The following is a 487,587-nucleotide window of genomic DNA, read 5'->3' on the forward strand; positions in this document are numbered from 1 at the left end:
TTGGTTTTGAAGATTTTCTCTGATCCTTTCTTGTCTTTCTCTCTTCCATGGTGTGCTGATTTTCTTTAGTAATATATTTGGATTTCTTTCTCATTATTCTTTGCCTACTAATTAGTGTTTTTTGATATATGGTTACCCTTAGGTTTCTATACAACCTCTTTTGCATATAGCAGTCTACATTAAGTTGATGGTCATTTATTTTTGAACCCATTCTTTACTCCTCTCCTCCCTATGTTTTAGGTTTATGCTGTCATATTTTATATCACTTTATTTCATGACTTTCATTACTCTTTTTTAACAGAAATATTCATTCTTAACTCCTTTTGTGTTTCCTACTTTCATACCATCATTTTTGGTTTCTCCTCTCCATTCAAAGATACCCCCTTTGTATCTCTTACAGGGTTGGTTTAGTGGTCATAAGTTCCTTCAGTTTTTGTTTGTCTGGGAAAATCTACCTCTCCTATTCTGAAGGACAGACTGGATAGAGTATTCTTGCCTGCAGGGTGTTTCCTATTCAGCTCTTTGAATATATCATGCCATTCCCTTCTGGCTTGGAAAGTTTCTGCTGAAAAATTCCCTGCTAGTCTTATGGATTTTCCCTTGAAGTTACTCTCTCGTCTTTCTGCTTTAAAATTGTTTTATTTACCAATATATTTTGCCAATTTAATTACAGTATGTCTTGGTGAGGCTCTGCTTTGTTGATTTTGATGGAAGTTCTCTGTACCTCCTGGGTCTGGATATCTACTTCTTTTTCCAGATTAGGGAGGTTTTCAGCTATTGTTTCTTCAGATAAATTTTGTCCCCTTTTCTCTATCTTCTTTTGGGACTCCTATATTACAGATGTCAAAGATGTTATTACATTTGATGGAGCCACTGAATTCCCTAAGTCTATTCTCATTTTGCATAATCATTTTCTTTTCTTGATTACTTTCCATTACTCTTCCACGTCATTAATTTGTTCCTCTTCTCCTAGTCTGATGTTCATTCTAACAACTGTGTTTCTCTTTTGTTTACTGAACTCTTTATGTTATTCCTTACCTTTGTGTTAAGGGTCTCACTCATGTCTTCCATTATTTTCTCAAGTCCAGTGAATACCCTTATGATTATTGCTTTAAATTATCAGCCATGTTACCTATAGCTGTTTCACTTAGATTTCTGGCCATGTCCTTTTCCTGTTCTTTTATTTGGGATAAATTTCTCTGTCTTCTCATTTTGTCTACATCTCTGTGCCTGTTTCTCTGTGTTAAGAGAGTCAGCTATGTCTCCTATTCATGAGAGTAATGGCCTTATGAAGAAGCAATCCAATAGTGGCCTACATGTAGTGCCTCCTGTTCCCCACAGCCCAGTGCTTCCAGGAGTGTCTCTAATGTGTGTTGTGTGTGCTCTGATGTTTTATCCTGTCTGCTTTATCCTTCAGGGCAGTTGTCTGAAGAGGCTTTCTTTGCCTGTTGTGGGCAGTGTTTGGTCCCTAGCATGAATGTGGTGAGTTTTAATTAGGAGTGCTCTGGTCTGTTTATGAAATGAGATCTGTTGCCACCACTGCCAGAACCAAGACTCTGAAAAACTCCTGAATCAGGAGATGGGATGGTCAGTGAACAGGGGTTTGGGCTGGTCTGGAGGAAGGCACCCACTAAGCTGGGATGGAGGCAGGCACGACTGGAAGGGGCGGTTCCACTGGAGCATGGGCAGGTGGGGAGGAGCAGAGCTTGTTGTAAGCAAGTTATGTAGCAAGTATCAGCACTGAGCTAGTTCCCACAGATGGGCCTGTGCTTATGCTGAGGGAAAGGGGATGGAAATTGTGTCGGCCAGTCTCTTTGTTCCCAGAAGTGTCTCTTGTCGAACACTGTCTCCCTGGGACACACTGCATGATGAGCAAGTGACCTCCCCTCTGTTGTCCCAGGTACTCTTCAGATCATGTCTCCATGCTCTATGTCTGTGAGTTGTTTGCCTGCCTTTTCTGCAAAAGCAGTCCAATATCCTCCAGGGTCTAAGCCCAAGCCCACTGAACTTTAAAACTCCAAGCTTTAATCCCTGCTGGTTGCAAGAACTTAAAAAATTTGGGCCTCCTCACTTTCCAAGCAAATTGCTATGGTGATTCATTTCCCCCACATGCTGCCCTGTGTGATAGTCTGTCTCCTGCCCTTCTTCACGACTGTGTCTTCCACCCCACCTTGGTGGCCATAATCCATTTATCTCCCAAACTACATATCCACACTTTCTACCTTCTTCAATGTGGCCTCTTCTCTACCTTTAGTTGTGGTGTGTTTCTTCCAGTCTTCAGATCAATTCTTGGTTATTTAGGACGATTTGCTAGTCATCTAGTTGTGTTTGTGGGATGAGGCAAGCGTAGGGTCCTTTTACTCCACCATCTTCCTACCTCTTGAAGCAATTGCTATTCTGAAGGAAGACCACAAAGCAAAAGTACAAAAATTCGGGTAAGAAATGGCCAGAAAACAGTAGGTTATGAGGTGACAAGAGTGGATAAATCAAGAACTTGGAAAAACCAAGTAAAAATGGGAGGTGGGGATTTTTTTTCAGAAATAAAGATTTAATTTGAAGGACAACAGATACTGAAAAAGCCTTTGAGAAAATTCAAAGTCATTTATGCATCAACCAATAGGATATTGTCTGAGTAAACTATAGTTTATATGCACATAATGCAGTACTATGCAACTATAAATATTAATGAGAAAGATCTGTATGGACTTACATGAAATAATTTCCAAGATGTATTAAATGAAGAGAGCTACTTTTTATATGGTAAATAAGTAGAAAAAGAAAAGCAAACTTATCTGTTTATACAAAAGGAACACAGGAAGAATAAACCAGAAAACAACAAAACTGATCACCCACGGGGGTTGGGGTAAAGATGAAAGGGAAAGAGGAAGGCATGAAATTTCTCTGAGAAAGTATAATTTTTTGTAGTTACCACTTCTAGAAGCATGTTCTATATATTATAGAAATAAAAATAAATCACCAGGAGGTAAAGGAACAAAAATATTGAAAAGAAACTGAAACAAATGTATACAACTCTATTTTACATGAATAACATAATAGTGGAAATAAAATAAAAACACAAATCTAAAAAAAAAACCTTAACATGCTATTTACCTATATCTCTTCAGTTGGGGTGGAGAAATGAAAAAGAACAGAAAAAAAGTTTAATTTTTTATAGGTATTTTTTAATAGTAATATGGGTAAAACAATTCTGGAGTTATTTAGGTACACTGTTGAATTGAGGAAATAAAATAAGTGCTTTTGAATGTTTCAATGTGAGGAGCCAGTGTTCTCACTGTGTAAGAGGAAAATACAAACAGAATGGGGGGAAGGCAATGCAAACTATGGAGATGATTTTATTTGAAGGTATCAATAAAGAACTAATGACATCTAGTATCTTCATAGATAATTAGATTACAGAAGTTATACATACATGTTATACAGATTATATACGTATAATAGATTATAGGTGCACATACACACATGCACACATTTCTTAGCTCTGTCTACTGAAAGGGGCTAGAAACAGAGATGATACTCCAATGAGCACATTGACTGCCTGGGTATGGGTTTCTAATTATATTTTTCACTAAAATGAACGTTTCCTCAGAACAACAAAAACAAAAAAGAATGATTCAATGGCTGGGACAGGATGCAAAATGATCCTAGAATATATTAAGTCAAAAAATAAGAAAGTGTTAAGAACAAGTGATTAGAGCATGTTAAAAGGACAAAGAACCCAGTGTACAGGAACTCCCATTGGCAGAACTAGTTTAATTTGAGTACTGGGATAAAAATAGTATCGAAAAATAAACATTTTGAACTTAAAAAACTGAAATCCATGAATCCATTTTGTTAATGACTGGGTAAATACATACATACATACATACATACATACATGAGGTAGAACTTTTCCTTGCAGAAGTATGCTGATTGATAAAGGTAGAGGGAAAATTGGAGCAGGAAAATAAAAAAAATTCAACTATAGTAATAAAGATTGGAAAGAGAAAGGAGAAATTACATGACGAATAAACTGAACAATATCTTGACCAACTAAACAAAATCATGGGAGTTTACTGTATACCAACTAAAATTTTTCTCTACATTTGAAATTATTTTCAAATAAGAAGGTTTTCTTTTTCATTGGAGGAGAACAAAGAACATAGACACCAGATATAGTAGGTTGAATTGTGTCCCTCCAAAAGACATGTTCAAGTCCTAGCCTCTGGTACATGTAAAGATGACCTCATTCAGAAATAAGGTCCTTGCAAAAGTAATTAGGTAAAGATCTTGAGATGAAATCACAAGGATTAGGGTGGGCCCTAAATCTAATGCCTGGTATCCTTATAAGAAAAGGAGAGAATACAGAGACACACAGGGAAAAAGGACACATGAAAACAGAGGCAGATATTGGAGTGATACAGATAAAAGGCAAGGAGTACCAAGGATTTCTGGGTGCTACCAGAAACTAGGAAGAGGCAAGGAAGGATTCTATCCTAGAGCCTTCAGATGGAGCATAATCTTGTTGACACCTTGATTTCAGACTTGTAGACTTCAGAACTGTGAGAGAATAAATTTGTGGTTTTGAGACACAAAATTTGTTACAGCAGCCCTAGGAAATTAATATATCATGAAAAATACTAAGGCTATAGAAGATAAATACCAAAAATAAAAAAGAAAGAAAAGAATTAGAAAGAAAATAAATATATAAAGCAGGCAAGAGAGAACCAATTCTTACATGAATGAAGTCTCCAAAGAGGAAAATAAAAATGGAACAGAATAAATATTTTAAACTATAATTCAAAATAGAAAATATTTTCATAAAATAAACTGAATCTACATATGGAAACAGCACATCATATAACAAAAGTTAAAGACAATGGAATCAAACATCTCTACAGTCAGGAAATAGAGTAGAAACATTTATAAGATACGCAAGAAGAGTAAGTACCCAGGATTTTGCATTCACCTAAGCACTCCTTCAAAAATAGAGAAAACCAACAAATTTGAACATATAGGAACTTCATTAAGTTCTTTTGGAAACTACTAAAGAAACAAGGATATGGCTGTGGAATCTTAAGTGAGTGATAGATATTTTTAACCAATGAAAATCTAAAATGAAAACAAACATTGGGAAAAGAGATAGAATATAGTATTTATTAATGATATAAATTTAAAATCAAAAGAGAATGGGGAGAAAAGGGACAAAGTAGAAAATGCCTTGTGATTGATTCATTTGTATAAGTGGAAGTCAAAGAATATAAAATCAAAAATCAAATAAAAGTACAAGCATATAAAAAAATATGGGAAATATTAGAGAAGGTAACACTATTGATTAAATTGAGTTGTAGAGAAAAGAGGAGACAGAAAAAGAAGATACAACTATCTTGAAATGATGTATTATTTGAATTCTAAAATTAAAATTACTTTTAAGTACTTTTATCCCCATTTCCTCACAGAGAAACTCTGTGGCTAAATCCATGGTTACAGTATTTTTAATTCTTAAAAATTTTTTATTACTAAAATTTATTTTAAAGCCTGTCTCATGTCATTTTTTATAAGTATGGTATTTACTAATAAACATCATTTCTTTCATTTCTTCATTGACAAGAATAAAAATTTGGGGAAGAGATAAGAAGAACATGCAGAAGAATGAAAACTGGCAGAGGGCCAAAGTCATTTGAAGATAACTACCAAGGAGAGTAGAATAGAAGATTGCCTTGATGAAGAACAACAAAACTGCAGACACCAGGTTGAGAAGCAGCACAGGGGCAGAGAAAGTAAAAGAGCAGGAGTAGGATTCCTCATAGCAATACAAAATAAATGACTGTTCTTGTTTGAGACTTTTCTTCTCTTTAATTTCCATTTACTAAAATTGGTACATTTGGGTAGCTATTTATGACGAGGAATATTACTGTGTTTTCTATTTTCTAAATTTAGCTATGCCATTTATCTTGTGTTTTCACAATAATTGGTGCTGTGAAAAGATAATGGCTTCCTCTAAGCCTGGATTTCCTCATTTTCAATGAATTGGTTAGTTTTTTTAAGAAGTCAAAATAATGGACTAATGAAGTTTGTGAGGAATGACTTTGGCTTATAACTGAAAAAAAATGTCTGCAGTTCAAGATATGGTCTGTCATCAAGTAGGAATTTTTTATTTCTGCACACAATTTTGCACCTTATAAGTTTTATTTTTTTGCTGTATATTTTGCAAGTTATAAGGATTATATGGATTATATGAATATATTTTGGGAGGATCCACTCCAATGCATGTAGTGTAACTACAAAACTAATAGTATAACCACAAAAGTTTTGTTTCCTGTATTATAACTTTAAACTTAAAATTATCATAGTTCCTTATTTTAAGCTCAAGTATACAATTACTACTGATCTTATCAACTTCACCAGGAAAGTATTATTCCTGGGGTTTAACCTAGCAGAGACATAGCTACTATTTTACATAGCATATATACTCCTATTCCCCTTCCTAGATAGATAAATTTGAAATTTATATAATTAAAAATTTTAAGATAAATAGCTGGTGCTTATGACCCCTGCTCCAAAAGATCTGATTGCAGAATGTAGTAAAATAACTACCTTCTGATTCTTGATTTTCATTATCCTTCCCAATATCATAGTAGTGTTTTCTTAATAGCACAAATAATGAATGACTCATATTAAACAGTGTCAGCTATAGATTAACTGTGACAGGTCTTTATTTTTACTACTGTTATTTGCCAATCTTTCCTAATTCTATAATACTTCACGTAAATATAGACTTTTAATAATAATTTGGAAAAATTCCTAAAAATCACATTACATTAAGGAGAGAATGCCAGACTATAGAATTAAAAATGAGATTTTTCAAAACTAAATAAAAGCCATCTATTTAAGTGTATGAAGCCCTAAGAACAACAACAACAAAAAGTAACAAATGCAAAATGTGTAAGCTTTGGATAATTATATGCTAAATTGAAGAGCCAAAGAAATGAGAACTATAGCCATAATTAGTGCACAAAGTTGAAATTAGTAATTAGTACATAACGTTGAAGAATAATTCAAGGCACATAAAAGGATATCTTAAGTTGACAGTCATTTTAAAATGCTACATTAAAGAGAATCACAAGTACATATTAAGTATGTATGAAAAGTAATTATCTTTAAGGAACATTTTAAAGATTTATAAAATTACACAGGCTATTGAATTCATTCATACATTAGTGTGAATTTAATTTTTTTTATTTAGATTGTCATTTAGGATTCTGCAGGAAATGAGACTTTGGAAATATGTCAGATACAATTTCTTGAATTCCAATCAGCCATCTCCCTACTTCTATTCCTTTCTAACAGAACCCCAATTTTGTTCACATTTTGGTAGCAAAGTACTCAGAGAGTGGAGGAATCACAATTAACCTAATCAAATTTCCCTTGAGTATCTGGTTTAGTGGTGGGCAGATTACCCAGTTGTAGCCAATAAGTCTTGATAGGATGTCTACAGGGTCAGCTTTTGGATAAGGATTCTTTCTGGATCAAAAAAAAAAAAAAAGAGGAAGGGGAAGGAGGAGAAAGAAGGAGGAGGAAGAAGAGGAAAAAGAAGAGGAAGAAGAAAAGGAGGAAAATGAGAAAGAGAAGAGGGAGGGGGAAGGAGAGGAGGAGGAGAAAAGAAAAAAACATGCCAGTAGAAACACTGTATTAACTTTGGATGCAGTTATGTGAGACTCTGATACCTACAGCTTCAATAGCCATCTTTGGACACTAGGGGACAAGAATAAGACAAAACCTAAGCCTATGACACTAGCTGACTGGCAAGATGGGGAGTTTGGGACCTAGAAGATATTACTGAGCCACTGATTAACCAACCCTACAACTACGTCCCTCTAGAATTTGTTATGTGAGATAACATCTGTTATATGTCACATTTGCTCAATGACCCTGTTTTGTGGACCCTGTTACGTGGAGCCAAAATATACTCTACCTGATATGGCTATAAAAAGCAGTATATGGGGCACCTGGGTGGCTCAGTCACGGTGAAACATCTGACTCTTGTTTTTGGCTCAGGTCATGATTTCATGGTTTGTGGGTTTGAGCCCTGCATTGGGCTCCATGCTGACAGCCCGGAGCCTGCTTGAGATTCTTTCTCTCCCTCTCTCTCTCTCTGTCCCTCCCCCCTCACTCTCTCTGTCTCTCTTTCAAAATAAATAAATACACTTCAAAAAAAGCAGCATATGGCCAGGCACATACCCTAACCCTAACCCTACCACTAAACTTTAATCCCTAACTCCTAACCCTAACCTTTACCCCAAACCTAACCCTCTGGAGAGCTCTTTGAACTGCAGGATACTGGGCACACACCATCACCTTAACCCTAACCCTAACTCTAATTCTAAACCTATACCTGGATCCAAAAAAGCAGGTTCATGAACACATGATTTAAAAAAAAAAAAAAAAAAAAAAAAAAAAAAACCTGAGAAGCAGCCTATTTATTCTGTAGAAGACCTCAAACATTTAAATATTGGTAATATTTCTAAAAATGGATGTGAAAGTAGAGATAAAAACAAAAGGAACAATTGAACAATTTTTTAAAGAATAGTTATAGATCCAAACCCCATCCTTGCCTCAGCTCAGTAGATGCTGTCATGTCTGTTCTCATCCCAGCAGAAGTCTGGGGTTTTATTCTCTGGATAGGTCTTTGAACTGCAGGCTGCCAGGTACATACCCTCACCCTAGCCCTAACCCTAACCCTAACCCTAACCTTAGATTTGAGAAAAAACAAAAAGATCACACACATACCCCCCCACACACCCCCCACATGAATATTACTCAGCCATAAAAAGAATGAAATCTTGCCATTTGCACTGATGTGAATGGAACGTCTTCTCTCTCTCTTCTCCTCCCCCATTTGTATTCTCTCTCTCTCTCTCTCTCTCTCTCTCTCAAAATAAATGAATAAACTTAAAAAAAAAAAGAACTATCCTATGATCCAGTAATCTCACTTCTGTGTATATACTGAAAAAATACAAAACACTAATTCAAAGGGAAGCATGTATTCTTATGGCAGCATTATCTATAATAGCCAAAATATGGAAGCCCAAATGTCCATCGATAGATAAATTGATAAAGAAGTGACATATATATGAATATTTTTCACCAGAAAAAAGAATGAAATCTTGCCATTTGCAATGACATGAATGGAGCTAAAAAGTATTATGCTAAGCAAAGTAAGTCCATCAGAGAAACACAAATACCATATGATTTCACTCATAGGTGGAATTTAATAAACAAAACAAATGAGAAAAGGGGAGGAAAAAAAGAGGTAAACCAAGAAGCAGACTGCTCACTACAGAGAACAAAGTGATGTTTACCACAGGGAGATTGGTAGAGGATAGGTTAAATAGGTGATGGGGATTAAGGAGTGCACTTGTTTTGATAAGCACCAGGTGTTGTATAGAATTGTTGAATCATTATACCGTATACGTGAAGCTAATATTATACTGTATGTTAACTAATTGGAATTTAAATTGAAACTTGAAAAAATCACTATTCATTATGGGTGGTCAGTGCATCTGTGGATAATAATCCAAAAGTTATGTGGGGCACTGTATTCAGAACCCACGGGAGTATGTTCAAGCAGGCCAGAGAGCGACCTTTGTATATTCACATCAAATGCCAGCTCTCACTTACAATCATCACTTTGTAAATACAGAAGACTTCCAGCTCTCAAAGTTGTATAAATAATAAAGAAAAATCCAAAGTAACCAAATCATAGGTCAGGATGGCCCAACATGCCTTTCTGAAAAGGGTCTCAGATCAAGTAAATGTTTCTACACTATTCCATATACACCTTGTCAACTACCAAACATTTTGAATTGTAAAAAATAGAGCAACACAATGTGTAAAGTGAAAATAGCTCTATATTGAAACCAGAAACCTTAGTAGTGAGTTCTGGCTCTACTAATTATTAGGTCTAAGACTTTAAGCTTCACTTTTCTCATTTGCGAAATTGAGATAATACTTATGAATTTTTATGAGCATTATATGTGATAATATAAAAAATGTTTTATCTATTGTAAAATAACAGGCAAAGCAAATTATTTAGTGACATACTGTAGGTAGATGTTTGTAAAATGAGAGAAAGTTTCCTTTATTCACTGTAAAACTGGATAGACTTGACAAAAGTTAATCACCCTTTCAAGTTTAATGCAACTTTATGGGTTTCTTTTCATGTGATGTCCACTGCCAAGATAGAGGCAACACCAAAGAACAGCTCATGCCAAAATACATGTATTTATGAAGACCCTAAATTGTATTGTAATTTTTATGTTATTTTATTTTATTAATATAAAAATATGCCATTTATTTCTTGTAATTCATGATACAAAAGCCAGACAAAATCATTACAAGAAAAGAGAATACCTAGTAGTGCAATTGCTGGATGGTAAGGGAGTTCTATTTTTAACTTTCTGAGGAACGTCCATACTGTTTTCCAGAGTGGTTGCACCAGTTTGCATTCCCACCAACAGTGTAAGAGGGTTCCCCTTTCTCTGCATCCTTGCCAACATCGGTCATTTCCTGTGTTGTTAATTTTATTCATTCTTACAGATGTGAGGTGATATCTCATTGTAGTTTTGATTTGTAGTTCCCTGCTGATGAGTGATGTTGATCATCTTTTCACTTGTCTATAAGACATCTGGATGTCTCCTTTGGAAAAATGTCTATTCATGTCTTCTGCCCATTTTTTAACTGGATAATTTTTTGGGGGGGGGTGTTGAGTTTGATTGTTCTTTATAGATTTTAGATTCGAACCCTTAATCAGATGTCATTTGCAAATATCTTCTTCCATTCTGAAAATTGCCTTTTAGTTTTGTTGATTTTTTTTTCCTTCACTGTCCAGAAGCTTTTTATTTTGAATAAGTCTCCATAGTTCACTTTTGGTTTTGTTCCCCTGGCCTCAGGGAACATATCTAGTGAGAAATTGCTACAGCCAGTATCAAAGAGATTACTGTCTGTGTTCTTCTCTGGGATTTTGACTGTTTCCTGTCTTACATTTAGGTCTTTCATCCATTTTAAATTTATTTTTGTGTATGGTATAAGAAAGTGGTCTAGTTTCATTCTTTAGCATCTTGCTGTCATTCCCAACACCATTTGTTGAAGAGACTGCCTTTTTTTTCCATTGGATATTCTTTTTTGCTTTGCCAAAGGTTACTTGACCTTATAGTTATGGGTCCATTTCTGGGTTTTCTGTTTTATTGATCCAAGTGTCTGGTTTTGTGCCAGTACCATACTGCTTGATCTACAGCTTTGTAATATAACTTGAAGTCCGGAATTGTGATGCTTTTCTTTTTCAAGATTGCTTTGGCTATTCAGGGTCTCTCGTGGTTGCATACAAATTTTAGGATTGTTTGTTCTAGCTCTGTGAAAAATGCTGTTGGTATTTTGATAGGGATTGCATTGAATGTGTAGATTGCTTTGGGTAGCATAGACATATTAACAACATTTGTTCTTCCTTTTTTTAGAAGAAGAAAAACTTTATTTATAGATGTCAATGGTTTGCTTACAAAATCCTAAATAATCCATAAAACAGGAACCAGCACTTATAAGTAAATTTAGCAAAATTTCTGGATATAAAGTTGTTATGTAGTAATTAACTAATTTTATATACTAGCATGAAACAGTTGAAAAGTGAAATTTAAAAAAAAAAAGGCATAACAGATATAGTTAAAGTTCCCTGCCTTTATCAGCCCTCATTCAACTGAGCTCTGTCTTCTTGACAACCCTCTCAACCTTCTTCCCTTGCTCCAATAGGTGGCCACAACAGCCCATAAGAAATAAATAAGAAGTGATATATAAATACTTATCAGAATTAAAACAAATTCTATAAAACACTTTGAGAATTAAATTTCTAATGACCTATAGGCAAAAATGAAAGACTTCAGAGAAAGGTATGGGGATTGAAAGAAATTTAGGGTTACTTTAGAGTGACCAAAGAATCACAAAGAATAGATGGATGAGAGAGTCAAAGAAAGGTCTTATTTTGGGGCACTGGGTGGCTCAGTGGGTTGAGCAACCGACTTTGACTTAGGTCATGATCTCGCAGTTCATAGGTTCAAGCCCTGTACTGGGTTCTGTGGTTACAGCTCAGAGCCTGAAGCCTGTTTCAGATTCTGTCTCCCTCTTTCTCTGCCCCTCCCCCACTTGTACTCTGTCTTTCTCTGTCTCAAAAATAAATAAACATTAAAAATTTTTTTTTAAAAATGTCTTATTTTATTTAACTCCAGACTGGCTCTTTGTCTTAAGAAGCAAAGAGTAAAGTTAAATATAAAGAGAACTGTGTTAGCTATGATTATCATATTTTTGTTTGTTAATTGGTAAGAGGAAAACTGGAACTTTTTGAAATATTTATTTATTTAGCATTCTAGAAAGAATATTTCTGTATAAATTAAAAGTTCACATATTGTAACTTTCAATGACAGAGTAGGTATAGGATAATTTTTGTTACAGGAAATTAATGTGTTCACTTTATTATTTTTTTTAATATTTATTTTTGAGAGAGAGAACAGGGAAGGGGCAGAGACAGAGAAAGACACAAAATCTGAAGCAAGCTCCAGGCTCTGAGCTGTCAGCACAGAGCCTGACATGGGGCCCAAACCCAGGAGCCAAGATCATGACACAAGCCAAAGTCAGACGTTTAACTGAGTGAGCCACACTGGCACCCTCACTTTATATTTAAATAAGTTAGTTTGTTTCAGTCCATCACCATGTAAATTGTAGAGATTATTTTGATGATCAGTATAAACGAGGATTTTTCATCTATTCTTCCAATTAATGAGCATGGAATATTTTTCCATGTCTTTGTGTCATCTTCAATTTCTTTCATAAGTGTTCTCTGGTTTTCAGAGTACAGATCTCTTACCTCTTTGGCTAGATTTATTCCTAGGTATTTTATTATTTTTGGTGCAATTGTAAATGGGATCAATTCCTTGATTTCTCTTTCTGCTTCTTCATTATTGGTGTATAGAAATGCAACAGATTTATGTATGTTGATTTTATATCCTGCAACTTTACTGAATTTGTGTATTGGTTCTAGCAATTTTTTTCATGGAGTCTTTGGGTTTTCTATATAGAGTATCATGTCACCTGCAAATAGTGAAAATTTGACTTCTTCCTTGCCATTTTGATACCTTTTATTTCTTTATGTTGCCTGATTGCTGAGGCCAGGAGTTGTTGAATAAAAGTAGTGAGAGAGAGTAGTGAGACTGTCTTGTTCCTAACCTTAGGGGAAAAGCTCTTAGTTTGTGCCCATTTAGGACGATACTAGCTGTGGGTTTTTCATATATCACTTTTATTATGTTGTGGTATGTTCCCTCTATCCCCACTTAGTTGAGAACAGAACAATATTGGAGATTTAAAAATTCTAAACAAGTACTTAACAAATCAAATGTAATATATTAAATGTTACATCATATTTAAGTAGATTTATTCCAGGAATACAAGGTTGGCTTATAGTAACTAATTCATGAAACTCATATTAACAAACTAAAAGAGAAATACCATATGATAACTTCAAAAGGTACAGAAATATTATTTGACAAAAACCCACATCTACTCCTAATAAACCTCTCAGCAAACTAGGAATAGAAGGGTACTACCTCAATCTGATTAGGAGAACCTATGAAAAAATGTGCAGCTAACATCATACTTATTAATAAAAGATTGAATGTTTTCCATCCTAAAATCAGGGAACCACCAAGGACCCCTACTCTTATCATTCCAATTAAAAAATCAATTCTATTTATAATCACTAGAAATGTACAATATAAAACAAAAATTAGGCATAAATATAAGATGGCCTTCAAAATTTCTTCCCCACAGTATACATGATTTGTATAATTTCGTCTCCTTGAATGTGGATGAGACTGTCAAAATGATAGCAATATATTTTACTTCCATGATTATGTAACATTTATGACAAAAGGAAATTTGCAGATGTAATTAAGATCCCAAATCAGATTATTTTGAATTAATCAAAATGAGGATTTCTGGGTGGCCTGACCTAATTTGGCAGAAGCCCTTAAAAAGCGTGAGTAAATTTCTCCTGCTGACCTCAAAGACAGAAATATCCATGAGTTCAAAAGCTGCAAGGAACTGAATTCTGCCACCAACCTGAATAAACCTGGAAGAACACCCGGAGCCTCAGATGAGAATGCAGTCCTGGCTGCCATAGATTGTAGCCATTAAGAGCCCTAAGCAGTGGATGCAACCAACATGCCCAATTTCCTGACCCACGGAAATGGATAATAACTGGGTGGTGTTTGAGCCACTAATTTTGTGGTGATTTATTTGTAAGCAATAGAACACTTACACAGATACCATTTACAATAGTATCAAAACATATGAAATAATTGGAGATAAATATGACAAAATATGTGAAAGACCTATACAATGAAATCTTCAAAACATTGCTGAGAGAAATTAGACCTACAGAAATAGTGATACATGTCTTCTTCACAGAAAGATGGGAGAATTAATGTTGATGAGTCATCAATTCCTCTCCAAATTTATCTGTTTTCATTCCCAATTATTATCAAAGCAGTCTTATTTTGAGAAATAAGCTGATTCTAAAATTTATATGAAATGCAAAAGATCTAGAATAACAAAATTTTTAATGAATAATAAAGTAGGAGCAGTAACACTTCAAGTACCAAAGAACTACTATACAGCTACAGCAATCAAGACACTATAATACCGACCTAAAGATTGCCAAATAGCACAGTGAAACAAAATGGAGAGTCCATAAATAGACCCCTACATATATGAATAACATTTTCAACAATGGTGCAAAGGCAACTAGGAAAGCATATTCTTTTCAGCAAGTGGTGCTGGAACAACTGGATATCCATATTCACAACAAATAAAAACTTTGATCTATACTTCATGCCATATTAAAAAGTAGCTTAAAATGATTCATAGATATAAATGTAAACACAAAAACTATAAAAACTGAAGAATCACAAGAGTAGACTTTTGTGACCTTGGGTTTTTTGCAACATCATTTAAAGCATAATTCATAAAAGTATAAATTGATGAACTACACTTTACCAATTTTAAAAACATCTGCTCTTCAAAGGACAGTTAAGAGAACTTAAAGATAAGGCACAGACTAGTAGAAAATATTTTCAAATCATATATGACAATGGACATGCATGAGAATTCATAAAGAACTCTCAAAATTCATAATACGGAAATTAATGCAATTTTTAAAAAGCAAAGCATTTGAACAGACACACCAAAGAAGATACACAGATGGCAAATAAGTATGTGAAAGATGAGTAATATCATGTGATTAGGGAAATGCAATAAAGCCACAATGAGATGCCACCTATGTATCTATCAGAATGGCTAAAATTAAAAATACTGACCATACCAATTTTTGTGTAGGATAGGGAAGAATTAGGACTGTAATATATTTCTGGTTGGAATGTAACTATTCCTAGGTAACCATTCATTTCTAGGTATATACCCAGGAGAAGGTAAAACATATATCCATACAAAGACTTGTGCACATATTTCATAGTAGTTTTATTTGTAATACCAAAACACTGGAAACAACCAAAATGTTCATCAACAGGTAAATGGATAAACAAACTATGGTATATCCACACAATGAATTACTACTCATCAATAAAAAGAATGAACTAATGATACATATCACAATATAGATGAGTCTTAAAATAATTATGCCGAGTAAAAGAGGGTAGATGAAAAAAAGCATATACTGCATTATATTAAATTCTAAGAAATAAAAATGAATGTAGAACACATTTGCATCTAGATCCTTCATTGCTGATATGACTTTCCAGTAAATTACTGATTCTAGGACTGGGGAGGAAATAGACAAGATGAGTCTGGAGCGTCTTTTAATGACAGAAAGTAAGAAAGTGCTAAAACACACACACACACACACACACACCACAACACAAACTCTTCCAATGCCCAAAGCTGGAACAACTTGAGCAACAAAATAAAATAGTATTGAATTATAACCCAAAGTATAAAATAAATATCCATGAGCTCATACTGATATAAATACAAGATTAAAGAAATTAGTAAATGGGGAAGAAGGGGGTAAATCTCCTATGCAGAAGAATTCCAAATAAATTATGTAGACACTCCACCCTAAAGAAGGAAGAACAGAACACCCTATTCCCCCATACTCCCTTAAGTGGGGACTTCTCATAGTGACTTCCCTCTAAGGTTCACAGCATGGAAAGAGGGAAAAAAGAGTAACTGTGCAATGAGAAACCTGACAAATACTACTTCATCCAGTTGATTAAGGTTAACATCAAGAGTGTTAGGTCTGATTGACAGTATGTACGATGTGACCAATATGGTATTTTACTGCTGTGATTTTCCTCCTCAAAACCCATAAACCCAGTATAATCATGAGAACAACATAACATTCCAATAAAAGGGCATCCTGCAATATGCCTACCAGACTCCTTAGGACTGTTAACATCATCAAAATAGGGAAAGTCTCAGAAACTGTCACAACCAAGAGGAGCCTAAGGAGACATGACAACAATGTAATATAGTGTCCTAGAAAAAAACCCTGGAAATAAAAGAACATTAGGTAGAAACTAAGGAAATCTGAATAAACTATGTGTGTTAGTTAATAGTAATGTATCAATATTCATCCCATAATTGCAACAAATATACCATATTAACATAAGATGTTAATTGGAGAAATTGTATACAAAGGATATAGGGGAACTCTGTATTATCTGCTTAATTTATCTGTAAATCTAACACTGTTCTACAAAGGTAAAGCTTTGGGGTGCCTGGGTGGCTCAATTGGTTGAGGGTGCAACTCTTGATTTCGTCTCAGGTCATGGTCCCAGCGTCGGGATCACACTGAGCATGGATTCTGCTTAAGATTCTCTCTCTCCCTCTGACCCACTCCCTCGCTCCCTCTCTAAAACAAACAAACAAACAAACAAACAAACAAACAAACAAACAAACAGTAAAGGCTATCAGTAAAAAACTGAAGGAGACAGTCCCAAAGCATATATGTAGGTGTATAATTTAACATGTTTAATAAATCAGATATGAATTAAAAAGAAAAACTAATGTATAGTGACAGAAAACAGGTAAATGGTTGCCTAGGGACAGGTGGGAAATGGCAGGGACAGGAGGAGATAAGAAAGAGCAGTAGGAAAGGATTGAAAAGCGGTGTGAATAAACTTTTGGTGCAAAAGGGTATATTTATCATCTTTTTTTATGGAGATGGTGTCACAGATACGCAGATATGTCAAAACTTCATGAAACATACATTTTAAATATATGCAGCTTATTGTATGACAGCTATACCTTAATAACGCTTTTCTTTTCAAAGTATAAACAAACTGACTTCCAAACTTGAATTCTCTTCCCCAAAAATAGCCTTCAAGAATATTTGGAGTTAGTCCTGTCACATCTGAATTTGATAGTAAATTTTGTTTCACTCATAGATTCATATATTTGGGAATTCCCATGCCAACAATGCTAATCACCCAGCATTAAATTTCATGGCGTCATGGTGATTTAGGACATGCTGGGCTTCTTTATTACTGTTTTCCCATTTCAAAATTTTAAATCTTATAGAAACAAAGTAGTCAGTCTGGCTGGCTTGAGGGAATTTTTATAACCAATCAAAATCGAGCCAAATATAGTTTGTCATTTAAAATGAAACCCAGCACCAATTTTATGGCTATAGCAATATGAAAACCAAATTCCAAACCATCTGCTATTTAAAAATTACACCCCAAAGAAGGTTGCCATTTTGATTACCTGGGTTTAAATCTAACTAGGCTACTACTACCTTTATAATGTTGGGTTACTCTATGCCTCAGTTTTCTCAACTATGAAATGGAGATAATAGTATCCACTTTACATGATTGTTGAAGAATTAAATACATTAACACATGTAAAGGTCTTAGAAGGCTACCTGGCAATTCTATACAGAGTGTACAAATTCTACAGATTCTATGGCATAAAATGTAAATGAAAATATATGTTGGCACAAAAACTTGTACACAAATGTTCATAGCGACATTATTCATAATAACTTTAAAGTGGAAACAACCCAAATGTCCAACAAGTGATAAATGGATAAATAAAGTGTGGTACACCCACACAAATTAAATATTATTTGGAAAGGAATTTAAGTATTGATACATACTACAACATGGCTGAATTTTTAAAACATTATGCTAAGTTTAAGAAGCCAGGATAAAAACACCACATACAGTATGATTCCATTTATATGATATGAAATGTCCAGAAAAGGCAAATTCACAGCGAAGGAAAGTAGATTGTGACTGCTGGGAGATTTGGGGTGGGGAGAATGAGGTGTGATTACTAATGGGAATGAGGTTTACTTTGGGGGTAATGCAAATGTTCTAAAATTGATAGTGGTGATGGCTACTCAACTGAATATGCTTAAAAAACATGAGATAGTATGCTTTATAATGGGTGAAATATATGGTATGTAAATTATATCTCAATAAAGCATGTGAAGTGGTTTAAAATAGATTGAAAAGAGAAAAGCCTGAAAGCAACAATGAAAGTATTAATAATAATAAACTGGTTCACCTCTCTAGTCTCATTTTCTTCCATTCTCATATTTATTCTAAGATTAATCCATAATGGATGGCCTCCTGGCAGTTCCCATATTATGTCTTCCTATTTGATGTTCCATGAACATACTCTCTCTGCTTCCTGGAATTCACTTTACCCCTCTTCTACCTCCCTAACTCCTTTATATCCAAAAGCTAATTGCTAGAACAAACAATTCCAAAATCCAGTGGCCTACAGGTTTATTTCTCATTCATGTAGACCTGCCCCAGGTGATTTAGGGATCCAAGATCCCTAAATGGGTTTTGCCCCTCCTGGAGTCTTGGAGTCTTCCACTGTATTCTCTATATCTGAAAGAATCTGTGGGGCATCAGCACAGACAGGATATTGAGGAACTTTCCAAATGATTGATTCAGTTTTGAATATGGTATTTTGGATGACATCAAGATACCCAATGGTCATGGGTTCAGCAGATTGTTACTTTATAACTCTGTATCTCAAATATATTGCAATACTCTCGCCCCTGTCTACCATATCTTATGAAGTAAGAAGTGATCTACCTAGAAAATAAACCTGAAAGATAATTATTTTTAAGAATAAGTATGTTGAGGAACTCTATTGAAGAACTTACCATGTAGCACAGAATATAAGAATATAAGAATATAACCTAAGGAAAACTTTCCTAAAATAGTATTAGAAGTTGGAATGAATTCCTTAGGACAAATCAAACTATGGTACCCAACATCTAAACTTCCAGAACAGGTCAAGAGGTATTATCAACTATCTTCCACTCCTAAATTTCTCTGCCACATTGAGGACTGTTTGAGAGAAGCAAGACACCTTGGATGTATTGAGAGAAATTTGAAAGTATTCGCTTTCACGGAAGTCATAAGAGAGAGGATCTCTTTTGTATTATTTAGGATCATCCTTGATGCATTCACTCTAAAACATAATAAAGCCAAATATCTTCCTCGATGTTAAATCTTTACAAAACTGAAATCCTGAAAGAATCCATTCGCTTTTCCAGTTAGATTGGGCATGATTCTTAATTGGTACTAAAACATCTAATATGTGTATGAAGTTCCATCCCACAGCACCTGCCATTCAGAGTGGAATCAGACTAGCGGTTGGGAATAACAACTCCAGAATTTCAGATCAGGCCTGTAATTGGTGTAGGAGAGGCTTTGGGCGGGGCATCTCGATAGGGAGGAGACGTCATTAGAAACCTGTGGGGCCAGTCTACAGCTGTCACTACTCGAGTTAAGCTTTATAATATTTGAGTGTTCGAAGTTCTGGAGCGTAAGCAGCATTCTCAGTACGAACTAGTTTCACTTGGCATTTGAATGAAATAGGTAAACCAATGGCGTTTCGTCCTCTTAGACTGCCGAGAAACCAAGTAGTCCCAGGGTTTTAATGAGAAGGAAAGTAGGACGGCGTCAGGGATTGGGAGCTACAAGGCACGCACTGGGTTGAAGCCAGAGAAAAAGTCGGAAGATAGAGCTGCGCCTGTAATTGCTTTCGAAGCCGCAGCCACTCGAGTGCCGGATTGTAAGTGCTCTGCGCCTCCCATCCTCGGACTGAAGTCGGAGAACTCTCCCAGCTAGGCGACGAGATTCTGCACAACTACCTTCTTTTGCTCTCCCCACCAGACTAAGGGACAGAACAACTGCCACCCTTCCTCTGCCTACCAGATGGGGAGGCAAAAGCAGTAGCTGACCAGCGCCGCCTCCTTCCGACCCGGGAGGTGGGGATCTCCCCACCCCGCCCCGCCGGGTCCAGCCAAATTCAACATTAATTTTCTCCTCCCGCTGCTCCTATATTCCCTACACCCCCACCTCCTTCCCCTATCCCTCCTCCTTACAAACAGGGGAGGAGATAAGGGGAGTCCAGGTCGTCATGACAGAGCTGAAGGCAAAGGAACCCCAGGCTCCCCACGTGGCGGGCGCCGCGCCCTCCTCCACACTGCTCCGAGCGCCCCTGCTGGGACTCCGGGACGCTGGCCCTTTCCAGGAGAGTCAGACCTCGAACTCCTCGCCTGTAGTCTCAGCTATACCTATCTCTCTGGACCCGTTGCTCTTCCCTAGGCCTTGCCAGGGACAAGACCCGGACCCGAAGACACAGGACCAGCAGCCGCTGTCAGACGTGGAGGGGGCGTATCCCAGAGTTGAAGCCACAAGCAGTGCAGGAGCTGGCAGCTCTAGACCCCCAGAAAAGGACAGAGGGCTGCTGCACAGTGTCTTGGACACGCTACTGGAGCCTTCAGCTTCCGGGCAGAGCCACACCAGCTCTCCTGCCTGTGAGGCCGCCAGCCCTTGGTGCCTGTTTGGCTCTGAGCTTCCTGAAGACCCCCAGGTTGCCCCCACCACCCAGGGGGGGTTGTCTTCGCTCATGAGCCGGCCAGAGGGCAAGGCTAGCGACAGCTCCGGAACGGCAACTGCCCACAAAGTGCTGCCCAGGGGTCTGTCACCGCCCCGACAGCTGCTGCCCCTGACCTCTGGGAGCCACCATTGGTCTGGGGCCTCAGTGAAACCAGCTCCGCAGCCTGCTGTGGTAGACGTAGAGCAGGAGGATGGCTTGGAGTCCGAAGGCTCCGTGGGTCCACTTCTGAAGGGCAAATCCCGGCCTCTGGGAGGCACAGCAGCTGGAGGAGGAGCTGCAGCCACCGCTCCTGGGGTGGCCGCAGGAAGCGTCACCCTGGTCCCCAAAGAAGATTCCCGTTTCTTGGCGCCCAAGGTCGCCCTGGCGGAGCAGGACGCGCCAGCGGCGCCCGGGTGCTCCCCGCTGGCCACCACGATGATGGATTTTATCCACGTGCCCATTCTGCCCCTCAACTCGGCCTTCCTGGCCGCCCGCACCCGTCAACTGCTGGAAGGGGAGAATTATGACGGCGGGGCCGCGGTTGTCAGCGCCTTTGCCCCGCCGCGGGGCTCACCCTCGGCTTCTTCCACCCAGGTCGCTGCTGGCGACTTCTCCGACTGTGCGTACCCGCCCGACGCCGAGCCCAAGGATGATGCGTTCCCGCTCTACGGCGACTTCCAGCCGCCAGCCCTGAAGATCAAGGAGGAGGAGAAAGGCACCGAAGCCGCTGCCCGCTCCCCGCGGCCGTACCTGGTGGCGGGTCCCAACCCCGCAGTCTTTCCGGATTTGCCGCTGGCGCTGCCGCCGCTCCCTCCGCGAGCGCCGTCGTCCAGACCCGGGGAGGCCGCGGGGGCGGCCGCCGCACCCGCCAGTGCCACAGTCTCGTCCACGTCCTCGTCTGGGTCGACGCTGGAGTGCATCCTGTACAAAGCGGAGGGCGCGCCGCCCCAGCAAGGCCCGTTTGGTCCGCCGCCTTGCAAGGCGCCGGGTGCAGGCGCCTGCATGCTGCCGCGGGACGGTGCCTCCACCTCAGCTTCTGTTGCTTCCGCCGGGGCGGCCCCTGCGCTCTACCCGCAGCTCAGTCTCAACGGGCTCCCGCAGCTCGGCTACCAGGCTGCAGTGCTCAAAGAGGGCCTGCCGCAGGTCTACCAGCCCTATCTCAACTACCTGAGGTGAGGGTCCCGGGCGGGGCGCGGAGTGCCGTACGCATCCCGTGAGTAGCAGCCCGGCGCCTTCGTCGCCGCTCCTCCAGGTCCCAGGATCCTGCTCACCCAAGTGGCCGCAAGGGGGTGGGTGGCCGGGGCGGCGCACAAGGGTAGTTTGGTTTCCTTTTTCTTCCCTCCTCTCCTCACTATTTTGGGGACACAAGGGGGGCGCATAATATGCCGTTTTTGGAGCGTGCCTCCTCGAAAATATCTTCTGAATTTTACAAATCTGCGAGATTTCGAGGCGAGATCAACCCTAATTTAAAATGTGCAGCGTCACTATAGGTGCGCAGTAATCCAGTGGAGCCGGGGCGGGGGGGGGGGGGGGGGAGGGGGGATGCGGCGAGTTGGGGGCTTTACAAAATGGTTCTTTTCTTTGAAGGATGTTTACTGGGAATGTCTTTAGTAGAGACTTTAAGGCACAGTTCCTCCGGGAGGGGTGGTACTTAATGTTTGGTAGCTAGCCAGAACCGAAAGCAGAACCTGACGGGTTTTGGACCTTCAATGGCTGTATTATCATACAAATTTCAAGACTCCAGTTATGTGTAATATAGTTACATTATGGATTTAAACATCAATCTCTCCAGTGCACTGTATTCTAATATTGTTTCGGATTCGCTACAACTTTTTTCACACAGGTTTTCAAAAACATTTCAATTTACATACCGAAGGAGTGTGATTTTAAAATCCCATAATGTTCGGTTTAGACTCTTCTGTGTTGTGAAAGGTAAAACAGTGTCAGTATATTGAACAATTCTTTAAAATGGCAAACACATACTCGTTTAAGTAAACAGCCATTACGGGGTGTTTTAAAAACTGAAAACAAAAGCAGTGTTAAGTACGATTGAACTAAAACAAAAACACGTTTACTGTTACGATGTGTACAGGAAGGGCATAACATTACATTTGTCAAAGAATAAGTTGATTATTCTATATAAGGAGTTTTGTAGAAAGAATTAAAAAAAAAAACAATGGACCTTAGCTTTTCTGAACATTAAATTATATATTATTCTTTTAAGTTGGTGCTGCTGATGAATGACTAATAATTTACAAATGCGATGGATCCTGTAACGGTACACCTAGTTTGCATGCCTTTCAAGGGTGTGTATACATATGGTGCTATATTAAAATCCTCTTTCACTCTGTCAATTTTCTTAAGAAAACTTTAGTATTAGACAGTGGTGCACCCAAAAAATAAATGGAGTACTTTGTTTTGCATTTCAAGGCCCGATTCAGATGCCAGCCAGAGCCCACAGTACAGCTTCGAGTCCTTACCTCAGAAGATTTGCTTAATCTGTGGGGATGAAGCATCAGGCTGTCATTATGGCGTCCTCACCTGTGGGAGCTGTAAGGTCTTCTTTAAAAGGGCAATGGAAGGTAGGCTCTTTATTTTTGGTTTAATTGTAGACCAAGATTTATTAGATTGTAAATCTGATATTTTTTATATTTTAATTGTCCCTTCTAAGAAATGGTGATATTTCCATATAATTTAAAATATATGACTGTGTTTTAACAGTATGTTTTTATTTATAATACTCAAAATTGAATGTGGTTTGAACATTCCATACTCTTGACTAACGCTTTCGATATTAGACTCAAGTTATACTAATCTTGGGGACAGTGCTGCTATTGTTCATTACCCATTTAGCTTTAAAGAAATCGCTTGGCTGTAATTGTATTTTCATATTTCTATTATATATTATATGAAATATGTACTAAGCTTAAAATTTTGATCAAAAGAAAAATGGTAAAAATCATCAAAATTATGTATATGTACTATGTGTATTTGTATATATATAATGCAGTTACAAATTTTCTACATGATTTTGTCTTTTCTCTACATGCATATTTATTAATACTTATATAATGGTAATTCTAAACAAATTTTTAAAAATTCTCATTTTGTTTGACATATCTTTATAAATAAGTATATAAGGGGATAGGAGTAAACAGTTTAAAGCAAAAGAAAATTGTGGACATCGAAGTAACAATTTCTGTTACTTTGCAACAAGACTTTCATGTTTTTAAAATTGTCTAAATTACATATTTATCTAATGATTTTGGATTGACCTACATAATGTATTTTGGATTTGAGCTCTAATAGAAAATATTTTAAATTTCTCTGTCAACACTAAATTCTAAGCAAATACATTTCTATTTGAAGATAAAAATACACTTAAAGATCATTTCACATTTAAATTCTAACAATCAGTATATATTATAAGGAGCCGAAATGAGTTTAAAGTTCCCTCTGGAGTGCTGAGATCACACCTAGACAAGGAACCAAAGATCTGAATGCTTGCTTTTTTGCTTCCTGTTTGTGAGTTTTCTGATTTCAAGAGTTTTCTACTTATAAATAGGAAAGGAGGGAATGGGAAATTTTTACCTTAAGGGAACTTTCAAAGGAGTTTGATATGTATATTTAATATGCACCAAGAGAATAAAATCTAAAAGGCATTTTAAATTCACTATTTTTGTAGATGCCTAACAGATGATTCTTTACAACTATTAAGCCTTTTTTGATAAAAATGATTCCCAACTATTTATTAGTAGTATTTGTAATAATTCTACTTAAATTAATTCTTCTTAAAGAATATTTGCTTTGTATATATCTAGAATATGATTTTTTTTCCACAAAAGATGAATGTATTTAACTGTTACTGAACATACGTATTCAGCTTCAGGGGGTTTTAATTGCATTTTAAATTAATTGAATCACTGTGTGAAAAGAGGCTACATGAGAAAATGGACACAACTGAGAGTGGCCTTAAGTTTCCTTTGGACATTATTTAGTCATAGTTACAAGTTGAATTTCTTTGTATGAATGAGTTGATTCTCCAGTGCATAATTGGAGTTACTACTCTCATCGGACTTTGGTTAATTTCTTGAATGCTTCTTTCAACATTAATATGATTTCCTTCATTCTTACTGTCTCCTTAGAGTAGTCTAATTTTGTAAGTGAATGACTCCCATAGAATCCCCTGAAGACCAGTTTTTTCTAGCCCAGCTCCATCTCTTTATAGATAAGCAGGTCCCAAAGACATAAATTTCAGTTTCCAAGGATCATACAACTAGTTAGTAACTAATTGTTGGTTACCACAGGTTAGATACTCTTTCATTGCAGTGCTTATAAATCAGAGATGGTGTGCACAAGAAGGTATATGACAAATGTTACTTAATTTTCAAATGTTACTTACTTCAGAATGTGCATATAGAACCAAAAGCACCCTAACTTAAATACAAATTCTTTTATAATATTATAATAGCATCTAAAACCACATAAAATGTCTTTCCAGATTTACTCTTAGAAAGCATTTGTTGAACAACTATTATTGACATGGTCCTCTTTTAGTCCTGAGTAGTAAAAATGAAGCACCTTTATTTGGCAATGTTTATGAAAAAAAAACTCAAGGTATATGTTTATAAATCATTCACAAAACTAGAACAAGATTACAAAACTATATGAGTAAGTTCATTCAACAGTTATTTTATACCTCTTATATTTAGATCTGTGCTTTAGATATTCTTCCCCTGACTTCACCTCTCCCTGCCTTACATATAAAATGAAGATAACAGTAGCTGCTCCTCAAAGTTGTTATGAAGATTAAATGGGTATATACATGCAAAGTATTGAAATAAATGTCTAGCATATTGTCAGTTTCAATTGGACTACAGCTTCTGTAGTCAAGAAGTTTATAATAGAGTTTAAGAGGTAACGTATATGCATGTAAGTCCTTTTGGCATGTAAAATAGAGATTGACTAAATGCGCAGATAAGCAAATCTGTAAAATGGTTAAGTTTGTGAGTTGGTGTGTTTCGTCAGGGGGAAGTTAGTTGTAGGATGGAATGTACATGTTGTATAATGATGGCAGAAGATTTCATGGAAAATATGAACTTCATTTGGTTATTAAAGGACAAGTAAGATTATTGATCTCTGGACATTGAGTAGTGCTTTTAAGTGTATATGTTCAAAGAGGAATAAAGAGATTAAGATTAGACTAAGACTTGAGTTATATGAGGAAATCATTAAAATTAAAGGATGGGAAGTTTAAGTGCTGGTGTTTGGATGAATTTGGAGAAAATCAGTGGTTTAAGGCAAGATAATAGAAGTTTCTGGGAATTTTCATAAGTAAAAAGATGAGTAAAAGGATTTAATAATTGTAGAGGTATAGCCAATGTGAAATCTTAAAGTAGGGCTGTGTGATCAGCTAGTTCAAGGTAGACTATGTGTGGATGCCAGTATGTCCAGAAGTTGAAAGTCAGTGGTCAAAAAATAGATATTGTTACCAGGAATAATAATGATAACAGCATTTTAGAGTGCTTTCCATGCAGCAGTGACTAAGTGTTTTATGGGTGTTCTAATTCATTTAATCCTTATAATATACATATTATTTATTATTTTTAGTTTCCAAAAAGGTAACTAAAACCCAAAGGTGTTAAATTGCCTTAATCACAATTAGGAAGTGGTAGACTCAGGATTCAAACCCAGGTAGTGTGACTCCAGAATCCGTGCTCTCTACCAACTACACTACATTTCTCTTAATAGGAAATCCTGTTTAAATTTCAAAGAAAAACAATAGAGCATTGTAAGAAAAAATGTGAGCCAAATGATAAAACATCTAGGAAGGTAAAAGTGGAAGTAAAGGAGATTGCAAGATGAAGGGTGATTAAAAGTGTGTGATATAAATGGGGGTGCCTGGGTGGCTCAGTCGGTTAGGCAGCCGACTTCGGCTCAGGTCACGATCTCGCGGTCCGTGAGTTTGAGCGACGCGTGGGGCTCTGTGCTGACAGCTCAGAGCCTGGAGCCTGTTTCAGATTCTGTGTCTCCCTCTCTCTCTGCCCCTCCCCTGTTCATGCTCTGTCTCTCTCTGTCTCAAAAATAAATAAACGTTAAAAAAAATTAAAAAAAAAAAGTGTGTGATATAAATGGATGGATGATACTAATTTCACCAAGAACCAGTTTCCCTACCTCTCTTCCAAGTTGGGAGTGAGAGACATTAAAGCCTGTAAAGAAGTCACCCGGGAAAACTGGGTTTCTCTTGGTATAAGACAGAAGAGAGAAGAGGCAGGGAAAAAAAATCACTTAGGAAGTGGGTACACAGGGATCAGAAGAGATGACCTCTCTTACCCTAAGAAAATGAATTAGCCAAAAGCAATTGGTTGAATAGCTCATTGCATTCCTTTACTAAAGGCTGGAATGGACCAGAAAGTTGTCGGGAATTGCTCTAATACCTTTCAAGGAGATGAAGTCATAATGACCCACCAGTTCTATAAATGCAGGTCTGTGATTTTGTATTAAGAAGGAAAAGATAATTTCTCATTGGCTTACCTCTGTATGTACTGTGACTAACTCAGTGTTAGGAATACATTAGATATTCAGTAAATTTTGTTCTAAATGAACCAGTCATCATAACTGATGACGCCAACCTCTTATTCTTTGGATACTTTTTACTGTGACAGTATTTGTAGTGAATAAATTTGATGTAATATGGGTAAACAAATATTGTAATACAGCAAAATATTATTTAGAAGACACTAGTTATGTAGGTAATGATGGATTTTTAATTGTACTACATTATTAGCCTCATTTTTATTCTAGTTATATTGAGGTATAATTGACAAATAAAATTGTAAGATATTTAAAGTGTACAATATGATGATTTAATATATACGGTGAAAAGATTCTCCCTGTCAAGTTAAGTAACACTTCCATCCCCTCACATATATATTTTTTTCTTTTTGGCAAGAACATTTAAGTTATACTCTCTTAGCAAATTTCGATTATATAATACAATGTTCTCAACTAGTCACCATGTTACACATTACATCCTCAGACTTTATTCATCTTTAACGTTTGTATGCTTTTACCAACCTCTCCCTACTTCCATTTCCCAGCCCCTGGCAACCATTTTTCTACTCTTTCTATGAATTTGATTTTTTTATTCCATGTGTAAATGATACCATGTGTCATTTGTCTTTCTCTGTCTGGTTATTTCATGCATAATGTCCTCAAGATTTAACTATTTATTTTGTTCATGTATTAATAACCAAATACTTATTGAGCACCTGCCATATGCCAGGCACTATGCTAGGTGCTAGCTGAAAAAATAGTAAAACAGGGCAGACCTGGGTCGCTGCAGCCCTCATGGTGTGTACTGTAGTGGAGGCAGGAAACATTCTACCAATTAGCATTTATATAATGAATTATAGATGTACTGAGTTGAATAGTTTAAGCAATATCTGGAAAACTAGAGAATTGACCCCTCTGTCAGAAGCTGGGGATGATGGAAAATGCCTTTTAGATTTGGAGAGACACCATCAGACCACAGAGGAAACTGAACAGAAATGAAATATTTTTATAACTAATGCATTTCTTTCAAAAGTTGAATATAATTGGTATCAGAGACTAAAAATGAAACTGATTTTGTGATACATTCTCTCTGCTATGGCTTTCAAAAGAGAAATAACACTCAAATTCATTTAAAGATTTTATTATTTTTAAGAGAAAAATCAAGAGGGAGGTACATAGATTTTCCATATACTTCTTCCCCTGGCATAGCCTCCCCTATTACTGACATCATCCACTAGAGAGGAACATTTGGTACAATTGATGAACCTACATAGACATACCATAATCACCCCAAATCCATAGTTTGCAGTAGGGTTTGCTTTTGATATTGTACCTGTAGGTTTGGATAAATGTACCATAAAATATTTCCATAATTATGGTATCATACAGAGTAGTTTCACTGCCCTAAAAATTCTATGTTCCATTTATTCATTCTCTGCCCCCTTATCCTTGGAAACCACTGATCTTTTTATTGTCTCTATAGTTTTGCCTTTTCCAGAATGCCATACAGTTTCACTTACTGATATGCACGTGTTTCCTCCATGTCTTTTCATGGCTTGATATCTCATTTCCTTTTAGTGCTGAATAATATTCCATTGTCTAGATGTAGCACAGTTTATCCATTCACCTGCTGAAGGGTATTTTGGTGCTTCAAAGTTTGGGAAATTATGAAGAAAACTATTGTAATGATCGATGAGTAGGTTTTTGTATGGACATATGTTTTTTATTTCTTTGGGTAAATACCAAGGAGTGCAATTGCTACATTGTATGGATGTTTAGTTTTATAAGAGACCTCCAAACTATCTTCTAAAATGGCTATGCTATTTTGCATTCCCATCAGCAATGAATAAAAATTCTTGCTGCTCTCCATCTTTGCTAGCATTTGGTATTGTCTATGTTCTGGATTTTAGCCATTCTAATAGGTGTATAGTGGTATCTCATTGTTTTAATTTGCATTTCCCTGATGACATATGATGTGTAGCATGCTTTCATATGCTTCTTTGTCATCCATGTATCTTTGGTGAGATGCCTTTTAAGGTTCTTGGCTTGTTTTTTAATCAGCTTATTTTCTTATTGTTGAGCCTCAACAGCTCTTGTATATATTGGATAATAGTTCTTTATTAGATGTGTCTTTTGCAGATATTTCCTCCTACTCTGTCTTTTTACTTTATTGGAAATATCTTTTGCATAGCAGAAAATTTTACTTTTAATGAAATCCAGTTTCTCAGTTCTTTCTTTTATGCATCATGACTTTGATGTTGTATCTAAAGAGTCATTACCAAATTCAAGGTCATCTAGATTTGCTCCTATGTTATCTTTTAGGACTTTTATAATTTTGTGTTTTACATTTAGGTCCATGATCTGTTTTGAATTAATTTTTATGAAGAGTGTAAGGGCTGTGTCTAATTTCACTTTTTTTCCATGTAGATGCTCAGTTGTTCCACACTATTTGTTGAAGAGATAGTTTTGCTCCACTGCAACCCCTTTATTATTATGTCAGATATCAGTTGACTATATTTATTTGGGTCTATTTCTAGGTTTTCTGTTCTGTTACATTGATCTATTTGTCTGTTCTTTCACCAATACCACTTTTCACCAGTGTTTTGATTACTGTATATTTATAGTAAGTCTTGAAGTCAGGTAGTGTCAATCCTCCAACTTCAATAATGCGTTGATAGTCTGTCTGGGTCTTTGGCCTCTGCTTATTAACTATAAATCAGTTTGTCAGTAGCCATGAAGTAATTTTCTGGGGTTTTAGTGAGATTGCATTGAATCTGTAGATCATAGTGGGAAGACCTTACATCTTGACAATATTGAATCTTCCTATCCATGAACGTTCCATTTATTTACTTCTTTTATTTAATTAATGTGAGTTTTGCGATTTTCCTCCTATAGGTCTTGTACATATTTGGTTACATTTATGTTGAGTACTTCATTTTTGGGTGCTAATGTAAATGACATTGTGTTTTAAATTTCAAATGCCACTTGTTCATTGCTAGATTTAAGAAAATGACATTTATATATTAGCCTTGCATCCTGCCACTTTCCTATAGGTGCTTATTAGTTCTAGGAGTTGTTTTGTCAGGTTTTTTACAAATTTATTTTCCACATATAAGATCATGTCACCTGCAAACAAAGACAATTTTATTTCTTTCTTCCTAATGAGTATACCTTTTATTTCCTCTTTTTGTCTTATTGCATTAGTAGGACTTCCACTACAGTGTTGAAGATGAGTGGTGAGAGGAGATACCCTTGTTTTGTTCCTAGTCTAATGGGAAAGCTTCTAGTTTCTTACTAGTAAGTAGGACATCATTTGTAGGGTTTTTTGTAGATATTTTTTATAAAGTTGAGGACGTTCACTTCTATTGCTATTTCATGAGTGAGTGCTGGATTTTTTCAAGTGCTTTTTCTGCATCTATTGATATGATCATGTGATATTGCCGTTTTAGTTTGTTGATGTGATGGAATACATTAATTTTCAAATGTTGAACCATTCTTACATACCTAGGATAAATCCCATTTAGTCGTGTTGTAGACTTGTTATTAAATTTTTTAAATTCAGTTTGCTAAGGTTTTTCTTGAGGATTTTTGCATCTATGTTCATGAGAGATATCAGTCTGTAGTTTTCTGGTACTGTCTTTGGTTTTATATTAGCATAATACTTGCTCATAGATTGAGTTAGGAAGCATTCCCTCATTTTCTAACAGATAGTGGTGAATTGGGATAATCTCTTCCTTAAATGTTTGGCAGAATTTATCAGTGAACTCCTTTGGGCATGGTGCTTCCTGTTTTGGAAAGTTATTAATTGCTGATTCAATTTCATTAATAGATATAGGCCTGTTCAGATTGTCTATTTCTTCTTGTGTGAGTTTTGGCAGATTGTGTATCTCAAGACATTGGTCCATTTCATTTAGGTCCCTTTCATTTAGATTTGTGGGCATAGAGTTGTTTATAGTATTCCTTTATTATCTTTTTAATGTATATAGGATCTATAGTGATACCCCCTCTTTCATTTTTGATATTAGTAATTTGTGTTCTCTCTTCTTAATTAGGTTGGTTAGAGGCTTATACTGATTTTATTGTTCTTTTCAAAGAACTAGCTTTGGTTGTTTTTTTCTTTACTGATTTGCTGTTTTTAGTTTCATTGATTTCTGACCTAATTTTTATTATTTCTTTTTTTTTTTTTCTTTAAATGGCTTACTTTGCTCTTCTTCTAGTTTGCTAAGGAGAAAGCTTTGATGATTGTAAATTTTGGATCTTCTTTTCTAAAATATCTAGTTAATGCTATAAATTTCCCTATAAGCACTGCTTTTGCTATATGTATGCCACAGATTTTGGTAATTTGTGCTTTCGTTTTTACTTCAGAATACTTTTAAATTGCTCAAGATTTTTTTTTCTTTGAATCATGTGATAATTAAAAGTATGTTGTAAAATCTACATGTGTTTTTTAATTTTCAGGTGTGTTCTGTTGAAGGCTTAATCCCATTGTGGTCTAAGAGCAGACATTTTATAATTTCTATTTTTCTATTCTTCAGATTTGTTAAGGTGTTTTTTATCTTGATGAATGTTCTTAGTGAGCTTGAGAATGTGCATTCTGCTGCTGCTGAATGAAATAGTCTATAGATGTCAATTATAACCAGTTGAATGATGTTGTTGAGTTTAACTGGGTCCTCATTAATTTTTTTTTCCTGGTAGATCTGTCCATTTCTGTTAGAGAGGTGTTGAGGTGTCCAACTATAGTAGTGGATTCATCTCTTTCCCTTCGTAGTTCTATCAGCTTTTGCCACACAAAAATTTAATGCTCAACTGTTAGATGCATGCACATTAATTAATGATTGTTATGTCTTCTTGGAAAATCAACTCCTTTATCATTATGTTATATCTCTCTTTACACCCAATAAGTTTCCTTGTTTTGAAGTCTACTCTAATTATACGTTCAAATTTTCATTGGCCAACTCATGAATTATTTTCCCTGTCTTTAGAGCTCTATAGTGCTTTCTCCATATTTTGTAGTCCATAAAATTATCCAATAGTCGCTTCCACCATAATTTCTTTGACTAAAATTTGGGCTCTTGGGGTACTGGGTGGCTCAATTGGTTAAGTGTAGGACTCTTGATTTCAGCTCAGGTCATGATCTCCCTGTTCATGAGATCCAGCTTCTTATTGTGCTTTGTGCTGACAGTGCAGAGCCTGCTTAGGATTCCCTCTCTCTCTCTCTCTCTCTCTCTCACCCACCCTCTCACCCTCTCTGTCTCTCTTCCATTCATGTGTGTGCATGTTCTCTCTCTTTTAAAATAAATAAAATGAATAAACTTAAAGTGTTGTTTTTAATTGGGGCTTTTGAGAAGGTAATTTACCAATAATCTTATTTAATTTTCTCTCTGGTGCAGTCTACCCTGTGACAGTTTTTCTGTTATCTTAAAAATAAACATGTAGTAATGCAATGGATTGGGCTTTTTTTTTTTTTTGTAAGAGAAAGAGAGCATGTGCATGTGCAAATGGGGAGGGGTGGAGGCAGGGGGTGGGGAGAGAGAAAGAGAGAAAGAAGGAGAGAGAATCCCAAGCAGGCTCCACGCTCAGTGCAGAGCCCATTGTGGGGCTTGATCCCATGACCCTGGGATCATATCTGAGCCGAAATCAAGACACTCAATTGACTGAGCCCCTGGACTGGAATTCTAAACTCTATAAGTAATAATAAATATTATTATTAATAAATACTTGGATAATTTATCTTCTGCTACACGTCTCTCAGTTTAATATTTAGCATGAGTTGTAAGCTGGTGTTAAGCACAATTTTTCAATAAGACCCATTAAGGTCTCCACTTCACTGAAAAAAAAGGGGGTAGAAAGATCACATTGAGGATCTTCTGCTTAATATTAGGTTATTTGGGTTTGTCTGTTATTAACAATCCTTCAGAACCTGCATCTTAATACCCCTGCAAGAATTTGAAGGCAAGGCATTGGTATTAAGACCTACCTGTTAATGCTAACAGCTAGTGCTTCTGCTTCAGCCTTTGAGATATTATACCTTAATTAGTCAAGTAACACAATAATACATTCTCCTTTAAAAAGGTAAAATATTACCAGTAAGGCTTAAGTCCTCTTTGATCAATACTTCTAATCTGTGCCCTTACCTACCATTATTCCCTATCTCTATCTTAGTTTTTAATGTGTGTATGATATGTTCATATATAAATGATATCCTATATATAATTTGTGTATTATCCTTCATCATGTTTTCATGCAACAGTGACTTGAAGCTCTGTATATTTATTTATAGTCCTAGCTTGTTCTTTTTTTTTTTTTTTTAATTTTTTTTTCAACGTTTTTAATTTATTTTTGGGACAGAGAGAGACAGAGCATGAACGGGGGAGGGGCAGAGAGAGAGGGAGACACAGAACCGGAAACAGGCTCCAGGCTCCGAGCCATCAGCCCAGAGCCTGACGCGGGGCTCGAACTCACGGACCGCGAGATCGTGACCTGGCTGAAGTCGGACGCTTAACCGACTGCGCCACCCAGGCGCCCCTTAGCTTGTTCTTTTAACTATTGTATAAAAGTTCATAGTATAAAAATCCTTTTATTAAGGCATCACTATCACACCGTTACTTGAGTAGACTTTTTTGTGTCTTCTTGAGTGCATGCCTTGTTCCTCTTTCCAGAACATAATTAAGTATTTTGATACAGCTCTAAATGAACTATATGATTAGCTTCCTTCATGCTGCTAAAGTGGTTTAAGCCATTAATTTTTTTACATACTACATTTAAAAGTTGCTTATGCTAGAACTAGAAAGATGAAAGTGTACATAGTCCCTATCTTTGACATGTACAAAGCCAGAAAGAAGAAGAAAAACAAAACAAAAAAAACTTCTGTACAATTAGTGAACACGAGAATAATACTTTGACTTGAATTATGCCAAAGCCATGGTGACACACCATAGTATTCAATTAGACAAATTGAGAAGAATTGCATTTTGTTCCACTAACATATCCTGATGTTGTGTAAGAGGCTTATTCATTTATACTTAACTACGCTTGAGCATCATGTAATCCTTCTAAGAGTCTATCAGGTGGAGACATCACAGATGAGTAGCTCACTACAAGGTATAAGGGTCAAGATTCAAACCCAGGACATCTGACTCCAACTTCTGTGTTTGTGTGCCTCTCTGCTATTTCTCCACAATGTTTTGTATTTGAATAAATATTAATTACTTTATAATTTTTCAGAAAAAAACATGATCTCTTCCAGAGGATTGGTTTTCAAATTGGGCTCCTTAACTCGGTCCCATTCCTTTTTCAAACTAGAACAACTCTGCTTTTGTCTGTTTATTTGCTTTATTCTTCCACTTAAGATTTTATTTGAACAAAGGATTTTCTGCCAACTTTTTCTTTTACATACCATTTCATCATGACAGGAAACCCTTAGGCCTCAAACAAATGTTTATTCAGGTACTTGAATGAATCCTAAACAGTTCCTTGACTTTATTTGCTGATGCCTTTTTTGACATCTCTGCAAAGGTAGGGTGAATGTTTGGTCAAGATTTCAAATCCAACTATTTAATATTTGAACAGAATATCAACGTTATCATCTGAAAATCACATATGAGTTATAGAGCTCTGTCTTTATCAGCAAAACAAAGTAACTCCAGGGAATCTTTTATCAATCACTTTTTTAAAGGACAGATTGAAATAATTGATACTTAAGACAGTAACTCTAATGATTTACTTCCCTGGATTTTTAAACTTTATCTTCATTTAGAATATTCGAAAGCCACATACTCTATAGATCTTCCATATCTGCCTAATTTGTATAAGGGTAGATAAACACAATATCCTTCTTATTGCTGAATGACCCTCATATAATAAACTACATAGTGCATATTTCACATAATTTATCAGCCTATTGTGTTTTCCTTTTTATGTTAACTCCTACAAAGTAAAGAAGTAAATTTTCATGCTCAATTTTTTTAATGTAATAAACTTAGGTGTTTGGTTCTCTACTGCTGCTACAGCCTTTTGTGTTATGTACTTTATATAAAATTTTAATAAATTATAATGTTTTTGAAGCATAATACTCAATCATATCATTTCTTCAGAAAAAAAATACTTTCAATGTTATTTTCTCTTCTGTGATAAAGTGATTTATGAGACTGAATAAACAAGTGGTAAGTATGGACCAAGACTGAATTCCTTTGAAAATGTCTTAAGAGCAATCACTCCAGAAAAGCACATGAAAATGTTATATATAATTATAAGGTATTCTGGGATCCTGGACCATGTCCCATGCTTTAGCTAAGTTGTACTTGTGCTCATTCCATTCTTTCTGTTTAGAACAGCCATTATTACAACTCTTTATGTTAAAATCATGTATTCTCAACAGTCCATCTAACATGCTCCGTTCCCCACAAAAACATTATTATTTTTTTTTGGTCTCCCTAATTAATATGATTTTTTTTTACCCTCAAGATCCAAACCACATTTAGTTTATTACCTATGTTGTATTTATGGTTATCTCCCTGATGGAATTTAAAGCTCCATGAATTTAGACACTATAGCTTATTTATCTTCTGTAATCTTCTACAGAACCCAACATGGTAGTAAATATACAGGAAGGACAAATAACAATAATTGTTTCCTAAATATTTATTGTAATTTTGAGGGCTGCTACATTGCAAAACTACAGCAGCATCATGTTCAGTATAATCAATAAGTTTATTTCTTAATACATGTCCAGAATCTCTAAGCTAAAATCTTTTGGGCTAGATATGTTTCAGAATTCAGAATTGTATAGATTTTTAAAAAATTATCTAGAACAAAACTTCATAATGAAACACATTAATATTTATGCAGCAAAATGTATGAATGAAGCCTATAAAATGTGAGTTTGGGCCAGGTTCAGCTGCCAAATGAAGTCAGGTCAAATAAAGTACCATTGACAAATAACTACAACAAAACTTTTGTTAGCATGTCTTTGTATATTGAAATTGTGAATGAGTAATTGTGATGAGCACTGGTGTTGTATATAAGCGATGAATTTACTCCCGAAGCCAAGAGCACACTGTATATACTGTATGTTAGCTATGTTGACAACAAATTGTATTTTTAAATATTTTTTTAAAATTTTTTTAACGTTTTATTTATTTTTGAGACAGGGAGAGACAGAGCATGAACAGGGGAGGGTCAGAGAGAGGGAGACACAGAATCTGAAACAGGCTCCAGGCTCTGAGCCGTCAGAGGGGCTTGAACTCACAGACCGCGAGATCATGACCTGAGCCGATGTCGGATGCTTAACCGACTGAGCCACCCAGGAGCCCCAATAAATTGTATTTTTAAAAAAAGATGTTTAGCAGAAGGACACTTCATCTGCCTTTTCAAGCAGAAAGTGATGTTAGAAAAGCAATGTAACTCCCTTTTGCAAGACATCCCTTTGTGATGTAAAGAGCATTTTGAAAAACAGTTATGTGCAGATGATTGTTGTTATTTGATTTTGTTGTGCAGGCATTATAAATACATTACAAGTAAAAACTTTTACAACTACATACTTAAACACTTGGAAATAGAATTTTCTAACTTAAAAAATCTAGAGGGTTTCAATGGGTAGGTTCTGAATATGTTTAATAATAAGAGTGGTATTTATGTAACCTTTATTACATGCTGGGAACTTGTCTCTATGTATTACATGAAGCACAAAAAAGTTAAATCACTTGCACAGGTAAATAGCAAATAGAGCAGAGATTGGAACCCAGTGAACTTTCTCTCTTATCCATTACATCTTATCCATTATCTATTGTCTCTTTGTCCTAATTATTTGTAATGAAAACTGATTTACTTCAGGGAGGGCAGAAATTTTCTAGCTGAATTTCAGAGGAAAATAAACTTTGCATAATTAATAGGTGGGATTGAAAAAATGAGTATAATCACTAAATATTCAGCGCTGCAAATAGTCCCATTCACTGTCCATGTCTTCTGGATGGCTACCTTCCACCTTCCTCTTAGCCTTCCAACACTCCCACCTTCACTTTCAACTGATGATGTTGCTTCATAATTTTCTGAAAAAACTTTCTGAAAATGCTACTACCACATATACTCATGTAGCATCTAACCTATAATCAACTTTTCCTCTTGTTACTAAAGATCTGCATTGCTCGTCAAGACCAGCCTTTTCCCCTTGTGTACCAGGTTCAGTCTCCTGCTGTTGACTCAAGAGCAGCCTCCCAAAAGTTTTCCCCCTCTCTGCTTAAATCATAATTTCCCCCTTTCTGGTATATCAGCATGTAAACTTGCTATTATTTCTCCCATCGTAAAGCCAAAATATTTCTGTTGGCTTTATTCTTCTGTCTACTATTTCTCTATTCCTTTTGCAGCTACACTCCTCCAATGAATTTTCTTCCCCCATTCTCTCGTAAACCTAATCCAGTCAGTCTTTTGTCTCAGCCAATCACTCCACCAAAATTTCTCTTGTCAAGGTTACCAGATGGCAAAAATCTGATGGGTAATTCTCAGTCTCATCTTACTTGATCTGTCAGTAGCATTTGACAGTTGATTGCTCCAGCTTCCTGAAAATACTTTTTTTTTCCTCTTGGCTTTCAGGACACAACACTCTCTTGATTTTTTCCCCTCTTGGTTCCTCTTCAGTCTCCTCTTCTTTAGCTTTTAACTTTAGAGGGCCCAGTGCTCAGTATTTTGACACCTTAGACATTCTGTTTACATATTTCCTTGGATATATAATCTAGTCTCATGGTTTTAGAAAACCATCCTGATCTCTCTCAAATTTCTATCTCTAGCCCAGACCTCTCCCCTGAATTCTATATTTCTCCCCTGAATTCCAGAATTTATATATCTAACTGCTGACTTGAGATCTTCATAGATAACTACTGAATATCTCAAACTAACAAGTCCGAAAGTAAGCTCCTATTCTACTGCATTTCAATACCTATTCAGCTGTTTCTTATGCATAATGAAGTACTGCTTTACTCATAGGGGAGCCAGAGTCTTTAAACTGGGAGGTGACATGGTCAGCTTTGTTTTTGAGAAGCTTTGATTTAAAACAGTAAATAACATGGACAGAAGATGATGCTAGGGAGCCAGTTTTAAGATTATTTAAAATATTATTTGATCTAGATTAGGGGCCTTTGGTCCTTTGCTGAGAAGCTACTTTTAATTCCTGAAAACAGTGAAGTTAAAGTGTAGGAAGCATATACTAGGCAGTTGCCCCTACTAAGAATGCTCCCTTTTCCAGAGAGAATTCTAAGAAATGTGACAGCATAGGGAGGGAGGATGGAGACTCTTGTTTTTTGTGTTTTTATTATATACCAGGTACCATGGTAGACACATGGTGCTCTATTCATTATATCCTTTAATTCTCAGGAGTTGCTGGAGAAGTTATTACCATTCTCTTTCTGCAAGTGTAAGAATTGACAAGGAGGGAAGGTAACTCGCCTAAGGTCACACAGCCAGTTAGTGGTGGAGTTGGTAATCAAACCCAGTTCTTCCAGACTCCAAAGACTAAATTACTTTTATTATACCATACCATTTAGCACTGTGTTTGAAATAAAACATGGTAGGACCTGGGAAGATGGAGGTGTAGGAGGATGCTGGGCTCACGTTGTCCTGATCACTTAGATTCCACCCATATATGCCTAAATAACCCATAAAAACGCCTGAAGACTAGCAGAACGGACTCTCTGGAGCCAAGTGTAGACAAGAGGCCCACGGAAGAGGGTAGAAAGGGCGGAGAGGTGGTGAGCGCTACACAGACTTGTGGAAGGGAGCCAGGGTGGTGGAGGGGCAGCCTACAGGGCAAGGCAGAGCCTCCAAAGTCTGGTTTGCAAAAGCGGAGGGGCCGGACTCCATGAGTTCTGACAGCCAGCAGGACTTAACATCTGGAATGTTAAAAGTCAACAGCTCTGCTCTCAGAGAGCTGGGAGGGCTAAAGGACACCAGGAAGGAGGGTTGTTGAGCCCTGGAAGACAGAGCTGAGCTCGGTGGGGGAACAAGGTGCTGGGAGGCGCCATCTCCCTCTCCCATCCCCCAGCTGAAATTCCAAAGGGAAACAGTACCTGTCACCGAACTTGCTTGCACTGTGCAAACACCCAACACTGTGTTTCTGTGGATCCATCCCTCCAACAGGCTTGCCTCCCTCCCGGTTCTGCAGGGCCCCTTCCCCAGGGGACCACCATCAGCAAAGCTAACTAAGCCTGCCCCTCCCGCCCACCTTACAGATCCACCCTGGCTAATACATCCTTGGCCAGATCCCATCTAAGCAGCACCATAAGCCTGGCAGTGTGCAAGTAGCCCAGACAGGGGCCACATCTCTCCACAGTGATTCCTGTCCCTGGGAAAGGGGAAGGTAAGGTACACCCAGTCTGACTGTGGCTCCAGTGGTGAGCTGGGGACAGACAACAGGTCTCATTGCAGCCCCATCCACAAACACAAGTTACTCTGGACAGCACAGGGGAAGTGCCTTGCACTTTGGAGCTACTGCAGAGACTAGCCAAAATGATGAAACAGAAGAATTCTCCTCAAAAGAAATTCCAGGATGTAGCGACAGCTAACGAATTTATCAAAAACTATTTCAGCAATATAACAGAACAAGAATTTAGAATAATAGTCATAAAATTAAATGCTGAGCTTGAAAAAAGCATACATGACAGCAGAGAATCTATTGCTACAGACATCAAGGGACTAAGAAATAGTCATGAGGAGTTAAAATATGCTATAAATGAGGTGCAAAATAAAATGGAGGTGGCCATAGCACAGATTGAAGAGGCAGAGGAGAGAATACGTGAATTAGAAGATAAAATTATGGAAAAAGAGGAAGCTGAGAAAAAGATAAAAAAAATCCAGGAGTATGAGGGGAGAATTAGAGAACTAAGTGATGCAATCAAACGGAACAATATCTGTATCATAGGAATTCCAGAAGAAGGAGGGGAAGAAGAAGAAGAGAGAGAAAGGGGCTGAAGGTGTACTTGAACAAATCATAGCTGAGAAATTCCCTGATCTGGGGAAGGAAGAAGGCATTGAAATTCAAGAGGCACAGAGAACTCCCTTCAGACATAATTTGAATCAATCTTCTGCACAACATATAGTGAAACTGGCAAAATACAAGGATAAAGAGAGAATTCTGAAAGCAGCAAGGGATAAATGGGCCTTAACATACAAAGGTAGACACATAAGGGTAGTAGCAGACCTATCTACTGAAACGTGGCAGGCCAGAAAGGAATGGCAAGAAATCTTCGATGTGATAAACAGAGAAGATATGCAGCAGAGAATCCTTTATCCAGCAAGTCTGTCATTCAGAATAGAAGGAGAAATAAAGGTTTTCCCAAATAAACAAAAACTGAAGGAATTCATCACCACTAAACCAGCCCTACGAGAGATCCTAAGGGGGATTCTGTGCATGAAATGTTGCAAGGACCACAAAGTACCAGAGACATCCTACAAGCATGAAACCTACAGACATCACAATGACTCTAAACCCATATCTTTCAATAATAACACTGAATGTAATGGACTAAATGCTCTAACCAAAAGACACAGAGTATCAGAATGGATAAAAAACAGGACCCATCTATTTGCTGTCTGCAAGAGACTCATTTCAGCCCTGAGGACACCTTCAGATTGAAAGTGAGGGGATGGAGAACTATCTATCATGCTACTGGAAGTCAAAAGAAAGCTGGAGTAGCCATACTTATATCAGACAAACTAGACTTTAATTAAAGGTTGTAACAAGAGATAATAGATGAAATAAAGGTTGTAACAAGAGAATAATGACAGGGTCTATCCATCAGAAAGAGCTAACAATTATAAATGTCTATGCGATGAATACGGGAGCCCCCAAATATATAAAACAATCAAAACATAAGCAACCTTATTGATAAGAATGTGGTAATTGCAGGGGAGTTTAATACCCCACTTACAACAATGGATAGATCACCTAGACACAGGATCAATAAAGAAACAAGGGCCCTGAATGATACATTTGATCAGATGGACTTGACGGATCTATTTAGAACTCTGCATCCCAAAGCAACAGAATATACTTTCTTCTTGAGTGCACATGGAACATTCGCCAAGATAGATCACATACTGGATCACAACACAGCCCTTAATAAGTATAAAAGAATTGAGATCATACCATGCACACTTTCATATCACAATGCTATGAAACTTGAAATCAACCACAGGAAAAAGTCTGGAAAACCTCAAAAGCATGGAGATGAAAGAATGAATGCATCAACCAAGCAATTAGAGATGAAATTAAAAACTATATGGGAACAAATGAAAATGAAAATACAACAATCCAAATGCTTTGGGGTGCAGTGAAGGGAGTCCTGAGAGGAAAATACATTGCAGTCCAGGCCTATCTCAAGGAACAAGAAAAACCCCAAATACAAAATCTAATAGCACACCTAAAGGAACTAGAAGCAGAAAGCACAGCACCCCAAACCCAGCAGAAGAAGAGAAATAATAAATATCAGAGCAGAAATAAACAATATAGAATCTAAAAAAACTGTAGAGCAGATCATTGAAACCAAGAGTTGGTTTCTTGAAAAAATAAACAAAATTGATAAACCTCTGGCCAGTCTTCTCAAAAAGAAAAGGGAGAGGACCAAAATAGATAAAATCATGAATGAAAATGGAATTATTACAACCAATACTTCCAAATTACAAGCAATTATCAGGGAATACTATGAAAAATTATATGCCAACAAACTGGACAACCTGGAAGAAATGGAAAAATTCCTAAGCACCCACACACTTCCAAAACTCAAACAGGAAGAAATAGAAAACTTGAACAGGCCCATAACCAGCAAAGAAATGGAATCAGTTAACAAACATCTCCCGACAAATAAGAGGCCAGGACCAGATGGCTTCCCTGGGGAATTCTACCAGATATTTAAAGCAGAAATAATACCTATCCTTCTCAAACTATTCCAGAAAATAGGAAGGGAAGGAAAACTTCCAGACTCATTCTATGAAGCCAGCATTACTTTGATTCCCATACCAGACAGTGACCCTTAAAAAAAGATGAACTATAGGCCAATATCTCTGATGAATATGGATGCAAAAATTCTCAACAAGATACTAACAAATCGAATTCAACAGCATATAAAAAGAATTATTCACATGATCAAGTGGGATTCATTCCTGGGCTGCAGGGCTGGTTCAATGTCCACAAATCAACCAATGTGATACAGCACATTAATAAAAGAAAAGATAAGAACCATATGATCCTGTCAATCTATGCAGAAAAAGCATTTGACAAAATTCAGCATCCTTTCTGAATAAAAACCCTTGAGAGGGTCGGGATAAAAGGAACATACTTAAACATCATAAAAGCCATTTATAAACACCCCACAGCTAACATCCTCAATGGCGAAAAACTGAGAGCTTTCCCTCCTGAGATCAGGAACATGACAGGGATGTCCACTCTCACCGCTGTTGTTTAACATAGTGTTGGAAGTGCTAGCATCAGCAATCAGACAACAAAAGGAAATCAAAGGCATCAAAATTGGCAAAGATGAAGTTAAGCTTTCACTTTTTGCAGATGACATGATAGTATACATGAAAAACACGATAGACTCCACCAAATCTGCTAGAACTGATACATGAATTCAGCAGAGTCACAGGATACAAAATTAATGTACAGAAATCAGTTGCATTCTTATATACTAATAATGAAGCAACAGAAAGACAGATAAAGAAACTGATCCCATTCACAATTGCACCAAGAACCATAAAATGCCTAGGAATAAACGTAACCAAAGATGTAAAAGATCTGTATGCTGAAAACTACAGAAAGCTTATGAATGAAATTGAAAAAAATGGAAAGTAATGGAAAAACATTCCAGGCTCATGGATTGGAAGAATAAATATGGTTAAAATGTCAATACTACCCAAAGCAATCTACACATTCAATGCAATCACAATCAAAATTGCACCAGCATTCTTCTCGAAGCTAGAACAAGCAATCCTAAAATTTGTATGGAACCACAAGAGACCCCGAATAGCCAAAGTAATATTGAAGAAGAAGACCAAAGCATGAAGCATCACAATCCCAGACTTTAGCCTCTACTACAAAGCTGTAATCATCAAGACAGCATATTATTGGCACAAAAACAGACACATAGACCATGGAATAGAATAGAGCCTCTAGAATTGGACCCACAAAAGTATGGCCAACTAATCTTTGACAAAGCAGGAAAGAATATCCGATGGAAAAAAGAGAGTGTCTTTAACAAATGGTCCTGGGAGAACTGGACAGCAACATGCAGAAGAATGAAACTAGACCACTTTCTTAACACCATTCACAATAATAAACTCAAAATGTATAAAGAACCTGAATGTGAGACAGGAAACCATCAAAACCCTAGAGGAGAAAGCAGGAAAAAACCTCTCTGACCTCAGCTGCAGCAATTTCTTACTTGACACATCTCCAAAGGCAAGGGAATTAAAAGCAAAAATGAACTATTGGGACTTCATGAAGATAAAAAGCTTCTGCACTGCAAAGGATACAATCAACAAAACTAAAAGGCAACTGATGGAATAGGAAAAGATTTTTGCAAATGACATGGGATAAAGGGCTAATATCCAAAATCTATAAAGAACTCACCGACTCCTCACCCGAAAAACAAATAATCCAGGGAAGATATGGCCAGAAGACATGAATTGATACTTTTCCAAAGAAGACATCCAGATGGCCAACAGGTACATGGAAAGATGCTCAATGTCACTCCTCATCAGGGAAAGACAAATCAAAACCACAGTGAGATACCACCTCACGCTGGTCAGAGTGGCTAAAATGAACATATCAGGAGACTATAGATGCTGGAGAGGATGTGGAGAGATGGAACCCTCTTGCACTGTTGGTGGGAATGCAAACTGGTGCAGCCACTCTGGAAAACAGTGTGGAGGTTTCTCAAAAAATTAAAAATAGATCTACCCTATGTCCAAGCAGTAGCATTGCTATGAATTTACCCAAGGGATACAGGAGTGCTGATGCATAGGGGCACTTGTACCCCAATGTTTATAGCAGCACATTCAACAATAGCCAAATTATGGAAGAGCCTAAAGTCCATCAACCAATGAATGGATAAAGAAATTGTGGTTTATGTACACAATGGAATTCTACGTGGCAATGAGAAAGAATGAAATATGGCCCTTTGTAGCAACATGGATGGAACTGGAGAGTGTGATGCTAAGTGAAATAAGCCATACAGAGAAAGACAGATACCATATGTTTTCACTCTTATGTGGATCCTGAGAAACTTAACAGAAGTGCATGGGGCAGGGGAAGGGAAAAAAACTTAGAGAGGGAGGGAGCCAAACCATAATAGACTCTTAAAAACTGAGAATAAACTAAGGATTGATGGGGGGTGGGAGGGAGAGGAAAGTGGGTGATGGGCATTGAGGAAGGCACCTGTTGGGATGATCACTGGGTGTTGTATGGAAAACAATTTGACAATAAATTTCATATTTAAAAAAAGAATTAAACATAATAATAACAATTGTTTAAGAAATTTATCGGGGTGCCTGGGTGGCTCAGTCGGTTGAGTGTCCGACGTCAGCTCAGGTCATGATCTCACGATCTGTGAGTTCAAGCCCCTTGTCAGCCTCTGTGCTGACAACTCAGAGCCTGGAGCCTGCTTTGGATTCTGTGTCTCCCTCTCTCTCTGCCCCTCCCCTGCTTCTCTCTCTCTCTCTCTCTCTCTCTCTCTCTCTCTGTCAAAAATAAATAAACATTAAAAAGTTATTTTTTTAAAGAAATTTATCATAAAAGGCTTAAAAATATGATGATAGTATAATCTTATATATTTGGGAGACTAGACCTAAATAATGGGTAGGAAAATGCTAATTTTTTGGTCGTAGAATTCTGGTTTTTTGCAAAGCCAATTTCAGGTGAAGCCAGAGTGGCTCTAGAGATTTATAACAGAATCTTAAGTCACCTGGTGTTCTAAAGCAGAAGTTTGAAGAAAATAAGGAAATTAAATGTTGATAAATTCAGGATTGCAATCTCAAAAGGAAAAATAAATTCATAGATATGAAAGAAAGAACAGTTTATATATATGTAAAAAGTCATAAGCTTGGGGTGCCTGGGTGGCTTATTTAGTTAAGCATCCTACTCTTGATTTTGGCGCAGGTCATGATCTCACAGTTCTTGAGATTGAGACCCACTTTGGGCTCTGTGCTGACAACACAGAGACTGCCTGGGAGTCTAGCCGCCCCCCCCCCCTGCCCTGGCCCCACTGGTGTACATGCACGAACTTTCTCTCAAAATAAATAAACAAAATTTTAAAAAGGTCATAATGTTGAATCAGAGTACCATAGTCTCGCATCAGAGTACCACAATGATTTAAACAACCTTGTTGACATATAATTTTGTAATTTTTTCTGATTATTTTGTAGATATCTTAAATATTTCATCTCTCAGTAGTATGTGAACTTTTCTTAAGGTAATATGGTTGTGTGGGTTTTTAAAGTCTGTGTGCAATTTCTTCCCTAAATGCCTACCGGTTAGCTAAATAAATAACTGAAAGTATCAGGTGTAACTAGATAGATAATACATACAATTCGTTGTTTTAAAAGTTAAAAGATGTGTAGATAATTAGGAAAGAGATCAGAAGAGATCCAGCGGCATTGTTTCATTTATAAAGAGAGGAGTAAGACTAGCCTCAGGAAGGAGCAACTGGTCTACAGTCAGAAAGAAAGTAAAGGGAAATAAAGAGAAGAAATAAGAGGAAAATTTTTTTAATAGTAACATTGAGGACTTAAGAAAGTTAAATATTGGAATGTCACCTGTAACATTCTGTATCCTACTTGATTCCTCCTTTAGAATATATTTAGAATATGACCTCTTAATCACCATGATTATTCTCCTTTGGATTTATTATGATAGACTCTTAACTGTTCTCATTTCTACACTTGCCCTCCTAGAATCTATACTTCAATTAGAAGCCAAAATGATGCTGTTAAAATATAAGCCAGATTATGTCACTCCTCTCTGCTCTAAACTCTGCAACAGCATTTTATTTCCTTCAGAGAAAAATTAAAATTCTTATAGTGATCTCCAAGGCCCTATTGAGTCTTGCCCTGTTATAGTCTGACCTTCCTTTCCACTACCATTCCCTCTGGCTCAGTCAGCTCTAACGTTACTAGCATAACCAAACCCAAGTTCATATGCGAGATGTGCAACAAAGCCAATCACTGAGACATCGAGTATGCAGCAAGGAAGGTTTTTTTGTTTTTGTTTTTGTTTTTGTTTTTCAGTAGGCAGCCAAATGAGGAGACAGGAGTCTGTCTCAAATCTGTCTCCCTGAAGGGAGAGTAAGAGATATTTAATGGCAAATGGGAAAGGATCTGGGTACAGGAGAAAGGAACTTCAAAATAGGATGGGTTTAAGTCATTTTGTTGTCTGTGCCTGCACAGATCTTCTAAATACAATCTTCCTATGACTCATGACCATAAAATGACATCCTTAGCATGATCCAAGCATGGAGTTTTAGGGCCCTTCTATGCTAAAAGTTTGTCCATTGGACACTTGTACATGCTCAAAGAGGTCAGTGGTCCTGGTCAGCTCTGGCAGTTTCTTTTGAAGACTTGAGTCTCTGTAAAAGAATTATATCAACATTTTGGTATCATGGTGTCAAGCAAGAATGTTATCTATAGAAGCATGGTGGCAGGCTACATTCCAAGAGCAGGTATATTTGGGTAAAAAGTTGCAGTTGTACTTATTAGTCCTATTAGCCCTCTGGTTACTGATTTCACTAGTTTCCTGACAATCCAGACCATCTCTCTCAGGGTCTTGGCAATTGGCTCTTTTTTTTCTAATTCCATTTCCTGACATTCCTTATTCATCCAGCTCATTCTAATGTACAGCCTATGTGAATGTCCTAAACGTACCAAACTTTGGTGACTGCCAGTCTCCCACTGAACAGTTACATTCTCCCACTAGAGTCTTGTCAAGTTGTTTGATTGACCACCGTATCATTAATAAGTATATCTGATTTTAGGGAAAGGCATACTTATAACTGATTTGCTAAAAGAAAAGGAAGAAATATTTGGGTAAGAATTGGCTTTAGAGTCTTAAGATAAAAAATGATGGCAATCTATGAAATAAGAATGAGGATCATAGGAAAGAACTATAAGATTAAAATATAGCTGGATGAGGTAAGATCCAAAAATGTTATAGGAGAGTTAAAATCTATATTAGAAACTATGAAGAGAATAAAATAAGTTGTGTAGAGTTCATATTTAAGGCATTACTTCACAATGAAGGAAAAGGACATATTGATGAAAATTTTAAGCTATGATTTTTTATGTTTACTATGTACCAGTGTGCTAAGTAATTTCTCTAACTAATTCATTTAATCCATATAACAGCCTTAGATAGTGTTTATCTTCATTTCCATTTTATAAATGGGAAAACTAAGATAATTTTCTCAAGGTATTAGTGGTAGGACTAGAATTTGAGTCAGAGTCTATGTGACTATAAAGCATTTGGTCTTACAACTGTGCTGTTGAATAAGAGATATGATTAATAGAGAACATATATTCAACACATAATCAGGGTTTCTGAAGAATAAACTAAAAAACAACTTAAGCAAAAGTATTAACTAATTATGGAAAGTAAGCTCCTGGGATCTTATCATCAGCACCTAGAACAATGTCAGGACATGGTAGATATTCAATAAATGTTTGTTTATTGAACTGTCCTAGCTGCTAGCTGTTAATTATTAATTATTGCCTATTATTATTACCTATTATTATTATTCTATGTAATAGTGCTACATATTTTAACACATTATTTTATTTAACTCTCAAACAACTTTTGAACTCTTATTTCAACTCTTATTATAAGGAAAATGAAGCACCAAGAAGTTAAATGATTTATTCAAGGTCTAATAATAGTTGGTAGAATTTGGATAACAGAAGTAAATTTAAAAGTTAAATAAAAACGGTACTGCAAAGAATTCTATCAGAATAAGTTGTTATTCTTAGATGAACGTAACACATATTCTCACTTATGTGTAATAGCTTAAGAATATGCCCAACTTCTACTGAAGTACATGTTTGCCTGATACTTGAGAGAAATTGGATTCTTAAGGTGGCCTCTGGTTCAGGATGAAGCTTAACAGCATTCTTGTGTAAGAGATGGAAGGTGCCATTCTCTATGCTCTTGATACCTGCCCCTGCCAGTGTGATGTAACTCTCAAGCAGCCCTCTTTCATGTGTCACATGCTCATGTCTGATGCCCAGTGCCCACATCTCTGTTCTTGACAGACATATTTTGTGCCCTCTTTGTTCTCAGCCCAAGACTCTTTACGTCTAATTTATTTTTAGGTAGTTTCATTACCTGACTAGTCATTTTCCCCTTGGGAAAATTAAATACCTGTGTAGTATCTATTTTGTTGTAAGGATTATATGGAATAAGCCAGTTAAGTTCCTAATATATTGGCACATAATATGCTCAATAAAATTTTGTTTTCTTCCTTCTCTCCCTCCCCACACACCTTTTCCTTCACTTTAATAAACAAACAAACAAACAAAACACTTTGGATCTTATATGAAGATACTTTTAAACTTACTACTTCATTATTGTCTGGCTCCCTTTCACACTCGGTCAAATAGTCATTGTTCCCTCTCTCTCCTTTCCAGTTTTACATACCCAGCCCCAGATTGGCTAATGTGAAAAACTAGTCCAAGCCTTTATCTCACTCTGCTGTGTCTTCAGAAAACTTTGGCTTCTAGAAAACATCCAGAAAATTTGAAAGAATAGTATGAGGAATATCTATATATAACTATTTAAAAGTAAGTTGCAGATATCATATTTCACCTCTCAAGATTTTAGAGCATATCTTCTAAGGACAAGAACATTCTTCAATATAACCTTGATATTATCACAATGGAAAATTTAATACTGATATAATAATTGTATATAATATATATCAATGTTCAGATTTCCCAAACTATTCCAAAAATGTGCTGTATAGGTTGTTTTTTTTTCATGTAGGATCTAATCAAGAACTATGTACTTCATTTGGTTAAAAAATCTCTCTCATCTCCTTTAATCTAAAAGGATCCACCTACCTCTTTTTGTCTTTCAGGACATTGACACTTTTGAGGAGTCCAGGCCAGCTGTTTTGTAGAAATTCCCACAATCTGGATTTGTCTGGTTTCTTTTCCCCACATGATTAGATTCAGGTTAAACGTTTTGACAAAAATCATATGCAGGCCAGGGTTGTATGGCCCTTTCTTTTATATGCTTGAAAATTATTGAGAACCCAGAGTTTTTGTTTATGTGGATTATATCAATATTTATCATATTATAAATTTAAAATATTTTTTTAACTTATTAGCTCATTTGAGAAATAGCAAACCCATTTGATATTAATTTTCCAGACCTAAAATTTTAATGAAACAACTTGACATTGTTTTACATTTTTACAAGTCATTTTAATGTCTGCCTTAATAAAATGCAGCTGCATCTCATATCTGTGCCTACATTCAGCCTGTTGCAACATGTTGTTTTGATTGAAGCATATGAAGAAAATGTGGCATCACACAGACACATAGTTGAAAAACAGAGGAGTATTTTAACTGTCCTCTCAGACTTGACAAGTGGTCGTCATTTCCTTAGGGATTGCAAAAGGATTATTTTCTGCTTCCATTATTCTTTCTTATTTTATCAGTTATAAATCTTTTTTTTATATTTCTTTGTATAAATTAGTAATCTTAAAATACTGGAAGGCCTAGTAGATGCTCAGTTATTTCCATTTAATTATCAATTTTCAAAGTAATCAATTTGTACCTTAGCATCCTCCAGTAGTTTCCAGTGAGTATATTTTGTTTATTTCTCTTCTTCTTTCTTTTCTTACATGTCATCATGTAGTAATGACTTTTTATGTAGTCAATATATTTTAATTACTTGAACTAGATTCCTTCTGATGTTCAAATTGTCTTTGGTCTGTGTGGCTTTGACACAGTTTCATTAACCCTCAATAACATCAAACTCTGTCACAACAAAGCACCACAGGCTCAACTTGTACATTTCCAGCCACAACCTAGATCAGCCATTTCTCCAAGGATCTCTGGTTTCTTTCAGATAAAAATGATATTAGATACAGCAATCTGGATCCCAGTGTTTATTGCTGCTACAGTTGTGTTTGCTTATAGGCATTTTTAGTGGACTGACCTAGAAAACATCTTTTTAAAAAAGTGGGGCAATAATGAGTTTATTCTAAAGTTTCTCAGAGGGCACTGTTGACATTGGGGTCAGCTAATTCTTTGTTGTTGGGATGTCCTGTGCATTGTAGGAGGTTTAACAGTATCCCTGGCCTCTCCTTAGTAGCACCTACTTCGTCAGTTGTCTGAACCAAAATTGTCCCAAGGCATTGCAAAATGTCCCAGCGGTAGATTAGAGAAGGGGGCAAAAATACCTCTAGCTGAGAAGCACTGTTTTGCAATTTTATTTATAGCAATATTAAAATAATTCTATTATTTTATCCATGTTTATGTATTTGTGTGTGTGTGTGTGTGTGTGTGTGTGTATACATATTTCACAATGCCAACATCAACATGACCTCTAACGACAGTACCTCTGTGGGCTTGTTGTTCCATCTTGTCTATGAAATTATGAAATCTTGGTCCATTCCCATAGTTTTTAATCAAAAGAACAGTCTCATTTTAATAACCACAATGCACAGGTCAGCATGATACTAAAATCATAAAAATTCCAAACTCTCACCTAATTTAAGGTTTCTCCTTTGCCAAAGCTTAGCAATGCTTGGGGCCTGAAGTTGCATAGAAGAATCAACAAGATCACCTTTTTCTGTTTACCATGTTCACATTCCTAAGACCCCTTAACAACTGATTTTCACCTTTCAATGTAAAAGGCATAGGAAGAGACGGGTTAAAAGGAGGGGCACAGTTGTACTTGGCACATACATATATGACTATCAGTGGAGTTCTCTGTTTGGTGGATGATTATAACTGTTTCTCTAGCAGGATACTTGGTGGGATTGTTGGGATATTTCACCGGAAACTTCAGCTATAATCCTGTAATGTAGGTGATACCTCTCTTCTCTCTGGACACTCCTTCTATCCTCAGTCTCTGGACTTCAAATGGTTGGCTTTACACAGACTCCCTCTGTGTTGGATCACAGTATCCTCTAGTCTGTCCTCTTAGGTGGAACTATTTTTAAAAAGAAAGTACAAACTTTTTATTGGCATGAATAATCTTAGAAAAGTGCTCACGTTAAAGGTGTAGAGCTTAATGAATTATTATTGAGTAAATGAAACTAGGATGTCATCACCCAAATTAAACCACTTACAAATCATTAGCTTCCCAGAAGCCTTCTTACACCCCTTCCAGTCACTCTCCACAGGTAACCACCTCTCAACTTTTAACATTATATATGGTTTTGACTGTCTGAGAACTTTATATTAATGGAATCATAGAGCATTTTTCTGTGTCTACTTATTTTACGCATTATACTTATGGAATTCATCCACATTTCTGCACAGGCTAGATATTTTTTCTCATTGCTGTATAATAATGTACTGAATAACTAAAACAGAGTTTGTTTATACATTATGCTGTAGATGATCATTTGGGTTTTCAGTTTGGGACTAATTATAAACACTACTTCTATAAATATTCTCGTACAGATCTCTCTTTTTTTGGCAAATATGCATACCTGCTTTTACAGATGAGTTTTGCATTTGGCTTTCCCAGGACTCTAGGAGTTTTACTGGTCTTAGACCAGTATTTGTTCCTTGGCACAGGTTCATACATCATGTGGTAGTGAAAATCACCTCTTGTAAAGGCCAAGATTTTTGTATGTTTTATTGTTAGTTATGGGTGACTCCTCTCCCCACCCAAAGTTTTGGGCAGATTCCTGGCTTCATCAGCATAGTCTGTGTAGTGTTTTCTAGCCCTATTTTCATGGATAAGACAGCCTTCAGATTCTCCATTTTATGCAGGGTTCAGTTCCCATGCTCTTCTTCTGGTGGGCCTGAGGCCACAAATCCTGGCTCCTTGTGACTGTTAAACTCCAGTTCTTGGCTCCTAGGTCCTATATCTACACCTAAAACTTTTTTTGAACATTCCAGTTTCCTCTCTGCTTATCTTTTTTAATTTCTGGCTTATTGGGATACCCCCGTTTTTTGTTCTAGACTATAATTAAACAACATTATTTCCATGACGTTTTATTCAGCATTTTTGTGTTTGTGGTGGAAGGAATGCCCCCATAAGTACCAGGTCATGTTGTCTCAACCCTATGCTTCACAAGTGATACAATACCAACTTCCTCTTCTTTGTTCTTTATCTGTTAAATATATATATTCATTCTTCCTGCCATTTTACTACATATTTCCCCCTCCTTTTCAAAGGAAGACGTGAAAAAGTTGTGACTTCTCTCAAATCAAAGGGAAATGCGTTCACTTGTGCTTATAAGGCAACAAAAATAATACAGAAGTCTTATTTTAAAGGTAAATCTCTTTTTAGCTTATAATAGATTTCATTTCAATCAAAATGGAATTTTATCGTGTATCCGAAATTCTTATGCCATTAGGCATATAAAATGATCCAGTCACATTTTAATAATGCTTTTATTTTCACAGAATATGATCCTTTTAATGATAGTAACACTTAAAGTTATATTAATATATTAAATTAAAGTTCTATAAATATGATATTAAATTAAAGTTATATAAATATGTATTAAATAAGTATATATAATATGTTATATATATAATTATGATATATTATAATATATATCATATATTTATTTATAAGTAAGTATAGATATAGATATATAGATATATAGATAGGGAGCAGTTAGAAGTAACATAAATATAGCCATTCAATAATCTGTTTTTTCAGATAAATATAAAAATTTCAGAAATAATAAAAACTTATGTCTTTACAAAGGTAGATGTTAAAAATAAGTTTGTAATAAATGAACAAAGAAAAAAGATATAAACAGATGCTTAAGTATAGAGGAAAAACTGGTGGTTATCAGAGGGGAGATGGGAGGGGGGTTAGGTGAAATAGAAAGGGTTAAGAGTATCGTGATGAGCACTGAGTGGTGTATAGAATTGTTGATTTACTATATTGTACACCTGAAACTAACACTGTTAATTATATTGAAATTTAAAAATTATAAAAAAACTATAAAAATAAGCTTGTTAAGACTCTACTTATAACTCATGGTCTATTAATATAAAAAGGCAGGAAATTCGTTGAAATAATAGGCATTGTGTATAAAAATGTTGAAAGATGTTAAATACAAATCTGGAGCAAGGCATTTTTAAAATTTACCATATATGACAATAAGTGAAATACTACTGTAGAGCCTATATCATTGAGTACACCATAGTTATGGCTATAAGTGAAACAAAAAATATAGTTATGTGTACGTATATTCAACAAATATTTATTGCAGTCTTATTTAACACAAAACTTACAAAAGACCTAGTTTTTACCTTCACAAAACCTAGGGAAGGCAGGCAAACAGTATTTATAGTAGATACATATTGAATATTTAGTTGGTAACATAGAAGAAATGTCTAGGCCTTTCTCGGATCAGTTAGACCAGTTAAGAGTTTGTTCAACAGGTAGACTTAGAAAAGGGAGGAGAGTCATAAAGGTATGAGAGACTTTGGGGAAATGTAAGGATGTTAGTACAACTAGAACATAAAACAGAATATGAAATTCAAAAGAAAAGATGTAATAGTAATTACCATTTGCTCTTCCCACCCTGAAATATATGAGATTTTCTAAGGAGAAAGAGAAAATGTGGTGTTCTATTACAGACTTTTGGTAACATTGCCCCAGGTTTCAGAAGGGGCAGATGATGTATATATTAAAAGGGGAGATTTAGACAGTATCTCCTGTTTGGGTGAATTCTCCTATTATTTAACATTGTGCCATTCATTCTGTTTGTGGTGGCCCATAGCTTATAAATACTCCCAGATGTCTTGTAACTCCTGGTGGTGAAGGTATGGGTAGATAGCAAGGGTATTAGAACGTACTAAGTAATTTGAAGACTGACTTTTTGTAAATTGTTTTAGAGTGACAATGTTGTGTTGGACTGAGGAGCAGCAACAATTGAGCCTAAATCTGTGATTTATGAGGAATGAGCAAGTGGATCTGTTTTTCAAAACCAGAATGTAAATTGTCTAAAGAAAAGTGGTAGCACTACACACTATGCTGGATTCATAACCCTCACAATTCAATGTTTTGAAGATGTCCTGGATAAAGTTTTGACAGAGCCAATGCATTTGGGCATGAACTTTCTTCACTTGCATGTACAGCCAGGTACCTGATGGAGTGACACATATGACAGAGTGGTCCTTTCTGTATTCCTTGCCTTCTCGGTGGCTCTGAGTCCTGGCCAAGCTTTCTGGTTGCAGAGGCAATGCCTGGGCCCCATGCCAAATTATCTTAGCTCTAGTTGGAACTGGTTGGGTGAAACATTTCTTAAGCCTAAAGGCCTCCTGGGAAAGGTTAACCTCTAATTTTACCCCCTAAATTCTGCTTGCATGATGCTATACCAGCATTGCAGTTTTGATAGCCTAACATTAGTGTTAAAGTTGACCATAGTGTAACTTTCAGATTTCTTTAAGCCTTTCCATTTTGTTACAGGCAGCCCATGATGATATGAATCATGCCTACCCCTCAAGGTGGTGCCTTCATGCCAACAGCCTTTATTATCAGAAATTTTCCTCCTTTTCAGACGTCAAATCTTGGAATGCTTAGCTCTCCCCCCTCCCCACCAAGAGTTATAAGAATTGCATTCTATTTGATAACTATAATTTTCTCATTTATACTTAAATCTATGTTTAACTTTATTTAGTACTCATCAGCAATCTTTCATGCCAGATTTCTCTCCTCGTGCATTCTCTATTGTAACTCATCCATTATTGGTTAAGTTATATCTTTAGGAATCTCTTTAGAGTGTGTACTGGGCTCTCATTTCCTGATTTTATGCATATCTGAGAATGTCTTTCAATTGCCTTTCAAACCGAAGAACTTCACTAAGTATAGAATTTTGGGGCTAGGTCTAGAACAGATCCAGTACTGTATTTGGTATTTAGAGATGTGACAATAATCATAGTTGTAGCAGACATTCATTTATTACTTGCTATTTGACAGACTCTTACATGAGATTGTTTAATCCTTAGATCCAATTCTGGGTACTAATATTATTTCATTTTACTTGTCAAAGTCATCTAGCTACTAAGTAAGGAGTTTGAAATTTGAACTTAAGCAGTAATGCTCCAAAATCCTTACTCTTGGGGCACCTGGCTGGCTCAGTTGGTTAAGCGTCAGACTCTTGATTTCGGCTCGGGTCATGATCTTGCCATTGGGTTCTGTGCTAGACGTGGCGCCTGCTTAAGATTCTCTCTCTCCCTCTCTCTCTTCCCCTCCTCACCTCTCTCTCTCTCTCTCAAAACAAAAAATCATGACAACAACAACGAAAAAAACCAAAGTCCACACTCTTAATTTTCTATACTACCTTTCAGATTAATAATAATAAATTTCAGGTTAATAATAATAAATTTCTATACTACCTTTCAGGTTAATTAGGCTCACATGTCTAGCTGTGTGACTTTAGAAATGTTACTTCTCTGTGCTTCAGTTAACTCTATAAAATGGGACTAATGTTAATAATAAGGATGCTATGATGATAAATGAGTTGATACATGCAAATAGTTTATAACAGTGCCTAGCAGATAGTAAATACTTGATAGTGGCCTGCTGCTGTTGTTATTACCTTATAGATAGTAAGATCCAGATACAAACTTCGAATAATCAATCTTATTTCAAGTAACTCAGTAAATACTTGATAGTGGCCTGCTGCTGTTGTTATTACCTTATAGATAGTAAGATCCAGATCCAAACTTTGAATAATCAATCTTATTTCAAGTAACTCTGCTGTTTAAAACTATAGTATAGTATCAAAAATTAGGTGGAAATTAGGCATGGAAATTAGGCATTTACATTTAGTGGGGAAAAGTGATTATTCAAACAGTATTGGGACATACATGATAAGCAATAAATGCTTGTTGAATGTATGAGGGTTTTATAAGAGTGTATATGCATTCACTTAATGAATATTAACAAGTAATTATTAAGTATCCTCTAGGTCTGTATAGGCCAACTAGAATGAAACACAAAAATGATAGGGCATGATAATGAAATTGTAGATGATTTTCTTTTGAATTTCCTTAATTTGTTCCACAATTTCACGAATAATACAATTTATAAAATTAACAATTTGACCAGATAATCACTATATTATTTTTTATATATGTTGAGTGAGTTTGAAGTAACTACAAATAAGTGGTTGGAAGGGCAGAGCTCAGAGTGAGGTTTTGGAGCCATGAGAAGATAATGAAACTACCCATATGGTGTGTACAGTGGAGTAAAACATATAAGAAATAGGCAAAGGACAAGATGTTGGCAAATGGAACTTAAAGGAACCATTAGAAAGACACATGAAGAGTCAGAAGAGACATGCCCCCCAAAACAAAGCAGGAGACAGGTGGGGAGAGAAATTATCAGTGGCAAATTATACAGAAGGTCAAGAAAGAATCCACAGTATTTAGGAATGAAGAAATCTTTTTTAAGCCGTTTTATAAGAACAGTGAATATATATAAGCCATATTATAGTATGCTGAGGAGTAAAGGAAGTTGGGTAGTTAGAGACTGAAAATGTAGATGATTTTTTCAACAAGTTAGATGACCAAGGCATGGATCCTGGAAGAATTTAGAGTGAGACAGAATTCCTTTTATTTTTCCCTTATTGCTGCTAGAATTTTTTGGCATGGAAACACTTGTGAAAGGAGGATATCATTGGAGAGGAAGAGTCTAAAGATTTTAGGAGAGAAAGGGCAAGATTTGAAAGCAGGTAGGAAACAATGGTTACAAGAGCATAGACTGAGAACCTTGGTAAGAAGAACTCCCTCTGAGCACTGAAAGAGAAGGTGCCATTGTAAATCATTTAAGAAATTGAAATACTATAATCAGCAGTATCCCAGATGCTGGTGTTTCTTTTGGGCTTTTGGTTTTTCCTAAATATTTGTGACCTAGGGGTAGAAGGCAGGAGAGCCTCCCTTCAAAAAAACAATTACATCCATGTGCACTGTTTAAGTTTTTTCTCTGTATAGAATGGAAAATCTTGCTCCCTACTTCCTGTTCTCTCTTCTTGTGAGAAATCAGTGTAGGGTCCAGATGAATAACAGATGGATGGATAGGTTAATTGACTGATTGATTGATTTACACATACTTTATTCCCACAGTCACTCCTGTAGCCTGCAAATATAACTTGTGGTAAAAAAATGAGCAGAGTCAAATCAAAAAGTAGCATGCAGTGTACACTCTACTAATCTGATGGACATGAGTGTGAAACTTCATAACCATCCTTTGTTAGGAGGAAAGCCCTAAGTCTATGCCTAAGACTCCTAAACAAGAGAATGAACATTAGTAGGAGAGAGTACATGGACATAAGTTTGTGGAGGAGTATATATTTAAGAAAAGACCATCTGTGCTTATCCCAAAATGCCCCAGGCCAAGACCATTTTGTTGCTAGCTGTCTGACAGACATGGCCTTTTTTCCCTTTGTGCTTTGTTCACATCCTTGCCCTTGCTTGATAAAGCAAATGTTTAAGGTACCTCTGTGTTCCTTTACCACAAACTTTGGCCAGAAGAGTGAATCTGATTTTAATGCTGACTAATATAAAATATTAAAGGAAATTCCATAATCCTTTAAAATTACTTTTCATACTTCCAAAATATAAGTAAGCTGAAGAGGTTAAAAAGACTCAGTCTGTGCTACAGGAATTTATTGGAAAATGAGTGCCAAAAAGTAAATTTTTCAGTTAGTTAATGTTTCCATGTTTAAGCTGAATTTTTTAAATTCAATCTAATTAAGTTAGATTGTTCCATGCTTTATTAAATGGAACACGTTTGTGGTTTAAAAGGATCATGGTTGTTATGTTTTCATTCATATGTGTATCTTGAGAAACTTAAGACCATGGGGGAAGTGAAGGGGAAAAAAAGTTACAAACAAAGAGGAAGGGAGGCAAACCATAAGAGACTCTTAAATATAGAAGGCAAACTGAAGGTTGATGGGGGGTGGGAGAGAGGGGAAAGTGGGTGATGGGCATTGAGGGGGGAACTTGGGATGAGCACTGGGTGTTGCATGGAAGCCAATTTGACAATAAATTATATTAAAAATAAAATAAATAAAATAAAATCATCATGGTTGAATATTAAATTAACATCCCAGACCTTTTGAAGGAAACTCCACAAATGATCCCATGGTCACACATAGTATCTGCATTTCTTCTACAATTCTTCTGTCTTTTCCTTCATTCAGTACTTCTCAGTGTTTTAAATTTTTCTCATTTATCATTATTTCCATTTATTGTGTTTTCTAATTTGCAGCCAAAATAACCTAGGCAGTAAAGTCAGCACAATCAGTGACATCTTTTTTTTTTTTTTAATGTGCTATTCACAATCATTTGACCCTGTAAGTAAGATAGCTCCAGGATTTTCCAATAGAATTAAGTGTATAGATTTTATAAAATGTCTATTTCAGAGACTTCTTTAGTTCTTTAGTCTGTTTCTTGAAGGTTTAGATGTCAGAAAGAAAAAAAAGTTTTACTATAGTTTGACTATCTTACATAACTAAAGCTTATCAACAACATGTAGATAACCTTGAAATGAGAAAGGGCTAAGGGCAATCTCATACTGACACCATTAAGAAGATGAACAGAAATATTATACAAAACATTTTTAAAGGAGTCATAAAATTAATTTATATGCTGTGTGCACCTCATTAAGGCTCATGAAGACACGGGTAAACTATTAAACAGGGTTTGGAGCATCCCCAACATTCACTTATGCCAGGCAAGAGGCGGAGAGAGACAGTAATGCACTTGCTGATGTGCATTTGTTGTTGTTGTTGTTGTTGTTGTTGTTGTTGTTGTTTTAAGTTTTCTATGCATAAAATTTCCAAAGGTCTTTAGATATCATATATAACTCTTGTTTTTGTTTTGTTTTCTAGGGCAGCATAATTATTTATGTGCTGGAAGAAATGATTGCATTGTTGATAAAATCCGCAGAAAAAACTGCCCCGCATGTCGCCTTAGAAAGTGTTGCCAGGCTGGCATGGTCCTTGGAGGTAATACTGATGTTTTCATCAGTAATATGCTGTTGAATATTTACACTCTAAAACCGTGGGCCGGGAAATCCTAGTTTTCTTATTCATCTTTGTTCTTGTTTTGCTTTTCCTGTCATGATTATTGGTGTCTGAATGATGCAACCATTAATATCACATTAACTATAGATTCTCATCTTTTTTAGGTATGTTATGAAAAGTAATAAGCCTTCATTTGTCTATATTGCCTATACGGAGATGCTATGAGAAGTTCACCAGCCTCTTATTAAGTAACATAGGTTGGATCTAGTCTCTACCACTCACTGTCTGGGTAGCCTTGGATAAGTCATTAACTCCTTCTGGGCATCAGTCTCCTTATTTGTAAAATGAGAGTACTGAGGTTCTTTTCAGAATCAAAAATTGATTCTGTGAATTGGTCAAGTACATTGGTCTTTATCCATCTCCCTCTCTCTCTCCATCAATCCCCTCCCACCCTACTTCCCTTCCTCATTCTCTTTAAGTAACTATATATGGAGCCCTTAGCACTTACCAGGTACTCTTCTAAATTCTGGGGGTATAGCAGCACACACACACACACACACACACACACACACACACACACACAAAACAGAAACAGAAACAAATCTCTACCCTAATGGAGCTTACATTTTGGGTAGAGGAACAATAAGTATGTATGTCAAATTATTGTAAGTGTTATCAAAAATATTAAGCCGGATGAATTAATAGGAAGTATCAGGGAGAGGAGTCACTTCTGAATCCTTTAATTAATATTTTCATTTCACTTGGCAATTTCTTTTTCTTCCCCCTTCTAAGTATATTTTCTTTTTCCCTCTCTAAGTTTTTATTTATTGTTTTTCAAATTTTATTTTTTATGGTTCCAAGTTTTTATTTAAATTACAGCTAGTTAACATATAGTATATTAATTTCAAGTATAGAATTGAGTGATTCATTGCTTACATACAACACCCAGTGCTCATCACAACAAGTTCCCTCCAAGATAACCACCATCTACTTCTCCCATCCCCCTGCCCACCTCCCCTCTGGTAACCATTGTTTGTTCACTATAGTTAAGAGTCTGTTTCTTGGTTTTTGCTTCTCTCTTTTTATCCCCCTCTATTTTCATTTGTTTTGTTCTTAAATTCCACATATGAGTAAACTCATATGGTATTTGTCTTTCTCTGACTTACTTCACTTAGCATAATATTCTCTAGCTCCATCCACGTCATTGCAAATGGCAATAGTTCATTTTTTTTAAGGCTGAGCAATATCCCATTGTGTATACATACCACTTCTTCTTTATCCATTTATCAGTCCATGGACATTTGGGTTCTTTCCATAATTTGGCTATTGTTGATAATGCCTCTATAAACATCAGGGTGCATGTATCTCTTTCAAATTAGTATTTTTGTTTCCTTTGGGTAAATACCTAGTAGTGCAGTTGCTGGCTCATAGGGTAGCTCTATTTTTAACTTTTGAGCAACATCCATACTGTTTTCCAGAGTGGCTGTGTCAGTTTACATTCCCACCCACAGTACAGAAGGGTTCCCATTTCTTCATATCCTTGCCATCATCTGTGGTTTTCTGAGTTGTTAATTTTACCTACTCTGACCCATGTGAGGTGGTATCTCAATGTGGTTTTGATTTGTATTTCCCTGATGATGAGTGATCTTTTCATGTGTCTGTTGGCCATCTGGATGTCTTCTTTGGAAAATTGTCTATTCCTGTCTTCTGCCCATTTTTTAAAATGGATTATTTGTTTTTCAGGTGTTGAGTTTTATAAGTTCTTTGTATATTTTGGATACTAAACCTTTATCTGACATCATTTGCACATATCTTCTCCCATTCCCTCAGTTGCCTTTCAGTTTTGTAGATTGTTTCCTTCACTGTGCAGATGGTTTTACTTTGATAAGGTTCCAATAGTTTATTTTTGCTTTTTTATCTCCCTTGCCTCAGGAGATATATCTAGTAAGAATTTGCTATGGCCAATGTCAAAGAGGTTACTGCCTGTGTTCTTCTCTACGATTTTAATGTTTTCCTGTTTAACATTTAAGTCTTTTATCCAATTTGAATTTATTTTTGTTTATGGTATAATAAAGTGGTTCAGTTTCATTTTTTTGCATGTTGCTATCCAGTTTTCCTGACACGCTTGTTGAAAAGACTGTCTTTTTTTCCATTGGATAGTCTTTCCTAGTCTCTTGAAGATTAATTGACCATATATAGTTGTGGGTTCATTTCTGAGTTTTCTGTTCTGTTCCACTGATGTGTCTGTTTTTGCACCAGTAACATACTGTCTTGATCATTACAGCTTTGTAATATGACTTGAAGTTGAGAATTGCGATGCTTCCATCAGTTAACCATTTCTTAAGCAATATCTCCGGCATCATGAGTTTGATGTAATGGTTATAATTTTTCTAAAATACATTAAAATGAACTCATAACCTTTTTGTAGTGTGTATATATATATATATATATATATATATATATATATATATATAATAGAGACATAGTTAACCTAAAAGTTACCTTAGTTTCAGGTGTAAAACAGTGATTTGACAGGTCTATGTGCTGTGCTCACCACAAGTTTTGCTACCTTCTGTCTTCATACAATGCTATTACAATACCAATGATTTAATTCCCTATGCTGTAGCTTTCATCTCCATGACTTGTACATTCCATGAGTGGATAACCTGTACCTCTCACTCTCTTTCACCTATTTTGCCAATCCCCCCAGCTCCCTCCACTCTGGCGACCATGTTTGGTCTCTGCATTTATGGGTCTATTTCTGCTTTTCTGTTTGTTTCTTTAGATTTCACGTGTAAGTGAAATCATATGTTATTTGTCTTTGATGTATTTCACTTAGCATAATAGCCCCTAAGACTATGTATGTTGTTGCAAATGGCAAGATTTCATGCTTTTTCATGACTAAGTCAATTGCACATATATATCACATCTTCTTTATCCATCTATCTACTTATGGACACTTGGGTTGCTTCCCTAATTTGGTTGTTGTTTATAATGCTGCAATAAACATAGGGGTGCAAATATCTTTTTGAATTAGTGTTTTTGTTTTCTTTGAGACCCTGTGGTTTAATTACTGAATCATGTGGTATTTCTAACTTTTTGAGGAACCTCCATACTGTTTTCCATAGTAGCTACAACAATTTTCATTCCCACCAGCAGTGCACAAGGCTTCCTTTTTCTTCATATCCTTTTCATCACTTGTTATTTATTGTCTTTTCAATTCTAGCTATTCTGACAGGGATAAGGTAATACCTCACTGTAATTTTGGTTTGCATTTCCCCGATGTTTAGTGATTTTGACCATCTTTCATATGCTGGTTGGCCATGTATGTCTTCTTTGGAAAAATGTCTATTCAGGTCCACTGGCCATTAAATTTTTTTTTAATGTTTGCTTATTTTTGAGAGACAGAGATAGAGAGAGAGTATGAGTATAGGAGGGACACAGAATGCAAAGCAGGCTCCAGGCTCTGAGCTGTCAGCACAGAGCCTGACTCAGAGCTCAAGCTCCCAAACCTGGAGATCATGACCTGAGCTGAAGTTGGACACAACCAACCTGACCAGGAGCCACCCAGGAGCCCCTCTGCCAATTTTTAATCAGATTTTTTTTTTGGTGTTGAGTCATATAAGTTATTTATAAATTTTGGATATTAATGCCTTGTCAGATATATCATTTGCAAAAATCTTCCATTCAGTAAGTTGCCTTTTTGTTTTGATGATGATTTCCTTCACTGTACAGAGGCTTTTTATTTTGGTTTGGTCCCAATAGTTTAATTTTGCTTTTATTTATCTTGCCTGAAGAGACATATCTAGAAAAATGTTGCTAAGAACAATGGCAAGATATTATTGCATGTGTTTTCTTCTAGGAATTTTATGGTTTCCAGTTTCACATTTAGGTGTTTAATCCATTTTGAGTTTATTTTTGTATATAGTTTAAGTAAGTGATCCAATATCATTCTTTTGCTTAATGCTGTCCAGTTTTCCCAGCACCATTAAAGAGACTGTCTTTTCCCCCCTGCATATTGTTGTCATAGATTAATTGATCATAAAAGCATTAGTTTATTACTGGGCTCTCTATCCTATTACATTGATCTGTGTCTGTGTTGGTGCCAGTACATGGTGTTTTTATTACTACAGCTTTGTAGTATATCTTGAAATCTGGAATTGTTATACCTCCAGCTTTGTTCTTCTTTCTCAAGATTGCTTTGGCTATTTGAGGTCTTTTGTAGTTCCATACAAATTTTAGTATTACTTTTTCTAGTTCTATGACAAATGCTATTGATATTTTGATAGGGATTTCACTGAATGTGTAGATTGCTTTGGATAGCATGGACATTTCAATGATACTGAACTTCCAATCCATGAGCCTGCTATACGTATTTGCATTTGTGTCCTCTTCAGTTTGTTTTGTTAATGTCTTATAGTTTTTTTTTATTTTGTTTAAATCCAAGTTAGTTAACATATAGTGTAATATTGGTTCCAGGAGTAGATTTTAGTCATTTATCACTTACATATAGCACCCAGTGCTCATCCCAACAAGTGCCCTCCTTAATGCCCTTCACCCATGTAGTCTATCACCCCACCCACCTCCCCTCCAGCAACCCTAAGTTTGTTCTTTGTATTTAAGAGTCTCTTATGGTTTGCTTCCTCTGTTTTTATCTTATTTTTCTTTCCCTTCTCCTATGTTCATCTGTTTTGTTCCTTAAATTCCACATATGAATGAAGTCATATGATATCTATCTTTCTCTGGCTGACTTATTTCGCTTAGCATAATATGCTGTAGTTCCATCCATGTTGTTGCAAATGGCAAGATTTCATTCTTTTTGATTGCCGAGTAATATTCCAGTGTGTGTGTGTGTGTGTGTGTGTGTGTACATACATACCATATCTTCTTTATCCATTTGTTAGTCAATGGACATTTGGGCTCTTTCCATAATTTTGCTATTGTTGATATTGCTGCTATAAACATTGGGGTACATGTGCCCCTTAGAATCAGCACTTTTGTATCCTTTGGATAAATACCTAGTAGTGCAATTGCTGGGTTATAAGGTAGCTCTATTTTTAATTTTTTCAGGAACAAAAACACTGTTTTGCAGAGTGGCTGCACCAGTTTGCATTCCTAACAACAGTGAAAAAGGGTTCTCCTTTCTCTGCATCCTCAGCAACATCTGTTGTTTCCTGATTTGTTAATTTTAGCTATTCTGACAGGTGTGAGGTGGTTATCTCATTAGAATCTATAATTGAAAATCTATCCCAAGCCAAAAATAGTCATTCACATAATATAACCATTTTAATATTTTTCCCATTAGAGTTTTTTTAATGATTCTCCATAATATAACAACTTGCTGTATTATGTAATTATAAAATATATTAAGCCTACCAAATTAATAAAAATAAACAAGTAAATACCTATATATCTGTCACTCAATTTTTAATTGATATGATCATTTTTCATATATTCTTCACTCTAAGGAATAATATATTAACAGATATTTTAAAGCTTTTGATATGTTCTTTCACTAAACTCATTAGATTAATTTCTTATAAAATTTCCTTGTCTCTCTTTTTTTAAAATCAGGTAGTCTCCACAAACCTTCCAAACTACCCCTGAAGTTATTTCAAGTTAATTTGTCTTCCCCAAACACCATATTGTCATTCAAAATAATTTAGGGAGTTTCATAGTGTTAGATGGTTCATAGAACTAATATATAATGCAGTATCTTTGATTCTGAGGGCTATCTGGGATATAAAAAAAAGAAAGAAGGAGGAAAACCTTACTGTATTTCAGGCATATTTGAAGGAAAGATTGATTGAATTCTAATGTTATCTTGTGGTCAGTATCACAAACTGAGAAATATGGTTTGTGCATTTAAATATCTCATAAGTAGATCTGCACAGAGGTTTATTAGAAAGAAGTGGCACCACACTCTGATATGTCATAGTCCTGGTATTGGTCTGCCTGGCAGAGTTAATAGCAAAAGTCTGTGGAGTCAACAGTCCAGTTCTTATAAATCAGAAAGGTATGCAATTTCTGGATCAGATTCTAACTGCTAGTCCTGTATTAAAATTTCTGGAGTAAGGGTAAGTGTACTTGTATTCTACTGAGAATGTGAGAGCTTCCTTTTGAATGATAATCAGGGTTGCTTCTAGTTGGATTCTTTCATAATTAGAAGAGTTTCACTTAAGTAATAATAGCCTACATACTACTAAAAATGGAGATACATCCTTTCCTTCCTTCCTACATGTTTACCACTCTGAGGTTTCTCATTTCTGATATAGAGACCATTTAAATAACAAAAGATGAAACAAAGAGTAAACCTTGAAAATTTTTTTAAAGATTTAATAAAATATATGGAAGAATTTCAGAAGCCAGAAATATTAATGTTTTCACAGGTCATGACATAGATATCGCAGGTTGTAATACCAGCTTTAGTGGCTGTGTGCTGATTATAAGAATTGTGTTTGAGTTATTGGGTCTCTTAGTTGCATATAAGTCTTATTTTTAATAAACCACTTTCCTTGCCTTCACCAGGTCACAATAAACTCTTGCATTTTGTTATTGCTATACAGTACTGAGTAGGAAAGATAGTTACATGCTGAAGTATGGTAATATATCTTCTAATTTAGGTGTTATGCTTCCAACTTCTTTCCTTTGGAAAAAATTTTTGTGTAATGACTCACAAAAAAATTCTAAAATGAATACGGCTCTGTATTTTGCATTTGTGGTAAAAATGATGAATTATTATAAAGGTAATTAGCTCTTACAAATATAAGTAACTTTCTACATAAAGGAATGATTAAATACATAGTTAATGTTAGCTGAAATTTTTTTAAAGCTGGAGACTATTTTTATAGGGTTGTTATTTATTTATTTATTTTGGTAGAAAGCCTTTTCTTCAGATTTTAAAGGGTTATGCTAGAAAGCTAGTTTCTTTCCTGCCCCCTTTTGCCCCTATATTCACCTCCCATGTCTCTTGGCAAAGAGAATAACTTTCTGGGCTACAGAATATGGGTTGTGTAGTAAAGTGTTGTTTTTTTCTCTTCCTATACTTGAAAGCCAGAAAGTCTTTTTTTTTTTTTTTTTTTTTTTTTTGAAGAATTTCTGAACAGTACCTTCTTTGGAAGTATAGAAACTTAGTCTGTGCCTTTAATTACTATAAAAACTGAAATCATCTGTCCTCTCTTTGATGCAGGAATTGGTTTGGGTGATGCCTGCCACCTAACCTCTTTGGACTATCTTCCTCTTATGAGCATTTCCTTTTCTACCCAAACCCTGGTCTTTGAATGAGCAACCCCCATACCAAGATAATACTTCTCACACTATTTCCTCAGTTCACTAAATTGAATGAAACCTACAGCCAAATAGTGTCTTCTGGTCACTTCCTGATTGTTCACCCTAAACCCCCTTTCACACATACGGGATAAGGATATTCCTTAGAATATTCATTCTCATTTCTTTGTGTTTTTTGTTTGTTTTGGGGTGTTTTTTGGTGGTTTGGTTTTTTGTTTGTTTGTTTGTTTGTTTGTTTTCAATTAGGGACTGCTTTTATGGCTGCCAGCTAAAACTGTTCAAGAGCATCTAGCAGTATTTACTGTTTTTAGACCCCCTTAAAAAGTTAGGGTTGAGGGATATAAAGATTCTCCTCCATTTGTAGTCTAACTTTATTTGGATAATTGAGACATTTACTATTTAAAACAATTCTAATATAGTTTGGGTTTTTTTTTTTAAATATTCATTTTAATTTTATATTTCCTGTTATCTAGCATTTGTATTTTTTTAAGTATAAATGCAGGCATGTTGGTTTAATCTGGGAAGTAGAAAAGCAAGCTAAATCTGTGCCAAAAGAGGTTGTTAGAGCATAGTCCCAATGTACTGATCCCAGCAACATCATCCTTTTGATAATTCGAAGTAAAACACAGATCTAGACATGATTTCTCACAGCTACTATTGAGATAATTGCCTATAAATCCAACTAAACAAGAGCAAAGCTTATTATGATCCTCATAATATCAAAGGATTTGCACTATTCCCTGTCTGCTGATCTTTACCCTCTATTTTCTCATCCAATTCCCAGAAAGCTTTCCAGCTTCCATAAAATTTACATTTTAATATCCAATATAATATTCTGCCTCTATGCAATGTGCCCAGCATTATCACATGAACACCTTGTGTCATCCACAAAATAAAAAATATAACATTTTTTTGCCAGAAATAAAAACAAATAGAGAGGCCATGGCAAAGTAAACATTCACTTCAGAACTTAGTCCATAATTAGTAATCTATATTACTTTATTCAGTCTGAAAGATTTACGTATATGTTTACCTATTTGGTTTTTTTTCCAACTCAGTCCTTCATTCAGTTTACTTGTTTTTGATATAAAATTTTTGTAAGTTCTTTATGTGGGAAATTATTAATGATAATTTCATTTATCCATTTAAAATATCTTTCTTTACCCTTCACTTTCAAAAGATGATTTTGGTGATTTAAAAATTTTAGGTTGACTTTGTTTTTCTCCACGCTGTAAAGATTCTCATCTACTACCTTCTGGGAGTATCATTTTTTCTGAGAATTCTCCCATTTATCTAACAGCTGTTTCTTTGAGGCAATATTTTATCTATATTTATGTAAAATGTTTTTTATACTTTTTCTACAAATTCACTGTAACAACCAGTAATAAGTTAGCTTCATTTGTTCTACTTGTAAATCATGATTTATAAATTTGTGTCTTTTGTACATACCAGGAGGATCAATACCATCCCAGTATTCTTCAAATATTGCTTCCCTCCACATTGCCTTTTTCTACCTCTAGAACACTTACTAGACATATATTAGCACATTCTCTCTTCCAAATATCCTTACCCTATATAATATTTCTCATATTGTTATCTATGCTATATTCTGTGAAATTTAGTCAGTTATATCTTCAAGTTTACCATCTCTTAACTTTAGTGGTGGTATTTTTTTAAACATTATACTTGTTTCTTTTATAAATTTGTCTTATTTTTACTAAAATAAAAAAGCTTTTACTTTTTTGTGTTTCCATTCTTTTTTCATATAACTTTAATAAGTTGTAAACAAATTTGCCACAAATATTTGTATTCACTAATTCCAAAGTCCCATAACTCCGAATCTAATTATGCCACTGTAGCATGATGGTTTAAAAAAAAGCCGTTATTATTTACAGAATTCCCCCATGATTGTAGTTATACTCCTTTATAGCAAATTTCAGGCTACCAGAGTTTTAAAAATTGGCTCTCAGTATTCCTGAATATTTAATAAGTTTTCATAGGCCATTATGAGCCAGTTCCAGTTCCAGCACCCTGCTTATTATCTCTGTTACTTCTTACTCATTGTGCCTTTTGTAATTTTGGATTATAAATTCATGTCTGGCACAGCTTAATTTTATTTTCTTTCTTTCTTTCTTTCTTTCTTTCTTTCTTTCTTTCTTTCTTTCTTTCTTTCTTTCTTTCTTTCTTTCTTTCTTTCTTTCTTTCTTAATTCTTTAATTCTGTGTGGCCTTAATTGAGGGAGTTTCTGTCCAAAGAATTCTTATTTTATTCTTCCAGGCACTTTAAGGATTTCATTAATGCTCTAGGATTCCTATACCATGCAGGTAGAATAATTTCAAGCTGCCGATCTGGCTGAAGAAGGCCTTTGATTAAGAGTGATCAAAGGAGAGATGTTTTATACTGAACTAATAAGGATGAAACAGACAAGCTGTCTTCTCATGTCCCCTTTGTCAGTGGATAGAAATAGTCTTCATTTTGGACTCCTTGATACTTTGCTGACTTTGTGAGTTTAACTATGCATTTAAAAGTATGTTAGTTATATTTCATCCATCATATTAGGTGTTCTGGAGAAGGGATTTATAAGCTACCTAATTTTCTACATTTCCAGAAGAGTTTATATAGAATTTTATGCCAGTTTCAATCAAATATATTAACTCTGCTTTAAAATTTTAAAATTTGTCAATAGGTTAAAAAAGAATTTTTTATGAATATAATTTATTTTCAAATTGGCTTACATACAACATCCAGTGCTCATCCCAACAAGTGCCCTCCTCAGTGCCCATCACCTACTTTCCCCTGTCTCCCAACCCCCACCAACCTGCAGTTTGTTCTCTGTATTTAAGAGTCTCTTAGGGTTTGCCTCCCTCCCTTTCTGTTTGTATCTATTTTTTTCCCCTTCCTTTCTGCCATGGTCTTCTGTTTGTAAAAAAGAATTTTTAAAACACCTCTGTAGGCGATGGTATAGCATTATACAAGTATGAGGATGCACAGTCAGCACAAGTAGGGTTTGACTTAAATTTCCCCACCAATAGCTGCAGGACGCACTGCAATCTTTACACATCTCTGCTTTCTTTTCCATTAAGATCACATAATGAGGTGGGTGCTTGGGTAGCTCAGTCAGTTAAACATCAGACTCTTGATTTTGGCTCAGATCATGATCTCACAATTTCTGAGTTCAAGCCCACATTGGGCTCCTCCATGCTAACAGAGTCCGTTTGGGACTCTGTCTCCTTCTCTCTCTGCTCCTCCCCCATGCACGTGCACACACTCTCTCTCTCAAAATACATAAAACAGAAAAAAAAAGATTACATAATTAGAGTTATTATGAGGGCAAATGAAATGATACATCTAAAGCATGTAGCATGGCGTCTGGCCTATAAAAAAGTTTAGTAAATAGTAGCTTAAAATATCTTTCATATCATGGAGTCATTTATGCAAATATTGTCATTGTTAAAATAATATTTAACTTTAATGCAGAATATTTATTGTATCTTCTAAAAGTTTTTAATTATTTATCTGTAGGAACCATTAAAAAATCAATGCAGGTATCTTGGAATTGCATTAATTTACCGAATCATAGATAGTAGAGTGTATTTAATTAGTGTAAAGTAATTGAATATTGTCATATCTATTTACGTTTTCAAACTATGTTTTTCCCATGGAAACATAATCTTGAAAGAAAATGTATATATTTTTATGTGGTAGGAAATTTTTCTAAATGATTGCAAATATTTCTCAGTTAATTTTTTTTTTAGCTTTGTAGAAAATGTCCTACTTGTTTTGATTTTTAGAAATGCTTTTAAAACTGTTTGGGATAGAGCCTGTGACTCCAGGAACATGTTGAAGTTACAAAAGATATTCATCAATTTGATCTACCAAAGGCAAAAGAGAATCTGTGTTGCTTAGGATGGGACTGAGGGAAGTAGGAGGAGTGAGATGGAAAAGGAAGTGAGTGGGATGTTACTGTGTGTACTACTTCCCTTGGCCAACCAAATCTTTACTAAAATTCTATTCAAACATGGAAAATGTATGGAATGGGCCCCTTCTCACTCAAATATATATACATTGCCATTGTTTTTAGGCATGTAATATAATTGAAAGAAAATGAGATTCTTATATTTTTCCTTTGTTGATGACCTGTGTTTTCTCCCTCTGTTTCTTAATCCTTTAATTTCAGTATTTTCATCAATATTTAGCTCTATCTTAATCTATTATTTTTTCCTGAAACAGAATAAGCCCTTTTTGATTTGAAATGTCAAGTCTTCTTATATATTAGCAAAGTATTCTGTATTACCTCCAAAATTTTTTTTCAGAGAGAGAGGTGGGGGGGCGGGGAGGAAGAGAGACAGCATGAACAGGGGTGAGGGACAGAGGGAGAGAGAATCCCAAGCAGGCTTCATGCTCAGCACAGAGCCCGATGCAGCACTCTATCCTGCAGTCCTGGAGATCATCACCTGAGCTGAAATCAAGAGTCGGATGCTCAAGCAGCTGAGCCACCCAAGTGCCCCAGAGACTTTTTGTTTCATATTTTCTTTCCTTTTTTTCATAGTCCTCAATAATAATTGGTACCTGAGCTCTTTTCTTTGTCTTCCACACCTGCCATCCTTTCTCTACTCAGTTTCATTTTAGTTATTTTATACTTTATTTGGTGATTTTTCTTAAAATCTCAGGGTCGGAACGTCATGTCTCTGGTTACTTTTTGTTTTACCCTGGCAGGTCTCCTCCTTTATTCTCCTAATAAGGTTTTTTTCATCAATAATGGCCTTATTTCTTCATTTTTTTCTCTTCCGTCTCCCATTTTAACTTACTGTTTTGTAATTTATTTCATCTTTTATTTCTCTTCTTTGGATTCTTGAAACTTAGATGCCATTTTATTTTTGAAATATAGTGAAAGTTTGCTTAAGTCCCTTTCCTACAGTAATTCTCCCTCCAATTTGTATTCATCTGATTCTTGATTTTTACATTTTCATCATTTCTAAAATTAATTTTTATTAAATTTCATATGATATGTCTGTTACTTACTACACAGTTAAGTCTATGTAATTCTGTCTTTGCCTGGTAATTGACTTAGTATCTGATAGTGATTTCCCCTTGGCTTTCTCTAGTTTTGATTAAACCTTTATAATTTGAGCCAGAAGGCTTGATATCTTAGCTATTTGGTTTGATATGAAAGACAGGGAAACAGTGGTTGGGGACATAAATGTAATAATGTCAACAGCTGAAGTTTAACTTCTGTTGTGATAGAATATTATTTTCCATTTTTAAAACAATAATTTTTAGAACTGGTAAACATAATGATTTTTTCTTTCCTGGCACCTAAATTTAGTTATTATATTTTAATTTTAATCTTTTTAAGCTTAATTAACATAAAATATTATATTAGTTTTGGGTGTATAACATATTGATTCCTCAGTTCTATACATTACTCAGTGCTCACCACAATAAGTGTAGCTACCATCTGTCACCATATAGTATTAAAATATTATTGATTATATTCCCTATGTTATCTTTTTCATCTCCATGACTTATTTATTTTATAACTAGAAGTTTGTACCTCTTAACTCCCTTTATCTATTTCACACACCCCCTTATCCACCTTCCCTCTGGAAAGTTCTCTCTATATAAGAGTCTGTTTTTAGATTACCATGTAAGTGAAATCATATGGTATTTGTCTTTCTCTGTCTGACTTATTTCACTTAGCATAATATTAATGGTCCATCTATGTTATTGCAAATGGCAAGATCTTGTGTTATTTTATGGCTAAGTAATATTCCTGTGTGTCTATGTCTGTGTATATCACATCACCTTTATCCATTCATCTATCAATGGACACTTGTATTGTTTCCGTATTTTGGCTATAGTAAATAATGCTGCTATTAATGTAGGGGTGCTTACATATTTTCAAATTAGTGTTTCTTTTCTTTGAGTAAAAACCCAGTAGTTGAATTACTGGATCATATGGTATATCTATTTTTAATGTTTTAAGGAACATTCATGTTGTTTTCCACAGCAGTTGCACCAATTTACATTCCCACCAACAGTACACAAGGATTCCCGTTTCTCCACTTTCTTGCCAAGACTTTTTATTTATCATTCTTCTGATTCTAGCCATTTTGAATGGTGCGAAGTGATATCTTGTGACTTTGATTTATGTTTCCCTGATGATTGGTGATGAGCATCTTTTCATGTGTCTGTTGTACATGTCTGTGTCTTTTTTGAAAAAAAAATGTGTATTCAGGTACTCTGCCTATTTTTTAATCAAAATTGTTTTGTGTTAGGTTGCATAAGTTCTTTATATATCTTGGATATTAAGCCCTTGTCAGATAGATCATTTACAGAGATCTTCTTCAATTCAGTAGCTTGCCTTTTTGTTTTGTTGATGGTTTCCTTTACCATGAAAAAACTTTATTTTGCTGTAGTCCTAATTTAATTTTGCTTTTGTTTCCCATGCCTCATGAGACATATCTAGAAAATGTTTCTATGGCTGATGTCAAAGAGATTATTGTGTGTGCTTTCTTCTAGGAGTTTTATTGTTTCAGGTCTCACATTTAGGCCTTTAATCTTTGTATATGATGTAATAAAGTGGTCCAGTTTTATTCTTTGTATGTAGCTGTCTAGTTTTGTCAACACCATTTATTGAAAAGACTATCTTTACCCCTATTGTATATTATTGCCTCCTTTGTTTTAGATTAATTGGCCATATAAGTATGGGTTTATTTCTGGGCTCTCTATCCTGTTACATTGATCTATATATCTGTTTTTGTGCCAGTACCATACTGTTTTGATTGCTATAGCTTTGTAATAAAGTTTGAAATTCCAGGGCATGGTATCTCCAGCTTGTTTTTCTTCCTCAAGTTTGCTTTGTCTGTTCAAGGTCTTTTGTTGTTCCATACAAATTTTACAATAATTTTTATTATTTGTGTGAAAAATTTTGTTGGTATTTTGGTAGGGATTGCACTGAATCTAGATTTCTTTGGATAACATGGACATTTTAATGATACTAACTCTCCCAAGCCATAAATGTGGTATACATTTCCATTTGTTTTCTTTTATCAGTGTTTTATAGTTTCAGAGGATATGTCTTTTACCTCCTTGTTTAAATTTATTCCTAGGTGTTTTATTCTTTTTGGTGTAGTTATAAATGGTATTGTTCTCTTAATTTCTCCTTCTGCTACTTTGTTATTAGTTTATAAAAATGTGATATATTTCTGTATATTAACTTTGTAGGCTTCAACTTTACTGAATTCATTTATCAATTAATAGTTTTTTGGTGGAGTCTTTCAGGTTTATGTATATAGTTTCATTGCTTCATAGCATTTTCGTTAAGATCGAGTGTAATATCTGTGCATAGTATCATGTCAATGCGATAATAACTGTTTTACTTCTTCTTCTCCATTTTGGATGCCTTTTATTTCTTTTTCTTGTCCAATTGCTGCAGTTAGGACTTTCAGTACTGTGTTGAATAAAAGTGGTGAGTGTAGAATCCTTGCTTTATTTCCTAATCTTAATCTTACAAGAAAATCAGTTTTTCACCATTGAGTATGATTTTAACTGTGGGGTTTTCATATATGGTTTTTAATATGGTGAGTCCTGTTCCTTCTAAACCCAGTTTGTTGAGAGGTTTTAAAGTGAGTAATTGTTGTATTTTGTAAAATGATTTTCTGCATCTTTTGAGATAATCATATGATTTTTAACCTTTCTCTTATTAATGTGATGTATAACACTGATTTGCAAATATTGAACCACCTTTGGTCTCTGGAATAAATCCTGCTTGATCGTGGTGAATAATTTTTTTTAGTATTGTTGAATTTGGTTTGCTAATACTTTGTTGAGGATATTTGCATCTATGTTCATCAGAGATACTAGCCTACAGTTTTGGAGTCTTTGTCTGGTTTTGCTATCAGGGTAATTCTGGTCTCACAAAACAATTTTGGAAGTTTTTCTTGCTCTTTGATTTTTCAGAATAGTTTGAGAAGAATAGGTATTAACTTTTCTTTAAATATTTAGTAGAATTCACCCATGAAGCCATCTTGTCCTAGACTTTGTTTGTTGGGAGCGTTTTGATTCCCGATTCAAGTTTCATTACTAGTAATCAATCTGTTCAAATTTTCCTTTTCTTCCTGATCCAGTTTTGGAAGAGTGATTGTTTCTAGGGATTTAGCCATTTATTCTAGGTTGTCCAATCTGTTGGCATATAATTTTTCATTATATTCTTTTATAATCCTTTGTATTTCTCTGGTGTTGGTTGTTATTTCTCCTTAATTTCTGATTTTATTTCAGTCCTCTCTTTTTTTTCTTGATGAATATGGCTAAAGTTTTATCAATTTCGCTCATTTTTCAGAGAACCACCTCCTGGTTTCAATGATCTTTCCCATTGTTTTTTAAGTTGCAATCTCATTTATTTTTGCTCTCATCTTTATTATTTCCTTCCTTCTACTATATCTGGCTTTGTTCTTTTTTTTAGCCCATTAAGGTGTAAGGTTAGGTTGTTTATTTGACATTTTTCTTTTTTCTCTGGAAGTTGTCAGGTATCACTCTAACTGTTCTCTAAGAACTGCTTTTGCATCTTCTGAAAGACTTGAGATGTTGTGTTTTCATTTTCATTTGTCTGAAGGTATGTTTTCATTTCTTCTGATTTCTTGGTTGATCCATTTATTGTTTAGTAGCATTTGCTTAACCTCCATATATTTGTGTTCTTTCCAGATTTTTTCTCATAATTGATTTTTAGTTTCATAACATTGTGCTCAGAAAAGATGCATGGTATAATTTCTACCTTCTTGAGTTTATTGAGACTTGTTTTGTGATCTAACATGTGATCTATTATGGAGATTGTTCCATGTGCACTTGAAAAGAATATGTATTCTGCTATTTGAGGATAGAATATTTTGTATATATCTGTTAGATTCATCTGGTATAATGTGTCATTTAAAGCCACTGTTTCCTTGTTGATTTTCTGTCTGGGTGATCTGTTCATTAATGTAATGGGGTGTTAACCCCTACTGTTGTATTACTATTAATTTCTCTCTTTATGTTGTTAATATTGGCTTTATATATTTAGGTGCTTCTACACTGGGTACATAAATATTTGTAATTCTTGTATCCTCTTGTTGGGTTTTTCTGCTTGTCATTATGTAGTGCCCTTCTTTGTCTGTTGCTACAGTCCTTGCAGAGTTTATTTTGTCTGAAAGAAATATTATTACCCCAGCTTTTTTCGGGTTCCATTTTCATAGTATATATTTTTCTATCCTTTCACTTTCAATCTGCATATATCTTTAATTCTGAAATGAGTTTCTTTTAGGCAGCATATAGATGGGTCTTTTTTTTTTTTTTCGTTTTTTTTCCCCATTCAGTCACCCTGTCCTTTGATTGGAGCATTTAGTCCATTTACACTTAAAGTAATTATTGATAAGTATATACTTTTTGCCATTTTGTTAATCGTTTTCTCATTGTTTTGTAGTTTTTCTCTGTTCCTTCCTTCTCATGCTCTTTCCCCATGTGGTTTGATGGCTTTCTTTAGCATTATGCTTGGATTCCTTGCTCTTTATTTTTTGTGTATCTACTATAGATTTTTGATTTGTGGTTAGCATTGGTTTCAGATCTAACATCTTGGGTATGTAGTAGTCTATATTAAGTTGATGGTCTCAAGTCAAACACATTCTAAAAGGACTGAATTTTTATTCCCCTCTCAATGTTTTATGTATATGAATGATATCATATTTTACATCTTTTTCTTTGGTCATTCCCTTGACTGATTTTTGTAGATAAAATTGATTTTGCTACTTTAGTGTATTAACCTCATTACTGGCTTTATAAGTGATTAATCTACTACCTTCTAATTATTAAAAGTGATATATCTAGAGATTTTTATAGACATATCTTCTTTCTGGTCATATAACTAAATTATTTTAATATTTTTATAGAATTATATTGTAATCCCTTGAGTTTTCTAGCTATAATATTATCTTCAAATAAACTAATTATTAATATGTTCACTGTTGGGTTTTGGTAAATAGTGTTTATATCTTTCTACCTGTACGTTGAGGTTTTTATTTGTGTGTTTTAGTAGTGGCTCTTGGATCTTAACAAAAAGCTTTTGCATTAGTTTCCTACTGCTGTAACAAATTACCACAATTTAATGATTTAAAACAACACACATTTATTATCTTAAATTTCTGGTGGTCAGAAGTCTGAAATGGGTTTTACTGGGCTAAAATCAAGGCATTAGCAGTACTGCATTTCATTTGTAGACTCCAGTCGAAAATCTCTATCCTTGCATGTTTCAGCTTCTAGGGCTGCACAATTCTTTGACTTGTGGTGCCAGTTCATCTTTAAAGCGAACAATAGTTTAGTCTTTGTCAAGACATCATCTCTTTTGACTCTGCTGTCTCCCTTTTCCCCATTTAAGAAACTTGAGTATCACACGGTCCTGAGTCCACCTGGGTGTTCCAAGCTGCTCTTCTTAATGTCAGCTGGTTAGCAATCTTAATTCTATCTGCAATTTTAATTGTCTCTTATTCCTGCCATCTCTAAGGAACCACGATTCTGCCTTTCAAAGCCTCTTGTCATTTGTTGATAAAAATTAAGTGATTTTCTCCTTTGATCTGATATAATGAATTTTGGTGGTAGATTTTCCAGGATTGAACCATCCTTTTCTTCTCAGAACAAGCTCTAATAGAGTAAGGTATAGTGTTCTATTTTTAATTCTGCAGAATTCAAGTTTTTAGCTCATTTTAAAATTTTACCTATAAAATCATGACAGCTTAATCTTTATTTCTGGGATGATGCTTTTAAGGATAAGTTTGCTTTTAAAATGTATAGGGAAGGTTTTGACTTTTTTCTTTAAGATAGTATAAGAGAGGGGTGTCTGGGTGGCCCAGTCAGTTGAGCATCTGACTTCCACTCAGGTCATGATCTCCCGGTTTGTGAGTTCAAACCCCGTGTTGGACTCTGTGCCGACAGCTCGGAACCTGGGGCCTGCTTTTGGTTCTGTGTCTCCCTCTCTCTCTGTTCCTCCCCTGTTCTCTCTCTCTCTCTCTCTCTCTCTCTGTCTCTCCCTCTCTCTCTCTCTCTGTCTCTCTCTCTCTCAAAAATAAATAAACATTAAAAAAAAATTAAAAAAGATAGTATAGGGGCGCCTGAGTGGCTCAGTCAGTTAGGCGGTCGACTTTGGCTCAGGTCATGATCTTGCAGTTCGTGAGTTCTTGCAGTTCAACCCCCGTGTCAGGCTCTGGGCTGACAGCTCATAGCCTGGAGCCTGCTTCGGATTCTGTGTCTCCCTGTGTCTGCCCCTCCACTGCTTGCACTCTGTCTCTCGCATTGTCTCAAAAATAAACATTTTTAAAAAATTGAAAAAGATAGTATAAGAGAAATGTCTGCCATAGAGAAGATAAGACTTAGGGTGTGACATTATCAGAGTCAGTTTTAATAATTTATATACTAGGGGCACCTGGGTGGCTCAGTCGGTTGAGTATTCCACTTTGGCCCAGGTCATGATCTCCCGGTTTGTGGGTTTGAGCCCTGCATCCGGCTCTGTGCTGATGGCTCAGAGCCTGGAGCCTGCTTTGGATACTGTGTGTGTCTCTCTCTCTCTCTCAAAAATAAACATTAAAATTTAAAAAAATTGTATTCTATAAAACTCTCCATTTTCTAAATTATCAAATTTATTTAGGAGTGTTTCATTTAATATTTTCTAAGTCTTGGAATTCTTCTAGTGTCTTTAAAGTTCCTTTACCAAACATTATATGATACATTTTTCCTCCTTTTCTTTATTGTTTGACTTTCTTTTTTTTGACTAATGTCTTAATTGAATGCTTAACTCATTTTTTCATTCATTTTCCACAACAAAACCATATAATTCTTTCTATATATGTTTTTGCATTTAAGTATATCTCATGAGTTTTGATTTGAAATGTCTTTTGTTGTTAATGTCCAGAGGAATAATAATTTTTTTTTTACATAAATTTCCTCTTTGGTCAAAGACTACTTAACTAGAAAAATGTGTCAAGTGCCAAGTTAACTTTGATTTTTAATAAAATAATGTTATGAAAGGATATAATGTTTATTTTTTCAGAATTTATTAAAGATTTCTTGTACTGTATCAGTTTTAAGTTCTCTATCTATATTATTAATTGTGTATTTAATGTGTAAAATATGAAAGAAATATAGGGATATTCCTACTCTGGGTATTTTTTTTAAGTATTTTCCTGTTTTCAGTGTTTGGTTGCTGTGTTTGCTTTATAAAGGCTTATGCTTATGTTTTCTTTGAGGAGGCTACAATTTATCCTTAATATCCTCACTTTGTCTCATTTTAATGTCTTTGGACTTTAATTCTGTTTTTATCTGTTACTAATATTGCTTCCTCTGCTTTTCACATATTGTATTTGCCTTGTTCACTTCTTTTCATCTTTTAATTTTCAACTTATTTTCCTGTTTTTGTTATTTTTCTTGTAAACTGCAAATAGATATTTTTTGACCCAGCCTTTCTTTGACATTGACATTTGTTAGGATAATCAGTATATAAGCTTTTATTTCTTCCAATACATTTTATGTGTATTTTATGTGTTTACTTAAGTATATTTGTTAAATATTCCTTTTCTTAATTTTCTGGGTTGGTCAATTTTTCCTTCATTTTCTTTTCCCCATTCAATCCTCAGTCATCCATTGTTAATTTCAATGTGTTTTTCCATTTTGCTAGTGCTTACATGCTCCTTCTGATGAGTCATAATTAAATCTATATTCCCCTTTAATTGTATCAAAATTAATAAGTATGCCTATAACATTTTACCAACCTTTTTAAATAATGCATACTAAATAAGTTCAGAACCTTTTTCTCTGCCCTCTCAACTCCCTACAATTTTTTGTAAAACAGTTCAGAATTTTTACTACTAGGCTACATGTAAGCTATCATTTTCCTAGGAAACCTCTATCTTGAATATTGAGTTTATCATTCCCTTGTATCATTTTATAAGTTTTCTGAATATATATTTCCATCAACAATATATTCCTTAGTTTTGAAGGTTTTCTCCCCCACTTTATAGAAATAATATCATATGGCATATATATTTCTGTAACTTGAATTATTTGCCTAACATTAGTGAAGTTCTTTATTCTGATGTGTATTATTCTGGTTTATTCATTTTTACTGAACTATATTATTACATCCTATGACTATCATTAACCTATTCTCATTTTGATAGACATTTGTATCCACTTTGAAGGCTATTACATACAGTGCACCTGTGAAACTTTTGCACATTCCATCCCTCAGAATAAAATTCATCAGGGTGAGTAAGAGATCCTATTAAGTCATTCTTTCTGTCTTTTCTTATGTTCCCATGTCCACTCCCTAGTATCTGATCCCAGGTCTTCTCTCCCTCCAGGAAAACAATGAAAGCTCCCAGACATATCATCTCCTAAAGATAGACACAGTAGTTGGGAAAAATGGTACAGTGGAAGGTCGTTACTGTACCTATACCACTATTGTCTATTTAGCTTACCCAAACCTGCAGATGCTATTATTTTTCAAAGTACATAAATAGTTTTGTAATTAATACAAAGGCATTCTATGTTGTTATTTAATTCTGATTACTTTTTGCCATTATTTTCTCAACGAAAAGCTAGAGGTACAATTATATGAAGTTCTATAGATTTTTTTTTCATTTTTGTTTTTGAAGTATAGCTGTGTATGTTATATTAGTTTCAGGTGTGCATCATAGTGATTCAACAATTCTACACACTACTTACTTCTCATAACAATAAGTGTAGTCACCATCTCTCACCATAGAAAGTTATTACAATATTATTTACGAAATACCCTATGCTGTACTTTTAATGTGTGTGACTTAATTATCTTATAAATGGATGTTTATACCTGCCTATGTAGCCCATGCCCCAACCCACCTCTTGCATTCTTTTTTTTTTAATTGAAGTATAGTAGACATACAATGTTACATTAGTTTCAGGTGTACAACATAGTGATTCCACATTATGTTATACTATGTTCACAAGTGTAGCTACATCTATCACCAAACAGTGTTGTTACAATACTACTGATTATGATAAATAGGCTATAACTTTTATCCTGGTGAAATATTCATTCCAAAAGTACAACCCTGTGTTTCCCACTCTCCTCCTTGCATTTTTCCCATCCCCCCCATCCACCTTCCCTCTGGCAACCATCAATTTCATTTGTGTATTTTTATGGGTCTTTTTCTGCTTTTTGTTTGTTTATTCATTATTTTTTGTTGTTAGATTTCACATATAAGTGAAATCATACAAGTCTTTCACTTAGCACAAATCCTTTAGGTCCATCCATGTTGTCATAAATGGCAAAATCTCATTATTTCTTATGGCTGAGTACTATTCCATTGTGTGTGTGTGTGTGTGTGTGTGTGTGTGTGTGTGTGTAGTGTGTCACACATCTTTATCCATTCATTTATCACTGGATACTTGGTTTGTTTCCATATCTTGGCTATCATTAATAATGCTTCAATATACACAGGGGTGCATATATCTTTCCAAATTAGTGTTTTCATTTCCTTTGGGTAAATATCCAATAGTGGAATTACTGGATCATATGGTGTTTCTAATTGTTTGAGTACCCTCCATACTGTTTTCCATAATGGTTGCACCAGTTTACATTTCTACCAACAATGCATGAGGGTTTCCTTTTCTCCACATCCTCACTAACACTTACTTCTTGTCTTTTTTATTCTAGCTATTCTGGTGTAAGGTGTAATATTACATTTTCTTGTGGTTTTGATTTGCTTTTCCCTAATGATTAGTGATGTTAAGCACCTTTTCATGATTCTGTTGGCCATTTGTATATCTTTGAAAAAACTCCCTGTTCAGATTCTCTGCCCATTTTTAAATCAGATTGTTTATTTCTTTTGCTGAGTTGTATATGGTCTTTTTTTTTTTTTTTAGATATTAACCCTTTACTAGATTATATCATTTTCTAATATCTTCTACCACTCAGTAGGTTGCCTTTTTGGTTTGTTGAGTTTCCTTCACTGTGCAAAAGCTTTTTTATTTTAATGTAGTCCCAATAGTTTAATTTCATTTTTTTCCATTGCTTTAGGGGATATATCTAAATATGATGCTAAGGCTGATGACCAAGTGATTACTGTCTAAAAACACAGCATTCTTTCTTGATAAAAACCCTCAAAAAGTAGGGATAGAAGGAACATACCTCAACATCATAAAGGCCATATATGAAAGGCCCATAGCTAATCAACCTCAATGGGAGAAAACTGAGAGCTTTTCCCCTAAGGTCAGGGACACAAGAGGGATGTCCACTCTCAACAGTATTGTTCAACATAGTACTTGGAAGTCCTAGCCTTAGCAATAAGACAACAAAAAGAAATAAAAGGCATACAAATAGGCAGGGAAGAAGTCAAACATTCACTCTTCACAGACAACATGTGATCCTTTGTGTGGAATACCCAAAAGACTCCACACACCACACACACACACAAACTGCTAGAACTGATTCATGAATTCAGCAAAGGTGCAGGATATAAAATCAAAGTACAGAAGTAGGTTGCATTTCTAGGCACCAATAATGAGGCAGCCAAAAGAAATCAATTCATTGATCCCATTTACAATTTCACCAAAATCCATAAGATACCTAGGAATAAACCTAACCAAAGAGGTAAAAGATCTGTACATGGAACACTATAGAAAGCTTATGAAAGAAATTGAAGAAGACACAAATAAATGGAAAAACATTCCATGCTTATGGTTGAGAAGAACAAATATTGTTAAAATGTCAATACTACGCAATCTACACATTCAATGCAATCCCTATCAAAATAACACCAGCATTCTTCACAGAGCTAGAACAAACAATCCTAAAATGTGTATGGAACAACAGAGGACCCTGTATAGCCAAAGTAATGTTGAAAAAAAAAAAAAAGCAAAGCTGGAGGCATCACAATTCCAGACTTCAAACTGTATTACAAAGCTGTAATCATCAAAACAGTATGGTACTGGCACAAAACCAGACACATAGATCAATGGAACAAAATAGAGAACCCACAACTGGACCCACAAATGTATGACCAACTAATATTCATGAAGCAGGAAAGAATATACAGTGGAAAAAAGACAGTTTCTTGAGGCAAATGGTGTTGAGAAAACTGGAGGGTGACATGCAGAAGAATGAAACTGGACCACTTTCTTACACCATACATAAAAATAAGTTCAAAATGGCTGAAAGACCAAACTAAGACAGGAAACAATCAAAATCCTGGAGGAGGAAAGAGGCAGCAACCTCTTTGACCTCGGCCGCAGCAGCTTCTTACTAGACATGTCTCTGGAGGCAAGGGAAACAAAAGCAAAAATGAACTATTGGGACCACATCAAGATAAAAATCTTCTGAACAGCAAAGGAAACAATCAGTAAAACTAAAAGGCAGCCTATGTAATGGGAGAAGATATTTGCAAATGACATATCTGGTAAAGGGTTAGTATCCAAAATCTGTGAAGAACTTATCAAACTCAACACCCAAAAAAGAAATAATCCAGTGAAGTAATGGGCAGAAGACATGAACATAGACATTTTTCCAAAGGAGACATCCATATGGCTAATAGACACATGAAAAGATAGTGAACATCACTCATCAGCAGGGAAATACAAATCAAAACCATGATGAGATACCACCTCACACTTGTCAGAATGGCTAAAATTAACAACACAAGAAACAACAGGTGTTGGCAAGGATGTGAAGGGGGAACCCTCTTACACTGATTTTGGAATGCAAACTGGTGCAGCCACTCTGGGAAACAGTATGGAGGTTCATCAAAAAACTGAAAATACAGCTACCATATGACCCACCATGTGCACTACTAGGTATTTGTACAAAGGATGCAAAAGTGCTGATTGAAAGGGGAATGTGCACCCCAATGTTCACAGCAGCACTATCAACAATAGCCAAATTATGGAAAGAGCCCAAATGTCCATTGACTATTGAATGGATCAAGAAGATGTGGAAAATATATACAATGGAATATTACTTCGTGATCAAAAGGAATAACATCTTGTCATTTGTAACTGCATGGATGGAACTAGAATGTATTATGTTAAGGGAAATAAGTCAGATAAAGACATCATGATTTCACTCATATGTGGAATTCAAGAAATAAAACAGAGGAACATTGGTGTAGGAAAGGAAAAATAATATAAAAACAGAGGGAGGCAAACCATAAAAGACTCTTAAATACAAAGAATAAACTGAGGGCTGCTGGAGGGGCTTGAAGTGGGGGGATGGGCTAAATGGGTGACGGACATTAAAGAAGGCACTTGCTGGGATGAGCACTGGGTGATATATATAAAATAATGAATCACTAAATTCTACTCCTGAAACCATTATTACACTATGTTAACTAACTTGGATTTAAATTTTTAAAAATAATAATAAAGAAATAAAATCTTACTTTAAAAATTCTTTGGGATTCTCTAAAATGTCTGTGAAAGCCACATATTACTTTGGAATTAGAAAAAAAAATAAATTGTATTTATTAAATAAGATTACTGTCTATATTTTATTATAGCAATTTTGTGGTTTCATGTCTCACATTTAGGTCTTTAATCCATTTTGAGTTTATTTTTGTATATGGTGTAAGTGGTCCAGTTCCTTTGCATGTAGCTGTCCAGTTTTCCCAGCACTGTTTATTGAAGAGACTGTATTTTCCCCATTGTATATTTTTACCTCCTATGTGGTAGATTAATTGACTATGGGTGTGGCTTTATTTCTGTACTCTACTGTGTTTCATTGATGAGTGTAGTTTATTTATGTGCCAGTACCATGATATTTTCATTAGGCTAGCTTTGTAGTATATCCTGAAATCTGGAATTGATATATCTCTAGCTTTGTTCTTTGTCAACATTTCTTTGACTATTCAGGGCATTTTGTGTTTCCATACAAATTATAAGATTATTTGTTCTAGTTCTGTGAAAAATACTATTGCTATTTTGGTAGAGATTGCATCAAATCTGTAAGTTGTTTTAGGTTGTTTGGACATTTTAACAATATTAATTCTTCAAATCCATAAGCATTATGTTTCTATTTGTTTTTGCCATCATTTTCTTTGAACAATGCTGTATAATTTCAGAGTTCAGGTCTTTCATCTGTTTCATTAAATTTTTTCCTAGGTATTTCATTCTTTTTGATATGATTGTAAATGGAATTGTTTTCTACATTTCTCTTCCTGCTACTTCATTACCAGTATATACAAATGTAACAGATTCCTGTATGTTAATTATGAATTCTAAACTTTACTGAATTAATTTATTACTTCTAATAGTTTTTAGTGGAATCCTGAGGGTTTCCTATAAATAGTATCATGTCATCTAAATTTGTGACAGTCTTACTTCTTCCTTACCCATTTAGATGCCTTTTGCTTCTTTTTCTTGTCTGATTGCTGTTGCTAGGATTTCCAGTACTGTGTTGAATAACACTGATGAGACAGGACATCCTCGTCTTGATCCTGATCATAGAGGAAATGTTCTGTGTTTTTCATGGGTATGATGTTAGCTGTGGGTTTTTCATATATGACCTTTATTATATTGAAGTACATTCTTTCTAAATCCACTTTTTTGAAAGTGTTTTTAACATGAATATATGCTATATATTTTGTCAGATGCTTTTCCTGTACCCACTGAGGTCATTATACAGTTTTTATCCTTGGTTATTTGAAGTTAATCACTTTGATTGATTTGTGAATATTGAACCACCCCTGTATCCCTGGAATAAATCTCACTTGATTGTGGTGAATAATTTTTAATGTATCCTTGAATTCTGCTTGCTAATATTTTGTTGAGAATTTTTGCATCTATGTTCATAGCCCTTAGTTTCTTTCCTTGTAGTACCTCTTTTGGTTTTGGTATCAGGTTAATGCTGGCCTCATTGAATGAATTTGTAAGTTTTTCTCCCTCTTTAATTTTTTGGAATAATTTGAAAATAATAGGTATTCAATTTTCTTTAAATGTTTCATAGAATTCATTGGCCATCAGGTCCTGGACTTTTGTTTGTTAGGAGCTTTTTAGATCACTTATTCAGTTTCATTGCTAGTAATGTCTGTTCTACTTTCCTTTTCTTCCTGATTCAGTTTGGGAGATTGTTTATGTTTCCAGATATTTATCGATTTCTACTAGGTTGTACAATTTGTTAGCATATAATTTTTTGTAGCAGTCTTATACTCTGTTGTATTTCCCTGGTGTCAATTGTTATTTCTCCTCTTTTATTTCTGCTTCTATTTATTTAAATACTCTCTCTTTTTCCTTGATGATTCTGGATAAAGTTTTATAAATTTTGTTTACTTTTCTAAAAATAAGCTCTTAGTTTCATTGATCTTTACTCTTGTTTGTTTTGTTTTTTAGTCTGATTTTTTTTTATTCTGCTACAATCTTTATTATTTCTTTCCTTCTACTAGCATAGGGATCTGTTTGTTCTTCTTTTTCTAGTTCCTTCAATTGTAAGGTTGTGTTGTTTACTTGTAATTTTTCTTGTTTCTTGAGGTAAGCCTGTATTGCTATAAACTTTCCTCTTAGAACTGCTTTACACTCATCCCAAAGATTTTGGGTCATTCTGTTTTCATTTTCATTTCTCTCCATGTATTGTTTTTATTTCCTCTGTGATTTTTTGGTTGCCCTATAAATTGTTTAGCCTCCATGTGTTTGTGTTCTTTCCAGTTTTATCTTGTTACTGATTTCTAGTTCTATATTATTGTGGTCATAAAATACACTTGATATTTCAGTCTTCAAATTTATTGAGAATTGTTTTGTGGTCTAACATGTGATCTCTTCTGGAGAATATTCCATGTGTATGTGAAAAGTATGTGTATTCTGCTGTGTTTGGGTGGACTGTTCTGTGTATATCTATTAGGTCCATCTGGGCTGTGTGTCATTCAGAATCACTATTTCTGTGTTAATTTTATGCCTGAATGATCTATCCATTGATGTAAAGGGGATGCTATGTCCCCTAATGTTATTGTATTGCTGTTAATCTCTTCGAGTCTGCTAATATTTGCTTTATATATTTAGGTGCTTCTATGTTGGGTGAATAGATATTTACAGTTTTTGTATCTTCTCACTGAATGGATTCCTTTATTGAAATGTAGTGTCCTTTTTGTTTTGAAGTCTATTTTGTCTGATATAAATATTGCTGTCCTTTTTTTTCCGACTCCTTTTGCATGATACATGTTTTTCCCTCTTTCCACTCAAAAAATTTCCTTCAGCATTTCTTATAAGGTTAGTTTTGTGTGATGAACTCCTTTGACTTATGTTTGTCTGTGAAACACTTTATCTCTCCTTCAATTCTGAATTATAATCTACCAGTAGAATATTCTTGATAGTAGGTCTTTTTCTTTCACTACTTTGAATACATCACGTCATTCCCTTCTGTCTTGCAAAGTTTCTATTTGAAAATCAACTTATAGCCTTATGGAGTTTCCCTCACATGCAACTGTTTTCTGTTTCTGCTTTTAAAATTTTGCTTTACCATTAATTTTTTACCATTATAATTACCTATCTTGGTGTGGACTTCTTTAGGTTCATCTTGTTAGGGGATCTCTGTTTTCCTGGACTTGGATGTATTTTTTTGCTCAGATTAAGGTGATTTTCAGCTATTATTTATTGAAGTAACTTTTCTGCCCTTTTTATTCTCTCATTTCCTTTAGTGATTATTATAATGCAAATATTATCACTCCTGATAATGCCACTGAGTTTCCTTAACCTCTTCTCATTTTTTATTCCTTTTTCCCTTTCTTGTTAAGCCTGGTTGCTTTCCATTACACTGTCTTCCAGATCTCTGATGTGTTATTCTGCATCCTCCAATCTGTTGTTGATTTCCTCTAGTGTATTTTTTATTTCAGTTATGAATTCTTTATTTATGACTATTTCTTTTTGTATTTTCCATCTCTTTGTTGAAGATCTAACAAATCATCTACACTCTTCTCAAGTCCAGTGAGTATGTTTGTGGCCAATAATTGAATTATTTATCAGACATATTGGTTATTTTCATTTCATTTAGATGTTTTGCTGTGCTTTTGTCTTGTTCCTTCATTTGGAAGATATTTCTCTATGTCGTAATTTTTCCTCTCTGTGTTTGTTTATGTGTATTAGGTAGGTCATGTATGTTTTCTGGTATTAAGTAATGGCCTTGTGAAGAAGAGGTCCTGTGGTACCCTATAGTATAAACCATCCTGGTCACCAAAACCAAGTGCTCCAGGGATGCCCCTGTAAGAGCTGTGTATACCCTACTGTTGTGGATGATTTGCAGTTACTTTCAGCCCAACCAGCTGCAATGACCTGCTGTGGGCACACTGGACAGGGTTCGGTCTTCGATCTTTGATGGTCTTGTCTGAGGTCATAATGGGCTTATTAGTGGATGGAGCCAGCAGTCAGACCAAATGTCTACAATTAGCCACTCTGACACAGTTTCAGGTATATGAGGGGTAAGGCTTGTTTCCTGTGCAGGTAGCCAAGAGGCTGGGCTGCTAGGACTGTGGACATGCTGGTATATGAAGTTATCTTCCTTCTGCTTCCCAGAGCCAGATGGATTGATGGATGCCTACTGAGGCAGGTGGGGTTAGGTGGAGTGAGTCTCTACAGGGAAACTCAGCAGTTGAGTACACAGTTTTAGCAAGGTAGATGGAGAATATTTGCACTAGTTCCCACAAGGATGGGCTTTAAGCCCACTGATTTTTAAAGCTCTTCATGTTAAACCATGCTGATATTGAAAGCCCAATGTTATATGGACTCATCTTCCTGGCACAGGTGCCCAATGCAGGTGGTGCCTAGTGTGGGGTCAGATCCTCTTGCTTTTCCATGCTTGTGATGTCCCTCCCATTTGTGTCAATACCACGAAATATTTAGTACCCAGCTGTGTTTCCACTCCTCCTACACTTTTCTTTTTTTTTTTTTTTAATTTTTTTAATGTTTATTTTTGATATAGAGAGAGACAGAGCATGAATGGGGGAGGGTCAGAGAGAGAGGAAAACACAGAATCTGAAGCAGGCTCCAGGCTCTGAGCTGTCAGCACAGATCCCGATGCGGGGCTTGAACTCACGGACCAGGAGATCATGACCTGAGCCGAAGTCATGACACTTAACCGACTGAGCCACCCAGGTGCCCCCCTCCTACACTTTTCAATGTGCCCTCCTCTCCACGAACAACTGTGGAAGTTCTGTTCTGCCAGTCTTCAGATCATTTTCAGAGTTAGTTGAATAAATATAGCTGTTATCTTGGTATATCTGGAGGACAAAGTGAGTCCAGGATCCTCCTAACCCATCCATCATCTTATATTACTCTCAACACATTCCTAAAGGAATGAAACCCAAAACAAGATTCGGTATTTACTGAAAATTATGTTTTAAGTAATGTAGGCTGTAGCATTAGCTTTTGGAAGGCAATCCTGTCAGAATATTTACCAATACTGAGCTTAGTCTTTACTAAAAGCCATTTGTCTTTTCATGTTGCTGCAAAACTTCATAATCCTCCATTGGATACTGGTGTAAATATCTCACACCACACCAACCTGCCAAATGGCAGTGTAATTATTTTTTTAAGTTTATTTATTTTGAGGGTGTGTGAGAAAGAGAGCATGCAAGTGGAGTAGGGGCAGAGAGAGAGGAAGAGAGAGTCCCAAGCAGGCCTCATGCTGTCAACACACACCCAACACAGGGCTCAAATCCACAAACCATGAGATCATGACCTGATCCAAAACGAGGGGTCGGATGCTTGACTGAGCCACCCAGGTGGCCCTGGTGTAATTAATTATTTAATCCAAATCTGAGACCTAACATTTTATTTATTCAATTTCATCCTATTAGATTGATGCTAAAACCTCCTAAACTATAATTCTAATTATAGAATTATAACTCTAATTTCTGTTAAGAAAAATAACAGTCTGCTGAAAGATTTGGATGATATATATTTATATGATCTTTTCTTTTTTTCTTTTGTGTAGGTCGAAAGTTTAAAAAGTTCAATAAAGTCAGAGTTATGAGAGCATTGGATGCCGTTGCTCTCCCACAGCCTGTGGGCATTCCAAATGAAAGCCAAGCCCTAAGCCAGAGAATCGCTTTTTCACCAAATCAAGACATACAGTTGATCCCCCCATTGATTAACCTGCTAATGAGCATTGAACCAGATGTGATCTATGCAGGACATGACAACACCAAACCTGATACCTCCAGTTCTTTGCTGACAAGTCTTAATCAACTAGGCGAGAGACAACTTCTTTCAGTAGTCAAGTGGTCTAAATCATTGCCAGGTAATAATAATTTGTATATAATAGCATGAAATGGAAATTTTACCATATTTGTTGTACTAGGAAAACTGTTAAGGCCTGTTCAGTAAATTAAGTATTGTCTAAACAGCATGTTATAGTATGCATTTCAGCAGTGTGAAATACTTATCTAGGATCCTAAATAATATGTTGCTTGTCTAGGACCCTACTGTGTGCTATGGAAATACAATAGTCATAGATAATACTTTGAGTCTTGATGATTCAAGAATTACGTGATTGAAACAATTAAGGAAGAGCATAAGTTTGTATGTTAAAGCACAGATGTTATAGTAGTTCAGAGAAAGACAAATTGAACATCTTCTTAAAAGTGTGTCTTCCATTCTAAGTGCTAATTTAACCAAATTTAACAAACTTCAAATGGTTGAAAATAAAACTGGATGTTTCTATTCATATAATATGTCAAAACAGTATTCAGAGTACAGTGGGGTGCTTAAAGTTAATTAAGAAACATAACTGATAAACATATGTAAATAATTTGGACATAGAGAAATGAATTTCTTCCAGTCACTATTTTCTCTAATTTATACTCAGACAAAGCAGATAACAGAATTTGGGTTGTACCATCATGAAGGGATTTAAGTCACTTTATTTAATAACTAGTTTGCTTCCTTAGCACAGCTCCATATGAGCCTAGAGGTTGAAAGAATTACAAGGATGCATTTTTCACTTGGCTAAATCTGAGACTGCAGAGCCAGGAGAACACATTACTTGTGAAAGCATTAATCCCATAAGTAAAAATAAAGCAGTTTTTTAAATTACAATCTCTTCACACCAAAAATATCCTTATGCTTTTTTAGACCAGTTTATTTTACCAGTATCTAATCAAGAATTGAACATATGCCATTTTGGTCTACAAGTAAATTCAACAGCCTTTTTTAAAGAATTTTTTTCTCAATTTGCCTTAATATATTTCTGTTATTATTTTACCTGAAATGTTTGAAATACTTGTTATTGAAAATCCAAGGTTATGTGAAACAGAAAGAAATATAGGTTCCTGTTTGTTGAATCTTTTAAAAAATACACTTTGATAAAAATTAATAAAATTCACTATTCTAATGGAGATAAAGTAATTTTATAGAAAATTCCAAATAACCAGGTTCTTATTAGCTCCATTGTTACTGAAAGTCTTGGACAGGTAATTTTTTTCTGTTAGAAAACTTCTGAATTTTTAAAACTTGCTGTAAAGTGGTTATCAAATTTGATAGATCTCTATTAAATTATTGCAATAGCATTGAACTTCTTCTGTTTAAAAATATGAGTAATATGTGTTTAACTTTTCTTAGTTTTTATATTATTTGGAAAAGTGATTTTTTTGATTTTGATTGATACAGTTTGTATTTTTTGCATTTTGGAGGTTCTTTACTATTTAAAAACATTCTACTATCAGTTGGCAAATTTAGAAAATAACCAGTTATAGCTTAAAAGATAATTTATTCACTTTGGGTAAAAGCTAGTGTACATTTTAAGTTGAAACACTTCTCTGTGAAGCTATTTCATCCTCACATTTCCAAAAACAGTGAGAGAAAATTTTTACACTGAATTTAGTGGCAACTTTTTTAATAATTCCAAAATGTAATTTGTGTGTAAGTAAAAAAGAATGATGGCATCTACCAGTATTACAGGTACTGTTTCTATTACCTGTAACAATAAGGGAAGCTTATTTGATAATCTATTTTGATAATTTCGATTAGCAAATGATTGTGTGGCCTGTGCTCTTTTAAACTATATTTGCATGGTCTACATAGTGTATGAATGATGAAAATGGTCAGTGAACCATATATATTGATCTTTTTGAAAAGACTCACGTATATAAAGTAATCTGGTATCATTAGCTACTCAATACCTTTCAGTTGACTTTTAGCCAGAATAGTTTTTATTCATTTGATTCACTCAGTAAGTGTCTATAGCATGCTGTATGCATGATGTAACAATTAAACAGTAGTGTTAGAAAGAAAAGCCAAAAGTCTGAGCTCATAGTGTGAACACATTTGGATGCAACATATCCTAGCATTTGGTGATCAATTTTTCATGAGAGAAACTTATTTTATCCATTCACTCACATGTTAACTTGGTTAAATGAGGTCTGTTAATAAGTCAGGATGTCAGTTTACTTATTTACAGTGCAAGAATGATGCTGCTAGTAAAACATGTTGGCAGATCAGGTGATTCTTTCACAATAGGAAAGAGTATTTTGGAAGTCAGATTAAGATCAAATGTAAAACAACAACAACAACAACAACAACAACAACAACAAAAGTAACAGTATGCCTAAGGGCTCCATGGTGTATATCTACAGGTCCCTGAGAGAATGCTTGTTGCCTGGTCAGGGCTTCCTCATTTTTTCTTTATTTGTGCTCTTCTATTTTCTTGGACCCATGAAGGTAATTGCATCCTATCCAACATCTCTCTCATATGTCAGAGATATCATTGCTCCTATGTAATGGAGACTTGCAAGATGCTTTAGCTTCATGGTAACACATTTAAAATATCTCTTAAGATATATTACATCTGACATATTGTATCAGTTATGTGAATGATTTTACATTGACATTTAGCCGTAACATCAGTGGGTAATATTTTCTTATTTGGAACTTGAAGCAACACAACATTTGCAAATTTTAGAAAAATGAACAAGACAGAAGTCAGGAGGATAGAAGAATAGGAGAATCTTGAGCTCACCTCGTCCCAGAGACACGCCGAAATAACAGCTGTATCTGTGAAACTAACTCTGAAAATGATGTGAATATTGGCAGAACAAACCTTCCACAATTAATCATGGAGAGGAGACCACATTGAAAAGAAGAAAAGGGGCAGGGACATGGTTGGGAACCAAAGGCCCGTAAGACTAACCACAAATGGAAGGGACACCGTAGCATGGTGAAGCAACAGGATCAGACCCTACACCAGGCACCTGCAGCACTGGGGATGTGCACTGGGAAGACAAGTCCTCCTAACATCTGACTTTGAAAACCAACGGAGCTTAACTTGGCAAGCTTTGAAAATCTGGAGGGCCTAACTCTGGGTACATTGAAAACCAGTGGACTTAGCTTCAGGGAGACCAAAGGGGCATAGGAAACTGGGACCTCCTCTACTTAAAGAGCTAGCATAGTAAGTAACCCTACTGACTCAACACAACATATAGCGCAGTTTGAATAGTGCCTGGAATATACATGGAGAGTTATTGACTAATCTTAGAACATGGGCTGGAGGGACATGCATCAATAGGAAATTTCCTCAGGAACAAAAGTGTTGGCAGACATCATTTCTCTTCCTCTCCCCCAACCTAGCTGGACACTTGTGGATGTCAGCAGGAACACCTGCTATCTTGCCAGCACCATGCACCCCAAGTCACGTTTCCATGCAGACCCACTTCATCTCTTCCACTTCAGCAGGCATTCCTCAAAAGGAGCTCCTGCCCTTATATACTGTGCAAACAGCCCAGCAGGGACCAATGCCATTCCTAAGTCACTCCTGCCCTGGGGATAGCAGGGAATAACCCTCAACACCAGCACATGGGCACTTCCAGTAGCTGAGCATTTTAGCTGGCCACTCAAAGAGAGCCCCCTGTTTACTGTGCCTGTTGCTGTGACAGCCATCCTGGATGGAAAATTTGATCTGACTGCCAGCCCCAACTACCAACAAAAGCTACTCAGGGGGCCACGTAAGGAGAGTACTCTGCCAATTGGTGTGTACATAGTTGCAGAAAACAGAGTACTGACAGCTAGCCTGACTGCCAACACCAACTGTCAAGAAACCCATGATTATCTCAGATATGCCTTACAAAAGCACAGGGACCAAACCCTGTCCTGTGAAACCACAGCAGGTAAAGCCAGTCATTGCAGCTAACGGGACTGAAAGTTCAGTCAGCTAGTGGATTAGCCACAACAGCAGTGCTCACACAGCCAATATCCAGGAGACACCCCGGGAGCACATGGTTCTGGTGAACAGGGGACATTGACTACCAGGCACCACAAAACCTCTTCTTCACAAGACCACTACTTTTAATACCAGGAAACATAGCTGTCCATCTACCTATAAACAAACAGAGTTAGCCAAAATGGGGCAGAAGACTATGTCCCAAATGAAAGAACTGGACAAAATCATAGTAAAAGATCTAAATGAAATAGAAATAATATGCCTGATAAATAATTCAAAGTAATGGTCATAAAGATATTCACTGGACTTAAAAAAATAGTGGTGGATCTCAATGAGACCTTCAACAAAGAATTATAAAATAAACAAAAAAACAGTCAGAAATGAATAATACAATTACTGAAATAAAAGTATACAGGAGAACTAACAGCAGATTAGAGAATGCTGAACAAATCAGCATCTGGATGACAGAGTAATGGAAAGCAAACAAGATGAACTTAAAAAAGAAAAACTGAATCATAAAAATTAAAGCATGGTTAAGGGAACTCAGTAACATCATTAAGTATAATAACATTCATGTTATTGGGGGTACAGAAGGAGAAAATAGAGAAAAGAGGAAAGAAACTTATTTGAAGAATTAAAAGCTGAAAACTTCCCTTCCCAGACAAGGAAATAGCATTCAAGTCCAGGAAGCATAGAGAGCCCCTAAGAAGATGAACACATGGAGGTCCACACCAAGGTAGATAATAATTAAAGTGGCAAAAAGTAATGAGAAAGGAAAAATTTTAAAGCAACAAGACAAAACAGTTACATACAAGGGAAATCAGTTGTATTTCTATACACTTATAATGAAATAGCAGAAAGAGAAATTAAGAAAACATAACTATTTACAACTGCATCAAAAACAATAAAATATCTGAGTAAACTTAACCAAGTAATATGAAAGACCTGTACTCTGAAATCTATAAAATATCAGTGAGGGAAATTGAAGACAACACAAACAAATGGAAAGATATTCCATGATCAAGGATTGGAAGAGCTGATATTGTTAAAATGTCCATATTACACAAAGCAATATTCAGATTCAATTCAATCCCTATTAAAATACCAACAATGGGGCACCTGGGTGGCTCAGTGGGTTGAGCGTCCGACTTCGGCTCAGGTCATGATCTCACGGTTCGTGAGTTCGAGCCCCGCATTGGGCTCTGTGCTGACAGCTCGGAGCCTGGAGCCTTCTTCACATTCTGTGTCTCCCTCTCTCTCTGCCCCTTCCCTGCTCATGCTCTGTCTCTGTCTCAAAAGTAAATAAACATTTAAAAAAAAAATAAATAAAATAAAGGGGCGCCTGGGTGGTGCAGTCAGTTAAGCGTCCGACTTCAGCCAGGTCACGATCTCGCGGTCCGTGAGTTCGAGCCCCGCGTCAGGCTCTGGGCTGATGGCTCGGAGCCTGGAGCCTGTTTCCGATTCTGTGTCTCCCTCTCTCTCTGCCCCTCCCCCGTTCATGCTCTGTCTCTCTCTGTCCCAAAAATAAATAAAAAACGTTGAAAAAAAATTAAAAAAAAAAAATAAAATAAAATACCAACAGCATTTTCCACAGCACTTGAACAAACAATCCTAAAATTTGTACGGAGCCACAAGAACCCAAAGAGCCAAAGCAATCTTGAAAAAGAACAAGGCCGAAGGTCACAATCCCAGACTTCAAGAAATACTACGAAGTTGTAGCAATCTAAACAGTGTGGTACTGCCATAGAATCAGACCTCTAGATCAAAGGAACAGAATAGAAAACCCAGAAGTAAACCCACAACTATATGGCCAATTAATCTTCAACAAAGGGGAAAGAATTTCCAATGGGAAAAAGACACTCTTTTCAACAAATGGATTGGTAAAACTGGATAGCAACACGCAAAAGAAAGAAACTAGATCAGTTTTCATACTATACACAAAAATAAATTCAAAATGGAGGAAAGACCTAAATGTAGACCCGAAACCATAAAAATCCTAGAAGAGAGGACAGGCAGTAATTTCTCTGAGAGGAGCTGTAACAACATCTTCCTAGATATGTCTCCTGAGGCATGGGAAACAAAAGCAAAAATAAACTATTGGGACTACCTCAAAATAAAAAGCTTCTGCAGTGCAAAAGAAACAACCAACAAAACTAAAAGTCTGCTGAATGGGAGAAGATATTTGCAAATGGCATATCTAATAAAGTTTTAGTATCCAAAGTGTATAAAGAACTTATGCAACTCAACACCAAAAAAAAAAAAGCCTAATTTAAAAATGGACAAAAGACATGAACAGGCATTTCTCCAAAGAAGACATATAGATAGCCAATAGACACATGAAAAGATGCTCAACATCACTCATCTTTGAGGAAATGTAAATCAAAACCACAATGAGATATCACCTCGCACCTGTCAGAATGGCCAGAATGAAAAAGATAATAAATAACAAATATTGGCAAAGATACAGAGAAAAAGGAACCCTTGTGCACTGTTGGTGGGCATGTAAATTTGTGCAATTACACCAATTTATGGAAGTTCCTCAAAAAGTTGGAAATATCATATGATCCAGTCATCGAAATTCTGGACATTTATCCAAAAAATACAAGACATCAATTCAAAAGGATATATGTTTATTGCAGCACTATTTATAATAGCCAAATTATAGAAGTAGTCCAAGTGTCCATTAACAGATGAATGGATAAAGAAGATACGGTTCTCTCTCTCTCTCTCTCTCTCTCTCTCTCTCTCTCTCACACACACACACACACACACACACACACACACAGAAATACTATTCAGCCATAAAAAAGAATGAAATCTTGCTATTTGCAACAACACAGATGGAGTTAGTATTATGCTAAGTGAAATAAGTCAGTCAGAGAAAGACAAATTACCATATGATCTCACTCATATGTGGAAGTTAAGAAACAAAACAAATAAGAAAAGGGGGAAAAAGACACAAACCAAGAAACAGACTCTTCACTATAGAGAACAAACTGATGGTTACCAGCAGGGAGGTGGGCAGGGGAATGGGTGAAACAGGTGATGGGGACTAAAGAGTACATTTCTCATGACGAGCACTGAGTAACATATGGAATTGTTGAATCACTGTATGGTACAGCTGAACACTACTGGAGTTAAAATAAAACTTAAAATGAAAACACTAATTGAAAAGATACATGCACCCCTGTGTTTACTGCAGCATTATTCATAGAAAAGATATGGAAGCAACCCAAGTGCTTATTAATAAATGAATGGATAAAGAAGATGTGGTATAAATATATAATGGAATATTACCAGTGATTTAAAAAGTGAGATCATACCATTTGAAACAAAACCTTCAGGCGGACATGTTTCTCTCAATTTACACATTTTGTTTCCTTTTTGGATTTGTTCTTCCATTCACACCGTAAATTTGGCATTTCCTGAGTTCCATCTTCTACTCCAGTAGTTTCTCATCCTACACAGACTGGATGAGCCCATTTATCTAGTGTACCTAAAAGGTATTAAGCCAGAGAAAGACATAACATATGATTTCACTTAGATGTGGAATTTTAAAAAAGGAAGAAATAAAGACACCAAAAAAAAAAAAGACTTAAATACAGAGAACAAATTGGTGGTTGCCAGAGAGGAGTGAGGGGGGGATGTATGAAATAGATACAAGAGTCTAAAAGATACAAACTTGCAGTTATGAAATAAGTCATGGAGATGAAAAGTATACTGTAGAGAGTAAAGTCATTAATAATGTAAAACATTGTTTGGTTGCAGGTGGTGACTACACCTGCAACAGTGTAGTTATGAGCACTGTGTAATTACAGTGATGAGCACTGTGTAATTTATAGAAATGTTGAATCATTATGTTGTACACCTGAAACTAATACAACACTGTATGTTAGTTATAGTTAATTTTTTTAATGAACAAGACATATTCCTTCTGTTAAGGAATTTTCAATCCAGTGGAATAAATAAGATACACAAACAACTATAGTGGTATGTGAAAGTGACATAAGATACAGATAAAAAGAAAAGAGAGACAGAAGACATTTTTATCTTCAGGGACTAGAGAAAGGCTTCAGAGTCAAGATGTCAGTTACATTGTACCTTGAAGAAGTGAGACTTTGGAATAGTGTGGCTTATGATGTAAAATAAGGAAAGCATGAGGTATGTTTGGTGAATTATTCTCAATCTTTTCTATTCATAACACAAAAAAATGTTATCATACCTTCCTCCACAGCATAGTAATGATAACATTTAATACCTGCTAATTGAGAAAATACAATTATATATATGGTTTTCAAACACTACTACAGTATTGGCCTCCTGGGGGGCTCATCAGCCAAGTATTAAGAAGCCACTGACAATAAATTTACGTTGGAGAGAGTAGTAGAAGGAAATTTAGAGTCATAGTTATGATTTGATCAAGGAGGGTCTTGAAAGTCAGGGTACGCTTTGGAAATTAAATTAATAAGTCCTCATTGCCAATTCAGGTTCACCTTGAAATATTCTTTATCCTATATATCAATACATTGTAGCAGACTTTATGTGACAGAGGGGTTTGGGGAAAATACTGGCTTTTTAGAAATTTTATCCTGATTTTTCTGTTTATTTTGTGAAAAAATCTATTAGGGTTAATACTTTAACATTTTTAAATATTGCATTTTTGAAAACATATCTTGCTCCTTAATCTCAGTTGGCCAGACTACTTGCAATTAACAGTATCAGAAGACTGCAACAGTCTTTGCCTTATTTTCTGCCTTGAAGCATGCCAAAATATCTTTGAGTCAGGGACAGCCATTGCATATGTGACAAAGGATTTTTTCTTTCATCTCAATTAAAATAAATAAATCAACTTACTCCCCGCCCCCACAAGTGGTGGGAAAGAAATGAGATTAGCCTATGAGTAAAGTCAAGGTTTGAGAATACTGTTATAAAGCCTTTCAAAAAATGATTTTTCTAACATCCTATTCCACTGAAATTAATATTGTTGATGTCAACAAATTTTTTTTTATCAAATCTAATGAATACTTTCAGCCATTACCATGTTTTGCATGCCTCTGGAGACACTAATGAAATAACCATTTCTGGCTGATACTCATACTTTGGCATTTATCATTTCCCTTGAGGTGGATATGTTTTTTACAAATTTTGTTTCCTTTGTGGATTTGTTCTTCCATTCACACCATAAACTTGGCATTTCCTGAGTTCCATCTTCTACTCCAGTAGTTTCTCATTCTGCACAGGCTGGATGAGCCCATTCATAGCCTTGTCTTCAACTAACACTATATTCTGATGACTCCTAAATACATACTATAAACCCAGACCCTGTAATGAACTATTGGACCACCTATTTCAACTATTTATATATTTCCACATGGATGCATTTCCAAGTCAATATGACCTTGTACTCCATAAACCTAAAACCTGTATCTTGAAATGGTGCCTCAGACAGAATCTTGGGTATCCTGAGCTCACTTTTCTCCTTCACCTCCTATCCATTTAGTTATCAAATTTTGTCAACTCTATTTATTAAATATAGGATTCATTATACATGCTACATCCACTGCTACTGTCATGATTCAGTTTAGGTCCTTGCCCTTTTTTCCTAGATTTCAATTGTAGCTCTTTGACTAACCCGATTACCAGTTTCACCCTGCCCCCAAACAATCCTTTTCTGCCATCAGAATCATCTTTCTAAAAACAATTATAATCAATTATATCATTCCTTTTTCTTTCCATAACAAAGTCCAAACTTATTAGCCTTAACATTCAAGAATCTTTTGTGATTTGGCTCCTGAATTTACAATGTTATCTCTCATTCTTCCTCTTCAAGCAACTCTAAAGTTCCCACAATGCTCTTTGTTTAATATCCTGCCTTCTTACATATTGTTTCTCTACCTGAAGATTCTTCCCTTTTCCCACATTTCCCCCGTGCTGGTCTCTAACTAGCCCTCAGGATTCTAATCATCTGCCACTTGAAGTGTTCCCTGAGCCTTCCCAGACTGAGCCAAAGGCCACTTTGCTCTACCACATCACTCTTGCCTTTATCAACCATACTACTATCACTCTGAATTATAATTATGTTCTCATTTTTTTTTCTGTCTCCAGACTGCAAATATTAGTCTTTCTAGTCTCTATGCCTAATTGCAACCATAAAGCTTCATCCCAAAGGGGTGCTTAAAGGGTATTTATAGAAATTTGAATTACAGAATTGATATAAAAGGAACTATGCTACTTTAAATCATTAGCCATCAAGTCCTTATTCATTAAAAACAATCATATATCTGTTGGTGATTATACTTACAGTGCTGTAGCTTTTCTATGCTCCTCAAAGTTCATTCATACTTTGTGTCAGAATGTGCTGAGGCATTTAATGCTCTGCCTTTGTTGTGGATAAAATGTTTCAATGCAAGACAGCTTTTACAGGAGCACAATCTATATATTTTACCAAAACCCTGGAAGTAACACAGGAGAATTTAGAAGATCATACATGTCATGTGTTACCACATAGTTTTTTTTTTAATCATTAAAGATTGAACAGCTTGTAACAGGGCTTTTGTCAGAAACTATCAGGTCAAGTCACTTAAAAGGAAAGGGTATTTTTCTTTACTACTTGTTAAACACAATTAAGAATCATCCATCACTTCTCTATGTGTAGTTTCTTATTTTGATCATCACTGCAAATGTACTGACTTTACCTGATCATTATCATCAATGGGAATTTGATCTCAGTGTTCCCTTCTTTGTTTCAGTATAAAGTAATGAATGATATTACAGTTAATGGGGGGGGGGGGGAAATTATACTTCTGTACCAAGCATGTTCAAGTCAATTTAACAGTGTACATTTATCACAGGTAAGCCCTCTAAAAGGTGGCTATTTTAAAAAGCTGTTTTCTGAGTTCTTTTTCATCCTGTTAAATGGAAATAATACACTTTCTGCTATAAATATTGGTAATTTCAAAAGTTTTAAGTTATTTCAGCAAGATTTGCCTTTTATATTATAATCTACTAAAAATCTTCCTTTATTTTTACTTCTTAGTAATTTATTTTTACTTCTTAGTAATCCCAGAATGCAAAATAAGAAAAATAAGCAACTTCTACAAAATAAAGGGCAGGATAAAGTAGACATAAACCTGTAAATATAAGTGGAATCTGTTTTTTAAAAAGAACAAATTATTTAACTGTTATGATGTAAAAATTTTCAAATTAGAGATTAACATCTCTAAGGCCTAGAGTGAAAAAAATGTAGCATAGTAACTCAAATATTTAAGTAGTATTAAACACTTTTTTAAAAAAGTTATGGAACTAAGAAAGGAATAAATAATAAAAATATGTTCCTGAAGATGATAGTGAAAAATTTGTTAATGTTTTAATACATGTGACTAATTGAACCTAATTTCTATGAGACTGTATATATATATATATATATATATATATATATAATATATTATATATATGTTATTATATATATTATATATATATTGTGTATATATATGTTATATATATAATAACATATATATAAAATATATAGTCTGGAAAAATAAATACATATATGAAATATGTTGTTCTGGAAAATGTATATTCCAGATAGAACACTTGCTTTTGCTTTGAATTTTGTTGCTATTAATAATATTTACCCTTTAATGTTATCACATAGGTTCCATAAAATATAAATAAATATATAAGTATATATTTATAGATATTAAGTGTATAATATATAATAAAATATCTATTAATATGTAATATATCACAAATATATTAGCAAATTTATGTATGTTAATAAATAAGTATGAATACATACATATACAGTTATTTTTATATATTTACTAATATATAAAATGCCTTCTGGATCTTATTGTTTTAATATTAGAGATATCCCATCAGACTGATCGGTGGTCTTCTTAAAGCCATTTCTCCATCAGCAATTCTATTACAGGATCCATTGGTAGAATAATAATAAGCATCTTACTAGTGCTCCAAAATATGCATAATTATCCCATTTGAGTGTCATAGCCACTCTGTGAACTAACTTTCTTTATCATTTTGATTTTACTTATGAAGAAATATAGATATAGTAATATTAACTGACTTAAACAAGCTGGCATTCAGTAAATGGTAGAGCCAAAACTGGAACTCGAGCCTTCTCTCCAGAACTCCTAATTTAAGGAGATAGACCAGCAATAGGAAGATCTACATATGTGTCCCTTTAAAGAGTTTTGCTTTGCAAAAAATTTAGGAAAACTTATTAATCTCTTATGAAATGATTTTAAATTCATAAAAGAATTACCCATTTTCATAAAGCCTATAAAATATTATTTATAAGCACTCTTTCTTTGCATTTCTTTAGTTTCTATAGGTCTATTGTATTAAAAGTGATTCATAATTGTTTTGAAAGAGAAATAATATATAGACATGAACTTGAAGATACATGTATGTCATATGAAAATAAAGAATTATGAAAATTGCATGCCACATTTTTCTTGGTTAGTTGTTTAGGGAGTTTTTCTGCACCTGAATAAATCAGGATGTAAGCAAAAAAAAAGCCAACTCTGTTAATTTTAGCAAACACTTCTGGCTATCAGAAACAGAACACAAAGAAAAAATAATTTCCTAGAAGGACCCCAGAAATTCAGTGAATACAAACTGGAATAAGTTTGGAAAATAGGCAGAAACCAAGCTGTCCCTGCAGAAACAAAAAAAAACAAACATCACAAATGCCCCCACTGGATTCTTCCCTCACTGGGTACCACTGCCATCCAACCACTGCCATCCAGAATAGAGCCTAACCATACATTTGTCTTTGTTTTACTTTTTTTTTTTATTCAAAGTCTAGGTAGTATGTGTTCAGTGGGTCAAATCCAGATCACAAGCTCAGGGAAGTAGAGTCCTTAGCCAGTTTCACTGGGGACACTTGCTCTCACCAAAATACAACCAATGGGAAACTCTATCCACCTAGAGGAAGAAAGGAAGACTGAGAGGGAGGGAAGACAGAAAGTTAGATACTAAAGAGTTGACACCCCTCACCACCACCCCCCAAAAAAAGAGGCAGATGTCTACTGTGGCATTCCTAATTATGAATTTGCATGAGAGTTGTTTTTGGTTGTGTGAGGCTAAGATTTTATAGAAGGGAATAGCAGTCTTCTATTCAAAGGAAGATGGGACTATCAGGAGTGTATGGAGAAAAGATAGCCTTCTTTTCTACCTGCCTTGAGATGATTCACAGAATCAGGAAATACATTTGTTTTATCCTGTAAGGAATCAAGTTTTGTTTGGGTTTTACTTTTGAAATAGGTCATTTGTAAGTAGATTTCAACAAATTCTTAGGCAGAACAGATGTTATTAAAGTAGCTTTGTGGAAAATAGTTGATGTTCCCACCAAAACACTTGATTTTTATGTACCTTTAATAAAAGATTTCATCTACTCTCATTGTTTCCGCATACTCAAAAACAAAGAATTTCCAAGTTCATACTTATAGTTCATCTATCCATATTTATTTTTAAAATTTTTAATGTTTATTATTAAAGTTTTTTAATTTTTTTAATATTTTAATGTTTGTTTTTTTAATGTTTTAATGTTTTTTTTGAGAGAGAGCACAAGCGAGAGAGGAGCGGAGACAGAGGGAGACACAGAATCTGAAATAGGCTCCATGCTCCAAGCTGTCAGCACAGAGCCTGTCACCTTGCTCAAACTCACAAACCTCAAGATCATGACCTGAGCTGAAGTCAGATGGTCAACTGACTGAGCCACCCAAAGCCCCTCTATATTTCTAATTCATTTGTTTAACTGCTATCTAGACATTTCAAAAGTCGCTCCAACATATCAAAACTTAAGATTTTGTCCCTAGCCTATTTCTTCTCTATTTTGTCTCAGTAATGCTGTTTTCCTCCACCATTCCTGCAAAAATACTGAAATATCTACTAGGCTCCTTCTTTCTCCTACCTATATACAATCAGTTGCCAAATCTCTTGGATTTTACCCTTTAAATATTTCCCTGATGTACTCCCTCCTCTGTATTCCTACCCGTTGGCATATCTCAGACTTTTATCATCTCTCATCTGGCCTTTGGCAATAGCTCCCAACTTTTTTCTGTAACTCCAGACTTATTCCCTTGAATATGTCTTCCACATGGCTACCAAGGATGCCTCCACAACACAAATAAGGCTATTGTTGCTCCTTAATAGATACATCTGACCACAGCCTCCATCTCCAAATTTACCTCTTTGCCTCTCCTTTAAGTTCATCAGCGCTGGGCTGGTGATCTTCTGCAAAGCAGGCAAAAAGAATTGAAAAGAGATGAAAAGAAGGTTTTGACCACTTAAGTCAATGCATTTGCCCTCTCCCTGCTGTCTTCCCTCTGCCACCAACACCAGAGAAGGATACACTCTCTCTTTTTCTCTCCCTAAACCTTTTAAACCACATGATAGTTTAAAGTGAGACTGGATTAAGTTCCAAAAAACAAAAGTGACCATAAACTATGGAATCTACCTAAGACATAATTAAAGGATGTTAAATAAAAATAAAGCACGATTGAAAGCAGTGGTTTTACAAAATAAAACCAGGTTTTTTTTAAAGTCCAAAGACTCAAGATTCTTTAACAAACTGATTATACTCTGCTTGAGCATGATCTCTTTGGGAGTTTTTCCTGACCTGCTTCCCAATTCCTGGTGCACATAAGTATGTGCTCGTCTCTCCTGTCAATTTATGAGTTTCTTTTAAGGGTAAGGGTTGGGTCTTTCATTTTCCTAACCCCGCCATTTTAACACAGTGCTTAACAGACAAGTGATTCTCAATAAATGAATATTGTATGTGTCAATGATGGATGACTGTCAATCAGTGAATTCCCAGAAATGCTAAAGCATAGTGACCATTTTTAATGACTTCCAATGTTATTCCTTTTTAATTTCTCAGGTATTATTTATTAATATTTCCTCATTTGTAGTATAAAATATATTAAAATTAAAAACAACATATTACCCTACTTACATCTATTTTCAAATTTATATGTATTTTCAGCATTTTAACACAAGTGATTTTGGGGATCATTTTATTTTTTAATTTGTTTTGTAGGTTTTAGAAATTTACATATTGATGACCAGATAACTCTCATCCAGTATTCTTGGATGAGCTTAATGGTGTTTGGACTAGGATGGAGATCTTATAAACATGTCAGTGGGCAGATGCTATATTTTGCACCTGATCTAATACTAAATGAGTAAGTAGTAACTTGATTTTTGTTCTTATTATTGCAGTGTATATGTAGGATAATCTTAGAAATTACATTTCAATAGATGATTATACTATTGGTATCCTAAATAAAAGAATTTTCCTGAAAACTTTATCAGAATTATCTCAGGATATAGCTTGATATAACAAAATTAATAAAATTGTTATCATTATATTAGTAATTTGATATTTGGAGTTTTCCCCTTTTGTTTCAATGTGTCAAGAAACATACTTAAAGATAAAATGAAATTTTTAGTTTACCAAATTAAAATTTTATACCTTTGTACTGATGAAGATAATTATGTAAATTAGAAATAATTTTGCTTGAAAGTATTGACTTACCTTCAGAAAATAAAGACATTATCTCTCCTCCTAGAGGAAAAATCACTAATAATTTGTTTTAGAAATTAAAAGATAAATATTTCAATTTTCTTGGCTGTATTTAAATTACTATAATTAATTTTCTATGTATAACCTTAAACTGAGTAAGAATCTTTTCGTGGAAATACTTATACCATTCTAATGATGAATGCTGACTCAGAATTTTATAGCATATAAGTTACTTGTATAAGTCTTTATAGTAATGGATAATTTTCATATATTTTAATTCCATTTTGCCCTATAATCCCTTGAAATAGGTAAGGAATCAGCATCCTACATTTTACAGTTCAGGAAATAAGCTCAGAGGAATTGCATATCCTGCCAAAGAATCTGAGTGGCAGGATTAATGTTAGTTCTTCTGAGTCAAAATCTAGTTTTCTTTTCACTATTTGTGTTAGCCGCATGTGACTAATGTAGATATTGCAGAACACATGGTTGAGAAAATACCTTTAAAAAATGTCCCCAACCTTCAGAATTAGTGTTTGGCCTTGTCAATTGTTTAATCCTTTGTAATGTTCTCTTTTCTTGATCACCATACATTTCCCCTAGAATAGTTCACAGCATAACTGTTCTACACTGAATACTCTCAACTGAATACACTGAACTATTCTATACTCTTCAATTTCTGTGAACTGAATCCATTCTCCCATTGGATTACATGTAAAATTTTATATATTTTTAACAGAAAAAAATCATAAATAAATGATTTCCTCAGCTCCACATTCTCAACTCCTTAGGTTTTTAAAATGTAATAATAAAAGTGAGAAGCAACATGTGTATTTAATATGATTTTCTAACTTTAAAATTTCTTAACTTCAAAAAATTCAGCATTGTGAATGATTTACTTTATTGGTTTATTTTGCTTAAACTTCAAAATATTGAGTGTGTTTACAAAAAGACATTTTTAATAATATATAAATTACCAAATGCCATTTTCTCTGGTAAATCACACAAACTGGCTAAGACACCATGTGTATGTTTTTTCCTTCTTGCTTTCTCTTGTGTGTGTTGTGTGTGATATAAGACAGAGGATGAAGGAATCATCATTCTATTCACTATGCCTCACCATGTGGCAGATTCCACAGGAGTTTGTCAAGCTTCAAGTTAGCCAAGAAGAGTTCCTGTGTATGAAAGTATTGCTACTTCTTAATACAAGTGAGTGACTACAAGCAATTTTTATAAGATATTTACTTTCTTAATTTTTAATTCAATGGGAAAGTCTCAAATAACAATATGATCATATCCTTATACATGAGGTATAAATCTTAGATTGTGACTGCAAAGGAGAACCACCTAATATACTGTCATAGACATTAATAAACTTACTTCACACTTGTCAGGTTTTACATGAGAGTAAAATAGTCCACAAGTTCAGCCAATTATATATATTTTTTCAGATAAAACATGATTAAATGACATTTTCATATTCACCTAATTAAGTTTATGAACTAGATAATATTACATAAACACAAACGATCTTCCTTCCACTCCCACTCCATAAAGGACTTACTATATAAAATACACAATTTTGTTTGGAACTATTCTCTTAATATCAGAATAGGCTGTTATAACATATATCTACAAAGATCAGTGGCATAACACAATAGTTTATTTGTCACTCATATTCACAGTCCAGTGGGTTAGCAAGAAAACCCACATTCCTTCCGTCTAGGGACTCCACTCTTACATAGCGGCTTGGAGTCCTCCATTTAATCTGAATAGAAGGTAAGCACCTAGTGATAAAAGATATGGAAGTGAGGCCTGAGAGTGTTATATGTCACTTTTACCCACATTCCATGACCCATATTAACTGTAGGAGAGGCTAGAAAATGCACTTTAGCTATACACCCCAAAGAAACATGAAACATAGATTGGTCACCAGAAGGACAGGCAAATATCCATCTCACTCTCTCATACACAAAGAACACACATACCTCTGCCTCAGTGGATTCCCAGAGATCTGGGTGAGAAAATTTTTAAAAACTGCTTTCACTTTCCACCTTTTTCTGTGTCCTTGGAACATGCACAGGTAGGCTCAGCCTTTGAATTTCTGAACTGATCCTTCTGTCACTCATAGTGATTTGAAAGAGAACCACTGAGAGCTAAGACCTTAGGTAGAAGGTGAGCCAAGGGTCTTTCTCAGTAGCATCTTTTCAAGTACTTCTTTCTAATAGCACAAATCTCAAATAGTGGAGGGGTGGGGGTATACATCAGGAGAAAAGGCACAAAAAGCACTAATGCCTTAAAAAGAAAGTTTTCCTCATGAAAATTTATGAAAACACAAGGACAAATACAGGATCTAAGGATCCATAGCCCTATCCCCCTACCTTGAAAACACTATTTTGAACAGAGGCCCTCAAGTCTAATTTGATAAAATATCATAAAGGGGACTAAAGTATTGATATGGAACTAGCCAAGAGAGTCAACTAAAATAAACTTAATATTACAGTATTTAACCCCTTTCTTGACAGTAATGAATCCTATAGCAGTTATGTTATAGATAATCCTAGATTTCCCAAATTAGTTGATATTATTAACATAATTCTATATTATAGATAGGCTGCATTGTGCTGGAGGTCCAAACAGCCCTAAAATCTCAGTAGCTTAACAAAAAAAATGTTAAGTATATACTTTTCCCGCTATATGTCCAATGCAGATCAACAGGGAGGCTCTGCTCATTGTTGTCCCTCAGGTGCCCAGGTACATGGGAGCTATATCTTGACATGCATTTCTCCAATCACTAGAGCATTGGTAAGGAAGGAAGTGGTGAGGAAAGGAAGTGACATACCTATAACTTCCTTTCACACACCATAGAAAGCAAGATTCTTGGCCACTTGCAGCTTCAACAAAAGGGAAACAGCAATATTTACTGAATAGTATTTATGATTTCTACAAATTCTAATAAAAATCATAATGGGATTTTTGAGGAGAGACTTGGCAAAATTTTTGGGAAGTCATATTTAAATCTTAAAAACTAAGTACATAAGTATTACAAAAATTTTGAAGTGGAGACGAGAGTTAGAAATCTACACTAATTAACACAGCATGGGAGAATAGATATACTGAATTGTTAGTAAAGTCAGACTTGTATATATTAGAACTTAATATACTGTAGTGGAAACATCACAAATCAATGAGTATGGAGCAAATAGATATTGTTAGGAAAAATCAGTTTTATGTTTGAGGAAAACTCAGTTTGGATATTTAGCTCAAGTTATATCCTAAAATAAATACCAGATAATTGAGTTATATGTTCACACTTTAAAAGTTAAAAACACACTGTAAGGAATACAAATGATTTTGAGATTTCAAATAAGGAATACCTTTTTAAAAATAAATGCAATTTATTTGGAGAGTTGACAAAAGAAAAGTTCAATGATTTGATACATAAGTATTTAAACCTCCAATGTGCCACTAAAAATTAAAATAAAATCTCCCAAGGAAGTATGACAAGTTGAACACACCACTGTTCACTCTAAAACTACACTAAAATATTACCAAAGTGATTTTTTAAGAACTAAAAGAGAATGAGAAGCTCAATAGCTATGACATTCTACAAGCCAGCAAACAGAACTAGTTTAGCATACCTGAGAAAGTTGGATTCTAGGCCAGAAGTAAGAAAAACCAAGAGGTTTAATTTGAAATATCAAATCTTTGGCATGGTTCTCAGTTGGTGACAACAATGATTTTTTGAGATGAGAGTGAAGGTAGAGTTAAAAACACAAAGCTCTTTTTAAAATCTGGGTCCAAAAATCATTTAACCACAAAATTTTCCCTCTCCAACTCAGGCAGAGACCTTAGGTTATCCTCCTGAAGAGGATATAACAGAGGGTAAATGAACTGATGAAACTGTAGGCACTGTTGAGGGTGAGGGGTCTTATAATGACAACAGATTAATTATATACCAAATGTTGAGACACCGTCCTCCTGCATACTCTTACCCACCATCTCTCAGAACATTGTCTTCCAGGTTTATATCCTCTAGACAGGAGAATGAAAGACTCTTCTCTGCAGAATCTGTTAATAGCAGGTGTTTCTCTTTGAAATTGCTCAGCCATTTTGCCCTGAACTAAAGCTAACAGTCAATAAGTGCTACCCACTGAAACAGAACTATGAATCAGCCTTTTAGTTTTGCACTCTTGAATATAAATAACCAAGGCATCTGAGGGAGGCCTTGACATCAAAGACAAAGACAAAACAGAAAGAAAAAAAACAAATTTGGAGAAAACAGAGATGATATAGGAAGATGAAAACCTCAAAAAAAATTTAAAAATCCTCTCTTTTTAGAAAGATAATAGAACATATTGCACCCAAGAAACAACTATTTGGAAACAGAATTTACAGTACAGGCATTGGTAGACAAAGTTAGAAAACCTCTCAAAAATAGAGCAAAGCCCCAAAAAATATAGAAAATCAGAATCAAGGAGGCCCAATACCCACTTAGTTGGAGGACTAGAAAGAGTGAACAGGAAAATACATAGGAGGAGAAATCATAAAGGAAATAGTCTTTTCAGCAAAAGGTATTTGGAAAACTTCATTTAAAAATAAAAGAAGCTGGACTCTTATTAACTTAAAATATATCAAGACATAAATCTAAGAGATAAAACTATGAAACTATTAAAAGAAAACATAGGAGTGCCTGGGTAGCCCAGTCAGTTAAACGTCCGACTCTTGACTTTGGCTCAGGGCATGATTTTGAGGTTCATGAGTTTGAGCACCACATCAGGAGTTCTTGCCTGGGAGTCTCTGTCTCCTGTCTCTCTGCCCCTCCCCCACTCATGGTCGCTCTCTCTCGCTCTCTCAAAAATAAATGAACTTTAAAAAAAATAAAATAGAGGAAAAGCTTCATGATGTTGACTTTGGCAATGATTTCTTGGATTTGCCACCCAAAACACTGGAATTAAAAGAAAAAACAGATAAATGGACTTCATCAAATTTAAAACTTTGGTGCATCAAAGGTCACAATCAACAGAATAATAAGGCAACCCACTTTATGGGAGAAAAAAATTGGAAATCATGTATCTGATAAAGAAAAAGTATTAACATCCAGAATATGTAAAAAATTACAATTTAACAATTAAAAAATTTTAATGGGCAAAGGCTTAGACATTTCTTCTATGAAGGTATACAGATAGAAATTAAGGAACAACATCATTAGGGAAATACAAATCAAAACCACAGTGAGATGCCACTTCACACACCCATTAAGATGATTATTTACTGTCACTAAAACAAAAAGTTCTACTAGAAATCATAATATATACTATGTGACTCAACTGTAGTAGGATTTTACATGACTAATAAATACTGAATATTTATATGACTAATATTACGAAAATGATATTAGGAAGATGAGAAATAGGATGTTGTGTGTGTGTGTGTGTGTGTGTGTGTGTGTACACATGTGCATGCACTAATGATGTGGAGATGATGGTAGATCTGAAAGATGGAAATAGAGTTACAGCCTCATTTTCTGTAGTGGAAAATCAAAAGTTAAAAAAAAAAAAATCAAGAATCAACACTACAGGGCAAGATGGTAGAGCAGAATGCAAGTTCTCAGCTTGTTTAATCCTTGAAATGCAGCTAGATCAGCACCAAACCATTTTGCATACCTAGGACATTGATCTGAGGATTAACCCAACAGTCTGCATAACTTGAGCCACAGAACTCAGCAGGTACTCTGCAGAGAGGTAAACTGGGGGAGAGAAAAGCTGTGGAGGGCAGGGAGCTGTTTTTGTGGACAGAAGACAGAGAAGGGTGGTGGTGGGGGAATGTGGCACACCAGGGGAGTGCAGAAAATGCACTCCCCCAAAAGTAGCTGGAGGGAAAGAGTGAAAGCACAAGGGACTGGACAAGAAATCTGTTCCCCAAAACCCCTGATGGGGAGAAAGTTAAGGGTTTCAATACCATTAGGATTCTATAAACAGTGGAGCACAGAGTCGGAAATTCCAGAGCTCAGTACCTGGTGGTGCTCTGGTGAGGAAAGAGGGCAAATCCCCAGGAGCAGGCAGCAGGGTCTGAGGGGCCCTTGTGTCATAAGGGACAATCAGCAGTTCCCCTGATTGGAGAGAATTTGGTAGAGGCCATACAGCTTACCCACAAGCAAAGATCCCAGAAGACCCCAGAGAGCAGCCACGTTTGATGGTATTGGGACAAAGATGCCAGGCGGTGAAACCTGGCACCAGCTGTGTGTTATGATTTGTCATAGCCTCTGAACCTCTGCCACTGCCCAATTGCACAAATGTTTTCTAGGGCAAGCCGGCACCTGGCCACTGCTCAGCAAGACCCTCCCCCAGAGACTAAGTGTGGGTCCAAGCCACAGGGTTCTCTGAAGTGAGGGATCTTGAAACACTGTCCATCTCAGATAAAACTATGGAGGGAGGTGCCACCTGGCAGGCTGATGGCTTGGACACAGGCTGGAGGTGGGGTGTGGATGGAAGTCTGAGAAAAAGGAGGGGTGCTTCATTGTGGGTCAGTGAGAGTGTAAAGTTCCTATGCCAGAGACTAGGAAGCTGGGTGAAGCCATTTCCACCTCTCCTGCACACACACATACATGTACATGCACGTGAGCACCACCCAGATCGACCCCAGTAAACTAAACAGCGCCACCTAGTGGAGAATGAAACCATTACACCAAGCCCTGCCCAGCAGAGTCCTCCAAGCACATCCCCTAGAAGACCAACACAAGTCTCTCTGCCTGCTTAGTGTACAGACCATATAGAGTGCTTCATAGTTTGAGTTCCTGGGGAAACTGAATATAACTTCATTCAGGTTTCATTCTGTTTGCTGGTTCGTCTATTCATTTTTTATTTTGTTTTTCTTTTTACTTCTATTTTTGTTTAATTTGGGGTTTTTTTTCTTTCTTTTTTTTTTTTGGACACAGAAAGAGGAAAACTTATTTTTATTTTCGTTTAAAAACTTTAAATTTTTTTACTATGTTTTTCATTGTTTGTAAATTTTTTATTCTATTTCACTTTATTTCATTTTATTCTACTTTATTCTATTCTTTTTTAATTTTAAAATTTTTTAGTATATTTTTTCTTTTTTCCTTTTCTTTCCATTATTTCCCTTTTTTCTCTATTCTATCAAGCTTCTTTCAACAAGCAGATGAAAACACATCTAGGATTTAGCTTCTTTTATTTTATTTTTTTGTGTTTTTTAATTTTTATTTTTTTATTAATTTTGTTATTCCTCCAAGATGACAAAACAAAGGAATTTACCACAAAAGAAAGAACAGTAAGAAATGACAGCCAGGATAGAATAATAAACACAGATAGAAGCAAGATTTCCGAACTAGAATTTAGAACCACGATAATAAGAAGCTAGCTGCAGTTGAAAAAGCATAGAATACCTTTCTGCATAGATCAAAGAAGTAAAATCTAGTCAGGAGAAGTTAAAAATGCTAACACGTAGGGGCACCTGGGTGCCTCAGTTGGTTAAGCGTCCAACTTTGGCTCAGGTCATGATCTCGCAGTTTGTGAGTTCGAGCCCCGCGTCAGGCTCTGTGCTGACAGCTTAGAGCCTGGAATCTGCTTCAGATTTTGTGTCTTCCTCTCCCGCTGCCCCTCCCCTGCTCATGCTCTGTCTCTCTCTGTCTCTCAATAATAAATTAACGTTAAAAAAATTTTAAAAATGCTACAACCTAGATGCAGTCTCAAATGGATGCCACAGCAGCAAGGATGGACAAAGCAGAGCAGTGAATTAGCAATATAGAAGACAGAATATGGAGAATAATGAAGCAGAAAAAAGAGGGAAACTAAAGCAAAAGAACACAACACAAGGCTTAGAGAACTCAGTGATTTATTAAGAAGGAATAACATCCAAGTTACAGTAGTCCCCAAAGATGAAGGTAGAGAAAAAGGGTCAGAAGGTTTATGTGAGCAAATTATAGCAGAAAACTTTCCTAATCTGGGAAAAGACACAGACATCAAAATCCAAGAAGCATAGGGAACTCACATTAGATTTAAAAAAAACTGACCATCACTACAACATATCATAGTCAAATTCATTAAATACACAGTCAAGGACTGAATTATGAAAGCAGCAAGGGAAAAAAAGTCCTTAACCTATAAGGAAAGATAGATGAGGTTTGCAACAGACCTATCCACAAAAAACCTGGCAGTCCAGAAAGGAGTGCAGAATATAGTCAACGTGCTGAATTGGAAAACTAGGGAACCAAAAATTCTTTATCTAGCAAGGCTGTCATTCAAAATTGAAGGAGACAGAGTTTCCCAAACAAAACCTAAAGGAGTTCATGACTACTAAACCAGCCCTGCAAGAATTTTAAGGGGAACTCTTTGAGTGGATAAAAGATGAAACAAAACAAAAAATACTAAAAGCAACAAAAACTAGAAAGGACAAGAGAAAATCACCAGAAACTCCAACTCTGTAGATGACACAATGGCACTAAATTCATATATTTCAGTACTCACTCTAAATGTCAATGAATTAAATGCACCAATCAAAAGACATAAGGTATCAGAATGGATAAGAAGACAAGAACCATCTATATGCTGCTGACAAGAGACCAATTTTAGACCTAAAGACACCTACCGATTAAAAAAAAGTAAGGGAGTGGAGAGCCATCTATCATGCTAATGGTCACCAAAAGAAAGCTGGTGTAGCCATACTTATATCAGACAAACTAGATTTTAAAATAAAAACTGTAGTGAAATGAAGAAGGGCATTATATCAAAATTAAGGGGTCTATCCACCAAAAAGAGCTAACAATTTTAAATATTTATGCCCCAGCCTGGAAGAACCCAAACATGTATGTCAGTTAATTACAAACATAAAGAAACTCATTGATAATACCATAATAGCAGGAGACTTCAACATCCCACTTATAGCAATGGACAGATCATCTGAGTAGAAAATCAGCAAGCAAACAATGGTTTTGAATGACAAACTGGACCAGATGGACTTAACAAATATATTCAGAACATTTCATCCTAAAGCAGCAGAATACACATTCTTCTCAAGTGCACATGCAGCATTCTCCAGAATAGATCACATACTGGGACACAAATCAGCCCTCAGCAAGTACACAAGATCAAGATCTTACATTGCATAGTTTCAGACCACAATGCTATGAAACTTGAAACCAACCACAAGAAAAAGTTTGGAAAGACCATGAATATTTGGAGATTAAAGAACATCCTACTAAACAATGAATGGGTTAACCAAGAAATTAAAGATAAATTAAAAAGTACATGGAAGCCGATGAAAATGAAAACATGACAGCCCAAAACCTCTGAGATGCAGCAAAGGTGCTCATAAGAGGAAAGTATATAGCAATCCAGGCCTTCCTAAATAAGGAGGAAATGTCTCACATATACAACCTAACCTTACACCCTAAGAGCTGGAAAAACAAGAGGAAAGAAAGCCCACAACCAGCAGATGATGAGAAATAATAAAGATTAGAGCAGAAATCAATGATACCAAATTAAAAAAAAAACAACAGTAGAACAGATCAATGAAACCAGGAGTTGGTTCTTTGAAAGAATTAACATAATTGATAAACCACTAGCCAGATTGATCAAAAAGAAAAAGTAAAGGATCCAATTAAATAAAATCATGAATAAAAGGAGAGATCACAACCAACACTGCAGAAATACAATAATAAGAGAATGTTATGAACAATTATATGCCAGTAAAACGGGCAATCTGGAAGAAATGGACAAATTCCTGGAAACATATAAACTTCTAAAACTAAAAAAAGAAAAAACACAGAATTTGAACAGAAGAAATTGAATCCATAATCAAAAATCTCCCAAAAAACAAGAGCCCATGGCTAGATGGCTTTCCAGGAGAATTCTACCATTTAAAGAAGAGTTCACACCTATTCTTTTGAAACTATTCCAAAAAATACAAAGGGAAGGAAAACTTCCAAACTATTCTACAAGGCCAGCATTACCTTGATTCCAAAACCAGACAGAGACCCTACTGAAAAGAAGAACTACAGACCGATTTCCCTGGTGAACATGGATGCAGAGATTCTCAACAAGATACTCAACAACCAGATCCAACAATATATTAAAAGAATTATTCACCACAACCAAGTGAGTTTTATACCTGGATGCAGGGCTGGTTCAATATCTGCAAATCAATCAATGTGACACATCACATTAATAAAAGAAAGGACAAGAACCACACGATCTTCTCAATAGATGCAGAAAAAGCATTTTACAAAATATAGCATCCTTTCTTCATAAAAACCCTCAAGAAGGTAGGGATAGAAGGATCATACTTCAAGATATAAAAGTCATATATGAAAGAGACACTGCTATTATCATCCTCAATTGGGAAAACCTTAAGCTTTCTCCTTAAGGTCAGGAACATGACAAGGATGTCCACTCTCACTGTTGTTAGTCAGTATAGGGTTGGAAGTCCTAGCCTCAACTATCAGACAAATAAAATGTATGCAAATCAGCAAGGAGGAAGTCAAAGTTTCACTTTTTGCAGATGACATGATATTCTATGTGGAAAACCCAAAAGACTCCCCCCCAGAAATGGCTAGAACTGATCCATGAATTCAGCAAAGACACAGGATATAAAATCAATGAACAGAAATTGGTTTCATTCCTATACACCAATATTGAAGCAACAGAAAAAGAAATCAAGAAATTGATCCCATTTACAATTGCATCAAAAGCCATAAAATATTGAAGAACAAACCTAACCAAAGAGGTGAAAAATCTATATGCTGAAAACTATAGAGAGCTTATGAAAGAAATTGAAGAAGACACAAAAAAATGGAAAAACATTCCATGCTCATGAATTGGAAGAACAAATGTTAAAATGTTGATACTACACAAAGCAATCTACATATTCAATTCAATCCCCATGAAAATAACACCAGCATTCTTCACAGAGTTAGAAAAACAATGCTAAAATTTGTATGGAACCAGAAAAGACCCCAAATAGCTAAAGCAATCAAGAAAAAGAAAAACAAAGCTGGAGTTGTCACAATTCTGGACTTCAAGATGTATTACAAAGCTGTAATCATCAAGACAATATGGTACTGGCACAAAACCAGACAGATGGATCAATGGAACAGAATAAAGAACCCAGAAATGGACCCACAAATGTATGGCCAACTAATCTGTGACAAAGCAGGAAAGAGTATCAAATGGAAAAAAGACAGTCTCTTCAGCAAATTGTGTTGGGAAAATTGGACAGCAACATGCAGAAGAATGAACATAGACCACTTTCTTACACCATTCACAAAAATACTCAAAATGGATGAAAGACCTAAATGTAACACAGGAAGCTATCAAATTCTAGGAGAAGAAAACCGGCAGCAAGCTCTTTGACCTCAGCCACAGCAAGTTCTTACTTGACATGTCTCTGGAAGCAAGGAAAACAAAAGCAAAAATGAACTATTAGGACCTCATCAAGATAAAAAGCTTCTGCACAGCAAAGGAAACAACCAACAGAACTAAAAGGCAACCAAAAGAATGGGAGAATATATTTGCAAATGACATATCAGATAAAGGGTTAGTATCCAAAATCTAAAAGGAACGTATCAAACTCATCACCCCCCCAAAAATAATCCAGAGAATGGGAAAAAGACATGAATAGACACTTTTCCAAAGAAGACATTAAAATGGCTAACAGACACATGAAAAGATTCTCAACATCATCATCATCAGGGAAATACAAATCAAAACCACAATGAGATAGCACCTCACACCTGTCAGAATGGCTAAAATGAACAACTCAGGCAGCAACAGGTGTTGGCAAGGATATGGAGAAAGGACTTACACTGCTTACACTGCTGGTGGGAATGCAAATTGGTGCAGCTGCTCTGGAAAACAGTATGTAGGTTCCTCAGAAAAATTAAAAATAGAACTACAATATGACCTAACAATTGCACTACTAGGTATTTATCCAAAGGATACAGGAATGCTGTTTTGAAGGGCACATGCACCCCAATGTTTATAGCAGCTCTATGGACAATAGCCAAAGTATAGAAAGAACCCAAATGTTCATTGACTCATCAATGGATAAAGAAGATGTAGTACTTGTGTGTGTGTGTGTGTGTGTGTGTGTGTGTGTACACACACATGTATATATAATGGAATATTACTTGGCATTCACAAAGAATGAAATCTTGCCATTTGTAACAATGTGAATGGAACTAGAGTGTATTATAAGTGAAATAAGACAAATATCACATGACTTCACTAATATGTGGAATTTAAGACATAAAACAGATGAACATAAAGGAAGGAAAGGAAAAATAATATAAAGACAGTGAGGGAGGCAAATTATAAAAGACTCTTAAATACAGAAAACAAACAGCGTTGCTGGTGGGGTTTGGGGTAGGGGGATAGGCTAAAGGCAAGGGGCATTCAGGAGGACACTTGTTGGGATGAGCACTGGGTGTTATATAAAGTGATGAATCAATAAGTTCTGTTTTTGAAATCATCATTACACTATATGTTAACTAAGTTGGATTTAAATTTAAAAAGTAATAATAAATGTTCTGGAACCAAATAATGGTGATGGTTGCACAACTCTGTGAATATACTAAAACCACTGAACCGTATTCTTTGAAAAGGTGAATTTTATGGCATATGCATAATATCTCAATAAAAATTATACTCTGTGGGGAAAAAAAAAGGAAAAGGGAGTCAACACTACAATGATGCTATTTAAATCTGTGGAAGGAAAAGTTAGAATAGCTGAAAGAGTTAAACACATTTGCTTCTTGAGCATGAGAAATGTTGGGTTGCCTGGGCACTATTCTTTGCCCTAATAAGGTTGCAAAACTGTGCTAATATATAAAATATTTAAAAATTAAGCAACAAACTTCAAAAAACATTTGAAATATATTTTAAGCCCCTATAGATAAATGAGTACAAAATAGAAAAGTTTTTAAAAATTACTAATATGCATAAGAATATTGTTCAGCCTACTAATAATTTAAGAAATGAAAATGAGATTTTATTTTTATATGTAAAAAGCAAAGATTACCTAAAATTAAGATACTCAAAACTAGTCACAAAACAGTTAAATACTAAGAAGTTTAGCAATGTATATTATGAGTGTTAAGAAAGTTAATATCTTTTACTGTAATAATTCCATGTCTAAGGATATATCCTTTTAAAAAATAAAAAAAAAATTAAATTTATCGTAAACATCGTTTGGTAAAATATCTCAAATATCAAATGATAAGACAATTAAATAAATTGTACTCCTACAGTTTCGTGAGGTCAAATTATATGTGAGAATTAAAATATTCATTTTTAAAGAATTCTAAGAGATGTAAGTAAATGTTCTCAATATAATGTTAGGAAATATCCTAAAATATTGGATTGTAGGATCTGGTGAATTGTAATTTTATATGTATTTTCTGTACTTTCTAAAAGTTTTCCAATGATTATGTTATTTTTAAGTTAGCTAAATCAAAAATAAAGATCCTTGCTTTTTTTTAAAAAAGTGTTCTTATCTAAAATAGCACCTGGCTAACTGCCCATGACTCACCCTCTCCCATTTTGCCACTATGATATTTGCAAGAAATCCTAAAAGTCACTTGTGGAATCAACAAGAATCTGAGAGAAAATTCTCCAATCATATATTACTGGATGTAATAAATTAAGGAAACAATGAATTAAGGTAAGGAGCTCAAAGCAAAGAGAAATATTTATGAGAGCTGGTTCAACATAGATCTGAAATGTAGGAAAATGAGTAGGAGAGGAGAAAAAAATTGAGAATATCTCAGAAGCATAGGATGAGAGCCTAACGATTAGATTATCATATCCCCAGAACTTATAGTGGTTGATACTAAAAGTATGTGAGGCTAGCTGGGATTAGGCCTGATTTTCTCTTAAAGAGAATAATTGGTTCAAGTGCCAGTTCTAAATACTTAGATGGATAGAGTGAAGGCTCTGGGTTACTAGTTTCCATTCTTGAGCGCCCAACAGGAAAATAGTACTTCAAGAATCAGAAGAAAAAATTATTTTTTAAGTGTTTAGTTAAATTCCAGTTAACATAAAGTTATAGTAATCTAAGAGATTATGTGGTTTTTCTTTCAGCAATCTAGATATAGTTGCAAGAAAAGGCAGCTGTTTCACTTAAATTTGAAGATTTGTTTGTAAGATAAATACAACCAAAGAAAAAGAAAACAAGAAAATTGGGAGTTCTGATGATAATTTCCTGAAGATATCAACCAGGGCATCTCAAATAAGTGATATCAGAAGGAACTAAAATATTAAGGAAAAAAAGCTGTTGGTAAATTGACAATGTAGGGGAACTAGCAATAAGAATAGGAAGCTGTGTCTAAAATTTGGTGATCAGAATTAAAGATTACAGAGGGAAATGTCTGAATTACCAGTTAACATCACCATGGGAATAAGAGGCATTCCCAATAAAATAAGCAACAAAATAGGAATATTTGCCATAGTTACCATTTTTTAATATGGTTCTGGATGTCCTAACAATGCACTGACTCATGAAGCAGAAACAAGAGCTACAACTATTGGGAAGGGGGAAATGAGGATATTTTTAATATAGTGTTTTTGTATACCAAGAAAAAAAAAGGAAAAGAAAAAGACAATCTACCAAAACTACTTGAATTAAAAATAGAAATTAAAAGAAATAAATAAAAATAGAGTATCACAAAGAGAAGTATTGTGGTATCAATAGCTTTCTCCTATCAGCAGGAAGGAGTTAGGAAATTTAATAAAGCAATGTTAAAATTACAAAAAAAATAAATTATCCATGAATAATCTCAATGAGAAATGCTTCAGATTTATAAGACTTAAACTTTACAGAGTGATCCAAGTATTCGTTACAATACCTCTTCTTTAAAAAAGGACCCAGAATACATGTAATTGTAAACTAAATCAAACCATTCCTGACAAGGATGTGGAATGAGCAAATGCTAAGTTAAGTGCATAAGCATTGATACAGCTCTAAAATAAGTAAGCTAAAAATTTCCTTTAATTTATGTAGTTGTTTTTATCATATTCTTCAAGACAATTATGTTTATATGTCCTAAAACTATCAATAACACTCCTATTTAAGGTGTTCATATTTTGGGTTGTTTATCCAAAGAATTCATCTTTTTAAGCATAACTATTACTTGTAATTATCTTCTTACAGTTCCTTTGGAAGGGTTAAGAAGTCAAAACCAGTTTGAAGAGATGAGATCAAGCTACATTAGAGAGCTCATCAAGGCAATTGGTCTGAGGCAAAAAGGAGTTGTCTCTAGCTCACAGCGTTTCTACCAACTTACAAAACTTCTTGATAACTTGCATGATGTAAGTATTTTGTTTTCTAGGAAATAAATGATTGTTTTCTGAATTTCTGTAATATTTTAAATATTAAATCTACATTTTACTTTATATGGTTTCTTCAAGGTCATAATTTGTACTTATATCTTAAAACAGTATTTACATCACACTGCTCAGAATTTATATTGTGCTTTTTTTCATTTTCACTATAGATCATCCAAATATCCTTTTACTAGTATTTGTATAATTTGAGAGTAATTTAATGATTTATAGGAATTATACACCTTCCTGAGCATATTCTAAAATAATTTTGCCTTATGTTAGAAAATTTAAATATACAAGACCAGCAAAGGTATAGGTGTGGAAAATAAGACTCTTATATCATTTTGGATGGAATTATAAGTTAATAACAGTGCTAGTGGACAATTTGACAATCTACTCATCAGGTCAAATTTGAAACCTTATTCCTGAATATGGACAGATAGCTAAGGATTGTTAGCTATATGGGTAAAGCCTCTGTAATGAAAGGCAGAAAGCAAATAAACAGAGAGAAAGTAATGAAGGAAAAGGCACCAGAGCAGAGAACACAAAAGATATTCAAAAAGAATTAAGATATTTAGAAATGTATGATATTGCATCCATGAAACAAGAATAAAAAATAGTTGAAAAGGAACATTTACCAAGAAATTACTTTTGGATAATTTAATATAGAAGAGCAGAAATTTAAATTTTAATAGAAGGGCTGACATATATACCTCAGGAAAACTCAAAAGAAATAACAAAAAAGATAAAGATGAAAAATTAGAAGAGATAGAAAATTTAGGGGATTAATTGCAGGGAGTTCATTCTTAATTAAAAGGAATTTATAAAAGAATAGATAAAATCAAGCAGAGAAAATTTTATAAAAAATCATAGAATAAAAGTTGCTAGACCTTAATTTTCTGACTGTAAAGCCCCAGTGTACAAAGCACAGCACAACTGAACAAAGGCACATTAATGTAGAATTTTAGAATACCATAAATAAAGAGAATATCCTAAAATATACCAATGAGAAAAGAAACAAATCACATAAAAATTATCAGGATTCAGAATGATGTTGTACTTCTCAATGCAATATTAGAACCCAGAAAACAATGCCTTTGGAATTTTGAAGGAAAGGAAAATATTCAAAGAATTTTATACCCAGGCCAGCCATCAAACAAATATGATGGCATCATAAAGGTATTTTCAGACATGCAAGGTCTCAGAGAACTTATCTCAAATATAACCTTTCTCAAGGACATCTACAGGATGTTTTAACAACAAACACTGGGGTAAGCCAGTGAAGTAGAAAATCAAATACAGGAGAGATGCAAAGGGATATTTTAGCATAGCAATCATTAGCCTAGCTTGAAGCAGTAATGCACAGGGTTTCGGAATACTAGTATTGGGGAAAAAAAGATGGAACTGAGGGATTACCAGTAGGTGTGAACATACTCAGGTGAGTTTTTACAAATTGTGTCAATTGACCGTGGCTTTGTGATAAATATACAGGAAACAAAGCAAAACAGAAACACAAGGTTATTAACTCTAGCAAAATAAAAATAAGTCATATAATAAAGGAAATTTAATCCAGCAGGAAACAATAAAAATATTTATAATATAATTGCTAGATATTGATTTGGTCAAAAACTGAGATACAACTATACAGAGAATGAGGAGAAAAGAAAGTGTGCATAGTTGGGAGGGGTGTCTCATATAAGGGAGCTAAGTCTCATTTTTCATAATAGAAAGTCAATAACATCACATTTTAAAAACAAAATTTGTTAGAAATACAGAGATAAGTATTTAGAGACATGGGCTAAAGAAGTTAAAAGTGGTTGCATCTTGGGAACTAGAATAAGGATGGGAAGAATTCTATAAGGAAACTGCTGGATTTTGTTGTTGCTGCTGGGTTCTATTTGACTTTTAAAATTACTTACATTAATTACTTTGCCAAAAGTTAAATTAGATTAAAATAAATTATGCTGGGTTACTTGTATTGACAGAGGCAGAGTCAATATATTGTTATGCAAAAAATCCAGTCCATTAACAAATAGACTTTATTAAATAATTGCATTTTTGGAAATATATATGCATTGTGTATATTGTGTATATACCTGGCTATGTTTGTATACATGTATAAAGAGGAAAAAGAATTTGAAAGACACCAAAATGTTCATATCACTTATCCTGTGGGATTATGAATGACTTTCATTTCTTTAAATCTTTCTGTACTATCAGAATGTTTCACTGTATGTAATATTTTCATATTACTGTAGAGAGTGAAGGGAGTTATTTTATCAAGAAAACATCTTGATAGGTATTTATATTGTTAGAAAAATAAGTTGTCATGTTTGATTAATATATGAATGCATTATTTTTCTTATACATGTTTTTTATCCATTTGTGAAACCAACCAATATGAATGTATTATTTTTTACATGTTTTTTATCCATTTGTGGAACCAACAGCTTGTCAAACAGCTTCATCTGTACTGCTTGAATACATTTATCCAGTCCCGAGCACTGAGTGTTGAATTTCCAGAAATGATGTCTGAAGTGATTGCTGCACAGTTACCCAAGATCTTGGCAGGGATGGTGAAACCTCTGCTCTTTCATAAAAAGTGAATGCCATTTTTATCTTTAAAAATTAAATTTTGTGGTATGTCTATTTTTCTTTTAGTCTGCATTGTGAGGTCTTGATTTTTACAATGTTCTTCTCAAAGCCTTACATTTATAACGTATCATATTGTGTAAATTTCAGAGAGAATTGTGAACTTTTAATTGTTTTTCTTTATAAAGCATAACTAGAATTTTTAAAGTGTTTTGTGTAGCCATATATTCTTTAAGAGTTTACAAGATTGAAAAAGTACTAAAAGTGATTGCTAACATAAACTTAATCATATTCATAGTATTTCACACCATTTAGGTGAAGATTTTTAACTTTTGCATCTAACAAATCTTCTACTTTAAAGGAAAAAAATCTTACACATAAAAATAAAAAGTTATTGTATATGTTCCTTCTAGGTAGCTCCCTTTGTCTCGATTATATTTACAAAAATGAGCCTTTAAATAATGGTATGCAAAATTTTGCCTACATGAACATATATATACATTTTTGTGAGGAGGAAATTTATAACCTTTATCAGGTTTTCTAAAGGGTTTTTAGTGCAAAAAGTATAGAGAAAAAGAGTTTAAAATCCCTGAAGTAGATTGAGGGTTTGATATTAGGAAAAACAGCTCATATATATAGACTCTGACTGTTTCCCAGATTGGAAACACAGACTCTAAGGAAGTTATTAAGGAAAGCCATATCATTATGACAACAGTATTAGCGGTTTTGTAGTTTTTTACTAACCTTTTTTGGGACTTGTCCTTTAATGAGGCTTGTGAATCAAATCTGAAGAGTCTGTGGCCTAATGCTACTCCTTACCATCTGGAGCAGGTAGAAAGTCACTTAACCTTACTGATTTTCAATTTCCTCACCCTTACCACTGGTATAATATATTTCCTGAAAAATGTTCCTTTTGGTCAAAGCTTCTTATTCACTTCTTAATCAAAAAAGAAAAGAAGGGGAGGGAGGAAAGGAAGAGGAAAAAAATAAATATTCTCTTTCTTCATTCAGAAAGTCATAATGATAAATCACAGATTGAAAATTTTTGAGTGCCTCTGATCCAATTCTAAGATAGGTATTTCAAGAAATACTAGATACTGGATTAAAATAATACAACCAATTATAATAACTAGAAAACACACAATTCACACTGTTATATGAACTTAAAAAATATTGCATTAGAATATGGACAAGAGTATTTTTATGAGATGAGTCACTGGAGAGCCATTTATTTTTTAAAGATCTATGTATATATCTGTATATGTAAATACAGATAAATATATAAAAAATAACAGGAAGAACTAAGTTCATACCACTGATAAAATTCAATAAAAATAATCATTGTTTTATTTTCTGTTTCTTTTATCTCTATTATATATATGTGTATATATATATATATACATATATATGTGTATATATGTGTGTGTGTGTGTGTGTGTGTGTATTTTAACAGCTCAGAGTAACTAGTAGGCCAAATTATTTTTCTAAAATTTTAAAAATTGGACATTATCTTACAAATAAGATGTATCGCCATATGCAAATTAATGGTTGTTAATAAGAAAGAGTAACTTTGAAAACAATATAGAAAACATTTACTGACTTCTCTGATTTCTTAATACATTTTGGGCTACCCATTCTCTTTAACTGATAAATTTTTGCAGTTTACCAAGGGACAGTAACATCTCTTAATGAATACTAATGTGATCCCCCAAACGAGGTAAAGTGGTTTCATCTGAAAAAAAATTGGCATGACAGTGTTTTCAAAACTGTTTTTTACCAGCTAATTCTCTATTTATAAAAAGAATTAGCTATGGCATGTCTATAAATAGTGAATTCACATAAGACATTTGAAGTAGGGATTAAAATAAACTCCAACCAAGGCTCTTGGCTTGGGTTCATTACATCTATGTGACAAATATAGTCAATAATATACAAATTTTATAATATTTGGTTATAACATTCAGTAAGAGTTTAAACCAAGTATTCCAAATAGTGTTAGCATTAATATAAAAACAGTCTCTTCCTTGGTAAGTCTAACTACATGTCTTTTTCTGTGAATACATATGTATAACCATAGACTATAGCTATTCAGTTTTTCAAAATCTTTATACACACAAACTCATACTCTTGCTATCTTCAGTCCAAAGTTAACTTCCTAAAAAGGATCTAATCTTGCCATTTCCTCACTTTAAAATGTTCATTGACTTCCGGTCACCCATTACAGTGATTATCAACTATAGCTTCATGTTACAGTCTCAAAGTGAGCTTTTTAAAAATACCTTTGCCTGGGCTCCATCCTCAGTGATTTTATTTTAATTGCTTTACTCTTATTAATTCAGTGACAGAGTAGTTATTCTGAAATGATGTTCAAACATCAATTTCTATAACTTTACTGTCTTCGTCCTCTACTATCTTACATTTATCTTATGTTCCAGCCATTAAAATCTTTTTACCATCAATTTTTCTGCCTGAATTTTCCCCCTTTGATACTAGTCACATTCATATCTCAATTTTCAAGACTCAGCGAAGCATTATTTTTGTAATGTTCTTCCCTGCATCTTCCAGGTGGTGGTTTGCTTCCTCCTAAGGTTTACCAGGTATTTTGTGCACATCTGAATTATAGTAGTGTGTTCTATAATTCTGACTGTAGTACAAGACTGGGAGCCAGTTTGAGATAGAGCAATTGTGTCTCTTGACTGGGAGTTGCATGGCATGTTCTCATTTTTGGTATCACCATGGATCTGTATCATTCTTTTGTTACATCATTATATGTCCATATTCATGATTTTATGGCTTTCTCTTCCCATACTCCTTATCTACATTTCTGCATTTCTCTTCATCTCTAAAAATTTTCTACTTCTTCCTACTTTGTGAGATCTCTCCTCATACTGATTATACCTTAGGAGAATATAAGTATGTTTTATATTTATTAAAAACACTGACTGACTCTCACAAATATCCAGTGACAAAGAGTTTTATGGAAGTTTGCATAATTTAGTTCTAAAAGCAGAGGCACCTTTGAGGCAAAATGGCTGTTAGTGCTCCCTGAAAAGTCTCAATTTTGGACCTCATTTATCTGATGTAATTGTTTGGGATTTTTGAGATTTAGAGTGAACTATGGAAGTCTTGTTTTTCTTGGTCTGAAAAATTGACTAAATAGATATGTTGTTTAGGCGTGAGTAAGAAGAGATAATAGATTTTTTCATGAAATAGACTGGCTTCTGAAAAGTGATGGTGTTATTACCTGAGATAAAGGTGGTTGATATGTTCTTATCAATGAAATAATTGAAGTAAATTCCAAGGACCAGTTCTTTTCAATGATTTCCATAATTATGAACTTGAAAGTCGAGCCTCTGACAGTGTACATCCTAATTCGCTTCTAAGAGATTATTTTTAAATGGAAAGTTGTTAGAGACTTTTTAATTTCTTATATAATTTTAATAGTAAAATATTTTACTTCTTACCTGAAAACTAAGGATATATAGAATATATGGTGAAAAACATCTGTAATTGTATAATTCAGAAATAAAAAGTTGCATTTTGGGGAAAAAAATGAACACTTCATGCTCCCTGTTTTAAATTTCAAAACTGAATGAGTGGAGTATTATTTCCTTTCCTAAGAAAGATTACACAAATGCAAACTCAGTATATAGCCCTAACTCAATATACAATTTTTTCTCATTTCTGATTTCACTCAACAAATATTGAGTACCTGTTATTAACAGAAGAAAATGTGGTAAAAAGCATTATGGGAATTTACAGCTGAAGGAAGACTATAACTCAACAAAGTTAAAGCCTAGCAGTAGGTATAAATCACAGTGTCTAGTAAATAGTAGGCACTCAAATATTTGTTGAGCACACAAATGAAAATACAGTTTGGATGTGATAAGTGCAAAGCATTATTTATGTATAACTTCACTAAGACAAATAATGCAGCTAAAGATATTAACTTTAAAATACATATCAGGGGCACCTGTGTGGCTCAGTTAAGCATCAGACTCTTGATTTCAGCTTAGGCCATGCTGCATCAGGTGTGGAGTCTGCTTAAGATTCTCTCTCTCCTTCTGCCCCTCCACCTGTCTCTCTCTCTCTCTCTCTCTCTCTCTCTCAAAAAATAAAATTAAAAAAATAAAACCTAAAATAAATTTCAAATAACCCCTTAATTTGTGTCAGTAATTCATTTGCATTAAATCTGAATGTACATTTGTTGAAAAGGTTTCAATATGTTTTCCCCCCACAAATGTCATCCCAATAAATACATTTAAAAATTTTCCCCAACACAATAAAGGCAATCTGCCACTGGGAATAGTACCTCTCAGAATGTATTACATTGATAAGAAAATGTAGATGTACCCAAAAAAAAAAAAAAAAAAAAAAAAGAAATGTCATTAGCCTTTCACATTCAAGTAAGACTCAGAGAACAGTTGATGATGTGGTCATTTTATCTGATTCTTGTTATTTTAAAACAATATTTGGATGACACAAATCCTTTTCTACCTACACATATTTAATTTCTAACATAACTTAAATTTTTAAAATTTCATTCAACTATGGGGTGAAAATGTGGTGGCCAAAAGGGTTGGATTTTGCTGTTGTGGTTATTGTTGTTTTGCAACCTCCTAATAATGTTTGATGTTCTTGATGTTGATATTGATTCACAGTGTAGATGTCAAAATACTGGATTTAAAATTTCAGGCTAAACTTTAAAAAATAAAGGTTTTGAAAAAGAACATAACATCACCAAATGGAAGATATCTAGTTTCTAAATCCTCCTTTACTTCCATTCCTATGCAGTCATCATAACCTTTATCTTCATTTTGCAGGTCATGTTCTTTCTACTCGCTCTAAAATGAAATTAATCATAATACGACAGGTCATATATCAGAAAATACTTTAAGATTGCTGAAATAGATTATTGAGTTAAAAATAGTTCCCTTAAAAAGGTTTGAGAAGCCATTTGAATTTGGATCAATTATACCTCCAGTATCAGTTGTTATGTGGCTAATTTTTTGTTTTTATTAAAAACATTGCACTTTTTAATTAGGCAGTGCTCTAATTTTTTACATTTAACATTAAAATGTTACACAAATTATATGCAAATATGTTGTTTTCTGCTAAAACAGTGGCTTTCATGGCATATCAACCTGTAACTTCTAAATTATCCATTACAGTGATATATTTCATGATGGGTACTGTGGAAGAACTGACCCAGGCCTATGCCCCTTCTCTGTCATTTTTACTAAATGAGATTGAGCAAGTCATTTAACCTCTCTCATTAAACCTGACTTTGACAAGTTGTTTTGCAATTAATAGAAATGAAAACAAAAAGTATACAGGTGTTCAGAAATAGTAATTGCTATTATTGTGTTTTTGTTAAACACAATATAATTGTGTTATACACACAATTTTATAATTTTATCACACAATGAATTTTATCAAATTCATCTGGCATATTCTATGGTGAAAACAAGGAATCTAGAAAATGCAGTTGCTTCATTGCTATCTCCATGTACACACAAATATTTGATGGATTTGATTTGAAATTAGAGCTAGAAGTATTCAGTTTCTTTGCCCAAAAAGAAAAAGTCTTTTGAGTTTGAGGCCTATATTATTAGAAATTTAAAGAACCTATCACCCTTTCACTATAATATTAAGAATAATGGTACTGATTTTGTCATTTTTAAAGTTATCTCTAAAATATTGAGATCTTGACTAGAATACAGACCCTCCAAATATCTATGTGATATACTATATGCTCAGATAATTTTTATTATAATAATTTCACAGAAGGGAAGAAGGGGTCTAGAAATCATAGTGAAATTATCAACCCCAAAAATAACATTACTGTCCTTAAGAAGGTTAGATACAAATTGCCCGAAGAGATCTTGTCTGCCTTGGTCTGATATCTTGCATTCCTTTGGGTGAGATGGCTATTAGATTTCTAAAGGTTTTGTTCTGAATATCTAAGCAATTTCTCTAATCTACATGTAGTCTTTAAAACACCAGATTTTAGGAAGAATATATATTCTTTTAAATATCTTTACAATCTACATGACACTGAGGATAAGTGCTTAAAACTTGAAATTTTTTCTCAAGTTAAAAGATAATTCATTTTTGTATTAGAGCATTCAACAACCATGTCTCCACTGATAAAAGTAAAATGGACAAGCAGACAACCCAAGGAAGGGCATAACTTTCTTTTTTCCAAAGTATGCCTTTTAAATAGCCATTAGATGTGGGGAATTTCTACAACTCTTAAATTTTATAGGAAATACATAACCAGATAATCTAGTAAGAGTTTGCCAAGTTCTAACTTGCTTATTCTCACTGGAGTAAGCCATGTAATGATTTTAGTGAAAAAAAATATGTATATATCATCCAGCCTCTGTAGTTTCACTGTATTTTCCTTACTCAAGTTTTGGTGAAAAGGACAGTTTCTGTCTCTACCTAGAATCTGCCGTCTATTTAATGCACCAGTATTCCACACTCCCTGCTCTTTCTCAAATCCAAAAGTTGAATAAAAAGCAGTAAAATAAATGATTCACCCTGTATTATGGAAATCTAGCCTGGATAGGTCTACATCCATAACATGAATTCATAATATGAACTGGGCCTTAGGTAATTGCATTTAAGTTGGATCACATCCCTATTTAAGCTCAGGAAAACATCCCTACAGACCATCATGTACCTGGGGATAATAGAATCTGTACTTCCAGAGTTAGGCCTGAAACAATGCGGCCTTAAAATTTTGTCCTCCCTGTCATTGGAGAAAATTTAAGAATTTGGGAGTTTTGGTGGTACGTAAAAAAGCAGTTCATAATAGCAATGACGTATACTTTATCTAAATATCCTGTAGCCAAAGAAAAATACAAATCTGTTCTCCTTGAAGTTGATCACATTTCAAGGCTGAGCTCTGGGCAAATGCCTGGAGGCTGCGCCCAGGCTTGTCCACAGCTTTATACAGCTGTGTAGTTGGAAGACTGTTGCAGAACTGCTGGATTAGTCCCAGAATGTCAAGCTCATGTTGAATTTACTGGCTTTTGTTGCTTTTATGTCATGCTGACCTTACCGTGAAACATGCTTTTGTTTGCTCTTTTTCCACTCACGGAGAAATAGGGAAAGCATTACTTTTAAGCTAGTTGAAAGCTTTAACTGACAAAGCACTTTCAGAGATATCTGAATTAAGTCACTAAGAAAGCATACCCCATTCCATTTTACTGTTTAAAGGAGGAAAAAACATACCCCATAATTGCTTTAAATAAGATGCATGGTATTTTGCAATGTTACATCAGCATCATGGTCAATATTTAGATATATATGAGCAAAATATTTAAATGGTATTGTAAATAGTTGTCAAGGCCTGTTTTATAATCTTCTGAAATTTCTCTTAATACATCAAATCTGACTCATCCAAGTTAACAAACAGAAATTACTCTAAATGAAGCCCACTTAAAAATGTTTTTCCTTAGTCAGTTGCATATAAAACTTAACATCTCTTTTTCTATGATATTTACTTAACTGTGAAGGGTTTTTTGTTGCTGTTGTTGTTATAATTTATAGAAAGCAGTGGTTTTAAAATTTTTGCCACTAAAGATACCTTTTACTGTCCACTTCCTAGAAAAGCTTGTATTTTAAAGTACATCTCTAGCAAACTATATTCCAATTAAGAAATAGTTGCTTTGTTTTCTTCATGTTTTATTATTCAAAGACCTCAATTTGAGCTGCTGAGCAGCATGACAATTATGTCCACACTGATTTGATGCAGTTTTAACTTGGTAAATACAAAAAAAAAAAATTATAATGGCCAAATAGTCAATGTATATATCTATCATAGTTTTCCTAAAATAGGTTAAGAACTGAAGATATCAGGTCATAATATATTATACAAAAGTAAATCTCCTTCTGAGGGCTTCGAAATTCATGAGCAAGACCAAAATGGTTTATGGAAATTTATTACAAACATACTATATTCTTGCCAAAATAGAATATGCAGCTCTACAACATGAAGACACAAGAGGTATATTCTCCATAGGGTAAAGATACTATTCAGATTAACTTAAAATGGTAAGCCCTATATTGATATAACTAGAAAGAGATTTTCACATGGCAGGCTTTAAAACTCATCACTTTAACCAATAAAGTATCTCCTTATGACCTGAGTATTCTGTGCATTTTGACTTTTTTGATATGTGCATATTCATAAGAAAAATCAGAGTGAAAAGTTTTTTAAAAAGCTTTTCACTGTAATTTGGAAGAAACAGAAGAAAAATATAAAATTTCTTACTTTGAAAGTAGTAAATATGTCTTACAAAAGTGCAATGGAGAACTCCTCCAAATAATATCTTAAATATTTTTCCTTATTGAGCAAGCCATTATGCTAATGGCACAATCCCATGGGCGATTATGTCACAGGATAACAATGCTAAATGTTAGGGAAATTATCACTAGCTATCCCAAGTATATAAAATATAAATATGCCCATAAGCTTGCTTTTTAAGTCCTTCATTTTTTAATGAGGCGTAGAAAAAAAATACTGATTTCTAACACTGCTTGGCTCTCAATTAGTTGGGTGTCTTAATGCTTAAAAAGAAAGCAGTGGGGAGTCGGGATAGGGTGAAAATGAAGGAAGAAAGAGACAAAGAAATGGAAAAGGCTAGGACCAAATTATTCCTTTCAACTCTGAAACTACAAATTTCCTGTTAATAGTTTATATCAACATAAAGCATCCAACTTTAAGTTATTTATGTTAATAGAAGAAAAGCCCTTAAACACAAGGGGAAAAATAGATTTTGTTTGCAGTGTTGAAGAATCTTGCCTTAGGCATCATTTTATTCTTCAATAACTAGTTATGAAGCATTTACTATGTGCAACTCTGCCAGACTGTGGAGGTAACCAATGAATACATCAAACACAGTTCCTACCTTCTTTGAACTCACAGTTGGATGGAGACTAGATAAATAGTTACTGTGTGGTAAGTGCAATGATGGAGGAGGTACAGGGAGCTATTGGAGCATCTATGAGGGGCACCTAGTTTGATTTAAGAATGGGCAAAGGCATTTGGGATAGAAGATATAAGCCCTGGTCTAAAAGTGGCTTAGGAATTAGCTGAGCATGCAGTCAGAAGATGCCACAGGCAGGAAAAGAAAAGTATTCCAAATAGGACATAACAGTATATGCAGAGACCTTGATGGTGAGAGAGAGTATAAGGTGGGGCTGACGATGAGGCTGAAGAAGAAAACAAGGTCCAGATGATCAGTGGTCTTGTACTTGGTATTAAGTTGTGTAGTCTTGATTCTGATGTAAGCAGGAGAGCAGCATAATTCAGATTGGCATATAAGAAAACTCACTCTTAGTGCAATACGGAGAATAGAATTGGAGATAGATAATTAGCCTGGAGGCAGAGAGAACATTTTTGAGGAAGTTGCAATATTTTGGTGAAAAATGGTGGTCATAAACATGAAAAGTTAGAGATGATCATGACCTCTTCCCTAATTTTCCAGAGGTTTTAAAGAAACATAACTTAGAAGCATTGGCAGCTTTGGGAAAGTAGGTGAAATACACCATATAAATTGTCAAACACAAGTTCAGATGTCTATTTATTCTGCTGTGTTGAAATATCAAATTTGTCATCAATAAAGACAATGAAAATTAAGAACTTCAACTTACCAATTTCTAGAATTCTATCTATCCAAACATCTCCATCCCTCTACCAATATTCTTACCTTCGCATGTCTATTGAACTTCAAGATCACCTGGTCTGTGCACAAAGGTAAGATTAAAACAGTTCAAGACTCAGCAAATAGGGAAGGGAAACTAAGCTGTGTTAAAATGAAAAACACATCACTTGTATGGATCCTTCTTCAGATGTCATTATTCAGTATAATTATAAAAAGGCACCTGCAAAAAATGCTTCTCTGTAAGGGGTCTGATGTCTTCTTTATGAAAATTTATTCATGATTTCTTCACCAAGTGTGGGGAGTAAAGGAAGGAAGGCTGGTGAGTACATACAATGTGGAGCAAACTTGGCAGTTAAGAAAATATATCCATTTCTTAGTTTCACAGAGCCTTATAGGGATTACCTCATTCGGTTTCCATCAAGGGCTGTTCTTTCTTTTTACTTCCACTAACCAGCTAGAAAGAAGAAGAAGTTTGTTTATGCAAACAGTGGTTATGGGAAGTGTTTTTTCATTTTTTTTTGTTTTTTCTCATGGTACTCACTGGCCTCACTACTCCCTTGCCATTCCTGGTTATAGAGCCCACCGCGATCACCTCATAGTCAAGTCTATGGTTCATAGATTGATCTGCTCTCTCTTCACAGTACTGCAGGATGCTGTGACTTAGCTGACTTGATACCTTCCATTTGCTAGTTCCACATATCCTTAGGCCCAGCTGCCTTCCCCATCTGGCCTCTGTATGCAGTTGCCTTGCCCCTTCAGGAAAGTCATAGCTCACTACTACCTGCTCAGCTCCCACCCAGCTGGCACCATGCTGAATCCAGGCTTCTCTGAGATGCTTGTAGACTTTACACCCATACACAAAATTCACAATTTTCTTGGACTTTTTACCTGTCTGGATGTTCTGTTGCCCATCCCACCTTCTTCAAAAGTGAGACATTGTCATCTGACCTCCCTGACCTACCTCGTCCTTCTGAATCACAGAAACCTCTCACTTCCTATCTGTCAGAGGCTTCCTGTGAGTCTTCATTTGAGTTCTCTTCACTTATTTCTAGTAACTCCCTGTTTGAGTCTACCTCTTAAGGATACTTTTGAGATTTAGAAAACCTCTTTCTTTAGTGGGGGTTGAAACCCAATTCTCCAGACTTGTTCTGTCTTTCAAAGAATAATTGTGGAAATCAGCTCAACATTGACTTTCTTTAAGCATCTGCTGTAATAATCCTAATTCTTGGAGCAACATAGCTGCTTCCAAATGGCCAGGAAATAGGTCAGATGCCAAAAAGAAAAAAAAAGCAAAGATTAATATATTTCAATAAATATAAATTTTAGATATACTTTGGAAAATCATATGAGATTTTCTGTCAAGATGGTGAGACTCTCCATCTGGATATGCCTAACAGTTCTAGCACTGGCTGGTGACAAATGCATAGCCGTAAAAATTACATGATGGTAGACTCATAAAAACATCACACACTTATTTTCAATCTAATGCCTTAGAACCCACCTGAAATATTTAGCAGACTTCTTTGCACATGAATTTTTTATATTTTGTTATGTTGAGATTGATGAAATATTCAGTTATCCACTCTGTTCCTTGTTAGTAAAACTAGTGTAATATTTGGCAAGAGATGCAGGGAATCATCATTTCCCTCTCTCATGACTCACACCCCTTTTTGTTCCATTGTTACTACCTTATTTTGAGTAAATAGTAGGGGACTAAGCACATACACCAGACTTATACTTTTAAGGATATTTAACTCCTGTATACTTCTTGTATCCAGTTTCACACATTTAGCTCCTCATTTCTGAGTGGGGAAGCCAATATTTCAAATTGGAAGTTCACCTGAGGCTTTTGCTGGGAAAGTGAGACTCTCTCTCCATCTATGTATGTCTGGCACTGGTTCCCAAGCAACGGTTGGATGACAAATGCAAAGCTATAAAAATTAGGTGATAGTGGACACCTAAAACCATCATCACATATTTATTTTCAGTCTAATCTCTCTATTTTAACTACAGGTGGATTTTGAAGGAAATATTTTGTGATTCACATGAAAAAACGGATATTTGACAAGTGTCTTACATTAAATTGGCTGGCAGTTTGAAATGAATCATCTTTAAATATGTTTTCTTAAAAATAACTACAACTAATTTTTATTATTCTAACTATTCTCTGTGATAATAAAGAATAACTCGTGTCTATATATCTCTTTATTGATGAATTAGAGCGCCAAAAACCTCAATACAATTATATAAAGTTATATACAAGGTGCATAAGAATCTTCAGTACATTATTCTTTACCAGTCACTTTAAATTTATAATCATTTCAGTTTGTTCAACAGTGTACATGGAATAAGGTGAGATATTAATATGGATGGTTTGGCATATGTAGACAATACCCATGACTGTGTGTATATTTTAATGAAGCAAAGAGTGATTCTCAGATAATTAAATTGAATCCAACTAGTTCATGATGGCAAAATATACATTCAGCTGGTATCTAGTAAAATTGATAATGCACTATTTTGGCTACTCACATTGGTAAAGTAAAAAGTTTGATACTTATTATACAAATATTAAGAATTTTCACATGAAATTTGATGCACTTAACATTAAACTGAAAGGGAATATAATCTGATTGTTACTAACAAAGTATTTTAAACTAGTATCATGCATTGGTTTCACTACTAGAAATATAATTTAATATAATATTGGAAATATGCAAATATACTTATTTAATAAACTAAGTGTCTAGAGAGTATAAGTAATTGTGATAGGCCTTTGGAAACACAAAAATAAAAGTTGAATAGATTTCTTGCTTTTAAGTTCCAGGTGATAAGAGGCTAGATATAATTTGAAACTTAAACATACTTCTTTTTATTTAACCAGCCACATTTGAAATAGAATGTAGAAACCAAGAAGTTTTATTGGATTATTTGGCCATGAAAATATTCCTTCAACATTAAAAATATTATTCATTTATTATTGTTTAACACTATGTTTTCAGTTTTTAAATTAAACATGTCTCCACATTCAGATTTATAAATGAAAATGAAAAACATTTAAATGAAAGTTAAATGCTAATTTAAATGAAGGTTAAATGAAAGTTTTAAATGAAAAACTTCATATTTGTGTATAAAAATACACTGGTTTTTAGATATCTGATTTTGATAGTTGGCATTTTTCTAATTTTACATTTAGCTATTTAATGAATAAAGAGAAAACATGGTAAATGACCATGGGTGTCAATGGGACACTTTATTCCCTGGTGTCAGAGTTACTATAACAACTAAAGAGTATATAGATCACTCTACTTGCTTTTAAAAAGCAACATTTTATTTAAATGGTGGGATGTTAATTTTACCTAATCAGATGAAGTCAGATTTTGTCTTACAAGTGATCTACTTCAATTATTATAGATGAGTAATCAATATGCATTCACTAAGTACTACCATTTTTTTTTAGCTGTCACTTATTTGAGTAGCTACTATGCACCAGGCCTTGTAATAGGGAGTTTTACCTATATTATCTCTAACTCTTACTGTAATTCTTGCAAGCTAAATATGAGTTCCATTTTACAGAGGTGTAAATAGAGGTTCAGAGTACTTCATTAAATTTGAAAATCTATTTCTTGCAAAAAGAAAAAAGCTTCTGTCATATTTTTCCAAATTAAATTATTTTTCCTGGCATACGCGTTAAGTCTTTTATAATGGTTTTACTTGATATATGAAGAAACTTAATATTGATAAATGTGCTGCCTGTTTAAACCTCATCAAGATGAATATCTTTGGAATTTTTTATTTTTTAATTAAAAACTTTTATTTTAATTCTAGTATAGTTAAAATACAGTGTTATATTCATTTTAGGTGTACAATATAGTGATTCAACAATTCTATATGTCACTCACTGCTCATCATGATAAATGTATTATTCTTTAATGGTATAGAGACCATGGTGGGCTTTACCCAGTGCACGAGGGTTCCTTTTTCTCCACATCCTTGCCAACACGTGCTTTGTTGTGTTTTTTATTTTAACCATCTGACAGGAGTGGGATGATATCTCATTGAAGTTTTATTTTAATTTTTTATTTAAATTCCAGTTAGTTGACAGTGTAATATTAGTTTCAGGTGTACACCACCATAATACTTCCACACTTTCTAACAACACTTGGTGTTCATTACAAGTGTACTCCTTAATCCCCGTCCCCTATTTAACCCTCCCACCCCCCACCACCTTCCTTCTTATAACTGTCAGTTCTTTATAGATAAGAATCTGTTTCTTGGTTTGCCTCTCTTTTTTCCCCCATGCTCTTTTGCTTTTTTTTCTTGAATTCCACATATGAGTGAAATCATGTTTTTGTCTTTTTCTGACTGACTGCTTTAACTTAGCATAATACTCTGTAGCTCCACTCATGTCACTGCAAATGGCAAGATTTCATGTTTTTCATGGCTAATACTCTATTGTATATCTATACTACCTCTTCTTTATCCATTCATCAATGGACACTTGGTCTGTTTCCATAGTTTGGCTATTCTAGATAATGCTGCAATAAAAACCTCACACCTGTCAGAATGGCAAAAATCAACAATACAAGAAACAACAGGTGTTGGTGGGGATGTGGAGAAAGAGAAAACCCTTCTATACTGTTGGTGGAAATGCAAACTGGTGCAGCCACTCTGGAAAACAGTTTGGAGGGTCCGCAAAAAGTTAAAAATAGAACTACCATATGATCCAGCAATTTCCTTACTAGATATTTACCCCCACCCAAAAAAAACAAAACCCTAATTCATTGTAGTTTTATTGTGCATTCCTTTGATGAGTGATTTTGAACATCTTCCCATGTATCTGTTGGCCATCTATATGTCTTATTTGGAGAAATGTCTGTTCATGTCTTCTCCATTTTTTTAATTGGATTATTTGGTTTTGGGTGTTTAATTGTATAAATTCTATATATATTTTAGATACCAACTCCTTATCAGATATGTCATTTGCAAATATCTTCTCCCATTTCATAGGAAGTCTTTTAATTTTGTTGGTTGTTTCCTTTGCACTGCAGAAGCTTTTTATTTTCAGGTAATCCCAATAGTTTATTTTTGCTTTTGTTTCCCATGCCTCAGGAGACATATCTAGAAAGATGTTGTTACAGTTAGTCTCAGAGAAATTACTGCCTGTGCTCTATTCTAGGATTTTTATGGTTTCAGCTCTCATATTTAGACCTTTAATCCATTTTGAATTTATTTTTGTGTATGGTACAAACCTGGTCTAGTTTCTTTCTTTTGCATGTTGCGGTCCAGTTTCCCCAATGTCTTTTGCTGAATAGAGTGTCTTTTTCCCATTGGAAAATCTTTACTCCTTTGTTGAAGATTAATTGACCATATAATTGTGGATTTACTTCAGGATTTTCTGTTCTGTTCCACTGATCTATGTGTCTATTTTTGTGCCACTACCATATTGCTTTTATTGCTACAACTTTGTAATATAACTTGAAGCCTGGAATTGTGATGCCTCCAGCTTTGTTCTTTTTCAAGACTGCTTTGGCTATTTGAGTCTTTTGTGGCTCCGTACAAATTTTAGGATTGTTCTCATTCTGTGAAAAATGCTGTTGGTATTTTGATAGGGACTGCATTAAATGTGTAGATTGGGTACTATAGACATTTTAATAATATTTGTTCTTCCAATCTGTAACCATGGAGTGTCTTTCCATTTCTTTGTGTCTTAAATTTCTTTCATCAGTGTTTTTAGTTTTCAGAGTACAGGTCTTTCACCTTTTTGGTTAAGTTTATTCCTTGGTATCTTATTATTTTTTGGTGAAATTATAAATGGGATTATGTTCTTAATTTTTCTGCTGCCTCATTATTTGCGTATAGAAATGCCACAGACTTTTGTATATTGATTTTGTATTCTGTGACTTTACTGAATTCCTTTATCAGTTCTAGTAGTTTTTTTGGTGGAATTATTAGAATATTCTATGTATAGTGTCATGTCATCTACAAATAGTAAAATTTTTATGTCTTCATTATCAATTTGGATGCCTTTTATTTATTTTTATTGTTGGATTGCTGTGGCTAGTACTTCCAGTCCTATGTTGAATAAAAGTGGTGAGAATGGACATCATTGTCTTGTTCCTAGCCTCTCAATTTTTCCCCATTAAGGATGATGTTCACTGGGGATTTTTCATAAATGGCTATTATTATGCTGATGTATGTTCCCTCTAACCCTACTTTTTGAGAGTTTTTATCATGAATAGATATTGTACTTTGTCAAATGCTTTTTCTGCATCTATTAAAATGACCATATCCTTTCTCTTATTGATGTGATATATTACATTGATTGATTTGCAAGTATTGAACCACCCTTGCACCCAGGGAATAAATCCCACTTGATCATGGCGAATGATTTTTTTAATGTATTGTTGGGTTCAGTTTGGTAACATTCTGTTGAGGATTATTACCTCTATGTTCATCAGAGATATTGGCTGGTCTTTCTTTCTTTCTTCTTTCTTTCTTTCTTTCTTTCTTTTTTTGTATCTTTATCTGTCTTTGATATCAGGGTAATGCTGTCCTCATAGAATTAATTTGGAAGTTTTCCTGTCGTATTTTTTGGAAAATTTGAGAAGAATGGTGTTAAGTCCTCTCTAAATGTTTGGTTGTTTGGTAGAATTTTCCTGGGAAGTCATCTGGTCCTGGACTTTTGTTTGTTGGGAGTTTTTTGATTACTGATTCAATTTCATTTGCTAGTAACTGGTCTGTTCAAATTTTCTATTTCTTCTTGGTTCAGTTTTGGTAAGTTACATATTTCTAGGAATTTATCCTTTTCTTCTAGATAGTCCAATTTGTCGGAATATAATTTCTCGTAATATTCTCTTATAATTATTCATATTTCTGTAATAATTACAATTATTAAAATTATTTCTCTGCCTTCTTTAATTTTTGGTTTTGTTTTTCTGAGTTCTCTCTGTCTCCCCCTCTCTCTCTTGTTGAGTCTGGTTGTAGGTTTATCATTTTGTTGATCTTTTCAAAGAACCAACTCTTTGTTCCATTGAGCTGTTCTCTTATATATATATTTTTTTTATTATATATTAAATATATATATATTTATAAATATAAATATATATATATATATAACTTATAACTTATTTCTGGTCTAATCTTTATTAGTTCCCTCCTTCTACTGGCTTTGGGTTTTGTTTGTTCTTTTTTTAGATCCTTTAGGTGTAACCTTGGTTGTTTATTTGAAATTTTTTTTTTGCTTCTTGAAGTAGGCCTATATTACTATAAATTTCTTAGACTCACTTTTGCTCCATCCCAAAGATTTTGGATCATTGTGCTTTCCTGTATTTGTCTCCATGTAATTTTTAATTTCTTTGATTTCGTGGATGACCCATTCATTGTTTAGTGTCATGTATTTGTGCTCTTTACAGATTTTTCCTTTTGGTTGATTTCTACTTTCATAGCACTGTGGTCAGAAAAGATGCATGGTACGACTTTAATCTTTTTGAATTTGTTGAGACTTGTTTGTGACCTGAAATGTGATCTATTCTGGAGAATGTTCTATGTGCACTTAAAAAGAATGTGTATTCTACTCTCTTAGGTTGGTATGTTCTTAATATATCTGTTAAATCTATCTGGCCCAGTGTGTCATCCAAAGCCACTGTTTGCTTGTTTATTTTCTGTTTGGATGATCTATCCATTGATGTAACTGGGTGTTAATGTTCCTGACTTGTTGTATTACTATCAATTAGTTCCTTTATGTTCATTATTAAATGTTTTATGTATTTGAGTGCTTCCATTTGAGGCACATAAATATTTACAATTGTTATATTTTGTTGATGGACTGTCCCCTTTATCAGTATATAATGCCTTTCTTCATCTCTTGTGACAGTCATTGTTTTAAAGTCTATTTTGTCCAATATAGGTATTGCTACCCTGGCTTTCTTTTGACATCCACTTTCATGATACTTGTTTCTCCATCCCCTCACTTTCAATCTGTGGTTTCTTTAGGTCTGAAATGAGTCTTGTGTAGACAGCATATAGATGGCTCTTGTTTTTTTAAATCCATTGTGACACCTTATGTCTTTTGATTGGAGCATTTAGTCCATTTACATTCAAAGTAATTATTGATAGATATTTATTTTTATATTGTTACTTGGTTTGTGATAGTTTTTGTAGTTTTTTTTTTCTGGTCTTTCTCTTGCTCTCTTTCATGAATTGCTGGCTTTTTTTTTAGTATTATACTTGGATTCTTTTCTCTTTATTCTTTGTGTATCTATTACTATTTATTGAATTGTGGTTACCTTTAGGTTTGTATATAACATCTTCTGTAAATGCAGTGTATATGAAGCTGAGGGTGGCTTAAGTTTGAACCCATTCTGTACTCCTCGCCCCCTACAATTAGGTATGTGGTGAGACTTGTTTTATGAATACCTTGACTGATTTTTACACATATACTTATTTTTACTGCTTTTGTGTTTCCTACTTTCCATATTCCCAGTTACGGTCTTTCCTTTCCAAAGAGTCCCCTTTAACATTTCTCATAGGGCAGATTTAGTGGTCATGAACTCTTTTGGTTTTTGTCTGAGGAACTCTTTATCTCTCCTTTTATTCTGAATGATAATCTTGCTGGAGAGAATATTCTTGGCTGCAGAGGTTTCCCTTTCAGCACTTTGAATATATTATGCCAGTCCTTTCTGGCCTCTAAAGTTTATGCTGAAAAATCTTCTGCTAGCCTTAGGGAGTTTGCTTTGTATGTAACAGTCTACTTTTGTATCACTGCCTTTAAAACATTTCCTTTATCACTACTTTTAAAATTTTAATTACTATGTGTCTTGGTGTGGACCTCCTTGGGTTGATTCTGTTGGGGAATCTCTGTGCCTCCTGGATCTGTATATGTTTCCTTACCCAGATTATGAAAATTTTCAGCAACTATTTTTCGCATATATTTTCTGCCCCCCCCCTTCCCTCTTTTCTCCTTCTAGGATCCCTATAATGTGAATGTTATGCTTGATGGAGTCACTGAGTTTCCTACATCTATTCTTGTTTTGCATAATTCTTTTTTTCTCTCGCTTGCTCAGTTTACTTTCCATTTCTTTGTCTTCCAGTTCACTAATTCATTCCATTGATTCATATAGCCAGCTACATATTCCATCTAATATATTTTTTATTAACTTGTTTTATTTTTTATTTTTTTAAATTTACATCCAAATTACTTAGCATATAGTGCAACAATGATTTCAGGAGTAGATTCCTTAGTGCCCCTTACCCATTTAGCCCATCCCTCTTCCCACAACCCCTCCAGTAACCCTCAGTTTGTTCCCCATATTTATGAGTCTCTTCTGTTTTGTACCACTCCCTGTTTTTATATTATTTTTGTTTCCCTACCTTTATGTTCATCGTTTTGTCTCTTAAAGTCCTCATATGAGAGAAGTCATATGATTTTTATCTTTTTCTGACTAATTTCACTTAGCATAATATCCTCCAGTTCCATCTACATAGTTGCAAATGGCAAGATTTCATTCTTTTTGATTGCCGAGTAATACTCCATTGTATATATACACACCACATCTTCTTTATCCATTCATCTGTCGATGGACATTTGGGCTCTTTCCAGACTTTGGCTATTGTTGATAGTGCTGCTATAAACATGGGGGTGCATGTGTCCCTTCAAAACAGCACACCTGTATCCCTTGGATAAATGCTTAGTAGTGCAATTGCTGGGTTGTAGGGTAGTTCTATTTTTAGTTTTTTGAAGAACCTCCATACTGTTTTCCAGAGTGGTTGCACCAGCTTGCATTCCCACCAACACTGCAAAAGGGATCCTCTTTCTCCACATCCTCACCAACATCTGTTGTTGCCTGAATTATTAATGTTAGCCATTCTGACAGGTGCAAGGTGGTATCTCATTGTGGTTTTGATTTGTATTTCCCTGATGATGAGTGATGTTGAGCATTTTTTCATGTGTCAGTTGGCCATCTGGATGTCTTCTTTGGAGAAGTTTCTATTCATGTCTTTTGCCCATTTCTTCACTGGATTATTATTTGAGGGGGGGATTGAGCTTTATCTGATATGTCATTTGCAAATATCTTCTTCCATTCTGTTGGTTGCCTTTTAGTTTTGTTGATTGTTTCCTTCGTTGTGCAGAAGCTTTTTATTTTGATGGGGTCCTAGTAGTTCATTTTTGCTTTTGTTTCCCTTGCCTCCGGAAACGTGTTAAGAAGTTGCTGCAGCCAAGATCAAAGAGGTTTTTGCCTGCTTTCTCCTCAAGGATTTTGATGGCTTCCTGTCTTACGTTTAGGTCTTTCATCCATTTTTCAGTTTATTTTTGTGTATGGTGTAAGAAAGTGGTCCAGGTTCATTCTTCTGCATGTCGCTGTCCAGTTTTCCCAGCACCACTTGCTGAAGAGACTGTCTTTATTCCATTGGATATTCTTTTCTGCTTTGTCAAAGATTAGCTGGTCATACATTTGTGGGTCCATTTCTGGGTTATCTATTCTGTTCCATTGATCTGAATGTCTGTTCTTGTGCCATCTAATATATTTTTAATTTGAACTATTATGTTCTTCATCTATCTATGATTAGTTCTTTTTTATGTCTGTGTTAACGGTGTCACTGAAGTCCTCCACTCTTTTCTTAAGTCCAGTGAGTATCTTTATGATCATTACTTTAAATTCCCTTTCAGACATATTATCTCTGTTTTCCTTGGCTCTTTTGCTGTGATTTTGGCCTGTTTTTCATTTGGGACATATTCCTCTGTCTCATTTTGCTTAACTTTCTGTGTCTGTTTCTGTGTGTTAGGAAAGTCAGCTTTGTCTCTTGCTCTTGAAATTAGTGGGTTCGGCATGCACTTTTAACAAAGTTGTGCTGGTCCTCTTCCACAGGGGATGCACAGCAGCCATTCAGACCTGGCTGGCCTGGGCAACTCTGCCAAACACGCACAGGCATGCACACAGTGCCACAAGGTGTATGCAGCATTTCTCTGCCAATAGGGATACACAGCTCTTGCAGAGACCAGGCATCCCAGGGCCACTCTGCAAAGCACACAGGTGACTGGGAGTGCAGTTCTAATAAGGTGCACTTCATCTGGAGAAGGTCAGAAGATGCAGTGTTGGCAAGGTTTGCACATGTCTTCTGGGAAAGAGGACTCAGTACCAGTACTCAGGCAAGCCCAGCTGGAAGGGGAAGGGTGCAATCTAACTGAGTTAGGTAGCGAATGCTGGGGCTATGCTGGCCTTACCAGATGGCTGAGTAATTATGCTGGGGCCAGGGAAAGAAATGGCGCCTTCCAGCTCCTTTTTTCCTGGAGAAGTCTCTCAGTGAGCTCTAAGTAAATTTACCTCTCATGTGCCCCAGGCATTTTTCAAACAGCTGCTTCTAAGGTGTATTTCTGAGGGCTGTTTGTTGTTCTGTGTCTTTAAGGGTAGGGCTCTCTCTCACCCTCCAGGGTGTCCCAGAGTTCCAGGCTTTAAGTGCCACTGATTTGTAAAGTTCCAGGCTTTAAGTCCCACTAAGAACTCACAAAATCCATCCCCTCTGATTTTCAAAGCCCAGTGCTGTGGGGATTCATTTTCCCAGTCCAGGCTCCCCTCTCCACGCCCATACTTATTTCCTCCAATGGCCAGACCCACAGGGTTTAGCTCCCCACCACTTCTCTACCTTTCCCACCCTTTTCCATGTGGCCTCTTCTCTACATTTAGTTATGGAGTTTGTTTCTCAGTCTTCAAGTCATTTTCTAGGTTATTTGCACTAATGTGAGTGTTATCTAGTTGTATCTATGGGATGGGGTGAATTTAGGGTTCTCCATGTTCCCCAGAAGTACCAGGGACTGAAATTCATAATACAACTATAGAGAGCTTCTGGAGGGGGGGGGGGGGTAATAGTCAATTCTCTGGGGAAACCAAAATATAAATAGCACTAATTTTCCAGCATCACAGCTTCTGATAAGGAATTAATCAAAGATCAAAAGAAAATTCCTCCCCTATTAAATTTATGATTAAGAGTTTAATCTCATTTAATTACTGGAAATATATACATATTTTGAGATAGAATACTTTCATGCAAGTAATTAATTGCCATTATCTGTGTAGTTGAATTGGTCTCTTCATTCACAGAGATATCACTTTTGAATAAAAGGTTAACTGATAGTCCCTAGGTCTATAAAAGTTACCATAATACAGTGCTTTTTGAAATATATACCTTCTTAAAGAAAATATACCTTAATGTTCTACTCAAAATTAGGGAGTTATATAAAGTATGATGAATCTTTGAAAGTCAAAGATTCTCTGATTTGACATATGACTTCAAGGTAGCTCCAAATGACTTGGCAAGGAATGTTTTTTAATGGTTGGAATGTTGGGGATAAATTCATATTCTCAATATTTCTATTATAGTTACTAAAGAGTTTTGATTAAAATGATACATTAATGTCTTTCAAAGCTTCCATTCTTTGTCTTCACGTTTTAATTCTTGTGTGCCAGAGGTTAAGATAACCATCTAAACCTTATTAAAGGTAAGACAGATATAGACACTAAGTATTTCTGTTAAAAAGAAAAAACAAAGGGGGCAATATGCTGGAAAAAAAGAAAAAAAAATCAGTGTAAATTGAATTAGTCATAGAATTCATATTTAAATTTTGAAATTCTTAATTTATTAAGACACTTTTAGCAGAACTGCACAATAAAAATGGTTCCTTTTAATAAGATTAAAATCTGGGACACCTAGGTGGCTCAGCTGGTTAAGCGTCCAACTGTTGATTTTGGCTCAGGTCACGATCTCATCATTTGTGAGATCGAGCCCCACATCAGGACCTGTGCTGATGAGCACGGAGCCTGCTTGGGATTCTCTCTCTCTACCTCTCTCTGCCCCTCCCCTGCTGTCTCTCAAAAAAAATTAAATCAAACCAGCCTCGATGATACACAGAACAGAGGAAACGTTTTTACTTGTCAGATTTATTTAGATCTTCACAAATCTTACACCTTTCCTGATGATCACAATGATTCAAAGATGCAATGTTTTTACTGAAACATTGCAGAGTAATGAACAATTTGCCACAGAAAAGAACATTTTTTAAGAACTTGGATCAATGTCAATAAATGGTTAGATTTTATGTAAAATTTTTTATGATATACAAACAAAAATTATTATACAGTTTTTCAAGTTCCTAAATGACATTTTAGTTGTTGAAATTATGGATAGTTGAAATTATGGATAGTAAGAAACATATATGTAAATTCCCACAAAATTAGAGAAAATATAGAATAACTAAGGTAAAAATCAATAAATTATGGAACAAAATTCAAAGAGAGGGGAAAACTATAATGCAATATCTATATCTATTTAGCCAGAGAGTATTTACATTTAACTTAATCGAATTTCTGATTTTGTTGGAAGTGTTTGCAGTGTTGATTTACCAAAGGATAATTATCACTAAGAATTTCTAAAAAATAAAAAAGTAATAACCTGGTTGATAAAAGGTTAAGGTATGCAAGTAAGAATATACAGGTAGTGAACCAAAACATAATACCTGCGAATCATTTAAACAGAGATGGCCTTAACATCAATTTAAGATGGTTGTTAATAGCACCTAAATACATGTAGTAAAACAAACAGCATTACTACACTCAGTTTTAAAGAATAGATCTTTCATTTCTCTAAAATAATGCTTTGTGATCTTAGTAATCTATCTTCAACTCTCTGAACCTCAGTGTCTTCACCTATCAAGCAGAGAATATTTCAGCAAAAGGTTTCATGTTTAAATGAGACAGTGCCTATAAAATTCCTTTGCACATTATAAAACACTATACAAATATAATTCTTCTAAGTAATGGTCCTCTGTGGACCTTAAGCCTGCTCACTCTCTTGTGCAGCTTGAGAGGTTGCTATGTAGACCCACGCACTGTAATGGGAGATGGTCATCGAGGAGCTGCTTTTTGGAAAAAGTTATGTCAACAAATGGTTATTTGCACATTTGCAAGAATTATTAGTTTCATTCTTTTACTTTTTTTAAGTTTATTTTGAGAGAGAGAGAACACGTGAACAGGAGAGGGGCAAAGAGCAAGGGAGAGAGAGAATCCTATGCTATAAGCCCAACGTGGGGCTCAATTCCACGAACCATGAGATCATGACTTGAACTGAAATCAAAAGCCAGACACTTAACCAACTGAGCCACCGAAGCACCCCACTTTCCTCCTTGAAATAGAGAATCATGTTCATTATTATTTAAGAGGACTTCATTTTTAAAGCAAATTTTATGAAAATAAAAACATTTTATAAAGTTCATGTATACTTACAAAAATCTCTACAAGGAGCTTAGTAAATAGAGTGCTTATATTTGCACTCTATATGAAGAAACTGGCCTACCTAGGGTGATCAAGGAAGAAGGAAGAGGTTACTGTTTAAAAATCATCTGATTTGGCTATCTAAACTGTGTTGAATTCACTAGATTCTTGTCTGGTGATTTATTTCACTTTTGCTATGAAGCCTCAAAATGTAATTCTTCCAATAACTAAGAAAATACTGACTCATATTCAGAGGCTATTTATACATCATGCCATTTTCATATTTTTAGAAACCTTTTTGCATAGAGTTAAATTACATACATCATGTGGAGCTTTCAACTTATTGCTGTCCCAAGTTATCTCTACTTAAGTAGGACTTACACTCAAGTTATTCTGGGATAGGAGATGTTTACTCTTAACTCTGCACACATGCATGAGTGCAACTCATGCACACAATCTAGAAAAAAATGTACGTAAGTACCTTTTACAAAAGACAACAAAATTTATCCTTTCAGGCTAAAATATAGAGGAAAGAGATTGGAAACTTGAAGGAAAAAAATTCCGTTCTAAATGACTCTGACATTTCTTATGAGCTGGTGTGAGTTTCCCTACCTGAAAGATGAGGTCACATGATATATACGTATCTCAAAAATTTTGGAAATATGGACAAGAGTGGTTTAATATTTTAATAGATTTTTATTTAATTTATTCTATAAATTCTTAATAGTTATTATCTTTGTTTAACTTGTTTCCATTTAATTTTTGAAAAATGCAAGAAACACTTGGTTTCTTTATTTCTTGTGTGTCTATAAACAATCTAAAGTAATTTGGGGTACTTACAAAAATTTTACAAAATGACTTAACCTTGATTTTACCCATTTAAGTATAAATTTGGATAGATTTTTTATATAACACAAATGAATCTTAAAATAGTGATACTTTGGCTTGTGTGATTTTGAAAGTGATACTTTCAAAATCCAGTGTATATTTCCTGCATGAAAACTATTTTTTTCTGTACTCTATTTTCAGTAAAGTTTAACTTTCTTTTAAGAAGCATTTTTTGTTTGATATTCAAAAACAATTTTTCTTTTTTCTTTCTTTCCATCTCCTCTTTATCCATTCCTTTTAATAAAACCTTGGTTCTAAAAAAAGTCATCTTTTCCATTGTACTTTCTTAAGATTGAATATGACATTACAATTCAAAATACTAATTTGCATTTTAATTCTTCTTAGCTATATACAGACAATCCCATTTTTTTTAAGTTAATTTATTTTGAGAGAGGAAGACAGAGTGCTGAGGGGAAGAGAAAGAGGGAGAGGGAGAAAATCACTAGCAGGCTCCACACCATCAGCATGGAGACTGATGAGGTGCTTGAACTCACAAACCTTGAGATCACAACCTAGGCTGAAATCAAGAGTTAAATGCTTAACTGACTGAGCCACCCAGGCACCATATGTTTTAACTGCTCAAAATATTAAGCAAACAGCTTCCAATCGTACTTCAAGGATAAACTGTTCTTTTTTTAAAAAGTTTATTTATTTATTTAGAGAGCATGTGAGTGGGGGAGGAGAGAGAGAGAGAGAGAGAGAGAGAGAGAGAGAGAGAATCCCAAGCAGGCTCCATGCTCATAGCACAGAGTCCTGACATGGGGCTCCATCCCACAATCCTGGGTTCATGACCTGAGCTGAAATCAAGAGTTGGATACTTACTAACTGAGCCATCCAGGCACCCCAAGGATAAACTTTTTAAACATAAATATGGAAGTTTATTTTATTGATTAAATCAATCTTAATTGTGAAATAATTTCTACTGAATATTTTAACAGTATGAATGCTAAATGTAAAGATTAGTCATTTAAAAATCTTCAAAATATGTATGTCAAATTAATAGTGTCTTCTATGTTAATTTGGAAGTCATTATGTTATCATCTGTTCTTTGAATCAGTATATTTCTCTATATGAAATTAAAAATTGGTTTTTAATATTTATTTTTGAGAAAGAGAAGGAGACAGAATGCAAGTGAGGAAGGGGCAGAGAGAGAGGGAGACACAGAATTTGAAGCCAGTTCCTGGTTCTGAGCTGTCAGTACAGAACCTGATGCAGGGCTTGAACCCAGGAGAGATAAGACCATGATCTGAGCTGAAGCTGGATGCTTAACTGAGCCACACAGGCACCCCTCTGTATGCAATGAAATGATAATGAAATGATAAGAAAATATACCTCTAGAGGATGTATAAATTAATCCATCTTGTAATAAACAGAAATTTATTATTTAAAACTTTACTGTTAAAATGCAGTGTCAGTGCTGATATATTTTGTTTCTGCATATCGAATTCATTATCACCACATTCCAAACACCACAATCTAAATTCATAGTTAATACCCAGATTTGTGTTGCTTATATTATACACTTATTTTCTTGTTTTTTTTTCTTTCAATATTCTGTTTAAGCTAATTTAAAATAAAAGTATAGCCAGTCACATTAGATTTACATAGACCTCTAAAGATCATTTGGCCCATGGATTCTTTTTCTGTGGTCCATGGACAAGCTTTAAGGAAGCTTAAGATCTCAACAGTCTGTGTATAATTTGGTGCCTGTGTATAAATGTGTTTTCCATTACTTTCATTAACTTCTCAGAGGAGTCAGCAATGAAAAATATGTTAACAAACAAATCAGTTCCACCATCTCATTTTGCAAATAGATAATCTGAGATTTAAGAGAGCATGTGACTCATCCAAGGTCATAGAGGATTCATAGAGGATATAAACGTAGGCATTGAAACCGGGCACTGATATGTAGGTTAATGACAGAATGTTATTGATTTGGTAGAGCTCCCAACAGATGGGGTTTTCAGCCAACAAAGAGGCTGGTAAATTGTGGGTTCCTCTTAGTTTTGTTCACATGAAACTGAAGTAGTGAATTGAACCTTCCATTGCAGGTAGCACCCACAATGTTATTAAGCTACAAATATAATGTAATTATAATTTGTTATCCATATTACGCCTTAAAATGTGGATTTGTGAAAAAATTGAAATTAATTTTCATATTTCTGAAGATAAATAAGATTGTTCTGGGGCACAATTTCTGATTATTCTTTTTTTCAATCAAAATAAATGATAGTTCTATGTTTAAGTTTTTGAGGAAACTCCAAACTGTTTTCTACAGTGGCTGCACAGTTTGTATTCCCACCAACAGTGCACAAGTTTCCTTTTCTCCACATCCTTGCCAACACTTGCTGTTTCTTGTGATTTTTTTTTATATCCCATTGTAGTTTTTATTTGTATTTCTCTAATGATAAGTAATGTTGAGTATCTTTTCATGTGTCTGTTTGGCCATCTGTATGTCTTCTTTGGATAAATACCTGTTCATTTCTTCTGCTCATTAAAACAATTTTTTTAAGTTTATTTATTTTGAGAGAGGCAGAATCAGCATGAATGGGGAAGGGGCAGAGAGAGAGGGAGTGAGAGAATCCTAAGCAGGTTCCATGCTGCCACTGCAGAGCCTGATGTAGGGCTCAAACACACGAAACCATGAGATCATGATCTGAGCTCAACCAAGAGTCAGATCTTAACTGACTGAGCCACCCAGGCACCCCTGATCATTTTTTAATTGGATTATTTGGTTTTTTGGGTGTTGAGTTGTATACATTCTTTATAATATTTTGGATAATAACCCTTTATCAGATGTATCATTTGCAAATACTTTCCCCTCCAAATACAAAAGACTAATTCAAAGGGATACATACACCCCTATGTTTATAGCAGCTTTATCTACAATAGCCAAATTATGGAACCAACCCAAGAGTCCATCAATAGATGAATGGATAAAGAAGATATACATTATTCAGCCATAAAAAAATGAAATCTTGCCATTTGCAACAACATGGATAGAACTAGAGAGTATAATGCTAAGCTTAATAAATCAGAGAAAGAGAAATACCATATGATTTCACTAATATGTGGAATTTAAGAAACAAAAAAATGAGCAAAAGGGAAAAAAAAAGAGACAAACCAAGAAACAGACTCTTATATATAGGACAAACTGATGGTTTCCAGAGGAGAGGGAAAGGATGGGTCAAGTAGGTGATGGAGATTAAAGAGGGCAATTGTCATGATGAGTACTAGGTGTTAAATGGAAGTATTGAATTACTACATTGTACACTTGAAAGTAATATAACACTGTATGTTAAGTATTCTGAAATTAAAATAAAAATTTAATTAAAACGTTATAGCTGTAGGCATTTCTGCTCCACTGATAATAATCTTTAACCTATTCACTGGTAAAGGTGTGGAATCTTTTACTTTCTTATTCTTTGGGGCTAAAGGGGAGAAAAAAATAGAAACAAAAGTCAGAACAAAGTTCAGTACATGGTTTATCAGTTTGGGAAGTTACATCTTATCTATACCCCTCATCACTAATTTCTACCAAACTCAGTGGGGTGATTGCAAGTATAAAATGAGTAGAAGAATAATCTCCGTAATATATATTTTGTTTTGAAATATTTCAAAGCATGGCTTAGTAGGTTTGGAAGCAGAATGAAACTACATTCCAAACTGTCTTCCAAAACTGAGAAGTAAAAAAAAAAAAAAAAAAAAAAAAATTTAGGTTATCATCTAAATGCTTGATCCAGTCAGTAATCATTAAAATATAATTATATTTTAATGAATGAAAAGCTAAATTGTCTTAAAATAATTGGGGGGAAATGAAATAGAAAATATTTCCTCAGACCAATAAAGACCTGAAAATGACAGGAAGGAATGTCCCTCACTGTTGCCTAAAGCATTAACCAATATACATTGAGCTCCTATTATGTGTCATTAAAGAATTTAAAATGTTATCTAAGTAGAAATTAATATCTATTCACAATTATATCATGGTCTTATTAGAGATGAAGAATATTGCACACACGAGAAAAATTCAAGGAAATTTAAGCCATAATATGAATAAATCTTAAATCATAGACTTCAATTCCAGTGTTAAGAGTTCAAAGTAGAGAGAGGCTAGTGTAGACCAAAGGAACCTAGTCTGGAAAGGTCTGTTGTAGTAGACAGGTTGACCCAAAAGGAAATATCAAGTCAAAGTTACTGCATGAAACCCTCATAGTTACAAACTTTCTTCAAAGTCTTTGGAGATCAAAGGCAACGAAAAAGCCAATAAAAACAGAAAAAGTACTCTATTTGAGAATTTCATATCATAATAACTAAAGTGAAGCTAATTTAGTCAGAAAGGGCTTAACACATTTACCTTAAGAAGGAAAACTACCATCACTTGTCTATGTCATTAAAAGATGTTAAATAAATAAGAAAAATAGGAAAGATTATTGAATGAGAATAGAAAACCTAAAACTTAAAAAAAAGCAACAACATGTAATATCACATTAAAAATGACACAGTTCAACAAATCTTGTCCCTGCAGTCACCTGAAAGGGAATTTCATTTAAGAACTATTTTAATAGCTAATTTTTTCTCCAAACTGTTGCTGCTATTATGAATTATGTTTCTTCTCGAAATAAAAATGTCAACACCAGAGGAACTAAACCAAAGCACATCAACATAGCAGCAACTCACTTTATGAGGGCAGCCTACAGAGAAAGAGAGGGAGAGAGAGACACAGAGAGAGAGCATGTGCATGTGCATGCATGCACCAGAGTGCTTGACAGCCCCAAAGAGAATGCATTTGGATGGGAGGTTGGGGAATAGTCCCATAGCAGACTGTGGTCTCTTATAAGGTCATATTCACTGCCAGGAACAGCAACTGAAAGAAAATGTAACATGGGATGCCTGGGTGGCTTAGTTAAGCGTCCGACTTCGGCTCAGGTCATGATCTCACAGTTCGTGAGTTCGAGCCCTGCATCGGGCTCTGTGCTGACGGCTCAGAGCCTGGAGCCTGCTTCACATTCTGTGTCTCCCTCTCTCTCTGCCCCTTCCTTGCTCATGCTCTGTCTCTCTCTGTCTCAAAAACAAACATTAAAAAAATTTTTTTTTAAAAGAAAGAAAATGTAACAAATCAGCTTCTCAATTAGGATAACAAAGGTAACAAAGGTTTCAACTTCCTATGTACAGTACTTTTACAACTCTATGTTCTAGCTCTGAAGGTCAATAAGCATTCCCATGAATCTATGCATACTTATATCAAAAGTACAATGTGAAGTTTGGCAAAGGTGGCTCTGGGTTGGCTGGGCTTTTCAGGTTGTTAATATAAATATAACCAAAAGCTAGCTAATTTCACACTATTGTTAAAGAATTAAAGAACATATGTCATTTTTATGACATCCAAAGACTCAGAAGTGATCCCAGAGAGTTTTGGAAGTAGAGATTTACCTTTTTTACACACTGAAAACTGCTTAGTTTTCTCTTATTCTTTCTTAGAGCATCTTCCACATGTCTGCCAGGTCCTTGTGAATTCAGTCATCCCCAGGCTGCACTGGCCTCCCCCATCCCACCTATTTGCTGCATATCTATATTTGTCTATACTCACTCCCTACAAATCCACTCACAGAGATTGCTTCATTAGGAAGTAACTGATCAGTTAATATTATAAGAAGTGAATACACAATACACCTTCCTTTGACATCTGTTTGTTAAAGAGAAGCATGTCTCATCCACAGGAAATGGTATGATTTGTTATTAATAGGCACAGGCCTCTTGGGGAGAAGTTGATCTTGGAATTTAGATTAGTTAAAAGGTATTTTTGATAGGGTCATATATTCTGTAGATGATGGTGACTATGGCTAGAAATAGTTTCAGAACAACTGAAGTCTAATATGTCTCCAATTACAGCTATGAGAGAAGGTACAAACGTTTTCCAATGAGACTCAAAGTGCTATCATATATCAATGCACCAGGACCCACAAGCAGGCACTGGTAAAACTTCAACAGAAATTTTTATTTATTCTTTTGGGATCTGTTTGAGTTCTGGGGAGATAAATGAGGCAGTAAATGTGTTTGAGTCCACAATTCATGTTTATTGTTGGAAATGTCCAAACATCTTATAAATAACAGGATTTAGGGCAGCATAAGTCTGGCACCATTCTGCTTTGCACTTTGAGTAAAGAACTTAAAACTTTAGGAAGTGTCAAAGGACCCCAAATCAAACTTGACTTTTCCCCTTGAGAGGATGGTGGATGTAATAAGTTGGGTTTTGAAAGGACTAATCTTTCAAATCCAGAATGAATTAGTACTCAGCTGAGAGCACCACGAGCCTAGCCAGCCCCTACCATTCACTTCGCCTATCCCTGGAGCTTCTGGTGAGCCCTGATTTGTTTCATTTTTCTTAAAGATAAAAAAGGGTGTCTCAATTGGAAATATGCTTTTTAAAAGTAACTTAATTCAGGTAAGACTTACATTCTGTTACATAAACGAAAGTTTTAGCATGTTGCCCAGGTGACCAGGCATATTGTACAAATAAAGACATACCAAATTAGGCATAATTCTTAAGTTTAAGACAGATAAAGAGAGATAAGAATTATGTAATTAATGACCGAAATCTCCTATGAGTGTCAGAATACTTTGTGTTATTTACTTAGCGTGACCTCCTCTGATTTGCTATTTATCTTCCAGATTTTTTTCACCTTTTAAGGATTGAATCAAAATCTTTTTTCTCATGACGATTTTCCTAATCTTCTTAGTAAGAAATAATTTCACCTTATTAAAAGGCCTTTTAAAGTATGACAGCCACAGAATGTTGACACAAAAGACTAAGGAACACTGGTGAGGCTTTGCTGAGAACTACAGGGGCAAACATTCCTTAGTTTTGCTTCTCCTAAACAACACCAACTCTTTATTAAAATAGCACATAAAATATCTATTAAGCTCTATGGAAAGTTTTTACTAAATAATATTCTTAGCTTAAGAATTTTTAAAATTAAAAACAAAATTTAAAGTCCAAATGTTTATCGCTTCCTACCTAATACTATTTCTTCTACTTATCTATTAACATTATATTTCCTATAGGATTACTGTTTCACTCATAACAAGGCTCAAATACCTTTGAGTTTTAAAGCATTAGAAATAAGGGGCACCTGGGTAGCTCAGTCCATTGAGTGTCTGACTCTTGATTACAGCCCAGGTCATGATGTCACGGTTTGTGAGATCATTGCACTCCATGCTGAGCATGGGGCCTGGTTGGGATTCTGTCTCTCCCTCTCCCTCTGCCCCCACCCCAGCTTGCATTCTCTCTCTTTTTCTCAAAATAAATAAATAAACTAAAAAACAAGAAACAAAAAGAAAATAAGTATTAATTTTTTAATGAAATAGAAATAGTAATTCAATTTACACCCCTAAATAATATCTATGAAATCTTATTCCATTAGAATAAAAATTTAATTTAACATACCTTTTATCATTTTTTCCAAGCTGCAGCTGAAATATTAAAAAGTCCTTATATTTTTATTTATTCTACCATTTGAAAAGCTTCCACAATCACTATTTTGTGTGCATTCTCTCATTTGGAAAAGCATCTCAGGTAGAAAGCACGCATTCTATTATGAATACATTCAACAGAAGCACGAAAATGAAACTCAGAGAGGTATTATGACTCATTAAAGGGCAACTGACTGAGCTGAATAAGAAAATGTGGTCTTGACCTCTCTTCTGTCCCAGTTTCCTCCCCTCTTTTAGCTCCATGTTTGTTTTGCTTATAGGTTAGACTAGCCTCCTCCATTTTAAAGTGGGTCAGTTTGAAAACAAGAAGAATTCTCTTTGTGAACTGTTGGGGAGACGTTGGCTGCCAGTCAGGTTGTCTTATACAGAGACCTAACCCCTGATAAATTATTTTCTAGATTTTTTTAATGAAAAAAGCTTGAAACAGGTATACCTGGTAGTGTTGTTTTCCTCCATCATAAATAAAAGTTTTGAAAGCCTGGTATTTAAAAGTGTGTTTTGTCATCCTTGCTGTCTCACCCAGCAGTGCTAGCAACGAGGAAGATTCCCATTTGGTATTTTGGTTCTGCACCTGAGAATGCACACCTATTATATTTATTTTGTAATGGATTTTTTAGCCAAATGACTTGATACAACCAAGAAACCCAGTTGCTCCATTAGCCTACTTCTAGCATCATGATGAACAAGAAAATTATCAGTCTTGCTAGAAACTCTATTCCTTAACTAGGACTAAAAGAATCAACAAGAATCTATAACTTCTTATGAGAGGTACTGCTTCTGAAGAAAAATAAAAGTCTTTTAAGATTATTGTACTTTCTTGGGGCACCTGGCTGGCTCAATAGTTTAAGTGTCCAACTTCAGCTCAGGTCATGATCTCACAGTTTGTGAGTTTGAGCCCCACGTTGGGCTCTGTGCTGACAGCTCAGATTCTGTGTTTCTCTCTCTCCCTGCCCTCCCCCCTCCCCTTGTACTGTATCTTCTCTCTCAAAAACATTAAAAAAAAGTTTAAAAAAGATTGTCATAATTTCTCTTGTTTCCACATCTATAAAATTTAGGTAATACCTATTTTCCACAGTTGATATAAGGAACAAATAATAATAATAATAGTAGTAGTAGCAGCTACTATTATATCAAGTACTATTTCATGTAATATTATAATCTATGAGATTATCTTATTAGTATCCACATTTTATAGGTTAGGATATTGTGGTTTAGAAAGTCATGATTTATTTATTTATTTTAATTTAATTTAATTTAATTTTTTATTTTTAGTTTTGAGAGAGAAATAGTTAGAGCAGAAAGAAAGGGAGACAGAGAATATGAAGCAGGCTACAGGCTCTGCACTGTGAGCACAGAGCCCTATGCGGGGCTCAAACCTGTGAACCATGAGATCATGACCTGAACAAAAGTTGGACACTTAACTGAGCCACCCAGGCACCCCCAGAAAATCAGGATTTAAATCCAGAAAGTGCAACTTCGGAGTTTAGCCACTATTCTACCTCTATCCTAATATAGAGTAAAACCATCAATACAAGGTAGCTTTTGGAAGAGGAAAAAAAAACAAAGCAGGAGAATTCTATGAAAATGTAAAATGCCAAATAGACACAGCAATCCTGAAAAAGAAAACCAAACCTGGAGGCATCACAATCCCGTACTTCAAGATGTATTATAAAGCTGTAATCATCAAGACAGTATGGTACTGGCACAAAAACAGACACTTAGATCAATGGAACACAATAGGAAACCCAGAAATGGACCCACACATGTATGGCCAACCGAACTTTGACAAAGCAGGAAAGAATATCCAATGGAATACAGTCTTCAGCAAATGGTGCTGGGTAAACTGGAGAGTGGCATGCAGAAAAATGAACCTAGACCGCTTTATTACACCACACACAAAAATAAACTCCAAATGGATGAAAGACCTAAACATAGACAAGAAGCCATCAAAATCCTCAAGGAGAAAGCAGGCAAAAACTGCTTGGTCACAGCAAATTCCTACTCAACACATCTCCAGAGGCAAGGGAAACAAAAGCAAAAATGAACTATTGGGACCTCATCAAAATAAAAAGCTTCTGCACAGCAAAGGAAACAATTAGCAAAACTAAAGGCAATGGATGGAATAGGAGAAGATGTTTGCAAATGACATATCAGATAAAGGGTTAGTATCCAAAATCTATGAAGAACTTATCAAAGTCAACACCCAAAAAACAAAGAATCCAGTGAAGAAATGGGCAAAAGACATGAATAGACACTTCTCCAAAGAAGACGGCTAACGACACATGAAAAAATGCTCAACATCACTCATCATAAGAGAAATACAAATTAAAACCACAATGAGATACCACCTCACACCTATCAGAATGGCTAACGTTAACAACTCAGGGAACAACAGATGTTGGCAAGGATGCAGAGAAAGAGGATCTCTTTTGCACTGCTGTTGAGAATGCAAACTGGTGCAGACACTCTGTAAAACAGTATGGAGGTTGCTCAAAAAATTAAAAATAGAACTACCCTATGACCCAGCAATTGAAATACTAGGTATTTATCCAAGGGATACAGGCTGCTGTTTCAAAGGGGCACATGCACCCCAATGTTTTTAGCAGCATTATCGACAATAGCCAAAGTATGGAAAGAGCCCAAATGTCCATCAATGGATGAGTGGATAAAGAAGATGTGGTATGTATATACACAATGGAATATTACTCGGCAATCAAAAAGAATGAAATCTTGCCATTTGCAACCATGTGGATGGAACTGGAGGGTATTATGCTAAACAAAATTAGTCAGAGAAAGACAAATCATCATATGACTTCACTCATATGAGGAATTTATGATATGAAACAGAAGAACATAAGGGTAGGGAAGCAAACAATATAAAAACAAGAAGGGGGGCAAAACATAAGAGACTCCTAAATACAGAGAACAAACTGTACAGAGAACAAGCTGAGGGTTGCTGGAGGGGCTGTGGGTGGGGGGATGGGCTAAATGGGTAAGGAGCATTAAGGAAGACACTTGCTGGCATGAGCACTGGGTGTTATACATAGGGGATGAATCACTGGAATCTACTCCTGAAATCATTATTGCACTATATGCTAACTAACTTGGATATAAATTAAAAAATAAATTGAAATAAATAAATTAACTAAAAAGAGAAAATGTAAAGATATAGATAGTATCTATCTATATAACGTATATAAATAAATGTATAATATAAAATAGAATAGATACACAATAATAGCATGTAGATATGTAGATATGTAGATAATATAGGTAATATATAGATATGATAGATATGTAGATACATAATATATATGGATATGTAATGTGATATATAATATATGGATATATATATATATATAATATAAAGTACTTATCTAGACAACAGAAAGTTTTTTCTTTTTCTTTTTTTATAATTGAGCCCTTCTCTTAAGATTTGTGATGAAAGAAATAAGTAGCTTACACAGAGTTTCTACTGTTGAGTTGGAAAGGGTCCAGAAATCTACACACCGAGAAGTAATTATCAAGAGAACAGCTAGTTAGGGCCTAGAACAGAGTCAGCACCCAGTAGGTCTGATCTCTCCTTTTCTTTGCAATTGCTACTTCCCCCCACATAATTGTTCCAATATTACTCTGTAACAAACAACTCCACACCATGAGGAATTTGAATTTTCCAGTAGTTGATTCTAGTAAATTTAACCTATGTTTCAAGAAGTATTTGTCAAACCTACCTCAGCGTATGTGGCTTCCCTCACTAGGATGAAGCAGAAGCAGAGAAAACTCCTCCTCCGAGATGTCGCTCTAAAAAGTAAAACAAAAAATAGAGATCATGACCAATGTGTTCAGACAATAAGATTGAAGTGTTTCATTCACAAACACCTGACGAAACTAACTACAATTGGTCCTATCCATAACGATTTTGCATTAAAAGATTCTGGGCATTTGGGTTAAAAAAAACATCAAGTTTTTTCCTAATGCCCCAGTGAGCCTATTTTAGATGACTTCTTTTAAATGTTCATGTTGTTTGGCCATTTCCTGGTCACATTCAATCATCCTTACTTCACACAGAGCCAATATATCCTCTGCCCACTCGTTCCAAATGAAATAATGAAACTTCCTCTTAACACCTTTAGATTTGGCTGAGCTCTCCTTTTTGTTAGCAGCTGTATGCACTCAAAACTCTGCCAGAAATATATATATGGAGGCTGTTTACTTGGAAGGTAAACAAGGAAGCCGTTTGGGAGACAAGAACCTCAGATATTTCTTGAGTTTCCTCAGCCAATGGGACCTATTATTCAGCCAGGAGAAAAGAAAAATTAAAGCCCTCCTCTAAAATTCAGTGAAACCTAAAGATAACAAACCAGTAGCCTACTAGCTACTTCCACAGTTATGTTATTTAGTCTAACAATCTTTTAACATTCTAAAATATTTGCCATCATTTTGAAAACAAGGTTTTAAAACATGAACACCCATATTCCTGTCATCTCTTTAAAACTCAGAAAATCTAAGCCTACATTATTACATAGCAGCAATCAGTTGGAGCTTAAAAGGCCTGAGCCTTTCAGGGACAGTACTCTGTAATCACCACAGCCTCACTTGCCTACTTCACACTTTTACATTACCTGTATGAACTAGTAGGTATTTGAGTGTGAGACCCCTGCTAACCCATGTTGTTTTAGCTGCACCCCTGTCCAAAGCTTCTATCTTTCATCTCTTTCATTTTGCTGGGGAGTCCTGTGGAAGAGGTACACAATTTTATAAAAGCTTCATAACACACTGTAAGATGTATATTATATCTATTTTTCCAATGGGGGAACTGAGGCTTATAGATAAGAGTTGCACAAAATTATACAACTAGGTCTATGGCTTAACCAGGATTCCAACCAGGTTTTCTGACTCCAAGACCAACCTGATTTTCATTAAACACAATTGCTGTGGGCCAGTGAAGCTGTAAGAACAAAATATCCACAAGTATAAGCACATACACTAAAATATAATTTATACTCACAAATTAGCAAGTCAGAATAAGTAAAGCTAACAAGATATATATGTTTTCCTTTAATGAGTGAATTGAGGCTCTGCACAATTGCAAAGAGTAACATTGGATCGGAACTTAGAATGTAGAGTCTCAGACTCATCCATAATACTCATTCATGTTGTCACTTGAAAAAGTCTTCTGTTCATTTGGAGCCTGCACATGTGCTCAACATATTATAACAGTCTCTGTCCATAAGTGGTGACATCCCATGTGCAGAGGCTTTCCATAGAGTTCCTCATCTCTCTCATTTCACTACTCCTACATGTTCCTTCCTTCTACTTTTTCCTTGGCATTTCTGTCCACACAAGACTGTACTGTCCATCTGAAGTGGAGCAGCCCTCTAGAGAGTTAGAAGAGGTGGGTACAAAGAAGGCATTTATTATGTAGAATGCACTGTTTCTAGTTGAACTGAGTTGCTATGAGCTATTTGCTGCAATGAATAATTTTTTAAGCAGATTCATTGTATTCTCATGGAATTATAAACAAAACTTTTGAACAAAACATTCATTTAAAAAATTTTTAACGTTTTTATTTATTTTTGAGAGAGAGACAGAGCACGAGAAGGGGAGGGGCAGAAAGAGAGGGAGACACAATCTGAAGCAGGCTCCAGGCTCTGAGCTGTCAGCACAGAGCCTGATAACGGGCTTGAACAAGCGAAATGTGAGATCATGAAGTTGGACAATTAACCAACTGAGCCACCTAGGTGCCCCCAAAACATTCAGTTTTAAGCTTAAAGTTTACAGCTGTATAATATGCAATTGGATTGGTGATTCCAGTCACTGAACATATAAATGGGAAGAAATGCGACTCAGTAAAATTTAAATGTATACATTTATATACCATACATATATATGGTAAGTCATATCTCACAAACATAGACCCTTCTACATTAGAGTTTCTGGTTCCTTGAAAGGTATGCATGAAATCAGCAGTACTCAACCACCATGTATGTTAAGTGTGGCATTTCTACATGATTGTTATTCTTTAGTTCTGCAAATTGTTTGGTTTAGTAAAATGATGAGGATGTAAGGTATTTCATTTGACTGACTATAAAAGAAACTCTCTTATAACACTTAACCAAATAATGTTTTTTTCTCATAAAACAGCAATTTGGAGTTAGTTCAGTTTCCATGATTATAAAAATGACCTAGCATCCTTCTTGTTTTTATTTTTATGGTCACAAAACGATTGCTCCACTTCTAGCCTCCCATCCATTTTCCAGGCAGGAAGAATTAGAAGAAAATCACAAGGAAGAAAGGGGTAGCAGTAGCACTTATTAGAAGAACAAAACTTTCCCAGAAATTTCCAGTTTATGACTTTTATTTATCTCAGTGGAGAAACTGTATCAGATAGCCTCCATGTTACAAAGGAGGCTGAGAAATAGACTTTTTCAACTACAGAATTTTTCAGAACTCTGACACAGAACAGATGAACACAGGGAAGGGAAGCAAAAACAATATGAAAACAGGGAGGGGACGAAACATAAGAAACTCTTTTTTTTTATTTATTTTTGACAGAGAGAGAGAGAGACAGAGCATGAGCTGGGGGAGGGGCAGAGAGAGAGGGAGACACAGAATCTGAAGCAGGCTCCAGGCTCCAACTGTCAGCACAGAGCCTGACGCAGGGCTTGAACTCACAGACCGCTAGATAATGACCTGAGCTGAAGTCAGACTTTCAACTGACTGAGCCACCCAGGTGCCCCAGGAAACTCCTAAATATGGAGAACAGAGGGTTACTGGAGGGGTTGTGGGAGGGGGGATGGGCTAAGTGGGTAAGGGGCATTAAGGAATCTACTCCTGAAATCATTGTTGCTAACTTGGATGTAAATCAAAAAAGAAAAGAAAAAAAAATAAAGGAAAGGAAAGGAAAAAGAAAAAAGAATAGGAAAGGAAAAGGGAAGGGAAGAGAAGAGAAGAGAAAGAAGAGAAAAGAAAAAAGAATATCGTTGTCTTTTGACAGCCTGGGAGGCTCAGTTGGTTAAGCATCCAACTCTTGAATTTGGCTAACGTCATGATCTCATGGTTGTGACATTAAGCCCCATGTCGGGCTCTGTGCTGACAGCATTCACTCTCTCCCTCTCTCTGCCCTGCCCTGCCCTGCCTGTGCTCTCTCTCTGTCTCTCAAAATAAATAAATAAACATTAAAAAAAGAAGAATATTGTGTCTTTGTATACCCACTGTTTATAAACTGGAAACTATGAAATTGAAAGGGCGGGACTACGCCGGCGGACTCCATCTTGTTTTGTGTCCTTCACCTTGACCACACCTCCTCCCCTTGAGTAACCCCCCCCCCTCACCTGCCTTACAGGACTCGGACCCTTCCCCAGCCAATCGGCTGAGGCCATAGCCATTACCTCACCAACTGCCCCTAGACCCCAATAAAACCTTTGTCCTTTTGAAATTTGCTCTCTCTCCCTGGTATCTCACCGCTGCGTCGGTGCAGGTAGGGGTGACGCAGGTAGGGGATTGAGCTCGAGCTAGCTCGAATAAAGGCTCTTTTGCTTTTACATCGGACTCGGCTCCCTGGTGGTATTTGGGGATCACGAATTCTGGGCATAACAAAATTATGCTACACATCCTTGAACACATGTTTTTATACTGGAGCTTATATTTTTGAAATACACATTTCCCAAAACTGGATTACTGGAATCCAATTACAGGGATAGTAGCATATGTGTTATTATTATTTTTTTAATCAAATTTTGCTAAATATTTTGGATCAAAACGTTGGGAGTAATTCACAGCAAATTCACAGATAAATGTTCTGAGTTTCCTGCAACCTCCACAGAACTAGATGTTTTGCCAGTCATCTGGGTAAAAAATGGTATCTTATTGTCAGTTTAATTTGCATTTTTAAATAAAGATGCTGAACATCTTTGCAAACATTTGTATGCAAATTCCTCCTAAGTTGCCTCACGGTGGTCCCTTGACACTATTTCTATGTTTTTTTTTTTTCCCCAGTTAATTCATAGGAGTGTTTTGTATATTAAGGATATCATCTTTGTCTCCTGTGTTACAAATATTTTTTAGTTTAGAAGGGATCTTTCAACTTTATGGTATGGTTTTCCTATTCAAAATTAAAAAAATGTTCTGTCATTAAGACTATCTCTTTCCTTGAGATTTTGTGGTTTCTTGCTTTTAAGATGGTCTATGCTACACAAGCTCCTGATATTTCTTCTTATTTTATTGTTTAATTGTAAGGATTTTATAAATTCTTCTCTAAATCTATTTTGTATAGAGTATGAAGAAGGTCTAATTTAGTTTCCTTCCCTTTTGATGGCCAATTATTAAATCAACCTAACTGAAATTATTAAATTTTAGTTATCATATATTAAGCTTCTGCATAATGCTTAAATATACTTTTGTTTTTTATAAATACATACTTGTTTAATCCAATGCTAATACTGTACTGTTTTCATTTCTATAATTTAAAATTTGAGGTGCCTGGGTGGGTCAGTCAGTTAAATCTCCAACTCTTGATTTTGACTCAGGTCATGGTCTGGCGGTCATGAGATCGATCCCTGTGTGTTAAGCTCCATGCTGAACATGGAGACTAAGGATTCTCTCTCTCGGTCTCTCTCTGCTCTTCCCCTGCTCACGCACACTATCTCTCAAAATAAATAAACGTTAAAAAAAACCTAACACATAAAATACACTTTAAAAATAAATAAAATTAGATTAATAAATGTATAACGTAAGTAAGTACTGCCCTCATTCTCTTCTGTTAAAAATGTCTTGGCCTTTTATTGAACATATTCTTTTATATGAGTCTCAGATCATTTGTTCTAATTCCAAAAAAAAAAAGAAAGAAAAAAGAAAAGAAAAAAAAATGGATTCCTGCTTTAGTTTCATTAAAATTAGAATTATACAGAATGCTGGCATTTTTAAAGTATTAATTCTTACCATCCTATAAGGTGGGTCTTATTTTAAGTCTTTTCATAAACTGTTGGATTTCCTCATCATATAGGTCCCTTAACTTTCTTAACATATGTATTCATATACATTTCATTTCTTGCTGTCATAAATGTGATTTCTCCTAATTTACATAGGTTATTACCAAGATAGGAGAAAGAGCTCTTAATTTTTATATATTCCTACACGTTATATTCTTCTCTTATCAATTCCAATAGATTGTTTTGTCTATTTTATTGTAGACTGTCTTGGTTTTTTAAGTACATAATCATATTATCTGGACATAAAAAATTATCCATTTTTATGCAAGACATATACCAATTATTTCATTTTCTTACCATTTTGCTGTTGATCTGAGTTAAACAATCTTTACAAGTATGTCAGTTACCACTTCACTGCCTTCAGCTCCAAAGACATTCTCCCTGTTTTATGACACTGGGTCATAAATTGCTCAAAAGCAATTCTTCTTTGCCACTTGGTGCAATACTAGGTTTTGTCAGCTGAGAGGAAGAAGGACACTAAGCTGATCACATACGGGCAGCCCAGTGGCACTCATCTCTGTGGTCTTTGCTCACCATCTCGCATCTGCCAGCTAGTTTCTCTGCCACACATGGTCAGTTTCATGGAAGCCAGCTCCAGCCCATACTCACTAGCAAGTTTCTAACAACTGGTCCGTTGTATATCCTGGCGGAGCCATACTTCTCCAATAAGGTCTATATCTCAGCCTCAAGTGAGCTCTTCTTAGTTCTTAGTTCCTTGATACTCTCCCTTTGCCCTATGGGTAGTAGCTGCTTTCTCCATGTGCTATCTCTGTATTCCTTGGAGTTACATGTTAAACTCTTTAGTAGTCACCTTTTACAGTTAACAAATCTTTATATTAATTTTAACCTGTTCTAATTACTAGCAGATTTTCTGTTTTCAGATTGGAAACAGACTGATATATCATGTTTAAGTACTTAACAAAAACATTGTTATTCCCATTTTAGAGTTATTTTAGCTTTGCCAAGCAAAAAAACAAAGGGAAACAATCCACCTATCCAGGGTGGGGTCTCCAGTAGGTTAGCCTTGCCACAAACAGCAGGAAAGACTAGGCAAGGTCAAGCTCTGCCACTTTTTGCAGCTTCCCACACTCTATAACTCTATAGCTTTGTGCTTCACACCACTCAACAATCCTTGGGTAGAGCAAAACTTGGCCTGCTCCTGGACTCCTCAAAGGTCATGGGGAAGAGAATGGCAGGGGTCTTTTGTTATACAAATGCCAGAATAATTATTTCTGGCACAGAGACCTCCTGAGTTCACAAAGCAGAAGAAAAGCTACCTCCTCAGCCTTTAGGTCACAACCCAGCCCAGGCAACAGACTGAATGGACTGGAGCCTAAATGCTTTGCAACATTCAGTGATCCCTTCCTCATTAATTTCCCCTGATACCTGCTGTGGTCTCTGTGAGCATTCTCTCATCAAAGAGTAGGCACAAATCAGTAGGCTGGCCTGTGCTTTTAAGCTTAGTCTACTGTCATTTCTTTCTCAACCTGTATGGGAAGAGATCAAGCTGGCCCCAAGTTAAACTACACTCCCATCCTTCACGGTGCTGACCCTGGGTTCGGACAGATAGTCCAGCCACACTTTTAGCTACTATGTACATGCAGCAGCCATTTGGTACTTTTTGTGCTGGGAGGAGGTAGGTCAAAGGTGGAATTGAAAATTTTGAATTTGATATAGACACAACACATTTACTTAGGAACTCAGGTTAACTCATGCCTCCCACCCCCAACCACCTATGTCCATTCTTGAAACTCAGTTGAAAGCCCCTGGATTTTGTGGGAGGCATTAAGCAGTCTCTAAGCCTTGCTTCCAGTTCCCACAGGGCTCCCAAAAAGAGGAATGGCTCAGGCCAAGCGAGTCCACATCACCAAATTTACTAACCAGTTCCAGCCATGCACTCTGCCCAGTAATTTTGGCTGCCTTTTTCAGCCTTAACAACTTTGCCTGCTGTCTTTATTGCTGATTCCTTCCTCAGCAACCTACACACATCTAAGCCACATATGAGTCCTCTAAATTACTCATTCAAAATGATCATGTCATGTCACTTTGACCTCTGAAATGAGTCATTTCCTTGTTCTGGTCTTGTTCATCTTTTCTAGGGTTTATGAAACATTGGCTCCCCAGCCCTACTCCTGCAGTTGCCTGACACACATTCATTTGAACACACACTCATTCCTGCATTCCAATCTTCGTAAATGTAAATCTGATCACACCATTGTCCTCTCTAAACTCTCCCTACCTCCTCAGATTGGGCTTCATGCAATCAATCCTGCTTTTTTACATTTTTTTTCAACCTCATCCTATACCCCCACAATCACATGTCTATGTGCCAGTGCAAGCACTCAATTTACTGACTACTTAGAACTAGAGATCTAGTTCCATCAGAAACTTCATTCAATTTTAAGTGTCTAAATCTTCACTCTCTGTAACGTTCTGTCCTTTAGGGTCTATTTAGGATGTTTCCTTCTGTGTGCAAAACCTACTCTGATCCTCTCTACCTCCCTTTTCCTTCTAAACTGTGGGGTTATTGTGTGCTCCTTTCACACGTTGTGCCTCTATCACACTTACCTTAGTTGTGTCTCTTTCATTGAGCTCTGCATTTCTTAAGAATAAAGACCATGTGTAATTCTTTTTTGAATAGTGAGCAACTAGAGCAGTGCTTGGTATTACGTTAATTGAAAGGATGAAGACATAAAAAAAATAATAAATTCAGCGCATCCCAGAACTTCCCCAAAACCCACTCTATTCCTCCCCTCTCCCCTACTTCTCTATTTGCCTCATCCTCTCTGCAACGTAGAATCCAAGTTTACTGCAGGGAGCTCCAGTCTTTTCAGCTTTTTACCTCTAACTGAGTTTGGATGATGGCATAATTCACCATGTTATAATCAATTCACACTTATTTTTTTTTCTCTCTCTCCAACCTATTTTCTTTTTCATTACTTCTGCCATCTCCTGGGTTCAGAATAGTGCCCTTTCTCTGCACCCCTATAGAATCCAGTATTTACTTTTTAAGCATTTCATCATATAACATCTCATTGACTTTTACTTACTGGTTACCCAAATAAACCATGGTCCTCTTGAAAGGTAGTATAATACCTAATGTACTCAAGACCTCCAATGACTTACACAGGTCTTGGTGCTCAATAATTTACCTTTTGAGACTGGTTCAAATACTCATTAAATTTTTCTATTTCCTCTGGGAAATCATGACAAATGGTCAGTCATCCAGATGCACGTGAACACTCCTTACAATGGAAAGCTTTTTCTTGAGTTTTCTTTTAGAATACTTGGTGATAAACTTACTTTTTGAAACCTTAATCTCAATCTTTGTGACTTTTTCCAAGATTCTGTATTTGGCCTTTGTAATGAATCTAGTCCTTTATTGCCCTCATATATTCCCAAAGGCCTCAAAATTCTGCTAAACTTGTGCTTTTCAAACTGCACTGTTTCCATAAATCATCTTGTGCTCTTGTTAAAATGCAGATGCTGATTCAGATTCTGAATTTGTAAACAGATCACACTTGGTCTAAAACATTTTTCAGAGGATAAGTTAGTTCTAGTCTCCTCACCAACTTCATCTTTCTCTTGGATAAGGTTGTTTGCCAGACTTCTTTCAAGTGTGGTAATACACAAAGCTTTACCATATTCCACTTGGTGTAGTAAAAAGGTGGTTCATTGTGAAGAGTACTGGGTTTCAAAGAAGGACACCTCAGCTTGAGTCCAAGCTCTGCCACTACCAATCATGTGACATTGGGTCAGAAGAAAGAAAGAAAGAAAAGAAAAGAAAAGGAAAGGAAAGGAAAGAAAAAAAAGAAAAAGAAAAAGGAGATATCCAGTGTCTGTGTCTAGTAGTTAGGACCGGAGGATAATGTATGTGCAAGTGAGAGCATTTGCTTTGTGGCTGTGGACAATACATTTGGGAGCCATGATTTCAGTTCTATTGCCTAAGTTTAAGATTTCACTAAACTTGTGAAATCTGATTCTTTTGTCATTTGCATCAGAACATTGCAAACTCAATTATCAAACCCCTGAAGTCTTAAATAATAGTTATCCAATAATACCTTACAGGTACAAGATATGGGGCCAGGTATTTTATACCTATTTTCAGAAGTCTTTACACACCAAAAATTAAAAAAAAAAAAAAAGTCTCTCTCCTTTAACAGCCAAGTCTGGTTGAATCTTACTGTTCTGCTTTTCTGCTCCATGTGCATCCATCAGGGAAGATATTCATCAGAGGATATCCTTTTCAGATAAAGTTAGACTTTACAAAGATCAAAGTATAGGAGAAGCTGCCGTCCACACAGTCAAAAATTTAGTGGTCAGATCACAGCAGAGGTAAAAGCCATGATTCTGCTATAAAATGGTGTTCATATGACCCCATCTCTAAATTAGCAGAGATTTAGACTAAGGCATTTCCATACCTTGTCCTAAAAAGCTCTACATGTTCTATGGAGATGCCAGAGAGTCTGTGGGCCTGGATGGAGGAAGAGGAGGCATTCTTTAACACACATATAGGCACACACTCCCAATAGGCTGGCTCATATTTGTTTCAAGTAAGATTTATTTGAAGAAATAATTGTTACTCCAAAAATGTTTAAGAGGTGCCTTGGTGGCTCAGTCAGTTAAGAATCCAACTTTGGCTCAGGTCATGATCTCACAGTTCGTGAGTTCAGACCCCACATCGGGCTGTGTGTTGACAGCTCAGAGCTTGGAGCCAGCTTTGGATTTTGTGTCTCCCTCTTTGCCCCTCCCCTGCTCATGCTCTGTCTCTCTCTCTCTTAAAAATAAATAAACATTAAAAAATGTTTTTTAAAAATTTTTGAAAGGCACTGGAACTGTATAATTGCTAAGGCAACTTATGACTCATTCATTCTGTGAAAAACCTGTCTGTAGATAGGTAAGTTAGTGAGTATCAAAACCCATGATGAGGACGAGGAGGTAGGGTGTTATTTTTCTTTCTCTAACCCAGGCTGACCCAGTAGACTGGCTTATGGTAATTTGGAGGTAGAATATTTCAGATAACTAATCTCTATCAATAAGCAGAGTCCTGCTGACATGCCATACTTGGCTTATTTACCCTAAACACCCAGAAACAGCATTTGCAAGCATTCAATTTTAATATTTTGGAGATTTGTGTTCCCAGTGGCATCCTATATGAAGTGGTTTCAAATGTTCTCTTCTATCCTTTTTTTTAAGTAACAAGAACCATTACATAAAAAACTTTGAAAAATTTTTGCTTCTAAATTTTTGGCTGCACAAAATTTTAACAGTACTTCTTTGGCTCATGAAATTCAACTGTAAGTTTAACATAGCTTTTCAAATTTTGGGATTATTTTGTGTTTAATGGTTTAGAAAATTGACTTCAACATCATCCTTAAACCAAACTAGTATTGAAAAGAGCAAATCTGTCTAATCCTTTTCCTTACGAACATATAATAGTCATATGTCGGGGATGTTAAAGACTGAAATCCACTATTCCTGGGCAAAGAGACAGAGACACAAAAACAATTCAAGCCTACAACTGCATTATCTAAATTCTAAAACAGCTCACAATGATTGTTCCTTTGTTAATGAATTTATTCATTTAATGAAAGGGGCTGACCCTGATGTATACCAAACTCTGAACAAGCCTGGGATTCAACAATGAACAAGAGACATGTCCTGCACACAGATCCCACTTAGCAGAGAAAAATGTGAAAGTCTTAAGTTTTGAATAAAAGCAACTTAAATTCCAAAAAGGAGATAAGGTGGCCCCAGTTCATGTCACAAGCTTGTGGCTGATTTTGTTACTGTTTTCATTTTTTCCACTATTAACTAGGCTTTACACTTTATTTATACAACACCAGCTTTTCCATTTATGTCTTCTTTCTTTTCCAGGATACAACCCAGGGGTCCACATTGCATTCAGCTGTTGGGCTTCCCAAATCTCCTTTTATCTATGACAGTTTCTTATTTTTCAGGACCTTGACAGTCTGGAGAAGTACTTAGTATCTTAGTAATTATCTTGTAGAATGTCCCCCATCTAGATATGTCTGATGTTTTTCTTATGATTAGATTGGAGGTATGGATTTGGGGAAAGAAATCCAGAGGTAATTGGCTTTTCTCATCACATCATGTTATGGCTTACAACCTACATGGTTTCACTGATGATGTGAGGATAATATCTGATTGGCTTTTCTCTAAAGTTATAATAGTTTCCATACTCTACTTTTTGGAAATTCATCACTAAATCTAACAGCCCGTCCTCAAGTAGGGAAAAGTTAAACTCTACCCCCTGGAGGGAAGAGTAATACAATTCCAATTCTTTGAAATTCTTCTCTAAAGAATATCTGTCTCTTCTCTATTTTACATGTGTTTATATAAACAAAATTTATTGTCCTTCGTATCAGTGTGGATTCACCAGTATTTTATACTTTGGGTTACAACCCAATCATGATACATTACTTATTTTGTTGCTCAAACCATTCCAGTTTTGGCTACTGGGAACTAGTTTTTATTATTTCTAAAATATCAATGATAAGGAATTGCATCTAGGTTAATTTCTTCCAACCAAACATTTTCAAACAGTAGCTCATCCATAATGATTTCTAATACCTATCCTGACAGTCCTTTCCTGGTTACTCATACTTACATTGATTCACATTAGTCTTTTTATCTCAACAATCTTGTGTCATGAATTTTTTGCTTCTCTTCTGATATCAAGGAAAGTTATAATCCAGTTGAGTCGATCAGGTTTTATGCTCAAAGGCACTGTTATTAACTTGTCAGGCTTAGTTTTTGCAAGGTGATTGCTGCACTCTAACAATCCAGTTAGCAGTACAAAATAAATACAGGATTAACTCTTTTTTTGATACAGAAAAAGTTTTAGTTAGAAGTCAATTAGTGATCAAGAATGTCATAAAACTAACAAAAATCTAAGGGAGTGTTTGCATGCTGATATTTCTTCCATAGCACACTTGTAAACTTTTGCAAACTTATATTTTCAGGTAAGCCTGCATCCCTGTTATATTTGTTATTTTGTATATGGCTCATTTACTTCTCTCTCCTGTAGACATCTGCATCATTAATAGGTACCAACATTAACATTTTCCTGATCTGTCATAATGCCAGTTTCTTGGCAAAAGGTCCAATTGTCAGGAAAAGTTTATTAATTCTGCTACGATTTTCCCAAAATGACACCCAAAATGACCATTCACAGTACTTGAAACTTTGTTTTTTCTCTATATGAATCCAAGGCAGCTGCTCTCCAACACAGTGGCTCTTGAAGTACAAAGACTAAATTAAAATGAGTTTACATAGTTTATTTTTTTAATTAATTTAAAATACAGTGTCAACATACATTAAAGATATTGTAGCAAATGAGATTAGGAATAACATGAGGTTATGTACATGTTTGTATATGTATGTGTGTATATATATTCAAAGTGAAAACAAATACAGAAACACTACAAAAAATTCAATATGATAATTTACTGACAATCATTTTCATCATATCTATTAATCTGTCATGTTGGTGGCTGCAAAAAATATTCTTAGTACTGAAACAGAGTATCTAAATATTCAATTTTAATATAAACTATAGTACTTCAAATTTTAACAGCATATAAATAAGATTCTGAATTAAAAAAAAGTCCTCTTCCCTGCCAAACTCCCTATTTAACTGTAAAGGTTTCAGTTCCTCCTGAAATTACAGCCTTCAATGTGGTGATATCTCAGATTTTAGGCATAAGTCAAGTGTGGGCAGTGTTCTCTGTAAAAGGGTAAATGAAGATACAAAGCCAGATATAAAACTTCTAACATGCTGCCATATATAAAACAATGCACACTTTTAACATAAGAGACTGGGTGGATTCAAGGCAAAGTTAGGCTGCTCTCAACCCTGGAAGGGTAAAGACCAAAGGAAACATTGCTGAGAGATGGCAGATGGTACAAAGGGGAGAGAGAAAGTGGTCATCGAATTAAGTGGTGTCAGCACCTTTGGCCCCCCACCTGCCTCCAACACTTAATTTCCTCACATAGTCCTGTACATGAACATCTTGGATAATGGAGGATATTTATGTATGTAATAACTATAAGTGGCCCCTGACTTTTGAGACTCCTTAGTAAGCAAACAGATTCCACTCCTCCCTATAGCACCAAGAAATGTTCAGTCTCTGAACCTGGCATGTGTTTTGAGTGCCAGGGAGGGAAATGATGACCTATTGCGTTCCCTAACTAATACAACAGCTTCTAACCACTGATCTAGAATATTCACATCAGTTTTCTGTCAATGGCTCACTATGAGTGCTGTCAAAATTCTTAATTGAAATTCCTTATTTTAAGCAGTGGGTACAGCTACTATAAAAAATAAAAAGCCCTCTTTATTGATCTGATCCTCTAAAAGACCATGTCAGTTATAAGCCAGAGTTCTTCTGCGATTACTACCAAGTAGAACTTGCACATCTAAAGCAGGGAGATTTTGGTGACAACGAATGGATACAGTAAATGTGTTTGGGAAATGTAAGACTAGTTGATAAATACCTGGCAATAAGTCTGTAGATTAACAGGAGACAGGCAGGACATAGATTATTCAAAAAGGTTCATTTGTAAAAATTGTTTTGACTTTGGAAGGTAACCAAAAAAGATAGGAAGCAAAAGTAAACATCAATTTACTATTCCCACCCTAAGTGGGAAAACTTTAGTCAAGTGCAAAATAACTTCTGGATAATAGTAAAGTCTCTGTTTTCTTCTTTAACAGGGAGATATGATTTTGGGGTCCTACTTAATGATTAGGTTATTGAGTTAACCTGTTATTAGGTCATAGTAACAGCTGCAAATTAAAAAGTTATTATAAAAACAAAGAACAAAATCTGACCCTAACCAGTCTGCCTCTAACTTGTGAGTCAGTTAAGTGTAATTCAAGTTGGGGCTCTAAATGCTAATTAAAGCATCCTAAATACATTTTGAGGGGTATACTACAAACACAGTTGTCTCAGAGAAGGCTCTGAGGGACTCTTCTACACCAGCATCCATATGAATGCTACCCTTTTTGTTTCAGAAACAGATGCAGACCTGAAGAATGAGGCTGGGAGTAACAAGGTGATTGAGGTTATTGTCAAAGGATTACAGGCCAGATTTTTTTTCCTTACAACTTAATGGATTTTTTTTTTTTTTTTTTTTGTTCAACCTAGTTGATTTTTAAAAGGAGTACCACAATATGTAAAACCAATTATCATAGAATAAGAATAGTCATTATATATCTTTATTTTTCCTATTTGGAAATTTGGATAGTTTGAGACTGTAAAGTACATTTTTTTTTTTTCTTCACCGTTCCTGAAAGAGCTAGCAAAGAAGCCATTGTTAAAAGACCTGGTTACACTCATTCACATTACAAAGTACAGAGAGTCAACACAACTACCAAAGCCACTCAAATCAAACAAGAAGAAATGGCACTTCCTCATACTTCATGGACTTCACAGGAATACAAAGATTATTTTACTTTTCACACATTTACACATAACACAAGAAAAACCTTCAGTTAACTGACTAGTGTCTATAAATGTGGTAGGAGTTATGGCATAACAAAAGAGTCACCTGTTAAATACATAAATGTTTTGTACTCGAGGATATTTTTACATAGTACACAAGATGATTGACATAGACTTATCAACTCTTCCTCATACTGATTATACTGTAAGCAGTGTTTAGGGTGTGCACATTGTGTGTTTTGGAGATGTAGAGGTGGCAATTCTAACCTATCTTCACATTATCCCTGAAATACTAAGGTTTCATCATTGAACTGTGGTTAAATTTTTAAGTGTGATTGTCTTTCAATGACTGTCATTACCTCTTGTGTAATTAATATTCCATGTAATTTAGAGCACATGTCTTGATTTTCTCAATGCTCATGAATACCTTTTCTGTGGGAAACTTATTTCTAAGGAAAAGCAGTATATGGCCATGACTTGCTTAACACATGTAATCAATACGAAGAAAAAAGGACCATCGCCATAAATCTGTAAGATTAAAACTTCAAAGAAAGGTACAATTTGAACAAGCACTTACACTTTTGTTTCAAAAAAGGGACCACAGTAAGTAATGCTACAATAAATGTATAGTAATGCCTTAGTATATAATAAAGGAGAGTTGGGCTTCATCCATGTCCTATACAACAAAAGCTTTAATTCCTCACTAATTGTCAGTGGAATTAGCTCACAGACAACTCAGAGGAAAGAACACTCTGGTCTGTGTTAAAATAAAATGAACGTTGAGATTTCTCTATGTTGTAGCAAATGAAGTGGAATTCTGAATCTTTCTTTGGAGTCAAGTTGATCTTTGCAAGGTAATCAATTTGCCATTAAGACATTCTAATCTAGTAGGATGTCAGATGATGGCAAAGGCATTTAAACTGAGGGTGTCATATAAACGTAGGGACTGGAACATTGGAGGGATTGCCTTCTGTTCCAGCAGAAGGTAGTCAAGCTATCAGCAATGTTATTATTACTAGGAAAAGGCCACCAAGGATCTAGAGACCAAAAAGCTCTAGCAACACCTGATCATAAGTATACAAAGATCAAAAGCAGGAGGTAAAAAATAAACATTTATCAGATTTTTTTTCATTATATTACTAATTTTTATAATATTAAATATTTTTCATCCCTTTATTCAATGTACTGGTGTTTATTTCTGATTTTGACTCTGTCTGCAAAAAGAGCTTTATGCAGTCAATACCTGAGTGTCTGTACATGGAGAAATCTGAAGTAACAAGTAAAATATCATGTCCCAGTGGACCAGTGCTGTGGCCATCAATGGCAAGTAACCAGCTTTTTGGAATCTTAAGAGGAGAGGCTCTTTGCCACATGCAGATATTTATAGAGATAATATATTAGAATAATTGAAATAGAAATAATGGTTGATGCACGACCAGATGTTGATGATCTATTTAAATGGGTAGTGAATATCTATTTCTACACTCTATAAATTCAGTGAAATTCCTAATAAAAGCTATAAATTGAAAGGCATGAAATAAAGTCAGGTACAGATTTTATTCCTGCTAAAGATGATTAAACAATTTTAAATTCTGAGGCTAAAGATTATGTAAGAATCCTGTACCTTTATGTTTGGTTTTTATTGCAACTAAGTATAGAATTTAAAAGAATTTAAGCATACTTTTATCTTTAAAAAAATCTTTATCATCTGTACAAGAATTTCTCAAAAGCCAATATTAGATATCAATAAAATACATTGACACTTTATAGTCTTACAAGTAGAATTTAGGCTGCTGCCTTAAAAATCCACTTTTTACATTGTTTTCATTTTATTATATTTTTTGATGCCACTGTAATGCCACTATCAGATGATATGTGCATATGACTTACCAGTATTTATATGTTAATGCGGTAAAATTTCATTAAATCCCAAAGTTATAGAGATAGTTTTATATATCCTCTAAACCAGGCATCAGCAAACTATTACCCATGAGTCAAATCTGGCCCGCCACTAGTTTTACATGGCCTAACAGCTAAAATATTTCTATTTTTCAATAGATTTTAAGAATGAGAATTTCAAAAATTTTCAAACTGCAGAGTCCATAAATAAAGTTGTATTGGCACTAAGCCTTATTCATTTGCTTATTCATTATCTATGAGTGCTTTCTGCTACAATGGCAGTTGAGTACTGTAGTAAAGACCTTTAGGGTATACAAAACCCCCAAATATTTACTATCAGGTCTTGACAGAAATAGTTTGCTAATCCCCACTCTATACCCATAGAAGGCATCTGGAATGCTGAATGGAGTGTTTATATTGAAATCAGTGTATGACTTAACTTGGTTTCATTTATAGACATCATTTACATTATTCCTTTTGAATATCATCATCTACTTGGTAAACAAATAAAAATAAACTTAACGTTAAAAAAAAAAAAAACAACTTATTTCCTTGAAATGTTTAGGACCAGCAAAACAATGACATAGAAAAGAAAGAAATTCGTAAGAAAAAATAATGAATGAACAATTTAAATTACATGTTAACTAATGATTTCAAGGTTCCTCAGAGAATTCCAGACAGTATCTGAAAATCCTTACAGCAAATTTCTAGTTTCCAAATTTCTGGGATATAGTACTTAACACAGTATTCTACAATTGTTATGGAAAAGACAATGCACAGAGTTAGTTATCAAAGACAAGTGTGGGGGCAAGATTTTAAAATAAGAAACCAGTCAAGAAGTAAAAATTAAAAGAATGGCATGGCTAACAATTTATGCATTTTTTTTCTTTTTCATTTATAGGGAGCTACATGGTCTGCTGGTGTAGAACTTGATAGAAATTTACGTTTCATTTAGTGGGATGATTCCCATATCTGTGTCAGATAAAATCATAGCACTTATTATTGTTACCATGGATACCATGAAGATACTGCCATCCACTAAACAGTATTAGAGGAAGACAACATAATTTTCTGGAACTAGTCCTGTTTTGCCTTCATAAGTTGCCTTCAACCATCCTGGTTCCACTGATGGGTATACTGGCAAAAAATGAAAAAAAATGTCATTCAATCAGCATTAGCTTCAAATAATTATATACACAAATGGGTAAAAATGCACATCAGATTGCATAAATATACTCAAGTTGTCAAAACAATGTCAAAGCACCTTTAAGGCTGGAAATGTCCTCTGCATTCAATCTCTCTTCCTCCCCAATCCCTCCCATCCTTCCATCTCTCCTATCTCCCCCCATTTCTTCTTCCTTCTCTCTCCCTCTCTTTCATATATAGGAGGAAACTGGGCTCCAGAGAAATATAGTGTATTAACTTGTACAGGTTATGAGAGGCAAGGGCTAGAGCAGATTCTGAGTCTCCTGGCTTCTACTTTAGCTATAAGAAGCTACTCCTTCATCATCCCCATGATAATAAACTTAAGCAAAGGGAATGGGTATACTTACCATTAGAAAATATTGCCCCCTGTGGGAAAGAAAGTTCATGGCTGTGCTCTGCTTTACAAGAGTACATGGCTTTGGCTTGGCTGAAAGAGCAAAAAGTAATTTATAAAATACACAGCTCTCAACAAAAATACATTTATACTTCAAATCATTTGTAAAAAATAATATTAGTTTTTAGTTGTAACTGGAGTATAATATACATCAAGTACACATATAAGTATGCATAAGAGCATTTTTCACAAAGCAAAAACACTGACATCATACCAAAAACCCTTCTTGTGTTTCTAGGAAATGTCTCCAAGGGTAACCAACCTGGCTCCTAACAGCACAAGCTGGTTTTAAAGAACACTATTATTATATAATTGCTAATATGCTGGCAAACAGACCATTTTTACACCTATATAGAGGTTCATAGGTACCCTGTAGCTTTTTTCCTACTTTCTATCAGAGGTGAGACCCAAAAATTAAAAGGCCTACAGGATATGGTAAATAAATTAAGTGTACATGAGATAGGAAAAAGAATAGAATAAATTGATGATAAATGGCAACCAACAATAGCCTCATTGTCAGGAAAACAATGAGGATAGATGGAGGCTTTGCAAACCAGAGCCTATACCCATCTCCTAAAGTGGGAAGCCAATATTCAGCTCCCAACATCTGCTGCCATATGAGAATTCAGACTCAATGTAGCCAGATACTCTAGTTTCTTAAGAGAAAACAGAATTTCAGAATTTTATATGTGATATATTTAAAAATATTTGAGCCAACACTAAAAAGCCATCATCTGAGGCTGCTTATCAAATCACTAGTCAAGTCACCTTCATTCGACAACATCCAATTACCTTCATATGATGTGCAAGTTATGCTGATTTCACCTACTTCTCACCATCTCTATCACAACCAGAGCCCAAGCCAAAATCATTTCTGGTGTGGCTCACAGAATGGCTTCCTACCTTTCTAAATCCTCTAGGCCTCTTGTTTTGTCTACTTAAAATCCATTCTATACAGAGCAGCCAGTTTGAAAAAGGTTCTGATGATTGTGTGACGACCACATTATTTCCCTGAAAACAACCCTTCAACTGGTTTCCAACTCCTGCTTCCATACTGTGAACAATCAGGTACCTGTTAGTATCTCCTGCTTCTTCTGTACCTACCTGCTCATCTACTATACTCCATTCACACTGGCCTGCTTTTACCTCCTCAAACATGCCAAAGTCATTCTCACCCCAGGGCTTTGCCCTGACATGTTTTCCCCTTGATCTAAACATGGTTGTTCACTTCTAGTTCATCTTAAATTTCCTACGTTTTGCTAAAAGTTAGGTCTTCCTGACCACACACTCTAAAACAGCTGCCTAGGCAACTATCATATTCTCCTGTTTTAAGTTTGCATGGCATTAGTATCTGGTATTCTGTTGTTACTGTTGATATTTCTATAACCTTCTTCAATTAGAATGCAACTTCCATGAATGAGGCCTGATGCTTAGTAACTCAATAAATATTTGCTGAATCAATGAATGGAAAAAAAAAGTTAAGAAGCTCTGGGCTCTGTTTCATACACAGTGAGTCCTTTTAAATATTGAAGGCACCCTGTCTTTCCTCCCTGAGGGCCCAGTACTTTATCTACAAAGAAGCATCAGCAGTGTTTGCTATCTACAGCTCTCTCAAAGAGCAGTGTACATTATTATTTCACTTCCCTGTTGGAGCTGGATAATGGGTCTTATTCCCTACACTTCCAGAATGAGGCTAGGTCATTTAAACCGGGTTTCCAAAAAGTTATCTGAAAATTAGAAAGCTTATGGAGAAAAAATATGGTCCTACCCTCAGAATCTATTTCATGAGGTTTAAGTCTCAGGTTGTACTTTCAGAAAGTCTGCTAGGATAGCCTAGGAGAGCCTGCAGCAGGCAGATTTAGGAATGACTACTAGCCCACACAGAACACTTCTCAGGGCTGCATCATGCAAGGAAGAATTGAGGAAGTACAGGGCTCTACACTAAAGAAGAATCATATGTACGTGTGTGTATGTACATGCAGGCACATGAATGTATGTGCTGGCTGACACGGGTGTGGGGGGGTGGGGGAAGAGGATACTACCAAGTTATGAAGACTTGTAAGAATCAGACCATGATAATCCTAAATAAAAAAAAATATATATTAGTTTTTCCTATAAATCTTCTAGTCAATTACAATCATTTGATCTAATTTGGTATGATTTGATCTAATATGATCTGATAGCTGAAATAATTGAGAGTCCCAGAACCATTTCTCTAAAAATATGTGTTTTTCAAAAAAACCAAATTTTCTAACGGCAACAATTTTCTCTAATATTAAGTCCTACTGCTTTGAATCATTAATCTAAGAGATGCATAAGGAAATAATTTCCAGTTATAGAAATGATTAAGATATAATAATCCTGGGGTGCCTGTGTGGCTTAGCCAGTTAAGCCTCCAAGTCTTGATTTTGGCTCAGGTCATGATATCTGGATTCATGAGTTCGAGCTCTGCATTGAGTTCCGTGCTAACAGTGCAGAGCCTGCTTGAGATTCTCTCTCCCTATCTCTCTCTACCCCTCCCCTTACTCTCACTCTCTCAAAATAAATAAATAAACTTAAAAAAAGATATAATAATCATTGCAATGATATACTTTTTGAAATTATATACTGAATACAACTAAACTATTTTTGTAAATATTTCAGATATGAATGTTCTCTCTATAGTGTTTTATGGAATTGGATAGCAAGGGGGAGGCATGTAGAATAATTATATCACAAAATAAAGATATTGTTGTATGTGTCAAAAATACACAGCACAAAATAATATCTGTCCTGACTTTTCAATCATCTGTGCATATGACTAGACAGGTATAATTTTCTTCTGCTGAGATCTGTAACTACAGGTGTTAACTCAGCAGAAAGCTTTGATGATTTAATGTAGATGTCTGTGACTGTGAAGTTTTCTCTTCAGGTGCTAATGCTTCCTCTTTTATTGCCTTGGTATATTGAAGAAGATGTGAAAATAATACTGTCACCTATTAGGTCTTTCTTCAGAAGATCCTAATATTCTTTGAAAAGGATTCTGAAAATCTTGCTTCTTATTGCATGGGAGAGTAGGTAATCACACTCAGCATGCTGAAAGCTATTTCTTCCCTTATCATCCAGAGAATGATCTGTTCATGAGATTCATTCCTAATTCTATACACTATTACTAATGAGTAAACTTACAGAGCTTTGATAAGTGTGCAAAATTCACAATGCTTATCTTAATCATAAGCTATGATTGATCAAAATTGATACAATATTTTCTGGAGGGTCACTTAATGATACACACATACACAAACACACACACACACGTATATTTTTTGTATGAAGGAAGGAGGAATGAACCTAGATATAGTTAAAAAGATGCCAACGTAGTAGTAACATATAGAAAAGCTAAAAACAAAAAAATCAAAACCTAAGTCTTCATCAGAAGATTTAAAAACACCAACCCAAATAAAGCATCAGGCAGCTAATTTAAATAATAATGTAGAAGAACACATGGCATAAAACAATATTAGCCTGTAAGGCAATTATTTTATAAAAAAATATGTCCTTGCAAGGCCCCTAAATTGCCCATGACTATTTACAATAAATACTACATTTGCTTCTGGGCCACTGGTTGGAGATTTTTTAAAATTAGTCACATGTTCCTTTTTTACGCTTTTGTCAACAAATACTGGCTGTTTCTGGCTTAGATATCTGAGTGAATACTGAATGCCTCAATGTTAAAGAACTCCCATGGACGCTTGTAAAGCTGCTTATGTAAAAGGCACGTGCATTGCAACTCCATTGAAAATGAAGTGAAAAAGTGAGTAACAAAATCTTTTTAAGTTAAAAATGTATTATTTTATTCATTTATCCAACAACTTTGTTGAGCATCTTTTCTCTGTTGGGTACTATTTTGGAGCAATACAGCGAGCACCACCTTCATAATTCCTTTTCTGTGTTTATCATAGAGGAGTGGTTCACAAAGTATAGTCAAGGGGAACCTGGATGGATGGGTAGGTAGGGCCCTGAGAGGACATTGCTCTGAGAGCAAATGAAGTATATACGAGAATCCATTTATATTCTAGTATGCCATGTTTTAAAGAGGTCTACAAAAATGTTAAATAATGTAGCTCTTTGTTTTAAAAAATATTTTCATAAAATTTATTTATATTCATATGTAATGGCCTTTTAAAAAATCTTTGTTATTGTATTAATGGTGCTTTGATGGGATTAAGGAAGAGAGGTGTCAGTTCCTGAGCTCTCAGCAGTCACCATCATTAAGGAATGGAAGCTGACTGCAGCACGTTCAGTATATGGCAACAACAGAGGAGGAGTGGGCTTCCATGTGGTCTGGGTTAGTGTTGGATGTGAAACAATTTCTGTTGTTTTCAAAACACATTAAAAATATGGCCTTTGGAAGAGGAAAGTGGTGGGGAGGTTAGACCCTATTGTGATCTAGGGGTAGGCACATAAACTCTCTGCCTAGGTTTTATAGAAAAGGGTGACCCCCAAATGTTGTAGGACTTGTGATCATCAGGTGACTTAGGTGATAGGAGTTTGGATTTTGAAAGGAAACAGGCATTTTGCTTGGTTCATCTTCTATATGTAGAAATGAAGTCCAAGAGAAATTAAAGTTACAGCAGAGTCAGGCTAGAAACTACCTCTCCTGATTGTTGGTCTAGAACATTTGTGGTGACTATTTGAATGTCATCTGTGAAGTCTCTTAATATCAGTGAAAAAAAATCACATCTATTATTGATAATTGCTGACAGTAAATAAGAGTAAATAATCAGAATTCTGTCTTCCAACAACAAAGCATGTTACTGTTACACCTCTTTAGTTGCATTAACTTATTGATATTTTTACTAAATTCATAAATATTTTTAAATTGCTCAGTTTAAATTTCTAGTAAATATAAATAGATATAATCCACATAAACAAAAGCTCTTTAGAGGTTCTCAATGTTTTCTTTTTCTTTAGTGTATAAAGGTGTTCTGAGACCAAAAATTTCAAGAACCATGGTCATAGATGAGATTAGGTGGTTGTGAACCAAAATGTTAACTGAGGTTATCTTCAGGTGGTGAGATAAGAGGTGGCTTTCCTTTACTTTTTTAAAATTTATTAGTACTACCCACATTCTCTAAGAGAAAAAAAAATGTTATTCTTAAAAATAATGCATTCTTTTGTGTTTCTTAATGTAGCACAATACTTTATGTTATGTGTATCTTACATGTGTACTGTGCTTTAAATCAATGACAGCCTTCTTAAATCTCAAACTCACTGGACGAGAAGACTTTGTTGAGTTTTGCTTTGGTGCTTTGCAATTATAAACAAAACACTGGTTTTATTTTTTTCAACACTGCTTTTAAATTATGATAATAGAAATATGTGATTGCTTATAATGAGCCAGGCACTCTCAATTTTCCTAATTCTCAACCATATAATTCTCAATTCAACCTTCAGAAGATATTTGTAAATCTTGCGTAAATTATATTATGTTAAAGTGGATCTTCCCCTCCGCCCAAATTTAACTGACATTTAGGTGAAGGCTTTAAAAGTACTATTTTCCACATATTTTATAATGGTGAAACAGAGCCTAGTGACATTTGGTTTTTGAAGGCATTGTATATAACCAATGTCTACTTAAGGATGTGCTAGGCACTAAGACATTTTTCTCTGTTCAAATGACTATCAAAAACAGTATTTCTTGGTACATAAAAACCATTTGGGGATGTTGTCAAAAATTCATATTCTCCAGGCTTCAGTCTCAGATATTCTGGTTTACAGAGTCTGCAGCAACTCAGGAATCTTCATATTAACAAGTCTTATAGGTCAAGCTCCTTGCAGAGTGATCCCTCCCACTCCACTGAACCTGATTTCTTCAAGATTTCCAGTGATGCCTTAGAGATTAAAACCAGTGTCCTCCTCTAATGATCTCCTTGACACTTTTGCTTCTACCACGTTGACCATTACTTCTCTTTATCATTTCTTCACACTCACATGCTTGACCCTTAAATAAAACCATTCACCAAAGACCAATGCTCAGATATTTTTCCTTTTTCACTCAATAAGCTCCATCATTGAGTAGCCTCAGCTTTATTTATGCAGTATAACTGCTGTATGGAAGTTTCTCAAATGGCATCAAACACCATGCCCTCCGCTGGTTCCAGTTGCACATTTCTAACTGCCTGTCAATGTTCCTCAGGCTCCTTGAACATTATGGTCAACATTTCCTTTCCTCTCCTATATACTCACAAGCTAAGATCAGAAGCTAAATTTCCATTCTTTTTGACAGTCAGTCTCAAAGACTTGGAATTTTCTTTACCTATCGTTATTCCCAAAGTATCCAAGCAGTTGCCCAATCCTGGTCTGATCCACAAAATTCTCCTTATGGTTTTTCATGCTTTTGTTACTGCCCTAATTAAGGCCCTTTAAACCTTACAAATTCCATCCTAGACGGCCAACTGTTCTCTCCCCTTCACAACCTCCTAGAAAAGCCACTTGAGTGATCTATTCAAGCGCACCCATGATTAGATCACCCCTTTGTTCAATGACTCAGTCTACAGTAACTCCCAGAAGTGTTACTTTCCTGTTGTTCAAAGCCATCCACTGAAATCTCCCATTAGGTCTCTTTCCCAAACATGGCTAGTCGTCCTACTGCCTACTACTGGGTTCAATCATTCTTCAAGGTCCAATTCAAGGATACCCCTGAGCTCCCTAGAAAGAAAGCAAAATAGACTTTGTAGGAGGTTAGTATGGGAAATGCCCCCAATTTCTATCTGTTTTTCACTTGTATTTAATGGTATAAAATAGTATCAGGTGATTGCCAATGGTTAGTGATTTAGTAACATTAATATATTAGAGGCTTCAATATCTTAAGCGAGCACTTTAAATAACAATAATAATAGTTACCATCATAGACCATCTACAGAGAACTTAGCAAGTTTTGCAAATAAATTGTAGTGTACATTCATAAGAATTTGTCAAGGGCAGAATTATGATATTCATTTTATAGATAAAGAAAATATTTTTCGAATATGGCGGTGTAGGAGGACGCTGGGCTCACCGCGCGTCCTGCTGATCACTTAGATTCCACCTACACCTGCCGAAATAACCCAGAAAACCACCAGAAGACTAGCAGAATGGAGTCTCTGGAGCCAAGCGCGGACGAGAGGCCCATGGAAGAAGGTAGGAAGGGCGGAGAGGCGGTGCACGCTGCACGGACTGCTGGGAGGGAGCCGGGGTGGAGGGGCAGCCTGCCGGCCAAGCAGAGCCCCCCCGAGTCTGGCTGGCAAAAGCGGAGGGGTCGGACGGAGTGTGTTCCGACAGCAAGCGGGACTTGACATCTGGAACGTTATAAGCTAACAGCTCTGCTCCAAGAACGGGAGGGAGAGTTGTTGAACCCCAGACGACAGAGCTCACCTTGGTGGGGAACAAAGGTGCTCACCAGTGCCATCTCCCTCGCTCATCCCCCAGCCGAAATCCCAAAGGGAACTTGCTTGCACCGCACAAACACCCAACGCTGTGCTTCTGCGGAGCCATCCCTTCTGCGGGTCTGACTCCCTCCCGGTGCCCCAGGGCCCCTCCCGAAGCAGATCTCCGAAGGAAAAGCGAGCTGAACCTGCCCCTCCCGCCCCTGTGCACCTTGCCGATACACCCCAGTTAATATGCCAGATCCCCAGCACCACAAGCCTGGCAGTGTGCAAGTAGCCCAGACAGTCCATGCCACCCCACAGTGAATCCCGCCCCTAGGAGAGGGGAGAGAAGGTACATACCAGTCTGACTGTGGCCACAGCGTTGGGCTGGGGGCAGACATCAGGTCTGACTGCGGCCCCGCCCACCAACGCAAGTTATTCAAGACAGCACAGGGGAAGTGCCCCGCAGTCCCACACCACTCCAGGGACTATCCAAAATGACGAAACGGAAGAATTCCCCTCAGAAAAACGTCCAGGAAATAACAACAGCTAACAAACTGATCAAAAATGATTTAAACAATATAACAGAAAGTGAATTTAGAATAATAGTCATCAAATTAATCGCTGGGCTTGAAAAGAGTATAAAGGACAGCAGAGAATCTCTTGCTATGGAGATCAAGGGATTAAGGAATAGCCAGGAGGAGCTAAAAAATGCTATCAACGAACTGCAAAACAAAATGGAGACAACTACGGCTCGAAGAGGCAGAGGAGAGAATAGGTGAACTAGAAGATAAAATTATGGAAAAAGAAGAAGCTGAGAAAAAGATAAAAAAATCCAGGAGTATGAGGGGAAAATTAGAGAACTACGTGATGCACTAAAGAGAAATAATATACGCATAATTGGTATTTCAGAGGAGGAAGAGAGAGGCAAAGGTGCTGAAGGTGTACTTGAAGAAATAATAGCTGAGAACTTCCCGGATCTGGGGAAGGAAAAAGGCACTGAAATCCAAGAGGCACAGACAACTCCCTTCAGACATAACTTGAATCAATCTTCTGCACAACATATCATAGTGAAACTGGAAAAATACAAGGATAAAGAGAAAATTCTGAAAGCAGCTAGAGATAAACGTATAAAGGATAAAGGATACGTATAAAGGAAACGTATAAAGGATAAACATATAAAGGGAGACCTATAAGACTCGTGACTGATTTCTCTACTGAAACTTGGCAGCCCAGAAAGGAATGGCAGGAGATCTTCAATGCGATGAACAGAAAAAAAAAATATTCAGCCAAGAATCCTTTATCCAGCAAGTCTTCATTTAGAATAGAAGGAGAGATAAAGGTCTTCCGAAACAAACAAAAACTGAAGGAATTCGTCACCACTAAACCAGCCCTACAAGAGATCCTAAGGGGGATCCTGTGAGACAAAGTACCGGAGATATCGCTACAAGCATGAAACCTACAGACATCACAATGACTCTAAACCCATATCTTTCTATAACACTGAATGTAAATGGACTAAATGCGCCAAGCAAAAGACATAGGGTATCAGAATGGATAAAAAAACAAGACCCATCTATTTGCTGTCTACAAGAGACTCATTTTAGACCTGAGGACACCTTCAGATTGAGAGTGAAGGGATGGAGAACTATTTATCATGCCACTGAAAGGCAGAAGAAAGCTGGAGTAGCCATACTTATATCAGACAAACTAGACTTTAAATTAAAGGCTATAACAAGAGATGAAGAAGGGCATTATATAATAATCACAGGGTCTATCCATCAGGAAGAGCTAACAATTATAAATGTCTATGCGCCGAATACAGGAGCCCACAAATATATAAAACAATTACTCATAAACATAAGCAACCTTATTGATAAGAATGTGGTAATTGCAGGGGACTTTAACACTCCACTTACAGAAATGGATAGATCATCTAGACACACGGTCAATAAAGAAACAAGAGCCCTGAATGATACATTGGATCAGATGGACTTGACAGATATATTTAGAACTCTGCATCCCAAAGCAACAGAATATACTTTCTTCTTGAGTGCACATGGAACATTCTCCAAGATAGATCACATACTGGGTCACAAAACAGCTCTTCATAAGTATACAAGAATTGAGATAATACCATGCATACTTTCAGACCACAATGTTATGAAGCCTGAAATCACAGGAAAAAGTCTGGAAAACCTCCAAAAGCATGGAAGTTAAAGAACACCCTTCTAAAAAATGAATGGGTCAACCAGACAATTAGAGAAGAAATTAAAAAATATATGGAAACAAATGAAAATGAAAATACAACAATCCAAATGCTTTGGGATGCAGTGAAGGCAGTCCTGAGAGGAAAATACATTGCAATCCAGGCCTATCTCAAGAAACAAGAAATATCCCAAATACAAAATCTAACAGCACACCTAAAGGAAATAGAAGCAGAACAGCAAAGACAGCCTAAATCCAGCAGAAGAAGAGAAATAATAAAGATCAGAGCAGAAATAAACAATAGGGAATCTAAAAAAAGTGTAGAGCAGATCAACGAAACCAAGAGTTGGTTTTTTGAAAAAATAAACAAAATTGATGAACCTCTAGCCAGGCTTCTCAAAAAGAAAAGGGAGATGACCCAAATAGATAAAATCACGAATGAAAATGGAATTATTACAACCAATCCCTCAGAGATACAAGCAATTATCAGGGAATACTATGAAAAATTATATGCCAACAAACTGGACAACCTGGAAGAAATGGACAAATTCCTAAACACCCACACACTTCCAGAACTCAATCAGGAGGAAATAGAAAGGTTTAACAGACCCATAACCAGCAAAGAAATTGAATCAGTCATCAAAAATCTCCCAACAAATAAGAGTCCAGGACCAGATGGCTTCCCAGGGGAGTTCTACCAGATGTTTAAAGCAGAAATAATACCTATCCTTCTCAAGGTATTCCAAAAAATAGAAAGGGAACGGGAACTTCCAGACTCATTCTATGAAGCCAGTATTACTTTGATTCCTAAACCAGACAGAGACCCAGTAAAAAAAGAGAACTACAGGCCAATATCCCTGATGAATATGGATGCAAAAATTCTTAATAAGATACTAGCAAATCGAATTCAACAGCATATAAAAAGAATTATTCACCATGATCAAGTGGGATTCATTCCCGGGATGCAGGGCTGGTTCAATATTCGCAAATGAATCAATGTGATACATCACATTAATAAAAGAAAAGAACCATATGATCCTGTCAATTGATGCAGAAAAGGCATTTGACAAAATTCAGCAACATTTCTTAATAAAAACCCTCGAGAAAGTCGGGATAGAAGGAACATACTTAAAGATCATAAAAGCCATTTATGAAAAGCCCACAGCTAATATCATCCTTCATGGGGAAAAACTGAGAGCTTTTGCCCTGAGATCAGGAACATGACAGGGATGTCCACTCTCACCGCTGTTGTTTAACATAGTGTTGGAAGCGCTAGCATCAGCAATCAGACAACAAAAGGAAATCAAAGGCATCAAAATTGGCAAAGATGAAGTCAAGCTTTCACTTTTTGCAGATGACATGAGATTATACATGGAAAATCTGACAGACTCCACCAGAAGTCTGCTAGAACTGATACATGAATTCAGCAAAGTTGCAGGATACAAAATCAATGTACAGAAATCAGTTGCATTCTTATACGCTAATAATGAAGCAACAGAAAGACAAATAAAGAAACTGATCCCATTCACAATTGCGCCAAAAGCATAAAATACCTAGGAATAAATCTAACCAAAGATGTACAAGATCAGTATGCTGAAAACTATAGAAGGCTTATGAAAGAAATTGAAGAAGATATAAAGAAATGGAAAAACATTCCTTGCTCATGGATTGGAAGAATAAATATTGTCAAAATGTCAATAGTACCCAAAGCTATCTACACATTCAATGAATCCCAATCAATTGCACCAGCATTCTTCTCAAAACTAGAATAAGCAATCCTAAAATTCATATGGAACCACAAAAGGCCCCGAATAGCCAAAGTAATTTTGAAGAAGAAGACCAAAGCAGGAGGCATCACAATCCCAGACTTTAGCCTCTACTATAAAGCTGTCATCATCAAGACAGCATGGTATTGGCACAAAAATAGACACATAGACCAATGGAATAGAATAGAAACCCCAGAACTAGACCCACAGACGTATGGCCAACTCATCTTTGACAAAGCAGGAAAGAATATCCAATGGAAAAAAGACAGTCTCTTTAACAAATGGTGCTGGGAGAACTGGACAGCAACATGCAGAAGATTGAAACTAGACCACTTTCTCACACCATTCACAAAAATAAACTCAAAATCGATAAAGGACCTGAATGTGACACAGGAAACCATCAAAACCCTAGAGAAGAAAGCAGGAAAAGACCACTGTGACCTCAGCCGTAGCAATTTCTTACTTGACACATCCCCAAAGGCAAGGGAATTAAAAGCAAAAATGAACTACTGGGATCTTATGAAAAAAAAAGCTTCTTCACAGCAAAGGAAACAACCAACAAAACTAAAAGGCAACCAACGGAATGGGAAAAGATATTTGCAAATGACATATCGGACAAAGGGCTAGTATCCAAAATCTATAAAGAGCTCACCAAACTCCACACCCAAAAAGCAAATAACCCAGTGAAGAAATGGGCAGAAAACATGAATAGACACTTCTCTAAAGAAGACATCCAGATGGCCAACAGGCACATGAAAAGTTGCTTAACGTCGCTCCTTATCAGGGAAATACAAATCAAAACCACACTCAGATATCAACTCACGCCAGTCAGAGTGGCCAAAATGAACAAATCAGGAGACTATAGATGCTGGCGAGGATGTGGAGAAACGGGAACCCTCTTGCAATGTTGGTGGGAATGCAAATTGGTGCAGCCACTCTGGAAAACAGTGTGGAGGTTCCTCAAAAAATTAAAAATAGACCTACCCTATGACCCAGCAATAGCACTGCTAGGAATTTACCCAAGGGATACAGGAGTACTGATGCATAGGGGCCCTTGTACCCCAATGTTTATAGCAGCACTCTCAACAATAGCCAAATTATGGAAAGAGCCTAAATGTCCATCAACTGATGAATGGATAAAGAAATTGTGGTTTATATACACAATGGAGTACTACGTGGCAATGAGAAAGAATGAAATATGGCCCTTTGTAGCAACGTGGATGGAACTGGAGAGTGTGATGCTAAGTGAAATAAGCCATACAGAGAAAGACAGATACCATATGGTTTCACTCTTATGTGGGTCCTGAGATACTTAACAGAAACCCATGGGGGAGGGGAAGGACAAAAAAAAAGAGGTTAGAGTGGGAGAGAGCCAAAGCATAAGAGACTCTTAAAAACTGAGAACAAACTGAGGGTTGATGGGGGGTGGGAGGGAGGGGAGGGTGGGTGATGCGTATTGAGGAGGGCACCTTTTGGGATGAGCACTGAGCATTGTATGGAAACCAATTTGACAATAAACTTCATATATTGAAAAAAAAAAAGAAAATATTTTTCCTAAATATGTAACTCCAAGGTTACTGCAACTAGAAAGAGGTAGACCAAGAATTTAAACGTAGGTCTATCTGACCCTGATATTTGTTGTGTTCCACTGGGCCTGTCTTTTGGTGAAAAGCTATGACACCATCAACAAGTGCTGTGGAACTGTTGACAAATAATGACTCCAACCTTCAATGTATTGAGAAGCTCTAAGTTTATGCTGACAGCCTATTAGAAGTTGATTTAGAGTATAATATAAAAGCATACTAAAAATGCATAGGTTCATTGTTGAACATCTCACTATTTGACAGTATTCTGATTTACTTGATTAATAGCTTGTTTTCTTAAAGCTTAAAGGATTATCTCTTTGATTACATAACTTGAGCTCTTACAGGTTGTTTAGAGCTTCATAGTAAAAGGACTCCACCTACAGGAGCAATTCAATGATATAGCAAGACAGAAGTAGCAAAGTTAAATCCCATACACTAAGGTCTAAAAATGATGACAGTTTCAGAGAACTGATGTTTGCTCTGATATGCACAGTACCTGGTTTTCACCAAATCTTGAACAAAGGGAAGAAGGTGAAGATACTATGGATGGAGCTAAGGTAAATGAAATTACTCTGGGATTTGTTACATAAGTTCCGTGGATCAACCAACATACCTGTAAGATACCAAAGTGGCTCAACTCTGTGAAGTCAAAAGCATTGATACACAAAGACCCCTGCTAGGTCTTGTGAGAAAAAAAAAAACAAAACAGAAGTTGAAGGTCACTGTTATCCCTAGTAACTAGCAACAGCCCAATATTGTGTAGGTATTTAGTAAATGCCTACTGCTGAAAAAGTACACATACTTTAAAAGGGTCAATAAAATTCTATGGTTGAACAATCTTTTTTAAAAAATTTAATTCCCATATAGTTAACAGTGTTATATTTTTTTCAGGTGTACAACAGTGGTTAAATATAGTGATACTTCAATTAACTGTGGTTCTTTTACTTCAAAACCTCAATTATCCAAGTATGAATGGGAAGCTCGAAATTCCCTTGTGCATCCAAAGGAAAAATCAAAGTTTATTCTTCAAGTGGTCTCATTTATATGCTCTTTTAATAACAAGCATTTATTAAATGACACATACCTCTACTAGCTGCTGATTGTAAAACAAAACAAAAAACCAGAAATATCAAAATACTAAAAAATTCCATTATTTCAGACATATTCAGATAAAAAACCAAAGCCCACTGTGGATGAGAAGAATCAATTTTACAAGGGGAGGAGAGGAAAGCAAAACCTTAGAAGCAAGCACATTAATAGCAGTAAGATGCAACAACCTGCGTCTTTTTTACAACAGAGTGAAAGGTAAAATCTGGAAACCCTGAATGAAGTACTGCACTCAAAAAAAGAGCAGTTTAGATCAATCAGCCTAGAGCAACCCAGTGGCCATTAATAATAAGCAAATTTGTAATGCATGTTCATAAAACTTGTTCCAGAAAAAGTTCTGTAACTTTTAAAAGTCATGAATATACCTTTGAAAACTTTCCACAAATTGTCATCAAAGGAGTCTTTAGTATGCAAAAGGTTATGACAACTTGTATCTTTTAGAAAACTTGTTTAGAACTCTTCCTTTGTGAAGATTTTAGTAAATAAGGCATCAGTGGAACAGTCTGAGAGGCTATATGCTGTTTATAGACATGATCTTCCCCCCCACCCCCACGCCCCGTGTGCAAGACAGTGAGTGTGGATTTCACCATCTGCAGAACTGAAGGTCAGAGCTGTCAAAGATGACTCAGTATGTCAACAAAAAGCAACAATGTCACCACTACTTTATTTATTTATTTTTTCATTTTAAGGGTTTTGAGAACTTACCGCCCAGAAGAATCCAGTTTAAGTGAACCAACATTTTCAAACAGTTGGGCTTTTGCTGCCACACTGAAAATAATTTTAAAATGCGATTTTCATTAAAATAAAAATTATATTATTCAGTTCAAAGTATAATTCAGGGTTATAACTTAACACAAACCAAAAATAATTAGTTAAGAACTATCCTCAAAATTTGATCTGAATTTTAATTGTTTTAAGATTTAATGTGGCAGAAATTTTTAGATCTAGTCTCCAGCTCATAGAGTACCAGATGTAATAAACCTATAGCTACCTCCCCTTCCCTTGGGGATCTTACTGTTCTCATCTTTTCTACTTCAAAAAACTATGGGAACAGTAAAAAAGAACATTTTCTCCCCACTCAGCTTCTGGCAGTGATTTTGACTCCTGTGGAGCCACAGGGTAGAATCAAATCATCAAGACAAAGAACTGTTGTTCATTCTGATAGCTAAGACAAAACTAATTCTAAAATGTTTCATTTTTTAAATTTGAACACAGTTCCTATAAAGTGAAAAGAGGGAACTCTGAAAATACGGTCAATGAATACATCTGTGGATTCAAATCTTATTTCAAGTCATGGGAGGCTAGGCACTGTCTATTTGAAAAAGTGAGACTATATTAAAACTAAGGCACCAGGGGTAATTAGAAAAGTTTCTATATTTACTAGAAGAGAATATCAAATTCCTTGAATGATATTTTAAACTAGATTTTAACATGTATCTTATTTCTTTAATTGATCAACTTTTCTCCCAAAACCTAGCCAGTTGATAATCAGAAGGTTCATTTTATACGTAATATGGAATACACTTTATCTCAATTTTAATTCATACTTTGTCAGTACAGTTGTAAGACAGAAGTGAATCTTCTCTTTCCCTCACAAAGGATGGAGTTTATATTCTCTCATCTCCCTTGACATATTGGCTTAAAATTTAATTTCCCTTAATGGCTAGAACTATACATACCGGGCAGTAGACAGATATCAAATATAGTATTGGTCTATATAGTGGTACTTGGATTTCTGACCAAGAGAGATAATGTATGGTAAACACACTCTGAAAATAAAAGGTTCTTGTCAAAGAAGGTGATGAACGAATGAATTTAAGACACTGTTTCTATGGAAACAGGCTTAGTGAAATGCCTTACTGGACTTTCAATGAATAATTAAACTGGTTCCTTAACTTTCCAAGTATTAGTTCTCATTATCTCTAAAATGAGGTTTCTACTACCTACTGTGGAAGTACATGAAGGACATTAAGAGATAACATATGTAAAGATGCCCAGTAATAGCTCATATGGCATTTGGAAAACTCAGTAAGTCAGGAAAACAAAATGAAAGGGATAACAACTTTCCTGTTTAGATTTTGCTTGTTTATCTAAGTTCTTTTCTTTGTCCCCTTCTTATTTACATCGATGTACCTATCCTATCTGCCTTTATACTCCTGGCTGATATCTTTTGAATAGAAGTACCCCCTCTCACCTTTCAAGCTCCTGTTCTCCATGAGCTTATTTAAATCAGTGAATACTCAGATAGGGGAGACAGATGATGGAGAGGAGAGAAAATAAACCCTCACTATCTACACAGTAGTTGTATTTCTAACAAGGAGGTGGGGAAGTTGAGATATAAGGACAGTTTGCTCAGCTGAGAGGTAAATGTCTAGCTTTTAGAATGTATACTTTGAAAACCCAGAACTATTACATTATACATCTATTCTCATGTCCTTAAATTAAGCCATTGTTCTGCTTTGTAAGGCAAGTGACTGAAATTGTATGTGTCTGTATATGTATACACATACATACTTTAAGCCTATTCTAACTTGTACATCATTTGTAGAAGGGGATAGGGTCCTACAGAAGATGGTTGTTCCTACTCTGCAGATGAGGTATTCAGTTGTGGGATTCCTAAGGGTTCTTTTGGATATACTCAACTCCTGTGTATCCCTGGAAGATACAACAAATACACACTCTCTCTCACTTACACAGAGCCAGGTCGCTGGTAGCCATTGTTTGAGGCAGTGTCTAGCCTTAACCTCCTGCACATTTTTGGAGGCAGGTCTGGGTTTGGTGGGGCTTTGGGCATCTCTTTGCAACCTACAGAAGTTAAGCTTTGAATGGATCCACAGTAGCTCTTGTTTCCTAAAAAGAAAGCCCAAGAAAACAGGCAAGGTGCTATCAGACAAAATAATAGCAGTAACACAGTACATGCTCATAACAAAAGGAAGTGTTTTTTCTAAGCCCAAATGAGAAGGTACAGAATGTTCTTTGAGCACAGCAGCCCATCATTCAGGGAGATCACAATCTATAGTAATTACAAAGACATCACCTCACAGAGATGGAAATAACCAGGAAAGAAGTCACAGTGCACAGGAGTTTTAAATATCCTAGCTCAGGAACAGCATTGTTAGCCCCTTCACCATTAACTTTTCCCTGCTTAATCATGTTGAGCAATTCGGCAAGTGGCACAGAGACAATGACATTTTACATAAGCTCAAATCTGGTTTACCTTCAGCTGCAGAGATGGATCTGAGAGAGGAAGCGGAGGCTCTTTTCAGTCCTGAAAGCCCATAAGGCCCTTTCTTGACCAGGTCTACGGGTGGGGAACCATCCCCGGGGCTGGTGACCGAGGCAACACTCTGGCAATCTGATTCTGCATCTGTTTTGGTCGCATCCTCTTTAGAACTTGATTCAGGACTAGTTGTCCAGAGTCCAAGACTTTTCTGTCCATTGGAGGGTGATGGGGATACAATCCAAGGAATTCCTCCAGATTTCTCCCTGGCCTGGCAGGAAGCAGACTTGGTTGTGCTGTTTTGTTCAGAGGAATGAGAGGAGAGGGACTCGATGCTCCCCATGGGCGTGCTGTCTGGGCTGCTGCTGTAAGAGTCACCTGAGCGGAAGCAGGAGCGAGAAAACAACAGGGACCTTCTACTGAGAACAATACAACCCAAACCCTTCCACATTCTCCAACGCACGTGTGCCCTGTGGCCACCTGAATTGACCCCACTGTCCCCACTGAATTGACAGATCTTTACCCAGTATGGAGAACTTTTCTCAGTTCTAAGAAAGGCTGTAAAACGTGCATTTTAACTTAGCGAATGCATTTTTTAATACTATTCAAGGGAGATTTTACATGTACCCTGACCCTATGAAATAATGTTACTTCTTAAAGGATGGGGGTTGACTCAAATTCAGACAAAATTTGCTTCTGAAAAAGAACTCACAAGTAGTACAAATATGATTCTTTGATGACATTATAAGAGATCAATGGAAAGAGGGATATTAAAAGATCTGTTTCTGCCTTTTTTTACTTTTCTCATGTTATAATGCATCTGATTCTTTCTTCATTCAAAGTCACCAGTAATGTCAGCTGCAAATTATACACTGCTCACATTTTTAAAAGAAAAGACTTTTTCTTTTCCTACCAAGATTATAGCAACATAAGAAACTGGCTATTTAACAGATTATTTTTTAATGTTCGTAAAACTATAATAATTTGAACATATCTAAATTAAAAATTAGTATTTTTTGTTAAGTACTGACTGTGAGAAAAATTGGGAGGCTTAAGGGTATAAAGTAAAATAAGAACAGCCACAAATTTAACATCCACTGTGGGCTTAAGCTGCCACCCACTTCACTGTGGTGTTGGGTTCAGAACAGGAAGTTAGTGATAATGTGTAGTGTGGTTTCTCTATTTATTTCTTTTTTCTCTCTCTCTCTCAGACACTTTGATACCCAAGAGATGATGCTTTAAGGACATAATGTGATAGGAAGAAAGAAACTGACGGTTTCAGCCAGAATTTTTCTTGCTTTCTTCTCTACCTCTTTAACAATAGGACAAAACCTGCTACAAAGTAGTACCTGATGTTCTTAATCACAGTTGCAGAAAAAAGGGCACTGAGCAAACTACTTTTTTTTTCCTTTGTAGTAGTAATGAATTTGTTTGTTCAAAGTACCTTGTAACTATACTGACAAAGAATATATAAATGTGGGGGGGGGGTGTTTGGGAGACAGTATCATTAAGATCATCTTCTATTTATTTCTACCCTAATTATCAAAAAGGTGAAGTAAGGCTAAATCAAAGAATGAAGAAAGCTTCTCCCTAAAGCAGTCACACTTACTGTCAGGTTCTGCCAAGCACGGTGTATACCTTCCTCTGGGCTTCCTAGAACCTGTGGAAAGGCAGATTGCTCTTGTCCTTCGGGATCCAGATCGAGACTGAGGCTGAGGAAGAGGAATGCTTGGGTCTGGGGCAGTATGAAAAATCTACATACAAAAAAAAACAAACAAATGGATAGAGGTCAGTAAAAGGGGGAATTGCCATTTTCATGATAAAATTATATTTTAGAGTTATTAAATAATCTCAGAACCATTTGCTATTTAATCAGCTTCATGGTAAGAGATGCTTGATACAAAAAATATACTACAGCAATTATACTTTTCTTTTCCACTTACACTAAGTAATGTTCCTTCTCTGTGTTTTCTTTTTTATCCTCTCCAATTTCCCAACAATGAATTTCAGAATATTTTCCAATACTTTTAAAGAAACCTTTCAAATATGAACAAATGTCTGTGTCAAGATATCTTGACTCTATTCTGTGATATTTTATTTCTCACTTCATGCTGAACATAGCCTGAAGGGAAAAGGCTCATTCCATATCACTTCCAAGTCAAGCAGTTCCTTGCTTCTCAGGAAAAGGTGCTGTCACGAATGTGACATGCTGCAGGTAGAGGTCTGTACTCGGCTACAGAATTCCCCCATGTGGTCTTGGGTTGTGAGTGCTTAAAATCTTAGATAAATGAAGGATATTCTTCTACAGGTACCAGGAAGGGACTAAGGGAAGGAGAGGGGCATAGTCTTTCACAAACACTAGACCAGGCATAAATGAATCACAAATGTTTTGATGTTTAATGGCTGCATTTGCTTAATAATCCAATCAATTTGACTTTCCCAATTTCCATTTCCACAGTTATTCTAAGATCTCAATCTTGTTAAAGAAACCATGTTTAAGGAGTGGATGTAGAGAGGACTTTAAGACTCTGTTCCTGGAATTCTTTTGCTTTATTGAGAATATCACTGTTGTCAAGTCTAATTCCAGGGAGATAAAAAGGTTAAAAATAGACTTAATTACCAAGTGATTCTAACAAATTTCTCTCAATATGAGTGAAAAATTCACCACATAAATACTAAAGAAGAAAATCTTAAAAAGTAAATGATGTAAAAGGAAAGGAAATCATTTACCTGGAGAATTTTGAGAAGCATTTAAAAACTAAACAAGAAAAAAGGAAATCAATGTCCTCATGAAGAAGCAATTTATACAAAATGGACAGGACTGATACTTTATAAGAATCTGAGATCACAATGAACTCATAGATAATACAAACAGAAAATTCCTTCCTAAAAGCAAAATACAAGATTTGATACTTCAACATGAAAATTCAGCTTACCTTTTCATAGTGCTCTATCAGAATTTCAACCACAATATTCTGAAATTTAATATTCATCATGGCAGCCACAGTTTCTTCTTGTGCTCGCATTAGAGTTGGGCCAAATATGACACCAAGGTTTGAGACAGTCATGAGATTTTGTTGGCTGTGTAGTGATACTCTGCAAATACAAGCAACAAAAATAACATAAGTTAAAAGTTTAATAAATATGAAAGGTTCTCATTTATCAAATTTGTGGCATAAATAGAATGTAAAATATGCCATTATAGGTTAATTTTCCCAAATTGTCAGGTTTAGCTACTCCCAATTGTCATGAGTGGGTATAGCCTAAAAAGACATAAAAAGTTAAAATTAGCTAAGTAAAATTAATTACAAAGGTTAATTAAAGGAATAAATCTTGGGGCGCCTGAGTGGCTCAGTCGGTTAAACATCTGACTTCAGCTCAGGTCATGATCTCACAGTTCGTGAGTTCAAGCCCCGCGTTGGGCTCTGGACAGGCAGCTTGGAGCCTGGAACCTGGAGCCTGCTTTGGCTTCTGTGTCTCCCTCTCTGCCCCTCCCCCATCTCTCTCTCAAAAAATAAATAAACATTAAAGGAATAAATCTTGATATCCTAAATAGAGTACAATTATCCTGCAGAGATTATCAACTGTTAGGTATTCTCTAGGGCACTATACTTCTTTTAGAACAGATGGTTCAAATTTGGTTGGTTGGAATTATATTCAGATATGCTAAACATATTATTGAGTACCTAGTGCCAGGCATTTTCATAGACATTATTTCATTTAATCCTCCCAGAAAGTCAGTTTTTCCTATTATGTAGGTTAAAAACCTCCTAAAGTAAAAATGATGTACTCAAGGTCACAGAAAATTAGGGACGGAGATGCTCTTTCAATTCAGGTTTTCTGAATAGAAGTCTGTGGTTTTCTTAAGCTCCCTACATAAGACAACTGGCCAATGCAAGTTTCTATCCTTCCTTTTTTTCCTTCCTTATTTCCTTCCATCCATCCACCCATCCATCTATCCATTCATTCAAAACTTCCCTCAGTGCCTCCTTAGGGCTGGGCACTGTGGTTGGCAAACAGTAAAAGAAGGAGATGTGGTCACATCAATGCTGGCTTAAAAATGGAAATGAAAGAAAAAGCCTCTGGTATTACTGACTTTAGCAAAGTAATCCCAGTAACTATCAAAACTGACTTTGACTAGGGGTGCCTGGGTGGCTCAGTCAGTTGGGTCTGACTTCGGCTTGGGTCATGATCTCATGGCTTGTGAGTTCAAGCCCTATGTCGGGTTCTGTGCTGACAGCTTAGAATCTGGAGCCTACTTTGGATTCTGTGTCTCCCTCTCGCTGCCCCTCCTCTGCTCATGCTCTGTCTCTCTCTCTCTCAAGAATAAATAATAAAACATTAAAAAAATGACTTTGACTACTTAATTTGGGAATTGGACATATTCCTAAAAGAAAACCTCATTCATTAGACCAATCTTCTAGGTTACACACTGCCTTTTCTATCTTACTTCCAGGCATGTTGTTAAAATATGAAGTTCTAGAAAGGAGCACTGAACACAAGATCATGGTTATACCTGACTAAGTGTGCATCACTAACTACATTCCATAAGCAAAAGTAAAATTTTATGGGGAATCCAGGATTTTGAATACCTACGTAAATCCTAGCACAGGACCGGAAGAGCTAGCTGACTGTCTCACTTACTGAATTTTTCCCTTGTGCCTGAGAAAGCACTAGTTAAGAAGCTCTTGGTTAGAATAAGAAGTTTCATTCCACATTTCCTTTTTATATAGACAAATATTATATATTTACTGTTTAGTATGTATTAAAGAATCTACTAAGAAAGTAGTATGTAAAGGTACTGAGTCTGCCTGCATTTAAAGCTTGGATCCATCCAACTTCGAAGCTGGGTGCAATTAGACAAGTTATTTAATAACTCTAGGCTTCAGTTTCCTCATCTATAAAGAATAACTATCCCTATAGGGTTGATAAAATTAAATAATGAGTTACAGGAAATATGATCTCAACTAACAGTCTTCCTTGTAATGAAATTGGCTTTAGGCACTCTTGCTAAAATGTAAGAGTTCCTGGTAGTATGAATAAACTGGAATACAATTAATATTAAACTCATGGGGAGTGAATTTGGAATTCTTAAAAAAATGGTTTTGAAAAGGTGAGTTTATGATTGTGTTGCTCAAGAGATGGAATATTTTGATGAGCAATTTTCTCTTCACTGAATTTCCCTTCCGCTGAGCTAACTCAATCAATATAGACACTTATCACCTCACATTTCAGCTATTTCTGCACCTCATTTCCTCAACTTGTTGTATGGAACAGACACCCAATTGCCCTTTTAAAAATTCAAAGTTAGAGGGGCGCCTGGGTGGCTCAGTTGGTTAAGCATCTGACTTTGGCTCAAGTCATGATCACATGGTTTGTGAGTCTGAGCCCGCGTTGGGCTCTGTGCTGACAGCTCAGAGCCTGGAACCTGCCTCAGATTGTGTGTGTGTGTCTCTCTCTCTCTGCAACACCCCCACCCCCACACTCACACTCTGTATTTCTCTCTCTTTAACATTTTTTTTTTAAATATTCAAAGTTAGAGTCAAAGAAGAGACCACAGATGGCCTTTGTTTTAAAGACAAAGAAAAGGAGTCTCAGAAAGGAAGTAATGGTTTACACCATGTCTCAGAGCTAATTAATGGAGATTTGCAATCAATCTTTTAGTCACTGGTCCTAATTTAGACCAGTAACCAATCCAGACGACTGGCCTTAAATTCTCTTCTTCAGATATATTAAGGTTGCCAGGGACCAAGAATGTTATTACTTGTTTGTAGTCTACTTAAATAAGTCACCTGTGATTGGATACACATTCCAAAAATACTGCTTAGTCAGTGAAGATTGACCTTTATATAGGTTCAGGAAAAAAGCCAGGAATGGTGATGAAGGATGGGCAAAAGAGTTTTAAGCACTCTTCTATGGCCAGATAGTATCCTTTGCTATTCCCTGTACTAAAGTCATGCACATTCACAAAGAGGGGGGAGTTTGAGTTCACTTAACATTCTGGATAATTAAACAAAAAACATTTTATGTGACACTCATGTAGCTTTTAAAAGCACATTTAAGGAGTGGTTAAGTGTCTGACTTCAGCTTAGGTCATGATCTCTCGTGGTTTGTGAGTTCAAGTTCCACATCAGGCTCTGTGATGACAGCTCGGAGCCTGGAGCCTGCTTCAGATCTTGTGTCTACTTCTCTCTCTCTGCTCGTGTGCTGTCTCTCTCTGTCTCTCTCAAAAGTAAATAAACATTAAAAAAAATTATATATATATAAAAAAAGTGTGTTTAAAAAGACTTTGCTAGAGGGGTGCCTGCGTTGCTCAGTTGGTTAAGTGACCGACTCTTGATTTCAGCTCAAGTCATGATCTCATTGTTCCTGTGTTGGAGCCCCATGCTCTGCATTGTCAGTGCAGAGCCTGCTTGGGATTCTCTCTCCCTCTATCTCTGCCCCTCCCCTGCTCATGATTTTTTTTCCCTCTCTCTCTCTCAAAATAAATAAATAAATAAAGGCTTTGCTAGAAAATTAGCTTGAATACAGCAAGAGAATGCCCAATACATACAGTGTGGTTAAATTTCATGAACAGGTCACACAATTCAAAACATAATTCAGGACTAAATCTGAGGAAGAGTCCTTGTTCACTAACTAAAAGAGGTATTGCCATGGCAACAGTTTATAATGAACTTGAAATGAGTAGTTTCTAATGGATTTCCTTATTTCAAGGGGCAGGAGGGCAATTCGTATTATCTCATCTGCAGGTTAAGATGAGACTTATTGATATGTTATGTAGCACTATTTCAAATGTGCCTGGCTCAAATTAGCATAAACTGGGTTACTACTTGTAGTAAGCAAGGAAGGAGTAATCATTTCATTGTGAATCACAGTACTTACTAAGATGGAAAATATCCTGATTTGTAAGTGAGGCTGTAAGGAATTCTTAAGTTTAAAATCTGAATTTGGACTTTTGTTTACAGCAGCATGGCAATTGTGTGTGTGTGTGTGTGTGTGTGTGTGTGTGTGAAAGGGAGAGAGAAAGAATCTTCAGACAGATTTATGAGGCCATAGTACCCAGATATTTGATCAAACATAAATCTAGATCATTCTGTGAAGGTATTTTTTTTTTGCATAAGATTAACATTTAAATTAGTAGACTTAGAGTAAAGTAGATTACCCTCTATAATGTCAGTGGGCCTCATCCAATCAGTTTAAAGTCTTAAAAAAGACTAACTTCCTCTGAGGAAGAGGCAATTCTGCTTCTAGACTGCCCTGGATTAGAGCTGTAATGTCAACTCTTCCCTGGGTCTGCAGACTACCAGCTGCCCTGCAGATTTTAGACTTAACAGCCTTCACAGTAGCACAGCCCAATTCCTTAAAATCAATCTCTCTCTCTCATATATATATATATATATATATATATATATATATATATATGCACACACACATATACATACACCATACACACACACACATGTACGTATAGCTACATATACACAAACATCTGGTCGGTTCTGTTTCTTTGGAGAAACTTGGCTAATACAGTATCTGTTTATAGACATTTAAAAATATATAGATGAACTAACAGCAGAGTCAGAAAAATCTTCAGAGACCAAGTGATGCTACGAATTGAGAAAAAGAAGCTAACATTACAGTGGCACTTTGACCTGGCAGAACAGTTGACACTCGTAGTACAGAGAACTGATCTTCAAACTTAGGGCTTCAAACTCCTTCATATTTTTAAGTTGACATGTAAGGTTTTCATCATTAATTTAACAGTTGCAAAGGATATTAATCATTTGCATAGTGTAAACATACACAGGTACACACACACACACACACACACACAGATATATCTTAAAAACAAACTACCACATCATTTTTAAAACATTCAGTGGACTCTAATTATAACAATGTTATAGCACCATCATACACTGTAGAAAGATATGAACAAGGTCTAACTTTAACAGTTGAACAAGTAGTTAAGTGAACAATATAAATCAGATAATTACTTGACAAGGTGCTTTATTAAGATGTCCAGCATCTCTCTGTTTTTTTCTGGCAATTTGTGCACCAATGCATGTACAGCCTCCACCCGGTAGTTTTGGTCATCAGATTCTATAACATAAAGGTTGAATGATCAAGTTTTAATTGCATTCAAATGTGTACATAAACATTAATAATCTAAACATTATAAACACTCCCACCCTCATGCCTTATAAACATTGCTTCATGCAGTTCATCACTATCATTCTCTAAGGCTTAGAGAGGTTGAGTAACCTGACCATGGTCATGAAGTTAGTTAAGTAAATATGCCAGACTAACCCAGTTCCATCTAATCCAGACCTGTGCTCATAGCCACTGAACTTCTATACAACCACAACTCATTGCCTGCTTTGGTTTTGCTACACAAGGACAAAATCAAAACTTTAGCAATGGAGTGATCACAGCTATTGGTACAGACTACCTAATGTGCCAGGCAATATAATATACTCTATCACACAGAAACCTCCTAGTGACTCCATCAGACAGAAGGAAGAAGGCATTCCTTTCCAAATTTTGTAGATTTAAAGATAACAGGGAATTACTTTTCTGAGGTGTCAGTATTATTATGCAGAGGCCTAATAGATTCTAAGCCCATGCTGACAATGGGAAATCTGAAAAGAAGAAAAAAAAATCTAAAGTAAGTCTAGTTTGCCAGGCAAAAGACAACATGTTGACATGTCTGTTAGAGAAAAGGCTAACACTTTAGAATGAAGATCTATTAACATACTCTTACTACAATAAACTAATTCTAGGGTGACTATCCACCATGCCAAGCCCTTTCTCTGAAAGGTGCGGAACATGAGGTGGGAAAAGAGCTGGCTCATGCTGGGCCAAACACAAGGTCTCCCAGGGCTTGGAATGGAGACATCAAAACTCTGTCTGCTGAGTATGTGAAATGGCATATAGTGTAAAACTAGGGATGACATAACCAAATGTGCTCCAAAGCCAAGAAAATCTAACTGGAAAGGGAGATAAGAATGAGGTAGATATGCAGCAAAGAACAGAGAGAAGAGATGCTCCTAAAAGGGTGGGGAGAGAAACATAAACTCCCAATTCTGTAGTTCCTAGTTGCAGGCCCATGGAAGGCCTAATCCATACTGTTTTCCAGGGAATTCTGTGAGGCACCTTTTAATTTGTGAACAACTTCCCCTTTTTACAGAGCTAAATTTCCAAATAATACTTACTTTTATTACCTTATTATCTACTACATGGGATTATCTTTGCGGCAGACAAAAGATGAATTCTTATACATAGGAATATATTTTAATTACCATGGTAGTGAATAATGTGATTATTATTTGCCATGGAAGTGGAGAAAAAAAATCTTATGACCAAATGTTTTTATTAAAACAACCAGATCGTTTAGCACTTAACTAAGTGTCTCAAATGCCATGTTATAACACAAAATTTCTGTAAGTAAGTTCTAGGTTAAGAGTCAAAAAAAATTGGCTTATAGCCCTGATTTTGCCATCAATTTACTAGTATCCGTGGAGAAAGTCACTTGCCCACTCTGGGACCTAGTCAATAAAATGAGGGGTGAAATTATATATTTCTAAGGTCTTGTTCATCTAATAGATTCTGATGAAGAGAATAAAGAGTGGAGAGGTTTCAGGAGAAAGCTAAGTGGTATACGTGTTTATGAGACCATGTGATCAGTCATGTATGCTGGACTGAAAACCAAGGTCACAACGTTATCTGACACTTATCAGCAGACAACATTACCTGTGACATTATAATGGATGGCAATAAATTAATGCAAATGCTTTCTTTCTTGGACTGTGAAAAATACTTGGTACAGTCACACCTCATATATTTTAACAATGAAATGCTAATGCCTAGCAGTTACAAACTGTTGTGATGGCTGAGATGGCAACCCAGCACTTTCATCTCAGTGTTTTAAAAGTACATATTTCTAATTTTTCAGGTTACATGTTTTTCACTGAGCCCCTCCCCACAATTTTTGAATTAAGCCTATCTATATATCTCCTATTATGGCAATCATAGATCTAAATAAATGACATAGATATGTGATAATGGGGGGGGGAGCGAAGGATTGTTGGAAGTGCCTGTTACCTGCCCCAAATACCTGACTTTACTCTCCAGATTTAGGAATATAGCACATGAGTATGAGTGGGTGGCATAACTGCATTTTTGTAGTGTTGTCAATTTAACAATAAAGTTGCTCTTGTAAGGTACTGACATTCATCGACTGAGTAAAATGTATTTAAAATAATTCCTGTTAGCACACCAGTCACCCCAAAGAAGTCTTATTAAGTGACAAAATCTTTTAATTCATTCTTCAATATTTTTTAAATCAAGGAAAGTGTATTCTTAATTCCCATTATCTATTTCTCCCATTCCACTCTCCACCTCTCTTCTGACAACCACCAGTTTTGTTCTCTGTATTTAAGAGTTTGTTTCCTTTTTGTCTTTTTCTTTTTCTAGTTTCTTAAGTTCCACATATGAGTAAAATCATATGGTATTGGTCTTTTTCTATCTGACTTATTTCACTTAGCATTATACCCTCTAGGTCCATCCATGTTGCTGCAAAGGTCAAGATTTCATTCTTTCTTATGGTTTAGTAACATTACATTGTATATATATACCACATCTTCTTTATCCATTCATCTATTGATGGACACTTCTGTTGTTGTTATGTCTTGTAAATAATGCGGCAATAAACATGGGGTGCATTATCTTTCTGAAATGGTGTTTTCATTTTCTTTGGGTAAATACTAGCAGAAATACTGGATCATATTCTATTTTTAATATTTTGAGGAACTTTCATAATGTTTTCTAGAGTGGCTGCACCAGTTTGCATTCCCACCAACAGTGCAAGAGGGTTCCTTTTTTTCCCCCTGCATCCTCACCAACACTTATTTCTTGTGTTATTAATTTTAGCCATTCTGACTGGTGTGAAGTGATATCTCATCGTAATTTTGATTTGTATTTGTCTGTTGATGAGTGATGTTAAGCATCTTTTCATATGTCTATTGGCCATCTGTATGTCTGCTTGGGAAAAATGTCTCTTCAGGTCTTCCCTTTTTTTAATCATATTAGTTTTTTAGTGTTGAGTTGTGTAACTTCTTTACATATTTTGGATATTAACCCCTTACTGGATATAACACTTGCAAATATTTTCTCCCATTCAGGAGGTTGCCATTTTGTTTCATTGATGGTTTCCTTCACTGTGTAAAACCTTTTTATTTTAGTGCACTCCCAATTGCTTTTTGATTTCCTTGCCAGAAGAGACACATCTAGATAAATGTTTCTTTAGTTAATGTCAAAGAAACTACTAATGTCTTCTGGTTTTACGGTTTCACGTCTCACATTTAGGTCTTTAATCTACCATTCTGCAATTTCTTATTTGCTTACAAACCATATTGTCAGCTATTAAGCATCAGATTGATAGTTTCTTAAGCAATATGTAGGAAAATCTTAACTAGCTGGTTTAAATTTATACCTCTAAGTGATACAGCATAAAACTATATCAATTATAATGCATTCAATGGAAGTGTACTTACTAACTGCAACAATAAAATCTTTGTGTAACTTGTAAGTCATCAGTGGTTCTGCAAGGCACCTACAACGGAGAAAGAAGAGGGCATTAGAATGGCAATATCTTTTTATTTCCCCTGAACTTCTAGTACTTCTTTAAGAATTGGGTAATTAGGGAGTAGGATAAAGTCCTACTAGGGTGATTCCAGGCAGTCCCAAAATGCAGATCTCAAAGAAGGCCCTTTAGCAGCATTTCTTGGCACAACTGTGCTAAAAGGACGGACTGGAAAATGATTTTTTCACTTTGTAAGAACTGTTGAACCACAACAGCAAAAATCTCTCTCAGATATGGGGACTATAGTTAAATTAAAAACAAACAAACAAACAAACAAACAAAAAACAACTTTCACTTTCAACTTATTTTTAAAAAATACATGAAAACACTACATTCAAATTTAACATGAAACAAACTATTATTTAGTATTCATAAAATATTGCAGCTTCTAAAGTTTATTAGTTGAAAAACCAAGTATAAGTTCCAAAACACTAAACATAAACATTACCACCTTATGCTATTTCATGTGAGGTGAAAGAATTGCTCTAAGGAGTGAAGCTCACACACAGGTGTTCCATGGAGTCATATGGCAATGCCCACAGAGGTTAAGAGAGACATCACATGCAGAGTACGAGTTAAACACTCCTTACCTGAGGTAGTTTTTCAGCCCACTTGTTATTGTCTTATTATCCCACAATTCAATATCAATGTCAATATCAGGAGGGGATTTTGGAGCTGTAAAGAATAAAAATAAGATGTTTAAACTGTACAACTCAAAACATCACTTGCACCATTAAGAAGATGGACACAAACTGGGGCGCCTGGATGGCTCAGTTGGTTGAGTGTCTGACTTCAGCTTAGGTCATCTCAGTTCGTGAGTTTGAGCCCCGCATTGGGCTCTGTGCTGACAGCTCGGAGCCTGGAACCTGCTTCGGATTCTGTGTCTTCCTCTCTCTCTGCCCCTCCCCTGCTTGCTGGCTCTCTCTCTCTCTCTCAAAAATAAATAAACATTAAAAAATTTTTTTAAAAAGAAGATGGATATAAACATAGTAGGTCAGAGACATTGATTTCTTAGGATGCCACAGAGTTAACCTTAGGATTGTTGTTTGTGTGAATTGGTGCAAGTTTCACTGTTGACACTTTATAAACCTCAAATATTTCTTATGGAATAATAGTTTTCCAAATAAAATTATTGTTAATTGCTAACATCACTGAGCATTTGTCATGTGCCAGGCATGCTTCCAAATACTTTTATGGATTAACGTATTCAATCCTCACACTCTCAGTGAAGCAGGCACTATTATTATCTTCTCCATTTTATGAATGAGAAGATTGAGGCACAGAGAAGTTAAACAAATTATCCAAAGTCACAAAGCTTTTAAGTGATGAATTAGGATTCCAAGCCAGGCAATCTGAATCTAGTATCCATAAATCTCACTGTGTCTCTAGCTAACCAAAGGACACTTGAGAAAAAGTTCAATATTATGAAAAGGCTCTCTCTCAAATTCTGATTGATCACCTATTATAACTGAACATTAAAAACTGAATGCAAATGTTAATTTTAAATATTTCTTGAAAATATTCAAAGAACAGCAGTAGTATATATCTCAAAGAAACCTATGGTATGGATTATCTATAATACAAAAATTAAGTAACTAGCTTCATTCAAAACTTACAAAATGTTGTGTTCATGAGTTTCTGAACTTTGGAGTTCACTCCTCCTATTCGGTAGAGGCCTAAAATAGTGATGCCTAATGAGAAGGAAAAACCACAAAAGAATGTCTTTAGACATAGCATCACAAGTACAGAATGTTGAAAACATCTGGCATTTCCCTATGCAGAATTTGAAAGTTACTTATCCAATTTTGCAGTCTAACTTCAGAAAATCTACCCTGGAAACACCCATCAGACATATATTTCTCAGAGCAGACACTAATCAGTGATTTGAAAGTCTTTCAAAGATCTTCAAAGTAGCAAAGTACTCTGCTCATTCACTACTATCTGAATACAAAAAGCCATCAAAGATGGGAAAGAATGATTAGAATTGCTCATCCTCTATTTCTTCAGTCATGTAGTCCTACATGTTGAAGAACTGGAAGGCCTTAACAACTTCCTTCATTTTGAAGGTGAGGAAATAGATTTAGAGGATTTAAGAAATGTACTTAACTTCTCAAAATGTCTAAATGGCAGCACCAAAATTTGAGTTTAAGTTCACAGAATTTCAAAGCCCATGAGTTTTGCTTTAGACAAGTTTTCCTGGAAATGGAAGAGTGTAACAGGCAACTAGAGTGGCCTTCAAGGTCATGACTAGAGAGGGTAAAGGTGCTAGAATTGTGACTGTGAGTGAAATCACTGAGGGGAATAACATTAAGAAAGGAGGAAGACCAGCTCCTTAGGAATCTTACCTCCTCTAAAGCTTGAAAAACATTGAAGAGGAGCTTAGAGTAATAAATAACACAAAGTCTATGAAATGGAAATAAATCAGGCCTTTATTATGAAAAATCATTAAACAGAATATACAGTATGATTTTTGGTAAAGTTCAGACTATAGCTATTTGCATATTTAGATAATTTTATACATTTATATAGTTCTTAAAGTTAATCTCATGTTAATGATAAAATATATCCTCATTTTTTGAGAGGTTCCTATATAAGAATGAACACTAATGATATACCTGTCAGATAACACTTACCTCTTGTTTCCACAGCTTGAATGCATTTTCTCACAAAATTGAACCCTGCTTCATTTAAATACACTGAAAATAAAATAAAATCACAGTAAGGGTTTATACCCAACTTACATTACTCCTTAGTTGGCTCTCTTGTTTTATGACTTAGTGGCACAGTTTTAGTTAAGAGTCTGAATTTTTATTTTGGGGTAGAAGTAGGGTTCACATTCACCAAAGTTATTATATCAACTTACTTCTTTAGAAAACACAGATCCTTCACAGAAGGTAAATATGTTACAGTGATCCCATCCATTTTACCTAAAATTAGCATTAACCTTCACTACATGTTTTTCCAGATGATAAAAGCAAATGTACTAAGAAAAAAAAACTTTATTGTTTGTTACTAATTATATTACAAAGCTATTCATATATTCTTTTCCATGGGATTCTCAAAACAACATTATAAGGTAGAGAGAAAGCTTTGTAATATTAAGATGGTTCATGATGTTGCTGAGAACCTCAGTTTCTTTGTTCCAAGCTTCAAACCAGGATTCTAACATAGATCACCTGAATCCAAGCCCAATATTCTTTCTACTACATTTTTTACCATATGCAAAATAATTCAAAACATGTTTAGTTTACCGAAAATCCCCTAAAGATCCTACATTATGAAATATCAGTTTATTTTCATTGCTTTTGCTAGATTTTAAATCTGTTATAATTTTCTTAAGATTCTGAGGCCAGATCAAATTAGATTACTTATTTAAAAAAAAAAAAGTATTTAGGAATACCAAATAACACCTTGAGGAAAAATTCAAATATTTTGTTACTATGATGAAAATTTTCATCACATGTGGTGGAGATATGATATTTCTTAATATTCTCCAGTAATATATGAAAATAATTCAAGTCAATAAAAAATTAAAACTAGCTTCCATTTAAAGATGGTGGATTTGGGGTACCTGGGTGGCTCAGTCAGTTGAGCACCCGACTTCGGCTCAGGTCATGATCTCAAGACTCATGAGTTCAAGACCTCATCAGGCTCTGTGCTGACAGCTCAGAGCCTGGAGCCTGCTTCAGATTCTGTGTCTCCCTCTCCCTCTGCCCCTCCCCTGCTCACGCTCTGTCTCTCTCTCTCTCAAAAATATACATTAAAAAAAAATAAAGATGGTGGGTTAGGAGGCTGGAAGATGGTGGAGCAAGAGGACCCTAAGTTCACACTGTCCCATGAATACAACTAGATAACACTGACATCAGCATAAATAACTCAGAAACAACCCAAAGACTGGCAGAATAAACTCCACATCTAAAGGTAGAGAAGAGTCCACATCAAAGAGGGTAGAAAGGGTGGAGATATAGTGGAGAAGCAAAACAGAGGCAGCCATCTGTGGTCTGGAGGGAGCTGGAAGCACTGAAGAAGGGTGAGAAACAGACTATCACACCAGGGAGCTCACAAGGAAGAGAGGAATCCTCATAACATTTGGCTTTGAAAGTAAAAAGGGCTGAATTTACTGACTTCTTACAAACAAGAGGGACTTAAATCCTGGAATTAAAAAAAAAAAAAAAAGCTAGCTCCATTTTGGAAGATCCTGAGGGCAATAGGAAAATAAGTTTCTGCCCTTAAAGAGATAGCAGGACAAATAGCCTTTAAGATACAGGCTAGAAGCAGCACTTTCAAAAGCACCAGGGCATATAGGGGGAAGAGTTATTTACTCATCTCAGAGGGTATCCAGGGGAAGACTTGTCCAGGAACAAAGGAGCTGGAAGGTACCATTGCCCTCTTTCACCCCTCAGCACAAACACATGGCCACCTGCAGAAACTAGCATACTCTGAATTTCACTACCTAATGTGGTTACACTAAGTCCCACATCCCTGTGCTTCCACTTATCCACTCTTTCCAGTCATGCCTGCCTCAGTCCCAGCACTGTGGGCCCCCTCCCACAGCACAAACCTTGCCAACATTGCCTCTTTCCACCCATGCATTTTGCAAGACTGCAGCTCTGGCAGCAGCAGCTGTGGACCCTGAGGAAACCCTAGGAGCACCTTGGTAAAATTATGCACCCTTTGCATGCAGCTTGGATCCTCAAAGCTGTAGGTCTCATTTTACAAGCATAGCACACCTTGTTAAAACTGCACACCATTTCCAAGCTAGGTACAAAACACTGCCCACAATAGGAAAGACAGCCTCTGCAGACAACTGGACTGAAGGAAAAAGGAACCAGGACAAATGACAAGCACATTCAACACATATAGGAGACACCATGTGAAGCACTAGGTGGGAAACAGGGGAACTGCATTTCAGGGGACTACAAGACCTCTTCTTCATAAGGCCACTACATTCAATAGCAGGAGTTATAGCTGAATTTCCTGACACAAAAAAAACAGACTCAGAGAGTTAGGTAAAATGAGGAGAGAGAGGAGTATGTCCCCAATGAAAAACAAAACAAAACAAAACAAAACAAGACAAACTAAGACAAATGGATACAAGTAATATGCCTGATTAGAGAATTTAAAAAATGTTCAGAAAGATACTTACTGCACTTGAGAAAAGAGTAGAGAATTATCAGTGAGACCCTTAACAAAGAGACAAAAAAGAGCCAATCAGAGATGAAGAAAACAACAAATGAAGTTAAAAATACACTAGATGAAATAAATATCAGGCTAAAGAAGCAGAAGAATGAATGAGCAACCTGAAAGAAAAAAAGTTATGCAGAGGATATATATTCCTTATGCAAAGGAAATATATATTCAGATCCAGGAGGCAAAGAGATTCCCCCCTCCAAAAAAAAATCAACCCAAGGAAATCATCACAGATGTATAGTAATAAAAATGGGAAATATTAATAATAAAGAACCTCAAAAGCAGCAAGAGAGAGGCACCTGGTTGGCTCAGTCAGTGGAACATGCAACTCTTGATTTTAGGATTGTAAACTTGAGCCCTGCACTGGGTGTAGAGATTACCTAAAAATAAAATCTTAAAAACAAAATGTTTTTAAAAGCAGCAAGAGAGAAGAACACAGTTACATACAGGGGAAATCCCATAGGCTATGAGTAGATTTTTCAGCAGAAACTTTGCAGTGTATAAGTGACTGACATGCTGTACTCAAAGTGCTAAAATGAAAAAAAATATGCAGCCAGAATTCTCTAGTAAGCATGACTACCATTCAGAATAGAAGAGATAGTTCCATAGACAAATAAAAGCTGAAGGAATTCATGACCACTACACCAGCCCTATAAGAAATTTAAGGAAACAATCTGAGTGGAAAGGAAAGATCGTAAGTAAGAGTATGTAAAGTAGGAAACACAAAAGCAGTAAAAATAAATATATCTGTCAAAATCCGTGAAAGATTCACAAAATAAAAGGATGTGAAATAAAGACACCATATACCTGAAACATGGAAGGGAGGGTAAGAAGAAAGAATGGGTTTTAACTTAAGTGACCATCAACTTAATATAAACTACTATATGCAGATGATGTTATACACAAACCTAATGGTAACCAATCAAAACCCAGTATCAGATATACTAAGAATAAAGAGAAAGAAATCCAAGTTTATCACTAAAGGAAGCCAGCAAACTGTGAAAGAGAGAAAAAGAAGAAAGGACCATAGAAAAACTACAAAAATGACCACAAAACAGTAACAAAATGGCAATAAATACCTATCTATCAATAATTACTTTGAAAGTAAATGGACTAAAAACTCCAGTCAGAAGACACAGGGTGTCAGAATAAAAAAATCAACCTGTCTAAATACTGCCTATAAGAGACTCATTTCAGAACTAAAGACCCATACAGATTGAAAGTGAAGGGTTGGAGAAACATTTATCATGCAAAGGGATGTCAAAAGAAAGAGTACTATACTTATGATAAAACAAATTAGACCTTAAAACAAAGACTGTAACCAGAGACAAATGACACTATATAATAATGGAAGAACAATAAAACAAGAGATATAACAATTCTTAATATTTATGTACCCACCATGAAAGCACCCAAATACATAAAAAAGTTAACAACAAACATAAAAGAATTAATTGATAGTAATACAATAATAGTAAGGGATTTCAATAGCCCACTTATATAAAGGACAGATCATACAGACAGAAAATCAACAAGAAAACAGTGGCTTTGAATAACACACTGGACCAGCTGGATTTCATAGTTATATTTAGAACATTCCATTCTTAAAGAGAATAGGGCTGCCTGGGTGGGTCAATCAGTTAAAAGTCCAACTTCAGCTCAGGCCATGATCTTGCAGTTCATGCATTCGAGCCCCATGTCTGACTCTGTGCTGATAGCTCAGAAACTGGAGCCTGCTTCAGATTCTCTGTCTCCCTCTCTCTCTGCCCCTCCCTGACTTATACTCTGTCTCTCTCACCCTCAAAAATGAATAAATATTAAAAAAATAAATAAATAAAAGAGAATACACATTCTTTTCAAGTGCACATAGAACATACTTCAGAATACATCACATATTAGACCACCAAAAAAGCCTCAAGAAATTCAAAGAAATTGAAGTCATACCATGCATCTTTTCTGACCACAATGCTATGAAATTAGAAATCAACCACAAGAAAAATCTGGTAAGAGAACAAATACATGGAGGTTAAAAAACATGCTACTAACCAGTGAATAAGTCAACCAAGAAATAAAAGCAGAATAAAAAATTACTTGAAGTAAAATGAAAATGAAAACCTAATGGTGAAAATGTTTGGGATGCAGCAAGTGATCCAAAGATGGAAGAATACAGGAATGCAGGCCTACCTCAAGAAGCAATAAAAATATCAAATAAATACATAAGCTTATACCCATAGGAGGTAGGAAAGGAGGACCAAACAAAACCCAAAGTCAGCAGAAGGAAGGAAATAATAAAGATTAAAGCATAAATAAATGATAGAGACACTAAAAAAAAAAAATAATAGAAGAGATCAATGAACAAGGAACTGTTTCCTTGAAAAGATCTACACAATTGATAAACTTCTAGCTAGACTCAAAAAAAAAAAAAAGAAAGAGAGGATGCAAATAAACAAAATCACAAATGAAAGAGACATAACAGCCTCTACCAAAGAAATACAAACGACTTAAGTGAGCATTATGAAAAATTATATGCCAACAAATTGGAAACTAGAAAAAAATGGACAAATTCATAGAGACAGATAACCTACTAAAAGTCAACCAGAAGATACAGAATATTTGAACAGATTGATAACCAGTAAACAGATTGAATCAATAATAAGAAAACTTCCCAAAAAACAAAACTCCAGGACCATACAACTTCAAAGGTGAATTCTACCAAATATTTAAAGAAGAGTTTATACCTGTTCTCAAACTTTTCTAAAAAATAAAATAGTAAGGGAAACTTTCAAATTTTTTCTATGAGGTCAGCATTACCTGATACCAAACCAGATGAAGACACCACACACCAAAAAAACAGAACTACAGGCCAATATTTCTGGTAAACATAGATGTAAAAATCCTCAACAGAATGTTAGCAAACTCATCCAAATACATTAACAAAACATTCACCATAATCTAGTGGGACTTATTCCTGGGGTGCAATGGCAGTTCAATATTCACAAACCAATCGACATGACACATTACAGGAATAGGAAAAAGGATGAAAAACCATATTATCATTTCAACAGATGCAGAAAAAAGCATTTGACAAAGTACAACATCCATTCTGAAAAAAATCCTCAACAAAGTAGGTTTAGAGGGAACATACCTCAAATCATAATAAAGACTTTATATAAAAAACTTACAGAAAACATCATAGTCAATGGGGAAAATTGAGAGCTTTTCCCCTAAGATCAGGAACAAGACAAGGATGTCCACTCTTACCACCTTTATTCAACTTAATACTGGAAGTCCTAGCTACAGCAGTTAAGACAACAAAAAGAAATAAAAGGCCTCCAAACTGGTAAGGAAGAAATAAAACTTCCACTATCTGCAAATGACATGATATTATACATAAAAAAACCCTAAACACTCCACCAAAAAATTACTAGAACTAATAAATGGAATTCAGTAGGGTTACGTGATACAAAACCAATATACAAATTTTTTTTTTTTAATGTTTATTTATTTTTGAGGGAGAGAGAGACAAAGTATGAATGGGGGAGGGACAGAGAGAGAGGGAGACACAGAATCTGAAGCAGGCTCCAGGCTCTGAGCTGTCAGCACAGAGTCTGATGTAGGGCTTGAACTCACAAACCATGAGTTCATGACCTGAGCCAAAGTTGGACACTCAACTGAATGAGCCACCCAGGTGCCCCAGAAATCTGTTGCATTCCTATACATTAATAATGAAGCAGCAGAAAGAAAAATTAAAAGAAAAACAATTCATTTACAACTGCACCAAAAATAATAAAATAGTTGGGAATAAACTTTTCCAAAGAAATGAAATATACTTCCTATACACAGAAAAATATAAAACACTGATGAAAGAAATTGAAGATGACAGAAAGAAATGGAAAGACATTCCATGCTCATGGATTAGAAGAATAAATATTGTTAAAATGTCTATACTACCCAAAGCAATCTACAGATTTAACACAATCCCTGTCAAAATACCAACAGCATTTTTCACAGAATTATAGAACAAAGAATCCTAAAAGTTGTATGAAATAATAAAATGCCCTTAATACCCAAACAAGTCTTGGAAAAGATAACAAAACTGGAGATCTCACAATACGATACTTCAAGTTATATTAGAAAGTGATAGTAATCAAAACAGTATGGTACTGGCACAAAAACAGACACACAGATCAACAGAACAGAACAGAAAGCCTGGAAATAATTCTAAAATTATACGGTCAATTAATCTTTGAAAAAGGAGGGAATAATTTGCAATGGGAAAAAGATGGTCTCTTCAACAAATGGTGCTGGGAAAAATGAACTGCAAAAGAATGAAACTGGACCACTTTCTTACACCATACACAAAAATCAACTCAAAATGGATTAAGGACCTGAATGTGAGACCTAAAACCACAAAAATCCTAGAAGAGAGCACAGCCAGTAATTTCTCTAACATCAGCTGTACCATTTTTCTTGGTATGTCTTCTGAGGCAAGGGAAATAAAAGCAAAAATAAACTACTGGGACTACATCAAAGCAAAAAGCTTCTGTAGTGCAAAGGAAACAACCAACAAAGCTAAAAGTCAGCCTACTGAGTGAGAGAAGATATTTTCAAATGACATATTTGATCAACGGTTAGTGTCCACAATATATAAAGAACGTATATAACTCAACACCCCAAAACAAATAATCCAATTAAAAAATGGGCAGAAGTCACAGACATTCCTGCAAAGAGAGTACACTTCTCATGATGAGCACTGAGTAATGTATAGTATTGCTGAATCACTATATTGTACACTTAAATCTAATAGAACACTGTATGTTAACTATACTGGAATTAAAATTAAAAACTTAATAAAATATATATTTGTTGAAGAAATACATTCACATACACATAAAAAGAAAAAGGAAGACATAGTATATATGTACAATAAAATATTATTTAGCCATAAAAATACCGAAATCTTGCATTTGCAACAACATGGATGGAGCTAAAGAGTACAAGTTATACAAAATAAGCCAGTCAGAGAAAGACAGATAATATATGATTTCACTAACAGGTAGAATTTAAGAAGCAAAACAAAGGAGCAAAGGGAAAAAAAGGGGGAGAGAGAGAGAGAGAGAGAGAGCTAAAACCAAGAAACTGACTCTTAGCTATAGAGAATAAACCAGTGGTTACCAGAGGGGAGGTGGGTGGGGGACTGGGGGAAATTGGTGAAGGGGATTAAGAATATACTTATCGTGATGCACACTGAGTAATATATGGAACTGCTGAATCACTATATTGTACACCTAAAACTAATATAAACACTGAATGTTAACTATACTGTAAGTAAAATTTAATAAATAATAATAAAATAAAAACATAAAAAATAAAAATAAAAAAAGATGGAGCATTAAACATTCATATAGCTTAACAGAAATCCAGAATAAAAAATATATATCAGAATTCAAGAAGGGGTGCCAACAATAGGCAAAAATTTTTTAAGAAATCCTAGACAGAAAACCATTGAAACCTTTGAGGATTGAGAAATCCATGGACCAAAAAACTAGAAGTACTGAACTGGAAAGATACTTCTCATGTGTTGTTAGTAAAAAACAAACAAACAAACAAAAAAACCCACAAAGTAATCAACAGACAGTATGACCCAATTTCTTAAACTGTGAAGTTTGAGGATGTGTTTCTATTTTTCCTAGGGAAAAAAAAAAAAAACACTTTAGAAAGATCTATGCAAGTAAGAAAAAGGAGAACAGAAGGTAGAAATTATCATTTTTATTCACTAGACTTTGAAAGAGTCCAATACTTAAAAAATATATAGTTCTTTAGAACTTTTAAAAAAATAAATAGATTAAATCATTTTAAAATGCCCAAACTAAAAAACGTATTGTTACCCATAGGAACTGGCTCATTTATTTCTCTATTCTCAGGTCCCTAAGTCAAGTAAACAGAACTCAGTCAATGCTTTGGGTTAACTCAACAATACAAGAATGAATAGTCATTAAACAAGCATCTTTTAAGAGTTCACTACATAATTGAAGTTCCTTTTGATTAGCAAGAAGGGATTTTTTGTTTCCAATCAACTAAAAGGCCAATCATAACAATCTACATTCTGGTTTTTAAAATATTTATTGAACACAAGAAAACAGGTAAATGGAGAGGTAAGGAATCTATTATTTTCATTCTTCACAACAAAAACTGAGCCAAAAAATGTAACCCTAGGTAGAAACAAGCAGTTTTAAAATCAATTAAAATTGCAAGTTCCTGACATTTACAATATTTGGTTCTGGAGGTCACATTGCTCAACTTTTTGATAAAAATTAAGAAAGAGAAAACCATTTTTTAAAAAATTTTAATAAAACTTGCCTTTGGCAAAGTGAATGAAGACAACTGTGGTATCTATATATGTAGATACATATATATGTGGTATCTATATCTATGTTTATACATGTAATAAACAGAATTTCTTTAAGTATCCACTTGGAGAAGAATAAGCAATAACCAGGCTATATTGAAGGTATAATAGGATGTTTGGCAACACTACCCCAGTCTATTCTAATAAAACAATATTACAGGCTCCCACAAATAATAAAATCTTATATACATTCACTCTGAATGCCAGGCCATTCCATAAGTGCCACTGTATGGATGTGGCCCATGATCTTGTGCTTTAGCTCATTTACATAATATGAATAATTAAAACACTATTAATCAATTCAATGATACGGAAAAATATACTGTGTTGGCAGAAAATAACCATGCATTTTTGTTTTGTTTCCTCTAAACAACCTTTGATACTGCCAAAGGAGTTTCCATAGTGCAGAGATAGCACCTACATTGAATCTGGGGTTGAATCTCAGCTCTAATATAAACTGCTGTATGAATGGGAACATGCATAATAATGCTTATGAACTCTAGTTCTTTCATTTATAAAATGAGGGAAATGATAACACGTATGTAAAATGAAGAACAAAACCAGGTGAAGCACTGAAAAGCATCAAATAATGTAACAAACCTAATTAAATGCTAGTTTCCTTCTCCATGTGCGCCTTCTATATATTACTGCTATATGAAGAAAAATAGAAGAAAAAAGGATAAAAGAAGTCAGTCATTAGTTCTAACCAGATGAAAGAGATAGTAGTTACTCTCTCACGTACTTGCTGTGTTACTAGGCATAGTTTTAACTTCTTTGTGTATCCGTTTCCTCTTCTACACAGTAAGGATAATAGAATTTTCTTTGTCAGAGGATTGTTCACAGATAAAATATGTTAACATTTGCCAAGCTCCTAGAGTAATGTCTGCAATATAGTAACTACTACAGAAGTGTTGGCTATTAGCTGCAGCAGCAGCTGGAAGAAAATATAAATATCTACATACATAAATTATATGAACAAGGTATTCTTTGGGCATGACTAAAGTCATTGGAGCTTCAGGAACTGTCCACCAGGAGTGTTAAAAAGGCATAATACATTACTTATTTTTAAATAATTGGAGCCAGGCCAATAATCTGTTTCTTGAAATAAATGTAAACCAGACATAAACCACTCAAGCCCTGTAACCTAGCTGGCCACTGAAAAGCAAGTTGGATATTAAAACATGTCTGTACAAGGTGAGGGAAGATGGTGGCATAGGAGGATGCTGGTCTCACCTCATCTTGCTGATCACTTAGATTCCACCCACATTTGCCTAAATAACCCAGAAAACCACCAGAAGACTAGCAGAACAGACTCTCTGCCAAGCATAGACAAGAGGTCCACAGAAGAGGATAGGAATGGTGGAGAGGTGGTGCATGCTACATGGACTGGCAGGAGGGAGCCGGGGCAGTGGAGGGGCAGCCTGCCCGGCAAGGCAGAGCCCCCAAAGTCTGGCTTGCAAAAGCAGAGGGGCTAGACTCTGTGAGTTCTGACAGCCAGCAGTACTTAACATCTGGAACGTTAAAAGTCAACAACTCTGCTCTTGCAGAGTGGGGAGGGTGAGAGGACACTGTGAGGGAGAGTTGTTGAGCCCCAGAAGATAGAGGTCAGCTCGATGGGGGAACAAAGGCCCTGGAAAGCGCCATTTCCCTCTCCCATCTCCCAGCCGAAATTCCAAAGGGAACCAGTTCCCGTCACTAAACTTTCTTTCTTCACAGAAATGCCCAACGCTGTGCTTCTGTGGATCCATCCCTCCAACGGGCCTGCCTCCCTCCTGGTGCTGCAGGGCCCCTCCCACAGGGACCACCAAAGGCAAAGTTAGCTAAGCCTACCCCTCCTGCCCCTGTGCACCTTGCAGATTCACCTTGGCTAATATGCCCTTGGCCAGATCCCATCTAAGCAGCACCACAAACCTGGTAGTATGCAAGTATCCCAGACAAGGCCCACACCACTCCACAGTGAGTCCTCCTCCTGGGAGAGGGGAAGATAAGGTACACACCAGACTGACTGTGGCCCCAGCGGTGGGCTGGGGGCAGACATCCAGACTGAACTGTGGCCCCGCTCACCAATACAAGTTACTCCAGCCAGCACAGGGGAAGAGCCCTGTAGTTCTGCACCACTCCAGGGACTATCCAAAATGACAAAACGGAAGAATTCTCTCAAAAGAAACTCCAAGAAGTAGCGACAGCTAATGAATTGATCAAAAATGATTTAAGCAATAAAATGGAACAAGAATTTAGAATAATAGTCATAAAATTAATCCCTGGGCTTGAAAAAAGCATAGAGAACAACAGAGAATCTATTGCTACAGAGGTCAAGGGACTAAGAAATAGTCATGAGGAGCTAAAAAATGCTATAAAGTGCAAAATAAAATGGAGGTGGCCATAGCATGAATTGAAGAGGCAGAGGAGGGAATAGGTGAATTAGAAGATAAAATTATGGAAAAAGAGGAAGCTGAGAAAAAGAGAGATTAAAAAAATCCAGGAGTATGAGGGGAGAATTAGAGAACTAAATGATATAATCAAATGGAACAATATCCTTATCATATGAATTCCAGCAAAAGAAGAGAGAGAGAAAGGGGCTGAAGGTGTACTTGAACAAATCATAGCTGAGAACTTCTCTGATCTGGGGAAGGAAAAGGCATTGAAATCCAAGAGGCACACAGAACTCCCTTCAGATGTAACTTGAATCGATCTTCTCCAAGACTTATCATAGTGAAACTGGCAAAATACAAGGATAAAGAGAAAATTCTGAAAGCAGCCTGGGATAAACATGCTCTAACACATAAAGGGAGACCAATAAGACTAGTGACAGACCTATCTACTGAAACGTGGCAGGCCAGAAAGGAATGGCAGGAAATCTTCAATGTGATGAACAGAAAAAATATGCAGCCAAGAATCTTTTATCCAGCAAGTCTGTCATTCAGAATAGAAGGAGAGATAAAGGTCTTCCCAAACAAAAACTGAAGGAATTCATCACCACTAAACCAGCCCTACAAGAGATCCTAAGGGGGATTCTGTGAGTGAAATGTTGCAAGGACCTGAGTACCAGAGACATCACTACAAGCATGAAATCTACAGACATCACAATGACTCTAAACCCGTATCTTTCAATAATAACACGGAATGTAAATGGACTAAATGCTCCAACCAAAAGACATAGGGTATCAGAATGGATAAAAAAACAAGACCCATCTATTTGCTGTCTACCAAAGACTCATTTTAGACCTGAGGATACCTTCAGGTGGAAAGTGAGGGGATGGAAAACTATCTGTCATGTTACTGGAAATCAAAAGAAAGCTGGAGTAGCCATACTTATATCAGACAAACTAGACTTTAAATTAAAGGCTGTAACAAGAGATGAAGAAGGGCATTATATAATAATCACAGGGTCTATCCATCAGGAAGAGCTAACATTTAAATGTGTATGCGCTGAATACGGGAGCCCCCAAATATATAAAACAATCACAAACATAAGGAACCCTATTGATAAGAATGTGGTAATTGCAGGGGATTTTAACACCCCACTTACAACAATGGATAGATCATCTAGACACAGGATCAATAAAGAAACAAGGGCCCTGAATGATACATTGGATCAGATGGACTTGACAGATATATTTAGAACTCTGCATCCCAAAGCAACAGAATATACTTTCTTCTCGAGTGCACATGGAATATTCTGCAAGACAGATCGCACACTGGGTCACAAAACAGCCCTTAATAACTATAAAAGAATTGAGATAATACCATGCACACTTTCAGACCACAGTGCTATGAAGCTTGAAATCAACCACAGGAAAAAGGCTGGAAAACCTCCAAAAGCATGGAGGTTAAAGAACACCCTATTAAAGAATGAATGGGTCAACCAGGCAATTAGAGAAGAAATTAAAAAATACATGGAAACAAATGAAAATGAAAATACAACAATCCAAACACTGGGATGCAGTGAAGGCAGTCTTAGGAGGAAAATACATTGCAATCCAGGCCTATCTCAAGGAACAAGAAAAACCCCAAATACAAAATCTAACAGCACACCTAAAGGAACTAGAAGCAGAACAGCACAGACACCCCAACCCCAGCAGTCGAAGAGAAATAATAAAGATCAAAGCAGAAATAAACACTATAGAGTACAAAAAAACTGTAGAGCAGATAATTGAAACCAAGAGTTGGTTTTTTGAAAAAATAAACAAAATTGATAAACCTCTGGCCAGGCTTCTCAAAAAGAAAAGGGAGACAATCCAAATAGATAAAATCATGAATTAAAATGCAATTATTACAACCAACCCCTCAGAAATACGAGCAATTATCAAGGAATACTATGAAAAATTATATGCCAACAAACTGGACAACCTGGAAGAAATGGACAAATTCCTAAGCACTCACACACTTCCAAAACTCAAACAGGAAGAAATAGAAAACTTGAACAGACCCATTACCAGTGAAGAAATTGAATCAGTTATCAAAAATCTCCCAACAAAAAAGAAACCAGGACCACATGGCTTCCCTGGGGAATTCTACCAGACATTCAAAGCAGACATAATACCTATCCTTCTCAAGCTGTTCCAAAACATAGAAAGGGAAGGAAAACTTCCAGACTCATTGTATGAAGCCAGCATTACTTTGATTCCCAAACTAGACAGAGACCCAGCAAAAAAAGAGAACTACAAGCCAATATCCCTGATGAATATGCATGCAAATATTCTCAACAAGATACTAGCAAATCGAATTCAACAGCATATAAAAAGAATTATTCACCATGATCAAGTGGGATTCATTCCTGGGCTGCAGGGATGGTTCAACATTTATGAAAAGCCCACAGCTAATATCATCCTCCATGGGGAAAAACTGAGGGCTTTCCCCCTGAGATCAGGAACACGACAGGGATGTCCACTCTCACCGCTGTTGTTTAACATAGTGTTGGAAGTGCTAGCATCAGCAATCAGACAACAAAAGGAAATCAAAGGCATCAAAATTGGCAAAGATGAAAGCAAGCTTTCACTTTTTGCAGATGACATGATACTATACATGAAAAACCCAACAGACTCCATGAAAAGTCTGCTAGAACTGATACATGAATTCAGCAGAGTCATAGGATGCAAAATTAATGTACAGAAATCAGTTGCATTTTTATACTAATAATGAAGCAACAGAAAAACAAATAAAGAAACCGATCCCATTCACAATTGCACCAAGAATCATAAAATACCTAGAAATAAACGTAACCACAGATGTAAAAGATCTGTATGCTGAAAACTATAGAAAGCTTATGAAGGAAATTGAAGAAGACACAAAGAAATGGAAAAACATTCCGTGCTCATGGATTGGAAGAATAAATATGGTTAAAATGTCAATACTCCCCAAGCAGTTTACATATTCAATGCAATCCCATTCAAAATTGCACCAGCATTCTTCTTGAAGCTAGAACAAGCAATCCTAAAATTTGTATGGAACCCCAAAAGAGCCTGAATAGCCAAAGTAATATTGAAGAAGAATACCAAAGTGGGAGGCATCAAAATCACCGACTTTAGCCTCTACTACAAAGCTGTAATCATGAAGACAGCATGGTATTGGCACAAAAACAGAAACATAGACCAATGGAATAGAATAGAGACTCCAGAATTGGACTCACAAATGTATGGCAACTAATCTTTGACAAAGGAGGAAAGAATATCCAATGGAAAAAAGCCAGTGTCTTTTTTTTTTTTTTAATTTTTAACGTTAATTCATTATTGAGAGACAGAGCATGAGCAGGGAAGGGGCAGAGAGAGGGAGACACAGAATCCGAAACAGGCTCAGGCTCTGAACTGTCAGCACAGAGCCTGACACAGGGCTCGAATTCACAAACTGCCAGATCCTGACCTGAGCTGAAGTCAGACACTCAACATACTGAGCCATCCAGGCACCCCAGAAAGACAGTCTCTTTAACAAATGGTGCTGGGAGAACTGGCCAGCAACATGCGGAAGAATTAAACGAGACCACTTTCTTACACCATTCACAAAAATAAACTCAAAATGGATAAAGGACCTGAATGTGAGACAGGAAACCATCAAAACCCTAGAGGAGAAAGCAGGAAAAACCTCTCTGACCTCCGCTGCAGCAATTTCTTACTTGACACATCTCCAAAGGCAAGGCAAAAATGAACTATTGGGACCTCATGAAGATAAAAAGCTTCTGCACAGCAAAGGAAACAATCAACAAAATTAAAAGACAACGAACGGAATGGGAAAAGATATTTGTAAATGACCTATTGGACAAAGGGTTAGTATCTAAAATCTATAAAGAACTCATCAGACTCCACACCTGAGAATACTCCAGTGAAAAAATGGGCAGAAAACATGAATAGACACTTTTCTAAAGAAGACATCCAGATGGCCAACAGGCACATGAAGAGATGCTCAATGTCACTCCTCATCAGGGAAATACAAATCAAAACCACACTGAGATACCACCTCACACCAGTCAGAGTGGCCAAAATGAACAAATCAGGAGACTATAGATGCTGGCGAGGATGTGGAGAAATGGGAACCCTCTTGCACTGTTGGTGGGAATGCAAATTGGTGCAGCCACTCTGGAAAACAGTGTGGAGGTTCCTCAAAAAATTAAAAATAGATCTACCTTATGACCCAGCAATAGCACTGCTAGGAATTTACCCAAGGGATACAGGAGTGCTGATGCATAGGGGCACTTGTACCCCAATGTTTATAGCAACACTTTTAACAATAGCCAAATTATGGAAAAAGCCTAAATGTCCAACAACTGATGAATGGATAAAGAAATTGTGGTTTATATACACAATGGAGTACTACGTGGCAATAAGGAAGAATGCAATATGGCCTTCTGTAGTAACGTGGATGGAACTGGAGAGTGTTATGGTAAATGAAATAAGTCACACAGAGAAAGACAGATACCATATGTTTTCAGTCTCACGTGGATCCTGAGAAACTTAACAGAAGACCATGGGGAAAGGGAAGGAAAAAAAAAGTTACAGAGAGGGAAGGGGGCAAACCATAATAGACTCTTAAAAACTGAGAACAAACTGAGGGTTGATGGGGGGTGGGAGGGAGGGGAAACTGGGAGGTCGGCATGAGGAGGGCACCTGTTGGGATGAGCACTGGGTGTTGTATGAAAACCACTTTGACAATAAATTTCATAAAAAAATTAAAAAAATAAACACGTGTATACTTTCATCATACTTCAGTAAATCACAATGAACATACACTTCCTCTCACTGGAAGTGAACAGATTGCAGTATGCTGGGGTTACTGTTCACCCATACCTGTTGCCCCTTCCTGCAGAAAAGATTATGTTTCTTAGCTCCCTCAAAGGCAAGATTGGCCATGTGATAGACACTAACCAATGAAATATGAATGGAATTAAAAGATGCCATTTTCCAGCAGGCACTAAGTAAGTCAATATGATTCTGCCAATCCTGTTGAGGTCTGGGGAAAGAGGTCAAACAGCATACTCTGTCTCCAAGTTCCTGATGTAGGAGACGGTCACAAAATGTGGTGTTTCTGAAGGAAGTGAAGGAAAATATATTCTGTAATGGAAAACACACAACCTCCTAAAGCCATGAAGAGGTTATTGCATTTAATGTCAGTGTTATGAGGACTGAACAAAGCAGGTTCTTTATAGCTTAAAGGAAAATTAGGAACTCCAAAGTGTTCAACTGAAATATCAGTTGAAATGGTCCTTACAAAAACAAATCACATCATTAAAGGCTGATAATTTATCATCATTCTTCTTGAATGAAGGACAAGGCACTCCTGCTTAACAGTACAGAGTACCCATCCTATACAGTGGAAATACAGTAGTGAATCAGGACTCAGTGCCTGGGTCAGAGCAGGCAGTCCATAAATGCTTATTAATTGATGGCTTGCTAGTTACTGGTTTGCATGTGGGTTGTGCAGGTACCCTTGCTAATGCTTTCTAGAAGGGTTAGAGCTTGGCTAACAAGAGAAAAATTTTGTCAACTCCTCCCCAGATCGCTTACTCCCTGTCCCATATCTCCCTGCTAAAGAAAGGGGCAGAAGGATATGTAAAATACAAATACCACCAAATTCCCAGGGATTGAACACTATAATATTAATGATACTTGGCTTTCAGAGGTAGAAGTAGGAAACAAGCTAACTTAAAGAACTTTTATATTCAATCAAAAGTTAAGTGTAAACATCATTTTTTTTCCTCCGGAAACTATTCAGGGATAAAGCTTTTATTGAAATCCAAATAAAGTTTCTATAAATAAAAATAAAGGCAGTTTAGCAGCATAATAGCTATTAATCTCAACAGAATTCAAACAGCCATGAGGAAATGAAAAAGAATAGTCTTCTATACAGCTAACAAAGCAAAAGTCCTTGTACCTTCAATTTCCTAGCAATTAAAAACCCAGCATGTCCTTACAGATGTAATCTACTTGGCCTTACAGTACCTTCTCAGGGTTGACAAAACAAAGCAACACTTGTCTTTAATTTCTAATTCACTTTTCTAATCTGCCAATTCAGATTAAAAATCAACATATCACAGATAACTAATATCATATTATCCATGGCTTGAAAGAAACAGAAAAAAGGAATGAGTGCATTTATTGGTGTTTGTGTCCCACAGGACCATTTATCTTCTCCCTGCTTCTTAGGAAGCAGTTAACTCTCCACAGCCCTGGCCCAACCTGTTACTTCTTCCTGATCTGCCCATGAAAAGTATTTGAACTATAAACCCTCTTCCTGGATCTCAGTGATAGAAACAAAATTATTTGATCACAGGTGTGGGAGAGGATGTGGTGAGGAGGAGGATGTAACCCAGGGACATCTGAGAACTTCCAAAATTAAATTATTTAGACAGTAGTGTGAGGCTCAAAAACTTCATGACAGATGGCAAATGCCTAGGATAAGAAGAATGAGCTCAACTTTCTTTTCTTTATTGTTGGGGAGAACATGTTACCAAAGCACACATGGGGAAAGTCACCGACAGACAGTGGCAGAAATTGAGAGTTTGGGGGAAATTCTGAAAGTATTTTCTGGTCCAATCATGAGGACATGTAGACATGTACATGAGGACTGAATGTTGAGTGACTGTTATTTATGTGACCAAATTATGACTTTCATTAGCAGAAACATCATTTGAAAGGACTTTTTTCCCATTTACAATACCTGGAATAAAGTAAGTACACAATGGAATACTGATGAACCAAACTGAATGAGAGAATGAGAATTTAGTACCTTTTCTCTCACAGTTCTCACTTTCTCCAGACCTAGGGTAGAAGGACCAACTGAAAAACCATCACACAAAACATGTTTGAGTGGGGACAAGCCTCAGGGTACCAACAGAGAATGCAGAGCAAGCAAGCCTAGGAAAAATGACAACTGCCTCTATCTCTTTAACTAGTCCCAAGATGAAGATTTTGGGACATAGAAGTTTTTTCACAAAAAATAATTTGCTTCAAACAGTATGGTACTGGCACAAAAACAGATACACAGATCAACAGAATAGAATAGAAAGCCTGGAAATAAAGCCAACTTATCTTTGAAAAAGGAGGGAAGAGTTTACAATGGGAAAAAGATGGTCTCTTCAACAGATAGTACTGGGAAAAATGAACTGCTACATGCAAAAGAATGAAACTGGACCGCTTTCTTACACCATACACAAAAATCAACTCAAAATGGATTAAGGACCTAAATGTGAGACTTGAAACCACAAAAATCCTAGAAGAGAGCACAGCCAGTAATTTCTCCAACATTGGCTGTAACAACATTTTTCTCGATATGTCTTCTGAAGCAAGTGAAATAAAAGCAAAAATAAACTACTGGGACTACATCAAAGCAAAAAGCTTCTGTAGTGCAAAGGAAACAACCAACAAGGCTAAAAGTCTACTGAATGAGAGTATATATTTGCAAATGACAATCTGATAAACGGTTAGCATCAAAAAAATATACAAAGAACTTATATAAGTCAACACCCAAAAACAAATGATTCAATTAAAAAATGGGCAGAAAAGGGGCCACCTGGGTGGCTCAGTTGGTTAACCATCCAACTTCAGCTCAGATTATGATCTCATGGTTTGTGGGATCAGATCCCACGCCGGGCTCTGTGCTGACAGCTCAGAGCCTGGAGCCTGTTTCAGATTCTGTCTCTGTCTCCCCTGCTCATTGTCTCTCTTTTTTCTCTCTCTTTCTCAAAAATGAAATAAACATTAAACATTTTTTTAAAAAAATGGGCAGAAGATATGGACAGACATTTCTCCAAAGAAGACATTCAGATGACCAGCAGACACATGAAAAGATATTCAACATCACTCATCATCAGGAAAATGCAAATCAAAACAATGAGAGATCACCTCACCCCTGTCAGAATGACTAAAATAAAAAAAAAACAAAACAAGAAACAACAAAAGTTGGCTAGGATGAGGAGGAGGAAAAGGAACGCTTGTGCACTATTGGGCGGAAATACAAACTGGTGCAGCCACCATGGAAGATAGTATGGAGGTTCCTCAAAAAATTAAAAATAGAACTACCCTATTACCCAGGAATCACACTACTGAGTATTTACCCAAAGAATACAAAAACACTAATTCAAAAAGATATATGTGCTTCTATCTTTATTGCAGCATAATTTACAATAGCCAAACTATGGAAGCAGCCAAAGTGTCCACTGATAGATGAATGGGTAAAGAAGATGTGGTATATATACAGAATGGAATATTACTAAGCCATAAAAAAATGAAATATTACCATTTGCAACAACATGGATGGAGCTAGAGAGTATAACGCTAAGTGAAATAAGTCAGTCAGAAAAAGACAAATACCATATGATTTCACCCATATGTGGAATTTAAGAGAGAAACCAAGAAACAGACTCCTCACCACAGAGAACAAACATGGTTATCACAGGGGAGGTAGGTGGGGAATCAGTGAAATAGGTGATAGGGATTAAGAAGTAGACTGTGATGAGCACTGGATGATGTATGGGTTTACTAAATCACTATATTGTACACTTGAAACTAATAGAACACTGTATGTTGACTAGACTGGAATTAAAACTTAAAAAAATTGAACTACCCTCCAATCCAGTAATCATATTACTGGGTATTTACCCCCAAAATACAAAAACACTAATTCAAAGGGATACATGCACCCATATGTTTACTGTAGCATTATTCTCAATAGCCATATTATGGAAGCAGCCCAAGTGTCCATTGATTCATGAATGAATAAAGAAGATGTGGCATATATACATAAAATGGAATATTACTTAGACATCAAAAGGAATGAAATCTTGCCATTTGCAATGACATAGATGCAGCCAGAAAGTATGTCTAGTGAAATAAATCAGTCAGAGAAAGACAAATGCCATACGATTTCACTCATACATGGAATTTAACAAACAAAACATAGGAGAGCAAAAGACAAACCAAGAAACATTCTCTTAACTACAGAGAACAAACTAGTGGTTACCAGAAGGGGGTGATAGGTGAAATAGGTAAGGAGGATTAAAGGAAGACTTACCACGATGTGCACTGAGTAATGTATAGAATTGTTGAATCACTATACTGTACTCTTGAAACTAATATAACACTGTATGTTAACTCTACTGGAATTAAAATAAAAACTTAGTAAAACAAAAAAAAATTGTTTTTTTGAAAGTGGGCTCAAATATGGAGAACTATTGGTGTGTTATTCTTTAACAAAACATCCCTAATGGTATAGCTTGAGGGAGAGTTTAGTTCTAATCTTACCTAATAATATCTGTTTAATAATGATAATAGACATTGCTATTCTCAAAGTGTATGCATTCCCAAAGTCTTAGAATTTCAAGAAAAGAATACTGTAGCAAGCATTTTTTACAACCAGAAAAGCATTTGTGGACCAATTTTTCAGTTTTTGTACTTGATGCTTTTTTGTTGTTGTTAAGATGAGTTAAACTTTCCTTCTCTACTGAATTACAGGCTAGTCTTATTTGCAGCATCTATAGTTCAAAAACCACAAAGTCCTGAGATTTTTTCACGTTAGGTTTATAAAAAATAGTCTGGTAACAGTGAAAGAATAGTTTTACTCTTCATTTCATAGCGTATCTTCTCTGTATATTCACAATATGGCTCTATTTTAGGATGCTAGATAGTTTTTGCTCTATTACCATTAGGCTTTTTAGTGAAAGCACAAACACAACCACTTTTAACGGTTGACATTGAAAACACATTTTTACCTGAGTTTTTATATTTTACTATCCTAAGGTTCATTATTAGCCTTATCAGTTCAAAAACATAAACACATCCCATACAAAACTGAGTTTCCAAAGGATAGCTAGAGCATTTTATGATAAACAGAATCCATCTGAATTACCAAAGCTATAAAGATGCATTTCCCAATTTGGCAAATGAATCAAGACTAGTACTGGTTTCAAATAACAACTGAGAAGTTATTGATGGAAATTGACATAATTCCACTCTGGAAAGTAGTCAAATGTCTAAAAGGAACACAGAGATCTCAAAAAAACAGGATGATATCTAGAAAAATGGTAGAAGAGGTGAACATAAAGATAAAAGCTGCTCTGAACTCCCAATGTGATGAGCTTGCTTAATTCAAGATTTAAAAAAGAGGTCTGAGAACTTCACCATCACTGGAATATAATTTTAAACTGAAACAGGTAAAATTCTGGACATGTTGCTAGGAAGAAAACATGACACTTATTTCAGGTTAAAAAGGACCATATGCTTGAATCTAGAATACCATTAAGTGTTCACATATATCCTATAAGTTGTTAAATCACTAGTAAAATAGTGGTATATTGATAAGACACATGATAAAAGAGATAAGAGGTAAGATTACAGTCTGAGCAGAGATTCAAAGTTCCATTAATACATTTTAGACCTTGATGTAGTAAAACATTAAAAATTACATGCAAAAATGTTAAATTCTGAGGAGAGCCTCTCAACTTGTCTGAGAGGCAGGTCATTTCAGGGAAGGGACGTCATTGCATGTTGGGTTGACGAATGTTTAGAAAACCTTGTTCACCTAAGTTGTCAATACCAAAATGTCTACCCCTCAGCTGCAGGGAGCTTATTTCTAGAAGGTACATTTAATCCTGTCCTCCATTAACCAGAGTTTCTTTTTATTGATGGTACATGCCATTGTCTTGTCTTTTCAATAGAATAGTGATTCTCTTTGGGTGAGAAAATCTGAATCTCCAAGAATGTGGAAAAACAATCAGAAACAAGGATGATTTTGGATAAGTTGACCTTATGTCCACATAGTAAGACCTCTTGAAATCACTATGTAATTTTGTGTGTGATTTATTTAGAATGTTTAGAACAGTTAAAGGGACATTAATTTCAGCATTTATAAGTCAATTTATTAGATTACAGAAGATACCACAGGTTTAGAAAGATTATATTAGCCAGAATCACAAACTTGTTTTATTAGGGTGTTGCATTTGGGTGAATAAAATTTACTAGTTTTGTAATTATAATTTGTATGTCTAAAAAAGCTTCACTGATTAAATGTATAAATGGGGGAATTCTATCAAAGTTATAAAAACAAAATGAAAACATTTTTAAAAATTAGGACATTTATACATAAAATAAGATCTGTACATTGATTAAAAATAGGCTGAAAGAAAAAAATAGAGCTTAAGATAAAATAATAAAAATAAAACTTGAAACTAGGGTTAAGATTTATAACTTTGAGCACTACATTACTAATGAAGCAAACATAATTATAATATTCTTTTCTATCATCAAAATCTCCCCTTGGGCAATAAAAGCCTACTGGTACTCAGAGCAACAGTAAAAGCAAATGTGTGCTGAGCACACATCTCATGGAAGGCCTGTGTTAAGTACTATGAAGAAGGCTACAAGGTCCTGTCACAAGCTGTTCAGAGAACTAATAAGTCGGATACTAAAACACTATACCAAAAGCAAAATGTGAGAAATGACACAAACACATGGACTGTAGGATAGCTATTTTTCCGAAAAAAAAAAAAATTTTTTTACAATTATAAATGATGGCATAGTGATGTTTCAGGTGGCTAAGGCTACAAGAAAGTAGATTTCTGGAAAAGTCTTTAAGGCACTGAAGAAGCATGATGCCGTTCCATAACAGCATAAGTACATGTGACAACCTCCTTATTCAAATTTTCTAATTATTTTACAAACCCTAGTTTCCAGAAATGCATTACTGTTCAAATATATTCTCACTGACTTGACCACGTCCCTATTTAGAGCTTTATTCAATACCATATATAGGTTCAGTTTTTTCCAAAAATTCATCCTTGAGTAGTTCATTTGAATCTAAAAGAACTATCTTTCTTTTGAAAGAAACCAGTATATGAAAAATGAAACCAGTATTAGAAAACACATTTCAAACTCTACTCAAATGCAAATTATACAACATATTGCTCTTTAGGTAACTATTTAGAATGAACATTTGGTACTTATCTGTTGGTTAATATTTCTGTGATTAGATGTAAGCGGGCAATGGAAGATTTTATACTAATCACTTTCCTTGATTTGCAATAAAGAAATGCAAGAGTAAAAACTGGAAATAATTTTCCAAGTCTCTAACATTAGGAGTATCTTTTTTTTGAGAGAGACAGAGAGAGAGGTAGAGACAGAGGGAGAGAGAGAATCTTAAGCAGGCTCCACATTTAGCATGGAGCTCGACGTGAGACTCGATCTCACGACCCTGAGATCATGACCTGAGCCAAAATCAAGAGTCGGACACTTAACCAACTGAGCCACTCAGGCATCCCAGGGGTATTTTAAATCATGCTTTTTCTTTTGATAATTTCTGAAATTAATCACTAGGAAGCATTTCATTCATTTAAAGTAATAGGTTTTTTCATACACTTAATATTTATGATTTTCAAATGAATGCTTTCCCAGTTTTTATTTTTACTCCATTCTCAGTTGCATTTTATTAGCAATTTAAAAATTAGTCTGTTTTAAAAATAAATTTAGACATCATGAGAGAAAGTCAATTGAGTTAAATAAAACTTGAAATTGCTTTAGAAGATGTATACATAACCTTAGAAATAAATATACAGACTAATTTTAAATGTCAAATAATCTGACTACATAAGGTACATATGAAAATATTCTAAAATAACCAAGGGTAAAAGGTGGAAAAAAGGTAGCAGATGATTAAGGAGGATTGAGAATGTTATGGAAAAAACACATAAAATGTGTTTAATAAGAATGTTTTGCTACTAAGGACTCAGCAATTCTACATTGAGAAAACAGGTTTTCCTATATATCCCATGTGTTATGGACAATGTCTTATCACATCACACTCTTGGGTACAAAGTATTCATGTCTTCAGTCTTGTCAATGGCACAGAGAAACTAAAATAAAGAAGCCCTTTACTGCCATTAAAAATATTTTAAAAATCAACTAAATATCAACTGCTTCAAATCTCTTCCTGGGATAAAGCAAGGTACATACCTATAAGTAAATAAACACCAAATAAGTAAAAACTAATTTTGGTTACTAAAACACTAGTTTAATGCCTTTGCCTTGAGAAACTTCTCTGAATGAAAGTTTTAAATTTGCTTCACCATCAGACTTATGATATGTTTCTATTATTTTCCCAGAATTAACTCTTAATATCACATAATACTTTTGTGATAAAAAAGAAAAAAAAACTATGATAAAATTTTAAATAATTATTAAAGTGACTTACTTTCTTCTTTCTTGCTAATAATGGCAGGCAGAGTGTAAATCTGAAAAACAAAGGAAGTCTGATCAGTTAATGACCCAGCACAGAAACAGGGCGATATTGGTACAATGATACACAAAATGAGTACCTTGATTTCAAGATCTTACAACTAGTATGTCCATAGAGCCATTTCCCTACCCTATCAACCAACCTTGCTTCCCAAGCCTTTCCATCATGGCTATCCAGCCCTGGGCAAAGTTCTAGCCCTTTCCATTTGATTTATGTATCTCATTCTATTACCCAACATGATGCATAGTATGTATTCCTTCTTCAGGAAGGATTTCATGACAGATTTTACCAGATTGCTGCTTCCTCAAATTATCTCCTTAGTGTTTTGTTCTCAACATGTACAACCTTAACTTGTACTTGAGCTATCACATTGTCTTCTAAATTTGCTTTAGGTCAGGGCTTACCTCTCAACTATTAGTGGCAAAGAGTCAAGTCCTTTTGTTTTACTTTTTAATCTGTAATTGGCTGATACTTTTGTAAGTTATAATAAAATTAAAACATAACAAACACTATAAAGAATAGGTGCAGAGTCCAAAATTTTTATTATTAAACTCAATAGGTGTAAAATGACTACTTCTAATTGCTATAAAATTTTCCAGATGCTTAATCATACTTTCTGCACTCATTTTATTGTGGATTGGTAACAGTTTGAGGGATGGCCTCAAAGCCTAGGGTCCACACTTTATATAGTTCTGTTGTTGCACAGGTACTCTGCACCAAGGTTGTTCACAAATTATTTGCCAACTAAAGGATAGTTTTCAATGGATAGGGCAGGGCCTCCTATTTTCTCTGTGTGCCCATACCTCCAACCATCCAATGTGGTGTTCTTCATAAAGAAAACAGACAGTGATCGATGATTTATTCCTTTTTACATCAGCCTCCCTAATAATTTTAAGTAAATTATCATGGCCACATCAAAATAACTATTAAAACAGTGAAGATGTGGATGGGAGGGAAAATGTCAAGCCACAAGGCAGTTTTACCAAATGAGACTTTTTTTTTAATATGAAATTTATTGTCAAATTGGTTTCTATACAACACCCAGCGCTCATCCCAGCAGGTGCCCTCCTCAGTACCCATCTCCCATCCCCCATCAACCCTCAGTTTGTTCTCAGTTTTTAAGAGTCTTTATGTTTTGGCTCCCTCCCTCCCTAACCTTTTTTTTTTTTCTTCCCCTCCCCCAAATGAGACTTTTAAACAATGATATAGACCACAGGATTAGTTCTTACCCTAAACCTTTGCTCATCACACTGATCATAAAGCCTAACACAGGCCTTGCAAAGAGTGAGGACTTTATTATTAACTGAATAAAATAATCAAATCAGTACAGCCAAGTTCATGGTAAGTAATTTGTTAAAAAGTAATTTTAGGATTTTAAATTAGTCCTGGAAGTTATCCTGAGAAACAAATTAGAAAGTTGGTGTTATGTACCAGTGAGACAATACCAGAAAAACAGTAAGAGTCTACTCCTCTGATTTGCTGTATTAATATTTTCAAATATACTACAGACAAAAAATCCGGATATACTTTGTAATTAGAACAATAAAATCTAAAAAAAAAAATTAACATTTATTTTTAACATTATTTATTTATTTATTTATTTATTTGAGAAACAGAGCAGGAGCAGGGGAGGGACAGAGAGAGAGGCAGACAAAGAATCCGAAGCAGTCTCTAGGCTCTGAGCTGTCAGCACAGAGCCCAACACAGGGCTCAAACCCATGAACCGTGAGCTAAGCTGAAGTCAGACACTTAATCAACTGAGCCACCCAGGTGCCCCTAGAACAATAAAATCAAAATTCTTACTGGTTCTTTCCCATCCATGGCTTCGAGCCAGAGTTTCCGATTAGCTTCTGAGAATGCCTGTAATGTGATGATTCCATGCCTATTAAAAACAAATGTTTTATATATTTAATTTATTCCTGTTATGTCTTCACCCATTTATTATTTTTTTGTGGTTTTAAAAGTAAAGGTAAAATTTTAAGAAAAAGCAGGAAAGAAAAAAATGAAAAGAGAGGAAAAAAGAAAAGAGAAGAAAAAAAGAATTTAAAAAATGAAAAGAAAAAGACTTATGGTTCCTTTTAGAAAAATCACTATGAGGACACACACACACACACACACACACACACACACACATATTTTTAATTCTAATGGTTGCAAGTAGTAAAATCATTGGTTTAGGTATGACTGCCTGAAGAAGGCTAGTTTCAAACTCTTTCCTCTGAAATGGCCAAAAAGCATTCACCAAAGTCCAGAACCACCTAAACATTCTCCAATATTAGAATGATTAAGATTATGACCCCAATGTGGTACAATCTAGTCACTAAAAATAATTTCAATGAGTATATAGTAATATGAAAAGTTTCATACCATACCTAGTTAATTATTAAGAAGACATTAAAACCAAAGTGTTTATCTATATCATGATCACAATATTAAAATCAATTCATTTAAAAACAATTTTTCCCATGTACCCATTCTGAAATAGTTACTTGAGGATACATACACATTTCAAGAGAGAAAGAGTAAGAAAAGGGAAGGAGGAAAGCAATATAAGACAGAAAAAGACAGGAAATCCAGAAATAGTAAAATTGATCTAGTTAACTGCAAATTATCCAGAAAATAAATTTGAACAGGAAATTAAAGGGCTCTGTGAAGAGATACATTGAGGAGGAAATTTCATTTAAATATTGTATGATTAAAAACCAGTATGACTTAAAACTGTGACGAAGGCATATTATGCCTTGTGTAAACAGGAAAACAGATCATTGGAATGACAGGAAAAAGAAAAATGTATGTGAAGATTGTGATCACTTGATCTTAGAAAATCTAAGCCAGTATAAACAGAAATAATAAAATAATAATCAATATTTGTTGGCTGTTTATTATGTGCCAGGCACTATGTTGTAAATGTTACCTTTCTTATCTCATTTTATCCTCATAGGAACCCTTTGAGGTGACTACTTATTATCCTTATCCTTACAGATGAGCAAACTAAAGCAGAATTTAACAATGTGCCTCAGGGTTACAGAACCAAAAAGTGCTGCTGAAATAAAGAAAAATCACTAGCATGTTTGTATTTGTGTACATAGAAAATACAGAAGTTCCTACCACAAACTATTAAAACCAATAAGGAGCTCAACAACTATGCTGGGTATAGATTGATATATTAAAAAGATTAATAGCCTTTCTATCCATGAGCCTCAAACATTAGGAAAAAAATATATACTAATGAATTCTATTCAAAATTGCAATAAAATGAAGAGACTCAAGAATAAATCTAAAAAAAATATGTAAAATATTCAAAAAGAGTTCAACTGTCCATTAATTAATTAACAACTTCAATGCTACTCCAAATCAAAAACCCCAAAGGATTTTTGTGGAGACAAAGGGAAACTTAATAAGCAGATTCATAAAATGCAAAACCACAGGGCCAAAATATTTAATACAATTAAAAAAAAGTTTTAACGTTTATTTATTATTGAGAGACAGAGAGACACAGAGAGTAAGCAGGGGAGGGGCAGAGAGAAGGGGAGACACAGAATCCGAAGCAGGCCCCAGGCTCCAAGCTGTCAGCACAGAGCCCGACGCGGGACTCGAACTGACAAACTGTGAGATCCTGACCTGAGCTGAAGTCGGTTGCCCAACCAATTGAGCCACCCAGGCACCACTATTTAAAGAAGCATAAAAAGTGGGGGCCTTACCCTACTAAGTAGTTATAAGCGACATATATGTAAACTATAGTTTATAAGAGTATATAGAGTAAGCATTTTAAATAGTGCATTCACACAAAGCTAGAGTATTCAGAAAAGTATGGTAGTAATGCAGGGGAAGAGAAATAGATCATGGAATAGAATAGAGAGAAAGAAGTATATCTGTCCATATTTAGTTTCTGTTCTTCTTGTATTGATACAAGGAAAAAAAAAGTAGAGCTAAATATCCCCATTAGATTATAAACTCACATGCGCAACATTTATGTCTCTCCCAATGTCCCAATGTCCAGAACGGTGCTCTGCCCAGAGGAGGCACTGAATTTCACCGGCTGAAGGAAACTAATGGCATTCCCAGCTCTGTCTTATTATTCCTTGGAAGCAAGGCTACCAGGCTTCAAAAGTCCACAAAAAGGCTTACCCAGGCATGGTGAACAATGTTGTCAGGATCATTCGTAGTAAAGGGAACTCAAGTCCACCACAAATCCCCTAATGTAGTCATTTATGTTGATTTCCCAAATTCTTCTTTGAGTGATGTTGCTTTTTGCTAGCATTCTGTGTCTGATTTATTTATTGAATGCATCATGCAATATATATTTGTTGAATAAATACATAAAGAATGAAATAAATATGCATACTGTTTTTAAAGACTGAAAAACAAGTACCTGTATACTGTTTCATACTTATATCTAAACACAGAAACAAATAATTTAGCATATTAAAAATATAAAGTAAAAATAAAACCTCAAACCTTTCAACTACTTCTATGTCAAAGCAGAATCGTTTGTCAATTGAATCTGTCTTCCGTCGGATACAAGATTTCAATTTAAACATTTCTGGTGAACCAGTAACAAGGCCATTCTGAAACAAGAGGAACACATTATTGACGTGATGACAAGGGCAACTGAAAAATATTAAATATGCCATCTAAGGTTGCTTCCATTAAAATGTTAATTTAAAAAAAAAGTTAACTTAAAGGTTATATATAAAGGTCATAATCACATCCTGTCCTCTGAATACAGACTTTTTGCCTAATGTTAACTGCTCAATTATAATACAAACTGTTTTTTAATAAATTAATCACATATACTCATATTACTTAAATAATTTTGTGGCATGCCTGTCTAGTGGTCTTAAATACTTAAACTTATGTTAAATAGCTCTACAATGTACATTGTTTAGGACTTCAGATTTACAGAAGGTGTTATATCACAGTTACCTTAATGTCACAATTAGATATACAGAATGCTTGTCAGGATACAACACTGTTGCTCTGAATCAAATGCCCAAGGTTGCTAAGAGATTAGTATTGTTTATCTGTGTGTGTGTGTGTGTGGGAGGGGGCACACACGTGAGCAAGTATGTGTGCATGTGTGTGTGTGCGTGTGTGTGTGTATTAAAGTCTTATAGTATTAAATGATAATTGGTTCAAAGTCTCAGGAGAGCTACCAAAATAATACATTTCCAGTATTTGCTTGCTATAAATGTATGGCTTTCATACACAACACATGACTGCTCTGATGATAACCAACTGCTATTCTACTAGTGAAACCACAACTGTTTGGATAAGATCCAACACAAGCTGAAGCTGTAAGAATTCTCTTCTATATACCTGAGACACCAGTCACCTTAAGGAGAATGTTTACCTAATGTCTGGTTAATTCTGCTATCTTTGGTTACAAAGATCACAGATTTATTTATTAGCAGAAGTTTGGCTTGGTCTACTTGTTAACAGGTCACTGACTGTCACATAAGTGGGCTTTCAGGCAACATCTTTTCTTATGAAACCTTTAAAGTACAAACTAGCATGATTACAGCACTTAACTTCTCATGATGGCAGGAATTGAAGGTTACTTTTGCTCTGGTATGTTCTCCTTTATATTCTGTCTCTCCATTTGAATTATTAGACTCTATTGAATGCCCAAGCACAATAAGTTTCAGCTGATGTATTTGAGTATATATCTAAGTTAGATCAACATTTACCTCTGCTATGATCTATACCACAAATTAGCCAGGTGAGTCACTTACCTCGATTTTCTAATCTTTTAAAATAAGGCTAGACTAAATAATCTTTAGGATAACTCTCAGCTCTAGGATTCTTATATGATATGGCTTTAAATTATCTAATTCTTAAGTCCAGTCACTTGCCATATTCATATCATAACTCACAAAAAGACTGGAACCTCTACACAATAAAGGTGCTGCACTCTGTAGCAGTAGCACTTCCTTATATAAAGTACACTTTGTTTTATATTGTTCACTAGCCATGCGAGACATTCAGTGACCAATTTACTTTTGGGGTAAATGGGCATCAATTGATTCTTCTGAGAAAGTTTGCTGGCCAGCATTTCAGTAAACAGCACACAGTTTAGAAGAGGAAGCAGCATGCAGGGGCAAAAGGCAGCCTCCCACAGAGGCCACCTGGAGGAAAGATGCAGAGTCCTTGAGCCTGGTCCAGCCACCAACAGTCTCTACTGGGCTGCCAGCTACAAACAACTCTGCTGCCAGGGATATGGGAGGACACCTCTGTGGTCTCCTGAAGGATCCCTACATTGAACTCCACTCTTATAAACATTCCATGAGGAGATAAAGGAAAATCCTGGCCACTCTTTCAAGTCATCAAGATCACTGAACTTTGAGAAGACTTTTTTTGACTTTTTGATTTTTAAAAATTTTTTACATGTTTATTAGAAAAGCAAGCAAATGTGATTTTTTTTTTTTGCTTTGTTTCCATTACTTAACTAATAAACTCAGTTTTTTAAAAAAAGAAAACTCACCATTTTCCCACTGGATTTCATTTCTGAAACACTCATTGTAAATGTTTTACTTCCCTTATCATATGTACAATAATGTTTAATCCATGTAAAACCAAGCGGCCCTGATGTAAGGAAACAAATATTACAGATTGTTAATAAATGATTTGTGTCTAAGTTTGTACAGTTTTTGAGGCTATGATACACAACTGAGTATCTCCATAGGCCATGAAAGTTTAGAATATTTACTGTGAGAAAGGCCAGTGTTGGGGAAGAGTGGTATGGGGTAAAGTGTCTTGGAATCAAACGTGGCTTTACTTGCAGCACTGATACTCCTTTGTAGCTCAAGAGTTACATTACCTCTGAATTTCAGTTATCACAGTAAAAGTGACATATCTTACATTCCAAAGAGGTAGGAACAATGAGAAATAGCCTGAGTTACTATAACTGATATCCTTACTTATATCATTGTCCTTTACTCTCAAAACTGCCAGAAACTCTACTAAAACTTTAGCCAGGTCATTTCATCCACTTTGCTTATAACCCTCCAGTGGTTTCCCACTTCACTCCAGGTAAAAACCAAACAGCTGGGGTGCCCAGGTGGTTCAGCAGGTTAAGCATTCAACTTCAGCTCAGTCATGATCTCACGGTTTGTGAGTTCAAGCTCTGCGTCAGGCTCTGTATGACAGCTGAGAGCCTGGAGCCTGCTTGGGATTCTCTGTCTCCCTCTCTCTCTGCCCCTTCCCCGCTCATGCTCTGTCTCTCTCTCTCTGTCTTTCTCTCAAAAATAAATAAACATTAAAAGTATGAATACTTCAAAAAGGACTTAAAAAACAAAAGACGAAGAACCTATTACTATACACAATGGCCCTACATGTTCTGGCCCCTCATTACTGATCTGTCCTCGCATCTTACTACCTTCTGCCTTATATACTCTGCTCTAGGTACACTGCCCCTCCCCCTTGCTGATTATTGAACAGAGAGAATGCATTTCTACCCCAGGGCATTTGTACACCCTGTTCTTCTTCCAGCCTGAACTACTTTTCCTTCAGTTATCTGCATGGTGTGCATCGTTACTTTCTTCACATCTTTTCCTAAATGACACCTTTATAATACAGCCTTTCCTGCAGAGATATCTAACATCTCAACACTCTTACCTTGATATTTCTTATATCTCTCTAGCTTTATTTTCTTCTTGGCAGTTATCACTATCAAAAACATGATAAGTTTTATGAATTTATTCTATTTATTGTTTGTTTCTGCCACTAGACTATAAAGCTCTATACAGCAGGAACATGTGATGTTCTGCTCACTAGTTAGTATATTCTTTTCTTTTCTTTTCTTTTCTTTTTTTTTTTTTTTTTGAGAGAGAGAGAGAGACAGAGAGTGCACATGTGAGTGGGGGAGAGGGGCAAGGAGAGAAAGAGAGAGAGAGAGAGAGAGAGAGAGAGAGAGAGAGAGAGAATCCCAAGCAGACTCCACACTCAGCACCAAGCCTGATGTGGGGCTGGATCCCACAACCCTGAAATAAAGAATCAGAAAGAAAGAGAGAGAGAGAGGGAGAGAAAATCCCAAGCAGACTCCACACTCAGCACCAAGACTGATGCGGGGCTGGATCCCACAACCCCAAAATAAAGAATCAGATGCTCAACCAACTGAGCCACCCAGGCGCTCCTTACTAGTATATTCTTAATCCTTAGAACAGGCCCAGACATTAGCTGTCTCTCAATAAATACTTGACAAATGAATGAAGGAATTAATCATTCATCTTTCTAAGACTTCACTGAACTTGGAGTTATTTCCTCTTACCACTAATCTGAAAAAAGTGAACTCAACTCCTTAAAGTAAAAATAACTTTTAATTTTCATTTAAAAGAAAGCTATATATGTATAGTGCTCATTTTTACCCCTATAAATACTGTGCAACTCTTTCCCATAGCATACCACATTATTCTCCTATATTCTCCTTAAGGAATTAGATGCTGCTGCTTTACCAGGAATAGGGATGCACGGTGATTTAATTTTTCCATGACTAAGGTAGAAGACCTTCAGTTTTCCCACAGAGAAGCCAATTATCCTGTATTCAAAAGCCAGAGTGGGCTAATTGGGTTGAAAATGGAGTCCGTTTCCTCTACAACTTATCCATCTAGGCTCCCATCCTGCTTAACACCTGGATCTTTCTAGTAACAATTATGTACAATATTATTGCTGGCTTAGTTTCATAACCATATATTTAAAAGTGAGAAATTGTAATGTAACAATGTACCACTTGATAAAAGTGTTTCATGAGCCATTTGAATTTTTTTTCTATAATAACAGTGCCCTTGGTGTCATATTTAGCTTTAAAATACTTAAACAACTCCAGAGTTAAAATTATAGGGTATAGCTATATACTTTTTAATCATAAAGGATTATTGTAATAAACTTCAATTCTGTTTTAGGGCCATTTCACGCTATAATACTTAAGCATACTTGTTGATAATTCTGTTACATGCAGTATAAAATACTTAAAGGCTTAGAGCTGATTAGTGGAAAGTGGCTGGATGAAAATACTTATAGTGACTTTATTACTTAAGAAGCAATTTATGAAGCAATATTAGCAATAATTTTTAAATAAAACTACTGTAATGCTCTGATGACATTTTATACCTAAATTGTTTTCTCCTGCCTCCATCTGAAGTATAGAACCTTGTGTATTTAATCTTCAAGTTTGTTGTACACACATGCTACTTCCTTTAAAGTTGCTTGGCACTAAACCAGAGCAGAGCAGATGTTCTTAGACAAGACATTCTGAAGTCCTTTAAAAAAAGTGTGGGAAAATAAAAATTTATTTTATCTCTACTGTTGCAAAATAAAACAAGCTTAATTATCTTACCCACTAATCATCTGAGGTTGCTCAGATGATGTTTGTGGAATGAGAGGAAATAACATTCACTAAATACCTACCAAGCGCCAACATTTATCTAGAAACTTCTAAAGTCAGACATTATATAAGACTGATGCACACTACCGACTGCACTGAAGAGGCAGGTTAAGTCAGACATTATAAAGAGGATTTTACATATAAAAAATATAGCTTATGAGCTGGAGATGGCGCTACTTTCTCCATCAATAGGGCATGTGATTGAATTATTTTTAGAAGAATAATACTTCTCAATAGTTGTTTTAAGAATCTAATGAGATAAATCTAAATTGCACAAAATAGTAAATGTTCATGGTAAATATTATCCACCAATACTGATAATAGAGACATTTTATATATATTATCTCTATTCTTGCAACATCATTATTGGATGGGTATGAGTATTTTTCTTTTATAAATTAGAATACTGAGCTCAGAAAATTGTTTGTTCAAGTATCATCTAGTTAACAGGTGGCAAGCATGGAATTTCAACATAGTTCTGACTTTGGAACCCATGTTCTTCCTGTTTAAAATGAAGTCCATTAGAATGCAATTTAATGTATGCCAGAAGTGGGTAACATAAAAACCACAGATCTAGATAAACTGAGGTTCTGTGTTCAAACTGCAATGATCTCCTACTACTACCCCATCACATCCATCTCCATTTATCACTCAATTTACAGCTTTCATATTTATGATCACTGGTTTCTAATTGCATGAGTGTGTCTTATGCCTTCCACTACAGAATAAAGACCCTGAAGCCAAATTTTTTATCTCATCTTCTATCCCCACAGAACTTATTCATTCAGTATACAGCAACAGTACAATCAATATGTGAACTGGTTTGATTTTCTTATAAATGTTTTCAAATATACAAAGTGGAAAGGGGCTATGGATATTTGTTCCCTGTAAAAAAATAATTCCATGGGTGCCTGGGTGGTCAGTAGGTTAACTGTCTGACTCTTGACTTTGGCTCGGGTTATAATCTCATAGTTCGTGAATTAGAGCCCTGCGTCCGGCTCTGGGCTGACAGTTCGTAGCCTGTTTGGGATTGTCTCCCTCTCTCTCTGCCCCTCCCCCACTCGTGAGCATGCATGTGCACTCTCTCTTAAAATAAAATAAATTAAACAAAAATAATTCCAAAGGGATATAAATCCATTCATTTTTCTTTTAAAATCCCCAGGCAATGGGAAGTGAGGAGATGGTGAATACGAAAAGAAAGAAGGGAGGGACTATATTGGGGCATGAGAGCACTTTTGAAGTTGATGAATATGTTCATTGTTGTCAGTGGTCATAGTTTCACAGGTGCATATACATATATATAATATATATATATATATATATATTATATATATGGCAAAACTTATCAAATTATACATTTTAAATATCTGCAATTCATTGTATGCCAACTGTACCTCACTAAAGCTGTAAAAACAATGCAGATGGATATGGAGAACACTGAGAGGAAATTTTCTTAGGAGCAGGAAGGCAACATGAAAGGAGAGGATGCTAAAGAAAGAAAGTGAGAGAGTCCAAATGTGCAAGTCTCAAAGGCCACACACCACTAAGGGGCCATCACAGGATGAGCACAACAAGCTAGCATTGTAGAGGGGTGTGCTGGAAGTGCCACAGAGGATGGATTATAGACAGGCAAACCTAGCGGCAGAAAGAGAACAATTATGAGGCCACTGTAAGACTGTGGAGATGAGAAGGTGTGGGTTCAAAGGTTACCAAGGAGATAAAATGGAAAGAGTGGGCCCCAAGTTACAGGGAGACAATGGAGTTAAGGAGTTAAGTATTTATTTCCAGTTTCCAGCCTAAGAAGGTGGGTGATATCATTTAAAGAGATAGCATATTTCAGGGGAAACATCAATATCAAAAAGGGCTTTATAATCATCTACGACTGACCCAGAGGGGAAGTCATGTATCTTAAAACACAAGATACCAACATCAGATGGGTACACAAAATACTGAATTTTGTCCACCGATGCAGTCTCCAAGTTATTAAAGGGCCTATGCTTATAGTCAGACTCAAATGTCCAACAAATGGAGAACAAGTAAACTACACCCTTGCCCAAGAGATGGACTAGCAAGTAGCAAATAAACATGATGTATTTGAAAATTAATGTACAAAAGAATTTAGCTAGGTAATCCATCTTTCTTTTCTTAGAACAAAATATTGTGTACCCATAAGGATTTTAGCAACTGTGTAATACTGGGGAATAAAAACAAAAAAGAAAAAAGTCAAGCCATAAAACATTATTGAATTGTAATGAATAAAAAAAAAAATCTTTAAGCAAGAGGATGGCACCTCCTCTACTACACACATTTGAACAAGCCTCTCTATCAATACATTTTTCTGCTCAGCAAAATATTTTATTGATGCAAAATGTAAGCTCAATGTACCCTCACACTGAGGTTTTCAAATCTGAAGAAGTTATTCAAAACAAGTATTCAAAAATTTCTTTAGTGTCCTGAGTTAAATCCATATACCTTGTATGTGACAAATGAATTAGGTTTTTTTCATGAAATTATGGTGAAAACAATGTATTATGGTCTAATTACAGAATAGCTAGGCAGGTCATTAGATTTATTTTGACATTCAAAGACAGCACACTGGTCAAAGTCAATCGTGATGAAAGAGAAAATCCTCAAATCCAGATCTCCTGAGCCAGCAGCCCTCTATCATCTAACCCGTATAGTAACAGATATTTGCTGAGTTTGTTAGAACTAATCATTATTTGCTTGTACACTGCTATCCAACAAATGAGCATCACCTGAGTGAGAATGTCAAACATAAAGTGTGCTGGCATTTTAGTAATCATATTGCATTATGTCAAAAACTTTCACAGCCAACCCAGAATCTCCAGCTTTCTCATCTCAAACCTTTTAACTGTAACATCTTACTAACTAACCAAAACAACTTCATTAATCTATCATCTACTGATATGGAGACTTCAGAGTAGTGCTACTCTATGTAGTTTTTGAGTCTCAATATATGAGAATAGTACAGAAAATAAAAATAAGCATTTCAAAACTTGTACAGTGATTTGGCATTACTGCAAAATTCAAGCACATGACTTTGTGTTTTACGGACAGATCCATAATGGATTGGAAATAAAGACAACTGTTCCTTTACCACAAACAGTAGGAGATTGGTGCATTAGGGTATATCTGGTTTGAAACAGTTAATTTGGTCCAACTTGTTCCATTCAATGCAAGCACCATGCAGAAAGAGTCCTAGTTATACAAGTTTGGATGGGTTTTTATTAATTTTTGTGAGAAAAACTTTCTTAGTGTGAGGCAATTATAATAATGTCCTGTTGTGTCTGATGCTTATTTCCTAACCTCAGGAAGTAAAGAGTGCCAATCTGACATTACATGATTGCCAATTTTACTCCTAAACACTGATGGAGCACAATTAAATGAAATAATGCTGTGGGAAAAGAAAAGTATTATAGTCACCAGGGTGATTCATACTGATAAAGGCTTTGAATTTCAATTTTTCATCAAACTTTAAATTGAGATTAGCTATCACAATGAAATTCTAAAACTGAACTCATGTTACCGTACCATCAGTGAAGGTTGTAAGTTCCAAGTTCAATAATATGCCAACTTGGAGATCCTGATGGCGAAATGTGGAAAAACTTCCTCACTTTGATGGTGGTAGTGGGAGAGCAGACTAAATATGATAAAGCTGTAAGGAACTGTAGTCTCCCTATTTGAAGGAAAAAACACTAACCAAGTCAAATCTCACAGAAACAGAATGTTAATTATAAGAGACATTAAGTTACATCTTTGTGACTCACGTTTCTCCTGGACATAAAGATAGCCTTCCATTGTCCACTGGCTGGGTGGTCTGTAATCTTGGTTGGCAGATTTCATTCTTTGCATCAACCGCTCTACCTCTTGTCGAGTACTTTCAAAATTATTCCTTGTCTTTAAGTAAATAGAAACAATAATTTCATTCATTGTTTCCTACCAGTTTTGAGGAACTTCCAGTGTGAAGTTTCAAAACTACGAATGGTGCAAAGGATAACTCTGATTCTCTCAGCACTATTCACCACATCGTTGATCATACATGCTGAGTCCTATGGTCTGATTTTGAATTGCGTTAGTGAAACTTTCCTGAATAAGCTTCTGCATGTTTTTCGTTTTTTTTAATCTGTGTGTGTGTGGGGTGCATGTATATACTTTATTCCTATTTCCTACTCTAACAATATTCCTTAGGGTTCAAATCATAACATTTAAAAATGTAATATTCATGAAATAGAGTTTTATATTCATTAATACCTAAGGTAAAAAAGCAGACTTATCTTGAAATAGTAATCATGAGATCAGTATATAAATTAACTCATAAAAACGAATGGGTTTCCATCGTGTGTATGTATACACACACACACACACACACACACACACACACACATATCACAACTTTATCTATTCATCCATCGATGGACGTTTGGGCTCTTTCCATACTTGGCAAATGTTGATAGTGCTGCTATAAACATTGGGGTGCATGTGTCCCTTCGAAACAGCATACCTGTATCCCTTGGATAAATACCTAGTAGTGCAATTGCTGGGTCTTGGATGTAAATTAAAAAGATAAATTAAATAAATTAAAAACAAAAAACAACAACAAAAAAACGAATGGGTTTCCTAGTTCTAACATCTTCTATTACAAAAAATAGTTTACTCACATTACAGCAAGTTTACTTAAGACATAGAAAGCTTAAAGCTTTTCTCTCTCTTTTGTATTCAGGCCACATTATTTCAATAATACGTTTGGAAGCAAGCAATATGTTTGGAAATATAAAAATTATCACCACCCAACTCTAAAATTTGTTATGGCCCATGATAAAATAATTGAATCCCAAAGTAAGTTAGGAAAATTTCTTGTCACTTTTGCTACTTTTTAAACTTTTTTTTTCAAATTCTTTGAAACATAAGGATCAGAAAAATTTCCAATTCTTTACATTCCTCTCTTGTTCTTGAATCGCAGGAATCTTAATAAAAATATTTTGGCCTTTATCATTTTCCCTTTTAGTATTTACGAAGAAGTCCAAATGCGTTCCATATTGAAAAACAATGAAATGGCTTGCATGTGAAACTGATTCTGCTAGAAAATCTAGATTAAAAAAAAAGCTAAAACCCAAAATATAAATTAAATAAATCCAATTACCTATTTCTCATGGGACATTCCAACTCCATAGTTCCATTTATTGAACATCTCCACAATGGCAAGAATCAGATAAGCAGTGAAAGACAAGCTTTTTACAGAAAAAGAAGTGAAAACTTTCCAAACTATTTTGGCTATAGAGTACTAGATTATCAGGGTTTCAGAAATAAGTTCATTCATACAAAATTCTCAACAATTAGAACTTTCTTGTCAGGTTCAATAATCCAATAATGGATTGGATACGTTTTTGTATTTTTTTTTTAATGTAAGTGATGTTAATCATATGCAAATCTGAATTTATATAACTATGAAACTGGACATTAAAAGGATTAGACAACTTACAAAATAAACTCTAACAAAAATATGATGTTTGTAAATAATTCTCAATTAAGCTTTAAAGCAATTATTATGAGTCCTTAAAAACCATATTCAAATTCAAATAAAAATATCATATTTGTTATATACAATTTGAGAGAGAAAAAGGACATTCCTTCAGTGCTTAAGTACAACCTCTTAAATTCACAAATATAGAAATGTTACCCTTTCAGAAAGTAAGACTTGCCAGAGGTCACTCAGTAAATCAATGAGAACACTGAATAAAGGCAAAAGTTTCCAACCTTCCAAGTATCTATTATGTATATCTCAGTAATATTTATTTCTATGAAACTTGCCAGCATAACTTTTTCTAACATATGATTAGCTCTTTCCTGGTATACTTTTAACCAGGAGCTAGAAAAAAATATTTTAATAAATTTATTAAATGGCTTTTCTAAATTAGGTAAATTTTTGACCTACTCCAAGGTTTGGCTGGATTATAATTAGTTTCCTTGTCATCATCTGATTCACTAAGTAGAGGCAGTAAAAATAGGTATAGTCTTACGTTCTGCAAGTTGAACTGAAGCTGTTGCTTATATGGTGCAAATTCTTGGGCGAGTTCGTATCCCTCGTGGTAAAAAGTAAATAAACCCTGCAAGAATGACAAAAGCTGCAAACACAGAGAAATGAAAGAAACTATGAAAATATGTTTTAAAAAAAGATGACCATCAAACATAATAAATTGGGAAATTATATTTCATTCTAATTCCTCAACCTAATAAATTTTCAACTCCCTTTGTTTGGCAAGCAGAAACTAGAGTTATGAATTTGAAACAAACCACAAAAGCTAATTTTTACTTCATTTTTGGTAAACAGTGACTGGGACAGTTGTTCTATTAACTATTCTACTATTCAAATGCATTGAAGAAATATCCAGGACAGACCATTAGGATAAAAGCCAAAGTGACATAGTTCCTACCTTAGAAGAGCTTCTAACCCAAACAGAGAGATAAACATGTGCAGATGTGAGGAAGACAAACCAGCAAATTGGAGATAAGGAGTACCCAAGGGAAGGAATAAGAATTTGGCCAGATAAAATTAAGAAAAATTTCTCAAGGTGGCAGTACTGATGTGGGTATTAAATAGACAACATTTCAGCAAGTAGTAAGAAGAACTGAAATCAGAGGGAAGAGTTGAGCAACAACCTGGAACTGGATACAGATCTTTCATTAAAGAATTAGAGTAAAATCCTCTTTAGGAAACCACAATGTTTATTATCCTAACCTTCCAATCCCAAACTCATATGTACTTATTTATTAGGGTCTAATTCATAAAGCAAGAGTAGTTCTCCATTACAGGACATGGTTGTTTACCAAGAGTAATTACAACTGAAACATTATTAACTTTCTTCATTTAATTCACTGGGATTTTTATTACAAACTTCTCCACCAATTTGATCTCTTCCTACAATAAAGTTAGAAAATACTTTTGAGAAATAATGCTTTTTAAAAATTTTTTAATGTTTATTTAATTTTGAGAGAGAGACAGAGTGTGAGTGGGGGAGGGGCAGAGAGAGAGGGAGACACAGAATCTGAAGCAGGCTCCTGGCTCTGAGCTGTCAGCACAGAGCCCGATGAGGGGCTCGAACCCATGAACTGTGATATTATGCCCTGAACTGAAGTCAGACACTTAACCAACTGAGCCACCCAGGCGCCCCATGTTTTTTTTTTTTTTAATTCAAACAGCATATTATGTCGGTAAGCTATTATTTTGAACTAAAGAAGAAATACAGTTTGAAATTTTGATATGTGAATAAACACCCCACCATTTCCTATGTCTGGGGATTTGGCGTAAGCACCAAGTGGTATATGTGTTATAATTTCCAAGAAATAACTACTGGTTCTATCTGAAAACAAGGACTTAATGCTTTTCTTCCTATAGCAAGTCAACTTCTTACTAAGTTATGCTCATGTCAGAAAGCAAGTACTTTCAAATTGGTTTTAAGTTGTTATATTTTAAAGACTTCCTTTCTCTTGTTTAACAATTCCTGATGTCAAAATGTATTGTTTTCCAATTTTAGAATTATTTTACACTGTCAATTATATATCAACAGATAATTACTATCAAAACTAAATACTCAATAGATTATCCTTTGCTAAAATGATGTAGATATGCTGAAATATCCAATATATAGTGTGCACATATTGTGGCCTAATTAAAAAGAACTGTATCTTAAAATAGGGTTAAGAATATCTTTAATTTTTTGAGATTTGGATATACAGATTTGTAAGTTTTCAGAGACAAATAAGAAGTATACTTCTTTTGAAGTATATACTTTTGAAGTATATAGAAAATTAGTCTTTTAAATTTTAAATATATGAATAATAGTTTATGAAGTAGTTTGAAGGAGTATTATTTCATGTTTTAATGTCTACAATTGGTCTCCAATTAAACTATCTTATTAGCTACACGCCATACAAGGAAGATGCTATTCTAATATTATCCTAAGTATACAGAATTTAATTAAACTTATAAAGAAGATAAGAATACCTATAGAAAGTATTCCTATAAAACATCAAATTCCCCAAGATCTGTCTAAATAAATAAACATATTGGCATATTCTAGCAGAATTCAGATTTGCTCAGTAGCAGACAATACATGCTAAGCATCCCCTAGGGAAACAACAGTTTGGAGGGAGATACAAAAAAATTATCTACAAAGACCCACCCACCTTTTCCTTTTGTTCCACACCTACTTTGCAAGCATTTTTTGTGAAAGTTTAAAGACCACATGTATGGGGCGCCTGGGTGGCGCAGTCGGTTAAGCGTCCGACTTCAGCCAGGTCACGATCTCGCGGTCTGTGAGTTCGAGCCCCGCGTCAGGCTCTGGGCTGATGGCTCGGAGCCTGGAGCCTGTTTCCGATTCTGTGTCTCCCTCTCTCTCTGCCCCTCCCCCGTTCATGCTCTGTCTCTCTCTGTCCCAAAAATAAATAAAAAAAAACGTTGAAAAAAAAAAAAAATAAAGACCACATGTATGAAATAACTGCCACTAGATGGCAGTAGAGTCAAACTTTTTAAGGCTTGAATAACTACTAGTTTATTTTATCCTCAACAGATTCCATGAGACTAAATTAAGGTAACTTAATAGGACAGCCTAAAAAGCTTAAGAATTCCATTTCCTATATGCTGTTTTCTGTGTTCAATTGGACTGAGTGGGTGGAGCAGTGTGGGAAAGATTACTGTCTCAGCTTACCTTAAAGTAAACCTGAACTTTAAAATAATAATAACTAAAAACTACTCAAGAGATAGATTAGGTTTTCATATTAAATCACTTTTATCACCAGAAAAGCTTTACATAGCACTTTATTATTCCCAAGGATTTTAGAATCAAATAACTATTTGCGACTCCAATAACCTGACCAAATATAAATGTTGACACTACATTTACAGATAATCATTTAGCAAAAATCACTGCAAGACAGCAAAGGAAAAACATTCATAATTCCCCATCCCATCAATCACCAGGTTTCAAGTCTTAAGGACCCACAGTTATCATTGATACTGTGAATGGAAAAGAAAAGTAAGAAAAGGGGCTGGGGCTAGCATGGGAGTGAGGAGAAGAGCCCTGAAGCAACTGATGCAGTAATTCCTGGACTGTTGCTAAATAAGAAGAACTGAGATGTAAAGACTCTTATAATGTGATCCATTCCTTATCTCCTAAGAAGTTGATCACTGAAAATCCTAGGGAATTCACTAACGAAACTACTAGAACTGATAAACAAGTTCAGCAACACTGCAGGATACAAGATCAATATATAAAAATCAACTTTATTTCTATATACTCGGAGTGAATAATCTGAAAATGAAATTAAAGAATCCCATTCATGATAGTTTAAAAAGAATAAAATACCAAAGAATAATTTTTAAGTATAAATTTATAACTTGAAAAGTATAAAACACTGTTTAAGGAATTAAAGACAGTTTAAATAAAAGGCAAATACTTCATGTTCATTAATCAGAAGATTTAATACTGTTAACATGGCAATACTCCCCAAATGATGTGTAGATTTAATGCAATCCCTATGAGAAGCCTAGCTGACTTCTTTATAATAAGAAGTGACAAGCTGATGCTAAAATTCATATGGAATTGCAAGGAACCCAGACCATCAAAACAATCTTGAAAAAGAAGAACAAAGTATTTAGACTCACACTTCTCAATTTCAAAACTTAATGCAAAGCAATGGTAATCAATATAGTGTGATACTGGCACAAGTATAGACATTAAATCAATGAAAAAGAATTGAGAATTTAGAAATAAGCCCACATATCAAGGTCAACTTATTTTCAACAAGGACAACAAGACCATTCAAGGGATAAAGAATAGTCTTTTCAGCAAATGTTTCTTGGACCACTGGATAACCATATGCAAAAGAATGAAGTTGGAACCTTACTTCACACCATACAAAAGTTAACTTGAGATGACTTAATTGTATGGTATGTGAATTACATCCCAATTAAGGCTACTTTAAAAAAATAAAATTTACTTCAGAATACTGAATTTACACAGAATACTATAATGCAGTGAAAGAAATCCAAATCTAATATAAAAACCTCTACATTTGGCGACTGGAAACTCTATGATTGGCAACATAGGGCAAAGGCATCAATTTTCATCCAAGTATCCAGCCTGTGAATTATTAAACTTGTACTTTCTGCTATTCCTTATTCAGAGGAAACAGAGATAAATATCTTAGATGACAGTCTCAAAATAACTATTAAGTGCTTTAAGTTTAATACTTAGATATTCAGAGTAATTTATTGAATGGAAATGAAACAGTATAAAAATATAATCAAATAAACAACAGGTGCTGGTGAGGAATCAAAGAAAGGGGAAGCCTTTTACACTGCTAGTGAGAATGTTAAACTGGTGCAGCCACTCTGGAAAATAGTATGGAGGTCTCTCATAAAGTTAAAAATGGAGCTACCCTATAATCCTATTCACTATGTAACTGCTTTTGCAGTAAATTCTATTCACTATCTAACTGCTTTTGCAAATTGGAAATTTTCAGTAGCAGTAGCCAGAACTAAATCCAAGGACCAATACAGATTTTAAGATAGGTTGGCTTTATTGTTTCAATTTTATAGAATAACTGTATTTAGGTTTTTAGCAAATTTAACCCTCAGGCCTACAAAGTTTTGAAAAAATAAATGACATTGTCTTATTTGCTCACTATAATTTACCCGAAGTTAAATCTTATATATTAAAGCTAATGTATATTGAAAACGCAAAAAGGTTTTACTTTCAAGACTGCAGGTCTATATATTATCTGACTTTAATTTAGTATGTAATATTTAGTAATTTAATTAATTTAATTATTCAAACTTTAGACAACCCAAGAAGTATTTTCTAGTATACTTCATGATATAATAAGCTTATTAGGCAGATTAAGTGAAATTTTCTTTAGCAAGAGATTTAAAATTAAAGTTAGGAGACTCAGGACAGAATATCAAAAACAGTATTTTTAGTTTACACATAATGGTTTATTTTTTATCATTTTAAAAAATATTTGCTTATATTAGAAAGAGAGACTGTGTGTGCCTAGTGGGGCAGGAGCAGAGAGAGAGGGAGACAAAGAATCTCAAGCAGGCTCCATACTATCAGCACAGAGCTAGACACAGGGCTCAAACTCACAAACTGTGAGATAATGACCTGAGCCTAAATCAAATGTCAGATGCCTAACCGACTGAGCCACCCGAGGTGGCCCAATAATGGTTTATTTTCATTTTTCATATTTTAAATATAATACAAAAAGACTAAAATGAAGTCTAAAAAGAATAATAAAAACATACTCTTACAGCATTTAGATGTGTATTTTTTAAAAAGCATATTAAAATTTAAAAAAATGTGCTTTTGAAAAAGTTCTATCTGGCCTTGAAGTCACACTAAAAAACTCGTTAATATTATTTTTGTATCTAATGCTAATAGTCAATGTGAAAGCTCCATACCAGCTGAAAACTTACTGATGCTAATGATGCACCAGGCACTTGCTCTGTATGTTACCTGTATTGGTTGCGCCTTACCACAATCCTGGAATCTACAATTTTTTATTTCCAATTTACAGATAAAAACCTAAGGTACACAGAGTGAAAAACAAGCCAGATTTATACAGCTGTTAAGACTGGAGCCAAATTCCATCTTAATGCCTCTCAGCCATTATACTTGTCTGTCAATTAATGAAAAGGGTGGGTCAACTGCAGCCAAGGGGAGGGGGCAACTTTTTAAAAAAGATGATTAAAAAAGGATGGAAGAATGAATAAATGCACAATTATGTACATTGATTCAAGCACCTTTACCAAAGTAAAGATCAATCTCCTATTTTCAAGGAATTAAAATACTTGCTTTACAATACAATGTTTTGTAGTCATATATTTTATTTGGTCAGAGCAAGTGTTAAGGAAGGACTAATTTTTGTAATCAGGTAACTTACAACACAGTAAGTTGATACTATACAGGACATCAGCTTTGGGTTCTGGATTCCTGTGTCTCCCTCTCTTTAAGTTTGTGACCTCAGGCAACTAACAGTCTTTCTGTGACTTAATTTCCTCATCTGGAAAAATAACAACTACCTAATAATAAAGCTATCTTGTGGGTCATGTGAAATAACACAGAGAAAACACATTACACATAGTAGTTGCCCACAAAACTTTAGTTCCAGCTAAGTTTGCAAAAGAATGTAATCAAAACATACACAAACTGCAGCTGAATGAACCATAAGGGAGTTAAGTCATAAAAAGATTCTTTGGGCTTCTGAGCCACAAACTTTCCTGTACCACAATGTATTTCAAATACACCAGGGCTCGACTCTCTGAGGTAAGCTGTTCATGATCAGCATACTTCAGAAGCTTTTCCCTCTAATCTCTCAAAATTCTCATAAGCTCCAAGCAACTCTGAGAAGAAGGAGGATCTTAAGAACAAGATTCAGGAGATGATGTTTTTCTCTCTCTGATCTTTTCCTCCCATTCTAGACCTGAACTCACATATCATGCTGCCAAATCTGAAAGGACTTTTTTTAGCACTGTTTCACAGAAACATAATGTGAATAAATGCAAACCAATGTGAAAATTTAAGTTTCCTAGTAGCCACATAAACAAATCAAAACAAAACAAAACAAATAACAAAAAACAAAAACACAAACTTGGGACACCTGGGTGGCTCAGTCGGTTAAGCATCCGACTTTGGCTCAGGTCATGATCTCACGGTTTGTGAGTTTGAGCCCCATGTCGGGCTCTGTGCTATCAGTTCAGAGCCTGGAGCTTGCTTCAGATTCTGTGTCTCCCTCTTTCTCTGTCCCTCCCCCACTTACACTCTGTCTCTCTTTGTCTCTCAAAAAATGAATAAACGGTAAAAATTTAAAAAAAAACACAAACTTTTAAACCAAGTGAAATTTAATATGTTGTTTAACACAATTTATCCAATATATTATCATGTCAATATTTAAGCAATATAAAAGCTATTTTAATGAGATAGTTTATATACTTTTTTGTACCAAACCTTTGTAATCTAGTAGGTGTTTCCTATTTACCACCCACCTTATTCTAGACTTTCATTTTGAATGTCTGATAGCCATATGTGGCTATTTGCTACCACACTAAATAGTGTTAACTACGCTACTACAATCACCTTCTATGTAAGATATATAAATGGGGGGGGAAACCCCAGTTAACTATAATCACTTTCAATGTAAGATATATAAATGGGGGGGGGTGACCATTAAAATTATATACCTAATGAATACTGAATTTAAAAAGCTTACTTTCTGGGGGCGCCTGGGTGGCTCAGTCGGTTAGGCGTCTGACTTCAGCTCAGGTCACGATCTCGCGGTCCGCGAGTTCGAGCCCCGCGTTGGGCTCTGGGCTGATGGCTCAGAGCCTGGTGCCTGCTTCTGATTCTGTGTCTCCCTCTCTCTCTGCCCCTCCCCCATTCATGCCCTGTCTCTCTCTGTCTCAAAAATAAATAAACGTTAAAAAATTTTTTTTTAAATAAAAAGCTTACTTTCTGTATACTGTTAAAATAATTATATAGTTTAATAAAAAAACATAAATGCCCCCTGTTTTTCTATGTATTTGAACCAGCTTTTCCTTGAAATAATGACACTGTAGGAATATTTATTTCTAACACAGTGGTGTCCCACTTAGCTGAGGTTTTGCTTTCTGTAGTTTAGTTGCCCATAGTCAACTATAGTGCAAAAGCAGATAATCTCCCTTTTGACATTATTGTTATGTCTGTAGTAGCTTAACACTTGGACAGTGAAAGAAACAATCAACAAAACTAAAAGGCAACTTATGGAATAGGAGAAGATATTTGCAAATGACATGTCAGATACAGGGCTGGTATCCAGAATCTGTAAAGAATTTAATCAAACTCAACACCCAAAAAATAAATAATCCAGTTAAGAAATGGGGAGAAGACTTGAATAGATCTTTCTCCAAAGAAGACATACAAATGGTTAAAAGACACATGAAAAACTTCTCAATATCACTCATCATCAGGTAAATATAAATCAAAACTGCAATGAGCTATCACCTCAAACCTGTAAGAATGGCTAAAATTAACAACACAAGAAATAACAGGTGTTGGTGAGGATTCAGAGAAAGGGGAGCCCTCTTACACTGTTGGTGGGTCTGCAAACGGTGCAACCACTCTGGAAAACAGCATGGAGGTTCCTCAAAAAGTTAAAAATAGAACCACCCTACAATCCAGCACTTACACTACTAAGTATTTATCCAAAGGATATAAAAGTACTGACTCGAAGGGGCACATTCATCCCAATGTTTTATAGCATCACTATCAACAATAGCCAAACTATGGACAGAGCCCAAATGTCCATCGACTGATAAATGGATAAAGAAGATGTGGGGTGTGTGTGTGTGTGTGTGTGTGTGTATATATATATATATATACACACACATATATGTGTATATGTGTGTATGTATATGTGTATATATATACATACATGCACACACATGTGGTATTATATATATGCATATATCTGTATATACATATCCATATACAAACATATATATGTGTATATATACACACACATTATATATATATAATGCAATATTATTCAGCCATCAGAAAGAATGAAATCTTGCCATTTACAACAACATGGATGGAACTAGAGTGTACTATGCTAGGTAAAATCAGTCAGAAAAAAACAAATACCATATGATTTCAGTCATATGCAGAATTTAAGAAAGAAAATAGATGAACATAGGGGAAGGGAAGGAAAAACAAAATAAGATAAAAGAGAGGAAGGCAAAACATAATAGTCTCTTAACTATAGAGAACAAATTGAGGGTTGCTGGAGGGGAGGTGGATAAAGAGATGGGCTAAATGAGAAGGGAATAGGAATTTTAAATATTTGTCATCTTCCCAAACTGGTGGTTGTTAGGCTGCCTAGATCTCAATGAGCCACAGATAAGCCTTAGAAGGTCCCTTAAGTCATATAAAATTTAATAAGATACCCAAAACATCTACTAAATAAGAGGTTACTAACTCATTCTAAGGGATTTAAGGACTTAGCTGTTTGTTTGAAAAAACAGAACTTGTAGTTAAGACTGTTATCCCAAATAAAAGGTAAAAATTAAATTCCTGAGCCTGTGTTGTGGTCTTCAGTTCCTTAAATTTGTCTGGCTGAAGGTTTAGTCTTACAAGCTTGCCAAGTGCCCAGTTTATAGGAAAGAGTGAGGTAGTTTCAGCTGAAGAGAGAAAATGAAACAGAAGTGGCTGATAGCCAGGCAGGGTCTAAGAACTTTTCCCAGGCTCTGCTCTGCCTCTGTTTCCCATCATCCTTAGGGAATCATTAATGGTTTCCCCACAAGAAATGAATTTCATCAAATATATTTTAAAATGTGTATTATTTTTCCCTTTCCTCACTATCTCCCCTTAAACAGGAACAGGTATTTTATTACTTAACTATAAACACATTTTTAAAAAACTGACATAGGAAGAAAAATATGGATTAAATAATCATTTAGATTACCTATGTATTTAACTATTGCTCCTCTCATGGGAATTGACATTATATATTAACTGAAGATCATCTTGACTTCTAGAACTTACCTTTACTCACCACAGATGATGCTTTATGAAGACACCTACTCAGGCAATATTATAACATATTATGGTATAACTTGGGGGAAAAATGCTAAGAAAATGAAGTAAATTTATAAAGACCAGCTACCTGTTTTTTCCTGTACTGCAATTTATATTAAGGAATCCATTAATTTTTACATTACCTCATAGGAAAGTCAGGCAGATCCCAGACTTTCAGGGAAGTGGAATGAAACAAAGGGAGAAATATATCCTTATGTTTTTTCCTTTCACCTAAAGGTTTAGTAAATAGGTCGCTTTAGTGGTGAGCTATATTTACTTAGGTATATATAATGTAAGTCCTTTTAATCTTTTAATTTTTCTATTAATAAACTATTTTAAGAGCAGTCTTAGGTTTATTTAAAAATTGAGTAGAGACTATAAAGAGATCTCATATATTCCTTCAACCTCCACCCACACACCCTAATTATTATCATCTTGTATTAGCATGCTACATTTGTTACAATGATAACCAAATATTGATACGTTATTACTAACATCCATATTTTACATTAGGGTTTACCTTGTTCATTGTATATTCTGTAGGTTTTGACAAATGTATAATGACATGTATCCACTATTACAGTATCATATAGAATAGTTCCATTGCCCTAATAGTGCCCTGAACTCCACCTATTTTCCCTCCTCTATTCCTCCCTTCCTTTTTGTTCTTTTTTAAAAAAAATCACAATTTTCAACAGAAAAACATTGCCATTTCTTTCCATACGGTATGTTAGAACTACTGTTTTGTAGGGAAACTGAAACTTACCGGTTCAACAAATTCAAACTTCTTTTTTTCTTGAACCTCTTGAATTTTAAAGACATATTCTAGTGATGCTTCATAAAAATTTTGATGCTCTCGGTCAATCAGTGTATCTGCCTAAGGAGTAAAAAAAGGCAAGTCATGACACAAAGTAATTATTGATGGCTCTATGTGGAAAAAGTCTCAAATCCTATTCTACTCCAATATCTCTATTAAAAGTTAAGTGCTACAAAAAGTTTTAATATAGCAATTCTATTATTATGTTTTGGGCATACAGAAACTAGGAAAACATAGTCCTTGCCCACCAGAGTTTACAGGACATGGAGTATGAAGGGGCAGCAGGGAGTAAGTGTACCACATTCAGTACAAAAAATATGAAAAGGCATCTAAATGTATATGAAAATCTATGGGATCATAGGAAAAGAAACTAGACTCAGGAAGAAAATGGTGGTATGAGTTGGATCTTAAGATGAACAACTGGCAGTCAAAGATGAAAAAGTAAAGAGGCATGAAAGAGACTGACAGAGTTTGGCTGCAGAGTAAAAAGTGGAGGACAGGACGGTTAAGTAAGGTTGGCATCATACTTTAAAAAATCTTGGATGCTGTGTAACAAATTTTGGATTTTAACTGAGGGAGAATCATTTGAGAATATTCAGCAGAGTCATATCATATCATTAGGTAAACTCTTAGAAAGGGAATACACGTAGCAGAGGCAAAAAAAAAATTCAATGGTTCTAAAATAGTGAACGATGCTCCATCAATGATATGCACATTTATTATTTATAACTGAAATAAGGTTCTACTGATAAAGCGTGAGAAAGTGTTATTGAGATAATTTTTTTTTGATGTTGCCCTCCTCTATGCTCACTATCATCTTCTGATGTCCTCTTTAAAACTGACGTTGGTTTACTAGTATAAGCATGATTTTACTTTTCTTTTCCAGTTTTGCACTCCTACCTGCCAGCTGAGATTACTAAAAGCAGATGAAAAGAATGGGCTCTCTGGAGTACTAAGTATCCACCAACAATAATTTGGGAGCAGAAAATTGCTTTTTGGATCCATTTAACAATGCTAATTTCACATAAAGAAGCTTTAAAAGAGAGAAAATCAGGTTTGCTGGCTTGGGCATCATAGCATCTTAAAATTTCATTTGAAACACTTTTAATAATAATTACATTTATTTGCTATAAATCTATTTATATAAATAAAAAATAGCCCGATATTATTAGCAACTCATTTTAGGTATTTTTAAAGTTGAGAATTCCAAGTTCCCGAACTAATATATAAAAAGAACATAAAAATCAGGTAGGAAATTTGGACCAGAAACTTCTCAGCTCCCAGAAGACTGTCTAGGTATCAGCATTTCATACAAATCATTATATTTTCTTATGACTGTTTCAAGGAACACGGTATTTACAGACTCAATGGTAAGGAGGTATATAGGTGGTGGTATGCTAATCAATGTTTAACAACTGGCTCTCTGGTGGGCATACCTGATTTGTAGTATTTGCTGGTTTCAATGGTGTATATTTCCCAAATAGCCAATTCCAAACCACAAACTCAGCATCACTGAATGTGAGAGTTGGAGAGAGATGGGAAAATCAGCTCTCCAAAGGAACTCTCCAGTACAGCACGGGATGTAAAGGATGTGAGAATAATTTCAGTCTCAGAGATAACATTCCATTCCACAAGTTACCTCTGAAGCTTTTATTCACTTTAAAAAATAATGACATTGCTTATATTGACTAGCACATAAGAACAAACTATAGAGACTACTAGACACCTTTAGAGCTTAAGATGGCTATTTGTGGTCAACAAAGCTGTGAAGATGGCACAGTAGTCCTGAATGTTCTCCACTGAAAGGTCTGTTTACAAGGCTAGTCCTTGCTGGTATCTGGGAAAATGGATTTCAGGAGGGTACCTACCACCCTAAATGGTAAGAGTAGCTCACTGTTCCTAAATTGTGCCAACAATATGATTTATTTTGAACACCTGCTTTCCTTCTGGGAGTCCGGAATTTAAGGATATGACACACAGAGAGTACCTATGTGAGGAGCCCCCAATTAAAACCACGGACACTCAGTCTATGAGTTTCTTTCTAATAGACAACATTTTACACGTGTTGTCACAACTTATGGCTGGGGGAATTAAACATGCTCTATCTGTCTCCACTGAAAGAGGACTCTTGTAAGTTTGTGCCTGCTTTCCCCCAGACTTCATTCTATGCATCTTCCGCTGATTTTTCATTATATCCTCCTAGCAAATCACCAAACCTAGGGGTGGTCTTGGGGACCCCTGACCTAAGAGCATTGTCATTTACTCAGAAACTTATTTGCCATGCACAATCCCATGTCATGAAAAGATGGGGGATGGGGGTGCAAGGAAGGATAAAAGAGAATAATGGATCTTACCATTTGCCGGTAATAGATGTTTTCCATCATCTCCAATCTAGACAACTATATTCAATATACAAAACCTGCTTTGAAAGGTCATCCAGATGGTACAGAGATAAAGGAATACTGTACTTTATTACCTTTCCAGTACAAGATTTAGAAAGGCATTCTTTTACTTAAGGTGACTCCTTTTTGTACTTATGCTAATAGTGTGTGGTTCAGTAGAAGGCACTTTTGCTCATATATCCACCAGCAACTTTTGCTTGATATTTTGTACTGGATAAGAAGGATAACCATACACTTTATTGTCCCAACTTTTATTTTATTTACTTATTTATTTTTATTTTTTAAAATCTTTATTTATTTTTGAGAGAGACAGAGAGAGAGAAAGAAAGCGGGGAGGGATATAGAGAGAGGGAGACACAGAATCTGAAGCAGGCTCCAGGCTCTGAGCTGTCAGCACAGAGCCTGATGCGGGGCTTGAACTCACAAGCTGTGAGATCATGACCTGAGCTGAAGTCAGATGCCCAACCCACTGAGCCACCCAGGTGCTCCTTGTCCCAACTTTTAAAACTAATAGGGAGCATTAGTAATATTCATGCCAGAACAATATGTATAAACTATTGTTTACTAGACAAAGGGGACAGTAAAGTCATTCTGTTAAAAAAAAAGTTAATTTCTTAAGAAAACCATATAGTTCTGCAGATACTTAAATTCTTCCTCAGATACAATAAGCTACTTATGTTAACTTAAGGCAAGAAAAAACTTGATGTGACATTTGTCGAATCACCCACAAAGAAGAAAGAATTTAAGCTGGACTCTGAAGAATGGAGGGGTTTACAGTAGGCAGAGATAAAAGGAGAACAGTTTAAGACAGGGAATATAGTCAAGAAAAGTTATGTTTCAGTAGACTGCAAGGTTTAGAATAATCAAATATGAGAGGTAAGGAGTTAAGATAGCATGAGTGACAACTTCATCATATACACAGGGTAAAAGCTTGAGGAAGATGTTGATTTGTCAAAGTAGCATTTCAAGAAGATTAAAGTGGGGACAGTAGAATGTATTGATTAAATGGAAAAGCTGGGCACATGTGATAGTAAAAGACTTCTAGGGGTAAAGGTGTTTATATATCCCAGTAAGAAAAAAAGAAGTTGAAAGATGTGGGTGTGAGAAGCAAGGAGGAGAAAAAGTCAAAGATAATTTTGATAAGAGATAATACCAGCACTAATAGAGAATTAAAGAAATGAAAAGTAGGAGGAAATCTGAGAAAACCGTGATGTGAAATTTCACACATTCACTAAATGATAGTCTGAACCAGGAACCACCAGGCAATGCAGGTGGAGAGATATGATGAAATCATGACCCATGAGACATTCATTAAGATGTTACAGAGAGTATGGAAGAAGAGATTTCAGGGGCACACACTCTATAACAATAGAGGCATAATGGTAGATCTAAGGAAGTCCTTTCATTTAGGAGGTGGAGATAAGAGGAACCTGTTGAAAGACTATTTAGTGATACATGGAAAACCAAAAGTTTTTCTATGAGAAACTTTTTCTCCTATATTTTTTCCTCATTATGAAAGTAATATATATTCATTATTTGAAGCTTACTCATTATTCATTATTATAAATATAAAAATAAGAATTATAATCCTACTGTTAATATTTTTATATGGAACACACACCAACTTAAACAAACTGGATAATACTGTACATTCCAATGAGTATTTCTCAATGTATTTAAATAATTTGCAAATAAAACTTTTTACAGCCATATTACATTCCATTTTGGTGAAGCTATATTGGTATATTTACTCCAATCACTCATTTGTGCCATTTTCACATGTTTCTAAATTTTGCATTGTGAATAACTCTTGTATCAATATATTTATACAATTTATTTTTTTTGCTCATGTCTGATAATTCCTCTTAAGTAAATTCCGGCCAATAAAAATGATTTCAATTATCCTGTACATTTAAACTTTGTTGAAATAAGTTGCCAAATTTACTTCAGGATTGAATGAATGAGTTTATGTTCCCACCATAAAAGCAAAAGTGTACTCAGTTTCCCATACCTTCACTAACTATGTATATTATCTTCTCATAAGTTACAATAATATCCTGCTGCATGTGACACTGAAACTTACAATACTTATTATGTGTTAATAATTGTAAGTTTCAGTGTCACATGCAGCAGGATATTATTGTAATTGTGATGCTTCTAAGCTTTGGTTTCCTTTTTCAAGTTTATGTTGGCTCTTCAGAGTCTTTTGTGGTTCCATACAAACTTTCAGATTATTTGTTCTAGTTCTGTGAAAAAATGTTGTTGGCATTTTGATAGGGATTGCACTGAATATGTAGATTTCTTTGGCTAGTATAGGCATTTTAATAATTGTTTTCCAGTCCATCAGCATGGAATGCCTTCACATTTTTTTCTGATCATCTTAAATTCCTATCATCAGTGTTTTTAGTTTTCAGAGTATATAGTATAGTCTTTCACCTCTTTGGTTAGGTTTATTCCTAGGTATCTTATTATTTTTGATGCAATTGTGAATGGGACTGTTTTCTTAATTCTTCTTTCTGCTTCTTCATTATTGTTGTGTAGAAATGCAACAGATTCCTATACATTGATTTTGTATCCTGAAACTTGACTCAGTTCATTTACCAGTTCTAGCAGTTGTTTGGGGAGTCTTCTGGGTTTTCAATATAGAGTATCATGTCACCTGTAAATATGAAAGTTTTACTTCTTCCTTACCAATTTGGATGCTTTTTATTTCTTTTTGTTATCTGCTCTGGCTAGGACTACCAGTACTATATTGAATAAAACTGGTGAGACATACTTGTCTCATTTCTGATCTTAGAGGAAAAGCACTTAGTTTTTCCCCATTAAGGATGATGTTCACTGTGGGTTTTTCATATATGGCCTTTATTATATTGAGGTGTGTTCCTTCTAAACTCAGTTTGTTGAGGGTTTATTCCATGAATGGATATTGTACTTTGTCAAATGTTTCTTCTGTGTCCATTGATGATCATATGGTTCTTATCCCCTCTCTTATCAATGTGATGTATCATGTTGATTGATTTGTGAATACTGAACCACCATTTCATCATAGGAATAAATGTCACATAGTTGTGGTGAATGATTTTTTAATATACTGTTGAATTCTATTTGCTAGTATTTTCTTGAGAATTTTTACATGTATGTTCATCAGAGATATTGGCCTATAGTTCTCTTTTTTGTGTGTGATGTCTTTTTCTGGTTTTGGTATCAGGGTAATGCTTGCCTCTTACAATGAATTTGGAAGTCTTCCTTACCTTCTATTTTTTGGAATACTTTGAGAAGAATAGGTATTAATTTCATTAAATGATTGGTAGAATGTGCCTGTGAAGCCATCTGGTACTGACTTTTGGTTTGGGGAATTTTTTGATTATTGATTCAATTTGTTTGCTGATTATCAATCTGTTCAAATTTTCTATTTCTTCCTGGATCAGTTTTGGTAGGTTATATGGTTCTAAGACTTTATCCATTTCTTCCAGGTTGTCTAATTTGTTGGCATAGAGTTTTTCATAATATTCTCTTATTATTATTTGTACTTCTGTGGGGTCAGTTGTTATTTCCCCCCTCTCATTTGTGATTCTTTTGAGTACTTTCTCTTTTTTTCTTGATAAGTCAGGCTAGAGGCTTATCAATTTTATTTTTTATTTTTTTATTTTATTTTATTTTTTTTTTAAAGAACCAGTTCCTGGTTTCATTGATCTGTTCTAGTGTTATTCTAGTTTCTACATCAGTTGCTTCCGTACTAGTCTTTATTATTTCTTTTCTTGTTGTGGTTCAGGGTTTGGTCTGTTGTCTATCACTAGCTCCTTTAGTTGTAATGTTAGGCAATGTTTTATTATCTCCTTTAGCTTGTATATCTGAGATATTTCTTGCTTCTTGAGGTCAGCCTGTATTGCTATAAACTTCCCTCTTAGAACCACTGTTGCTGCATCCCAAAGGTTGTGAACTGTTATATTTTCATTTTCATTTGTTTCCATGTAATTTTTAAATTCTTCGTTGATTTCTTGGTCAACTCATTCATTATTTAATAGCATGTTACTTAACCATTAAGCATGTGTAGTCTTTCCAGATTTTTTCAAGTGGTTGACTTCTAGTTTCATAGTGTTGTAGTCTGAAAAAATGCATGGTATGACCACAATATTTTTGAATTTGTTGAGGCTTGTTGTGTGGCATAGTGTGTGATCTATTCTGGAGATTGTTCTATGTGCTCTCAAAAAGAATGAGAATACATATTCTCACATAAGAATTCTTTCTTTTCCAGTGAACATGGGTCATTCCCGTGAATAGATCACATATTGGGTCACAAATCAGCCCTCAAAAAGTACAAAAAAGTTGAGATCATATGCATGTTTTCAGACCACAATGCTATGAAACTTGAAGTCAACAACAAGAAAAAAATTGGAAAGACCGCAAATACATGGAAGTTGAAGAACATTCCATTAAAGAATGAACAGGTTAACCAGGAAATAAAAAACTGAGTAATAAAGTAACATGGAAGCAAACACAAATGAAAACATAACAGTCCAAAACCGCTGGGATGCAGCAAAGGCTGTCCTAAAAGGGAAGTTTATTGTAATACAGGCCTACCTCAAGAAGCAAGAAAGGTCTCAAATATACAACCTAACCTTACACATAAAGGAGCTAGGAAAGGAACAGCAAATAAGGCTTAAAGCCAGCAGATGGCAAATTATAAATACTAGAGCAGAAATAAACAATATACAAATAAAAAAAGTAGAACAGATCAATGAAATTAAGAGCTAGTTCTTTGAAAGAATTAATAAAATGGATAAACTCCTAGCTAGACTTATCAAAAAGAAAACAGAAAGGATCCAAAAAAATCACAAATGAAATGGGAGAGATCACAAGCAACACCACCGAAATACAATTATAAGAGAATACTATGAAAATTTATAGGTCAGCAAACTGGGCAATCTGGAAGAAAAGAATAAATTTCTAGAAACATACAAACTACAAAAACGGAAACAGGAAGAAATAGAAAATTTGAATAGATCCATAACCAGCAAAGAAAAAGAATTGGTTATCAAAAATCTCCCAATGAACCAAAGTCCAGGGTTAGATGGGTTCCCAGGGGAATTCTACCAGACATTTAAACAAGACTTGATACTTACTCTTCTCAAACTGTTCCAAAAAAAAAATAGAAATGGAAGGAAAACTTCTGAACTCATTCTACAAGGCCAGCATTACCTTGATTCCAAAACCAGACAAAGACTCCACTTTTTTAAAAAAAGGAGAATTACAGGCCAGTATGCTTAATAAACATGGATGCAAAAATTATCAACACGAGACTAGCAAATCAAATCCAACAGTACATACCAGTGGGATTTATTCCTGGGCTGCAGAGCTGGTTCAATAGGTACAAATCAATCAATGTGATACACCATATTAATAAAAGAAAGGAAAAGAACCATATGATCCACTCAAAAGATGCAGAAAAAGCATGTGACAAAATACAGCTTCCATTCTTGATAAAAACCTTCAACAAAGTAAGGATAGACGGGACATACCTCAACATCATAAAGTCCATATACAAAAGACCCACAGCTAATATCATCCTCAATGGGGAAAAACTGAAAGCCTTTCCACCATGGTCAAGAATGAGTGAAGGATCTCCATTCTCACCATTACATTTTAACATAGTACTGGAAGTCTTAGCCTCAGCAATCAGACAACAAAAAGAAATAAATCACATACAAATCAGCAAGGAAGAAGTCAAACTTTTACTATTTGCAAAAGACTCCACCAAAAAATTGTTAGAATACATGAATTCAGAAAAGTTGCAGGATATAAAATCAATGAGCAGAAATCTGTTGCATTTTTATACACTGATAATGAAGTAGCAGAAAAAGAAAGTGAGGAATCAACCCCCTTTTACAATTGCACCAAAAACGATAATATACCTAGGAATAAGCCTAACTAAAGAGGTAAAAGATCTGTACTCTGAAAACTATAGAAGACTTATGAAAGATATTGAAGGGGACACAAAGAAATGGAAAAGCATTCCATGCTCATGGATTGGAAGAAAAAACATTATTAAAGTTCTACACTACCCAAAGCAATCTACACATTTAATGCAATCCCTATCAAAATACCACCAGCATTCTTCATAAAGCTAGAACTAACAATCCAAAAATTTGTATGGAGCCAGAAAAGACCTCATATAGCCAAAGCAATTCTGAAAGTGAAAAACAAAACAAGAGGCATCACAATTCTGTATTTTAAGCTATATTACAAAGCTGCAGTCATCAAGACAGTAGGGTACTGGCGCAAAAACAGACATATAGATCAATGGAACAGAGTAAAAAACCCAGAAATTGATCCACAACTATACAGTCAACTCATCCTTGACAAAGCAGGAAAAAATATCCAATGGAAAAAAGTCTCTTCAACAAATGGTGTTGGGAAAACTAGACAGCAACATGCAGAAGAATGAAACTGGACCACTTTCTTACACTATACACAAAAATAAATTCAAAATGGATGAAAGACCTAAATGTGAGGCAGAAAACCATCAAAATCATAGAGGAGAGGTGCCTGGGTTGCTCAGTCAGTTAAGCGTCCAACTTCATCTCCAGTCATGCTCTCGTGGTTTGTGAGTTCAAGCCTCTGCTAACAGAGTCTGCTTGGGATTCTCTCTCTCTCTCCCTCTCTCTCTCTGCAACCCCCCCCACTCATGCACACTCTTTCTCTTTCTCTGTCTCTCAAAATAAATAAATAAACTTAAAAATATTTGTAGAGAAGAACATAGGCAGCAACCTCTTTGACCTCAGCTGGAGCAACTTCTAACTAGACACATAGCCAGGGGGAAGGGAAACAAAAGCAAAAATGAACTATTGGGACTTCAACAAGAGAAAAAGCTTCACCACAGCAAAGGAAACAATCAATAAACCTAAAAGGCAGCCTACGAAAATGGGAAAAGGTATTGGCAAATGACATATCAGATAAAGGATTAGTATCTAAAATCTATAAAGAATTTATCAAACTCAACAACCAAAATATAAGTAATCTAGTTAAGAAATGGGCAGAAGACATGAATAGACACTTTTCCAAAGAAGACTTCCAGATGGTTGGCTAACAGACACATGAAAAGGCGCTCAACTTCACTCATCATTAGGGAAATACCAATCAAAACCACAAAGAGCTATCACTTCACACCTGTCAGAATGGCTAAAATTAATAACACAAGAAACAACAGGTGTTGGCAACAATACAAAGAAAGGGGAACCCTCTTAAATTGTTGGTGGGAATGCAAACTGGTGCAGCCACTCTGAAAAACAGTATGGAGGTTCCCCAAAAAGTTAAAAATAGAACTATCCTATAATCTAGCAATTGCACGACTAGGTATTTACCCAAAGGATACAAAAATGCTGATGTGAAGGGGTACATGTACCCTGATGTTTATACCAGCATTATCAACAATAGCCAAACTACGGAGCAAGCACAAATGTCCATTGACTGATGGATGGAAAAAGAGATGTGGTGTGTGTGTTTATATATATATATATATATATATATATATATATGGAATATTATTCTTTCATCAAAAAAGAATGAAATCTCGCCATTTGCAACAATGTAGATGAAGCTAGAGTGTATTACGCTAAGGGAAATAAGTCAGAGAAAGACAAATACCATATGATTTCACTCATATGTGGAATTTAAGAAGGAAAACAGATGAACATATGGAGGGCAAGAAAAAGAGAACAAGGGAACAAACCATAAGACACTATTAAAGATAGAGAACAAACTGAGGTTTGATGGAGGGAGGTGGTGGGGGATGGGCTAGATGGGTGATGGGTATTAAGGAGGGCACTTGTTATGATGAGCACTGGGTGTTGTATGTTAAGTGATGAATCACTGAATTCTACTCCTGAAACCAATATTGTACTGTATGTTAACTAACTAGAATTAAATAAAAATTTGAAGTTAAAAAAAAAAAAAGAATAGCATGTGTATTCTGCTGTTTTAAGACGGAATGTTCTGAATGTATCTGAGAAATCCATCTGGTCCAGTGTGTCATTCAAAGCCATTCTTTCCTCATTGATTTTCTGTTTAGATCGTATCACCATTGATGTAAGTAGGGTATTAAAATCCCCCACTATTGTGTTACCATCAATTAATTCCTTTGTGTTTGTTATTAATTCCTTTATGTATTTGGATGCTCCCATGTTAGGCACATAACTATCATCTTCTTATTGGACTGTCCTCTTTATTATTATGTAATATCTTTCTTTGTCTCTTATTAGTCTTTGTTTTAAAGTTTACTTTGTCTGATATAAGTATTGGTACTTCAGGGGCGCCTGGGTGGCTAGGTCGGTTAAATGTCCAACTTTGGCTCAAGTCATGATCTCATGGTTTGTGGGTTCGAGCTCCACATTGGACTCTGTGTAGACAGGTCAGAACCTGGAGCCTGCTTCAGATTCTCCCTCTCTCTCTGCCCCTTCCTCCACTCACACTCTGTCTCTATCTCTACAAAAGGAAATAAAAAAAATGTAAGTATTGGTACTTCAGCTTTCTTTTGACATCCATTTGCAGGATAAATGTTTCTCCAACCCCTCACTTTCAATTGCAAGTATCCTTAGGTCTAAAATGAGTCTCTTATAGGCAACATATAGATGGGCCTTGCTACTTTATCCATTCTGTTGCACTATGTCTTCTGATTGGAGCATTTAGTCCATTTTACCTTGAAACTATTTATAGATATGTATTTATTACTATTTTATTACCTGTTTTATGGTTGTTTCTGAAGATTTTCTCGGATCCTTTGTCTTTCTCACTTTCATGGTTTGCTGGTTTTCTTTAGTGATATATTTGGATTTCTTTCTCTTTATTCCTTGCATATTTATTAGTGGTTTTGATTTGTGGTTACCATTAGGCTTATATATAACATTTTCTGCATATAGCAGCCTGTATTAAGATGATGATCATTTAAATTTGAACTCACTGTTTACTCCTCCCCTCCCCATGTTTTAGGTATATGGTGTCATATTTTACAACCTTCAATTTTATCAGTCCTTGACTGAAACTTTATAAAAATACTCATTTTTACTGCTTTTTTGTTTCCTTACTTCATGCTCCCACTTGTGGTCTTTCCTTTCACCCAAAGAGCCCCTTTCAATATTTCTTGCAGGGCTGGTTTGTTGGTCATGAACTCCTTTAGTTTTTATTTGTCTGAGAAACTCTTTAGATCTCTTATTCTGAATGATAGCCTTACTGGATAGAGTATTCTTGGCTGCACATTTTTTCCCATTAAGCACGGTGAGTATATCATGCCACTCCCTTCTGGCTTGGAAAATTTCTGTTGAAAAATCTCCTGGTAACCTTAAGGGGGTTTCCTTTGCATGTAATTGTCTTTTTGCTTGCTTCTTAAAAAAATTATCACTATATTTGCCATTTTAGTTATACCATGTCTTGGTGTGGGAGGCATGGCTTAGTCAGTTAAGTGTCCAACTCTTGATTTTGGGTCAGGTCATGATCTTAGAATCATGAAATTAAGTCCCACATCAGACTCCGCACTGGGAATGGAGCCTGCTTAAGATTCTCTGTCTCCCTGTCCCTCTGCTCCTCTCCTACACGCTCCTGCATATTTGCATGCTCTGATAGATAGATAGATAGATAGATAGATAGATAGATAGATAGATAGATAGATAGAGTGTCTTGGTATAGATTTGTTTTTGTTGACTTTGTTAAAGGTTCTCTGTGCCTCATGGATCTAGATACCTGCTTCCTTCCCCAGATTAGGGAAGTTTTCAGCTATTATTTCTTCAAATAAATTATCTGCCTGCTTTTCTACTTTCTTCTTCTTCTGTGACTTCTATAATACGAATGTTATTATTATATTTGATGGAGTCACTGATTTCCCTAAGTCTATTCTCATTTTGCAAAATCCTCTTTCTCTCTTTGTTCAGCTTGATTACTTTCCATTACTCTGCCTTCTAGGTCATTCATTCATTCCTCTGGTTCTTCCAGCCTACTGTTCATTCCATCAAGTGGGTTTTTCATTTTGTTTATTGAGCCCTTTATCCCTGTTATGTTCCTTATCTCTGTTAAGGGTCTCACTGATGGCTTTCGCTCTTTTCTCAAATTTACTGAGTATCTTTATGATCATTACTTTAAATTCTTTATCAGCCAGATTACTTAGATCTGTTTCATTTAGATCTCTGGCCTTGGCCTTGTCCTATTTGGGACAAAGTCCTCTGTCTTCTCATTTTGTGTAAGTCTCCATGCCTATGTTAGGAAAGCCAGGTACATCTCTTATGCTTGAGGGTAATGGCCTTATGAAGAAGAGGTCCTGTAGTGACCTACACTGTAGTGTCCCCTGTCCAGGAGTGTCTCCAATGTATGCTGTATGTGGTCTGCTCTTGTGTCCCTTCAGGCCAGTCATCTACAAAGTCTCTCTTTGCCTGCTGTGAGCAGTGTTTGGACCCTGGCCTGAATGTGGCATGTTTTAACTAGGTGTGCTCTGATCTGCTTGTGAAATGAGACATATTGCCATTGCCACTGGAACCTAGGCTACACAAAACTCCTGCATCTGGAGACGCAGTGTTGGCAGGGGTTTGGGCTGGTCTTTTGGGGGTATGGGCCTTCCATTCTGGAACTAAGGTAAACATGACTAGATAGGGCATGGAGTTGGGAGCGAGGGCAGGACTTGGTTTAAGCAAGGTAGGTAGTGCCTATGCTGCAGTAGTTCCCACAGGTGGCCTTGTACTTATGCTGAGGGGCAGGGAAGGGAAATAGCACCTGCCAATTCCTTGGTTCCTAGAAGGGTCTCTCTATGAATGCTACCTCTCTGGGACATGCTCTGGGATAACCAAGTAACCTCACCACTGAGTGCCCCCAAATGCTCTTCAGATTCCTATTTCCACACTGTACATCCACAGCCTGTTTGTCCTGCCTTCCCTCCCACAGAACTCCAGGATTTAAGTCCCACTGGTTGCCAGAACTCATGAAATTCAGCCCCTCTTGCTTTCCAAGCCAATTGCCAAGGGGATTTGTTTTTCCTGTGCACTCCTCCGTAGCGTGTTAGTCTGTCTCTCACCCTTCTCCACAATTATGGCTCCCTCCCATCACAATGGCCATGATCCATTTCTCTCTCAAACTGTGTCTCTGCACTTCCTACCTTCTTTGATGTGGCTTCTTCTCTATGTTTAGTTGTGAAGTTTGTTCTGCTAGTCTTCAGGTCAATTTCTGGGATATTTAGCATGATTTGATAGTTATCTAATTATATTCATGGGATGAGGAAAGCCTAGGGTCCTTCTACTCCAACACCATCTTCTTCTCCACTCTGTGCTCTTTCAAATGGTTACCTCATATTTTTCCATTGAAGACTTTTTCACAGAGATTTGCAAATGCAACTTATACATAAGAGATGGTAATCCTGTGTCATATGTTGTACAAATTCCCTAAAACTTTTACTTTTCATTTGATTTAATACATTTTGAAATAGAGATTATTTTTATACATTCTGGTCTTTCCACATTTCCTTTATGATCTCTTCCTCTTATACATAGAAATAAAGTATCCAGTTACATATCAAATATTACTTCTTTTCCTTTACTATAAAGCCTATAATCTTAACAAGTCTTTCTAATTCTGTTTACTCCAATGATCCATCTCATTGATAGCCTTGTAGTTTTATCAACACAAGCTGATCCCTAATTCAGTACTAAAAATGGGCAACCACTTATTTTCCATTAAGAAATCAACAAGAAGTCAAGTGTGCAGGTGAGAAGGCACAGAGTGGTGTTTCTGAAAACAGCTTAATAAGCTGGGTACTGACAGAAGTACCAGAGTTTCTCTGGAAAGGAACAGAGGTTACAGAATTAAATGCAAGCATGGCAGCTTCTCCCTTCAACAGGTTTGATTCTTGGAAGAGTAGAGGGAAAAAAAACAATGCACATTTTCCCTTGCCTATTATGTGCTCTGAACAGCTGCTCTGGCACAATTTGTGCACTGTGTTCTGTTGTAGGTTATGGCTCCTGGAAAAGAAGTATGTGCCTGCATGCACATGTGTGTGTGCACGTGAGTGTGTGTGTGTGTGTGTGTGTGTGTGTGTGTAATGGGGCAAGTAGAGAATGCTATTAATCATATTATAGGTTTTCCTAGGCTCCAACTAAATACAGAACCAGAACAGATATTCTTTTCTACCATAGCCTGAGGGATTGAGGGCTACTAACAGGCAAATATTAAATACAGAGTTAGGTTGTCAGGGAAAACTGAAGTATACCCTCTAGAGGATTTTAGAATTTGGATAAAGTTAGTATTTGCTTGATGGTTTAGGCAATATCTGAATCTGAATCTGAATCTTAAGAACATATAACCCTTTAAAGATTCTAAAAAGCACCCTTGATTTAGAAGGGGTATATTTTTAAAATGGCACCTGGCCAAAGCCCTTGGCATGACAGATAGTGGTTTACTGTGATAACAAGGTGAGCCTTCCTTTACATGACTACATTTACACACTCCATTCTTTCCTAGGTTTCTTGCAGTGTAATAATCAAAGAGGTAAGCGAGCATTTAAGAAGTTTGGAACATGTAAATATAATATTAAGTTATAACATAGTACTTCAAAGGATTAGACATGCCAATGAAAACTAAAAATATGATTTTTCTTAATGACAGATTTTTCTCCATTTCAATTTAGTCAGAAAATCTTTCCCTAGACACATAAGTGTATATAAATATATCCTACTTTAATAACAGGTGTTAATAACAATATATTAGTTATAATGAATACATGTGTAAATAACAAAAATTACCAATATTAAAACTTTTTTTAAAAAAACATTTTTTGAATGAGAGATTCAGTTCACTAAATGAGAACATAGGAGAATAGCAAAGAGCAAAAAGAAATAAAAATAACCCTCTCATGCCTTTTGACTCCAGGCATGCCTTTTGACTCCACTGCATCCATACTCCAACTTAACAAGTATGCCTTGTGGGTGAATGTGGAGGTAAGGCAAATAAGGAATAAAGAGAGTGGAGATCCAGGTTTGATAAGCAGTTCAGGAAGGTAGGTGGCTTTGCGATAAAGATTAAGAGGAGGCGTTTGAAAAAGGTTCTTGACTGAGATATCTAGAAGTACAAACAGAAGAGAAAGAGGAGACTGGAGGAGACTCAGCACAGTATAAGATTCCCTGCAAAGGTCTGGAGGGCAGTAAGGAACTGCAGGTGAATGAGTTCAACAACTCCCATGGTTAAGTGTCAGCCATGTGTCAAGATTTTATAGTTGCTAAGATATTAGATAATGGCAAGAGGGCCCAATTTTTGTTTTTAAACGTATCTGATCACTGGAACTGGAACGATATTACACTTTAGTAAAAGGACTACTCAATTTTATTAATTATACTTAAAAACTACCAATGATAAATATTTCAGAAAAAAAGGGAAGATATGGACTGCTTCCATGCATAGATGTTAGTAAAATATTTCTGTTGCCTTGTTTTTTAAGAAAATTGATAAAAAAAAATAGAGATTTTATAATGTGTAATTGTGGATCTGTTTTCCCCTTAATGCAGAAGCAACACCTTAAAAACAGATATAAAAAAAGCTATTCCATGAATTTGGTAGGTCCTGACATTGAAAAAATGCCCAATAAGAAAAAAAAAAAGTCTTATTCTATTCCTTCTCATCATTATTAAAGAGTAGCAGATTTGGGGAGTGCCTTGGTGGCTCAGTCAGTTGAGCTTCCCACTCTTGGTTTCGGCTTAGGTCATGACTTCATGATTTATGAGATCAAGCCCCTTGTGTGTGTGTGGGGGCACTATCAGCAAGGAGCTTGCTTGAGACTCTCTCTCTCTGCCCCTCTCCCTGTTCATGTGTGGGCACCAGAGCTTCCTCTCTCTCTCTCTCAAAATACATAAATACACACTTTTTAAAAAGAGTCGCATATTTTGAGATACTACCACCTTTGGAAATTTGGACTTCACATGATTTAATGCTAATGTCCTTTTCACATTTCAATTGGAAAAACTTACCTCTTGCAAATGAGATTCCTTTTTCTTTGCAGACAAATTTAAATGTTTCTCAAGAATAGAATAGTACTTTTCACTTTCCTTATCAAACTTCTTCTTTCCATCCTAGGGGGTAACAATAACAACAAAACATACTAATTAGAGACTAAAATTTTGATTTTTTTTTTACCATCACCATCAAATGTCCAATACAAGTATTTACTACAGATTTAGTGAGCTCCAAATATGTATAAAACTTGGAGTAGGAAGAAGGATGTGAAACAAGTCATTTGACTATGTATTCAAATATGTAAACAAAATTCTCAAAGAAGTTCATGGAACTATAGTATGAAGGGAGCCAGGTTGGCTAGAGTAGAATCCCTCTGAGAACTTTATAACTGATTCTCAATAGGAAATTCTGATCTAGTAAGTGTGAGATAGGACCAAGAGAGAGTGTCTCATTTCATTTTTTTGGTGATTTCAATGAGTTAACATATAACCAGTTTAGAGAAGTGCTCACATAGACTCTTTTAAGGAATCATTATTTCCCAGCTACAAAAAGATACCTGATATTTCAAACCATTCTTGATGAGGGGAAACAGAGGGAAACAAACTTCTAAAAATTGGTAGCATGAAATAATTAAGTAAGATGGTTCAAAATCAAACCAAAAAGGTTAACAACATCTTTAGCATACACTCAACATAACTAATGGCTAACCTTTGCTTACTCTTAAAATTGTATTATCTTATAGGGGAAGCTGCAGGGGAAATCTATACCTTTCAGCTGGTGGTGCATTCTTATAGAAATGCAAATGGAATAAAATCCTAAAGGAGAAAGACATGCCTCGACATATAATGTTCTCCAACTATAAATACGTTATTCACCAGGGAACTTTTTTTCTATTTATGAGTCCCTATGAAATAAATACTAGGTGATCATACTCATAAATTTCATTCACCAAAGAAGTACTCTTCTTTGCTTTTATTTCAGTGTTACTGGAAATGCAATGTCTGGACCACTTTAATGAGAGTCAAGTATTTCTATTCAAAATGCAGCTTCCTATTATCCCCATCCAGAGATTCAGGAATTATTAATTTTTAACAAGCTCTCTGATTATTATGCATAATGTTTTCCTTCATTATTTGCTGAAGTATTTCAAAGAGGTTAATAAAAAATAATAATAGATGGGTATATGCTTGTTTCAGTAGCACACATACTAAAATTGGAACAATACAGAGAAGAGTACAACATAATGTATAGAGTTGTAGAATCACTGTATTGCACACCTGAAAACAATATAACATTGTGTGCCAACTATACATCAATAGGAAAAAAAAATTAATACATGGATAGATGTATGGATGGACAGGAGGAGGAGGGGAAGAAAGAAGAAAGGGAAAAGACAGGCAGGCCTCTGGTCTGTCTGTCCCATTATCTGAAGTTGTCAGATTCAGACTGATAGATCCAAGTAATTTTTTTGATTCACTGCCACCTCTGACATTTTTAACTCACCATGATCTAGTTCCAAATATGGAACTTCAGAAAGTTAACGGACAAAATTACACCAAATGGGAAGAGCACTGTAAAAGTTCAAGTCACTTTTGGGCCATTTAAGAAGTACTAATATGTCTGTAAATTAAACTATTGGACTGATAAATGAGAAAAGTCAAAATCTTCAAGGGATTTTTATTACATAAGGAGAAAATGTGGCCGGAGAAACACAATAAAAAAATAAAGAGTAGTATTCACATCCAAAAAAGCAGGTCTACTGAGAAACTCCTATTACAGAATGTGGAGCAGCAGACCCAGAAGGAAGCAGAGAAGTCCAAGGCTCAGGATGGAACAAGCTTGTCCTCTCTACTGTTGCAACAAGACACCTGGGTGAATATTTCATCCTTTGCTCAATGGAGCTTACTTTTTAATCTAGCATTTCATGCTCACAATTGACCTTCCCAATCAACGTTTTGAAAAGTCTCTCCCACTAGCACTTTTGAGCTCCTTATCTTTTTTCTCTGCAGGTCATCTCTCCTCTGACAAAATGCTCATTTCTTCTAATTTCCACATATTCAAGTTACATACACTTTAGCACACAACTCAAACAGGCCTCATTCACAAATCCCTTCCATCAACTCTCCCTCCCTTTTGAAGGCTCACAGAGCTTTACATATAAATTTCTTATAGTGTTTGTGTTTGACACTGTAGGAGAGAAATTTAGGTATGTACCCTATCCTCTTTTTAAAACTGAATATTTGAGAAAGTGCTCAATAACTATTTAATGAACAAGGGAACTTTGTCCTCTTATAACACTGGACACCACAATCCCTCACAGATAGTCCATTTGTTTAAAACAAAACAAAACAAAACAAAACAAAACAAAACAAAACAAAATCCGTAATACCAGGGACAATTCTACACAAATAGCTTAACAGCTTAACTCAATCCCAATGTGCACAAACACTGGGGGGCAACCAGTCACATTACAGTTACACATTACAAATTACACAATGCTGACTCACTTTCATTTTAGGGGACTTAAAATTTTTTGCTGTGCATAGAAGAAACTGTGTAAAGGCAAAGAGAACACAGCTGTGGTGACAACACTAGTATCTTTGTTTTCAGTCAGTGTTTGATGGCATTTTTGGAAACAATTCAGTGCCAACATGTCAGCATTCCTGGCAATATAAAACTCATTCCCAGAGCACTTTCTGGACTCTTATTTAAATCCTAGTACTTCACCAGGCCAGCAACAGATCTACTCAAAGGTTCCAATGATGTAGACAACAAAAACACACTCAGATCTAGCCTAAAATTAAAGAACTGAGTAGGCCACATGAAGGACAACCATAATGTAGGGAAGCATTTTCTTGAAAACAAAGAGCATTTCTCCTTGAAATTCTCATCTGTCCCCAAAGCCATGATGTACTCCTCATATAAGCCAAGTCTCATTTGGATTTAATAACTTAATACCACACAGCTATCTCTTATCTTTTGGTTACATGTTATGGATATCAGGCTAAGAATCTGCTCTGAAACAAATGCTGCAGAGGGAAGGGAAAAATAATCCATGAATCTTTACTAAATTCTGCACAGGATTCCTGTCTTCTTAGTGTCAGAGCATGATTTGAAAAAAAGAGACTACATTATACTGTCACATTTCCTGTAAATGCAGTTAAGTGCATTTGAACTAGGTAATCACTTAAAATGAAGTCTAATAACAAAATAATAACATTTTTAAATAAAATAAAATTAAGTCACATATATATGTATATATGTGTGATGTGTTTGTATGTGTGTGTGTGTGTGTGTGTGTGTGTGTGTGTGTGTATGTATTATAAAATTTAAAATAGATCATCAAAAATGGCAAATTAGTCCCCAAACCCAATCTTAGCTGACAAAAGTATAAGGTAAGTTCTGGGTCTGCAATCAATCTGCTTTCCAGATGATACCACATTTACTCTAAGCACAGTGATCATATTATATCTCAGCTTCTAAGATTAGTAAGTGTGGTTGTGCCACACCTTCACTTTACACAGCAAAGTAAGGAATGGGAAGAAAACTCCAACTGTCAATTTTACTCCAAATTTGTATATAGCCAAAAAAAAAGTCAATATTTATAAAAATGATAGGTCTATCATGCAGATAAAAAACATGAAACTATACATAATTGTTAAAAGAAGTCCAAACCAATCCCTTCCACTGACCACAAGAGGGTACCAAAGAAGAAGAGACTCTACAACTTGTGATTTAGAAAATCACAACTAGAAATTCTCAAAATGTTATCTAATTGTATTTTTTTCTATAGAAAACCACTGTAAAGTTTTGTTTAGACAATTGTCATGAACCTTTATTTTGATTTCTCATAATATAAATTATTAAAAATAAAGTGAAAACTTATTTCCTATATATCTTTTATAAAAATGGAGTGCATATTTAAGATTTCTACATCAGACTTTAAGACAATTTCAATGTTATAATTATCATCCGAGATACTGTGAAATTTTCCATGCAACTATTTATGTCATTATGTTAGTATAGCCATTAGCTAATCAGCAGTTTGTGCATATTTTGAAAAAATCCTTCAAGTGAATCTATAGCAGTAGAAAAAGTAATACGAAGAATAATAAATACCAATAGCTGAATTTCTATTTCAAACATATGTGGAATTCTTATAAACTGGTACTGTGCTAAGCACTGAGAGGATAAGTTATAGCCCTGACTACCAATCCTGGCTAGACTTCTTCTTCCTCTGATGATGGCATCTACTCACTGATTAGAATGGCAGCTCAGGGTGACATCACCATCTCTAAGTCCTAGAAGTGTCAGATGCTAAACTATTTCAACCACATGTTGCGTAGGAGTTTCCTAAGGCCCAAGAGATTCCTGGTATCCAGAAACTCAGATTGTTGAGGATATCAGTATAGCTTACACAGCAATGTCCTTCCTGTGATGATTGCACCCAACCATTCCCAGGCTCCTCAACCACTGCCCACCAAGTCCCTCCTCCTCAATCTCCTGAGATATAGACACTCCGAAAGGTCTTCTTTTGGGTAGCTCTACCACTATAATTCACCACATCTCCATCATTCCCAATTACCTCGCCACTACCACCACCAGGTGATCAGACTCATAAGGACCAAGCCCTTTATGAAGAACTACAAACTGGAATGATAAAAAAAAAACAAACAGAAATAGATGAAAGATATAAAGGTATAAGACACAGAAGAGGAAAGTCCAAAGGGTAACAAGCATTTAAAGAGTTGTTAAAACTCATTAGTGATTAAGAAAAAAAGCAAATTAAAATATTGGGATATCACATTATATCAGATTTGGAAGAGTTAGAAAGTTGAATAATGCTACATATTGAGTGCATGTGGAGATACAGGAGACTTTATATATTACTGGTGGAATTGTACAGGGGTACAGCCTTTCTAAAGAGAGATGTCGCACTACTAAGTGGCCCTAAGAACCAGCTTCTGGGTATAAATCACAAAAAGATCCACATATAAAAGTCCATAAGGAAAACATAAATGAGCATATGGGAACAGGAAGATAGCCAGTGTATTCATTAATAGACCAAAAATGAATTTGATGAATACCATGGAGTGCTAGGCAGAAGTTAGAAGAAAAGATTAAATGTTGACAGATCTTAAAATACAATTTTGAGGTGCGCCTGGGTGGCTCAGTCGGTTGAGCGTCCAACTTCAGCTCAGGTCATGATCTCGCAGTTCGTGAGTTCAAGCCCCGCATTGGGATCTGTGCTGACAGCTCAGAGCCTGGATCCTGCTTCCGATTCTGTGTCTCCCTCTCTCTGCCCCTTCCCCACTCATGCTCTGTCTCTCTCCATCTCTCAAAGATGAATAAACGTTAAAAAAATTTTTTTAAAATATGATTTTGAGTTAAAAAATACAAAACAGGCAAGTAATACTAAATCATTTATGTAAATTAAAGAGACATGCATACAAAATGGTAACAATTTTACAAGAACACAAATATGCATATTAAACCCATAAGAATGTTTGCTCTGTAAGGAGGACAATGAATATGAGATATGAGTAATCAATAAAACAAGAGAGGGGCTATGAACTAAAGAACAACAGATGAAAACAGAAAATCAGGAGTTAATCAGGAAAACCAGCATCTGCCTAATCAAACTACTGAAAGAGAAAGTGTAGGGAGGAAATTACTAAAAAATGACACATAAAAATTCCAGAATCGAGAAAAAAGTTCTCATATTAAAATTTTCCATGAGAAATATGTACAAAGCACATTAAATAAGAAAATACCTGTAAGACAAAACATCATGAAATATTACAAAACCATGGATAAAAATGAAAACCTAAAAACAGAGGTCAAATAAAAAGTATCAGAAATCATAACACTAATGAATCCACAACATCAACACAGAAAGTTATAAAACAAAAGTGCAAAGCATTCAAAATTCTGAGGAATAAATAATTCCAATTTAGAGTTATATATCCAGTAAAACTGGCAATCTAGATTTAAATGTAGAATAAAAATATTTGTAAACACATTAAAAAAATTTACCCAAGTACCATTTCTCAGAAAGATATTGACAGATGTGCTTCACTAAAATGAAGGAATAAACCAAAACCAAAACACAGGATCTAGTTCAAACAAAGGGGATTCCCAGGATTAAGGTAATATGAACTTCTATGAAAACAGATGGAGTAGTAAACCTATGAAAGCAAACAGTTAAGATGAGAGGTCCAGTAGCAATGTTTCTTAAAAAAAAATAAATGAATAAAACAAAGGTTCTGATGTGTTCAAACGTAATATATGTTCCGTAACTACATCTGTGCATTTGAAAACAGAGAATTTTATCTTGATTTTACAAACAAGGCAATTATTAACTCTAGGAAAACTAAAAACATGCAAGAATGGAAATGTAATCATAGATCTTGGTAGGGCTTACCTATGAACAATAATTTCATTATTATGTAAATACTGACCGCTAGTTTTAAAAACTATGAGTATATATCTGATGGATGGCAAGAGCAGAAATATATATGGAGTAGCAGCGGCTGTGGTACGGTAAAAGTGTGTAATATTAATGTTGTATTGTAGGTAAACTAATTTAATGTCTAAAATTGAAGCAAAATATATGACTGAGCTTATTATTTAGGAAAATGGTAATTATTGTAAAATAATAGTTTAAAGAAAAGTGGCTGATTTGGGGGAACAGAACTTCAGAGCAGAGAGATGGGGTAGGCAGTTGATTTGTTTTATAACTTATAAACCTTTGTACATTATTAAATTTTTAAAAACTTTGTATATCTTCAATAAAAATTAAATTCAGTCTAAAAATGGGAGAAGAGAAAGAGAAATAACTTAGAGGGTGGGAATATATAGACTATATTGAAAGAGGTACAGAAAGATAAATGTTAGAAGGGTACTAAGAAAGTGATAGAATTAGAATACAGGGAAGAGGAAGTTTTCTATGGGTATTCTGACATCTTGCTCACAAATTAGTTTTTTATGAATTTATTGTTTTGAGCCTTTATTAAATTCCCATTTTGTAGGTGATACTGCTACTCAGGCTGAGCAAGGCTGAGAAGAAAACTGAAAGAAGGAACCAATCTTTGTATATTTTTAAAATATTTTTTGTTTATTTATTTATTTAGAGAGAAATAAAGAGGGAGAGAGAGAGAAAGAGAAAGAGACAGAGAGAGAGAGAGAGAGAGAGAGAGAGAGAGGGAGAGAGAGAGACAGGGAGAGAGAGAGAGAGAGATTGAGAGGGAGAGAATCCCAAGCAGGCTCTGCAGTGTCAGCGCAGAGCCCCACACAGGGCTCAATCCCAGGAACCATGAGATCATGGCCTAAACTGAAACCAAGAGCCGGATGCTCAACGGACAGGAACCAATCTTTCTTTAAGTGGCTACAAAGTTGTAGTTTGTACACCAGAGCTCCACATGCAAACCCTACAAGAGGAAGTATCCTCATTCCACAAACATGAAACCATCAGAGAAGATTTATAATGGATGCAGTGGATAACCAAACTCAACTGTCTAGTTTGAAAGCCCATGCTATCTGCATAGTAAAATGTGATCCAAAGAAGCCTGAAGATTCAAACTATAGCACTTTTAAATCCTGTCTCCTTAAAAAAAAAAAAAAAAAAAAAAAAAAGGTGGAGGGGTTGGTACAGGAGAGATTAAGAGAATAAAGAGGACTTCTGGTTTCTGGTCCTGGGTGTAAGGAGCTTAGTTGCTGCTGCCCTGTCCTAAGAAGTAAAAAGAGGAACAAACTGAAAGATTAATAAGTCTTCTTAGACCCATTGAAGTAGTAAGGTCACAGGGCAAACCACTGCCCCCAAATTGAGAGCCAAATAGGTAGATACAGAGAATTGTAATTTACTGAAGCAAAAACCCCCTTGGAAATCTGTACCCAGGTAGAAATACATGAACTGTAATTAGAGAGTGGCTGGAGCTCACTATGGATAGGTCTGAGAGGTAAAATTCCAGGGGGCCCACTCATACAGCTTCCCCCACCTCCACATGATTTTATTAGTTTTACATACAAGGGCTCAAGGAAATTCTCCAAGTAAAAAAAAAAAAAATAGAGAAAAATCCTCTCCTGCTGCCTTCAGTAGGGAGAAGTAAACATTTTAAAATATGCTAGAGCATTCTGTTCTTGGGAGAAACTATTTTACCATCATCTACATATTAGTGTTTTTAAAACGAACCTAACAGAGCTGGGGCAGAAATGTTAGCATTCTGCCCAGTCAGTTTGGGCAGAAATGTTAGCATTCATCAGACCAAAAGTTTCTTAAAACTCCAATTAATATGCTAAGAGCTCAAAAGGAGAGAGCAGATAACATGCAAGAACAGATGAGTAATGGAAATGGAAATGAAAATTCTAAGAAGGAATGACAAATGTTTGAGATAAAAAACAAACAAACACTGTTGAAGAAATGAAGAATGTCATTGAAAGGCTTATTAGTAAACTGGACATGGCTGAGTGAAGCTTAAGTATTTGTCAATAGGAACTTCAAAACTTTGAAAGCAGAAAGAAGAAAAAAAAGGCTAAGATAAAACAAATAAACAAAACCCAGAATATTCAAGAACTGTGGGACAATGACAAAAGGAAGGAACAGAAGAAATAAGCAATAGCTGAAGCAATAATGACAGAATTTTCCCAAATTAATATCAGATATCAAGCCACAGTTCTAGAAAGTTCAGAAGAAAGTAGGTGAAGTACCCAGAAAAGCTGTATCTACAGCACATAATGTGTCACACCTAACACACTTTAGCTGCAGAAAAGTCAAAGATAAAGAAAAAATCTTGAAAGAAACCTGAAGAAAAAAAAAATCTTACCTATACAGAAACAGAGATAGGAATTTCAACCAGCTTCTCCTCAGAAAGTATGTAAGCAAAATAAAAGAGTAGAATGAAATATTTAAGTACAGGGGAATAATACCCTGACCAATTTAATTTTCTATATCCTATGAAATTCTCCTTTAAAAGTAAAATAAAGACTTTGTCATACTAACAACAACTGAGGACACATCTTGTAAGAAATGTTAAAAGAAGTTCTTCAGGGAGAAGTAAAAGGATATAGTGAAAAACTGGGATACATGAAGAAAGAAAGAGCAACACTTGAAGATAAAATAAAAACTTATTTTTTTTCTTATTCTTAAATAAGCTAACATAAAATAATACCATCAACAATGTATTCAATTCTGTATGCTTATATATATATATGTTTGCTTATGTATAAGTGAAATGAAGGACAGCAATGGTACAAGGGATAAAAGGGAGGAATCAGCAGTATTTTGTTATTATAAGGTATTTGCACTATCAGTGAAGCTGTATAGCATATTTGAAAGTAGATTTGGATTAGGTGTAAATGTATATAGAAAATTCTATAGCAGGGGCGCCTGGGTGGTTCAGTCTGTTAAATGTCCAACTCTTGATCTCAGCTCAGGTCATGATCTCACAGATCGTGAGGTTGAGCCCCACATTGGTATCTGTGCTGATGGCACAGAGCCTGCTTGGGATCTGTCTCTCCTTCTCTCTGTCCCTCCCCTGCTTGTGCATGCTCGCTTTCTCTCTCTCTCTCTCTCTCTCTCTCTCTCTCTCTCTCTCTCTCTCAAAATAAATAAGCTTATATTAAAAAAAAAAGAAAATTCTAGAGCAACCACTATAAAAAAGGTTTAAAGAAAGTATAATTGATATGCTAAGAAAGAAGAGAAAATAAAATCATATAAAATACTCAATTAAAACCAGTAAGGGGAAAAAAAAATGGAACACAAACATAGGAACAACAACAAAAAAAGGGCAACAAATGGAAGATAACAAATATGACAGATATTAATTCAACTACATCAATAGTCACTTTGAGCACCAATGTGCTAAATATACAGATTAACACACACATTGTCATAGTGGATCAAAAAAGACAAGACTCAATTATATGTTGTCTATAAGAAGCTTTTTTAAATATAAGGATATATACATTAAAAGTATATGACTAGAGAAAAATCTACCCTACTAACACTAATCAAAAGATAGCAAAAGTAGCCATATTAATTTCAGACAGAGCAGACTTCACAGCAAAGAAAATTATCAAGGATACAGAAGGACATTACATAATGATAAAGAGGTCAGTTTTTCCAAAAGACATAACAATCCTTATGTGTATGCACTTAACAGCAAATCATCAAAATACAAGAGGCAAATACTGATAGAATGTCAAAGAAAATAGATGAATCCACTATCATATTTAGAGACTTCAACACTTATCTTTTAGAAATGGACAAGTCCAGCAAGCAGAAAAATCAGTGAGATCACAGTTAAACTCAACAGTACCATCAGTCAACTGGATGTAATGGACGTTTACAGACCATCTCATTCCAACGACAGCAGATGACACATTCTTCTCAAGCTCACATGGAAACATTCTTCTTCAAGACACACTACATTCTGGGCTATAAAAACACATCTTAGCAAATTTAAAAGAACAGAAATCATAAAATTTCTGTTCTCAGACCACAGTGGATTAAACTAGAAATCAATGACAAAATGATACCTGGGGGGAAAAAAATCACAAAACACACTCCTAAATGATACATGGGTAAAAGAAATCTCAAGAGATTTTAAAATAATTTGAATTAAATGAAAACATAATTTACTGAAACTTGTGGGTTGAAACAAAGGCAGTGCTTAGAGGGAAATTTATAGTAAAGCGAACAAATGGCTGAAACAGGGATAAGGGGAAGAAAAGGGATGAAAGACAAGAAGAGCAGGAAGCAGAGGAAGTACTAATGTTACTTTAGACATTGGGGGAGAGAGAGAATGCTGTTCAGTTTCTGATGGGTTTCCATTGTCAATCTTCTGTGACTGTGGGAAAATGGAGAAGACTGGAACCAGGAGGTGGATAGTCCGGTGTGGCTATAATCTTAAGGGCTCTGGCATTACACCATGGATAAAACTAAGGTTACACAACTCTGCATAGTAGGCAGGATATTTGGAAAATTACCTTAGGTGAATCTAGGGATTTCCTAATTAAAGGTAACCTAAAGCTTTTTTCATGGCCAACACTGAAATCTCTGTTTTTCTTGGATGACAAAGGACTTAAAGAAAATCTAAATCACAAAATTCAAAAACCATTTAAAATATGGAAGGAAAAAAAAACATGGAAATACAAGACTATGACAAAGACTGCTTATGAGAAGCACTGTATCCAACTGAAAAAGGAGATGAAAGCCATAACAAGTAGAAATGAATGCACATGATAGGAGAAGATAGGATTCAGTAGGCAGAGAGGGAAAGATTAGGGCCTGATTTCCCTGGGTGGGGAAAAACACCTATTTTGAAATAATGCTGGGAGTGTCTGACCACAGCAAACCCCATCAGGTATAAGGTTCCTCTTAAGAATGTAACAGACCCCCACCTACTCCCCCTCAGGAATTTGACAAAAGACCTAAATAGGGCCACAAACCACCCCTCATATAATGCAAATGAGCCAATCAGGAATGGAAAACCCAGCACCTAGAGTTTTCCACCTAATGAGGGTAGAACCTGAGAAGGAATAAGAAAGTGAAGGGGGAAGGCTGACCAGAACCTTATAAAACAAGGAACCCTGCCTATAGTTCTTGGGCATTCACTTTCGAATGTCCCCTCTCTGTAAAGACAGCTCTCCTATCCTTCCTTCCTTATCTTATATTCTAATAAACTTTTGCCTGCTGCTCATTTTGTGTCCGCCTCTTCATTCTTCGAAGTGGCAAGATAATGAATACCGGGAATAGTGGTCAAAAATCCTGCAACAAAATTTGCACTGTAAAATGACATGCCTACTCACTTCCTCTACTCTTCCTTGAGCTTGGGATAACCTGTCTGTCTTCCTTCCTTCCTTCCTTCCTTCCTTCCTTCCTTCCTTCCTTCCTTCCTTCTTCCTTACTTTCTTTATTTTTTGAGAGAGAGAGAGAAAGCCTGAGCAGGGGACAAGGGCAGGGGGAAAGAGAGAGAAACTTAAACTTCAGCAGGTTCCACGCTCAGTGCAGAGCCCAACTCGTGGCTCAATCCCACAATCCTGGGATCATGACCTGAGCTAGGTTGGAATCTCAACTGATTGAGCTGCCCAAATGTCCTGGGATAACAAAGAAAGAAAGGAAAGAAAGGAAAGAAAGGAAAGAAAGGAAAGAAAGGAAAGAAAGAAAGAAAGAAAGAAAGAAAGAAAGAAAGAAAGAAAGAAAGAAAAAGAAAGAAAGAAAGATAGATCTGTGTTCTTAAAAGAATAGTTCCATGAGGAGGAGCCAAGATGGCGGAACAGCATGGAAAGTTTTTGTGTGTCTCATGTCCATGAAATATAGCCAGACCAACACTAAACCATCCTGTACACCTAGAAAACTGATTGGAGGGTTAACACAACATCTGCACAACCTGAACCACAGAATTCAGCAGGTACGTGGCATGGAGAGCTGACCTTGGGGAGCAAGAAGCCGCAGGAAGGGAAGTGCTTTTGCGGGTGGAGAGAGGACAGAGACTAGGGGGTGAGTGGAGAATATGGGAGAAGCACCCCTCCCCAAAAACAGCTGGAGAGAAAGTGAAAAATTGGCAACACCCGCAGGGACTAAACTAAAAAGGGAGAAAGGAAAAAGGAGAAAGGGGAGGGTTTAAATTCCATTAAGACTGTAAACAAGGGGAGCGCAAAGGCTGCAGCTCTGCAGCTTGATACCTGGTGGTGCTCTGGTGGGAAGGGCGAATCCCCAGGAACAGAGTGGGGTCCAGGAGGTTCTCAGGCCACACGAGGAAAGCGGTTCAACTGTTGGAAGGACATTTGGTAGAGACTGTTGAAGCCACCTGGTCCCATCAGACCCCAGTAAATGGCCACATTCGCTGGTGCTGGAACCAGGTCATTAAGGGTGAAGCCTGGTGCCAGATGTGTGTTGTGATTTTCCATAATGCCTCAAAAGCTGCCACTACACTATCTTGTGAACTTTTTCTGGTGCAGGCTGGCACCTGGCTGCAGTCTTGGGGCACCGGCAGCAGCAGAGTCCAGCAGGCGTTCCTGGGTGCAGCCAGCATTCGGCCATTGCTCATTCAGCCATTGCTCAGTGAGACCCTCCCACAGAGGAGCAGAACGGGTCGAAGCCGCAGTCCTTCAGAAGTAAGGGGCTAGGGAAAACAGCTGCATCTGAGACAAAACTCGGGAGAGAGGTACTGCCTGGGGTCTGATCATGGACAGTGAAAAAGCGGGAAGTGGACGAAAGCTGAAGACAGAGGACAGGTGCGCGATTGATGATCCGGGAGAACAGACTTCCGATACTAGAGACTGGGTAGCTGGGTGACGCCACGTTCACCGCTCCCGCGCATGCACATACACACCTATGAATGCCACAATTCCGCACCCCAGAATACTAGCAGCATCATCTAGTGGAGAATGGAGCCATTACACTGAGCCCCGCCCAACTGGGCCAACCTCCCTCTTCAAGAACACAAGTATCACGGCCTACTTAGTTTATGGACTATAAAGCACTTCATAGTCTGACGTCTACGGGAAAACGAAGTAATTTCAGTCCTATTTCAATCCGTTAGCAGGTCCATCTATTCAATTTCCTTTTTTTTTTCTTTTTCACTTCTCTTCTTTTTCTTGAATACAGAAAGAAAAAAAATCATTTTTATTTTCAATTTTTATTAAAAATCGTTTTCTTTAATTGTTTTACTATTTTTTTACTTTGGTGTAATTTTTTTCAAATTCTATTTTACTTACATCACTTTATTTTAGTCTACTTCAGTGTATTCACTTTTTCAAATTTTGAAACGATTTCCCTTCTCTTTTTCCTCTTTTTCGTTTCTTTTCTTTTTCTTGAATGCAGAAAGAAAAAAAAACTTCATTTTTACTTTCCATTTCTATTAAAAATATTTTTCCTTAATTTTTTTACTATACTTACTGCTTTTAGGTAAATTTTTTCAAATTCTATTTTACTTTCATCATTTTATTTTAGTCTACTACAGTGTATTCTCTTTCAAATTTTCAAACTATTTCCTTTTTTTTCTCTTTTTCCTTTCTTTTCTTTTTCGTGAATACAGCAAGAGAAAAAATTCATTTTTATTTTTAATTCTAATTAAAAATATTTTTCTTTAATGTTTTTCTACTATATTCTTTATTTGTATACATATTTTCAAATTCTATTTTACTCCCATCATCTGATTTTAGTCTACTTCAATGTATTCATTTTTTCAAATTCCCAAATGATTTCCTTCCCCCCTGCTTTTTTTTCTCTAATCAGTAAAACCACTTTCAACACTCAGACCAAAACACTACTAGGATTTAGCATCATTTATTCGATTTGTCTGTGTGCGTGTTTACTTTTTAATTTTAATATTTTTTAAATTTTAATATTTTTAATTTTAACTTTTCTGCCGCATTAATTCCTTTTCTCACTTCAAAATAACAAAACGAAGGAATTCACCCCAAAATAAAGAGCACAAAGAAACAACAGCCAGGGATTTAACCAACACAGATACAAGCAAGATGTCTGAACCAGATATCCAAGAATACTAGCTAGAGTTAAAAATAGATTAGAATCCCTTTCTGCAGAGATAAAAGAAGTAAAAACTAGTCAGAATGAAATTAAAAATGCTATAACTGAGCTGTAATCATGGATGGATGCTGCGGCAGCAAGGATGAATGAGGCAGAACAGTGAATCAACGATATAGAGGAGAAACTTATAGAGAATAACGAAGCAGAATAAAAGAGGGAGATGAAGGCAAAAGAGCACAATTTAAGAATTAGAGAACTCAGTCACTCATTAAAAAGAAATAACATCATAATCATAAGGGTCCCAGACCATGAAGAGAGAGAAATAGGGGTAGAAGAGTTATGTGAGCATATCATAGCGAAAAACTTTCCTAACCTGGGGAAAGACACAGACATCAAAATCCAGGAAGCACAGAGGACCACCCTTAGATTCAACAAAAACCAACCATCAACAAGTCATATTATAGTCAAATTCACAAAATACTCAGGCAAGGAGAGAATCATGAAAGCAGCAAGGGGAAAAAGTCCCTAACCTACAAGGGAAGACAGATCAGTATTGCAGCAGACCTATCCACAAAAACTTGGCAGACCAGAAAGGAGTGGCAGGATATATTCAATGTGCTGAATCAGAAAAATATACAGCCAATAATTCTTTATCCAGCAAGGCTGTCATTCAAAATAGAAGGAGAGATGAAAAGTTTCCCAGACAAACAAAAATTAAAGGAGTTTGTGACCACTAAGCCAGCCCTGCAAGAAATTTTAACGGGGACTCTCTGAGGGGAGAAAAGGTGAGTATGTATGTGTATGTATATATGTGTGTACATATATAAATACCCAAAGCAACAAAGATTAGAAAGGACCAGACAACACCACCAGAAACTCCAAGTCTACAAGCATCAAAATGGCAATAAATTCATATCTTTAAGTACTCACTTTAAACCTCAATGGACTCAATGCTCCAATCAAAAGACACAGGGTAACAGAATGGATACAAAAAGAAGATCCATCTATACGCTATTTACAAGAGACCCACTTTAGACCTAAAGACACCTTCAATTGAAAATAAGGGGATGGAGAACTATGTATCATGCTACTGGTCAACAAAACAAAGCTGGAGTAGCCATACTTATATCAGATAATCTAGACTTTAAAATAAAGACTGTATCAAGAGATGCAGAATGGCATTATATCATAATCAAGGGGTGTATCCACCAAGAAGACCTAACAATTGTACACATTTATGCGCCAAATGTGGCAGCACCCAAACATATACATCAATTAATCACAAACATAAAGAAACTCATCTGTTGTAACACCATAAAAGTAGGTGCCTTCAACACCCCACTCACAACAATGGACAGATCATCTCATCCAAAAATCAACAAAGAAACAATGACTTTGAATGACACACTGGACCAGATGGACTTAACAGATATAGTCAGAACATTTCATCCTAAAGCAGCGGAATATACATTCTTCTCCAGTGCACGTGGAACGATCTGCAGAATAGACCACATACTGGGACACAAATCAGCCCTAAGCAAGTACAAAAAGATATAGATTATACCGTGCATATGTTCAGACCACAACGCTTTGAAACTTGAAATCAACCTCAAGAAAAAATTTGGAAAGGTAACAAATATTTGGAGACTGAACAACATCCTATTAATAATGAATGGGCTAACCAAGAAGTTAAAGAGGAAATTAAAAACTATATGGAAGCCAATGAGAATGATAATACCACAACCCAAAACCTCTGGGATATAGCAAAGGCAGTCACAAGAGGAAAGTATATAGCAATCCAGGCCTTCTTAAAGAAGGAAGAAAGATCTCAGATACACAACCTAACCTTATGCCTTAAGGAGCTGGAAAAAGAACAACAAATAAACCCAAAACCAGCAAAAGACAGGAAATAATAAAGATTAGAGCAAAAACTAATGCTATCAAAACCAGAAAAGAACCCGGTAGAACAGATCAATGAAACCAGAAGCTGGTTTTTTGAAAGAATTAACAAAATTGATAAACCACTAGCCAGTTTGATCAAAAAGAAAAAGGAAAGGACCCAAATAAACAAAATCAAGAATGAAAGAGGAGAGATCACAACCAACACAGCAGAAATGAAAACAAAAATAAGAGAATATTATGAACAATTATATGCCAATAAAATGGGAAATCTGGAAGAAATGGACAAATTCCTAGAAACATATACACTACCAAAACTGAAACAGGAAGAAATAGAAAATTTGAACACACCCATAACCAGTAAGGAATTTGAATTAGTAATCAAAAATCTGCCAAAACACAAGAGTCCAGGGCAAGATGGCTTTCCAGGGGAATTCTACCAAACATTTAAGGAAGAGTTAACACCTATTCTCTTGAAGCTGTTCCAAAAAATAGAAATGGAAGGAAAACTTCCAAACTCATCTATGAAGCTAACCCTTGATTCCAAAACAAGACAGAGACCCCACTAAAAACGAGAACTATGGACCAATTTCCCTGATGAACATGGATGCAAAACTCCTCAACAAGAGATCAGCCAACTGGATCCAACAATACATTAAAATAATTATTCACCACGACCAAGTGGGATTTATACCTGGGATGCAGGGCTGGTTGCATATCTGCAAAACAATTAACGTGATTCATCACATCAATAAAAGAAAGGACAAGAACCATATGATCCTCTCAATAAATGCAGAGAAAGCATTTGACAAAATACAGCATCCTTTTTTGATAAAAACCCTCAAGAAAGTAGGGATAGAAGGAGCATACCTCAAGATCATAAAAGCCACATATTAACGACCCAACAATAATATCTTCCTCAGCGGGGAAAAACTGAGAGATTTCCCCTTAAGGTCAGGAACAAGACAGGGATGTCCACTCTCGCCACTGTTATTCAACATAGTATGGGAAGTCTTGGCCTCTGCAATCAAACAACACAAAGAAATAAAAGGCATCCAAATTGTCCAGAAGGAGGTCAAACTTTCACTCTTCGCAGATGACATGATACTCTATATGGAAAACCCAAAAGATTCCACCAAAAAACAGCTAGAATTGAATCATGAGTTCAGCAAAGTTCCAGGATATAAAACTGATGAGAAGAAATCGGTTGCATTCCTATACACCAATAATGAAGTGACAGAAATAGAAATCAAGGAATTGATCCCATTTATAGTTGTACCAAAAGCCATAAAATACCTAGGAATAAATCTAACCAAAGAGGTGAAAAATCTATACACTGAAAACTACAGAAAGCTTACAAAAGAAATTGAAGAAGACACAAAAAAATGGAAAAAGAGTCCATGCTCCTGGATAGGAAGAACAAATATTGTTAAAATGTCAATACTACCCAAAGCAATCTACATATTTAAAGCAATCCCTATCAAAGTAACACCAGCATTCTTCACAGAGCTAGAACAACTACTCCTAGAATTCATATGGAACCAGAAAAGACCCCGAATAACCAAAGCAATTTTGAAAAAGAAAACCAAAGCAGGAGGCATCACAATCCCAGACTTCATGCTATACTACAAAGTTGTAATCATCAAGACAGTATGGTACTGGCACAAGAACAGACACTCAGATCAATGGAACAGAATAGAGAACCCAGACATGGACCCACAAATGTATGGCCAACTAATCTTTGACAAAGCAGGAAAGAATATCCAATGGAATAAAGACAGTGTCTTCAGCAAGTGGTGCTGGGAAAACTGGACAGCAACATGCAGAAGAATGAACCTGGACCACTTTCTTACACCATACACAAAAATAAACTCAAAATGGATGAAAGACCTCAATGTAAGACAGGAAGCCATCAAAATCCTCAAGGAGAAAGCAGGCAAAAACCTCTTTAATCTTGGCTGTAGCAACTTCTTACTCAACACATCTCCGGTGGCAAGTGAAACAAAAGCAACAATGAACTACTGGGACCTCTTCAAAATAAAAAGCTTCTGCACAGCAAAGGAAACAATCAGCAAAACTAAAAGGCAACTGACAGAATAGGAGAAGATATTTGCAAATGACACATCAGATAAAGGGTTAGTATCTAAAATCTATAAAGAACTTATCAAACTCAACACCCAAAAAACAAACAATCCAGTGAAGAAATGGGCAAAAGACATGAATAGACATGTCTCCAAAGAAGACATCCAGATGGCCAACTAACACATGAAAAAATGTTCCACATCACTCATCATCAGGGAAATATGAATCAAAACCACAATGAGATACCACCTTACACCTGTCAGAATGGCTAACATTAACAACTCAGGCAACAACAGATGTTGGTGAGGATGTGGAGAAAGAGGATCTCTTTTTCACTGCTGGTGGGAATGCAAGCTGGTGCAGCCACTCTGGAAAACAGTATGGAAGTTCCTCAAAAAACTAAAAATAGAACTACCCTGCAACCCAGCAATTGCACTACTAGGCATTTATGCAAGGATACAGGTGTGCCGTTTCGAAGGAGCACATGCACACCCATGTTTACAGCAGCACTATCAATAATAGCCAAAGTATGGAAAGAGCCCAAATGTCCATCGACAGATGAATGGATAAAGAAGATGTGGTATGTATATATACACTGGAGTATTACTCGGCAATCAAAAAGAATGAAATCTTGCCATTTGCAACTATGTGGATAGAACTAGAGGGTATTATGGTAAGCAAAATTAGCCAGTCAGAGAAAGGCAAATATCATATGACTTCATTCATATGAGGACTTTAAGAGACAACACAGATGAACATAAGGGAAGGGAAACAAAAATAATATAAAAACAAGAGTGGTACAAGACAGAAGAGACTCATAAATATGGAGAACAAACTGAGGGTTACTGGAGGGGTTGTGGGAGGGGGGATGGGCTAAATGGGTAAGGGGCACTAAGGAATCTACCCCTGAAATTATTGTTGCACTATATGCTAACTAATTTGGATGTAAATTTAAAAACATAAAAAAAAAAAAAATTAAAAAAAAGAATAGTTCCAGAAAAAAAACTTATTATTACTGGTATTTCTTTCTTTTTAAGCTTATTTATTTATTTTGAGAGAGAGAGAGAGAGAGGTAGGGGAGGAGCAGAGAAAAAAGGAGGGGGATAGAGGGAGACAGAGAGAGAGAGAGAGAGAGGGAGGGGGGGGGGGAGAGAGAGAGAGAGAGAGAGAGAGAGAGAGAGAGAGAGAGAGAAAATCCCAAGCAGGCTCTGCACTGTCAGACCAGAGCCCGATGCAGGGCTTGAACTCATGAATTGTCAGATGATGACCTGAGCTGAAACCAAGAGTTGAATGATTAACCAACTGAGCCACCCAGGCACTCTGTGTTGCAGGTATTTCTGTACAAGTTCTGATATGCATAACCAGACTGAAGGGCTTCCCAGTGTGAAGATGGGAGAGAGACAAAGAGACAGAAACAGACATTGGTTTTGATTGACTGATTCAGCCCACCGTAATAACAGTGTCGAGGCTGAGAAATCCTGGACTAGACTATAAGCTAATGTGGTACTTCCCACATAAAAAACATCCATTGTGTAACTATTGAATGAATGGCTTAGCCAATTCTGTAAACACTGTCAAACAATCATTGCTATCCTCTGGGTTTTATCACCAGTTGTATTTCCCTGAACACTTAACCACTCTGGGGACCTGGTCACCTTATTTGTCACATATAAAAGAGGTAGATTCCACAACTTCAGGTTAAACATCCTGGAAAAAGTACAAGATGAAGTAGTTGATTACTTAATGCAAAAAAAACATGGTTGCTTCTCTGGAGTTGCTGTGTGTAAGCTTTTCCCAACAGAGCCACCATGAGAAATACCTCAGAGGGCTGGTCACTGTCGGTATGGCCCTGCCAACTGGCAAACAATCCCTGCTACAACAAGATAAATGTCAACACTTAGGAAGGTGGAGATTATAAGAAATATCTACTCTCACACTTTCAGTCAGTACTATCTTAGTTGCTCATTTGTCTTCTTAAGTTTGGGGTTTTTGATTCCAGTGGCAAAATCCCTTTCTCAAAATTCACATTAACTGATGAGAACAGTGAGAAGCTTAAAGGAAATAGAGAATCTTGAAGGTTGCTGCTTCTGAAAATGGTCTTGATAGTTACAGTGGAGGTTGGATGGTAGTGCCATCAGTTGGTTACTTTCAAGTCTCAAGGCTTAAGCCACATACTTAAGAACAAATCTGTTTTCATTCACAAAAATACATTTTTTAAAAATTTTACTGTACTGTGTAATTTCAGCATTCAGTGCTGTTTGTGCCTGAAGTTTAATTAGCTACAGATCACTGTTGCTTTATAATCAAGAAGTTCCTTTGTTATATAAAAAACTATGAGAACATTTGGGAAATGCAGTCTGTGTAGTCTAGAGTCATATCATGTCTCAGTGAAGTTACCAACATTACCATTCCTATATAGCTCACTAATGTCTAAACTATGTTTACAATTACGCCAGCTAAGCAAGGACTGGTCACACCTAACTCTATTAAAAACTGAAATATACTGAAAGACTATTTAGTAGAATACATTTAGACATTTCTTCCAAATGTCAGAGTAGAAAGAATGGATGAGTGAAGTCTTTATTTTCACTGAAATGCAACCATTCTAAAATTCAAAATTATCATTTTCAGACAATGCTTCTTTCTTATATTATCAAAAAATACCAGGAAAAAAAAAATAACTTTAGTTAATGAAATGTGCACTTAACTCCCAGGCATGAAGTGATTCACTATTCACTAACTATTCACTATTAGTTAACTAACTAATAGTTAACAAGGGTTTTTAATGACAATCTTAATCTAGTTTTAAGAGTTAAAACAATCAGGGGCACCTGGGTGGCTCAGTTGGTTGAGCATCCGACTTCAGCTCAGGTCATGATTTCACAGCTTGTGAGTTTGAGCCCCGCATCAGGCTCTGTGCAGACAACTCAGAGCCTGGAGCCTGTTTCAGACTCTGTGTCTTCCTCTCTCTTTGCCCCTAACTCACTCACATTCTGTCTCTGTCTCTCTCAAAAATAAATAAACATTAAAAAAATAAAAATAAAGAGTTTAAAGGAATCAAGTTGTAAAAATGAACAATGCAGAAAAGCTAAAATAAATTTTCCCATCAACTGTGCATATTGCTTCACTTAAGAAACATGGTTATTTTGGGGGTGCCTGGGTGGCTCAGTTGGTTAAGTGTCCAACTTCGTTCAGCTCAGGCCATGATCTCGTGGTCCATGGGTTCAAGCCCTTCATCGGGCTCTGTGCTCACAGAGAAAAATTAATTATTACCAATAATTTGTATTATTCTTTTTTTCAACTATTCATACACCAATTAGTGTAAATAAATACTTAAGAATTGTGATTTTCATAGATTTAAATAAATTTCCAAAGACTCTGATTTCTCAATGAAAGATAAATTTTATACTAAAGGATATATTAATTTTCTTTTCAGTTAACTAAATTGAATAGAATAATCATCTGTATTATTTGTCAATTATTTGTGATTCTAAGTTTTTCCTCACCTTCTTATCTATGGCCTATTGGTCATTCACTGTGGTCTATTTCAAGTAAGAGTAAAGGAAAGTTTTAGCCCAACTCAATCTATTTTGCATATTATTAACAATACTCTAAAATTAATGAGAAAGTTCATTTTAATACAAAGGCTAAGAATAGAGGTTAATTGTTCTTTCCTACAGTCCCAATATTCTCTCTCCACAGCATGCAGCCCAACTTCAATCACAGACTAGGAACATATGAATAAAATTAATTTACAGTAATATAAAGATGAAATTTAAAACACAAAAACTCAAAAGCCCTAATTCAACCCCTTAAATAAACACACACACACACACACACACACACACACACACACACACACATACACACACACACACACACACCTTTAAATGTTTCTGTAAAGAGCAGTGTTGCTTGAATAAGGATTCTGTCATTTATCATAAAATGATTCCTCAACTCCCCATGGAAATCATATTATTCAAATGTTCCTGGCATTGTGGTGAACATATGATGAGCTACAGGAGGGAAATCTGAGACAAAGGAAATAACCTACAAGTTCTTTCAGTTGCTTTTAAAATACAAGTATGTCACATGGTGACCACCTGTTCTCCAACTCCAGTTGAGGAAAGAGAAGGAAATGGACTGAGTCTGAGATAGTTACGTTAGTCATAAAGAAGAATTCTTAAACTACTTAGCATACCTGGCTATGCTGGTAGACATGAGACAATAACAAATGTGACCAAATAAAGCAGAGAATTTCTTCCTGAAAGCTCAGTCACAGACAATTTATGGAAACCCAGAAATAAAATGTGTTTCTAACTGGAGACAGAAATCAACAGCTAACTTGACAGTACTTGGGAATTATGATGACTGACTAAAACCTGACATTTTAACACTTTTCTAGAAGTCACTAGAAGATCTTTCTCATGAATATAACATTCTTCATTTGGATCTAGACACATATCATACAGTCAGTTCCATTTATATTTATAAAGATGGCTTATTTTAATTATGCTTTCTAAATACAGGCCTAAAGATCAGATTTTACAGTGTGAATTAGAGATAAGCCTACAGCAATATCTTTTTAAACTTGAATCAATGTAACTGATTCATTAGCAAATACAATATTCAAGAAACAGACTGCTATTGGTTATAATTTGATACAGATAAAGAGCCACCAGTCAAAGCATCTGTTTTTAGAACATTCTACTCCCAGGGCACAGCTAGCTCGCCCCAATAGTGCTCATTCCAAAATACATAAAGTGAAAGGCTTATCTTTCAAGGTACTTAGGTTGTTGCAACTTGTCCAGTGTCTCTGCCCATATTATACAGGACTTTTGCTTCAGGATATTTTACCATATATTTTTCCTTTTAGTGCTTTCCTCTAGGGATCATCTAAGAAAGGATACCCTTCCCACCAAATATCCTGGTTTATTCAATGAATACTAAGTACTCAGGATACTAAAGCCCATATACGAACAAGATATACTGCCTATTCTGGAGGCCCTCATAGTCTAGTGGAGGAGATCTCTTGATTTACATGGGCCAAAACCAAAAAAGCAATTTGAGAGATAAATCATGGCTGTCAATACTCATACACCTTCAAAAATTTTAGATCCTAGACCGTATACTTCATGTTTACATTATTCAGAGATATTTTACTGGGCATTAAGTGGAGGGACAGAGAAAGATAAGACTTATTTTAAAGAAGACTCCTCTGGTAGCAAAATGAAGGAAGCATTTGAGAGAGGAGGTACAGGCAAGAGACAATTGGGGTCTGAAATAACACAATACAGGCATAAGTGCAAAGTACCAATTCAATAAATCTCTCATGACTTGCTAGTTTTATGAATATAAGGGGTGATTTCAGGCATAAAAAATGACAGAGGTTTCTAGGTAGAAAAAAACAGGACTTTTAAAGGTTATTCCATGAACTGAGATCAGGAAACCTGCCATTCTTTCAGATTCCTCCTTTTCCTTAAACATCTTCATCCATGGGTCCTACCTATGATTTTTATCTCCAAATACAGAAGTAGAAGAAAGTTTAGAAATATATTTCAAAATCACTGCAATAACTTAGGACTTTGATGTCTCCTAGCTCAACTAATTAATACCTACCTGGTCTTCCTGCAGGTGTTGGTCCTTCCTCTGTTATCCATATTTTAGTTTGAATAATTAATCTAAAATACAGTTCTTTTTATCATGTTCCCCTAGGTAAATGGTTCTCCAAAGCTGAAGAAGAAAGCCCAAAACTCTTAGCAAAGCAAACAAGGCCTTTGAGAATGTAGCACTTCCATCTGTCTTTGGTCTTATCTCCAACACTTCCAACTTCCTATCTTATGCTCCAGTAATACCAACATTCCTGAAGTTCTTCCCACATACCACTATAATCTCTTGCTTGCCTTGCCTATGCTCTTTGTTCTGACAGAAGGGCCCTTCTTCCTCTGGCTAACTTTTACTTATCCATCAAGACACCTCAACTATCACCTTTTTCAGAGACTGGACTTCCACTTAGATCAAGTGCCCTTTCGTGTCTTCAAAGCACTTTGCATCTACATATACCTCTAACTCAGCATTTATCATGGCACATACATAAACAGTCTCTATTTTACCCATCAACAGTTGCTGACTTTTAGTTATTTCCTATGGCTTACTCACCTGTGTACCTCAGGGTCTAAGAAAAATCCATACCTGCCATGGAGAAGGTTAATAAATATTTGTAGACCTAATGATATGAAGACAATATATAAATAGCAGAAACTGAGAGAGGAGGGGGAGGAGAGACACACAAACAGGAGAATAAAAGAAACTTGCTATGGGCTATACAGACTTGTTCCTGATTCATCTGTGAATAAAAGCCCTATGAAACATTTTCTTGGAATTACAATTAAGCCATGTGTTTGATAATGCTTCCTTTTGTGGGGGTTGAGAATTGTGATACTGTCTTACAATAATAAATATAGATTTGGTCTCCATCCTGATTTCTGGCACAGAGCTCCTAAAACTACCTTGAAATTTCCTAAGAATGCTAAGTATGTCTTGATATTTATAACAAGCCCACTTCAAACATACCTGAGTTTATGTTAGTAGGGCAACTTTTGCAAAGCCCCTTATGATGAGGACTGGTTGCCAGTGGAGCCACCCATGCGATTGTAGGGCTGAAATTTTCAGTCCTACCCTTCTCCTTCTTCAGTCCTTACAGGGAGGGGATAAGGTCTAGAAACTGAATTAAATAGCCAATGATTCAATCAATCATTCCTATGTAATGCAGCCTCCATAAAACCACAAAAAGATGAAGTTTGGAGAGCTTCCACACTGATGAACACATAGAGGTTCTGGGAGAGTATGTTAGCTCCATATTCATTCCCACATTCCTTGCCCTATGCATCCCTTTCATGTGGCTGTTCCCGAGTTAACCCCTTTTATAGTAAACTGGTGATCTAGTAAGTAAAATGTTTTTCTGAGTTCTGTGTGCTACTCTAGCAAATTAATCAAACCCAAAGCAGGGGTCATGAGAAGCTTCCATCTATAACCAGTGGGTCATAAGTCCAGGTTTGACAACCTGGACTTGTGATTGGCATCTGAAAGCAGGGGTATGGGGGTTAGGTGTGTAGGACTGCATGCTTAATCTATGGGATCTCATACTATTCTACAGGTAGTATCAGAATTAACTGCTTGGAGGTGTGTAAAAAAATAAATGTCAGCAAGAGTGCTATCTGTTCTCATTTGTCTCACATGCCTCAGAATTGGCTACCTGATTTCTTGTCATTAAAGATTCTGTAAGACTCTACAGGAAATCAATTCAATGTAACATAACTAATGCACTTGGCTCCCTAAATTCTCTTGCTGCAACTGAGTTGATGAAATCAGAGGACCTGATCTTGGACTGTTTACCTTGATTTATGCCATGTCAGGCATGAGGAGAAAATGGTTGTTTACTTTCCCAAAGCTACTGCCACAGGGCATAGCAGAAGAGGAGAAAGTCTTTGGAATCTATCAGAATCCACATCAAATTCCATCATTTAATAAACTCTGCTTCATCTGTATATGATCAAACCAGGTCATCTTTGAACACTGCCAGATCTAATGTTGCAACTGGGTATATGACACATACCCAGTAAGGAAAGGAAAGTTTTCTGAGGCAAGCCACTTGTGCACCCATATCTCAGGCTCATGGTCAGGGAGGACCAGATAGGGAGAAATGGTTGGATTTGAATCTGCAAGGACACTTACACAAATTATATGCAACCCAAAGATTTCCAATTTTTCACTGCTATACAGCGTCCCAGGTTCTCTATCTACCTTGGCATTTCCAAGACTCACTGCTTTTAGCATTCTAACTGGTGTGTGGCTTTCCAGTACAACTCAGCTCTCTCTGTACCTAAGAAAACTCCATATCTCTCCTGAATCCAGAAATTCCTTTGTTTGATTATTAGTTCTCTGGAGAACAATGCCCAGGAAGGATTTAGAAATATCCTGAAATATTAATGATACATTTCCCTATAGTAAAGTCATAATAGAAAAGAAATTGAGAGAGATGGGAAGGGAAAAAGAACCTGAATTAAATAGCAGACAAAGTGCTATAATTCTGTTTTGTTTCACTAATGACACTTTCATTTTTGTGACTTCATCATCAAATGACTGCATTTTGGCTTCTATGTAACATATTAGAACCAATTTGCTAGCAAGGAGCAAATGATTCCTTTCAAGATCTTTTGAGTGTATTAGACTTATAATAAGATTATTTACAAAAATAAATTCCTAGCTTCTAACGTAGCTGAAACTGAAAATAAATAGAAGAGTAAAAGAAAGAATGCTACCCAAAGCCTTTGGCACATTAGAGCAAAAAGATGATGTGGCTTATGCTAAACCACCACCACACATAACAAAAACCTTAGTGCTTTTAAAAGAAGTTTTAAGTTTTAATTACTACCATTATAAATCTTGCTGAAATAACCTGAAAAATATACAGTAACTAAAGAAAACCAAATGATACCAATCCCAAATTAGTAGGTTTTATGTTATGATCAAGACAATAAACAACTGTACATTGTATCCTATAATGAGGATATAATGGGAAACCACATATATGGCATGACTACAGGATATAAGTGAAAGGAATCAAAGTGGAAGAAATAGCCACTATCTGAGTTCTCATTCTAATTCTGCTTAATGTTGGGGCACCTGGGTGGCTCAGTCAGTTCAGCATATGACTTTGGCTCAGGTTATTGATCTCGTGGTTCATGATTTCGAGCCCCATGTCAGGCTTTGCACTGACAGCACTGTCTCCCTCTCCTTCTGCCCCTCCCCCACTCATGCACACTCTCTCTCTCCCTCTTTCTCAAAAATAAATAAATATTAAGTGATTATTATAATTATGCTTGTTAATGTTGCTCATAAGATGGATTTTAAGGGTGAAAAATTGCACAGATTGTTGTCATAAGTGTTAACTTACCAGCATCAAAATGTTCAATATTGTCCAGACATGAAAAACTACTCCTGGTATTATTTCTAAAAAATATATGGCAGCCTGAGAACCACACTCACCTCTGGAGTTATTCAAAAGACTCTTACCATCCTTCTTCTAGACCCCAATGATTAAACCTATCCCTTTTTCTGGACATACTGTTTTTATTAACATTCTTCTCTATGCAGTTTCCTAAATCAAGCATATAGCACCTTGAGTCTTTGGAATTTTGCTATTTATGAGCAAACAGATATGATATGTCAATACTAATATACTGTGCTACTCTGTGCCAGGCACTGGGGATATATAAATGAATAAAGAATCTGTCTTCCAAGAGCTCAGTGGTGAGTTGAAGATAGACATGTAAAAAGATAAATTAGAGCCAACCTCAGAGGCTGTATGCTGAGCAGGACAAGGGTTCAGTGACTGCTAAAGCCCACAGATCCTAGGATAAGAGATCTTGTAATTTGAGCCCAAAAGATTTTTGTTATAGATTTTAATCCTTCTGCCAAATAACTTTTTCACCTGAAAACAGAAATGAGGACAGAAAGGAAATTGTAAAAAATGAAGATCTGAAGGATGCATAAAGAAGCTAGAAGAAAGGACGAAGAGGTGATTATCAACAGTTAAGAAAGGAAGAGAGGAAAAAGCTACTATAATATAGATCTAGCAGGATGAAAGGAATTAAAACCAACCAGAATTCACCAGCTCAAAGCCTGACAGAAATATAAGTGGCAAAGTAGATGGGGAACTGAGGGTGGAAGAAAAGGAGAATCACCCAAAAAGGAATGGTGACACCAGTCTGTGATCTTGTGGCCAAGAAGAAACCCATAGCAATGCTGATAAGCACTTATTATCTTTTTTCTTTTTCTTTTTAATGGAGGGAGGAAAAGCATCTGGTGAAGTTTTTTATTTATTTTTGAGAGAGAGAGAGAAAGAGAGCAGGGAAGGGGCAGAGAGAGAGACACACACACAGAATCCAAAGCAGTCTCCGGGCTCTGACCTGTCAGCACAGAGCCCGATGTGGAGCTTGAACCCACGAACCATGAGATCATGACCTGAGCTGAAGTTGGACTCTTAACTGACTGAGCCACCCAGGTGCCCCAGCACGTACTATCTTTTCCCAAAATAAAAAAGAAAAGAATATCCTTCTCTGAAGGAGTTTACAATTACAATCCAGTCAGATGAGATGGTGGTATAGTAAAAGAAGTTCATGTATGTGCAGAATTGACAGGTAAGCACAGAAGGGGAAAATATATGCTTTCACAGTCCTCTCCTGGGTCACAACTCTCTGAAGTTATTGACATACTTCAAAACCCAGGGATAATTTCCAAAATAGAGATGGCCACATTCATTAGAGCTGTGGATCACAAAGAAGTGACACAGAGAGATGCCTTCCAAAACTTATTGTGCTTTTGAATCAAAAAGAGATCTTGTTAAAATGAAAATACTAATTGAACAAATATGGAGTAGAACCAAAGATTCTGCATTTCTAATAAACTCCTAGTCAACACCGCTAAACTAAATTTTGAATGATAAGGATACGGAGAACACTCTCTCTCTTCCTACTATATGGAAAATTGATGTGGGGCAGAGAGAATCAGCCAGGTTCTATAAATATAATGCAAAGGAGACAGTTTAAAAATTTTCTTTTAATGTTTATTCATTTTTGAGAGAGAGAGAGAGACAGACAGACAGACAGCGCATGAGTGGGGTGAGGCAGAGAGAGGGGAGACACAGAATCTGAAGCAGGCTACAGGCTCTGAGCTGTCAGCGCAGAGCCCAACATGGGGCTCGAACGCATGAACCACGAGATCATGACCTGGCCAAAGCTGGATGCTTAACTGACTGAGCCACCCAGGCACCCCCAAAGGAGATAGTTTAAAAGTGAGGCCAAGGACAACTGACAAATGAACAAATGCTCAACATCACTCATCATCAGGGAAATACAAATCAAAACCACAATGAGATACACTTTACACCTGTCAGAATGGCTAACATTAACTCAGGCAACAGCAGATGTTGGTGAGGATGCAGAGAAAGAGGATCTCTTTTGCACTGCTGGTGGGAATGCAAGCTGGTGCAGCCACTATGGAAAACAGTATGGAAGTTCCTAAAAATCTTAAAAATAGGACTACCCTACAACCTAGCAATTGCACTACTAGGTATTTATCCAAGGGATACAAGTGTGCTGTTTCAAAGGAGCACATGCACCCCCATGTTTATAGCAGCACTATCAACAATAGCCAAAGTCTGGAAAGAGCCCAAATGTCCATCGACAGATGAATGGATAAAGAAGATGTGGTGTGTATATATACAATGGAGTATTATTCGGCAATCAAAAAGAATGAAATCTTGCCATTTGTAACTACATGGATGGAACTGGAGGGTTTTATGCTAAGTGAAATTAGCCAGTCAGAGAAAGGCAAATATCATATGACTTCACTCATATGAGGACCTTAAGATACAAAACAGATGAACATAAGGGATGCAAAAATAATATAAAAATAATATAAAAAATAATATAAAAACAGGGAAGGGGACAAAACATAAGAGACTCTTAAGTACAGAGAACAAACTGAGGGTTGCCGGAGGGCTTGTGGGAGGGGGGATGGGATAAATGGGTAAGGGGCATTAATGAATCCAGTTCTGAAATCAATGGTAACTAACTTGGATGTAACTAAGTAAGTAAATAAATAATTTTTAAACATGGAAAAGAAAAAGTGAGGCCAAGGAAAAGATACAATTAGTCCAGTGCTGGAATAGAATTATTTGACATTTTTTAAGAAGCAATTTTATACTAAGCACCTCCATACATATATTAACTCTCACAAATCCTAGGAAGAACTAGGTATCACCTTTTACTGGCATCAAAGTTAAGGAATTGTCCTGAAGTCATCAAGTTCACACATGACACTGCCAGGAATCAAAACCCAAGTCTATTTGACTCAAAAACCTATGCTTTTTCCTCCAAAAAGAAAAAAGAAAGAAAGAAAGAAAGAAAGAAAGAAAGAAAGAAAGAAAGAAATCCTCTGAAAATACAGAATACAACCAAACCTCATGTAGGAATTTTAAAGAGAAGCCATGAGAAGCTACATCTTTCTTTTCTAAATATTAAGTGCTACCTGGTAATTAAGAGATTTCATCCTAAAATTCTAATGTATAGAATAGCCTTCTATGAGTATTATAGTAAAGACTCATAATACATATGAATTTGCTTCCCAAAGGAGTCTTGTTTTTCAAGGAATTAATCAAAATCAAAATTTCCCAAAGGCTAAGTAAACAACATAACAGACCAGAAAATACACTTAGAAAAATTTTTAAATATCAATGCATTTGAGCTTAGTTTTCAAAAGGGAATACTGTTCTTTTAGATTTTAGTCCATGGCACATCAAGAAAAACTAAACTACCATTTAGCACTCCAATTCTAATGGTAAAAAATTTAAGAATTTGGCTTAAAGAGACAAAGCATCTCACAATGAGCCATCAGAATTACCAGCTGGGACCAGTAAACCACATTTACCAAATAAGGCAAGTTTTTTCAATGCCTGAAATCTTTCTACAGTGAGCTCACTTCACTTCTCACTGGGTTTCTACAATAATTGTAGAGGTCATCTCTCCAACTCAGAGTCAGTAAATCACCAGGGTCTCAATGCAAGCGTAGGCTGCACAGTCTCTGGAGAACATTCAGTTTGGCTTCATGTTATTACTGACTGGATACAGAAGAGAAAGACACAAAATCTACTATAAAAGCAGAACAGTAAGAAGCTGTATTAAGCAAAACCTATTGATAAAGGCAGTGAGAGCTGTTTATTATTGTGAATAAAATAGACATTACCCTACTATTCTAAATATATGTGTCCAGTTGCAAACATGCTCGTTATTTAGTGCCAAGTCTTTACAAACGTATTCACAAATTTCAATAATTTTGGTTACCAAATGAGTCACCTTATCATATAATCCCGAAGTACCAAAATAATCTTTTCCATTACTAATGGCTGCTTTTGTATAGTATAGAAATGGCACACACAAAAACAAAAGTTACATCTATGATGAGATTTACCACAGTCTTACTTAGAATAACACTGTTGGGAGGAGGGTTCTCTATATATTTAGCAGTTCCAGTTGCGATGTGAAACCTCAACAAAAGCAAGCAATGGTAAAGTGGTTTTTACTTGGCCATCTCTTAACTATTTAAATATATTCTACTTCAGAGGTAAAAAGGATTCTTTATCTTCTTCTAAATTGCCATATGCAAAAAACCATAGCTCTAAATTGAGACTATATATTTGGCATCAAAGATGAAAGATTACCAGTAAGATAAAATATACTAGAAATAAAAAATCTTGGTGTTTATGTTGCAAACATGACTTTTCACCACTAATCTGTTCAAAGTCACACTCAATTTTATCTTAGTATAAATTCTGTGGTTTTCTAACTTAGGAAGCAAAGTCATCAACTTCACTTTATTAAGTCTGACACCAGAGAAGGTCCACATTTGTATGAAGATCTAAAAGACTGCAGCAGTTAATACTGAAATTTGTTTCAAGACTCACACTGGGCATTTTAAATTTCTTTCTGCAAGGGAGCAAACGGTAAATATATTATGCTTTGTGCGTCACATGGTCTCTAAGAAACTGCTACACAATTCAGTTGTTACAAGATTAGAGTTGCCATAGGAAAAAAAAACCAAGATAGTAGATTAAGATGGCGGCTCACCATCGTCCTGCTGATCACTTAGATTCCACCCACATCTGCCTGAATAACCCACAAAACCGCCAGAAGATTAGCAAAATGGACTCTCCGGAGCCAAGCATAGACAAGAGGCCCATGGAAGCGGGTAGGAAGGGCGAAGAGGGGGTGCGTGCTACACAGACTGGCGGGAGGGAGCTGGGGCGGTGGAGGGGCAGCCCGCCTGGCAGGCAGAGCCCCCAAGTATGGCTTGCAAAAGCGGAGGGGCCGGACTCAGTGAGTTCTGACAGCCAGCGGGACTTAACATCTGGAATGTTAAAGGTTAACAGCTCTGCTCTCAGAGAACAGGGAGGGAGGGAGGACACTGGGAGGGAGAGTTGTTGAGCCCCTGAAGACAGAGCTCAGCTTCGAGGGGGAACAAGGCACTGGCAAGTGCCATTTCCCTCCCTATCCCCCAGCCGAAATTCCAACAGGAACCAGTTCCCATCACCGAACTTGCTTGCACCTTGCAAACGCCCAACGCTGTGCTTCTGGGGACCCATTCCTCCGACCAGTCAGCCTCCCTCCTGGAGCTAGAGGGCCCCTCCCACAGGGACCACCGAAGGCAAAGCTAGCTAAGCCTGCCCCTCTGCTCCTATACACCTTGCATATCCACCCCAGCTAATACACCAGATACCATGGAAGCAGCAGTGTGCAAGTAGCCCAGACAGGGGCCACGCCACCCCACAGTGAATCCCGACCCTAGGAGAGGGGAAGATAAGGTACACACCAGTCTGACTGTGGCCCCAGCGGTGGGCTGGGGGCAGACATCTGGTCAGACTGTGGCCCTGCCCACCAACACAAGTTTGTCGGAACAGCACAGGGGAAGTGCCCTGCAGATTAGAGCCACCGCAGGGACTACCCAAAATGACAAAATGGAAGAATTCTCCTCAAAAGAAACTCCAAGAAGTAGTGACAGCTAACGAATTGACCAAAAATGATTTAAGCAATATAATGGAACAAGAATTTAGAATAATAGTCATAAAATTAATCGCTGGGCTTGAAAAAAGCATAGAGAACAACAGAGAATCTATTGCTACAGAGATCAAGGGACTAAGAAATAGTCATGAGGAGCTAAAAAATGCTATAAATGAGATGCAAAATAAAATGGAGGTGGCCATAGCATGAATTGAAGAAGCAGAGGAGGTAATAGGTGAATTAGAAGATAAAATTGCAGAAAAAGAGGAAGCTGAGAAAAAGATTAAAAAAATCCAGGAGTATGAGGGGAGAATTAGAGAACTAAGTGATACAATCATATGGAACAATATACTTATCATATGAATTCCAGAAAAAGAAGACAGAGAGAAAGGGGCTGAAGGTGTACTTGAACAAATCATAGCTGAGAACTTCCCTGATCTGGGGAAGGAAAAAGGCATTGAAATCTAAGAGGCACACAGAACTCCCTTCAGATGTAACTTGACTCTATCTTCTTCAAGACTTGTCATAGTGAACCTGGCAAAATACAAGGATAAAGAGAAAATTCTGAAAGCATCGAGGGATAAAATGCCCTAACATATAAAGGGAGACCTATAGACTTGTGACTGATCTCTCTTCTGGAACTTGGCAGGCCAGAAAGGAATGGCAGGAGATCTTCAATGTGATGAACAGAAAAAATATGCAGCTGAGAATCTTTTATCCAGCAAGTCTGTCATTCAGAATAGAAGGAGAGATAAAGGTCTTCCCAAACAAAAACTGAAGGAATTCATCACCACTAAACCAGCACTACAAGAGATCCTAAGGGGGATTCTGTGAGTGAAATGTTGCAAGGACCTGAGTACCAGAGACATCACTACAAGCATGAAATCTACAGACATCACAATGACTCTAAACCCATATCTTTCAATAATAACATGGAATGTAAATGGACTAAATGCTCCAACCAAAAGACATAGGGTATCAGAATGGATAAAAAAACAAGACCCATCTATTTGCTGTCTACAAAAGACTCATTTTAGACCTGAGGACACCTTCAGGTGGAAAGTGAGGGGATGGAGAACTATCTATCATGTTACTGGAAATCAAAAGAAAGCTGGAGTAGTCATACTTATATCAGGCAAACTAGACTTTAAATTAAAGGCTGTAACAAGAAATGAAGAAGGGCATTATATAATAATTACAGGGTCTATCCATCAGGAAGAGCTAACAATTATAAATGTCTATGCGCTGAATACGGGAGCCTCCAAATATATAAAACAATCACAAACATAAGGAACCCTATTGATAGGAATGTGGTAGTTGCAGGGGATTTTAACTTTAACTTAACTTACCCCACTTACAACAATGGATACATCATCTAGACACAGGATCAATAAAGAAACAAGGGCCCTGAATGATACATTGGATCAGATGGACTTGACAGATATATTTAGAACTCTGCATCTCAAAGCAACAGAATACACTTTCTTCTCGAGTGCACATGGAACATTCTGCAAGATAGATCGCATACTGGGTCACAAAACAGCCCTTCATAACTATAAAAGAATTGAGATAATGCCATGCACACTTTCAGACCACAGTGCTATGAAGCTTGAAATCAACCACAGGAAAAAGGCTGGAAAACCTCCAAAAGCATGGAGGTTAAAGACACCCTATTAAAGAATGAGTGGGTGAACCAGGCAATTAGAGAAGAAATTAAAAAATATATGGAAACAAATGAAAATGAAAATACAACAATCCAAACACTGGGATGCAGTGAAGGCAGTCTTAGGAGGAAAATACATTGCAATCCAGGCCTATCTCAAGGAACAAGAAAAAACCCCAAATACAAAATCTAACAGCACACCTAAAGGAACTAGAAGCAGAACAGCACAGACACCCCAACCCCAGCAGTCGAAGAGAAATAATAAAGATCAGAGCAGAAATAAACACTATAGAGTAGAAAAAAAAACTGTGGAGCAGATCATTGAAACCAAGAGTTGGTTTTTTGAAAAAATAAACAAAATTGATAAACCTCTGGCCAGGCTTCTCAAAAAGAAAAGGGAGATAATCCAAATAGATAAAATCATGAATGAAAATGCAACTATTATGACCAACCCCTCAGAAATATGAGCAATTATCAAGGAATACTATGAAAAATTATATGCCAACAAACTGGACAACCTGGAAGAAATGGACAAATTCCTAAGCACCCACACACTTCCAAAACTCAAACAGGAAGAAATAGAAAACTTGAACAGACCCATAACCAGTGAAGAAATTGAATCAGTTATCAAAAATCTCCCAACAAATAAGAATCCAGGACCACATGGCTTCCCTGGGGATTCTACCAGACATGTAAAGCAGACATAATACCTATCCTTCTCAAGCTGTTCCAAAACATAGAAAGGGAAGGAAAACTTCCAGACTCATTCTATGAAGCCAGCATTACTTTGATTCCCAAACCAGACAAAGACCCAGCAAAAAAAGAGAACTAAAGGCCAGTATCACTGATGAATACGGATGCAAAAATTCTCAACAAGATACTAGCGAACTGAATTCAGCAGCATATAAAAAGAATTATTCACCATGATCAAGTGGGATTAATTCCTGGGCTGCAGGGCTGGTTCAACATTTGTAAATTAATCAATGTGGTAGATCACATTAATAAAAGAAAAGAAAAGAACCATATGATTCTGCCAATCAATGCAGAAAAAGCATTTGACAAAATTCAGCATTCTTTCTTAATAAAAATCCTCAAGAAAGTCAGGATAGAAGGAACACACTTAAACATCATAAAAGCCATTTATGAAAAGCCCACAGCTAATATCATCCTCCATGGGGAAAAACTGAGGGCTTTCCCCCTGAGATCAGGAACACGACAGGGATGTCCACTCTCACCGCTGTTGTTTAACATAGTGTTGGAAGTGCTAGCATCAGCAATCAGACAACAAAAGGAGATCAAAGGCATCAAAATTGGCAAAGATGAAAGCAAGCTTTCACCTTTTGCAGATGACATGATACTATACATGAAAAACACAACAGACTCCACCAAAAGTCTGCTAGAACTGACACATGAATTCAGCAGAGTCACAGGATACAAAATTAATGTACAGAAATCAGTTGCATTCTTATACACTAATAATGAAGCAACAGAAAAATAAAGAAACTGGTCCCATTCACAGTTGCACGAAGAATCATAAAATACCTAGAAATAAACCTAACCACAGATGTAAAAGATCTGTATGCTGAAAACTATACAAACCTTATGAAGGAAATTGAAGAAGACACAAAGAAATGGAAAAAACATTCGGTGCTCATGGATTGGAAGAATAAATATTGTTAAAATGTCAATACTCCCCAAGCAGTTTACATATTCAACGCAATCCCAATCAAAATTGCACCAGCATTCTTCTTGAAGCTAGAACAAGCAATCCTAAAATTTGTATTGGACCCCAAAAGAGCCTGAATAGCCAAGGTACTATTGAAGATGAAAACCAAAGCGGGAGACATCACAATCCCAGACTTTAGCCTCTAGTACAAAGCTGTAATCATCAAGACAGCATGGTATTGGCACAAAAACAGACACATAGACCAACGGAATAGAATAGAGACTCCAGAATTGGACCCACAAACGTATGGCCAACTAATCTTTGACAAAGCAGGAAAGAATATTCAATGGAGAAAAGACAGTCCCTTTTTAAAAAAAATTTTTTTAATGTTTATTCATTTTTGAGAGACAGAGCATGAGTGGGGAAGGGGCAGAGAGAGGGAGACACAGAATCCGAAACAGGCTCCAGGCTCTGAGCTGTCAGCACAGGGCTCGAACTCACAAACTGTGAGATCCTGACCTGAGCTGAAGTCAGATGCTCAACTGACTGATCCATCCAGGCACCCCAGAAAGACAGTCTCTTTAACAAATGGTGTTGGGAGAACTGGACAGCAACATGTGGACGAATTAAACTAGACCACTTTCTTACACCATTCACAAAAATAAACTCAAAATGGATAAAGGACCTGAATGTGAGACAGGAAACCATCAAAACCCTAGAGGAGAAAGCAGGAAAAGACCTCTCTGACCTCAGCTGCAGCAATTTCTTACTTGACACATCTCCAAAGGCAAGGGAATTAAAGGCAAAAATGAACTATTGGGACCTCATGAAGATAAAAAGCTTCTGCACTGCAAAGGAAACAATCAACAAAACTAAAAGGCAACCAACGGAATGGGAAAAGATATTTGCAAATGACATATCAGACAAAGGGCCAGTATCCAAAATCTATAAAGAGCTCACCAAACTCCACACCCGAAAAACAAATAATCCAGTGAAGAAATGGGCAGAAAACATGAATAGACACTTCTCTAAAGGAGACATCCAGATGGCCAACAGGCACATGAAAAGATGCTCAGTGTTGCTCCTCATCAGGGAAATACAAATCAAAACCACACTGAGATACCACCTCACGCCAGTCAGAGTGTCTAAAATGTCTAAACAAATCAGGAGACTATAGATGCTGGCGAGGATGTGGAGAAATGGGAACCCTCTTGCACTGTTGATGGGAATGCAAACTGGTGCAGCTGCTCTGGAAAACAATGTGGAGGTTCCTCAAAAAATTAAAAATAGATCTACCCTACACCCAGCAATAGCACTGTTAGGAATTTACCCAAGGAATACAGGAATGCTGATACATAGGGGCATTTTTACCCCAATGTTTATAGCAGCCCTTTCAACAATAGCCAAATTATGGAAAGAGCCTAAATGTCCCTCAACCGATGAATGGATAAGGAAATTGTGGTTTACGTACACAATGGAATACTACGTGGCAATGAGAAAGAATGAAATATGGCCTTTTGTAGCAATGTGGATGGAACTGGAGAGTGTTATGCTAAGTAAAATAAGTCATACAGAAAAAGACAGATACCATATATTTTCACTCTTATGTGGATGCTGAGAAACTTAACAGAAGACCATGAGGGAGGGGAAGAAAAAAAAAGAGAGGGAGAGAGCCAAATCATAAGACACTCTTAAAAACTAAGAATAAACTGACGGTTGATGGGAGTTGGGAGTGTGGTGGGTGATAGGCATTGAGGAGGGCACCTGTTGGGGTGAGCACTGGTTGTTGTATGGAAACCAATTTGACAATGAATTTCATATTTAAAAAAATTTTAAAAAAGAAAACACAAACAAATGAGCCTTCTAATAAAACTTTATGAGCACTGAAATCTTATTTTCACATAATTTTCACATCATAACATACTGTTTTTTTAATTTCTTAAAAACTATTTAAAAATGTAGAAACCACACATATTCGTAGTTTAAGGTCCACACAAAAGCAGGCAGTAAGCCAGATTTGGCCTACAGTTTATCCATCTTGGCCTTAAAACAGAAATTAATACTTTAAACACAGAAAAGGAAACAAAGGTCACCCTTAAACTCTTCACGGTGGAAAATCATCCTGAAGTAGAAGAGGATAGAGTCACGTGTGTCCTTTAATGAGATACTTGCTCTGCACTGGAACTGGTAAAAATATCACATAGGATGGTGGGATCAGTCTCTCCTGGGCCATCATTCCTTTGGGAATTTGGTAACAGCTGAATTCACAGATGGGAACATCAGCCTCTCATACCCAAAGGAAAGGACAGAAAAAAGTTTTAAAAAGGAAAGATGTGGTAGACTGGAGAAATGTACTGACTTAGAAGAAAAGCATTAGAATAGCAGGAGCTGCTAAATCAGAGAATAAGAAAAAAAAAAAAAGCAGTGTCCTATGGAAACTTCAGGGCTAACAAAGAGGATCATCTTTGAACTACTTGAGAAGGGGAGAGGATTATTCTAGGGGTTTGTAGCTTACTGCAAAGACCTTTATATGACATAGGCCAAAGGTTCCCCTCCTGCTGGTGTGGTTTTGCCGCTACCAGGCCTGTGTGGCTGGCAGGTACACAGAAATGACTGGATTTCCTAATGGCAGAAAAAGATTTCATAAACATTCTAATGCAAAGATTGATGAATCAGTGGCTGGCAGTTGGTCTCTCAGACTCCATCCAGCCTTACACCTTGCTCATAAGTTATCTTCTTAAAATGTAGACTAAGACTCTGCCCATATGAGTATCATGTCTGCCATATGAGTAGAAGATTAAAGTATCATGGTTAGGAGCATGTACCTTAGAGCCAAACTACCTGGGTTCAATCCTGTGCTTTGTCATTTACCAGCTGCCTAATCATTAACAAATTACATTATTCTCTCTGTGGCTCAAGTTTACTCACTAGTAAGAAGAGGATGAAAATAATAGCTCCTACCTCATAGAGTTGTTGTAAAGATGAAATAAATATTATGTGAGCTGCCTAGAATACATCTCACATGTATGATCATTATCTATTATATCTTGTTCATCATCATCATGATTATTAAAAAAAAAAAGTCATTGGTGCAGCACAAAACTCTCCATTATTCTGCGTTGACTGAGCATTTCTTGCCTCATTTCTCACTAATTTGCCTTCACTTTCCACTTACATTTGCATGCTAAGCAATGACCCAATATTTATTCATAGTATGGGTTATGACATTGGTGGGTTACATAACCAGTCTCATGAGTTATAGCCAGCACTTGTTTGAAATGAAAAAGATTAGAGTAGAATACAACTGAAAATACCAGAGTATATATGTGGTAATAGAAGTATGTTAGCATATGTATTCATTGAATTCTGATGTATAATGCATGTCTTAATGTGGTTCATGTTAGGGAGGAAAAAAAGGTGAAAAGCAACAGCTCTAATCACACCAGAATATATCAAGTTTCCAAACCATTTTCTAAAGCCATCACAATTTTTTTACACCATTATGACTCTTCTCTTTTGCCTGTGATGCTGTTTATCCCTTGCACTAACTGGAAAGTTTCTGCTAGCCATTACATTGCACCTGCTGATACCAGAATATCACAAAAGTCTTGGCCATCCTCCCCCTGGTTAAAAGAATGAATTGTTCCTTCCATTGTGCATGTAAATACTGTGGGCATATTTCAGATACATCATTAATTCCATTTCATCATAATTATTTGTTTTTCTGTGGCTTCTTTTGCTATACTGTTAGCTCCATGAAGGCAAGCACCATATTTTATTTTTGTGTCCCTTGACTTCACATCATCCTGACAAAGCAGATCAACACTGACCAATTGAATGTTTGTTGTTTTTTTTATCAATGACTTAAGATGGATGATGGGATGCTAATCCACTTTCTAATGACTCAGAGCAGGGCACAGAGGATTAAGCAGCAGAGGAGAGCCTGTTATTAGATGATAAAATATAGATGCCAAAATATCTTATTACTTTGGAATGAAGTAAATGAAACACAGCAAAAGTCTTACCATCAAACCCACAGTCAACTGGGTCAGTATGGAATCAAAGTGCTCTACCTTAATTCCTGCTGAGATTTGATTTTGATCTGAATAAACAGTGTGACATGAACAACAAAAACTTAAGTGATTTTATAGGTCTCTATTGATATTTAAAAAATTTTTATTGTTATAATAACCAGATACTCTTTGGGGCTTCGAGTTCAGTTTTCACTGCTAAATTTTAGCACGAACACTTAAAAACTAAAGCTGTTAACAGAAAACAAGAGTTTGATAAGTTGAAACAATGTCCTATTAAGAATAACTGTATGTATAATAGGAATGTTCAGCAAATGCAGATATTTCCTGACAATGACACTAGCAACTTTGAGATACTCAGTACATGTTTATTTTGTTTTGTTTTGTTTGCTTGACTAGATATGAAAATGTTCTGTATTTCAGATGTAACAAAAGGTTTAATTAATTTTGTAGGGAAAGTAGTCTGAAGTTCTTCATAATTTAATTTTTAAATCTATTAAAGTTTCCTAAATATTAACTCACTGATTTATAGTCTTTAGAGGGTTTCCAATTACTCAATGCATATTATAAAGCTTTAATTCCAATATGATATACACAAAATATAGGTGAGGGCAATAAGAAAAGCCCAATGAAGTATCATTAAAATTCAAATGCTGAGGGGCACTGGGGTGGCTCACTCAGTTAAGCTTTGGATTTCAGCTCAGGTCATGCATGATCTCACAGTTAGTGAGTTTGAGTCCTGCATTGGGTTCACTGCTATCAGCTTAGAGCCTGCTTCAGATCCTCTGTACCTTCTTTCTCCACCCCTCCCTTGCTTATGCTGTCTCTCTCTCTCAAAAATGAGTGAACATTAAAAAAAATTCAAATGCTGACTTAATTCATTTCCAACAACCCTAAATAATAGATTGTAAGATACAAAATCTAGTATTCTATAAAAATTATTTGAAAAATCCTTCATCTTCCTTCTTCCATCCTAGATCACCCTGAAAATAAGTTCTGACACTTATGTGTGTTTTCTCAATTAACAAGCAACTATTATGATATAAAATTAAACACAGGAGGGTATTATTCACAGAGGGTAGTCATTTTATCAAAGCTCTCCAGTTAACATCAAATGTGTGTACTACAAAACCATGTATTTCTGATGCTTTAAATGTACACCTGTTTCTATCTGCAACTTGCATTGAATTGTAACATTTAAGTGTGAAATAAAATGTTTTCCAATTCTATGGTGTTTAGTTTTCCATAGAAATCAATATAAAGTTTCCTAAGTGTTTCAGAATATTTCTAATAATTTAAATTTGAAAAAAAAATAACAATCACTGATAGCTTCCCGAGCACCTAAGGGATAATTAAAAAGGTAGAAGGTGTAAGGAAAAATGTCAATGTATATAGCAATAAGAAGCATAAATTCTCATGTAGCAAATTCTTCTGCAATAGGGCAGCCAGTAGATGTGAGGAAAAAATGAATCTACAGATAAAAACGCCAGCTATTGAACAAAGAGACTACCTTGTTTTCTAGAAAAGATATAAAATTCACAGGGGAAATGTCCTCAGGGGAGATGCTCCATGAGCATTTGAACTTCTGAACTTCCAAGAATGTCTGTACTCCTCACTGTTGTCCCTATTGAAAGCAAGGGATCTAGAAAATTTTCATTAGTTATTTGGAATTTCTCATTCCACCAGGTTAACTTTAAGTAAATGGATTTGCTACAGAGAATATTTCATTACATGGAAAAAGGCTTGATTCCTACCCAAAAAGGCTGACCATTGAAGAATTCTATTGAATAACAAGGTTTTTCACTCAGTATAGATTTTAACAATAATATTAGTGAGGCTCCACTGCATTTCATCAATTACTATTTATGTAGAATACTTGTAAATTGCAATAAAATTTAATAAGCTATATACTTGACCTAAAAAATTAGTATAAGGATCTTTTATAAATATACAAATTCTGGGAAGCTTAAAATGTTTCCTAAGTATCAGTCTTTTGGCATCAACATAAGGATAATCAGGAGGGGGACAAAAAGTGACAATCTTATCTTCAATTTACTATAATAAAAATATAACACAAGAGTTTATCCTCCTATCTAAGCACATAACAGCCACTTAATAAAGTTATAATAATCTACGTATGTATATACATATACACTTAACATATAGTGAGGTAATAAATATATATTGACTTAATTGTTCAGAAGGCCTTTAGGTTATGTCCCTATCCAGAATTGTAACTATAGGAGGCTCAGCTTTTCTAATGGACTAGCAAACTCTGAAATGTGAAGAAAATAATACCCTCAGCAATTTTTGTAACATGTAGAGACACTGAATGGTACCACGTGTCAAGTAAAGAGACTTTTACTGACTTACTGTCTCCAGGGGATGTGATCTGGTTTGTTTTTCTAGTGGTGGCAATGGGGTCAATCAATTAGAGATGATATTCACCTCACAAGAATGTTGTAATGATGGTGAAAATACAATATGAACTCCAAAAAAAAAAAAACAAAACAAAAACAAAAACAAAAAACAAGCACTTACATTCCTATGATAAAGGCAGGTATATTATGCTGCCCAAATTACTAAGTTAGCAACAGAGGGTTGGACTTGAGTGCCTAGCTAAAGTACACCTGCACCTCTGGGTTGCTGGTAATGCTGCTTGATCTTTCTAGGTGTCAGGTTAGTCATGTGGAAAATACTTCCTAACTTCATACTTTGTAGGACTATTGTAAGTAATAGCACTTCACAAGATTTACAGTGTTTTTAACTATAGGTACTGTCCAGGTAGGCCCCTCTTGCTTGGTAACCCTGAGAACTGCACTTAATAATCTAGAATCAACAGTGATTTTTCTCTGCCTATAAAAGAAAATAAGGCAAACTAAACTACATGAACAATGATCTTATTTTTACTGTAATACTTTTGGTTAATACTGACAAAAAGTATATAATGTGAATACTGATTAACTATGCAAGCAATTAACATCTTAGTACTTGCCATGTAGAAGAAATTACACTAAGAAATTTATTTGAAATGTCAAATTATGCTATCACATCAATCATATGAAGATAGTCCTATTATTGTCTCCATTTTTTTTTTCAGATAGGGAAACTAAGGCTTAGAAAAGATAATTAACTTACCCAAGTTCACAGTTCCTATGAGTACTATGTGTCAGGTTTTGATCTCAAGTGTGTATGACTGTATAGAACCTGCTGGTAAATTATAAGACACTATCTGCTCTCCAAAGGAGCTAAGTAGCCAATTTTCCTTCTTTAAAAATAAAGGAATTAATTAATATTTCTTGAGCATCAAACATGTAGTGCTGCTACTCAAGAACTCTATAGGTTTTATCTCGTTTCTGTTTAAAATCTGACTCTACTTCTTACTAGTCACAAGACCTCAGCCCATTTGCTTAACTTCTCTGCACCTCAGCTTATTTATCTATAAAATGTGCGTAACAGTTTTCCTATCTAATATGCTGGTGTAAGGATTAAATGAGTTTCATGTAAAATAGTACTTGGTCACCTATTATTATTATTTTTAAAGATGACCAAATACCAAAAATCAATAATTCTCAAACCCCATAAAATAGGTTCTAATGACAAAAAGTACAATAAAGAGAATTTCAAAACAACTATGAAATGTTTATAATTTGTCCTAAAAATTCAGCCCCAGAGAATTTCTGTCCAGGAGACAGATTCAGCACAGCAGCCATCAGCGGCACATGCAAAATCAATCCTGACCATCCTCTCTGTAGAACTTGTTGACAACTAGGGGCACCTGGGTGGCTCGGGTAAGTGTCTGACTTCGGCTCAGGTCATGATCTCGCGATCTGTGAGTGTGAGCCCCGCGTCAGGCTCTGTGCTGACAGCTCTGAGCCTGGAGCCTGCTTCAGATTCTCTGTCTCCCTCTCTCCCTGCCCCTCCCCCACTCGCACTCTGTCTTTCTCTCTCAAAAATAAGCATTAAAAAAATTAAATAAAAAAGAACTTGTTGACAACTGGAGGAAAAGTAAGGTGATGTACTAAATCCATACTCTGATGCTATAAAACACATTCTTTTGGACTGTTCCCATAATGAGCCCAATGTATTACCCATTAAATTAGATTAATAAGTCAGTTAAGTGGCAAAAACTTTATAATTTGGAATAAGTAAAGCATCTATAACCCTTCTAGTTTCTCTAAGTCATTTGTCTATTTGAGACAACAAATTAGATGAAGCCATTTTTTACATGAAAGAAATCTAAGACTGTGACAAACTAATCGTGACAACTGTCCACAGATTTTAGATACAACATGCTAAAATAATTAGAGGTGCAAGACATGTTTAAAAATAATAAACGCTCAGGGGCACCTGGGTGGCTCAGTCAGTTGAGTGTCCAACTCCTGATTTTGGCTCAGATCATGATCTCACGTTTCACAGGTTCAAGCCTCACAATGGGCTCTGTGCTGACAGAGTGGAGCCTGCTTGGGATTCTCTCTCTCCCTCTCTCTCTCCTGCCCCTCCCTCACTTGTGCTCTCTTTCTCTCAAAACAAATAAATAAAATAATAATAATAATAATAATAATAATAATAAATGCTCAGAGACAGAACCAAACTCTATTATGGAGAAAATGAAGGGACAAGAATTATCAGGTTCCATTACAGTCTTCAACATGAAACTAACATAAAGAAAATCAGTACTATTTTGAAATGACTAATATTATATTGTTTATTTTTCTATTAATACCATAGATCAATGTTCATATGATTTCTATTAAGGTCTACTTAAAACTGAAAACCAGTCTTAAAAAAAATGTTTCCCATGGAAATGAAAATGTCTTTTATGGGCAGTATTTCTCAGGTATCTCATCTCTAATGAAATAAGTCAGTATTAAGTGCCTACTGTATGCTGAGGAAAATTAAAAATAAAATTAAGTACATAACTAGGCTTGATTCAAAGTGGGCAAGTTTTAAATGAAGTGGGCATACTTGAAACATTTTTATAATTAAGATGTATTGCACACTAAACCATTTGTTTGCTAAAGGTAAGCAAAATAAAATATGTCACAAAAGAGTATTCTAAAGAGGAGTAATAGAGGACTTGATAGACCAGCGATCTAAGGAATTGAGTTCTAATCCTCACTGTGCCAATAACTAGCTGCTCAGTCTGTTTATACGTATAAAATGAGTCCTGGGTCTCCTGAAAGCCGGTTCCATCTCCTAAAATATGTAATAGGCTGATATGTAGGTATGTTTACACTATTTCTCTTAATGTATTTGTCTTTGAGTAGGAACTCAGATACAGAGTTCTACCTATTCTTTGGAGTCACCAGTTTATGTAGGAACAGGTTTGGCAAGTATAGATATGACTTAAAAATGATTCTCACTAGGAGCAAGGGCACGATTTTGAATGTAACCAAATATAGTTGTCAATTTATATAAAATGTGAAAACAAGTTATATTTCATTTTGCTGTAATGTATGCTGCTCTGGATATATTTATATTATGAAAATTTTAGTTTGCATTAATCATTCTGGATACCTACTGGATTTTCTACTCATTTCTAGAACTGAAATCAGCAGTTTTAACAGGATACAAATTAAAAAAAACACACACAAGTATTCAATTCTATACTCTGACACACGTAATATGTCAGGCCTGCAAACAATTCCATTCTGCATATACCAGCACACTAAGAACCTCTAAATAAATATACTTTGCAACTATTTACACATAATTTCAGCTATTCAAAAAACAGGAACCATCTCCTCAGTTCAGTGCGGGAACCCCCATCATTAATCTTTTCTAATGGCTTTCAATGGTGCTTTTTCCCCACAACTATAACTCACACAGCACCTTGCGTTCCACAGCAAGGTATCAGGTGTCTCAAAGTCCACAGAACACACTACAAAAAGAAATGTTTGTGGTCTGTAGACTTAGTCCATGTCAGTTAAATAGGATCATCTGGTTGTGAGGAGAGGGCTACTTTGACTCAGCATTTTCCACTTGGTCCAAGGTGAGGAGGTCACTGACTGCACTGCAGGAGTCTACACTTAACTGACACTCTTGCCTTCCAGCTCATCAGCCTGAACACTTGCTGGAAACCTCTATTGTACACACTGTAAAAAGCAGCAGAGTATCATCTGTAGAATTACCTCTATTTACCAGGAAAATATATAAGTAAAACAGGGAGTAAAGCAATAGAAAAAAATAAACTCCTTCAAATATTTTTATTTCTACCATGGTGTTTCTGCAATACCAAAATAAAACTGACCTATACATATATTTCAGAAGAAAATGCCTGTTTTTTTATTCACTTTACTGAACAAGGATTACTTAGCAGCTTACAATTTAGTAGTAAAAGCATCAGGCAGATAAAGTACACAGAATCACCACAACCAAAAGGCCAAGTGCAGTAATCTTTAGGTTCAAGATTTCATTTGAATTCATTTAACAGCAAGTTTAAAACACCTCCCAATGACTAGGCAAAAGGCATAATATACTGTGTGTGTTTTCAGCTGATACGTCCAGCAACTGAGGTGTTTAAAAATAGAATAATAGTAAAAAAAAGAAGATAAAATAAAAAATAAAATAAAATAGGTATAATTATTCATTTTCTTTTAACTATACCTAACCTAAACCTTGAAATAAGAATAATCCTTACACAAGTAAACTCTACTCTAGATGGGCCAAAACACTTGGAATATCCTGTACTAAAGAATTTTTCACAAAGCTCTTTAATTTTATAAAAATATCAGTGAAGTGAAACATTGTAAATTGAGGCTCTAAGGTAAAATGGCTTAATTTCAGACACATAGTCGGACCTCCTAGCTCTGTGATCTGTTGTGATCACTTCATCATTTTCCTCATTGTAAAAGCAGGTGTGATACCTGTACTCACCTCATGGGTTGCTTGTGAGAATTTAATTAAGTCTCAGATGTAATAGCTCAGTAAGAACCCCTATAATATAGATGTCAATACAGATTAGCTACTATTATTCTTGGAAAAAAAAACTTCCTTGCTCTGAGCACACCCCATATTCTTATTTTCTTCCTTCTTCTGCCCTTCCTTCTCAACTTCCTTATCTGTCCTGTTTTTCTCTCTCAAAACATCAAATGTTGAGTTCTCAGACTATATAGAAGTCCTCTTCTCAATCTATTCTTTCCCAGAAGGAATCTAACTTTACCCATGAATTTAATCACCACCTAGAGGACAATGGTTCCCAAATGTGTATTTCGAATTCAGGTAGGAATATATACATGCAAGCTCAACATCCCCACCTGGATGTCTTGGAGAAACCTCAAATTCATTACGTCTAAAGCCAAACTCATTTTTGCCATCCAAACATTAATGCTGTCTATCTCAGTAAATCACTCCAAAAGTCACCCAATTATGCAACCCAGAACCCTAAGAGTAATCTCTGAAATGTCCTGTTCCTCACTTCCCAGTATGTAACCCATTTCCTACCTTTCCCATTTTACCTCTGAAATACATCCCTTTGTCTCCATAGCCACTATCACCTTCTGAATCTGAAGTCATTATCCCATAGTCCCAAATTGGCTTTCCCAAAGAAGTCATGTGTGCATTGGTGGTATAGGAAGTCCTGCCCCCTCCAATCCCTGCATGACATGAAACTAGAGGGATATTTAAAATGAAAATATAAAAGATAAAAAAATAACATAAAAATGATAAAAATAAATAAAATTAAATTAAAATAAAATAAAATAAAATAAAATAAAATGCAAATATAACATCACTCATCTAGCTACAACTTTTATTTGGCTTAACAACACCCTCAGAATAAGGAACAAAATACTATGGGCCATTAATAAAGCTGTGTGCATGCCATCTGTCTCCATGGTCCTCTATATTTCTAACAGCCTGGACCTTTTTCTCCTAAAATGCCAGGCTCTATCCTCCTTTAAGGCCTTTACTCATACCCACTCTGCTCCCTCTTTGGGAATATGGGTTATTCCTTTCTCACCTCTGAACGCCCATTTCTAGCTATTTCTTTATCATTTAGCTTTCTGTTTAACCAATACTTCCTCCAGAAAGTGTTGCCTGGTCCTCTGGACATGGTCAGTTTTATTAATTATACTCTAACAAACTGCTCTTAACTTTTGCATCACAATCCTCAGTGCATTTGTTAATTACTTTGGTGTCTGCCTTCCACAAAAGCTAATAAGGGACACAAGTGCAGAGAGCAAGACTATTGTGTTTACAACTGTATCCCTTAATCTTATCAAACACCATGCTGGCCACAAGTGGGCCAACTAGGAAACTGATAAATGTTTCCTGAATTAATTAACATAAACATGGTTCTGGTTTAGTCCCTGACTTGATAATTGTTTATAATTGGTAGAAAAATACACAAAAAACTCTAATTCAACAGACTTTGTTAGTTTCTTACAGGAAATAAGCATAAAAACTACTTGATTCTATAAGAAAGATAATCAATTCTGGAAGGGGAACAAATAATATGAAGAAAGACCAGGACCCCTGTGTGGGTCAGTGAGTTAAGCATCCTAATCTTGACTCTGGGTTAGGTCATCATCCCAGGGTCATAGAATCAAGCGCTGCATTGGACTTTGTGATTAGTGTACAGCCTGTTTAAGATTCTCTCTCTCTCTGCCTCTGCCCCTCTCCCCCAGTTGCGTGCTCTCTCTCTCGCTCTCTCTCTCTCTGTTTTTTTTTTTTTGTGTGTGTGTTTTTTTTGTTTTGTTTTTTGTTTTGTTTTGTTTTTGTTTTTTGAGAGAGAGACAGAGAGAGAGAGAGGGAATGAGGAAAGCTTCTTTCTGGTGCTGGGATATGAATGAAGCCATGGAGAGGTAAGAAGACTTCAACAGGGAAGGGTAAAAAATACTCCAGGAAGAGGAAAGTTTGTGCAAAGCCATGGACATAGTCAAGAGTATATACAAAGACAGGTGAATGGACAATTGTGCTGGAGGAAGGAGATACACTGAAATGTTGCAAATGGGCACAATGTGGAAAGCTTTCATTATCAGAATTAAACCATCTCTCAAGGAAAACCACTGAAGATTTCATTGGAAGAAGGATGAAGACAGCAAAAATGTGTACAGATTAGGATGAAAGTAAGGAGACCAACCCATAAGCTATTTCAATATTTCAGACAGATGGGAAGGAGGAAAGAAGGAAAAAATAATTCTGCAGTAGAAGAGACAATACTGCTTGAATGGGGAAGGGGTATGTCTTTGACTAAATAGAAAACCAAAATAGAGAAAAGACAGAAGAAGGATGGGAGATGATGAGTTCTGTTTTGGAAACCCTAAATTTTATGTCCTTATATAATGTTGAGCAGGATAGTTTAGGTATAGGTCTGAGAAAGAGGATGCAAATGAATTTCAGAAGCTATTGGGCTCAGGGAAATCTTAATTGGTCTGTAATCAATTAAACAATAACACAAAGGCTTGAGAATCATGTCTAAAGTTTTTTCACAAACACATTTTTATTAATAATGAAAAAAACACAAAAAATAATAAACGTTATTTTATTATTACTTACCTAAGTTTTCAATACACCCAATACCTAATTTTTATTTTATATAGTTAGGAAAAAGTGTCTCAATTTTACTTTAACTTCACTCTTTAAAATAGTTAATTTCCCACAATTGTTGGGATGGGAGGAACTCACCCATAACATGCTGACTTTCTCTATTAAGTACAAGAATATCTTTTATGCTTAAAAGAATTCCAGTCTTTGTAATAGGCTCTGTGCAAAAATTTAAAATGATGTACAGAATTTTTTAAAAGGTTAACATCTAATTTCAAAAATGTTAACATCTGAAATTATGTCATCTTTAATTATCAGGACGATATCTGAAGAATAAAATGTAGCACTTACTTTTGCTGCACCTATCTGTTCTTTGCGAAATTTCTCAAGTGGAGCAATTAATACATCATTAGCATTTTGAATCTGAAATTAAAAATGCAAATACATTAAATTCTGTATAATTTCATGCAAATATTGAAAAAAAACAGCTCCTTTATTCAACTTATTTAAATGAACAGCTTTTGTTGTCCTGTTTGCTTCTATAAATGAAGTAAAAATATGTTGCATGTTGTATAGTATTTTTCTACCTTATGAGGTCATTTTCACCAATCATTTTACTCAAGCCTAACAATAATGTGAAAAATGGAAAACAGTACAGGTTTAGATCCTAGCCTGAATATTTAATTTCATATTCTAAGATTTAACTAAGAAATAGCACAGATATTAAATTTACAAATACCTTTAATTACACTAGTTTAATGCAGTCAGTTCAAGCATCATTTAAAAATTAAACCATATAAAGCGCTTCCATTTGGCACTAGAATGTTATTCTAAGCCACAAAATAAAATAAGGTACATTTTTTTTCCATTTAATTAGATTCTTTACACTAGGGATTTGTCTGAATGTTTGCATATGTCCAACCCTGCTAAAACTGTACCTGATTTCATTTCAATGAACAGTATTTTAGTCCCAAACTCCAAACTGGGATTTACTTACACCTCAAAACAGATAAATATTTAATTTGGATCTGTGAGAATATTGTGAAGAGGTTTTCAGTATGGGAGCCAGGGACTGAATGCAAGACCCATACAATTCTAAGAAAAACAGTATGCTGGGAGGAAATTTTCATCTGAAAAAACCTTTATAAACCATTAAAATTAAACACAATCTTAAATGTTCTCAACACAACCTGGGTTGGAAGATGGCGGCGTAGGAGGACTCTGGGCTCACCGCACGTCATGCTGATCACTTAGATTCCACTTACACCTGCCTAAATAACCCAGAAAACCACCAGAAACCTAGCAGAACGGACTCTCCGGAGCTAAGTGCAGACGAGAGGCCCACGGAAGAGGGTAGGAAGGGCGGCGAGGCGGTGCGCGATCCACGGACTGACGGGAGGGAGCCTGGGTGGAGGGGCAGCCTGCTGGCCAAGCAGAGCCCCCGAGTCTGGCTGGCAAAAGCGGAGGGGCTGGACGGAGTGTGTTCCGACAACAAGCGTGACTTAGCGTCTGGGAGGTCATAAGTTAACAGCTCTGCTCGGAAAGCGGGAAGGCTGAGGGACAAAGGGAGGGAGAGTTGCTGAGCCCCTGGACGATAGAGCTCAGCTTGGTGGGGAACAAAGGCGCTCGCCAGCGCCATCTCCCTCGCCCATCCCCCAGCCAAAATCCCAAAGGGAACCAGTTCCTGCCAGGGAACTTGCTAGCTCCTCACAAACACCCAACTCTGTGCTTCTGTGGAGCCAAACCTCCGGCAGCGGATCTGACTCCCTCCCGCTGCCACAGGGCCCCTCCTGAAGTGGATCACCTAAGGAGAAGCGAGCTAAGCCTGCCCCTCCTGCCCCCGTGCACCTTGCCTACCCACCCCAGCTAAGACGCCAGATCCCTAGCACCACAAGCCTGGCAGTGTGCAAGTAGCCCAGATGGGCCACACCATCCCACAGTGAATCCCGCCCCTAGGAGAGGGGAAGAGAAGGCACACACCAGTCTGACTGTGGCCCCAGCGGTGGGCTGGGGGCAGACATCAGGTCTGACTGCGGCCCAGCCCACCAACTCCAGTTATACACCACAGCACAGGGGAAGTGCCCTGCAGGTCCGCACCACTCCAGGGACTATCCAAAATGACCAAACGGAAGAATTCCCCTCAGAATAATCTCCAGGAAATAACACAGCCAATGAACTGATCAAAAAGGATTTAAATAATATAACAGAAAGTGAATTTAGAATAATAGTCATCAAATTAATCGCTGGGCTTGAAAACAGTATACAGGACAGCAGAGAATCTCTTGCTACAGAGATCAAGGGACTAAGGAACAGTCACGAGGAGCTGAAAAACGCTTTAAACGAAATGCAAAACATAATGGAAACCACGACAGCTAGGATTGAAGAGGCAGAGGAGAGACTAGGTGAACTAGAAGATAAAGTTATGGAAAAAGAGGAAGCTGAGAGAAAGAGAGATAAAAAAATCCAGGAGTATGAGGGGAAAATTAGAGAACTAAGTGATACACTAAAAAGAAATAATATACGCATAATTGGTATCCCAGAGGAGGAAGAGAGAGGGAAAGGTACTGAAGGGGTACTTGAAGAAATAATAGCTGAGAACTTCCCTGAACTGGGGAAGGAAAAAGGCATTGAAATCCAAGAGGCACAGAGAATTCCTTTCAGATGTAACTTGAATCGATCTTCTGCACGACATATCATAGTGAAACTGGCAAAATACAAGGATAAAGAGAAAATTCTGAAAGCAGCAAGGGATAAACGTGCCCTCACATATAAAGGGAGACCTATAAGACTCGGGACTGATCTCTCTTTTGAAACTCGGCAGGCCAGAAAGGATTGGCACGATATCTTCAGTGTGCTAAACAGAAAAAATATGCAGCCGAGAATCCTTTATCCAGCAAGTCTGTCATTCAGAATAGAAGGAGAGATAAAGGTCTTCCCAAACAAACAAAAACTGAAGGAATTTGTCACCACTAAACCAGCCCTACAAGAGATCCTAAGGGGGATCCTGTGAGACAAAGTACCAGAGACATCACTACAAGCATAAAACATACAGACATCACAATGACTCTAAACCCGTATCTTTCTATAATAACACTGAATGTAAATGGATTAAATACGCCAACCAAAAGACATAGGGTATCAGAATGGATAAAAAAACAAGACCCATCTATTTGCTGTCTACAAGAGACTCATTTTAGATCTGAAGACACCTTTAGATTGAGAGTGAGGGGATGGAGAACTATTTATCATGCTCCTGGAAGCCAAAAGAAAGCTGGAGTAGCCATACTTATATCAGACAAACTAGACTTTAAATTAAAGGCTGTAACAAGAGATGAAGAAGGGCATTATATAATAATCACAGGGTCTATCCATCAGGAAGAGCTAACATTTATAAATGTCTATGCGCCGAATACCGAAGCCCCCAAATATATAAAACAATTATTCACAAATATAAGCAACCTTATTGATAAGAATGTGGTCATTGCAGGGGACTTTAACACTCCACTTACAGAAATGGATAGATCATCTAGACACACGGTCAATAAAGAAACAAGGGCCCTGAATGAGACATTGGATCAGATGGACTTGACAGATATATTTAGAACTCTGCATCCCAAACCAACAGAATATACTTTCTTCTCCAGTGCACATGGAACATTCTCCAAGATAGATCATATACTGGGTCACAAAACAGCCCTTCATAAGTTTACAAGAATTGAAATTATACCATGCATACTTTCAGACCACAATGCTATGAAGCTTGAAATCAACCACAGGAAAAAGTCTGGAAAACTTCCAAAAGCGTGGAGGTTAAAGAACACCTTACTAAAGAATGAGTGGGTCAACCAGGCAATTAGAGAAGAAATTAAAAAATATATGGAAACAAACGAAAATGAAAATACAACAATCCAAACGCTTTGGGATGCAGCAAAGGCAGTCCTGAGAGGAAAATACATTGCAATCCAGGCCTATCTCAAGAAACAAGAAAAATCCCAAATACAAAATCTAACAGCACACCTAAAGGAAATAGAAGCAGAACAGCAAAGGCAGCCTAAACCCAGCAGAAGAAGAGAAATAATAAAGATCAGAGCAGAAATAAAAAATATAGAATCTAAAAAAACTGTGGAGCAGATCAACAAAACCAAGAGTTGGTTTTTTGAAAAAATAAACAAAATTGCAAACCTCTAGCCAGGCTTCTCAAAAAGAAAAGGGAGATGACCCAAATAGATAAAATCATGAATGAAAATGGAATTATGACAACCAATACCTCAGAGATACAAACAATTATCAGGGAATACTATGAAAAATTATATGCCAACAAATTGGACAACCTGGAAGAAATGGACAAATTCCTAAACACCCACACTCTTCCAAAACTCAATCAGGAGGAAATAGAAACCTTGAACAGACTCATAACCAGCGAAGAAATTGAATTGGTTATCAAAAATCTCCCAACAAATAAGAGTCCAGGACCAGATGGCTTCCCAGGGGAGTTCTACCAGACGTTTAAAGCAGAGATAATACCTATGCTTCTCAAGCTATTCCAAGAAATAGAAAAGGAAGGAAAACTTCCAGACTCATTCTATGAAGCCAATATTTCTTTGATTGCTAAACCAGACAGAGACCCAGTAAAAAAAGAGAACTACAGGCCAATATCCCTGATGAATATGGATGCAAAAATTCTCAATAAGATACTAGCAAATCGAATTCAACAGCATATAAAAAGAATTATTCACCATGATCAAGTGGGATTCATTCCTGGGATGCAGGGCTGGTTCAACATTCGCAAATCAATCAACGTGATACATCACATTAATAAAAAAAAAGAGAAGAACCATATGATCCTGTCAATCGATGCAGAAAAGGCCTTTGACAAAATCCAGCACCCTTTCTTAATAAAAACCCTTGAGAAAGTCGGGATAGAAGGAACATACTTAAAGATCATAAAAGCCATTTATGAAAAGCCCACAGCTAACATCATCCTCAATGGGGAAAAACTGAGAGCTTTTTCCCTGAGATCAGGACAAGACAGGGATGCCCACTCTCACCGCTGTTGTTTAACATAGTGTTGGAAGTGCTAGCATCAGCAATCAGACAACAAAAGGAAATCAAAGGCATCAAAATTGGCAAAGAGGAAGTCAAGCTTTCACTTTTTGCAGATGACATGATATTATACATGGAAAATCTGATAGACTCCACCAAAAGTCTGCTAGAACTGATACATGAATTCAGCAAAGTTGCAGGATACAAAATCAATGTACAGAAATCAGTTGCATTCTTATACACTAACAATGAAGCAACAGAAAGACAAATAAAGAAACTGATCCCATTCACAATTGCACCAAGAAGCATAAAATACCTAGGAATAAATCTAACTAAAGATGTAAAAGACCTGTATGCTGAAAACTATAGAAAGCTTATGAAGGTAATTGAAGAAGATATAAAGAAATGGAAAGACATTCCCTGCTCATGGATTGGAAGAATAAATATTGTCAAAATGTCAATACTACCCAAAGCAATCTACACATTCAATTCAATCACAATCAAAATTGCACCAGCATTCTTCTCGAAACTAGAACAAACAATCCTAAAATTCATATGGAACCACAAAAGGCCCTGAATAACCAAAGTAATTTTGAAGAAGACCAAAGCAGGAGGCATCACAATCCCAGACTTTAGCCTCTACTACAAAGCTGTCATCATCAAGACAGCATGGTATTGGCACAAAAACAGACACATAGACCAATGGAATAGAATAGAAACCCCAGAACTAGACCCACAAACATATGGCCAACTCATTTTTGACAAAGCAGGAAAGAACATCCAATGGAAAAAAGACAGTCTCTTTAACAAATGGTGCTGGGAGAACTGGACAGCAACATGCAGAAGGTTGAAACTAGACCACTTTCTCACACCATTCACAAAAATAAACTCAAAATGGATAAAGGACCTGAATGTGAGACAGGAAACCATCAAAACCCTAGAGGAGAAAGCAGGAAAAGACCTCTCTGACCTCAGCCGTAGCAATCTCTTACTCGACACATCCGCAAAGGCAAGGGAATTAAAAGCAAAAATGAATTACTGGGATCTTATGAAGATAAAAAGCTTCTGCACAGCAAAGGAAACAACCAACAAAACTAAAAGGCAACCAACGGAATGGGAAAAGATATTTGCAAATGACATATCAGACAAAGGGCTAGTATCCAAAATCTATAAAGAGCTCACCAAACTCCACACCCGAAAAACAAATAACCCAGTGAAGAAATGGGCAGAAAACATGAATAGACACTTCTCTAAAGAAGACATCCGGATGGCCAACAGGCACATGAAAAGATGCTCAACGTCGCTCCTCATCAGGGAAATACAAATCAAAACCACACTCAGATATCACCTCATGCCAGTCAGAGTGGCCAAAATGAACAAATCAGGAGACTATAGATGCTGGCGAGGATGTGGAGAAACGGGAACCCTCTTGCAGTGTTGGTGGGAATGCAAATTGGTGCAGGCGCTCTGGAAAGCAGTGTGGAGGTTCCTCAGAAAATTAAAAATAGACCTACCCTATGACCCAGCAATAGCACTGCTAGGAATTTACCCAAGGGATACAGGAGTACTGATGCATAGGGGCGCTTGTACCCCAATGTTTATAGCAGCACTCTCAACAATAGCCAAATTATGGAAAGAGCCTAAATGTCCATCAACTGATGAATGGATAAAGAAATTGTGGTTTATATACACAATGGAATACTACGTGGCAATGAGAAAGAATGAAATATGGCCTTTTGCAGCAATGTGGATGGAACTAGAGAGTGTGATGCTAAGTGAAATAAGCCATACAGAGAAAGACAGATACCATATGGTTTCACTCTTATTTGGATCCTGAGAAACTTAACAGAAACCCATGGGGGAGGGGAAGGGAAAAAAAAAAAAAAAAAGAGGTTAGAGTGGGAGAGAGCCAAAGCATAGGAGACTGTTAAAAACTGAGAACAAACTGAGCTGATGGGGGGTGGGAGGGAGGGGAGGGTGGGTGATGGGTATTGAGGAGGGCACCTTTTGGGATGAGTACTGGGTGTTGTATGGAAACCAATTTGACAATAAATTTCATATATTGAAAAAAAAATGTCAACACAAAAAATGGTAATTATGTGACAGGATGGGAGTGTTAGCTAATGCCATGATGATAATCATTTTGCAATACATACATGTATCAAGTCAACCTGTACACTTTAAACTTCCACAATATATCAATTATATCTCAATAAAGTTGAGAAGAAATTTACATTAACAAACAAAATTATAATTTACCACTGTGATAATATGATCTATTATATAATTAGCAATGCTAAGAGGAAGAGAAAACCTTTTTTTAAAATATATAACTCTATTTTAAAATAGGTTAAAGAGTTTAAAGGAGTCCCTTATATTATTCTTGTAACTTTTCCATAAGTATAAAATTATATCACAATTTAAAAATTTCAAGGGAAATGTTTTCCTTTCACTTATTTTCACTTAACTTATTATTCTCCAGTCGAGTTTTATTTCTCAAATTCCATATCTAAATGTACAAGGATAGTATACACAAAAATAAAAACTAGAGTTTTAGTGCCCTCCATGATTATCATTCTCTAATTTGCAGAAAAATGACATGACGGATCTTGAAAAGAACTAAAATCCTTGCATAAAGACATATAAAGTAAATCAATACTCAAAATCCTAAGACATCAACAACCAACTGTAGATACCTCTGACATCCATCACTTAATTCCCATTTATGAGCTCAGACAAGAATCCCTCCAGATACACTGTGCAGGCGTGCTGCTACAGAGAGATGACTGGAAAAAGTAGCAAAGTACCTCACTTTTAATTCTCACTCTCTAAATCCTCCTTGCCCTCATGAAACCCCAAATCCATAAACACACACACATACACAGATTTTACAGAGGTAATAAATAGCTGATTCTGCTTTAAACTTGTTTGCATAAGGCGAAAGGCAGTGTCATGAACACTTCTGTGTTATTTGGAAAAATGGCAACAATAAAAGCTAACATTTACTGAATGTTTAGGTTATGCTGGGAACAAGCATGTTCTAATATATGTAAAGTTAGTGAACTTAAACAGGGAGATATTTCTCCAGTGTTGAAAACTCCAATAATAATGATGCTAAATAAGATGATATGCATATACAGTACAAGCACACATATTTATAATTGGGCTTAAATTGGGATCTGTTTTTACAGCTGCTGTGTAACCATTCTGAACATGAGCTGCATCATCTACCCCACAACTGAACTTCGTTCTAAGGACTAAGACAATGAATGCAAAACACTTAGCTCAATGCCTTACATATAGTCAGTGCTCAAAATTTACAACGTTTAATATCTCCAAACTGACACAGATAATTAATCTCATTCTGTATTTACCTACTTAATACACTTCTGTGTCTGAATCTATAGTATTCCCTTTGGTTGAAGTCGATCTAGGTTCACATTATGAGAAGATGTTTTCCCATGAAATTCCCAAAAGACAGATGGCCTGTACTCTCCCATATCCAATCACCAGGTACTTATGTAAGTGCCAAGCACATTGCTGAGATCTGTGAGAAAGGGAAAAAACTAAGACATGGACTAAACCTTCCAGAAAGTTAATGTCAATTTGAGAAAAGAGGAAAATTTTATCCATTTAATGAATACTTGATGCTCTTAAAACACTGCTAAAATCTTTGCAAAATTGAAAGACAAAACTGATTAGAATAGTTACATGATAAACTATGTAGAACTCCTTATAAACACATAATGATTTTGACAATAGTAAAGATCCTTGAGAACTAAATGAGTCAGTTAGTATTTGGATGGTGAATGTGAACTGCATACACTAAAGAGACAAAAATATTCTAGAAACTGGGAACACCATGAATAAAGGCAAGGGGGTAGAACTAAGCATGACGTGTGGAAAGGGAGAATGCAATGAAGAAAAATAAACCATTTATTAATCACTCATTAAGAGTCAATCTTGATTGTGAGTGCATTGACCTAGTTACAGGTCCTCAGTTAACTTTTGAAAAATGGGAATACAGAATGAATATGAAGCATGTCAAACAGTTCTGGAACATAGCATGCTTCATAGAATTAAAACATTAGTATCAACTAACAAAAACATTATCTACATGGAAAAAAGTGTGTGTGTGTGTGTGTGTGTGTGTGTGTGTATTGTTAGCAGGAAACTTGGTTGGAATAGGGAAAGGATACTCATTATCTAGGAAGAGCAGCCTGAACATGGAATCACTGCTGGCTTCTAAAGAGAAAACTAATGTTGTAAAAACTTGTTCTAGGAAGCCATTAATATGTGGGATAGTTAGAGAATGAAGAGATGAAGACAAGATCTACTAGCTGAATAGCTGGAAGTGGAACTCAAGTTTGAAATAAAGAAGGTGATAGGATCAGGGGCCTGCAGTACAGACACATCGTTAACAGGGAACTGCAGAGGCAGTGTTCTCAGAAAACAGAAAAGGACCCAGAGGGAGAAGAATCAAAGGGGACATTTAGATGTTTTGCCTCAGCACTGGAACTTGGGCATCATATTAAGAACTAGAGTAAATGAGATAAAGAGTGTTTGGTGGACAAGGTATAAAGATAATGAATTTCACTCTGAACCTATTATGTTTCATGCCATGAGAGGACTCAAATATTTTGGCAGAATATGCCATCTCAAAATGACAGAGTTAAGCAATAGGAATGAAGTGTTTTTATTAGGAAGGGAAGGATTAGAAAAGGAAGTGATTGGTAAATCTGTATACTAAGACATTGGCAGCCACATTCATATTTAATAGTTTAAAACCCTATGAGGCAAGAATTATTTCTTAACTCTATTTCTCCCATATTTCATTTTTTCTTTTGTTTTTGGATTTGTTCAGTTTTCTCCTCTTTATTTCTCCTACTCTCATCCTATTAATGTGAAACTGGAGGAATAAGAAAAGTAAAGAGGTACTGAACTGAAATATGAAGGGGAGAGAAACATCTAATAGAGTGATAGAGATAACAATATATATGATTTGTTCAGTGCTTACTATGTGGTAAGTACCATGCCAAACTCTTCATAATATCAAGATTAAAATTTATTTTATATGAGTAATTAAATCAAAACCCAAAACTCATCTGCAATGTATTAAGCACATGAATGTTAAAGTTAGACCTAGCTCCATTTGAATCACAGCATCAAAACTGCTAAATCTGTGTCTTCATACCCATACCTCTTAAAGTTTTTATAAAAATGAAAGGAGAAATATACACATTTTTAAAATAACAAGCAAAGATTTGACATATGGCAGCCTTTTAAAAAATGTTTCCTTCTTCACAGAATTTATAATGTCTACTATGTGTTTAGTCTTATAATTTCCTATGGTTTAAAATGCAGTTACTCAAAGGTAGAAACTGAATTGCAATTAATTTAACAGAACAGTACTCATCTATAGTAGATAACCAGGAACCTATTTTTCCCCATAAACAAGTATAAAATATGCGTGATTTTACATCTGAAATATCATGCCTCTTTTGTCTGCAATGAGCCGCTGTTCACAACATGTGAATCTAAACTCAAGATATCAAAATGGAAATGCCAACAACACTCAAAGGCACAAAGTGGATTTACAACCCAATTTGGCTGCTTCTGATCTTCATCCCCCCAGGGAACACGCCTTTCATTCCCACAAACTGGTCAATCACAAGGACAAAATTTTTCAATTTTGAAGTAATCCAAGTGCAAATTAAAGAAGGTGTTTAAAATTTTGGCAGGTTTAAAAGAATTACTGTTGCTACTGCATAATAAAGGAAAATGACATACAAAATGGTGGAAAACTACAATTAAACATGTGAACCAGGGTATAACTTTGGTGACTTCACTTTCATAAGGTTTAAAAAAAAATGTAGAGAAATGCAATTTTGCTCACATGGAACTCCTTCTCTCCATATTTACGCAAGATGCTTGAGGAAACTTCTCCCAGAAGGTAATTCTGGGTTTGGGGGGGGGGGGGGGGGGTGGTCAAGTCACAGAGTTCAACAGATTCAAGATCCCATAATATCTGTGGAATGTGTTACTTTTCATGACCTTACTAAGAGGCTTTAGGAAAAATACAAAAGTAATTTTAATATTCTCCCTCGATATTGATGATATATAACTTTATAAAGTCTTATTTCAGTAAACAAGATACAATCAACTTACTATCTTATAATTCTTAACCATTTATAATTCTAAACTTTGGGTATAATCAACTTATTTTTATAAATATAGGTCCATTTTAAAAATCAAAAATAATTATCTGCTCTTTCATTTACTTTCTGTAGCAGAGAAGCAAACTGATATTGGATAGTACTTTACAACATTTACTGGGTAAACACACTTTAACTGTGGGTGCAGTGTGTTACATGAAGCCAGGCAATTAAGTTTCCACTCAACTTTTCTTTTGCTATTTCAAGCAGTTCTAATAAACAGCCACCAGGGAGTGCTCATAAATCACTCACAAGTAATGACTAGAAATGTTTTTATGTGATTAGACGATGAATACTCCAAATACACTTGGGTTTGTGTGTGTGTGTCCAAGTATACACAAATTATAATTTTCTATAGAATATGTATTTTCAAGTGCTATCCGATCTTTATTAAAAATTTCTATTTTTAATGCTCACTTTGCACTTTGTAAGAGAACCTTACAACCTGTGTGTCCAATGAAATGAGCAGCAATGGAATAAACCAAATCTGAAAGGTAATTGTTACACTTTTACTTTATCCCCCATTTTCCAGGTTTCGGTTAAAATCTAGTGTTGGTACCAGTCACAGCCCATCACTAATCGGTGATTATAGTGTCCCATTATCCTGCAACCAGGATAATGGATAATACCAGGATAGAGGATTGCAATTTTCTACCCCAAACTTTTAATGCACTAAAACACTCAAAGTTCTGAAGAGAAGATTTAATAATATTCTGTGGTGCTAGATAACCCAACTGCTTGAGAAGACTACAACAAGTGATATTATTTACAAAAATAAAACCTGAATGGTATCGCTCATTGCAAAAATAATTTCCTGTTAAGATACCTATATAGTCAATCCACACACAGTGAAAAGATACGAAGGTGTTTCATAATGAGTAGATTGAACATAGTTAATGCAGAAGATACCTATAAGTAGTCTCTGAGATAAGAATGGACTATTTTCCCATTAGTATTTGCAACTAGGAAAATTAGATCACAGTCCTAATTTGGGATTACAGGCAAGCATCTCCCTCTGCTTCTTCCAACCTCTGTCCTTTTCCTCCTTCCAAAACAGCTTCCCAGAATGAACTTCTGGCAAGTGGTCTAGGGGTAGCCTGAGGCTCACTCCTCCATAATGGTCAGGTTAACTCTTCACAGCTACACAAGAGACAGTCCTCTTGGTCAATAAACCCACAGCTTTTCTAAACTAGGACCCGAAGGCTAAAACTCACATAATGTGTGAAGGATAGATATATGAACAAAACCTTGATTAAATAAGTAGTACGAAGTCAAAAACTAGAAGCTTTTTATGCTTTATATCCTTTAATGTGAGCAAATTACTCTGAAAAACCATGTCTTCACCTAAAAAAAAATGCTGTGTAAGGTTAGCTGTATACCACTGTAATACATTTAATTTCAACTTGAATGTCACTTGCAACTTCAATACTGAATGCTTTGATTCTACTTATTAAGCCAGTGTTCCATTATGAACCCTACACCATTGGACCTCATCGGTTTAGATCCAACACTCACTTAAATTTAGTATTATTTTAATATTTTCTTTGTTTTTATCAGACATGATACTTTTCTTATTGAAAATGGTAGGGAAACAAATTTCAGTTTTTGGAGAATGATGCTTTATGAATTCTCCCTTATTTCAGAAGACAGGAAAGAGTATACTCTGAGTACACTAGTTTGTATTTAATTCTTGGTTTATATCCTGACAAGTGTGCAATCTGGTCAACTTAATCAAACTCTCCAAGTCTGTTTCCCTTTATGTTTAAGGATAATATGCTTGTTTACAAAGATTAAATTCTATATTTTATGTATAATGATCATAACTTTATTAAAGTTGTATCTGCTCCCTGTTAAATTCATTCTTTCATGTAAACCAATTATAATGCATATATAATTTTTTTTAATGAAATAGGAAGTTGCTACTGGAGATCTGGTATAAGAGTGAAATCTCATCAGCATATACTGAATGTCAAGACTTCTTAAATGGAACAGAGTAGCTATGAAGGCAAACAGTAAATAATCCTCTCTGCTTCTAGAACTTACAACTATCCCAAATAACTCAAATTAAAATTTGCTGTTTTTTAATAGAGTCATCTACCCTCATAAGATGAGGGAGTAGAAAAGCATTCATCCAAGAAACAACTGACCATTTCCAAAGAATCTAGCTGAGAAAGTGAAAGACAGGGGTAAACTGCAAAATTTCACATAATCCACTGTGATCTAATAATATCATAACTCTAAGTCGTATCAAATGAAATTCTCTGAATAGTGAGTTATTTGAACAAGAAAAAGAAGCTATTTTTCATAGATTTTTGTTGCTCTTAAACTACTTTTGCTTTTATTCCCGCTTGCCACCAATCTCTAATGGGAGGTTATACTAAGAATATTTTAAAGCATTTAAGCATTGTGGAAAACATTTTGTTGTTGTTGAAACATTTTTTTAACAGCAGATATAAACAAAACACCTCCTCAAAACCTGTGTCTACTTATTGTCATCCTGATTACTCCTTGAACATTTGTAATTCTAAAATAAAGGAGGCTAAAAAAATTTTAGCAAAAAGAAGTTCGAACGGCTTTTTAGCTATAAAAAGATATGTGAAGGTCAAAGTAAAATTGATGTCTTACAAGACACTTATATACTCCAAGCATCCTATACATACAGTCATCACAACAATTACTTTTTTCTTGATTTTGACCAGAAAGTAAGCATTTAGGAAAACACTTTTATGAAATACATGGCTGTATTACCTCACAGGTCATATAAGTCAGATGTTGAAATTCAATCTATCTATGAGAACACAGGAAGTTGAGAAATGCTGCAACCCCAGTTGTTGCAGTGGGTTAAATAATCACTCCTGCATTTGACTGGGCAAAAGCATTCTGCAAAATTACTGGTTAGGTTACTTCAGCCAGTCCTCCACCTTTGGACATTCTCAGGAAATCCCAGGATCTGCTGAACTTGTACACATCTGTGGTATTGCTATGAGTATCCAATGATGCATTTGAGATGGCTAGAGATTTTCCTGTAACACAGCTAGCTGTCCCATGTATTGATGTCCTCATGCTGATGAAAATCTACCTTCTCCCTTTGCCCCACCTCAGATAACAGAAATACTAAATAACTTCAGCTGAGTCAATTATGGCCTCGAGAAAACTCTCCCCCTGCCCCGCACCCAGGTTTCATCTCCTAGCTTAGAAGGATCAAAGTGGCATTATGTGTGGGGGTTGGGGGGAGGGGGGTCAACAAATTGATAATTTATGTAACCCAATGTTTATCTCCTCCCCACCCTGCTTTTAATACTATTTCTTCTGCTAATACTTCTCTACCCTTCTCAGTATTCACCACTGAAAATATCTTCGGAGAGAGAAATTAAAATCATTCATCTGTTTTAAATTCTTCATTTGCGAATTTAAGCAAACTTCTAATAGTCTTTGTGAGTTTATAAAAGAAATGGAAATTCATTAAGGAAATTCCCAGAGTCACAGTTATTTTACAGCAATTATATCTTAGTAGCTGAATGTTAATGTATTTTAATCACAATTGCTCAGTATTTCCGTAATGGCAGATTGTTAAAACCTTAAGAAAGACTTAAAATATCCCAGTATATACACAATTTCTTAAATTGCTTATTCCAATTTTGTAATAATGGGGAGGGAATGGAAGGGAAGAAGAGAGAAAAGAGAAGAGAAGGAAGGAGAGAATTAGGCAGGACAGAAATGCATATAAGCAAAAAAGAGACCAACATAACTACTATGTTATGAGGGAGGGATAGAGAAAGTGTAGGAAGAGAGATCTCTTACTAACAAGAGTAACAGTACTCATGCTACATATGTTACATGTGAGCATATATTCTATGTTATATGTGAGCAGGTTCACAGTGGCTCTAAGGAAATATTGTATGTATCTCCTCCCAGTCTGTATCCATTCAATGACCTTGCATTGAAGTCAGCTGAGGTGGAAGTATTTACACCATGGAAATCAGCAAGCATTACAAATCAGGGTTACATGCACATACACATGCGTACACACAAACACCTAAATGCCGGCAGTTAACTTTTTACCAGAACATCAATGCTTAAAACTAAACATGTATTGGGACACACCAGTATTAAACTAGAAACAGTCGGAAAGAGTGGTAACTATACAAGACTCCTTTTATCTACTTTTTAAAGCATCTCTTTTAAACATGTACCTGTGGGCTTTTAACATTTCCAATTAAGTACGTCTTTCCCAACACCCAAAACTCATTTGTACTTCTTCACACTTGAACTTTTTTACACAGAGCAAGACTTTTTAATTTCTGGGCTTCCACAGCAATACCTTGAATGAACTTGTATGATAGCACTGGTGATAAACAGTTTCAGCTTCATAAGTCTATTTGAGTGATAGCAGGTTTCTGTGGTGCTGGGTTGAAAAGGATCCTGAGGGTGAACCTGGACACTGTAGGAATGATCACAAATGTTGATGATCAACATCTCTTACTAACAAGAGTAACAGTACTCATGCTACATATGTTATATAAATATAGATACGATTACCTTTCTATTCCTTTAAAGGGAGAGATAATGTCTTATTGATTTTTTTAATAATCACTGTCTAGTAAAATCCCTTGCCACCGTGGAAACTCAACATAACCACTGCTAAATTGATTGAATAAAGTTACTTCTGATAGCTAACCTGCAGTTAGTTACTATAGTTACTCATAGTATTACTGAAGATAGCAACCTACCTACAAAAAACTAAGTATTTTTGATAATTAGCATTTCTATAATATGTAGTGATATATGCTATATAACATAACTAGCAATCAATACCTATAGAGGTAGCAATGGGAAGTTAAGCTCATTGACATCTTTAGAAAAAGATTCAGTCACAAAAAACAACTATTAATTTACAATGGTTTTTTTTGTTTACTTATAAATTGGTATGCAGGGAGAAAAAGTACACACTGTTATAGTTCAAGTCAAAACTCTGGAGGGCAGACCATTATCATGCAAATGCCCACAGTGGGCTAAAAGGGAAATAGCAGTAACTCCTCAAAAATAAGAGATGCAGATCACTCCAAATTCTCCCTACTCCTCCTTCCTTACGGTTGATTTCACTACTGTGCTGAAGTGAAATCTTGAAAAAGAAAAACATGGCTCTACTAGATCTTAGCTAGGAACCAGGAAAAACATTCAGGGTAGGGGAGTATGTTGTCAAATAACAGGTTTAAAAGCATGAAGACAAAAGTAAACAGGTCACTCCTATCAGGTAAGTGAGGAAATGGATTCTAGAGTACACATAAAAAACAATAATTAATGAACACTTTCTATGGGACAAGAGAATTCTTCAATCCTCACAATAGATTTATGAAGAAGGTACTATTATCATTCCCATTGTACAGATAAGGAAAATGAGACTGGACTAAGTAATTGCCCAAGGTCACACACAAATAGCTGGTGGCAGAGCTACAATGTGAATCCAGGCATTCTGACTCTCAAGTCTATATTCCTAACTACTCTGACAATCCTCATCATACCACTCTCAGATAGTAAAGAATATACTGCAGGCAAACTCCGTTTTGCCCCCACAAGCCATATGTGTGAGTATGACTATCATAAAGTAAAAACCAAGGAAAACAAATGAGCTGCAGAGGTAGTGAGGAGATTATTTGCCTATTTTCTAATTCCTAAACCCTTAGATGTAGATATATTATTTTCTCTATTACAAATCTTTTTTTTTTTTTTTGAAAAATGGTAGGACTTTTTATTGCATTCTCAGTTTCACTGTTGTGCTGATTTCATACTTAAGTGTGTGATGAAAAATCAAGCTGAGTTGAGTAACAATAATTATTCTTGGCTTACGAAACAGTTGTAACAGTGTAATGGTGACATGAGAAACTGCATGGACAGAAGGAAGATTAGGAAGAGGTTACTGCAACTATTAACTTAAAATAGGAACATTTCCCCCCACATAATTCTACCAAAGTTCGGAAAATGAGAAAATAAGGGTATTCTTTCAGAAATAAACAACAGTAGTATTGCCTTTTCCTACTACACTTTCCCTGGTACAACACTTAATTGAATAAACCAACGAATTGAATCATACTGTTAAAATAAAACCAAGAGAAATTAATTAAAAGAGAAAACTTCAGAGCTTTAATACATAATTACAAAAGTCCAAGAATACCCAAAAGTTTTCTAAGTCCTACAATTTAGCAAACAGAGGTATGATTTATTTTGCAAACATTTTCTTTTAAACTTTCCCAGGCATTTGAGCACAGACTCTTAGTCATAGCTGAGAATTACTTCCCAAATAAATTCCATATGCTCTAACTCTTGTCTCTGGTCTTTCCCAAAACCAGAGCTCATCATAAACCATGGGCCAGTTTTTCCACACTATACAGCTGTCAAAAACTTCTCTTACCCAATGAACTAAAGACCCTGTTTCAGCCCTTTATGTGAGGTCTTATATCATGTACAGTAAGAGTGATATGTCAATTCTAAAGAAATTCCCTTTACAACACATGACAAAAAAAAAAAAAAAAAACACTCAAAAATACATACTTTTCCTTATCTGTGAAAAGTATGCCCTAACAGAAAACACAATCATTTAATAAATCATTAACATCTAACCTCTTTTGGTCTTACCCTCAGGCCATGGCTTGAATTACTTTCAATTCACAGAACTAGCTAAAGAATGTTTATGATTCTCCTCCATAAAATAAAGCCTGGAAACTTGGAAACAACTTTCTTGCCTTACAGCAGCAGACAGCCTGAGACATTCAGACTCTGGTGCATTCATGATGATGTGTACATAAGATAAGCAAAGCAGTAACACTATGGTCAGGGACACCTTAGTTATCCTATATGACATTATAAAAAGGTATGGAGAAACAATCTCTCTCCTCTCTCTTCTTTTCCTTTCTCTTAAAAAATTAAGAGATATTGTAGTTAGTAGAAAAGAAAATTTAGCTCCTATGATGCCCAGTTTACATAAACACAAAGAGTGTTAATGCTTGTAAAACCCTACTTCTTATCTCAACATTACCCAGGTTCTCAAACAGAATCCTGACAAGAAACTCCCATCACTTTGCTGACAATCACATCCTGTTCCCAACTTTGGGCTTTCAGTAATTCCTAACATAGTCTAGAATATGACTACAGTTAAGACCTTTTAATTAATCTAAAAATTAATCTGAAAATACTAGATGAGAAAATGCACCTTTTCAAATAATTGACGAATATAATAAAACTGGGCTGCATGTTACAACAACAACAAAATAACTTTGCACATTAACATAAAAACACAAAGCTAATGAAGCTTCCATCTCACCCCTGCTAAGCATATTGTTCTGAGAGCACCCAGATATATTTTAAGTTGTCTTCAATGGCTTTCTGACTTAAGCTTTTGAGAATTTTTGTGCAGAGTGAAGGGGGCAAAGACAGACTCAACTAACTTACCTTTATCTTACGTTTCAAGATAAGAGAACTCTACACTTTACCCATGGATGACCACCTAATGTATTTTCGTGCTTCAAATGTCACATGAAGTGATCGATGGCTTACAACTCTTGACTTGAGCCCAGATATTTGTGCTAAACATTCTGTAAGCCATGTTTGTCCCATTCCCAGAAGAACCTCAAAAACACAGCCTCAAGATATATCCCAGCCTTCTCTAATTTCTCAGTTTGTCTGTCAATGAATGGCCCCAAATTCAGGCAGCTGCCTCATCACCTTGGTCTCCCACCTCTCCTCTCCATCTTCCACATCCAATCTATGATCTCCCCACTGCCTCAGCATGCAACCCATCACTTCTCTGCAGGATTAGAACAACAGTCATCTTACACACCTATCAGCACCCAGTTTCACAACTCACCCAAGTTTTATTTTCTACACAGCTGCAGAATGGTGTCTATAAAAGAAAAGTATGTTCCTTCCCAGCTTTTATCATCTCTCCACAACCTTCAATACAAAAGATCTTTCCTCAGCCCAGTATCCCATGATAATGAAGAGGCCCCTCACTAGCTCTTCATAACCTTTTCTGCTGCCACTTCCTGTGGCAAGTCTTCTCTTACACCATATAACACAATTTATAAAGCCTAGCTCACATTGTGACCTCTTCCACAGTTTTCCTTCCCAGGTTCGCTTATTCATTCCTAAATGTCTCTTATCCTTTAAGCCACAGCCCAAGTGTCATATCCTTGGTGAGCCTTCCTTAATATTTACAGTGCAAGTTTTAAGGCCTTGTTCAAGCTGCCATAGGATTGTGATTATACCACTGTGACAGCAGATCACAGAACTCTGTAAGCCGCATTGTGTCAGTCTGTGTTCCCAACGAAATTATGAGTATTTCTAAGGAAATGCTTAGAAATTATGAACAGTCTGTGTTCCCAAAAAAATTATGAGTATTTCTAAGGAAATACTATGCCTCCAGCTTTCTTTTCATTTTTAATTTTTGTGTCTCCAAGGGCCTAGCTAGACTCATATCTGAGGCATACAGTTACAAGCCAAAAAACAGTTTTTGATACAAGCACATTAGCTGAAGCAAGGGTGGGGGACTACATGGGAGAAAGAGTTGGAAGAGAAGTTAGAGGACAGAAAATGCCAAAATCAAACTAAAATAAGATGGACAATGCTGGACTTTGCATTCAGGCAAACTGTATGTCATTTTCCTATTCATATACTACCCTCAATCTCAAACAATATTCCATTCATTCATATATTATTATGAAGTGTTTTGAAATGACTGAGGAAGAGAAAAACTGAAGTGTATGGATTTCAGAAGACACATACACACACACACACACACACACACACACACACACACACCACTGGTTTCTTTTAGGGAAAATGAGGATTTTAACAAATAATGAATATAGACCATCTTCTAGGGCATGCAAGGTTATGGATTTTCACTATACACGCAAACAAAAGCTTATTCCCATCATTAAATTTTCATTTCTACTTTTTAAAGGAGAATGGATGAGATTAACTTCTGCAACTTCTTATTCTTTCACAACTCGAGTTACCAGTTTGGAAATAAATCTTGAATAAGCACTGAGGTATAGGGTAGGAAGAACAGGCAAGCTAAAAGCTATTTGGCAAAACAGCCTATCCTTCAATATTTATTAGGGATGAGTAAGCAATGATCTGCTATTTTATCACTGGAAGATGCCTTGCTAGCCTGTGCCAAAACTTCAATTAGGCTTATAAACACTCTTGAAAGAATGAGGAATTAAAAACACAGCTTCTATTGGCCTTTGAGCTTAACAGCCAGGGAACATACTATCTATATTACTAAGGGGATAAATTACATTACTGTAATTGTACTGCATTACAATTAGAGCACTTAGGCCAAAAGGTAAAGCAAGGGCAAGCCTAAAGAAGAAAATAAAATTTGTTTTCAGAAACTTTAGTTGCCCCTTCAGTTGCCCCTAATTAGGCTTTGTTTGGCCTTTATTCCAGTGTGTTTATTCAGGCCATGCATCACCATCCCTCTTCTTTCCATTGGAGCCCTTTACCAAGGACTTTGTTCCCAGGAAATCTAAATTCTAAATATTTCCAACTATTACCATACTCTGGCCTACCAATAAAAATCTTATTACTTCTATGGTTTCTTTCATCAAGAGCTTCTCCATGCTTCCCAACAACTAGTAAATTTGATTTACTGACAAGTGCTAATCTGCCTTGGGTATTCTGAAAGCTATTTGCCCTGAAGACAAATAAAACAGCATGGCAATCCAATTAGGATTTGGGCACCATGGATGGTCCAAAGAGAGAGGTAATTAGGTTGGTGAAAAAACAGCAGCCTGCTATATTTACATGTGGCAAAATGTGAATAGGTTCTTATCTGAATTAATGACAACTTTATTGTAGACTGGGCTCACATCAAGATAACATGGTAATGACACTACCTTTTTGGGTGTACATATATTCACGGCAGTGAACGCAGAACTGACGGGCACATACCCAATGAAGATTATTGTCCAACCAGAAGCAACACATAGACTATTTTTCATAATGTTCAGGTGGTAATTTAAAATTAACCACAAGTCAATTGCTTGTAAACCAACACTAAACGTTTCCAATGATTTAGTTGGAAATGATTCAATTGTTAAGGTGTAATTTACTGAGTTAATGCCTGTAACTCAAATGGTTTCAAGCAAATATTTACTGTGGAATACAAATGCCCTGATATACTATAATTGAGAAAATCACTAAGCACAAAACAATAAAAAATAAATAAAAACAAGCAAGATAATACCAGATGATATAAGTCACAAAGAAAAGAAGTTGATGTGATAGAAAATAATGTCAGTGGAAATACTAATTTAAATTCAGTGGTAAGCAAAGGGCTCAATGAAAAGGGGTACCTTGAACTGAAATATGATTTGTAATAACTCCTCACCCCACCAAACACTACTCAGAGATCTAAAAGAAGTTCAGGCAGAAAGAACAGAAAGTATAAACTTGCTAAGACAAAAGCATACTTGATATGTTGGTTTTGATGGAAAGAAAAGAAGCCTGGCATGACTAAAGCATAGTGAAGGCAATAGAGAATGGTTTGAGATTAAAGCAGAATCCAGAGCAGGTAAGGCCTTCAAAACCACAGTATGAAATTTAGATTTTATTCTATGTTACCTATCACAGAAATACAGAACATGATTATAATGACAAAGGAATGAGAATTTTAATCTAAATAGACTTCACATTTGCTATCTGCTATCTGCCACTACTATTCACAAAAGTGTTGTACCTCCTGAGGGTTTGTTTTTTTTTTTTTTTTTAACTTTTTTTTTTTTTATTTATTTTTGAGACAGGGAGAGACAGAGCATGAACAGGGGAGGGTCAGAGAGAGGGAGACACAGAATCTGAAACAGGCTCCAGGCTCTGAGCTGTCAGCACAGAGCCTGACGCGGGGCTCGAACTCACGGACCGCGAGATCATGACCTGAGCCGAAGTCGGCCGCTTAACCGACTGAGCCACCCAGGCGCCCCCCTCCTGAGGTTTTTAAAGCCACTTCATTGCAAAGAAGAATGAAATCCACAGAGTTGAGGGGAAGTTCTGCCCCCAAAGTGAACTCAACTCCTGCAGAAACCAAAAAGCAACAACAACAACAAAAAGAACTATGGAAAAACCCTTTGGTATTAACTGCCAAGAACTTCCCATCAAATAAACCCAAGAATGCATAGCTTTTATCTATCACTCTACATGGACAAGAGTTTACAAGGTTAAAGCAAATGCTTTCTGGGTTAAAAAAAAAAATTCTGTATCAGAATTAACCTGAGTGGTGACATCCATTTATCATATTCGGTGTCACCTGATTATAAAGTAAATGTATACATAGAAGTGTACACGTCTTGATTTGCCAAGAGACTATATCTCATGGCATATCTACAAATTGAATCTATTTTTTCAAACATCAATGTTAAACTCAATAGAAAATAATCTAAAGCTACTGAGCAGTTGTGAGATAACCATATCTAATATTGTCCCTTATAAAAGTAGAGTTAAAAGCCCAAAGAGGTTAAAATAGCACGGTTTTAATAGGCAGACCTAACACTAACATACTGCCTTGTACCTGGTTGAACTGAAATTCAAGTTTCTCCTTACTCTGTGATTGCCTATTAACAATTTAATACAAATTTGGGGGCAACTTTAAACACTCTTCTATAGTAACAAGAAGGAATTAGGTACTTCAGAGATAGCTCTATACAAATTCTACCATAAAAATATTAGAATCCTAAAAGATGAATACGTCAGCCACCCTGCTTTAAAACAAATCCCCCCTTCCTTTTTAAACCCTTCCAAGTGGCAGCATGAAGAGAGAGAAAGAGAGGAAGAGATGATCCTGGTCATATTTCTCTTTTTGACATGTTCTAAATTCAAGTTATAAAGTTTAAAAAAATTAGCATTAAATAATATGTGTTTATTATTAGCATTATAAAAATAGATAACTCCTCCTTATATACTGTATTTACTGAATATCATGGCCCTTTGGTTATTAGTGCTCAAAAGTGGGAAGTCTTGAGCCCTATGGGAGGAAATGCTCAAGGGATAGAAGAACCTTTACCAACTTGGTCTCCTCTTTGAAAACCTGTAATAGAAAGATACTGTTAGTGACAGACGTGTGGCAGGGACTTCAGAAGAGCTGAGACAAAGAACAAAGGGATAACTGCTTTGTGATCTTCCTTTGTAAGGGATGTATGTCCATTTTGTTAAGAAATATAAGCAAACCATAGGAGACTCAAATACTGAGAACAAACTGAGGGTTGATGGGGGTGGGGGGAGAGGGTAAAGTGGGTGATGGGCATGGAGGAGGGCACCTGTTGGGATGAGCAATGGGTGTTGTATGGAAACCAATTTGACAATAAATTGTGTGTGTATGTGTATATATATATATATATATATATATATATATATATATATGAAAAAAAAAGAAATATAACAAGCACTTAACTATTTTGAAAGATTACAGAGACCACATATAAGGAGCACACTCAATACATGCTTTCAGAAGTTCTTTCCTCCTTTCTAAATTTGTTACTTTGTAACTTAACAATGCAATTTAAAGTCAGTTCATATTTTTACTTTTGACTTAACTTACAGTCTACAAAGTAAAAACTAAGGCCATATCACAAATCTAAATGGTTTGGCATTGTATTATCTTTATAGGTGAAGTCTGGAAAATCATACTAGTCCTTAGTTTCCCTGTATAGCTAAGAACCACCAATTGATTGACATAAAACTGAACACATTGCCCAATTACAGTCACTCTTTATTGGCAGTGGTCAACATGGTGTCAACTGTGTCCTGGGGCAAAGGTACTTCTGCTCTGTACCACCTTGGATCTTGTTCCAAAGATACTAAAGTCACTCCTTTCCATTTTCTTCATAGTAGATCCTGTCAAGAATGTTTCTGATTAACTGGCAAGTAGAACATACAGTATGTTTAGTTCAATTAACCAGAGAATGACAACTCCAAAACTGCTGTGTTCACACTCATCCATATTCATCTTTATTGACTACAAAGAAAGTTTAGGTCGTTGTGACTTATTAAGAAAAATGACACTTGGGGAGCTTGGCTGGCTCAGTCCATTAAATACCCACCTCTTGGTTTCGGCTCAGGTCATAATCTCACAGTTCGTGGCTTTGAGCCTCAAGTCAGGCTCCATGCTGATGGTGCAGAGCCTGCTTGAAATTCTCTCTCTCCCTCTCTCTGCCCCTCCCCTGCTCACTCGTTCTCTCTCTCTTTCTGAAATAAATAAACTTAAAAAAATTAAAAGAACAAGGACACTTACATTAACAATTTATCTGAATGTCTGAATGTCTGATATGAATGATCATATCTCAGTGACTTAGGATTTGCTGACATGTTACAGTTCAGGAACACAAGTGTCAGAAGAATGGTCAGCCTAGAGTTCACTCTCCATTTAATTTGGTTAAGAACTAAGTTAGCACTTACTACATGCTTATCACACCTTACTAGATAAATAAGGATGTGAGGCTATGAAAGAAAGTTTCAAAACAGTAAATGTTGGTCCAAGATTAAATAAAAAGGAGATGGAAATCAGGATTGCTTCCTAGGAACTAAGCTGGGCCATTATTTAACATTTTATTTTTGTGCCTGTCAATGACTGATCACTCAACAGTTGATCCTCAAGAACAAAGACTTATATGCCCTGTAACCAAGCTAAATGTATTTTTTTCCTCTTACACCATCATGTTCTAAAAAGGATCTTCAAACATCCTACAAAGATACTATAACACAATAAGATAAAATAAATTTAAAACAGTGGGCACCTGGGTAGCTCAGTTGGTTAAGTGTCTGACTTTGATTTCGGCTCAGGTCATAAGCTCATGGTTCCTGAGTTCGAGCCCCACGTTTAGATCACATTGTGCTCACATTGTGAAGCCTGCTTGGGATTCTCTCTCTCCCTCTCTTTCTGCCTCTACCCTACTCATGCATGTGCATGCTCTCTCTTTCTATCTCAAAATATATAAATATATTTTAAATAAATAAATAAATTTAAAATGGGGCTAAAAATAAAGCAAAGGAGAACAAGGTTAGAAAGAGAGAAAGGAACATATAAAATGAGTGAACAGGATATGTGCCCAAAGTCCTGTAGCAGAACTTGAGAGGGTCAAGAATTCTGGCTCTAAACATTGTAGCAGTCAGTGCATAGAAGAGCATCAAAGTTCTATCCTTTGATTTTGTGTGACATAAGCTAATATTTAATGTTTACCACCTTGGCATTACTCAAATAAATGACCTAAAAATCATTAAGTGTTTTTTTTTTCCATTGAGCACTGTCTCTTCAATATTTCTTTTTGTAAATTAACTGAGAGGCACGTGAAGCATTGCTTGTTAGAATCATTTACAGATTCAATTGGCAGGTTTATGGTTGATAACAGTTTGTCTACATATACAGTCTTCCTTAACACAGAACTTACTAATTCCGAAGATGGAAAAGGTAACTTCACAATGGAGAAATGTGGCAGGCACCATGATAATCAAGAGATCAAAGTTCACAGCAACAGTAATGAGACAGAGCAACATCAGATGCCTTAATTCCTGCCAAAAATGCACAACTTGAATTTATTCATAAGGAAATATCAGACTTGCGATAGGTAGTATTATCACAAGTTTCTCAATCCACATCTTTGTTGTGCCTGAGAATCTCATATTAAACACTTCAAGTCTTCTGTGAAATGAGGCTTGCAACAATTAAAAAGTTACAATGCAAAATAGTATTTAAAAATAACAGTCATCACCATCACAAAATTCATGGAAGAGTATAATAATGAACAAAGTGAATATCACCTTAGATCTTAGTAAGATATTATAATCAAGAATACAGATGGCCAACAAGTACATGCAAAGGTGTACAGCATCGCTAATCATCAGGGAAATGCAAATCAAAACCACGATGAGATATCACCTCACAACAGTTAGATTAGCTAGTATCAAAAAGACAAGAAATAACAAGTGTTGGCAAGGATATGGAGGAAAGGAAACCCTTATGCACTGTTGGTGGGAATGTAAATTGATACAGCTACTATGGAAACAGTATGAAGGTTCTCCAAAAAAACTGAAAATACAAGTACCATAAGACTAGACAATCTTACATCTGGGTATTTATCTAAAGGAAACAAAAACACTAATTCAAAAAGATATCTGCACTCCTACACTCACTGCAACATCATTTACAATAGCCAATATACGGAAACAACCTAAGTGTCCACTGACCAGTGAATGGACAAAGAAAGATGCGGTGTGGATAGAGAGAATATATGTAACATGCACACATTATACATCCATATACACATACACAGACAAAATATAATATCATTCCCCCATAAGAAAAGAAGGAAATCCTGCCATTTGCAATGACATAGATAAGACCTGAGGGCATTTTGCTAAGTGAAATAAGTCAGGCAGAAAGACAAATACCATGTAATCTCACATATGTGGAATCTTTTAAAAAAAAGAAAAGAAAAAAAGAACTGATACAGAAAACAGATGGGTGGTTGCCAGAGGCAAGGGTTGGGTGAAATGGGTCAAAAGGTATAAGCTTCCAGTTATATAGTAAGTCATGGGGATGTAATGTACAGCATGGCAACTATAGTACATAATACTCTACTATATATTTGAAAGTTGCTAAGGGAGTAGCTCTTAAAAGTTCTTGTCATAAGAAAAAAAACATAAATGTGATGGATGGATGTTAATTAGATATATTGTGGTGATAATTTCACAATGTATACAAATATCAAGTCATCATTCTGTATACCTCAAAGATGTCAATTACCTCAATTTAAAAAAGACTTAAATTAACAAAAAAAATTAAACAATTATTGTTCAAAAGATGAGGAATGCAGTTGTCTCTCTTTCCTTCCACCTTCCTGTTTCATCATTCTTAGGAAAGCAGCCACACATCCATTTGTTGCTTGAAAATGATAAGAAAAATATTTGCTCACAGAATAAATTCATTTACAAATTTGCTTTTATTCTACCACAAAATGCTTTCAAAGCACTTTTCAAAACACATATTCTAATAAGAAGCTTTACAAGCTGCTGGTAAGAATATAGATAGTGCAACCACTTAGAAAAACAGGAATTTTCTTAAAATATTAAACATACATTACCAGACAACCCAGCAACTTCACCCCTAGATGTCTACCGAAGAGAAAGGAAAATTCATGCCCATGGAAAAACTTGTACACAAATGTTCACAACAGCATTAGTCATAATAGCCAAAGAGTGGAAAACAACTCAAACATCCATCAAGAATATATGTGATATGTCCATACGATGAAATACTATTCAGCAATAAAAAGGAATGAAGTACTGACATAGTACGACATAAACCTCAAAAACATTATGCTAAGTGAAAAAAAGCCAAAAAAACCCAGTATGATGTATGATTCCATTTATATTAAATATTTCAAAAAAGCAAATCTAGAAAGATAGAAAATAGATTAGTAGTTGCCTCAAGTTGGAGATTAAGTGTAAATGGGCCTGAGAAATTTTATTATGGTGATGAAATTGGATTGTGCCAAGACAGAACAATTCTGTAAATAAACTGAAAAACATTGAATTGTTTAGTTAAAATGAGTGAATTTTTTAAAATGCGTATTTATTTATTTATTTTGAGAGAAAGAACCACATGCTGGCAGCAGGCAGGGGGTGCAGAGAGAGAAGGAGAGAAAGAATCCCAAGCAAGCTCTGTGTTCAGTGCAGAGCCCAACACAGGGCTCAGTCTCATGACTGTGAGATCATGACCTGAGCCAAAATCAAGAGTTGGATACTTAACAGACTGAGACACCCAGGCGTCCCTAAAATGAGTGAATTTTATGGTACATAAATTATACTTCAATAAAGTTGTAAGAAAAAAATGTGTACAATGCACAGACCATCTAAAAATAAGACTTAGTCCACTCCTACTTCATTCAAAGCCTAGCTACAAGCAGTGACACAGTCCCATACTCAAAAACTGAAGATATAATGGAATATTAAAATTTCAATTTGAAAAACAGAAGCTTAAAAAAAAAAAGGCAGAACCCAATTCCCCACCTCTTGAACACGAGCTGTTCTAAGTGACTCATTTCCACCATATATAAAATAGTAGTAGTGCAGTGTGGGACCTAGGGAATAGGTCAAATAAGACAACAGCTTCTGCCTGGTTCCCTTCATTTGGGACATGAACTTTGGAAGTCCTGATTCAACATGGAAAGACATCTAACTACCCCTAAAGGAACATGCTGAAGAGATCACATGGTGAAAGAAATGCCCAAGAAACCCAGTGCCAGCCTCTTATTTTTTATTCTTTTCCAGCATCAACTAGAAAACACATGAATGAGCCTTTAGATGACTGTAGTCCCCAACTTTCAAGTCACCCCAGCTGACACCAAGTGAAAAAGTGACAAGTTGTCCCAGTTGAACTCTGCCCAAATTGCAGATTCATGAGCAAAATAAATGTTGTTTCAAACCACTAAAATTTGGTTGGTTTGTTAACAAGGCATTGAAAGTCAGATTATTTTATCCTTACTTTCTTAAAATACTGGACAGCACAGTTACAAGATATTTAATAGAACAAAATAATATTCTGTAAGGAAATATTAAAACACCCTTAAAGCTGAGAACTTTTAGAGGCACCTGGGTGGCTGTTTGTTGAGCGTCCTACTCTTGATTTTGGCTCAGGTCGTGATCCCAGGGTTGAGGGATCCAGCTCCACATCAGGCTCCACACTGAGTATGGACCCTGCTTAAGATTCATTCTCTCTCTCTCTCTCTCTCTCTCTCTCTCTCTCTCTCTCTCTCTCTCTCTCCCCTCCCCCCCCACACCACCCCCACCCCCTGCTTCCTGTCTCCCCTGCTTGCATGCTCTCCCTTTTTCTCTCTTAAAAAAATTTTTTTTTAAAAAAAGCCGAGAACTTTTAGCAACAGGTTGGTCCTATTTGTCTCTTTCAGAACGTACAAACCTTAATTTTCATTCTGGATAATAACTTTATTTTTAATGTTGGATTTTAAAGCAAAGATAAAAACATTACAAGTCAGAATTAACTTTGGCAAAAATAAAGAGTAGATATTCAGACAATTTAGGATGTAACAATATGCAAAAACATGGAGTCAGATTTTTGTCAGCAGCCTGTATTTACAGGATATAAAACCCACATTCTAGTTAGCTGTGATGCCAAGCAACATACTTCCCTCCTGATAAACTGAAAAGGAACCCCACTTTCTGCTCAGCATACCAGTTCAGAATCCCTCCACATCATATGTCAGAATCAATTAAATTACTTGGATTCAGGTTTAGTCTTTTCTTAGTGAAAAATTTATTTTCAACAGGTTTGCTTCCTTCTTTCAACAGGTATAGTCCACATTCTATACGCCTGCAATGCCCAGGAAGGTACCACATCTGGTCAAGTTGCCTTTTTTCCAGACAGTGAGGAAGAACAGAAGGAACTTTACCAATAAGAGGATTTAATCTTTACCAAGAAGAGAAGATAATCAACCTGTGAGAAAACGAATAGAAGAGATAGCTGCAATATTCAATAATAAGTCTGTCATTCTAGTAAACATTCTAATAAACAAAACTCTTAACTGAACTTCCCCTTCATATAAGAATTCATGACTCTTGTATTATAAGATCCTAAAGATTTTGTTCACACATTGTGTGAGGAGGACTTTATCCCAATTCTGGTATCAAGGTTTAATGCCTATTGAAAGTGGTTCAAATGATGGAGAAACGTATCAGTCCAATCAGTCCACATCATAGAAGAAAAAGGGATAGGAGAAGATTCAGGTTTGACTAACCCAGAAATTCAAAGGCATCAAAGATCTACATTCACTTCAGTCTCTATACTCCACTATCCAGAATGTCAGCTTCATCCCACAGAACCCAGTTGGAGAGCCATCAGAAGACTGTGTCTGTCTTCATTCAGTCTGGCACAGTAAAGATGCCTATGCCTACATAATCAAACCCAAATCCCTTGCTATTTGCCTGGCAATGCCAGCTGAGGCCATGTACCTAATGGGGGAATACCATATGTGGTGTGGCCTGGACATGGGCTCACAAAGCCATCACTGGCAAGAGAACCAGATTAACATGAGGCACTTAGAGCTGGAGCCACAGCACAAGCAGAATCAGACTCGATGGAGGCAGGAGACCAACTTCCAAGTGCACTCAAATTCCAATCTGTCCACCAAATCTGTACTAAATTGTCTATTTGATCAGATAGAAAAGAAGTGCTCAATGTCCAAGTGGATTTTGTCTGAAAGTTCACCCCTATATCAGTTTTGATCTTAAAATATGATGAGGGCGTAGGAGACATAGAATGCATTTTCTCAATTTAGCAATAGATCTGTCATGTGCCCAAATTAGTTCTTGGTACATTTAAACCATATATAGTTGAGGTATTTAAGCTGGGAATGCCTCTCTCCCTCCTTTCCCAGTGGATCAGGAAAAGTAGACATTCACCGCTTATAGGCTATCATACCCAGACACCAAGGCGATAGAAATAAGGAATTCTCCATAAGCAACATCAGTAAGAGCAGCAAAGATAGGAGGAACAATACCTTCCATAGTAGCAGCACCTCAGATGACAGGAGTGTGAGCTTCCTAAAGGCCATCTGTGTTTATGGAATACCCATGAGTCACTTACATAAAAAATGTTTCATCTGGTATTTTCTCAACTCAAAAGATCTCATTAACTAGTTTTTCTAGTAAAATGCTATAATGTCCTACTAATGTATATGATTCCTTTTAAATTAAGTCAGTTCTGTGTTTAGTATTTTTATGCACATTCTTCTTCAACAGTTGTGTTCAAGAATTCAGAAATCCATACTGCAATTAAAACCTCTCCCAATAAACTAACAATTTATCCTCCTCATAACCACCTTGCAAGATAAGTATTACTGACCTCAGTTTATATACATGAAAACACAGGCTTTGGTCACTTTGGTAATGTGCCCAAGTTGATACTATTAGAACACAATGGAAAAAAAAAATCCATGCAGGTATGATTCAAAACTGCAAACCCAAAATATTCTAAGAGATTTTGTAAACACTTTATGTTAAGTTGGGTCAAGTTATCCTTTTAAAAAACTTTAAGTGTGACACATCTCCCATATTTCCCTTGTCTCATATATTACTTGTGGGATTTTGAGAAGGGAAAAAAATACGTTCTAAGAAAAATGTTTCCCTCTACTTTTTTGCTTTGGTTCTGAAATAGTAACCTCTGGTACACACTGAGGTTGTTCTAACCCCATGATTCTGACCTTGCCAGAGTTAACAAATTATCCACTGGACCTCTTTCTCAACAATGCCAGAGAATAGTTCAATGGATGACATTATTATTATAGTTAGCACTATGCCAGGTAGATAATTCTCTGTTCACCAAAAACTAAAATTCCACCCATATAAGAATCTGACAAAAATGTTGATATCAGAGATCATCTGAGATGTCATTCTTGGGATCAGGGCTTCTCAGATTTTAAAATGCATAAAAAAACACCTGGGTATCTTATTAAAGTGCTGTTTCTCATTCAGCAGGTTTGGTTAAGCCTGAGATTCTGCATTTCTAACAAATAACAGTTGACTCAGATACTATGCTTCACCCTTTAAATAGCAATCATTCCTTCATGGCAGAATGAGAAAAGTGTGTGCTCTTCAAATTATGGCAGCAAATAAAACACTCAAATTACAGTCACAGTTGCCAATATTAATCTTAAATGGCATGGCATCTTTCTAAACTGCTGCTATCAAATTGGTATTTTACTTACCACCTTCCTGAATTTGTTGCTACCTGATGAAGTGTTTTCCAAAGAGCATTCAGTATAATGCTGGTCAAGCTTGAGAAATGTTATATACTATATATCTCTCATGGTGAGAGACAGCACATACACATACATACACATATGCACACATACGTATTTAAAATTAAGATGTACTCTAGTACAAAAATAAAAGCTTATACTAGACTTCCATGTATATTCTGTATGACAGCAATTTCTCACATTTGTCCCTGGCTCATCTGGGAGGTCTTAAAATAAAGAAAACTTCAAGAAAACCCAAGAAACCTCTGCCATTGAATTTTGTAAAGCACTTAGAAAATAAACTTCATTAGGATCCTTTCAGAAGGTGTAACCACACACACACGGTACAACACAAAGGGAGAAAGGTATTACCTGGAAGCTTTGCCATTGATTATAAATCAGCTTTGGTCAAGTGAGAAATCTGGAAATTGGTAGTATCACTTAAATAGCAGGACTCCTGGAATGTCATGTTTGGAAGCGGCTTAATTTTACCTCCCATGTTCCTTTAAACGTGCTTAAGATGAACAGTCCTTCACCAGCTCACAAGATAAGGCTATGGACAGTCCCCATGACTTTTCCGGACATTCAGGAAGTGAAAGTCTCTATCATCTCCTACCTACCACTCCCAGCCGGTATAGGAAAGAATCTGTGTTCTGTAAAGGACACATTCTAGCTGGCTTCTTTTCTTTTTCCACATGCCTTGTTTCTAATTACTTCTGTTACTGAGCATTTCCAGAGTTATTGTGGAGTACTGGGAAGGAAAGTTCTTACTTGACACTTAAAAAACAAAGGATTCTTCTTCTCTGGCCATGGAAATGACTAAAGCCAACTCTCTCTTGTGGATATTTTCACAGGTTATTTAGAGACTAACTCTCCTAGAGCGCCCCTCTACCTATGGCTTCACTGATGCAGCCAGTGTTTCTCCTTTGGCTAACTACTCCTGACTCGCCCTCAGCTTCTGTACCCCCACAGTCTCTTACTGATGGAGGTTCCCTACCTTCTTGTCATGATCCTCTTTTAAAATGACCCCAAGTAAACATGTCCCCCTGAGTTCCCCAACAGATCCTTGGTATCCATGCCTTTGATATACCATCAGTTAGAAATGAAGTCGCTTCCCTAGAGGCTCAGCTATCTGTGCCATGTGTTGCGGGCTACATCAGCTTCCTAAAGTATGAGTTGGGCATCTGACCATATGCCCCCAAAACTGCTGTAAAGTCATGCCAGATTCACTGGTTCCATTGACAGCCTCCCGATCATACCACTTAAAGATGTAAGACTCACAATATAATTCATTCAAAGAATCCTTCTCACAAAAATCCTCTCTCCACAGCCACCCCCCTTTTTTTATCCATGTGGAATACAAGAATTCTATAATTTATTTCTGCAAACCTCCTTTGAAAATCTATTGCTTGATCTTATATCTCACTTCTGGAAAGGTCACCAATGGCAAAATAACTATCCCAGCTGAGCAGTAGAAAGAACTGCATACCCCAGGGACACCTGGGTGGCTCAGTCGGTTGAGTGGACAACTTCAGCCTAGGTCATAAACTCACGATTCATGAGTTCAAGCCCCACATCAGGCTCACTGCTGTCAGCACAGAGCCCACTTCAGATCCTCTGTCCCCTACTCCCTCCCTCTCTCTCTCAAAAATAAATAAACATTAAAAAAATTGAAAGAAGAAGAAGAAAGAAAGAAAGAAAGAAAGAAAGAAAGAAAGAACGAAAGAACTATATGCCTGAGAGAGGTAGTGGTAACATCAACAGAAAGGATTTCTCTAGGAATATCTCAAATAGTCTTCTAAGGATTCCTGATAATTACTAGGTAAAAACAAAGAGTTTGGGAGTCTGGATATCATGTAAACTGAGGACTGGGATAGTAAGCCAGTAAGACATGAACTATTACTGTTAAAATAATTTCATTAATACCCAAAGTCTAGTAAGAGCCTATATAAATTCAGTTTGCTGAAATATGACAATAATAAATTCTCAATTATGCAAATAGTGAAGGCCACAAATTATCCTAAGTTCTATCTATTTGTTCTTGAGATGTATTAAGTGATTCAGGTAATTATCCATTATTTTCTAATGACGTTGTCCCTAGGATAATATTAAGGTTAATTTAGATATCTAGAGTATATATATCCAAGTTGGGAGGTAGATGAGTAGAGAGGTACGAGTAAATGCATTCAGAAGTACCCTGAGTTAGGGGTGCCTAGGTGGCTCAGTCAGTTCAGCGTCTGACTTCAGCTCAGGTCATGATCTCACGGTCCATGAGTTCGAGCCTCGCATCGGGCTCTGTGCTGACAGCTCAGAGGCTGGAGCCTGCTTCAGATTCTGTGTCTCCCTCTCTGTGCCCCTCCCCCACTCATGCTCCCTTTCTCTGTCTCTGTCTCTGTCTCTGTCTCTCTCTCTCTCTCTCTCTCTGTGTGAAAAATAAATAAACTTTAAAAAAAAATTTTAAAAAAGAAGTACCCAGAGTTATAGGGTGGTCAGTTTATGATTTCACAATCAAATTACAAAAAAGCCACAAAATGGATAACATACATATTCACTAATTATTTGATTAATGTGTTTCCCTAACAGGAAATTAGACAACATATTCCACACCAAGCCGCAAAAATATTTTCCTAAAATTCTTTGCACAAGATCATTAAAACTCTAGCATAAATGTTAAGTGAATTCCCTCAATATCACACTCAAGAATACATACAAAGAGAAACAGACAGAGGGAAGAGGAGAGATGGGGAGACAGAGAAAGGAAAGAAAAAAAAAAAAACACCAGCATTTTGCCAGTTAGAATAAACAATAACCCATCTTTCACTTAGACTCATGAATCCTGGATGTAAGCTTCTAAGGTAGAGATCAAAGACTCTAGTGAAGGGAAACATTTGACAATAACCAAAGCTCAGCCACCACATGGTTTTCCTCATCCTATTATGTACAGAGCTCTCTAGCAATGTTGAGCATTTCAAAACAAACAAACAAACAAACAAATAAATAAATAAATAAATAAATAAGACTAGGTTTTCAAAAATAGCTGCCTAAATTGAAGCCATAAAACACATGGACGCTGAATGTGGGTACATGCCCACACAAGCTGGACTTGTAAAGACAGCAACAATAGAATGAAAAACAGAAAAAGTGTGGGAGTGGCACTTCCAAACAGATTTAAGAAGCATGCTGTGTAACAGATATACATCTTCCTCTCATCCATGAAGAAAGGTCTGCACATGTAACTAGACAACACAGTACTAGACAAGAGGAAGCACCCATTCATAATTTTCTTTCCTGAGACAACACAAGCCAGATGCCAAAATCTGAACATTCTTTACATACAAATTAAGTATTAAAGTAATAGTAAAAGTGCTTTGCCTGATATAATAAAAATGTTGTTTTTATTTGGATAGCTGATCTAAACAAACATTTTAATGTCATTACATCTAATGGTTTTAGCTAACAGTTTCCAAATTCTAAATAGGAAATTTTCAATTTCAGTTGTTAACCCTTTATATTATTAAATGGGTATACCCTTTTATCATAAAGGTTAAGGGAATTAACATCCAACTGGTGAGAAACAAGGTATCATATGAGAAACAAACACAAAATATAATAGGAATACAAAATATCATTTGAAACCAGTTTACACTATTTAACAATTATTAAAAGAGAGTAGCTAGGGGTGCCTGGGTGGCTCAGTCGGTTAAGCGGCCGACTTCGGCTCAGGTCATGATCTCGTGGTCCGTGAGTTCGAGCCCCGCATCGGGCTCTGTGCTGACAGCTCAGAGCCTGGAGCCTGTTTCAGATTCTGTGTCTCCTCTCTCTGACCCTCCCCCATTCATGCTCTGTCTCTCTCTGTCTCAAAAATAAATAAATGTTGAAAAAAAAAATTAAAAAAAAAAGAGAGTAGCTAGTCTATGCCAGTTGGTTAATTACAAAGTACTTCAACTTTCTAAGAGCTATCCATTCTTAATTTTATGAAAACAGTGCTCCAATATTGTTCCAAAAGCACTTCCATTACTAATACTTTCAGTTACAATATCATTTCTCCTGATTAATGTGCAATACCCCCAATCCTAGTAACTGTTTTCCTTTGTTCCTCTATTAGTTCTTTATACAAACATTCACTCATAATAATGATTAAGCCCCTCTGTGCTCTGTGCTAAGGATTCTGAAACAAGTAATGCATCCTCAAGGAGCCTACAGCTTAGAATGGGAAACAAATAAGCAATAGCTGCAGACCAAGGCAAATGTGCAGTAGGGGTACAAATTATTCAAAGCTTCTCATATTTCAAAATATGTCCATAGTCATTTAAGTTTATACATAACTCATGGAGTAGGGAGAAAAATTATTTAAAATCTCAATATTAGAGAATGGACTCCAAAATTAAATCTGTCATTCACAATTATATAACTGATTAGTGGCACAGTCTCAGCTAAGATAATTTAAGGCCATATTCCTTCCTCTGCACTAAGCTGCATTTCACTGTTAATGAAGATCTGACAAAGAGTTACCATCACACACACAACCAGTTACTGAATTCATGTCCTTCCAAGATTTGCATTCAGAATTCCAGTATAGCAGCCAGTGCAATATTCTCTAGACTTTGATCCTCTGAAATTTTTTTTAAATAAAGTTTTATTAAATGTTTTTTTTATTTTTGAGACAGAGAGAGACAGAGCGTGAGCAGGGGAGGGACAGAGAGAAAGCAAGACACAGAAACTGAAGCAGGCTCCAGGCTCTGAGCTGTCAGCACAGAGCCCAACACGGGGTTTGAACTCACAAACTGTGAGATCATGACCTGAGCCGAAGTCGGATCCTTAACCGACTGAGCCACCCAGGCAACCCACGATCCTCTGAAATTTTAATGACTCTGTCCTTTCCTTCTCATTTCTAAACTGTGTCTCTTAACCTTACTTGTCATCCCCTTCTAATGGAAAGGACTTAGATCATTAGTAGCCTATGAATGAGAAACAGTGAGGGCAACCTTAAAGTAAGCACTATTAAATTTTAACTTGGAAAAAAGGGCCAAGGGTAGACCACACAATCTATGTAAGCATGTGCAGAAAAGATGGGGCCACCTAACAAGTAAATAATAACTATGTATCCTGGGAAATTTCTCACAAGCATTCTTATGTCTTTACTTCCAAAGGCTACAATGCTCCCCCAACCCAGGCTGTCTTCAGATATGCTCAGTGTGTAAAAGCACAAATGTTGCCTTAATTACAACCAGCTCTAATGAACTAGTGGTTAAATTCTTGGCCAAATTATGCCCTTATTTTTTTTTTTCCCAGCAATGCTTTACTTATTTAAAATCTTTGTTTTATTATATTTTTTTAATGTTTATTTATTTTTGAGAGACAGTGGGAGTGGGGGAGAGGGAGGGAGACACAGAATCTGAAGCAGGCTCCAGGCTCTGAGGTGTCAGCACAGAGCCCGACACAGGGCTTGAACCAACAAGCTGTGAGATCATGACCTGAGCCGAAGTCACTCAACAGATTGAGCCACCCAGGCACCCTGAAAATCTTTGCTTTAGAATTTTGCTTTTGAAATCGTCATCAGGATAGCACATTTATTTCAAATACCCTCGAAAATGATAATATAACAGTTAAATGTGGGTGTGGTTTGGGAAAAGTATAACTAGAAGCTATTCCTTGTTTTGACCAATGACATTATCACAGAACTAAATGCAGAGCTTCTCAAAGGAAGACAGTACTTATGCAGACATATAATGGTGGATATGCTGTAACCTAATAATCTCAATACTTTACACTGACAGCCTGCAAGACTCCTAAATTGAGAGTTAATAAAACAGACTTTTTCCCTGTTAGAAAAATACCTCAGACTTCACTGGCTGTTTCTTAGTTCAAGGGCTTGTAGAACACTCCAAAGAAAACACTCCCTCTAGTAATACTTGGATTAAAATGGTGATTTGGGGGTTTGAGCCAGTGAAGACACTAGGGAATTGCAGGCCTTAAGCAGACACAGCATCTGTGATGTGAAGCTGAACCATATGTGGTGTTAGTTTCTCAATCACATAAATTTGGTGGAGGGAAGTCAACTAAGGAAGAAAATCTATTGTCATGCTGTCTACACTGAGTTTAAGAGAGCTCTGAAAAAAGAAGCCTCTTGAGCAAGAGGTGGTCCACCATCAACTCAAAGAAGCCTGGGGAAAAGGTAGAACAAAGGAAACAACTCTGCAAGTTATCTTTCAAGGCAAGATCTTATTTAACTTTTACAGTGAAAACAAAAACAAAAACAAAACAAAAAAAACACAACAACAACAACTAATTAACTGAAGCAAACTGTACTCTTTGACATGAAAGAAATATGTTGGTTTCTAATTCTTTCCTTCATCAAAAAGATTCAGCAGGAACCTACTTACAATCTGGGTTTCCAAGCTTAGGATTTAAATTTAATTAGCTATAGTATAATGTGCTAGGAAGAAAAACAGAGCTTTGAAACAGTATAGTATAGTGGGGAGATCACCAGACTAAAAGTCAGAGTTGTAAAACTCATGGCGCTAGTCATGGCTATTACTCCCCTCTCACTTGCCTGGATGCCAGGCTCCTCCTGTATCAAATGAAAGTACCAGCAAGCACTCTACTTCCACCATCATCCTTCACCCTCACTCACTCTTAGCTAACCAAAAAGATGCCTAGTTTTTGCATCAGAGACTGGTATGCACAGATGAAAGTGTTAATTCATTCTTGGAAGTTAGTTTCTGTTGCTACTAAATCATCTAGATTCCCCACCCTCTGGTCATAAAAAGTTACATTTGTGAATTGCAAAACTTTCTGCTCTGTTGGAAAAAGGAAAATTGTACACAATGTAGAATGAGACCACACAGTCCACCTGGGCACAGAGCAAATCATTTTATAATGATAGAAGATCACTCCTCTGAAAGCATCTGGAAGTCTTTCATATTAAATCACTACAGCTTACAAACAGCACAGAAATAACTTAATTATTTCCACCATGGCTGAGGAAATTGAAGGATGAAGAGTTTTCAGAAGGAAATTTGGAAGATACAATTAACTACTGTTTTATTCTGTTTTAACATGAAAAGCAACGGAATTGTGGGAAACGACACTGAAAATAATAATAATCAGCTTTACTTATTACTATTATAACAGGAGACTAAAAACTTGATGTACCTACCCCACCACCCACCCCTACAACCCACCAATGACTCAACAGAAATGTATCTAGGCAATGATGTTAGAAAAGTAAATGTCAAAAAACACTGAGAAATATTCAACCATCAGAAATTCCTAATTCTAAAGATACACCCTAAAATTTATAAGTGAACTGAAACTGAGTTAAGGTTATACTTCAAGGAAATTCCAAGTTTTATTCCAAAGCCAAATTACTGAAAACATTTGTGTTCTGTGTAAGTAGGGAATTGTGTCTTCAACTCCAAGAGTATCAAATGCCACCCTCTAGACAGAGATTTTGATCCTACCTCAGTCCTGTGGAAGTATTACCCCTCGGCAAATGGTAAAACAACTTCACACAAATGAATGTTTTATTCATACATTTCTATACTTCAAGGACAGTCCCTGAGTGTTCACATTGATAGCAGTATCTATCTAGATTAATAAACAAGGAGAAAAATACAATTTCTGCTGCAGAAATGATTTAAATCTAAAGTTACTAGAAATAAATCCATCATTTACCACTGAAGAATGTGGTTTTGATTAAGGTAAAATAAGAATGAATACATAGACACATTGCTCAAGATGTTTCCATTATAATAAAGTGTTGCTTCAAAGTACATCAAAAGGAAATGTAAACATATAGGAAGCGAATATTAAGTAGAAAAAGAAATTGGGTGCCTGGGTAGCTGAGTCAGTTAAGCTGTTGGTGAAATCGAGACCATGTCGGGCTCTGCAAAGACGGTGTGCACTCTGCTTGGCATTCTTTCTTTCTCCCTCTCTCTTGTCCCTCTGCCTCTCTCTCTCTCTCTCTTTCTCTCTCTCTCTCTCTCTCTCTCAAAATAAAGAACATTTTAAAAACAGAGAGAAAAAGAAATTAGTGAAAAAGACAACTAAGTTGAGTTTTGAAAAAGGCAATAAAATAGAGAAGATATCTGCTGCCTCTTTGGTTTTCTTTTACTTTTTACCTTTTTTTTTTTTTTTTGAGGGGGTAGGGTAACGAATATACCGTGTCTAGGCGCACAAGCACTATTTTACAGCCACATTTTACTCCTACTGATAGAACAATGGGATGATTCTTCATCATTTTGAACAAGCTGCCAAAAGTCAAGCTCCTTCTCCTTTCCCTCAAGAGCTTACCAGCACTTGAAACTCAATTATCTGGAAACTGGGAGATAGCATTTCCAAACTACCTAACAAAGAAGGCTTGCTTTAATCACAGTTCCCATTTCTTTCCCTTGCCCTTACTTTGTCCCCGGAGACAAATCTCTTTACTATATAACAATAGGTTCCCTGCTTACTCAGGACCTTGGCTCCTCCCACCTGAAAGAGCCTAGAATCAACTTCTCTTTTCAAACCAAATCCTACCTAGTTCAGGTTGCCACAAGGTCTGAGTATTTCATTTCATACCCATCTCTCGCCACCTCTAAGATCCCCTTTTTTGTACTTCTATCATGGTTCAACAAATCAGTGTTTTTTAAATGTTTCATGTTTACATTGGGCTTTTCTACAGAAGACAGTAAGCCTTACCCCAAGGCTAACTAAGATCCTTTTCCTACATGTCTCCAGAGAGCTGGAAAGGAAAACACTGAATTAGAAAAAACAAACAAAAACAAACAAACAAAAAACAAACAAACAAAAAAAAACACCTAATCATTGATGGTTAATCAAAAATAGTTCTGTTCCAAAACATAGACATAGGTACATGTGTTACAACATATTCCTGGAAATCATAAAATGAACTTTATGCACTGGACCAATACTGAAATTAACAGCTATATTCATATTTCAAAACTGAAGATGTAACCAGCAATAAATTACAAAACTGATAAAGAAACTACTCTAAATCTCTACCTACTGAAAAAACATCAAACTATGCTCAGTTCCAGTCTATTATGGATATGGATAGATTAAAATAAAACTAAAATACTATCATCAATTTAACTTAGCACAAACTGATTCACTAGCTATAATAATCATTTAACAATTTTTTTCCCTTCTTAAAATGGAGATAGTATTCTTAAAGAATGATTTGAGTTCAAGTTTCTTTTCATCTTTTTAAAGCTTCTTTAAAACTTTCCAAAGAACTATAAATAGATGCTTTCTTTTTCTTTCAGTAACATCACAAATGGCAGCAAAGAACATTCAAGAGTCCCTCTACAGAGCAGAATACCAACTGACATCACTTACTAACTTGGCAAATATTGGCCATGCAGCCTTGAAACACCATAAGGACATCACAGTGTGACTTTGGTCTTAACTGTTTCTGGCTTACCCTAGCCTAACTCTACCCACTTTGGAACTCCCTAATCATCTAATGTTAAATGAGACAATGAGGGATCTGTAAAACTTAAGAGATACCTGCAAAATTAGGGAAAATAAGTTAAAGTCACACTTCTTTGTCAATTAGCAAGTGCTGTCTAGGAACTACCAATGTGAATATGAAACTCAAGACTTTATTGTGGCTTACAGTACTTTTTCACATCTACTGCCACAAAGAATTATGGCAGTACTAATAGGTAAGGATCCTGCAACAAAAACCGTCAATAAAAATTTGAGAAGTCATATAAAAATATCCAAATGTTAACATTCAAAAAAATAAATAACAGGAAAATTCTAAGGATGGAAAAGTGGTACCGTGCTACTAAAACTCAAAAGGAATATTCTTAAATCAAGAATTATTGAATATGAAATCAAGAATTCCTGAATATGAAATCAAGAATCTCTGAATGTGAAATCAAGAATTCTTAAATATGAAATCAAGAATTCCTGAATATCAGAGGGAAAAAAGCTCACTGGCTTGAAAATCAAGCTATTCATTTTCCAACCTTAATCCCCTTCATTATTCTGTATTTGGATACAGACTTGAAAAGCTCCATAGTAATTTGATTTTATTTAAAAAATAATTATATACCCTTAATATTAGCAGCACAGTTCTAAGAGCTTTTACAAATATTAATTCAGCTGACTCCCCATAACAACCCTACAGTGGAAAGGGTTGTTATCCTATTATTAATGGGGAAACTGAATGTGCCTAAGACCACATATAGCTAATGAGAGGCAGATCCACTGATTTCACTCACATTCTGTGTTTTCAACCATTATGATATGCTGCCTCTCCTAAAATATCTCAAGCTAAACTCAACACATGTTCCCACTCTCTCCCATTCAGTATTCCCACTGCATGCACCAGCATCCTCCTTCTCACAGTAACTTACTACTATGTCCACCACTTTCATCTCTGCTGCCCTTTACTCCCACACAATCAGGTGTTGCCCCATCCATTCTATTTCCACACACCCCTTGCTTCCATTTCTACCTTTCCATTTCTACTAGTAGAATTATCATTTAGGACCTTATTTCCCCTCAGCAGTAATATAGTAGCCTTATACCACTACCAATAAACTGGATTTATTCAATATGTATTTATTAATCCAGATCCCTTGCTAAATGTTGTGAATGCAAAACTGAATCAAAGCCCCACTTTTGAGGGAATGACAATCTAGGTCCTCCAGCTGTGATGACTGACATAACCTGAAAACACTTATATAAGCTCGATTGCCTTCTAAACTACGTCCAAACTCCTTACCTAACCTCTAAGTTTTCCATAATATGGATTTTTTTTTCATCTGCTCTTATCATACAAACCAAGTTTTTCCCCCTAAAGCCACACATGTTTTCACATCTCCCTATATTTACTCATGTTCTCTTTCCTATCACAATGCTTTCTCTGCCACCTGTATATGGTCTGGCTGAAATCCTACCAAACAATCAAGGCTCAGCTGTTTCAGGTATTCCCAACCAGACAAAACTTCCTACAAACCAAAGAAACATAGCATCTTGAACTTGAACCATAGCACATAGGACTTAGCAGTCAGCCTTGGATTTTCCTGTTTACAAACAAGCTCTAATTTACAAAAGCATAATTAATTTTATCCTGTTGGAGGAATACATTTTCCAACACTCACCCGAGGAACAGGAAGCTCAAACAGTTCTTTTCTCCCTATACTTCATTTCTGTCACTTGACGTTTCTACATGTTGTTAATGGTATATATCATTTAAGACCTGGTACAAATGCTATCTCATCCACAAAGCCTTTCCACATCCTTCCAACTAAAAGTAATTTCTCCCTCTGAATTCCCTAACACTTTACCTGTGCAGCTTTTCTAGCTTCCATCAGTTAGTGCATCACCGATGCTATTTATATACATCTCCACCAATAACTCAGCACATCAGGAGAGGACACTTCTCTTACTCATTCCCTATGATATCCGTCATAGCACACAGGCCATCAGATGACAAGGATAATGGATGAATTATGGGTTAATAGGTGACTGCACTTACACATGCTGGCCCTGGTCTGGCCAAGAAGCTAACAAAATTAAAGTGAATCAGATAACTCTAGAGGAAGGAGGATGGAGGAACAGACAGGAGCACATTAAGGGGTAAATCAGAGGGCATTCTTAGCCTTTTTCAAGCAATATAATTCCCTTTTCCTATGGTCTCCCCATGCTAGACCTTTTCTAAGCCTACTGAAGCCAAAATGAATGGTTTGCAACTTATGAAATTACTTGAAAGCAATAAATGACATGCCAAGCTGGAATTCTGATGACATTCCTACAGACAGATGGGTTATAATATTGGTTTGGTTCCATGAACTATCAGTACTCATTAACCAAAGACCTCATGCAATGCCCTGTGCATTGTTGGTGATGAAGACAACTGGAAAACCAGTCCAGTAGTGTGTGATTTAGAGCTGTACTTCTGGATACAGGTTGGTTTTTCAGTTCTGCCACTTATAAATATAGGTAGGCTTCAGTGTTTCCATTTATAAAAGTAAGATAATAGAACTTAGCTCGTATAGTAGATGTGAGTATTAAATAAGAGAATGCAGAGGTACTTAACACAGTGTCTGACATGCAGAGGAGGTTAAGCAACATTAGTTAATATGCAAACAGACTTCACCTAAATTAAATTCAGCAACCATTTCCTTAACTTCAACTTATTATTAAAAACAGCATGAATTATTAAAGAAGCCACCTCTTCTCTGAGACCTTATTAAGTCTAGAAGACCAATAAGAACCCCCAATCAACTGTATGTTAATGGACATACATTAATGTTAATGATACATTAATGTTAACGATAATGTTAATGGACACCCTATCAGCTTCATTAGAAATGGACCCTCAGTAAACACATGGGTCCAGGGGTTCTCAATTGGGGATATCAAGCAGTATCTAGAGACATTTTGGCTTATCACACTGGGAGCACTGAGGCAGGGGTCTCCTACCAGTATTTAGTGGGTAGAAGACAGAGATGCCGAACATCATACAATGCACAAGACAGTCCTCCACAATGAGGAGTTACTTTGCCCAATGTGTCAACAGTCCCAGGTTGAGAATCCCTACCTACTCTCTTCCAACTGTAAATGTGGATGTGTCAGGCCCACATCTACCCACTGCCTGATTGACTTTTGATGAGACAGACATCCTGAGGCTTTGACAGTGTGGAAATCTGCCAGTGTTGTGCAATAGTTACTGCCTTTGTAGACTTTATCTTTCTTTTGTCCTAAGCCTAGCCTTCTACATGTTACCACATGCTCAATCAGGCAATGATCAGATCCTGTGAAGCTGCCTAAACTCCCAGTTTTATCATCCCCCAGTGTGTCTCATCTTACCTCCTTTCAAGCTTCAGTTACAAAACAAAGAGAAGTTTGCATGAAAATATCAAACTATTCTCATTTTCTGGAGCTGGCAGTGCAACATTTTAAACATTTGTCTATAAATAATAAAAGGTAAAGAAAATTACTGTTACCTAAATCTTTCCAGTTAAAATAATGAACCTTCAAATGACTGAATTATCCATTGTATAAACATACTTTAGATTACACTCTTGTTCCCACTACAATCATTGTTCTTGGTCATTTAACAACTTAGAACACATATTAAAAAAAGGTTGATGTTTTGACATTTTCTGCCCTACCATAAAGTATGTTCTTCATCAGTGTATTCTGAAACAGTTTCCTGTTACTTTAAAACATTCATTGCCTGTTAACCTTTTAAATTCATGGATATAAAGCATATATATCCTTACCCACCCCAACCATATCTAAAAACAAACTTAAACTCCAAAGCTGTCACACCCATTAGGATGGCTTCTATCAAAAAATAAGGAAACAAAAGTGTTAGGGTAGATGTTAGGTAGGATGAAGAGAAACTGGAACCTTGTGCACTGTCGGTGGGAATGTAAAATTGTGCTGCTGCTATGGGAAACAGCATAATGGTTCCTCAAAAGATTAAAAGGGATTGAAAGCAGGGTATCAAAGAGATATTTACACAACCACATTCATAGCAGCATTATTCACCATAGCCAAAAAGGCGCAAACAACCCAAGTATCCATCATCAGATGGACAGATAAACAAAATGTGAGATACACACATACACACAGAATTATTATCCAGTTTTAAAAAGGAAAGAAATTCTGACACATGCTACAACATGGATAAACCTTGAGGACATTATGCTAAGTGAAAAAAGCCAGTCACAAAAAGACAAATACTGTGTGATTCCACTTACATGAAGTATCTAGAGTAGCAAACTAATAGAAATAGGAAAGTAGAAAGGTGGAAGCTAGGGCTTGAGGGGAGGGGAATTGGGGAGTTGTTTAATGGGCACAGGGTTTCAGTTTTGCAAGATGATAAAGTTCTGGAGATGGGCTGCAAAATAATGAGTATACTTACTAAACTGTACACTTAAAAAATGGGTAAGATGGTAAATTAAATAATGTGTATTTTGCCCCAATTTTTGAAAAACACAAAGTTGTTAATATTAATGTTACTCATAGGTATTCTCTTCATGGAATCATTAACTCAAAATTCTTTACATAGTTATAATTTTGTCAATTGAATCTCATCACTTTACTTATTCTTTCTCTCATCATAATCTCATCTAACCTCAAAAGTGAATTTAAATACCACTTATAAATTGATGGTCTCCACATTTCTTTTATAGCACTGACTTCTCCTGAAAGCTCCAGCTGACTGTCTAATATTTAAAATGTCTGAAATGAAATTCTTGAGAATACCCACCACACATACCTGTCCCCCACCATAACCATTCCATCTGAGGATCCCTATCAGGACAAAAGCCTGAGATAAGTGGTTTTCGGCAGGTCGACTTTGCCCTCTAAGGGACAAAATGTCTGAAGACATGTTTGGTTGTTATAACTTGGTGGGGGGGGGTGGGGGGTGGTAGGGTGGTGAGGGATACATGAAGAGTGTAGAGGCCAGGGATATCACTAAACATGCTACAACGCACAGGGACAGAAGTCCCTAACAAAGATTTAACTGGCTCCAAATGTCAACACTGCCAAGGTAGAGAAACCATTCCTATGAAGCATAGCTGCCTCATCTCTTCCACAATCCATATTTAATCAATCAGCAAATCCTACTGATATCAACTATAAAAAAAGCCCAGAATCTGATCACTTCTACCACTTTCATCCTGGTGCAAGTCACCATGGACTCTTACCTAATGAAATAACTAAAACAGCATCCTGACTCATATCTCCAGTTAGGAGATAAGTATTCAGCCTTGTCCTCTGTGCTGTATATAACACAACAGTCAGGGTAATCCTGTATCAGTCCATGCCACCCATTTTCTGAAAGAACCTTCCTCAGAGCAAAAGTCCAGTTTCTTGCAGGGCCCTACAGACTCTTCACATCCCCCATCACTCCACCCTATCTTGCTTCACCTCTTCCACTTCCCCATTTGCTCATGAGATTTAACCACGTTGGCTTCTTTGCTGTTCTTTAAATACCCACAAAACACTCTCCAACCTCACGGTCTTTGCACTTTCTATTGAGTTGTGTGAGCTACTTTATTTTTTTTTTTAATTTTTTTAATGTTTTGAGTTGTGTGAGCTACTTTATTTTTTTTTTTAATTTTTTTAATGTTTATTTATTTTTGAGAGATAGAAAGAGAGCATGAGCAAGGGAGGGGCAGACAGCGAGGGAGACACAGGATCCGAAGCAGGCTCCAGGCTCTGAGCTGTCAGCACAGAGCCCGATGCAGGGCTAGAACTCACTAACCCTGAGATCATGACCTGAGCTAAAGTCGGATGCTTAACCAACTGAGACACCCAGGTGCCCCTTGTGTGAGCTACTTTAAAAGCACTTCTGGGGTGCCTGGGTGGCTCAGTCAGTTAAGCGTCCACCTCCTGGTTTCAGCTCAAGTAATGATCTCAGGCTTTGTGAGATCAATCCCTGGGTCTGCACTGACAGGGCAAAGCTTGCCTGGGATTTTCTCTCTTCCCCTCCCCCCACTTCTCTCTCTCTCAAAATAAACAAATAGAGGCGCCTGGGTAGCTCAGTGGGTTTAGCATCCCACTTCATCTCAGGTCATGATCTCATGGTTTGTGAGTTCAAGCCCTACTTTGGGCTCACTGCTATCAGCACAGAGTCTGCTTCAGATCCTCTGTCCCCCTCTATCTCTGCCCCTCTCCACTTGCTCTCTCTCAAAAACAAACAAATAAACTTTTAAAAAATGTATTAAATAAATTTTTTAAAAAGCACTTTTATCAGAGACCTCCCATTAGAGGATTAACTGTTCTTTCTTTTGTCTGGTCTCTGCTTCAATGACACTAATCACTGAGGCCTTCCCTGACTATCCTACATTAAATCATACCTATACTCCAATTACACACTTAACATCATTAAAACACACCATTAAAACACATTAAAACATATCCTCCTTTATCTTCCTTTTTCCAGAGTTCCAGAGTAGTAAGTACTCTATTACTGACTCACTTATTTGGTATGTCTGTCTCTGCCAACTAGAAGACAGGAATCTTTTGCCCACAACTCTATTTTGGCTCCTGGAGAAGAGTAATATATGAGTAAATTACTAAAATAGTTGGGAAAGATAGCAATGTAGAAAGTTACACATCTTGTTTTGTAAATAAAAATGAAACTATCCTATGCATACTGGTCTATACTTGCTTTGCTATAAAGGTACCTAAATTGTACAAATGAGAGCTTCAATCTTTCATAATCTTGCTTAATCTATCATTAATGTGTTTACTATATGAATGCTTATTCTTTCAGAAGAAACTAAAAAGAAATCAGATAGTTTTGGGGAATAGTTTTTTGTTTTTTTTTAAATATAATCTCCACAAATGAGGTAGTGAACTTGGAGGTAGCTGTTGACAATGTTTAACAGAGTATACAGTAACAGAAGACAACCAAACCAAAGACATTTAAAGCATATATATCACACCTACTCCATGGATTCCCAAATTTCACTCCCTCACATACCACTTCCATGATTTTGGCCACATTCATGTCCCACATTTTATAAACTGATCCACTTCTTTTACTAAGCTCCCTCCCAAGCATTAATTTATGTTAAATCCAGAGTTGTTCTTTATCCAATACACATTAAAATAAATATGGAACTACTAAAATGTAAGATGTCCATTCATAAAATACTTAATATCTAATACACTATTGAAGGCATCCATTTCACACTTTGGGAAATGCAGACCATTCTTCATTTGTAAATGAAACAAAACAAAATCATGAGGAGCTTAGGGCTTTCCTTGATGTCAACAATTCACTGGAATTAAGACTTTCCCAACTTTGCACTCTGGTTTCATGCTGACTATGGAAAATGCATTTTATTTTCATTGCTTAAGTAGTATTGTTATATGTGGTGAGCAGAAATTACACTGTGGGTGAAATATAAAGTGAAGAGAATGAAAAGTTCCAGATCAGTGGGGATATTTTATTTTGACATGAGAGACTTAAACAGAAATACAGTAATTGCTATGTAGAGCACTTTTCTGTCACCAGAAATAGATATGGTTTATACAAATGAAGAATACCTCAGTTTTTCAAACAGTGTTTGTATTGCTGAAATTATCATAAAGATCCAAAAGACTGGCAGAAATATGGAAATATGGTTAAAGCGAGGTCTTCATAGGGTGACCACATTTTCCAAATGAAAAAAGGAAATATAGTATCTTTAGGAGCAGCCTGTGGTTTACCACTACACTAGTAACTAGTTAATCAAATTTCTGTAAGCTGGGTTGTTACAGTAAATTCTCTGGTCACTTGTCTAGCATAGTTGTCTAAAACCATTCTTTTTAACTGACTCACTGTATTTTTTTTCTATCTAGTTCTCCTCTAATATCTTAAAATAAAGCTTTGTAATTTTATACACAAAAGTCCGCACATCTTTTGCTGAGTTATTCTTAAGTAGCTTGTTCTTTTGTTGAAATGTGAGAATGTGTGATGGTGTACAACAATCTAATTTATAATTATCAACCTAGACAGACTCTCATTTCTAATAAGTTCTCTATAGATTTAGAATTTTCTATGTGGGGATAATAACATCAAGAAATGATACAATGAAATAAACAAAATAACTCTTAGCTGTTATATGCCCTTGGTTTTATTTTACTCCACAGGCTTGGGCCTTCAAAAATAATATATAATTTAAGCAAGAATAGTGTACATCCTCCTCTATTTCCTGATTTTTAAAGTGAATGTTTCTAACATTTGGATGAATGAACACTGCGTTTTCTAACTCCTGTAAAATTTCAGAAACAATTCACTGCCATAGTATTGTGTTCACATGACAGTGTTAACTGGAAATTTCTTAAGGCCATTACTATGCTGTAATATACAAGAGTTGGATAATTTCCAAATCACAATAATTCCCTTGTTTCTGAAAATAGTCCTGATATTCAGAGGAACACATGCAACATACTCTGTTCCCTTAGTCTTGGGTCAAGGGTCTTTAAGTGACCTGGGCTGGGCCAATCAGAGCTCATTTTAAAGTTTTGTTTTGTTTTTTAGTTTACCATGGGAAACTGGACAGGCCCGCTCCAGACAGAACTTCGACAAGGTATAGTGGCAATGTTTAGTACTCACCTTGTGGAAGAAGCTAACTAAGAGAATAAAGCTGACAAGCAAATGAAAGGCAAAAAGCCTCATAGAGGCCTCAGACTCTATGATTCTAGCTGCTCCAGAATATCACATGCAACATGGTGTTGCCCACAGATAAATGAGATACCCCACAGTCTTCCCCATCAATTGTCTGTTTGCCTTGCAAATGAATGTCATGAGTGACACACAAATAAGAAATAGCAATGTGAAATAACACAAGGCATCTTGGTAAGAATCCACTAACAGTCGGACTTTTGTGTTTCAATTATGAATTCTGGTTCTAAGACAAACGGCAAGTTTCTGAATAATTTCTTATTTTTAATCAGTATTATAACTTAAAGTAAAATATGAATAAGCTTTTATACTTACTGTTATACAATGTTACCAAAAGGAGAAACTGGGTAAAGAATACACAGGATTCCTATATTACTCTTAATAATTATATGCGAATTTATAATTACCTCAAAATTTTAAGAAAAAGCTTTCATTCTCTTTTCTCCTGGTTGTAATTAAATTTGTAACTTCTTTGGTAGTACATGAACACTATGACTATGGTTTAATTACAAACAAGGACAAAAACATTCTCACTGAAGAATACCTCCATCTCTTATTTCTGAGTATCTCGTTGGTTTGTCACCTGATATTTTCCAACCATTAGCTTTGATACATTATTTAAATTTCTCTTCATGATATCTTTTACTAATGTTTTTCTAGTCTACATTATGTCTACTTACTTTATTTTCTCTGCCCTTTAAAATAAAATGCCCCATACAGGTCTTAAAGAACTTTGGTGGGATGGTTACACAATGACTTTATATATTTTTTATCTTTTATAATATCAAAGTATCTCTGTACTTCCTATTAAAAAAATCAGAACATGGTTTATAAATATAATAAAGATTAGCACATCCTGAAAAACAATGGCCAACATTAGAGTAAAGGTATTTTTGAAAATGCAAAGGTAAAAAATAGAAGTATTTCAATGATGTGGAATGGTCAGATTCCAAAGTAAAGAAAGCTATACAACTGGGATAAAAGGCAGAGGCAGGAAGATGCAAGAACTGGAGATGGGAGATGGAAGGACAGAGATGGGTAGTACAGGCACTATGTCCAGCAGCAGGCTACTGCAGCTCATGTGGACAGTGACAGCCTTAAGCAACAGAAACCTTCACACCCAAAGAGTCATGCCAAAGTAACAAAACCAAAAAGTTAATCTTCAATTTCAGCTTATATTTGGACAGAAAAAAAAAGCAAAAAACATGTAAGTTTTTTATTCAAGTATCTTATTTCAAATTAATTGTTAAAATACCACTGTCTGGTGGAAAAGTTTTCTTTTAAATCCTACCATACAGTCAAGGTTTTAATCTTAAGAAAATAAAGGGACCTTGGGAAACAGAAAAATATAAAGATTGGATACTTAGAATCATGCATTCATTTATAAATCTTTCAATCTAGAAATTTGATATATACCCATGAAATACCAGCTGTGGAAATGGCATCAATCACACACACACACTCACAAATCATATCCAGGTATTAGTGAAACTGATACATCAAAATACAAATACACTTTTAAATTTGCACCAGCTAATTTTGCTGACTGCTAGCCATGCCAGCAATACTTCTAACAGCATAGAAACCTTAATTTTACTAAGGAAAATACAACCATCTTTCCAAGTATTCTTTTTCAAGACCTAATAAGGAACGCAACCATCAACTGTCAGATTTATCTTTTTTATTCCCCTTTCTTATTCTCTGGCGTAGAAATGTCAACAGCAGCGAAATTGCTAAAAAGCAGCCTGCCAGGGTAGGCTTCACTGTCTGACCACTGTATTATACCTATTAAGAGAAAGTTTTAGAATTTTGACAGACATTTCCAGTTGTTAAGTGTCCCACATCTTTTTCAGTTTAAAATCAAAAGACATAATTCCCAATTATGAACACTGTTAAGTATTTTCTGAAATTCTAGCAATTACCCTATTCAAGTCCTTCAGAGTAAACTAATGAATTTTACTCAAAGAAAGCTTATTTCTTGTCTAATGAACTAAAAATAAGTCAAACAACCTGAGAAATGGTTAATATGAAGCTGTGATAACTCTCAACAACCACCTTTTCTTTTTGTGTATGTGTTAACTAGCCACTACAAAATTTATGACAAAAGGGTAAATAAAGGAAATCATCTTTAATCAAGAGAAATAAGGACATGCAATTTTCGATATTTAAAACATTCTCAAATTTCATGAATCCTTAACTCAAAGATGGTGATGAGCATGGGGTTACTGGTAGTGAAGTTGGGGGATGGGGTATAAATTGGTTTATGGCATATTTTTGGCTCCCACATGCCAAAACATGATGTGGGAAATGTCAACTGATTGATGGATTGAGGTTGTGCTGAAATACATGCCTCTTTAAATATGATGAAAACTTTGAAAATTAATACAATTTCAAAGTATATAATGCCTGTCTTCTTCCCTAAATTTTGTAAGACATTAAAATAATAGGCTTAAAACACCAGAGCCTCTCACATATTATATTAACAATACATATTTGCTATTGTTATTATGCAATTTTTAATTAAATAATCTTAGTTTTTAACATTATGGATTATGTGAAGGCTCTGGAACCCAACAGATGGGGTTTATTTTTTTTATTTATTTTTTTTAACGTTTATTTATTTTTGAGACAGAGAGAGACAGAGCATGAACGGGGGAGGGTCAGAGAGAGGGAGACACAGAATCTGAAACAGGCTCCAGGCTCTGAGCTGTCAGCACAGAGCCCGATGCGGGGCTCGAACTCACGGACGGCGAGATCATGACCTGAGCCAAAGTCGGCCGCTTAACTGACTGAGCCACCCAGGCGCCCCCCAACAGATGGGGTTTAAATCCCCACAGTACCACTTATTAGTTATGTGTCTTTGAGTTTGCTCTTCTTTAAAATGGGTATATTAATAGCATACACCTCAGAGGGTTCTGTACAGATTAGTTAAAAATATAAAGTAATTGTAGCAGTACCTGGTACCCTGAAAACACTCCAGGTCAGCTATTATCTATAGCAGTGCTTCCCAATAGAAATATAATGCAAACCACATAATAACTAACACATTTCAGGGGCTCAATAGCCACATATGACAAGTGTCTGAAGTATTAAGCATCACATAGTTTTTTAAATATCTTGAGACTCATAACAGCTCAAAATCTTGTATTAATAACCAAGTAATTCACATTACTGACATATTTTTTTTCCTTTTTTAATAAATATCTAATTTTGTTAGAACATAAAGAGAGAAAGACCAGTTTTGATTTTACCCCCTATTAATCCTTATGTTGGGTTGCTTAAACTTTTAAAAAATGTAAGAAAGGAATATAGAGGCTTTAAATACTCTTATAAATGAAATGACTCTTAAGGTTATAAATTTCCCCTCCCAGACCCTCATGATTTTTTTGTGTAAAGTAATACCCAGACACCTAGCCCACTTCAGGAAAATACTTCCATTACACAGGATTAAAAAGACTGATTGGAACAGTGAATAGAAAGAATATAAATCCTGGGAAACCTAAAGCAAACTCTGTAACTGAACACAGGTCAAATGTGAATGTTGTGGATGCTAATGGTTAAAAGGAAAAAAAATAATAAGTTTCTTATGTTAATCAAAATGAAAACACTAAGAAATAAGTTCATTTGTACAAATTCTTCAAGATAAACATTGGCTAAAATATTCTGAAGCTATGGCTTCCTCATTTGGTGACAAAGATACAGCTAAGGAAAAAAAATCTGTATTGCTACACACACACTCCATATTCGTCAAAGGGACTCAGAGTACCCAGAACATAAGGAGCCCAGGGTAAGGGAGAGGAGAAACATAGGAGACCCTCCAGCCTGAAGACCCCTGCAGCCACTGGGTCCACATACTATACATTTCTATTTATTATCATCCCACATTTCTATTACAGCCATGTGAATAAATGAGACTTTGAGCAAGCTGTCCAAACAGCTTCCTCCTGGTTCTCCTATTGATCTAAATCTCCTTTGTTGATTCTACCTTATCTGACCAAAGTCTGGACTCAAGGCACCTCAGGGCTCAATCCTCCTACCTTTTCTCTTCTGTCTACACACTCATAGATCCGGTGATCTCATACATTCCCAAAGCTTTAAATTCCCTCTACAGGTTGACAACTTCAAAATTTATATGTTCCCCTGAACTCCAGACTCATATATCCAGATGCTCCCTAGACACATCTACTTAGATATCCAGTAGGCATCTAAGTAGATTCAAATTTTAACTATTTTCTCCCCCTCACCTTCTTCATCTCAGTAAGTGGCAGTATCTTTGACCAAATGTACTATTTTTCTTTTTAGCACTTACCACCATCAGAAATAATGTGTTTAATGTCTGCCCAGTAGAATGCAAAGTGCATCACAGCAGGTATTTCTGTCACAATACACAAGGATTAAAGGGGACTAATTCAAGCTGTATGGAAAGTGCAGCCTCCAGGGGAGTATATGTGCTCAAATGTGAATGAAAAGATGGAACCAGTCTTGAGAGGATATGAATCAGGACAAGGCAGAGGAAGGCTGTTCAAGGAAGAGTAAAGGACAATACAAAGGTCTAGGTCCATAAGAAGCTTGTAGAGACCATTAAGAGGAGTAGAAAGAAAGCCAGTGGGGATAGAGAACAGAGAACATGAGAGTGAATACTGAGAAGGAAAGAATGATAAGTAGAGTATAATTCCAGGGATACAGATAGAGGGAATGTCAAGTCCAAAGGCCTTAAGGCAAAGAGTCAAATTCAGAATTTCAATACCAATAAGGCTTCAATGAACATTTCATGCTAGGGTGTTCTCTTGGTATAACAGCCTGGACTAAAGTAGTAGTGTTTGCACAGCCAGGTTAGCTGTCATCTGAAGTAAATACAGCAGTTCCTGTGGTGGTATGAAAACTGAAGAGACCTTACCATGAAGTTTATATGGCTTAAATGCCCCTCCTTGCACTGGAGACAGGCTCAGAGTCCTCAAAATAGGACATATGATCTAGGACATCTCTAATCATTAAAGTGCTACATTCTACGGGGAAAAATTTTAACACTTCCAATAAAGATGCACTTAAAAAAAAAAAAAAAGAGCCCATGTCACTAATCAATAACAGTAACCTCACTATAAGTAAATAGGCATTTTACTTAGGCCATTACAAAGGGCTATTAAATTACTTCTTCTATTTGTGTCATTAAAAGGCTGTTCCTGCGTAGCCACGTAATGGCAGATGTCAGTTAACATACTGAAAAATACTGCATCATGGAAGCCTATTTTTCCGGTAAGAAGTATGAGACAGGATAAAGTATATTCTCAAAAGTTTCTGAAATGGATATTTCCATCTCCAAGTCACTTTTTTTGTTGCATTAAAACTGCATTTTTAGTTGGCTTTGGCAGATATTTTTAACTCAATACTTCAAGTTAGTAAGGAACTAAGAAGAGTCCCATTTATTAAAAAAAAAAAAAATCTGTACTTCTTTGGGCTTTTTTTCTGCAAACAGACTTTGCTTTTGTTGTTGTTGTTGTTGTTGTTGTTAATGTTCATTTATTTTTGAAAGAATGAGAGAGACAGAGCATGAGTGGGGGGTGGGCAAAGAGAGACGGAGACACAGATTCCAAAGCAGGCTCCAGACTCTAAGCTGACAGCACAGAGCCCAATGCGGGGGCTCAAACTCATGGGCCGTGAGATCATGACCTGCACTGAAATTGGATGCTTAACTGACTGAGCCACCAAGGAGCCCCTGCAAACAGCCTTTAGATTACCTAGATGTTGTATTCATCTTACTAAGTACAGTAAATCACTGGAAACAAGAGAATGTAAACCGTTAGGCGTCTTCTATCATCTTGTGATTTTATTTTTTAGTCACTGTTCTAACATATTTAAGTTGTGGCCAAATTCAATTAATATAAAATAAATCACGACTTATCATAAAAAAAACAATTAAATGACTGTATCAATTACAGAACTCCTTTATACTTTTAGTACACTTAAAATACTCTTCTTCCTAAATGAAGTAATAATTTTTAAAAGAAATTCTTCACCCGGGTGGCTCAGTTGGTTAAGACTCCAACTTCGACTCAGTTCATGCTCTCCCGGTCCATGACTTCAAGCCCCACGTCAGGCTCTGTGCTGACAGCTCAGAGCCTGGAGCCTGCTTCAGATTCTGTCTCTCTTTCTCTCTGCCCCTCCCCTGCTTGTGCTTTCTCTATCTCAAAAAATAAGTAAGCATTTAAAAAAACATTTTTAATAAAAAAATAAAATAAATTCTTCAGCACATCTTTGCACATAATCTGCTAACAGATATACCTTCAATTGTAGTAGCATCATATAACTAAAAGTGTTTATTTCAATACTTAAGATTTGTGTGTTTAATAATTACAATTATATAATCTTTTTTGGGCATGCAATCCATTAGGATTTTATCTGTAGATTTTTCTTCATTATTTTGCATTCTTTATGTCAGAACTTCTCTAAAACAATAGGTAAAGCAATCAAAACCTGCAATGCGACTTCACTCATGAACGCAGAATTTCCTCCTTGCCCCAACATGAGAAATATGGCTAAAGGCAGAAATGAAGACCTCTGAAACACTAACAGCTGGTGTTTCAATCTCCATTTCCACTGCCTATAAGACATTCTACCACATTCTTCAGCCACTTTTTCTTGTTAGTCTTTGTCCTTTCTTCAGTCACCATCTTGCATGACCTCAAGATTCTGCTCATAAAACATCCAAACTTCTAAGCTTAGCCTTCTAGATTCCTAAAGTCTGTCTTCCTGTTTAGCCACATCTTAACTTCATCACTATCTGGACCAACTCCACTGCTAAGTTCAGCATATTTCAACTCCTACTCCTGATCACAACTTCCTGGTCTCAGAATTTCTTTTATTGCTAGTGAACTGTCAACATGTGAAGTAGTCATGCTTGCCCTCTGCTTTCTAAGGCCATCAATAACCTCTTGCCTCAGTTATTGCCATACTCAGTCAAGACCCATTTTCATATTATACAAATCCATGTCCCTGTAATCCAGCACATCTTCTGTGCCCACCCCTTGAATCTGGCCTCCCAACTATTCTTACTGCTCATCCATGGCTCTGGGTATTGCTAGAAAAATCTATGAAAGCATGGTAATTAGTCTTTCCTTGACATATTTATGATGTCCACCTTCAATGGCCCATTATCACTAACCATAATCCCCTTTCTCTTATATAACTTGCTCTTGCCTTTCTAAACTCTTTCTATAAACTACCCTTACATTTCTTTGGTTCTTTTCACTCCTGCAAATTACAACACACTTTCCCATATTCTTTCAATAATTCATGCTAGCTGATTGATCATTCTCCTGAAGTACTTGCACAGGATTTGAATAACAACCTCACTCAACCCTAAATCGTATATTCCCCTGGCTTCCACACCATTTAAAACTCTATTTTCACATCTCCCTAACCACTTTTTCCCATTTTCATCATCAGCTCTTCTCTGGGCCATAAGATACCTCCTACTCACATTTCCCCATTAAACTTGGACTTCTATTGCATAGTTCATGAAACTGGACTGAAGATTATGCATACAGTACTTAAAAGTATACAATTTAGTCTTAAGACTCCAATCAAACTTCCCTCCAGACAAAAAGCTTTTTCTGACCTCCCCAGAAAGGACGTAAGTCTCCCATAATGGCTCATATATATCTAGCACAGATTACACTGTACTGGGACCAGACCATTGTAGGCTGATGTTTCCTAAAAAAATATAGTCACCTATATTTCCTAAAAAAATATGTCACCTGACAGTCCACCTTATCTATCTTTTCACATGGCCACCAAATTAATCTCTCCTAAATCCCACATTGGTTCTCCCATCCTTTTCAAAAACCAGCAATCTTGCTCTTCTGTAACACACACCAAAACTTTTTAGCCCACCTCTTACACCCTACTTATGACCAAAACTACCAATCTTCTAATACTCTCTGAGAATATCTGCCTTATTCTACAAATATATACAGTACCTCTTCTCAAGTTCATTATATGACTGCCAAGTAATGGTTGTGTGATTCTTCCTTAGCTCAGGCAACATTCCCTGTGCCAAGGCCATCCTCCTGAAACTGTTCTCCTTATCCAATTAGCAGAATGACACCACATTTAATGCGCATTTAATGCACATATATACATATGTGTATACATAATTCCCCAACAGGATGGTGAAGCCAGTGATAAAGATGGCATTTTAAACAAGCCTGGAACCCTCACTGTAAGAGACAACATCTTTATTACCATCAATACTTACTATGTGCCATGTGCTGCTGCAAATGCTTTATGACAATCCTGTGGGAAATGTACTAATTTTCCCATATACAAATGGGAAGTGAGGGTCATAGACAGAGGCCTTCACAGAAATTTTAACAAAATGGGTACAAAAATTATACTGGTAAATGGATAAATATATTATAGTAACTATCCTCTGATACTGCCACATTAAGTTAACCCATCAACCTGAAATGTTTTCCCCACTCTTCCCAGCCAAACAGAATCCTCCCAGCCTTTAAGACCCAACTGAAATGTCACCTTTTTAAGAAAGAATTATTTGCTCCTTTTATGAATTGTCTTTAATACTTAGAATGTATCTTTATTATAACACTAAAGTTATTTATAAGGTTACTCAGAATGGGTTTCTAATGACAATTCAATATTTTTAATTCTCAAAAGAATTAACTGGAAAACAAAATGAATATAATTTATACCTGATGAAATTACACCTGAAATAAACAGAAATGGTATATATCATTAGCAATAATTGATAATCACACTCATACAGAAATTATTGATAATCATAATCAAATTATTGATAATCATAATCATACAGAAATATTTTCTGTAACATTTAGTACATGTATCAAATATAGGGTCTGGTATGGCTAAGTCTAATTCAGAAGGTCTGGTCTTTCTTTCAATATGTCCAAACAAAGTTTTATTCTGAAGAAATGGGGAACGGACTTACCAGTCTCCTCCTTTCTTCTTCTACTGCAATGAGTAGTCTTGCAAATTCCTTTAGTGACTGAGCTATTTAGAAGATTTAAAAAAAAAAGGCATTAACCACTTTCCATTGTTAATATCTAATTACACAGGAATAAACATTACAATGAAGCTAGTTATAAATATGTATATATTCTGTGGATTTATGTTTCTATAAGCATAGAACACTATACATAATAAGATCTCAATGACTAACAGCTATAGATAACAGATATTTGCGTACTGAAAGTTAAAATTTAGCACATATAGAGTATAACATTTTTTCTTTAAAGATACTAAGGAAATACAGTATATGTATGTAATGTATAACTTATATTAATAAATAAAAGTTTATGACTCATATTGCTTCTAAACAGAATCCTACAAATAATGAATATATTAAATCTCTAAGAAGCAATAAATCCAGTACGATTTAGATGTACTTATTAGCAGCCAGTAATGCAAAGTCTGTTACTGACTTCTATCTAGAAGCTCAATAGTTACAGATACTTAAAACCAGATTCTCTATTCTGTATTACTCAGATATCAAGTTAGTTTAGACCCTGGGTAGTAAGTGTGTCTGGAAGGACTACCAGCATCAGCATTTGAGGAGCTTGTTAGAAATACAGACTAATGCCTCATCTCAGTTTCTGCATTTTAATAAGATCCTCAAGTGTTCGTCTGCATATTAAAATTGGGAAGCACTGTTTTCTTTTTTCTTTTAGCTTTTATTTAAATTCCAGTTAGTGAATATACAATATAATAATTATAATATATGTAATATTAGTTTCAGGTGTACAATTTAGTGATTCATCATGTAGGTACAAAACCCAGTGCTCATCACAAGTTCAGATAGCTGTCTAAAGAATCACTGCTTTAGAAAGCTACCTGAAGCTATACTGCCCTGGCTTGGAGAAAATATCAAATACTCCTAGAAACACTGGGAGAATAAACCAAAATGTAAGTCAAGAATTACAGTAACGTATTCTTTATAAATGTATAGTCCCAAATGGCAATTGTAAGACAGTAATTCATCCACATCAATTTCTATACCTTATACTTAATATAACTAAAGTTGGAATGTTTTGATTATAAAACTAATAAAACAAGTAAGGTGAAGGCAAAAATTATTTCCATTTAAGGTTATTTTAGTGTTTTTATTTATTTTTGAGAGACAGTGAGAGACAGAGTACGCTATGAGCTGGGGAGGGGCAGAGAGAGAGGCAGACAGAATCCAAAGCAGGATCCAGGCTCTGAGCTGTCAGCACAGAGCCCTATGTGGGGCTCAAACTCACAAATCACCTCAGAGCCACGTTATAATGACCTGAAGTCTGAAGTTTAACTGACTGAGCCACCCAGGTGCCCTTCTATGTAAGCTTTACCTTCCCTTCTACGTCTTCATTCTTTAGGCTCCTTATGTCTTCCTACACCCATACAAATTATTAAAAACATTCTATAAGACCAGAAGTCTAATAAGTCTGGCATAAAGCCTATAATAAAAGTAGATAAGTGAGGAAAATAAATCAAGAGTCTCATAACAGAACTTATTAAGAAAAAGAATATTTTCCATTGAAGAATTTAAAATTACAATCTAATTTTTTTTCCCTCCACTCCTCTTTTTAGAACTAGTAGGCTTACACTAACCAAGCTGGTTTGAAATGCTATCACTATGATTACTTCATATTGGATTTTATTCACAGATGCCAAAAGAGAAATCAAAGAATTATCTGGGAGACTCAGATTAATCCGATAAACACATTTTTTTAAAAATTTTTTTAATGCTTTATTTATTTTTGAGACAGGGAGAGACAGAGCATGAACAGGGGAGGGTCAGAGAGAGGGAGACACAGAATCTGAAACAGGCTCCAGGCTCCGAGCTGTCAGCACAGAGCCCGACGCGGGGCTTGAACTCACGGACCGCGAGATCATGACCTGAGCCGAAGTCGGCCGCTCAACCGACTGAGCCACCCAGGCGCCCCAACACATTAATGACCTTAGAGTAAATATGACACTTTTTTTTAATTTAGAAATTTGAGATTTTAATTTCTTCAAAAATAAAATGCTACAATACAACCCACTTGTGACAACAGTAAACTGAACAGAAAAACATTTTACAAATATATAAAAAGTTTTAAATGGAGTACATAATAGCATACTATACTTTTGTACTTTGGGTAAAGAAAGCATTCCATCACCCTGGCAACTATCTATTGCCACCGAAGAGTTCTATTGGTGAGCCTACAAAAATGTCAAAAAAATGTGAATAATGGAAGGAATTATCTACAGAGAAAGATATGCCTACAGAGAAAGAAAACAAGAGGTAATCAGTTTGGTCTACAGGAATTGGAAGCAGCAAGTACTGCTGAAGGGGAGAAAATAAGAGGTGATTAAAAGTAGTTGAAAGTCTGTTTAAGAAGTTCTTTAATCCCAGATTTCAAACTCAATGCCTCCTAAGCTTTTTAATTAAAAATAAACAAAACAAAAACAACTACCCTCATATGCTTCTTTTATGGGAAGATACTAGATAAGGCACTCTAACAACACTTGAGAATAAATCAAGAAAAGAGGATATAGAATCTAGAAGTAGGGTATCCAATATAGCATAGAAAGCAATGAAATTCTCATGTCAACAGAGAGATATTCCAGGACAACTATTGCGTAAAAGGTTCAGACAGGATCATCTAGACTGGAGCAATAGGTTATAGGCTCCAAGAAATGTCTCTGGAGAATAAAAATGGAACCAATCAATATCCTAATGTATCTGAATGTAATGAAAGGAAATTTACAATTCTTTTAAAGAAAATTCAAAGATAATTACTAACCCTTGGGAAAACAGTTATTTAGTAACACCATGAAAATAAATTAAATAACTCAGTTTTAGTATGTGCAAAGTCACTATGATATAAACATAACAGTATAAAATGAGAAGAATGTATCTAAAACTGAGGAAAAAGTCAAGTAGTAGCAAGACAATCATGGTCTTGAAAGAAACAGAAATGGCTAAAAGTTCAAAGTGATCTCTGTGAGTAACTAAGTGGTGAGGGCTTGTAAGATGAGAGATTGATAGTTTTTGTTAAGCTTATTAAAAATCTTTTAACTTTTTTAAATAATGAAAAATAACACATGCTATAAATGTTTTATTTTCCTACTAGCCTAAATTTTAGGAGGCTAAATTCACTTACTAATTTTCCCAGAGTTAAGTAAATATCTAGCACATAGAAGCCTGACAAGCCTGTTTTGTTTTGTTTTTTGACAACAGGTATTTTCAGAATAAATGAAGATGTAGCTTGACTTACTTTTTTTAAATTTTTTAATGTTTGTTCATTTTTCAGAGACAGAGAGAGACAGAATGCAAGTGGGGGGAGACAGAGAGAGAAGGAGACAGAATCTGAGGTAGGTTCCAGGCTCTGAGCTGTCAGCACAGAGCCTGACACGGGGCTCGAACCCATGAACCATGAGATCATGAGCCTAAGTCAGACACTCAACTGACTGCGCTACCCAGGCACGTCTAGCTTGATTTAGATTGGCTGGGGTACACTAGAACCTTCTACCTGGTCAACCCAAACAACAACCACTGCCTCATGGAGTAGTGTCCTAATAGTCCCAGGAGCATCATCCCATGACACCTTGGAAGTCCACAGGCTTCCCCAAGGTAACTACTACTTCAAGAGTCAATCGAGCAGTTGCCTTAAGTCAGATTTTGGTTTTAAGTAATTAGGAAACTCAGATTCTCATTTTGATGTTGTACCTCCTTGTCTAAATATTAATGATGCTGTTTCCTGCTTTATTTGAATGGTGTTCTGGTCTGTTTCCCATATAAATACTATTTATAGACTCAGTACAATAATAGTTTGTTATAATAAGAATGTCTGAGGAGAAAAATTTGAACATGCAAAAGCAATTGCATGTCTGCTTCCTCCCAACAAAAACTACTCTCCCTCCAGCAGTTTTCTAGGTCTGTCCCAATTTGACAATAAGTTTTGTCTCTTCTTCTTTTGCTGATTTTTCAGGGAAATGACTTCAAAGAACTAAGATTGCTCTTTAAATAATATAGTGTCAGTTCCATAAAACTATATGTTTCTTAGTCCAAATGAAGATATTACTGTTTTTCATTTGTCCTACATGGAAAATGAACAGCCAGAAACACCGTTTAATGAATTAGTAACAGTGACTTACTTTTTCAACCCTTATCTAATGCTTTCCCTGAAGTCTTTTTATTTATAATGTTGAAGTATTGCATTAATAGTTTACAAAGCACAGGGGCACCTGGGTGGCTCAGTGAGTTAAGTGTCCAACTCTCAATTTCAGCTCAGGTCATAATCTCACAGTATGTGGGAGGACTGTGCCCCACATCGGGTTCTGTGCTGACAGTGTGGAGCCTGCTTAGAATTCTCTCTCTCCCTCTCTCTCTGCCCACCACCCCCCTCCCCCGACTCCATTCACATTCTCACTCCCTCTCAAAAATAAACCTTTTTTTAAAAAGTAGTTTACAAATCACAAAATAACAGAAAAAGAAGATGAATTAATAATTCTACTATGCAAGTATAAAATAATTCAAAGTATTATTGTGTAAACTGGGTTTTCAGACAAAGGGCTTGATGGATAGCCAGTCACTTCCTAGCCTGGCCCATCCTCAAAATCTAAAGGCAGCTCTGACACAAGTCAGGTAGATCCATACTGCCAAGTGTACCCCAGCAACTCTTCAGAGATGAGAAGCTCAGAGAAGAGTATTAGAATCTCTGGTGACCAGTACCCACAAAAGCCTTTAGAGACCATGAAAACTGATAGGGAGTCCTGGGCAAAAACAAATTCCCCACCAGGCCTTGGGCACAAGACACATGAAATGATTCCTCCAGCAACCACCCATCACAGTGCCTTAAACAAAATAGCTATTGATGTTGACTGCTTGAGCAATTTCTTCTAAGACTTTACCTAAGTAAAATTTAAAAATGTTTTTTATTACATGCAAATTTCTAATTCCCAAACACATTTTTATAAGCAATTATATGTGATGGTCTATATCTTATCAATGTTAATATATACATAAATAACCATTTCATTATCTGATTTGGGGATCCACACTAACATCAAATATAACAGCTGGTCTTGCAATTACAGATTCTGCCCATACCTAGGTGTATGACAGGAGCTTGATTAAGTGAGAGCAATATTCCAAAAACAATATTTAACACACAATGGGCTTTCAATAGAGGATTGTTAAATTAATTAACAAGTTTAATAATAGATTTCCATAATCTACTTGCTCTATAAGGAGAAACATACTGACTCTTATTCTAGGTTTCATAAAATATTATAAAAAAGATAGGCCAGATACTTCAGAAAATTATGTTAGCTATCTACATTCTGGCCACCTGCATGAAACTTTCCTGGCTGTATTCACCATTAATAATCTTTCCCCTTCCTGACCATCTGGACCATGAGATTAGTGGAGAGCAATCAAAACACAGTTTCATATATAAATGTTAATTTTCCAACAAATTGTTGAAGTTAAGAATATTGCTGTAGGTTACCATTTTTATCTCTACAATGTGATATTGGAAAAACACTTTTGAAACAAAAGAAATCTATTATTCAGGTATATTTATGACAGATCTCAAGAGTATAAACATTCACAAAGACAACAATTGAAATATACCCACACGTTGAGGAAGTATAATAATGGTTTCTGTATTTACCAATATCATAAATTCTAAAAAATTCCTGAGCTATCTAAAATATCTATTTCCTCACTCTATCTTTTCAGCAAGCTTAAGTTCACCCTACTACTTTTGACTGTGGAAATCCTGGTTAGTGCCTAGAAGACGGAATAAGAAAAAATAAAGAAAATTATTCCTTGTTCATTGTTAACATGACTCCATTACAGTAAGTACTAAGCATTATACTATTAGCTTCCACAACTGATCTGCTTGAGCTTTACAAATTTCACAATTCAGAGATTTGAGAAAGCATGTCTCTCTCACATCCAACCAACATTTGTATCATAATCAGATAATGATGTGTTAAATATTTCTCCCTGGAGTCTTTTTTTCTCAAACCTAAGCAGAATAAATACACATTCAAACAGAAGTACAGATCACAAATTCAGTGACATATACCATTATGTCAACAACATATTTTTCAGTTAATAAGTGAGCAAATCACCTATGACGATCAGATATGCTGATGAATAGGGGAGAACTGAGTTAGTGGGATTTAGACTTGGCCAAATTTCAAGGAAAACATGAAAACTTATAAAAGTCTATAAAGGCCAGATTGAACCAATCCAATCATTTTAGAAGTCCAGATAATGCCCCAATAGTCACTTTACTATTCTATTTGGGTGGACGACATAGACTATCAAGGCCTTTCTTCGTATCCTTCTTGCACTTTTTTTTCCCACAGAGTAGAAGAGAAGCAGTAAAATACCAACACTTAACTGAGCATATGAGCCAGAGCAGGTGAATTTAGATCTGACCACATTAAAAAAATAAAAGTGGAATCAACGTACACAACCAAGTGACACTCCGCAATACGCTATGAAACCTGCAATGAACGAACAGGGTATCACAGCAGCAGTTCATGCCTGGAACTCCCACTGAGGAAGTTCTTTGAACCTTTAGAAGATCAAAGGTAGCATAGTAACTGAACAGCAAGCTTTGGTTCAGGAACAATTTAACCCATTAACAAAGCAAGAAAAAGGATCATTTTGGTATGCCTGGAAAAGAAATGATGTCTGTAAAACTGTAAGATATAAAAAGTGACGCCAACTCTTCACACAATATCAACTAGATATGGTGTGTCTTTGTAACAATTAACACCCTCCACTTGATGGGCTGTCTACTCTGTCTGCAATACCAAAATTATTTGCAACCACAAACTCTAGTTATTTTCTAGAAGTCACAACATCAAATAAGATTGCTCCACTCTATTTGTGGCTTCAAGCTCCACGGATGCCTATTCACAAAGCCAGTAAATTGCTTCCTAAACCAACGGGAGAAAAAAAAAATCACAGGCCATTGTTGAATGCTGGCAGGTCACTGTAATACACCCACATAATCAGAGGCACTCATCTTTCTTCTAACACTTCACAGCCCCTTGGAATCTAAGGTCTCATGAAAACACAAAGAAACTCTAGTGATCTTTAAGGTAATTAAACCGTTCTCCAAAATGTCCTCCTGGTGTTTTTTTTTGTTTTTTTTTTTTAACTTCCAAACCCAAATCAAAAAGATTACTTTTGAAAACAAGTCCCTATAAACTTGTATTTAAATTCTTCTTTCATATCCTACCAATGCATACTTGTATAGTATTGCATGCAAGTGTATTAGTTTTTGGCAGACATGAGATGTATAAGTTGGAAGAACATATTAGGTATTATTTTGGTAATAAAAATTTATTTGATATTATAACATAGTTTGCTAATTAAGAATTAAAGAACAATAAGAAATGCATAGCCTACACAGGAAAAAGTCATAAAACCTTTATCAAGTTGACCATGTACTCTGCATAGAGTTAAAAACTGCTACATCTCTGCTTTATCACTTGTCTATTACCATCAACTGTGCCATGTTTGTTCCATCCAGTACACAAATGCCAATCCAGACAAGACAAAGGGACAGAATCTTTACTTTGGAATCCATAATATCAAGACATTTCTTTCTACTTTCACTTGTTCCCATTTATTTTCTAACCATACTACCCAGATTCTTTGCAGGGGTTATGGCCAGTAATCTAGTCTCCTTTTTAAGTTCCCAACTCCTGTTTTTCGTGTCTCCCTCCATACTTGGGTTCCATTCCATGGATCATTGGGTACTAACCTGTGCTATACATTGGCATATGAACATGGGTTCTAACATTGTCCACCACTGCACTTTTGGGCTGTGATTCAGAACTTGTGGCAAGATGGCTATCTTTTACTCTTTTCTGGTCTAAGGTGGTTTTCAGTCTGGTTTCTCTTATCCTCACTGGTATAACAATGGGACTCAAAAGAGGGTTTACACCTTCTGTAAACCAGGGACTTCACATGTAAAGGAGAGCTACTACCACTACAGCAGATCGTTAGGATTACCTATTATAACTGAGAAGAATTAGGACTCCAAGATGAAAAGTCACAATGGAGGCACAGAAGTAATTCTATACTATCCTATCTAATGGTTTTTTCCTTCCCATATTCTCTCTGAATGAAGGTAGGGCCTTTTAGTAGTATCTGCTTTGAAACTGCCAAACTGCAAAGTAGTTTGAGAGTACTAGTACACACACACACACACACACACACACACACACACATGGCATATACATTATATAATATTAAGTTCAAATTTTGGCAAATGAATACATACAAATATAGACAGCCTTTCAATTTTACACAATTTCAAAATGTCATTCTAGCTGGTTTCTTTGAATTCTTCACACTATCTCATCACTTCAAATGAATTTCTTTTGAATTCCAAAGATGTTTTACTCCAAGATCTTGTTAATAAGTATTGTTCTGTATAACACAGTCTCCAAGTCATATATTTTTGTTTTCTTTTGAAGCATACATTTTAGAAAATGAAAACATGTGTTATTCTGATGTTGCCTTGTTTTAATTTTATTTTATTTTAGTGGTGTTTGACCTGTTTCTCAAAGCCAAAACAAAACCCCCAATTCAGAAGTCATTTTCCCCCAATATGTAGAGCATACACACTCTGTAGCACCTCTATCAAGAGGCAGAGATGTCACACATGCTACCTCACTTAATGTCCACATAATGATATGAGGTACTGAGTAGGTTTTATCCTAATTTTGCAGATAAGAAAATGAGGATCAATCATCACCTGGAGTAACTTGCCCCAAGTTCTCAGGACTAGTAAGTGGAGAAGCAGGTACTTAATTTTGATTGTTTTGTTCCGAAGTCTTTGTATTCCAGCAAACCATTATTGCCAAGGGAGAGGGAGGGGGAAGGAGGGGGTGCAGAAAGGAGGCAGGCAGGGAATGCCAGTGTACTACCCCGCTACATTACAGCAAAGAACAGGCTTATCATCCTTGAAAGTAAACAGTCCCAGAGCTGTTTGTGCTGAAGGGGTAATCAGGCCCCAAATATCCTGCCTTAAAGGAACAATCAGTAATTTGTTACTGACAGCCACTTCCATCAAGCCTTCCCAATCCTTAGCACTATTAGGAACCCACCTCCCAGCACTTCTTCACATTTCACAAAGACGGAGGCACCCCATTCATACTCCTCCTCTGTACCCAGTCTTCCTGCCACCACCCTACTGAGGCTTCAACATCCGCTTCCTTCCTTGTCCAATATCCAGTTTCTCTCTTCCATAACCTCTTAACCTCTAGTGACCTTCTCTCTGCGGTAATTCACACACCCACAAGGACACTAAGAGTTCAAGCTATCTAACCCCTTTGCCTTTTGCTTTTTGGCAATCCCTCTATTCAACTCTAGTGTACTCCTAGTCCTATTTCCCACAGTGGCTATCTAAAAAGAATTTTGTTTCTCAAGAACCCAGCCCCAACTTCCCCTTACTCACTCATACCAGATGGCCTAGTCTCCTGCTTCTCTGAGGGAAGTTCAAGACCCCTGATTAACACTATCTTTGTTCATTCTCTTCAACTTGCCTGTCTCAGAAAAGGGGCCCTCTTTCTCCCTATGAAGCTTCTAATCTCCCCCTTCCTCATCTCTAGCTTCATTTCTATCATTTCCATCATCACTCTTCTCTCCACACAGCTGTTTCTCCTCCTCCCAAGTCTACAAAGGTATTACCATATACTCCTATCCTCATGAAGTTAGAAGAGCAGGAACACCTGAGGGTTGGCAGAGGAGGAGGGGATTTATTTGACACATACACCAGCACTGCACAGAGCTCTTTAATCCTCAGTACCTCACAAGGTGGTCTCAAGTAAAACACCCAAATCTTCACTCACCATTCTATTTTTCAAATAGAAACTGAAATATAGAGGTTAAATAATACCCAAGATATTACAGCTAACAACTTGCAGGATGAAACTTTGAACCTGCATGAATCACATGAAATGTATCCATTTTCCCACTACTCCAGGCCTGATTCATGAAATTGAGCAAATTCATGAAATTCATGAAATTGAGCAAATCCAGTTACCTCCCAGGAATTTCTACTATAGATTCTGTATGCATCTCAAAACATAACATGTGTCAAAACTTAACTCATAATTCTCCTCTACCCTCGGGTACTCTGCCACATATAAACCCATAAATGGGCTCAAAACACCATTTTGTTAGCAACTCAAGCAATGGATTAACCTCATTCCTCCCTTCCACACATCCAGTCACCAAATACTGCTGGTCTTTCTCCTCTACCCTTCTTCCATACCCATAGAAGGATATCACTTCATCTCTGCTATAATATTACAGCAGCCTGATTATTGGTTTTCCAGCTTCCATGACTCTAATTCATCATATGCACTAATGGTCAGAATAAAATTCCTAAAGGGCACCTTTGATTATGTCATTATTTAGCCATTCAAGGTTATTGATTTGCATAAAGTCCAAACGTCCAAACTCCATATTGCAAGCAACGTGGGGCCTCCAGTATGTGACCACAGGTACCTTTCCAAGTATCTTAGCCTGAAATGCTACTATTTCTAACCTCTAACTTAGCACTTTGAAACTACTAGACATTCTTATAGTTTCCAATTTCCATGCTTTTCCTTTACCTGAATTTGCTAAACTGTATGTTACCTAACCACTAGGACCCAGATCAAATAACCTCTCTATTCAAGCATCCTCTGATGTCCCCAGTCAGAAATCCCTTCTCCAGCTTTGGTGCTCTCGAGCATTTTTGTTTTTACTATGCTTAAAGCACTCAGCACATTCTCCTTAGTATTATAGTAATTATATCATAAAACTATTTTTATTCTTACCCTCCATTTTATAACGCTACAAGAATATTTTATTCACATATGCATGTACTAAATTGCACATAAGGTTCTTTGCACAAATATATTCATTAGTGATAGAGAATTCTACAGAATCCAAAGTCTATCAGCATGAACTAAGTCACACTTTGTGATTTTAATTTGAAAAGCTGATTCTTTTTCATGTCTGGGAAATCTGTAGAGCATCTACACTGGCCCATGAATGCCAACTCTCATTCTAAGGGTATGAGAATGTTTTGCATAAACTAAACTGTTTGTTTTGCATAAACTAAAACCTTTTTTCAGGCTATGAAGGACAATATGGCAATAAATGACCGGGTTTCCCTACAAACATGTCTTCTTACAGCGTTAGTGGCTCCACTGGGAGAATGCTGTGCATTGGGGATCTGGTGATCCAAAAAGCACAACTGCAGTAGACTTTTTCCCCATTTTAGTACTCTTTCCAATTGAGCTCCCCTCAGTATAAACACTAGTCTATTGTTGAGAGTAGCTGTTTTCCACAGGCTTATATCAGATATCATGAATCTCCATAAAATTAAACCTCCTGTGGAGATTTAAGGAATATCCATATAAGTAAAGCCTCTTCCTCCCAGGAGATTCAACCTTCATTCAAGTCTAGGGTACAGATCAAGAATCAAATTTTTAAAGCTTCCCATAGTTGATTCTGATGCCAGGCAGTTTGGCAACTATTGGCATTTATGGAAGGCAGGCAGGGGGAGATTGCATGAGGAATTAAGAGTTAAAACTGTATTTAAATACAAAACAGTATATATTTTAATAAGATTTGTAAGAATTATCTCTACTTCCTCCTTGAAGCTTATCAGTATTTTCAGTGGCAGGAATAAGTAGTACTCTTGGCCCTCATGGTTATGGAAGAAACAAGACATTCTCTTTCAGTCCCAAGAATGAAGCATGACCTGAAAGCTCTTCTTTCCACAGCGCTCAAAATCATGACTCAGCAACTATTTTGAATTCTATGTCAGAGAAATTACCCAGAATTAGCCCTTTTGTCCAGCCACATATGTCTAAATTAGTTTATAAGGTAAGACTTTTTTTTTTAGGCCTATTTTTCAACTCTTTTGCTTTCTAATTTCTCCCTCTATAGTCTGTTTCTTCCCCACAGCCAACCAAATCTCTCTTCAGTGTTCATATGATTGCCATTGTCTTTGTCAATGAGTCTTCCAATAATCTCTGGGTGTTCATGTCCTGCCTCCTAACTCACTTATTTCAAACACAGTTTCTAGAACTGTTGCCTTTCTGGTCCAAACATTTTATGTCAAAACTGAAACTGTACTTTTATTATTTCATTCACATTTAGAAATGTTCTCTCTTGGTCCATAAAAGATTTGCTGAGGAAGGCAATCTTTGACTCACTCTGGCAAATACTTCCATGCTATAATTTATCACATATACAGATGCCAGAATAAACCTCCTAAAGGGCAACTTCAATCAAAAGCCTTAAGTGTCTCTTGAGAATATACAAATGAAACTTTAGACTATGTGGCAAAGCCCTCTAACATATTCTCTGGCTCTCAATTCTTGTACTCCAGCTGAAAAAGGATATTACACCTTCACTTTCCTCAAGACTGCACATATCAAGACAATGAACCTTCAAGTGCACAAACTAAATATGCCCAAGCAAGGGAAGAAATCCAATGGTCTAGAGCAGAAGGATGCAGTGAAGAAATACTTTAACATCTAAATGTTTCAGAAAAAAATCTAGTGCTTACAAGCTAGCATGGCTCAGAAGTATTTTCTACCCTTATGGCTTTTGCATCAAGGTTTCTAATCTAGAAATAGGTCAGTGTTTTCATGGTCAGGTAAATTTGATTGATGACACTGATAATGAAAGATAAAATAGGCTCATTTTACAAGCAGTTTGCAATAATGCCATGATCTTAAAATTAGCTGTCTCTGTATTAAAAACACTTAATTTTTTAAATAATCTCCTTTTTTATCTCCTTTTTTTATAGCATTTATCAGTCTAACTTAATATATAGTGAACCTATACATTTTACCATCTAACTCCTCTGACAAACCCCCAATAGGGTGGGGATTATTTTTCTGCTTTGCACAATGATGTGTCTTTAGCACTCAAAACAGTGTCTGACATATCACAAGTGCTTGATAAGGCTTCACTGAATAAATGAACGAATGAATGAACGAATAAACAAAACCCAAGAGTGAAAGTTCCTGACCTAGGAGCCAGGCAATCAAGGTTCTAACTACTGTGACTTTAACAAATCATTCCGCCTGTTTCTAAAGCAAAATGATAGCTCCCATGTTCTTCAAGGTCTCTTTCCACTCTAAGATACTAAACTTGGGATTGAAACCAAGCCATTTCTAAGTAAGAAGTAACATTTACTGATAATTCAATATATATATATATATATATATATATATATATATATATAGAGAGAGAGAGAGAGAGAGAGAGAGAGAGAGAGAGACAATAGTCTGTGCAACTTCCCACCCTCCCACCTCCACATGTACATGAAGAAGGTATGAGATCATCATAGTACTAAAGAAATGCAGCTTCCAGACAAAGATATAAACTACTCCACACCAAGAAAACTGAGATAAAATACTATCTTCAAAAGATGTTTTCAAAGCAGACTATCTTCAACATGAGCAGATAAACTCCAGTAAGTAAACTAGGAAATTACCAACAAACCGTAAACTATGCACTTAACACATACGCAGGCCACCACTTACCTTTATGGTACCTGATGTTTACCAATAGGCGATAAAACATGTTTATGTTATCATGCAAAAAATTAGGGAAAAAAACATCATTGTGGGTATGTCATGGTTCAGGCTTGCAATTACAAGCCAACCAATATGATTCCAATTTTACTAAGACATTCTGTTTACACAGAAAATAAAAGAGATGCACTCTAACTGGTTCTGTTGGTCAATGCAAGTGTATTAAAAGAAAAACATAGGTATCATACCCATAAGTTACATTATTAAAGTCAGGCTACCCATGCCCCATTTTCTCCTGGGCACAAACCCAGAGATACAGCCAAGTAAAACATTTTTTAAAAAAGGTCATCCGGGGCAGTCTTCTTAAATCTTCCATAAGGCAGTCAGATTAACCTTTTTAAAATGCAAATATAACATCATTGCTCTGATTAACACACTGCAATGCTTCTCACTACCTTTAGGCTAAAATTGTACATCCCCTAACATATTAGGTCTTATCTACCTGCCCATAATCTTCACACATACCATTTTCCCCTCGGGTGTCCCATTTTATAGTGCCTTAGACTTAGTTGGCACTCAGGTACTTATTGAGTTTTACTGACAGGAAATACAGGCATAAACAGGCTAAAAAGAGTAGAAGAAAGGTACAAAAGCAAGTTCCTGAGTCTAATCTCTGATCCTTTTACTTATTAAAGTAACCAGCTTAGGTCCAATGAAGGAGTCATTCATGCTAAAACCCCAAGTTAACAAACGAAAACTTAAGCTTCTTTACCTGCTCTCTCAGAAAAAGAAGGCCTAAGTCAACCAACCTTTGCTTGTTTGCTTAGCACAAGTTACCTAACACAACTCCAAAACTTTCCTTTTCTCCATATAAGGAGAGTAACCCTGCTTTAACCAATCAGCAAGCTCCCAGTGCAATTTCTTTGCTCTTGTTCACTTTGGTCTAAAAATCTCTTGCCTTGTACAAGCTCTTCAGATCTCCTTTCTATCTGCTAGATTGGATGCTGCCTGATTCATGAATTGCTGAATAAAGCCAATAAGATAGTAGATCTTTAAAATCTACTCAGTTAAATTTTATTCAACACAACTTGGGTTATTGCCCTTATAAAGGAGCCAAAAACAACCTATTAATTGTTGATTAGCCATGGCTGCCTCACTGCAGTTCACTTTATACAGTAGATGCTCTGAGTCAAGCATCCCAACTTTTCCAACTCTACATATGAACATGAACACAAAAGCACCAAGAGTACTGACTTTAGGGATACCAATATATTGTAGAGTAGACAAATTCACAAATACAGAATTTGTGAATAATGAGGCTCAACTATATGTTCCTGCATCGCAAGTTATATAGGGCTATGGCATTTATTTCACTATCTAGTTATTTTGCTGGGATTTGAGCTATTCTAAGTCACTAATCACAGATAAAAGTCCTTTCCCTCTCTATCCACTCACGTTGTAATTAGCCTTCTTTAAGTTATGTTGTCTTAAAAGGAGTATATTGCTTCCATGTTAGCCTCTAATTCAGTGAGGACCCACCAGGTCCTCAGGGATTGGCACACAGTCACCTAACATAACAGTCAATAAACACTAGATAATTTAAAGAATACAAAAATCCTTAGCTCTGGTTTGAAATATTCAAAAACACTACGAAATTTGTTCTAAATGATTCTCAAGTACATGCAAAAGTTAGATGTATGTATATGTCTGTATAAAACTTAGTTTATTACTATATTGAAAAGAATCATGCTAGACATATCCAAATACATATTTTATTGTTTAATATATGACACTAAAATTCTATTTATGTACCTTATAATGATGTTTCTATAAAGGTTCACTAGGTTTTGCAAGGGAACTATTCATGAAACAAATATTTACTAAGCTTCTACTGAATATAAAGCACTTAAGTACTATGCAGGAATAGAAATGTGAGTAAAACTTTCTAACCTCGAAGAGCATACAATTTTCTTTCACAAAAGAAAAAAAAGGGGAGTTTCATGGAATTAATGTAGACCAGTAAGTTAAGACAAATTTTTTTTTTCTTTGAAACATGGGACTTGTGATATGTTTCAGGTTGTTTTTCAGAGCCTGAAATTTAAAATAAGCCCTTCAATTTCAAATTAAATCAAATTGCATTCTTTAAAACACAGAGCTAATATGATGAAAATCTCTCTCAAGTGGCATGTTTTTTTAAAGACAGGAACTCCACCTGAAACAAGCAACTTTCCCAGCTGTTTCAATTGGTAATTGTGGGTGGTTTCTGTGTGGGTGCAAAAATAGGGTGGTTAAAAAAAGTGGAAAACAATAATTCAATTGTCCAACTGAGAGCCATTAAGAAGTAAAATATGCTTCCTCTACAGAGTTCAAAAGAAAATGTTATTTGTATAAACAATTTAGGCATTTGGAAATGTTCCACTTTAATAGATGACTTCCTGATTTATATAACCACATTTAAGTCAGTTGTAATGAGGGTTTATAATAAGTAATAGATTCTCTTTTGATTCAGCAAATGAGAAGGTAATCTGTTTCCTAGGTTTAATAAAAATCACAGGTCTCTTTGGAAGAGTGCTGTTGTAGTTGGTAATGACATTGTCTCTGGTTTGCAAATTTTTTTCCTAAGAAATGCTCAAGAAAAGTTGAATGGCCACACTCCATCTTAAAATATTAATCATATCTGTATGGATGAATATTTACAGCTCATCACCAAATTCTGAAGAAAACCTTTCCAGAAAGTATTTCATAAGTTAATACTTTAAAAGATGAATTTTACTGGGGCATCTGGGTGGCTCAGTAGATAAAGCATCCAACTTTGGCTCAGGTCATGATCTCACAGTTCCTGAGCTCGAGCCCCACATCAGGCTCCACACTAATAGTACGGAGCCTGCTTGGGATTCTCTCTCCCCTCCTCTCTCTGCCCCTCCCCCACACACACATTCCTTCTCCCCTCTCAAAATAAATAATAAACTTTAAAAGTTAAATTTTATTAGTTTAAGTTGAAGACAATAGGTTCTTTTTTAGTTAAAATCATTTATGATCTTTTAAGTACATTTCCTGGGTTTATAAATATATCAGTTATTATTTTTAACCTGAAACACAGGTTACTACCTCAAAGTGTTTTTATGCTATATAGGAATCCTTTTAAAACACACAAAGGAAACCATTTGCCATGCCTCCCACCCTGGACTATATTCTTATTTATCACTTGCAAAACTGGATTGAACAGTACCTTTCCATTGGACCTAACAGATGTATCCTCGAAGTGGATGGATTTATTTGGCAAAAATTTATGCATTCATTCCCCATAGTAATTTCTCTAACAAAGAAAATGAAAAAGAAACTTCCAACTACTCCTTTGAAAAGTTTCTTCCACTTCATACCCTCTGAGCAGGCATCAGTGATCACTCTCAGGCTCCTGTCTATACATACCAAAGTGATTCAGACTTACACAGTTAAGTCACTTTACCACTGTATCACACTTCTGAGAGGTAATCAAACAACAAATATTTGCACCTAGGCAAAGCACTCCTGGCTCAGGAAGACACAATGAAGCCCTTGTGACTTGAAATGTCACTATTTTAAATTTGTCTTAGTCTCACCTTTTGACATATTCTCCTAAAGAAGGAACAGGAAAGAACCTAAAACGTAGAGCACACTACAGACAACAGAGTATACAAAACTTGGTTCGGTTTGAGTTACCATCCATCCATCTAAACACATATAATTTGTACACAGGTTTCCATATAAAAGGTGTTGTGTTTTTTTTTTTTTAAGATGTAACAGGTCTTCATTCTAAGAACTATTAAGCACTAACCATCATTATTGCTATGTCTGCATACCTGCATTCAAAACAGTAAATACATGAACTAGAATACATACATTAGTTATGTCAGAAAAATGTGAGCAATTATTACGAATGTATTTTGATCTGAATTACCTAATTGATGGCCTCATTTCTCCACTCAGAGCTGGGAGTTATAACCTTAGTTGACAAGTGGTTGTGTGTTGTCTGTCTCTACCACAGGAATTTTCTGTTTAGGTGTGTCTAAAGGAATGACGTCTCCACCTAAAATATTTACTAGCAAACTGACTCTCCTTCTTGGTAAATGTTTAATCTCTTAAGAGCAAGGTTCATGTTGTCCAAAACTTTCCTGAGAGTTACCACAGGCCATCATACAACATCGCTAACCAAGCTGTTTATGCACAATTGCAAATGGACTTTTCAATAGTTTCCAAGATTACATAGAATGAACAAGATCTGCCTCATATTAATGACTCATATTTTTATTGGCACTAGTGCAGGCTGACTAATATCTGATTTTTAATCTAGACTTTTAAGACTTTGGTTAAAAGTGGTTTCAAATTATAGGCACCAAATACAGGAACAAAACAAAGTAACTTTCAATCCCCAACCCTGGTATGGATATAAATTCTGAAGTGATAAACTAAGATTTACAGCCCTTTATTATCCTATACTCTCACATGCTAAATTCACCTAGCAAAACAACCTGTCTAATAGGTAGATTCACATTAATAACTTTGAGCTTCTATTGTTTGAACGAGCCAGTGTAAACAGTGTTTTTAAATGGATAGTATTTTATTTTTTGTAGAGATAGCCTTTATTTCCTACTAGTAAGGTTTTAAGGCTAGACATGACTTTGGAAGTTATCAATTCCCATGCATGTCTTTACACCAGTACTGACACAGTGGGCATCGATTTTTGCATTTACACACATATTACTTACTATGTAAATATAGTTAAATGATGGTACATTTGGTATCTGGTCTACCCATATAATTCTTTAAGAAGGATGGAGTCTTACACCAGTTTGTAATCACTCCATACCCTCCCTCACCAATTTCTAAGCCCCAAATGTCCAGCTGGTGAACTCCTAGCTCCCTCCTAACTCAAGATCTTTAGTCAGTTCAAAAACTAAAGCAGTATACAAAGCAGGCAATTAGAGCAGCTGTGAGAAGTTAAGTTGGATGGATTCAACAAGCTGCTTCCCACCAGGCTAGCTCTGTAATTGGCAGATAAAAGGGAGCCATCAAAAGCTAACGTACAGTTCACTTATCCTTAGAGAAGAGGAGTAATGACCTCTAACTGCTCTTAAATGGAAAGGAGGGTGCTAAAGAGAGAGCTCAAGGATGCTGTCTTGCTTGGGACTTCAATTCTGGAAACAACTGACTTGTTCTCTGAGCCTGAGAAATTCCAGACTGGGTCCCAGACAACTAATTACATTTTGCTCCCTTCCAAGCCAGCAATGTCTCACTAATGCTGAAAATGAAACAAACAAAAAAACCCCAGCAAGCACAAGTCCAAAAGGGTGAGAGCAGAAGGGGACACATGACGAGTGGGACTGACTTACAGACCAGACACAGGCCTACACATCTAAAACACTCCCGGAACAGCTTCCACAAATTAGGTAATTATATTGATATGGAAACAGCACCTTCTTTTCCTTACTTTGCTCAGAATCTGTTTTTCGCCATATTCCACTATAAGCACATTGAAAGCAGACATCTTATTCATCTTCCTACCACCTTCCCACCCATTCCCACCACAACTCACAGACAAAAAGTCTGCAAATGTCTTGACTTTACAAGTTATTTTTCATTGACATTGCTTACTTATAAAGAAGTTTTTGTAAGTCATCGTTTTTAGTGGTTATGTCATTGGTAAGTCTTAAAACTCCTCTGTCTGAGAGTGTCATGCTATTATTACTCAATACTACGTACGAGTCACAGCGGTCCCTATTTCATTCCTCTTATTAAATCAGAGGAATAAGAGGCTGAAACTGGGGCTTCAACACGCTATTTTAAACAAAGCTGAAACTATGTACCTTCCCATGCAGAATTAAACCTGATGAGAAAAATAAAAATAAATAAAACTGATAAAGGTGGGTAAGGATAGTTCTTTGCACTGTATCCACTCCAGCCTTACCCAACAGTGTCAGGGATACATTCCTAGGTCACTATCCTTGGAACGACAACTTGCAATATCCTCATCATTCCTTCAGGTTAGGAACAGTTATTCAAGTCTTTTCCTCTTTCTTATACAGTTATTTCAAAATGTTTAGAATGTATTTGAGGGCTCAGATAAAAAGTGTTGGGTGGTGAGGATATGCGAACATACCTATATTTTTACTTTATTTGTTTCTTACAATTTTTTTACAATACTTTTTGCTCTAAGTTAGGTTTTCCTAATAAAGTTTTAATGTTTAACTCAGATTCCCAATAACAGGAGCTACATAAGTCTCCTGATTGAAAGCAACAAGCAATATTATATCTACCCCTACATAGCATTCATCTTCTGTCCCCCAATCTTTTATCTAACTCCTTAAAGCCCTCAAAATACTAGAATTTCATCTACCATTCACTGCCCACCATAAATGTTAACCTACTGATCAATTCACACTTTTCAAATCTAATCTGCAAGAGCCACAACAACATCCATTTAGCCAAAGTGGAAAGAGACAAGCAGACCAATGTTGAATATCAAATTCACCACAACCTGTGAAAATCACCTAACATGCCTGAAATGCTGCAGGGCATGTATTTAAAAACCCTACCACTGCAGTTACATGTGACTTCAAGAAGGTATTGTAAGTAAGAAGTTTAATGGAAATTAAGAGAAATATGCAGAAATGTTTACTGTACTCTTTAGCAAGACCAACTACAAGAACCTTAAATGTTCTAGAGTTTATTTCATAAGTTTATGTATATGAACCTGATGGAATAATTTGAAGTCATGAAATCATTAAGAATCATAATATCTATGAAAACCCAGAAGTATTTACCATAATCTTCTTTAAAAGAAAACAAATTTATATATAAATAATACATATAATATGTGTATATACATGTATACATAATATGTATATAATACATATATAATATGTATTATATACATATTATATATAAGTAAATACATATATAATATGTATTATATACATATTATATATAAGTAAAAAATTAAAGTTTATAGGGAAAATTATGTCATTTATTCAACAATTTAAGGGTCTACCATGAGTCAGGCCCTAGGTCAGGGGTCAAAGCTAAAGTAGTTTTAAAAAAAGAAAAGACAGATCTGGCCTCTGCCTTCTTTGAACTACAATTACACTACTAAGTGAAAATAAATGCTATTATATAAATATGTGGGTTTTACTTTTTCTAAATAATAGTGCTAACATAGTAGTATTTTAGTAATATAATCTAGGCTTTTTGGCCAGGTGTGTGTTACAAAGCCTATGCTGGGGGCTAGACATTTATGAAACAAATGTCAAGAAGTATTACACAAAAATGACAACCATTGTTCCAAGTGCCAGTGGCGCATGATCACTGATGGTGCCCTTTCTCATTCATTCTGTAAAGAGAAAGAAGTCATGCTGTTGAGGCCCATGTGGCAGTCCTCAACCTTCTTCTGACACGGCTCAGCTACTTTTCATCACAGCATCACAGGGAGGAGGAGTCATTGATGACTTCAAGAGACCAGCTACCTCTATACCCACTCAGAGTAGCTAACACTTCTAAAGGAAAAACCCAAAAAAGTGACCACCTGGCACAGCCCCTCTGAAAGCCTGCCACCTTGACCACCCTGTTGTATGCATAATGCAAATCCCATATGCAGCAAGATCTTGTTGAAGAACTCTGCATTCTGCCAGTGATTTCTCCAGAAGGAACTTTTGTGAATGTAGGCAAGCTAAAGCCACACAGTGAATCCGACTCATTCAGCTTATCTTCTCCTGAGAGCCTCTTTTTGGTGGGGATAAAATTGCCTTTTCCTCTCACAGCTAGGTTTGGACTTGCTACTTAGGTTTTCAGAAATAAAAATATACTGTTTATGAATACATATATAACTGACAAAACAATGAAGAAAAAGAAATGGTAGAGGAAGCAGAGGAAGGTGATTGTGGAGGGGCATGTCAGGGATTATGAATCCTTGCTACTCAAAGTATGGTCCATGGACCAGCAATGTCAGTATCACCTTTAAGTCCGTTAGAAATGCAGAATCACACACTCCACCTAAGATCTTCTGCATCAGAATCTGCATTTCATAAGATCTCTAGCTGTTTCATATATACATTAAACTTTGAGAGTCACTGTTCAAAACACCTGTAATATTCTGTTTTTTACACCTGGAAGGTGAGTACATTTAGTATTATCTCCTAAATGTACATATTCTATACAGACTTTTGATTATGTGGCATGTCTCTAATTCAGCCTCAAATGGACCCACTATCTACAAACTGTTAAGTAGTGATTGTTAAAATGTAGGGAAAAGGAATGCTACATGAATCTGATCTTCAAACAGTAAAATCAGATACAGATTAAAACTTCAGAGATCACATAACCCAACCTCTTCACTTTATGGGAGATAAAACATCTGAATCAGGAATGGGCATGTCTAGGGGTCAGACTGCTTAATTATTAAGGCAAAGTTGGATTAGGGCTCAAGTTTCCTGATCCTCAGTAATGTTCTCTATCCTATAGTAATACTGGTTTAGTACATCATAACTGATTTCTTTCTTTATAAACAAATACTCATGTTAAAAGAAAAATCAAGCTGGGGCACCTGGGTAGCTCAGCTGGTTGAGCAACCAACTTCAGCTCAGGTCATGAGCTCGTGGTTTGTGACTTAGAGCCCTGAGTTGGGCTCTGTGCTGACAGCTCAGAGCCTGGAGCCTGCTTTGGATTCTGTGTCTCTCTCTCTGCCCCTCCCCCACTCATGCTCTGTCTCTCTCTGCCTCCGAAATAAATAAACATTTAAAAAAATAAAAAGAAAAAAGAAAAATCAAGGGGTGGGTGCCTGGGTAGCTCAGTTGGTTAAGCGTATGACTTCAGCTCTGGTCATGATCTCACAGTTCTTGAGTTCGAGCCCCGCATCAGGCTCTGTGCTGACAGCTCAGAGCCTGGAGCCTGCTTCAGATTCTCTCTCTCTCTCTCTCTCTCTCTCTCTCTCTCTTTCTGCTCCTCCCCCATTCATGTGCGCACATGTGCTCTCTCTCTCTGTCTCTCTCTTTCTCTCTCTCAAAAATAAACAAACATTAAAGAAAATTTTTAAAAATAAAAATTAAAAAAAAGGAGAAATCAAGGGGCACCTGGGTGTCTCAGTCGGTTCAGCATCTGACTCTTGATTTCAGCTCAGGTCATGATCCCAGGGTCCCACATTGATCTCCATGCTCATTGCACGGAGCATGGAGCCTGCTTAAGATTCTCTTTCTCCCTCCCTCTGCTCCTCTCCCTCACTCACGTACTCTCTCTCTCTCTCTAAAATAAAATTTAAAAAGAAGAATACATTTTTAAAAAGAGAGAAACCGGTCTTACATTTTTTAAAAAGTAAAATAATTCTTAAAACCAGTACCTTGTATATTTAATAGTGGATGTCCAATATGTATTTGAGTGAATGATTCACTTTGAGGCAGAGACAAACATTGTTATCTACCTCTTATCAAAGGGCTGAGCTAAATTATAGAATGATGAATAAATAATTTCCTTATGGAAAAAAACAAGAGTTCAATTTTTAGACAATATATAATACTCTCCTCTACAATAACCAAAAATTTCCCTAATACTTTTATTAAAGTCAGAATATTTTACATGTTTAGTATTTGGGTACGTGAAATCTGTTTGATTTCAATGAAATCACTATCTGAAGCAGGACTTTTAAATTACATAGAATATTAAAGAACAGTAGTACTCACCAATACTAATTTCATCATCTGTTTCAGCATCACCAATACATTCAAATTGGAAATCTTGCAGTGACTGGGAAAATTTCTGTACTGCCATAGACAGATCTGCAATTAAAAAGTTTTAAAAAATTGTAAGTTGAAGATACCATGAGATACTCTAGAGTTTCCATGTGTATTATTATATAACTCTGATTTTAATACTATATTTACCAGAACCTTTCAAATACTAGCTTGACAAATTTAAGCAGAATTTAAGGAGACTACTAAAGAATGATTTTAGGAACTGGATCTGCTCTGCTCACTGGGGATTTGCCCATGTAAGAAAGTTTTTGGTGCTAGTTGTGTATTATATGGAAGCCAATTCCCAAAGCCTTTATGAAAGAACTACCATTCACTCCCTATAAATGGAGCATTGATAAAAAAAAAAAAAAAGAAAAAAGAATGCTACTAAGGTTGCTGGTGGGGTGGGGTGAAAGGGAGGGGAAAGCAGCCAACCTTTGATTAGAAAGGGTCACCAGTATATGGACTATAGAGCAGGTACGGAATGTGTTTTTAACCAATAAACTACTGAATTAGGTCTCCTAAAGTGAAAGACCACCTGAAAGGCTATTTACAAATAACCTTGTAATTTATAGGGGACCTCAAGCTAAATATATTCTTCAATCCAGGCTTCAGCCTGAATAAAGTCCAGAGTGTGACTAAATCCAGAAGAATTCTTTATTCTTGGAGAGAATAAAGTAAAGCCCAGAATAATGAGAAGTAAATCCCTGGGATACAGCCTAACAGAGTGATTAAGAATGCAGACTCTGGAGCCAGGCTGCCTGGGTGGAAATCCAAGTCCCACCAAGTATTTGCTATGTGACCTTGGGCAAATTATTTAACTCCTCTGAGCCTCTGTTTCCTCATCTGTAAAGAGTGAATAATAATGGCATAACCACCATAGAGTTCTTTCAAGGACTGAGCAAATTAATGTTTGCAAAGGATTCTGAACTGAGCCTGGCATTTAATAAACACTGTATAAGTTTTTTAAGTAAAATTATAAATCACTCTGAGAGTGCAGCATCACAGCGGCTTTAAAGGTTCCACCTCTCAGAGCCACTCTGATCATCCATACTAACCTTTCCACAGAAGTCTGTGCCAGTAGGAAAACATACTTTTCTGGAATTCACTATACACTTCACTTAGTGGTATTTCCCATGGGTTCAAGTCCAATACGTGAACTCTTAATTTTAATTTAAGCAACAGGACCCAATGAAGACTCTCTCCTTAACTAGTGTTTAGTCAGGCTCCTCTGAGCCCTCATCTTGTCTAGTTTTCTGCCTTGGCTCTCAGTCCTCACTCGGCCTACAAAGCCCAGTTTTAGCAAGAATCTTGCCAAGTCAGTTTAGAGAAAACTCCCCAACTCTGGATACCCGACCAAAATCTTCATCCCCTACATTTAGTCCTTCACCTGCCTTCACCAAGAATCCTCCTTATCTTTGATGTCTTCTCCTAGTAAATGGAATGGTGTTCCATCCACCAACACCCGCTCTATCCTGGCCTCAAGCCTGCTCCTTGGCTATAAATCCCCACTTGTTCTTGTTGCATTCAGAGTTGAGTATTCTCTCTCTCCCCTATTGTGTGTGGTAAGCTTGACACCTTTAGCAGTCTTGAATAAAGTCCTCCTTAACATTTTAACCAGTGTCAGCATAATTTTTTCTTTAAGAGAACACTTGTGATCTTGTGCCTAGACATGACATCAGGACTTACTGTGGTAACCCACCATTCACGAAACCGTAAGCAGCTATCAATGTAAGTACTCATGAATGAACAGATCTTCAAAGATTAAGGTCACTTTTCTGTGTCACTATTACCCAAAGAACTCACCAACACCCTGAACAAATACAATTTTGAAGATGACAGGCCTCAAGCTTCAGAGAGGCTCTAAAAAAAAAAAAAAATCAAAATACACACACGAGACAGATTTTTTGAAAAAACAAATTACTCTCTGGAAAGATGATGGTACTCATAGATAACACCTCTTTTCACAAGAGGACTAAAACTTTGGGCCAGCTACACATTCTGCTTGAGAGGTACTTTCAATTTAAGAGAGAAAGTTTTAGGGGCACCTGGATGGCTCAGTAGGTTAGGCGACTGACTTCGGGTCAGGTCATGATCTCACAGTTTGTGAGTTCGAGCCCCATGTTGGGCTCTGTGCTGACAGCTCAGAGCCTGAAGCCTACTTCAGATTCCGTGTCTCCCCTCTCTCCACCCTTCCCCTGCTCACGCTCTGTGTCTCTCTGCCTCTCAATAATAAATAAATGTTTAAATTTTTTTTTTAAAAAAAGAGAGAAAGTTCGATCAGCTTAAGAATGTCTCTGGACTGGACTTTCAAGAAGAAAGATGAAGAGAGCCTTCTTAATGAATTAATAGTCAATGAAAACACAAACACTTTATTAGAACTAGACTTCACCAATTACCTTTGAGGCCTTGGACAATCATCCATCCTTCCATTTTTTCTTATCTTTACAATAGAGCAGTAATACTGATCTCACAGGATTGTTCTAAAGACTAAATGAAGTATGTGCCTGGTACATACTAGGCAACTCAATAGGCGGTATCAGTTATTATCATTCAAGTCCAGCTCATAAAAGTGGGGAAGTTGCCTGGCCTTCTAGACAGAAGTGCACTGTGCAGAAGTACACATTTATCTGATGGTGCACAGCTCTGATACGATGGATAGAGAAATCATAACACCCTACATCAAATGTTATGAGAAGACAAAGAAAGAAAGTAGACTCCTGGGATATTTTAAGCCAAGCTATATGTGCGTACTCTCCCTGAGACAGGGAAAACATCCCATTTAATGTCCCTGTATTTTTCTATGTACAATATAAAGAGCTTATGGTAAAATGGATTTGAAGTCACAGAAGCAATTCCTACAGTAGAGTTGAGATGAGGGATGGTACATACAGGTGAAATCAGTGTGCTTACAAGAACTCTGTAAGACAGATCGTTCCTTCTCTACCCTCCTCACCACTAATTCCTCTCAGTTTCCCCTCAAATTCAGTGAGCTATCTGGAAGCTTTGTCGAAAGGAACTCTGACACAACATCCCACAACCGACCATTTATTCCTGAACTACTCTTTGCTTGCTCCTTCACTAAGAAAGATAATCTGCTTTCTCCTTTCACAGACATCACAGTTGGTGCACTAGAATAATGCCTGTCCCCAGACAAGAACACAGGAGCCCACTTTACCGGCTACTCTTGTCAACATAGCCAAGTGATTGAGAGTGTGAGTTCTAGCAGCAGATTACCTGGGCTAATTTCCTGCCTCTACCTATCAGTGACATGACTGTGGGCAAGTTCCTTAACTTCTCTGTACCTCAGTATCCTCATCTGTTAAGTGGAACAGAATGTGTCTCTCAGGGTTACTGTGAGGAGTAAATGAGTTAAATATAGATGAAGAACTTAAAACAGTGTCTGGCACATTGTTAAGCATTTAAAAAATGTTGGCTAATTTTTATTTAAGCCTTCCATTTGGGTAGAGTAATGTCATTTCCTCAATAAAGATGAAGTTCTATACTTTCTGAATTCCCCATAATTCTGTACTTAAAAACATTAAAATACAGATATGTTAACTTGTAAAAAAAAAAAAGTGTTGGCTATTTCCATGTAAACATCTTAGAAAAGAAAAAAAAATGTTTCAGGAATGAAGGTAGCAGCTATTAGACCTTAGATAACCTTGGAAAGTACGCAAAAAAACCCACCTGTTGACAGCAGTTTCAAATTCTCTCTTACTGCACTGCAACTGGGCTATGACGGAGACAACCTGATTATTCAGTGTTTCTGAGTAAGAGATACATGTCTATTTCAACACTAGAATGAAAACTGCACAAATGATCTCTGCATAGTCCTTTTGGGAGCATAATGAGACAGAATTATATTTCAAAAACTTGGTTCTCAAGTTAATTCAGATAACAATTCCAAAATAAAGGGAAGTTCAAAATATGACTTATTTTCAACTTCAAGTGTCTGGGTTCTTGATTTTCCTTTTATTTGTTCTCCTTTACTAAAAACCATAGTAATAATCAGGTCAAAAATATTACCAAGATAAAGAACTTGCCAGATATTTTCTGCCAGTAACATTGGTCAGTCTGCAAAATGAGGAATCCAGTTCACAGCTTTTAATCTTGGCTCCAGGTCACTCTGAACTAGAAAGCACAACACCTTCAACTGACTTGAAACTGCATGAAACTGGAGGGAGGGGAGGGGAGGTGATGGGTATTGAGGAGGGCACCTTTTGGGATGAGCACTGGGTGTTGTATGGAAACCAATTTGGCAATAAATTTCATATATTAAAAAAAAAAAAAAAAGAAACTGCATGAAACATACTATTCCTTAAATGTCTAAAATTCCTAAACAATGCCCAGATGCATACAACGGAAGTACTGGTTCTAAAACCTTCTAAATAAAATTGATTCACATCTGATTAAAACCTAATTTTTAAAATTCTATTGTTCAATTTTAAAGTATCAAAATGTATAATGATAAGAACCTACATTTTCTCTTAGATACAAAAAGAAAGATCAAGTGTATAAAACATGACAGAGAATTCTAGTTTAGGCAAAAGTGTGTCTTTCTACCTATTTCTATTAGAACTTGAGAACAAACAAGAAAAAAATCCCAGTCAGAGCTGCCTGGCCACATTCTAAGGTGAATGCAGAGGAATAACATTTACTAGCAAGCAAGAATGTACATAGTAAAGATGTCATTAAGTAGCACCCGTACCATATCTTTTCCATTTGTCTAACCTGCAAGTTAAGCACGGTTGTCTTCACATGTATTCACATTAAGTTGGAAGAAATTACACTAGGCTTTAATTAGTCAGGAATGTTTTTATATCAAAGAGTTAACCTGTAGCACCCATGATTAGATGATGCAAATGAAACATTAAACTTCATTTCATTAGAGAAATAAAACACACTTAATAAATAATTATAACTCTTCTTATACATTAGGAGCCGCCTTTTACTTTAGAAGTGTTAATGAAATTATTTTTACAATGTTATCTATGGAGGTGAGCTATATTTATGTCAGAGCAAGTACAACCAGCAAGTCTACTGGTACAAGGCAGTTCTTCCTGAAACCCAGTTGATCTGAGATTGAATTTAAGATTCAGAGGGGCAATGTGTTGCAGACATATGTGTTGTAGAATTATACTCACACTACCATGCAGAAGGCAGACAGTACAAAGCAACAGGAATACAAAGGTAAACATAAGATATAACCTTTCCTCCAAACGGGTGCAGTCCAATAGGAACATGGGGCATGTAAATAAATCCTATCATAGGTCAATTGATAAAGTGTCTTACAGAGGTTAATAACACCATCACTACAGGGGCACCTGGTGGCTCAGTCACTTAAGCATCCAACTTTTGATTTCGGCTCAAGTCATGATCTCAGAATTCATGAGATGGAGCCCACAGCTCTGAGCTGACAGCACAGAGCCTACCTGGGATTCTCTCTCTCCCTCCCTCTCTCTCTCTCCCTCTAAATAAATAAATAAATAAATAAACAAATAAATAAATAAATAAAACTTAAAAAATAAATAAATAACACCATCACTACAGATGGTACTTACTACATGCTGGATACTTTTCCAAGTACTTAATGTAAATTAAACCATTAATTCTCAAAACAGCCACAAAAAGCAGATATTATCACTCCAACTTTACAGATAAAAAAACTGAGGCACAGACAAGTTAAGTGACTTCCCCAAGTTCATACAAGCTAGTAAATAACAGCCAGATTTTCAACCCAGGAAGCCTGGCTCCGGAATCCCCATTTAACCATACTGCCACACTGCTCTGCACATAAAGGAAGCAAATAAGAAGGCAAAATCAGGGGTGCCTGGGTGGCCCAGTTAAGCGTCTGACTCGTTTTCAGCTTGGTCATGATCTCACAGTTCATGAGTTTGAGCCCCACATCAGGCTCCATGCTGACAGCGCAAAGCCTGCTTAGGATTCCGTCTCCCTCTCTCTGACCTTCCTCTGCTTGCTCTGTATCTCTGTCTCAAAATAAATAAACAAACATTTACAAAAAAAAGAAGAAAAAGGCACAGTCAGTTCTGCTTGAGTGCATAGGGGAAGGCTTCTCACAAGAATCAATGAAAACAGAGACTTAAAAGATTTGACAACACACTAGGCATGGCCAAGTTTACAAAATGTACAGGATCTTCCAAAAGGCATCTTCTACCTACATATCCAACCACACCTATCAAGATTCACTCCAAGCTGGGGTACTGGTTAACACTAGAAACAAACATCCAGTCTCTTATAATTATGTTTATATTGTTATTCCACTTTCTAGAGATATACTCTTCTCCATGGTCTCTTTCAAGAATTTGCTCAAGCTCCCATTTCCTCCAAATATCCCTTCCTGATCCCTTCTAGTTTAGTATAATCTCCTCTTATATTTTCCACTCCATGCTGTGACTCGCTTGCTATGCATCCTCTATTTTACCTTTTACCCTATTCACCCTGTTTTAAATAGTGTAATAAAGGTAGGAAGTTTTATCATCTGCAAATACTATCCAAGTATTCAGCACCATTTCTTATACAAGTGAGCTCACTTTTTGAAAGCATGAATCTCTGTAAGGTAGATAAATTCTTTCAACTTTCCGGATGCCTTCCACCTTCCCTTCTCCTTACTCTTGCAAACACTTGATGTGGCTTTTCAACCACTGGTAAAATGTGGATTGTCAACTTTCCAAAAATAATAAGTAATAAAATGTTTTTCTATTTACAAGAAGCTTTGATATACATTCACAATGATAGCAAGAGTATTGATAACATGTTTTATTATTTCAAAACTCTTACATATTTTTTCCTAATTCTCACACAAAACTATGAGGGCTGACACTCTGAAATTTAAGTACTAACTTAATTAGCCCAATGTCTAAGGAGAGCCGGACTCCAATCTGGACAGGTCTTCTACTCCCCAAATATGACATGCTCTCTGCTACAAAGCACAGCTAATTCCCAATGACTAACAGGCACTAAAACCAGGGAGGGTGTGTCCTTTAACAACATCTAACTAAGCCCTTATCTGCTCTATAAACTCTAAAATAGTAAGACTCCAAGTATGGAACTATACATTAGAGCTAGCTATGCTCATTAGCATGGTATAAGGTAGCAGCAAACATACGTTAGATAGTCATTATGAAACACCATGCTAGAAGCCAAAGGACACACACAGCATTCTTACACTTTCTAATGCCACAAGATAACTGAATAATATTCTAGGTGTTAAGCTTTTTGAAGGTAGATATATATTCTTCATCTCATTTTGCCCTTAGTGCCCAATAGAAAGCAGACTCAAAAGAGACCAGAGGGACCAGAAATACAGAAGTGTACACCAATGTGTTAATATAAAAATCCACTATAGATTTTACTTTACTGAAAAGCTTATGGCATTGGGAACATACATGAGTATAAATGGAAGCCTTAACTTACTAAAAAGTATACTGAACACTACACTGCAGAATATTCAAGAAATTATCCACTAAGCCTGGGTTTTTAACACCTGCAGTTATGTTTTTAGTGTTCTCTCTGAGAGCCACAAATGTCAGACTGATAGATGGAGAAAAGTCAAAGGAAAAGAACACTAGGTGTGGTCAAGTATTATAAAAATGCAATGAGAACTTGTCAATAAAAATCATTTCTATGGCTCTTATCTAAACAAAGTTTTAAAGGCCCACTTTGTTATTTCCCTATTTACATAAATGGGTAGAAAATACTGGTTGTCCAATATTAACAGTTAAAGAAAAGTCTTCATAAAGAAGGTCCAGGACAAAGCTTAGTACTACTAGTCACTCAATATATGTATCTTGAGCTAAAGTGAAAATGAGTGACTTACAGTAATGGGATCAAGCAATTTTCTTTCCTTGCAGGCCTTGAGAAACGCTGTTGCATGTAGCAATAGCCATGTTCACAGGAGGTCACCGAAGACAAAAATCACAGAGGGCAATGGGGCACTGATGCCGTTCTTCATCCCTCTGGAAATGCAAAAAGAACAGACTACTCTCGGCCACTAAATTAACTTGCTGTATTTGCGAATGGAACAACATTGCTTTGGCACTGTAAAGTTGGCCTAGCTTTAGATGTCTTCATTCATTTTTATGCTATATGTGTGTTCAGGGTATTATTTCTGGATCCTGTTTTGGACAAATGTACCTTTGTGGTAGGCAGTGTAAATCAAAGCATCTGTTTTCAGTGATAGTCTTATGTGATGAATGTTGCTCAGATCTGGGAAGAAGTCCTTCATTAGAATCAATCATTCTTTCATGTCATGAATTAAGTGTGCACATGAGTGGAACAGATATGGTCACCAATCCTGGGACCTCCACGTACTGCATGCAATGTGTCTTAGAGCAAGCACTTAGCTTCCCTGAATCTCAGGTTCTACATGTACAAAAAAAAGATAGTAAACCCTTGTGAGACTGTCATGAATATTACACAAAACTAGCTTAGCACAGTGTCTGGTACAGAACAGAACAAACTTGAAATACTGGTTCTCAACAAATGTTAACTATTAAACCACTATTTACTAAGATGGCAAATGCAGAATATGAAATATTTTCATTGTAAGCATAACACATTTAGTCTGTGAATTAAATTAGTATCTTCAGGACAGCTTCAGTGAAAAAAAATAGTGCTGACCTCTAAGACCAGTTTGTAATCCCATAAGTGATATGTGTCTGGCAAGTAGCTCCATAAGATTCCAACCTAAAAACAAACAGGAACCAACAGTTGGGCAGATTTTATCCGTAGTTTCAATAAAGCTACAAATTCCATGAAAATTAAAAATGAAAACCCACAAAGGCTTCACTGCTACTAGAAGTAAAGTTAAAAATAGAAAGTTCAAAGTATGAAGTAAACCACCCATCTTTCTACCCTGGGGGAAAAACTTGAAAAAGGAAGGGTAAGGAAACAATGGCACACTGTAGTTTCTCAAGATTCTCTCCCTTCCTCAATAAGCATTCCTTTGCTGCCTTTGACTTTTCTCTTCCTCACACTCACACTTTCCTGTATGATTAGTCCTCAGTCACCTTGTTTTACCCCAAAACTTGTTTTCTTTCAAAAAGTACTGTACATTGGGGCACCTGGGTGGCTCAGTTGCTTTAAGCAGCGACTTCGGCTCAGTTCATGATCGCATGGTTTGTGGGTTCAAGCCCCTGAACAGCTCAGAGCCTGGAGCCTGCTTCAGATTCTGTATCTCCCTCTCTCTCTGCCCCTCCCCCACTCATGCTCAGTCTCTGTCTCAAAAATGAATATGTTAAAAAAAATTTTTTTTAACTACTGTATATTTATATGCAGGAAACTCCAAAGTGGGGGTTTAACTCTGAATGCTGCACTTCCAAGCAAAATTGAATAAAATATCCCCCGCCTTTTTTTGATTTAGGTAAAAAACACTGACATGGAGAACTTCGCAGGTTTCCTAAGCTTCCCAGCAACACAGGATGTCCTGGCACATTTTCCTGGTCTACTATCCCACCCATACCTCTCCCTAGTCCAATCACTCATTTCCTACTACTTGCCAAGCACCTACAACTTACACTCTTACAAACAGATACAGCAACAGTGAAGTGTTTTAGTGTTCTACCCTCACCTCCAGCCCACTTTTCTTTTGACTACCTGAAGTATCCTATCTATCGAAGATAATGACTCAGGAAGAATATTCAGTGTTACCTTACCTTTCATGTCACACAGTAGCCTATTGCTAATTCTTAAAGCTTACTTTTTCTATCAGCACCTTCTTGATATTATATACCAAACACATTTGTGATAAAATTGGACTAGTTAAATTACCTTCTTAAAGCACCACATGAGTTGTTACCTACTATGCAATTCAAGCATATCATCTTTCTATTAGGTTTTTCAGGACATCTTTTTTCTCAAACTTCTTTACATCCTCAAATATGCCTTGGCCAAACAAACCACTCTAAACTTTAGTTCTCTCAACATCCATGAAGTCATTCCCCATGTTGGAAATATCCCTTTGCTTTCTGTTAATGACCTTCAAATGTCTTCAAATACAGAGGTACTCACAGCTCTGCTGTGAAGCTTCATCATACCTCAAAGAACATCTGGCTGTACTTGAAGACGAAGCATGTAGCTCCCTTCAGTCTTTTTGAAGCAACTTTAAGACCTACCTCTCCAGATTAATCTAAAAGCCACTCTAAATAATCCAGTCATAGCAACACATCTGCTGGTTTACAGATATCAAATACTGACATGCCTTATCATACACAATAGTATGTCAAGAGTTCACAAAGCCATGGATAATTTTAGTGTTATGTTCTTGGTGTTGTAACTTTTACTAGAAAACTGGGGAGATAGAACCTCATTAGTTTTATCCTCTTTCACATATTTTTGAAAGTACATATTGTGAGTAAACCAAGAGTCATGTGAATTAACTTACATTTTGTTACTTCCATCAAGGCAGCCAGTTCGGGCCATGTCCTCAGACTGAGGGTATATTTTCCCCTCCTCTAGTAGAAAATTTTGAGAAGTATTACATTACTGTTATATACTGCCTTTTTGATGTCTACTGATATACCGTACATGTTTACATTCTATTATTATTACATATTTGTGTCCAAGTCCCATAACCTTCACCAAACAGCAAGCCTGTGGAGGGCAGAGAATCTCTCTAGTTTTTACTGCAATCAGCACAGAGTCTTGAAAATAGGAAGTTAACAATAAACACATTACAATGCATGAATTCAAAGGATTTAGGAAAGGTAAACTAAGGCTTTTCCAGGACTGGCAAAAATCAATTCCAGATAAGAAATGATTTAGTCACAGACTTGCCTCTAGCTATAAAAGGTGCTAGGAGGAACAGAGAAAAACCAGAGCCCCAGCAAAACAACATACCTAATGATCTGAACATCAAATCAAGTACAAGAAATCTGAGAAGCCACAGAGAACAGCTACAAGATTCTTTCATTTAAGATCTTTTGGCAAGCTGGGCAAAAAGCAAAGCAGTGGAAACTGACAAAACCAGTCCAGATATTTTAGGTACTAACCTAAAATCTCATCCTTGTCTTAGAAATCCAACTCTAAAAATGATTCTGGTGGTCTAATCAAGCTTGATGAGGAGAATATTCAGTTAAAAAAAATTAAAAGTTCCATAAACTTAAATCATTAGAGAAAGCTAGCACAGATTCTTATTTCCTTATATCATTTTCTAATACAAAGAAGTCCTATTAAAATATTAAGACCAAGATTTCGATGTCAGGCAGCCTACTAGCTGAACTCCCAGTTTTGTTTTGTGGAGAGGGTACTTAAGCTCTTCAAGTTTCAATTTACCTACCTGCAAAATGAAGATAATAATATACCCTACTTCATAATGACATACATGCAAAGGGCTCAGCATAGCACACAGTAAGAGCTTGATAATAGTAGTTACAATTATGAAAGCTAATTTTTCAGGAGGAAAGCAATGACATGTTATAGTTGGGTCTTGGGTACTAAATCTACATTAAGCTCACCTCTCAGGATTTAAGATAATGCACTATTACACGACAGCAGCAAATTTAATGTAGCCCAAGTACCTACCAACCAAGAAAATACTAAAGTGACAACAAACATCATTAGTCAAATTGTCTCTGTTCCAAAAGGTAAATTTACAATTTACTTAAGTGCATTTTCCCATCAGCTGTTTAGCACCATACACATTAATGAAAGTTATAAGAACACTTATATTGACTCCAATGACAGATTATTAAAACTTCAAATTATTGTCTCAGTGGTTAATAAATTTCTGCACATTCCAGCATTCCTTAAGAAAAGCATTCCTGGACTGAATAATGAACTGTGTTTGACCAAGTGAAGAAACAAGCTAATGTACATGAACCTCTAAAAATTTTGACAACTTTTCACAACTGAAATTGAGTAACAAGTTTAAAATGTGTGCATAGCATAAATGGCTAGCTATGTTTGTGACAGCATATTTGGGTTTTTCACTACTGTATTTTTATTGATTTTCTTTGGTTAAACAAAAGTGTATAATATGTAATATCGTGGCTATAAATGAACAATACAGTTATGGCAAAAGAAATTTTTCATATAGTTATATGACTAACATCCTCTTAAAGACTAGAAATATTTTATTATGAATAGTAATTGAAAGGCAAATACATAAGCCTCTGTCTTAGACGAGATGTGTAAGTATGCTGGCATCATGGCTGGTTCTTCCAAAAAGAAATAGAAAAGAACGATTCTGTAAAACAGGGTGGAACTTGGGCTGCCAAGAAATTAAAGGCACAGAGATCATTATTTTCCATGTCCACAATGTTTTTGTAAGTTGCTTTCAATAGACTTGTTATCCTACATATTTACAGACCACTTTTCTGCTATCTTAACCCATTTTGAAACTCTAAAGCGATTTTTAGAGTTTTCAAGAAACTCTATTTCAAGAAAACTACATTTTAACATATTAGACTCCATTGTGCACCTTTAAAGCCAATCCCCCACTTACCCCATCTTTAAGGTATTACAAGAGACCATTTTTATAGGATACACTATTTTACTGTTTTATTCTAAATTCCAAGTATTCTGTTTTTAATAAACTGATTTACTACAGTCATTTACCACCTTCGATACACATGATGAGATTTTTCAAATCATATTTATACCCCCTTATCTCACTAGAACCCTACTGTGGAAACAGACTGAGTAATTATCTCTATTTAGCAGATGAGGAAACTAAGGCCCAAAGTTAAGTGACTTACCCAAGCAATAGAATGAGGGCTGCAATTTGTACAGGCCAAACTTCTTTCTATACTGCTTAAATAAACATTCCTCTTACACCTATAATTCTACCATACAAGGCATAACTCAATAGTAAACAACTGTTTTAAAACAGGATCATTTACAATTTTCCTTATTTTCTCACTTAAAAAAATCCCTCATCCTTATACCATATCTCCATTAGGTAACTATTTTAACTGCTGGTGTACATGTTATTTACATGGAATGGTCATTATAAAAATGCCTAAGTGGTTTGAGGAACATATACATCCTGTTTAAAATATTGTTTTATTTTATGTGATTATGTTCATCAGAAAGCATAAAGATGAATCTCAAATCTTTTATTTCAAAAGAAAACTCATTCACATAAATGCCATGCTGTTTGAGTTACCAGCATGCATACACATCAATGATCTGTACAGTCAGCAACTGCCTGCTGTGATTCGAAACAGCTAAGACATATTTAGCCACCAGAGCGGAGGAATTCCAACTGTGTCAACTTGTGCAACTACTTCTGGCTTTGCAGCTTCCCACATTCTGGAAGGCACATTGTCTCTAATTATTTTATTGCTGCAAATAAAAGGGACTTCTCATACAAATGACACACATGATTTATGCCAGGTTTTTATTAGCACATAGACAGTCCATGATTAGTTCACCATTCAATTCAAAAACTTAAACATATATGTGGTTTTCAGGTCCTCTGACCTGATATTTTTGTCTTCTTCAAAACTTACTAACGTCAGTTCTTCAATTGATAAAAATTTAAGATGATTTTTATATATCACTGTTCATATGTTCTAAGATGCTAAATTATTTTTTAAAAAGATGTTAAATTATTAAAAATTATTTTAAAAAAGCTCACCATCCAATTTTCAAGATATTAAAATATAGAAACCGTACAACTTTGATTCCATGAATTACTATGTATCTTTATATTTTATACTTTGCTTGGTCATATTGAACAATGGCATCATTCAGAGCATTTGAACTGTCAGGTAAAGGAAAGCATTATCCCTAACCTCAAGAAGCTAATAGCCTAACAAAATAAATAGCACACAAGGCACTACTTCAATTGCCTTCTCCTATCTCTAAATACCAAAGAAACCTAAAACCATGAAGAGCCTGTTCTAGAAATATTGTCTGTGTTGTCCCTAACCATTATGACAGGGGGAAATAAATCCATTCTCTCTAGCTTAACTTCTTATTCCTTGGCCATTTAAAGGACCCAAAGCCTTTATTCAGGCCACCTAGTCCCTTGGGCTTATTTCTGGCAGAGGATCCAAGCTGAAGGGGCTACCAGCAGCTGTGTGCAAGCCCCACTCATCCCTAGAAATACTGAAATAGTGGGACTGTGGGCAATATTTTAACAAGGGCTCTCCAGATAACAAACTAGATAATTAGGCACTAGAGTTTCTATTTTCAGGCTGGAAATTCTTAAAGAGTTATACAACCAAAAAACGAAGTTGTGCGTACTGTTCCTATTTGCTCCACAGGCTCCCTGACCACAATTTTTGAAGTATAGAAAATTCTCTATAATCTAAGATTCACATTCAGTTCCAATGCTGTGCAGTGTAGGGAGCCAGATCATTGTGATTCAAGTCAGCAACTTTTAGGATAAATGAAGTTTGTGCACTAGTTATCACAGGTCTGTGGTAGGGGTGGGGCAGGGTAACCATTGTTCCAGCTAATTAATTTAATAACTTAAAATTACATCAGAATAGTGAAGGGTATGTGTAAACAACCCTGAGAATCCCTAGAAATCATGCCTGTGAATGATTAATATCTGCTATAATAATAACATGACAAAAAATTACAGTGAATATCAGACTAACTTACCATGAAAATTATTAGATTTCAATGAAATTAAATTTTATATTTCTTTAGTCACACCCTCTCAAACCAAGATAATGAAGAAGTATTGAATAAGTAGAAGTCTTTGGGATTTTAGCTTTATTGAGTAGTAAACCTGATATATAATCAGCATATCACTTACATATAAATGGGATTCTCAAGGACTTAAAAGATATTTTTCCTAAACATCTTGACTATTATCCTGCAAACAAATCTGTGCTATGGATTTGTATTACCTATGGAAAAAATCCTTAGTGTAAGCAAGGGTAAATTTTCACCCTGTATCAACTGCAAAGGCAATAAATCCTAAAATAATTAAATCCACATTAAAGAGCTTTTTATTGATAATGTTATGATTCAAGAAACAAAAGACTTAACAAAGTAGTTCCCTCCATCAAAACTTTACCACACAACGCTCATTTAATCAATCAAAAGGTAGGTATTAATTTCCTTATCTATGCAATTTCTACTTCTCTCAGTCTACAAAGATTCTACTTCCTATCATCCAGACAGTTTGGTAAGTAAGAACCAGAGTGAATTTGGAATGTCAGACTACTTGGCAGAATTAAAGACACTGAAAATGCAACTTTCCCTAACCACAGTCAAATAGATAGAAATGTTTGTGAACTTATCAAACCACTAAATTTAGAATCACCTACAAATTATTCAAAGTAGTGCAAGATGAGTTATAGTATACTAACTAGCTAAAAGCACTAAAGTGAGACATTACTCAAAATGAAATGCTTTTTCAAGAAGGAACTGGTACATTAATTACCTAAACATAGTCTCACTCCCTTACTCCTTTCAGGTCTTCAAATGTTACTTTCCCAGTAAGGGCTTTCCTGACAACTATTCAAAAGCAGAGTCACCCCTAAAGAACAGGCATATGCCCACACACTCTTCTATATAACCTCCCCATATTTATTTTCCTTAGGAGCATTTACCACTATCTGACCTATAATACAATGCAGTCATTAATTTGTTTCCTCCAATTACAATATAATTTCCATGAAAGTACACATTTTTGCCTATTTTGTTCACTGTTTAACAAACAGATCTAGGCCTGATACATAAAAGGCACTTAGTTTTGCATAAACGAATGAAACTAAAAGGATATAGTAAGATCCTTAATAGCAGCCTTCTTAAAACAGGATATGTATATCCTGTAGTGGAGTAACATAAGATAAGCACTGCACTTTGTATTATTATTTTTATATGAAAACAAATATGTTATGGAATATTATGGATAAAGCAATTAAAGAACACTTAAAAGAAATTTTGGCTTTGTGGGAGCCTGGGTGGCTCAGTTGGTTGAGTGTCCAACTTCAGCTGAGGTCATGATCTCACAGTTCATGGGTTCGAGCCTCACGTCAGGCTCTGTGCTGACCGTTTGCTCAGAGCCTGGAGCCTGCTTTGGATTCTGTGTCTCCTTCTCTCTCTGCCCCTCCCCCACTCACGCTTTGTCTCACTGTTTCTCAAACATAAATAAATGTAAAAACAAAATGTAAAAAAAAAAAAAGAAATTTTGGCTTTGTGATAGAATAGAATTATACATTGATTAGTCATATAAGGAAAGCAGCATAGGTGTTTAAAATTGGGTATATGTTTCCTCACCTCTCATTTTAGGAATTAATTTTGTAGGAATGTATGGAAAGTAATATGCGGGAACTAAAACATCACCACCAATTTTTAATACACCTGAAAGGAAACGTTTCCCTATTTTGCATTCTACTGTCAGGCAATTTTCTTTAGAGCTAACCTGAATCAAGTAATCGGAGATTAAAGTTTTCAGTTTATTTCCTGCAAATATGGAATTGAACTAAGCTAGGGAGAAAAGAGCTAGTGAGTAATCATAAACATAGACAAGTCTCCATTTGTAAGCACATGGGTGGAGCTACAGTCAGAGAAAGAAATACCATGATTTCACTCATATGTGGAATTTATGAAAACAAAACAAATGACAAAGGAAAAAGAGAGAGAGACTGAGAGACAAATCAAGAAACAGATTTTTTATCCAAAAAAATTTTTAATTTTTATTATTTTTGAGAGAGAGACAGAGAGAGAGAGGGTGCAAGTGGGAGGGGGTGGGGCAGAGAGAGGAAGACACAGAATCCAAAGCAGGCTCCAGGCTCTGAGCTGTCAGCACAGAGCCCAACATGGGGCTCAAATCCACCAACCAGGAGATCATGACCTGAGCTGAAGGCTGACAATCAACTGACTAAGCCACCCAGTAGCCCCAAGAAAAGATTCTTAATTATAGAAAACAAACTGATGGTTACCAGAGGGGAAGGAGATGGGAGCCTGGGTGATACAGGTGATAGGGATTAAAAAGTGCACTTGTGATGAGCACCTGGTGATGTACTGGAAGTGTGGAATCACTACAGTGTACATATGAAACTAATGAAACACTGTATGTTTTTTTTTTTTTTTAAAAAAAGGAAACATGGCTTGAACTCAAAGTTCCTTAAAGTACCAGTTGGTTTCTGAGATGAAATGAGGACATTCTCAATAGAGCGCACGTTTTTAAAATCAAAATTAGCATTTGTTACACAAAAGATTTTTTTATTTAGTTCTTTCTTTCCCCAGGACAGATCTTAAACATGTCTGATTTCTAGTTTCAATTCAAAATTGATGAAGAGTTCTTTAATACTCTACTATCTACTATGCCCTTGTTCACAATGACTAATAAAGACCAATATTTATACATACAGATTTAACTACTACGGTTAAGTGTGCCAGGGATCTTACTAATTTGGTAAGAGAGCTTTTCAAAGCATCCCAAATTAACCAGATGAAATTTCACTTATACCCATTTTATCATGTGGTTGTAAGTAGTTCTAAAGGGAATTACCTCAAAGATTTAGAATTAAAATGCTCATCTAACATAACAAACATTTGTGCTTCATAGGACTTCAAAATATGCAGACTTTGGATTATCGCTCACATATAACCGGACAGAAAGTCAGAAGCTAAGGGTTGCAGTCCCAGTTCGACTGGCACTAATTTACTATAAGCATGTGTAGGAGCTAGCGTAGGGAAAGAAAACTACCTATAGTCTTGTTCAGAACAGCTGCCCTTCGCTTTTTGTTTCCTGAAGATATCACTAAGATATCCTCTAAAAGTTTTTCTTTATCAAAAAAAAAAAAAAAAGAAAGAAAGAAAGAAAGAAAAGAAAAAGGAAATAAAATAGAAATACTGGAAGTCTCGGGTTAAAGCAGACCACCTATGGATTTCTCTCTAAGCCTGGGCATGCCAGAACTGCACACTGTGGTTATAAGTACACATGTAAAATAATGCTTGCTCTTAACTTAGTTAAGAACAAAATAACAATTTTGGGATTTTTTTTTTAATTTTTTTAACGTTTATTTATTTTTGAGACAGAGAGAGCCAGAGCATGAACAGGGGAGGGGCAGAGAGAGAGGGAGACACAGAATCTGAAACAGGCTCCAGGCTCTGAGCTGTCAGCACAGAGCCCGACGCGGGGCTCGAACTCACGGACCGTGAGATCATGACCTGAGCCGAAGTCGGACGCTTAACCGACCAAGCCACCCAGGTGCCCCAACAATTTTGGGATTAAAGTAAGTACTTCTCATACTAAATTACCAAAGTTAATCTCTACTTTCACAATGCAACACCATGGGTAAAATGTCTTCACACAGAGAAATCTGCTTTCGAGGCAGCATGTTGGTAACATGGGTCCTCTAACACTTTCATTTAGGCTTGAAGCAGTTAACTGGTGTGCCATAATTCAAATTCTTTGTAACTGAAACAAGAAGACAAGGAAGCTAAGGCCTTCAAAGTTCGTCAGTGTAGGCTAGGGCCTACAGAGAGAAGTCAAGGGATACATAAAGGTCAGTTACATGGTGGGCGTGGGCATGCTGTAACAGGAAATGGTCCATAAATAGAGTTCCCTTTATCCCACACACTTAACCTTCATGTGTCACAGCTTTTGAGGAGGCATCACATCATGATATAGAAGAACAAGGCTCCTTTTTCCCTCTCTCATCACGCATACTCTGCAAAGTGGCCTTATAGTCTGTCAAATAAGTCTGCTTTCCTATTCAAGCCCATCATGAAATTGGAATGAGAACTCATATCCTCACTCCAGGAATAGCTATGCTTCATACAAACCCTGTCAGCTTTTGTCTTCTCAGGACACAGAAAATATAGTATAACCACAAGCACCCCCTTTATTCTACATATATATTTTTAATGTTTATTTATTTTGATCTTTTATGTTTATTTACTTTGGGAGAGAGAGTGCATGCAAGTGGGGGAGGGGCAGAGAGAAAGGGAGAGAAAGAATCCCTAGCAGGCTCCATGCTATCAGCACAGAGCCAGATATGGGGCTCGATCTCACAACTGTGAGATCATGACCTAAGCTAAAATCAGGAGTTGGACACTCAATCAACAGAGCCACTCAGATGGTCCTCTACATATGTATTTTAAATAATCCAGTAAATAAAGTTCCAAAGCATCACCCAACCTTCTGTCCAACTACAGTAGTCATGGAATCTTGCCTAGAGCAGCAGTCTGACACTGGACCACTGCAGGTACCAGCAGTCTACATGGCCAGTCCTTTATCTTACACTTTCTGGCCCAGTCTTCTTCACTCTCAGGAACCATTCCATATAAAACCCTGCAGTCTAGGCATTTTTCCTCTCCACTCTCCATTGTTTTGTCCCTAGAACAGAAAACTCCTAGATAGTGTTCTCAGCTTGAACAATATTATCAAACAGCAAAGAATAGTGCTATGGTATCAGGTTTAAATCTTAGTTTCATGATTGACTAGCTTTTTGTTACTTTGAGCAAATTACTTAACCTCTTCCTCACAGTCTCATTATCTAAACATTAAAGAAAGCTACTGTGTAGTTCAGTGTTGGTGGGAAGATTAGAGAAGTTCAGAACTCTAGTATTTGTTAGCTAACTATGTTTCTCTCCCTTCTATTTCAAAGGAAGAAACTGAGAGCATCCTATAAGAATGGGAAGGATGGATGGTGACCAGTATATAACCTGATATTTTAAAAAAATGTATATGCATGATAAAATTTATAGAGCAGAGACTCTAAAGTATAACACTTTAGTCCTCTAACACTTTCATTTAGGCTTGAAGCAGTTAACTGGTTAAAGTATAACACTGTAGATTTCATTGTCAGAAGGAAAAGTTCCAGAAATTATACAAAAAGGATACACACACACATACACACTAACTTTAGTCAGTCTGAAATCAGAAAAAAAAAAATATTAATCAACTTTAAGCATGCAGAACACCAAGTAATTGAATCTTAAAAAAAAAAAATTTTTTTTCTGTACATATGCAACACATCACACGTAAAATCTTCTCAGATATTCACTGCTCTAGGTAAAAGCCTTCACCACCAGTGTTTTAAAAAGCTGCAGCTGGACTAGGGGTCAGATGGCACTCAGTAGTTTTGTGTGTGTTGGGGGAAGGGTGTGTCAGGAATGAATGTGGTTATCAAGGCATTTCCAAGTAGGGAACCCTTGGAACAACATTAGAGTAAAGGTCATGGGAAAAGAACTTTTGCTCACCCTACTTCCTGGCAGCATTTTCAGTACACAAGCCATAAGCAATTCATATTTACAAAGTGAACAAGAAAAGACGGGCTTATTAGATGACGGGGGGCAGGAAGACATATATACACAGATTATGTATTACTTACACTTTTTTTAAATTTTTTTTTTAACGTTTATTTATTTTGGGGACAGAGAGAGACAGAGCACGAACAGGGGAGGGGCAGAGAGAGAGGGAGACACAGAATCGGAAGCAGGCTCCAGGCTCTGAGCCATCAGCCCAGAGCCCAACGCGGGGCTCAAACTCACGAACCGTGAGATCGTGACCTGAGCTGAAGTTGGACGCTTAACCAACTGAGCCACCCTGGCGCCCCACATTTTTAAAACTTTTATTTAAAAACTCTAAAAATTATTTAAAAGACTTAGCATATTTCAAAATATTTAATCCACACTGGTTTAATAAATACATTGAATTAGGTTTGAATATTCTTATTAAAGTCAATCACACAAATGAAATTCAAGAAAATAATCATGATGTATCTACTTTATCCTTCTCAGAAAAAAAAAATGCAATTTAAGTTACCTTTCAAAGTCATAGAAAAAATATTTCTCAGGATTTCAAATTTTCAAATCTAGAGTTCTTCACAAAACAAGATAGTTTAAGAACTTGGTGAATATATCCTGAACTTGACGTAAAATCGAAGAGCACTATAGGTATCAAAGGTCAATAGTTCCTCATTTTTTCAATCATTTTGTTAAAATTCACAGACTAGGGTCGCCTGGGCAGGTCAGTTGGTTAAGCATCTGACTTCAGCTCAGGTCATGAGCTCACAGTTTGTGGGTTCAAGTCCCACATCAGGCTCTGTGCTGACAGGTCAGAGCTTGGAGTCTGTTTCAGATTCTGTGTCTTCCTCTCTCTCTGCCCCTCCCCTGCTCACACTCTGTGTCTATCTCTCTTAAAAGTGAATAAAACATTAAAAATTAAATAAATAAAATTCAGACTTGACATAACCAGTTAACAAATCTCAAATTATACAACTAATACAAGCTATCTTTTTTCTTTTTTATACACAATATAGTTTTATTGAGTTATTGTAGTTTCGATGAGTTAAGCATATGTCTCCTCCCATATGCTTCCTTTTTTTAATATACTGATATATATTTTTTTTAGTTTTTATTTAAATTCCAGTTAGGTCTCATACAGTGTAACATTAGTTTCAAGTGAACAATCTAGTGATTCATTACCTACACACAACACCTAGTGATCATCACAACAAGGGCCCTCTTTAACAACTACCATGCATTTAAGCCATCTCCCAGCTCACCTCCCCTCCAGCAACCTAGGTTTGGTCTCCATAGTTAAGAGTCTGTTTTCTGGCGTGCCTCTCTCTCCCTTTTCTTTTCTTTTCTTTTCTTTTACAATCTAACTTTTTAAAAATGGACACTAAGATAATTCAAACGAAGAGAAAAAAAAAAAAGCCATTCCAAATCTATACATTACTATTCTGTTTCTTTCTCTTAATCCTGGTATTCTGGAAAATTATAAGCACTTTTCAAAAAGATCTCAAACAAGGCTTGGTTTAACAAACAGCTTAAGTTCTGAAGTACATGCTTTCTTTATAACTATGGATTTATCAATGAAAGTGGCCTCCTGACTGCCTGTATGTTTGAGTGTTATTAAGCAGTCTGACAAAATATGGAGAACTGACCTTGCCATGGAATGCAACAGGCAGTTTCCCCCCTGCTGCTTCTTAAAGAAAAAGAAAACAAAATATTCAGACTTGAAATGTAATAACAGATTTCCACATATTCACTTTATTTATAACATAACATTCCTACTCTTCACCTATCTTTAGGGGTTAGTAATTAGTAGTAGCAGTAATTCTATAACACTTTATCACTTTATGTAGGGGAATAGACTATTTATGAGCTTTACACACATTATTCTCATTGATAAAAGTCATAACCTCCAGGCACCTGGGTGGCTCAGTCAGTAAGTGTCTGACTCTTGGTTTTGGCTCAGGTCATGATCTCACGGTTTGTGAGTTTGAGCTCCATGTCGGGAGGCTCTATGCTGATAGCTCAGAGCCTGCTTGGGATTCTCTCTCTCTCCCTCTCTCTCTCCCCACCCTCTCTCTCTTCTCCTCCCCCAAGTGCTGGCACTTGTGCACTCTCTCTCTCTCTCTCAAAAATAAATAAATAAGCACTTAAATAAATAAATAACCTCCTTACATAAAAACAGGTAAGACACCAAAAAGCAATGTTCTGATTAAACTTCAAAATGAGAAAAAAATACATATATATATACTAGAATTACTGAATTACCTTTAAGTCTCCAAGCAAATGTCAAATACTTTACATGGGTACTCTTTTAAACCTAAAACAAAAATGGCACTTAGCTGTTAGATTCAGACTTAAGCACTTACCTCAGTAATCATAGTACTGTGAGGTTTTAGATGGACCAATCACTGAAATATAAGCATCTAACCTCTCCTTTTTGTTTCAATATTTTTCAGCTCTTTCCACATCTGAATGCCAAATCTATATTAAAGAAATGCCTCTTTCCCACCCACCCCCAGTTATTAATAGTCAAGATGGAGAAAATGTATGTAAATAATTCCCTCAAGCATTATAATTATAATCAAATTAATATTTAACATCAATAAGTTATAGGCTACCTCATTATTTCTACAACTGTTTATTTAATTACTTACAAATAATTTCTTATACCAAATATTCTCCTAAATACCCACCAAGATATCCAAGAACATTTCAGGTTGAACCTGCTTGGGATTCTCTCTTTCCCTACCTCTCCCCTGCTCATGCACTTTCTCTCAAAATGAATAAATAGACATTTTTAAAAAATAAAATAAAATGTAATGTAAGAATTCCAGATTCCAGTGCCCACCATGGTGCTTGAGTATGGGCTCTTTTATGTACCCACCCAGTGCCAAAAATTGTACCAATTAGTGTGCCTATAAGCAGTGTTAGTATCATTAAGTACCGTTTAGTCCCAGTAAGAATAAAGATCGATTTTTTATATAAGTTTCACAGATAATAGAGTTAATTCATTCAACAAATATTTAAGCATCTACTCAGGGCCAGTCACCTGGCCTGATATAGAACTTGTTCCTGAGAGTAAATGTTGAGAAAGACCAATGGGCCCAGATCTAAGCCCTGTGGCCCAGGCCACGTATGGTAACTGTCAATGTACTGAATGATAGGACACCAACAGAAAAACAAAGAAGCACAAGCTTGGGTTAGATTAAAATGATACACACACCTCATATAGTAGTAGTTGTAATGACAACAACAACATGTAACAATCCCTGGCTAAACTCTATACCATCTCATATCCTCACACCAACCCTACAAAAGCCTCCACAACAATAGTCTTCATTTCATAGAGGGAAAAAAGACCCTAAGAGAGGTTAAATAGCTTGCTTCATCTGAATGCATTTGGGGGCAGAAGGAGGAGACATTCTTAAAAATGATAATAGCCATATGACTATTCAACAAGATTAACAATAACTCTAATATCAAAAGCTAGTCCACATTCAAGTTTCCCCAATTACCTTTAAATTTTGTTTTCTATAAATTCTGCATTCACTTATGTCTCTTAGATCTCTTAAGTCCCTTTTAATAAAGAACGGTTCCCTGGTATTTTTTTCCTTCTTTACACAAGCCACTGACTCACTGACTAAACTAGCTCAGTTGTTTTGTAGTATGTTCAAATTTCTGGATTTGGCTGAGTGTTTCTTCAAAGTGTTGCTGAACTTGCTTCTCCATCCCTGGGGTTTCCTGGAGTCATAAAGTTATGGGTAAAGGCTTGATCAAAGGGAGGGGGTAAAACCCAGAATGTTTGCCCTGTCCCTTCTTCCTTTCCTCACAGACAGAACTGTTATTTTTATATATGCCAAATTGATGCAATATTTTTTATTGGAAAGTGACTAACTGCTTAGCTTATTATAACAATAAAACATCAAGATCCTTTCAGAGAAATTAATCTATATTCTCCAGGTCTAAGTGTTTAAAAATCACTCTACTCCCCACAAACGGTGCTACCAGGGGATGTATTTGTTTTTTATAGGAACTGAGTGAGAGAAAGAAAGAGTTTTCAGAAAAATAACACACACACACACACACACACACACACACACACACACACACACACACACACAAACACACACACAAAGATAACTTCCCAGGCTGCAACTCCGTCTCTACAATCTAGTTCCAGTTTACCACATTTGGTAAGAGGTAACTCCATGATTTATCTACCAGACATTATCTGTGTGCCCAGAGCCCCATGATTTCTCAACCCAGGTTTATTCCAGGAAAGCAACTCAAGGGGATTTCCACCAATTTTTCCCTCTCACCAGAGCCATCCTCAAGTAACAATCAGGAAGCCCCCGGCATAGATCCACAAGGAAATTAAGAGGCTACTTGGAAAATGGAGAAGAATGAAAAGCTCACAAAGCTACACAAAATGGTAAGGCATTCTCTTATCCCCAATTCCTCTAAATCCTAATCAACTGTGGACTCAGGTTTAAAAAAACAAACAAAACCTTAGGTTGAATACAGTATTTCATCTCCCACTGCCCAACTATAGATGGCTCCCACTACAAAGAGGCCATGACTGGAAAAAATCTATCCCAGCTCTGAAAACAAGCCTTTCCTTTCTATTGTTTTCCTTTACCTTGATTTTTGAAAGCTGTATATATGGCCTTTCCACATTACCTATGTAAATGAAGATAGTAATTCAGTATATGAAACTCTTAAATGTCATATCACTTACCTTTACCCATTCCTTTGAACTTTACCCTGTGCTTTCATGTTTCTAACTCTGAAAAGCCCCTGTAAGACTGGAATTCATGCAGATTACTCCCTGAATAAGCAATGAAAGAAAAAATGATGTAAAATGACTTTGCTAGTAGAATCATTTTTGGCATTTCCCTTTCCAGAGTTTAGCAAGCCACTTAAGACATGCCAGATGCCAGAGACAAAAAGGGGGATTCCACTTACAAAAAGAGCCCAAAGTAGAAAAAGTAGGAATTCATTTACTCTGGCACTGGCTTAGCACTAAACCACAGACACAAATTAAAAGGAATCAAAAAATATTTATAAGAGAAAAGTCAAAGCAAGATGGGAAATTAGAGATTGTTTTGTCAGGTCTAACTCTTCACCTTGAAGTGAGGATATAAAGCTCAAATGGGTCAAGAATAAAGTTTCACACCCAGTGGCTTTTTTAAAAGTTATTTCACACTGTCCTTGATGTGCATTTCAATTTCACTTACTTTCTTTCATCACTGTGAACCAACTCCCTCTTGACATGGATGAGCACAATACATAAAACACAAAATTTCTATCTTTGCTTTCAGAACACACTGGGAAAACTGCAAAGATTAGAAAACTGAAAACTTCAGTCTATGCTACTATAATGTCTTTCTATAATGTAACTTCAGTCATTCATAGATAGCAGTTGGATGTGACAGTAAACTCACATGGGTTCAAGTATAATTTCTCCTTGGAACATGCTGAAATATTGTTTTCATTTTTTTTAATTCCAGTATATTTAAATGTTCTACCAGTTTCAGGTGTACAATATATTGATTCATCAATGGATAGATCCATTACTCAGCACTCATCATAACCATACGATTAATCCCTTTCACTTATATTACCCATCTGTTACTCACCTTTTCTCTGGCAAACACCAGATTATTCTCTAAACTTAAGGGTCTGGATTTTTGTCTTTTTTTTTTTATTTGTTTTGTTTCATAAATTCACATGACTGAAATCATATGGTATTTGTCTTTCTCTGACTTATTTCACTTAGCATTATACTTTCTAGATCCATCCATGTTGTTGCAAATGGCAGGATTTTATTGTTTTATAGCTGAGTAATATCCCATTGTATATACATACTGCATTTTCTTTATCCATTCATTCATCAGTGGACACTTGGGTTGCTTCCACATATTGGCTATTGTAAATAATGCTGCAGTAAACATAGGGGGTGCATACATGTTCTCAAATTAGCATTTTCATTTTCTTTAGGTAAATACCCAGCAGTAGAATTATTGGATCATAGAATAATTCTATTTTTAACTTTTGAGTAACCTCAATACTGTTTTCCACAGTGCCTGCCACAGTTTGCATTGCCATGAACAGTGCACAAGGGTTTCCTTTTCTCCATATCCTCACCAACACTTATTGTTTATGTTTTTGATTTGTCATTCTAACAGATATGAGGTGGTATCTCATTGTAGTTTTGATTTGCATTTTTCTGATGATAAGTGATATTGAGCATCTTTTCATGTATCCGCTGGCCATATGCATCCGTTCATGTCTTCTGCCTATTTTTCACTGCATTTTTTGTTTTTTGAATGTTGACTTGTAGAAGATCTTTATATATTTTGGATATTAAATCCATACTGGATATACCATTCAATGGGCTGACTTTTTCCTGTGTTGATGGTTTCTTCACTGTGCAAAAGCTTTTTTATTTTGTTGTAGTCAATAGTTTGCTTTTCTTTCCCTTACCTCAGGAGATGTATCTAGAAAAATGTTTCTAGGGCTGATGTCAAAGAGATTACTGTCAATGTTTTCTTCTAGAAGCTTCATGGATTCAGGTCTCAATTTAGGTAATTAATCTATTTTCAGTTTATTTTTGTGTATGGTATAAGAAAGTGGTTCAGTTGCACTTTTTGCATATAGCTGTCCAGTTTTAACAACACTATTTATTGAAGAGAGTGTTTTTTTCCCATTGGATATTCTTGCCTTATCTGTCAAAGATTAATTCAACATAAAAGTGTAAGTTTATTTCTCAGCTGTCTATTCTGTCCCATTGATCTATGTCTATTTCTATGCCAGAACCATACTTTTTTGATTACTACAGCTTTGTAGCATACCTTGAAATCTGGGATTGTGACACCTCCAGTTTGTTCTTGTTTTTCAAAACTACTTTGGCTATTTGGGGTCTTTTGTAGTTCCATGAAAATTTTAGGATTATTATTTACTCTAGTTCTGTGAAAAATGCTGTTGGTATCTTGATAGGGATTGTGTTGAAGCCATAGATTGCTTTAGATAGTATGAACATGGTCATAACATTTGTTGTCCCAATCCATGAGCATAGTGTACTCTTCTGTTTGTCATCTTCAATTTCTTTCATCAATGTTTTATAGTTTTCAGAGTACAGGTCTTTCATATTTTTGGTTAAGTTTATTCCTAGGTATCTTCTAATTTTTGGTGTAATTTTAAGTGGTATTGTTTTCTTAATTTCTCTTTCTGCTGCTTCATTATTAGTATACAGAAATAAAATGGATTTCTGTATATTGATTTTGTATTCTGAGACCTTAAGGAATTCACTTATTGGTTCTAGTTGTTTTTTGGTGGAGTTGTTTGGGTTTTCTATATATAGTATCATATTGTCTGCAAATAGTCAAAGTTTTAATTCTTCCTTACCAATCTTGATGTCTTTTATTTTGTTGTTATTGTTTTGTTGTCTGATTACTGTAGCTAGGACTTCCAGTACCATGCTGAATAAAAGTGGTGAGAGTGGGGGCGCCTGGGTGGCTCAGTCGGTTAAGCAGCTGACTTTGGCTCAGGTCATGATCTTGCAGTCTGTGAGTTTGAGCCCCGCATCAGGCTCTGTGCTGACAGCTCAGAGCCTGGAGCCTGTTTCAGATTCTGTGTCTCCCTCTCTCTGACCCTCCCCCATTCATGCTCTGTCTCTCTCTGTCTCAAAAATAAATAAACGTTAAAAAAATTTTTTTTTAAAAAAGTGGTGAGAGTGGATATCTTTGCCTTTTTCCTGATCTTACAGGAAAAGCTCTCCATTTTTACACCATTTCATGTTATCTATGGGTTTTTCAGATATAGCCTTTATTATGTTGAGGTGTGTTCCCTCTACACCTATTGGCTGAGGCTTTTTATCATGAATGGATGTTGTACCTTTTCATATGGTTTTTATTATTTTTTAATTGTTTAATGTTTACTTATTTTTGAGAGCACATGCACAAACAGGGGAGGAGCAGAGTGAAGTGGGGGGGGGGGGGCTGACAGAGGATTTGAAGTGGGGTCTGTGCTGACAGCAGAGAGCCTGATGCAGGGCTCAAACTCACAAACCTTGAGATCATGACCTGAGCTGAAGTCAGATGCTTAACCAACTGAGCCACCCAGGCACCACATTCATATGGTTTTTAATCCCTTCTCTTGATGATGTGATGTATCATGTTAATTGCTTTACAAATAACAAACCACTCTTGCATCCCAAGAATAAATCCCACTTGATTGTGCTGAATGATTTTTCTAATGTATTATTGAATTTGGTTTGCTAATCATTTGTTGAGAATTTTTGCATCTATATTCATCAGAGATATTTCTTTTTTTGTAGTACCTGTATCTGGCTTTAATATCAAGGTAATGCTGGCCTCATGGAATCTGGAAGCTTTCTTCCTCTTCTATTTTTTCAAACAGTTTGAGAAGAATAGGTTTTAGCTTTTCTTTAAATGTTTGGAAGAATTCACTTGTGAAGCCACCTGGTCTTGGACTTCTGCTAGGAGCTTTTTGATTAGTTATTCAAATTCATTGCTACTATAATTACTGTATTAAAATATTCTATTTCTTCCTGATTCAATTTTGGAAAGTTATGTATCTAGGGATTTAACCATTTCTTCCAGGTTGTCCAGTTTGTTGGAATATAATTTTTCATAATATTCTCTTATAATCCTTTGTATTTCTGCGGTATTGGTTATTCTCTTTCATTTCTATTTGAGTCTCTTTTTTTATAATTTTGAGTTTTATCAATTTTATTGATCTTTTCAAAGAACCACCTCTTGGTTTCACTGATCTGTTCTAATGTGGTTTTGTTTTCGTTTTTTTAGGATTCTATTTCATTTATTTCTGCTCTAATCTTTATTATTTCCTTCCTTCTACTGGTTTTGGGCTTTGTTTGTTCTCCATTTGTTCTTCTTCAGCTCCTTTAGGTTTATTCTGTGAAATTTTTCTGGCTTCTTGAAGTAGGCCTGTATTGCTATATACCTCCCTCTTAGAACAGTTTTTGCTGCATCCCAAAGATTTTGAACCATTGTGTTTTCATCTTCATTTTCTCCATGTATTTTTTGATTTCCTTCCTAATTTCTTGGTTGACCCATCCATTGTTTTTAGCATGTTATTTAACCTCCATGTATTTGTGTTCCTTCTAGATTTGTGTTCATTCTAGATTTGTGTTCCTTCTAGATTTTGTGATTTATAGTGTTATAGTGTTGTGGTCATAGTATGATTTCAATCGTTTTTTTTTTTTTTTTTTTTTTTTTTTTAACTTGTTGAGACTTGTATTGCCTCCTAATATGTGATCTACTCTGGAGAATATTCCATATGCACTTCAAAAGAATGGGTACTCTGCTGTTTTTTGGATGGAATGGTTTGAATATATCTTTAGATCTGTCTGGTCCTATGTGTCATTCAAAGCCACTGTTTCCTTGTTGATTTCTATCAGGATCTATCAATCTATTGATGTAAACAGGGTGTTAAAGTACCCTCCTACTACTGTATTACTGCCAATTTTTTCTTTTATGTCTGTTAGTAGTTTCCTTCTATATTTAGGTGCTTGCATGTTAAGTGCATAATATTTACAACTGCTATATTCTCTTGTTGGGTTGTTCCCTATATCATTATGTAGTAGTATTCTACTTTGTCTCCTCTTACAGTCTTTGTTTTAACATCTATTTTGTCCAATATAAGTACTGCTATGCCAAGCTTTCTTTTACTTCCATGTGCATGATAAATGTTTTTTTCTATCTTTTCACTTTCAATCTGCATGTGTCTTTAGGTCTGTAATGAATCCTTTGTAGACCATATAGATGGGTCTTGCTTTTTTATCCATTCCATCACCCTATGTCTTTTGATTGGAGCATTTAGTTCCTTCACATTTAAAGTAATTATTGAGAGGTATATATTTATTGCCATTTTGTCACTTGTTTTACAGTTGTTTTTGTATTTCTTATCTGTTCCTTTTTTTCTTCCTTTCCTCTCTCATGTTTGATGGCTTTCTTTAGTAATATGCTTGGACTCCTTTCCTTTTATTTTCTGCATATTGTATTACCAGTTTTTGATCTGTGGTTACCATCTGATTCACATATAACACCTTATTCATACAGCAGTCTATCTTAAGTTGATGGTTGCCTATGTTTGAACCCATTCAAAAACCACTAAATTTTTACTCCCCCCACTCACATTTTAGGTATATGGTGTCATACTTTACATCCTTTTACTTGCGAATCCCTTGACTGATTTTTATAGATATGCTTGATTTTACTGCTTTTCTGCTTGTAACCACCATACTGAGTTTATAAGTGATTAATCTACTTTTATGTTTATATGTACCTATGAATTTTTTTTTCCTTTGCTACAGTCTTTACTCCTGCTTAAGGTCTTTCCTTTCCACTCAAAGAATCCCCTTTAATATTTCTTGTAGGACCAGTTTTAGTGGAGATGAATTCCTTTTACTTTTGTTTGTCTGGGTAACTCTTTATCTATTCTTCTATTCTGAATAATTGCACCAGGTAGAGTATTCTTGGTTGCATGTTTTCTCCTTTCAGCACTTTGAATATATCATGCCATTCCCTTCTGGATACCTTGAAAAAAATCATTGAAAAATTTCCACTGAAAAGTTAGCTGATCTCCTCATGAGGTTTCACTTGTAAGTGCCCTATTTTCTCTTGCTGCTCTTAAAATTCCTTTTACCACTACATTTTACCATTTTAATTATTATATGTCTTGGTGTGGATCTCCTTGGGTTAATTATTTGGGGGGGGTTCTCTGTACCTCCTGGATCTGGATGTCTATTTCCTTCCCCAGATTAGGAAAGTCTGCATCTATTCTTTCTTCAAATAAACTTTCTTTCCCCTTTTTTCTCTCTTCTCCTTCTGGATCCCTATAATGTGAATATTATTATTACACCTGATGGGTCAGTGAGTTCCCTTAACCTATTCTCATGTTTTATTATTCTTTTTTTCTTTTGCCTGTTCCATTTGGTTGCTTTCCATTACTCTGTGTTCCAGCTCACTGATCCATTCTTCTGGGTTCTCTGGTCTATGATTTATTATATCTAGTATATTTTTTAAATTTCAGTTCTTGAGTTCGTCATCCCTTATTGCTTCTTTTTTATATTTTTTCTTTGTTGAGGTTCTCACTGAGGTTCTCCCCTCTTCTAAAGTCCTATATCTTTATGACCATTACTCTGAATTATCTATCTGACACATTACTTATCTCTATTTCACTTAGATCTCTTGTGATTTTGTCTTGTTCTTTCATCTGAAAGATATTCCTCTGTCCTCTCATTTTGTCTCTCTGTGTCTGTTTCTATATTAGGAAAGTCAGTTACATCTCTTCTCTTGAAAGTAGTGACCTTATGAAGAAGAGGTCCTACGGTGCCCTGTAGTCCACTGTTTACCAGAACCTGGCACTACAGGGGTGTCTCCTATGTGTGTTGTGTGTGCCCTACTGCTGTCGTTCACATGTGTTTACCTTCAGTCATCATCTGCAATGGCTCTCTTTGCCTATTGTGGGTAGGGCTTGGTTCCTGTGCTGTTAAGTAGTGAGTCTGGGGCCAACTTGGGCTTGAGCTGGATCAAATGCCTGCTCTTGACTCATTTGCCAATACTGTGGTTGCACTGAACTTCAGTGTACTCTCCCTATATTGTACCCAAAGAGATTTTCATTGGTGAGTGGGGCCTGCAGTCAGACAAAATGTCTGCCCCCAATCTTTCTGTTGGGGTTGCAGTGACCCCAAACTGCCAGTCTCTATGTGCTATTCCTGTGAGGTTTTTGCTGGTGGCAGGTCAGTCAATCAGATCAGATGTCTGCCCCCAACCCACTGCCAGGGCTGCAGTCAAACTGGTGTATGTGGCTATCTTCCCCTCCGCCCAGGACACCAGTTATTCTGGAGTGGTGTTGGCCACTGCCTGGGCTGCTTGAACAATGCATACTTGTGGCACCACTTTGGATGGACTCTGCTGAGTGAAGCAGATTGGACAGGACAATCTACAGAATGCAGGAGTGGGGTACATGGTGTTAGCAAGGTTTTACACTATTCTGATTGTGGGAAGAGACCTTGAGAAGTGACTCCTGCTGAGTAGGGAAGGTTTGATAGGGTGGAGTATGCCTGAGTGGGGTTCACTGTTAGCAAGCTAGATGGAGTGTCATGCAGGTATCCCTCTACATAGGCTGGGGGACCAGCGAAAGAAAGGGGACCCACCAGCTCCCCTGCTCTTGGAGAAGTCTCCCAAAGATCCCTGCCCCTCCTGTACATGCGTAAGACAAGCAAATAAATTTCCTTCCTGTATACTCTAGATGCCTCTCAAACTGTTGCTTCAATGTTGTATCTTGCAAGTTTGTTATGCTGTCTTTTTAAGAGCAGAGACTCAGTTTCCTATTACCTTCTTGCTGATTTTTAAAGTTTCCAATGTTAAACCCTACTGATTACAAGCACTCATAAGTTAAGTCCCTCTAGCTTTCAAAGCCAAATGTTACAGGTATTCATCTTTCCAGTGCAGGTTCCCCATGCCTGGGGTTCCTGGCATGGGGTCTGTTCCTCTCCTCTCTGTCTGTGCTGTCCCTTCTCAGTCTCATGGGTCAGTTTGGTTCCCACGCTCCACCCTTCCTTCCATCCTCAATGTGGCCTCCTCTCTACAATGAACCGTAGAGAGCCTATTCTGCCAGTCCTAAGGTTGTCTTCTGGGTTATTTACATTGATGTGGGTGATATCTAGATTTATTCATGAGACAGGTGAGTGTAGGATCCTCCTACTCCCCCACCTTCCCTGTAAGTTCCACACATTCACATTCTGAAGACATCAAGGACAACACTTTTCACAATATCTTGCCTACATGAAGACTTCAAGAGAAAAGTTAAAAATCCCACAGAAGTGCTTTCTTTTAGCATAAGAAGAGGCTCATTTAGTGGATTCAATATTCACTACACTTCCCACATCATTAAGCTATTTGGTAAAGCTATACATACAGGCAGTATATAGTGAGTGTTTATATTAAAAACAACAGAATTAAAGAAGTTAACACCATGGAGCAGGTTTTTCCGGGGGGAAGCAAGAGCCCCAGAGTTTAAGGTGCTGGATCCACTGGGTACAAATGTCAATGAAGTCAACTCTTGGCATTTTTAATCAGAAGTGTTTTTCTTGATGCTGTAGTTCAACTTACAAAGATTCTTCTTCAAGTTTTTTAATGTTTATTTTTGAGAGAGAGAGCACAAGCAGGGGAGGGGCAGAGAGAGAGGGACACACCGAATCCAAAGCAAGCTCAAGGCTCTGAGCTGTCAGAAAAGAGCCCGACCTGGGACTCAAACTCACAAACCACAAGATCGTGACCTGAACTGAATGAAGTTGGATGCTTAATCAACTGAGCCACCCAGGTGCCCCATGTTAGAGATTTTTAAATTTGTGCCTTTAACTTATTTATTCCAAGTAAGTCCTGATATTTGTATATGCATGCACACATGTATGTGCAATATCTGAAAAAGGTAAGCTTTTTCAGAAACACACAGATCTTATTATGTAGAAATACTCCTGTGAGAAAAAAACAAATTACCGACTTCCCATGTTTCAAAGATCCATCAAAAGAATGCAAAAATCATACTACCCTTTTGCACACATCTGCATAAGAAATACTTACTATCCTGTCCAAGTTCTCTTATGCAGTCTAAGTGCTTCTAAAACTTTAATGTGCATTTCAATCCCCTGAGTATTTTGTTTAATGCAGATTCTAATCTGATAGGCCTGTAGCAGATCCTGATGAGCTTAATATGTACATTAAATGAAAACTACCAGGTGATGCAGATGCTGATGGTCCATGGACCACAGTTAAGTAGCAAACCTCCTAGGAAACAATACTGTTCACTGGGACCAAGTTGACATCGTGCTGCATGATTCACTTTTTTTTTTTTTTTTTTTTTTTTAATAATTTAGGGCCAACCACTTTCTGAACATTTCTCCTAATACATACCACCAAAGTGACAAGGATAGAGAGAGGAAAATATTTAAAACAATATACAATGTATGATGAGAGGAGGTGGAAAAGTAAACCTCAAAAAAATGCCATTTGAGGAAATTCCCACCATTTACTCTACAAAATATCTCTTTACCTCCGGATTATTAGTCAATAAAGATTCTAAAAACTGCACTTTTTTTTTTTTTTTTTTTTTTGCGCTGTTGAGATGGTCAGCCCAAGGCACACCTGGAGAGAGAGAGGACTCCAGACCAAAAGGGAAAAATAAGTAATTGGACAGATTGGGCTCTGACTGAAACTCGGGGGCAAGAATCCCCAGTAAAGCACTTCCTGAGACATCTGCTGCATATCAGCATAAAAAAGTATCACGTGATGTTCATGATGCTCACACTAGTTATTGACAAAGAAGATTCTATTAGTAGTCTCTGCTTTAGGTAACATGGATGCAAGTAATCCGTTTCATAAATGTTTTTAAAATTGTTTTTTGAAGTGAGCCTCATTTACCTATAAAATTTAGGTACATGAACACTTTATTCCCTAAGGATGAATAAACTAACATGAAGCATGCCCATCTAGATGATGATGAGAAAGCAAGGCAGAATATCTTCTTAGACTGGAAATGTAACTCTTCACTTTAACCCTTCCCCTTACTATATGAGCATTTGGCATATTCTCTAAAAGCAGGCCAAATCACAATAGGCGCACAATCTCCTCAACTGGTAGTATCTGTGATTTTCTTATAGTTTAGGTTTCAACTTTTTGATGCACAGGTTTCCTTTTGTCACATGAAATCTATACATGTTAATGATTATTGATTATTTTTTTTAACGTTTATTTATTTTTGAGACAGAGAAAGAGCATGAACGGGGGAGGGGCAGAGAGAGAGGGAGACACAGAATCGGAAGCAGGCTCCAGGCTCCAAGCCATCAGCCCAGAGCCAACGCAGGGCTCGAACTCACGGACTGAGAGATCGTGACCTGAGCTGAAGTCGGACGCTTAACCGACTGAGCCACCCAGGCACCCCTGATTATTGATTATTAACATTTTCCGAATGCCAAGATCAGGATTTATACCTACTTGGTAAGTTTATCATATCATTTAAAAGTTACTAGATATCATTTGGCCACGTTATTAATTAAATAAATACAAGTCTGTATTTTTTGTTAAGGTTAGTATACAGTTCAGTAGTTTGACTAAGACAAACCCTAACATCTTATTTTCTGACTCCATTTCTGCAGGTAGAAAAAAATACAGAGCAAAGAATGTTGGTCATATAATTTTACTTATTCAAAATTCATTTAGACCTACTGTGTACCAAATACACTGCAACATGCTAAAGATAATTTTCTACCCCCACAGAGTTTACAGAGAGGAAAACAGAAAAGCAAAAAATTGCAAATGCACTGTGTAAGTACAACAGACAACTACTCCCATAGAGAAGAAAGAGAGAAAATATAAGCATTCCTGAGAGGCATTCCTGAGAGAGACGATCAGAAGGCCCAGAAGTCCTGAACTTTAGACGGCAACTCTATATTCTTCGATATCACTCTCTCTCCTAAGTCACCCTTACCCTCTCAAGGAAGCCCTTCTAGTTGCTGAATCTGTGGCTAAACCTGAAAACTAGGGAACTTCTATTCATGGGCTTCAACTTCTCTGCCCAATCCCCACTCAATATGGGTTCTTCCACTCACACACCCCTACCACCCACACATCCCTACCACCTACACACCCCTACCACAGGTGGCAATGCAAAGGCAGCCTCTTCTCTTCAACAGCTAATTGCAAAATAGAGCAACTTCAATCCTAGTAGGTTTATCGAAAGAGGTATCAATGCATGCTATCTTTCTTCTCAGAAAGGAACAAAATTTATCAACTAAACCAATGTATATTTTATTAATTACTAATATATATTAACCTGTGCAATTAACCTTTATTGATTTCTCAGGTTTGTTAAACAAAACTCTTTCAAATCAAACTATTAAGTAGAAAAACAAACCAACATGCACTTAAATCATTCCCTAAATTGACAATTCTGTAGCATCCTCAACTTTCAGCCCCCCAGGATCACCTCATCTCCCATTGGAATGATGATTTTGATCAAGGTCAAATGAAGCCCAGCTGACACAGATATAATCCTAAACAAAAGCACTACAGAGTTTACCCAGCTGAATTCAGCCAATTAAGAGAAAGTAATTCTAATAATCTCAATAATAATGCAGATGGCTCAATCATCCCTGCTGAGGTTATAGACTTCTTGGTAGGGTTCTATGTATATTACAGATATAGAAATATAGCTCCCCAAATTATACTGCTTTCTTTTGCAGATAACCTCCACTTTCCATAAGAATGAAAAAAGTTTTGGTCCTTTTTCCATTTGTATTATACAGTGGTTCTAAACAAAACAGTAGTTGCCACTATTAAGGTACATTCATTAAAAATGCACAAAAAAGGTATCTTTTATCCAAAACAATTATGTGGCACACAGCTGAATCGGGGCTTTATTAGTTACTGAATAGTAATGATCATTTAGTGAGTATTCGCTCTGTGACAAACACTGAATTACTTTACTTCCACCATCTCATTTAATCATCTTAACCTATCAACATCATCAATGTCTCTACATTTAACAAAGACAAGAACTAGGATCCAAACTTAGATTGGGTTATATTCCAATTTCCTTGCCTTAACCATTAGGTTTGGGGGAATACTTTCTCAAGTGGGCAGAACCAGAAAGTTTGCTCACTACTCAATGATCTCTTTTCTCCAGAATACATCACTTTGATCTATAGTGTAAGAACCTTTTATTTTTATTCCTTAACTCACCCTGCAGTTAACTGTTCTGCTAAATTGTCAATAATTAATCAATCTTTTGGTCAAGAACTTGAACAAGTTGTTTAGAAAACGAGGAATGGAATGGAAATTTGGGTTCTAATTGGAGCACTTGGATATGGCGGTCAGTTTCCCTGACTTAAGACCTCTCATATTTGTCTATAGAGACCAGTCTGCTGCCAGTCTTCACAGTCCACTTCAGAATCTCAAAGTGATCTATACACCTCCTCAATCACAGCTCCTACCACCTCTCTAATGTATCAGTTAATCCCCTGGACAATTAACATCCCTTATTTTTTCTATTTATTGCTTACTCAACTGGTCTGTTGTGCCTTTTCATTTTTACTTCAGTTAATCTTACACCACAAGCAGCTGGCATTCAAATCTCTTGATGCCTCCAGTCATTTATATATTGTGATTCTGCTTATTCAGGATTCAATGTTTTGAAAAATCATACAAACATACAATAAAGAGAACTATCTTAATCTATAATATCCACCAAGATATATAATAAAAAAAATGTAGTACATATGCATTTACATACAGAACATATTCAGAAGTGAAACACTGTCAAAAAAAATTTGAAGTAGCAAAAACTTGGGCATATTGAAAGGCTGCATTTCATCATGTGGGCCCTCTCCATAATACTTAGGGTAAAGGAAGTAATGCACAAGAAGTCACACCTTTACTATATTTCCACTATTTCTATTTGGATACTATATTGGTATGTGTAGGAATGGCAGTATAAACAATATATAGACAAGATTTCATCTAGAAATGAAAATAAGAAACAGCCAATTAAGCACTCATATGTCATGCTGACAAAAATATAGCACTCTCTACTGAGTTAAGTATTATTTAAAACCCAGTGAATTATCCTATTTTTTACATACTGTTGGTGTTTGTTATATGCAAAATTAACTGAATGAAAAAAGGTTATTTAATATTCTTTCAAGTTCTAAAAATGTTAGACTGTGAATTACAAAGACAAAAAGGAAAGTCAAAAACAAAACATGAGAAATTTAAGTCTGTGGCTCTTACAGCTACAGCAAACATTAAACACATCCTGGACTCTAGCCCAATTAACATAAACCTAGTAAAAGCCTAGTTACCTCAGTTCCTATTACCTGACACATCATATTTACCTTTCAACCAAAAAATTACAAAGCATACAAAAAGATAAGAAAAAACACAGTCTGAAGAGACAAAGCAAGAATTAGATACAGACTCAGAAGTGGCACAGATTTTCAAATTATCAGGTAAGGAATTTAAGTAGTTATGATTGATATGATAAGGACACTAAAGGAAAAGGCAGAAAACATTCAAGAACAAATGGGTAGAAAGCAGAAAGATGAAAACTCTAAGAAAAAATCAAAAGGAAAGGCCCAAAATCAAAAACACTGTAGCAGAAATAAAAAATAATGCATTTCATGGACTCATCAGTAGATTAGACATGGTCATGGTCATGGAAAGAATCAGTGAACCTGAATATATGTCAACAGAAATTTCCCAAACTGAAATTAAAAAAAAAAAAAGGAATGGAAAGAATAGAAAATTTTTCTTTTAAGAAACAGAATATGGACTGTGAGGTAATCACAAAAAGTATAACATACATATTATTGGAATACCAGAAGGATCTTAAGAAACAGAGAATGGGGCAAACGAAACAATTGAAGTAATAATGGCTGATGGTTTTTCCAATTTAATGGCAGACATTAAACCACAGATCCAGAAAGATGAGAGAACACCAAGCAGGATAAATCCAAAATCTACACATAAGCATACCATATTCAAACTGCAAAAACGTTTTAAAAAGAGAGAGAAAATTTTGAGAGAAGCTAGAAGATTACATCTTACGCAGAAGCAAGAATAAGAATTTCATCGTTTCTTCAGGAACAATGCAAGCAAGAAAATGGAGTGAAATATTCAGTGTTGAAAGAAAAAGAACACTAACCTAGAATTCTATATCCAGTGAAATTATCCTTCAAAAGGGAAATAGTAATAAAGATTTTCTCAAGCAAAAACTGAAGCATTGTGTCATCAGTAGCTCTACTTTGCAAAAAATATTTAAAGTTATTTTAGTCCTACAGAAAGGAAAAAAGAGAAATGGAATAAACAGAATAAAAATTATTATTCTTTTTCTTAATTCATCTAATAGTTAAAACAATGATTTGTTCTAATTAAAAACAGCAACAATATATCAGGTGGTTATAGCATACTGCTAAGTGAAATGAATGACTGAATTTCCTATTATAAAGGACAAGAAGAAGGAATGGAGAAAACTCAGATAGATATTAAGTAATTATCAACTAGTAATGCAGTACAGTGTTATTTGAAAGTTGTCTAAGATTAACTGTAAATGTATATTGCATTTTAGAGCAACCACTTTAAAAATATTAGAAAGAAACATAACAATTTGTAAGAGAGGAGAGAAAATGGACTCATAGAAAATCCCAAAATATCTGGAGATTAAACACATTTCTAAATAACATGTGAGTCATAGAAGTCACAAGAGAAATTTAAATTTTTCAATATTTTCAACTAAATGACAATGAAAAGACAACTTATTAAAAAGTGTGGAATGAGTGGCGTCAGGGTGGCTCAGCCGGTTAAGCATCCAACTGTTGATCTCAGCTCAGGTCTTGATCTCAGGGTCATGAGTTCAAGCCCCATGTTGGACACCGTGCTGGGCATGAAGCCCACTTAAAAAAAAAGTGTGGAATGAAATAAAAACAGTGCTTTCAGAGAAATTTATAGCATTTAATGCAAATATTAGAAAAGAAGAAAGATCTAAAATCAATAATCTAAGCTTCCACCTTAGGAAACAAGAGAAAGAACAATGTAAGCCCAAAGCAAACAGAAGGTAAGATATAGTTACAATAAAAATCAATAAAATTAAAAACTTGAAATCAATAAAAAAATCAATAAAACCAAAAGCTGGTTTTTTAAGAGGATCAATAAAACTACTAAATTTATAGCAAGGATAACAGAGAGAAAGAGAGACAGAGAGACAGAGAGGCAGAAAGAGACAGAGAGAGAAAGAAGACACAATTTACCATAACATGAATAAAAGAAGGGCTAACAATACTACTAACATGAGAAAGATAATGATGGACCAATGTCTTCATGAATATGGATGCAAATTCCTCAACAAAACAGAAAATCAAATCCAACAATTATAAAACAACCACCTGGGATTATTTTAGGTATATAAGACTAGTTCAACATTCAAGTATCAATTAATGTAATCTCCCATCACATCAACACTCCAAAGAAAAAGCATATGATCGTATCATTAGATATAAAAAAACATGTAACAAAGTCCAACACAATTCTTAATAAAAACTCAACATACTAGAAATACAGGGGAACTTCCTCAACTTGATAAAGAACATCTATTTTTAAAAAAACCAGGGTGCCAGGATGGCTCAGTAAGTTAAGCGTCCAACTTCGGCTCAGGTCATGATCTCATGATCTCATGGGTTCAAGCCCCGCGTCAGGCTCTGTGCTGACAGCTCAGAGCCTGGAGCCTGCTTCAGATTCTGTGTCTGCCTCTCTCTCTCTCTCTCTCTCTCTCTCCCCCATCCCCCACTCACTCTCTCTCCCTCAAAAATAAATAAACATTTTAAAAAATTAAATACATAAATACATAAAAATTTAAAAAACCTACAGCTATCATCATTCTTAATGGTGAGAAACTAAAGGTTTTCCCCTAAGATTGGGGAAAAGGCAAGAATGTCACCTCCCACCAATCTTTAATACCATACTGGAAACCCTAGCTAATGGTTTAAGACAAGGAAGGAAATAAAAAATACACAGATCAGGGGTGTCTGGATGGCTCGGTCAGTTGAGCATCCAACTTTGTCTCACATTATAATTTCACGGTCCATGAGTTCTAGCCCCACATCAGGCTCTGTGCTGACAGCTCAGAGGCTGGAGCCTGCTTTGGATTCTGTGTTTCCCTCTCTCTGTCCCTCCCCAACTCACACTCTGTCTCTCTCTCAAAAATAAACATTAAAAAATTTTTTTTCAAATCAGGAAGGAATAAAAATGTCATTCACACATGACAAGATGGCCTATGTAGTAAGTCCCAAACAATCAACAAAAAGACTCTCAAAGCCTATAAGACAGGTTACAAGGTTAAAGACAAAAATCAAATGTTTTCTTGTATGTCAGCAATGAACACTTGGAATTTGAAATTAAAAACATAATATCACTCACACTAGCACCAAAAAATTAAATATAGGATCTTTAAATATGTACCGGATCTGAATGAAGAAAACCACAAAACTTGATTAATGACATCAAAGAAGATCTGAATGGAAAGATATTCCATGTACATGGATAAGAAGACTCAATATTGTCAAGATGGCAGATCTTCCCAACTTGACCAATAGTTTCAATGCAATACTAATCAAATATCTCAGCAAGTTATTATGTGGATACTGAAAAACTGATTCTAAAGTTCATATGGAAAGGCAACAAACCCATAGTAACCAATAAAATACTAAAAGAGAAAAATAATCAGAGGACTGATACTACCCAAAGTCAAGCCAGTATAAAGCTAAAATAATGAAAACTGTGGTATTGAAAAGACAAATAGATCAATGAAACAGAAAAGAAAAAAAAAAAAAAAGCTCAGAACAGACCCACACAAATAAACTCAAATCCTACCTGGCAAAGGAGAAACAGTAATTCAATGGAGAAAGGATAGTCTTTTTAACAAATGATGCTCAAACAACTAGATATACATATGCAAAAAAAATGAATCTAAATATAGATCTTTCCAAAAATTAACTCAAAATGTATCACAGACCTAAATGACAAATGTAAAACCATAAAACTCCTAGAAGACAACACAGGATAAAATGCAGAGGACCTTGGCTTTGGCATGATGTTTTAGTTCCAACACCAAAAGCACAATCTATGAAAAAACAAATTAATATGTTGAACATTAAAATTAAAAACTCTGCTCTGAAAGACACTGTTAAGGGGGTGCCTGGGTGGCTTAGTCATTAAGCAGTCGACTCTTGATTTTAGCTCAGGTCATGATCTCACAGTTTGGCTCGTGAGTTCAAGCTCTACATTGGGCTCTGCACTGACTGTGTGATGCCTGCTTGGGATTCTCTCACTCTCTTTAAAAACAATGCTTATTTACTTTTGAGACAGAGAAAGCATGAGCAGGGGAGGGGCAGAGAGAGGGAGACAGAGAATCCCAAGCAGGCACCACACTGTCAAGCATAGAGCCCAACATGGGCTCAAATTCACAAACTGTGAGATCAGGACCTAAGTCGAAATCAGGAGTCCCGACTAACCAACTGAGTCACCCAGGTGCCCTTGGGATTCTCTCTCTCACTCAAAATAAATACATAAACTTGAAAGAGAAAGAAAGAAAGAAAGAAAGAAAGAAAGAAAGAAAGAAAGAAAGAAAGAAAGAAAGAAAGAAAGAAAGAAAGAAAAGAAAGAAAGAAAGAAAGAAAGAAAGAAAGAAAGAAAGAAAGAAAGAAAGAAAGAAAGAAAGAAGAAAGAAAGAAAGAAAGAAAGAAAGAAAGAAAGAAAGAAAGGGAAAGACAGGAAGGAAGGAAGGAAGGAAGGAAGGAAGGAAGGAAGGAAGGAAAGAAGGGAGGGAGAAAGAAAGAAAGAAAGAAAGAAAGAAAGAAAGAAAGAAAGAAAGAAAGAGAGAAACTGTTAGAAGAGTTGAAAAGATAGAAGACACAGACTAGGAGAAAGGACATCTATCTAAAATCTACAAAAAATCTTAAATTTTTAATAACAAAATCTAACAATAAGAAAACAACTTGGTTAAAAATAGGCCAAAGACTTTACAGATACTTCACCAAAGCAGATATATAGATGGTAAATAAGAACATCCTATGTCATAGGAAAACTATAAATTAGAACAACACGAGAACACCACTATACACCTATCCGAATGGTCAAAATCCAAAACATTGTGAAGCAACAGGAATACTCATTCATCATTGGTGTGAATGCAAAATGTCACTGCCAATTTGGAAGACATTTTGGCAGTTTCTTACATAATTGAATATTCTCTTATCATATGATTCACCAACCACAGTCTTTGGTATTACCCCAAAGAGTTGAAAACCTATGTCCACACAAAAACATGCACACGTTTATAGCAACTTTATTCATAATTGCCAAAACTTTAGAAGCAACCAAAATATCCTTAGGTAGGTGAATTGATAAAAAACAAATTGTAGCACATTCATAAAATGATATATTACTCAGCAATAAAAAAAATGAGCTATTAGACCACAAAAATATATATGAAAGAAGCTTAAATGCATATTGGAAATCTGAAAGGCTATATGTAATATTCTGGAAAAGGCAAAACTATAGAGGCAGTAAAAAGATCATTGGTTTCCTGGAGTTTAGGATAAAAAGACAATCACTAGGTGTCACATAGAGTATATCATAGAGGTGTGAAGCTATTCTGCCTGATACTATACTGGTAGATAAATGACATTATGCACTTTTCATAACCCTTAGAAACAAACAACATAAAGAGTGAACTCTAATGTAAACTAACAGCTTTAGGTAATAATAATATCAATATTGGTTCATTCATTCTAACAACTGTACCACACTAATTCAAAATATTAATAACAGAAGAAATTGTGTATGTGTGTATATGTCAGGAAGGGGAAATAATATGGGAACCCTGTACTAGATGCTCAACTTTTTTTTTAACAGCTCTTTTTAAAAAGTCTGAATAGAATCTGAATGATAAGAATATGGTGCCTGATTACAATATTCTATTTTTGAGTATGTTTGAAATGTTTATGATAAAATTACTAAAATTTTTAATAAAATAAAGTCCTAATTAGAAGATCATTCACATTTATACCTTAAATTGTTAAAAGCAGAGAGCTCCCCTCTACTTGCTAGATGGGATGCTGCACAAGATTTAATAAGCCAATTATACCTTCAAAAATAAAATAAAAAATAATATATTAAAATCGATATGTGTTTAATGAATATTAAATATCAATATTAGGCTCTTTAAAAAACAAGTTGTCTCAAACAATATAGTCAGATAAAATTAACATAAAAACTCCTCATTTTAAGTTTTTTGGGTTTGTTTTGGAGACAGATTCTTCAAGATCAAGAATCTAGGTATGCTTTTACTTTTGTAAATCTGTAATTTTCACCTTGGGCTATTTTTCCCCATAAGAACAAAACTAGTTCTGTTATTATAGAAACAATATTAAAAAATTAAAGATGGGAGAAAAAATACCATATTCCCATCATCAGAGCAGTTATTTGTATGACCTTCCAATTTTTTCCAACATTATTAACAGTTAATACACAGAAACAATTTAAACATGGGATCCCTAAAGCCACCTAAACTTTCCATTCACTTTAGGTTTTAAGCAAATAATCTATTAAATTTTGTCAGATCATCTAGTTTCTGGGCACTGAGTAAAAGACTAGTGAACTGAATTAAGGGGTGATTTGTTTTGATTACACAGTCTCACATACACCAGTTCACCTTACTACATGGATAGTAACCAGGGTGTGACCTCTGAGGTACATCCCCCACACCAGCAGGTATCCAATTTAGGAAAACCATGATGTTTTCCTGGGATACAGAAATAATAAACAGCATTGCTGAAAAGCTTTCTCTGCTTCTCTCTTTCTCTTTTCAAGCACCTGTCTCTGTCTCTGTGAATATCAGAGGCAGCTTTGATTGTCTTCCTTATAAAATAACACAATTAGGATGTGCAATATCCAAATGACAGACAGAGCTGACATAACCAACACTGTCCCTTTGCTGCTAGTTTTACCATCTGTTATTCTGAGCACATACATATACACACAGCAATAGAGAATAAAAGAGGCAAAAGGAGAGGAGGAAGGGGAGCCAGAAATATGGTGAGGCTCCCATAAGCGAATACCAGAACCAGGAAGCAAATGGCCATTTGCAGCATAGATTTGACCTCCAGCCTGCTGAGAAGTGCTTAAGTTTTTCTGAATCCATCTGTTTGTTTGCCTAGACTTTTTCTTCTTGTTGCCATGGAGACTGATATCAAATAATTATCATAGCCAAAACTTCCAACTAAGCTCAAAGTGGATACATCCTACAGTCATAGCCTTAATCTGCAATAAAATCCATATCTGACTAACTTGAAACTATCACTGAATAGTCTGTTGTTTTTTCTGATAATATTCAATATGGAAGGTATTTTAGCAAAAAGAAAAGGATAATATCTAATGGTAGAAAGAGAACTAGGTTGGGAGGCAAAAATTCAGAGTTGATTTAGGTGTGCCCTGATATTTTTATTTATTGATTGATTGATTGATTGATTGATTTTAGCAGCAGGAGGAGCCGGAACGATGCCGGCCGTGAGCCTCCCGCCGATGCCCTGATATTTTTAGTTTATCTAGCACCAGGTACTTATAGGCTTTTCAATTATTAGCTTTTCAATTAGTCCAAGGGTCTTTCTAATATTTTTCCAGTAATATCAGTTTCTTTGGAAGATATGTAGTGCTTTCAATATAAGCACTATTAAGAAACCACTGTATTCAATAAGTCATACAACTAAAAACTGTATAGTGAAACATTAAAATGTCCCCTAACTTTATAAAACACCATTAATTAATTTAAAGCTTCATTCAAGTAACACAGAATCTATCAAATACAATGCACATTAAATTAGGTTATATAAAATACTAAAATATTACTTGCACAATAAACTAATATACATGATAGTTTACTCAATGTTGGATGCACTATCAGTTCCCATTTTTTTATAATCTGTGCATTCAATATATAAGCATATCCCTAAATAAGAAATTACTATGCAACACAAAATAGATGATTCCAGTTTTATCAAACTCTTATTCTTTACAGACTCATTTTTATTTTCCTCCGTGAACTCCATTTTTAAATATGTTACCTATATGTAACTTTAATTTTTATACTCTTGATGTGTTTGAAACTTTCACTAATTCATTTATTATCATCTGCAAACCCTAGAAGATAACCTTTGTTTCAAACTAGCTCACTTAGGTAAATCTTACTTTTTGTAACAACCAATCTATGCTCCTTCAAAACTCTGAAATATTTTCCGTAGAACAAAATAAACACATGGATTCTTTCAGAAGTCCAGGAGGTAGCAAACAGAAACTGTCTACTTTAAAGAACTAGATAAACTCGAAGGTAGAGTCAACATGGTAGAAAAGTAGGGGGATCCGAAGTTCCCTCGTCCCTCAAACACAGCAGTGTTGAGGCTAGAAAACTTAGAATTCCAGGCATCTGGGCTACAGAGTGACAGAAACCTCCCTAGGGAGTAATGGGGACAACTTGGTGGACCATAGGTGCGTGACTGTGAACTGAGAGATAAAACAGGCAGTATACGCATGGAGAGGAGGGAACCCCTTCTGTGGACAGATTAAAGGAAGAGAGAGGCTGTGGAAGTGTAGGACTGAATTTGGACAAGAGAAAAACCATGGACCTGGGAACGGAAAAAAGCAGAGAAAGAACCAATTTCTACCTCATTCTAGGGTTGCGGGGCTTTCTCCAGACTGGAGCCTGCTGCCCTATTCTCACTCCTGGAGAAGAGGGGAGACAGCCCCAGGCTCGGTCAGAGAGAGCAGTCCTCTCCCTTGAGTGCTGTGGGAAGAAGGCATATAGCCTCCAAGGACAAAAGACCCTGAAATGTCCACCAGCCAGAGGGCATCTATCGGCTGGCTGGGTGGAGTTCGAGAGTACATGGATCAGGACCCTTTAAGACATCAGGGTTTGAATCCCAGCCAAGTGCCTGGGAGGCGCAGGAGACAGTGGAATGAGACAAGCTGGCACACTTGCACCCACGTGGCACTGTGAAGACAGCTTGAACATAGTGGTTTGGGACACCTGGTCTGGGACAGTGTGGAGGGGTGAGGAACACTGGTGTATCGCCATTTTTCTCCCAATCACCAACAAGGTGGGGCTGCAGGGAATGGACAATGGGCCCACAGTGGAGGCGGGAGCCATCTACACCAAACCATACCTTGTGAGTTGGTAACTGCGTATCTACCAAAGCAAGATGACACTGACTGAACCAGACAGGCACTCCTCCAAACCAGCACAGCCACAGGTTCCAAAGCACCATCAGATATAGGTCCAGCATTTTTGCATTTTCTGATTTGATTCTTGGTCAATTCTTACTTTATGTATATATACATATATATGTGTATATATATATGTATATATATACACACACACACACACACACACATATACATATATGTACGTATGAAAAGGAAGAAGAAAAATATATACATGTATATATACATACATATATACATATATACACATATATACATGTATATACGTATGTACGTATGTATATATACGTGTATATATACATGTATACATATATATATTTTTTTCTTCTTCTTCTTTTTCTTCCTTTTCTTCCACTTATTCCTTCCCTTCTCTAGTCTGGTTGTTGGGTTGTTTAGGCAGACATTTTTAATCTATTCTTTTTACACCTCTTCTGTATCTCCTTCTTTATTTTTCTCTCTCTGTGGATTAAGCCATATAGTTTCTGATTCTCTGCCTGGTCAATTTTTTTTTCTTTTCTTTTTCCTCATCCCTGTCATTTCTCTCTTTGTATGGGATAAGGCTTCTTCCACCACCACCCCATTTTTTAATTTTTTTCCTGGGTTACTTCAACAAACAAATCAAAGCACACCTGGTGGAAGTTCCAAACCACCACTATGAGTAGGGAAATAAAGCAACCAGAGTCGCAACAAAAGAGAGCACACAACATACTCCAAAAACACCTCCTGAAGGGCCAGGCCCTGGACAGTGTATGACCTTTTTTGAATATAATAGTGTTCACAGGTGCAGAACACATAATAAGCTATTAAAACATATAAGGGCCTAAAAAACTAGCCAAAATGACAAAACGGAAGAATTCTCCTCAAAAGAAATCCAGGAAGAAATGACAGCTGGAGAATTGCTCACAACAGATATAAACAATATATCTGAGCAAGAATTTAGAATAATAGTCATAAGAATAATAGCTGGGCTTGAAAACAACATAGAAGACAGCAGAGAATCTATTGTTGCAGAGATCAAGGAACTAAGAAATAGTCAAGACAAATAAGGAGATGCCATAAATGAGGCAGAAAATAAACCAGATGCAGTGAAATCAAGAATGGAGGAAGCAGAGGGGAGAATAAGTGAAATAGAAGATAAAATTATGGAAAACAATGAAGCCAAGAAAAACAGAGATTAGAAAATACTAGACCACGAGGGGAGAATTAGAGAACTAAGTGATCCAAGGAAACATAATAGTATCTGTATCATAGGAGTTCCAGAAGAAGAAGAGACAGAGAAAGGGGCAGAGTTTTACTTGAACAAATAATAGCTGAGAACTCCCCTAACTTGGGGAAGGAGGCAAACATCCAAATCCAGGAGGCACAGAGAACTCCCTTCAGATTGAATAAGAATAGGTCCTCTCCACAACATATCATAGTGAAGTTGGCAAAACACAAAGATAAAGAGAGAATTCTGAAAGCAGCTAGGGACAAATGGGCATTAACCTACAAAGGTAGACACATAAGGGTAGTGGCAGACCTGTCTACTGAACTTGGCAGGCCAGAAGGCAGTGGCAGGAAATACTCAATGTGCTGAATAGGAAAAATATGCAGCCAAGAATCCTTTATCCAGCAAAGTTGTCATTCAGAACAGAAGGAGAGATAAAGGCTTTCCCAGAAAAACAAAAACTGAAGGAGTTCCTGACCACTAAACCAGCCCTGCAAGAGATCCCAAGGGGGACAGTGTGAGTGGAACACTGCAAAGACTACAAAGGACCAGAGACACCACCACAAACATGAAACAACAGATAACACAATGACACTATTCTTATCTTTCAATAATAACTCTGAATGTAAATAGACTAAATGTTCCAATCAAAAGACATAAGGTATCAGAATGGATAAAAAAAAAAAAAATAAGACCCATCTATATACTGTCTACAAGAGACTCATTTTATTTTTTTTTAATTTTTTTTTAATGTTTTTATTTATTTTTGAGACAGAGAGAGACAGAGCATGAGCAGGGGAGGAGCAGAGAGAGAGGGAGACACAGAATCGGAAGCAGGCTCCAGGCTCCGAGCTGTCAGCACAGAGCCGGCCGGACGCAGGGCTCGAACTCACGGAGTGTGAGATCATGACCTGAGCCGAAGCCGGACGTTCAACAGACTGAGCCACCCAGGCGCCCCCAAGAGACTCATTTTAGACCTGAGGTCACCTTCAGATTGAAAGTGAGGGCATGGAGAACCATCTAATATGCTACTGGAAGTCAAAAGAAAGCTGGAGCAGCCATACTTATATCAGACAAACTAGATTTTAAACTAAAGATTATAGTAAGAGATGAAGAAGAGTACTGTATCATAATTAAGGGGTCTATCCATCAAGAAGAGCAAACAATTGTAAATGTTTATGCCCCCAACTTGAAACACCCTAATACATAAATCAATTAATCACAAACAAAAGCAATCTTATTGCTAAGAATACGGTAATTGCAGGGGACTTTAATACTCTAATTACAACAATCGACAGATCACTAGGCAGAAAATCAATAAACAATGGTGTTGAATAATACACTGCACCAGATGGACTTCACAGAACTTTTTATCCAAAAGCAGCAGAATACACATTCTTCTCCAGTGCACATGTAACATTCTACAAGACAGATCACATGCTGGGCTGCAAAACAGCCCTCAATAAATATAAAAGAATTTGAGATTGTACCATGCATACTGTCAGACTGCAAAGCTATGAAACTTGAAATCAACCACAGGAAAAAATTTGGAAAGCCTCCAAATGCATGGAGGTTAAAGAACATCCTACTAAAGAATGAATGGGTCAACCAGGCATTTAAAGAAGAAATTTAAAAATATATGGAATCAAGAGAAAATGAAAACACAACAGTCCAAACCCTTTGGGATACAGCAAAGGCAGTCCAAAGAAGAAAATATAAGCAATCCAGGCCTATCTCAAGAAACAAGAAAAATCCCAAATACAGAATCTAACAGAACACCTAAAGGAACTAGAGGCAGAACAACAAAGAAACCCCAAACCCAGCAGAAGAGAAATAATAAATATCAGAGCAGAAATAAAATACAGAATTCATAAAAAAATAGTAGAACAAATCAATGAAACTAAGAGTTGGTTTTTTGAAAAAAATGAACAAAATTGATAAACCCTTAGCCAGACTTCTCAAAATGAAAAGAGAGAGGACCCAAATAGATAAAATCACAAATTAAAGAGCAGAGATCACAACCAACACCAAAGAAATAAATGGACAAATTCCTAGATACCCACAAACTACAAAAACTGAAACAGGAAGAAATATAAAATTTGAACAGACCCATAACCAGTAAAGAAATTGCATCAGTTATCAAATATCTCCCAACAAATAAGAGTCCTGGGCCTTATGGCTTCCAAGGGGAATTCTACCAGACATTTAAAGAAGAGTTAATACCTATCTTTCTCAAGCTGTTCTAAAAAATAGAAATGGAAGGAAAGCTTCCAGACTCATTCTGTGAAGCCAACATTATCTTGATTCCCAAAACAGACAGAGACCCCACAAAAAAGGAGAATTACAGGCCAATATCCCTGATGAACATGGATGCAAAAATTCTCAACAGGATACCAGCAAACTGATTTCAACAGCATATAAAAAGAATTATTCACCATGATCAAGTGGGATTCATTCCTGGGCTGCAGGGCTAGTTCAATATTCGCAAATCAATCAATGTGATACATCACATTAATAGAAGAAAGGATAAGACCCATATGATCCTGTCAACAGATGCAGAAAGTGTTTGACAAAATACAGCATCCTTTCTTAATAAAAACCCTCAAGCAGGTCAGGATAGAAGGAACATACCTTAGCATCAAAAAAACCATATATGAAAAGCTCACAGCTAATATCAGGAACATGACAGGGATGTCCACTCTCACCACTGTTGTTTACCAGAGTGTTGGAAGGCCTAGCCTCAGTAATCAGACAACAAAAATGAAATAAAAGGCATCCAAATTGGCAAAGAAGTCAAACTTTCACTTTTTGCTGATGACATGCTACTCTACATGGAAAACCTGACAGACTCCACCAAAAAGCTGTTAGAAAGGATACATGAATTCAGCAAAGTCACAGGCTATAAAATCAATGTACAGAAATCGGTTGCATTTATATACACCAATAATGAAGCAACAGAAAGAGAAATCAAGAAATTGATCCTATTTACAATTGCACGAAGAACCATAAAATACCTAGAAATAAACCTAACCAAACCTTTTAGATCTGCATGCTGAAAACTATAGAAACCTATGAAAGAAATTGAAGAAGACACAAAGAAATGGAAAAACATTCCATGGTCATGGATTAGAAAAACAAATAGTGTTAAAATGTCAATACTTCCCAAAGCAGTCTACACATTCAATGCAATCCCAATCAAAATTGCACCAGTATTCTTCTCAAAGCTAGTGCAAACAATCCTAAATTTTATATGGAACCACAAAAGACCCCAAACAGCCAGCATAATGTTGAAAAAGAAAACCAAAGTGGGAGGCATCACAATCCCGGACTTTAGCCTCTACTACAAAGCTGTAATCATCAAGACAGTACGGTATTGGCACAAAAACAGACACATGGAATAGAATAGAGAACCCAGAATTGGACCCACAAATATATGGCCAACTAATCTTTAACAAAGCAGGAAAGAATATCCAATGGATAAAAGACGGTCTCCTTAGCAAATGGTGCTGGGAGAACCGGACAGCAATATGCAGAAGAATGAAACTGGACCACATTCTTACACCATACACAACAATAAACTCAAAATGGATGAAAGACCTAAATAGGAGACAGGAAACCATCAAAACCCTAGAGGCAAAAGCAGGAAACAACCTCTTTCACCTCAGCCACAGCAACTTCTTACTCAACATGTCTTCAAACATAAGGTAAATAAAAGCAAAAATGAACTACTGGGACCTCATCAAGATAAAAAGTGTCTGCACTGCAAAGGAAACAATCAACACAACTAAAAGCAACTGACGGAATGGGAAAAGATATTTGCAAACAACATATCAGATTAAGGGTTAGTATCCAAAATCTATAAAGAACTTACCAAACTCAACACCCAAAAAACAAATAATCCAGTGAAGAAATGGGCAGAAGACATGAATAGACACTTTTCCAAAAGACATCCAGATGGCCAACAGACACATGGAAAGATGCTCAACGTCACTCATCATCAGGGAAATACAAACCAAAACCACATTGAGATATCACTGTACACTGGTCAGAATGGCTAAAATGAATAACTGAGGAAACAACAGATGTTGGTGAGGATGTGGAGAAATGAGAACCCTCTTGCACTGTTGGTGGAAATGCAAACTGGTGCAGCCGCTCTGGAAAGCAGCATGGAGGTTCCTCAAAAAATTAAAAACAGAACTACCCTACGACCCAGCAATAGCACTACTTGGAATTTATTCAAAGGATACAGGAGTGCTGATTCATAGGGGTACTTGTACCCCTATGTTTATAGCAGCGCTTTCAACAATAGCCAGATCCTGGAAAGGGCCCAAATGTCCATCAACTGGTGAATGTATAAAGATGTGGTTTATATATACAACAGAATACTGCTTGGCAATGAGAAAGAATGAAATCCTGCCATTTACAACAACATAGATGGAACTGGAGGGTATTATGCTAAGTGAATTAAGTCAGTCTGAGAAAGACAGATATCACAGTTTTCATGCATGTGGAACTTGAGAAACTTAACAGAAGACCATGGGGTAAGGGAAGGGGAAAAATAATTTCAAACAGAGAGGGAGGCAAACCCGTAAGAGACTGTTAAATACAGATAATAAACTGAGGGTTGATGGGGGCGGGGGCAGGTGAGACGGGAAAATGGGCGATGGGCATTGAGGAGGGCACTTCTTGGGATGAGCACTGGGTGTAGTATGTAAGCAATAAATCATGGGACTTTACCCCCGAAACCAAGAGCACACTGTATACACTGTATGTTAGCTAACTTGACAATAAATTATGTTTTCAAAAAAAATTAAAAAATTGAAAAATATAATACAAAAAAATAAATAAATAAACTATCTCAGAAAAAAAAAAGAACGAGATAAACCTCCTTCTTGACCTCAATGTCAGTTGCTAAATAACAGCAGCTATGACCACTTTCAAGAGCTATTTACACTGGAGTTGACCAGTACCCATTTTGAAGAGCTTCACAAGACCCACAGGATGTGCAACTTGCCAAGAACTCTGCGTGCAACCTCAAAATGTATCTGTGGCACCAGAGAATTGCTCTTCCCCAGTGCATCTGCCCACTTACCTCCCCAAAGAAAACATAATCAGGCCTCACCACATATATGCTAGACAGATACAACTTCACTCATTAAATAGAGTACTTTTTTCTTTTTTGTATTTTTTATAAAAACATTGTGATTTGTTTTTAGATTTTTGACCATGACTCACAATAAGAACTATATTTTACAACCCAACATTATCTTCTCATCCATGTGTACTCAGAAAACAGAAATAAGTTTCATTAAATAGTATTTTCGCTCAAAATATTCAATACACTGTGCTGTTTTATTTCTTCTATTTTTTCCTAATACTAGTATAACTCACAAAATTCTCAATTTTAAGAAACCTCAAGGATCACCACCCACAGAATGATAAGCATTGGAGCAGGTGAATATATAATATTCTACATGACTGAATTTGAGTACCAGGATAACACTCAGGGCAGTTCACATGAAGAGTAAACACTAAATCTATGTCAAGCTCAAATTATTTTTCCTTCTCTACTTGTATGAAACAAAACCAAGACTACTTATCCATGGTTTCTTTTTTTGAACTTGTCCTCTACATAACCCAGAATCATTCTCAGATGATAAATGTTTTTTTTTAATTTTTTAAATGTTTTTATTTATTTTTGAGACAGAGACAGAGCATGAGCAGGGGAAGGGCAGAGAAAGGGGGAGACACAGAATCTGAAGAGGGCTCCAGGCTCTAAGCTGTCAGCACAGAGCCCGACGCAGGGCTTGAACTCACGGAGTGTGAGACCATGACCTGAGCTGAAGTCAGACGCTTAACCGACTGAGCCACCCAGGTGCCCCTCAGATGATAAATGTTTAATGATATGTGTTATTCAAAGGTGGCTAAGCTGCTGAATTCCCCCAATGAATACTTAATTCTGTAGCTCTACATTCCTCAAGAGCTCATCTTGGAATGATACCCACTGTTTTTCTCTTTGCTTATTTTTAATATTTCTTTTTGCTCCTGTCAACACATTCATTCCCAAAATAACCTTGAGATGGCTTTAAAAAAGAGTGAGGGAGGGGAACTTTCTTATCCTTCCTGAAATTTCTCACAAGACTTCTCTTATAAAAAAAATAATAATTAAAATAACCTCTTTATTTTTTGCAGATTTACCTCCATGAAAACAAAACTTCTTGCTAAATTTCTACTTTTTGGTGCAATTTTATGATGAAACTCAAGTCACTTTCTAATAACATTATCTTACCCCAATGAAACATGCTTTAACCCTAAAGGACATAAAAGCATACGAATACAGTTCTATTTCACATAATAGACATGAGAGTAAGCCAGGAGAAAAACAACTGATACTTTAGAAATCAATAATTAGTAAATTCACTGACTAGAAAACTTCCCTTGGCTTATTTCTTGAGTTAAGGACTCAACTTCATTATCTTCATTAATTACCTACATACAGCATTTATTTGACCCGGGAACCATTAACTTTTTCCATTTACTTATTTATAATTAAATTCTGGTGTTGTGATTATCAAAGCTTAAAAACATCCTTTGCAATGAACCACCAACAGGTTTTTTTGTTTTTTTTGTTTTTTTTCAAAAATGAATTTTTATTGTGTGGAAAACCATGCTTACTGTTGGTGTCCTGGCAGTCAAAGCGTGGTACGTCTCCTAGATCTGGTCACTCAAGTGTCTCTGTTGATATTCTGTCCTCCTCACCTCCCCAAGGACTGAGTTGCTTGAACATCTTCATTGCTATAGCTTAATCCTTTATTTTTGCACTTGATATTTGATAATGAAATTTTATAAACTCTTCTTTTTTTTTTTGCATTTTTTTTCAATATATGAAATTTATTGTCAAATTGGTTTCCATACAACACCCAGTGCTCATCCCAAAAGGTGCCCTCCTCAATACCCATCACCCACCCTCCCCTCCCTCCCACCCCCCATCAAATAGACCTACCCTATGACCCACCAACAGGTTTTAACTAAAATGTACACACTGGTATGTGCTGATCATGACCCATACTCAACATGTAATGACTCCACACCACCCACAGACCTGACATAATTCAAGAGACAGAAACCACAGTAAATCGAAATATAGGATAGTTACAGGTACCCATGAAGCTTACATCTAGTGTATGTACTCTGTTAGTTCAGGTTAACTTTCAAAGACATTTACAGTACCCCTTTCCTAGTTCCCTTATCATTTCTTGTATGTTGACTGCTTTATTTAATAGAAAAAAATCATTTTGTCGTCTCTGTCACAGGGTAATTCATGTCTGTTTCAGTGCTTTTGCCCATGCTATCCCATACTGCTAGACTCTCTTCCTGCACTCATCCACATATCTGTGTTCTGTTTGGTTTGTAAGCCTTTCAAGAATAGGAATTACTGCTTCCTGACTCTTATAAGTTCCCTAACAACTGTTATAGAGGTTGTATTTTTCCTGGTAGATACTACATTAAGTCCTACTGACATTTAGCTTTCCTTGTATTGGTATTTTGTTATCCCTTTCATGATGGTTTAAAAAAAAAAAAGAAAGAAACTTTTAAAAGTGGCCAGCAGTAGTAAAAATGAGAAAGTGATTAACTAGTAGATCAGAATAAACATATACCTAGAGTCATAAGGAAACACACTGCTTATTCTTGTTACCATCTTCAGATAAACATGTTCCCAAACAAGAAGTTATGTAGAACAGAAAATGGAATGGTGAGGCAGATTCCCCTCAAAGGCATATTATTACTTCTACCATGGTTTCATCTTGTCCCAGCCCCATACATTTATGGACAGAAAAAGTTAAGTTAGTTCCCCTATTCTCCAACTGGAGATAAGAGTTAACAGAGTGTGGTGCCTGGGTGGCTCAGCCGGTTGAGGGTCTGACTCTTGATTTCAGCTCAGGTCATGATCCAGGGTTGTAGGATCAAGCCCTGTGTCAGGCTCCACACTGAATGTGGAGCCTGCTTGAGATCCTTTCCCTTTCTCTCTCTCTTTCTCTCTCTCTCTCTCTCTCTTTCTCTCGCTCTCTCTCTCCCCCACTCCCCCTATCCCAACTCACACTCACTCTCTCTCTCCATCCCTCTCTCTCTTAAAAAAAAAAAAGAGTTAACAAGATTGCACAAGGATATAATTAATTTGGGATCCAATGTCAAAGCTAAGTAAGAATTCTTTACGTCTGTCTGCTATAGTTCAACTTGACCAGGAAAAAAAATCTGAAAATCCTAGCCAGGTATCTCTTCTTTCATGTTTACTACCTTTTCATCAAGCCCAAGAACCATCTCCAGATGTCAGAGGGGTGGCTGTCACACCTACTCACCAAAATTCCTTTCACACTGTAATTTTCAATGTCCTTCTTTACTGGTAGTGGAAGAAAGATAAATGACCCCATCAACTTTGGAAGTAGAGGTTAGTGGAAATGTCTGCTTCAAATGGCAGTAAATTATGTCAAATATCATATGCACAACAGCACATACAATAATCTGTAAGTTTTATATATAAATGGATATAGAATTCATTTCACTTTTCATCATTTGATGATGTTTTTATAAAGTTTAGCAGATTTAGGGATATGAAATGCCATTAATAAAAACTTTCACATTGTGGCATTTAAAACCTGACTTCACAGGTAAATACATTTTAATCCTGTTTAAGCAAACATTTCAGTTGTTAGATCATTTAAAACCTTTGCTAAAAAGATTCTGCCCATTAACACAAAAACAGGATTTCAGAAATATTTGCATCACTATGCCCACTATGGTTAGTCATGATTTAAATAACAGAAAACACAGGATACTAATACCATATTGCAAAACCATATCTGTTCAGAGCGGCCAGACAGAGCCCATTAGCCAAAATTCTTGCCTTAGATTATCCTTTCTTTTTCATTAAAAAAAAGAGTAGATACGACACTTGTGACATAACAATTTTGTTAGAAAGAATGACTAATAAATAAAATTCAAGCCATGCTAAAAATACAAACCCATGGGTTACCAAAATAAACAGAATGCAACAAATATGCTCACATTTAAGCTTGGCATGGAAAGGCAATGAATACAACAGATCACTTAGAGTAATACTTCCAAAGGAACATATTTTTGCAGATTCCCTAAAGAAATCCCTAAAGTATAGCCAATAAATATCTGATGTCTTATTATACCAAATTCCTCTCAGCTAAATGCTTTACAATTTTCAAATATTTTTTAGCAGAAATTAAAGAGAAATCCTATTATCATTTTTTTGGATCTTTTACTTTAGAATGTTCCTAGCACAATGTTTGATCTTATAAAAGAATGGATTCAATTACCATAATAAATTTGTGCGTCAAAGAAAGTGATCCTCAAATTAAAGCAGAGGCAACAGCCTCAAAAAGAGCCAAGACCTCACTCCAGGCTGTGTATTGGGTCACATGGTCAGGATCTATGCCCAGGTTGGTCTAACTGATGCCCAGTCTTACCACATAGTAACTCCCATTTCATGATCTGAGTCTCAAGCTTTCCCCTTTTAGCCCTCACTTGTCTGCCATCAATATCTGTTACCTCAAAGACAGTAAGATCATATTTTCACAGGACATTCATTTGCATCTAATAATTCACAAAACATTAAAAAAGAAATTAAACCCACTACAGGTGAGTTCTCCTGGACAACAGGAGAACAACAACCTTATAGTATTAATACTAGTTATATTTTAACAAAACACCAGGCATAATTAATTTGTCCATGAAAACAGTGTGCTTATCACAAGCAAACAAAACAGCCCAAACCTGGATATGTACATTTTATGATAGCCTCGATATGCCATTTTTAAAAGAATGAAAAGAGAAAGTGCTCAAAGATAACTGTATAAAAGAGAAAGCAAATTAAATAGCCAGAAATTGGAAGATGGGAAAGCAAGTAGGGAAAAGATATGAAGACTATAAATTAAGAAAATCACTATCAAATTATTTACAGAGAATTGTTAACACGTGCCATTCCTAGCAAGGGGAAATGGGTTATAATGAGTGACTCAACTAATCAGGATTTACCCCTGACCTGGAGGAGGTTTAAGTCACAAACATTGTTATAGAAGGGATGAAAGGGCAAAGATGCTGGGTAGGAAATCAGGATTACCTGCTGCAGAAAAGGTACCATAATTGGGATCACTTTTCCAGTGGGTATAAACACTTTAAGGTCCTTGACACATATTACTAATTTACAATGCTATCAGCAGCATACGGAAGGTAAAAGTCTCAGTACACCCTAATTTAAAAAAGGCATTAAAAAATCTTTTAGCTATGTTAATGGATAAAAATGGATACTTTACATTCATTTTCATTTCTCTGACTCCCCATAAAGGGTAACAGCTGTATTTATCATTTGGCTTATCAACTGTCCTGTATCTAGTGTTCACTGATCTGATGACTTCCTAACCACCTTCTTCCCCCATTTATCTTACAGATATTAACCATTTGGTTATGGGTAAATATTCATCACCAACTTACATCTATTAAGAAAATGTTCTCATTGGACAATATGAACACCTACATTCAAGAGGAAGGAAGAGGTGAAAGAAATCTGGAAGACTACAAAGAAAAAGTTGGAAAGTCAATGAAAAGATTGCTAAGGGAACATATATGGCTCCACAGAAGCCCAGGGAGAAGCTTCAGGAAGCAAGGAATGGGATGGTCAAATAAGCAACAGTCCAGTAAAACTATGACCACATATATCCTAAGCTTTAGAATATCTCAGTGTTAAGTTTTCACAAAGTCAACACAGTCATGTATTCAACAGTTACCTGTCAATAAATATGTACCTGACAGAGTACTGAACATAAAGAATGAGACATAGACCATAGTTTAGGAGAACCTGGAATAGGAGTGTGTGCACATGTATAATTTGGAGGGGCTAGTACAATTCAGATAAGTAGAACAAATGGTCAGAAAGAGTCGAAGGCCAAAAGATACCCTAAGGGACTAGTTTCTCCTCTCAGATTAATTTGGTAAGTAACTCCTTTAAAAAACTACATTGTTTATAAAAGATAAAGTGATTTGTAATTCCAAAAGACTAATAACTGAGGACCTGAAAAGAAACATGCACGAACTGACAAACTGTCCACATTAAGAAAAAGAAGCAATCTAAAATGTGTGAGCCTGAAGAAGTTTTAAAAATAGTTGTTTCTGATTTCTAGTTAAGTTCCAGCAGATGCAGCAGCTGCAATCCAACAACAGAGTATGCTAAGGTTCAGCAAACTCTGTGTCACAATATATATAGCAGAGGCTTCATCTCAGAATAACAGATGAATGCAAATTTTAGGCAGGGAAATTTCTTTAAAAGATGAAAGTCTTATTCCATCACATAGCTGATACATGATCCAATTTCCTTTGGGTGAACTGTAGCAAAGTGCAGATGTTTCCTTACTCAATATGTAACCTACTCTGGTTTTACTTACATTTCAAATGTAGACTGCTTTAAATTACTTACACATAAATATCACCTTCAATCTGAGCACTTTTGGTCATAGATACGCTAATAGTAAAAAAAATGAAGCAAGAAAAATATTTGAAATAATGGTATAAATTTATATATAAATATATAATGGTATACATATTAGGACTGTATTTATATTTTTAAGTGTGTTCATATAGACATGGAAAGCTAAATAAAGTTTATCATCATGAAAGGCATTTTAAATATTTTTTAACACTGAGGTTATTTCATTTTATCTATTAAAAAAAATACACCATGATTGGGGCGCCTAGGTGGCTCAGTCAGTTGAGCGTCCGACTTCAGTTCAGGTCATGATCTCACAGATCATGAGTTCGAGCCCCGCGTCAGGCTCTGTGCTGACAGCTCAGAGCCTGGAGCCAGCTTCGGATTCTGTGTCTCCCTCTCTCTCTGTCCCTCCCTCGCTCATGCTCTGACTCACTCTCTCTCTCTCTCTCTCTCTCTCTCTCTCTCAAAAATAAACACTCAAAAAACTTTTAAAAAAAATACACCATGATTATAATAGCAACCATATGCTAAGTACAGTTTACAGTAACTGTGAAACCCTCATGAAAAAGTAGGTATTATTATTATTATTATTATTATTATCCCCATTGTGAAATGAGGAAACCAGAGTTTAAGAAAGAGACAGACTTACTAGGGCCACTTGTGTGTGTGTGTGTGTGTGTGTGTGTGTGTGTGTGTGTGTGTGTGTGTGTGTAAAAAGTGAAGAATGGAAGAATGAAGAATGGACATATTCACATTCTCATATGAGATCCCTATGCTGTGTTGACTGCTATGCACAAGGTGACATGCGCAAGTTACCCTTGGTTACAGAGAAAGGCTATCTGAAGAAATAAAAGGTATACAAGGTACCTTCTAGGTCTTAGCACCAAGTAGTAACAACACACACACTATACAGTATCACCAGGTTGCCCTAAGTAAAGGCAAACCCAGAAGAGCTGGACCTCTGTTCTGTACTTCCAAGGTCTAGAACAGTATCTGACATATATCAAGTGCTAATAAATATGCTGAATGAGGGGCACCTGGATGGCTCAGTCAGTCAAGCATCCGACTCTTGATTTCAATTCAAGTCATGATCTCATGGTTTGTGGGTTCGAGCCCCACATCACGCTCTGTGCTGACAGCACACATAAACTTTAAAATAAATAAATAAATAAATAAATAAATATGCTTAATGAATATGTAAGTCAATGTTCCATTCTCTCTTCTTCACATCTCTCCTGGCCCAACACACTGTGAACTTTGTATTTTCTCCTTTTCTCCTCCCCACTCTTGCCACTCTGCACATATGTAAAAATTGCCATTGCCCTATATTTCCATTATGAGATTTTTAAATACTTACCCAGGTATAATGAAAATTAAAAGAACATGAAATGTTTCCTCCTTAAATATCTACCAAGTGATTCTGTTTTTCTTCAACAAATAAAAAGGTCATATCTGAATTTGCTATGGAAAATTATAACTTTGCCTTAAATATACATTTAACTCTCAAACTGCTTTCTATCATAAACAATGTAATGTAAATGTCTATAAACCTACTAAGTTTCTATACATAAAGGAGTTCCAACATAAAGTTACCATATGACCCAATAATTCCATGCCTAAGGATATATCCAAGAGAATAAAAACATATGTCCACACAAAACAGGTACATGAATGCTTGTAGCATTATCAATAATAGCAATAATAATAAGGAAACACCAAAATGTCCTTCAACTAATAAATGGATAAACAAAATGTGCGGTATAATCATACAATTGAATATTTGGCAATAAAAAGGAATAAAGTACCAATACATACTAAAATATGAATGAGCCTTGAAAACATGCTAAGTGAAAGAAGCCAGTCATAAAAGGCCATAGATTGCATCATTCCATTTACATAAAAATGGTTCAGAAACAAAGTATATTAGTAACAATTGTCAGGAGCTAGGGAAGAGAGATAATGGGTTATGGGGTTTCTTTTAAGGCAATAAAACTATTCTAAAATTAGATACTGGTTCCAAAATATATAAAGAACTCATACAACTTAATAGCAAATAAACGATCTGATTAAAAAATGGGCAGAGGACCTGAATAGACATTTTTCCAAAGACATACAGGCAACAGACATTTGAAAAGGCATTCAACATCACTCATCATCAGGGAAATGCAAATCAAATCCACAATGAGGTGTCATCTCATACCTGTTAAAATGGCTATCATCAAAAAGATAAGAGATAACAAGTGTTGGTAAGGATGTGGAGAAAAGGGAACATTTCTACACTGTTGGCAGGAATATAAATGGTGGAGTCACATGGAAATAGCATGGAGGTTTCTCAAAAAATTAAAAATAGAACTACCATATGATCCAAGAAACCCACTGGTGGGTGTATATCCAAAGAAAATGAAAACAGAATATTGAAGAGCTATCTGTACTAGCATGTCCACTGCAATATTATTCACAATAGTTAAGATATGGAAAAAAGTATCCACCAAAAGATAAATTAATAAAGAAGATGTATATATACAATGGAATATTATTCAGCCATGAGAAAAAAGGAAATCTTGCCATTTGTGACAACTTGGATGGACTGTGAGGGCATTATGCTAAGTAGAATAAGCTAGACAGAGAAGGACAAATACTGTATGGTATCACTTATATGTGGAATCAAAAAAATAAAAATTAAAAATAAAGCAAACTCATAAAAAGAAAGAAGATTGGTAGCTTCCAGGGGCTAGGAGTTAGGAGAAATAGGAGGAGGTTGATGGTAAAGGATACAAATTTCCAGCTATAAGATGAATTAGAGACAAGGATCTAACTTAAAACATAGTAACTATAGTCAATAATACTGTATTATATAATTGAAATTTGCTAAGACAGTCGAACCTAAATGTTCTCACCAAAAAAAAGGATAACTATGTGAGTTGATGGATATGTTCATTAACTAGCTAGCAGGAGTCCATTCACAATGCACAGATAACAAATCACCAATGTGCACATTTTAAGTACGTCACACCTTGGTTCCACATCGTTGTTCAGCCTCTTTCATCCCTCTCTTCAATGGGTGTCACAAAACATCACAGCCAGTCAGCTGTGAATATCCATAGAACTCTAATTTCCATCAGAGCAGTGTCAGGAACCAAGGAAAAAATGGGAAGAAAAGGACATGCACCAGAGTTTAAACCTGGCAAACCTGGAGGCTGTTATTCTCACTCACTCACTCACTCACTCACTGCTACTCCTTGTTCAGGATTAATAACAGTCTCTATTTTCTTTCTGTAACCCCAAAGAGGCTGGCTTTTTCCAGCTCTTCCTTCACTTTGCAAACTGTCCCTGAAGTGTAGGCTCCCCAGGGCAGAGTTCCCCTTAAACTCATAGATCCCTTAAGAAATTGTTTTTGTTGGGGCGCCTGGGTGGCTCGGTCGGTTAAGCGTCCGACTTCGGCTCAGGTCATGATCTCACGGTCTGTGGGTTCGAGCCCTGCGTCGGGCTCTGTGCTGACAGCTCAGAGCCTGGAGCCTGTTTCAGATTCTGTGTCTCCCTCTCTCTGTGACCCTCCCCCGTTCACTCTCTGTCTCAAAAATAAATAAACGTTAAAAAAAAAAAAATTAAAAAAAAAAAAAAAAAGAAATTGTTTTTGTTGTTGTTTTAAATGATCTGTTTTGTCCTTGTGGTACCATCCAAATATCCTCTCCTGGCGATTCTGACACCAATTCAATAATACTGCCTTTCCTTAACCACCTAGCTAACAGGCTCAATTTAATTATCTCAGGGAGCCAACTGAATCTTCCTCTTCAATTCTTTTTTTTTAATTTTTTTATTTAATGTTTATTTATTTTTGAGACAGAGAGAGACAGAGCATGAATGGGGGAGGGTCAGAGAGAGGGAGACACAGAATCCGAAACAGGCTCCAGGCTCTGAGCTGTCAGCACAGAGCCCGACGCGGGGCTCGAACCCACGGACCGCGAGATCATGACCTGAGCCGAAGTCGGCCGCTTTAACCGACTGAGCCACCCAGGCGCCCCTTCAATTCTTAATGAAATATCTTTTTTCCCCATAATTCCCTGTCCCCAAAACCTTCCAGCAATGTCCCACCAATCTCATCATTTTCTATTCTCACCAATAACCACTAGGATGATCTCACCTCAAATATAATTACATTTACAAAACATCTGTGTGGCATAAGAAACGCCCTGGAAAGTGCTTTTCTAAGCCACTAGTTGCCTTCCATAGAGAAACCAATGTGAAAAAAATATCTCTCATAGGCAGCTTGGCCTATTTTATTTTTTAAAATTGCCCAGCAATCTATTTCACTTCTGAGAAGTGCAAGTTGTGACAATCATTTAAATAACTTTTATAGACCACTGACCTGAGCCAACAGAAATAAAGCACCAGCAGATACCCATGAAGTCTCAACATCTATACTGCCTATTCATAATCCCTAAATGCCAACCTAATGCTTTCTTGGTTCCCAGACCATAGCAAATACTTGCTTAAAAGAAAAAAGGTAAACCAAAATCATGCCACATCTTATAATCATTTCCTAACAAATAGATTTAATTTGGGAGACAAATAAGCCCATGCTTTAACATTCAACTAAAGCATTTCCACTTTAAAAATCTCATTTCTACAGAATATGGTAATAATGTTGACAAGACCATTATGTGTTACATGTAGTCTTGAAAAAGAAACCAAAATTATTAGGATCACAATGATCCTGCCTAAAACAAATGAAAATAATGTTACATTTTTATATTATTATGCATTATTTCCATGGCCCACACAAAAATCCTAACAGGAAATACAGAGCAAACATTATTCCCATTTTTGATGAAAAAAATAGGTTCTGAGACAAGTAGCTTGTACCAATGCCACTACTTAGTAGCAGCACCAGGACTAGAATAAAGTTGTAATTCCTATTGCTGTCTGCTGTCCCTTGGATTATCCAGTCCCAAAAATCAGTACACCCAAGCTTGAGCAGTTATAAATAAAGCCTGTTGGAAAAAATATTAAAAAGCAAATTTGTGGTCCTCATTCCATGGCTCATTCATTCCAACAGATATTCAAAAACTTCCTCCATATTATTTACTCTTCTTAGTAAAATGAAATTGGTTGATGTTTAGCAACCACTGAGCATCCACAATGTGGTCACAGCTGACAGAATACCGATATCCTTGGCACCTAGAAGTTTGTATTTGAAAGAACAAGTAAAATGTAATAGAGACACACAGGGGGTATGCCATGTGACTGCACAGCCATGAACTGGAGTGACACATCTACAAGCCAAGGAACATCTTGTACTGGCAACACCCAAAGCTAGAGGAGGCAAGGAAAAATCATCCCCTAGAGCACAGCCCTGCTGACACCTTGATTTTGGACTTCTGGCCTCCAGAACTATGAGAGTATAAATGTCTATTGTTTTAAACTAAAAAAAAAAAAAAAAAAAAAAAGTGTTATTTCCAAACATAGGCAGAGAAAATCTAATTTACGGTATCTGGGGGCACAAAATTACAGGACTAACTAAATGCCCTAATCTGGCAAGAGTGAAAAACTGGAGTTTAAAAACTGGAGAAGGAAACAGGAAGAGTTAGAAGGACTCAGATATTCCTTTATGAGATGACCAGGTGGATGAGGCTATAAATGAAGAAATGAGAACACAAAGAGAACAAGGTGGAGAGCAAGAAAGAAATTGTTTCGACACACCATTGAGTCTGAGGTCCCTGAAGTACATCCATGTGGTGATATGCTGGTAAAAATCAGGTCCAGAGCTCAGGAAAATGAGGTTAGGGCTAGAGCCCAGGAGGACATGTTAATCACTCAAGGAAAGCAAACAGTAAAAGGGCTAAGAAGGAATCTTTGTATACTATCAACATTTAAGAGAAGGATACAGGAAATAAACTAAAAAAGGAAGATGAATTCAGCAACATCACATACTAAGAAAAATGGTCCAGTAATGGAGCTGGGATCCAGAGGAAGTAATAATTAGTGATGTTAGAAAGGGTCACCTAAAGAAAACCAGGATTGACAAGCAGTCAACACAAGCCTTGAAAAGTCCCTCCCTATTATCGCCTATGTTGACATCATTTTTTCATAAGTACACAGCTTTTCCACATCTTCTGCAAATAGTACAGCCCTAGAAAAGTCACCCCCTATTATCTCTTTTGTTGACAGTTTTTAATGAGAACTATCTTCCTCAAATTTTGCACAACCCAACTTTTACAACAGTTGGAAGGCTACCTTCTTATTCCTTTGATTCTCTAGTGTCACATAGTAACTTTTTCATACGAGATACACAAGGCCCAACACAAGTTACAAAACCATCATAAATTCTTTCTCAACCAATTTTAAATTTGCTTCCCCTTGTTTACCTCTCTCACCACTACCACCGCCCCACCGTCCCCTTTTTTGGGCCACATCGTTCATTCAGACGTTGTGAGAAATAAGGAAATTAAATGAAGAAGAGAAAATTCTCACCAAGGCAAAGTAAAATCAATTTACACAGCTTCCATTTGGAAAGGGATAATATACATACTGAATACTCACTTCTATTAGCAGCTTATCACTCTCCTCCACACACAAACATATACCAGTTTTCTAAATTAAATCACCACTTTTACTGTATACTGAAGAGAAAACTGAAGCTGGGTCTTTCATCTGGATAAGCTCCAATTATGTGTTTACACACAAGGGAATACTATTTGGCATGACTTTCATAAACAAGCAGGCAGTATGGCTTTTTAGATTTGTGTGAGGAAACAAAGAAATTCCGCTACTGAGAAATCTGTCTGACTTCCAAATGAAAGGGGTCATAGTGTGTCTACCAACTTTTTCCCAGAGTAAAGCCAAGGTTCATGGAGAACTCTACTAATGTAGCAAGGTTATACATGTGCAGCATTTTTTCTGATTTTTTTTAAATACCACCTGACATTGAGAACCAATCCAGGATGCTTCCCCATCCTTCACAAAATATAAAGCATTGCCCATTGTAGCTAATATTCACCCACGTCAGATAAACCAACAACACACAAAATGTCATGTTTTGATATTTTTAAAATGCCATTAGGAACAGACCTTTATCATAGAATCTAAATATTGGAACTGAAAAGTCTTAATAATTAATATAAAATAATATGCAAAGATTTCATCAGTCTTATTTTTAGACTTTTCTCAACAGATTCCATAAAAAATTACAATTAAAAGAATTACTCTCAAATGGAAAATTAAAAGTCCTAGGAAAATTAGTACTTTATTTTTCTTTTATGCATGCATACCTCTGCAAGAAAGGAAAAATGCTGAAAAAAACTGGCAGATTATCAGCCACTATAAGCCACCTTACTATTCCACAATTTGTTTTTTCTGAAGCAAATCACAGTCCTCACTGAGAGATATACACGTGTGCTTTGTGGTAATGCTTTCTTCTGTGTTGCAATTGGATTCTTGGTAATAAAACAGAATACTGCAGATATGAACTATGACAAACTCTGATTAACCAAGTATCCCCATTAGATGTAATCTTACAGAGAAGGATCCACATTACCAGAAATATCCAGGCCAAAATTTAAATTCACCTGGCCAGGGGCGCCTGGGTGGCACAGTGGATTAAACGTCTGACTTTGGCTCAGGTCATGATCTCACGGTTAGTGAGTTTGAGCCCCACATCCAGCTCTGCTGTCAGCACAGAGCCTGCTTTGGATCCTCTCTCTTACTCTCCCTCTGCCCCTCCCCCACTCCCTCTCTGTCTCTATCTCAAAAATAAATAAACATATAAATAAATAAATTCACCTGGCCAAAAACAAAACTATTAATATAATTATATTTGTAATGACTGTCCTGCTTTCATCCTGCCCCTTTTCCTTTGCTTTCAAGGGCTATTACGATTAACAAATATGTAAATTTCTACACTTATACTAAGCCCAGCCATTACAACTCAGAGTATGGCAGCTGCAAAAGATGAAGCACAGATTCCATGCACTAGACAGCCAGGTTCTTAGCAAATGGTTTTAATTTTCAGGATGAAAGTCAGCAAGAAACAGGTAGCAAGTCCTCGGCTGATGAAGCCAAATCAACTGGGACACACTGTAAGGATTATTAGATCCTGGGCAGAGGTTCAGCAGGCTGGAGGAAAAAGGAAGGCTGGCCCAGCTGCCAGCTGAAACTGGTGGGTGGCAGGTGGAACTACAGAGGGGACGACACATGCTTAGAAGGCTGAAATGAGTAGAAATTACCATCCAGACAGCAGGGATGGCTGGGGCCAAAAGAGGTGGCAATCACAGCTCTGGCAAGAAACAATTTTCATGAAAGAGATTCAAGACAAAATAAACCCCCTTTCCTCAACCCTTTACCTGTCCATAATAAATATTTCATTGTTGAATATTTAGCAAACATGGCTTAATGGTCTAAATTTTTTAATCTAATATTTCTCTTCATAAACCTGAATAAAATATCTGCCATTTTCTATGTATTCATTACTTAAAATTGCAGTCAGCCCAAAGCAATACTGAATGTAAGCTGTATTATTTTTTTATTTGAGTAATGCTAACATATCACAACCCAATAAACATTGTGCTTTTAAGTTAATAATTCAAAGGATGTTTGTTAAAGCAGCTTTTCAGTGACTTAACATTTTAGTGGTTACCTCAGCTTTCTATACTCTTGGGGTACCTTGATCATAACTGTCAGAGATGGCAGTGTAAAGGTGGTTACTGCTAAGCCATTCTCCCACTAACTCATCCTGTGGCCTCAAACAAGACAGCCCCTCAATTATTACCTGCTGAAAAAGGAAATCCAAGGGAAATAAAGACAATGTAAACGGGTACCCATTAAGTTCATGTTGAGCATCATAAGAGAAGTAAACGGAATTACTCAGCCAGCCCAAATTACTTCCACTTTGATAAGCACCTAGGCTGCCATTTAAATTCACACAAGCGTACTGCTTTTACTTGCAACATCTCTGAAGCAGAACCTGAAAGCACCACATTCCTAATCTACCAGTTCTTAAAATTAATTACAGTTCATTTGAAAGATACAGTTACTTCTGATCATTTAACTCTAATTCTAATGGCTTAAGAACCAAATGAATGGTTGAAGTAATTACACATCCATACCTTTGGTTAGACTGCCCAGCTAAACAAGCAAAACAACCTTAGTGAAAGCCGCAGCAGTGAAGGAGCTCTTGCAGGGTAAACAAGAATCAGCAATGAGTTCCATTTATAAATGGAACCTAGGTACTAGGTACTAAATAAAACCTAGGTACAAGTTTAAATACAAAAAATGGCCAAACAATAGCAATTTTTACTAAAAGCTGAAGGATGACCAAATAAATAGCACATAACTATATAAAGTCTCAAACTTCTTAAATTTGTCTTTTTCCTTTTAACCCCTTCCCTGTGTCACCAAAAACTCTAGTAGTAAGGTGGGCCCAGAACATACACACAAAATAGTGAAGAAACAAGTGAAACCAGGCTAATGTGAGTTTGAGACACACAACAAGCAGAAGGCAGGTATCCCTCACCCTTTTCACAGTCTCAAGGTAGCCTTTGCATCCCTGGTAAACAACTACTTAATCCCCAGATCACAAGTGTACCATAGCAGCGTAATTCAAACTGGGGTCTGGGAACACAGAGGGCAATAAACACCAGAAATTGTGTGCTTCCCTCTTGCTCATGTCCTAATGTTTTCATTAACTGCATATTTTATATCTAAACTTAGGAGCAATCAACCTCTACCACTCAAATAGGTGCCCTTCTTATTTGTGTCATGCATCACGAGTGTCAGGCACTACTCCTTAGGAACAGAGGCAATACAACCACTAAATAAATAGTTTGTGAAAGAGAGGAGGCCATCATCTGGGCAAGCAGTTTTAAGAACTGCAGTTTCAACTGGGAAAAGCAAAGAGAAAATGAATCGTCAACATATAAGACATTATCAGCAATTTTTATACAAGGGGAAATTTCACTTCAGTAAATCATCATCAACCATTAGATTAATTAAATGTAGTTGACAAGCTTTTATATTGGTTTCACATTATTTTATTTAATTCATAAATTTATTTGCTTTTAAGATTGTATGAATAAGCATTAGAATTAGTTTCGTGCTTATATATAACTACCATAATAAATAACTGACTCTAATATTAGAGTCCACTAACTTTTCTTCCCTCTAAAAGAAGCCTAGACATAGAAGTTTGAGAAACATCCAAAATGCAGAGAAGATACCTGGACAATTCCACCTTAAGGCAATGAAAGGAAGCACTGGTAATAAGTTTGTTTCTTAAATTGTTTGTTTTGATCCTTAAATTCCACATGAGTGAAATCATATATCTGTCTTTCTCTGATTTATTTCACTTTGCATTATATCCTCTAGCTCCAACCATGTTGTTGCAAATGGCAAGATTTCATTCTTTTTTGTGGCTTAGTAATATTCCATTATGTACACCACATTAAAGAGAGAGAGAGAGAGAAAAGAGAAACCAAGAAACAGACTCTTAACTAGAGAGAATAAACTGATGGTTACCAGAGGGGGAAGGGGCATGTGTGAAACAAGTGATGGGGATTAAAGAGTACTCTTCTCACAATGAGCAGTGAGTAATGTATCAAATTGTTGAATCACTATATTGTACACCTGAAACTAACACTATACATTAACTATACTGGAATCAAAATTAAAAACTGAAATAAAAAAAAAGAGAGAGAGAAAGAAAAAATAAAGAAGGGAAGGCCCCAAGATGCCACAGGGCAAGTGGAGGAAAGAATGTTCATATACTCCCCACCCAATAATTCAATTAAATGAATACAATTCTATTTCTGTCTATCCTTTTTTTCTCTTTTCTGTTTTTGGGAGGAGGGGAAGTCTATTCTTACAAGGACAAAGCTCACATAAATATCTAAAATTATAAAGTATAAATTAAAGGGGGAATTTATGAGAGAGCCATTTTGAGGTGACCCTTTGAATATGATCTTTAAAAGAAGAAAATCAATAAGCAAAAATAGCCTATGATTTCACAACTCAAATTTTGAGGATGATACCTGTTAAAGGAACAAAGTTCATAGAATAACATTTGATGAAAAGGGTGGAGGATTTTGAGTCACCACATGAACTAAAACCCAATTCTCCAGTATCAAATATTCTCAAGTATTGCTCACCAAATGTCTATGACATATAACAAAACGAACAAATAATTCTAGTGGTAAGATATTTATAGATCTTCCTTCACTATATAGGAAAGGCAGGGCTCAGAGAGGTTAAGTTACTTGCCAATTACCACACAGCATTTGACAGCACCAGAATTTATTTTTTTCTTTTTTTTAAGTTTATTTTGAGAGAGAGAGAGAAAGAGAGAGAGCACACACAAGTGGGGGAGGGGTAGAGAGAGAGGGAGAGACAGAATCCCAAGCAGGCTCCACACCATCAGCACAGAGCCTGATGTGGGGCTCAAACCCACAAACCATGAGATCATGACCTGAGGCAAGATCAAGAGTCAGACACTTAACCAACTGTGTCACCCAGGCGCCCCTGACAGCACTAGAATTTAAATTCAGGTCTAGGTTAATCCACTTAATTAGCTGTCATCCATTTTCTTAAAGTAGATGTGAATATGAAAAGCAATAATTTTAAGAATGTTAAGTATCTTACTTATGTTATTTAAAACTGAAATCATGTAGTCAAGCAAGGTTTTCCTTTCTTTATAAGGACCCTTCCAAATACTCTACTAAAGAAACTATTAACCTTAAAAATAACACTGCCAGTTATTTTACCAGCGAAAATGGGTTTATTCGGAAGTAAGAGAAATGCAATCCTGGACAAGCAAGCTATCACAAAACCATAGGTAAATCTAGAAAACAGAGAAGAGGAATGTTATTTTATGGAGAAGTTGGAGAAGTTCTGAACCCCTGTTGTCTGTTGTCTATTGGAGAAAAGCACGAGTTCAGAGTGATGGTGCTTTCTCATTGGATGAGTTGCAAGGATAGTAGATTTCTTGTAGGAAATGCAGTGTACATCTTTCCCTGTTGGGGTCTGTAACTGATGATTCTCTCCTGTTGAGATTCTTTTATTGGGGTCTGTAACTGACAATACTCCTGTAATTGACATTGAATGGTACCTACCAGCCTCCCCTTCTAACATGCTTAAACTGCCTTTGTAGTTTCCCTTCATGTAATTCTCAAAAAAGGTACATCCTGAAGTAAAAATCAAAAAGCATATGAGACTCCTTACCTGGGGCAGCTGGGTGGCTCAGTCGGTTAAGCCTCCAACTTTGGCTTAGGTCATGATCTCTCAGTTCATGAGTTCAAGCCCCACGTTTGGCTCTGTGCTGATAGATCAGAACCTGGAGCCTGCTTTGGAATCTGTGTCTCCCTCTCTCTCTGCCGTTCCCCTGCTCACTCCCTGTCTGTCTCTCAAGAATAAATAAACATTTTTTTAATTAAAAAAAAAAAAAGCATAAGTGACTCCTACTGAAACAGTTACATATGTATTAGCCAAAAGTCCATGCCAAAATTCTCACCAGAAAAGCTATGAACTAGGATAGAAATAATAGAAGATGCTTAGATGATGACTGTCAGCTCAGGAAGGCTATATTAAGAAACCATTAATTATTAATGAAAATAACAGCAAAGTTCTAAAAATAAAACTGAAGTGGATAACGGATACACTTACTGAAACAGTAGGTACAGAGAATGGAAAGGCATAGTTAGGGAAGGTGAAGGCTCCCTAGAGCAGAAAAGAAAAACAGAAGGGACAGAACTGGGGAAAGGAGGGCTTCTTGGTGGATCTGGGATAGAACTATAAGCAGGCTTCAAAGTCCTGTAGGCACACTCTTACCCTAGCTGAGCAGCTTCGGAGAGCTGGCACTTAGCAGCTGCAGCCTAGCCTCACTGCATCCTTCCCAAGGGACAGAAGGTGGCTTGGTGGGAAAAAAGCAGTGCCATCATGTGACTTCAAGAGTTCCTCTGCTCCAAATCTCTATTTGGCAGCTGATGCTGGGAATTATTTCAACAAGGAATAAAATGTCTTCCTTCCATAATGATATAAATAACCAAATGTTAATTAAAATAATGTACTCTCATCACAAACCTAAGAATTCTAGAAAGACGGCAGGTTGTATATTTAAGCGCTTATGACCAAATGAACAAGACAGGTTCTGCATGTTCAAGGAGCTTACACTGTCATGATTTCCTCACTTATACATGGAAAAACCAACTTATTAAGGATAGGAATCACCTAATTTTTGCAAGACTAGATTAAAAAATCATAATAAAATACATACTATTCCTAGCAAAATAACATGCATTTCAGAGTTTTTATCATAGCTATGGAAGTGTTTTCAATTTTTGAAACACTAAAATTGATCTCCCCAGCAAAATGAGGAGAAAATATCACTTGTAGACCACCTGGCAGCTCCAGCAAGAGTCAGCTTGGCACTTAAGCACTCGGAAATGGGGAAACTCTTTCGGAAGAGGCTAAAATGCAAAGATGCTAGTCCTGAAACCTTAACCAGAGTTTGCAAACCAGAAGGAAGGTGAGTTCACATTTGTGTATGTACAGAATGGAAAGAACTGCATATAAGTTATTTTTTTCACAGATCAGTAAATACTGTTACCAGCAGCAGCCTCAAATTCAGAAATTGAATGAATGTGGGTATAAAACATATCCTCTTTACCCTAGTTAAGTAACACAAGTGATAAGTAAATGTTTTGGCATTTGGGATGGTTAAAAAGATTTGGGAGCACCCTTATTTCAAGATATTTTGCTAAGCTCTATTCTTACCATTAATACATGCTTCAAAATACAGCTCAGATGCTAATGTCTCAGTGTTGGGCACACACACATCCCCAACATGTTGTTACTGACCTTTCACGATGATGGTTCCCCTACATTTGTCCTGGGGATTGCTAGATCTCCTAAAAGCTCTCCAACTTATGAAAATACCTCACTCACCCAGTCATCAGAGACCAGATAATTCAGGGCTTCATTTCAGTAGCTAAAACCTTCAGAAGCTTCCATTAAGATGCAAATACTTCCTGGGAAAGGTACAAGTTAAGCCTCATCAGTTACATCACTTCATTTTCTCTAAGAGAAACTGGAGTTAAAACTAAGACTGTCCTAGGTCTTAGTAACTGAAAGTGAAAAACCAGCAGATTCAGGAGGGAGTAAAGAAAATCGGCTGGGAAAAGGAAGTGGGGAAAAATCCCTAATGGCAGTTTTTACTTATATAATCATCAGAAATTCTGGTTGACCTTTAACCATCAACTCTCATCCCCAATGACTCGACCAACATCAGATTTACAATATAAACCAAAAATTAAGACGCAACAAAAAAACTGGTAGAGACTAAATCCACTGGTGCCAGGCTGTCTTCGATCATCTCCATCATCCTCCTAATGACAAAATTGTAAATGTCTATTTTTTTAAAAAGCCAATTCTGTGATTGATTGTGCCCAGTGAAGAGCCACTGATACACATAAGAAATCAGTAATTTTCTTTGAATATCACTAAACTACCTTCATTTTATCCTTAAGACAAACTCTTGAATCCCTCCTTCAGGACTTTTTAAAAAGTGTTCAAATCAGGCATAATAAAATTACAAACAAACAAAAAAGGACCAACAGTCTCCAACATTTTTCAAGGAGCGTTATACAAAAAGATAACTTTGAACAACTTTCCTCAAGATACACTCCTGTGTCCAGTGGAGGACTTCCCCTTCTCTGTAGACATTACTTAAGTAAAGAACACCTAAGAACAAACTTTGTTGGCCACCAGCAGGGGAGCTCTTCAGCTTTTGTCCTAAACCCATTCAAACAAAAGAAGCCCCGAGTCCTCCATCCCACCCCTCAAATCCGCACCCTGCGGGGACTCGCCACATCCCTGCGCGCCCTCCATCCGCCCCTGCCCGATCCACTTACTCCTCAGCGCCCCAATGAGCAGAGAGCCGTCCTTAATGAGCTCTTTAATGAACTTGTTGGTTCGCTCCAGCTCAATCTCGTGACACTGCAGGCGCTCCCTGAAATCTGGGCTGTCCAAGTAGGAATCGCTGAACTCCAGAGTAGGCAGCCCCATGGCACAGACGCTACCAGTGGCTGCCGGGGCACGTCCCGGCCGGCGGTGAGGGCGGGAACAGCCGGCGACCGCGGCCGGCGCTGAGGACGCACGATCGCGGGGAACAAGCCAAACGCTAGGGGACTGCGCAGAGGAAATGGGCCCCGAGCGCCGCGCCGCCTTGCACCCGGCTCCCGGGGCGCGCGGACGCCTCCGGGCTCAGTCTTCTTCCCCTGCGGCGAGGAGTGTGCAGACTCTGGCGGTGGGCCGAGGCGCAGGTCCGCTCAAGTCGTTGTCATCAGAGCGCATCGTCGCTGCAAACAGCTAGGCGGCGGAGGCTCCGGGCCGCGGCCGGAGCAGGAAAGTTATCCCACGGCGAGCACACACTTCCGGCACCTCCACTCTCCTACTCTCTTGACAGTCGTTTGTGCTCTGAGCCACTCTGGACAGGCCAGGGAAGCCCTCCCCCTTGGCGGACGCAGGCTCAGAGAGCTTGCAAATCGGGCCTGGGCTGGGAGACCCTCCTCCAGCCGCCGCACTCCCACCCCGCGCCACCCCGCCTCTTCTCCCAGTCACCCTCGGCCGCCACCCACCCGCCCGCACTTGGCTCATGCGCTGCGCGCGGCTGCGGCGTAGTTGCGCTCACGCCTTCGCCAGGGGCGTCAGCTCTGTCTCCTCCCCGGCACCTGGAGCTGACTAGCTCATGGCAATACTTTGCGGTTCTCCACGCCCCAAAGGATCTCAAACTACCAACGTACCTCCCCTACCCGTCTTTCTCACCACCCGCACCCTAAAATTGCCTGGGAGAGAAACCAACTTTAACTTTCCTTGAAGTTTGGGAAGTCATTTTGAACTCCGGTTGAAGATGGTACTTTTTAGCATTAGTTTAGATTTTATTTCACACGTTTCCACTAAATACGTATAAATTCCAGATTGAAAAGTTTTCCTACCTCTTTCCCACCGCTCACTTCCTTGATCCAAGGAAGTCAGAGTTTTTTATACTGAAAATGAAAAGGTTCATAGGCCTTGGGATGTTCCTTGTTTTTCCAAGTAGTTATGAAGGTGGAAAGATTTTAGACCATCCCCATCCCCCAGATACGCACCTTGGACTGAAGGGCTCCCACTTATAGAAGAATACTTACATCACAATACTATATATTTTGTTGGCACCTGGATGGAATTATCCTACAAGCATGAGGATTTTCAAATTGTTGAAGTTGGCTGGAATTCCAAATGAATAGTAAATTCCTACCAAGAGTCAGTTACCCCTTCTCTGATAGAGGATCACCTAATAAATTCCTGTTCTCTCCAAACCTTGACAGCAAAACAAAGTACTGCCTTACATCCAGTCCTGCCATCATCCATAGTATTTCTGAGAACTCTGTTATTTTTCTTAAGAATCTGCTTTTAATTTCTGTGTTTTCATTGCTCTGTACATTTGAACCATCTGTTTAAAAAACTCTTCTACAGATCATGGGAAAAATTCCATTAATGTACTTTACATTTTTCCCAATTAAGTTTCAGAGACTGTCAAGACTTTTAGTTTCAATTTTCTTTAAAGAAGTACACATGAACATTAAAAATAGTACATAAACATTAAACTAGGATAAGATGATGTAAACAGTGTATTTGATGGCTTTGATTTAAATTCTTCTCAGCCAAAAGGGTGCTTGGGTGGGTTAAATGCCGGACTCTTGATTTTGGCTCAGGTCATGATCTCACAGGTTCTTGAGTTCAAGCCCTCTGTGCTGAGAGTGCAGAGCCTATTTGAATTCTCTCTCTCCCTCTCTCTCTGCCCCTATCCTGCTTAAGCTCTTTCTCAAAATAAATAAATAAACTTCAAACAAATTTTTTAAATAAAATAAATTCTTCTGAGCAAGGAAATTGGACTTAAAAACCTTCCAACCATATTCTTATCATTGTACCTCTAAATATTATCAGAATGTCCAGTCATCACTAGAGCCATTTTAACTCCAGTGTCTAACCTATGTCTGTCAGTTAAATACTCCTCATTTGGGTAGGTGGGGTCAGATGGTGGGCAATAATGCCATTTGTCAGTTAATTGAGTAGCCCAAGCAGTGGGGCTGTTTTTCACCTGAAGCAATTTTATATTCATCACACAGCTTGAAAGACAAAAAAGTCAGGCCAAACAAATATTTTTCTTTCAACTTTTGCCATATTGTTTTTTCAAGCAAGTAAATTCAATGCCAACTGCTGAGATATGAGATAGGATAAAATATAACAATCTCTTCCTGTTTTTCATTAAATAAAATTTCTGTGATTCTTTAAAATGTATCAACAGTCTGAAAAGTAGCATTTAATATATTATTGGATGTCATTTTTCATTTTTTCAAAAGTCTTATATGTCAGGACACATTTATTCTAGATTCTGAGATATGGGTTATCATTTGCCCATTCACATGTGTAGCTGCATGTTTTATGCCAACTATCTACATTAGTAGAATCTGAGTCAAGAAGTGATTTGTATGGAAAAACAAATAAAGCAAAGCGAAGTACCTGACCTCAAGAAATTCTAGGAATAGAAAACATCAAAAATGAGTACCTATACATTAAGCATAATATGCTGTGTTACAGAGCCTCACACAGATGCTGGACCAATAATGCATCAATGCCATTATTAGTGTTTCCATTCAGGCCCATAACTGCATTTACATAGAATTAAGATTTTTCCTCCTACCCTTCATCCTTTAGTCTCTAAATTTAGTAGGTTATAATGGACTTTTTTCCCTATAGGTGCTCTCAGGGTTACTCATGACTCATGCCTGTGATTCATACTTTAATTATACTTGCTAGTCAAGCTTTCTTTTATGCCACATTAACCAAGCAAAGAAATGGTTTTGCTTTGAGGTGAATTTATCATCAGTTTTGAACTGTTGTTTTTATGTATTATTTCCCCCACCATAATAATTGAACTAGATTCTTTCTAAAAGAATAGACTTTCTAAATCAAAGAGTGTCTATACCTGCAAGCTTCTTTTCATAGGAAATTTTAATGGATCAAAATGTACCCTTTCTGAAAATTTCTACTTCACAGTATGTGGGCCTGTCAGCGGCATGTGAGTTTCATAAATATTATTGGCTGACATACTCTTTGACATGTTTACTGGCACAGAGGCATGTCTCTGTTAGTTTTCTTAATTCTGTAATAAATGGGATGTATGGGGCTTTGTTTATTTTAAAAAGCAAAATAGTGAGTTGGGGATAGTAAGCTAATATATGATATTTGTAAATCTGCCTATAACTTTTTTCTTGACCTAGATCCTGGCTGGCACTTAATCCTGGTGCTTGATATATACTTAATAAGTATTACTGTTGGGTTATTATTACAGTAGTTGCCCCTTAATTGTAGCTTAACTCTCCGTAGTTGTAGTTACCCATGGCCAACTGCAGTATGGAAGCAGATGGTTCTCTTTCTGACATATCATCAGAAGGTCAAGAGTAATCTAATGCTATGTCGTCCTTCACCTCACTTCATCTCATGAGGAAAGCATTTTATCATTTCACATCGTTATAAGAAGAAGAAGTACAGTACAATAAAATATTTTGGGGGGAGACAGAGACCACATCCATATAACTTTTATTATAGTAATTATTATAGTTTTTCTATTTTATTATTAGTTGTTTTTGTTAATTTTCTTTACTGTACTTGACTTATAAATTAAACTTTATCATAGGAATGTATGTATTGGAAATAACATAGTATATATGGGGTTTGGCACTATCACAGTTTCAGGCATTCGATGGGGGTCTTGGAATGTATCTTCCATTGATAAGAAGAGGAATACTGTATTTTTCAATTTGTTTTGTAGATTTAGGCCTCTGAGACTCATATATTCTGAGGCCAAATTCAGGCCTGATAAAAGGTTACTAA

At 36.0% G+C, this 487,587-nt stretch overlaps 2 protein-coding genes across 4 annotated transcripts; one reads left to right on the forward strand and one right to left on the reverse strand.

Moving 5' to 3' along the window:
* The first annotated feature begins 19,954 nt into the window (after nucleotides 1-19,954).
* On the forward strand, nucleotides 19,955-124,961 carry PGR (progesterone receptor). Of its 3 annotated transcripts, none has more exons than XM_042957642.1 (9): nucleotides 19,955-22,136; nucleotides 23,395-23,546; nucleotides 59,595-59,711; nucleotides 80,213-80,299; nucleotides 89,986-90,291; nucleotides 105,269-105,413; nucleotides 106,830-106,960; nucleotides 120,917-121,074; nucleotides 123,540-124,961. In XM_042957642.1, the coding sequence occupies exons 1-9, from the start codon at nucleotides 20,503-20,505 to the stop codon at nucleotides 123,693-123,695; spliced, it is 2,886 nt and encodes a 961-aa protein (XP_042813576.1). In that variant the 5' UTR covers nucleotides 19,955-20,502; the 3' UTR covers nucleotides 123,696-124,961. The 3 variants fall into 3 exon arrangements, with proteins under 3 accessions (XP_042813576.1, XP_042813578.1, XP_042813577.1); XM_042957644.1 differs by lacking the exon at nucleotides 123,540-124,961 and adding an exon at nucleotides 119,330-119,428 and having other exon boundaries at nucleotides 120,917-120,968; XM_042957643.1 differs by lacking the exon at nucleotides 80,213-80,299.
* Nucleotides 124,962-174,221: 49,260 nt separating this feature from the next.
* ARHGAP42 (Rho GTPase activating protein 42) lies at nucleotides 174,222-483,717 on the reverse strand. Its single transcript, XM_007089137.3, has 24 exons — nucleotides 483,564-483,717; nucleotides 408,849-408,944; nucleotides 385,526-385,587; nucleotides 326,693-326,764; nucleotides 276,414-276,515; nucleotides 259,973-260,083; nucleotides 249,613-249,717; nucleotides 247,363-247,492; nucleotides 240,677-240,777; nucleotides 238,651-238,760; nucleotides 235,996-236,074; nucleotides 234,148-234,187; nucleotides 209,513-209,575; nucleotides 208,496-208,570; nucleotides 207,470-207,554; nucleotides 206,791-206,849; nucleotides 203,233-203,338; nucleotides 198,172-198,331; nucleotides 196,845-196,989; nucleotides 195,233-195,613; nucleotides 194,709-194,865; nucleotides 192,721-192,783; nucleotides 177,914-177,993; nucleotides 174,222-177,497 (listed from the first exon to the last, which is right to left on the reverse strand). The coding sequence occupies exons 1-24, from the start codon at nucleotides 483,715-483,717 to the stop codon at nucleotides 177,409-177,411; spliced, it is 2,625 nt and encodes an 874-aa protein (XP_007089199.2). The 3' UTR covers nucleotides 174,222-177,408.
* Nucleotides 483,718-487,587: the final 3,870 nt, after the last annotated feature.

The sequence above is a fragment of the Panthera tigris genome, chromosome D1, assembly GCF_018350195.1.
Source record: "Panthera tigris isolate Pti1 chromosome D1, P.tigris_Pti1_mat1.1, whole genome shotgun sequence".
Classification (NCBI taxonomy): Eukaryota; Metazoa; Chordata; class Mammalia; order Carnivora; family Felidae; genus Panthera; species Panthera tigris.

Bases quoted from the DNA above. Each gene is read 5' to 3' on its own strand.
- PGR (XM_042957642.1), top strand. From the start codon at position 20,503: ATGACAGAGCTGAAGGCAAAGGAACCCCAGGCTCCCCACGTGGCGGGC. The intron at 105,414-106,829 runs GTAAGTAGTAAC...GTGTGATATAAG, and splicing joins CCTGATCTAATACTAAATGA to ACAGAGGATGAAGGAATCAT. The intron at 121,075-123,539 runs GTAAGTATTTTG...TGGAACCAACAG, and splicing joins TTCTTGATAACTTGCATGAT to CTTGTCAAACAGCTTCATCT.
- ARHGAP42 (XM_007089137.3), bottom strand. From the start codon at position 483,717: ATGGGGCTGCCTACTCTGGAGTTCAGCGATTCCTACTTGGACAGCCCA. The intron at 408,945-483,563 runs GTAAGTGGATCG...TTTTAATTGCAG, and splicing joins GCTCATTGGGGCGCTGAGGA to ATCTGTCTATGGCAGTACAG. The intron at 249,718-259,972 runs GTAAGTTTCAGT...CTGTGTTTGCAG, and splicing joins AGTTTGAATTTGTTGAACCG to CTTTTGTCATTCTTGCAGGG.